A 520,774-nucleotide genomic window follows, 5' to 3' on the forward strand; every position below is an offset into this window, starting at 1 on the left:
CTTAGTGGCATGTGCCTGTGGTCCCAGCTTCTTGGGAGGCTGAGGCAGGAGGATTGCTTGAGCCCAGGAGTTTGAGGTTTCGGTGAGCTATGATGACGCCACAGCACTCTAGCAGCCTAGGCAACAGAGTGAGACTGCAAGACCCCATCAAAAGGAAGGAAGGGAGGAAGGGAAGGAGGGAGGGAGGAAATAAATAAATAAATGAATGACTGTAGCAATTCTGGGCCACAGATTGGCTGACAACATTGAGAGGAAGATGACAAAACTCTCCCAGAAAATGAAGAATGCACTTTTCTCATAATCTCTAGCAAACTACTCCTTAATGTTTATTGACACAGAATGGGTCATATGATAATTCCTGAACCAATCCCTGACAAGGGGGCTACGCCAGCCCCTGGAGTTTGGGTTGGATCAGCTTACTCTGAGACATGTGGACTGAGTCGGGCAGGGTTGGACACCTGAACAAAAGAGAGGAGGGAAATATAAATGATGAAAAGGCCCCTGAAGATACCCGCCATTATTTATTTTTTATTTACCTCTTCTGCCCTTATTTTTTCTGCAGGTGGAATCTCAGTTAAGATTGCCAACCAGTAGGTGCTCATGGTAGTTAAGCTGAGTAAGCACTGAAAATTACCCCTCTGGGTATGACGGAATGACTCCATTGGTCTGCACAAAAGCCCCGCAGCTCATTGATTAGAGCTTCAGTTAGTTCCAGTAAGTGTCAAAGTTCATAGTCCTTAATCAACTTCAACCAGATAGAGCCAGTTGTGAAGAAACGCAACATTCAGTTTTGATATCTCCTAGGTAAATGTAAAATTTTCTTTTGCTAGGCACAGTAGCATGTGTGTATAGTCCCAGCTACTCCAAAGGCTGAAGCAGGAGGATCACCTGAGCCCAGGAGTTGGAAGCTGCAGTGAGCTATGATTATGTTTGTGTATAGCTACTGCACTCAGGTCTGGGCAACACATGAGACCTCATCTCTAAAAATAAAAAAAAAATAAATAAAACTTTCTTTATATATCACTATGAACCTGCATCAATCAAAGTCCAACCAGAAACACAGGAACCATGCTAGCATTTAAATAGAAAGAATTTAAGTCAGAAAATTGTATATGCAGGAGATGAAAAGTTGAGAAATCAGAGGAAGATGAGATGAGAGATTAACAAGAGTGAAAAGGCTGGAGGGACAAAGGGAAAGTTGGTGACAGTGGAGCCCAAAGGCTGTCAGCTGTTGGAAATGAGGATGGTCTTGTCACAGGGAAGCTGAAGATGTCCCACAAACTGAAATACCCTGGCTTCTCCCTTCCTTTAGCCCTCCATCAAGACCTCCCACTGATCAAACCTCCATAAGAGCAGATGACAGGGTAATGGGGGAAAACAGGAAGCGCTGTCTGCAGTGGGCACTCCAGCCCCACCCTTTGCATATAGGACAGAGAAGGAACAGAGCTGATCCCAAATAGGGCAGGGTTGGGTACAGAAGGCCATGGAAGTGTGTGTGTGTAAATTCACATTTACCGAGGCACTCCTAGAAGCCCACAGATGAATGTTAGCCATTCTTTTTCTGGGTTATAATAGTTTTTTATTTTCTTCTATTGAATTGTTGGTATTTTCTGATTTTTCTTCAATGAGTATATATTACTCAAATTACTTTTTAAAGATTACAGGTTGTTTTTAAGACTTATGTTAATAAAAAAGGAAGTAATTATTGCAAACATTTGGTCATGCTGCTTTCATAAAATCTTCTGTATTGTTATTCATGCCCACGCTGTTGTTGCCGGGAGGCATGCAGGTGTAATCCCTCCTGAGAAATGCAGTCAGGTTCTTCAGGGTGGAGAATTTTCAAGGACAATCATGCCTTCCTTTTGTTATCGTTAGCTGCCTCTCAAAATAAAATATTAATACATTATTGTGTTAACAGAATTGATTTTTTACTCTCAGCAAAGATCCCATCTCTTCCAGGGATGGGGAATAGATGTAAAATAATGGTTGGAGGGAAGACAATTTCATTCTGCCACAGTTCTAATGGTTCAAATATTTGCTCTCTCTGTAAGAGTAAAGTATAATTGCAGGATTGTCACAAGGCTGGCAGTAAGCAATTCACAGAGAGGTGCTGATGGACAAAGCTTCCTTTAACATATGTAAAGGAGAAAGCTTACTACACATGAATACATGGATAGAGAAAATCATACGGCAGCATGGCCAAGCTTCCAAATCTCCATAAATACACCATGTTACTGGGGGTAGGGGAGACGGGGTGCAATCCAGTGGGCCCATTGAGGAGGCCCTCCTTGGCCATTCTCACAGTTTTTATAACCACGTGGCTCTGCCTACTGTCTGCAGATGCTGCCCCCTGCCTGCCTGTCCCATAGATATAAGCAACTGCTAACAACGCCAACACAGTCCCAAATGCCTCTTGAGAGGTTGAGCAACGAGATGAACTGAAAATCTATTTTCCTGGCATACTACTCTCTGGTACAGTGTATCTCAATCTTGGCTGCCCATTAAAATAACCCGGGAAGCTTTTTAAAATCCCAACACCAGGACCTCATACCTAGACGTTGTGAGCGAATAAGGCTTGTGAGGACCTGGAGCATGTACGGTTTTAAATACTTGGCAAGTGCAGCCAGGGCTGAAGACCACCACCTGGAGAGAGCCATGCCCAAGTCTACCAAGGGCTTACTTCTGAAAGTGCTTCTTAATATAAACGCATGAATCTCCCACTGGGGATGGTATCACAGCCACTCTACCACTTGTCCTCAAAGCAAAGACAAAATGGAATTTTCTAGTTGTTAATTTTAGACACTTTAAAAAAGCCATTTTGCTTAACTCTCACCCCTACTTCAAAGGAGAGCTGAAGGAAGCCAAGTCGGTTCAGCCTGCTGCGGAGCTACAGGAAGGGATCCTAACACCGGCCCCGGCGCCGCACAGCAGAGTGGAGTGGAACGTTCAAGAAGGAGAAACCACTCCCCACTTTTCCACAGGTGTTTTGACGTGTTGAAGTTTTGCTAATTTTTAGTTCCCAGATAAGACAAGCTCATATTGAAATTTAGGTGCACACCCACAGGCAAAAAACACAGACACATCTGCTGGTTTTAGCCCAAGTCCTGCTTTGAACCGTAGACCCTTAGGCACATCGCTTCCCTCATTGTCACTGACGGAGAAGCTGAAAGGGCGGGCATTCGGTGTCCAGCTTAAATGCCTCTTCTCTCAGCAAAGAGTCTCAGCGCCCCCAAGTTAAAGCCCACCAGCCCCTCTACCTCCCTATTTCACGCTACCTTATAAAAGCACACCCTCTTATAAACTCTTACCCACTAGACTGGAATCTCTGGGAAGCAGGGATTCTACCCTCTTATTCATCCTTGCATCCCTAGTGTCAGGTATCATACCATTTCAGAGGGGATAAACAGAAATTCTTCCATTTTCATCAAGTGACTACCATTGCTTGCATGCATGCATGGAAATATCCTAATTTTCCTTTTGTAAAAACACATTTCACTTTAAGGAACATGAACTCCTTGAAATCTATGTCACTGTCATCATACATATAACACCTTCAGAATTGACTTGGAAGTTTGGACCGGGGTTACTAATTAAAAAAAAAAAAATTCCTAATAGACAACTGAGTAAAATTTAAGAATATAGACCAAATTGGACAGAAATTCCAAGGTTTTTGTTTCCAGAAAAAAAAAAAAAACAAATGAAACGTGTAGGGAAGTCAGTCCAAAAGCGAGCACAAGCATCAGAGGCGACTTGAAGGGGAGCCCGCTGGCTGGGACGCAGGAGAATTCTTAGCTGATTACACGCCGTTTTGGCTGGGACTTACACACTTACTGCTTTGGGAGTGCTTGGAAAATAATCAGCAGTCTGTTATTACTAAAAAAATAAAACTATAAGATATACTGATCTCACATACCTAGAAATCTGCCTAAAATTTTCAGTTAAAAATATTGTAGAAGAAGATGTCTAATGGAGTGTATATTTTCAGAATATCATACTCTCACTAATGTTCTCAATTTTCCTCAAGCGAAGGAAAGATATAGATATAAGCCATCATTTTAAAGAAAAATATTCTGAAAATATGTTCTTTCTCAGTCCACATCAACTTTCTATAACCTTGAATATAGGAATGTTTGGCTGTTGTTTTCCTATTTTTTTTTTTTTAAATTCAACTGTATTGTGTTTTCAGGCACTAAGGGTCTCCACTAAGTGAATTGTGTCTTTAAAAACATTTCCTCCTTCACAAGAAAATATGGGGGTGGGGGAAAGCCTGCCAAATCTCTTTCAAACAATCCTATAGAATTTTCTTCTTTTCCTTGCCTTCTCCATTTCGTGAACACATGCATTATTACCACCAATACCTCCATCTGTCTTGCAAAAATGAAGCTCTGGTACATACACACCTCTCCTAGGCATCTGGCAAAATTCAGAGAGAAGGCTGTCCTTTTTCTTTCCACAATTCACCTTTCCTGTGCTCTGCATTCTCCCATGGGCAGGATGGGCGCTCACCGGTACTCCCCCCGGCCCCCACCCCATCTCACCAGCAGATCTTCCCATTCGCCCTTCCTGGTGGCAGAAGAGGGAAAGAAGGCTATTTTCTACAAGTACAACATTTGGTCAGAAAGAAAAGCAATGTCAGCAAAGCAGACTCCCCTTGGTGATAGGGGAAGTTGTAGGCAACTGAGAAATGCTGGTGGAAACAGTTGCAGCAGAATAAAAAATAGATTTAAGCACTCTGACAAACAGGAGATGAGTTGATGGGTTGTGGGCCAAGCTGAATTAGGAACTAGAGAATTAGGAGACAGCAGTCAACAACATGCTGTTGGGCCTAACCTCAACAGTCAGCACTGGCGTGGTCAATCAGGTCAGTACCAGTGTATCATCAGCTGAGGCCAGAAGTCCTTGTGTAAGGACTGAGAATTCTGCACACATGTACAGCAGATCGGGTCTCAGCTGCCTGACAGCTACCCAGTACAGTCAGATAATATGTTTAGGAATTACTGAGATTTCTCCCCCAACCCTCTGTTTAAAAAACAAACAAAAATCTTTAAATGAATTAGTCATGGGAATATATCAAAATTTTACTAAATCTTGCTTCAAGGAAAAAGGCCTATAGCAGACCAATTCAATGATTCAGAAGGGTATTTTATAGGAAAAGAGAATGGCTAGATCAATTTCTCTCAACCTCAGCACTTTGGACATTTTGGACCTGGTAATTTTTTAAAAATTTTATTACTTTTTAATTTAATTGAGACAGGGTCTCCTCTTGCTCAGGCTGGTCTCCAACTTCTGCCCTCAAACGATCCTCCCGCCTCGGCTTCCCAGAGTGCTAGGATTACAGGCAGGAGCCACCAGGCCCAGCTTGGACCTGGCAATTCTTTATTTTTGGGGGCTGTCCTGAGTATTTCAGAATGTTTAGCAGCATCTCCGGCCTCTGCCCACTAGAAAACAGTAGAATCACCACCCCAAGTTGTGACAACCAAAAATCACCCCCAGACGTTGGCAAATGTTCCCTGGGGAACAAACTTGCCTCTGGTTAGATTATCATTGTTAAGAGTCAAATAAAAAAGAAAAGAGTGGTTTGTTAAAGGATATGAAATTCTTGGGAGACATCAGCTGAGTAGTTAGGTGACTGGATTCCCAGAACAAGTCTTAAGCCCATTAAAGTTCTTCAGGAAATTGCTTAAATATTTTATCAGGAATGCTATTTCCCCCCTAGAAAGGGGTTATGAATTACATCATACAAAAGTGCTGTCCCAGATCAGGTTTGGGGCAATTTTCTTTTAAAACTTCCATGGACACACTTCTTTGTATTCATTACCCTCTCCCCAAGCACTTAGGCAATAACAATGACAGCTTTTCATACGTGCTGCTCTTGAGGGAAGGGAGATACAGCATGAAAAAAATAAGACGGATGAATTTCTAAATATTATTATGAAATGCCTAGCAGGAGCATTCACGGGAAAGTTAAAGTATAAAAACTAGACCTTCTATGGCAAGAACCAGGCCTTTTGAAATGCCAAATATATGTGGAGCTCAAAGTTTGAGAATCTGGAGCATTGAGAATAGGAAAAGATGCAAGATACAATATTCCCACCGAAAAAACCCAAACAGAACAAAAACCCAAAATGCCAAATGGTCAGAATACAGAGATAGAGTTAGAGACAGGGAGCTATTTCTGAAAGGGCTCTATCCTTAATCCCAGCTGAGTGAAAACACAGATATAGGGGGAGGAGGGTAACATCAAGAGAAACACCCAGATCCCAGGAGCAATAAAGACAGTTCAAAGCAGACAGAGAGCCCTGTAGGGCTACAAAGGGTTACAAAATGACCCTCTAGCAGGGAGCTAGAGGATTGACCACTCCACCCAGTATCTAATGAGAGTCACAGCTAGACCTTGAGGGAAACTACAGCTCCACCGAGAGCCTGAGTCAGCAGGATGAGACCTCTGTCCATAGGACACCCTAAAAGAATGAATGAGTTACTGTAGCGATGGATACCCCAACAGTGGAGGCAGTGAGAGCAGAGTGGGGAGAGGGGAAAAGTGGGGCACTGGAGAAGATAGATCTCAGAAAGCACCAAGTTATAGTTTTTTTAAGCATGTCATGATAACAAAAGAGAGCCCTGGAGTTAATGAAACTAGGCAAATTATATTGACTTCTTGTCCACCCTCCTGAGGAATTCAGGAAAACACATCTCACTTAAACACTAGCAACAAAAAAAGGACTGTAATTGAATTCCCTATAAAGTTATTATAAGCAAAGAGCAAATTAAAAGCAGAACAATATTACAATGAACAACAAAGGCATCCAGAAATTCATGTACCAATATAAACATATAATATTTTAAAGCAAGCTAAAATAATTTAAGAGACTTATAGAAGCTGTATAAGTATAGCATATCCATAAATCATGATTTTTCGAATCTCAGAAATAGGATGATTGGGAAAAAGAGCACTGACAAAACTGAAAAATCAGAACTAATAGTAAGGCATGTCGGAAATTAAGCCAAACTAGAAGGAACGTAAGAGCAAATCATTATGCCATAAGAGAAATAGATGAAAAGAGAGAAAGTTTTAAAAGCCAAATGGAAATAAATAAAGAAAAAAAGATTAAAAGGATCTGAGAGAAGATGATAGATACAGAAGACCAGCAAAGAAGCCTCAGCATACATACAATAGAAGTCACCAAAAGATCTATAACTCAATAAAATTCCCTAAAATAAAATAAAACTTGAAGCTGGAAAACATTAAACCAGACAATCAAACATCAAAGCATTGTCTAGTAAAACTATCACAAAGTTAAAAAAAGAAAAGGCTGCGAGGATCCAGGCAAACAAACCAAGTCATTTATAAGGGGAAAATAGTCAGATTGACGTCGCACTTTACAACAGTGACGTTTTATGCCAGAAGACAATTGAATAATGTATCCAAGTGGCTCAAGAAAAGAACATGTGAGGCAAGTATTTTACATCTAGTCAAACTGATCTTTAAAGGCCACAGAAAACCTGTTGTAAGCATATGGGAATTGAGTGAATGTTATTCCCATCAACACTTCCTGTGAACTCTTCTAGAAAATGAGCTTTTCTAGAATCTGGAGAGACACTGGCAAAATGAATGTTGGGGAGCACTGAATATATATTTACCTGTAGAACTTTTTAAAAATTTTTATATGGTAATATTACACAGTGTTACTTTACTAAATTCTCTTTTTGTTTACAGTGGCTTTCTCATTAATTTTTAAGGGCTGTCCAGATACATAAGTTATACCATTTACAAATAGACGTAGCTTTGCCTCTTCATTCCAATTCTTTTTCTGCATCTGTGGAGGTGATCACATGACTTTTTCTCCTCATTTCTATTAAAATGATAGATTGTGTTAATATTAGCTGATTTTCTAATGTTTCTAATGTTCCTTTACATTGCAGGAAAATAATTCATTTGGTCATAATGCATTATTTTATCAATGGGCTGTTGGACTCTTTTTGCTAATATTTTATATAGAATATTTTAATTGATGGCCATAATGAGTGCTATGGTCTGAATATAAGTGTATCCCCAAAATTCAAATGATGAAACCTAAACCCCAGGTGAAGTATTAAGAGGTATGGCCTTTGGGAGGTGATTGGGTCATGAAGGTGGAGCCCTCATGAATGGGATTAGTGCCCTTATATTAGTAACAGGGGTTTAAGGTCACCTGCTTGCTCTTTCTGCCATGTGAGGATAGTAAGAAGGTGTCATCTATGAAGAACAGGCTTTCACCAGAAACCAAATCTGTGCCTTGATCTTGTACTTCCCAGTCTCCAGAACTGTAAGCAATAAATTCTGCTGTCTATAAATTACTCAGATTAAGGTATTTTGTTATAGAAGCCCAAATGGAGTAAGACAATGAGATTGATCTGTAGTTTTATTTTTTTGGAGCACACTTTGTCAAGTCAATTGATTTTGAGGATCAATTTATTTTATACAAAGAATATGGAAGATTTCTTTTTAAAGCATGTTTTGGAATAGTTTAAAAGCTATTAGGATTAACTTATCTTTAAAGTTTTAGTAAACTCCTGTGTGAAACCATCTGGACCTCATAATAGAACATTGTTTGATTTTTCTATTTCTTCTCTTTTAATTGGTCCACATAGGCTCTCCATTATGTACTGGTAAATTTTATTAACCATAAAATTATCCATTTCCAATTTATTTGCAGAGAGTTGTATGAAGTAGTCTCTTATTATTTTTAAGGATTTCTGCCTTTTGAACTTATTTTTAATTTATGTATGTGAGCTTCCTCTTTTATTTCTTTATTAATTTTGCCAGTGGTTCCTCTGTTTTATTGATTTTTCCCAAAGAACCAGATTTTGAACCGATTTATTAGTATTCCATTTTTGTTTTATTTTCTAATTCGTTATTTTTCTGTTTTTATCTTTATTAATTCCTTCCTTATTTTGTTTCTTTTGTAATTCTCCAGATTTTTACATAAGGTGTATAATTCATTTACTTTCATTTTATTGGCATAGCTAGTTAATGCCCTCTAAACTACTGTTCTGACATAATAATGACAATAGAACCACATTCTGAAGAGCTAACCAGATACAGAAACTAAGACTACTACAAACACCCCTGGGGAACTGATTGAATTAATAGTGTTCCATCCATACCATTATGTAGCCATGAAAATAAATAAGTTAAATCTCTATAGGTTGCCGAGCAGAAATTTCTATAAAGACTTGTTTAGTGAAAAAGCAGGATGCACAGAAGACTATATTATTTTCTCTAGAACAAGCAATGACAAGCTTTTAAATACATACTTGAATATGATTATATATTCAGGGAAAAGGACTGGAAGGATAAATCCATTAGTTACTTGGGGGAGGAGGGAGACGTAGGTAAAGATAAGAGTACATGCAGAAAAATGTTTTTAAAATATGACCAATAACAATGATATAATTACATTTAAGGTAAATTATAAAGGTGGGAAAATAAATACAAAGAGAAACACAAAAGGATGATCACTAAAATGTTAAATCCTGATACCTCAAAATGATGTGATTTCAGGTATTTTTAACTTTCTTCTTTATATTTATTTTTTAAAAAGAAAAGAAGACGATAACAACAAAAAAAAAACCCTTACAATATGAGGAAAGCCTCTCACAATGATACATACTCATTCTAACTGACCCTTATTTCTACCAATATCTATTTATATATTTTTATCATCACTATCTTATTTTCCATGTAGATTAAAAAAAATCTCTCAAAGAGAGGCTGATTTTCTGAGAGCTTATAGCTCTGTGGAAAGTAGTGAAGGTAATGATTTTTGCTTTCTGTCAGCAAAACTATGAAGATTTAGGAGGTGATTTAATGATGACTTTGTAATGAATATTGTATAAGAATGAGTAATGTTTCTACTAATCTCAACTATGTTTAGAAACGTATTTGAGTTCCACGAAAACTGGAATCCCACAATTTCATAGCAGTGTGGCAAACTTACTAAGGATTCAGAGAAGTATCAAAAAGACAATTAAAGGATCTGAAAAATAAAATTTGTGGGGCAAACCTAGAGGAAAGTATTGTTCAGCAAAGTAGTTGGGAAACAGAATAATCATTTTCATATCTATAAAAGCCTCTTATACAGAAGAAGGAGGCAGCTGGTTCCAATCTCTATTAATGATGTAACCAGAGCGCGGCAGGGCAGGGAGGAAATTGCTGCAGAGGAGAGATGGACTAACTACAAAGACACTGGTGGCAAGACTTGTCAAACACGGCCTGAGTTACTAAGAGAGGCTGTGGGATTACCGCTCCCCTTTCCTAAGGGGCGCTTCCTTCGTCTGTCTGGAATGGTTTAAACGCAGTCCAGCCTCAAGAGAGGTGAATGCTTTCATGACTTACAGGCTGTCCTTGTGCCATACGTCAAAGGTAAATTTAGACAAGAGTAAATTTAAAACTAAAACAATTACATTCCCCTCCATCACTCTCCACCCCAGTGTCCAATAGTGGGATATTTACTGTAAAAGTTTACGAGGCAACATGGCAAAGATTGGCTCCAGCAGGCAATTTAACAGAGAGAATGGACCATGGAACAGCAGAAACCTGGCTCCACTACACACAGATTTCAACAAAGAAATTTCACTGTGTCCTGTAAACCTAATTAAAATATTTTTGCTGATTTGCTAAACAATTTATTTTACTTTGGACCATTCTATTGATATGGAATCATTAAAGTGGCCTTGAAGCAGAGCCTTTTTGCAAGATGGCTATGTCTTTGTTTACAACCATATTCTGTAAGTAGTTGCTTGCTTTTTTCATTTGGATGCGGAATATTAGGCATTAAGTCAACACTTGCCATAAAGTAACAATGAAGAAGAGATCGCGGCTTATTCCATAATATAACGTAAGGATGGGCTAGTCAAGGATAAGGTAGGATAAGGGTGAAAGATTCTCCACAAAGCAGTATGGAGAAATCTACGGAAATTAGGCAGAGAAGTTAGTGAAGAGACCTAAAATGTCTTAGAAATAGCCAGTGTCTGTGGATCCTAATTTTTAAAAATCTGTTGATGGGCATTTGGATATGGGTCCTAATTTTAAAAATGTAACACACACAGTATTTTAAAATTGTGTCAGTTATTGTTTCTCAGCTTCAAACCCACCCTTTTATATACACTGTTTCAGGCTATGGACTGAGACCAATTCCTGCTGTTAAGGTCTGCCAACAGGGGGCGCTACTGGGAGAGTGCTAGTCTGGAGGAAGAGGAAGGAACTTGCTCCTTCGTGATCATTATTGCATTCTGTGCACTTGCAGTTCCCGTGTCACCCCTGCAGCGTTCCTCACCTGGCAGGGCAGCTCCCTGCAGTGCTATAGCAGTAGCCGAACGCAGTTTGCAGTGTTTCTAACACCCGCAGAAACAGCCTTACCGCACCCTCCTCGGGAATACCGACACCAGCTGCGCAGCCCCTTCCAGGTGCCTGACTGTCACCCACACAGGCTCCTTTTCCAAGCTTCTGCCTTTTAGTAATTTCGACCTCTGCCTTTTGCCCTGAGCCTTAGGTAAGGGTGGTGGCCGCCTCGTGTGGTTGTTACCTCTGAGACAGAGCAGTGTTCTCTTCTTGCCTTTCCAGTGACCTAGTTAACCAATCTCTGTATTAAACTCACTCTGCTAAGTAGCCAGTCTGGGTTTCTACCTCTTGACTGCTTCCAGACTGATACAGAAATCATGTGAAAATGCCGTCTTAAATTCCCAACACCTTCCAGAAAGCAAGAACAAGCATGGGTACGGCCAAATAACTGAACAAAGCTGTTTAGTCATTCATAAGATAACAATGAAGCTTACCGTATAGTACGATAGGCTTTGTTAAAAGGAAGTGCAGGCTGTTATGGGAAACGGCAGCTAACCCAGAAAGGGAAGACTGAAGAAGGTCACAACATAGCCGCGTATGAACCAGGTGGGGAAGGGCTGCTGCACGTCCAGGCCTGCGAGCTCGCTCCGAGAGGTGAGGCCCGCACTGTAGCGACACTGCTGCTGCGACACTGTGCTCTCCCCATCTCTGTGATTCTCTACGGTCATCCTTAAAGTTTAAAAAAAAAAAAAAAAGAGTGTGTATGTTCTATCTCTTTTACATTCTAAGTTCCTCAAGAGAGCAATAAGGAAAATTGTGTCTTATCTTTAACTCTGTATCTCTTGTAGCCCTTAGTAGGGCCCAGCCAGAGGAAACTTGGTATTGTTAATAGACCGTAGGTCTCGGCCACAAAAATTCATTCATATGGGAGGAGCCTACCAGCTGTTGTAGGGATAAATCCACAATGCTCATCAGAATAATCACTAACATTTCCTGCAGAAGGGCTCTGTGTCGGGCATCGTCCTGATTGATTACTTCATACCCATTAACTTCAGTTTTGCAACAATATGACGTCATGATTATCACTTTTCCCATGTTACCGATACGCAAAGAAATATGGCTCAAAGGGAGAGAGTCTAAGGAGCTTGCCCAGCTTCACACATGCAAGAGGTGAACTTCTTTCTGACACAGGAGCCTTCAATGCTCTCTCTACTCACCCTGCTACTGCCCATTTTTGTAAAAGAAAATCATTTTAAGAAAGTATTTGGTTAATCTACTGATTTATCTTCTATTTAATTATATTGTTTCAGACATAATCTGCTGTTGGCTTTTAAATATAAATTAACTCTTCCTTAAAAGTAGAACAAAACTATTCCTATTTTATGATGATAGTATATACAAATATAAAATTATTTTTACATTAAACTTTTGGGAGTTAGACTAATGGAGCCATTCTGGAGAGCAACATTCTGGCAGTACTTGGTCAAAAAAAAAAGTGTTTGTATACCCTATGACCCTACTATCCCACCCCTGGGTATATAACCCAAAGGAAATATCACATGGTCCAGAAGAATCTTCATTGCAGCTTTGTGGTAGCAAAGAATGACCAATCTGAGTGTCCATGCTAGGGAAGTACGTAAGTATAATGTGATGGATGCATATTACTGAGTTCTATGCTGCAAACCTAAACAATCACATTTCCCAGACTCCTTTGTAGCTCGGGCTCTGGCTTTGGCTGAGGCTACTCTATCAGATGTATTGATGTTGCCCTAGGGCTTCCTGATCACACTGGCCTCCTGGTTATGGCAAGGCGACTTGATTCTCACCAGCAGCTTCCCAATTCAGTAGTTTTTTGGTGGCCTTTGGGCACTTAGAGTAATTCTTGAAAACTCAATCTTCAACTTTCCCAATGATTCTGTAAGCCACTTATGACCCTGTAATAAATCCATTTCTGCTCAAACTAAGTAGAAGAATTTCTATTTTATGCCCTGACCACGAGCACCACATCATTGTCTATCTGGAAAAGGAAGCTTTGAGCATAACTTCTCAGGACCTGAGAAGAGCAATCTGCATTTCTGCAGCAGAGTAAACACTTTTTTTTTCCTTTTGCTAAAAATAAGACTTTAGTGTCTAGCAGGTTTCATGGTCAGTGTATTTGGTGTGAAAAATAAAATTTCTTAAAAATAAATATTCAATGACATCTCCTACCAGCTATATACACAAAATGTTTAGAAATATAACCCATCTACATCACCAGGCACAAATATAACTTTATTTATACCAGTAGGCTTGGTACAAGACTTGCAGGCACCTCAAGGGAAACCTTCAATCATATTCTGTTTATTTTTGTTTTACTTTATAGTCCTAGCTAAAATTGAATTCACTTTCTTTGTTTGTCTAGTTTTACTTTAGCTTATGTGAAGCTAACTGGAATTTAAGGAATCTGAAGAAAGCTTCTCAGAGTCCCCTGCAGCAAAACCAACAGCCACACCGCTGTATGGGATACACATTGTTCCCCTATTCTTACAAGGCATTTTCTTTCCCTTTCCAGTTGGAAACAGCCATTTTCACCATCTAAGGAAGGAGGGAACAGCATTTATGGCTAGTTTTACGAAAGGCCACATAGTTTTATAGAAACAGCACATTTCCATTAGGCTACCTGGCTACCTTAGCATTGGCCCAGCTGGGATTAGTAGAGACCACTGGTGGGCCCATGAAAAGAAGCATCCATTGAATGGCAACAGTTCTCCAACCACCCGCAGCTTCAGGCCAGAATATGTGTAATGTACCTGAACTTTGGGCACCGCAGCTGGGCTTCTCTCGCCTCCATTCTTAAAGTGATAGCCCACTGTACCTTGGGGAAGGAATTGGGGAAAAAAAAAAAAAATGGAAAAATTTAACTCTTAATATTCTAGAAAGAGAAAGTGATAATACTGGACCCCAATAGCATTGCTTTTGTTATTTATTTGCTACATGCTGAACTTGAGAATTAAAAACATGCATATGAGTGCCCACCCTGCTACTTACCAGCTCTAGATGTTGGGCAAATCACTCAGGGCAGATTTCCATTGCTTCACTGTGGGGATAATTTCTTTCTGGTCTAATCCAAGGACTGGACCTGGGAACATAAAATACTATGCATGAAACCTCCTTAAGAACTTGAGGAAAATCATGCAATGGTCAGGTGTTAGAGTAAAAATACGTTATATCCTTGTCATCCGTGCAATGACTATTAAGTTCCAAAAACAGCATCTGCTCCAAAAACTGTTGCTAACAGACATTGACCTTACTTCTTGAGTAAATATTTATCAGGCATGAGTGTTTGTTGAATGAATGTGTGTGTGTGTGTGTGTGTGTGTGTGTGTGACTATAGCTGTGTTCTGAGGAAGTGTGATTGATTGCAGTCAAGCAGCAGATGCGTGGCACAATGTCACACAGAGCTGGAAGAACCAAAGGCAGATACTTCCTTGCTTCATCATCTGTATCTCTCACTGAAAATATAGCAACTAAACTATAGTCACTTTTGAAATCCCTTGCAGGTGTTTTACTTGGCTCCTGTGCTCTAGCTCCAACGACTTTCCACATTCTGGAATCTGCGGTAATGGCTGATCATGATACATGGTGACAGTAATTAAATAAGGAAAGGGAGGAAAGTGTGTGTCATGGCTGCTCTCAAGGACTCCAGAACATAAATCTTGCATCTACACTGATGTTAGAGCAATTCAGTAATGGGTTCTATGGTGATACCCAATGTCTTAACAGATTCACTGATGTTTTTTCCAACGAGTCATTTCAGCAGCATGTGCATCTGTGCTAGTAAATGCACATGGATAGCAATCACTGGGCCTGTGAGCAGCACAGAACTGGGAAATAATCTCATAAGATGCATATCGAGCATTTTCCATTTTACTTCATCTTTGTCTAGGGATACTGCCATGTTTGGCTTTAAAGGTAGAAGATTCTCAAATAACACTGAAATATGAACTCAATTGTTGACTTTATACTCATCAGAAATGACTTTTTCAGATTCTGTTGATTGCAGTAATGACTATTTCCATGTGTAAACTACACGGTCTTACTTGATTTTTCTTTTAAAATTTGAAACAAACTCTAAGCTCTTGAAGATATTTCTGGACTAATTTATAAAAGATTTCTTAAGGCATCACCATCCCAAAGTAAATAACATTAGAAATGAGAAATCTTGCCAAATTTAGAATCTTTATATTTTGATACAGACAATCCAACTGTCTGGACAGTGTCCTCCTAAGGATTATATGAAACATACACTCTTTCACTAGTCCAGAAAAACTTCTCCTAATACATTTACCAATCTTTGGGTGGAAACTATTTGTTAAGAAAACTTTTTCTCCAATAATGGCATAATGCCAAGCCCCACCGAACGCCTACTAAATCAGTAACTCTGCAGGGAGGAGCAATGATCTTTGTTTAAACAAGTACATCAAGTGATTCTGATGAAGAGGTTCTCTAACTTTCTTAAACTTTAGGCAGCCTGAGAATTTTCATGTCAAAGAAGTTTCCAGGTGATCTTGCTGGTCTGGGGACAACTTCCCCACAGTATTTTTTAAATCCTATTATTATTGTAAGAGTCTGAAAAGACAAAAGTTAGCCAAGGCCTTCCCAAGTAATTTGACTAAAATTATCAGTCCTTAAAAAAATCTCTTTGTGGGTTTTCTTTCTTCCATAGATACAGTGTGTAATGAGTAGGTAGGAGTAAAAAAGCATTTTATCTTATTCCAAGAAAGCTCCCAATTGATATTTTAATAGTATTATGCTTTTCCCAAATGTCTGGTGTTTGAAACCTCTATGTTCTGTTGTCATTTGGTGTCTCTTTATGGACACATCCTGTGAAGCTACAAAAACCTCTGCTTGGCTCCATCACCACCCATGAGTGGTAGACATGGGGAGAGGTAAAACTTGGTTCCAGAATACTTCCAGGCTCATGGTACAAAATTGTTAAATGCCACATAAATGATATCATGGTAGAATAAATCTTTAAGCAAAGTTGAGAACAAGGATGCCACTTTGCAAAATTTCAGGAGAGCACGATTCATGTATTGCAGAATAGTGCAGTCTGGAGTTGTGCTGTGCACAGCCTGCATGCCCTTACTCAGCACGCACACTTAGTACTTTCTTTTATGCCTGCTCCTTAGTCGACAGTGTCTAAAATTAATCATCTTACCCTCTGTCCTAAGGAAAGAGCTCTGATAAGATGCTAATAACTTCTTGTAACGTAGGATACCTACTCAACTTACATTTGAGTAGCCGACATCTTTTGGGGTGCCTGCCCAGACCAAAGCATTTGTACCCCCGTAATATTCTGGGGAAAAAAAAAAGAATATCAAACACTTCCAGAGAAAAAAAGGGCGTCTCTCCTTTTGTATTGTGGGATAGTGAAATTCCCCAGGAAACGTTCTCATGGAAATACAGAGCTCCAGTCTCTGTCTCTGTCACAGGAGGTAGAGATTAAACATCTTATCTGAAACATCCTTACCCTCTTGGCATTTTAACAGAGTGGCAAGTGTATCTTAGCAGCTTGAGGACTTTCTTTAGAAATGTGCTAGATTTTCAATAAATGCATAAATGCTTCTTGGGGAAAAAAGACATTTACTTACATTTTTAAAAGGTGATTTATTTGAGAAACATAAAAATACAACAGAACATTTCATAGGCCACTTTGCACAATAAAATAAGATATAACAACATACATATTTTTCCAAGCATAAACACTCAGGTATACTAATGACAGTCACATGGATATAACAGTTATGATCAGATGAACCATATTCATAAAGAAATAGGTCAAAAAGCAAAATGCATATCACAACATTTGGTGCTTGAGTGCATGCAGCTTTACAACTGCAGTTATCTGAAACACCATGACAGACAACCTAAGTCTTTTGACAAGATCAATCAAAAACCGCAATGGGTCACCAAAGCATATGCAGTCACCAAAGAGACAAGATCTCAAAGAAATTTTCTTTCAAAAATGCAGATGTACAAAAAAGGACATTTCTTCATTTACTGAAGAAGCCTCAACATTTTTACACACACACAAAATGCTGGCACATAAAGTCAACATGGTGATGATGCACTTTTGTGAGGTGACATTTGCAAATGGTACATAAAAAGAATTAGAACTTTGTAAAAGTCTTTAAACAATTTATATTTCTAGCATTGGAAATGATACAAAGATGAAATACACAGCATAGTAAATTATAAAAAGTAATGATTATAATTTAAAATAGTGGAGAAAAAGCTAACAAAAAAACCAAAAATCTAACAAGAAAATTTGACATATGAGGAAGCATATTACAGGGATAGATTATGGGCAGTTGCACAGATGTAATCCATAAGAGCTGGCCAACTTTCACGATCATTAACTATTTCAAAGTCTTGAATTACAATGAATAGCGCGTTTTTTGTTTTTTTTTAAGGGCATGACTCTACTCACAGAATACATTCACATTCATTTTCTACCTAGCACTGTTTTTTTTTTAATTCTTCTACAATTCGGTACACACTGACATGAGCATTCCATATAAAATTTTTCATCTTCTGTACCATGTTTCTATGTTGTCTTGGGTATGCAGAAATCCATTCCACATGCACTTACACACACCACAAATTTGGCAGAAATAATATTGGTGATCAAACAACAATATCATTGCATAAATGGGTTCTTATCCTACCATGCACATAATTATTTTCGAACCAGTAACTTTGCTGGCTTCTTCAGGCAAATGTGGCTTTAATTTATTAAAAGTTCTTGAAATGTCATCAGCTAGAAGGAATGCCAATGCAGACAAATGATGCATTTTTAAACCAAAGTTTTTGTTGTTGCCGTATCATGTGGTCAATCCACTCATCTGAATTTTTCCACCAAATGCATTGAGGTGAATGGAAAAAGCAAAGTTTATTGGTAACAACTTGAAATTTGCTTTTAGAAGCCTTGATCACATCTAATTCCAAATCTGTCATCATGGTTTAGGGACCCAACTGAAATTCATTTGCTTCTGCAAAGTTTAACAAATCTTCAAATAAGCATTTATAAAGTGCTTCTTTTTCTCCAGTCATTAATACTTGAATGAGCAGATAAGTTCTGGAACTTTTTGATCCAACAGGGACACAAATTGCATATAGTTAGTAAAAAAACAGTGGGGACGGTTTTGAAAGTGCCGTCCACTAGCCGAAGTGAAGCATGTGCTAGCTTTTCCATGTTAGATTTAGAGGTAAATATAAGAAGTCTGTCTTCAACAGTCAAATCCCTAACCAAAAATAGTTCACCATTTAATGTGTTTTGTAACACTTGAGGAACCTCTTTATCTGCAAGTGTCTTTGGTTCAGAAGGTCGCTGAGCTTGTCGAATTCTTTTTATTCTCTGATAAAGGGTGTCTTTTGGAGGCAAACATGGTGCTATGTAGGGAGGGACATAATTGAATAATTTGGCAGGGAAGATTTTTTTGTATTTTTTGCCTGTGTTTTCACTTTACTTTACTACGCTCTTCAAAACACTCCCTGCACTTGTATTTAGAGAGTGATTGTGGTCTACAAATCCTGCAAGTATATGCTGTCCATTTGCGAGTCTGATTGCCGTTCTGCTGTTGCAATTAAGTGATTTTTGTCCTTTTGTAACACCAATAATAATTAAGCCAGTGAGCCTAAAGTTCTGATGTCCAAGGCAGCAGATAAAAAGTTTGGTCCAGATCTCAGAGAGAGAACAATTCACCTTCTGTATGTGTTCTCTCTGGGCCCCTGGCCAATTGGATGATGCCGGCCAACACTGAGGGCCAATCTTCCCCACCTGGTCCACTCAGACTCGCACTAATCTCCTCTGGAAACACCCACACAGATACATCAAAAACTAATGCTTTACCAGGTTTCTAGGTATTTCTTAATCCAGTCAAGTTGACACCTAAACCTTTTTTGTTTTTGTTTTTGTTTTTGAGACAGTGTATTGCTCTGTCACCAAGGCTGAAGTACAGTGGTGTCATCATAGCTCACTGCAACCTCAAACTCCTGGGCTCAAGCGATCCTCCTGCCTCAGCCTCCCAAAGTGCTAGGATTACAGGTGTGAGCCACTGCACCCGGCAACATGTAAAATTATGTCCACAAGTTCACCCCTTGTCAACTTGGCACCCATATACATCTCCTTAAACCACACTTAATTTCCAAATAAAGGTAATAACAAAATAATAGTTCCATCTAATTTCAGGTGCAAAGTTTAGTCAGGTTTTCTTGAAGCCCACTATAAAAGATCTATGTTTCTCAAGCTCAGAGTTTCTTAGTTGTGACATTCAATCATGAGGGCAGAGGCCTCATGAATGGGATTAGAGCCCTTACAAAAGAGATCCAGAGAGCTAGATAGCTATGTCCACCATGTAAGGACACAGCCAGAAGATACCACTTTTGTCATTGATTCACTGTACTTTAGTTTCTAGGGTTGGTAGTTAAAAGTCTGAATAGACTTGCTTTTTCCTTGTGAACACATTTAGAATTTTCTCTGTATTTTTGTTTATTTTTGGTGGTTGTAAAACAATTCTCCATGGGTTGCTACCATTTCCACATATCTTATGAGCTCAGGAACTCAGATCTTTTTGTTCTGAATTATTTATTCAAAGTTATTTACATAGAGAATAGTCTTAGAAGATAGTGTCTCCCTCTTTAAGAGAGAACAGGTTTGTTTGTTGTCTAGCATAATAGACATAATAGTCTCCCTCAGGTGCAAAGTTCAGTCAGGTTTTCTTAAAGCCCACTATAAAAGCTTTGTGTTGCTCAAGCTCAGAGTTTCTCAGTTGTGACATAAACCCACAGTATGTGGAGCATACACTTGGTTGCTCTGTGTTTTCCCTGTCAGCCTGTCCTGAGGCTGGCTCTCCTCATGGTCACAAGATAGCTGCTAGAGTTCCAGTTGTCACATACAGATATGCTATGTCCAACAGAAGAGGAGCTGGCTCTTCCTTGTGTCACTTTTTAAAAAAACATTTTTATTTTTTTTTAAAGTGAAAGTCTCACCATGTTGCCCAGGATGGTCTTGAACTCCTGGCCTGAAGTGATCCTCCCATCTCAGGCTCCCAAGTAGCTGGGATACACGCCACTGTGCCTAGCCCTTGTGTCACTTTATAAGAGAAACAAAACCTTTTCTACATTTTATAGTTGACTTCCCTTTATGTCTCATTAGCATTATAAACTCATTCTTTTTTTTGTTGTTGTTGTTGAGACAGAGTCTCACTTTGTTGCCCAGGCTAGAGTGAGTGCCGTGGCGTCAGCTTAGCTCACAGCAACCTCAGACTCCTCGGCTTAAGCGATCCTCCTGCCTCAGCCTCCCGAGTAGCTGGGACTACAGGCATGCGCCACTATGCCCGGCTAATTTTTTCTATATAGATTTTTAGTTGTCCATATAATTTCTTTCTATTTGTAGTAGAGACGGGGTCTCGCTCTTGCTCAGGCTGGTCTCGAACTCCTGACCTCGAGCTATCCACCCGCCTCAGCCTCCTAGAGTGCTAGGATTACAGGTGTGAGCCACTGCACCCGGCCTCATTCTTAAATCAGTCACTGGAAAAAGAAATGAAATTGCCATAAATTTTAACAGCTTTATGAAGCATGTGGTCCTGTGGTAGAGAAAGGAGTAACTGAACCAAATCAGGATTCCATATTAAGAGTGAAGAGATGAAAGGGCCTTTGGCCATGCCATAAGCAGTGCCTGCTGCAGATGTCTGCAAAGCTGAGAGTAGAAGTGAGTTGCAAAAAAATTGTATAATGTAATTCCCATGGTGTTAAAAATATATATGTAATCTGTAATCTGTGTTATATATATTTATAAACATATGCAAATGTTTACAAATATATAAGTTGTATATATGTAACATCTATGTAGATTACATATATGTAAATTATATGTAGATTACATATAATCTATGTTATATATATTTATAAACATATACACATTCCATATTCCTTTAATATTCTGAGTTTTGGTGCAATGAATCTATATTGCCTATGTAGTAAAAAAAAAATTTTCTGTTAAAAAATCTAAAATACTTTGTTAGATTTATTACTATTTAATATAAATGGTATACTCCTGAAAAAATTATATTTTGTGTTTTCTGCTTGTATTTCTAGAAAGAGTTCAATAAATCTTACTGCCTATACCCTATAATCTTCCAAATTCCTTTATCTACTGAAAGATAGTTTCCACCCCTAATAGCTCTTACCAAGAACAGGAACATCCTCCTTATCCATACCTTACACTTTATAGAATCCTTTGACACTGATGACCATTTCCTCCTAGAAATACTTTCTTTCCTTAGATTCTGTGACTACACTCCTACATCTTTGGCTCTCCTTTTCAGTTTATTGTGCATTCTCTTTCTTTGTTCCTTAGGTTAGCATTTCTCAACATTGTTATCCTAGTCCCCTTCTCATTCTACACATTTTACACTGGAAATCTCTCCTGCATTTATTACTTTAAATTGACTAGGAAAATCCAAAATCTACAGGACAGTCCCCTCAGGAAACACAGGTTGAAAACTCAGGTAGAAGCTGAAATTCATAAACAGAATTTCTTCCTCCTCAAGGAAATCTCATTTCTGCTCTTAAGGATTTTCAACTGAATGCATGAGTCTCAGCCTAAGGATGATGTCTTGAGTTGATCTAAAGTCAACTCAGATATCAATCACATCCACAAAATACCTTCGCAGCAATACCTCCATTAGTGATTCCTTGACTAACTGGGGCTATAGCCTGGACAAGTTCACACATGGAACCTACCATCACAGAGGAGAAGGGAATGTGGAGGAACAAGTAGAGCAGAAGAGCACGTGGAGAAGAATCACCCACTATGTGGAGTCCCAGTGAGGGAGTCGCGTTCACTTCCACTCATGAGATCTTAGTCACGTGGATGCATCTAACTTCAAGGATGGCTGGGAAATGTAGTCCAGCCATGTGTTCAGCATGAAAAGAAAAGGTTTTAGTGGACAACTAAATAATCTCCACCATAGCTACGATCAATTTTGAGAAAGTGAATCTCAATTCTTTGGTTGCACATGTTTGCTTCTCATGCTGCAGAACTAAGATTTCACTTTTCTCTTTCTAAATCAAGTCTTACTAACACCTAAAAACCTGAAAGCATTGCTGATACAAATTGACTTATGTGTAGAACGGACCACACAAGGCTCCCTCTCCTTGGCATTGCTTGTGCAGCTTCTGTTTTTATAGCAATGGTAAGAGCTTTGATCAAACTTTGGTAATTACTTGTGCAAATTTCCATCATTTGTAACCCTGCTAAATATATTGAGTCAGTAGAATATCAATGACATTATACCACGGACTTTAGAATAAACACTTGAGAACTTCTGATTCTAGTAATTAACCAAGAGGGAATGATAAACACAGAAATATTTTGGCTGTTTAAACCAGAAAGATTTGCTCACTTAAGAGCAAGATTCCTGCCTTTGATACATGTCCAAGAGAATGAGATAACCCTGGGACTGGAGATGGGGACGTATTTCAGTTCTCTTAGCAGCTTTATTTCATTTCACTCATTCACTCTTTTATGAATCTATAGATATAACCCTAAAATAACCTTTCCACTGGCAACATTCCATTTATTTCCTCCTCACTCTCAGTCTTCCTAAAATCTAATTAGTAAGCAATGAAGGAAGAAACAGAAGGAGACAGCCTGGAACTGCACTATTTTTGCCTTCCTTCCATTTCTGATTTTTCCACATGCATTCCCAACATTGCTGGAGTTAAGAGGCTTAAGTGACTCCCACATTGGTGAGATACTGTTTTTTTTTTTTTTTTTTTTTTTTTTTTTTGTTTTTTTTTTTGAGACAGAGTCTCACTCTGTTGCCCGGGCTAGAGTGAGTGCCGTGGCGTCAGTCTAGCTCACAGCAACCTCAAACTCCTGGGCTTAAGCGATCCTACTGCCTCAGCCTCCCGAGTAGCTGGGACTACAGGCATGCGCCACCATGCCCGGCTAATTTTTTGTATATATATATTTTAGTTGTCCATATAATTTCTTTCTATTTTTAGTAGAGACGGGGTCTCGCTCTTGCTCAGGCTGGTCTCGAACTCCTGACCTCCAGCGATCCACCCGCCTCGGCCTCCCAGAGTGCTAGGATTACAGGCGTGAGCCACCGCGCCCGGCCAAGATACTGTTATCAGTACACTCCTCTCACTCCAGCATCCCCAAACATTATGTGTGGCCATGTATTGCAGTTACTATTTTAATATATGTCCCACTTCCAAATGAGTTGAAAGGTAACGAGGAATCCAATTAGGATGTGAGGCCTATTCTCCGCAAATTTACCAATAAGGGACATCACAGATGAGGGCAGAACAAAATTAGGGCCATCCCTTATTGAAAGAACCTTTGGGCTTTGTGAACATGCTTCCCTTCTTCCCTCCAGGTCTGTCTCCAGATTTTTCTGAAAATATTACTGAAGCCAGCTGGGAAGAGGAATAGTTGGGATGCTGTTGGGACAAGAAACAGTTAACTTGGTTATCTATTCTGGGAAAAATAAACAGCTGATACCACCTTTCTGAACTATTCTAGTAAGTTCTGTACAAACAATGAAGGTGCATGGTTTCATGAACTGCTTGCCTTTGTGTCAGGTACTGTGTTAAGCACTTCATATTTATGACTAGATTTCTTCTCCAAAAAGCTAATTTTTAAGGTAAGTATTAATATGATTAGCCCCAATTTTCAAACGAGGAACTCAGCGTTTTGAGCGATCAAACACTGAGTTTGATTAATCTGCCCAAGATCAAATTGCCAACATGTAGCAAAGACATTACCTTATCTGTGCTTTTTCTACCATACACACACACACACACACACACACACACACACACGATACTGAGTTGTAAGGAAGAGTCTCTGGTGGTGTCTTAGTTCAGGCTGCTGTAGCAAAAATACCATAGACTGGGTGGCTTAAACAACAGAAATTTATTTCTCACAGTTCTAAAGGCTGGTCCAAGATCAAGGTGTCAGCAGACCCAGTATCCTGGGAGGACCCACTCCTTGGTTTGCAGATGTCCATCTTCTCATTGTATCCTCACATGGCAGAGAAAGACAGAGGGGAGAGAGAGAGAGGAGAGAGAGAGATGCTCACTCCTGTCTTTTTGTATGGGTACTAATCTGATTTATGAGGGCTCCACCCTCATGATCTAATTACCTCCCAAAGGCCTCACCTCCTAATACTATCAAATTGGGGGTGAGGATTTCAACATATGAATTTGAGGTGGGGCACAAACAATCAGCCTATAGCAGGAAGATTTTTCAAAGCATTATTTCTACTTATTAAAAATGTAAAAAATAAAGATATAGATCATTAAATATTTTAGTAAATAATGAAAATGACTAACCGCAGAATGTATTTTCTAAAGATCCCAAAACTATTTGGATAAATTGAGTGGTAGGTGGGAGAATAAAAAATGGGTGCAAGGACAGAGAAAAGGGGAGGAAGAAGGAGAAACAGAAGCCCCATTTATCCTCTGGCCACTGAAAAGTTTGTCTGAAGTTAGCCTTAACTAGATTCAAAAATAAATTCCAACACAGACTCAAAGTCAGTGAGTCTAAAATTACAATCAGTTTCTTTAGAGACTAAAGATATAAGAAAGGAGTTTTATTTATATATGACATTTTTATTCCCTCGTGTTAAATACGTCCTTTAAATTATTATAAAAAAATACAATTATTGCTTCCTAAATGACTTCAATCTACATTCTGCTTGTCCTTCAAGATTTAGCTCACATGGTGTCCCATCCACAAAGACAATTCCCAAAGCACTGACTGTTTCTGCCTCTGTTAACATACTTTTTACATTATACTGGAATTCTTTTTATATGTCTATGAATAGCATCTAACATGATGCCTGAGAAAACAATGGTGGATGGATGGGAGGGACAGAGGGAAGGAGAGAGAAAAAGAAAAAAGAGAGGAGGAATATTGATTGATTTGGTTGAGGACAGAGACTTTGCTAGTTAGCAAGAAGGAAAGTCATTGCCCACATGTACTCACAGTCTCGAAGGAGAGCTACAGCCCTGTTACCCCGGCAACATTAAATAAGCACTTACTATATGCCAGGCCCCATTCTATACATAGCTACCATTACTCCTCTCATTGTTATATATGAGCACAGTAAGTAACAGCGATGATGCAACAAGCTCAAAGTCACAGTAAATGAGGAAGCCGTCATTTAAACCTTAGCAGCCTGAGTCTGGACCCCATATTCATAACCAGGACTCCCTACTGCCTTCCAAAGAAGCAGGTAATTACAATGTTCCATGCCAAAAGGGAACTCTGCTCCAAGTGCCAAAGGAACAGAGAAGGGCTGCTTTGCCCGGGTGAGAAAGAAGACAAGCCCAGGCAAAAGGAAAAATTTACCCGAAATTATAGAGATCTGAAAGCACACAGCATACTCCATGCCACGTGTGAAGAAGGTAGTGAGTGAGGGGTGTGGTAGGGAGGCAGGGCTAGAGACTCTCAGTGTGGGCTGTGAACTGACTGTGAAATATGTTTTATCTCATTCTCATTGAACACGTACTACATGACAGCAGGCAGTAGTGAATAAAATAGGGGGCTTACATTGTAGTGGGGGTCACAAACAATACGCAATGTGGCATGTGCTAAGTGCCCAGGTGGAGCGAGGAGTGGGTGCTATTTGAGACCAGGGTAAAGGAGGCCTTTCTGATGAGGCATTTGCACAGAGAACGTAGACCAAGGAAGCCTTTATCTTACAAGCAGGGAAAGCCATGAAGGATTTTAAGTAGGGATGTGATTTGGTAAGGTTTCCTTTTCTAGAAGCCAACTTGGGCTGATATCTTGGGGTGATGACACAGTTGAGGCTGAGGAGAGATAGAGGACCACTTAGAAAACTACTGTAAACTATTGTATGACAAAAACAATGAGAAAGTACGATAGACTAACCTACAGCGCAGTAGGTGTGTAATTTTAAAACAGGAATAAGCTCTGAGTGGGACCTAGAATGCTGAGGAAGCCTCTTTTCAGTAACTTGGACCAGAGACAACTCGTAAACATGTAAAAGCCAGAGGCTGTCGGGAAAGCTGGCAAGGAGAGAACCTGGGAGTTATTTATTGCTCAGCCTGCAGCAATAATGAATGACTGAAAAGAGAATCTGGATCTTTTCCTCACTTCCAAAAGCAAGTGCTAGAAGGAGGAAGGAAGAAACCCTTGTGTGTTAGTTTGCAACAGTGGTATCATCTGCTGTTGTTACTGTCATGGATGAAAATAGGAGAGAAAGAGTCTACTGGCTCCTAATTCCTTCCCACTCGCACAGACAGCAGCCTTCCTGAGCTTACCCCCCACCAGCGAGTGTGCCCTCCACCACGGTCACTGGCACTCTCCGCGGATGCAGCGAGGCTGGGTCCTGCAGGCCCAGAGGGGGACAGAGGTGAAGGTGGTATGCAGACAGTAGTAAGGGACAAGGAAGGCCTGGGTGTGCCCGAGCTGACCTCGTTGGCTCTACCTTTAGAGGACTAAAAGAACCGAAAGTAAACAACCCATCGTGAAGACAAACACCAAAGACCACCATAGAGAAGGGCAACAGGGGCTTCAGCACAGTGCCCAGCATGGAAGCTGCGGGTGGCATGAATCTTCTTTCTTTCTCCTTCCCTAAAATTTGCAGGGCTGTGGGTGGGATTTGGAGGAAAAGTGAAAGAATTACTTAAACCAAAGGTTCTGCAAATAGATAACAGGTGTTGGTTGTACTATTACAACCAAGATAGTGATGGTTGTACTTTTTTTAGGTGTTGACAAAAATTGAGTGATTTTAAGAGAATCATTTCCAAATTTACAATAGTTGAAATTATATTTGATAAGTATTTCTGTAATGGTTTCTCTGTATGTTCCTGAACTCATAAATGCTTATTTTGGACAAGTGGCGGTCTACAGAGAGCCCTCTGTGAGAGCTACTACGTAGCCCAATTCCAGACGTGTAATACAAATATGATATTCTATGTGCCATCATGTGCAAAAACTGGTGCCACTAGGTTAAACCCTTGTTTGTTTTTCAGAAGAAATGTGATTTATGACTAAGTTTTGTTTACCAGAGTGTCCTTGCCACCTAGCATAGAGCCTGGAACTGTAAAAAGTTCAGTAAAAGCTTGTTGAGTGGGAAGCTACTTTAGGGTCTCTAGTGGCCACTTTGGCAGCCAGAGGTCCATTTGGGGGCTGGAGCTACCCTCAGTCTGCAAGTCCTTTTTGGTTCTGGAGAGCCAAGAGGAACCAGAGTAGGGCAGAGAGGAAAGAAAGCTGGGGCTTGCCAGACTCAAGAGGCAGAGAGAAAAGGGGGCTTCCAAAGTTTTCCTCAAGCATATTTAGCCAGGCTTTCCAGGAAGGAAAGGTGCCCAAGTGATGGACAGTAGAGCTTCGTGGGCTACACGCTTAATTCCCACACCTATTTCACCTATTTCTGTTCCATGACAGGGAGAGGAATGGGGGCGGGGTTTAACAGGAGGGAATGAGGAGGGAAGAGGGAGGCGGGGAGAGAGAGAGAGAGAATGAACGAGAAACAGCCACTCGGTCTTCCATGCACTGAGCTTTTCCAGGTGAGAGGTGTTTATGCATTGTTGCCTAGCCACTTAGTGCCCACGTGCCTCTCACAATATGAACATCTTGCTGAACTAGCCTCTTCAAACAGTTAATTTTTTGTAGAGTAAGGCATCTAAACATGGATACTTTATCCGGTACTCCATTACAGAAACAGAAAACCATTCTAATAGTTTGTTGGTCTTGTAAGAGATGGTAAGTGACTCTTCACCGTGACATCTTAAGGGATTGTCAAAGGTTTCACACTTTATGATTTTCACCTCATGTGCTGGGCTTAGTATCTAACCCCAGGTGACATGTGGCATTGTTGTATTGCTCAGGGACCTGTTCCTGATGAACTGAGAAAAAGCAACTTTTTCTAGCTGGAAAGTAGGTCCCGCCATTTGAACAAGAAGTAAGTTAGCCAACTTAGTAATATGATAAAAGTCGCATATATGATATGACTACATGGCTTGTAGTCAGGTGTGTTGCACTAAACATGTCAGATTTAGTCAGAACTTCCAACTGGGAAGAAGTGAATATTGCCTCTACATTCAATTAATAAGTCTTGTAAAGTCTCACTTCTACTTTATAACCCATCTCTTTCATGCAATCTTCCAGGTACCCCTTACTCTTTAGACCCTTATCATACATTCTTATATTCCAGAATCTTTATCCATGTTTTCTCAGGGTACCTGAAAGCCCTTCCTCTCATCTTCTACAGGCACAGAAATCCTATTCTTCTTTCAAGGCTGTACTCTAATAGCTTCTCCTGTAAACGTCTTTCTTGATCTAGTCACCTTTTAAATTTGCCTAGTTGTCTATTTAGAACTCATAGTTAATGTATCGCTCCATGAGATAACAGATATGGAAAGAACATTGAACTACATATAAAATGTTCTACAACTATGAAATACATTCCATCACTTTTTTTCCACTTTGCATTATAATTATTTGGCTTCCTTCTTGTATCAGTTTCTTATTGCTGCTATAACAAATGACCATAAACTTAGTGATTTAAAACAACACCAATTTATTATCTTACAGTTTTGGTAGTCAGAAGTCTGAAATGGATTTCACTTGGATAAAATCAAGGGCAACAGGGCTATGAAGGCTCTAGGAGAGAATTGTTTCCTCTCCTTATAAACCTTGAGGGGACATTTGCATTAGTTGGCTCACGTCCCTTCCTCCATGGGCAAAGCCAGCAGCAGAGCATCTTCATACCCCTGACTATCACCTCTGCCTCCATCACCTCATCATCACCTCCGACTCCAACTCTCCTCTTTGTCTTTCACTTATAAAGGCCCTTATAATATGGGGGAACCACCCAGATAATCTCCCCTTTTCCAGATCCTGAAGCACATCTGCCAAGTTCTTTTTGCCATATGAGGTAACATATTCACGGGTTTCAGGATTAGGACATGGGTATCTTGTGGTGAAAGGAACATTATTCTGCCTACCACATTTCCCTATTTAGTTCTTTTTTCTAGCTTTATTGAGATATGATTGACAAATAAAAAATTGCGTATATTTAGGGTATACAATGCAGTGTTTTAATATATGTATACATTGTGAAATGAATACCACAATCAATGTAATTAATATATTAATCACCTCATATAGTTTTGAGGGGGTGAGAACACTTGAGATCTCTCTTTGCAAATTTTAAGAATACATTATTCATTAACTGTAGTTACTGTACTGTTTGTTAGGTGTCAGTACTTATTCATCTTACTGCTGAAGGTTTGTACCCTTTGAACAATAGCTTCCCTTTTCCTCCACCCCAGCCCCTGGTAACTACCATTCTACTCTCTGTTACTATGAATCCAACTTTAAGTTTCCACATATATAAGTGAGATCATGAAGTATTTTGTCTTTCTCTGTCTGGCTTATTTCACTTAACATAACGTCCTCAAGTTTCATCCATGTTGTTACAAATTTTCTGCTTTTCTAAGGCTAAATATTCATATATATACACACACATTTTCTTCACCCATTCATCTGCGGACAGACACTTAGGTTTCTTCCATATCTTGCTTATTGTGAATAATGCTGCAATGAACATGGGCATGTAGATATGTCTTTGAGATAGTGATTTTATTTCCTGTGAATATATACTCAGAAGTGAGATTGCTGGATTACATTGTAGTTCTATTTTTAAGATTTTGAGGAACTACCATGCTATTTTTCATAATGGCTGTACCAATTTACATTTCTACAAACAGTACACAATGATTCCCTTTTTTCCACATCCTGGTCAACACTTGTTATCTTTTGACTTTTTAATAACAGCCATGGCAACACAGGTGAGGTGAGACTGCAATGCTGTGAGAAGCCCAGGCTGCATGGAGAGGAGACACATAGCGTCTCTAGTTGATAGCTCTAGCTGAGTTCCTAACAAATTTCAAAGAAAAATTGCACTAGACAAGTTAAACAGGCACAAAAGACTTTGCTAAAGACTGTTGCAAAAGGAAAGAGAGATGGGACTGAACTCTGAACATAGCAGGAGCAACTGGGGATTTATAACCGATGGGCGGGGTAAGGAAGTCAGTGGATGGAAAATTAATAAAATGAACTTGGTTAGGTATCAAAGGTGGGAGATTCTTGCCAGACTTGCTTGGCAGGATTCTGGCTAAAACTAGGCTGGGAAGGTCAAGAACAACAGGACAAGGATGAGACCTAGTAGAGAAAAGGGCTCAGAGAAGCCTGACTAAAATTTGATCCAAGAGGAAGTTGTTGTCACCAACAGCTGTATCCACTACCAGTCAGGTGAGTGACTACCTTGGGTACCCAGCCCAGTCAAGCTGTCATCTCCAGCCCAAGCTGTCATCTCACTGCAACCACATGCGAGAGCATTAACAAGAACCACCCAGCTGAGCCCCATCAAGTAATAGAGCCATGAGAAATAATAATACATTGCTTTAAAACACTAAGTTTAAGTTTTGTTAAGTGGCAATAGACAACCAAAGCACAGCCAAAAGCATTCCAAATGACACAAAGATCTAGAAGCTATGAACAAAATATCTTTGCACATGAGGATCTGAGGAATTCAAGTGTTGAACTGATGTAATGGAACAAAGGCCAGGACCACCCAAAGGACCTGTACTGCTGGAGCAGGAAGGAGGGTACTGCTGAGGCTTGACACATAAGCAGGAACCACAGGCTGCAAGAAATTGGAACTACACACATTTTGGATCCTCTATGTTATCATATAAGAATCTGGGAGCTTTAAATAACAGCCGGAAAACTCACAGAATCATTCATTACATAGTCAACCAACACCGGGGGATTTCCCAGGGGAGAGAGACAGACAATGTATTAGTAGATGGATATGATGTGAACAGAGAAGGGAACAGGCAGTCCCTGATGGTTGTCATTTCTCCTGTCCCTCCCTTTCTACCACACACTGCTTTGCTGTGCCTGGCCTGGTGCTGAGCCGTGCTGTTGAGCGCACACATAGGCATCCCTTCCAATGGCTCTTGGCCATAGAGACCGTCACTGCTGCTCTCAGGGCCTCTCTGCTTGGTGTCCAGAGTCACAGCCATTGTCCAGCCTTCCCTGATGTGAGCACTGCATGCAAGTTGGGCCTGGCGCTGCCATTCGAGGAAACCCCCAGACCCTCTTTCCCCCCATTTTCTCTTGGGTCTGTCTACTCTGGCCTTATCTAATCCCCAAGCCCATCTGCCTTTGGGACAATCCAGGTTAATCTAAATCAATGGTCTAGAACCCCTTAAACTGTTTGCTCCACTCAGAGAGCTGGCAGTGAGAATGGCAGGAGGTGGCAGGAAAGGAGCTCTGCCCCCAGGGGCAAGGTCAGGTCTCTCCTTCCGGGGATGGGGGTGGGGTGTGAAAGGAGGTGGTGAGTCCACGAGAAGAGTAAATTTTTATTTTCTTTTTTTCTAATAGCTCACCCTATTGCACATGGCATTTGAGAAAGGAGAATTTGGCATTCTAGTTCCTGGGGGAAAAAAAATTATGCTAAATTCTTGCAGTATATTTAAATTGTTTCTTGAGCTAAAACGATGAAAGGATATTTTAGAGGAAAAATCTAAAGGTAAAAAGTTCATGGAAAAGATTTTCTTTATTTATAGCCCAGCCTTCCCTTGAAATGAGCAGTATTTCAGTTCATATCCGGGCAATGAATAGACCTGAGAAAGCAGTGTTCCCAACAAAGGTGATACTTAAAAGTGGCTACTTCATTAAAAAGCAAAATATACTACACAGCATAAAGTTGTCCTGTGTGTCCATTTCATAAATTCCATCTTCCCCAAAAGATAAAAACATCAGAAGGCTCAGCACTTAGGAAATTAAACACAATCAGCTAAATATGAAAGTAGGTCTTGATATTGATAGATGAACGTGCCAGTTGGCAGCAGGAACATTTGACAAAACTGGCAGCAATTTCAAAGGGGTCATTTCCAGAGGTATCATCATTTAAACACAGTTTCTTGCAATACAGACAGAGCCAAAATGACATGAGACTTGTGACTCCTCTTTCCATCACGCAGGACACATATCCGCGGGGAAGTTTATGCAGTTGGAATCAGAAGCCCTGGTATTGCGTGGCATTGTAAACATCCCCTGGGTGAGCTGAGGCAGGTCGCAGGCCCAGAAGCTCCTTTCTTCACCTCTGCCTTGGGGACAATGTCATCCACACTGCCTGTCTCCCAGGGGCTCCAGTGGGAAGTATGTGAAAAACATGTGTCATCTCTTCTCAAAACCCTATACAAATGCTAACTACCATCATTATGATTGTTGCCAAAGCCAGTCTTGGCAGCAGTTGAGATGTGGTCCTGGATAGGATAGAGGGGACTGTGCCCCAAGAACTCACAGTGCTTAAGATTATAGTGACATACATGGGAGGAGGTATATGCATGTATGTTGAACATGTCACAAGAAGATCATAAATCAGGGAAATGCAAATCAAAACCACTATGAGATATCACCTCATACCTGTTAGAATGACTATTTTCAAAAAGACAAGAGATAAATGTTGGCAAGGAGTGGAGAAAAGGAAACCCTAACACACTGCTGGTGGAAATGTAGATTGGTACAGCCATTATGGAAAAGAATACGGAGGTTCCTAAAGAAATTAAAAATTATAACTACCACATGGCCCCGCAGTCCTTCTGGGTATATACACAAAGGAAAGGAAATCACTGCCTCATAAAGATATCTTCACTCCCATGTTTACTACGGCATTATTCACAATGGCCAAGATGTGGAAATAACAATCACCCATCCACTGGCAGATACATGGATGAAGAAACTGTGGCATACATGTACAATGGAATGTTACCTAGCCTTAAAAAGATTATGCTGTTTGTCACAACATGGATGGACTTGGAGGATATTATGCTAAGCAGAATAAGACAGACACAGAAAGAAAAATATTGCATGACCTCACTTATATATGTAATATAAGAAAAGTCAAATGTAAATGGAGAATGAAACAATGGTTACCATAGGCAGAGAGTGGGAGGGAAGAGGAAACAGAAGATTTAGGTCAAAGGTACAAAGTACCAGATGTATAGGATAAACAAGTCTAGAGATCTAATATGCAGCATGAGGACCATAGTTAATAAAATTATATTATGAATTTAGAAAAAATATAGGAGAAAATTGTTGTGAACTCTTGGCTAGGCAAAGAGTTCACTGATATAACAACAAAAGCACAGTTGATGATAGAAAAAGAATTAACAAATAAACCATAAAAATTTAGAACTTTTGCCCTGTAAAATGTTGGGAAGGAATGAGAAGACAAGCTAGTAACTAGGAGAAAATACTTCCAAATTACATATCTGACATAAGACTTGTATCCAGGACAAAGAACTCTCAAAACCAAATAAATACGGAACAAACAGCGCAAGTTTTAAAGAATGGATGAAAAATTTGAACAGGCACTTCAGCAATGGTATACTAATGGAAAATAAGCACACGAAACATCAGCCATTAGAAAAACATGGAAATTAAAACCACAAAGAAAGACCAATGTATACCTATTCGAAAAGCTAACTGTAAAAATAAATAAATAACAACAATCCATCCATACCAAGTGTTGACAAGGATGAGGAGCAATTGGAACTCTCATATGTTGCTAGTGAGATTGCAAAATAGAGCTGCTCTTGAAAATAATTTAACAGTGTCTTATAAAATTAAATGCATACTTTCTACTTTTAAGTATTTACCCTAAAGCAAGAGTCATACATTTTTGTAAATAAAGTTTTATTGGAACACGGCCACACTTGTTCATGTATGTAATGACAGTGGCTCTTTTAATACTTCAGTGGTAGTGCTGAGGGGTTTCAACAGAAACTATACGACCAACAAAGCCTAAAATATTTATCCTATGTCCCTAGAGGGGCTCCCTCCCTAGAGAAATGAACACAAATGTTTGTAATTTTATTCATAATTCTCCAAAAATAAGACCCAGAAACAACCTAAATGTCCTTCAACGAGTGACTAGATAAACAAATTGTGTTAAATCCGTACCATGGAATTTTACTCAGCAATAAAAAGGAAAAAATAATTGATACATACAACACAAATGAATGTCAAAGTAATTATCTTGAGTGAAAGACAGCAGACAAAAATAAAGAGTACATATTGAATGATTATGTACTCAGGCAACAAAGCTCTAGAAAATGGAAAATCTGTAACAACAAAGGACAGATCAGTTGCTGCCTAGGGGAGGGGTTATCGAGGAGGCACAGAAGAGAGATTAAGAACTGTCAAGAGGACATTCCAGGGATGATGGGTATGCTTGTTATCTTGATTCTGGTCATGGTTTTTTGGGCGTATATGTATGTCAAACCCTTTAAATGTGTAGTTTACTATTTGTCAGTAAAAGCCCAGACCTGCGTGAGTCCAGTGCCTATGCATTTCGCTGCAATGCTCTACCTTTCCTCATGTGACAGGAAGGAGCTGTAAATAACAGCCTGCAGTCTTAATCCCAAAGGCTCTGACCCTGGGGTGAAGCCACTTAGGAGAACACAAGCTGCCTGTTCCTCTGCAGTCATCAGAGCTGGGGCCCAGGCCCGCAGGAAGGAGGCGATGTGCCTGCCCCTCCCCTCTGGCCCTGACTGCCTCACCTGGCCCAGGTGGAGCCTCTCAGAAGCCCTAAGAGAAGCCTGGGCACCTCTACTTTTGAGACTCTAGGAAACCAGAGAAATGTAGATTTATTTAAAATAATTAATGTCTGTCACCTGTCACTGTCAGGGGTTGTGTTCTCTGGAAGCTGACACTGAGTTGACCGAAACACATTTATTAGGAATCTGCCTGTGAAATGAAAGGGACAGAAAGAAGATTGGGCAGAGGGATAATCAGACTGTGACCGAGGCCGGCAAAGCCTTGGTCAACTTAGAGGGGAGCTCTGGAGAATCTCCATCAAGTATGTCCCGAGTCGGAGCCAGGTGGTCGGTGTTTTATGCCACGCTCACTCGCTAGCTGTGGCTGACCAGGGAAGGGTCAGCATTGGCCAAGGGCCTTTATGCCTGTGAGGTGGTCCCTGAAGGGGTCAATGGCCAGATGCTGTCACGTGGATCACCTGGCCCTTGTAGAATCAGGGTGACTTCAGATAATTATACTTGCTCATTTGTCTCTAAAAAAACACATGCAAAAAAAAAATCAGCATGCAAAATATAAATGTGGTCTCTTGACCGTTCTGCTAAGCAGGAAATCCAAGGCATTGGAAAAGAATTTGGGTCTCCTAATTATAAACAAATCAACTTCACTAGTTTATCTTTTGTGCCTTTCACGTGCTGCTCAAGGTTTCTAAGACTTGTCACAATGTGAGAGATGTTAGACGGGAGATCTCAGAGTTAGCTAAAAAGGAAAAATTAAAAAGCAAAATCATATACCTGGCCGGGCGCGGTGGCTCACGCCTGTAATCCTAGCACTCTGGGAGGCCGAGGTGGGCGGATCATTTGAGCTCAGGAGTTCGAGACCAGCCTGAGCAAGAGCGAGACCTCATCTCTACTACAAATAGAAAGAAATTATATAGACAGCTAAATATATATATAGAAAAAATTAGCCAGGCATGGTGGCACATGCCTGTAGTCCCAGCTACTCGGGAGGCTGAGGCAGGAGGATCGCTTGAGCCCAGGAGTTTGAGGTTGCTGTGAGCTAGGCTGACGCCACGGCACTCACTCTAGCCTGGGCAACAGAGTGAGACTCTGTCTCAAAAAAAAAAAAAAAAAAAAAAAAAAATCATATACCTGACCTATTAGGAAAAAACTACATATTTTATTCAGAAAGAGAGCAGAAAAGTGTATATTAATTATGGGTATGTATAACTGGTTGCAGGAAAGCAGGTTGGTATTAATACCATGAGGTCAGAAACTGGACGAAGATAATGAGGCGGCCAGCAGGGGCTGCAAATCCCACTACGGTGCACCTTGCTTAAAATGGTGACGGCAGAAATAGCAGGAGGAACGTGGGCTGTCGGGTCTGTGATTAACAACGTGAGAGTCTCAGGGAACAGTTGCCACAGTAGTAAGACTTTGCCAAATACTGAGAGCAAAAAGTTAGCGTGCTACAGGATCAAGAATAGAAACAAGTGACGAGGAGTTAGTATTTCTCAAAAATGAACTATCAGGAGTAAGCGTTTATTAATCAAGTGATAATGTTTTGCTGTTGAGTGAGACTGTTCGCAGAGTGTGGAAAACTAATGAAGCCGCATTCATAGATTTTTTGAAATGCCAGTCTATGAAAACAAAATGCCTTGCTTTTAATGATTTCCATGAAATGGTAACTAGAACTTCCATGAAAATGAAGTCAGGGGACCATTGTAAATAGTGGTGCTAATGGAATACATGGTAAAAATAGGCAAAAATGGGCCTCTAGAATCTTCTCTCCTTTTGGCACTTCCATAGCCTTACCTGGGCCTTGGTCCCTGGCAGCTTGTGACTCCTTTTCCTCCGCAAGGACCCTCTTCAGCCTACTCTGCCCTGACCAGCCCGGTTCACAAAGCCCCTACAGCACACCTGCTGTGTCTGTCCTCAGTCCTTAATAAGAATGCACAGCAGAGAGCCCCTGGGTTTTTTTTTATTAATCTCTAGTTAAATTATCCCTAATGTATATGATCCTCCCAGTAGATCTAAATTTTTAAAAAGGACCCCAAGACAGTTCCTACGTATTGGAGGGGAAACATTTTTAGGTTATAACATAAGTAGTGACATGGCTGCCTGGGAGTCAGGCTGGCCCAGAATCTAACCTTTGCTAAATATGGTTCATATAAGCAGGAGGAACCTCTTATTTCCTTTCAATTTGAGCACAATTTTTCCCCATGATTCTGTTCCTGCTTCCTTTTAGTGTTCATTTCTGTCTAAACACAAGGAGAAGGCAACAGATATAGCAGTAAAAACAAGAGAGCTTGGACTTAAATTTTTACTTTCTTATCACCCAAATGAGGCCTTGGGCAAGTTAAACCTCTTTGAATCTAAAATCAGTGATTATATCTGCTTTATAGGGTAGCTGTGAGGATAACTGTTTGATGCTTGGCACATGCGAGACTCACAAAAGTGAATTTCATTTCTCTAAGCCAGAGAGCCATGAGCCATGAGCTCTCTGCCATGTGTTCTCCTTTGCACACCAGCCTATCCATCCCCATAGAAAGAATTCCCAAATATTGAGTGCATAGGAATAGGAACAACTTGTGCTCACACCAGCAAATGTCACATAAGGGAAAGTCCCAGGGTTGGAGCAAGGGGACCACAGGCCACCTGCAAGCTACATGACCTTGGACACTTCAGTGCCTTCCCGACACTCCAGGTCTTCAAATGTAAGAGGAGAGTAGCACCCAGGGCTCTTTCTATTCCAGGGGAACATAGATCAATATAAATAAAATGGCTTTGTAACAATAAATTATACAATGTACCATCACAGTTCTAGAAATCCCTCGAGTAGCATAGAAAATACTGTTAACAACTTTAAAAGGAGAACTGAGAAATACTGGTGTAAGAATCAATGCCTTGGTTTTTCAGCTATCCTAATTTCCTCTGATACAAAATTCAACCTGGCTTCCGATACTACCAACATCCACACAGTTAAATGTGTTCTTTTATTTGCAGTTTTAAGAAAGCAAAGTTAATTTTTGTTTTAATAATGTTTTAAGTATGGAAATATTAGATACTGAATGATTTTCTAAGGTTAAGAAATGTATACATGGACCTACCACCTTATAACCCATAACACATTTCTTAAATTAATCAAAATACTTTCGGCTGAAGAAAGTTGTACATTATACTATATCCTATATAACTCAAACTAAGTTTTGGTTTTCAGAAGGAAGTCTGTACCAAATGATGCAACCAATGCTGTATATGCTGTTGTGACAGTGCTGTTGTTTGTTCCGATCACCATGTCATCTCAAGCTCCCAATTTATGGAGAGGTGTCAGAACAGAAGACAATATGAGAAAGGTATTTGTGAGCATGTGAGAAGTTCCCTGAGGACTTCAAGAAATAACTATGCAAGGTTTTCATCTAAGTGGGACTATAAGTCCCGTATCCACTATGAGGATAAGAGGTAGAAAAATATAGATTCTTTTGCTTAATGTAAGCCCCGTCTGTATTCACAAGCTGTGGGTGCCGTAGAAACACGCGGACACCTATACCACTTCCTCCCGTCAGGAATGCAAAGAGACAAAGTACTGATACAGCACAGCCCCTGCCCTCCCTGAATACGATGTGGAGGAAGTCTCCTGAGGTTCCAAAGTGAATTGGGTCAAATCCTTTCAATGTCACTTTCCCTGAATGTATTTTAATTAGGAAGAAAATGTATTCACCACCAGCTCTGAATCCTGATATGGTAATTAAATGCACCTGTGGAACAACCTGTACCATTCGAACACCATTGTCTCAAGCTGTTTCATTTGATTTAGTCTCAGCCTCTACAAGGATCTTAAAACAGGACGCCATTATAGGCAAATGGGCACACATGTACAAAGGAATCAGCACATGGATACCCATAGGCTGTAGTCCAGGTAAAGAGATATGAGGGCATGGGAGAGCAAAGAGAGATACCCTGGGAAAAATGGTAGACATGGCTTGGTTAGGGTATTTCTTTAACCGCAAGTGACTTAAAATTGATGAGAATCTGACAGATATACAGAAACAATCTATAATTGCTTTACTTGCAGATAGGGAAATAAAAGAACAAGATTTTTCTGGAAGAAATTGTATTCTTAAGTTATATATTTTTTTCTTTTTAAAACTCTTAAAAGCAAAATTTTAGCTTAACTTGAGTAAGCAAGAGGCTCTGAGGAGGAGAAATAATGGTTTACACACACATTTCTCTCCAAGTGCAGAGTGGAGCAATATCACTGCACACAGACACAACTGGTACACATCCGAGCTCTACAAGACCACCTCTGAGCTACTGGAACTCTCTAGGAAACGTTGCTTCAGTGGGCTGCCTGAACTTGGTTGATGATGGGGAAACTATGCCTTGCAGAGTTTACAGGTTCTGGTAGACACTCAGTTCCGTAAGAAAGTCAGACTTTCTAATTAGCCAAGGCTTTCCACCCTCTCCACCTCCACCAACTCTCAGCAAACACCTGTCTGTATGGAGCAGCTCTTCCTCCTGGGGATAGTGACATTTTTTCCACCCACCAACACCTATGAATCCCTCTTATGCTGCAGGGATCAAAGGACATCGCTTCCCCTCCACACGGCCCAGATCCATTCTTTGTGGGAAGAATGTCCTGCAAACGTAAAGCTTGATGTCTACAGGGGACCTTGACACTGGTTTTGGTTCTCTACCTGGTCTAAGTCTTTGCCCATTTCCTTTGTGGATTATTTCGTTTTACTAGGAACCCTTGTTAGTTAGCTGATAAGTAAGCTGGCATTACCAGCTCCTCTGGCAGGAGACAAGGTTACCTCACACTTGAAGTGGTCAATTCCTCCATATCAGAGCCCACAGCTTTTTCTTTATGCCCCCAAACCTTATAAAATGCCTGCAAAAAGAAATACTATAACCATTAATTCTTGCTGAACCAACAAGCACAAATAGCAAGATAAGCCTTCTTGTGCTACTACGCATGAGTGACTGACTGCCTTGAGAGCAAAGGGTTTCCATAGCTTTTGTTTCATAATCCTTCAGAAGGTCTCCTAGAAGTGTTCCTTAGGAGCTGCCTATGTTTTTCCAGGGCTCCGTGAAAGGCCACCTCTCAGCCACCCGTTCTCACCCATTCCTCCCATTCTGTGTAAATCTCACAAGACACAGGATCCCTCATTTTCTCACTGAGGAGTGACCAGTATCTCCAAATGGCAACTGCAGAGTATAGCAGGTTGAATAGTGTCCCTCCAACATTCATGTCCACCTGGAACCTCAGAATGTGACCTTATTTGGAAATAGGGTCTTTGCAGGTGTAATCAGTTTGGAACATTGAGGTGAAACCATCTCAGATTGTGGTGGTCCCCGAATCCAATAATCAGTGTCTCTATAAGAAAAACAACCTGGAGATTTGGAACAGACACGGAGGAGGCACAGAGAAGAGGGCTCCGTGGGGACAGAGGCAGAGATCAGAGTGACGCAGCCACAGGCCAAGCAATGCCAGGGATTACTGGGAGATTCCATTTGAAACTTCTGGCCCTCAGAACTTTGAAAGAAATATGAGTTATTTTAAGCCACTCCATTTGGGATACTTTGTTACAGCAGCCTGAGGAAACTAAGACACACAGAAACAGTCAACCTTAATATGCCCAAACCTGCCCCTCACATTCCACCATCCCCTTTTACCCAACCTCAGCTTCCTGGAATGTAAACTGCTTGATAGATGTTGGTGAAGGCTGTGTAGAATAGTGAAAAGGATCAGCTTTAGAATCAGACTGCGTGACACAAATGTGACTGTGTCATTGAGTTACACGGTGCCTCGCTTCCTTTAACATCAAGGAAGTACATTCCCTATTAATGAGATGATTCTGAGAATTAAGTGAGATAATATGTATAAGGGTACCTTGAAATATTTGAAAACTACCTAGTATATCTCAATTAAAACCAGAATGTAAGAAAAGAAAATCAAAGACAAAATATAAAAAAAACCCTGGACTGTAGGCCCATGTCAGGGTGATATGTTGCAAAAAGAAACATTTATCAAGTCAAACGCTAATAATCTCAAAGGTGATCAAGATAATCACTCTTGGTCAAACATTGAAACCGTCTGGAGATCTTTTTAAACCTATGAGTCCTCCCCGAGACTAGTCTCTGGGAGTGGCGGAGGCATTGGTAATTTTTTTTTAAAGTCCCTGCTATGTAGACTTTCATATTTGTTTCCATTTTACAAGATGTGCTTCGTTCAATAGATTAAATCTACTGGTGTCTCCAATAATTTCCTTCCCTCATGTTGCATCATAGACAATGTGATAAAAGAATGAGGGTTCAAACACAGAAAAACAGTCATGCCCTAGTGACCCTTGCTAATATCCCTGGTAGCACACACACTTGGTGGACAAAATGCCGCTGAATGTGGCTTTCATCTCCATGACGGATTTCACAGTTAAGACACCTGAGAATAAATCCTTCTACTTCAGTGCCTAGGTATGTAGGGTGGCCATTTATTTAATATTACACTATGGCATGTGCTGTTCTGTTGCTGTTGTGCATGCGAGTGCATGCCCACGTGTAGGTCTGTGTCAGTGCCTGTATTCCCGTAGAGCAGTGCCTGATGTTATTTTCTGTCTATCCCCATTCATTTAGGTGTTCCTGTGCCTAACCACACAAAACCTTCCAGTAATGCAGCATTGCAAAGCCCCTTAACATAATCCATATTTTGCTTCCCTCAGTGAAGAGGCATTGATTGTCTTCAAGCATATGCAACAAATAAGTCATTTTTCTAGTCACAGTGTATCACAATGCATCCAAAAATAAATATTAGTAAAGAAGATAGCTTTGAATCTCAAATATAGAGCAAACCGTGTTAAAGAGAAAAGCTGGCAGTGTCCTTGGTGATAGAGTTGGCTGTTGCCATGGGAATGAGCTAAGTGGAAAGGAGGCCTCTTAGACACCAACTCCGTGCTCATATATTTACCTGGTAAAACTCTGGGGAAGAGAAAACTGAAGATGAAAGGAGTATAAGTAGTCTTGTTATGTGGTCAGGTATTGCAAGATTTCTATCTGAAAATTGTTATTTTTTGCTGGTATACAAACAGCAAAATAACAAAATGAGAGAAAATGACAGTAGATCACCTAAATTTCAATCCCATGAAATCCTGAAGTATAATGTACATGGGATAACAAAACTCATTGAAGATACCAGTGGCCATCTCATATTCATGTCTCTAACTCCACCCCAAGTCAAGGAGTACTAATCTTTGCTGTTCACGCAATCATGGAGTGTGTAGGTACACGTGTAGCCACTCCATTGCCCACCTTCATGCTCATTTTGTCTTAATCTGGGTCCCCAGTAAGCATACTAAGGACTTAACTGGCTGATTCTGCTGCAACAGAAACTGAACCAGAAAGCCAAGCCATTCCAACTGGATGTCTCCATTCTTTTTCACGGAACTCATGTTCAGAAGTCGAGAGGAAGGTTGGCCTGCTCAGCAGCCCATAGATGCTATGAGAGATCATTCATTACCAAGGAGTAGAGAGTTTTGTTCTGAATCCATAGGAGTGGGTGGGTCCCTGGCCAACTGCTCTGGCCATCCTGCACCTTAAGAAGGGTCACCCTTTTCCAAAAGTTGCTGCTTTCAGGATATAAGGCAAAAAAATAATAATACATTTGCCAATCTTCAATCACTTTGATCTATAAAAATGTTAAGTTTACCTAATACATTGTTATTTTACTAGGCTCTACTTAGAATGCAGATATAATTTATATCTGATATTTAAAATCCTGTATTGTTTAAAATCTATATAAATATGTATAGATGTAACTACATCATTTATCTGTGCTTTAACCTGGCTAAAGGAATTTATTGTTTTGATGTTCCTATATTTCTATATCAAGTATTGAGCAATTATTATATATTATATGCTGGGCACTGTGCTAAGTACCATGCATTTTTTTTATAATTTAAGACAATAACTCTATGAGGTACACACAATTATTACCCAATTTTATAGATCAAATTGAGACTAAAGCAGGTGAAGTATTTTGTGCTAGGTCTTACAGCCCAAAAGAGACGAAGCCTGACTTTGACTTGGGCAGTCTGACTCCAGAACTTAACCAACCAGCATCCTATGCTGCACTGGGGCTGGAAAGGGCCTTAGGGAGCATCTAATCGTGGTCTTTTTTTCTTTTTTTTTTTTTCCTTACAGCAGCAGAATCCTCTTATCAAGTAAAACTTTATGTGGAGGTCCCAGTAACAAAGCAGTGGGGACAGAGCTGCTTCGGTCTGCTTGCAGAAAGCAGGGCATTCCCTGAGACTTCTGACCCCACTAGGCATTGCCACCTTTTTAAAATTGTAGGCCATTGTTGTGTCCATGCTTCAAGGCATCATCCAGCAGCACATTGTGACCAGCTCTAGGTCCTTGGTATTCCCAAGAAACCTGTTTTATGGAAGAATTTTCCCATGTCAATATATCCCTTCCTATCAAGTCTTATATCCTATTCCCCCGATCTGATACTTTCAAGATCCAATCCCACATGGGTTCTCCTGGTTTCACCAGTGTACATTAGCCAGTTCTTTCAGTGAGTACATGTTCTCCTGGTGCAGGGACTTACTTCCCCCTTATGCTGAGACCGTTCATTTACAGGTCTGAAGGGATAAGGCAAGGTGAGGGTGAACCTTGCGGAGGGCAAGCCTTACCTTTCAGGTCAGGTCTTGGAATGGTCTCCAGGCAAGGGGAAGCTGCTTTCTCCACCCTCAGACAAGGAGACAGAGGTTGCTTCTGCTGCTCCAGAGAGTTCAGAAGAATCTGAAGGCTCAAGCTTTTTTTGGATTCATCCTTCCAAATGTTCCCATCCCAAGTCTGCCTTATCAGGGCCCTCCTATTTTGCATAGGAAACCTGTCACACCTGTGCATTGAGTGGCCCCTTATCTCTACCCTATAGGCCTGAGAGGATCCCTTTAAATGCTGCCTTAAAGGGCTTTCAGCTTTTATGGTTCACTCAGAGTTGATAGTTGGCCAAACTGAGCCTGTGATTTTCTTTCCCGAAGACTTCCATAGCCAACGCCAAAATCCCTAAGTCACCATCATCCCCATACTATTCAGGTGCGAGGACTGTTGTAAGAGTAAACTCTTCACCTCCCACCTGCACCGCATTCAAATCTACTCCAGGTGAGTCTTTGTCATTGGGCTGCTTCAGCAGCCCACAGGTTACTAGCAGGAATCATCCACTTTCCACCAGCAATAGGTTCTTGTCACTGTTTGACTGGTGATTGTTCTAGAATCCCATTCTAAAGTGTGCTTTCTACAGTTATTCCTGATACCAACTGGTTTATCTTAGTTTCTGCCCCCACCCCCCAAATCAGTGCCTGAGACATGACTTGTGGGTAGGTAGTTTATTTAAGAGCTGATCCCAGAGTGGAGGAGTGGACCACCAAGAAGAGTGAGAAAGGGGGAAAACAACAAGAATATAGGTGAATTACTGATATTCCAACTGTGAAAACAAGGACTCAATTTCACCAGGACCTCCTGAGCAGCATAGAAAATGCCTCCCAGATTTGTCCCCTGGGAGGACTAGAGGCCGAGAGCCTCATTATTCACTATGTCACACTTTTTGTCAAAGTTATCTGGAAGCCTAGAGCTAACTCTTACAGCCAATTAAGGTAAATTTACTTGCTAATGTTAGCCATTATTCCAAGGCACCAAGTGTGGAAACAAGGGAAAGGAAATTATATTATTTTGATTAAATAAACGTGAAAAACATCAGCTACCCTTGCCATAAAAAGGGCAGCAGGCTGGGCACAGTGGCTCACACCTATAATCCCATCACTTTGGGAGGCCAAGGCAGTAGGATCACTTAAGCCCAGAGGCTGCAGTGAGCTATGATGACCCACTGCATTCCAGCCTGGGCAACAGAGAAGGACACTGTCCCTAAAAAAAAAAAAGGGGGGGGGGGCGGGGGCAGGCAGTCCACTAGCCCACTGTATTGAACTTGGATCATAATAGCACTTTCTTCCCAGAGATAGGATACACAGTAACAGCAGATATGTAGATATGTTTGGGAAGAAGTTCAGTTTTACAATGTAGAATTACTATACCTGGAAAAATATTACAGTGGAGATGAAAGAATTCCAGAAGAAATCCTTTAGTAAAAGTCAAAGATTTTCCTGAAGGAAAGTATATATGATCTTCACTATGCAACTTCCATTAGCTAATTTATCGTTATGTCAGTTGCTTTCTAATATTCAAGAAACGGATATTTATAGGGTGTTTCCTGTGTGCCAGGCGCTGTGCTAGAAGCCAGGGGTAGGGTGGTGAATAAGACAGATGAGGTCTCTGCTCTCATAATGTTCATATTTTACTTGGAAAAGGCTGATAATAAACAAGGAAGTTAACAAATAAACACAGTTCTCCAAAGAAATAAAACAGTGATGAGCTGGAGACTATTTGGGGACACTACTTCACATTGTGTAGTCAGAGAAGGTCTTTCTGCGAAGATGGAATCTGAGACCAGAATGACACAAACCAGTCACTGGCAGAGAAAAGACCTTGTGCAGCGGCAGGAATAAGTTTGGTGCGTTTGAGGTTAGACTAGACAGTAAGGGCAGCGAGTAGGCAGGGGCCAGAACTCCTAGATCACGAGGAGCATGCCTGGGAATTTGGGTTTTAAATGTGATCAGGGGCCATTTGAGGGTTTTAAGTAGAAGCATGACACAACTATATGCACATGCATATATAGGTGGACAGATATACGCATATATACAAACCTTTCTTCAATCATTCTGATGATGTGGAGAAAAATAGACTAAAGGGCTTTCAGTTGGAAGCTGAATACCAGTAATACCAGCAAGACAATGGTAGATGGTAGGTAATAGGGGAAGACAACAGAGTTAGAAAGAAGCAGGAGGAGTCCAGATTTATTTGGGAAGAGATGCTAACAGGAGTTGGTCATGGATTGGACATGCGAGTGTGAGGGAAAGAGTGCAGTGGAGATGCTTCCTGGGATTTTGGCTGGAGCTGCTGGGGAGATGGTGATGCTGTTTAACAGGAGGGGGAAGGTTGGGGAAAGAACAGGTGGTTAAGGGGAATGTGGAGGTTGAGAAATCAAGACTTTTTTACATGATCCTTTGACTTTAAACCTCTCTCCTAGTTATAATGGCAGAGAATACTGCAGGCGTGTTTATGACTTAAGAGACAAAGCATTATTTTGTAAATTGCAACAAAGAGGTATTGCCATATTATGATTCCTTGAACATACCTTGAGGAAAGAACACAATCTATTATATTTATCACTGACTGAAAAATGAGCTCATAATCCATAAAGCTTTATTCTATCTGTGGAATATACTTTTCATGATTATTTAGAAACTGTTCAAGAAGGACAGAATTAATGAATGAGTATTTTCTTAGGAACTTATTTTAAATCTCAGAGGTGTCAAAATGTTCTCTACAAAAAAAATGGGGTAAAATCTGACTATATTAACAAATGAACAAATATAGAAACCAACGTTAATAGTATTTTCTCTTGCAATTTGATTTTTTAAATAGCAGGATTATAATTCCTTAAATTGTCATGTTAAATTTCTTCACAACTGAATTTAATTGATGACACAGAGAAATTAATTGATAGTAAAGAAATCCATTGTGATAAATCAACCCCCCAAAAAAACCTCCTCATTTGGTGATTGCTTCAATACACAGCTTCATTGTGAAGGCCTTTGTTTTCACAAAGGAGTGTGGTCTATCCTGGAATGTCTAGCCCATAGATCAAACTCAGAAGCACATCTTCACTGAGCAAATAGAAGAATTAACCAGTTGGAAGTCAAAAGTGAAAATTGCCCATAGGAGTCAAATCCAATGAAGATGGTGCAAGGATAGTGCTGGATTTGATTTGGTGGAGGAGCAAACTTAAAGTATTAATTATCTTTGTGTAGAGGCCTATGAGGGATTTTTAAAAAAATATTTCCAGATAGTTTGGTATTTCTCTTGCTTGAGAGGCTAATGGAAAATTTGAGCAGAGGAGGGAATCAACGAACATGGAAACAAAGAAAAGTATCCCGAGTGTGGGGGAGCTGCAACAGGAAGACCACTGTGAAAAGAGAGAGAAGAAATTCAGAATAAGCAGCTATGATTGTAAACCGAAATCTTTTGCCATGTGTCTCCCTACTGCTCTGTCAAAAGGAATAAAGGCCTTCATGGGTACTGTCCACTGACACTTAACCCAAATGTGACAAGGAGGTTGGAATAATGTAAATCCAATATATTATTCAGGCCTTCTTACTTAAGTGCTGTGATTTATTTACTTTCCTGGCCCCACATGCCTCACTGGATTATATTTTGTGAAGGGAAAATCAGAATAAATGTTGTCCCAAGTATGGATATACTAATGAAAGACACTGTGCAGAAAATCTAAAATCTGGACTCTCCAGCTTGCAAGGTCAAATTACTTACACTGTATGTGCTGACTGTAGCAGCTATATCTTCTAAGTAATCAGATAAAGAGAACTCTAAGAATACAGGACATTAATATTAGCTACTGAGCTAAACGTCTAACATTGAGCAGTTACAATGCCCTTGAGATTTTATTTGAATAACATTCTATTCCATTCAGTTGTGTCTCATTACTTTCTTTAGAGATAAGAGGTGCTGTACAATATTCATATGAAAGCTATTATTATCCTTCCCCATGTCAATGGTTTGTTTTACCCATCAAGTAATTGTGAACTCTTGAAATGTGAAATGCTGAAATTTGTGGCTACATAAATAAAAAACAGATAAAAGATCTTTCAAGTAATGTGCTAGGAGCTATTAGTATGTTTGTTTTAGCAATTCTAAAATCTAAACATTTATATCCTATATTTTATGAAGAGATTATACAGAAGAGATAATATTTATGTGGCACATCTGGAAGTAGACAAATGCAGACAAAAAGTCAGTAGAGCACATCAAATCTACAAAACAACACACAAGAAATGAACAAACTACAGTCATTCTTCAGTATCTGTTGGGGAATTGGTTCCAGGACCTGCCTCAGATATCAAAATCCACAAATGCTCAAGCCTCTGATATAAAATAGCATGACATTTGCATATAACATATGCACATCCTCCATACACTTTAAATCATCCCTAGATTACTGATACAGTGTAAATGCCATGTCAATAGTTGTTACACTGCATGCGGCAGTCCCCGACCTTTTTGGCACCAGGGACCATTGTCATAGAAGACAATTTTTCCATGGACAGGGAGGAGGGGGATGGTTTCAGGATGATTCCAGCACATTAGATTTATTGTGCACTTTATTTCTATTATTACTACATTGTAATATATAATGAAATAATTAAACACCTCACCATAGTTTGGGGCCCCCTGGTTAGGGAATAATGACACACAAAAAAGTAAGTCTGTTTATGTTCAATACAGGCACAATTTTTTTCCCCAAATACTTTTTATCATGGTTAGTTGAATCCATGGATATGGAGGGTTGACTGTACATATACTCCAACATATTTTCCAGCATATATATTCCTATACATATATGTTCCTTTTTTTCCAGTCTGGGCCTGTGAAAATTTAAAGAATTTAGAGCCTAGAGGTCCATTGGGAAGTCTGTTTATTCCTAATGGCACCAGAATGCCAGTAACAGGCTCACCATGACAAAGAAAAAAGTCAAAATGCTCATCATTGCATCCTCAGAACTGCCTTCAGTTTAAACTTAAATCAGCTATGACCTAAACATATTTTGAATGACTTACTTTCTGCTTTCCTTTATTTTGTTGACAAGATACTGCTAAGATTCCTGTGGTGGAATGAAATGCCACTAAATTCAGAACCAGTAGGTGTAACTTTAAGATCTAATAGACATAGAGATATACTTTGGATTCCCCGATAGTCAAATGAGGATTACAAGAATGATGTAAAACAAAACAATACACCATTTAGGAATAAAATCAATAAGACCATGTGAAGTCATTCCCTTGTATTAGAATAAACTTGTCTTTTTATTAGGAAGTAGAACAGTTGAGACTTGGCTAAGTTTCAAGTCCTTACTCCTAAGATAACAAGATCACTAAAAAAATAACATCAGATCCTAAAGTTTAAGACTAAAGATTTAGTTTTTCACTTAAATTTTAAGAGTTTTAATAACATACAAGCTGAAAGTTAGAAAATCTGGCAAGAATAAACTCATACCATTTCATAAGAAAAATAAATCGTTTTCTTTTTTGTATAAAACATTACAAGAGTAATCAGAAAAGAAAATCAGAATAGATATAACAAAAATATTTTGTAATAGAAAGTAAGAGACTGTAATACAAGACCCCTTTAACATAAAGAAACACAAGAGTAATGGAAGGTCCTACTTGTAAATTTTTAAGAAAATTTGAGATAATATCTCTTTTATACTCAATAAAATTTAAGACTTGATTTCTATGAAATAAGAAATGCTAGCTCAATTATTGTCATGTGACCAGAGGAAAATTGATTAATTTTTCTGTGGAAGATTATGATTTTCAAACATGGCAACAGCAACATTTCCGGTTTTTCATGCTATTCCAGAACCTTATCATACCTCACCAAGAGCTGAAGTCTATTCGACCCCTCCTCCTTAACATTGGGTGTACCTTTGTAGCCACTTCAATGAATATAATGTGGTAGAAATAATCCTGTGTGATTATAAGGTGAGGTAGGTCATAAAATGTGGTACAGCTACTTCCTGGCTTGCTCTATCTAGGGACACTCACTCTTGGGACCCAACCACCATGTTGTGAGGAAGCCCAGGCCACATGTAGAGGCTGCTTCTAAGGTCTCCCAGCTAAGGTCTCAGCCAGCATCCAGCATCCACTGTCAGCCATGGGCAAAAACAAGTATCCAGATGATTCAGCCCTTAGCCTCCAAATCACCCCCACTGATGCCAAGTGGAGCAGAGATGGGTACCCTGTTTAGGTTTACCTAAGTTGCAGATTTGTGAACAAAATAATAGGCTTGAGGCTTGGGGGGTATTTGTTATGCAGCAATAGATAAGCAGAACACTCTCTTTTTTTCTCTTTTGACTGGCTCCATAAGCAAAGAGAACACTCTTTAAGCCTCAGTTTCCGCTTCTAAAATGAGGATAATAATATCAATCTCTTAAGATTGTTTTGAGAATTAAATAAGATTATACATGCAAGCATTTAGCACAGTACTTTGCACATAGAAGGCATAGTAAATGTTAACTGTTAAAAATGTAATCAGACAACAGATCATAAAAAAAAAGAGTCTGATGAAAAGTTGAAGAAATGCTTTGACATGAAAATGTGATCAAATATTAAAGAGCAAGTTGACAATGTATAAAATTCAATTTTTGCTCCATAGGAAAGATACAAGAAAACCTCCCAGGATACAAATAAAAGTGCAGAAAAAAACATGATTACAGAAAAGATGAAGGAAAGCTACAACAAAAGCAAATATTGACTCTGTACACACACACAGAGTGAAAAATATAAAAATACAAAAAGAAAATGTCTATAAGCTGAAAAAACACCTAACTCTACAAATCTACTATTTCCCATTTAAAAAAAATTGAACTATCCAAAGATATACAAAAGCAAAGTCTTGAACATCAAAAAAAAGGAAAAAAAAAAAGAGAGAGAGAGAGAAAGCAAAGGAAGGAAAGAAGGAAGGAAGGGAGGAGGGAAGGAAAGAAGGAAGGCAGGCAGGCAGGCAGACTGCAAACATACAGGCAGGGGAAATTTTACTTATAAATACAAAAATTAAGCTGCCTCAAAATTATTAACTTAGAGATGCTACTGTGTATTTCTAAGAGCTTTATGGAGGTATAATTCCATAAAATAAACTGCACATATTCAAAACATATAGTGTGAGTTTTGACTTATGCATAATATGTGAAACCATCGCTACAATCAAGATAATAAACACATACATCATCCCCCAAAATGTCCTTGTACCACCTTGTAATCTCACCCTCCAACTCCATACTGCCCCCAGGCAACCACTGATAGGCTTTCTGTCACTGTTCATTAGCTTGCATTTCAAAAAATTTGTATTGCTGGATATACAGGATGTACCTTTTGTCTGACTTCTTTTACTCATCGTAATTATTCTGAGATTTGGCATTTGGTATCTTTCAAAGAATTTGCCCATTTCATTGCAGTTGTAGAATTTATAGTCATAAACTCTTCATAATGTTTCCTAATTATCCTTAAATATCCTTAAATTCTGGATTGACGTCCCTTTCTAACTCTTGCTACTGGTAATTTGTGTCTTCTGTTTTTTTCCTCATGTTTGACTACAGATTTATTAATTTTGTTGATCCTCCCCCAAAACAACTTGGTTTCATTGATTTTCTCCATGATTTCCTATTTCATCAGTTTCTGCTCTAATATTTATCATCTCCTTTTTTCTACTTTCAATTTAATTTTCTGTTCTTTTTCTAGTTTCCCAAGATGGAAACTGGGGTCTTTGGTTTGAGAAAATTTTTTTTTTCTGATACAGGTGTGTTGACTGCTATCAATTTCCTTGTAAGTATGGCTTTAGTGTTATCCTATGAATTTTTTTTTCTCTTTTTTTCGAGACAAGAGTCTCACTCTATCACCCAGGCTGGACTGCGGTGGCCTTATCATAGCTCACTGTAACTTCAAACTTCTGGGCTCTAGCAATCCTCCTGCTTCAGCCTCCCAAGTGATTGGGACTACAGGTGCATGCCACCACAGCCAGATAATTTTTCCATTTTTTGTAGAGACTAGTGTCTCACTCTTGCTCAGACTGGTCTCAAACTAACTCCTGGCCTCAAGCGATCCTCCCACCTCAGCCTCACAAAGTGCTGTGAGCCACTACACCTGGCCATAGCCCATGAATTTTGACATACTGACATTTAAATTCAAAATACTTTATAATTTCCTTTTTTATTTTTTCTTTGACTGATGAATTATTTAGAAGTGAGATGTTTTCAAATATTTGAAGATTTTCCAAAGATGTGTTTAATTGATTTCTAATTTAATTCCCTTATGATCAGAGAACATGCTTTTATAACTATAATCCTTTTAAATTTATTAAGACTTGTTTTGTGACCCAGAACATGGTCTGTCTTGGTAACTGTTCCATGTGTACTTAAAAAAAATGTGTATTCTGCTGGTATTAGATGGAGTGTTCTATAAATGTTAATTACATTAAAGTGATTGATCATATAATTTAAATCTTCTATATCCTTAATGATTTTCTGTCTAACTGTTCTATCAGTTATTGAGGAAGAGGTATTGAAAAATCTGATTATAATTGCGTATTTCTTCTGGCAACTCATGTTTGCTTCATGTAGTTCTGATATTAGTTGCATAAATATTTAGGATTATTACATCTTCTTGATGAACTGACCACTTAATCACTATGAAATAACTTTCTTTATCCCTGGTAATATTCATTGCTCTAAAATCTACTTCATCTGATATTACTGTAGCCACTGCAGCTTTCTTTTGATTTATGTCATCATGGTATATCTTTTCCCATCCTTTTACTTTTAACCTGTTTGTGTCCTTATATTGGAAGTGTGTCTCCTGTAAGAAGCACATTACTGGTCTTTTTATCTTATCCAAAGTGACAATTTCTGCCTTTTAATTACAGAATTTATATAATTTACATTTAATGTGATTATTGATATGGTTATATTTTTAAGATAATCATTTTGCTATTTGTTTTTTGTTTCCCCATCTGTTCTTTTTTCCCTGTTTTTCTATTTCTGCCTTTTTAAGATTAATTAAATATATTTTTATAACTCAACATTATCACCTTTATTGACTTATTAGTTATTACTCTTTGCTTTGTTGTTTCAGTGGTTAACTTAGAGTTTAGAGAATACTCTTTAACTTATTACAATCTACCTTCAAATGATATACTAGAATACCTCACATGTAATATTGGAACCTTTCTTTCCTACCAACTTGATGTTATTCTTACCCCACATTTTCCTTTTATGTATGTTACAAATTCCGCAGTAACTTGTTATTTTTGTTTAAACAATTATTTTTTTAATACATTTAAGTAACACATTTTAATACATTTTTTATATACAGTTTTCCCCCAGTATCCACAGAGGATTGGTTCCAGACCCCCCTGCAGATACCAAAGTCTGTGCAGATGCTCAAGTTCTTTGTATTAATATATAATGGCATAGGATTTGCATATAACCTACATACATCCTCTCATATACTTTAAATCATCTCTGTGTTACTTATAATACCGAATGCAATGTAAATGCTATGTAAATAGTTTTGTACTGTATTTTTTATTGTTGTGTTATTATTTTTATTGGGTTTTTCCCCCTAATATTGTCAATCTGAGGTTGGTCTAATTCACAGTTACAGAACCTGAGACTATGGAGGGCCAACTGTATTTACCCTGCAGTTACTATTTCTTATGATCTTTATTCCTTTGTATAGATCCATATTTTTATCTGACACCATTTTCCTTCAGCTGGAGGGATTTCCTTTAACATTCTATTGATGATGAATTCAGCTTTTGAAATGTTTTGTATAACCTTCCTTTTGGAGTAGGTATAGAGATCAAGGATTCATTTTCACTGGGTATAGAATTCTAGGATTACAGTTATTGCTTCTCTTTCAGTACTTTAAAGAAGTTGCTCCACTGTCATCTCATTTACATGGTTTACAAAATCTGCTCTTTCTTATTTTCTTTGTACATGACTTTTTTCATCGTCTGCTTTTAAGATTGTCTCATTATCACTACTTTTGAACAACTTGTCTATGATGTGGCTTGCTTATTGCCACGGTTTGAATATGCTCCCCAAACTCATGTGTTGGAAACTTAATCCCAGTGCCACAGTGTTGGAAAATGGAGCCTAATAATTGGTGATCAGGTCATGATGCCTCCATCATCATGAAGGTATTAATGTCGTTATCACAGAAGTGGGTTAGTTATCTCTGGAGTGGCTCTGTTATAAAACCAATGTCTCTTTCTCATGGGCTATCTTGCCCTTCTGCCTTCTGCCCTTCTGCCATGGGATGACCCTCACCAGATGCTGGAGCCATGCTCTTAGACTTCCTAGCCTCCAGAAATGTGAGCCAAATAAACTTTTCTTTATAAATTACCCCAGTCTGTGGTATTCCATTATAGCAGCAGAAAATGGACTAATGGTTGTTTTCCTCATGTTTCTTGTCCTTGGAATTTTTTGAAAGTCTTAGATCTGTGTGTTTATAGTTTTTATTAGAAAATGAGAGTTTTCAGCCATTAGTTCCTCAAATACTATGTCTTTCCTGCCCTTCTTTTCAATTTTGTATATTAGACTTCTTGCAGTTATTTCACTGTTCACTCATGCTCTGTTCATTATGCAAATTCTCTTTTCTCTTTGTTTCTTTTTTTATAACCCTTTTACTGATATAATTTACATACTATAAAATTCACCCTTTAAAGTTTACAATTCAATATCTTTTAGTACATTCACAAAGTTGTGCAACCATCACCATTATTTCTAATTCTGGAACACTTTTGTCAAACCGATAAGAAAATTCACACCCATTATCAGTCACTCTCTATTCCCCCTCCTTCTGGCCCCTGGCAACCATTAGTCTACTTTCTGTCTCTATGGATTTGCCTACTCTGGACATTTCATATAAATGGAATTATATAATATGTGACCTTTGAGTCAGACTTCCTTCACTCACCATAATGTTTTCAGGGTTTATTCATGTTGTATAAATGTTGTATACATGTTGTATTCATGTTGTATTCATGTTGTATATCAGTACTTCCTTTATTTTTATTGTTGGGTAATCCATTGTACGAATATATGATTTTTGTTTATCCTTTCATTAGTTAATGAACATTTGGAATGTTTCCACTTTTTGGCTATTATGAATAATGCTGCTGTGAACATTTGTGTATAAGCTTTTTTGTGGATATATGTTTTCATTTCTCTTGGGTATAAACCTAGGTGTGGAATTCCTGGATTGTACGGTAACTCTATGTTTAAACTTTTGAGAAAGTGCCAAGCGATTTTCCAAAGCAGGTGCGCAATCTTACATTCCCACCACCAGTGTAGGATGGTTCTGATTTCTCTGCATTCTCACTAACACTTGTTATTATCTGTCTTTTTTATTATAACCAACTTATTTCGTGGAAGGTCATATCTCATTGGGGCTTTGATTTGTGTTTTTTAGTGGTTGATGATGTTGAACAATTTTGCATGTGCCTAATTTTCCATATGCTTATTTCCCATCTTCAGATCTTTTGCCCTTTGTTTTAAATTGAGTGTCTTTTTATTGAGTTGTAATAGTTTTTTATATATTCTGGAGGCCAGTCTCTTAATAGATACATGACTTGCAAACCTATTCAGTGGGTTGTCTTTTCACTTTATTGATGGTGTCCTTTGGAGCACAAAAGTTTTTAATTTAATAGTCAATGAACATATTTATATGCATTCAATCTCACTAGAGATTAAGGATAAACAGAAATAAGAATTTTTTAATATAGTAGATTGGCAGATTGGTAATTTGTAAATTGGTGACTTTTCATAAGAAAATGAAGTTTATTATTAGAAAAATTTGAGCATTCTCATACAGTTCTGGTGGGAATTTAAATTGAAAAGTTTTCTGCATACTATTTGGCAATGTATCTCAAAATCCCTAAAAAAAAAAAAAAAAAACCTATGTATCCTTTGACTCAACAATTCCACTTCTAGAAATTTATTCTAAAGAAAAAGTTGAATAAATTTGCAAAAATGCATTTTATCACTGCAGTGTTTACATAACAGGGAACTGGGAGAGAAAAGTCTAACAACAGTGGATTGGTTAAATGTGTTATGGTAAGCCACATAATAAGATACTATGTAATTATTAGAAATGATAATTTGCATCAAAGATCACCACCAAAGAAGTCCACAGGGTCCAGGTGTAACATAAATGTGTGAAGAGGTTCTCTAGCAAACTGGGCAGCTTATGCCCCTTTTAGAGAAGGCAGTTCCAGTTAATTGATGCCAATTAAGAAGTGTGTGTGGTGGTTGTGAGGTAGGGATACAGGGATGTCTTGTGTTGGCGGAATAGCCAATATTTTAAAAGAAGCAGGAAATTGAATTTTATGTGACATTTTCTGTTTTTCAAAAGCTGTCTATTGCTTGAACATTTTTTAAAAACATTCAGTGGCCATATAAAACACATCATTTGTGCACTAGATTCAGTTCAAAGGCCAGCAGGTCTAATGTACATATGAATTTATTGACATAGATATCCATGATATACTGTTAAAGTTTTAAAAATCCTGTTACAAACAGTTTATATACTATGATCTCACTTTTGTTAAAAATAAAAGCATATTTACATATATATAATCTCTAAACAGTGTCTGAAGAGATATAAATTAAAATGTTAATACTGGGTGATTTTTATTTTCTTTTGTATACATTTCTCTACTTTTGCATTTTTATATCGATCATTAATATTTTCTTTTAAGAAAAAAATGATATAGCACTTTGTATTTGCAGTTACAAAGGAAAGAGTTAACAGTATAGTTTAAATTTGAGAATAAATTTAAAATCAAAATCACTAAATAAATACTTTTTTTGCACATAAAATCAGACAGACCTGAGTTCAAGCCAATTCTTCCATTTAAGACCTCAGTGGCCTTGGGTTTTCTTACCTGTAAAGTGTCAGTGATATCACCTACCATCTCCGCCTCAAATCCTCTTGATGATGTGAAACTGGACAAATAAAAATAGGATTAATGTCTATAACACTACCTTACTAATATCAACACAAGCTAAGTGGCTAGAAGGGGGCTTTTTCTACTGCAGTTAAAGTCTAGAAAGGAGACAGACACTGGTAGAACGTAACAATGTAGTGGAACCATAAGAAACAAAAGGTTTTGCTTGTTTGTTTGCTATTCTATCTGGAGGCAAGAGCATCACCAGGCCTTTACCCTTCCTTGCAACTCCTCCACTCTCAGAATCCAAAGCTCCCCCTGCTTGCATTCCCTCCCTATCGAGCAAGGACACTCGGAGATGGAGCAGAGAATGGTTGACAACCCACTGCCAGACATAGCATCAGATGAAGTGGATCTGTATCGTGCTGTCAGGAATATTTAGGTAAGTCCTGAGTGTGAGCGCAGCTCTAGGACCCATGGAATAAACTAGGGACGCTATTTCCAAAGATTAAATTTGAGCCTGAAGTAAAGAAATGCATAAATACTCTTTGAGAGCTTGCCACCCCTTTATCTTTTCTTCCCACCTATCCACATTGCCAGTAAAGGCGTGAATTTACCCCAGTGGAATTCAAGGAGGTGAAGCGGTCCACAAGTAAAATCAACCAATTGGCTGATGTAAGGTGGGTTTTGCTTCTGTCTATTCCACTTCTTTTTCATCATAAAGGTCTTACATATCTGCATTCCATTATTCTTTCTACCAACAGATTACATATAATGGAGGGTAGAGAAATTTTGGGGGGCCATTGTAATTCCATTGGAAACTTGCTTTAAAATCACTTCTGGTACCTCCTGCCCAAGTGCCCAGTTTTAAAACCAGAGAGTAATCTCATCATTTCTGGTCCATAGCAATAGTGTACTCTCTAAGATATTTTTGGCATAATAACACATTTTTGTTATCTTTCCTTTTTCAATTAGCTCACAATAAAAGAAAACAATAAAAGTGCTTTTTCATCTCTTTACTCTTTCAGTAATGTGCAACATGAACATAATAGTGTTAAGAAGTCAGAAATAACTTAACACAGAAGCTATAGAAGATGTTTATATTTGCAAAATTTCAACAATTATCTTCTCTGGATTCCCCAAATTAGCATATTTGTTAATCAAATTAATTAAGAAGCTTTTCAAAATAAAAGCAGTTTTAAATAAATATATTCTTTCATAACCATAGAACATTCAGTTCTGCTGGAGGTAACAAACAATACACTCAAGTACTTTATGAAGACATCAGGGTAAAAATGATCTAGATGCAATTATAAATGTAACCTATTAGTCATTTGTTTCTTTTTGTGTGTATGTTTTCCCAAATGTGTTAAAATTATATCATAGATCTTTTGTAATCAGTTAGTTCTTAAATCATCACAAAGATGTTATCTGACCTGCAGAATTTATATCAGCTCAACGTGATGATATGATATTGTTTGAACAATATCTTTAAATTTAAATGTAGTACCCCAATCAAAGCCAAGACTTCTTAGCTACCCATGTCTGTCATAGAAAATGAATGCTAGACTCCTAGTTTGGAAAAATGAGACCTTCCTACAAATCTTGAAATTCCATAACAATATTACAGTCACATCAAAATTTGAATTACAACAGAGCTTTCAGTGTGTTTCAGAGTACCACATAGAGAGATATAAATTCTCTTATGATCAGCTCTCCACTAAAATCGTATGTTTAGTAAATGACTACAGAAAACATCCTAAAAAATGATTTTATTTAATAAATATTTTAAAGAGTTTGCTAACTGAAGAAATGACTTTTCTGCTCTTTCCAGAAATTCTGATCATCTCTTTAACGTTTTATTCACTTTTATTTCTACTTGGATTCTTAGGAATTTTTCTAATCTATATTCAGTCTATCAAAACATCTATGCTTTGATAAATTTGGCTTCCTTCAATAATAAGCTATTCTAAGATCCCTAAATTAAACGACAGAGGCAGAGAAGTAAAATTAAACACAGCAACAGGTTACAGTAAGTGCTTTTAGAATTTCAGATTAACACATTTGTCCCAAAATGGTAAAGATAAAGGAATAACTTACTAAATGAATAATGCAACACAGAATAGGTTTTAACAGAATTTCTCTCTCTTGCTCACACACACACACACACACACACGCACTCTTCTACACACATCCGCACATAGGTGTTGACACGTCTCAGAATTTGAAACATTGCTACTAAAGGTTTTAATTTAGATAAATTAACTACACTAAAATACTGACATTGTGAAAATATATGTTTAAATCCAACACCCCATACAGGACATCTTTTTGTGAACTTCTAAAAAACTTAAAGAAAACAAGAACAAGGAACCAGAGTCCTTGACAAGAAGGATGTGAGCACGTGGCAATGCTGGGCGGGCTCACAGCTTCCCGTTCTCCTCGCCACTCTCCTTCTCCTCTATGGCTTCCAGGCTGCGCTTGCTCTTGGCCTCGGCACCACTGCTGGGGGCTTTGCTCAGTCCACAAGACAAGCACGCCAGCTGGATCTGCTTCATGTTTTCTAGAGCTTCATGCTTGGCATTCTTCAACAGATCTCCTTGGCCCTACAAACAGGAAAAATAGACACAAAAGAAGAAAGTTATGGGCCAGGCACATTGAGTGACATCACTCTATAGTCTTAGTGCCATTGCTAAATGAGGAAGGAAAAAGACCCAGACCTGCAAGCTCACTTTTCCAGGGTTTAATCCAAGGTTCTTTTCTAAAATTTTTGAACGACTATGCTCTTTAAGCCAAGGACCTCAACTTGAACCTGACCTGACTCTGTGGCTGTTAGCCATCCTCTGAGATTCCTGTCTTGGGGAGCCCTCCTTTTTATGTACTGAGGACAGTCAACTCTTCCATCACCATGATTTGCGATTTTGCACACTGCTGCAGTTCCTACCCAACCTAGACTCAGCATTCCTAGGCTTGGGAGAAAACAAGGAAAAGAAGCTCTTCCTTAAAGAAGTAAAAACAAAAATAAAATCACTCCTCAGTGTACAAGAGCTTACACAGCAATGTAACTTCTGTAAAGTAAATCACATACCCCTATGCTTGGTGAGCTGGTTTTTAATATATTGGGTTATCCTGGCAATCTGCCTGTTGTTAAATTGTTAGTAACCCACATTCCTTCTGTCTTTTCCATCATCTTGAGGACAGTGTTCCCATCTGGCTGATGGAGAAAAAGTCTCCGAAGGCTCAACATGTCAATCAAAACAAAAGTAAACGAGGATTACAGAACACATGAGCTGTCATTTACATCAGTGCCCAACAGAGATCTTTTCTGCAATTTTTATTTCTTATTTTGGTTCATTGCTACAACCATCAAGTGCACATGCTGATACTGGCCCAGGGGCGGAAGGACTAAGTGTGAGGAAGCAGGAATGTTTCTACAGTGTATAGACAAAAGAGGAAGCAGCTGCTTCTCTCTCTCTCCTCTTCATTCTCACAGCCATGCCTGAGAGTATGACCTTGAAACTAAAGGACAATGTGGGAGGGTGTGTGGGTTACACCGATCGCTGGAGCGTTCTTCTATAAAGTGTAGGCTCAGGGAAAGGATAATTCACCTATTTTATGCAAGATCCTCCATGATGCACTATTATATCTTTTTAATTCAAGGAATGCTTCCTTAGGGTATATGAGGAAGCTTGTGTTTTAAAAAGCCTCGGGATATTTCATTCCACAAAATCTATACAGGCACTTTCCAATTCTACCTTATGTAATAATAGCTAAATCCTTCTAATAACAGTCTTTGACTATATAGGATGAATAAACAGTTGGGCTTTGCCTAATGTTTGTGCTAAAGTAAACTTTCCTTCAAGTACCTCAGTCATGGCCCGGGATTTTAGAAGACTGGGAGGCTGTATCGTTTAGGCTTCTCGTGAAGAGAAATGAAGCTGAGCCTGATGAGGTTACATGACTGGCTCAAGGTCACAGCCGGATACTGACTGAGCTGGGACCCAAGTTCAGGTCTTTGGCCTCCTGCATCGGTGCTCTGTGCCACACACTATGTTTATAATCTAGTCTAAGACTAAACGCTGAAGATTAGAGACTGAAGACTCTGTCAGAGCGAGACACATTTTCTAAGGAAAAAATATTCACTTCACGAGCAGAATTTGGGCAGTCTATTCTTAACCGTATAGGCACAATGAAAGAGTCCCCTCTGGACATTGAAAGTGAAGTCACATCCACTTTAAAAACTGCAACTCTTAAGCAATAGTAATAACACAAGAACGTATAGAGTGCTGACTCTGTGCAGGCTCTTCTTTGTGTTTTGTGTTCATTCTTTCAATCTCCACAACATCCCAGTGAGATAGGCACTTTCATTATTCTCAATTTACTGATGAAAAAACTGAGGCCCAGAGCAATCACCTTTCCCAAAGTCACACTGCTGCTAAGTGGTAGAGCTGGGACTTAAAGTCCAGAAGTTGGCTCCGGAGTCCGTGGTCTTTAACCACCCACGATGTGGCATCTTTTAAAGGCAAAGCATGAACTCTCCACAAAGCACATTAGAGCCTCCTGTTCACTGTTACCCATGGAAACAACACAGGTAAAAAGGAAAGCATTGCCCCTGGGTCACAGCCTGACAGAACTTAGAAACGGATCTAGAGTCAGGAAGGTAAGAAGCAAGAACACACTGGCAGGGACAAAAGTCAGAGTATCTTCCACCAATTTCTCCCTGGGCCACTTTCTCTTCTGTAAAATAGATGAAAATAACCTTTGGTCTTTCTCATAGTTCTAAGACTAAAGAAAATATGTCAAAGAGCTGTTTATCATTTAAATAATCAGAAGAATAGGAATTGCAATGCTATAAGGTGATCTGGAAAGCAGTTAACATTATCTACTGCTATAATAAATACCTTTGTACTGTGTAAATTTTAATATAAATTTGACTAACTTGTTTAAAATGCATCTACAAGAGTCTGTTTTACAGATATTTAGCATTACTGTTTTTACAAATGGAAAAATTTCTTTAAAAACAAACTATTAATAATGAGATTATACCCACTTTCATTTTCAGAATATTACTTCTGTTTCCTTTTCATTTAGTTTTGAAATTTTCCTCAAGCATTTTGAAAGCATCACAAAAGCAAAACTGGCATCTTCCATAATTGCAAGAGAACAGTGAAATATGCAAAAACAAAAAATTTGATGCTACTAATCCATATGGTTCTCACATCCCTTTTTTCCTATAGCATATTTATTTCCTATGAAACATACTTTAATCAGCCAGAATGTCATCTCATTGGTTCTGAGAGGTGGCATCCACGCCTAAATGCCAGACTGTGCCAGTTCTAGTATACAGAAGTCAGTCTCTCTAGAAAACAATGACCAATTGGAGAAAACAGTTTGTACCAGTGCACAAGAACACAACTATATCATTTCCTGATAACCCAGGAGACAACACGTACCGGCTGCACGATATAGGCAGAAAAACAAATAGAAAGACCAGAAGTTAAAACTATTAACTAATAAAGGATGAAAAAATGAAAGGCTAAGTTGTGAAAAGTGTATGTTGAAACATTTATGTAACATTTTATCTTCTATTTATTAAGAAAGAGGAATAGAGATCATCTTTCTGTTGATGGTTCAAGGAATCACATACTTTCTTTGGGTCATTCTAATTAAGTTATGAGAACCAGAAAAGACCCATTGTAGGCAAAATTGCAGAGAGGGTGAAGTTGATTCTTAACAACCCCAGTCCTAGCATTCCTTTTTTGTGCTGCAATTTCCCATTTTATGTGCAGCAATTTCCCCTAACCATCTAGCAACCTCTCTACTCTGTCACAAACACCCACAAGCTCCTCCTAACTGGCCAGGTTACACCAGATCTCCCCCCAAACATCTTTGTCCTGTGTACCATTTCCTCCAAGATGTATTAGCTACAGTATTCAGATCAGCTAAGCCATTTAAAGCTATTAGTCTGTAGTTTGTATTTAAGGATTATTCTAACAGTGCATTCTTAAGAATATGCTTTAATCCTATTCTCCTCAAACAGAGGTCTTAGGGGAGGAAGAGGAAAGGAGAGAAGTCAAGCAGAATTCATTTTACTTGGTGGGATATAAACTGAAACACCTTTTGTATACTAAAGTAGGTCTGGGATTGTCATGGCATGGAATGCAAAATTAAGGTATAATTTGACCACTGAACACTCAGCTTGAAAGAAATGTCAAGCTGCTATCAGCATTTCTACGCTAACAACCCGATGGGGATTTATAGTTTCCCTCTTCTGGTACTAGGAATGCTTCAGGAAAAACAAAAGAGAAGGACTGCCTTACCCCAAAGGAAAGTGTGGGTAACAGAGAGCGTCTCAGGCAGGCTGATGCTAAGGGGCTAACAGGACTAACGGAAGTCCCAACAGCAACGGCGATCATTCAGCCTTCACAGTTATTTAGCTTCTGAACGTGTGATTCCATGGCAGTTCCAACACGTTTAGAAAGTAACACTTAGAGTCATGGAAAACCACAGGGATCATTGCAGAAATTTTGAATCCAAAACTTGGTGATGATTAATGAATATTGAAAAAACAAACACTAAGCATTCCTTACCAAATCCTTCCCACTGCATTAAACTGCAATTCAAACGCATTATCTAGAAATCAGTAAATATCTGATGCAATTTAGATTGCAAACCGGCTGCTGTACCATATCACCACAATTATGATTACTACTAATAAATTTATCACTGACAATAAAATATTATCACAACACTAAACAGTAGCTAACATTTATTGAACACTTAGTATATACTAAGTGTAAACCAATTGGCACACATTATCTCATTATATAATAACTATAAAAGAGGTTAGAATTCTAAATGGGAATTATCTATTCATTATGTATTTTATAATCTATCAAAAGATATTTGGGATTTGTGTTATTCCTGTTCTTACTAAGAAACGCAGTCCCCCCACCTCATTTGAAAATAGCTTTGGCTAACATCTGGCACGGTAACTCACAAAAGACATCCCATGGCTCCTTCACACCCATTTTTCCCATGAACTGCACTATCCCTTGTGATATCAGTGCACAAAAGAGCAGGAGAACATAATAACTACTGTCCTCATCACGTGTGAAGGAAATGCGTGGGTTGTTTCAGACCTTACCACAAATATTTAAAGCAGTTAACTGGGACTCTGGGAATGGAAAGCCACTCACGTATACACAACTACACACATAAACAAATGCAGCTCTGTCTCCAGGCCAACTCACATGGGTGTCTTTGAGCACACACTCAACAGCAGACCGATTTCCCTGACATTCTTTCTCTGAGAGAGTCACATCCACATCTAGAGTCACCCATGGATTGCACTGCAGTAAAAGTCAGCCGCAGACACCACCAGGGGATGAGCAGCTGTTGATTTGCTCCCGCTCCCACTGGTGGACCACACTGCGGTAGGCTGTGCACCACTGCTGTCTTACTAGTTCAAAGACCATGCTTTGGGGGAATCTCTTCATCATTTAAAGAAGATAAATACTTTGCTCCAAAGAGGTAAAAAAAACAAAACAAAACAAAAAAACCTGTTACAATGTCCTCTACTTGAGCATTTGAGAAAACAGCAGATCAAAAATGTTTTGATGTCCTGACAGATGTACTTCTCTTGATGTTACACTTCTGGTATGTTGCTGTGTTGGGAATATTGGGTAAAGCTATTCAAAGACGGCCTGTGAAAGCCTAGCTGTGTAGGGAATGTATACAAGATGTTAACAAGAGTTACAAGGCACAAAGTCATAGCCATCATGTATAAAATACTTTAACTGCACAAAAATAGAAGTTTCTATTGCATTGAGTTACAGATGCTCAGATTTATTATTTTTCAACACCTTGGCAACCAAATATTTCAACTACATTCTACTTGCCATTTTTTTTTTTTTTTTTTTTTTTTGAGACAGAGTCTCACTCTGTTGCCCGGGCTAGAGTGCCGTGGCATCAGCCTAGCTCGCAGCTACCTCAAACTCCTGGGCTCGAGGGGTCCTCCTGCTTCAGCTTCCCAAGTAGCTGGAACTACAGGCATGAGCCACCATGCCCGGCTAATTTTTACTATATACATTTTTAGTTGTCCAGCTAATTTCTTTCTATTTTTTTAGTAGAGACAGGGTCTCGCTCCTGCTCAGGCTGGTCTCAAACTTGTGACCTCGAGCGATCCACCCACCTCAGCCTCCCAGAGTGCTAGGATTACAGGCGTGAGCCACCGTGCCCAGCCTTTACTTGCCATTTTAAAAGTTGAATTTTTTTATACTCTGGTTTCTCTTCAGATCATATAAATCTTTCGCCTTTTAAAAGTTGAATTTTTACTCCATGAACAGTCAAGAAATACAAATGAATAGCCATACAGTAGTTCTGGTCTAACAGTCTCTCTTGATGGAGCTTTGTCTGTTAGCCTTCTGAAACTCTAACCTCAAAAAAACGAAACTTTGCCTTTCAAATCTTTAGTATACAATAAAATTAAATATAATTTCTATAGGAATAGAAAAGTAATTACATTGAATATGCTCACCTAAGCCATTAGATTTTATAATTTTAAATAAAGCATATCTTTTAAATTAGTTTTGTGACTGATACATTTCAGAACTCATCATAAACTCCAATAAATTGAGTAGTTCTCAAAACTATGGAAACAGAACATAAATAAGTCTTTTTAATACCTGAGAATCTAGTTCCCAAGGAAAATAATTTATAAAGTATAGAAGATATTTTTTAAAAATTTTAAGAATAATTTAATGCCAGGGTCCTCACAAAATTATAAAATGTAGCAGATGACATATTTAATAAGCACAACTATACAAAAGGCTCTACGAAGTTTGAAGTCATAGTCTGTTAAAATTCAACATCATAAAAATTCCATGTGAAAGTTAGATTTAAAAGATATTCTTTTCCCACATTTCTTTCTCAAATAACATACTGCATTATACAATTATCTTTTCATTAGGAAATCCTGACTAATCTGAAAGCTGAAGGAATGAAGGACTTTAGTTACTTTAAAATGATAATTAACTGCATCTTAAGCAGAAAACCTTTGTATTGGCCATGTTTTTAAAAAATACTTTTTAATATATAGCAGACTATTTTCATGTCCTGGTATATGCAGAGTACTATACACAAATGAAGTAGTTTAAGATTATTTAAACAATGCTCACTAATAATATGATAATAAAATTAGTAATAATCCAGTAGCAACAGTGATGACAACAGTTACTGTTACTGGTGGGCGATATCTGCATTACTCAGTAAAACCCACTGCACTGAGATGCACTTGTTGACCAGAGCTTTAAAAAGATGTATGAAAATTTCATGTCTCAAATTCTCACTTAACTGTTCCTACTCTACTTTGTTCTAAGCTACGTATATACGAACTGAGACATACCCATCTCCTCCCTTTGCTTTAGAACAATGGTGGTCTCCCTTAGGTATCAATGAGGACTTGGGCTGAAATTTTTGCTTTATCCATCTATCCAGCAAACAAATTATTTATTAAACACTTACATATATCAGTCTTTGTCTTTGGTCTATGGTTCTGAACCCTATCAAAACCAAGGCCTTTTAAAACAAATATTTTATAATGTTTCCTTTATTATCCTAGAATTGAATTAATAAATAATATAACCTATTTATACATTATTAAAAATAAGTAAATATAGTACCCTAGCTATAATATAAAGGACAAATAAAAGAATGGCCATTTAAAATAAAAATAAAATAGCATGTATTACAATATGTGGATGCTCAGTCAGGCACACTAGAAACAATAACAGAGCAGGCAGATGCCTGTACTTGGTTAATATGAATGCATTTACTTAATAAGAAGGTCATGCCAGTCCACATAAAAATATATAGGAAATGATCATGCAAATATAGATAGATACAAGTATGAAAACAAATAATGGCAGCAGACCAGACTTATTTGCATATAAGAAAAGAATGAAGAAAATAACCTTAATTAAGGTAGGGATAACATGCCAAGACAAGTACAGACTCCACCACAGAGAAAAAAATCTGATAATCCCACAAGTGAGGAAGCAAATAATGTCCATACACCAGGCCAAAATTGCCAAACCTTCAAAAGTACTTCAAAGGACATTTTTCTTGTGATTGATAATATCAGCTTCTACTTCATGGGACCCAGTGGGATGCCTACCATGGATCGTCAATAATTTCAAATAAACCATCAAATTAAAACCATTATCGCACTTCCCAGTTTGTTCCAATATTACTGTATAACAATTGTACAGAATGCCCAGAGTGAATAAATTATTCAATAATTTGGAACAATGTCTTTATTTCATTTAGATTTCCCTCTCAGTAACTACCTTTTACTCATACATTGAGCCCTTAACACAATTCTTTGAAAAAAAAAATTAATATCATATACTAAGGTACTCCAATTTGTATTTTAGAGGGTTTAGGCAGTCAGGACTTAATGGAAGTCTTGCAGGACACAGGGCAATTTTTCATTGTGTTGTGCTGTTCTGCAGTATGCAGGACCTATAGCATTTCTGGCCCTTCCCCCTAAATGCCAGGAGAATCCTCCCGATCACCTCCACAGTTTCCCAGAACACCCCTAGGGGGCTGTACTGAACCCACTGGGAAACACTGGGCTGGACTGGAGGTGGGTGGGCACAATAGTGATCACAGACACCATCCCACCCCCACAGAACTTAAGTCTAGTGAAAGATAAAGGCATATATCAAATAGCCTCAGACATGAAGTTATGTCTAATCACAAGTTGTGCTAAGTACTTGAGGGAAAGGAATGTATTGCTGTGAGCACATGTAGTCTAGAGCGTCAGACAAGGCTTCTCTGAGAAAGTGACAACAGAGAACAATTTGAAAAATGAGCTGACATCTTCTCTTCTTTCTTGGCATCTTCCAATCAGTGAAACATGGTACAAGCATTTTTGATGCTTGCCTTTAGTCTTCAGTCCTCCTATATAGTCTATCAGATACAGATATAGATGGTATGGAAGAGTGTTCTGGAAGGATACCTCCTCTATGGCACAGCACTGAAGTTGCCTAATGCATCCCATTTTCCCTTATATTTTCTCTATTTAGAATTTATTTTGTTTCCTTGAAATGTATACCTGGAAGAAACACTGTAAGTGGAAAACACTCAATAAAGTATCATCTAGTGACAGGATCATTCGGTTCTGCTAAATAAGGGTTCTTAGTAATTATTTCAAAGTTTTGAGACATTTGAAGGACTGTTTTTATAACTTTACAGATGAAGAAATATACTCAAAAAAGCTAAAGAATTATATTGCCCAGGTTCACACAGGACAGAAATGTGAAAGAAATAACAATAATGCCTGCTTCCCAGGCCAATAGAGGCTTTTTAGTCACTGTTTTTTTGGTTTTGGTGGGGGGTTTTTGTGCATTATGTATATTACATAATATGTTGCACCTGTTATCTGAGACTGCCGTCTCCAACCCCTGGGCCATGGACCAGTACTGGGCCTGTTAGGAACCAGGCTGCACAGCAGGAGGTGAATGACAGGTAGGCGTGGTACAAGTGAAGCTTCATCCGTATTTACAGCCGCTCCCGGTCACTCACATTACCATATAAGTTCTGCCTCCCGTCAGATAGGCAGTGGCATTAGATTCTCATTGGAGCATGAACCCTACTATAAACTGCACCTGTGAGGGATCTAGGTTGCACACTCCTTATGAGAATCTAATGCCTGATCATCCGAGGTGGAGCTGAGGGGGCGATGCTACTGCTGGGGAGCGGCTGCAAATACAGATTATCTCATTAGCAGAGAGGTTTGATTGCACAATGAATATAATGCGCTTGAATCATCCTGAAACCATCCACCCCCACCCCCACCCCCAGTCTGTGGAAAAAATTGTCTTCCATGAAACTGGTCCCTGGTGCCAGTTGGAGACCACTGATCTAATAGATCTTAGAAATGCAGAGAAGAAAATATAGCTTAAGACCTTGGTTCATAAAAGAAAAAATCTCCGATAGAAACCTATGAATGTCCCAGACATAAATACTACCCTTATGTTGATACTTTGATTTCTGACTTTCGTCTTCAATGTGAGTACAGGGTTTGGAAGCATTTAATAATTTTAATCTGAGCCAAATTATCAGAAAAGTGAAATACAAAAGCAATGGTAGAAAATTCATGAGTGGGGTAAGTGCTAGAAAAAAATGACTGGTTTTCAATTTAAAGATATCATCATAAGCCCTGATAGATCAGATTCCAAGAGAAGATAATTGAAGAAGCAAATTCATGACAGGCACAGCTGAACATTTTAAAGGATGTTATTAATTTGAGGACTGCTCAATTAATTCTCAGACCCCTGGGATGGCAATTTCTCCTTGCAGTACCCATGAGCCCAAAAACCTCCCACAAAAGTTGGCTGCCTAGACGGCAGCACACACAGCTGAGGAGTAGAACCAGAACTCCAGGAGAGATGAAGGAATACATCTGAGTCTAAGGATCCCACATTTCTCTCATATAATAATGATTTGACCTACAGACTTTGAACTGTAACTATATTGCTATTCTTATAGGTTAACTTACAGTATCAGCTCCACTCATACTGTACCTGGGATCAAATCCTGGCTCCACGACTTAATAGCTTTTTGACCTTAGGCAAGACCATTCAGTGCCTCAGTTTCCTCATCCATAAAATAGCTATAATAATTGTACCCATCTCATAAATTTATTGTGTGACTAAGAGAGATAATGCAGTAAATCATTTAGAATAATGCCTGGCATACGTGGCAAACTCATGATTGTTAGCAACTATTATTCTATCAGCAGAAATGACAATGTTATAGACGAGTCCACTGTACTTTACATCACAAAATGGGAGAAAACAAAAACACCTTGAAACTTAAAAAGACAAGTTAACAGAGTGGGGAGAACAAACTGTTACTGAGAATAAAAGATAGGATTACGTCAGTCATTCATCCTATGAAAGACCTCATAATGTTTAAAATGAGAAGAATAACAACTGCATTAATGTGGGAATTTTCCTTGGGGGACCCCAGAAAGTGTCACCCTTCCCTCTCCTAAAGCTTCTTTTCTTTTTTTTTAATTTAGAGGCTACAACATTGTTCAGTTTAAAACACCGAAGCGTTGCTCACTATTGGAATAAAAAATTTAAAACAGCTGTTTCATTTAAGCCAGATGAGAAAGTAAAAATGAACTGAAATCATCTGTCACTGAAAGAAATTAATGACAAACATTATCTTTTGTGACAGACCTGTTTTATTTCTGAAGATACCATAAGATAATCTCCTACAAGGGTGTTCTGTTTAAGAAGCCATCTGTCTGCTTTGGGCAAATGACTGCGAGCCTAATCCACTTACAGAAAATGTCAACAAAATTGCTTCAACACCAGTGAGCTGAATAATAGAAAACCCCAAGCTAAACTTTAAAAATATGATTCAACTGCAGGGAGCTTTATGAATTTAGGTTTGTGTGATGATACTGGTATCCTGAACATTCTCTCGCAGTCATTTTGACAAAAGAACCATTCAATGAAACAACAGAAGTCACTGCTTGTTGATTCCCCTGTTCTCTGCTCTTTCCTTCCCATTATTGTGATCATCTGCCTCTATGTCAACAGAACTAATAAGAAAGGACAGAAAATTAATATCAATCTTTAGCAAGGTGACAAAGGTAATTGCATTGCAAATGAAACCCTAATAATAGATGGTCATCAGCACACTTCACAAACACTGTTTAAAAGTTCCAATATCTCAAATTAACTTTCCATGGATAATAAATGACCCTGAAATCTAAATTCATACTACCACCTTGAGCACCATTAGCCAAATACAGAAGGGACTTTTATAGAAACTTCCACTTAGCCAACTCATGCTATTTCCATTTCAAAAAGATCATTTACAACAGCATGAAAAACTAGGATTCTCCAAATCCTGGAGAAGACAAAGGATATAGAGATAGTTACTAATATTAGAAGAATAGTTTAAAAATATATTCTGGTATTTGCTTGGTATGATTTCACTTTCAGAAGTTACTGATTAATTATTGCTCACATTACTGGTTATTTGATCTATCCAAAAAATAATTTTGCAAAAATGCCAGAATAGAAGTGCAAATGCAATAACAGGTCCACAACCAGAATGAACTGATCACAGAATGGTTTCAGCTGCTTCACCACCTCCACAGTGCTGTGAATTTCAGCAAGTAAGTGGTTTTCGTGACAACTGATCGTGTGTCGCACAACTCTAGGGGCACAATTCACACTGCCATCTATGTGCATGGCATTTCCTACAGCCCAAAGCCAGTTGCATTGCATCTGGTCTAGACATGTCCTTTGACCAAGTGCATTGATTCTTTATTCTCTGCAAAATCATAATTCTTTTAAAGAGGCTGAAATTGTCTCCTTCGAGAGTGAATCATGGCATGTACAGGGCCAGCCTGTCTAGTGGCCTTTGTAGGCACCATTTATGCTAGCATGAGTTCCAGGTTCAGTGTCAGTTGGAGTGGCCAGTTATTAGCAAGACATTGTCAAAGGGGCAACTGCCCTTCCACCCAATGAGTCTTTTTTTTTTTTTTAATGAATGAGGCTAAGACAGCTATCAAATAAAATGTCCTACTTCTTAAATAGTTAAATTGAGGATGTGGCCAACTCAGCTTTCTCCACTATGACTGGCTTGGGGATTTGGTCATTAATGAGATATTCCCTCTTGGTGCCCCAAATCCGGTGGAGCATTTGCTTGAACAATAGACTAATGTCACTCCAAGGAAATGTTAAGACCTATTTTCCCTAATCTGAGATTGGCTCAAGTTTCAGATCTCAAACTCAAGCCATCCGCAACATTAAACTAATAGCAACACATTTTCCTCCAACTTTCCATGTTTATTTCAAAATTTTTCAATCTTACACAAAAGCTGAATAAATAGCATCCATATTTCCCAACTGTTCATTTTGGACCATGTTGGCTTGATAGACTTATCTATCCTCATCTATCTAATTATGTATAGTTCACCCTAAATACTTCAGTGCACATATCGTGAAAATAAGGACATTCTACATAACCACAATGCTGTTATTACTCCAAAGAAATTAACATTCCTTCAGTAATTTCATCTGATATATAGTCATATTAAATTTTCCCAGAAGTCCCCAAACATCTTTTATTGTTTTTTTTAAAATCCAGAATCCAATCACACATTACTGGCATCTTTGAAAATAATGACCCAGTTATGTGAATAAAGTACAAGCACGTGTGACAGCGAGTGCAGTGGAAACTCAACAGCAAGTTCACAGCAGTAAATACCACTCACTCAGAAGACAAACGTTTCCACAGCTTCTCTCCCGTCAACTTTATGGAATATGCACCATTAAATCATCACATACACTTGTCAAAACATTTCTTCTAAATGTCAAATACCATCACTCTTACATTCTTATTTTTAAATCAACTTTATAAGTATATATGCTTAGAAAAATTCACCATACATTGACTAAACCCATATAATTTTTTTGAGTGTCAAGCTGATGCCTCCCTAATCCTTCTTCCTATCCAGGCCTCAGATTTCTTCCCAGAGTAGATTACTGTGAAAATCAAACTATCAGCAATGAGTCGGAAAGAACATTTATATTCAATTCCTTAATGTGTCAGTAGTTCTATTTCATAGTTCTATTTCATAGAACTAACTTGGATATGTAGACTGAAAAAATAAACATTTTTAAAGGAATTTTAAATTATGACCATGTAGAAAATCCAGAACTCCATTTGACAAGCCCTGTGTGATGCTGTGTGTGACCACAGACCCCTGCTAAAGAAAACAACCCCAGGCTGACCTTGAGTTGGGATGGCCTTGCTCTGAACTGTAAGAGCCTACCAAGCATTCACACATGGCCCACGGGGGGCCAATCAGTAGCTGGCCAGTGACCTCTGAGATGGCCTGATGCCAGGCAGTAATGACAGTAATTAGACAAAACAATCAGATTAACTCTTTCAGAGACTGGAACTAAAAAACCCAAAAGCCTTAGTCAACTGCCCACAGAAAGGAGTGCTAGAAAATACAGAGAGGAAAGAAAGAGAGAGCAGCAGAGCTGAGCCCCTCTAAGGCCACAGGTACTAGGGTGAAAAGCCACAAATTCTTGCTTCCAAGGGAGAGGAAAGACAACAGCCCCCTAAAGCCTGCATGAATTGTGAGCCACCCTGTAGCCCAAGATGCCATGAGGCTGTCCCGTGCGTGGTTCCTCTTCCTCCCGGGAGATGTGTGTCCTGCATTGGCACGGACAGTCTCACCTCAGAAGTGAGTCCCTGTTCCCTGTAACTCGAACAAGGAAAGAAAAGTTTTATTTTAAAGGAGAAATGACAGGACTGTGACGATTCTAATCACACCATTTGATTGGTTGATGATCAAAGCAAAATAGAGCTTAAATCATGCTTTTGTCCCAGCTAAGGCTTTCTAAGCTTCTTGTAGAGAAAACCAGCATCAGTAGGAAGGATAGAAAGAATGAGGTGGGTGTCTGCAGTGGGAATGATTAATCAATTATGAATTGGCTGCATGACCTTGGAAATGTCCCTAACTCCAGTGGGCTACAGTCTCCTTTTCTACAAAACCTAAGAATGTAATGAGTTCTTTGAGTTCACCTTATATAGGGCCCAGTTAAAAATTGTTGTGTTAAAATTCATCATTTAATTGTTTTAAATAAGAGAGACCGTCTCATGGGAAAGAGATTTTAAAAAGCAATTAAAGTGCCATGATGGGGGAAGAACAGGGTCCCGTGGGAACACATGAGGGATACCTAACCCTGCTAAGGGTGGAGTGGCAGGAGAGGCGATGTCAGTGAAGCCATCTTGAAGACAGTCCCTGAGAAAATACATGAAGCACAGAGAACTGTGCCCTGGCATAGTGTTAGGAGACCCCCCAAGAGGGTTGGGGTCTCCAGGAAGCCAGGGTACAAGACAAGCCTCTGAAGGATAAAGGACGGCCCATGTGACTGCCCGGCAGGAGAGCATCCCTGGTGCCACTGAGGAGCTGGAGAAGTTCAGTGTGGCTCAAGTAGTGCATGGACGAGAAGGGTGGAGAGGCAGGGAAGGCAGGGCACAAAGACCTTCGTAGGGGAAGTTAGGAAGTTTGCAGGAAGAGCAGTGGGAATGGCCACGACCAGCCTTACATTTAGAAAGTTCACCCCAGCTGCTGTGCTGCAGAGGAGGGCAAAGTATAGAAGAAAGAAAAGATTTTTTTTACTAACTTGGGTGATAAATGAAGATAACCAAGGTGATGGCTATGGGAATGGAGATTTCCTGGGCAGATATTTAGGGGGTTGACCCAATAGTACTTGGTAATTGATTAGAGGTGGAGGGTTAGCAAAAGGATCATGGATAACTCCCAGAATTCTGGTTTGGCTAACTCTGGGTTGTCGTTCATTCCTTTAAGGAGGGATCCAGAGGTGTGGCTGAGGGCAGGCAGAGATATGGATAGACGTGAGCACAGTTAGAGACATGCTGACCTCGCTGTGGCCGAGGGACTCCCAGGTGTGATGCCTTGCGGGTAATTGGTTGCATGGTGCATGGGGTGGGGAGTGAGTGCGGGTCATATAGGGATAAGGAGAGGCACCTGGGCCAAAGGTATACACCTGGGATTTGACAGCACAGCGAGGGTAATGAAAACCACTGGCATGGACAGTAGCCCCCAGGGAGAGAAGGAGCGTCGAGAAGAGAGCCTACAAATACCAGCATATAACAGAAGAGCAGAGGATCCTGGGCAGGAAGAGCCAGAGACCTTAGAAGAGGGGAGAGTGTGGTGTCCCGGAAACGGAGGGAAGCAGTGTTGCAAGAAGCGGGCAGTGATTACCCATGTAGCAATGTTCCCAAGTAGTCAAGTAAGATAAAAGCTGCAAGTGTGTCCACAGGATTTTGTGACAAGGAGGTTACTGGTGACCTTGGTGAGAACTATTTAATGGAGTGTCAGGGGAAGAAGACAGATTGGCTAAGAAGTGAGTGGGTGGGAAGGAAGTGGATACAGCAAGTACAACCTTGTTAAGCAGCGTGGCTGTGCTGGCCAGGAGGGGGCAGAGAGAGGAGGGACACTAGCTGGGGGCTGGAAGTCCTTTATAAAAGCCTTTTATAGATTTACAAATGCAGTTAGGCTGAATAATGAATTGTGAAAGGAAAAAGACAAAATATGAAATGGAATAACTAAAAGCCTCTTCTTCCAGGATTGATCTTCAAACTTGATTTTCATAGTATCCTAATGTTCTTTTCCTTCTTAATTCAGAGTCCCTTTATTTGTGTGAAGTGAGAAATTCATTTGCAAATAATAATGTAAATAATATTAATTTAAACATACAAGTGAATCTACCTAAACTTAAAAGTAAAAGAAAAAAAGAAGCAGGGTTGTCTCACATTCCACGCATTAATGATTACCTCCAGAAAATGAAGAATTCTCACACTGCCCAGCAGGTGGCTCCCCTGTTTTGGGCTTAGGCAGGGAGCAGCTGTCTGTCCACAAAAAGCTTGTGCTCCAATGATTAGAAATGGCCTTCTAAAACCACTTGGTTTATTCCTCTGCATCCATGGAGATTTGCACCTCTGTCATTCTAACTATGAAAAAGGACCTCAAATAAATTCTGAAAACTTACAAAGTCATCAAAAAACATTGTTGTATCAAAAGCCTGTGTAAGGAAGCATTTAAATTGGAAGTGAACTCTGTGTACACACATTTTCAGATGGAAAATATCTTTCTTAGCAAAACCTGAAATTGTCATGCCTTTTCCACAGCAGAAAATGTATCTAGCTATTTGCTTGCACATTTTGGTGAAAGGACAAAAAAATGGTAACTTAAAAATATGTCCAATAAATTTTGCTTTATATAATTTTTAAAAAAGGTTAAAATAGCCATGCCTCTTATATGTATAAGACAGTAAATTTATATTTGCTGTTTTGACAATTTTAACATACACAACTTAATCTAATATGATGTAAAGGGCTCAGGTTAAGTAATTTGTTGGTATTAAGACAAAGTTCTTTATCTTCTTGATAAAGGTCATTAGCATGATTTGGCATGTTGAAAATGTTATCATATGCACTTATGAATATTCCCAGTAAGGGCTGAAGGGCAATTTGGAAAGTCTACCCCATAGATACCTTCCTTTGCCTCTCTCCCATCTAGTTGTGCCCTAAATGCCTACTAACACCAGAAATGACATAGGTAAGAAAAGGGCAAAGGTCAGTTACAACTGTCAGTGTACAAAGAGACTAAGAACACACACACACACACACACACACACACACACACACACTCATGCACCATACTAGCTAAAACCAGCTTTCCTCACCTGCCAACCTGCTCAGGAAACGGTTCTATCACTTTTGACTTGCTAATGGTATAAAATGAATGTGAGCACTGCAGATTTGGAATCCAGAGGGGAATGAGATAGCATTAAGGTGAGGCTGGCTCCCTCCACACAGTGCCTTGGGCAGTTCCCCATTGCCCAGGGCCTCAGATCATGTGACCTCTTAGTCTTTCCATGTTCCTCATTTTCTGAAAACCTTGAAGAAAAAAAATCTGAAAGCATAGCCACTGAGCAAAATCACCTCAGAAGGAGATAAGGTCTTTTTTTTATGGGACAGGCACATATTTATAATCATAAATGTAATTCTTTTTTTTTTTTTTTTTTTTTTTGAGACAGAGTCTCACTCTGTTGCCCAGGCTAGAGTGAGTGCCGTGGCGTCAGCCTAGCTCACAGCAACCTCAAACTCCTGAGCTCAAGCGATCCTCCTGTCTCAGCCTCCCGAGTAGCTGGGACTACAGGCATGCGCCACCATGCCCAGCTAATTTTTTCTATATATATTTTTAGCTGTCCATATAATTTCTTTCTATTTTTAGTAGAGGTGGGGTCTCGCTCTTGCTCAGGCTGGTCTCGAACTCCTGAGCTCAAACGATCCGCCCACCTCGGCCTCCCAGAGTGCTAGGATTACAGGCGTGAGCCACCGCGCCGGCCATGAATGTAATTCTTGTTCAAAGAGATGTCTGGGCTGAGTCATAGATTGTGGAGGATTTGGGGGAGGGGCAGGAGAACACTAGTATATGTAAAAACACAGAGGCAGGAATAGACGGGAAATTTGGAGAATTGCAGAGGGACAGTCACTGGCTACAGCAGAGGGGGTAAAAAGAAACTAATAGAAGAAAAACAAAGGCAGGTCATTAAGGAAAATGACCTACTTAACAAGAGGGAGCAACTTCACTAGAAATAATTAAAGGCATTATATACACCTAGACGGGATTTTAATACTTTGTTACTCTAGAGATTTGAGAAGCTATATTCTTCTAAAAATGTTTATTAATATTTGTATATTTCATATGGTCATATTTGTGCTGCCAAAGTAAAAACTGAAATATGTTTATTTAGAACACTGAAGCATTTTACCCAGTCGGCTAGCAGGATCTTATCCGCCACACTCTTCCTTACTCTTTAACTTTCCATATTTATTTGTCAGCCAAGCTGACACCTGCCAGAGCATGTTTCAGTACTAGAAAGAAATCAATGGATCCTGGTGGCCGTCTCAGCTCCCTTCAAAGAATGACCTTTAGGTGTGGCAACAAAAGCATATTCCCTACCATGAGGTATTTTTTTTTATAATCCTCAGCTTTAGGTTGCATATTTTAATAAAGTCATCCACTAATGTCAGCTTCAAGGTCATTAAACCAACACAGCTGATTTCCTTATTCTCTACCCACTTACTATTTTCTTCTTTTTTGTCTTGTACTTGAAAAAAACGGGGAGTGGTGGTACTGAAGTTGAGTTTAATTCTTTCACCTCTGGAAAGCACAAATGTTGCTATACTATCTTAAAGTAACAGTCTCCAACACTCCTTATATGTGTAAATGTTTATTTTATGTAGTCAGGTATTTTAAATAAAAGAAAAAAATGTAAAAATCCCCTATTTACTATGAAAATTACTCATACATACGAAAATGAACACTCACAAAATACAAAACCTCAACACTCATAATACTAAGAGAAAAGGAAATCTGTCTCTAGTTTAAAATCAAGCTCCATTCCTCATTTTGAAGGCCAGACTCAGCTGAAATTTGTACCATGGCCTGCAGCCAAGAGTGGACTATTTTGATAGATATGTATATATTCTGTTCTGTAAGGCTGCAGTCCCCAATCCCTGACCTCGGACCAGTACCCATCCATGGCCTTTTAGGAACCAGGCCGCACAGCACAAGGTGAGCAGCAGGCAAGCTATGGAAACTTCATCTCTGCTTACAGCCGCTCCCCATCACTCACATTACAGTGATAAGCGCAACCTCCTGCTGGATCAGCAGCAGCATTAGATTCTCATAGGAGCTTGAACCCTACTGTAAACTGCTCATGCAAGTGATCTAGGATGCAAGCTCCTTATGAGAATCTAATGCCTGATGATTTGAGGTGGAGCTGAGGTGGTGATACTAGTTCTGGGGAGCAGCTGAAAATACAGATTATCATTAGCAGAAAGGTTTGACTGTACAATAAATGTAATATGCTTGAATCATCCTGAAACCATCCCACCACCTCACCCCACCCCCACCCCCAGGTCCATGGAAAAATTGTCTTCCATGAAACCAGTCCCTGGTGGCAAAAAGGTTGGGGGCCACTGCTCTAAGGAATTGACAGTTAAGGGCTCTCCTATTTGACTTTATAATTCCAGCATAACTCTATAGCCCAGACAGTTTTCCAATGAAACTTTCTGCAATGACAGACATATTCTGCATCTCTGCTGTCCAGTATGGTAGTCACTAGCCACATGTGGCCACTGAGCACTTGGAATGTGAGTAGTGCCACTGAGGAACTGAATACCTAATTTTATTTAACTGTAATTATTTTCTATTTAAATAGACACCCATGGCTAGTGTTTTCTGCGTTGGACAGCACAGGTTAAAAGATGGTGCCAACCTTCAGCAATATAGTGACCCAAGTAAAATTACTTTTCACTATATCCAGTCTCTTTCCTGACATAGCACTTGCGCCAACTATAATTAAATAACTAATTATGGTTTGCACTTTCTAACATCTGTATCTCCCATAAGAACATAAACTCAATGAGTGCAGTGGCTGCTTTTATCATGCTCATGGTGGTATCCCAGCAGTTAGCACAGGGCCTTGCCAAAGCAAGGCTCTGAAGTGTTTGTTGAGTGAAAAAATAAATTGGGTGCCACCGAATACATGTTATCCTCAGCCTAGGATTTCCCAGGATCATTGCCACCCACCCCCAGCAGAATCTCATTTTCCAGCTTCTTGATTCTGGCAAGAAACAGTCAACTCCCCCAAAAGTTAGCCCATTCTTTTATAACAAATATTTTGACCCCTACCTTTTACTCAGGGGGCCCTTTTTAATAAGAGTCTTCTGGAGACAATGAACAAATGACTGACCTTCATGCTATTTAGTGATTTCAAGGTCAGGGGGAGTAATAATAAGTACATCTGGGGAAGGCAGGAGCCAGTGGAGTAACAATGAGTATATTTGTTGGGAGGAATTCTTCAAATCATGCCACTAAGGAGACGGTCCTGTCTGCCCACATGGAGAACAAGTCATGTGGCCAAGGGCACCCCAGCTTACATAAAAATGTATTCTAATTAAATTATATTTTTCTGGCCGGGCGCGGTGGCTCACGCCTGTAATCCTAGCACTCTGGGAGGCCGAGGCGGGTGGATCGCTCAAGGTCAGGAGTTCGAGACCAGCCTGAGCAAGAGCGAGACCCCGTCTCTACTAAAAATAGAAAAAAATTATATGGACAACTAAAAATATATATATAGAAAAATTAACCGGGCATAGTGGCGCATGCCTGTAGTCCCAGCTACTCGGGAGGCTGAGGCAGGAAGATCGCTTGAGCCCAGGAGTTTGAGGTTGCTGTGAGCTAGGCTGACGCCACGGCACTCACTCTAGCCTGGGCAACAAAGTGAGACTCTGTCTCAAAAAAAAAAAAAAAAAAAAAAAAAAATTTTAAATTATATTTTTCTGCCAATGATCAAGAGAAAATTGTGAGGTTTTAAATTTTTTTCCTGATCGGCTTTATATTAGGAAATTCAAACTTTAGCTTTTGGTCTTTCTCCTTCTGAGTCCCTGTATTAATCTGCTCAGGCTGCCACAACAAAGCACTACAGACTGGATGGCTTAAGTAACAGATTTATTTTCTCACAGTTCTGGAAGCTAAAAGTCCCCTATCAAAGTGTTGGCAAGGTCGGTTTCTTCCGAGACCTCTCTTCTTGGCATACAGATGGCTGTCTTCTGCCTGTATCTTCACGTGGTCTTCCCTCTGTACCTAAGTCTCAAGTTCCTCTTCTTATATGACACCAGCGATAATGGATTAGGGCCCACCCCAGTGACTTCGTTTTAATTTAATTACCTCTCTAAAGGTCCTATCTCCAAATACAGGTACATTCTGATGTCCTGGGGGTTAGGACTTCAACATACGAATTTGCGGGGTCACCATCCAGCCCATAATAGTCACTCCTCTTCCAATGTTCCAATTTCTGCCACAAGTTAACTTATTATTTATGTTCAACCACACTAGAAACCTCTGTGTTTAAAACTTGGGGATAGTTTGCCTGTTGTACTGTAAATAATAAACCCTTCCAAGCTCATCTGAAGAAGGGAATGCACTTATCCTTCTGCATTCATAAATTTGTAAGTTTAGGAGTTTATTACTATTACACATTTACCATTGTTAATGAGCTTTTTCATTCATCGTATATGAAATAGCCATGTAGCAAGGGTAGGGGGTTGGTGGGGGAAGTCTTGTCATACTATGGACAAGGACTCTAGGTCCAGACTACCTGTGTTTCAATTCTAGCTCTGCCTCTCTTTAGCTAGTTAACCTTGTTAAAAGTTAACGATTACCTAGCCTTTCTGCCCGAGTTTTCTCACGCATAAAAGAAATATTCAGAGCATCTACATACATCACATGGCTGCATTAGAATTAAATGATTTAATGAGTATAAGGAACTTGGAACATTGTCTAGAGAAAGTATATATTTTATAACTATTAGTTATTATTTGTTGTTAAATTGCATTCTGTATTTTAAAAATACGTTCAAAAAGAGAATGAAATTCATCAGTGCCAATCAGTCATATGCTTGATTCCAGTTTTTTGGTGAATATTCTGAAATGTCCTAAAATGTCCTGCTTCTTGCTGGTGTATCCAAGTTGTTTTTCAATAAGTTATTAGATAAAAATAACAATGATCTCAAGATGAGAGGATTACTGTAAAAGTGTAACTGAGACCAAAATGAGAAAGTTTGCCAGTTTGGGGCATAAGTGAATTCTAGGAAGGAGAGTCTTTTCTCAAGGTATTTTCATATATTTATAGCACTAGGTATATGATGAGCTCTTAATAAATATTTGAAGAGTGACAGTGATGAAGATGGTGATGATTCACAAAGAGAGGAAGGAACTCAAAGATAAAAGGTACTCAGATTTTTTAAAAGGATCATATAAAAAGTTCTAAAGTTCAGCCACTTGGATTGTTAATGATATCTGAACCATGCTGGAAAAAGACAATAAACCTAAAGAGAATTAAAATATCTTTTTTCAATCCTCTTATGATCAACTAAAAAGGCAATAATGACTAAAGTCTTCTTGCACTGGGACAATTTTTAATATTCTTTTATAGCTTTAAATTCATATAATACAATTGAACCAGCACATCTTGAGTATATATTGTGTACTCCTATCACACTAATAAAAAATTAAATGTGGGCACTAGAATTGTAAAATGTAGAATAGGGTCACTAAAAATTATATGTACTGAATACTCAGAATATCTATGTATGTGTGTGCATATGTGCTGTACACAGCCTGAATTGAGGGAAAGGGCCGGAAGGGGCTGAAGCACTGATCTAGAAACCTGTGCAACTCCACAAAATAACCCCAAGAACAGTCACCAGTTGCCTGACAGTCAAAAGATGGCCACCAGAAAGAAGAAAAAATGAAGGTGGGCATTGGGCCTACTGGAAAAAAAGGTGAAATCAAATTACCAGTCCAGTGCATATGGGAGCCTCCCTGTATTCTGCAAAGACAGAAGACGCTGGTGGGAAAAGTCAAAACTGAGAAAAAGAGTAGGCCAGGGAAAATGAAACTCTGGGGAGGCTGAAGGAGGAAGACGAGGAGAAAATATCAACCTCATGAGAAAACAGAGCCACCAAGAACTGCAGAAGCGCCCACCTTCCCAAGTGGCACACAGACATCGAATGGTGCCACTGGACACCAGGACTAAGGATGTGAGGGACAGGCTTTGGGGTCACACAGATCAAGGTTTGCACCCACCTCTCCTGCTTCCTAGTTAGTTACTTCGTCTTGAACAAATTGCATAGCTTCCGTGATCCTCTGTTTTCTCATCTAAACTCAGCACCGTGCTAAGGCACAGTCTTTACCCAGAGGAGCTGGATTTAGCATTAAAAAAAAAAAGACATGGGGACAAATGATCGCAATATAGTGAGTCAAGGTGGTGAGCACTAGAATAAAATTGCTTACAAGCTACAGATCTGGCACTAAAAAGGAGATTATTTGGATGTGATGAGAATTGGGGTGAAGGCACGGAGAGAAAAGAGTGGGGAGGCTTCCCTGGAAAGGCCACAGACCACACCAAGGATCCAATGAGGAAGAACTGGTAGGTGACTAAGGCAGGATCAGCACATGGCATCCTGAAACTGCCTGATGTTTCCACGAAACAGAACTGTGGGAATGTGAGAATATGAGATAGGAAGGCACAGAGCTAACAAAGGCCCCATCACAAAGGACCTTCTATCCAGGCCAAGAGCTTGGAATTTTTTCTTACAGCTGACAGATAAACATCAAGGTATTTCTCTCACCCAAGTCTACTTGGGCTATTAAAAAGGTTTGCTCATTTTTAATTCTCCTAAATGAATTTAGAGCATTTTTTCAGAAGATTAAAAAACTGTAATTACATTTTCTCTCACAAGAAGGTCATATTAAATTGAAAAGAAGATTGGATATTGTTTTCTCAATGTCTATAGTTTCTGCTGTCAAGTTACAAACTGAATCAACTATGGTTTGTTGTCACAACCCATCAAAGTTAAGATTTGGCAGAGTTACAATTGAAATTTTCCTAATCTGATGTGTATAATATTCTGGATTATTGGGCTTCTCTACTGTGCTTCCATATACAAATAAATGACGGCATCACAAGAAGACACATCACTGCCTGTGAATCCATTTGAAATTACTGAAGATTTCTTCTAAATGTAAACTTTGATATGGAAACTCACTATATTAGCTAATAATTAACCTTAAGTATTAATAATATTTAAAGGCACTCAAAACTTCATGGAAAACAGAAGGCTAGAGATAGAAAAATGCTTATGACAACTTCATGGCAGCTAAGTGACAGATCCAGAAGGCACCATTCACACAGAGTCAATGGGAATGGCACCCCCTACAGTTGTACGGTGCTCAACTTACACAGTAGTGTGCAACAGCTCTGGCCAATTCAGGGATTATTAGATTGTTAAAACTTGTGCTGCAAAAAAGAAATGGCACTGGTGTAGAAATGTCTAATCAAAAGCTCCAAGAAGATAATTTTGGTTGTACTGATGTTTAATTTCAGTAAAATTCCTCAAGTCTCAGGTAATTATCAAAGTAAGCTGAAGTTCAGAGATCCCTATGAAAACTCTTCCTGAGTATCCTTTACAAACGATCTGCCCTTCCCAGGAGCCATTATTTCAAGAGTAAGGACAATGGTAATACCTTTACTATTTGCTTCACTCCACCTTCCTCTCTAACCAAAGAAGAATCTCTAGAACAAAACTATACGTCCTGAGATTAACCCAATAATTTTTAAAGGGGCAGTTATTGAGTAGAGGAGACAGAAATGATTCAGTCTGGTTGATATAACTGTGATTTAGTAGCCAAAATGTATTTTCCAGAATTTAAAATTGTAATTTCCACCCTAATGGTGTTTGTAATTATTATATTGCTTATATATTTTTATGTTTTTCATGAAAACAACTGCGAATAGATTTAGATAACCAAAAACTCAAAGGAAAATTTCATTCCTCTATTATTATTATCATATCTACATGTATTATTACAGAGATTACAATGAGTAGGGTCAATAAATGGGTTTTTAATATAAGAAACAGGAGCCTGTGTTATAACACACACACACACACACACACACACACACACAGACACTCGAACACACATACTATATACACATACAATTGTTCCTTTCAATGGCATTCTTCCTCTCTCAGGCTAAAATGCACTATAGATTAAGGAGAGCAGGAAGGAAGTTGCTGGCTTTTTCCCCCTCTGGTTTCAGGGTACATATGAAGTCTCTGTGGGCTGACTCAGAGGATACACAATATGCATTGTTAAGGATCTTCAGTCCCACTTATTCAGATCTAATACAAGGATATAGTTACTACTAAAACATATTTTTTCATACACAAGAATTTACATGCAAGTTTCATTTTTAACAGTCTTAGATATCAGTTTCTTAGGTGATATCAAACCCACAATACATAAGAGCCTGTTTCCTGCAACATGTGTAGTGAGTGTGGAGAACCATCTGGAAGGTAAGGCAATGAGGAACTGGTGTGCGACCAGCCATGATTTCACCAGCAAATAAACTGTATGTAGCTCTCAAGTGTCTTTAGCACTGTTCCAGCGTATGTTCAAATTGTGCCCATCTAAGCAGTTGGAGGAATAAACTGATTCAATAATGTACCACCAGAGAACATGAATAATTCCAAAACATTTAACCTTCCCTTGTTATATATTTTTGCTTTAAAAAAAAAAGTGAAGCCCAATTAAACCTGGAAAAACAGAAAATTACAGTGAGATAGACCCATATTTCTGACCTAGGCAATTAGAATTTGTTGCTGAAGCCCAGGTTATATTTTTGGGGCATCCAGTATATTTTAAATGTATCTAAGAAATATATCTCTTAAGGAATGCTCAAGGGATTAGATTTGTTCATAATTGATTAAGAAATTTTGTTTGTTTTTTGGCCCAAGAAATTGATAATTCCCAGGCAACAGTATCCATGAACCAATTTTATGCTAGTTGTTTCATGATGTCAGCTGCTGAGTAGCAGACAACTGGGAGATCCAGAATATTCCAGTTGATTAAGGAATACCTCTGAGAGATTTGGGTTGCAATCTTTTTTTCCTGGAATACATTGTAAAGCAATTTAAGAACTTTCCATTCCTGAATACAATTGACTCAAAAGTCCATTGAGAATAGTATCTTTTAAATAAATGCTCAAAGACTTTAGCTATTTTTAGAACACATAGCTTTGTCCTGGAAGATTCAGGAACCCAATCATGAGGGCTTAGTGTATTTCATTGCATCCTGAAGGATTTTCCTCAGTTAGAAAAAAACCTCTATACTCTTCTTTGTCTCTGAAAGCCTGAAGCTTCTACCTAATGACTTGATAAACTTTCAATAAAATCATGTGATTATGAAAAAGTCTAAGACTCAATTTTAAGTCATGGTTCTGTGATAGGGAGTCGTTTCCTTACAGAACTTACCTTCTTTCAAAGCATTAATATGATTATTATAATGACAATGATGATAATGATCCATGTTTCTTGCCTTACTCAAATAGCTTTCTGAATAGTTGTATGTTAATTTTTTATGACTCTGAACTTATTTTTAAAACTCCAAAGGGATTTCTTTTTCAAAGGATCTATAATTAATCTTCTCATAAAGCCATAAATTTTTCCTTAAAGGGAAAATTCAGTTCCTCATTATTCTGCTTTGGTAGATAGGTATCTTCACTTACCACAAATGCTTAAAGTATCAATAATAAATGGAGAGTGATTAATAATACAAAATTATCTTATAACAAGTGAGAAATAAGTGGAAGAAAACATTTATCCACCTGACCTGTTACTGTGATTATGTAATCTCATATAAGATGTATATTTGAGCACACTGGGTCTACTTGAAATAAGAAAAGTCCAATTAAATTGGAAAATAATCATTTCTGAATTGAGGGGAATTTTCTTGCTGCCATAATAGGCAGCAATTGATCTTTTCAATATGACTTTAAAAGAGTAACATCTAATTTCATTATTCTTAACCTAAATTATCCTTCAGATATTGACATTTACATGTATATATATTCATGTACATATATACACATATAACATCTTATATATACATAATTTATATATGTGCATATGTTGACAATGTTAAACTTTACCTGAGCCCTGTGTTCCTGGAAAACAGAGACAGTTAAGAAATCCTCCCCATCCTTTTGTGTTGTGGGAGACACCTTACTGCAAAGAATCCCCCTTCCCCAGAGGACTTAGCTAAGATTCTTGGATGACCTCCTTGTTTACCTATGACAAGGCCAGACACGAACCCTCCAAATTCCCTTTTTTTCCTCATAAGTGATTCACTGGACTGTTTGTATCCACTAACCAATCTGGACAAAGTACCTGCTGCCTTGACTTGGCCAAACTTTAATTAAGCTTCTCTCTTCCCCTTAGGTCCTTGAACATTCACCCACCTTCCTTAATGGCCTTTACCAAGAAAAGGCTGACCCCAAAGGAAGACCTTCCCTACCTGCAGGATCAAATGTGGAATCACTGCCCCACAAGTGGTTCTTCCTAACCTTTTTTGCCCCTCACTACACAAGAAAAATCCTTTCTGCCTGATCTTTCATGTGTTTACAAAACTTATGGTAGGACCATTCTCCCTGTTATAATAGACCCCTTATTGCAATAATTCTTTCAAATAGATTCCCTCTTTATCTAAATCCAGATTTGGTTTTATTTGACTGTGTGTGTGTGTGTGTGTGTGTACGTACATGCACATTCAGAGAAGTAAGCTCACTTTGCTCTGATTTGGGTTAATAATAAGGAAATTAGATAGATGTATCCCATTTTTTTTTCATTGAGTAGAAGAGGAGCTTGTGTCTGTAAAACCTAAAAGGGTTATAAGAAACTAGAATGAAACAATTTTATGAGTGTTTTCTTTCCTCTTATATCATTTTAGAAAACAGTTAACACAGAGTTAAGACGTTAAACTCACCTTAGCTAAAACTCACCTTAGACTAAGAGTCTGTGTGTAAAAAAACAAATTTTCTCTAAAGAAAATTTTCCTTCAAGAAAAATAAGACCTTTAATAACTTCACATATTGGAGCCAAGTCCTCTCTGGTCTATGATGCATCTATTCATTAGAATCCTGACACTTTTGAATTATTCAGAATCATTATAAAATGCAGCTTTCATCTGAAAAAAAAAAATGTACCTCCAAGAGACACGAAATTTAGTTCTACTGGAGATAAAGTGGTGGGTGCTTCCATAATCATGTCAACATCCTGGCTTTTATCTCCACTAAACTCCTGGGTAGCACAGCTGGGATGTTGCCACCCAAGGCAGAAATCTGGACACCACGTCACCAGCTTGCTTATTGCTAAGAAGTATTAACATTCTATTTGAACTGTCCTATATTGCTGGATAAAAGTTGTTTGAAATAAAGTTTTAAACTTGTGGCTTTATTATTATAGATGCATTAAGTATACTTTTAAAACAAATTTACCATTTTTTCTAACCCTAATGCTAATATTCTATATTATATCTCTTTCTCTCTCTGCATCTTTTCAGCTTTAAATTGTAAAAATCTCTGACAAACCAATCTTATAACGTGCTCCTCTGCAACTATAAGCTGTCAAATGAATTTTATGGATACATGTGGACGTAAAACGTTGCCGTGGATTATTTTTTTAGAAGGTGGGTGATTAAATTCACTTGTAATTAACAATATGACTCATGGTCAAATTCGATATAATAACAAATTAGCTATGATGTTAATGAGTGGTAATTAAATGAACAAGGCAGAAATTTTAGAACTCCCTAGACCATGCATAGGAGGTTCAGAACATCTGCATTTTGATATGTTTTCTTTTCACCATTATTTTCAGATTGTTTTGGCAACCACACTCAAGTATCAAGATACAAGGCAGGGTTTTGGAATCCATGAAAGGCTAAAATATTTACTCTCTGCTGAACTGGTACTTCCTCCTGGAAGACTTCCCTGACCTCTCCATTAGGTCAAATCCTGTTGCACATTCTCATAGTGCCATGCAACTTCTCCTTTAGGACACTCATCACAATGACAAATTTTATACTCATTATGTGATTGTTAAATGACTGCCTCCCCCACTAGACTGATGCCTCCACAAGACCAGAGGGGTCATGTTTTATTCACCAATACACTCCCAAGCATGATGCCTAGCACCTAGTAAGGACTTAATAGATGTATTTGTTGAATAGACGAATTTGGTTTTAATGTTTTAATATTATTGTTTGCTAATTTATGAATTAAAAGCCTCATTTATGCTTTGCACCTCCTTATTTATCAATGTTGAGGTGGAACTAAATTAAATCAACTTCTTGAGGGAGGAAAGAAGGGTCCTCCTCCACCAATAAGCCAAACAGTAACAAGGTTCTAAAAATGTGTCTAGGAGTACCTTTCAAACACCAAGTCCAGGGATGACTATGTCAAACTTAATTTAGAAAGCCCCAAGAATAAATGTTATGCCTTCTAAATGTACACTTTTTATTTCATAAGGCCTAAAGATATAAAGATAATGATACTAACACATGAAATTCAAGCTGTTTTTCTAGAAGTGATCCATCCATCCTCTCTTTCCTGCCACCCACCTTCTTCCTGGTGATCAATGACATGCATTGTAAGGCACCTGGCTAAGATCAGAGGTGAGTCTAGGGCAAGTCTGAGTGAGACTAAACCTGCTGCAACTAGACTCAGACCCTCAGTTTTAGTTTCATTCCTATTTTGCCTCTCCCAGTTGCATTCACCAAACATTTCTGGCATGACTGATACCATAAATGTTTGCCAAAATTCCAACATTATTTTTTAGACATTTAACAGACAAGAAAAATTGAATAAATTTCAGAATAAAATAAATTTTTAAAAAATGTTTCCTAGAGAAGACATAGACTAGATTGTGGTCTAAGACCTCAGTCGATAAAGGACAGATTGGGGGTGCTGAGCAGCAGAACTGTGGCTGTGGAGAAGTGGGCATGAGGAAGCAATATGAAAAGGAGTACGGCCTTTGAAAAGTTTTTGCTAGAGGAACAGCTCTTAAACTTCCTCTGTCTCATCAAGAAGCGGTGGCTGGCAACATCTGGACTAAAAGCCAGAGAACTTCAAAGCTGTCTGAGAGAAACAAGAGGAGGCTGGCTGAGTTCTCAGGGGTCCAGGCTCTGGCTCTCTGCTTTGGTATTTTTGTTGCTGTTTTATTTTACTTTCATGATCTCAGTGGTATCTGTCCAATAGCTCAAATGTATATCCATTCACTCAGGGGTGATCAGGCCCTGGAGAGCTGACTAATGCTAACCAAGCTCCTAGGAGATGGACCAATAAAAAAGAAAGTTAACTGATTCACATACAAAGAGAAATGTGACTACCAGGCAGAGGGGACTAGTTATGTCACTTGGTCAACTCTTTCTATTTTCACTAGAAAAGAATACTTGGGAAACCAGGTTGAGAACAGAGAGTTGCTTGGTAAATATAGTGTCAAGCAATTGGTGCTCTCAAGCTATACTCTCTTATTATACTTTTCGGTACTCTAGGAATATACTTTTAAGGTGATTGGAATACTCATGCTAGCTGGGCAGGACATTCACTCCCTTGGATTAAGTAAGATAATAAATATAAAGCACTTGGTATAATGCTTTACACATAGAAAGCACTCAGTTAATACAAGATATTATGATTATGGTCAATAAATATTCTGACAATGTAGAACTTTATGTAATATATGTCAGATGCCACTTTATATATATGAACTCATTTAGTCCTCACTATAACCCTATGAGGTGAGGATACTTGAAGAACCTGTCACTGTTAGATTACATTCACCAATGTCTGCTCCCCTTCCTTAAGAAGGTTTCCATTTGCCCTACTCCATTGAAATCAGACTTGACCATTGGACTTGCTTTGGCCAGTCACATGTGAGTGGAAGGGACATGTGACACTACTGGGCCAATTTGAAAGCCAATTTGTGCTTTCCTACCGCTAGGATTGTAGAAATATTCATTAAGATGGAGTTCCCATTAGCCTGAGTTCCTGAGAGACCCTGACTGACTTGTGATGGACATGCAGTAGTAGCAAGAAATAAGCCATTGTTTTAAACCACTGAAATTTTCAGACTTTTGTTACCAGAGCACAAACTAGCATACCCCAATTGGTTCAGAAGTATAGAGATAAAAGGAAATTTTCCAGGGCCACTCAGTTAGGAAGTATCTGGCTGCATAGTCTATACTCTTAGTCACATTGTTTTCTGTTTCTCAATAACGGATAGTAGTATCACTGTTAAGAATCAGTCAGGTGTGGTGGCTCACACCCATAGTCCCAGCATTTTGGGAGGCCAAGGTGGGAAGATTGCTTGAGGCCAGGAGTTCAAGACCAGCCTGAGCAACCACTGAGAAACCTCATCTCTACAAAAAATTTTAACAATTAGCTAGGTGTGGTGGCACACAGCTATAGTCCCAGCTACTTGGGAGGCTGAGGCAGGAAGATTGCTTGAGCCCAGGAATTCAAGGCTACAGTGAACTCTGATCACACCACTGAATTCCAGCCTGGGTAACAAAAAAAAAAAAAAAGAAGAAGAAGAAGAAGAAGAAGAATTTATCATTAGTGAATTGTCGTCACTGTTTGGGGGTCTGGTTCTAGACTTCATAAATATCTGTTTTTTCTAAATAAGTTGACTGAAGAGGAAACCTAGCCTTTCTCCAGCTTCTACTGCATCAAAGGCCAGCAGCTGCCAGAGACACCATAGAAAAGTTCTCAGTGGATAGCGTGGATGGTCCCATACCCTCATGGCAGCCCCCAGGGCATAGTCACCATGGCTGCCAGAAGAGCCTGGTTTGATCCTCTCCACCAACTACCCCCCCTACACACACACAGTATCTCAGAATGATTTAAAATATCTATGGCCAGTCGAGGGTACCCCATTCTCACTCTCGTTTAGTCTTTCAGAGATGGATGCCTCACCTCCTACCTCTTTTCCCATTAGCTCTTCATCTTGTCTCCCTTCTTCTCTTGTCTCTCAACAATGAACAGGGACTTCAAACGTGTTTTCAGGCTCTATTAGGAAGCATATTACTACACTGACATCCTTGTAACTTCCCTTACATGGCAAGATTCCTCAGAGCTGTGAGGACCTGAAATTTGGGGATTCAATGAGGTAATCTGCCTGGGTTAGAAACACAAGAACCCATGAAGGTGAAGTGAGATGCTTTAGCCTCTGCTCTTCACAAGGAAAATGAAAACGTGGTTAGTATAAAAGCAGAAGGAACAACGGCTTAAGCAGTGACAAAAAGCAAAAAAGTTAGGTGAAAAAAGAATAGTCACATCTACTAAACATAAATCTATAAAAGCAGCCCAGTTTTATGGCACACACTGGAATACATTAAGTTATAAGCTGGAAATCTATCCAGGGGAAGCATAAATACATATGTAACAGGAGTGACCATTGAAGAAGTAATAGTTTTATTCATTCATCTTTCATTTACTGCATGTCATTCAACTAGAAATCAATGAAATTCATGAACAAGAAGACACCACTTCTTAACCCTTTCATTTCTTCTTTTAGCTCTAGTGATCATCTACTTCATGGCTTTTCCTTTGTAATAAAATGTTTACTAATTGTATTCCTTCAATATTATTTTTATATATCTCTACTAGATACTTCTCCAGCCTGCTAAAATTCATTTTTTTTATAAAACTTTTAAAAGTGTAACAATAATGAAATTTAGTTCCTTAAAATAGCCAACGGGCCAAGTTAGAAATATATATGTTGGGAAGACTCACTAAAATGCTACTCTTGGGTTCTTTCTAATTTCAGTTTTATAGATGTGACAACCTTACAATGAAGTTCTTTTTCTACTTAAAAAGTCAAATCACTCTGGATGGAGTCCAAGATTTCAAAGGAATTCCATTTCAAAGTAAACAGTATTTTTATCAGTAATATAGCATAAGTTCATAGCTTACTCCCAAGAAATCTTCAAAACTCTCATGAGTGAAACACTCCTCCAAATTAATAACAATTTACTATAATATGTTGGCTATGTACGTGAAGTTGTAGTATCTCTTTCCAGAATGCTTAAAGAACCAGAAAAATTCCCATCAAGTGATGTTAATGTTATGTTAACAACCAAACTGCTGTGGTTTGAATGTTTGTGGCCCCTCCAAAATTCATGTTGGAGCCGGCTCTGTGGTACAGTGGATAGCACACTGGACTTCTAGCAGAGCCTGGTGTGGTTATTCAAAATTCATATTCGAACTTAATCCCCAATGCAACAGTATCAAGAGGTGGGGCCTTTACAGGTGATTAGGCCACGTGGGCTGTCTCATGGATGGGATTAGTGCCTTATTAAAGAGGTGGAAGGAGCTATCTAGGTCCTTGTGCTCTCTTTTGCCCTTCCATCCCTTCCACCATGTGAGGACACTGCGTTCCTCCCCTCACAGCAACGAGGTGTCATTTTGGAAGCAGGGACTAGGCCCTCACCAGACACCAAACCTCCCCTCACCTTGATAGTGAACTTCCCAGCCTCCAGAAAGAAATTTCTGTGAGAAATAAATTTCTGTTGTTTATAAATTACCAAGTATTTTGTTGTGGCAGCAAAATGTACTAAAACACAAAACTCATATTCAAAGGACGTCTAGGAGAAAAGACAGAGGGAAAGGTTTATTAATGTGTGAGAGTTATCTTAGTCCAATGTTGGTCTTGAAAAGATACTGAGGATTGAGTCACGGAGACATTTATCATCATATCATCCCCAAAAACATGGTGGCTATTGAAAGAGATCAATTTTATGTAAAATAGTGAAAAAGGATGAAATAGAGAGGAAAATGACTGTTAGGGTTGTATGCAGACATACAGCAAAAGTGTGAGGAAATGTAAAAGATATGCTCAGCAACTCCCTACTGTGGACACATGTATGATGCTAGAATATGAATTAAAGAAAAACGCATGTATAGGAGCTTCCAGGACCATCTTAATTTCTCCTTGCTAGATTCTAAGGAAAAAGATCTAAGACCTCTGGAAAAATGTGGGCACTGTATTTATAATTCATATTCATTATATTGTAGAGTTATTCATCTTTCTCTCTGAACATTTTTCTCCCTCTTCTCTGTCATTTTTAATATCAGATCAATGTAATACTGAACTGCAGAAAACACAAACTAAAGGATTTATTTTACAGTCTCAGCTCAATTTTCTCTAAAGCCAATGCCCCTTTCTACCACTCCCTGCTGCCAAGCCACCATTTTGCTGAGGCCACATTTCTCATTTTTTCCAGCTCCTCCCTTACTTGTTGGAAATTATACTGGAATTAATATTTTTATAAATGTGAACCCACATATTTAACCAGTATTGTTTGATTCTCACTCCCTCTCTCAGATAGTGGGGGATACTTGTCTAAATCATGTATAAAGAAATTTTTTTCAGTAGGCATGCATAATTTAATAGGTGAACCTTTCCATATCCTACTAATTCAGTGATTATGTCTTACCAGGGTGGTTATTACTAATTCGATCACTTGTACCCAAGGTAAATTGGCTATAGTGAATTTATTGGGGGGGAGGCATTTATTGAAAGACTTTGAGGAGCTCTGAAAATCAGCAGCAAGACTGGAGAACCAAGTAGGAGCTCAGTGCTCCAGATCTAAGATACAAGAACTAAAGGAAGATTCTTATAGAGGAAGACATCTTCTCTGAGCAGCACCATTGGAATATAAAGTCTCCCACAGAGCCCAGTCTCTGTCTCTCAACTAATAATTCAAATGCCAAGGGGGTCATCTGTCCAGCTCTTGGGGAAAGTACACCTGATTAATAGGCCCACCAAACTCAGTGGGGGAGAGAAAGGTGCTACTGGAAGTCTGGAAAAGTCCACTACTCTCGTTTAAGTTCCTAGTGCTCAAGCTGAAATACCAGCAGCTAGTACGTGAGCTGTAAAAGTAGAAGATCGATTCTGTTCTAAAAGCTTTGTCTTGGAATAATTTGTACAGCATTTGCTCAGCCACATCTGACAATCCGCTCCTGTCACTAAACTGAACAAACATACAAACCTACCTCAGAAAACACTAAGTGGACTTAAATCAGAGGTTAACAAAGAAACAAACAAAAATAACAACAAATACCTTGTTGCTCCAGTGGTCATCCTTACCTGGCAAACAAACAAAAAGTGATAGCTCACATATATACTGTTTAGTTTCATGCACTGTGACTTAGATCTTTTGCATGTATTATCTGATTTAATTCTCACAAAAGCCAGGATGTAGGTATTATTACCATCCTCAGGGAGATTACATAACTTGGCTAACGTCTCACCACTATCAGGCAATCTTCACACAGAGCCTGTATACTTGCACTAGGCTGCCTGGAGTCAGTGGGACTCAGCCACATGGATTGAAGTTTACAGGAGACAGGACAGGGTAGTGGTTAGAACCACCAGCATGAGTTAAAAATCTCAGCTCTGTTATTTACTGGCTGTGTAATGCCTGGCAAGAATTGAAACCTCCCTCAATTTCCTCCTCTGTGATATTGAGAGAGTCATATCAGGGTGAGCATGTGTTGTTGCAGGAAGAAAGGGCAAAGGTTTCTAAAGTACCTAGCCTTGAGTGCTGGTCACATATTAAGTACTAAATCATCAATGGTCATTATTGGTTACACGTCTGTCTCCCTTCATAGACTTGTTCTGGAAGCCTGGGTAACATTCTTGGTATCTGCCCCTGGCACCTTTCTCAGTGATTGGCACACTGACAAAGGCACATAGATATCTGCTGAACAGAAAGTGTTTGCATCAGGGTTCACACTGCCACGTTATACTCTAGGTGCTAATCTCATCCCCACCCTTAAGCAAATGATGCCTCATCTTCCTCCATCCACTCCTCCCTCTCCCCCTCCCGCCCACCTTTAGACTATCAACTTTGTGAGGTCAGGGTCTGTATCTCTTTTGTTCTCCATGCATCCCCAATGTCTACTACAGAGCCCAGTACACAGTAGAGGCTTAACAAATACCTCTGGACTAAATTTTTAATAGACATTTGTAACATCTTAAAGTTTACCTAGCACTTTCACATAAACATATGCAACATCTCTGCAGAGCATGTTAAAAACACAGGCTCTAGAGCACTGCCTGTGTTCAAAACTCCAGCTCTACTATTTACTAGCTGAGTGACCCTGGGGAATCTACGTAAGCTTTCAACGCCTCTGTTCTCCCACCTGTAAATAACAGTACCTGGTTGTCACAACTGTTAATTCATGTAAACCTGGTAAAACAGCGCCTGGCACATAATAAGTGTTCTTTAAATTCCAGCAATTATTAATCTTGTTTGTGGCTGTTTTTCTTCTAACACACTGTCAAGAATAAATTATTCATTCTCTCCTTTCATGTAAGAAAATATAAAAAGTGGCATTTTTACTTCAAAATCCTAAAATTAATTTGCAGCAGAGACCAAATCGTAATCTCAAGAAACTGACTTCCAAAGCTATTTGCAAAAAGACATGTATTTATAGGGACTGTTCTTAAAATAAAAATCCGAAATGGCCCTTGATATTCTGTAGTGCAAGTCTCTTCCAGATCGCTTGTGTTGGAACCTTCCCCAGCAACATTTGGCATGATTCTCTCCACAAACAAGAACAGCCATATTGACTTGAGCAGAAGTGTTCGTGTGAGTGAAAACACACATGCACAAACACCAGGCAATGGAATTAGGTCTCATACATGGGCCATCCCCTGCCTCCCCCACAAACTTCATTGCCCTATTAAGGGAAAAAGCGTGTCGATCCCAGTATTCATTGCCCCGATACTTAGAGCAGGAACCTGGTGACCAAGCCACACGTGACTTAAAAATCCAAATCCCCATTTTTAACCAGCATTGCTTGTCTACACATTGGGGAGAAGAGGAAGAGAAGAATACAGGCAAAGAGCAGCTGGTGTTTCTTCTACCTTCAATACTGTAATGTTCCAAGCAAAGCTCTCAGTCGCCTTGTTGAGTTTTCTTCCTTTCAAGCCTTCTTTTGCCCCCAAATTATGAAGTTCTTCGTGGAACTCCATCCCTTTGAAAAAAGAATGCATAAGAAATCTTAGTAAAAATTTCAGAAAAAAACGTTTTATTATGAAAATATTATTAGTGAAATATAACTTCACATTCCTGTCCTCTCATAATTCCTAAATCCCTAAGTTGAATTCTCCTTGTCATTCTGCTCATCCCATCAAACAGCTGTCCTTAGGGGCAAACTAACAATAATCAATGCATTAGGCTAAATTACATTTTGAACAGCCAGGAGCTTTAGATAAAGACATCAGAATTAAAGAAGTAAATTCCTCCAAAAGGTTATATCCATTTGTTTGTCCTTTTCCTGGTTTGTGCATGAAATGGTGTGATGTGTGAATGACAACCGCCTGTAAGGGGTGCACATATCTTTGTGCACTTTGTTCACTCTTCTTTGTGAACCATCCCTGTGGCTTAACAGTAGGCCCTGGGACCCACATAGGTCACAATCAGTAATTAGTCATGTTGACTTAAAAAGAAAAAAAAGGCTTTCTAAAAAATAGCATTCCTGGAAATACCCAAGTACTTCAGATTTGGGAATGTCCTTAAAGCCCAACCATTCACTCAAACTTGAATACTATAAAAACCATCACCATTATGTTTCTTTAGCCTTTGTCTTAGCACCTCAGGGATGAAAATCACGTCCTCTTATGAACAGCTCATTCCATCTTTGGAAAGCTCTGACTGATATCGAGCCTAAATCTCCTTCCCTGGAACTTTTGGCCCTTGGTACTAGCTGGACACAGACCAACAATGTCTAATCTCTTTTCCACACGGTGGGCTTTTAGATATTTAAAGAAAGATATTGGGTAAAACATCCTCGAGTCTTCTCTTCTCCAGATTTAACATTCTAACGGGTTTCAGCATACTAATGACCCTTCCTTAAGGACAGCATCCAGGCAGGGCCACTGCATTGCCCAGCTTCCTGGAGCTGAGCAGTGTGAGAACCCACATGCAGATGTGAACACCGTACTCAAAGTGGGCTTGAAGCAGCCCACACAAGGTGGTAATTTACCACCCTTCTCCTGGTTCTGGTTATTGGACCGTTACTAAGGCAGCCTGAAACCACATTAACTTTCCTGGTGCTAACTTCACAGACATAGCACATGGTAACGAGCACGACTGGGGAGCCCAGGCTTGCATCCTGGCTCCACCACTCACTGCCATGTGGGCCTGAGCAAGTCCCTGAAACTCTCCAGGCTTCAGTTTCCTCACTGGTTAAATGGTGGTAACAGGAGGGTTTCCTCGTGGGAGTTAAGTGAAGATTAAATGAGTCAATACATATAAAGCTCTCAGAGCAGTGCCTGGCATCATTAAGTACTAGGTATTATTATTTCTGTGCTTCCTGTCGGCTGAAACATCTAAGCCTGCCGGTCAGTCAGTGAAGAGCATCAGCTTAAAAGTCTGGTCTGGGTTCAAAGGTCAGCTCTACCATGGGTTGATATGAGACCTTAGGGAATTCACTCAGTCTCTCAGAATCTCAGGTGCCTCATCCGAAAATGGGATATAATGATGATTACTTTGCAGAGTTGTCATGGGGACTAAGTAGGACAGTGGATGTGCTTGGTATATCATATGCATATGGATCAAGGAATTGTCATTGTTGTCACCTCCCTCGTCATTGCCATCATGGTGTGTGTGGATAGAGGAACATCTGCATCCAAGAGACAAAAGTACAGGAGTGGATGAAGGTGAACATACATAAACACAAGTGTACTCACAGATACGTGACTCATCTCACCCTTAAAGAAAGAACATATCTAAAACCTAAAATGAGGACTAGTACATGAGACAAAAGCCTAGAAGATTAGTAGGATTATGGTTCATGTTGTAAAAATGAAGTGGGTTTTAAGGGGCCATGTGGAACCATAGCTTCCCTACTAGCAGTAAAAGGTTTTGATAGTGTCCCAAACCACAAAAGTAGATTCAGAAACCCTCAGCCCTCTAGACATCTTCGGACACTACTCCCAACCCCATAGACACACATAAAATCCACCTATTATCACTTAGATTTCTCCTGTATAGTTAAACAATGCTATAAAGTATTTTAATTTTAAGAGAAAGAACAGAAAGCTTTTTAAAAAATCTGCCAAGAATGATCATGGTTTCTAAACAAAATAGAAAAAAAAAAAGCCCACCAAAAAACAGAAAACAATTACCTGCTTTCTGACACTGTGCAATTTTTTCCTGGACTGTGTCTGCCATTTCTATGAGAAACCGGCTCTCTTGAATCATCTGTCACAAAATAAACATCAAAAAAAGGTGGTTGTGAGAAATCCTTAAACTGGCTCATTGGGAAGATGACATACAGACAGACCCACACGACACGCTCAGTAACAGGGAGCCATGATCTCAACCACAAGACATGGGAGAGGGAAAGACAATCTCTGTTCCAACCCCCCTCCATTCCAGCACTGAGGCCAGAGTCACCTTCTTCATGATTGCTCCGGTTGTATAACATGCTTGGCACACAGTGGGTGCCAGATAAATAGCTGTTGAATAAATGCAATTGCAATTCTTTAAGTCTCAGGTCATATTCATAAATACCTCTGATTCTACCCCCTTACCCCAAAGATGAATGCACCATGAAGGTAAGTGGTATCGCAACACAATACAGCAGCAATGGGAACCAGAAGAAGGTTATTTATGCCTCCAGGGGCTGCCAAATGTCACCTTTAAAAATGTTTTCTGTTCCATTTCATGCCCCTTGCCTGTCTCTCACCCTGCCCCCACCAAAAAATGAAGTAGCTTCTATCTTCTCCAAATTCTCGCAAAACTCCCTCTGCAGCGCTCAGAGGAGGGTTGGAAGTTCCACTCAGCCACTGGCAGGTTCTGGTCCTTCCCATCTCACTCCTTCCTAAATATTACTTCCAGAATCATCTTCCAAAACCACGGCACTAGTTAATGCCCGCCTTTGCCATTTTCCCCCTTGCTTACTGAAGGGGATTATTGTTCTAAACTAGAGGGCACGTCTCCCCAGGCGCCAGCCCATCTGCCTCAACACCCACTGCTTCCATGGTTTCCAGTCCCCTTGGGTCCCCATTGACCTGGATGAATTACATGTCCCTAAATGTTCCTCCTTCCACACATTTCCTTCCATTAGGGAAGCCTTCTTAAGCTATCTCCCCCAGTCAAAATCCTGCCAGGCCTCGAAGCTCACTTCAATGCCCTCTCCTCTATTGGTTTCCTGATTTCCCCTTCTTTCTCCTCTCACTTCCCAAATTTCCAGAGCATTCTAACTTTTTATTCTGTTCATTGCATTTCTTACTTTCTATCTTAAATTATAGTTTATTATTTACCTATATTATCTTCCACCTTCTCACTTCCCCAGTAAATTGTAATTCCAGTAGAGCAGGGACTCAGTCTCATTCACCTTTGTGCCACAGATTCATCCATCCATTTACATATAATCATCTTTTTCCTATTTTACTTCTGTGAGCCTTATTTCTTCTCCCACATATGTATGCACAATAAAATATTTTGTTTGTTACTGATCACTTCTCAAACTTGCAATTGTCTCTTTGAATTCTAATCTCTCTTTTTGTCTCTAAGTTTTTCCACTCTATTTTTTTCTATGCATCTCCATTTTTCTACAATTTTACATGCTCTTAATTCCCTTTTAAATTAAGTACTGAAAAATAAAGCACAAAGCTTTTAACAGGATTACCCCTGTAAAAATATAATACTCAAACATCATAAAATAAAATAAATATTAACATTTTATTACATATTTATTTGAGGCAAAATAAATTCAGGGTCAAAACATACTACAAACCCTATAATTCAAGCTCTCTTCAAAAGCTCCCAAGTAAATATTTGCTCACCCCATAGTACAAGAAGTTTCTATTTTCCCAATTTACTAATAGATCACTTCATAAAGAGATAATCTAGTATGATTTAACTTTAAAACAAAGAAACTTCTCTGTGAGATTCCTCAATGGATAACCTGAAATCCTTTAGTAATAAAAGTTCCAAATTACATCCTAAAATATCTCATCATTAACATTCTCAGAACTTAAAATCATTGCTCACATGAAATTTTCTCGGAAGAGCATTTGATCTTTCTATGAAAACAGCTTCCATTGTATTTAAAAGAATACTTGTATTCTATTTTCTGCAGTCAACTTTCAATTGGTAGCAGTTATAGAGAAACAAATAGATGGCTAATATGTACAAATAATTCCAAACCACAATTAAAGTCAACAATTTCAAACTCTCAACTAAGTAATTCATCTAAGTTGCTAGGCAGAAAAAAATGGTGGATCTGAGTTTCATCTCCTTCCTAGGTCTCTCCTGATACTGAGGGAAATGAAATATGAAGTGCAAAGCCATGGAGAGGAGGTGAAAGATGTCCTCCGATAATCCCCAGCTGGGTTGTCAGAACACTCAGCCAGCACAGGCTGGGTTGACTCAATTGATAGAATCTGGCAGTGGCCTCATTTACATATCTGATGTCTCCGCCTGAGCGGCCCAGTTCCCTCTGCCTGTTGTAGTAACACAAAGAGCTTTTCTTTGGTTCTGTCACATGAATATCTCCTAATGGATCTCATTTCCTTGCCAGGGCTTTGTATCTAAAAGAATAGAGGACTTACCCAGATAAAGGCTGGCATTACTTTATGCATTAGATGTGTCCTAAGCAAGAATGTGTAAAGTTGTGAGTTAAGATTCAAATTATTTACTTAAAAAGAAAACTTTATTGAAGGGGACAGTAATGCTTTTACTCCGAGATGGATTAAATTGTCTAACCCGTGTGAAACAAAAACTGTTCTTCCAGCTATTCCCAATAAGGAGTTCAACTAATTGTGCAGAATCATTGCAGAGTCAATGTAACTATTTAATAGTACTGAAAAGATAGACTTCATCATATCAGGACTCAAAAACCTTCCATAGATTCCAATTTTCTCCTGAATTATATATAAATTCACAGAACCACAGAACTTCCTATTTAGAATCACAGTTTATCACAGACAACCCCATTTTATAGATTAAGAAAACTGAGCAAAAGTTGACTTGCCTAAAGTTAATAATTTAGAACACAGGCATTCTTGAGGAGCAGACCTAAGATTATAAGCTGTTCTGTGACACTGATATTATATTTAAGTATACAATTTCCGTTGCAAGGGGAAGTTGGTGATAAACATTTAATAAAGTAGCACTCATCAAGTAAATCATCATGAAAATAAATTTTTGCCATGACTGTTTTTCCCTCCGAGTTTAATTTGCAACACATACCCACTATTATAACTATCCTTCCTAGGAAACCTAAAAAGAAATGTGCTTACATGGGTCCACTGCTTTTTCAGGAAGGGGTTAGGAATTTTGGATAAAGCTATTGCTTGAGAATATGTGAGTCAATAAAAAGCCTATCTACTCTAGACCTATTTTTGTTCTCTCCCCTTAAGGACACTGCAATAATTCATCCACCTCTTACCTTCTTGATAATCAAAACACAAGGTTTGGTTCTGCAGTGGCTCATCTTCTCAGATTGTTTAAAATAAGACAGGAATTTTATGAAACCTGGTACTTTTGTAAATCAGATTGCCATTTCCCAAATGGCAAATAAATGTGCTCCCACTGAATTTTCCAGTTTCCATTGAGTTACAGTGCTGTGGTGCTTCACATCATGGCTGTCTGTGCTGACCCTGTCCCTGTTTATTCATCTCTGTATCACACAGAATCAAATATAGAAATGTCTCTTAGAATAAGGGATGGGGCTAAAGATGAGTTTCAAAAACCATACTAATTCTACATGGATAAAAACACTATTGTAGAATGAAAAAAGTCAAAGCTATTCAAACAAACCAATTTTGATAGTGTCCTACTGAAATGATAGAGTGTTTTCCAATGTAATCACCCACTACTACGACTCCCTGTTACATAGTGAGTAACATATTCACATCACTGATCTTAGACTCCTAGGGCTGAGCAGGACCTTACCAGGTCATATCTCCTGCCAGGGAGCTGCCGGATCACAGGTTTTGCCAGACCTTTTACGGCATTTAACACAGTGGCTTGCACATAAAGGGAGCTCAGTAGATGTTTATCAAATTAAACATTTCCATTTTCCGGCTCTAACACCAGGCTCTTTCAGTAACCAATTTGCATTTTTAACAGCCCCAAATTAATATTAATCTGAAATGGGGGGAAAAAAACACATCACATTGCTTTTATTTGCAAAATGTAATTAGACAGTGATTCTACCACTATATTACCTACTTCAGTGGGATCATTTCCTAGAGAGAGGGAAAGTCCAGAGTGGGGAAGTGATGCTTGCTGTTTCAGAGACCTGAGCCAAAAAAAAAAAAAGCCAATTCACAGTACAAAAAAGGGACAAATCACTTAGAAATTGTCTTCTGATTTCAAATTAAGTTCCAGACAGCTGAAAAGCTGTCTTGATGGCAGAGCCACCGATATGGCACCCTGGCGAGCAGTCTAATGCCGACAGCTCTTCTCTTTGTGGCTTTAGCCTGGGAGGGAGGCATCAATTCCACCTTCAACTTTTAGGGCCTTTTCTACTTGCCAGAGTTATTGATTGACAATGTTCCCAGTTCCCTCTAGTGCTTTTATAGAAGCTGTACACCTTCTACCTCCAGCCGTGACGTGTTCCGTATCAGGAAAGTCATCTCTGCTTCATTTGTCCAAAATATCGGATAGGCATTTACACAGCTAACCCTACTCAGAGTATAGGGATGGTGACGGCAGACGGGGCTGCTCACAAGCAAAACTGCTCTTCTTTGGGCAACCACACCCTCACCTGACCCAGACTTGGGGAACCCTCTGTGACTATGATCTCTGTCTTTTCTCAGGTAAAAACCGGCTCGGAGAACAGGATCTGTTAAATTCATTCAATGGCATGAATGAATTACTGATAACCCAATGTGTTATTGCTCACACAGACGTTTTTGCATTTTAAGAGATAAAAAGTCTTAACCCTAAGGAATTAGTTGTCATTTTGAAATTTCAAGTACCAGGAAGCTGACAGAAAACATATGTTTTAAATAAGATGTGTTAAGATGCAGGGGGAGTGTGTGCTCCCTGATCTTCTGAAATTATGCCACATAAACAGGCCCATTCTGCTAAAAATATATTGGGGTTTTGATTTCTTGATATCAACACAGTTGCCATAATAGAATTATAATTGCAAAACTAATATTAAAATGACTTTTAAGACTGAATTTTTAAAACCCTCAGGGGGAAATAGTTCTGAATATTAAATGAGTGAGTGTTGGTAATGAATAGTGGCCATCTCAGGTCATTAGAAAAAGCTAAGTTTAGAAAAAAATCTGTGCAGATGAACTCAGGGTCAGTGTTTTCTAGAATATTTTCATTTTATTTCCCCTAGATAAATAGCATAATTTAATGCCCCCAAGTTGGCTTTTAATAAATGTAGGTCTACTAGGTTGCCTGATTTGTTTCTTTTGATATTGTAATATGCCAAATATTTGTATCTGTTCAGGAAAAATTTCAGGTTATTTTTTATTCTAAACCTATTCTGTATTTTTTTAGTGGTTACAATTTTCCTCTTGGACAGCATTTGTACAGTTCATTACTATTTTTGAAAAATCCAAACATTTAAGCAACTTGAGTCTAAGTTGAACCCAAGCTGTGCATTTTTGAATACTCACCCCAACCAGGCAATAAACCCTGGATTTGTCTTTCTGCTTTATTCATCCAAATAAGTTCTTATCAATAGTCTGTAGGGGGGGTTATTTAGACTTTACTTTTACGAGAAGTTCTAAGCTTACATAAAAATTGAGTGGAAATTCCCACATCCTCCTCATCTCACCCCCACCCTCAGTTCCCACCACTGTTTACATTTTGTGTTAGTGTGGTATACCTACTACAATTGATAAGCCAATACGGATACATTATTATTAGCTAAAGTTCATAGTTTACATTAGGATTCACTCTTTATATGGTACATTCTATGGGTTTTGACAAGTGTCTAATGACATGTTTCCACCATTACAGTATCATACAGAATACTTTCACTGCCTTAGAAATCCTCTGAGCTCCACCTATTCATCTCTCCATCCTTCCTCACCAAGTCCCTGGCAACTACTGATCTTTTTACTGTCTCCATAGTTGTGCCTTACTCATGGGTTTTTGAGTTAATGCATAAGACAAGGAACAATTCAGCAAGAGTAGTGTCAGAGAGGTGAAACTAAGGAGATTTAATGATTTTTCATAAAAGACATTCAACTACAGGATGGAAACTACACTTTCACCAACAATAGATGCTACTATTTATTTTTTATTCCCCTGACATTAATGGATAACACACTATGCCCAGCACTGTTTTAGGTGCTAGAGATAACATTAGTAAATGGACAGATAGGGTCTCTGCCCTCATGGAACATACATGAGGCCTAAGAGGGGTAAAAGAGAAGAGCAGAAACTAAACACAAGGACAAGTAAAATATTTTTTCAATACTGCTAAGTAGAATGATGGAAATAAAACATGGCCGTGTGATAGAGGGACAGATGGAGACAGTGGTTAACAAAGGCTTCTCTGAAGAAATGACATTTGAGATAAGAATTAAGAGATAAGGAGGAATAAACCCTAGAGTTCTATTGCACAGTAGGCTGACTATAGTTAACAATAATATATTGTATATTTCAAAATAGCTAGAAGAGATTTCTAATGTTCTTGCCACAAAGAAGTGATAAATATTTGAGGTGATGAATAAGCTATTACCCTAATTTAATCATTATATAATGTATACATGTATGGAAAAATCACACTGTACCCCATAAACACATATAAATAACTATTTATCAATTAAAAATAAAACTTAAAAAAAATTAAGAGAAAAGAAGCAACTCTCCATGCAAAAGAACACTCCAGGGAGCGGGAAGAGGCGTGGAGATGGAATGCAATGGCGTAGAGATGGAAATAAACTTGGTCTGATTGAAAAAGGAGAGTAAGCCAATGTGGCTGGAGGAGGGCGAGCAAAAGAGAGGGTGCAGGGGTGAGGCTGGGAGAGGCAGGTGGGATTGGAGAGGCAGGGGAGGCTGTAGGGGTAGGTAGGGCTGCAGAGACAGGTGAGGTAGGCAGGCAGGGAGGCCCTGTAAAGTCACAGTAAGGAGATGCAGTTTTATCGTAATGAGAAGCCAATGGAGGATTTTAAGCAGGAAAGTGACATGATCTGATCTGTGCTTTTAAATGATCACCTGGATCTGCAGAGTATCTTAGAAGATCTCTTAAAAAAAAAAATACTAACACTAATACACCAAAGAGCATTAAAGATGCCAACTAATACAAAGTAAATCCTAGAAAGTAAAAATGGTGTTTTTAATTTCGAGGCCAACATCATCATACATGTATCTGTCCCTACCTACCTCACCCCTCAAAAGAAATACTCAACAGAGACTTCAACAGTGTTTTCAATCACTTCTGCGTTCTACCGAGCTTACCGTTTTGTGTAGGGATATCTACACTCGGTGTCCTACCAAAATGAAAAATCATTTCCATAGGAAACTGTAAATGAAGACTTTGTCATAAGTATCTCTGCTTTCCACTGTAGCCTTTTATTTTAACCTTTGGAAAACCATCCTCTGCCTACAATCACAATTTGTATTTTAAAAATACAGATGAGAAAACGCTAATATTTCAGATTTGGGTTCAGCAGATAAAACTGAAATAACAAAACACTATCTGACACTTGAGGATGTGAAATGGAAACTGTCCAACCACGGAGCAGGTGCCTTTCTGTTTATTACAAGCCCAGCTCCAGAGAGTGCCCTCTCCATGAATGATTTTTCTTTTTTAGCTCAAAAGGGAAGTGGAGGAATAAGTGATTTCTACTGTCTGTCTCTATGGAAACTAGTATCCTAATTTTACCTCTTAAATGACAATTATACTTATTCACTGAATAGCTTTTAATCCCACTTTTATGATGAAAAAATTGATTTCATGAAAAATGAGATACAGGTAACAGGTGAACTTTTCCCCTAGCAACCATGAAGTACACTTCATAACAGGTACAGTCATTCATAAGCAGAATGTGCTCTGTGGGGCTTTTTCTTTTTCAGTTGTAGGATGTTAACCCAAATGTCTTTCTTCTTATTGTTTTTTAATGAGAAAATATTCTTTTTTCCTTAACATTTATTTTTACTCAATTATAAAATTAGTTGAGTTCATTATAAAGTTTGACAAATACAGAATAAAATAGAAAAATATGAAGAAGAAAATAAAATTCACTCTCACATAAAAATAGTCACTATTAATCTGCTAGCATTTTAGGTACATATACATACAAATACAATTTAAATACTATTGTGCATATTTTTTGTAACCAAATATTTTATAAAACAGATTGTGAGGAGTTTTCCATATCATTAAATATTCTTCTAACACATGATTTTAATATCTTCAAAGGAATCTATAATATGGACTACATTTTACATAACTAATCCCTCTATGTTGACATTATTAAACATAATGTTTATACACACCTCTATTTAGCTTAGAATAAATCCAAAAAAAGGAAATATATAGATCAAATGAATAATATCTTAAGTTATATTGCCAAATTTTTCTCCAAGAAATATATCAATTTATTTTCCCCACTACAGGTTGATGTATAAGAGTGTCCATTTTCTTAAAATCTTGATCAGAGGTACTATTTTTAAAAATAAAAAACATGCCAATTTGATGAAGAAGGGAGTATCATATTACATTCTTTAATTTCTAATTAAAAACTTATTTTAAGGTTAAATATATTTTTATAATTTCCATTGTTTTTTAGGGGGCAACACATGAATTGCCTGTTCACTTCTGTAGCAAAGTTGTTCCCTAATATCCATTCTCCCTCTATTTCTTAGTAACAGAAGAGACAACTTTTAGCATATAGCCCCTTGAAATAACATCTTCCATTCTCCTGTGTAACTGTATCTAACTCTAAGATGATGAAATATAAGCAAAATTGATCTATGTTATTTCAGACAAATGTGCTTCAGAAAAGAAGATATACCCTCTTTCTTCTCTTCATCATTGAGGATGGTGAAATGCAGATGTTATGGTTGGAGCTTCAGCAGCCATTTTAGACCATGAAGATATGGGCTACACTCTAAGGATGGCAGAAGAGAAAACTAGAGGGAGCCCGGGTTCTTTAAGAACTTTGTACAAGTGTCACCCTCAATGGTTGATCTCCAGATTTTTAGGTGAAAGAATAAAACTTTGTTTTTAAGCCATGATTGGGTTACATTTTTTTGGTATATGCAGCTGAACTTAATCTTGATTGATATACAATTTTCCCCATGATTCTTTTAAGTGCTCTTTGTATTTTAAGGATGTTTATATTTTATCTGACTTATATGCTACAAATTTTCCCAGTTTGTCATCTGCTCCTTAATTTTGTTTATAGAATCAGGAGATGCAAAAATATAGTTATTCTTAAATCTTATTACTACATAAATTTCATTATATATTCAGAAAAATTAGATTACAGTATTAGCTTAGAAATCTAGATTCCACAGAAATCTTTTGTCTAAATCATCATAAGGCAGCACTGAGACATAAGTTTACTTCCTATAGGTATACAATTAAATTGTTATATTGCAGTCTAAAGTCATTTAGGTGATGAGTGTATATACGTTTGAGAGTTTGTTCAATAATTCATTTTTTGTTAAAACAGAGATTTTCCATTTGTGCAAGGCATTTTCTCAGAGGTCCCCACTGAGACTCAGTGGAAGCTGAGTGGGCTGGCTCTGCCTGCTACCTCCAATCCATGTTTCAAAAGCAGCCTTTCTGCATTATTCTTTGGAGTTCCACAAAAGAGTCCCTGCCATTAGTGATTTTCCACACAAACAGGTAAGAGATGTGGAGTCACAATTTCCTACCAGATCATAGGCAGCCAGCATCTTTTTCTGCACATCTGGAATTGCACCCAGAGGCTCCAGGTAAGGAAAGCTGTCTTTCATCACGAGAGAGACCGAGGGAGTATTGTCACTGGTGATGAGCCGAGAGGACAGGGTCAACAGGCACTGCTTCAGACTGGCAATTGGAGCGAGTCCACACAGTTCCTTAATAGACACTATCGCGTTCTGCAAGCAAGAAAACATGGAATCACACTTCTGACCACATGACACATCACCGCCAGCACTCCCAGGTTTACACAAAATATGTTCATTAAAAGCTTACCTTTAGAGACATCTATCATTAGAGTAAAATGAATTATAATCAACCACAAATGTTGCGATATACACGGAGATAACACAGAGAGCTGCTTCACTGTTACACTTCATCCTTCTCAATTTTTAGCAGCCACCAAAAGTATGCCACAAAAGCAAAGCAGCACGTGACACAAGGCTATACAGTGCTTTTCAAAGCAGCGCACTGGAAGATCCACATAAGTGAGTACTGCCTGGCCATGAATATCTTATTTGATTTGTGTCATGATGATGGGGAAAATATAATGCCAGTGGCTGTTTATTGAAATGCACCTCTCTTGGGCTTTTTCCCTCAGGGTAGCAGGCTGCAATATCTTACTACCTTCCGTGTGACTAATCATCAATGGTATGCTTTTGTCACCCCATCAGAAAGGCACCTGACAGACACACACACTGAAAATGCATTTCATGTAGAGCTTTTGTCCATGTTATGGTCTTCTTAACAAATTCATTTGAAATTGGAATTATGACTATTTTACATTTTATTAACAGTGAACAGTGCCTAACCTAGTATGTGTCTCATGAATTTAATGACAATGGTGGTCTTTATTTTTCTACTGATTAGACTCCAAATAATCCTTAACCCAAAACACTTTATGTTAAGATAATATAGTTTATCAGCACTACTTGGAAAAATTTTATCTATAATAACCTTCCTTAATATGTATTTTAAATACATTATATAAAATATGTCGGCCGGGCGCGGTGGCTCACGCCTATAATCCTAGCACTCTGGGAGGCTGAGGCGGGTGGATCACTCAAGGTCAGGAGTTCGAGACCAGCCTGAGCAAGAGCGAGACCTCGTCTCTACTAAAAATAGAAAGAAATTATCTGGCCAACTAAAATATATATAGAAAAAATTAGCTGGGCATGGTGGCACATGCCTGTAGTCCCAGCTACTCGGGAGGCTGAGGCAGTAGGATCGCTTAAGCCCAGGAGTTTGAGGTTGCTGTGAGCGAGGCTGACGCCACGGCACTCACTCTAGCCCGGGCAACAAAGCGAGACTCTGTCTCAAAAATAAAATAAAATATGTCAAAGATATATTTCAAGAGTTATATTAAATTATATAAAATCTTCTACTATATAAAGCTAGGTATAGAAATGATTTATAACAAATCTAATATGGAGATTTACAATAATATTGGAATTATGTCAGGGTAGAGGAGAAGAATGTAGGATTTTTTTTCCTACCTGCATATTTTCTCTCATGTCTATGGCTTCTCGTAAGGGATGAACTGCTATTTTAAAGATGTCATCTATGGTTTTAAGACCAATATTCCTGAGCATGTTATATTCCCGAACTTTCTTCCCCATCCTCACTGAAAGGCTGCGTTTCTGTGCCTTTCCTCCTCCACTTCGATTAGTTATTGCTATGTGGACAAAAAGGGTTACGTGCTCCATGATATCACCCACAAAAGATCGCAAGGGAACATGCCGATATCCAGGCTGCAAACATTCAAAGGGTATTGTGTACTGCCCTATAAACTCATCCCCGATGTAGTCATCATCCAGAACAACAAAACGGATCATGGCCAGCTCAGGTAGGTTTACTTGAAACTCAAAAGTTTCATCAAAAATGGGATTATCACTGTTTTGTTGTACAGTTTTAGTTCTTTGTTCCGAACAGTCTGCTGGAATTCCATGTATCTCTATACAAACATAGGGATCAATGACATCCCCTTTGGCACAAGCTCCCTTGGGCTTTGGAAAATTCTGACCACTGATGATCTTGATATGAAGAACTAGAGGAGACACCCCAGGTACGATGCCCTTTGTATTTGCACTGAAGTAAGAAACCTCATCTCGCATGATAGACGGCCTTAGAACATAACCACATCCTCCATTTTGAAGAAACCAGCCCGTGTGAAGGTCCATCATTGGGCCCGGAGTCTGAAAATTCATTGCCACGATCTGACAGCCACAATTCCAAAAGTCCTGTGGATTCAAGTTACTGGAATCAATCCTCACGGCACTTGGATAGATTCTTGATAAGAACTTCTTATTATAATTCACAAAATCCTCTGGGTATTCATTTGCAATTCGGCTGGCCTCTGTTTCACTAAATGAACAAATTTCCCAATAGTTTTGGCTTTTCATAGACAGTTCAAAATCCCTGTACTGAACAGACTTACAAATAGATACCAGATCAGAGAGCTCCCTACAGAGCCAGATTTGTTTCTGCTCACCATTGTAATCTACTGACATCCTTCGAGACATTTCAGCTTCTTCATCTTCATCTGTTACTTCTCCTTCTAACACATCTGGATCAGAAGGCAGTTTCTTTCCTTTCACAATGATCATTCTTTTTAGTTTTTCTGGTGATGGGAGGTAGGATTCTGATGGCAAAGGTGCATCAGTATAGAGTTTATCGCCAAAGACCTTTTTCATCTGCTGAACCATTACCTTCTGCTGCGGAAGGGAGCAGTGATTCCCCAAGCAAAGAATGAGTGGGTATTCAGAAGCCACAAAGGCAAATTTATTTATCACTTCTATGACACTTCGAAAGGAAACATGTGTTGTCACATTATTTCTATTACAAAGGATTGGTTCGTTATCCGATCCATCACTTACATCAAGTTCAATGCTTCGACAGCCCATTTTCAAGGCTCTGACGTACCCATTGATGTCAGCTGGCCCCCTGAACTGGTCTTCTATCAGATAGGTGTTATGAGAGGCATTGATGTAGTAGTGAGATAATGGCTGGGTCATATCTTGAGCAACCTTATTTTGCTCAGGATCAAAAATATCACATTCTGGTGACAATAAATACTGGGTAAAGCCATCAATTGCAAGAAACCCTTTTTGACGTCCCTCTTCAGAAAGTTCATATCTCCTAATGATGTTTAAGCACATATCTTCAGTGATATGGGTGACTCCTTGCTCAGCTTCTAAAAAGAGCATGAGATCATTAGCATCCAAATATTCTTTGTTTTTAGATATCTGTACAAGTAAGAAATACACTTCTGGCCTGGTGCAAAGTTCACAAAAAGCTTCACAAAATTCCTCTTCTGTCACTCGGGTGGTTAGTTTTTCTTTGCTCTTCTGGATTTCTTTAAACTTTAACCTGATCTTGGATTCCTTGAGGGTAGGGTTGAGTTGTTTTATTAACTCTACAGAGGTATCTTCCAACATAATCCCATTCCCATCAATATCTGCTGCTTCAAACACTGTTTTCAACCACATGAACCTTGGTGTGTTCTGGTTGCCCTCCATAAAATCAAGGGGTTGCTTACTTCGAGAAACCAGGTACCGTAACCCAGACACCCAGATATTTGCCACGTCTGCTGAATTGGCAACTAGGTCCAGAGACTCGTAGTTTTCCCCATGGAGTATAGAAAAGGCACAGTCCTCACAGATCTGGTCAGCAAGGCCATTGTTTCTAAACGTTTCTGTGTTTTTCCCCAGTCTGATCTCTTTTATGGCAGAAATATCAAGTTTAGCTTTCTCAAGGTCCTTCTTGGAAGGTTCCCAGCGAAGAGCTTGGAGGTCTGTGTCCAGAGTGAAAAAACGGTTGTAAATGCGAGAGTTTGGCCGGACTTTCTTCAGTTCACAGCCAGCTTGCATGAAGCTGATGCAGTCGTTTGCACTGCTAATTTTCTTTTCTGATGGCATGCTGCTGAAAGACACGGTTTTCTTTCTTCCACCACATTTTTGGTTTGAAGGGTCCTGTAAAATAATTTGAAAAGAATCAATCAATTTCCTTTAGAAAATAGACAGATTCAGTAACACTCTAGGATCTCCTCAGATTTTACTTAGATATTGTGATTATTTCAACAGAAGCCAGCCTAAAATTTACCTTCATGCTGTTTCAGAAAAGAATAATTGCTAAGGAAATTGATATTAGGTTCAGAAAAAAACTTATTTTTCAAATGCCTGTTTGTTCTTTGAAATAAAATCAAGCACTAAGTATAAATCACTCTTATTTGTTCATTAAAGTAAATTTCTTAAGAACTTCTACCTGCTGGCATATTGACTACCTAGCTTAACACCCAATAGAGATGTGAAAGACATAATGCTGGATTTCTTTAAGAAGTTTTTTTCATTTATACTTTGCAACAGTTTGAAAAGTTTTCTCTTAAACCTACTTTAAATAAAAGGCTTTTACTGTAACATACTTTATATCACAAAGGGCATAACTAAACAGCTTAACTAAAAATCACTCTTTTTCCTCAAAGTATTTTGAGGTGTCTTGAAAGTCAGATTGAGAGCTAATAGCCAATGGCTCTCATTTGAGCAAATTTTCAGACTGAGGTAAACAATTTAAACGAACATCATAGGAATTCACACCAGCATTTGAATCTAATGCTATTAGCAGGCAAAGTTTACAACTAAACAGAAATGTGAATGGCTCCACTAACTTTTAAGATTCTTCTGATGTAAGTTAAATTTCAAAACCTTTTGCCAGATTTCACAGGGAACACTTGCACTTTGCAAATCCCTCCATTTCTGGAAGTGTCCTTGGGTCTTAGTCTCACAGAATCTCAGTCTTTTCAGCCTATTTCCCCCTCTCTGATCAACAGTGCCAACAGGGCATCAAACTTCATTCGTTCAGATTAGTGTATCTTAAGCAGGTTCATTATTTCTTGTGGCTGTTTCCTTCTTGATTGTATTTAGGCCTTCTTACCCACTGTCCTTCCTAAAATATGGCTCCAGTCCTCTGAATACTCATGAGATGATGGATTTCATCTTAGTCTTGAACTGTCCACTGTGTCTATCACTCCCAATTCATATACATTGAACATCTGACCAATGCCACTGAAATTGGATATTTCTTTATCCTCTCCTCTGTTCCGACCATAGACTCAAGTTAATAATGTTCCCAACCACATCATCAACTCAAAAATTGTCCCAAGAACAAATTTCCCAGAAGCATCTTAATGCATGTTTTCCGTGACCAATTTTACAAGTGAACCAAAGAGTCAGTAAAACATAGGGTGCAAAGGGCATTGTCCTCAGAGCAAAAATAACTATTCTCAAGTTGTGATGATTCCACTCACTAGATATATGAGCTCAGGTAAGTCACTTAACCTTTCTGAATCTTAATTTCTGATAGGAATTAGTAATCTTTACCTGTAATATAGTGTTTTTCTGAGACTCAAAAGAGAAAATGCACATGACTGTTCTTTATAAAGTATGAGCACTTTTAAGGTTATTCCTTTCAAAAGAAGGAGCATTTCCTCACGTGCCCAGTCACCGTGGGACCATCGATAGGTTCTGACCAGAATGTTGGGGGTTATCCAGAAGCTAATTCATTCCTGACTTCTGAAGATTTCAGACAAGTCTTCAGTGATAAACTGAAAATATTTTTAAAACAACCACATGGTGTTACTATTTCAAACACTAAAAAGTATAACCAAAATTGTCTGGGCCATCTCCTTCACTGGAATTCTTTTAAAACAGAGTAGAATCTCTTTTCTGAGTCCTCATTTAATTGACCCTGCCTGCATGAGCCTGCCTATCCTATAGTATAGAAAAGACAGGTTAATTATTATTCAATTGACTAAAACCATGCCTGTGAAAAGAACAAAATTTGCTTTAGTCATGAGATGTTGGTGGGATGATTCATTGACTCAACTATATATCAGATCTTCAAGTGACAAAGATATAAATTACCCAGTTTAGATTACAGAATATTGTCTCATGGTGCCCTGGCATTTAACAACTTTGCGCCTGCTTTTCCAGAGAGTTGCTATTTTTAATTATCCCATAGTGGTCAATTTCCTCATCCTTAAGCTAAAAAACAACTATAAATCTTCAGCCATTTATACGCAAATGCTCTAATAGAACACATTTGAAATCGTCATGACCCACATGCTCAGAAATATCATGTTTGTTGGTATTTTTCCACAGCATCTAGGCAGGCACCTAATGGCACTGCTGAGACGGGATTAATCTACCAAGTAAAATAAAGACGGAAACTGTGAATTGTGATGGTGAGACTGTGACTCAGCTTTTAAAGCTAACTGTTTGACTTGACTTTTAAGCTAATGAGAGCTTTCACATTAAAAATTATTTTTACATAAGCAGATCATGTTGCAAATAGAATTGTTGTCAGCAGGGTTATAAAACCTCTCATAGTTCCTAGCAAACCCAGGAAATCAGTGTTCCTCTAAATGCATATATCTGGTTGATATGGCCCACGCATGGTGTTGCACTAGCCTTCTCCACAGTCGAACGTTCTGGTCAGCTCCAGTGAGCCACTGTTTATTTATGAGAACAAAACTACTGCTGTGAGAATCGCTTTCTCTTACAAGCCTCTCTTCTTTGTGATGGTATCTCCTTCATTCAAGACTTTCCTTCCTAGTAAGACAAACCCTTCAAGAGACAAATGTTTTCTATCTAGCCCCAAAAGAAATCCACCTGCCCCATAATGCTTATTTCTTGCTTTGACCTGCATTCCCTAAAACGTGGAACCAGTAAAAAAAATCTGATTCTTAGGTTGTCATCTCACAAAGGACAAAATCCAAAGTCATTACAAGTCCCCAAATGAGCTAAAAATTGACCAGAGCATGTGTGAACAAATAATTAGCTTGTCTGATAATAACTAGAGCCAAGATTATTTATATACAAAATATGCTGGAAAGGGTTCAAGACTGATATTTCTCTAATTCTACTACAGAAAAAGATAATATCTGGATTCAGAGTGCCAACATGCTAGTCTTTCAATGGCTGTGCTATGCATAGGCTCTGACAGGTTGGGAGGAGGGGAGATGGAAATGGTGTTTCAGTGGACAGGAAGGATGGAAGACTCCAGTCCCCTTCTCAGCTGCTTCACCATCACAGCCTCTTTCCCAGAGTCCTAAGCCACCACACATTTGTATTCCCCTCAAGAAGATTCTGGCAAACTGGAGGTGGGAAAGGAGGACTATTAAGATAAACAGACTAAGAAAGTTAAAATGCTAGTTATAGGCTTCCCTTGTTCATAAATAGAAAAAAAAATTATGATGGAATGATTGTGAATCCATTGCAGTCATCTATACATTGGGAAGACAGGGATTTTGGGCATTTTCCAAAAGAAACCAAGTTTATTATCAGTTCAGGTGTGCTCTCATCCACTTCCAGTTCATTAGATGATTGAATTGATCCAATGACCATAACATCCTTCCAGAAGATTTTTATAAAGTACAAGGACTTTCCATTTATTTCAAAGCCAACTTTCCTCACTTGGGAATGAAAGTAAGAGGTTGAAGTACCAATCTCCACCCCTACCACTACCACCAAAGTTTCTCTTAGAGCAACTTACAACAAAAGAACTTTAAATTTGTTAGGATAAATAGCACATTGAGATGCCTCTGTCCCCTAAAGCTTGGGCCCATATTCTAGTGGAGTACAAGAATTAGTCAAACATTGAGTTCAATCCTTTCAATTTCCTAACATTCTATGTATAAGTTTCCAAATTTTGATTTCCCAAGAAGGTATCACATTTAAATAAGCTAAATAATAAAGCAAATAAACCAAATTAGGTTTATATGGTCCTAGAACATCTCCAGATAGTACTTCACATTTTAGATCTATGGTCTTTTAAAATTAATCAATACTTTATAAAGGATTTTATCATCAAATAGTTTATGAAGTCTCATAAACTACAAAAGCAATAGATAAATATTTTACTCTTGTTAAACAACATAAGACACTGATTTATCTATGAGCAGTCTTTCTAATATATTCATATCATAGAGATAATTTCTATCTAATCTTAAGTGGTAAGGGCTGATTTCTAATCTTAGAAATCATTTCAAAATACTAAGAGGAAATGGGCAAATATTATTTTAATTTTTTTATTTGTTTCAATATTTTCTACATTATTGCTTATCCACTATTAGAAATAGGATACCAATCATGATTAAATGAGACTCCTATACAACACTAAAATATTTTCAGCTCCTTAAACATATTTTATTAAACTAACATTGAAAAGAAAGTTCACATAAGCCAAATTAATAAACATGTTTCTATAAATTCCCATTGACATTTGCTCTCTGAGCCCAAGATTAAATATACTGCAAATTCCTTAAAAATAAAACAAACAAAATCATTTTCCTTCACAACACATTGATACGCTCCAAAGAAACTCTGCTTATTCAATGCAAACACAGCTTTGGGTCTTAATCATGAAAATATAGAATTATTTCAATATAATAATTTCAGGGAAAAGTGCAATGAAAAAGCACAAAAATGTGAATGTGCTTAATGCTATAGAACTATACAATTATAATGGTTAAAATGATATAGAAGAACAAGAATCAGGAAAAAATAGTTAAAATGGTAACTTTTAAGTTATGTATATTTTGACACATAGGGGAAAAAGTATACTGAAGCATTGTATAAAATTTAAAAATGAGTAAAGAAAATATCATGTTCAATTTTCCCTCCCTATAACCTAGTGGGCATGTTTAAACATCTAATTTTATCATCACGTGTACTTTTTGGCTTTTGGCAAATTGTTTTTAAGCAAACAGTTCTAAGATGCTTCTTTGTTAAAACAGAACAGATTTACAAAATCCTAAAGAATAAAAACCAAAACACCAGTTGTCAGACTGTGATTAGAAGGAATCTTTGTTTCAGAACACAGAAACCCAGCTTAAATGAAGTACACTAAAGTGACATTCTCTTAGTGTAAAAGGTGGGAAAATACTCATGTTTGAAGAGTTTTCTTAAGAAAGTCTTAATAAAAAATTTAATAGATTATAACTAAAAAACAAAAATAAAGGCACATAAGTTTTATTTTCACCACAGGGACCCTATCTGTTCTTATATAAAACCTATAAACTATAAAACTATACTATTCATTTTGGTTTTATGAACTTCCAAGCTAATCTGAGAAACAAAAATTTGTTGATACATGAAATTCTCAAAGGATGTGGACAATAGAGTCTAGAATCCAGATGAGCTCCAATCCTGGATATTGAGAGGCCTCTGGTCTTATTCTTCATTCATTCATTTGACAAACAGTAAGAGGTACTTACTCTGTTCTAGGGACTAGTACATTATAGAGTTTTGAGAAAATTGATAAGGTCTGATTTTTATCTTAGCTATTATCACTCTGAATACATGCTAGAAGAATTTGATATGGACAAAACTGAAGATGGTGCAGTAGGTAACTACTATAGTGTTAAAATGAAGAGATGGTGATGGCGTGAGGTAGATTACTAATAAAATAGATGAAGAGGAGTGGGAAATATCAAGAAACCTGAGACAAAACAAGAAGTTCTTGACTGGGTATAGGATGACTCCTAGGTTTTTGGTTTGAGTAAAAGGTGAATGGCAATATCCCTAAATGATATATGAAATATCAGGGGAGATAAAGTTGAAGGGGAAACTAAGTTTACCTTGGGCCATGGTGGATTTCAGATGACTATTGGCCATCGAGGTGAAAATATCCAGTGGAAATTTGGATATATGAGTCAAACTTCCAGTGAGAAGTCTGGACTGGAGTTTCAGAGTTGGGAGTTGTAAACGTACAGGGATAAACTGAACTTTAAGCATGATAAAGTCACCCATGAAATAAGAGCAGTTGGAAATGGGCTAAACCCAGAGGGCCACAAATATTTAGAGGCTGGACAGGAAAGAAGATCTCAAAGACAAAAAGGCTGAGGGGTAAGAAAGCCAGGAGTATGAGCTTTCCTAGAAGCCAATACTTGCAGGAAAGAGTGCTGGGGAATAAGATCTGAAGATAGCTTATTGCATTTGGCCGTTAGGATGTTACTGCTAACTTTGACAAGAGAATGTCTTATGTTCCCTTCAAGATGCTGAAGAGCGAGGTAGGAGTGAAAGCCAAACTGCAGCCCTGAGAAGAGCTGAGGGGAAAGGGTTCCAGAAGAGGAGGAGAAGGTCCTGTGGTGGGAAAAAAGCCAGGATGGCTACAGTGTAACAAGTGAGGGATAGAGTGGCCCCAGACGAGACTAGAGCGACAGGCCGAGAGTGATGAATCCAGGAGAAGACTATTCTCAAAAATGCTGTGTACTAACTTGGACTGGTGACCAAAGACTGGAATTCAGTTCTGATGCATATACTTTCCATGTCCAGTGGGCCGATGCCCAAATACACATCCATGTTTGGCAGTTGGGTGGTCTAGAGAAAACCCATCCTCATACACAAGGCCTAACTCTTCACATAAAACTCAAGGAAATGGGAAGGCTGAAACCTGCCTTCAAGGTAAGGGAGGGTTGCAACTGTAAAATTGTATCATTAATTCCACATTAAAATTTCCAAAGTTATTTTCCCATGGTCAAGCCAAATTACTTAATGCAGGGTCACAAACCAGTGACACACTTATTTATGGTTAACACCATGTGACCCACCCAATGTCACCATGTGATACAGTGAGAGTGAGGTGCTTGTAGTCACCACTGAGAAGTAGCTGAAGCCCTGAGCTTTGTAGACCATGGCTCTCCCTCATTGGTAAGAACCTGAACAGCTACTTTAGGATGGATAAAGAAAACATTCCTTCTCTACGCCATCTTGTAAGTCAACAGAATTTATTAAAGTCAATGCTAAGTGTATGCACGTACATCTCTCTCACCAAATGAAGTTTAATGTCTGTATTTAAAATTACATTCATTTATAAAAGGTGATCCCTTTAATAAAATTCACTCAAGCCATCTCCTTTAGAAAACCCACTCTAAAATATACGCTGGAGCAGGAGTAGGATGCTATAATAATTAAAATACAGTCAGCCAGTGACCCTCAAAATTTTGCACAACTTCACTTAACTCTTCTCACTTGAAAGCAAAAATAATTGATGTCCTAAAAGCAAAGCTGGAGATAGAGTACAGAAAGAGTCCATTTCAGAGCGGTTACTTCTTAGTACCATTGATTTGTTTTGTTGAACAGAAGAAGCTTCCCTTGTGCGATACCTCACTGCAATCACTCACTCATTAGAACTCATTAAGAAATGACACTCTAAATAAAACTGATTATCTCAAGCTCTTATTCTGCATGGTTTCTACCTAGTTAAATTTTTTCTGCAAGAATAACTATTTTTATACATATCCCATGTATTATTTCAAATATAACATTTATACGAAGATTGAGCCCCTATTCTGTGCTACGTATGCATCATATAAGTAACTTCTTTAAAAAATCATAATCCCAACACTAATGCTGCCTGGAATAAATGCCCTCTCTCCATCATTCTTTTAATGTGTAAGTTTTTTGTGGCTGATGAAATTAGTAAATATTTAATAGGATAATGATAAAAATCATCAAATTCAATAATTAGAGCAAAGTATATAAAGAATGCTTTTAAATAAATAATGAAAACAGTTCTAAACAACGTTAAAGTTGTTTGTGAACAAGACCACAGAGGAGGACAAAGAGCTGAGGGGGCACATGAAAAAGAAGTAGTATAGTATTATGTAGATGCTCCTTTGTAGCATCAACTGCTTTCACGGGAAAGGCCCTGTTTCTCAGTATTACCTGACCAATCTCCTCTTGCATCCTTCACAGGCCATTGCTTCGTATACAGTTATAAGGTACATTAACTCTCCCACTTTTCCAGGCAACAACATAACCTTTTGCACTAATCCTGCTGCTGCATACAATGCATAGTTATGTTAGTACTGCACCTTAATTGTGCCAACATGAACAAAAATGAAGGTGACACCAATAAAGGTCATCTGACTATTATTCAGCGGTTTCTGAGGAATGACTTGCTGCTATCAGTCCTGTTGCTCCAAGACAGATGTCTGCCTCACACTCAAAAACACTACATTTAAAATTAATAGGTAGCCTGTGCAACACTTAGCAGAGATGCCAAGAATCAAGTGGGCTTGGAGACTGAGAGATGATTCCGTCCTACCTCGGGAGACCCCCTGCACAGCAGGGACCAGGAATCCTGGCCGAGCTTATGCCAGCGCCGACTTTGTTGTTCTGGTGTGAGGATTAATTGGAAGTGCTTTTTATGGAAAACAGAATGTCATGTCCCTTTAAAAAGAAAATCCATGATTGCATCTTAAATTTAGCTGGTAAAGAGGAAAAAAAAAAGAAGGTCCATGATGAAGATTATCTAAATGTATACTTTTAATACCTACATTGCTAATACATTTCTTTCAATGTTTTGTTATAGAGATTAAATGTAATTCTCCAATTATTTCATAGGCATAAACATAACTTGATGCTTAATTAGGACATTCATCAGAAATTGACATGTAATTAGGTAGGCATTCAAATCTATGCATGATTTTGTTTTTTTATTCTAACTAATGTTGCACATTTACTTAAAATACTTTATCTGAAAAATTAAAATATCAACAGGAAAGGAACATTATTAAACAGAGTTCATCTCACAAATGTTTCTGACAAAACTTCGTGTTTCCCTTGTGTACTATACAGTAAATTCACATAAGAGTTTTTCCTTCATTGTGACTTTTCCATTTTTCACGGTAATATTTACTCTCAAATATGACACACAAATATATTATTTACATTGATTTTTAGTCATTTTGGAGTTTAAACATATTCTCTAGTCAACTAAATTTGAATAAAACATACTTAAAACTTAAAAGGAAAGGCCCAATATGTTTCAATACTATGTGAGTTCCATCATTTGTTATCCTAGGGAGTTACTGGAGCTGAGTTTCAGAAACAGATGTGATTTATAAAAATAAGAAAATCATTTACAGTTATACTAGCTTAAGTGGAAATAGGAGATTTTTATAATTAGCTTTTCTTCAGAGCATAAAGTTTTCATTAATGAAATAGAGTTTGAAAAATAGTCAATGTCCAGAATTTATGGTTTTCTGTGCAACATTTGGTAAGGACAAGATTCTAGGTTATATTCATCACTTATAAATTCCAATCATAAGCACATAAAACGTATAACTATTAGTAATATATCATAGAGATGGAATCAGTTCTATTGTACTATACAGTAATAAACACATGTAGGTTTCTAAGAAAAAAATCTTACAGAAGATTTAAAAACAATGAATTTAATTTTTAAAAAATTTTGTAAATAGATGTGACTTGGGACAAGGAGATTAAATTTCAATTTTATAAAAACCTAATTCTATTAAATAAGAAATAATGCATTGATAGCCTAAATTCATTTTTCTCTAGATTTGGAGAAGTCTAGTCTACTATTTAATAAATAGGTGTATATCTTGGGAAATGGACCCTTTCTTGCATTTGTGTTAAGTCTGTATGGATTCTGAAACTCACATTTAAATTATTTTAAAACCTCTCAATTGGATATTTTCTTCTGTGATAAATTCCTAAAAGCTATTTCTGAGCTTTCTATAAGATAGATCCCACCTATGAAATAGAATGTCATTTCTCTTGACCCAATGCTATGTGCAAACACATCCTTAATGTTTTTTTCTCTTGTGATGACAACAGAATATGCCCATTGGGACTAGTTACCATAGAGATATAAAAGCTTTGGCTCAAATAGCCAACTTGACTTGAACATCAAGATGAATCTGATTAAAGATTTCAAGTTTTACCCATAACTTCCGGAATGGGTTAGAACTAACACTTTAATCCTTATTGCATTACCTCTGATTAACTGAATATCAGCATCTGTTCACATGCAAGGAACAGATGGCAGATCTCAGAGAAGGAGTATTCTCAGCACAGAGACTCCTTTAGGGTGAACTCTCCCTCTACCCCCAATTCATACCCCGTGAAGGCTCCACGATCAAAGTAGAAACAAATCCATTCTCTTAATTTAGAAAACTGTTAACAAAAACTACATAAGGATAGTTTTTATTTGCAATAATAAAACTCAGAGTCTATAAATACCATACTGATAGACATTGCTGAAATAATTAAATGCCTTTTCCCAAAAGTATTGGATTAGAAATTAATGAATTTTACTCACCATCACCACCTACTTGCATGACTTTGTGCCAAGCAAAGATCAATGTCTATCATTTTTTTCAAAAAAGTATAACAATTTCTGGCCTAATTCATAGGGATATGTCAAGAATAAAAGAAAATAAAGCATGCTGAAGCACTGTGTAAAGCACAGACCACAATCTGATAAAATCTCAAAACAGTGAATTACAGATCTCTCTTTCATGAATATAAGTAAAATATGGCAATGTATTAAAAGAGCAATAAATTCTTCAAAAAGTCAGTTTTATTCCAGGAACATAAGAATGAGTCAACATTAAGCAATCCATCAATGTAATTCAATATGTAAATAGGTTAAAAGAGAAAAACAATTGATCATAACTAAAACTTTCCCAAAGACATTTGACAAACTACAATATCAATTCCCAATAAAACTCTCTAGTAAACTGTAAAAAGAAGAAAACTTCCTTAACATGATCAAAACTATTTCAGAATCCTACAGGAAGTATCAATTGGTGAAGATTTACAAACATTCTCATTAAAATAAAAAATTTTTTAAAAACCCAAAGCCTACTATTTATTTACTTTATATTTGAACATAATTTTGCATAGTTAAGCCAAAGCAAAAAGGTGAGGATAAGGAATTAAGCATAAAATATTGTAAAGGAAGTGACAGATCATTACTGCTTGTAGAGAATATAATTATTTACCTAAAAAATTCAAAAAGGTCAACTGAAAAAATTATTAGAACTAGTAAAAGTGACAGTATCAAAATACAATATAAATATAGAAAACTTAATATGTCTTATATGCCAACCTGTTTCTACATTAATGGCAGGGGTGATCAGAGGTAAGGGGAATCCCATTCAAATTAACAACAGATATTATAAACAAGTCACGAATAAACTTAACAAGATGTGTATAAAACTTTTATATATAGAATTTTATTTCACTTAAAGTTGAAAAGAAAAAATTGAATCAATAGAAGTAATAAAAATTACTGGAAATAAAATATTGGCAAAATTCAAATTCTCCACTAATTACTAGGTAAATGCAATAAAATTGTACTGAAAAACCCAGTGAAATGGTTTCAATGGATGGAGTTGTAAGAGGCATTTCAAATAATAATTATGTTATTCAATTATTAGTGTTGAAAAATTCATTTGAACAAAGAAATAACTAGATTGCTGCTTCATTCTAGAGAAACAATAATTTTAGATAAATGTTAAATATAGACGTACTGGAAAAAATGTAAAAGTATATTTGTATAGTTTTGGGGTGGGGAAGATCTTTTCTTAACAAATATATCAAAGCCAGAAATCATAGAGGGAAAAACTGATAGATTTGACCACATAGAAACTTATTACTACATCCAAGTGAAAAAAAAAAACCTCAAACTGGAAAATATTTGCTATATGTTCTTTAATTTATAAAAATTGTTCAAAACTCATTTTGGAAAATGCAAATTCACAAAATTATACAACTGTTTAGGAAATATATAAAAGGATACTCAAATACATATAATCATATGTATGTATGTATATACACACACACAAATATATACAAATAAAATTACTATTTTTGCCTATCAGCTTATTAAAGTTTAAAAAATGTGAGGTTGTAGGAAAATACGAATTTTCATACAATGTTATTTTGAATATAAACTAGTACAACTTTTCTGGAAAGCAATTTAGTAATATGTTTCAAAATGTTAAAGATGCATCTACTTTGATCCAGCAATATCATTTTTCGGAATTCAAGGAAATCTGAAGAAAATACGTGAATAAATGACCAAAGATATAATAAGTAAGAGGTGGTTCATTGCCACTTTGCTGATATTTTTAAAACATAACAATAAACTAATAAACTAAACATGCATCCCCAGTAAGGACTGGAAAAATAAATTATGGCACATTTCATGCAACAAAATTCAATGGAGCCCTTATAACAGATGACATAGATCTATACGTTTTAAAATGGACACTGTGTGTGTGTATGTGTGTGTGTGTGTATGTGTGTGTGTGTGTGTATGTGTACTTAAAAAGCAGGTAACAGAAAAGTACCTATAGTATAATGTGAGAGCTCATTATTTACATATGACAAGTCTGGAAAGATACATTCCAATTGGTAGTAGTGGTTATGCCTAGGGAAAAGGGGGAAAAATTATGGAATTTGTTTTCTCTGTATTGCTCAAATTATTTAAAATTAGCACACATTAGCATATATTATGTGAAAACATATTAAAGATTTCCACATTAAAGACAATTAGAAAGCAATAGTCCTATAATTACCTCATTAGTTATCAGAAAGATGCACTTGATAGAGATAGTTAATGATTATCTTTTTAAAACTTTGGCATGACTGAAATGGGTAAAATTTCAAAGCCCATGGGCTAGTTTTTTAAAATAGTTTCACTGATGTTATTTTAGTTAAACACAATTTTTAAAATATTTATTGTTCTTGAGAATGGTCGATGCACCCCTAATATAATATAGAAAAATATCCCTTAAATAACATGACAGACCTTCTATTTGGAAATTATTTTAGAATCATACACTTTAGAACTACTGACTTTAGTTAGCTTTAGTGAAAAGAATGTTCAAGGCACAAATCAATTTTATAGTGTATCTATAAAATTAGTCTCATAAGTATTTAAACAATCAAATTGAATGAAAATGTATAGTATGTCTCCTCTTAAATCAATTTTTTTCTACCTCTAAGCTTTGAGAGTACATATAAGCCAATGAATGTTCCCAGAGGGGGAAAAGCAGATTAAACTGAGATTTCCTCACTAGTTTCTAAATCAATTTGATTTCAATTAAATGCATTCCATTGATAATGAGATTCAAATCTACTGTATTAAATTAGGACGTTATAGAATTGGACTCAGAATTTTATACAGATTACAAGAATTTTAATCTTTCAGAGCATACATCCTAACTATAAAATTTTTAACCATAATCACCAAATACAGAGTGTAGCCTTAAAAGTTCTCCATCCTATCTATAGACTTAGCCTATCCCTCTATTTTCACATCTAAAGATGTGACTCCAAATTTGCCTTTGCATTCTGTCCTCCCCAACACACTCCCAAGTCTTCGGAAAACATATTACAGCGCACACACAAAAAATGTCTTTCATTGTCTCCTAACCCGCATTTTTTTATTTATTTAATTAGAGGTATAAATTCCCTTCTTTAACAGAGGTTCATTATCTAATCTCAACTAATCTCAACCCACAAAATAATCTCTGCCCTTTCCTGCCACTTAAAACACTCTTCTACCAACTGTACTAAGAAGCTCTCTGCATTTAATTCATGAATCTCAGGACATTCAACTAATGAATCCAATATTCCACCCAGAATGTTACTTAAAATAGCAAGTATTTTCTAAATTATTTTTACACTCTCAGGAAAAATAACGGTTGTCAATATATGAAAACAAACTAAATCTGCTCTATTACCACCAGGATTGTTGCCTCATGAGAATATCTGCAGCAGAAGAATATAACCATAAGAAATAATAAGAAATGGTAACTAAAATAAAAATTCTCTCATATCCCATGTAAATCTGAGCCAAATTCAGCTGAAATATTAACATTCAATTCTGGTGCATATTTCTCAGTGTTGGCTCACTTTTTAAAAAAACTGTCAGGTGGCTTGCTTTCTTGGTACTGAGAGAAGTTTACAAAATCCTATGAAATTTGAAACCGTTATGCTTGCTCATTTTAGCAGTTTTTAAATAGGGGTGAACATCATAATTATCTGTAGGACTATAAATTAACACATACTGGTCTCTAGACTATTTGCAAAGATATTTAATACACAATTGGAATTGTGTGGGGTGGGGTTTTGGTTATAGAAGGTCATTAGTTTTACCAAAGGACTGTAAATTCCCATTCATTGATGAAACCGACTGGCACAATGCCTGAAAGGATAAATTCCTAACACATCTACTAACGTTCTCTAGAAAGGATAAGATACCTTATCCCATGGAGTGTGAATCCCATGGTGCAGAAAAAAAAGAAAAATATTCAGATTACATATTTTTCTTCAGTACTGAATCATAAAAGGATCATTATGGGCAGCAAGGATTCCAAGCCATGCTGGGTCAATTAAATTGAATTTGTTTCAAAATAATGTTTCATCTGTTAGATCTCATTTAAATTATCAGTAAAAAGAACATTAAAGTCATTTGTTACTATCAAACTAGTAGAATGACAGGGAAATAAAGTACTTAATGAAACCATTTATAATCTATAATCATTTTCCTAAAACAGCATTTCCACTGAATACTTTACAATGAAAAAGTACCATAATTTACAAATAGCTTAAGGACTAATCTCTAATTAATCTCTTAGAAAAAAAGACTTGACATCTCAACATATTTAAACTTTATTAGCATTGCTATCAAGAAAGCTTGTAAAAAATTAAAAAGGAAATCCACGATGAATTCATTGCACTTACTTACTTTCATATTATCATCCCTAGGTGGTTTCTTAATAATAACTTGTAAGAATTGAGAGAAAAGTGACAGCTAGTTCTAGAACCTCCAAGTAAAATCACTTTTTGCTCACAAATGAAAATCAAAATAAGAGTGTAAGAGCATCTCACACTTCTAAGAAGTTTTATACTTTTCAAAGGGCTTCCAAATTTATTTTCTCAAATAGAAGATTTGAGAGATGAGAAAATCCGAAACACTAGGAGACTGAACAACATTCCCAAAACATATAAATCAGAGCCAGAGTTTGGACACCAAAGCCAGATATTCCTATTCCTGGTTGAATGTCTTTCTCTAAGTTTATAACACCTCTGCATTTTATGCTATACTCTTCCAGTTCCCAGTGTGTCAGCTATGGCTATTTCCCTCACTGAATGTCAAATAAAAAGAACTATCACTTCATACTATTATCAATAGTTATCTCTTCCCAACAGTGTGATATTGCTTGGCAAAAATGCCCCTCAAAAAGAGAAGCCATAAAAAAGGACATGGTATGGAAAACTTTTCTTACTTTGGAATATTTGAAATTCTTTCATCAACACATTTATGGAGTCCGAATTTAGTGCCAGGCACTGACCCAGGTATATAGTATATGTACTGTAATGGCACCTCTAGGAGAAAGATGTATTGAAGAATAATCACATAAATATGTAATTAAAAATTATAAGGACTGCTCTGAAAGAAAATACAGGGTATTTTATGTAGAGGGGAATTAATTTAGATTTGCAAGAGGTCCTATGGGTGCCCTGAGGAACTAAGATGTAAGCTAGGCAAATTGCCAGCAAATAGTATCCCATGCAGAAGAAACAACATGGGAAGATCCCGAGGTAACTTCGCTAACAGGCTAACAGCAGGCCATTGTGGCGAATGCATAGGAAAAGGAGGGGGGAATTAAATGAAGCTGGGGCGGGGTACTACGAAAACAATTTTTTAAATGGAATTTTTTCTGTGGAGGTTTTAAGGCAGAGAGGTCAAAGTTCTTATACTTTTCAAAAAAAAAAATATGTCTAGCTGCTGGATGTGAGGATACAAATCTATTAAACGGGAGACCACTTAGATGGTGATTGCAAGAGAAATCAGAGTATACCGAACTAGGGTAAGAACAGAAGTGGGCTTATTTGAGCACCTGCTGGTGAATCAGAGTAGGGCAATGGGGAGAGGGAGAAGGACCCTCAGATCTCTGGTTTGAGAACTGAGAGGCTGCAGGAGTCATTGACAGAAATAAAGAAAACTAGAGAAGGAGTAGATTTGTGAGTGGCTCTGGAGTATTGCAAATAAGGAACTAGATCTCAGGATAGACATCTGGGCTCAAGACACAAATTTGGGAGTTAGAAACCGTCAGGTTATTAGTGGCATCTGGACCCATGGTACTGGATGAGATAACTTAAGGACAGAAGGCAGAATAAAAAGAGAAGAGTGCATAGCTCTGACCTTTGGGAAAGCAGATTTCAAATTTAGTTAGAAGAAGAAAAGCTAACAAAGGAGATGGGAAATAAAGGCCAAAGCTATAGGAGGAAACCAAGAGAGTATGTTGTCATGACAGCCAAGAGAAGAGAACATTGCAAGAGAGAAAGGGAGGTCAACTCTGTGAATGCTAGTGAGAGGTCCAGTAGAATGAAGAACAATGTCCACACGGCTGGATCATGTGAATGCTATTGAGGACCTGAGAAAGAACAGTATCAGTGGAGTGCTGGAGTGGTGGCTATACAGAGTAGAAAGCAGTAGATTGAAGAATGAATGTATACAGAATGTTCTACAAAAGCTTGGCTGAGGAGGGGAATTAAGAGACAGGGCAAGAGATAGAGAAAGATATACATCAATAGAGGTTTTTTGTTTGTTTTTGCTGATGCATTAAGGGGCGAAAAAGTGCAATTGAAGATAAGGAAAAAGAGAAGAAAGACAAAAGAGAAGAAAGACAGGAGGAGATCCAGGGTTCATGTGGAGGTAACAGCTTGATACCTTGATAAAAGCTGATAATAAAACTTCTTCCTCTATTGTAATAGGAAGGAAGAAGGGGATGAGTGCAGAAAGAAGTAAGTAGGTGACAGGAATGACTGGTGGTAAAACAGGGGAATACATATCTGGTGACTTCTATCTTATTTCTACAGAATAAGGCAAACTCATTTGTTGAGGGTGGAGAAGAAGGCAGAGAAAATCAGAGGGTTGACAAGAGTAGAGAGGAAATGGTCTTCTGTTGTTTTTGCTGGCTCAGCCTCCATTCTCATTCCTATTAAGTGTTTCCCTGAGGGGAATCATCTTTCCTAGTTCTCTATCTATGGTCTTGAGACCCTGGTCTCCCCTCCCCTTCCTGGTCTCCCCTCCCCCTTCCTAGTCCTATCACTCCCACCACTGACCTAGATCCTGTAGTAGGCATGTCCGGACCAGGTCAACCAAAGCATTTGCTACCCTTGCATTAGCCACTGCTTCAACCCAGTGAAACCCAATCCCAGAAACTTTGATGAAACCACTGGGAAAGACGAAGGCCCTGGAAAAGGAGCATTCTTTTTCCTCTGGGGCTGCTAAAATGGTAGGATGTAAGTCTGGACCTCCCAGTACCCATCTTTATCTCATCTGGAAGCAGACCCAAGAAAGACAGAGCTAGAGATGGAAAGAAAAGGGGGTCCTGATGATTTTTTGTTGCCTCGCATTCAGCTAGATACTCTCAGACGTACCAGTTAGTTATTGAGCCAATACTCCTTTCTGCTTGAAAGAGTACGAGTTGGATTGCTGACACTTGTAAGCAAAGGCATCCTGACCAATACAGACACCATGGGAGAGTGGACTGATTAATACACTACTGATCACGCTAAAAAATCCTCCAAGTGGGTAGACTGTGGAGAAGAAATGTTAAAATGTCTTCTTTGGACCTTTGGTTATTGTCCTTGGGTGGGAAAGAAATCTGCCCAGCCCATTAACGGTTCTTCCCCTATAAATCTTCCCTATACCAAATGGTCCACTGAAATTATTTGTTCTAACAATTAACCTGCTGAGGACAAATGAGTACTCCTCTTGTCTGCAAAACATCACATTTTTCATTCAGTTTTTCCTTTAAATTAGTTATGATTTTATAGAAGGAAGCACAATCACAAATGAGTCACACCTAATAATAAATACAATTTTGGCAAATTTGGGCAAATTTGGGCAAAACTAAAATAGTACTCTCCTTTTGGCCCAGGAAACACGTTTTATTTAAACTTTCAAACATAATAAGACTATAAAATGGTGAAGTCAGTAGGAATCAATAGCTTCTCAGATTGTGTAATTAAATCCGTCCTCAACAAAATGAAAACTACTAAATTATCAATAATAGAATTCCTAAGAAATTATAAAGCAAACATAACTATATTTGATATTGTGGCTAAGTCTTAAATTACAAGCACATTGAACAGATAATGAAAATATAGAAAGTTCACTGTTATTTTTATTTGTAATATGGACAAAATCTATTAATGCCTAAGAGAGGATTGAAATGAACAAATTTTTTTAAAAGTTTTAAAGACTAACTTCTGTTAAATCATTGAATTCAAGAGTTCAGTCTGATGAGTAAAGCAGAAAACTCTAGTCAGGAAATCTAAATCATATGCCACTTGTGATGAGCCTGAATAATGTACATAAATTTGAATACAAAGCACTGTAGTGGAACTTGGAGCAGGTGGAGACTTTGTTTTGCTAATTGCTCCATCCTTAGCATCTAGCGTTATTATATTAACTTTCTATTCACAGGTTTATTGCCTGTCTCCCAGGAACTCCCTGAGAGCAGATGTCCCCAGCACCTGCAATCATGTTAGGCACTCGGTAAATATTTGTTGAATAAAAGTTTGTAGAAATCCCATAGCTGTGTGCCATGATTATTATTAGCTTAATGAGCATTACTATGGCACAGGTGACTGTGCTAAGGACTCTGCCTAGGTGGTGGAAGCAAGATTTGAACCCAGGCATCTGAATCCTGGGCTCTTGCTCTTAATTACTACTCCAGGAGTTAAATTCCATAGGAACACCATGTCCATATAGGGCTTCTACATGAACACTGGATTTTTACACCCAAATTGGCTTTTATTTTTCAAATAATGAGAGATAAAAAATACTTCGTAAATGTTTGACTTCCATGAAAAGCTAAAAGAACAAAGTATACATACTTAAATAATGGGTTTGAACCCTAAATGTGATGGCTATATTTCTTTCTTTGAACTCAACTAAGTTTATAAATATGTCATTAGTCATGCGTATAAGAAGAGCAGGTAGTAATGATTTTATCCTCAACTGTCATGACAAACAGCTCTCAGATGATTGGTTTCTCCATTTCAACATTATTCTCTTCAGTATCTGAACTTTCAGAATTTCAACAGTAATGATTCAGACAAAGCATTCAAATTAATCAATGATATCATACTTATACAGCCAAGTGACCTTTCTCTTCTCCCTGCAAAGTTAACAATGAGCTTGACTTTTAATAAATTCACTTTGCATTCTTGAGTTGGCTTCAGATTCTGTTGTTTTGTTGAGATCTGGTTATTCCAGGACACAGTTATGACTGTACAGACCACTCGCTCTCCCTTGTACCCACTCGTCAGCCTCCTCCTTGCTCTCATTTCTGCCTCCTCCTCAGCTTCCATCTGTATTCCATATTTATCCAGTGTAGCTTTTATTCCCAAGCACAATATATGTGTATATGTATATGAATTTATTTAAGTATATGCAAAAAATTAAAACTAGAGAAAAAGGGAAAAAACCTCAGGGTTATTAAGTAACTGTTAATATATTAAAACTTTCCAGCTAATAAATGGGATTGGAACCCAGATGTGTCTGGTCTCAAGACTACATTCTTTCCACTAAGTGAATGGTTCACAAAGTGTGATCTTTGGACTGGCAGCAACAGTATCACCAGGGACCTTGTTAAAAATGCAGATTTTCAGGCCCTACCCCAGACCCATTGAATCTGGAGGTAGAGTTCAGAAATTTGGGTTTTAATTAAGACAAGGGTGATTGTGACACACCCAAAAGTTTTATTGCCTTATGTCACTGGTCCCAATCTTACCTGATCATAAGAATCACCTGTGATAGCTCATTAAAATAATGTATTCCCATGTCCAACAGATCTGATTCAATAGGTAGGAGGTGGGGCCCAGGAATATACATTTTTAACAAATGATACCCTATGTCGATCCCAAGTGATTCTTATGTTCAGGAAAATTTGGAAACACTGCACCAAATCAGAATATTCAACTTTGTACATTTATCAAAAAAGAGTAGACATTGCATTTAATGATGTGATAGTTCCGTGTTAAGAATATATGGATACTGAAACCATATTTTTTTCAACATTTTAATTTAATTCTCAGGAAGAAGAGGGAGGGTATCACAAAATCAAGAAAAATAATAGGGAGTCACTACTTTCAAAGTGTCAAGAAATATTGCTTTATATAAGTAGCTCTAGGGAAATATGCATAATTGAGTTATGTATAATTGTAGACAACTTGAGAAAAGACCAATATCCATTCAAATATTGAAAAATTAATAAAGGAGTTCTATTTGCATTATAAGGGATTTCTTGTTTTAAGAACAAATTCATCACAACAGTCTTATATAAATCTGGAGTTCTCCTAGAGTAGCTAAAACTTGTTTTTTAATGCAGAAAACTTATCAGAAAGGATAATCTGCCATTTCAAAAACAATAACATGTAAATGAGGCAAATAAATAATTTGAGAAGCAGGTTTAGAGCAGTATGGGGTTTTTTTTTAATCTTCACTTTTATTTCCCTAGTAGTAGGCTTCAGAGTCTTACCATGTTCTAGACCAAGAGTGGGGAATCTGCAGCTTTAAAGCCACATGTGGCCTTCTAAGTCCTTAAGTGCGGCCTTTTGAATGAATCTAAATTTTACAGAACAAATCCTCTTATTTTTATTAATACATTTTTGTTTGTCTTTTATATTTTATTTTTAAAATGAAAGTATTTAAAATACCAAAGGATAAAATAAATTTCAATGAAATAATCCTCTCAGATTGACTGGCACAATTAGAACATTAGTAAGCCATAGGGGCTAAATTGATAGCTGCTACAATCAAGATTTAGTTCTAACTTTCCTTGCCTGACTGGCGCCACTACCACACAAGGCTGGTTGGCAAGGGTTTATGGGGGTCAAGTACGCCAGTCTGTTACCAACTTTTGACAATGGTGCACTGTGTTTCTGTTTGAAGTGGAATTTGTGAACAGTTGCACAGCTCAACAGTATTTTTTTAATTCTGTTTGCTTAATATCCCATAATGTCAAAAAAGATCAAGATAATGCTGAAGGAAGAAAACAGATTTTTTAATGAGTATTGGGAATTACAATATTATCTTGTTTCTGCTAAAGATAAGATGATCTCTTTGTTTTGTGATACTGCAATATCACCATTGAAGAAATTCAATGCTCATCAGCATTATAACACCCACAAAGACCACAAATATTTTAAGTTAGAGGGAGAGCCGTGAAAAGTTGTATTGCAGAAATTAAAAAATGAAAAGCAAAAACAAAAACAATTCTTTCAAGCAGCAATAGGACCTGGAAATAATGCCACTGAAGCAACTTATAAAATAGTTTAATACTTGGGGGAAAAAAAGGGGAATACATTCAGTGACGTAAAAATTGTGCAAGAATGCATTGTCAAAGTTGTAGGATGCTTATAACTTTCAAGATAAATATCATGAAGTTGGACTGAATTTGGTAAATTTAGTGGGTGTATGTACAGATGGTGCACCTTCCATGACAGGAAAACATGAAGGGTTTATTGCACACACACAAAAAAATATTAACAGATCCAGATGCTCTGATTTGTTTTCATTGTATCTTGTATCAGCAAAATCTCTGTGCTAAAGTTACTATTCTAAGTGACACGTTTTAAATATTGCTAACTATATTCCTGCAAATGCAACATGGCATCATCAGTTTCAAAACATGCTAAAATTGAATGATGAGATACTCAGTGTGCATTTGCCATATCATTCTAAAGTGCATTGGCTATTGCAGGGACAGGTGTTAGCCACAATTTTATCTCTGCGAGAACAGATGGTTAAATTTTATGAAGAACAGAATAAGCAATGTGAATTATTGAAAGAAGATTTCTATAGGAATGCAGCATTTCTGTGTGATATCATGTCAAATCAAAATGACTTGACTATTTCTTTGCAAAGTAAAACTAAGTCTATATATGATATGTGGCAAAAAAAAAAAAAAAAATCCAAGCATTTCTAAAAAAGCTATCTTTCTTAAAGACACTTCTTCAAAAGGAAATTTCGGATGAACATTTTCCCCAGTTAACAAAGGTCATTGATGAGCAGGATGATACATGTGAATCATTTGAAGAATACACAGCTATTAAAGACCTATGAATTGGAGAATACAATGAAAGGTTCACAAACTTTGAGAATCATGACATCACACTCAAATTGGCATTTCAGCCTTACCTAGTTGATATTACCAAGGCACCAAAAGAACTACAGATGGAATTGATTGAGCTCTCAGTAGATGACATTTTAAAGTCATTGTTTGGTGCTAAGAAAGATCCTGTTGAAATATGGAAAAATGCAGTAGAATACCCACACTTTTGGCAACATGCCTGAAAAGTGCTTTCTTGCTTTTCAACCACTTATTGCTGCAAATCTATATTCTCCTACCTAACCCAAATCAAGATTCCCTTAAGGTCACAGATGACTGATACCCATCTAGAGGATCAGCTGAAACTTCAGATCTCCATGCTGCAACCAAATATTCAAATGTTTTCCAACAAAAAGCAGACATAATAAAGTCATTAAAAGGTTAGTTAACTTTAAAATTAGCAACTATTTTTCATTTTTTGAAATTATTAAGTACATAGCAGTTAGATTTTTATAAAATAATGTACATTTTTAAGTATATCTAATTGAAGTTTCTTGAATGCAGCCTTACTTGAGTATAGCTAAATTAATGAGGCCTTCCAACATGTAAAGGTTCCCACCCTTATTTTAGATGACTCAAATTTCTGGTTAATGAATTGTAGCTGTTCAATGTACTCAGATGAAGAGGAAGGGAGCTGTCATTTATTAAAGTCCAACCACTGCCATGCTAGACAGGGTACAATATATTCCTTTTCAGTATCATGCAATACAGATAGAGTGGAAAAAATAAGAATCAACATGTCTATTGACCTTAATAATGCATTCACAAGGGGAGAATGATTTGAAAATTCCTAAACCAGTGTTTCCTACCCTCCCAGACCCTACACAGTGAAACCAGTTTCACCATTTCCCCTAACTCCCTTCTCACCCTCCCCTTCCTCAGAACCAGCTACTCCTCCCCTGCCGACCCTCCTTCACTGCTAGGGGCCATTACTGAGGAGTCAAATGGTTAATATCCCTTTACAATGTGTAAGTGGTACAAATTATACTGGAAAATGTTATTCCCAATCCAAGTATTTTTTAGCATTCAAGAAACAATTAAAACACTACCTGCAGGATATAAATGTATCGGAAGTTACTAATTAACAAGTACAAGTTTTAGATAAAATTTTCAAAACCTTACAGCATCCCCCCACCATGATCAGTGGCTCTCAGCAATCATTCCTTTCACATCTAATCCTCTCCCACACACTGAATTCCTAGACATAATTACCTGTAATCTTTTTTTCATGAGCAGATGGAACTAGAGTTCCACAATGGGACATTTCCAATGCTAATCATTACAGTTGGCTGGGTCGAATTTGCAGTCCTTACTTCCAATTGGGACTTGTTTACCCTCAAAGTAGCTTAGTAAGAAAGTTACATAGAAAGTTCCAGAGAGTTGGTAACTTATTAGGGTTGATAAATACTCTCTGCTAATAACCACAGTATTTCATCTATCAGTATCAGTGCACCGATCCTGAGACAATCCTATTAACATTCTTCACGTTCATTTTACTTCATTGTATTTTAAGGAAGGTGACATTTTTCAAATCACCTCAGGAAACAAAATGTACCAATATCTTACAACAAAGAATTCAACATTATTTTTTTAAAAACAAATAGTAATGCAAAGGTAGAAAGCTCTGATCTATTGCACTCATTATTTTCAAAACATAAAGTTCAAATATATTAATGGAAAAGTTACGTACAAAAGTTTGAGGTTCGGGGGAAGGAAGGAAAGAAAGGAATCTATCAGTGTTTCAAGAGCATGTACATGTGTCCATGCATGCCCATAAACTTTCTCCACAGACAACGTGACGTGATGGTGAACAGTAGGACTGAAATGTCTGACTTATCCAGCTACAGTGGCAGCTCAGCAGGAAAATTCATCTGAGACCAATTCAACAAGCAGTTCATTTGGGTGGGAGTGTGTTTAACATTACAATATTCAGCAGTCTCCAGACTCCGGAGTTTATACGTCTATGCTAAATTTAACATCTGTAATGACTTAACACAGAAACAGCTTCAACTCATTGACTCACTCATGTAACTTTATCACAATTAGCCAACGAATTTTCCGCTGAATGTTAAATTGGGATCCACTGCCCTTACCGTAGTCACTTAAAATTCGTGCATTTTTCTGTTATGAAGATGGTGGGAAAGGAACAGACAGAACATCAAAGGTTTTATTTCTGTGCATTTAAAGTGAAATGGTAGTTTCTGATTTCTTCATTTTTTTGGAATTAGAGGTTAGAAAAGCAGACTACTGGTCCTTTTTAAAGAAGGTATCAAGAAAGTGTGAGCTGCCAGCAGCACACGTCACCCCTGCATGTGTACACAGGGAAGGGATATCCCCTGCCCATAACATTACATACAGCCAGACACCCGTGCCCAGCCCTGCCAACCCTGACACCTTCAGAGACTGGGTTCAGCATGGTCTGGCTCCAATTCCGCAGCCCATGACAGCCCAAAGCTCCCCTGACCACGCACTGCCCCCCACACTGCCCTCTCTCCTGCTCTGCTTGCCTGGGCTACCTCTATTTTAAAAGGTCCCTGCATGCAAAACAATATTCAAAACCTTTCCTAATTTCCTCAGAAATCCACACATAAATAAACTTCCTGATTTTACTTGAGATTTTGAGTGTGTGTGTCCCAGGTGGAGGAGGCAAGGGTCTTGGCTGACAGCCATTTCATGGCTCCAAACCCACTCTCCCCTCCTCACTCAACTTTCTCCTTTCTCAAGGTTAAAACTATTTCCTTCTAACTACATCAGACTCCTTGGGGTCTCTACTTTCTGTGGCAAGGAAAGTACTCCTTTCCTCCAAAATGAAATGCCTTGTCTAAGTAAAATAGATGATGTCTGTCAGACATGGTTAATCTAAAGACATTTTCCTAACTCATAATATGTAAAACATAGGATATAAAAATCAACTTTACTGGTACTACACAGACCAAACAGCTAGATTTACCAGACCAAAAATATTCCTATTCCTCATATAGTCTTTTAAATAAATGAGATTGGTTAAATATAAATCTTTGATTTTCTTTTTTATATATCCTAAGATATTTCATACATATCAATTCACAAATCAGAAAGAAAATTTTGTCAGTCATGTTGTCCATTTTCATAGGTATATATGTTCAAAGGAGAGAGTTTGCTGTGGCCTGAAAAGCCTAAGCTGGTTTCTGATGGATAAACTCAGGGAAGGGTGGAGAACAGTATTCCAGATTAGGGTACCTACTTATCCAAAAGGGAAAATGTTGCCAGGACTGCTAATTGTTCAGCGAGTAGTAATTACATGAACTCAGCCAGAGCTCATGATTTGTGTCAGGGGTTATAGATAATGAAACAGCATATATTAATGACACCAACAGCAAGATGTACTCAGGATTCTCTTATGTTAGTTCCTTGGAAATCTTTGAGAAAAAGACAGAAACAAAAGTCATATCCTGCTCCATTACCTGTTCTTGCATGAATATTTAATGTATGATTTCTATTCTGTCTTTATTCAGCCTGATTGGAGTCCCTAAAATAAAATAAAATAGAATAAAATAAAATAAAGCAATCATATGTCTTGATCATTATACTAAAATCTAAAAAGAATGGAGAATTTTTTAAACTGAACCATAAAGTACATATATTTGGATAAGTAAAACAGCTATTTTTCAGATTGCTATGATATCTGCTAAAGGTAGATAGGACATATGAAAATAGTTTATTATTTTTAATACTATAAACTATATCCCTCAAAATGATTTTTTAAAAATGCTTAAAGAAGCCAAGCAGTCTGGTAATTGCATGTGTTTGATCTAATAAAATGGCTCTTTTCATCCCTGAAAATATTTTCCTGTGATTTCACTATAAAGTAATATCATTTTGATGTGTCAAAACTCATACACTAAAATGAATCTTTCCTCCTTTACAGTAGATACCTTGAGAAAGGATATACTTAATTCAGGATGCAGCCTTTGCTTAAAGGTATTATTTTATTAAAAAATTAAAATTTCTGTGTATAGAATTGTAGGAAAATAATGTCAAACAATATAGAAAGACATATAAAAGGCAAGCAAAATTCAACCAATGTCACAAAATGCAGAGATTTCACTATTGATATTTTAGCAAATATCTTTCCAGCCATTTATTTATGCAACCATATTATATTAAAAAACAACTACAAAAATGTCATCATGCTATATATGCAGTTCCATACCATTTTTCACTCCACACTATATCACAGGCATCGTACAAAATAGGTAGATTTTTAAGCCACATAGCATTTACTTATTGAATTACTCTTTGATGGATATTTCCTTTTTTCCCAATTTTTCATTATTATGAACAACTCTGCAACAAGCTTAATGTATTTTCAGAACACCATTCTTGAATTATTTTCTAAGTCTAACACATATGCATCTGCAGTTTTAGGAAACTATACTTCTCTGAATGTATCTTTCCTGGAAAATATTCAAGTCTTTCAAATCAGGTCCAGTGAATAAGGGTGGCGCTATTTCTGGCCACACCCAGCTGTGACTGCTGGAGGAAATTCCCTGTAAAGCACTTAGAGGTCCATCCATCATGTGCTAGTGTGGAGGCAGTATGAGAGCGGAGAAAAGGGCATAGACTTTGAGTAAGGCAGAACTGTTTGTTTTTATAAGTATCTCTTTATTGAAGTGTAGCATATATACAAAAAAGTACACAAATTATAAATATACACATTGATGGATTTTCACAAAATACATTGTGTAACCAAAACCGGTATTTTACCTCTCCCTTTATTCCTGCTTTTCTATTCACTATGTTATCTTGGACAAATCATCTCTCTGAGCCTCTGAAATGGGCATGATAATACCTGCCTTAAAGGTGTACTGAGAAGATTAAGTGAAGCAATGTACACAAAGCACCCAGTATACAGTAAATAAATGCTAGTCTCCTCCTACCTCTCCCCACAGCAGGGAGCACTGTCCTGACCACATCACAACTAGCCCCTCCTCCCCTTCCACCCAGCAGCACCAAGAGCCTGGAACGCCTTGTTCCCCAGACTGCTTGCATTAGGAACCTCTCCATTATAAAATGAGTTTTTAATGATGTTTCAGAGGAATACAATCACATCAAGGAACCTAATTTAGAATCACAAAGTATTAAGTACTAACAGATAAAGAAAAGCAGTTTCCATTAAGAAAAGCAGTTAGAATGATTCACAAGTTTAACTCTGCTACTTGCTAATTATTATTAAAAATATAATGAAACACAAAGTTCCCTGGGTTTTTACCAGGGCACCCACACATGCCAGGTGTAGTCTAGCTCAGCAGCTCAACATGTGCTATATCCTTAAGCATAAAACCTTATTTTTATTTAAAAAAGCCAAAATCAAGGATTGTGGATAGCACGGATTGAAATGGAATTTATTTTTCTCCATTGCTGCTAAAACTCTGCAGGTGCTGAATGTGGCATCCAGGAGTCCAAATTAGAGACAATAACACCCAACATTTTAACAAGTCTGTCTAAGCTGTGAGGTCGCAACCAGCACTCAGGGACTACTCTATGAAGACAACATTTAGTATGCAGTAAGCAGTCTGCCAAATGCTGATAGTCACAAAAACAAATAGCACAAAAATATTATTTTTTAAAAAACAGCTACTGTGAATCCATGTGTCAGGCTCTCTGCTATGTAAGCTCTTTACACACTTTATCTTATTTTCCCCTCACAACCGGTCTTCGTGGTGGTTTCAATATCCCCAACTTGCAGGTGAAGAAACTGAGGCTGAGAGATTACGTAACCTGCCCAAGATCACATGGTGGAAAGATAAATTGAGATTTAAATCTAGGTCAAAGGAGAGATGTCTTAAATTTAAACCTGGGTCTGTTTGACTCAGAAGCAACTGTCTCTAAAAACCATATGGCCAGAAAAGTTGCCTTTGTCCCCACGGATGTTTGCATATAAAGCATTATGCTTTTTCCCTGATGTATATGACAATTTTTAAAACTAATCAATTCCTTTTGGGTAGGAAAACAGCTTAATATTGCAATGATAGAAAAAAATTCTTTAACCAAAAGACTTCCCTGATGAAAAATTTTGTTGCTAGAAATTTTCCAGTTGTTTTGTTTTTATTTAGCAAGTAATTAATAATGCGATAAATAACCCAAAGACAGGGAAATGTTATTGAAATAGTTGTTGTTGTCTATAATAATGTTCTCCACTTCCTTAAATGCTTTTAATTTCAAAATTGAAACAGAGGCATCTTAGTGTAACTACCACTCAATCTGAAGCCAAGAAATGGTGGAAATCTCATATGGAAATTTTAATAATCTCTTTCTCTCCAAAACTAATTATTTTTCTTTCCTACTTGGAACTAGCCCACCCCATTTGACTTCCAGCCATCAGCTTGGAGGTTGGTTGCAAAGCTGTACTGAGCAGAGGCTGCCAGCATGTCAGGTTCCATTGTGTTTCTGTGACTGCTGATCAGGGTGATGAAACAGGGATTAGCTTCAGCCCCATCACTGCAAATAAATGTGATTTTATGACAGTACTGGAGCTTTCATCATTTATTAAAGAGGAAAGAAAAAGATGTAAATGTGACTATACAACCCTTATCGAAAAATCTGCTTGCTCCCTGAGGTCAGCAGTTGACTTTAATTTTATATTATCTAGGTTGCTGCGAGATTAAAAAAAAAAAAAAAAAAAAACTTTATTAATGTAAACACCAGTCCAAGGAGAATTATGCTTCACCTCACCATATTTTACAGAACATAACATAGATGGTTTTCTACAACCAAACCTAATTAACTCAAAGTTGAAAAAAAAATCACAGAAAATTAAACGTTTGGGAAGCTATGGAATATCGGTGCATTTAAGATTCAAATGAATCAATTATTCAATTAACCAGAGACTACCTGGCAATTAGATATAATGTGACACTCCAAGGACATCTAGAATATCTCTCTCTTTCTCCCTCTCTCTCTTTGTCTCTCTCTCTCTCTCTTTTTCTCTCTCACACACACACCCACATATACACGCACGCAAAGGCTTTGACCAGTAGTCCTAGAGATTTCTGACCATTATGAGTTTAAGAGCTTTAAATCAATTGGTTTGTACATTTTTCAGCCTCAAGTTCCTACAAACAGGAAACATTATATTTGCAGAAGGCAGGTCAAAGCACTAGCTGTTTCTTCCCAGAACCTTCGACCTGTACAACGTGACTGAAAAGTATTTGGGAAGGGACTTCGGGAAGGGCTTCCTGTTTGTCTTCATTTATTAGACTCTTCTCCTCTTTCCCAACACACATATACTATATAAAACATCATGAATGCCATATAACATGCTCTCTCTGATTTGCCAAAATGTTTTTATGTTTTTAATCTGAGGTCATTTCTTAATATATCTAGATGTTATTCCCAAAGATGTGGAATCATTTCTCTGCCTCAGAGATCATTATTTTCCATAATGCCCCAGTCCTTTGAGGAAGTGGATTTCAGCTGCTGTAGAAATGTTGACCATCCCCACTATGAACTATCTTAACCCATGGGGAAAACAAAACCTTAAGTATCTGCTGTTTTGCTTATTAAGTCTGAACCTAAAAGTTGGTCCTAAAAATGTCTCTGGATTTCTGCAGGCCATTTGGAAGTCAATTTTTATCTCCTCCCACAGCACTCCTCTTGCAAATGTTCCACTGGCAAGAAGAACAGCCTGCTCATCTCAGTCCCGTTGGTAAAGAGATGCTGCCCAACTGGCAACAAACGGTTTCTGAGCAGCCAGCCTCCGTTTCTACGCGCTGAAAAGGTTACAGAGACGGGGCTGGAGTCAATGGCATTGGAGAGATATGTTTCAGGCTCAGCAAGCCACCAGAGGGCATTCCCTTCTGTCCACACGCTGTTCTTCTCTTAATTTTGTTAAGATTTGTTTTGTAGCCTAACATACGATTTCTCCTGGAGAATATTTTCTGTGTGCTTGAGAAGAATGTGTATTCATTCTGCTGCTATTGGATGGAATGTGCTCTATATATCTGTTAGGTCCATTTGGTCTAAAGTATAATTCAAGTCCAATGTTTCTTTATTTATTAATTTTCTGTTTAGATGATCTGTTCATTGTTGAAAGTGGAGTGTTGAGGTCTCCTACTATTATAGATAGTATTGCAACTTATCTCTCCCTTCACATCATTTAATAACTGATTTATGTATTTAGGCACTCCAATGCTGGGCGCATATATATTTACAATTATTATATCTTCTTGGTGAATTAACCCCTCTATCATTATGTAATGACCTTCTTTGTCTCTTTTTATAGTTTTTGGCTTAAAATCTATTTTTGTCTGATGTAAGTATAGCTACCCCTGCTCTCTTTCCTCTGAACTTCTTTTACCCTTTCCCAAGAGAGAAACACTACTCCATAAATACTCGTGCAGCTGCAATACACTTAAGTGGGAAAGGCAACGTGTTTAGAGGCAGTGAAATCATGAAGTTTATCTTGTCTGACATGCTCCACACCAAAGCCATAGCTTCTGCACTCACCAGCTCCCCTTCCAACAGCCTGTCTCCGCCAGTGGCGGTCACCATTACCTGAACTGCCCGATTTCTCCTGATCTTTGCCCCTTCTATGCAATAGGCTACTGCTCTGTCCCTTCCTCCTTGGGCAGGTCTCTCCTGCCCTTCTATTTCCATCACAGCCAGCCTAGCTGAAGCTCTTCCCAGCTCACAGCGAGATTACTGAAGTGGACTGCATCAATAAGGGTCCAATAAGGGAAATAGAACACTCCAAGTGTTCAAAAGAGAGGAAATTTAATATAAGTGCTAGAAGAGCTAAGAAGCCAAGAGAGAACAAGAAGGCAGCCTAGAGATTAGCAACAGCAGGTAGCTACGACCACTCCTGGGCTGGAGGGACAAAAGAAGGTGGTAGTGTCAGCACAAAAGGGCCAGAGTCACAGAAGAAGCTGGAACCACAGTGGGCCTGTCTTATACAGTTGGAGCCACAAAGCAAACACAGTTGCTGCACTGTCCCATCTCCTACCAGTGCCTCTCACAGGCTAAACCCAGCTGGAATGACGAGCTGGGAAATCAGCCTGCAGGGGCTGAACCTCAGCCATGCAGACAAGGGGAGTGGGAGACAAGGAATAGATCTGATAGCAAAAAGGCCAAGGACTAGCTCATAAGCTAAAATGTATTCTTATATGTGGTTCTCACAATAGATCACTGACATTCCCATCTACATACCAGGAAATAATAGGCTCAAGAGGGTAAGAACCAGACCTGGGGTTAAATGGTGCAGCCAAGGCCTGAACCTCAAGGTCTCTCAAGGCCCAGGATATGAGGGATTAGTTAGCAGAGTCTGACTTACCTGGAATAAGTGAGCACTCGCCACGGGGGATTTGGGGAGACACAAGAAAGGCCCAACATAATAATAATATTCCATATTTTCATTCATTTGTTCATTTTATAAATATTCATCAAATGCTGAAATGTATGTATTCAATGATATTCAATAAGGGAGGGTTAATCAGACTTTGTGTATGCAATTTTATATTCACCAAAAGGGAGGATGAGTTATAAAAGTACAGAGAATCTATATCAGTTGGTGCTAAAATTAAACTTCCAAAATTTATGTCAGCTAGTGTAAGGCAATGGTTTATCAATTTTTCTCAACCTAAGTAGCCAGGAAGGCATACCACTGGGATTTTCACACTGCCTGAGACCACCAAAGGGACCCATTTTAAGACAAATCTTGCCTTTAAAAAAATGTATACATTTTACATTATGCTCTAAAATAATTCCATTTTAATATAAAAATAGTGAGATTTGCCAAAGAAAGTTCCATTCAAAGCAGTTTTCTAGGATAAAGTACCATGGTAACACACCTGAATTTGGAAAGCTTGGGCATAAAGTTTTGCATCTCTGTTAAAATGTAAATAATCCTGGAAAAGAACAGTTTCTTTACAATGTGCTCAGGGGTGTTTTGTTTTTTTCTGGATGTGAACGAAGTTGGGAGTCTTGCCTAAGACTTGGTTTTAGCGGTAGAGAAAAGAGAGAAGCTGAGAACCTCAGTTTACTGTAGAGCTGAGGAGGAGGAGTTAGCATTACCAGACAGAAAAGGTACAAAACAGACGGTCAGGGCCCCAAAACAAACCTTACCCACTTTTTCTCAAGAAAGGCCGGAGGAGAGGATTTTTGGTAGAGTGAAAAGGGCAATTTTCCCTCCCCAAATAGCACAGGTCTCACTATATAGGCACTAGGACTCTCGGAAGATATGACATATTCTTAAAGTATAATCAAAAATATAGTTTCAAGTAGAAAATTTATTATTTCTAATTTTCTTCTAGTAATATAAGAAAGTAGTGATATCTATAAACCATAGACCTATGTTTATCATAACTGCTAAAAATAAGATGTTAACATTAGGAGAAGCTGGATAAAGCATACACAGGAACTATTTATGCTATCTTTACAAATTTTCTATCAATCTAAAATTGTTGCAAAACACAAAGTTTATTTTTTAAAATCCACTGTATGTTTAAAGTTCCCATCAAACCTATGGAATGTTTTTCCATGGATACGGAAGACCCCTGTGTTTGTTCCTCTTTGTGTTCATTTTTCAGTCCCCTTTCTAATGGCAATGTTCTCCTCACAACTTTCCTGTATCCCTGATCCTTTCATTTGATTTCATTTTGTGTTCTAGCCAGGAAAATCTAGCAATTTAACTTCAAAAAGACAGAACTCACTCAGCTTACTTTCCATTCTCCACACTGGAGTTGTACCATGTTAAAATGTTTCCCCTTCAAATAATTACACTGCATAGCACTTTCAAACATGACTATTTGCAGAAAACCAATTTTGGAAAATCAAACACAGCTCATAAAGGTGTTGACTGGATAACAAACTGCTTAATCCAGGATCATAGAAGCCTCTAAAGAGATAGTTGCCAGTTCTTTAGCATATGAGAGAAAACAGAGAACTAGGAAAGAAAAGGCAAAGGAGAAAAAAATCATATAAGAAGACAGGGTCTTTTTAGGGGAAAAGATGGAAGAATTTTTAATTCCAAAAAATTTCCTATAATTCAAGCTGGCCAACTGATATACGTGAGTCTTAACTTAAACACTACCATCTAAGCCAAAGAAATGTTATGAGACTTATATTTTAAAATCTTCTCCTGTCATACATCAGACAAAGCAACCTCTTAAAGCATTCAGCTTTGAACTGAAAGAGTTCTATTGTTTTCTTCTTTTTTTATTTCCAAGGTTCCCAAAATGATACCTTTACTCCATCTCCATTTTCTATACTTGGATAGAAAACATCTTTTTTCTTTTCCTTTTTTTTTCTTTCTCCGCCTCTGTTTCCCCCACTTCCTACCTCCCTGAGACCCCTGAGGAAGAAAGGATCTTCAAGCATCCATGTATTAGTGATATTACTGGATACTGAAAAGAGTTACTTTTACTTTTTTGGAAAAGTCTATTTTCCTCAAATCTCTTATTTCTTCCAAATCTCACCTACCACTGTCTACAAACAGTAACAACCATGAAAAAAAAAAAAATTACAATAGGACTTGGCAGGCAGATATCCTAAATATTAAGCTGGAACCCTTTCCATGCTCCAACCAGGCAGGTGTGAGCTAGAACCCTTTCTGTGTCAGACTGAACACTACAGGAGGCCAACGTTCAACTCGCAAAACCTCACCCCCTAGCCCTCCCCACCTGAGTGCTGGGGCATTCATCTTTGCCAAAGGCTTTCTCACAGCTTCATACAAGCTCTTCCAGGATGCAGTGACCCCATGGGTGATCGATGTGCTACCAACCCTTCATGTTTACCAGTCTTTTAAGTTACACAAAGACAGGCTTCCTTGGCATCCTCTTGCTCTCCTCTCTGCAGAATCTTTCAGCCTCCCAATCCATCATCACTGGCACAGGCCTGCCCAGCTTCACCATTCAATGGAAGGTGCCATCTATTAGTATTATTGAAGTCAGGGACGGTGTGACCACCACCCAGTAGTAAGTGGGAGGTGCCAAGTTTCACCCAAAAGGCGTGAAGGATGCTGTGATTTACAGCAGTCCTAATGAGCTGGGGATTTCAAAACCTATAGGCACCTGCTGCTTCTGCAGCCTCTGCCAGCTCCCCCACCATTCCCTGGGGTGTTGGACAGCACCACCTAACTCCCTTAGAAAAATTTATAGTTTAACTACATTGAAAATCTTGCGCTGCCATCCACTTTCACTAAAAAGCAATGCTTATTAGGAAAGTCCATTGGGATGCATGAGAGAAGGGGTCCTATCTTTACTTTTTTTTTCTTTCTCCCTATGAATGCTCTCAAAAGGAAAAAGATTCCCAACAAGCTATATGGTAAAATAAAATCATGAGGCAATTTTATTTATTTCCTATTTATGCCCTATATTCTTCTATAAAAGATTTGGAACAGAAGGTCAAAAGGCTACAGGTGCTGCCTATTAAGAGAGAGGATTTATGATGTTGTATTTTAGTTACTTAATGTTCCTTCCCTCCAGGAATGTGATTTGTCATCAGTTACAACTAGGAGCACAGCAAAACAAACCCAGTGATTCTCAAACCAAGCAGACCTGCACACACTGCTTGACCTCTGTATGATACATTCTGCTTCTGAGCATTAAACACTCAACCCCATAAGGTAATGGAATCAGGCAAACCAGGCTGACTAAAACGGTGCCTTAGTTCCTCATATTCCACCACCCTCCCAACCCATCTCTCCAGACCTTTCCTGCTTCTCAACTAATCTATTAAATCAGAAGCATAAACTGTTCATTTTACCTGAGCTCTTCTTCCACACAAACCATGCTCATTGCTATGGTCTGAATGCTTGTGTTCTCCCAAAAGTCATATGTTGAAGATAAATTCCCAGTGCAGTGGTGTCGGGATGTGGCATCTAGGAGGTGAATGGGTTTAGTGCCTTTATGAAAGAGGCCCAAGAGAGCTTGTTTGCCCCTTTGGCCATATATAAAAGGTATCATCAAGGGCCCTAATCATACACCAAATCTGCCAGTCCCTTGATTGTGGACTTCCCAGCCTCTAGAACTGTGAGCAATAAATTTCTGTTATCTATAAATTACCCAGGCTAAGGTATTTCCATTATAGCAGCCAGAAAGGACTAAGGCACTCATTCAAATTCCAGAGTCCCCGTCTTGTTTCTTTATAAAGCCAACTTCACACTTTACTCAGAAACTGAGATCAAATTCAATACTCTCCACAAAGCTTTTCCCAGCTAATCCAGGCCACCACATTAACCTCTCTTTTCTTTTGATTCCATGGAATTTTGTAGTTGGTAAAGTGTGACAAAATGGTTCTACTATAGAAGGTTCTTAATCTGCCACCATTCACATGGAAGAATTGTGTAAGCATAGGTACCCTCCTGTCTGATTTTAACCTCCCTGCCCTGTGACAGCCATTTCAATATAGAACAGAAGCACTCCACTATTTAAAGGTGGCATCCTCTTTATTATAATGCAAGCAACTCAAAATACAAAACCAAATGTAGACGAAACAAATTACAGATACATCATCTCGTATCACTTATGTTTGCATGTAAGTTCAGACCAATTTATAACTGCTTTTTGTGCCTATTCCAAGTTCACCATTTTCCCAACCCGTGTTCAGTTATGTGCCATGTTATTTATTTCTCCCAGCTCCATTTAGCCCTTAAAGATAGAATTCCACTGTGTTTTAATCCCAAACCTCCCTACTTAGGTCCTATTAAAATTGTGTCCTTCAGAAACAGTTGTGCTAGTGTACCTACACATTGATCATAGAATTATCCTGAAATAACTGCCTCTGTCCTAGCCCATACTCAAGAAAGCCTTGTACATCATTCTTTCTGACCCCACAATTTCTAGAAATGCTCCAGATTCCTTTATAACCCTGGTTAACCTAGACATAACCATATAACCATAGAGGACAAAGTTGATATTCCTATTTCTGGGTCATAACATCAAAAAATATCCTAATATATTAGTGTGCTCAGTAGTAATTTTGAGGACTCTGGTTCCAACCAGGCTAAAGTGACTTTCAATTCACATATGTTTATGATATAGAATGTAGGAGTATTTTTTGATACTATCATGTAACTTAGTCCTTGATTATAAAATGACATATTTTTCTCTAGTTGTTTCATTTATTTATGTATGTCTTATCTGAAAAGTTCTCTAAGGTTTTCCAAGATAGAACAGGTTTCTATCTCTCTTAGCATCTTGGTAATTTGATTCCACATTGACATGTTAAACAATAGTATGCTATCAGGTTGAAAGAGTATGACACAATAAAGGAAAAGTTTAACTAAACTAAGTTGATGAACTTTTTCAGTAAAGAGCCAGAGAGTCAATATTATAGGCTTTGCAGTCTATATAGCCTCTGTTGCAACTACTCAACTCTGCCATTGTAGCACACATAAACAAATGAATGTGTCTGTGTTCCAATAAAGTTTTATTTACAAAAACAGATGGCAGGCTGGACTGGGCCGGTAGGCCACAGTTTGCAGATCTTGAACTTAAACTATGAAAACATCAAAAGAGACAATTAATACATTATGCTACCACTCCACCAATCACTCCTTTAATTCACACTCAACAAGCAGTTTTTGATGGCCCATTAAATTGAAATTGAGTGGTAAGATATATACAATAAATGTCTCTGTCAAATTAACATGTGCATTTGTGTCCTGAGGGCTCACTCCCAAGATTTTTGTGCCTAGTTATGCCCTACCTCATCTGTGATGATTTCATTTCAAAAATAATCACAGATAAACTCAAATAGGCAATTATATGCCATTATTGACAGTTTTCAGTTGTTTTAATGTTTCATCTGAGTCCAAAGAAATCAATTCCTAAGTAAATGTCCATTCATTAAAAATTAACATTTGAATCTTTGGCTGATCCATTGATTTCTGGCAATTAAAATCCATTACCGTAGAATGTATATCCATGAATGTCTTCCTCCTTCCCTCCCCTCCTGGTTACTTCTCAAATGCTTATATTAAATATAAATTAATGCAAAAAAATTATTCCTTCTCATTATCTATTTGGAAATTTGATAAAGCAAGTTAAACTGCCTGTCAAATATTTCTACAATTATTAATAAAATAACAGTGAAAATACTCTACGTAATAAAACTTAGGACAACATATCCAAAGTATAAACAGTTTAACTTTCCACCTAAAATAATGCAAAATATTTCATATTGTTTACATTCCTATGATTCATAACCCTCAGAAAACTGCAATATTAAATAAAACTGAATAAACATTGGAAGATCAAAGCAAATTTGCCTTGCCTAGTTCGTTGACTCTAATGGACATGTAAGTTCCATTAGAAAACATAACACAAAAAAACCATATACAAACGTTAAAAGGAAAATAAGCTGACAACACAAAAGAACTTATCAACCAAAATAGGCCGGGCGCGGTGGCTCATGCCTGTAATCCTAGCTCTCTGGGAGGCCGAGGTGGGCGGATCGTTTGAGCTCAGGAGTTCGAGACCAGCCTGAGCAAGAGCGAGACCCCATCTCTACTAATAATAGAAAGAAATTATATGGACAGCTAAAAATATATATACAGAAAAAATTAGCCGGGCATGGTGGTGCATGCCTGTAGTCCCAGCTACTCGGGAGGCTGAGACAGGAGGATCGCTTGAGCCCAGGAGTTTGAGGTTGCTGTGAGCTAGGCTGACGCCACGGCACTCACTCTAGCCCGGGCAACAGAGTGAGACTCTGTCTCAAAAAAAAAAAAAAAAAAAAAAAAAAACCAAAATAAATTTCTACCTTTTGGCCTATAGAATAAAAGTATAAAACTAAGATTTTCTATGCTTGGAGTTAAGCCTGAGAAGAATATGATATAAATCATAATAAAGCTAAACCATTCTTTTTCTTCTACAGATTAGCAATGAGGGAGACTTGACTCATTGCAACCACATTTTTCTAAGTAAGAAGTTAGTAGAGTTTGCAAATTAGTCAGCCTTTCTATCTCCCACAGAAATTAAGCTTTCTGCTAACTCTTACATTACGTGCTACCTCCTTCTAACGCCTTTTCTTGCTGATCTTGCAAAGTTTTCAGAAATGAAACTAGAATTAGAAGTTAACTGACCTAGTGAAGTAGAAAACAAAGGTTTGTTTAATATGATTCTAGTTTCAAAAAAAAAAAAAAAAACCCATTCCCTCACCAAAAAATAAGCCCACACTGCTTATCTCCAGGAAGTTGGGATTAAAAGCAATTTTTATTTCATTTCTACTTTTTTCTATTTTTCAAATTTTCTACAATAATGCCTTGCTATTAAAAAACAGAAGAAATAAGAATTTAAAGTGCTACTAAATCATTATAATTTGCATCCATCATTTTTAACTCTTACGATTTGTGTGTTGTTCTTACACAATAAAACTGGTACTATAACATACATTAAATCGGTCCCAATGTACAGAAATCGGTCCCAATACACAGAAATTGCTCCTCTATAAGTTAATATAAACTTGAGTTTCACAGGATTCCTCCTGAGTTGAGAGCAAAATTCTTTATATAGTTCAATTACAGTGTGGAAGTAACACAAGTTAGGAAATCATGCAACATGCCATCTGCCTTCTCATTAAAGTAGTATGCTTTTTAAAGAACATTTTAAACATTGTGCTTCACAGAGATCACTAGAAGACACTGTGAATGGATGGTAGGTTTCAGCAACACTGTAGGAAACCCAAGGCTGAATTTAGCAAGAGGGTAGTTGAATATATGGAAGGGCAAAATATTGCCATAATTGGAACATTGATGGCTTTTTATTTCATATTTAGGAAGTCTCATGAAAGTGAGATAAAACTTATTAGATTTGTGCCTTATTTATGCTCAGACTAAATTTTATTTTTAAGTAAATAATACACCAGTAGATTTTGAACATATGCCATGTAATTCTTCCCAAAAAGTTTTTTTTCTCAAAAAAAAAAAGCAAAAAAGTTAGAACAAGAATTAAATCTCTACTTGCAAGAAGCCACTGTGTCCTGGTACTAACAGGTAATGCTGGGGCCTCATCATTTCAAGGTCCTGCTCCACATCTGAGATTTGGATTTAACTGCTCAGGCTACCACCCCTTTCTCTGCCACCTCCCCCTGACCATACCCTCCAAACCTGTTCTCTGGACAATCTGCCCCTGGACTTTCACGTCTTCCTGGGCACACTGGACTTCTCCTCCTCCACCTTCTCCAGGAACATTGTTCTAGATTCCCTGACCTTTGTAACTCCCCATGAAACCTCCACCTGATGCTGGATGTTCTCCTCAAGCTCCTGGTTCTCTGCTATTGTCTTGCCTGAGAAAGATACAAAATCTTACAGCCTTGCCTTGACAGATTCTTGCCATGTAACTTAAGTTAGGCCTGCTGATCTTTGCACAGATGCCTCTTTAACGCATCCTAACAATTAGCTCCAGAGTTAATCCCTCCCAAAGCTCCCCTTTCACTTCTCCCATCACCAGCACAGCTCCTAACACATGACTTCACTACCCTGTGGAGACAGATCATCTCATGTATATTTTCTTCCACTTATTAGTTTCCAGAGCTCCCTTGTAATCCTTGCCTCCAACTGCAGAGGAGTATCTGAACTGCCCTAAAACTAAAGTCTTTCTCCAACACCACCCATTTCCTTTACTTTCTCCGTGTCTGTATTTTTCTTCCCACCTAAAGGTTGGACCTTTTCAAGAACTTCTTTCCTCCTAGTTTTAAGTCTTTTTAAAACCATCTTTTGCTATGTCTACCACCCCTGCAAGAAACAGCCCTTCTTCTCAATTCCCAACTCTTTTGATGAATGATCTGTCACTATCACTTTCAGCTTCCACTCCCTTCCCTTCTTACAACTCCATCCTCTTCTGAGATCTGGGCAGCTGATATATGGCTCTCAAGTCTATAGAAATTTCTCTCTTAGAAATCATTGGAGCTCTGTTTTTACCAGCTTCACTTTTTATCAGATTTACCAAATTCTCTCCCTATTCCTCATCTTTCTAGATGAGCACTGGATACTGATGATAACCTTACTCATCCCTGCAATATGCATTTATTGATGCCCCATTCAGTGCTCTGTGCTGTGATGACATTGTACCCTGTTTAATTTTCAACCCTGTGTTATCTCCTTTCTGTCTCCATGTTTATGCAAATGACCTTTTTTCTTACTCTCAACTCATAACTGGAAACATCATTTAATGCTTTTCTGTCTTTCCATGCCCAAGGTCATAGGCACCAAATAGATGCACCTGAATTCAAACATTATATTTCCAACTATTTGCAGAACATTTCCACTTGAATGTCCCATCATCATCTCAAACTAAACATACTTTAAAATATAACTCATTTTTACCATCATCTATCTATCCCCAAAGCTGTTTGGCAATTCCACTTATTTGCTATTTAGAAACTTTGAAGTTTGGCTTCTTCTCCTTTACTGAATCTGCACTGAATTCTTTTGCTTTTTCTTTGAGATGTCTGCCCCCTTCCCTACTCACCTCACCACAAGTCTTGCCCAGAACCTCCACCTTAGGCCTGTATTTCTATGACAACCACCTCAATTCTCACCCACTTCCAGTCCATCTGGTGCACTATTGCAGATTAACCTTCCTAAAATAATGCTAAAACACTTCAAATGACTAAAACCATGACTTACAGTGTTTTACATAAACAGACGTTGTTTTCCTCATGTAACAGGAAGTCCAGAAGCAGACAGCTGTTAGTGTGGGTTTAGCAGTTCAGCAGTATAAGAAACAATACCTCTTAGCCTTTTCCTCATGATAGAAAGGTTGTTGTACAACTGTAGACTTTGCATCTTCATTAAAGGCAGGGAGCAGGGGGAAAAGGGACACAAACATTTTATGAAGAGAACAAAAACATTTTCAGAAATGCCATCAACAATCTTTAGCTTGGCCAGAATGAAGACACAGAGCTGTCCTAGGTGCAAAGAAGGCTGAGAAAGTAGGAGATAGAATTGTCATGAGTGGATTAGACCAATCATGATCCATCACTTGGTGATAGGCACAAAATTGAGGTCCACTTATCAAGAAAGGGGATTGCCCAATTTCATTTTTTTTTATTCCTCCTGTATACCAAGATTTTCATCTAATCTCTTCTCTCACTATCCCAAACACACGCCATGCTCAATGCCATCTTGTCACCTTTGCTTTCTTCACCTGCAACATTCTCTCCTCCACTCCCCTGTACTTACCAAATCCTATTTATCTTTCATGGCTCTACTCATATCCCATCTGCCCAATGACCCATTCCAGTCCACAATGATTTCTTCCTTAAATGAACCCTTTTTTCATTCATTCATTCATTCATTCATTCATCTGTATTCAATATTTACTTCTAAGAGGTTCCTATAATGAGTACTACACAGTTGAACATTTAATTGTTCTTTGTTTCCTCTGATTTGGTTTCATTTGTCTACAAACACTGTAACCTACATGAAGATATAAACTGCGCCTCAGATTTCATTTGTATGCCTCAGTTCCTTGCACAGTGCTGAAAAAATGGTAAGTGCTTAGTAAATTACTGACTGACTGAAAAATCCTATAATTGCCTAGAAAGAACAATATGTGAATTACTGAATGTTAGGAAAAAAACCACTGTGGTTGGAACTTTGAAAACAGCACATTATCTACTTATTTTGATCAAAATATATTCCATAAGACAAGAAAATAACAATGATTATATTTGCACTTTTGCAGCAAAGGTAGCAAAATATAATCCATTTCCTTTGAGAATGCTAAACAGACCAGCAGAACTAAGTAAAATTCAAAATTGTCACATAGAGAAGCAGTTTTCAGACATTTCAAATCTAAGTGTTAGTCTCCTAAGCCTTCTCCTGCAATGTCAGGCAGAAAAAAGTCAAGTGATTTATTTTAGAGAGATGCTGATCTATATAGGGATTAAGAGATCTCAGCCTAACGCTGCTGTCAGCCATGGGGCAGCTTTAGGAGTGTACTAAGAAGATTTCAAACTGGGAGCAACTTATGCAAGAGACACAATTTCTCCAACCACCCAGTGACCAGGGTTTTCAACAGTCCTGTGATTTGTTTGTTGCCCTTTCTTTGTCCTATTTACTGAGTAAACACATTCAATCTCCCTCTATTCACACGGTCCTATAATCCACATATTTTGCATAAATTTGTTTTTCCATTTACCAGTTTCTATGTGAAAAACTCTAGAAGATCAAATGAAGGTGCACTTCAGTTCATGTACCTTAGACATTTCTTCTCAGCTAACTTCAAATGTATGGGAACATAGTTTCTCCAATTAGAAAACCTGCAGCTTCATCACTCAGCTCACAGAGACCATAGAATAGAAAGCTTTGTAGCATTTGCCTCATTCCTCTTGAGGCTGAATAAGGAGAACCTTTTAGAAGTTGGAAAAAGAAAGTAATTCACACAAAAGCTCATAAGCCTCCTCAGGTCCTCCTGGAGAGCTGAAATTCCACCCCCTGGAGGCGGCAGACCCACCGCACCACTGCTGGTCTAAGGTTCCTCTCTCTGTCTCCTCCCCTGTGTCCACCAGGAAAAAGAAGGCTCAATGATAGGTCTTGGGGAAAGGCCAAAGAAAAGCCTTCTTTTCCCCACCTTCATTACTCTCAGCACCACATGACAGTCTGAGGATGGCTGCCTTCTCGAAAAGAGCAAAAGCTGCAAATAACATCCCCTTGTGAGAACTCTGTACTGATTGTCCAAAATACGAAGTCCCAGAGCCAATTTTTCAAATAAGCTAATGCCCATCTGATGAAAATCCTGTTCTGTTTTGCCTATATTTTCCTCTACCTTCCTCAATTCTCCCTCTATGCTGGGAATATCAACATGTTGTGACTTCAATTGCAAAATAAGAGTCAAAAAAGGAAGTACACCTGAAAGAAATATTATTGCAACCATTTTACTACTGGATTTGGATATTGAGTAGTATTTAAGACATAATTTATTGCCCTATTTGGGACACAATGTCCACATCTGGTCCATTCCCTCTCCCCAACTCCAATCTCAACGTCACCCCCATATTTTTCATGTAGGTCAAGAAATATGTTTGCCCCATTCTAGCAAATAGCTTATGTTCTCCATTTCAATTATATTTTCATATGGTATCATACAGTTTCTAGAAAGTAGCAGCTGAAAAAGAAATATTGAATAATATTTCAGAGAATTATCTCATCTATCTCAATATCTTTAGTTCTTAGCATTTATCTGATTCATCCGAATGAGTGAACGAGTGATGTGGCTGCACACTGAAAACATCTACTCTTCCTAACGTCATAATAGCTCCCCCAAGTTTCTGAAAGTGCTAATTATGACTCTCCAAATTGATCTAAAAAGGAAGAAAATCAGGTAACTATAGCAAGAATGATATGAAACATTAAAATCCCCAAGAAGAAGGTTCAAGAAAAGTTCAACTGTAATAGAACAAAAATAGAAGTCCTTCCTCTTTCATGGGGCTTATAAAATAAAGAAAACAGTACACATGGGTATACCAAGAGATGGGAAAAGATTTCATCACTACAATAATAAACAAATCCTGAGAAGTAACTACGCATCAGTTCCACTAGGTGATTTGGTAGAAAATTATGTGCATGACCACAGGAATAAGATTTCAACATGACATCAAGAAAGCTCCTTAAAACCCTACAGGTATCAAAGATAAATAGTCCATGCTGCTCAGCATAAAGTATGGGCAGATAGATCACTAGAGTTTAGAATAATTTTCTTCATGTTGAATCCAGAAAAACTATATGCAGATCCTGAAACACTCGTGCCAACTACTCTTCTCAAGAGCAAGGAGCTCTGTCTCTATGCCTCTGTCCCACACCACCTCCATCCTCAGTCCCACTACTTCCAGACATGTTTACCCTCCAAAAATGTACAAAGAACCTGTGAAAATGAAGCATACAAGGTTTTTTAAAGCATTCATTCAAGTATCACCCTAACATAAGGACTTTTAATGTTTCCAAAAAGCAATATTGCTCTGGGTGGAAATACTCTTTTCATATTCAAATACCAGCTTAATAATTAGTCTGACAAATTACTATCTTACGGCTCTGTTTCTGGTATTTGTAAAAAAACACAAGATAAAAAAAATCTAGTAAGATCCAGATTTGTCTAAGAGTTTCCTATTCTTCCCTTTAATGAAAAGATCAAGGCAGTATATTCTCTTTTTGTTCCGTTTTGTGTGTAACAAAAGCATTTCTTTGCTTCACTGCTTTCACAAACTACAGATCTATGTACAAACACAGTCTTAATTAAACCTGAGAAATGACCGTTGTATTATGCACTTCAAAAGGAAAAATTGGTCCACAATAGAATAATTGTTTTGTTTATACAGCACATACCAGGACGGATGCTAAAAATTCTTAAATAACAACATAACCTTAACCTTAAATTGTAGGTTGCCATGGGACAAGCCTAAAAGAACCCAGATAGAAATCAAACATTATTTATTGCACATTCTTTTAAGAACTTGCACTATCAATACCACTGAAAAAATACCCTAGTAATAAATAAAATTCCAGCCAGGCACAGTGGCTCATGCCTCTAATCGTAGCATGCTGGGAGGCCGAGGTGGGAGGATTGTTTGAGCTCAGGAGTTCGAGACCAGCCTGAGCAAGAGTGAGACCCCATTTCTACTAAAAAAAATAGAAAGAAATTAGCTGAACAACTAAAAATGTATAGAAAAAATTAGCTGGGCATGGTGGCGCATGCCTGTAGTACCAGCTACTTGGAAGGCTGAGGCAGGAGGATTGCTTGAGCCCAGGAGTTTGAGGTTGTTGTGAGCTAGGCTGACGCCACAGCACTCTAGCCCAGGCAACAGAATAAAACTCTGTCTCAAAATAAATAAATAAATAAATAAAATTCATTCCCAGCCATGAAATGAAATACAGAGGACCAGACTCCAAAGGATGCACATGTGCATATATATGGACCACTCCCAGAGAGAAATTAAGATTTTAACCCTCATTTTTTAACATGGCACTAAGAATCCCATGAACTTACAGTAAAGCTGAAAAAAAATGAAAGCAGCAAGTTAAGAGTGGCAAAGTTTCTAAAGACATCCGAGCCTGTCTTGATGAAACATGAACAAAATCTGTGCTGGATATTTTAAAACATATCACAAGTACATAGAGATATATATGTACACATACACACACACACTTACACTTTCTTTTGTGAAGTCTCTTTAATTCTCTCTCTCTAGAACAAAAGTCCTTTTTCTGACACTACAGTGTCTGTAATTATTCACTTAATTAAAAAAATCAGTAAAAACAGAAAATAATAAAAATTGTAATATATGTACCTTAAATATTCTATTTAAATATAAGGTTTTTGAGTATGGCTCCACTAATTCGAGCTCTCCACTTGAACCCTTTTTTGAATAATGATGCATTTCAGTTTTGTTAAAATGCATCAATAACTTAAAAGAATTTTGCAAAGAAATTTATGTAGCAAATTCTTTTTTATGATTTTTTCCCAAATCTTTGATAGTTGTTCCCTCACCTAATTTAATAATACTTTCAGCAATTCTCCTTTACTGAGTCTTTCCAAAGCATTGAACTTATTTTTCAAAGAAACAATAACTCTTTATATTTACACTCAAGTCACAGGATTATGTAATATTTAATTAAGTTATGTAATTGTAATTACAAGTACAAATGAAATAAACAGGTCCTGGAAAAATCTCAATTGACTCTTTGTAAGCACACAACTCAACTGATAGCATTTCAGAGAGGTTCCTATTAACCGCAAGTTTTACTAAAGGAATGCTGAGTATCAGTTAAGTGGATGTTGATTAAGGAAGCTTCTTCTATAACCTCTAAAGCAGTGTTTTCTAAAGTATGGCCCAAGGAGAACCAATTTTAAGAGTGCGATGAAATAAAAGGACTCTATGGGCAACTAAGTTTGGGAAATGCAGGGTTCAACAAAGCTAAACAGGTTTCCATTATTGCAGAACATTAATCTCTAAATAACTAATGTGCATTTTTAATTTCCAAGATGGTATTATAGTATGTGGTGTTCTCCCAGTATATTTGATCAAGGACTTTGCCTTCGTGAAGAACTTCAATTGCATTACAACTTGTTTAATTTACCTATAAAAAACTTCTGTTTAGCATGGACAGTGTGATATTATGTGCATGCTAGTCAGTTCAAGTTTTAACGCTGGGGGCAGTAGGTCTCCTTAATCAAGACTGCGTACTGAGCCAGTATTTTATCAGAAGGGCAATGCTCCAGAAACAACCGCAATATGTACTTCTATTATCCATATTTTTATTAACACCTAAGACTTTGATAATCAGTATAATATATGCTAGCACTAGATTTTAACTGGTAAAACTAATGGCTTATTGATACGAAGAATCTAGAAACAGATTCTCCTGAGTAAAATTAAAGATGACCAAGAACATATGGAGTAGCAAAAATATTTTGGAGATACTCTCCACTCTGATGTGACAGAGTATAAGCGTCCAGAGGACTCTCCCCCTGAAGACGAACCTGAGGTTTCCTAAGTGGCCCCGTGTCCATTCGTTGATGTAAGAAGATTTGGGGTTGCCTCATGGCTGTGACAAGGGTAACAGAATCCAGCCTTTGGAATGTTGCCCTGTCGGCCTTGAAAGAACCTTTATGCGAGGTAGTGGCACTGGGACTTCATAAGAAGTTGTATAACAAGCTGTATAAGCTGGTTTTTGCCTTGTTTGCTATTAAGCGTTTATTTAATCAATGTCTCTGGTGTAGCAGAATTTAGTCTGGCTTGCTTCCATTATAACCTAGTAGCAAAGTTTTGTGTAGTAGCTAACACTAACCACAAACCTCTTCTGAGTTATGAACCAAGGGGGGAAAAAGCAAAAAGCAAAACAAACAAAAACCACTAAGGGCTATGCATGACCAAATCAGCTTAGGTTAATTTTCAACTCCCGTCGGCAAGGCAGGAGGAGAAATTATCTGCTGATCTATTCTATGATATAGAAGGAGCCCCAAAAGTCTTATGTGCCCTTAAGAGACTCCCATTTATCTGCTCCCAGGCAGACAGCTCCCTCTGATTTATCCAGATTTTACCAATAGCATATTTGAAAATGCACTCATGTTAGCAACGAAAAATGCTTCCAGTGAACTTTAGCTTCTCATCTTGATACAGACTAATAGAAAATTAACCAAGCGTTTCCTTGGAAAGCCTGAAGAATCTGAACTAATGGGATAAGATATTATTCCAACAGTGGGAACGCAGGGTATTTCATGGTCTTAGATATTTGTGTACATGCAGGATGGGCAAGGGAAGGCCAGCTTAAAAACAGACTTGACTGACATAATGTGCTGAAAGCTGTGGACTGAATGGATGGGAAAGAATCAGGAAGAGCAAATCTAATATAATTAAAAATAAAGAGAATTCACTGATGATTCTTGCCGGAAACAACCATTAATATGTTCATTGAAAAATGATGATTTTCATTCAATCATTCCCTCTACATTTATTTGTTGGAATATAACTTTCCTTTTTATGTACCTATTCACGTATTCATTTATATCAGTATGGACTCAGATGTTTACTTTATTCTATCTGTTCCTGCCATCTATTTTTATGTTCACATTTTTTTGTATGTGGCTAGTAGGAGCCACTTCAAGCTGACTCACGTGTCCTGCATGTCTCCAGCATTCTTTGCTTACTTTCTTACTTTCTGGTAACACAAGCTGTTCCAGGCTTGTCTTGTTCTTCTCCTGCCCCAGCAAGGAAGATTATTTGTTTGATTTTTATTGGAGAACACTATTTAGAAACCAACATAATGGTCTAGTTCTGGTCATTGCTACTGAATTATCATTGCTTCTTTCCTCTCAGAGAATAGAGCTAGGAGATTAGATAGATAGACACATACCCGTATCTGTACAGATATAAAAACATGAGTTCATACTGATATTTCCAATCCCAATCCAACACCACATGGGTTCACTCTGGCCTTCTATCTTTTCGTATCTATAATTCCCTTCTCCAATAATGAGAAATCTGACCCTCATTATCCATAATAGACATTTATTTTCAGAGTCTCAATGTGTCTTCCCACAAGATAGTTATTAATTTACAAGAGAAAAGAGTAATTTTATAGTACAGAAATAAGGCAGACACCACATCAAGTGAGCACAAACAATGGCAGAAACAGATATCATGAGTCCCTTGACATGAGACATTAAAAAAGACACAACATCCTTTCTGTGGTGTTCTTGCCAAAAATATATAATCTGAATCTAATCATCAGAAAACATCAGACAAACCCAAAATAACTGGCCTGTACACTTCAAAAATGTCAAGGTCAGGACAAACAAAGAAATATCGAAGAACTGCTCCAAATTAAAAGACACTTTAAAAATGACAGCAAAATGCAACATGTGATCCTGGATTAATTTCCTAGACCACAAAAATTGTTTTTTGCCCTTTGTTATAAAGTATATTCATGAGACAATTGGCAGAATTTGAATGAAGTTTAGATAATAGTAGTATTGCTATTAATTTTCTGGTTTCGATTATTGTACTATGGATATACAAGAGAATGTCCTTGTTTTTTGAAATGCACTCTGTGGTATAAAGCGACAGTGAGTCTGTAACTTACAGACATTTCAGGAAAAAAGAAGTATGTATGCCCCCTACACGGACACACAGACATGAGGTGAGGTGGGGTGAGGAGAGGTTATTTCTCAAGAAAATCTACTGCACAGCCAGCCAGTTAAAGAAAATAAAGAAGAGGGCTAGAAACAGAATCTTAGGAAATAGCCAGCTTGAGGGGGTGGGGACAGGAACTAAGAGGGAAAAAAAAAAGAAGAAATAGCAGTAAATCATGCAAAAGGAGAATCAGGAAAGTTAAAGTTTCAGACCGGAAAAGGGGATGGATGATTTCCAATGTTGCACAAAGGTAAACAAGAAGAGGCTGGCTGAAGGGTTATAGTTAGCAGTTTGGGCAGAAGAGTATTCATCCCACCGCATGTATGTTTTGAATACTTGAATAGTGGGCATATGTGATGGAAATATAGAAACTCAGCTGTCCTCAAGGGGCTTACATTGTACTGGTCCCCAGAGAAAATAGTATCTGTAAAATCTGTCGCATTTGAGGACACCTGATATCTCCAAATCTCCATCTTCAAGGTATTATCACATGGAGCATTCTTGAAGCCAGTAAGTTCTGCGGCCCTCTGTCTGGGTTCCCTCCAATGACGGGACAATTCTTTGGAAAACGTGGCTCTCCCTGCAGTAAGGAATGGAAGTCTTTGTGAGAAGAACCTGCATTCACCAAAGAAACTTCATCTGACCAGTTTTAATTAAGATAAGGCTTCAGAAAAATGCTAATGCTGCTCCTGGTATTTTCTGTGCAAAATGTACTGAATGGTCCTCATTGCTTCTTTGATTGCATTATATCTTTGTGGTTCAGATTCCAGGTTTGTCTTCATCATTAAAATTATTCTTTTGTTCTCCATTTACAAGAATCAAATTTTACCTGTTCTATAATATGACAAAACACATTTTCAACTTGATACCGAAGCTGAAAGGAAAGATAACATTGCTCTTTACATGTTACCTGATGATCCTGTTTTTATTTGACTTTGCAAAGTTTAGGAAGCTGGGCTGGGGATCCTTGAGCAGCAAATCCCAAATCCCAGTTCTTAGCTTTTAAACAGATGCACCAAAGCAAATTCCGAATTTCCTAGTATAATAATTTGGGTCAGAGGGAGGGGTTGAATAAAACACATGCGTTTGTTGTCCAGATAATTAAGATGATAACAAGTTATACTTTACATTTTACAAAGCTCTTTCAAGTAAGTTCCTATTTGATCTCATAACCTTGTAGTAACATGAATAAATAAAATTTCAAATCAAAAACCACTGGAAAACATGATTTCCATTTCCAGATTCCTTTAACTCTATAAAACAGTCTGCGATATAAGATTCTAGCACACACTAGATTAAGCCCCCAAACCAGAAAGTCCATCCATAAACCGGATTTGGAAATGTAATAACCTAAAGAAAACAATGTTAATTAACTAATAATTTGGTTCACCTGATGTTTAGCAAATTGTTTAATTTAAAAAGTGACAGCAAAATTATCTGGCTATTTGGTCTCTTGTACACTCCTTTTGTCTTTGTGAAAGCCAAAGACAGACACAACCTTATTTTATCTTTCTGAGGCAATCTCCTGTCACTGATGACACAACAGAAGCTTTAATTAAAATGGCAATTAGGGATTGGAAGGGTTTTTTTTTTTTTAAAATTCTCATTTATTTTGAGCCTGCTTTAGAAATGCTAATGCCAGTGTGTTTGCCTTGTGCAGCCATATTGCACAGAAAAACATCCAAATATTTAAAGACTGACTTCTTTTGGCTTTTGGTTTTAAAAAAGAAAAGAAACCAATAGGTCTTCACAGTCTGTTAGCACACGATTTGGTCTTAGAAAATGATTAGTTTTTTGAGACATATGTGATAAAACTGTCATAGAGACCACAAAGAAATTTGTCATTAACTTTTCTTTCTTTCCAAAAGGGAGAATTAATATTTTGTGTTTCTCTAATCACAGATGCAGAAATAAGCTTTACTTTCACTGGATTTATTGTAGATTCATTCTACATGCCCAATAAATGAAAGATAACCTAAATTCATAAGTACCAATCTTACATACCAATGCTATAGGATTTGTGGTCTCAAATGATTTTGGATACAATGTCATTAGTTTTCTAATTGTCACCCAACATATTTAGAGGCACAAGTTTTGTAGTAACAAGTAATATTCAGTCATTTGCGACACAAATATTTATTGAGGGCCTATGAAATTAACAACATTCAAAGAGATTCTGCTTCAGTAGGAACAATAAGACATACATATGAATAACAATAAAATAAAACCAAAAGTGATGTGTAAGAAGAGAGATAAAGAAAAAGTACCACTGAATGGTTAATGCATATAATTGATAAATGAAAATCTCACCCCTGCTTTAATGTTGCTGATCTTTCTACATAAAGTAGACATTATAATTAAAAGCCAACCAATTATAATGCTGAAATGTTGTTTTAAACTAAAATGCCCACTTCCACAAAAGATTCTGATACCAGCACCCCAGGAGATGAGCCAATCTCAAAATCACTATATTGTTTTATCATGTTAAAACCAAATTATATTTTTAAAAATTCAATAATGACACAACCACAAAAAGTAGAAAATATTGATTTATTTAACATTACCTTATTAAAGCAACTAAGGCATGATGTCTGGGATTTTGTCTCAACATGTTTTAGGGCACCTTATTAAGGAACTGATATTTTAATTAAGCTTATCCATTTTGAACCTTTGAATAAAATATAAAATGAAGCAAAAAAGGATATCTCTGGCAGACCTCTGTGCCTTATCAATATGGAAAGTCAATCTTCTATGTTATAACACTCACTAGCTGAGGTGCCTACCATTCCTCCTGGGTCTACAGTGGAGTAGAAAATGTTTTGGTTAGAATTCTGCCTCTGTGGGGTATTAACTGTATAAACTTGGTTAGGTTGCTCCACCAAGCTCTCTAAGCTGCAGTTTTCTCATTAACAAAATAGGATAACAATATACTAACCTCATAGAGCTGTTAAGGAAAATAACTGCAATAATGCATGTATAGCAGTTATACTGCATCAGGCACATAGTAAGTGCTCAATAAATGATAACTATTACTACTATCATCATTATACTATTGTTAGTATGTGGTATATGTACATACACATTCAATTCCCGTACTGGTCCCATTCACAGAAGGGAAGGCTATTAAAAACTCCATCATCATCTTCTCTGCTTCCTAAAATACTTTCATCTTCCTTTCTCCAATTTGAGGAAAACCTTTTACTTATTAGTTATTCTGGAATCCAAAACTTTGGGGTGACAGAGTGAGGTGACAACACTATCTCCAGGCAATGTTCCCTCCCCCTAGCTCAACAATAGCAAGCAAGAAAGAGACGTGGCTGGAAGGATGACCAGCCACTCCAGTGGGGGCTGTAGAGGGCTTCCACTAGCCTGTACTCAAAGGGTTCCCAAGTCTCCATTTGGTAATGCCATCAGCCCAGATATGCCACTATCACTTGTCTAAAATATTGTTTTTCCTGTACTCTGGTTGTTCCTTAGAGGTACAGTGATAAAAATACACCAAAGCACCTGCCACAGAAGCAATTTAGATTCCAAACAGAATGCAATTCTCATCTTCACAAGAGGAAAAATATAATTTCTGAAAAGAGAACCTTAAAATGCTATCTAGTAGAAAATTTGTTATGTGTTCATGAAAATCTAAAATTATTTTCTAGAACAATTGTATTCTCTGATCTTAATAAAACAGACAAAAATAAATCTGAAGTTCAAGTATTGGACTTCATTGTAAAGAAGTAAAGCAAGCAATTGGGCATGCCACAAATAATTAAGTTGTGAGAATCATCAGAAAAGCCAGACAGGAACTATCACCTTCCTAAAGACAGAAAATCCTTAGGAGGATGAATTACTCTTAGTCTCAGCATCAGAGAGTTCTCAAGCACCTGCTGAAGATCATGATCACTCTATGAATAATGACATCAGTCTCCCTAACTCCTTTACTGACAGGCTGTGAATAAATGGAGTTAAGAATTGTCACTCATTGGCCGGGCGCGGTGGCTCACGCCTGTAATCCTAGCACTCTGGGAGGCCGAGGTGGGCGGATCCTTTGAGCTCAGGAGTTCGAGACCAGCCTGAGCAAGAGCGAGACCCCATCTCTACTAAAAATAGAAAGAAATTATATGGACAGCTAAAAATATATATAGAAAAAAATTAGCCGGGCATGGTGGCACATGCCTGTAGTCCCAGCTACTCGGGAGGCTGAGACAGGAGGATCGCTTGAGCTCAGGAGTTTGAGGTTGCTGTGAGCTAGGCTAACGCCACGGCACTCACTCTAGCCGGGGCAACAGAGTGAGACTCTGTCTCAAAAAAAAAAAAAAAATTGTCACTCATTTATTTGTCCTTTTATTTATTCATTGGAATTCAACTGTATTCAATTTCAGAATGTTTGAAAATCATTGTGTGTTTGAAATCTCTTCTCTTTAAATAGACTTAAACTACATGTTTTCCAAAAAGAAAAAGGGAATTCCAAGATGGAATAGCTTGTCTGAATGAGCCAGACAGAGCCATATTAGAAGCCTCAGTCAAAGAAAATAATTCCACAAAATTTCAAATTTGCTTTTATAACAACTCTGAACATCAAAAGCTAGAGAACTTGGTGAGAAAACAGACAATGAATTACCCTTCTGCCTGAATAGGGAAAGGTCAACAGTGATGTGAAGTACAGAAGTTTTCTGTGCAAAACAATGACTTGACTGCGACCTCTCGCTTCCCACGTCACATGAAGGATAACTACTTTTACTTTAGCCAGGGGGAGACATTTTTCAGGGAATAGGAATTACTGAAAAGAGGATCTGTTTGAAGGCTAAAAAAGAATTCCTTCTTTCTGTTAATGTGAAAATAGGGTAAACCTCCTCTCAGGGTTTTGATGGCAAGGACTCTGAAGCAAAGGAGTGTAGTATATACATTTATCTAAAGGTTCATCCTTTTAGGAAGGGGGAAGGCCAGCGGCAATCTCAATCCTGTACCTGCTGAAATTATACACAGCCTAGAAAATGATTTACTCTTAAAAAAAAATAAAAGTCCTAATGAGGCTGGGAAAATTTTGCATTAAATATATTAGTAATGGATATTTTTCCATGTAATATATGCATCTTTATTTAATTCATTTCATGTATGTATAGTTTTTATTTTTAACTTTTTATTTTGAGAATATTTTAGATTTACAGAAAAGTTGTAAAAATAATTCAAAGTTCCCAATTACCCTTCCCTCATCTTTCCCTAGTGTTTACATTTTATATAACCATATTAAAGTTGTCAAAATTAGGATATTAACATAAGTATAGTACTATTAACTAAACCACAGACATTATTTGGATTGTATCAGTTTTTCACCAATATTCATTTTCTTCCCTTTCTAGAATTTTTTAATTGACAAAATTGCATATATTTGTGATGTACAACATGATGTTTTAAAATATATATATACATTGTGGAATGGCTAAATTTGAGCTAATTAACCATGCATTACTTCACATACTTATTTTTTCATGGTAAGAATACTTAAAATCTACTCTCTTGGAGATTTTCAAGTATACAGTACTTTGTTAACTATAGTTACTATGTCATACAATAAATCTCTTGAACTTATTCCTCCAGTCTAACTAAAATTTTATATCTTTTGACCAACATTATCCCAATACCTCACCCCCTAATCCCTGGTAACCACCATTCTACTCTCTGCTTCTATGAGTTAGACTTTTATAGATTCCACATATAAGAGAGATCATGTGGTATTTGTCTTTCTGTGCCTGGTTTATCTCAGTAAGCATAATGTTCTCTGGATTCATCAATGTTGTTGCAAATGACAGGATTTCCTTCTTTTTAAGGGTAAATAGTATTCCATTGTGTATATATACCACATTTTCACCATTGATGAACAACTATGTTGATTCCATATCTTGGCTGTTGTAAATAATGCTGCAATGAATATGGGAATGTACGTATCTCTTTGACATAACTGATTTTACTTCCTTTGAATATATACCTAATAGTGGGATTGCTGGATCATATAGTAGTTCTATTTTCAATGTTTTGAGAAATGCCCATACTATTTTCTATAAAGTTTTCACTAATTTACATTCCCACTCACAGTGTGCAAGTATTCTCTTTTCTCCACACCCTAACCAACACTTGTTATCTTCAGTCTTCCAATAGGTAGCCATTCCAATAGATATAAGCTGCTATCTCATTGTGAATTTAATTTGCATTTCTCTCATGATTAGTGATATTTAGCATTTTTTCATATAGCCTGTTTTAAATAGCCTGTTGGCTTGTTGTATATCTTCTTCTGAGAAATATCTGTTCAGGTACTTTGCCCATTTTTTTAATCAGGTTATTTGTTTCCTTGCCACTGAATTGTTTGAGTTCCATATATAATTTGGATGTTTTTAAGAAAACTACTAAAGTCCATATATTTTTATTTCTTCAAATTTTTGAGTATGGTGCTGATAAAAACTTGCAATCTGAAAATTTACCTTCAATCCATGATAGGCAAGTCACTAATCTGAGTCTCAGTTTCCCCTCCCATAACATAGAAATGGTAACAACTACCCTGTTTGATTAATTCTCTCTCTCCTTCCCATTCACTCCCTAACTCATTCACAACTATAATAAACTTAACCACTATATCCAACTTTCCCAAAATGTGCTCCATGAAAAATAGACTCCATAAAGAAAAATGTCTGTGAAAACCTGTATTTTATATCCCTATCTTGAGAAGTCACATACGTATTAGTTATCAAAGGCCAGCAGAAATCTTGCAGTAAATAAAGTTGTAAGCATTTTTCAAATTTATTTTGATTATGGAAATCTTTGTTCCCAAGAATATACTTTGTTCTCAAGAGAACACTATGATAATTACTGCATAGGTCCATGAAACCAATATATACACTACCACCTAACTGATGGCCTCTTCCAAGATTGCAGACACAATGCCCAGGAAGTTAAAAAATAAGTCAAAAGTTGTTAAGACTCTCTAATGCCAGCCTTAAAACTAAATCTATAAAGAGACAATAAATGACCCACCACAAATGATTAACTACACCTTATATTCAATTTGAACAAAACCTTTGGTCCAATGGCTTGAGAACAAGTCATCTAAACAGCTCATTAGTCACTATTTTAAAAATTCACAATCTAACATTTTTGAGATTTTCAGAAAAGGAAAGTCCTAAGTGATAATTACCATCCCCCAAACACTCCTTTATCTGGGTTGTTAATGTTTATGTAATTAATGTTTTTCGTAATTTCATAATGTTTTACGTAATTACGTTCTTAATGTTTTTCCAGGCCACCAAGGATTCATCTTTCACAGGAGTTGGGGCCAGGATTGTACCTTGGCAGCATTAGTCACACTGGATGCAAAGGTCTGGGACTCCATTGCTTTCCTCAGGGATGTACCCAAACTGAAAAAAGTGATATTCGAACCCACACAAAAAACTGATATGTGTTAGACATTACTATGCAATGAGAAATATAACCACCAGTGGGACAGACATTCAGATTAGCTGATCAGCCCATTTCCTTTCCACATGGGAAATAGCATTTAAAGTCTGATATGACAACCCATATGTCTATCAATGGACAACCTCATGAATAAAATATTATGGAACCATGTAGTATAGTACTGTGCAGCTATAAAAAGAAATGGAGTGATCTTCAGGATCCACTGTTACATGAAAAAAATAAGGTCCAGAAAAGTATGTCTAGTATACTACATTTGTGTAAGAAAGGGAAGGGATTTATGAATAGTTATGTATATAAATATTAACATATTTATATTTTATTTACATATGCATGATTTATATATTTGCTTATACTTATTAAAAGAAACAAAAAACTAAATAAACATAAAATAAACTAAGAATAGTTTTTAAATTTCATTTTTTAAATAGGGATAGAGAGTAGACAGGAATGAATTCTTCAAATGTACCTTGTTTTATAGTTTTGATTTTGGCACTATGTACAAGTTTTAGATCATTAAAAACCATAGTTAAATAAAAAGTAAGAAATCTCTAAAACTAAAAAAAGGAACAGAAACAAATGAACCTAATTGTACATGAAGTTGAATTTAAAACACCAATTTTTGCCTACCTATCCTAGTGGAAAATATTATGAGGAGGAAAAGAACCGCCAAAGAAATCTTAAAAACTGTGTTTGATGTCCTGTTGTTCATGATACTGTCATTAGGAATTATGTCAATTTTACGTAGAAAATTCATTTATTCAGAAATTCTTGTGATGCCACATAAAGAAGATATTAGTTTAAAAATATTTTATCACTCATTGTAGTAATTCTTAACCATCAATTGCTTTAAGATATGAAATTATATTGTGTATATAATAAATAATTTGAAGTCTTAAGTGGCAAAGATACAATCTTACTTGTCTTTGAAACTCCCACACAATCTATAACAGTATATAGTGTACTCTTAAACATTTATTGTTGAATGAATATTTGGCCAATGTTGCTCAGGGAATACATATAAATTGCTTAACAATCTTTTTCAGAATATAATTTTGCAGAAAAAGTTTAGCATTTTGGACAAATGTTATTCCCAAAGCATTAAGAATACTATTATCTGTCCCTATTGCCAGAAAAGCAAAGATTCCCTTAGAGCTGAGAATTCAACAAGCCAAATATCATTACAACATGATAAACGGGTCTGTACTAAGCTTTATGCAATGTTAGAAAAATGCCAAAAATTGGCCTGGCAATTTTACATAAAGATTTCCAAAAAGAATCTCTCTTTTGTTTTTCCCTCCCCTCATTCATTAAATAAGTATTGAGTGCCTGCTATGTGGAAGATTTTTCCGAGATGCCTCTATGATGGTAGGTAACTGTGGGCTGACAGAGAGCCTGGCAACACTGCACCAGCAGATAGAACACAACCTCTGCACACTTAGTGGGACAAAGGCACTGTCACCCTACATGTTCACCCAAACTGGTTCTCCTCAGAGATTACAATTTAAACCAGGCCCTCTGTGCATAAGCCCGGTTCTAAGGCTGAATCCTGTAAGATAATTCTAGACTGTCTCAGGAGGAAGCAGATGTTTAAAATTGGCCAGAATCCAAGGTCTTGACCCCATGTCTATTGTTCTTTATGAAGGTGAATTCCCATTGTGTTTTGGAGCATGCTAAATGGGCATCACACATGTCACTGTGGTTTTAATCATACTAAAATACATTAGGCAATTTTGGCAATGCATATGTATTGTCAAACAACATGGCACATATTATTTTCCTAATCACTATCATGATTTTAAGAGTTAATTTCATATGGTGCCACCTTTGTCCCCCCCAATGCCACCTTCCCATAAAAATCTGTGGGCACACAGTGTGAAAATTGCCAGTCTCCGTGCCCTTCATGGTCCCTAACTTTGAGAAACTTTATGAAAGTCCAGAAGTGGCAATGTAAGTATTGATTACGTGCTGACCTGGTGCTGAGGACTCTGCAAAGTGCAATGAAAGGTGTTAATAAAAAAGAAGCATGAAACGTTTTCTGCTCTCAAGACTCTTACCACAATTGAGGGGGGAAATGGGACTTATATAATACAAGAAACAACATGAGAAAAACCTGACACTGAGCTTTGTAACTTCAAGTGCCTTCAGAGTTGAACCTTAAGTAATAAGCAGAACTGACTAAGTGTCAGGCACTGTACAAGACAACCTTACCTGTGGCCTTCTTGTTAATCCTCCACAATCCTATTAGGAAGTTTTATTCCCCCATTTGGGAGTCAAGGAAACTATAGATCAGGAAGTTAAATAACTTGTTCAAATCACACAGCTAAAAAGAGTCGCAGCTGGGATTAGAATTCACAACCACCCATCACCCCAAAACATTTCCACTAGGCTGCAGCCACCATGCTTACAGCTGCACAGAGCACTGTAGTTCATAAACAGCTTTCTTAGAAGGAAGATACCCACACGGGACTTGAAGGAAGGAGTAGCAAAGAAAGCTCCAGGATGAGCAAACTCTTAGTGCCTTCAAGTTGGGGAAAACAATTTTCTCACACAAAACCAGTTCGCTTTTTTGTGAACAGCACAAGGAACATGAGCATGTGGATCTTTCACTCTTCTTCCAGCCTGCTCTCTTATTAATTAATTGGCTTTTACTATGTTGGCCCTAGAAGTGAAAGACTCTATTGATCAGCCAGGACTTCAAATGTCTTGCTACGGACTACGCCCATTCTTCTGTCCCTCCCCAGCAGCATCTGCCTCCCCGCTAAGTGAGGCGTTAGTGTCACTATTTTACATGATATTACACAGGGCATAGTAGCACTTTTGAAAGGAAAAATAAAAAGGTTTTTTTTTATTATTCACATGTCAGACTTGTACATTTTACATAAATGATTTTCAACACATATAATCTGTTGTAATTTAGAAAGATCATGTCACGTAAATTGTAAAATTAGTTCACCTTCAGTAAGATAGCCATATATGTATAGTATATATATATTTAATGCATCATTCTAAGCACCACTGCTTTACCATAGAAAGTGTTTTCAGATGAGTAGTCAAAATTTTGGCTCCAATGCTTTAAACTGCAATGTCTTTATTTATCAAGCACAATGCTCTGAGTCCACTATTGAGGGTAGGTTTCCACCACCACCACTGTGATCACCCCCATTGCCTTGCACTACCCGTATCACATATGGCAGTACAGTTTTACCCATTTGTTAACTTGGAACTCTGTCTCTCACTTTAGATTGTATATGACTTTATTCACCATTTGTATGACCAGACAGTACCTACCTAGCCCACTTAATAAATATCTGTTGAATGCATAAATCATTTCCACACCAACAACACAGTCAATATCTCTTATCTAATAAGTTATTAGCTGAATAGGTATTAACTGATCACTAACCATAACCAATAAGATTTACTACAAACCAACTAAATGTAGGCCAAATAACCTGCTTCCTGAACTGTCAGGTGACTACTTTAAATTGTGGAATAATTTGTGAAAAGTTATGCCTATGAGATAATATTCTATATTTACTCTTAAAAATATATCTTCCAATGACACTTTTTACTATGCTTTTGGGGTCCTACTAAGCTCCTCTTTGTGCTAGCTAAAATGAACAAGATAAATAGATAGATAGATACATGATTGATTGATTGATTGACTGATAGGCAAGAGCAATAAAATGACCAACATGCAACTATAATCCCCCTAAGGTTTCAGATTAGATGAAATAAAAGGACAACAGGCTCTTTCTAGTGGGGTGGGAATCAGAGTTCCTTAATTTTATTTTCTTCTGAATCTCTGAAGATGTAAGCACCAAGGGTAAAACAGATGATATGTTTTTAAACATTAAAACAATTGGATTCAGAATCCATGCCAGAGAAAGCAATACAGATAACTTTACTGGCTACAGCTTTACAAACTTGAGTGAGGCTAAAAAATCTTTGAGGAGAGAATTCCTGTAATAAACCTATGTTTTCAGAATTAATGAAATAAAAAGGAAAGCAATTTTCACAGGTAGAACATCAATGTACACCTCCCAGAGATCAAAGACCTTAAAACAACTGCCACATATAGTAGATGGTATTAAGTGAATTATTTGCAAAGGCTAATCTATGTGTACATTTGAACTGAGCCATGAATAATTCATTTAAAATGAATTAAGCACTTAAGGCAAATGCAACAATTGTTTATGCACTTATTACAGATGCTATCACACATTCTCTATAAAAAATCCAATATTATTTATTTTTCGGCATAAAACTTCCCACATGGGTATAACAAAGATAACAATATCAATGATAAAATAATAATAAAAATAATAAAGAAGCTAATACTTATTGAGAGCTTATCATGTTCCAGGCACTATGCTAATCATTCTTTTATACAGAGTAGTACATTTAATTGTAATCAGAACCCATTACACTGTGGTCCTACCATTATGCCCATTTTACCGATGAGGAAACTGACAACTAGAGGAGTAACTTGAACAGGTTCACATAGGTGGTAAATAGAGAAATTTGTATTTGAACTCAAGCAGTCTGACACTTAAGCCAGAGCTAAGAGCTTAACTAATAAACTAGTTATACTCTAAGAATTTTCATTCCTCTAAAACAGATGTCACTTTTCCTTCAAGACATCCAAAGAATCATTAAGCCAGAACATGTCCTTATATGCAGCACACTAGTTCACTGCATTAGATCATTAGATTGTGCTGCTTTCTATGAAATCAAAGGACTACTTTGTTAGCCAATTTTTTTTTTTTTTTTTTTTTTTTTTTTGAGACAGAGTCTCACTTTGTTGCCCGGGCTAGAGTGAGTGCCGTGGCAACAGCCTAGCTCACAGCAACCTCAAACTTCTGGGCTCAAGCAATCCTCCTGCCTCAGCCTCCCAAGTAGCTGAGACTACAGGCATGCACCACCATGCCCAGCTAATTTTTTCTATATATATTTTAGTTGGCCTGATAATTTCTTTCTATTTTTAGTAGAGACGGGGTCTCACTCTTGCTCAGGCTGGTCTCCAACTCCTGACCTCGAGCGATCCACCCGCCTTGGCCTCCCAGAGTGCTAGGATTACAGGCGTGAGCCACCGCGCCCGGCTGTTAGCCAATTTTTAATATGAAGTATACCCTGAGATGCTTTTCTAGAATTGATGATTCATCCACATTCTTTTACCTAGCTCAGGTTGGGAGGGGTGATACACAGGTTGAAACAGGCCAAGAGGAATTAGAGGCAAAAGCTGTGGCCACAAAAAAAGCAAACTTCACTGCTTTATATCAGATGTTCAACTGGCCACAAAAAAATTAAGATCTTAAAAGAAGTGTGAATGACTTGGGTTGAAAAATAATAATCATGCTATTCCAAATCCCCTAGTACTCATACTGAAGAAAGAAAAGTTTAATGCTCACAAAGAATATTGTTTTACTTTGCTTCAGCTGTATAAAAAGATCTATTAAGCCACTTAAGTGTTTAAATCCCTCACTGTGCTGGTTCACTGGTGTTTAATAATGATTAATCTCACGGACGTCCTCACCTATTTGTTTATAATTGGTCTAATCACCAGCTGTATTTGCCTTAGGTTCAGACCACCTATGGAATGCTTTCTCAGATTTTCTTAGTAAAATTCAAAAGATTCTCAGTTAAGCTGTGGTTGAATAAAACAGCAAACCCCTTTCCAGTGTAATACTAATTAGCATGGTACGTAGACACGGTTAGAGTCTCTGGGTAAGATTTACCCAAAAGGCAAATCCCAAAGGTCAATTAATGGGATCCAGCTGGAAACAAAGAAAAAAACTGAGGGAAAACCAGCAGTCCCAATGAAGTGGTCACAATTAAAGCATGATGATGACAGTCTCATCTAGTCATAGCAATTACTGTCACAGATTGATCTTCAATATCACCATATAAATCTAAACCAGGAGTGGTGTCAGCAAGATGGCAGAATAGGAAGCCCTAGACACACCTTCCCCCACAGAGACACAGATTTTAAAATGACAAATGGACCGGATGCCTCTGTGAAAAAATCCAGAAACCAGTTAAAAGGATCTTGTACCCCGGGCAAGTGCAAAGCCAACCATACCAAAACCTGGTGCAAAAATTCACACTTATAAATCTGGTATAGATTTTTTAAAGCATAAAAACGAAGTATAAATCTATGTTAATGGATATGCAATATAAAAAGATAGTTTGTGTCATCAATAACAAAGTGAGAGGGGGCAGAGGTGTAAAGGAATAGTTTTTATGCACAATTGTAGTTACCAGTTTAAAATAGATTGTTATAACACTAAGATGTTTTATGTAATTGCCATGATAACCACAAAGAAAAAAATTTATAGAATAATCACAAAGGGAAGTTTTGGTTTGGTGTTTACCAATTCAGGAATTGCTTCTTACCCAAACTCTTTAAAATTAAAGGAAAATGATAAGGGAATCAACACGTCACTGCAAACAAACAAACAAACAAACAAAAAACAATGAAACACAGAGGACAGGAAAGGAGGAAAAGGGGGACCAAAACACAAGACAGAAAACAATAAAATGGGCTTTTATTAAAAAGTTCAAAAACAATAGATGCTGGCATGGATGCAGAGAAAAAGGAATGCTTATAAACTGTTAGCAAGACTGCAAATTAGTACAACCTCTATGGAAAAGCGTACGGAGATTCCTCAAAGAACTAAAAGTAGACCTACTATTTGATCCAGCAATCCCGCTACTGAGTTTCTACCCAAAGAAAAAGAAGTCATTTTATCCAAAAGACACCTGCACTTGAATGTTTATTGCAGCACAATTCATAATTGCAAAGATGTGGAATCAACCCAAGTGCCCATCAATTCATCAGTGGATTAACAAAATGTGGTATATGTATACCATGTATACCATCAGCCAAATGTACTATATGTATACAATGGAGTACTGCTCAGCTTTTGCAGCAATTTGGATAGAGCTGGAGACCTTCATTATCCTAAGTGAAGTATCTAAAGAATGGGAAAACAAATACCACATGTACTCACTATTAAATTGTAACTAACTGATGAGCACACATGTGCACAAAGGGAAGTAAAACTCAGTGGAAATCAAGCAGTGGGGAGGAGGGAATGGACAAAAACCTATTAATGGAATGGACAAAACCCTATTGGTACATAACAGGTACAATGAACAGTATCTGGGTGATGGGCACACTTATAGCCATGAATTAAGTATTACAAAAGTGACCTATGTAATGAAAAACATTTGTACCCCCTTAATCTTTTGAAATAAAAAAAAGAAAATAGTAAAATGGGCAATAGTAAGTCCTTCCCTATCAGTAATTACCCTAAATGTAAATGAATTAAATGTGCCAACTAAAAGACACAGATCTACTAAATGGATTTAAAAAAAAAGCTACTACTATGCGTTGTCTATAAGATTTACTTTTTTTTTAAGAGACAGGGTCTCACTATGTTGCCCAGGGTAGCCTCGAACTCCTAGGCTCAAGAAATCCTCCTGCCTCAGCCTTTCAAGTAGCTGGGGTTACAGGCACATGCCACCACATCCAACAAGATCTGAGGACACTGCAGAACAAATCCCAGATGGCCTGGGCTGACCCAGCTCTTCCCCTCATTATTGATTGTAGTTCTCAAAAAATAACTGTAGAATGTGCTAGGAATGCAGCATCCTAAGTTAAGGAGGAACTATCTGGAACATCTTGGACTATGTTTCTGTCCCTCCTAGAACAGGATGCCCTACAACACTTTAGCCCAGCAGATCAAATTGCTCCTGGGGATAAAATCCAGAGTGGAGGCTTTTGGAGTCCTTCACCTGCACTGTGAAGCAGGGCACACACAGACACCCTGGGAAACTTTCCTGAGCTTTGAAGGATTGGCCTACTATGAATCCTAGGTTTCTGTTGTCTCTTGCTGTCTATCTGTGAGTAATAAAGTTGCTTTGCTTAACTTGTTTGGGTGTTCTGTCTCATCAGATTCATGTAATTGATAGAAATTACAGATTGATAACCAGTGAACCTGCTTCACAGACACAAATAGGCTATAAGTGAAAGGGTGGATTTGTACCCCCTTGATGAGCTGAAAAACAAACAAAAAATAAAAAAAAAAAAAAAAAAAAAAAGAAAGGGTGGAAAAAGGTATTTCTATGCAAATGGGAACCTAAACAGAACAGGAGTGGCCATACTTATATCAGACAAAATTAGACTTTAAGACAAAATCTGTCGTGAAAGACAAAAACACTACATAATGATAAAAGGGTCAATTCACCAGGAAGATATAACAATTATAATATATATGCACTTAACATTAGAGCACCCAAATAAATGAAGCAAAACTGACAGAACTGAGAAGAGAAATAAAAAGTAATACGACAATAGTAGGAGACTTCAATACATCACTTATGGTTATTGATAGAAGCAGACAGGTCAATAAGAAAATAGAGGACCTGATCAGTACAATAGACCAACTGCACATAACATATATAGACAGAACACTGCACCCAACAACAGCAGAACATACATTCTTCTCAAGCACACATGGAACATTCTTCCAACCAGAACACATGTTAGGTCACAAAATGCATCTTAACAAATTTATGAAGATTGAAATCATACAAAATATCTTCTCTGACAACAATAAAATGAAACTAGAAATTAACATAAGGAAAATCAGAAAATCCATTAATATGTAGAAATAAAACAATATACATATAAACAACCAATGAGTTTAAGAAGGAATCAAAAGTGAATCTAGAATAATATTTAGAGACAAATGAAAATAAAAATATAACATAGCAAAACTTATGTAATACAGTGGAAACAGAAGTAAAAGGGAAGTTTATAGGAAGAAACATCTACATTAAAAAAGAAGAAAGACCTCAAATCAACAACCTAACTTTATACCTCAAGGAACTAGAAAAAGTAAAACAAACTAAATTTAAAGTTAGGAGAATAAGGGAAAAAATAAAAACTAGAATAAAGATAAATGAAAGAATACAAATAATCAATGAAACCAAGAGTTGGGTTTTTAAAAGATCAACAAAATTGACAAACAGCTACACTAACAAAGAAAAAAAGAGAGAAGATTCTATAACCAAAATTAGAAATGAAAGAGGAGATGTTATAACTGATGCCATAGAAGTAGAAAGGATTATAATAGACTACTATGAACAATTATATGCCAATAAATTGAATAATCTTTTTTTAAAAAGGATAAATTTCTAGAAACATACAGCCTACCAAGACAAAATCATGCAGAAACGAAAAATCTGAACAGACCTATAATTAGCGAAAAGATTGAAGCAGTACTCAAAAATCCCCCCAAGAAAGAAAAGCCCACGACGACATGGCTTCTCTGGAGAATTCTACCAAATATTTAAAGAAGAGTCATTTCCAATCCTTCTTAAACTCTTCCAAAAAAGTTGAGGAGGAGGGAACAACCCCCAACTTATTTGATGAGGCTAACGTTACCATGAAATCAAAACTAGACAAAGATACAACAAGAAAATAAAACTACAGACCAATATCTCTGATGAATATTGATATAAAAACCCTAAACAAAATACTAGCAAACCAAATTCAACAGCACACCAAAAGGATAACACAACACCAGCAAGTGGGATTTATACCTGGAAAGTAAGAATGGCTCAAAATACAAAAACAATCAATGGGATACACCCCATTAACAAAATGAAGGACAAAAACTACATGATCACTTCAATTAATGACGAAAAAGCATTTGACTCAATTCAACACCCTTTCATGATAAATACACTCAACAAACTAGGAATAGAAGGAAACTACCACAACATATTAATAATAAAAGTCATATGTGAAAAGACCACAGGTATCATTATACTCAAAGGAAAAGACTGAAAGTTTTTCCTCTAAGATCAAAAATAAGGCAAAGATGCCCACTCTTACCAATACTATTTAACATAATACTAGAAGTTCTAATCAGAGCAATTAGACAAGAAAAAGAAATAAAAGACCTACAAATTAGAAAAGCAGCAAAATTATCTCTATTCACAAATATCATGATCTTAAAAAGTAGAAAATCCTAAAGATTCTATGCAAAAAAAAAACCCTGTTATAATTAATAAATGAATTTAGCAAAGTTGTAGGATACAAAACCAATGATTAAATATCAGTTGCATTTTCTATACATTAATAAAGACCAATCTGGAAAGGAAATTAAGAAAACAATCCCATTTATTATAGCATTAAAAAGGACTAAATACTTAGGAAAAAACCTAACTAAGGAGGTAAAATATTTGTACACTGAAAACTACAAAATATTGCTAAAAGAAATCAAAGAAGATACAAATAAATGGAAAGACATCCCATGCTCATGGGTTGAAAGACTTAATATCGTTAAAATGTCCATAAAACCCAAAGTGATCTATAGATTCAATACAGTCTCTATCAAAATTCCAATGCCATATTTTGCAAAAACAGAAAAAATATGCTAAAATTCATAAAAAATCTTAAGGGACCCAGATGAGCCAAAATGATCTTGAAAAAGAAAAACAAATTTGGCGGTCTCACACTTCCTGATTTCAAAACCTACTGCAAAGCAACAGTGATTAAGACAGTGTAGTACTGGCATAAAGTAAGACATATAAACCAATGGAATATAATAGAGAGCCCAGAAATAAACTATTGCATATATGGCTCAGTGATTTTCAACAAGGGTGCCAAGACTACATAGATGAGAAAAGACAGTTTCTTCAACAAGTGGTGTTGGAGAAATAGGATATCGAAATGCAAAAGAATGAAGTTGGACCCTTACCTTGCACCATATACAAAAATTAACTCAAAATAAAGACTTGAACATAAGACCTAAAACCTAGAAGAAGACATAGGGGAAAAGCTTCAGGACATTGGATTTGTCAAATGATTTCTTGGATATGACACCAAAACCACAGAAAACAAAATCAAAAATAAACAAATGGAATGACATAAAACTTCGGCATGTCAAAGGAAATAATCAACAGAGTAAAAGGGCAACCTATAGAATGGGAGAAAATAATTGGAAATCATGTATCTGAAAAGGGGTTAATATTCAGAATATATATGTGAGAAACTTCTACAACTCAACAACAAAAAACAAATAACCAGATTTAAAAATAGGCAAAGAGTATATGTGGTGTACATATGGAAGTAATGTTCATTGACTGTGGGGCAGGTGAGAGGAGGATGGAGGGGATGGGTATTTTCACATCTAATGGGTGCAGTGCACACTGTCTGGGGGGTGGACACGCTTGTAGCTCTGGCTCGGGTGGTGCAAAGGCAATACATGTAACCAAAACATTTGTACCCCTGTAATATTTTCTGAAATCTTTAAAAATTTAATTCAATTTAAAAGAAAGTTCTTAGGCAAGGAACTTGAACAGACATTTCTCCAAAGAAGATATACAAATGGCCAATAATTGTATGAAAAGATGCTCAAAATCACTAATCATTAGGGTAATGCTAATAAAAACCACAATGAAATATCACCTCGTACCCATCAGGATGGCCACTATCAAAAGAACAGAAAATAACAAGTGTTGACAAGGATGCAGAGAAGTTGGAACCTCTGTGTCCTGTTGGTGGGAATGTAATACAGTACAGTCTTTATGGAAAAGAGCATGGAGGTTCCTCAAAAAATTAAAAATAGAATTACTCTATAATTCAGCAACCCCGCTTCTGGTATATATCAAAAAGAATTCAGAACAGGATCTTGAAAAGATATTTGCACACCCATGTTCATTGTGGCATTATTCACAATAGCCAACAGGTAGAAGCCATCTAAATGTCCATCAACAGATGAATGAATAAGGAAAACGTAGTTGATACATACAATAGAATACCGTGCAGCCTTAAAAAATTAGGAAGTCCTGTCTCATGCTACATTATGAAGGAACCTCGAGGACATTATGCTAAGTGAAATAAGCCAGTCACAAAAAGACAAATACTATATGATTCCACTTACATGAGGCATCTCATGTGGTCAAATTCATGGAAACAGAAAGTAGAATGGTAGTTGCCAGTGGCTGAGGAGGGGGAAATGGTGGGTTGTTGTTTGATAGGTATAAAGTTTCAGTGTTGCAAGATAAAAAAAGTTCTAAAGATCTGTTGTACAACAAATGTAAGTATATTTAACAATACTGAACTGTATGTTTAAAAATAGATAAGATGGTAAATTTAATGTTATGTGTTTTTTACCACAATTTTAAAAACTCTAAAACCAGGCCCAAAGAGTTACACAAGTAAATGTAATATAGTATAAAAAAAATTGGAAGAAGTAATTGTGATTGTAATTCAAAATTTAACTACATTTCTGGAGATAATAATTAAGACTGGAGGTGATCATTAACATATCTATAACAATCTCAACTTGGGATGTAAACAACGAAATCATGAGCATTATGTTATGCTACTGGAGTCCTCTTTTGCTTTGGCTACCAGGAAGCTTAGAAATAAGTTCATTCTCAATGAACATATTAGCCTAAGTTTGGGAGGCATGTTTATTTCCCTCTCCCTCTGCAAGAGTTCAAATTACTATTAATATTTCCAATTGCATATATATATTTCATTAAAAACCACATTATATAGCTTTTCTGGAGGCACTCAGAGTATACATTATAAATAAATTAGGTATTATCAATGGTTGTAGAGTACAAGGGATGGAATCTGAACTTTAAATAACTGATTTATGAAACACAGATCCGTATTTTAGAATCTGTATGTATTCTACAGATTCTAAATGCCTCTTTTTGGGTTTTTGATAAAGTTGGCATGACTGACTCATAAAAGAGAGCATTAACATTCCACTAATACAATGACAGCCTTTACTCTGAGAAACAGTGATATTTAATTAACATCTTTTCTTTGCACTGTTTCACTGAAATGTCACATCAGTAGGCTCCTTTGTGTCTCTAATATTGTAAATTTGCTATTTTTAATACATGTACTGAATTACACATATGCATGTTCATTGCGCCTGTTAAGACTGACAATTCCAGCTATTCTGCATGGGTTACTGACAGCCAAAACAACTTTATATTATAACTAAACAGCCACTAGGTTATCAAAAGGGAATGCGAACAAACACGAGGAAGGTAAGAGTGGTAAGAACACGTTTTCGTTCAATTTCTAGGTTTCCCATTTCTAGATTTCCAAGGAGTTTCATTTCTTTACTATGTGTAGTGGGCTGAATGGTGATCTCCAAAGATATCAGTTTCCTGGAACTTGTGAATATTACCTTATATGGTAGTTTTTGCAGATATAAACAAGTTAAAGATTTTGAAATGATCCTAAATGCCATCACGTATCCTTACAAGAGAAAGGCAGAGGGAGATAAGGCACATACACAGGAACAGACCATGTGACCACAGAGGCAGAGACGGGAATGATGCCGCGCAGACCAGGAAGGCCAGCAAGCACTTGAAGCTGGAAGAGGCGGGCAGAGGATTCTGCCCTAGGGTCCCCTAAGGGAGCACAGCCTTTTGACACCTTGATTTCACATTTCTGGCCTCCAGAGCTGTGAGAAAATAAATTTCTGTTGTTTTAAGTCACCAAGTTTGTACTGATTTGTTACAGCAACCTCAGGAAACTGACATACCATGGAATTCCTTTGGACTATAACCTACACTGTATATGAAATATGCTAAATAACTAGTTCCTTGTATGAAAGTTTCAAAAACACAAATTTGAGTCCCATAAACACTTCAAAAGTGAAGTTGCTGAGTAAAGTAGGAAAAGCATTACAGAGTTTATTTGGATATCTGGATTCTAGCCAAGTTTGAATCGGCCAGGTGACCTTGGACAAGTCACTTTCCTTCTCTAAGCCTCACTAGTGAAATAAGAGAGCCCAGCTGCTAGCTTTAACAGTCCACAATTTTCATTCAAAATGCCCTAAGACGTAAAGCAAACATTTTACCCACTTTGGGGCCTTTATTTCTAATAATATGTTGCCTTTAAATTGTAGGGGCATGAGTACTTCATGGTTTACAAGGCATTGTTATAGGTAGTGTTTGATCTGACACATCAATCCTCACATTAACATCCCAGTTTTTACATTTCTACATTCCTCCTTAGAAGAGTAGATCGTTGTGCATATTTTAGCTGCTTCTAGGTATCCTGATCTCATTCTATTTTTTAATTAAAATACTACACATCATCAATATTGAAGGACATTTTAAAATCCTGCCATCCAAAGCAATAATTGTTTTCACTGGCATAGATTATCTTCTAATCCTTATCTTCATGAATCTGTTTCTACTTCATGGTATCTACACATAGAAAGCTGTTTACTCAGTATTACAGAGCTATAAGGGTTCCTGTCATTCACCTAAAGAATATTCCTAAGAAGAGGAAGCAGGTGCTTTTTGAAAGTGGGAAGAGGCTTTGGGGCACAGCTCAGTTTCTAGAAGGCAGATCAACAATCATTCTGTGGGTCCTCTGCAGTGAAGACAGCTCTCTGTTTTCATTGCTCCAAAGGGCACGAAGGCAGCAAAATGCTCCAGTCTCATTCTTTGAATATTAACAATAGAGAGACTGGAGCCCAGAGCAAGAAGGCAGAGTCTCAGCTATAAATCAGCAGGCTCCCTGGGAAGGGAATCCTTCATCATATTACTGTACACTCAAACGTTCCAGACTGTCAGAAAAATCCAGGAGATTGGTCTGGAACCATCTGCCTCTGCCCCTTTGCCCAGTTAACCAGTCTCAGGGTTCACAGACCATCCCCCACCCGTTACACATTCTTGGTTCCACATACTTTTCTATCCCAGTTTGTCTGTCAATATTTAGGAGAGTCTTTAATTAATGTCTGCCTCCCCCTCAAGACTATACTCTCCTTGTGGGCAGGAGCATAGGACCTAGCACAGCGTCTAACATAGGCTGGGCAGTCAATAAATATTATGTAATAAAGAAATAAAAGTATGAAAGAAAGATCTTTCTAGAGTACTAGCCTGGAGGGACTCGCAGAGTGTCAAGAGCAGTCTCCATTTCAACCCCTCAAGGAGAACTTTCCTTGGCCATTAACAGAGTGAGCATGGTCTGCTGCATTTGGGTGGCTGGAGGTCACATTAAACCCTGGTACAAGAAGGACATTTTCACCTTTGAAATCCGATGATGAATTTACTATAATTTCCCATCTTTTTCACTCATTGCATATGCAAGGAGATAAACTATATACTCCACTGCCCCCCCCCCCCCGCCACTTAGCATTAGGAAGATCGTGGGGTAAAGTTTTAAGTTACATTCATGAAGAAGGAGAAATAAAGGAAGGGTGGAAGTGAGGGAGGGAGAGTAGAAGGAAGGAAAGTTTAAGAAGAAAGTCATTTAAAAACTCACCTCCCTACCCTGCCTTGTCTGAATATTTTATTTTCACCAAGCTATCTTAAGAACTGAAAGCTAGAAAATGACTATTTCTAGACGTGTTAATGGCCTCATGATTTCCTTTCACGTTCTGCAGCAGCAGCTAAATTAGCAGTAAGCACTTTTATGTTCGTTGGCTAAGTTGGACCTTTTTAAGAACCTGCAATTGAAAACAGAATTTAAATTTTGAATGATAGTCTGACATGGCAAATCTATTCTCATTCGGGAAACCTCTTGACAAAAGGATGCAGAAGGTATTTATGCTGACCAACAATGCTATATTTTTGATATGAGACTGAAATACATTTAGATACTTGGGTTTTAAATGTTAGGGTATTGTTTTAAAATCTACTCTTTCCAGTAGTTAAGGCTTATTACCAAAAAAAGAAGTTACAGTTGTAATCATCTCATTCTTAGATTTATCATTTAAACACGACCACCCTAGAGTTCATAAACAATACTGACTACTAAATCCTTGTATTTCTTTCAAGAGCCACAAGGATTTTTTAACCAAATACATCATGGAATTGACTTGGACACACACTCTATGGATAAGTTAGCCAGAGCTTCTTTTGAATCGCTATTGGAAGCAAGCCTAAATAATATCAGTAGGATACAGTCAATATAATAAAGACATTCATTCAAAGGTACCCTCAGATGACAAATTCATTCAGAACATTTTAATCAGTTAAATGTTCCCTGGCATTGGTACATCTGAACTATCCATCAAGGAATTGAATGACTAATCCACTAAACTTCCCTATAACTCTTCTCAATCTTTCTTGAAAGCAAAAAGAGGAATAATTTAAATGAACCAAGTGTTTAAAATCTATTGAGTTTCCACAAAAGGCTAGCTGCTGAGCAGAACATTTATAGAAGTAGGCCCAGCTTCCAGACTTGCTTTAAAAAAAAATTGCTAAATATATTACATTGAAGCCTAATTAAAGCTTAAAGTTTGATTTAATTTACAGGAATACAGCCATGAAATGACAGTTTAGCTTCAGTTTTTAATTACCCTATAAGTTGAATAACTTATTAAAACAAGAATTTCTGATCCTATGCATGCATTAACTAATATTAATCACATCACTTTCAGACATAAATTAAGCCACATACTGGGTCAACTTCCTTCTAAAGGATTCTCTAATCAGAATCTTCAGGTCTGTGCTTGTGGTGGAAAGAGGTCTCAAAGAATGACCTCAACTTATCAGAAGCCTAACCTTTTCCAACCACAGCACTTTGTAATGGCTCCACCCCTAGCTCAGAAGTTTTATGAAAATATTTCTGTATTTTCATAAAGGTCTATATAGAGAATGCACAGTGAGAAGGTATTTCCATAGGCCATATATCCTTCTCCAAACCACTTAGATAGTGACAGAGTACTGGCTAAAAACATTAAGCATAGGTTGAGGCAAATAAGTACCCAGGGGAAATTATCTGTAAAACTAGAAGGTGGATGAGGTGAAACATACAGTCCCTCTATCTTGAGAAGGTCTAAAAGCTAGAAGCAAGAGTACTAGAAGCCACAAGCTGTCACTGCCTACATTACAACTAAACCCACTGAACTGATAAAAGATTCCAGCAAGTAACTCCAAGATGCAGCAGTTCCAAGAGTGGTTTTCATGCCTGAGTTCTATAAGGAACAGCTCTATTACCCATTACTTTGCCCGTAAGTGCAGAACTGTGTAGACCTGTCTTCCCTGCTCTCCACAGTAAATCCCTTCCTTGCCCAACACTAGTTAAGCCAACATAGACTAAGTTAGTACAAAATGGCAAGCCATGCTCCTTGTGTTTTAAGATATAAAGAACCATAAAAACATTTGTAAGTAGTCTTAGTCTTAGTTGAGGTTTGCACTAATCATTAGATGTCTATTGTAAAAACATACACACACAAAAAAAAAACCCCTCATGTTTTAGTTTAAAAATGTGGTAGCTAGAATTTTCTTATGACTTTCTTATGATTCTGTGTAATTCATTTAGCAACTGGCATAAACAAAGGGTATCTAACAACCCCTAACTCTAGCAGGCTAGCCAGTACATGCATCTGCTCCCTCAGAACTGATGGAGCCTGTAGCTCCCAGAGATTGATTGGTTTGGGTATGGTAGGTACATAGGTCAGACAGATGGTTGGAAATCCTGACAAGTGACAGTAAAGAATGGCTCTCTAAGCAGGGTCATAATCAAATGTTTAACAAAGCACATGGTGGAGGAACAACCAACCAGAACAGATGCTCAGTCAGAATGGATGCTGGCCCACAGCACTACCTTGTATCTGCCTGCTGAACACAGGCCCGCAAGGGTGGATGGACCCTCAGTATATTGAAATCAAGTCTCAAGGGCAGAATACTCAAGATCCCACACCCTGGCACCTCTACACTTTTCTGACCTTTCTAAAACTACACAGTTCAGCTCTTTTCTAAGTTCATATGGATATGAATCCTTATAATAACAACCTTCTTCCCTGCAAGTATTAACAGAAATGAGGCTCTATTCCATGCAGACTAAGAACATAACTAAAAACAGAGTCAATAAAAGAGAAAACTATATACCCATTTTTCAATAATTCAAGCTGTATTTTTATATAACCCTACTACGGATAAACAGAATTTTACAGATGTTAAAAATACTCTTATTTGTGGACATGTAAATTGGTACATTTTGAAAAATTGTTTGTCAGTATCTATTAAAATCAAACATATGTATAGCCCACTCTATCACCTAGCAATTTTACTTCAAGATATACACACAACAAAATCCCATACATATGTTTTCAAAAGGCACCTATAAGAATGCTCATAGCAGCACTATTCATAAAAGCCAAAAATTCAAAACAACTCACATGCCAATTAACTAAAGAATGGATACATAAATTGTGGTGTATTCAAACAACAGAATACTCTAGAGCCAAGAGAATGAATGAACTACAACTACATGGAACAAAATGGATCAGTCTCTCAGACATAATGGCAGTCAAAGAAACTAGAAATGAAAGAGAACATTCTGTAGGATTCCATTTATAAAAAGTTACAAAATGGGATAAATTAATCCCTGGTGTTAGAAGTCAGGATAATTATCTCTGAGGTGAGGTAGTGACTGGGAAAGCATACCTCAGGGCCTTCTATGATGTTCTCTTTTATTATCTGGGTTGTGGTTACACAGGTGCATTCATTTTGTGAAAATTCATAGAGTTGTACACTAATGATGTGTGTAGTTTTCTCCAGGCATGTTATACTTCAGTAGAAAGCTTAGATTAAAATAATCAAATAAGGATGGGGGTATGCCTACACAATGAGTGCATTGTGCACCGTTTGGGGAATGGTAACACTTGAAGGTGCTGACTCAGGAAGGGGGGGGGGGACATATACCTACCTGATGGGTGCAATGCACACTACCTGGGGAACAGACACGCCTGGAGCTCTGACTTGGGGGGAAAGGCGGTACATGGGCAACGTATGTAACCTGCAATTCTGTATCCCCCATAACAATAAGATGAAATAAAAAAAATAATAATAATCAAATAAACTAAAAGACTCCTCGAGAAGTGCCATAACAGTAAAGCTTCACTGTTCACGGTGCCCTTTTCCACCTATTGTCTCCATGGTAATCACAATCCCATGTGGCAGACAGGTTGTACTGTATCATCTCCAACTCAAAGATGCTGTAGGAAGGGAATAAACACCACATATTTTATGTAGGTCACCTCATTTTACCCTCTAAACAACCACATGAGGAGGCTATTATTCCTCTATGAGTTACTTATACAGCTAGTAAACAGAAAAACCAGAAAAATATCACACCTTTCTGCCTTCAAACCCTTTGTAAAAAATAAAACTTACTGGGCCTATAAGAAACTTAAGGCACTGAAAACCTAACTTGCTTAACTAAGTGAATAACTTGCCTAACTAGCTAAATTATTGCCACCCCAGTCTTGTAACTTTCAATCCAATGGCTTTTGGAGAACAAAATTGACTGAATACCTCCTGTACCACACATCATGCCTGCAGAGTCTGATCTCGGTGACTCCTTGGGGTTGGTGTTAGAGACGTCTCTATCACAGGGTTCCCTTAGTGTTAATCAAAGAGAAGATTATGTATAGAATTCAGCTTCTCCTTTTACATTTGAATAATACATTGCTTAGTTTTCCATATACTAAGCTACCAATAAATAATTTATTACAGTGATTCCTATAACAGGATACATATTCATAAATCAGCTCTAGGCTCCATAAGAATAGTAACCACAAGTATTTTTTTCACAACTCTATACAGATTGTGTACCTAGCTCAGTGTCCAGCCTGTAATGGAAGCTTAATAAATATTTTCTAATGAATAACCAAATTGGAATACTCAGAACTCATAAATATTGGCCTTAAAAATCTGAATAGTTCCTTTTAATAAAAGTATCCAAAATAATAAAAGGAAATAAATAAGGTGATAGCTGATTATTCTCCAGCTCACCAATGCTATGACCTTGAATGAGTCACTCGCCCTCCCTGGATATCAATTTACTCATTCATAAAATGAGGATTTAAACCATATGACTTCCCTGATCCCCTCAAAGTATAATACTTTGGGCCCCCATGATCACACAGAAGACCCTAAAAATGGATATTAAACGTCAAAATACTTTTGAAAAGTGAATAATGCTATTACAGCATTACTTGTTCAACTTTGGATTCACTGAATTGGCCTAAAGGAAAAAGGAATATGCTATAATGTTCAATTGAATCTTGCTCATTTGTCTCTGCACTCACAAGTATCTGTGGGGTGTAAAGCATTGCAAATAAAATGTACCAAACTGGGACAAAATTGAAGCCTCCCTCATTAACTACTCTGGCATCATCTTTCCTTTAGGTATTCAAGATTCACCATGGATATACAAAAAAAAAAAAAAAAAGATTCTATTTTCAGCATAAAATTGTCATCAACTCTGAGAAGTCAAAGGTTATTGGTAATACTTTGGATAATTTAACAATGAAAACGGCAATTTGTACATTTAATAATTTGCAAAAATATAATTTAAAATTCATAAGATTTTCCAGCTATGTGCAGCTGTACTACCTTAAGAATCTATATCTCAGTTTCCTTTCTCAGACTCACACATTGTGTAGATATGCATCCATGCATACACGCACAAACGTATAAATAAAGGGGGCAGAAAGGGAGGAATGTTGGTTCTATATTATTTCCATAGCCACATCAACTTAAAGCTCAGTTCCATCCTCTCTTTTCCAGAATCTGCAATAAGGCAGATCCTAAGGCATGGAGAAAGGAACAGACTGGGAATTTCTTTGTTACAATAACCATTAGGGCTTCAACCTTTACAACTAATCTATAGAATTCTGTACAGTTTTGGGGGTCTTCCCCAAAGCAATCACAGCAGCTACAAAAATAAACAAATGGGACTTGATCAAATTAAAAAGCTTTTGTACAGCCAAAGAAACTATCATTAGAGAGAATAGACAACCTACAGAGTGGGAGAAACTATTTGCTCTCTACACATCCAACAAAGGGCTGATAACAAGAATCTATCTAGAACTCAAAAAGATCAACAAGAAAAAATCAAACAACCCCATCAACAAATGGGCAAAAGACATGAACAGAAACTTTTCAAAAGAAGACAGAATAATGGCCAGCAAGCATATAAAAAATGCTCAACATCTCTAATCATTAGGGAAATGCAAATCAAAACCACAATGAGATATCACCTAACTCCAGTGATATTGATATTTATCAAAAAATCCCAAAGCAACAAATGCTGGCGAGGATGTGGAGAGATAGGAACACTCTTACACTGCTGGTGGGACTGCAAATTAGCGCAACCTTTGTGGAAAAGAATTTGGAGATACCTCAAAGAGCTACAAGTGGAACTTCCATTTGATCCAGCAATACCACTATTAGGCATCTACCCAAAGGCACAAAAGTCATTCTATAATAAAGACATCTGCACTCAAATGTTTATGGCAGCACATTTCACTATAGCAAGGATGTGGGAACAACCCAAGTACCTATCAATCCATGAGTGGATTAATAAAATATGGTATATGCATACAATGGAATACTACTCAATTATAAGAAACTATGCTAATCTAGCACCTCTTATATTTTCCTGGATAGAGCTCGAACCTATCCTCCAAAGTGAGGTATCACAAGAATGGAAGAATAGGCACCACATGTACTCTCCATCAAACTGGCACTGACTGATCAACACCAAGGTGCTCACACAGTAGTAATATTCTTTAGGGTTTGGGGGGTTGGGGTGGGTAAACTCACAACTAATGGACACGGTGAGCATTGTAGGGGGGAGAGGGTATGTCTCAAATCATGGTTGGGATGTGGCAAAGTCATAACATGTAACCAAAATGTACCCCCATAATTTCATTAAATAAAAAAATTTTTTTTTTAATTCTGTACAGTTGAAGTAATTAAATTACAGCTCTGCACTTTTCCATCTGTCCATATTAAAGAGGCATGTGGCTATGAATTCACACCTACAGGTATGAATGCTACAAACAAACAAGTCTTACCTAAGCCTATTCACTAACAGTCTTGGAATATATGACAAGGGATGTTAATTATGAGGGTGGGGGGAGAGCCACTTAGGTATGGTATAGCTAAAATGTAGTAAAAAGGTCTTAATCTCACTATCAGTACTACTATTAGACTACATTTATAGGGTACTTATTATGGTCCAGGTGCTATTTTAAATGCTTATATAGATCATATTTAATCCTGGAAGTTTACATCATCTTTATACATAGAGAAACTAAGATAGTGCCAGTTATTTTTTATTTGCCCTTCCAAACTATGTACCTATGTGCCACCTTTCTTTGCCCTGCTCTGTGTCTCAGGAAGCTGATCTTTATGGACCCCGGTCCTTGTGTTTCTCTTGGGGTTCCACCCATAGGAGGGATCGGCTGCACAAAGATCAGATACTGATTCCTCCTGGTGGTCTTGAAGTGGTTGCATTCTTCTACCTACAGCCACAACTCCTGTTGGGAGCCCCCTTGCCCGAGCTGCAGCTCTCACTTTTAGTTCTAACAAGGAATGCCCCTCCCTCCTCTGGCCACTTCTGGCTTGGGGTGGCGATGGTTTCCTTCTGTTGCTGGCCCCTGGGTGACTCACCATCATTTGTTGGTTCCTTTCCCACCCACATCTTTGCTGAGTGTGTCATCTATTTAATGAAGGTTGTAAGAGGGCGAGTAGATACAAGTGAGGTAGTTGTACACTTTGGGTTGGGTGAATGAGTACATGCTAGTTGTAGAGAGTTGGGGCATAGGAGTGGATTCATTTTAAGTCATTGGATCAGCTGTCTATGGAAGTGCTATGCAGCTATTAATAACTTCTCTGTCAGGCTTCAACCAAGTGGAGATAAAAAAAACTTTTCTGATGCAACATCACCCACAGTTCTGATTTTCTATGTTGCCTCATAAACAGGAGGCCCCCATGACTGGAGGAAGTGGTTTGGGTGGGCAATAAATACATTGCTATGTAACAGGCTACAGATCATGAAAAGACAAATAGCGATTTTACAAAGATAGCAACTTATACATTTATGAAAGTATCACTGTGTATTGCCTGCCTCCCTATACATACACACACACATGCATGCACGCACATCCACACCTCGTAGACTCAGCACCCACTATCATAAAGTCTCCAGGGAATCTAGCTTCATTCTAAGATGATGCATGTTAGTTCAGAAAAGTGGATTAGATGTCTGGCTCTTCCCAGTTACCATTTCCTATCCTAACCTTCCCACCACAACCTTCAACACATACATGCACATGTGCACACAAGCAATCTCATATAACGCACACACACCCTGTTCAATTCCTCTCAAGGAAACTCCCAGGAAAAACTGAATAAATAAGCATAGCTTCCTTTCCATTGGCCTCAGTTTTCACCCTCTGTATCCCTCGTATAACTCTCCACTACTCCCACCCAAATCAGGGCACCAAACCCTCATGCTTTCTCTTCCATTTGCTTTATCAAAGTCTAAGCTCTTAGCAACTCATTTACAATAAAGGCTATGACTAAAAGAGTAATACCCAGAAGGTATTTATATTTTAACATAAAACCATAATCCTTAATCTAAAGTGTTACTAAATGAAATATTAAGTATAGAATTAAAGGAACCAGCCTTCAATGTACTTTTCGAAGGAGCAAAAGGACCCTTCTTACAGCTCCTGGAATGTCGCTGCATGGGCCACAAGTGGGTCAGACTAATGCAAGGCCTTCTCTCTTCTGTTTTCTCTTTCTAATGGCTCCACGCCAAGGGTTCATGAAATGGAAGATAAAAATCATGACTGGCATGCTTCCTCAAACCTATAACACACCTTTCGTGGTTCTAATCCAGTTAAAATCCAGAAACCAGGCATCCCCTTCACATACAGAATGGAAGAGATTCAAGTTCTTGCGCTGATGGACTTTTCTACTACACATGGTCTCAGACCTGGTGGAGGGTGGTGTATGAAAGGACGTCGTGTGGTTTCTGGTTACGGTGAGAAAGTCATGACCTGCCACTTGTAATTATTAAAGGCTGACCTCAGCAGACCACAAGAAACCACTCAGCTGCCACTTGAGCTTCAACCCAAGACCAGAAAAGAGAGGAAGCGGGAGTGGCCTTCCTGAACTGTGCAGCTCGCATCCTGCGCGGAAGAGAAGAGGAGAAATGCCAGGATGAGCCAGCTCTGCCTGCTGGTTCCTTCCCTCCCGACAGTAATACTACAGTGCCTGGCACAGAGTGGCAGGATTCAGTGGACATAAGAAAACTACACTAAAAATGCTTTACAGTTGAGTCTGGTTCAGGTACTAGAACAAAACAGTCTTGCTCTCTCCTTCCTTCTCCTCTCCACCCCACACCCCACCCATGGCCAGGCAAGACTCTTTCAAAATCTGGTGTAATGAGAACTCTCTGGTGCTTAATGGGACCCTAACAGCATTAATGCAGCCTTAAAAGCAAGCAACGTCCTCCCCACCTCCCCGCGATTTGGGTTGCTCGACTAGTAAATTAGAGGAGTTAGAAAGAAAAACAGGATGTATGTACTACAGCCTGCATTCTGATAACTACCGATTTGTTCAACTGATTACTTCTCTCTGAGGGGAGTTATTTTTCTTTTCTTTTTCTTTCTTTTGACTATAATTATGTAAGCCTGAAAAGAGCGTGCTTACCAAGAAGATTCTGAAGACGTACAGTTGCTATGCATATAACTGATATTCATGGGCAATTTTTTAAAATTAATAGACTATTTTTTAGAGCAGTTTTAGGTTTGCAGAAAAATTGTGCAGAATGAACAGAGTTCCTATATACTCCCTCTCCCCACCCTGCACAGTTTCTCCTATTATTAACATCTTGCATGAGGGTGGTACATTTGTTAGAATTAATGAACCAATATTGATACATTATTATTATTATTAACTAAAGTCCTTAGTTCATGTTAGGGGTCTCTTTGTGTTATATAGTTCCATCAGTTTTGCAAATACATAATGTTGTTTGTCTGCCCCATGTATAGTATCATATAGAACAGTGTCACTGCCCTAAAAATGCCCCCAAGCTACTGACAAACACTAATCTTTCTGTCTCTATAGTTGTGCCTTTTCCAGAATATCACATATTTGGAATAATACAGTAGGTAGGCTTTTTAGACTGGCTTCTTTCACTCAGCAGTAAGCATTTTCAGTTCCTCTATGTCTTTTCGTAGCTTGAGAGCTCAGTCCTTTTTATTGTAGCATAGTATCTCACTGTATGATATACTATCGTTTGTTTATCCATTCACCTAGTGAAGGACACTTTGGTTGTTTCCAATTTGGGGCTTCTACAAACATCTGGGTGCAGGTTTTTGTATGGACATAAATTTTCAATTCATTTGGATAAATACCTGGGAACATAACTGCTGAATCACATGGTAAGGCTATATTCACAGGTAAAATATTCAGCACTGGTATATCAACAGGCTGTGTGGCACAGTAAAAAGAGCATACCCTCTGCAACTTACTTGCTATACGACCTTCAGCAAATAACCTGAGCTCAGTTTCCTTACCTGCAAAATGGGGATAGTGGTGTGGTTTAAGCGTGAGAATGTACATGAAAGTGCACAGCAGCACAAAGTTTGACACATAGTAAATGGTGGCTGTTATGATATGGTATAAAATGGTAGCTGTTATTAAAACCAAAGTATTCATATAAAATCAATCATTACTACAAATTCACAGGCTCTTAATTGGTCAAAGTCAAGTTTCTCACACTTTAAAAAGGAAAAATACCTCTCAATCTTACCCTGTTTTTATCTACCATTTAACTCTCTTCCAATTTTCCTCTCTTTCCATCTTCCCTTCATATCACGTTTTTAAAAGCATAGTTCACAGCCTATATTTCCCATTCACTCATTTTACATTGAAATTAGATTCTGTCCCCCTATAATTTCAATGCAAATACTTTCACCAAGGACACCAAAGACCTTTTAGCTTCCAAATCTAACTGACACGTTTTGTTACTTATCGTATTTAATTCCTCAGCAACAACTAATGGTTTTGACTTGAACTTCTCTCCTTTCTTGGCTCCTGTGCCCCACTCTCTCCCCATTCTTTGCTTACCTCTCTGGACATTCCTTCCTGGCCTCTTCTCAGTTTTTTCCCTGCCCTTTAGTCTCTCAGCACCTTCTCCCAAATGACCTCGTCCATTCCTATGGCTGTCTCTACCACGCAGCACCAGGGCCTTCCTAGCCGACGGTCCTGGTCTGGATCTGTCCTCTGACGCCAAACTCATATATCCTACTGACACGCACCTCAAATCCAGCAGAACTCAGCATCTCCTTCCATCTTCCCTCTTCCTCCTTTCCTTCCCCTGCTTCACCTTCACCCTGCACAAACCTGCTCCTCCTCCCATGTCCCTGTCTCCTCACACATATGATACATGCCACACTCATAGGCAGAAACCTTACCATCTTCCCCATTCCCCAAATATAAAAATGTTTGCATAGGCACTTGTTTCTCCCACAGATCACATTTCCTATACATATACTCATGTGACAATTTAACCTTTTCAACTCTCATAAGATGACTATTTGTCACTAAGACACAAAGCTCCTGCATTCATTTCACAGGAGTTGTTGCATATAGGGTGGCAAACAAAAGACACAGCCAAGCAGGGAAGCAGGTATCAGGTAGCCAGCTGGGCTCACATGTCAGCGAAGTGATTTGCTCCTACACACTCGCCACACAGGATATGGCTTTCAAATTTGTGCCTCAGCAAAAGCAGCATTGCTCCATGCCATGGACACAGCTGGCACTGCTCCTCAAATGCCAGGGAATTCTCTGGTCCCAGCCTTCCCATGTACTCTCTGCCCAGGGCTGCACTTCTTTTGCTTGGTCGTGGAGCTACTGCCTAGTAAATCCTGAAGACCCAGTTTGAATCACCCCATTAGGTGCTCCCCGTGGTGTTCTCTGTATACCCTGTATCTCCTGTCACATGTGTACATGATGTGGCAGTTTTTATTTACTTGCTACTCTCTCCTCCATTTGACAGTAAGCTCCTTATGCAGGGGGACTTTGCCTTTCATTTGAGATTCTCCAATACCTGGAACAACACCTGGCACAGAGCACGCATCTCAGTCAATACTTCCAGATGATATGAAGAAGAGAAAAGGAGGGAAAGGAAAGAATGAACAGTCTGGTTCTCCAAATGGGTCCATTCTTAGGAGATTCACAAGAGACAACAGGAAAGGCTTTACCTGAAAAGGTAGCACATGAAACTACATCAATAACACAGAGAAGGCTAACGTTAAAAGAGAATACAGAGAAAAATGACAACACATCTGCACCAGAAAGGACAAAAGTTAATATCTATAATTTATTAAAGTCATGAATATGTGTCACAGGTTAAGGTTTCAGAATTACACTAAACCCACTGCAAAACTCAAAATCACAGGGCAAGCCTTGGGGAAAGGCTGACAAAGGACAGCTTCACCACATGTTTCTGAATGCAAATGATCCTCTCTCTTCAATAGTTCTCTGACCAGATAAGGAAACCAGTTCCCAGAACACATCTGTTTCAGGGATCACAAACATGAGAAGGAAAATGACTTGAAGATTATTCTAAATAGATTCAGAAATTAGGCCTTTAGAATTAGAACATATTAAGAAGTATAAACAAACTAGATGTGAAATTATTTATTCTAAGGAAGGTACTGTATTGAACTTACTTGGAGTTAAACAAGAATATTTCTAGTATAATTTAATTTAAACATACCCTACTGAACGTTGAAATATTTTATTTACCTAATTTCAGCTATTTAAAGCTAAGTAATACTTGGATAAATCTCACGGAAATCATGAGTTATCCTAAGTGGCCTGTGTTTCTACATTAAAAAAACTTCCAAAGAAAATATATCTTATATGTTTTCTCAAATATAGGGTGAACTCAAATATAAAGCAATCTTCCCCATTTCTCACTCAGATGACTTAAACAAAGTGTTTGAATTAACCCAAATATTCAAACTTTAAGGGATACAGATTGCATATGATGTTTGTAACAGGATGTTAAAATAGAACTAATTTGGCCTCAGTTTTTGCTGAAGTTCCCAGACCACAATAGAGCAAGGTGTGAGAGCACTGCGTAAGACTTGCACTTCTGAGGCTTTTACCCCTTCTCCTCACCCATACAAAGAGCATAAAAGGGCAGGTAGTTGGAGATTAAAGGACATTATTTGGAGAAAGCTATTGACGTGCTGTGAGTCTCATCCTTCCTGCAAGAGGGAGGGGACTGGGGAAGGATTTGTCCCTTACCTCAAGCCAAGGGCAAGGAGCTTCATTGGAATTACTTAGAGCTAACATGTGCCTGGATGTGGTAGAATAGCAACCCACACACCCCTCAGAACCCTGAAGGGCAAGCCACTGACTGCAGTAGCCTGGGGCAGCAGCCTGGGGCAGCAGGGGATGGGCTGTGGTTTGAGAAGTAACTGCCCTCCCAGCAATGGGTAGACAATTCAGTGGATCAAAGAGGAACTCCACTCACGTGCTGCATATCCTGTCTATCAATCTAGACCTGGCTTCCACTTGCTACCTTCCTGCTCTGTGCCCTGGAGGCTGACCTCGATGGACTGTATCATAGGCTCCCAACTAAGTTTGGCCAAAGAGAAGCACCTGAAGGAGATCAGAGCAAGAAAGGACAGAATGGGGTGTTTATTGCCCACTCCTCTCCCTGCTGGCTGAGTGTGAGCACAGTTTCTAGTGAAGTCCACAGCTCTCACTGGACACTCCTCTCCTGCAGCTATAGCTCTCTCTGGGCTCTCTGTCCTCACTCCTTCTCCTTGTCCCCTCAGGCTCAGGAGCAATAATAGGTCCACACTGTTAACACAGGGGGTTTCAATATCCCTTGATGGTGTCCCTTAACTGTGCCCACACTTCTGAGAATAGTCCCTCCACCAAACTCTCCTCTGTTCCTCTGTTGGAGCGTGCCATCTGAGTGCTTCCCAGACCCTGATGATAGAACACACTGGGCCAGCACAGGACCACCTGAGATCCTACCCAAGAATGCAGATGCTCAACAACAACAAAACAGACCATCCAATTAGAAGGTAGGCAAAGGGCTTGAACAGACATTTCTCCAAAGAAGGTATATAATTGGCCAATAAGCAAATGAAAAAATGCTCAACATCACTAGTCATTAGGGAAATGCAAATCAAAACCCAAAGATATACACTTAACACCCATTAGGACAGCTATTGTTCAAAAAACAAAAAACAGAAAAGAGAAAAAGCGTTGGCAAGGTCGTGGAGAAATTGTAACCAGTAGGAATGTAAAATGGTACAGCCATTATGGAAGACAGTGGGGCAGTCACTCAAAAAATTAAACATGGGAATAATTACTATATAACCCAACAAATCCACTTCTGGGTATAAACCCCAAAAAAAGTGAAAGCAGGGACTCAAACAGATAATTGCATGTTCATAGCAGCATTATTCACAATAGCCAAAAGGTGGAAGCAACCCAACTGTCCTTCAACAGATGAGTGGACAAACAAAATGTGGTAATACATACAATGGAACACGATTCAGTCTCTAAAAAGAAGGAATTTTTGACACATGCCACCACTTGGGTGAAATCAGCCAGGCACAAAAAGACAAATACTGTATGATTCCTCTTATGTGAGGTTCTAGAGTAATCAAATTCATGGAGACATAAAGTAGAACGGTGGTTGCCAGGAGCTAGGGAGGGGGAAATGAGGAGTGAGTGCTTAATGGCCACAGAGTTTCAGGCTGGGGAAATGAAAAAGTGCTGAAGACGTATGACAGTGGTGACTGCACCACACTACAGATGACCTTAGATCTAGACACTTTTAAATGGCTAAAATGGTAGATTTTATGTTATACATATTTTATCACAATTTTAAAAAATGAATGCTGATAAGCAGGTGAGGGGCCTCAACAAAAGGAAACTGGAGGTGTGTGCAGAGCTGAGCAACGCCTCGAGGGACAAACCAGGAGAAATGCTTTCACTCATGTAAGAAAATTACAGATGAGAGATCCCAGTGATGGGGAGATTTCCAGAACCCACAGAAGACAGGGAGTACTTTCTGCTCCAACCTTCCCTCTTTCTGATTACATACCCCATCGTGCCTCAAGGCTAGCAAGCTGGGAAGAAGCAGCACCGAGTAGGAAGAGAGAAGCTTCTGGGCCTTTCTCCCACTACTGAGGGCCAGCGTGCAGCAGCCCTGTACTCGGAGAAAGGGGAAGCTTTAACATAAACTTTGAAGCTTGGGATAAGCATCCTGTACTAGACATATTAATTACCAAGCAGGCTCTGTGTTTCACAACCTTCCCAAGGAAGTAGAAGTGACTAGAAGAGTCAAGAGGCTGTATGTAAATTTCAAACAACAGCAAGACTAAGTAAGAGCACAGAATAAATTTAAAAGAACAAAACTGGGTGACAAAAAGTTGCTTTGTTATGACCCTCTGTATTCATCAGGGTTGTCCAGAGAAACAGAACCAACAGGAAATTATATGTACACAGAGAGAGAGAAAAAATGAGAGAGAGAGAGAGAGAGAGAGAGAGATAGATTGGTTATAAGTAATTGGTTCATGCCATTATGGAGGTCAAGAAGTCCCATGATTTCCCCCCTGTAAACTGGAAAGACAGTGTTGTAGTTCAGTACAAGTCTGAAGGCTTGAGAACCAGGGGAGCCAATGGTGCATATCCCAGTCCAAGGACAGGGGAAGATAAGATGTCCCTGCTCAGGCAGGAAAGCAGGAAGCAAAGGGGGGAATATCTCTTTCCTCTGTCTTGTTCTATTCAGGCTCTCAAAAGACTGGATGATGCCCACCCACACTGGGGAGGGCAACCTGCTTTACTGCGGCCACCAACCCAAATGCTAATCTGATCCAGAAACACCCTCACAGACACACCAGAAACAATGTTTAATCTGGGTACCCCATGGCCCACTCAAATTGACATATAAAATTAACCATGCTCTCCATGATTAATACTTGTTCATACCTAATGGTTATATATTTAATTTAATTGTCCATATTTTACAGCACATATCCTATAAAATTATAGGCCAAGTGCAGTGGCTCATACCTGTAATCCCAGTGCTTGAGGAGGCAGGAGGATAGCTTGAGGCTGGGAGCTTGAGACCAGCCTGGGCAACATAGCAAGACCCTATCTCTACAAAACTAAAAAGCATTAGCCAGGCAGCATGATGGCACACGTGTGTAGTCCTAGCTACTCAGGAGAATTGAACGCAGGCGTTTGAGGCTGTAGGGAGCTATGACTGCACCACTGCACTCTAGCTTGGGTGACAGAGTGAGACTCCTGTCTTAAAAAAAATAATTATTATTATTATAGGTTAATTTTGGAATATTGTAAATTCCATGAAACTGTTTTATCCAGACTCTCTATTTATACCTAAACTTTAAGTCATCAAACAATTTTCCAAAAAGCACATCTTCACATCTATCTAAACTGTCAGAGAACCCAACATTTTCTGAATCTACTCTCACTGGAAATTTTATTATAAGGCAGGAGCTTCCAGTCATATTAGGTTAAGAGAGTTGTTTACCTCTTGTTCTGGGGTGTATATTCATGATATCCACAATATAAATACCTAATGTATTGCTTTAAAGGGCATGTTTAAAGTTATATCCAGCACCTACAACTGCAAATTCATACCTCCAGGAATAATAACAGAAACTGCCTTCAATTTCTTTGCCTCCTTTTTTTTTTTACTCATCATGTCAGCACACCTCTGTGAGCAAATAAAAATAGCACTGCTTGAGGTCATTTAAGTCTAATGTGTCTTCCCCAAATAATACTGTGCTGCTCAAAATAAAGTAACTAAGTGAGTGCCCTGTAACATGAGAGACTTTATAGGACTCCAATATGAGGTGACTCCCATGGGCATACACAGAAACTGAAAATAAAACAACATTCCAGTCTCAATATTATCTTTGGCAAAATGGAATTTTCTAGCTGTAATCTGTAACTGGTAGGCACTCATCTGTACACTTGTCCTTCATGTGGTATATTGGTCTCTACATACCCTATGTTATGCCTTGGAGAGTCTCCAAGTGGACCCTAGGTAAGAATCTGAGGAGTTATTTCTACTTAGGAAGCTTTTGATTCTCTCGTGAGAAAATTCTTTTCTAAACTGCAACTATTTACAAAGGCATTTTATAAACTCCACTGAGAGTTATTCATTCCCAAACACTTTTAAACGTATATCATAATCTTGGCACCAAGCTCCCTTGGTCAACTATGGAAACCATATCTTTAAATATAAATTCTCTAGCCTGGGAGTCAAGGCCCTTCACAATTAAGCACCCACTGACCTGTCCAGCTCTCTCTCCATCCCTGCCAGGGAGTTCATGCATTTCAGACACATTTGTCTCCTTACAGCTCACTGTCACTGTGCCTTTGTTCTGCCACTAGCCCTCCCTAAAGAAACGTCCATAATACCATCCCCTTGGTATTTCAAATCCCACCCATCCTCAAGGTCTAGTTCAAATCCCTGGTCCTCATCCCTCAGAAAGTCTTTCTCCATATCAAGGCAGAAGTGGTGTCTCTTTCCCTAAACCACCAAAACTCTGACTTACATGGGTTTGTCTTGTATATTATAGAATGTTTCATATTTTCCTTTTTCATCTCCCTAACTAGGTCAAAAGGAATTTTACCTTTGGATACTCCCCACTGCTCAGTATGGTGCCCTACACATAACAAACTGCCATAAATAATTATTGAATGAATTAATAATAAGAAAAATAGCAATCATAATTATCTGGAAATATTTTCAGCAAATATTGTTTCATGAATTTTGAAGTTTTATTCAAAATTAGAATTTCTACTATTCATTGTTCATTACAGTTATTTTTGCAAGACCCCCAATTAGTTTTTTTTACGTAATAGGATGTAATTTATCCCCTTGGGTTTGAACTATATAATGCATCCTAGAAATTACACTTCAGAAAAAATAACTGATAAACACTGTGTTCACTGAGCCCATTTGTATACCTGACACCCCTTTTTATCACTGGGTACGCACCACCATCCATTTTGTAAACTGCCTATGCTCACTCAGCCTCTGCACGCTCCTCCTTACGACAGATAGTGCCGTCCACGCTGCCGTCACTCTTCCTCCAGTCTCTCAGTACACACGCACAATTATCTACCGTCACCTTGCGTCCCCTCAGTTTCTCTTTGACATGCGCTCTTGCCTAACATGAGGCAACTTCTGCTTCTATAACTGAATCTCTGTCTCGGTGCTGAAATTCATTCAAAATTGCACCCTCCAACCAACTTCTCCAATATAAGAAAATAAACTTCATTCATTCTGTTTACAGTGCCCCGTGTTTTCCAGAGTGAAACCTGCAATACATGGCCTGATGCTTAGTCTGGTAATGAAATATTTGAAATCTGACTCATATGGCATAAATATGAAATATATAACAGACCGTCATTAAAACAGTATCCATTTATTAAAAAGTGTTCATCATGTTTTGCATTTCTAACTACTATTCCCTTGCTGTTCCATTATTCTTCAGTAATGACGGATAATCTGACCACGATGCCAGAGCCCAGAAAAAGGGCTTTGTCTCAGGAAAACAAGTTCTAATCTTGGTGCTGCCAAATTGCCTTACTACTTTGAATCACATGTCCTCATTCACAAAGTAAGTATCCTGGCCTGGATCAGGGTCACAAATTCAAATGCTTAGAGGAGCCAGACAGGTATAATAGGTGATTGAAGTGGGGTTTGGCTGGGAGGACAACAGGGAATGATAGAGACTTATAAAAAATGGAAAGCAAATGCCCCCTCCAAAGGAGACAGCTATTGTTTAAATTCAGCCTACTGCCATGCAGGAATGTGAGCCCAGTGTGGCCACATCTTCTGACCAGTGGGCAACAGTTTGCAACCTCTGGTATAGATGATATTTTTGCTTCTTTCCAGCGTAAAATTCTCTGTGTCCTCTCCCCTAGATGCTTGCTTTATAAGCTAATGAGATTTTATATCTTAGCCATTTTCAACAAACTTGGTTGAGAGGGAATATCAGGCAAAATGACATGGCAAAGAAAACATAGGATATGAAGTTAGAAGATAAATTCAATTCCCTCTTTCACCCTTTAGAGCTTCATGGCCTTAGGCAAGTGGCTTAACTTTTTAGAACCTGAAGTTTTCATTATCTATAAAACAGGGATAATTCCAACCTTTCTCACTTGTAAGGTGATTGCGTTATTTGAATAATATTGTGTAAATGGAAGCACTTTGTAAATTCTAAATCACCGAACAGCTCTCAGGAATGACGTCTGTATTGTCTGATTCCTGAAAGATCAATTAAGGAGAAAAACAGACTTTGAGATAGAGATTATAAAAAATGAAAGAGAGATTTCTCAGAACTTCCAGTAGAGGCCAACAATTGTTCTGATGTTAAAATCTATCAAAATTATTAAATTAAGTGTAATGTAGTTTCAAACCTTCAGTAATTTGTAGCATACACACAGCCTTATCTAGTTTTGCCCACTCTGGCACCTGAAGCATCCACTCTAATAACCAGGTAAAACGTACTCAATCCAGTGTCCCTATATAGTAGTATCTGGTTGCAAACTTTTAACTCAGGATTTAGGATGATTCACAAAGACCTTTTAAGAATAACTGAATCCTTAACTTTGTAATGGAAGCTTGGAACAACATCCATAGCTACAGGCTGATAAAGAATGCCACATGGGGGGATCTGATACCAATCTCTAGCTCCTCCCCACTCTGAAGTTGAACCACAGGCAGTTTTGATCCTGTCCAAATGTCCTTCTGCTGGTCCTAGAATGTTATTCCCAAATGTTCCAGGAGAATCTTGCCACTAATCACAGATGATGCTTAGATGTCTTTGGTTAACTCCAGGATCAGCTAAGTAATGCTGTAGTCTACTCCTATAGCGCTTCACATAAAATGGATTGTCCTATTTATGCAAAGTATGACACGTAAATAAGCAATCCCCTAACAACAGTTTAGACCAGGGGTTGGCAGACTTTTCCTGTAAATAAGCCAGACCAGTAAATATTGTAGGCTTTACGGGTCACAGGGTCTATGGCACTACTACTCTGCCATGATAGCACAAAAGCAGCCACAGACAATACCTAAATGAGTAAGCCTGGCTTGCTGTAATAAAACATTTTTTATGTATAATTGATGCATAATAATTGTACATATTTATGAGGTACAGTGTGTTATTTTAATGAATGTATATATTATATAATGATCAAATTGGGGTAATTAGCAATAAAACTTTACTTACAGAAACAGGCAGAAGGCCATAGTTTGCCAACCCCTGGCTTAGACGATTTATTCATTTTACTCTCTATAAAGTGAACTGTAATCAATATCAGATGATATTTAACTGTTGAAGAAGGATTATTTTTATGTAAAAGGATGCCAAGTAAAACTGCCAAAACACTGCAAGATGCTTGACACAATGCACTTCACTTTCTTCTCAAAGTTACCCTGTGAGGTGGTAATTGTTTTGTTCCCCATTTGACAAGTGAGGAAACTGAGATTTAGCAAGCTCAAGTGGCTCAAAGTTACATAGCTAGAATGTCATAGAGCCAAGATTTTACCTTAGTTTCTCTGATCCTTCCACCAAAGTATTCAGTGATATACTCAGGAATTTCTAAATGTTTCAAGAAATTCCTGTGCTAATCTGAGATATGGATACTCATTAAACTTCCACTAATGAATGTTGATAATGAAAATGAGCATTTAAAAAATTTGGCTGAAATGAATCATGCTTAAATACAAAAGGAGGAATAGAGCTAAATTCCATTCCCTATCCTTTATTTTCGATTAGACCTATAAAATTTTATTTACAAACTCTTTTGTAGAAGAAGCCAATGAAGTAATAACAGGCCCATTTTTAATGCGGTAGACTTTTTTAAGTAAAATAAATAATTTTTCTGGCAGTTTCACTGAGACTTCTCACTCTCTCACTACAAACAATGTCAGAAACATTAAGCTTTTTCCTTGCACTTAAATTTGAAATACAAATCTCTCTTGCAAATTTAACAAAGTTGGTATTATGGACCACCCGGGAGACAACTATTAAAAGGAAAAAAACCCATTATTTAAAAATCCAAATATTTAACAGGAAGAAATTATGAACATGACACTATTCCTATTTAGGATCTGATAGAGCACACTTAAATGGGTTCTTTTAAATGTATTTTCTTAACATTAAAAATGTTCTTTAATCTACCTTCAACTTCCTTGGAAATCAGAGTCAGTTACTACTGAATGCTTTGCTTCACATATGAACATTATCCTCTATGGTGCTTAGAAAAATTGGTTTCAAATGTTTTTAAGATAACCAAAGTTCTCTAGTAATTATAAATTACCATAAGGGATAGATGTAAAATTAGTAAAGTAACTCAAAAGAGTTTCTTTGTCTCTTAGTCAGTAATATGCCTTAGCTACTGAAACATAGAAAGTAAAACATGTTAAAACAAACCATTAAAACATGTTTGGATTTTCAAGAAATTGGAAAGTACCCATTTTCCACAGATCTGCCTAATCACTACACTGACTAATCAAAACAAATCTAAAAAGTTCTTCAGCAAAGCAAGGTTTGTGTTTTGATAACAAACTAGCTGAAGCTTAGTATAAATACAACTGGTTGTTGTGGTCCAGTTATGCTGCCCTTGAAGGGATATGGAAGATGCAACTAATAAATTTAAATCAAAAACCTAAGAAGCACAGTAAAACTTTTTAACTAGGGGTTGCCAGGGTTCAGTGCCATGTTGTGATGAAAATACTACCCTTTATTCACCTCTGTAATCCCTTGTGCATTTTCGTAGGTCTATGGGTTACATTAAAGAACAGACACATAGACCCAGAGTGTAAGCTGGCGGAAGACTCTGGATCCAATTTAAAAATAGACAAAATACTATCTTCAGAGAACCACGTAATTCTAACTCCAGCCCTAGGGGCCTCATGGTTAGGCTTTGATCCCTTAGAGATAGTACCCTTTTATCTTCTTTCTTTCTTCAGTGCCTAGCACAGGGTCTGGCAATAATAATAGAAATAACAACAACAACTAACATTAATTCTGTCCTTCCTATATGCCAGGTACTGTGCCAATAAACCTTTTACAGAAAATGCTTATTTAATACTCAAATCAATCTGATACTACTAAGTGCTTAGTGAATTTTAAATGAAGGAACAAATATATGAAATCATATACTTGTTAATCACACGTTAAATGAAATAAGGGGTTCACTCTTGCAAAAAGCTCTCAGCAAGCCCATTTATAAACCCAAGAGAAGCTCTGCAATGCAAATAATCACTCTCCTAACTCCTCACTTGAACAGAGGTGTAAAGAAAGGAGAAGGAAAATATATATCTTACAAATGATGAACTAACATCCTTTCTATCAAAAACGTTAATTTGTAAGCTAATCTTTTTATAATTTCCACTTTAAAATTATGCAAATAGCCATTTAGGTAAGAAAAAGATCTAAGCTTAAATGTTAGACAAGTAAAACTGTTAATATGTAAAAATACTGACACTTAAAAGGCTTGACTCAAATTGTTAAGGCTCTTCTTTCCTTAAAAGTAGAATGTTTATAGCAGCACAATTCACAATTGCAAAGATGTGGAAACAACCCAAGTGCCCATGATGAGTGGATTAATAAAATGTGGTATATGTATACCATGGAGTTCTACTCAGCCACAAAAAACAATGGTGATCTAGCACCTCTTGTATTATCCTGGATAGAGCTGGAGCCCATTCTACTAAGTGAAGTGTCACAAGAATGGAAAAGCAAGCACCACATGTACTCACCATCATACTGGTATTAACTTATCAATAATTAATGTGCACATTTAGTAGTGCATTGAGTGTCGGGCAGGTCAGGAGTGGGAGAGGATGGGTATATTCATACCTGATGGGTGCAATGTGTAGTGTCTGGGGATGGATGTGCTTGAAGCTCTAATTCGGGTGGGGCAAAGGCAATATATGTAACTTAAACATTTGTACTCCTGTAATATGCTGAAATAAAAATGAAAAAAAAAAGAAGAAATCAATTGACTTGTAGCTAAGGATGGATGCAAGATCCCTCAAGGCCACAACCCTGCCTTTGGTAGGGACACTGGGCAAGTACTCAACTCACACCATTGGATCACAGCTACTCTCTCAACACGTCAGGCTACCATGCACTTATATCACAAAAGGAACCAAAACAATAGCAAGGCCCATTTAAAATATAAAGTAGCATATTAAAGTTTATACATGTTAAGTATAATCTTAACAGATTATTTTCTAGAATGGTTAGTAACTTTCAAACTTTTAAGATTCATAAAATTCTAGAAACAGAATTTGGATTAAACTGTAGGAGAATGACAGGAGTTGACCTAGCGCCAGATGAAACAGACAGAAAGAAAGAAATCAGAAAATAGGAAAAAAAAAAAAAAGATGAATTTCTTAGAAAGCACAGGGGAGGTTTAAACGCAGTTAAAATTATGGCTTTCTCTACTGTTCTTCAGCAAATTCCTAACAGTTCTCTGAAATTATGCATTGAAATTTGGAAAGTAGTCATCAATAGAAGTAGAAATAATGCAAAAATAGGAGGCCCAAAAAGTAGTAGAGATATAGAGGGGTCCCTTAAAGTGCACTGCCTTTTTATTTTGTCTCAGTTTTAGACTTTCATATATATCTGTGCAAATTCTATTAAAGTTCATCCCTTTTAATAAAAATCAGATAAATAAATTTATTCACTAATTCAGTAAATCAAATTGAATCACAACAGTTTTTACTTCCTCATGGTTAAATGCAAACTGCCCATATAAATTAAACCATTGCTTCTTAAGACAATAGAATATAATTAAAAATAAAACTATATTATAAAGCCTCTCTTCTAAATTAAAATGATCAAAATCTATAGATAAGATTGTAAATGCATAGTTCTAAGCAAATATGCAAGTTTACCAAGAAATGCTACTCAGAATTACATCACTTTAAGGTTGTGACTTTGGATAAGACATTTGGCCTTTCCTTATTTGTAAACTGAGGCCATTGGATTAGAATACCCTTCCTAAGTTTCTTTCCTGAAGCATGGACCTCACTTTTGTCATGCCCCTGGTTTGAGTGGTCTTTCTACACAGATTGCTTTCATTGATTGCTAAGGATAAATTCATTCTGGAAGACAAAAGCTCCTTTCTAGAACAGACAGACATTTTGGGCCCTTGATGAACTTCCTCCCTCCCTTTAGCCATTACAGAGTCTCATCAAAAACTCCATCTAAGAATAAGAAGGAAAAATCAAAAGTAAAAGTCCAACTACCATACTAGTCTTCACTGTTGCCCTAAATGATTGGCAAACAGGTAAAGCTATGCCTCAATGTGATCTACGTGCAAATTACCTAGATAGAGGAGGGGGAAATGAATGAAAAAGGAATGGCTGATAATTGCTTGTTCTTGAAAACTTTCCTGTTAAGAATTTAGTCTGAGCAGGTAAGCAGGTGCACCTTTATGATTTTGCTGTTTTTGTTAGTGTTTCTAAACTTAATCTCCCCTTAGAATCTGAATCATTTCTTTCTATTTTCATATACTTTTCTTGATAATCTTTACCATACATTAGTGATTAAAAAATGAGGTAGAATTCCCCAATCCCTACTCACCAAGAGCTAAGTGGGTACCTTTTTTTTAAACTAGTCAAATTTAGTAGTGGGGGGTTTTATACCCTCTTTAGTGACACTAATAATTAATAAATTCTGATAACCCACTACCATTGGACCAGCCTAAGTGGGTGTCTTACTGTACATGGAAAGGTATTTTGCCCTAACCTGAGATTCTACAATGAGCTACTGCTGTTTTGACTGATTGCAGGTAGATTCAAGTGTGGAGTATTTGAATGCTAGTGAAGGCAACTTGCAATGCTTAAGAAAAGTCTTTATTCCTTTAGCATTTAAAAAAGAAGAAGAAGGTTTTAAATTTACTTGGACTGTGCATGGAACACTTCTCCTCCAGATCTTCTTGTAGCTGGCTCCTTCATAGTTCGGCTCCACTGTAACCACAAATAGCCTTCTCTGTTCCAGCCAAAGACTGACCCTGAGTCACTTGCCACCATATTACTCTGTTTAATTTCCCTCATGGAATTCATTACAACCCACCTTATAAGATTTGTGAGGATTAAATTTTAAAATCCATGTTAAATGCTGCAAACAGGGCATGACACATAAGAACTCCACAGTGTTAGCTATAATCATTTTTATTATCTGATATTATAACTTGTTTACTTATTTTATTATTGTTTCCCAACTACCATTTTCACTGCTGTATTTCCAGTGTCTGGGACACTGCCCAGTACATAGAAGGTGCTCAATAAATTATTTATTAAATGAGTTAATTTCATTCTTCTCTCACCCATAATAAAGATATGGCTGAGTGAACTCATATATTCATTCTCTTGTTTGAAATGAAATTTTTATGTGCAAAGCAGTGTGATAGGCACTGAGGATACAAGGTGAATTAATAAATGAGTGTCCTTATGGGGAAGCAAGGCATAGCAACAGATAATTACATTACAATATGGTATAAACAAAAGACAGGCATAGAATACCTAATAAACTCAGAAATCTCCCTTATGCCACCTGCTATTTGTCTGTTGAAATCTTCCAGAAATTTATCTTCATCTTGGCCTCCTCTCCTGAGCTCTTGATCCGTATGTCCCCTTGTACATTGGCTGTATCACTCAGATCTCGTAGAGGCCCCACACAGCTAAACTCATCACATTTTCCACCTGGCCTTCTCCTTCCTTTTATTTCCTATCTCCATGGATGTACACATGCCTACTGAGTCACTCAAAGAAGAAATATGGGCATTATTTTCTCTTCTACTTTCTGCATTCCCCCACATAGAATCAATTAGGACTGAACAAACATCAGTCCTAGTGCATGGGGTCTCTCAAATTTCTTCCATCCCATCTATATTATCATTTTCTTATACATGTCCCTTTTACAGCCCCTTGTAGTCCAGGGTCTACAGCTTATATGTCACTGTATCCCCAGCATTGTTTACTACCTGGATTTCAATACATGAATGAATGAATGAATGAATGAGTGAATGAATGGTATAGGAACACAGAAAGGGGGCCACTCTCTGAGGAGGTAAGGAAAAGCACCACAGACGAAGTGATGCTTGAGCTGGTCTCAGATGATCAATGGGAAAGGGCCAGGATAAGAAATGAGGAGACTATTTCAGGCCACAAAAGAGTGTGGGCTTTTCTGGGAGTAGTGAAAATCTCAGTATGGTTTGCACTGGGGACAGCTGAGCAAGTGACAAGAGATGAACCTGGGGAAGGCAACTGGAATCCAAATCTAAGGAACTTGGAGGTCCCACCAGTGGCCTTGGACTTAACTCTGGAAGCATCAGGGAATCAGAAAATGTGTATAAGCAGAGAAGTAGCATCACCAGACTTGTTTTGAGGAGAGACAATTCTCCTGCAGACAGACAGAAGGGGGACGAAACCAATGGCAGACAGGGTGTGAGGGTCAGAAATGAGTCCCTAGCAGGGGGAATGGAAAGAAGGGGATAGATTCTGAGGTATTTTAAAGGTAGGATCAATAGTGTTTGGTGATGTAGAGAGGGATTATGTTAACAAAAACTGGGTGCCTCAAAGTTATCTCGGTAAGACTAGTAAAATACTTTTTTGCTATGTTTCTTAATTAAAACGCCATATTAAAACTGAAAAGACACAAACAACTCTATATCCATTGAACAAATACCCAGGGGAACAATTTTAGTTCCAGTGTTTGGACTTTTTCCAGGCAAAATTATGTACAATCCCAGAGGGCCCCAGAAGCCGGATGTCCACTAAGCACATAACAGATACGATTAGCTTTGGTAGGATCATAGGTCAGGAAAAGGAAAAAAAGTCTAAACAACAACTAAAACGACCAAACACCAAGCAATTGGAGAATTGTTCGAATTATATTAGTGGAAAATATGAAAACTGGGGCAAAAGAGCAATCGATAGCGGATGCACAGCAGATCCTTGAATAACGTAGTTTTGTTATAACATTGATGAGAAAAAACAAATCGATTTCCAGCTGGGGCCACTGTGTGGAGTTTGCGTGTTCTCCCCATGTCTGCGTGGGTTTCCTCCAGGTACTCTGCTTTTCTCCCACAGCCCAAATATGTGCGCGTTTGGTGAACTGCCGTGTCTGCATGGTCCCAGTATGAGTGAGTGTGGGTTTGTGTGTGAGTGTGCCCTGCGATGGGATGGCTCACTGTCCAGGGTGGGGTCATGCCTGGTGCTCTGAGCTGCTGGGAGAGACTCCAGCCACCTGCAACCCTGAACTGGAATTAAAGGGCAAATAATTACCTTACTTGTCTTTATTAATCTTTCTTAAATGTATGTAGAGCTCACATTTATTTCAGTGTTTAATATTAGAAGTGTTTTGGTCTTTATTTAGAATTTTGGTAATGTTTTTGTGATCGGAAATATGCCATAGGAACTTAACTCTTGTTTATCAATTAGCTTCTGGTAAAATTGGTTTCCTTATACATCGTTTCTCTTAAAGTTGCAGTTCCAAGAACATGTCAATGACATTAGGTGAGGACTTCCTATACATAAAAAAGTAATCATACAAAGTAAAAAAAGACCTGAGATAATCTATTACAAAATTCAGAAGACTATAATTTCTTGCTGGGAATGAGAAAGATGAGGAAATTTAAAAGAAGTCCTCAGGAGTTGGACCTTAAAGTGTGCAGTAATTACATTTGCAGTGAGGGGAAGTTCTCTTTAGAAAAAGGTAACAAAGACAGAGGTGGGGAAATCTGGGGAGCATGAAAGGAATAGCCAGAGATTTCCAGTTTGATTGGCTCATTGGGTATATGAACAGAAAGAATGGAAATTAAAACTGAAAATGTAGTACAGACCCAGGTCACAATGGATCCCAAATGCCACACTAAGCAGTCTGAACTTCAGGGACCCACTAAAGGCGGCTTGAACAAGAAAGTGACATGTTCAGCCCTGTGCTTCCAGAAGAGTAGCCTGGCAGGGTTAGGTAAAGTGGAGTGAATAGATGGGAGCAAGGTAAACGATTGCTGGGTGAAGTTAGGGTAGAGGCCATAGGGATAGATGGGGAAGAAACATTTGAGGCAAAAAAAAGAAAGAAGTAGATGGAGCTTGATACTATTGGAATTGGGAAAGACTCAGGAACACAAGTAGGAGCTAATTTATAATGAGATTGCAATGGAGCCATGAAAGGTTTTAATTGCAGGTTGGTATTTGTGCTAAAGCCAACCAGACCAATTTTTCTGTTGAGTCTCATCTCTGTGAGGCCCCTGGAAATGCAGCAGCTGTCCTGCAATGGAGACGGTAGCTAGCCACAGAGTGGAGCTGGCCTCATAGGGGCAACAGGGCATGGAGGCTGGAGAAACGGAAAGATCCCAGGTCTTTGGTGATGTTATTGATCACTGAATCAACCAATCATGGGATTTGGGCTAAATGCTAAAATATTATAACAAATATTCATTATTGGTTTTTAAAAAATCAGGGTTTATGACTTTTTTGTGTACTCAGTAATATGGGAGCAGCAGTAAAGAAATCACATTGGTGATCCCCAGAATTGGAGATTTGCAGACCAAGTAAAATAGGACATGGGGACTAGAGCCTGAAACCTGTGAAGCTATCAAGAACTGGGCTTCAATGGCAAACAAAAGGTCCACGTGGGAGGAAGGCAGGTGAGGCCAATGTGGTATGTCAAGGCAATGCTAGGGCAAGGAGCTTTGCAGTGAGAATAAAGCCAAGATCCAGTAGGAGAGGAGACAGAGAAGAGGTGGAACCATAACTGCCCATCTGCTAAGATCAGTGCAGATAGGGGCAGTTCCAGTGGTGAGCAGGGCTGAGGTGTGGCTGTGCCCACATGGAGCAAGAGCATCCTAGAACTAAAGGTCCTTAAGGTCCAGAGGCCAGAGATCTCTGAGGACAGGGATTAGAACATCAGATAAAGTGTTCAGTTCCTGAAGATGACAGAAGAAAGAGAAGGAGTCAGCAAAGGTGGATTCTTAATGGAGTGAAAAGTGAGCAGAAGATGCGATTTGAATATAAGCTGGAAAAGGTGGAGAATACAAAGACAGAGTGCAGTTTCAAAACACAAGTTCTTGAGAGACGATGAGCAAGCAAGAGTCTGAGTGTGATGGTGGGAAGCAGGAAATGTGCTGGCCCCTGCTCCTCACGCTGAGAGCCAGAGAAAGTGGAAGAAGTGACCGCTAGTGACGAATTTGGCTCGGGAACTTGTAACTTAGAGCAAAGCCAAGATTGAGTTTTGGCAAGAGTGTAGGGAAATGCTAAGGGAGAAGTTAAAGAATGTGAGGTTTGTGTAACTAATAGAACATTTGAGTGTATTTGGAAGGCAGGGTTAGGGAGAAGGAAGGGCTGGGAGGGGAGGATGGGGCTCAGATCTACAGACAGAAAGCAGAGGCATCAGAGGGTGGGCATGTGGACCTGGGGGACCACTTTTAAAGAGAGCACTGTAGATGGTGGGCAATTGGGTATCTGGCTGGAAAGACAAAAAGTTTGATGGGGAAAACAGGGCTGGGAGAATAAACTAAGGGGAATTTTGGTAGTTTCATAGCCTGGAGGAATAAAAATTGTAGATGAATTTAGAAGCAGGCAGACCTAGACCTGAGTCCTGACTCTGCTATTTCCTAGCCATGTAATCCTAAGCTTCAATTTTATCATCATTAAAACACAATTTAAAATACCTACCTTGAAGGGATTTTAACAAAAGTTAGAGATTATCTATGCAAAACAACTGGCACCGTAATGAGCATTTAGCAGACACTCATGGTGTGAAGCGTCACTGTCAGCACAGCCAGCTCCCAAGCTGCTCAGCCTGCCGGGGCAAACACCTCTGACGGTGCAGCCCAGACCAGGGTGAGTGGGGGCCAAGAGTTTCCCCCAGCAGTGTTCCTCCCAGAGGACACACTACTATTAGAGAATAAAGGCACTGCCTTAGCAATGAAGAACACTGAACATTCTGATTTAAACTCTGCCCGAATTCAGCAGCCCTGAGCCTAAAAAGACCTGAAGAGGAACTTCACATATACAGTTGTAGAGACAAACTCTGTGCTCTGTATTTTGTTTACTCAGTGAGAGAGCCTGTCATCAGCACTCCCAAATTAGTTCTAATTATCAGATAAAAGTGATGTGGTTATTCCAATTGCCTGCAAATCAACTACTACAAAAAGTCTAAATAGTAAGTAATAATTATCTCCTTTAATTTCATAAAACAGATTTTTTTCCTGACTGAAAGTAGCACATGCCCAAAATAAATTATAGGACTGGTTTAAATTTTTATTTAGCTTTTCACAGTTCATAGCAGATCCATGCCAGTGGTTCCCAAATTTAAATCTCCAGCCCCAGCCTTCCCATTGAGGTCCAAGCTGCCTCTCTGACATCTCCCCGTCAATATCTATTAGGCAGCTCAAACTTAACATGGCAAGATCAGAAAGAATTCCTGATATGCCTCCAACCAGTTCTTCCCCAAGTCTCCTGTTCCTCATAACTAGCCTCACCATCCACCCAGTTATTTAAGCACAAAACAGGAATCATCCTTGATTAAGGCTGTTTCTTACTCTCCTACATAATCCATCAGCAAGCCCTTTGGGCTCTACTCTAAAATATGTCCCCAAACCATGACACTTCTCTCCTTCTCAATGGCTGCTAATCTTGTCGGGGTCACCATCATCTCTCATCTGAATCACTAGATCACCAACTTCCTATTCTCCCAAGTACTTCCCTATCCGTTCTCCACCTCGCAGCCAGAGGAACAATGAAAAGCACAAATCATACCCTATCATTCTCTTGTAAACGCTCGAATGGTTAATTGCTCTTACAATAAAAATACAAACTTTTCCCCATAGCCTACAAGGATCTTCTGACCTCATGCCTGCCCTCTTCTGATCTCCATTCTGGTCACGCTCCCCTGCGCTCATGCACTCTGGCCACATGGGCCTTGCTTCTGTTCCTGGAACACGTGAAGCTCATCTTCACCTTTCCCTTGCTAGTCCCTCTCCTGGCATATTCTGACAGCAGATCTTTTCATGGCTGGCTCCCTCCTTTCACTGAGGAGGAAATGTTACCTCCTCAAAGAGACCATCCCAATCTTAATTAGTACCTATCTTTCTCTATTGCATTATACCATTTTATTTTTTTCAAACCTGTCATCACCAAATGGTATATGTTAGGCATTCAATAAATGCAGAAGTAATGAATAAGCTACAATATATACAGTTTTTCTTCAATTGGAGTATGGTAAACACATTAGGCAGGCTTAAAATATCATCCTACTTGGGACAGTTGGTCTCAAGGTCACCTGAAATTCACCTTCAATTCAAAAATCTGCTGGATTGGCTCCCACCAGCTCTCAAGCTGACAAAGAGAGATGGTGGTAGCAGTCCCCAAGCAAAATGCACTTGTATCCTTCTATAGCTTCATAGTTTACATCAGCATGAACTGTTGTGGATGGGTACTTCCCAGAGCAGCTGGGATGCACCTGGCAAAGACCCAGATGGTGTTTTCTTGAAGACTTGAGGGTAAGGGAAGCTTATCCCAGCAAGGGGGAGAATATTGCTCCATCTCCTGCTCTGTACAGCCATCTCATTGATACAGATATGAACCCGTATCAGTTGGATTCTTCCTTTCAATCACCACAACCCTGTGACAACCATGCAAAGGCTTCAAGGTATGCAGAGAACTTGAAGGGACTTTGGGGAAGATCATAGTTCTAGGTCATGCTATAAAGTCACCACAATGCTGTTCACAGCATATGAGCTTCACGTGTTCCAGGAACAGAAGCAAGGCCTGTGTGGCCAGAGTGCATGAGCGCAGGGGAGCGTGACCAGAGTGGAGATCAGAAGAGGGCAGGCATGAGGTCAGGCGGTCCTTGTAGGCTATGGGGAAAAGTTTGGATTTTTATTGTAAGGGCAATAAAAGACCTTGATTAAAAAATATATTTTTTGCTGATATATACAAAGAGTATATGAACATGTCAAAAATAATATATAGTTTCTATTTTATTTAAAAAATAAATAAAACCTAGGAGAGATTATAGCAGTTTTACAATCCAAATCCTCCAGATTAGAAAAATGAGGTCCAGAAAATTTAAATGACTTGCTCAAGATACCCAAGCAATTCAGAATGTTTTTAGATACTTAATGCCTTATCTTTTGTACATTTTTAAAGACTGATAAAAGGGAATTGATGATGAAGGATAATTTATTTACTTTGCCCTTGCTCAGGAGTTTCAGGAAAATTAACCTTACGAGGATGTTTTCTCCGAGCCTGTCAGACATGTAATTGAATTGAACAAGGTCACAATCTTTTGGGGGGAGGGGGGAAACCCTCCTTTCTTCATCCCACAATTTGTTACACCTTATTTTTCCTTTCCTCTTGCTACATGCAATTTTTTGAGGTAGAATTCCTTCATACTGAGTTTATCTTGGAAAGATTTTCCAAGAAATTAGAGTTCCAAGTTTTCCAGACATTGCAAAACAAACCCAGTACTTGCCTTTCTTTGACAAAACTTGGCAGCCTGCCTCAAAAACATATTACTCAGCATGTGCCCTCATGGCATAATTCCCAAATCCTCTATAGTCTTACAAAAGCGTTTTTTTTCTTTCTAAAGAAATGTTCACTTTTAGATAAGATGCTTCTGTGATCTGAACCACTATTTCCCTTTGTCAGTTAGAAAATCAGCTGGAGTCTAACTCAGGAAGGAGGATACCAATTCTATAAATATTACATTTAAAATAGTCCCTAGTAACTGAAATGAATGTATTGGCAGTATATTTCTGATTACTTTTTATTTATAATAATTTGAAAGTTTTAAATAAAATAATTTGCATTAAGTAGAATGTAAACAATATAGACAACTTTGGGTTGGGTTTTTAAACTTTGTCCTGACGTTACTCATAAATGCAAAAATGCCAGGTCAGATTATTTGCTGAGTATTCAAATGGTAAATGCTCACTTGGATAAAAATTCAAAAAGTATAAGCAAGAAAATAAAAATCACCTGAGATTCAGCCACCATTCAGAGAGAGAATCACTACTGTTTGGTAACCACCCTGTTGTAATATCTTTCTGTACATATACACATAAAATGTGATTTTATGCACATGGAATAGTATATAAGAGTTGGTTTGTGGCCAAGTCCTTGCTAATTCTATAGCATTTTGATGGGGGTATCTATCTCCCCCTTCCCTGTGGCACCACCCCCTCCCCTCCTTAGCCAATAGAACATCATAGTATGTATCCTTCCATAACTGCCTCTGGGTTCATACACATTCATGCCAGTAGCTATAATTTATTAAGTGCTTACCATGTTTTTCCAGCCTGTTTGGTACTTTGTGTTTCCCCCACCCTTTATTTTATTTTTTTTTTAAGATGCATTGCTCCTTTCACCACCTATTTTACTTTCTGTCTCACTCATCTGAAAACTGCAAGCACTGCTTCTTCACATGTGGGGTCCCCACACCTGATGTTCCAGAAGGACCTCATGGCCATTCCATTTCTCCTTCTCCATTTCCTCTGATTTGTGGCACAAGGCCTCATGCAAAGGGCAAGACCATTTAATAAACTGTCTAAGTGGTAGATATTAGAAAATAAATAAAGTTCATGATTATGACTGAACAAACAGGAGCTTCTTCATTATTTTTAGTAAGATAAGAAAATGCTAGCCATAAGGAGTGAGCTTGTTAAAAAAAATTTGACGGGGATAAGTATTTAATGGGCATAACCCCAGCATTTTTGCAGTGTATAACGTTTTTAAAACAATATAATATAAATATAACATAAACTATAACATCCAATTATCTGATGGTTTAAAAAGATTTGAGGGGTTCTTTGGCTAAAGGAACTAAAAGAAGGTATTATTAAACAAAAATACAAATAGGCTTCATGTTGAAAACTGCATTATTTTTTAAATATTAAACTAATATAGTTTACTCATGAAACTTACATTAATTTAACATATCCCATATCCCATATGCTGTTAGATATTATGGGTAAACACGGCTGAAACAGATAGAGCTCCTGTCTTCAATAAGTTTGCAGTTCAGTGCAGCACTATCCAATAGAAAGATGATATAAGTCATGTGTAATTTTTTTAAAGTAAAAGAAACAGGTGAAATTAATTTTAATACTATATTTTATTTAACCCAGTATATCCAAAATATTATTATTTCAATGTAACCGATATTCAAAAATTACTCGTGAGCTACTTTACGTACTTTTTGTCATACTAAATCTTCAAAATCCTGTGTGTGTTTTACACTTACAGCACATCTCTATTTGGACTAGCCATACACTATGGCTTGAATGTTTGTCCCCTTTGAAACTCATGTTGAAATTTAATTGTCATTGCGACAGTATTAAGAGGTGGGACCTTTAAGAGGTGATTAGGTCATGGGGCTTCACCCTCATGAATGGATTAATGCTGTTATCACAGGAGTGTGTTAGTTATTGAGAGAGTGGATGGTTATAAAGTGAGCCTGGGCCCTCATACTTTCTTTTTTTACATAAACTCACTTGCACTCTCACTTCCTACCATGGGATAACATAGCAAGAAGGCCCTCATCAGATGCCAACACCATGCTCTTAGACTTTCCAGCCTCTAGAACTGTGAGAAATAAATTTCTTTTCTCTATAAATTAATTACCCAGTCTCGGGTATTCTGTTATAGCAACAGAAAATTAACTAAGATGCCATACTTCAAGGAAACAAGAGCCACGTGTGGCTGGTGGCTATCATACTGGAAAGCACAGATCTAGCATATCTGTCAGAGTAAGCTAGATTATGCTGTGTACACACAACCCCAGAATCCCCGTGGCTTAAAGCATCAAAAATATATTGATATGTCTCAGTTAAGTTGCATGTAGTTGGCAGGTTAACAGGAAACTCTGGTCATTACAGTCATTCAGGGGCTTGGGCTTCATTTCAACACACCATCACAAATAACAGGAAGGAAAAGTAGGAGTTGAGCGCTGGCTATTAAATGAATCCACCTGAAAATGACATGCATCACTTCTGCTCTCATTTCATTGGTCAAAGTGAGCTATTGAGCCAAAGGTGCTGGAAAATACAATCTTATTATCTGCCCCAGAAAGCTGAGAGCTGGAAATATTTGCTATACTACACCCATGATTACCACATGTATTAAGTAAACACTGTAAGTCAAGCAATGTGAAAAGCAAGAAGGAAGATGAAGAGGTAAATAAATAGCTAGAGCTACGACACAGGTTATAGGGTGGAGGTGATGAAAGGCTGAAGGAGTTGTGGGGAGAGCAAAGTCACTTCCGGCGCCAATGGAGAAGCATCTATAAATAGCACTCGCCTGGAGGACGGTCCCACCTGATTAACTCAGAGACTATCCTTGAGAAACCAGATATGTCATCTCTAGTACAGAGAACAAATTACCACTGCACACACCCTATTAAAAATGTACAGTACAATATATACTAGATTCACACACATACTTTGAGGGTAATTCTGTGTAAATTGTCCTTTTAAACCACTCACTCTGAACTTTTAAGACAGCCATTTCTGAACCACTTATCAGAGGATCCGGATTCTAAGATCTCAGAAAAGGGGTAGGAGAAGTAATCTACAGTGACTAACTCCTGCACTGTGTTCTGAAAACCTTCAGTGGAACAAGAAGTGCAGTGAAAAACCAAACATAGTATCCAGAAGAACAATTTTAATTTCCTAAGCAGCATCCTGTGTTGTTATTGAGAGACAGCTTTGTTGAGAAACAGACCATTCTGATTAGATAAAATAATTGTGATAGTAGAGGAATGGAAACTAAAACTGAAAAGCAAAGCACCATGGTGCTGAAAGCCTTCAATGCAAAGAAAAGGATTTTGAATTGTATTTCTATTCTATCTTCCCAGTTGATTGCCTTAGGATAATATATCTAACGAGTCTGAAACTTACAAAGTACCCACAAAATGACAGCTATTCTTGTTATAATCATTTTCTAGGAGAGTGATAATTCTGTGTGGGACATTCAGCTTTCTGAGATTTCTGAATTGGCCTTTTAGGGCCTCCATAGTTTCTGGGTTTTATGTGACCACTTGGGCTTAGTTCTCCCAAGGCCAGCAGTTTATCTGAATTAATCTAATTTACTTGCGAAGATTAAAGAAAATAACAGAAAACAGCTTGATTTTTGGACCCCTAAATAGCAGAAAATAATTTCAGAACCTTGAAATTTAAAGCATAACATAATGTACAAAAGCAATATCCACTTAAGTAAATTAGACTTGTAAGTTATCTTGAGGTAATAGAATGTCACTGGAACAATAAGTGAAAGACAATTAAGCTCAATAATGGCTATGTTCACAAGAAGCTACTCAGCCAAACACACATCACCGGGGGAAGCTGTTAGAGAATATGGGAGTGTGGAAGAGAATAGGCCTTACAAGAACAAGGGAGAAACCAAAAGTCACCCAAGATAACTGTAATTTTTCTAGCTTTGATGGATCAGACCTTTGAGTTGTATGAGGAAGCGTATGATTTCTTTCCATGTTTCTCTCTCTTGAACAAAATAATTCAAAGTATAATACATATGCATCATAGAATTCAGCATTTAAAAAGCACTGACATTTTATTAATACTAAGAATAAACCAAGGGAGAAGATGTAATCTTTCCTCTGGGTTTCTTACCTTTTCATTTAGGACCACGAGGCAGATGAAACTTTTCTGACCAACTTGTTGACCGTCAAGTAGATAATGAATACACATACAAGTCACTGGAGAGTCACTGAAGAAACCCTCAAAGTGAATAAGCAAATGGAAAGTGGAAAGCAGTGCTCCTACCTTTGAGCAGACTAATTATTTCAGTTCTAAATCGTCAGTTTAGAATGTTTTCCAGTTGCCTATATGTATCTAATGATACCAAGTCACTTCGTTATTTGGACAACATAATCAATAAGTGAGCAGAAAGTGAACAAAACCTCCAACATAACATGTCCTCTCTTCCTCCGCAGAGAGGAAAAGCAGGTTTTTATAAGGCTGAAGGGATGACTCCTACCTGGGATTCCACAATGTCAGCACCTGCTCAACAACCTGCCCCTGTAGTCTCTAAGCAGCAACCTCTGCTTCCACATTTGGCTCTGCCCCACACTCTGACCTTACTCCACCTCTAGGGCCTGGGCTGGTGTAAGAAATTAGTTGGCATTAGTCAGCACACATGGTGGGTGATAGAGAAGAAGTCTGAGTTGAAGGAAAAAACTAACCAGAGATTTTAAAATCACCACGGATAAGCCACCTTGGTTAATCAAGTGGTCATACACACAGAAGCCACTTGTATTTTACTCCACTTTAAATGTCCCAAACTGCACATGGTGATCCTGGGCATCAGCCGTCTGCTCATGGGTACGCTGGGTGATACTGCCACTGACACCCTCCGTGACCTGTTAATACATATACCACCTTTCCTTTGGTATTTACATATGTTTAAAGGGAGAAGGAGGACAAGAATGGAGATAAAGCGGTTATGAACAAAATCTGCAAGCTATTTTGAGGACATAGTCTTTTACAATTGATGTTTCTCTCATTTAAAAAAATTTTACTGTATACTATGCCAGATAAGTTCCAAAGATAGTTTGATCACTTCTATTATTCAAATACAAATTATTCATGTTTCTAATTATACTAGAATAACTACTTCAAATAGATACAGTCTTTTTCCAAGTCCATTTATTTATTTCCTAAAGCACAATATATTTCTTGTTACTTTCCACCCTTTACCTGAAATGAAGAGGCAGGAATTATCTCAGCCTTTATTCCAAAAGAAAGCACCATTATCAGCCTATCCTTGTAGATCAAAAATAACCCCTGAGGTCTATAGTTTCATTTCCAAAACCACCTCCAGTAGAGTCTAGTATCTGGTGCAGGAAAAAGATGTTAACTGCCATGGCCTTGGGACCTAAGCTTATTTTGTCTCTGAGTCAAATAAGACTATAGTTCCTTACAGAATGGCATAACAAGCAATCTTTCAAGAGCTATAGTCAATTATTTACTAAAATTACTCCAAAAGACAGCATAGGAAGCACACAACTTTTACTAAGTATAATTTTCTCTTCCTGTGATTTAAAGGAAAGGAGATATATAAATAAATTATTAGGTAGATTTAAAAATAAGAAAGCTACAAATCTATTCAAGATGAAAATAAGCCACTGGCTAGAGATAATGATGACCCTCATATGTTCAAAATTAATAGATTAAGGGAAAGTAATAGGAAATGTTCTAAGAATGAAAAATCTAGAGGCAAGCCTATGCCTCCCAAGCAAGAACTCTAACATTAGACATTAAAACCTTTTCTTTCTCTTGCCCCCAGCCTCCCTCTCTCTTTCCCTCTCTCTCTCTCTTCCCCCCACCCCCTACCGTCCGGATAATCTTCATACAATTTATCTACAGGAATCCAAGTATCAATGAAAAAACTTTGCACACAAAAATCAACATTCAAATATACACTCTGGGAAAAGGAACAGCAAAAACATTCTTGCTGAAATATAATACAGCAGATATTTAAAGCTAACACATTTACGGCTATTATAAACCATTATCGATTGGGATTATTAAAGAGTAACCAAATGCTGGATTCCAAAATAAAATTTGGAAACATTCCAGAATGTTTCTAAAATTATGTGTCCTATGGAGCATAAATTTATAATCAAATATTGTTTGCCAAGAAACTGACAGAGATTCTAAACATTCCTGAATTACTTCTAGAGAAACCATAATAATGCTACACATCTGAAATACATTTTTTTAAACACAGAAAAGTAGAGCATGTTTGCAAACAATATGCCCAATGGAATTAATTTTCAAGTCCCTAAAGGCAATTTATATATATTTTGTCAAAAAAAAATGTGGCCATAGACATGTTAACATGAAAAGGAAGGATAGGCTATACCAGCCACACTGCAGCAGTCCGTAAAGCAAGTCTTGGTCCTCTAAACCTCTCCATCGCTGGACCCTTTTCCACTCTACTATTTTCAGACATACAAGACCCCTGGGTTTCATCTTTTCCACCAGTCTCCCCATCAAAGTGTATTTTCAGTATGGCTCTAATATCACCACTTTTTCCTGTGTCAATTTAGACCTGGTGTTACTACTCTCAATCTTTGCTATATGAACTCTCTTTCCTATCATGAAATAAAAGTCTTTGTCCTGGTTGAAGTAATTTCAGCATTCAGGGAACAACTGAGGAAGTAATGAGGCTACATAAATTGAAATCTTACTATTAAACTGCCCATTCTGTTTTCTTATAAAGCCAGCCTTGCAATAGGAAAGGTAACTGTAACATTTGAAACAGCTTCATGAACTAATTCAACACTATACAAGATTATCAGGTTCTATTCTTACATCAATGTTCCTCTATCTTTTCACCTGGCAACCCCACTCAGTGACTCTAAAGAACCCAGTTCACAATTTCTATCACCTCCTACCAAAAAAAGGTATGCAAGAATACAAAAGCATCCTTTTTATTAGTTCAAAAGAAGGTAGTGATCTGAGGAGCCCCGAGAAGGCAGCTCTGGGAAAGGTGATAAACTGCACGTACACAAAGAGATAGCTCTGTTTTCCAGTGTAAGCCCAGACATTCATTGTGCTTCAGAAATCCTAGTTCTCCCTTTACCAGTTTTAATCAGGAAGGTGGATTCGCCACAGATGTTTAGTAGCTAGCAAGACAAGGGTCAAAAACTCCAACACCTACAGGGACTCTGAAGCTCAGAGAAATTAAATGCAGTGGACCCAGTGAGTGAGGCAGGAACAGTGGTGGGGATCTGGGAGGTTGGAAACCCCTCCTATGGGTGACATCTGAGACTCAGCTACACCATGGCCATACAGTGTTCCCAGATCACCAGTTGTTTTGATTTGTTTTCTTTTGTTTTTTTAAGAAACCAGAAATAAAGATTGTAATGTAGAACTTGCTAGAAAATGCCAGTAATTCAAACTTTTAAAAATACTGGGTGGGACACAACTCTACATGAGCCAAACTAAAGCCATCAGTTTTCAGGGTGTCCCATTTGATGTCTCTATTATAAAGTTATGATTACCTGGCCTAATCCCTGGTGACCTTACCAATGGGATTTGACCTCAGGGACCCACAGGAGTTGAGTGATATAATAGAAAATTTTATGTGTCAACTTGGAGGGTATTTTTGGATTAGCTTAACATTTAAATCAGTGAATTTTGAGTAAAGCAGATTGCCCTCTATAACATGGGTAGGTTTTATCCAATCAGTGGAAGACCTAAATAGAACAAAAAGACCAGCCTCCCCAAGCAAAAGGGAATTCTCAAGAACACTGATTTCAGACATCATCTGTACCATCAGCTCCCCTAGGTCTCCTGCCTGCCAGCCCACACTGCAGATTTTGAACCCACCAACATCCATAATCACATGAGTCAATTCTTTATAATGAATCTCTTTTTGTATACACACACATACACACACACACACACACACACACACACATCCTATTAGTTCTGTTTCTCTGGTGAACCCTGACTAATACAAATGATTTCGCCTAAGTCACATAGCTAGTTTGGGGCAAAAATAAGAAAGAATTGTTCTAATTCTTTGTCTACAGTACGTTCTACAGTACTTCAGTACTACGGAACAGAACACTGTAGTGGCACAGTAATACTGTTAGAATGAGAGATGACAGTATGAATATCTCTATGTGCATGTATATAATGATAAAAACCTGAGACAGCACATATAATTCTCAGAACGTAGTTATAGGACTGCAGAATTGTGTAGATGCTTGCTTGTATGCAGATTCCTAGGCCTAGTCCACATCTATTGAATCTAGCTCTCTAGGATTAGGGCTCAGGAATCTGCATCTTGTAAGCTCCCCTAAATTATTTTGATGCACACCAAAGTTTGAAAATTCTGTAGTAATTAAGAGACAATATAGATTATTGGTTAAGAGCATAGACTCTGGAGTCAAATTGCCTGGATTCAAAGCCCAACTCCACCACTTGCTAGCGATGTGAGTGACCTTGGGAAAGTTACATAGCTCCTGTGGTTGACAGCAGAGTACACTTCATACCTCACATTATCTCTGTGATATGACGATTGAATGAGGTAAGGGCATAAACACACATGATTAGCATTTAATAAATAGTAGCTATTATTACTACACTCTCCCGTCACAGGTGTTCTGGCATATTTTCAGGAACGTGCTGACATTTCTAGTGACAATCACAGTGGCACTTTAAGATCCTGAAATACATTTTACAGCAAAGAGCACTATGGTTAGATACTGCGTGATTTATTTTACACAAACTCTTTTTAACTTGGTAACTTGCTATAAAAAGGAGTCCAGAAATAATATGGATACATGGAATATTTAAATCTCCCCAGCCACCAAAAGAAATTCTAATTTGCTCGTCTTTCAACCTTTTATCCTACCAAACTCTTAACCAGAATTGTTAACAGCAAATAAATTGAAACTGCACAAATATAGAAGCTACGGACAATGGAAGCCACATGAGAGAAAATTGAGAGAGGTCAGAAATACGATGGTCTTTTTGATCATCTATAACTGGATATAAACTTGGGATCACTTTGCATTTGAATATGAAAAGATTAAAATTAGAAAATTTGTCTTTTAATAGAGTGGATCTGCTTTAGGGCAACTTAAACATGAGAAATATTTTGTGCAGCCTGTGTGATAAAATTAAATAATTGAAGGTGAAAAGTAAAAATAATGGAAACCAACAATTATCACAGAACTGGACTTGGGACAGAGGGAATATGCCCAAGAAAATAAGTATATGGGCAAAATAAGGTTTTTGGCATAAAAAGTAGCATTCTTAGATTTAGAGCTTGAAGCAGGATGAGGGGCTCTCCGGGAGGGACTACCCTAGTTGAACAGAGGCTGATGGGCGAAGCATGGGATGCTGTTTCTTGTAGAGGAGATGGTCTGAGAATACCTGAGAGAAATCAGCAACCTGAGAACTACACCCAGGACTAGAATACCAGCAGTTAAAACTTAATAGCCTAAGAGCAGACTAACACATCTACATGTGCCCAATACCACAAAAACCCACCAACTTTACCTTGGCTCAATGTTTCTAGATCAAAGAAGGAAGTAAGAATAAAGAAGCTGAAGAGAAGGTATTTCACCAAAACGCTTCATCCACTGGGCTACTCAGCTGGCAGTTATAGAGGTCAATCCTTTGAACCTACTGTTCAAAGGAAAATACAAAACAAAAAAGACATGGCCCCTGCCCCCGAAAGTTATAATCTAGTAAAAGGATATAACATAAAGATCATATACACAAGAAATAATAATAACACAAGGGAACAATCATAATGCTTTAAGTAAGTTTCAGTATTCTAGCAGAGTTAAAGGAAGGAAAGATAACTCTTAACAGAAGTGAATTGCAAAGAATGAATGGAGTTAAAAGCTTTTAAAAATCCCTGAACAGTTGGGCTTGCCTTGATTATAAGATGGAAGGAGAGCAATATAGAGAGAAGTGGCACAAGCAAATGCCTGTGAAGGGAAGAACAGAGGATAACCAAGTAAAGCGAGTAGTCAAATCGACCAGGACAGAGAGTTCCTAGGACAAGGCAAAAATCCCATCAGACTGTCAAGGACCTTGACGCAAAGCTACAGCATTTGGGTTTTATCTGCTAGGCAGTAGGAAGCCACTGAAGGCTTTGACCTGATCATATCTGAGTTTGATCTATTTGATGAGTGTCTGCAAAGCCATATTTAGAAAAGAGTGAGAGCCAGGAGAAAAGCTAGCAGACTCCTACAATCAGACTCCTACAATCTATTACCAGAACAGTGTTAATAAATGCCTAAACTAAGTAACAGGTATAGGAATGGGAAAGAAAAGATTAATGTAAGTGACACCTCTTCCTAAAATGTGGCATGTTCTAGTACTAATTAGTATATACACTACTCAGAAAATGAATACATATCATGCCTACTGGAATTAGAAAATGTTTCTAATTCTGGTATGGTAATTCTCCACATACCATCTTCAAATTGTTGAAACTCCTCAAATGTTTCCTCTCAAAGAGAATATTTCTTTTAATACTTATAGCTTCTAAATTAAAATAAATCACCATTGTCACTGATTGTTAGTTCCTGGGTTCTCTCAGAGGTTCTTCCCTAACATGTAGAGGAAGAACAAAGATGGTTAGAAATAGTGCATATCCCAGAATGCCAGAAACAATCCCTGCTTCTATAATATAAAATTTATAGAACTCTGTAGCTGCTATAGCTTACAAAGCTCCTCTTTTCTGAATATAGTCATACTTCAGCAAACAAGCACCTCCCAAACTATTCTCAAATGCACACACATTTCATGCCACTATCTTATTGTAAATTACCATATAGTTCTTGACACCCGTTATGATGCTTGCTGATGAAAGAAACCACAAAAGCTGAAACACGATAGAGATTAAAATCTCTCCTCATCATTTTGAAGGAAACAGGAGGCAAACCATCTGAGAAACTCAGCTGAGCCTCTCTGCAGGCCTTCCTGTCTTTAATTTCTATTCCAAGACAATGAGCAACATAATGTATGGTCAGTTTTCTTCTATTGCCAAAATGTTTTTGATCAAACACCAAAAAACAAATCTACAATTATTTGGCACTAGAAAATTCCAGCTTTTAAAGTTGAAAGGAAACCTGCAGATCATTTCATTCTAAGATCACGAAAAATGAGGGTCAAGGACCTACAGCTGATATGGAGAAATGTAAGTCTTTTCACTGCCAGTTTAAGGTTCTTGCCATTGCCCTCCATATTGTCTCTCATGAGCCTTCAGTACTAAATATCCATGCATCCAAATGATAGGATGTCAGCTCCAGTATTATATACTGGGTTACCGTCAAGGTAGAAAAATAAGAAAACATCCATGTACACACAGGGAAAAGTTACTTCAGCTTTGTCCCATCGTGGAGATATGTATTGTTTCCAGATTGTGGACCAGTAAAAATTCCTGCAGATTTATTCTACTATGGCATTGGTATCTACTTAGAAAGCTATCAAAAATAGAACAACATTTTTTCTAGCACTCTGGAATGCACAAAACATTCTTTAAAACACTTACAAAAGATAACAAAAACACACAAAAAAGATTTTGATCCTTATAAATATAATTTAATTTAGATGATGACCGTTACTGATATATTAGTACATAAGCAAGAGCATGATTCTGGTCCACTTAGAACTTTCAGGTCTGAACTATCTCCGATATGCCTCTAGGAATCAGAATCATTAGAAATTACTAAGAGACCCATAGGTTCTCAATCAGTAACTCAACCACCTTAAGGTAACACATAATAATTCCCAGTTACCCCAAGGAATTAACCTTTAATCAAAATGACAGACAAGCAACCTGCATTCAGTCTGTGTATCATTATTTAGTGATTCTTGGTTGATATCAGGACTCTTCCACAGCTGGGTTAAGTCACGGTGCACGGCAAGGTGCCAGAGGCTTTCTGTTCCCTTGGGATTACCATGACAACCACTGCCCGCTCCCTACCTAAAGGCAGGTAAGGAGGTAACTCAAACAGGCAAGTAGTTCAATTCGAAGGAAGCCATACAGTGAGTGTCTTCTGGGCTTATCAGAATGGTATGGAAAAACCAAACTTTGAAGATTATGTAGCAGATAAAAGAAGTTTCAGAGTCAGTGAACCTGATTTATGTCCCTCCATTAGCCATATGACCTTAACCAAGCTGCTTAACTTCTCTGTGCTTGGTCTTCCCCACTGTAAAAGGAGGATAACAGTACCTACTTCACAACATTGTTCTGAAGATTGAATTCAATGAGGTAAAGTGTGAAAGCACCAGCTGTATCTGGCACAGGGCGGCTCTCCACAAATGGTGCCTATTATGCTCCATGAAGGCATGATTCATCCACACAGAGCAATGACGTGGGATCCACACTGGAATATAGATGTGAGGTAAAATATTATTTTCACTGTTAAATAATTAAATATTATTTACCAAGAATGGTTATGCTCCGAGAGGCTCCCCACTAGGAAAAGAATTTCAACATCAACAAATATAATGGCTTCTGCTGGTACTTGGGCACTGCCTCCACAAAAAACATTTCCCTCCTCTTCTTACTGTGCACCTTAAATCTACAACTAATTCACTCCAGTGAATTAAAAGGTAAGTACTAACTGAAAAGGCCAACAAAATAAGCCATTACTCATGAATTTCACTTCAACACAGAGGAGTTTATCAAATTCTTCAGCTGAACACCAGCAGAGTACGGACTCAGGGCGGAGAAGGTTTAAGACAGGACATAAATAAAGTAAAAAGTCTAGAGTGTGTCCCTTGATTTTCTGAAAGAGCACTTTCTTGGACACCCAGGGAATCCCACAGAGAGGAAGAGAGGCTATTGGGAGATAGAAGGATTATAAAGAAAATGTTCACCACTGGATTACGTGGCCAGAAAATCATCTCAAGTGTCTACTCTGAGGCTGTCCTGACTCAGGTTTGAGAAAGGACCTGTTTGCTCAGGTGGGGACACAGTAAGAGGGTCCTGTCAGTCCTAGTAAATTAATCAAGAATACTCATTGCAATGAGTTTGGACAACTATCCTGACTAATCAAAAAAGACTGATTAGGTTTCTTGAGTGGCCTTGTACCATTAAATATTCATCAGAAGAGAATCACTCAATCAATGGGATTTCTACCAACACAGGTTCATGTCCCACAACCAACCAGTTCAGAGTGTTATTAATCTCAGACTTATTATACTTTGATGCCAACAGGCTTCTAGCTTTTAATAAAATGTCTTTTCTACAGACAGTGTCTATGTGTTCATCAGGATTTTGTTATTGTTGTTCAGTGACAGAAAACCGGCTCAGATTAGTTTAAGCAAAATGAAAACATATGGGAAGAACGCTAAAAGATCCTATGTTACTAAGGGATCAAACACTCAAACTACAGGAAGTGTACCTCTCTCCGTGTTCTGACCTTCTCACTGTAGCCTGGTTTCTTCCTCTGGGCAGAACCTGGCTATCAGAAGCTCCTGGGTTTCATATCTCATAAATTCCACAGCCAAAAAAGGAACTGACTCTCCCATATGCTTGACAATTTCAGGGGAAGCACCAGATCGAGTCAGGTACCCACTCCTGACCAGTCCACTGTGGCCCTGGTGAGACAGCAGATGGGAGTAGGAAAGGGGCAGTGTCCCATAAAGAACAAGGCAGTGCCCACCAGGAGCTCCAGCTGCTCCCAGAGGAAAGGGGTCACTGTCTCCAGAAGAAAGGAAGGGTTGGATAGGCAAAAACAGCAGACCACTATAGGTATTTATACACAATTTTTATTTCAAAGATCAGTGTGGTATAAAATCACATATGTTTGTTCATTTTGTAACTATATCTTCACCAAACTTAATCATGGACCATTAATTTTATAGCCATTCAAGTCATGTAACCCATTGTATCCCTGACCTTCTCGGTCCACCAAGCCCACCTCCAGACTCTTAGCTGGAACACAATAAACCTCAAGGTAGCAACTTTACAGGAGGAAATACATTACAGTGATTTCACAACCATGCTTCTCCTGTCTATAGCAGCCCTCAGGTGAGAATTATTTTGAGAATTATTTTCTTGCTATTCTACGTATCTAACTTTGGCCTCAGATAACCTAAGAAGTTTTTGCAATGCAGTTTTATTACTGGAAACAACTTCATTATAGGAGAATATTAAGCAACTGTTATAGTGAAGTCAATAGGTTAGTATCCACATATAAGCCACATTCCTATCTTACAATTCTGCCTATCATATTTAGCAAATTCTTCAGGAGCAAAATAGACTCAGCAAAAATATTTTTAAAAATTTTTAAATTCTATTATATTAGCATTTGTAAATATTTTCTCCAAAAACATGTGTGCTGACTTTGATGTTTTCAGTCTAGAGAATGCTTCCAAAGCATTGGTTCTGGGGGTTACAATATGGTTAACAGTAAATCTTGTTACCTTCTTCCTCTCTTTAGTGAAGTGATCTTTTACTATTACTTGATATGCCATTATCCTTTTCTGTTTAAATCTATCTGTTCATGCAGTATATGATCTTTTAAAAATAAATTCCCTACCCATGCTTATGCTCAGGACAACAACTTCCCAGAATATTAGTCATGTCTGGCTGGGTTCAGGTACTGGCTTGGGTACGACAGACCCCCAGCTATGGAAATGAAGAATTGGTGCCCCACAGGCCAAGTGAGTGAGGAGAACCAGATTCAAAACAAGGAAGGTCAGACGAAGGAGACTGCACCAGTTAGAAGCAGCCAGTGGAGAGATCCCAGAGTCAGGACACAGGTTTAAAGAAAGATCTGGGAACATGGAAGAAGAGCCAGTGGGGCCCCAAATCACTTTAAAAGAGAAAGAGGACTCTAAATTTTGTCAAGAGAAATCATCTTTTACAATGCAAGTGTCAGCTGAATTTGGAGTCTCCTACAAAAGTCTTGTGAAAAATTTCTGAGGATTCCTTAGGTGTGTATAGGGCAAAGCGGGGGCAGAATTTGCATTCTCAATCTCCATGCCTACATCCACATCCCTCTCTGTTCTCCACCATTAGACTGGATAAGAAGCTCAGACTTTCTTGAGTTCCTCACCCATAAATGCCACTCACACAATGCACCCGTGGATATAAGAAACTTTGTCAATTATTTAAAAGGAGTTTACATGGCAGCAAGGTAAACAATTTCAAACTGAACATTGAACATCTCCCTTCTTAAATTACCTTTTGGCCATCCTACAGTAGGTCATTCCCACAGGTCCCTTTGCAGCATCTGCAAGCTTCTTTCTCCTCCCTCCTTTCTCTCTTTACCTCCTTAGAAAGAGAACAACGGATCCCCCTCCTTATGTCAGGGTGTCGACTTGGCCATTCTCTGCTACCTTGGGTCTAGCTTCCAATTTGTTCTCCAATTTTGTTTTGTATCCCTAAGTGATTATCAAGGTATTTTCACAGAGGTTTTTTTTCCCTCAAGAACTTGAGTGACAGCTGCTAAGATCATGGGTTAACTTCTACCCCCATTACACAAGACCAAAGTAGAATCATTGGTCCCTGAATGGAGCTGACAAGGAGGAATGAGTATAGGTGTCTCTCTCTTTCATAATCGAGGGGTGCAGAAGCCTAGACTATGGAGAGACCCCATCTGCTCATCACAAGTCTGGGCATCTGAATACAGTCCGGAAGCCACTCTCAGCAGCTTCTCTGATCTCTCTAGTTGTGGAACTGATTTCCCTTTCTGGAAACAAATTCTGACATTTAGTTCATCAGAAAAGGCATTCATAGACAGACACTGATCATCTTTGAAATCTCAGGTTGTTCATCTATGATCACAGCTAGAATATTCCACACTGCCCCAAGCTGGCTTATGAAGCTCTTGCCCTGATCTCTGAACTCTTCCCCACTGTGACCTGCAGGCCCTGGCACACAGAGAACCAGCAGGACTTTCTGTGAAGTCAGGTCCCGGCTGGTCTAATTCTGCTGAACTCATCCAGATTACACTGACTCACAAAGAAGAGCAAACAGATAATCAGAGACAAGGTACCAGAAACCTAAAGGAGCCTTAGATTCTATTGACTGCCCCTTTGCCCTGGACAACACAAGGAATACAATACCGTCTATACCAAAAACCCTCTGTCCTTTTGGATTCAGTGGATTCATTTTACAGTTAAATACTCTATGATAATAATTAAGGCATAATCTTTAACCACTGGATATTTGATGTCCCCTATATAATGCGATATGAATGCATGTCTCTCATCAAAATAATAAATGGGATTGATATATAAAAGTGAGTTCACTCATTTATGCACTCAACAAATATACACTGAGTGCCCACCATATACCACCAGCTTAAGCTCACAAGTTAAAATCTCTAGAAAGCTCCTGCCCTGATTCTATTCACCCATTTAAAAAGCCACACAAAATAGGCAAGATTACATTTTCTGAAATGCATATAAACTCCACATGAAAAATAAACCTATCCTAGCTAGCTATCACAACAGGCCTATCAAAGGAGCAAGGTGTCTGTCCACCCTCAGTCCTATTTCCTTTCCCTAAAAACAACCTGATTCCGTACTGTTCTTTAAAGGCATCTTAGAGTTAATAACTCCAAAATGAAAAGTTTTCATTTGTCCATGTACCTGTTTCTACCCACAGTGTTCTCAGTTACTGGTATCACCTTTCACTCAGTTGAAAGGCGACCTTGGAATCATCTTTGCATCCATTCACTCTCTGTCACTTCTCATATCCAATCCATCAACAAGTCCTTTCTGTTCTAGCCCCAAAATCCCATCTGCCATCCTGTGTCCCATTCCTCATCGTCCCTAGCACTACCACATAAACTAAGCAACATCACTTTTAACCTGGACAATGTTGACATTTTCTAACTGTTCTCATTCATTCTTAACCCCTTACAAAATCCATTCTCCAACCAGCAAACTAACCCTAATTATGCCCTCTACTGCTTAAAACTCTCTAATGGCTTCTCATCACACTTGAAATAAGCCTTAACTTTCCATGGCTACAAAGGGCCTATATATACCAGTCTCAGCCTTGGCTGCTTATCAGAATCCCCTAAGGAGCTTTTAAAAATACCTAAGTGCCAACCAGATTAATGAAAGCTGAGTCTCTAGCAGCAGACTATGGCACCGTTTTGGGTATTTCAACTTTTTCAGGATAGATGACCAACCGTCTATGTGGCCTGCCCTCTGTCTAGCTTCCTCTCTGATTTTATCTGCTGCCACTGTCTCCCTTATTCATTACACTGCAGCCTCCCAGGCTTCTTTGCTTTCTCCAAATTTCTCTGCTTTGCCTGGAGAGCTCCTCGCCATTCCCACCCTCCACTCCCCACCACTGATCATCTTCTAACCACTGGTTCCTTCTCATCACTCAGGTCTCTACCCAAATATCGCCTGTTTGGAGAGGCTTTCCAGGACCATCCTATGCCTGACTCCCGTGCTTCTCAACCTGTAGTCTCTAGAGCAGCAGCAGCCGAAAACTTGTTTCCCAGGCCCCTCCTAAAGCAGAAACCTGGGGGGGTTGGGGGGGGCAGGCACCTGGCAATCTGTATTTTAGTAAGTCCTCCAGGTAATTCTGACACATGCTGAAGTCTGAGCACTATTTTACACACACACACGGGGTGTCTATATATGTATATATTTTATCTAAGCACCTCCACTCTTTACTTTTTGTTACCTGATTTATCTTCTTCATAGCAGACATCTGAAATTATTTTTTTTAATTTTTAATTGGCACATAATCAATGTACATATTACGGGGTACATGTTACAATACATATAATGTTTAGTGATCAGATCAGGGTAGAGATCATCATCTCAAACATTTATCATTTTTTTGTGTTAGGAACATTCAATATCCTGCTTCTAGCTATTTGAAACTATATATAATTGTTAACTATAGTCATCCTACAGTATTATAGAACTTATAGAACTTATTCTTCCTATCTAGCTAATATTAAATCCTTTAACAAATCTATTTGTTTTTAAAATTATCTGTCCTCCCTCCCCTAAAAGATAAGCTCCATGAAAACTTATGTTCACCCATATGCCCAATGATTAGAATGGTATCTGATACCCAGTAAATACTCAAGAAATATTTATTGAATAAATGAACCCATGAACAAATCAATCTAGTCCCCTTTTCTTCCAGAAGCCCTGAGAGTTCATTTTGTTTTATTTTGTTTTCCTCTAGAGTCAGGGCCCCTGAGGAAAATGTGCACAAGGATCTATGGTAGAAGGTCTCAGTAAAGCAATATCAAAACCCAACCAGGTGGCCACACACCAGCCAACTCTGGTTCTTTCAGAAGAGAGCCTTCTTAAAGGTTGAATATGCTTGGCTCACGGGAATGTGAAGTAATTGCTACCTGTGACTAATGCACAGCTGGAAGGCCTCATTAAATCACAGGTAACCTGCCAAGGCATTTTTCCAAGGAAACAAATATGCAGGAGAGTTGTACTCAACAGAGTATCTTGAAAACAGAAATAAGAAGGAAGCTAGGTACTCAGGTCAGAGGCCCAGAAAATTCTACACCCAAAGGATATTTTCCCTTGACTCAGAAACTCTGGAAATGGTAGTTATCTGTTCATATATCTTCCTACCTTCCACTAGCACTCTCATTTCCAATAAATGAAAAATATCACTGTTTTAAATCTCTTTAAATTGTAGTGAGGCTTTTTGCTTATCTTGCCATTTGTAACTTCTTTTTCTGTGAATGGTCTGTTTGTGTTGTTTTCTTTTAGGCTGTTCATCACTTTCCAATTGATTGGTAATTAAATTTACTCTTGTCTGTCATTTTCCCAGTTTGTTTTTCACTCTTGACTTTGTTGTGGTTAAAACAGTCAGAAGCTAAAATTTTATTTAGTCAAATACATCAATCTTTTACGTTCGGGTTTGATTTTTCACATCAATAAATAGAAAAGCCTCATCTACTCCAAATATATAAAAATATTCACCCATATCTCCTACCAATAATTCTATGGCTTTCTCTTTTTTTGTTAGGTTTAAATCTTTGATCTATCTGGAGTTCCTTTTGGTGTAAAGGTTGAAGAAATGTTCTAGTTTTATTTTTTTCCAAATAACACACCATTTGGAAAACTCTGCAACCTCAGCATATAGAATTAAAATTGTACAGGGTTGACACTCAATTAATGTTTGTTAAATTATCAGAAGAGTGACACAGCTACAAAATGGCTACGGATCACACTTAATAACATATTCCAATAAAATGTGAGTACATGTATGGCTTTAATGTGCTATTAATGTATAGTCATGAAAATTTTAATAAGTAACCTGTGTTGGACAGGTGTTAACCCATGCTAGTTTGGTTATCACTTGGCCAGCAACAGAAACAATAGCTACTGCTTAGTGAACACTTACTATGCCTTTTACACTATAAGAGCTTTAAACATATTAACTCATTTAATCCTCAAAATAGAGTTCCTATTCCTGTCTTAATTTTACAGCTGAGCATACTGAGGCACCAAGAGATAAGGAAACTTGCTCAAGGTCCCACGATTAGCAATTAGCAGATTAATACTCTGGGACCAAAGCACTAGGGATCCTGTGCCTTTACCACTGTTATCCTGTCTCAAAAGACATGTTGACCACAAAATAGAAAAAACAACAGGCTGCTTGTGCTATTAACATGTAAAAGGTGTATACATTTTATTGGAACATTCTGTATTTCTAATTTTTTATTTCTAATCTGATAATTGAATAAACATGCCCCCATCCCTACCCTTACCCACCTCCCAAAAAATATACCTACCTCGGAACTCAATAATGCCTTTGGCTACAATGTCTGATAAAGAACCTGTGAGGGTCCAACACAGGCAACTCAAAACTTGATATGTTCCTCGACTAACCCACATTCCTCCACATCAAAATCCCACCATAAACTGCTATAATTTCCAAGCATGACCTGATCAGAAATGTATATATTAGAAAGCTGCACTGAATAAATAGGTCTGTATAGCAAAGTCAAAAATTACTTCTCAGGATCTTATACTATAAACTCAATTTTAAAGATTTAGACAAGATTATTCAAAATACTGTTAAGAGCAAGAGGTATCATTGTCTAACTCTAGTTTTTATTTAGAAGGATGAGCAGAATGTTCAGTTTCATGATGGCAAAGGAAAGCCATTTTTGCTCCCTTCTTTCAAAATTCCAAAACCACAAAGATGACAGGAAACAAAAACACAAACTCCAACTTCAGTGAAATAAAGAAGTGACTGTAATCTAACATTTGAAGATGGAAAGCAGAAGGAGGAAACATATCAGAGTAGAGAAGGGTCAAACAAAGACTACAGCCAGTTTGTCCGGAGGAGTGTTTAGGAAATCGAAATACTTTGGAAGATACAGGTAAGGGAAGTTGCTAAAACGAAGGGGTATTTAAGCTCTCAATCAATTGGTGGGCTGTAGCTGGCTTGTACCAGCTTACAAAGAGCTAATTGTTAACATTTCTTTCCAACTTTGCAGTGACCTCACATTGGTAGCCTGAAATCAATGCTAGTGAAAGCATTTACACTACACGAATTGAACATGCTACAAATTGATTTTGTTTGGGTTTTGTTTTTTCCCAGAGTGCTAGTTGTTAAACATTTACCAGCACACTACTTCTCCTAAGTCCTAACCTTCACTACCCACTAAAAATCTCAGGTTTATTCTCCAGCGAAAGTGAACCATGGGTGTTTCAGACTCAGGAAAAGAAAGTCACAAAGGAGGACAACTATCCCTGTCAATGTGAAGACAGGGATAGTATGTGAAAATCTGTATATTGATCACTAAGTCCCTTCAACCCCAGAACATCAGCATTCAGGTCACATTCCCCTGGCAGGAGACTGAAGATTCTTCTCTGAAGAATCTAAAACTGCCCAAGAGAAAAGATTTACAGAGGGTAATATGCTGAGGGGTCCTTAATGAAAAATCCAGCGGACTTGTCTGATCACCCTACAGTGAATCGGTCCACAAGAGCTATCCATCCAGATATGCAAAGTCTAAAAAAATTCATTTTCTAAACACCCCTTTTCAAGAAGTCACTACAGGATATACCCCACCAAATCAAAGGAATAAACCAAGAAAGAAGAGGATATGGATTTAGGAAACACAAGAGAGAGGCAATGGCATTCCCAGAGTGACAGCTGTGACTCTTGCCCAGAGAACACAGTGCACACTGGGGCAGGAAGCACAGGGCTCTGAGAAGCAGGAACAAGAAAGGAACTGGTAAATTATCGGATTGGTTGATCACATGGGACGCTGTAGTAAGAGATGTTTTACAGAACTGTTAGGGGATGTTAGGAAACTTTGACATTCAAAGAAAATTAAACAGAGGGAAAAAAAAATGAGGCAATTACTAACTCTAGGTAAAAATGACAACAACAAAAATAAGACACAAAAGGCAGTCATATAGTAGATCATTCAACAGTGGAAACCACTTATATAGTCATAATAAAATAATAAAAAAAGACCTAACAAAAATTTAGACATAATTAATTATATAAGAAAGAAGTGAGGAAAGGAAGTATATGATATAAATGAGAAAAAAAATCCTAACATACCCTAATAGTAAGTAAATCTCTTTTTTTTTTTTTTTTTTTGAGACAGGGTCTCACTCTGTCGCCCAGGTTAGAGTGCAGTGGCATCATCATAGTTCACTGCAACCTCAGACTCCCGGGCTCAGGTGATCCTCCTGCCTCAGTCCCCCAAGTAGCTGGGATTATAGGTGTGCACTACCACACACAGTGAATTTTTCTATTTTTAGTAGAGAGGCAGGTCTCGAACTTCTGGCCCCAAGCAATACTCCCACCTCAGCTTCCCAAAGTGATAGGATTACAGGTATGAGCCACCTAGCCCAGCCAGAAGTAAATTGATTAATCAAGAGGAATATTTTTTCAAATAAGGAGGTAAATATCAGAACAAACAGCTGAAAACATTGAAGTGGTTCTTCTACTAAGTGGGACAAGTCAGTGAGAGAAGAAAAAAAAAGAATATTATTTTTTGTTATATGCTTTATAGACGTAGTTGACAATCATTTTCATGTAAAACTTTCACTATAATTTTTTAATTTAAATAATTATAAAATATTGAAAAATAAAAATAGTTTCTAAATTATGGGCAACCGCAGAGAATGTGTGAATTATTCTGATATTCTAATAATAAAGGAATTCCTACATTGTAGCAACAGAAAAAAATTCCAAATCAGGAGAGATCTGCTTGAAACATCATGGAATAAACCACTTAAATGTCCATCATCTGATCCCACAATCAAAGCCTTACTTAGTTATGGACCATTAACTAAGAAAACCTGTGATGAACATGCCAAAGATAAATTGAAACAATACTTCTTTTGCCCTTATATTTTGCAAGAGGCCAGAATCTTTTTGGGTTTTTTTTTTTTTTTTTTTTTGCAGACCACATGGTTTATTGAATCAATTGAAACATAATGCATAAAGTCAATAAGCTGAGGGAAAGCGATTGTATAAGTTAACCCTTAAAAAAAGTCACAAGCAGGGTAAAAGAACCCCCATACTGGTCCCAGGTACATAATATACACGTGTCTCTTCTCTCTCTCTGCCACATCAACCTTCCCCACCGAGGGTAGGTTAGTAGCACCAGAGCTGCATAGTGTTTAAGCCAGGGGGCCCATAGATTGAAGCTGCCCAGAGCCAGTGGCACAGACTCACCCTATTGGAGAGAAGCAGGCAAGTATGCCTGTTTCAGTCGTCTACATGTGCCCATCCAATTTTCCCAGCACCATTTACTAAATAGGGCTTCTTTTCCCCAGTGAATGTTTTTGTCTGCTTGGTCAAAGATCACATGGCAATATGAGGATGGTTTTATATCTGGGTTCTCTGTTATGATCCATTGGTCTAGGTCTCTGTTCTTGTGCCAGTACCATGCTGTTTTGGTAGAGGCCAGAATCTTTCCTGGGACAACTACACTATTGTTATCTATTATGAACATCAAATTCATATGTCCCTTGTATATATCTAATTTCACTTTCTAAGGAAAATCAAGAAAAATCTTTTCTTTTCATAATTCTCTTCATACTTTCTATTTCCTGTTTTGAAATACCAACCTAACTACTGTGGGGGAAAAAACTGATTTCATAATTACAGGAGGAAGTTATCAATGGGGGCAAGTTTAGTGATAAGAACAAGGGACACAAAATGTAGTGGTAAGGAAGAAATAAATCATTCTTTCTGGAAGTTTGGTGGGGAAAAAAAATGAGAAACTCAATGAGAAACCCCTCATAGCAGCAGTATGGGGGAAAGAATTTTCTAGATGGGGAAATTTATGTTTGTTCAAAGGCAAAGGGACAAGATGCGATTTAAAAAAAAAAAAAAAGCTAAATGGTAGTAAAAAGGGAAACTAAAGTTGGAGATAGATTAATTGAAAGCAAGTGAGGAGGGGTTTGCGTTGTGACCAAGGAGCCCTTTCCTGTGAAGTTTGAAGATGATGACCTTTTAGAGACATGTTTCTAAGGTAAACAAAAGGATATATGAGGAACATTTGCTGGATTGCCTTAGCTTTTTAGTGAAATAAAAGCCCCAGTAATCTTCTAAGGGGGAAGTTGGGCCTGGAACCTTATGAGACGGGAAGGAATCAAGAATAGCGGTTCTCCAAGAGTGGACTACCACTCCAAGAGTGGACTTCACGAAGCTCGTCCCCCTGGACCAGTGCAAGGTTGACTGCACCAAGATCACCCAAGCAGATTCCCCAGTTCCATCCTCAGGAACTCTGAGTCAGTAGGCTCAGAATAAAACTGAGGGGTCAATTTTTAACAGGCTCCCCAGGGGATCTCGCTGGAGGCCACTGAATAGGGATTTCCAAAATATGAATAAAATAATTCCAAACCATATTAAAGGCACCAAAGAGGCTAAAATGTAAATGTTTGTAATGAGCCATATCTAGTAAGTTTTGTTACAGAGAAAGTAGAATAGTGATGGCTGATCCACACAGTGAGTGGGAATTACAGCTGCCCTGAGCTGCCGACCACACGTCACCTTCTGGTTTCACGGTAAAGAGATTACAACCAAAACACAAAACCACATTTCTTATTCTTTTTATTCAATCCATTTCAACCAAAAGTAGCTCCCTTCGCGGATAACATCATTACCTCAGTCTATGTGGGCACTTGTGTCCCAGGTCAGTCCTTAGTTTGAAGAAAAGGAAAACATGTAATTTGGTTCCTTTCTTTAGGCACTTTGCTAGTGGATTTCTAGGGCTGTCGTTCATAAGTGTTTTTAAATAAGATATCTGCACTTCTTGATATAGTTAATTTTAGTTTAATCTCAGCCCTTGGGATTCTGGCAGTGCTTTCAGAAAGATGTGGGAACCCCGAAACTTTAGAAAGTGATTACTTATTTATTAGGGTTTTTTTTCAAGTTAAAAGTTCCTATTAGCAAATCTCTATGTCAGAAATCAACAGAAAGGACAAATAAAAGTCAACTACTCTCCTGAAAATGCATACTTACTTAGTTTAAATAATGCCTTTCTGATCTTAAATACTGCTTCTAAATCATTTGATTAAGGCTATAAAATTCAGTCAAAATAGAAATCATAGTATTTGAAACTAACTTTCTGAAAAAGATTGAAACTAAAAATACTATCAGGGCACAATGGAAAAGACAGTGTGTCTATGTGTAACATAGCACGGTAGACAAGGTCTTCTGTTATTGAAACAATACTGTTTCCTCACCCAAGTGCAGACTTCTTTTAAGCCCAGGGAGCGAAGAAATGTACACATAATCAATTTAAGCAAATTACAAAGGCAGCTGATCCAAGGCTTTATAAAATAATCTCTGTCACAGTACTGCATTTTGGGAGGCAGCCAGCTGTTGTCAAGCCGTAATGAAAAATGCCAGATAAGTGGCTTTACTTCAAAATACAGAAACTGGCCTTATTAAATCAAGGAATTTCTATCAGATTTTGATATCATCTGGAAAAAAAAAAAGCCTAGCCTCCTTCTGAAAGCTGAAAAACATCACTTCTTTAAACATGAAATTTTCTCACTAAAAGTTATAACATTTTAGTCAACTTAATCATTAAAGTATCACTTTCATTTGCCTTCTGAGTGATATGCCCAAGTTCCTTTAATTTATTTTCATTAAGCAGGAAAAAACTGTAAGTCACATACAAAATTATATCACCAAACCCATGTTTGACATTTGAAACTATACCACCTTAGAAGTATTTAGCTCATTTTATAAACTTGAATACTACATCACTAGATATAATCTTTCATTTAAAAAAAAAAAAGATGCTGTGTTTCTTAAATTTTCAAAGAAAAAAATTTGGGGCAAGATAAGAAAATATGTTTTCATTTATACAGTTAAGAAACCCATACATTAAGGCACTGGTGTTCAAAACTGACTACACATTAAAATTACCTGAAAGACTTTGTAAACTAATACTATCTTACTCCACAATGAAAAAATCAAATCTCTGATGGTGATACCTAAGTGTTGATGTGTGTTTGTTGATTTTTTTGTTATGTTTTGTTTAAGTCACCCAGGTGATTCTATTGCAGCCAGCTTTGAGAATCCTACATCGGGCACTGACTCTCAAATTTGGCTGCATGTTGCAGTCACTTGGGGGCAGAGAGTTGGGGGTTAAAAACACTAATACTTTGGCCCTGTTATGGGCTGAATTGTGTTCCCTTAAGATTTGTATGTTGAAGGCCTAATCCCCAGTACCTCTGAATCTGGAGATGGGTTATTTAAAGAGGTAAAATGAGATCATTGGGGGGGCCCTACCCCAATATGACTGGTGTCCTCATAAAGAGGACATTAGGACACAGATGAGTACAGAGAGGAGATGAAGTGAAGAAACAGGGAGGAGAAGGGAGAAGATTACCAAGAAGAGAAGCCCAGAAGAAACCAAACCTACCAAAACCTAGATCTCAGACTTCTACCCTCCAAAATCATGAGAAAATTAACTTCTGTTGTTTAAGACACCCAGACTGTGGTGTTTTGTTATGGCAGCCCTAGCAGACTAATACACCTTCCATCCCCAGAATTCTGATTTCATAAGTATGGATGGATGCAGCCTGGGGTCTGGCCTTTTTAAATGCTCCCCAGGTGATTCTAATGAGCATCTAGGGTTAAGAGCCACTGCTTTAGCTGCCCTAAAGTCTAATTTTACCTGTTTTCTACTTGATATTAACTTGAGAGCAGCTACTTACATGTGGTAACATCTCTCCATCAAAGCTATTAAATGGATGTAACCAGGAAATTGAATAAAAATTTCAGTGTTTTATTTTATTGAGGACTTTGCTCAACCCCAATTAAGAAATTCCACAAGGTATCTTAAACAGATTCAAGTAGACCTGCCATTTGACCCAGCAATCCCATTACTGGGAATATACCCAAAGGAAAAAAGGTCATTCTGTAACAAAGACACATGTACCCGAATGTTTATAGCAGCACAATTCACAATAGCAAAGATGTGGAAACAACCCAAGTGCCCATCAATACATGATTGGATTAGTAAGCTGTGGTATATGTATACTATGGAATATTACTCAGCTATAAGGAATGATGAAGATACGACATCTCTATGGTTCTCCTGGAGAGAGTTGGAACCCATTATATTAAGTGAAGTATCCCAAGAATGGAAAAACAAGCATCACATGTACTCACCAGAAAATTGGTTTCCCTGATCATCACCTAAATACAAATCTGGGAACGACACCAATTGGATATCAGACTGAGGTGGGGGGTGGGGGAGGGGATGGGGGTATCCCTACACAATGAGTGCATTGCGCACCGTTTGGGGAGTGGTAACACTTGAAGGTGCTGACTCAGGAAGGGGAGGTGGGGAAAGGAGGGATATATACCTACACGATGGGTGCAACGCGCACGACCTGGGGAACAGACACACCTGGAGCTCTGACTTGGGGGGAAAGGTGGTACAGGAGCAACGTATGTAACCTGCAATTCTGTATCCCCCATAACAAGATGAAATAAAAAAAAATAAAATAAAATAAAATAAAATAAAAAAGAAATTCCACAGAAGACAGTGCAATTCACCCTCTTTCCCACCTCTGTTCCCATCTCCACCAGTGGAAGATAAGGCTTTTTCTTACGGTAGTGAGATATTTGTTTCCTATCATTCATAATTCACAAATAGGATCATTCCTATCATTTGTGTTCACATAGAACTCAAATGTTCTTATTTCTATGTCTTTATCTTTTCACTCCTAATACTGCCATTTTCTTGTCTCTACTTGAGATCAATAAAAACTTTACATAATTATTTCAAACTTTGGAATGTAACAACTATGTATTTTCTTTCTTTCCCCTTAAGAGTGGTCTGAGGGCTTCTTAATCACACAAATGTCAGATCCAATCAGCCCTACCTCTAAGTAGTTGTGTGACTCTCAGGAAGTGTGTTTTCAGGATGGCAGAACAGCCCAAGCAGCTGAACATCCCTTGCCTAGCTTAGATAGTACTTGAGAGAGAATTAAATGTTTATCTTGCCTGAAACACTCTATTTAAGGGACACTACATTATAGCAGCAAAGCTTGTGTCATATTCTAACTTCTAGATGGAGAAAAGTTTGAAGAAAGGAAAACATGGACGATACAAGATCAGTTAGGAGATTACTGAAGAAGTTCGGGTACAAGATTTGGTGCTTTGGACTAGAAAGTAGCAATGGAGGTGGACTTGGGAAGCTGGTAGAGTACATGTAAACTTTGGAAGTACAATCAACATAAATTGATGATGTACTGAATGAAAAGGGAGGTGTCAAAGATGGTTCCCAAGGTCATAAGAAAATAGAGGCATTATTTATTCATGAACACTAGAAGAGAAGCATAATTCTAGGGGAGGATCAAGAAATTTAAATATGTAAAACTTCAGATATCTGTGAGACACAAATGCAATCACATCAGAGCTGAAAGTGTGAATCTGAAGTCCAAACAAGTGTGTGCCAGAGGCAGCCTGGAAACAACTTCACTGTTCGTCTAGTCTAGCCTTGGGATCTTCACCTAACCAATCCCAAGTACAAAGCACAAGGTGAGCCCAGACTCCCAAATGCTATCTTAAATATTTAGGAAACATTTTAAGGCCCCAACAGAGTCATTCCTCTACATGGAAAAAAAATCATAATTCTTTTGATCTTTATTATTTTTATTTTATAGCCTTTTCCCTGTGGGACCAATTGACTTTAAGTTCTTTAATCCTTTTATAAAGCATCTGATTGATTTCTATTTAATCTTATAACTGTGTATAATTTACGTTTGTTTTCAAAATTCTTTGTCTAAAGTTTATTTCTTTTTTTTTTTTTTTTTTTTTTGAGACAGAGTCTTGCTCTGTTGCCCGGGCTAGAGTGAGTGCCATGGCGTCAGCCTAGCTCACAGCAACCTCAAACTCCTGGGCTTAAGCAATCCTTCTGCCTCAGCCTCCCGAGTAGCTGGGACTACAGGCATGCGCCACCATGCCCGGCTCATTTTTTCTATATATATTTTTAGTTGTCCATATAATTTCTTTCTATTTTTAGTAGAGACGGGGTCTCGCTCTTGCTCAGGCTAGTCTCGAACTCCTGACCTCCAGCGATCCACCCGCCTCGGCCTCCCAGAGTGCTAGGATTACAGGCGTGAGCCACCACGCCCGGCCTAAAGTTTATTTCTAAAATGTCTTTGTCCAAACAATCTCTGCAATAGTTAGAGGAGGTTAGGGCAGAAAACAGCATAGGATGCTTGGGAACCGAAATCTATAGAAGTAGCTGGTGGGGGAGATAAGACAAAGAGGCTCTACAAAATTTTATCCATCCCACTTATAATACCTTCAAAAAAATAAAATATTTGGGGATAAATTTTAACCAAGGAGGTGAAAGATATATATAATAAAAACTACAAAACACTGATGAAAGAAATTGAACAAGACACAAATAAATGGAAAGGTATCCATGTTCATGGATTGAAAATATTGATACTGGTAATATGTCCATACTACCCAAAGCAATCTACAGATTTGATGCAATTCTTATCAAAATTCCAATGACATTTTTCACAGAAATAGAAAAAACAATCCTAAAATTCATATGAAATTACAAAAGACTCCATATAGCCAGAGCGATTCTATGCCAAAAGAACAAAGCTGGAGGCCTCACACCTCCTGATTTCAAAACATACTACTGAGCAACAGTAGTTAAGATGGTGTGGTCCTGGCATATAATAGCATATACAACCCAACAGAACAGAATAGAGAGCCCAGAAATAAATCCAGGCATTTACATTCAACTGATCTTCAGCAAAGGTGCCAAAACCACACAATGAGGAAAGGACAGTCTTTTCAATAAATGTTTCTGGAAAAACTGATTATCTGCATGCAGAATAATGATATTGGACCCTTATCTTACAACAAATACAAAAATCAACTCAAAGTAGATTTAAGACTTAAATGCAAGACCTGAAACTATAGAACTACTAGAAAAAAACATAAGGGAAAGCTCCATGACATTAGTCTTGGAAATGATATTTTGGATAGGACCTTAAAAGCACAAACAAAAGCAAAAATAGACAAATGGAATTACACCAAACTAGAAAACTTCCACACAGCAAAAGAAATATCAACAACAGAGTGAAGAGACAACCTATAGAATGAAAGAAAATATTTCCAAACCATACATCTGATAAGGGGTTAACATCCAAAATATATCAGGAACTTAGACAATGTAGCAAGAAAACAAATAACTCAATTTAAAAATGGGTAAAAGATCTGAATAGCCATTTATCAAAAGACATACAAATGGCCAACACGTATATGAAAAAGTATTCAACATCTAGCATTCCCAGAGGCCAAGGCAGGAGGATACTTGAGCTCTGGAGTTTGAGACCAGCCTGAGCAACAGCGAGACCTCATCTATACCAAAAATAGAAAAAATTAGCTGGGTATATTGGCATGCACCTGTAGTCCCAACTACTCAGGAGGGCAAGGCAGGATCACTTGAGCCCAGGAGTAGGAGGTTGCAGTGAGCTATGATGACACCACTGCAGTCTACCCAGGGGGACAGAGTGAGACCCCATCTCAAAAAAAAAAAAAAAAAAAGAAAAGAAAAGAAAACAAAATCAACATCATTAATCATTAAGGAAATACAAATTAAACCACAATATCACCTCACACCTGTTAGAATCGCTATCATAAAAAAAGATAAAAAATAAATGTTGGCAAGAATGTGGACAAAAGGAAAGATTTGTACACTATTGGTGTGAATACAAATTAGTACAGCCATTATGAAAAACATTGTAGAGGTTTATCAAAAAATTAAAAATAGAATTACCATATGACCCAGCAATCCCACTTCTTGGCATATATCCAAAGGAAATGAAGTCAGTATGTCAAAAAGATACCTGCACCCCCACATTCACTGCAGCATTATTCACGATAGCCAAGATACAGAATCAACCTAAGTGTCCAGCAGCAGAAGAATGGATAAAGAACATGAGTATGTGTGAATACTACCTAGCCTGAAAAAAGAAGGAAATCATGGCATTTGACAACTTGGATGAACCTGGAGGACATTATGCTAAGTGAGATAAGCCAGGCACAAAAAAACAAATGCTGCATGATCTCACTTATATGTGGAATCTAAAAAAGTGAAACTTATAAGAGCAGAGAGTAGAATGGTGATTGCCAGGGATTGGGAATAGCGGTGGGGGAGTAGGGAGAAGTTTATCAAAGGGTACAAAGTTTAAGTTAGGTAGAATGAATAAGTTTGGGAGATCTATTGTGCAACACGGTGACTATAGTATAAAGTATGGTACACTTGAAAATTGCTAAGAGTGATCTGAAATTTTTTTCACAACAAAAAATAAGTATGTGAAGTGATGGGTATGTTAATTAGCTTGATTTTATCATTTTGCAATGTATACATACATCAAAACATTACTTTGTACACCATAAATATATACAAATTTTATTTGTAAATTCTACCTTAATAAAATTTAACCCAGAGGGCAGAATTTAAGCATATACCTCTCTTATCTGAAAGCACCCCGTTTGAATTGAATCAATCATCTTAATAGTGCTTTTGAATATGAGAAAGAAAAAGAGAAACCTTCTGACTTGGTTGCTATGGTTACGGGAAAGGCGTTGTGGATGTGGATATGTTGCTTTCACAAAGTCAAAAGCATGAACAGTAATCTCCCTCTCAGCATTAATGAACACTCCACCACCACAGCTGCACATTTATAAACTTCCACAAACTCAGTCAAAGTGGATCCATTAGACATTTTATCATATATTACTCCCAGCTCACACTACTTTTAAAATAGCTGAAAAAAGAAATCCCATGGAAGACAGCTTCCTGTCCATTTACAGCCTAGAAGGGATTCTAACAAAAAAAAAAAACACTTGTCAGCAAACCAAACCATTTTTCCTGAGCTAAGACAAGGAGCCATAAACACATTATTTTAAAGTACTCATCCTTTAACTACAGCTGCTAATATTGAATGACAGTTGCCATAAACTCTAAGTGGCTGAGCTTCATTAGAGTTCAGTGTATGGAACCAAAATGCTCTTACACTTGCCTTACAGATTTCTGGAAGCATTTCACAACATGTATCTCTGCAGCTATAACCACTTTTAACTGATTACTCTTCCAGGAAGTTTATTTTAGGCTGAGAAATTTAAATACTGTACCCAAAAAAATGTATAGAAAAGTATAAAGCAAGACTTGACAAAATCATTATACAATAGAGGCCATAGCTCAGGATAATATAAAGTAATGAAAAACGCTGAACTGTATCACATCAAGAGCCTTCGTCCCGCCCATAAGACACATCCTGATCTTAAATCACCCAGCAGGCCCCGTTCCAGTGACTTCCATCAGCTGTCAATTATCCATGATGATAATGAACCAGAACAAATAGCCAATTCACCAATTACCCTCATTTTACCCAAACATCAAAGCCTTTTCCTCAACCAATCTGATTAAAGATTTGCAATTAATCTATTAATCTTGTTCTTTTCCTTTCTACCAGTTATGGAGGAATGAATTAGTATATAGAAATGACACAAAGATCACATGGGAGACAGGAAGAGAAGGAGGAGAAAAAGAGGGCAACTAGATAATTTTCCAACTGGATAATTAGCTCCTGAATAATTAAGAATCAACTAAGAAATGATGCCCACTCTATTCACTGAGATTTCAAAAAGTTCTTTTTCCACATCCTTAAGTCAAGCGCAAGTCTTTTAAAAAGCAGAGAGCCAACAACTGCTCCACTCACACTTGCTTTGCTTCTAGTAGCAGATAATTTCAAATATTTCCTTTATAAAGTTCTCACTTTTTATAGTTTGGCTCTAAACCTCACAAAGAAGTAGGAGAAAACAAAACAAAAGCAGTAGACCTGAGCAAGTCAGGATGCCTCCCAATTCAATGCGATCTCCCTTACCTTTTAACATGCACAGTGAAGTACTTAAAATGCTCTTTATATTTCTTTGCCATTCTTAATGTTCTCTCCCAACCCCACTTTAATATTAATTTACAGCCACAGCCCAGGTCTTATTCACCTTTAAACTCCTGCAATACCTGGAATAGTGTCTTGTTCACAGCAGGTGACAAAGTAATAGCGCTGGAATTGAAGTCAATTGAAAACACCTTTCTACACACATGCAAAATAGTGAGTTATCAAGAAGGCATACGTACCTAGAAACAGGAGATAACCGTGCCCAGTACAGTATGGAGAGCGGTCGAAGGATGGCAGTTCCCAAACCATCACAAGCTGAAGAAAATACTCACGTTTCTGGTATAATTTCATTCTGCAGAATCAGAGCGCTGAAACTACCCAGGTCTCATGAGATGGCAACTCTGTGGAATAAGTGAGTATGGGAAGGCCATGCAATCGACATGAATAGCAATGACCCACTAGAGAAAGGAGGATCACAGAAGTCTAACACTGAGAAACTGGCAGTTCTTTGGGTCCTTTAGTCACACCACGTCTTACTCATTCCCCATTCAAAAGAATTTCTTCTAAAATAGCCCACTTCTGATCTACGCAGGATATTTGATAATCTAGCCTTTAAAAATTTAGTATACATGTGTAAACTGTGTAAAATGGCCACAGCCCTGCCCCAACAATTTTAACCTCTCCATTTCCCTTCTCATGGTCAACTGACCTATGTAGTAAAAAAACACTCAAGAAAGAATTTCATCACACATCACCCTTATACTTCACGCTGAATTTAAACCTGGGAATAAAGGTCTCTGTCTTATGGTGAAAAGCTCAGGTGGTTGGTTGGTGGGTTGGCTGAGTGGTTGGTAGGTTGGTTGGAGGAAGGCAAGAGGTTCTTGCAAATGTTCCTCAAATCATACTCGACAAGGCCATCTTCAAGCAGGAAGACAGAAACTCTACCAAGACCATTTTTATAAAAGTACTGGTAGCTTCTGTCATGAGAAGGAAAAGAATGAGTGGAATTCAGATGGAGAAAAGACAAGCCAGTGTGGACTGCCTTATCTATTCTTGCTACCACAGCTGAAACTTCCTATAATTCTAATCAAGGTCAATGACTTTATCCTTTGAAAAAGAAACAAAACCCTGAAATACCCTGAGAGCACTATAAATTACAACTATTCCAGAATGCTGCTATGAGGTGGGTGAGGCAACAGGGAAGTTGAAGTGTGACTTCCACAAGCCAGATCTCAACATTTTTATAGGAACAAAGGGAGCCTGGGCGTAGCTGCTGGCAATAGACACTGCTGAGGCTCTGTCTTCCCTTCTGAGACACTTCCCACTTTCTTTTTCTTGTCAAGGTGGCTCTCATTTTCATTCCAGCAAAAATTTACCCATGTGAAATTTAAGAGAATGAGCACAGAATGTGATGTGGCCCAAACCCCTCACTTACCTTCCCTGCCAACCTCCAGCTGACCTTCCCTCACGACCCTGCCGTCCACAGCCCCTACTCATCAGAGCTTTGATACAAAATAGAGCAGGAATATCATAAAGAATAACCTTCTACATCTTTCAGTAGACTGTCTTTACAGAATACAAGGAGATAATAGAAAGTGCAAAAAACTGAATAAGCCATTCCCAGGGCTTATTCCCAGATAGAAAGAAGAACTTTGACAGCTCTGGTCTCCTTCTCCTTATATGGGAACTTTTGTGAGTTACAAATGCAATTAATAAAATCGCAAACATGCCCCACAAGATGTGTCCCAGTAGGAACAAGATAGCTCCCTGAAAATTTTAGAGGCAGATGATTAACTGGATTACAATTCCCCCTCCACATTTGCAGTTTGTCGCAGCTCAGCAGGCCTGACCACTGGCAGCTGTATGATAAAAATCAATAGAGATCCATGAACATACATCACTTTTTCTATATTTACAAGACAAAAAATATCAAAGAATAAGACACAGCAGGAAAGTGAGATCTCTTTACACTATAAACTATTAAGAAGGAAAATAAAAGACCTAGTTATTTCATTTTATTTTTAACTCCTTAATTTCACATATTTAGAGTCACCAAATGAAAAGAACCCAAACATCTTTCTCTCAAGACACGTCACCAAATAGCTTGATTGCCAAACATCTGAGGTTGAGTTCAGGCCTATCATTTGCATGCATTCTATTTTGTGAATAACAGATCTATTTAGCGTTTATTATGACTAAAATTGTATGGTCTCTTAAAGCAATGTAGAGACTGAATATTCTCCTTGACTGATATTTTCAAAAGCATCTATTTGAAGTGGGAGGTTGGATCATGTGGTAAATCTTACATGCTAAAATGCTACTATCTTCTCTTATAAAATCGTGATCTAGTAAAAGATCCCAAATGGCACATATTCTATTATGTGCCATACTTCAATTACTTTTAGGTTGTCCATATTTATACAGAGCAGTAGTAATGGATTTTTCTTTACGTCAGAAGCTCTGTGATTAGTAGTCATTTGCACAAATTAATGCACTTTTCCACGCAGCTTCACCTCATGGGAATGACTTCCCTTTCCCTCTCACTATTTGACACTCAATGAGATATTTGTGTGTCACAGGAGAAAAAATGGCAACAGAACAACCTCAGGCAACACATTGGATTCAATAAATGGGTTAGTATTAAGTATATTGTTTTGTTTTCTTTTTCTTTCCATTATTCTATAACCTCATACTGATAGAGTAGAGAAAGGATGAGATGATGCAAGTCAAAGAATGAGAAACAAAAATGGAAGAGGAACAAGAAGAAAGTCTTCTGTCTCATTCACTTTGCTAGTTACATAGTGCTATTTTTACTTCCCTCATTACAATTTACACCTGCCTGGAATCCAGATGTGAAGCTGTTCAGTCCTCTGTTCTAAAATCCAAATATTAATATCGAAAATGCCCTTTTTTTAAATAACACTGCATGGAAAGACAGTGTTATTTTTTTTTAAAAAAAAAAAAGCTAATACTATATTTCCTATAAAGGGGGGGTTGTGTTTTGTTCTGATTTATAAAATGTAAGTATGATGATGCTAAAATAGTCTCCACCCTTGAAGAGAGTTTGCAAAATGGCAGCAGAATTGTTGCATTACAGGTCAATCCCTTTGAAGCATGGCACATGGCAAAAATATTTTGCTAAGAATTTATACCAAATCAATTTTCAACTGTATTATTCAGAACACATCATTACTGTTTATTGTTCAGATGAAAATGGCCTCACAATTGCAATGAATAATCTGCTTTTGTAGTGACAAAATTTACAACTGCAAAAGAAAGACATTAAAAAAAGAAATGATTTAAGGTTGACATGTATCCTTTGTTTAGAGTATTCTTTTAATATTGATGTTGATCTTTCAGTGTTCAGAACTCAGACAATCTCAACAGTGGCAAGTGAAAATGATGCTTGTCTTTAAATGTTGCTTTCTTGTTTGTGTTTATATTATTGCAAGTACTAGAGTTCACCAGTATTTTGTATGTTTTTTAATTTTCTTTAACGATATTTTGGCTAAAGAAAAGGCCTGTGAATGCATGTGTCTATGTAGAATTATACATGGACCTATTGTACCTTGAAAAAAAAAAAAGAAAATGCCCAACTTTCAATTATTTCTTTAAAATATCCTTTAATCACTCATATCCCTTCCACCTAACCTCCCAAAGCACCTGAAAGCTGACAAGAGGAGAAGGAATTTTGCTGAGGATTCCAGTGAATCACTGTGAGTCACAGAAATGGGGCAGGCTGCTCATGCTGATCTGCCAACAACAGAGTGGCAGTCACTTCCAAGTAAAGAACAGCCTTCCTGCTCACTAAACAAAGGGGGCGGATCCTCATTCACCAGTTAAGGCACATGCTGCCTCATCGCCTGGATGGTGGAGCTTCCTTCTGGAGTATTTATAAGACTGTTAATATAAATGTATGAAACCAAAATAGAAAGAAGATATCTACAGTTGACCCTTGGTATCCATGGGGGATTGGTTCCAGGACCCTCCTTGGATATGAAATTCAAGGACCCTCAAGTCCTTTATATAAAATGGCATAGTACAGTATAATAAATGTCACTATGGCACAAATAAAGCTAAAAAATGGCTGGCCTAAAAACTGTAATTGTTTATTCATTAACATAATTTAAACAATTCACTGAAGCCTACACATTAGCAATCACAGGATTTCATTGAGTTATTTGGCACATGCCCATGCTAAAATGTACTCATTATAGAAAAGTTGTAAAATTTAAAGTAGAAAGAAAAAAAATCACCAAAGGGAAAAAATATCATTCAAACACATTAAGACAATGAATGACTACTGATGTGTTGGTATATTTTTTCCAGATATTTTTCTAGGTATATTATTCCTATATTGTGCCCATATGTGTACATAATTGTTTCATTTACTATTTATTGTACCATCTAAATTAGAAACTCTTTATAAATATCATGTTTATGACTGAGTTTAATCTTGAAATTAAGCAAAAGGAAAGACAAGGACTTATCAGGGATTTAACACTTAAAAAAAAGTTCAAAGATATACTTCCATCATAACATTTCATCATATTGTTCCCATAAATACTTTTCAAATTGCAGGATCTAGTGTAAGTTAAAAGAAAAGTCCCTAACAGTGCTTAACAATACTTCCTTAGCAAAAAACTATACCAGTGGCAATAATGTTAGCATGGATTCCACTCAAAACATCTTGAATATTTATCTAAAACATATTCTGAGTAGTGGCTCGTATCTGTCTTCTTTAAAAATATAATGGGGTCAAGACAGAATTTTTGTGTAAGTAACTACCTAAAAGCTCCTAACGGCTCTTCACAGGTAGTAAAAAATAAGCAATATTTGCTTGCTTAATACCACTGAGTACAAAGCCAAGGAGATTTAAACTTGACAGTTAAGTCATTTATGTTGAGTGATAATATAAATTATAATCGAAGAAATTTCTTGTCCAAAGTGAAGAGCTAATACATATCATCCTGCATGTTTACTCAACAACATAATGTATTGAGAAATGCTAAATGAAAAATTGACACTTGTGTGAAAGGAAGTTTCTGAAACTATATAACTTTGGTTGAAATATATGCATATAATGACTAGATGCATATATAAAGCAATATATCAATCAAAAAAGTTCATACGATCAAATTTCAATAAAAAATGACCCTTGGTTCCAAATATAAGCTTAAGAATTTGTGTGTTTCTTACAAAATAGGCCCTTCTCTGCATTTTTCCTGAAAGAGGAAAAAAAAAGTACACACTAGTTGTCAATTTTCATATGATCTGGCCATAATCTCACTAATGCTGATTATAAGTACCCGTTTGGGTTTTTCCTGAGAAACTACATAACCTTAAAATTTTCCATGATATGCACAGATTTTGATACTCAAATTATTTCATTTTTGGAAAAATATTAATATCTCACCCATGCAGACTTGAATCATAAGTCTGACCCACAAAGAAAAGTGTCTACTGAGAATCCTTCCTTCCAAATAGTCCTTCCAAGCAAGCCAGAGAAGTTTCTAAATCTGAACTCTAGCATAGTCATTTTTCCAGAATTTTTGTGAAGATGCCCTGTGAGTTGACTTATATAATACTTGGCTGTTTGCCTTGAGAAAGCTAATGTTGTTTATTACAATACTACTTTTGGCTTTCTACCTTTCTTCTTTGGATTTTCAGCATTAGCAAAAGACAGAAGGTAACCCTCAAAATGATATGAGAACATATCAGTCAAATTCATGCTTGAAATCCCCAAAGGCAAGAGACATGAAGTGTCACAGAAGAGGGTAAGTACACTGAGGAGGGGCTCACTGCCAAGATGAGTTAAAGTGATGAATGGAGACAGAATCAAATAATATTGAATTACATGGTAAGAAAGCCATTTCCCTTTCGGTTCTCTTTGAATCCTTCTGATTGCATCACACAGAATACCTAAGTTTGCTGGTCTTTAACACCCCTCTGACAGTAACTCTGGTAGACTAAAAATGGCCACAAATTCTTTGCTACTCTTCTCCTTGAATCTGGACGGGATTTAGTGACTTCTTAATCAATAGATAGCAGTTAAGATGTTCTGGGACTTCAGAGGCTAGGTCATAAGAGGGCTCACAGTGCCCATGGAGACCTCTTTGAATGCTCATTCATGGAACCCAGCTGCCACGTGTGAGGGCAAACCACATGAAGCAGTGATGTGTAGGCACTACAGTAGACAGCCTCAGGTAGTCCCAGCTAACAGCCAGCATCCATTGCCCAGCCAAATAAGAGAGCCATCATGGACATGCAGCCCAATCAAGCCTTCAGATAATCCCTGCCCCAGCTGTCAAGTGAAACCACATGCCAGACCTCAAGGGAGAACCACCAGATGAGACAAGTCAACCCACAAAACCGTGAGAGACAGTAATAAAATGTTACTTTGAGCCACTAAGTTTTGGGTGGCTTGTTTTGCAGCAGCTGATAACCAGAGGACTTCCTGCTCCCCCCTTTCAAGAAAAAAAGAATAGGCTTCAGACTCAGCAAGCACACAGGCCAACAGTAGATAAAAATAAAAAGACTTTACTTGTAATCTTATGTTTATGGTATGTGATAGTGGGTTTTTATTTATGGTAATGATTAGAAAGTAGTATTGGAGTACCGTAATGAACAAAATTAGTTTTTCAAGGCAAGCAGCCAAGTATTATATAAGTCAACTCACGGGGCATCTTTACAAAAATTCTGGAAAAATGGCTATGTTAGTGTCCAGATTTAGAAACTTCTCTGGCTTACTTGGAAGGACTATTAGGAAGGAGAGTCTCAGAAAGGGAACTTCAAATGGATATACTTAAAGATAAATTTTTAAAATATCAAGTAAATTATAATTTGAGTGTGAAAGCTTATAACAAAATCTGTGATGGTGAATGGCTGACACATGGCAAACATTGCACAGAGAGAGAGAAAAGCATGGAAAGGTTGTAAAACAATAAGCTAGGATCAAGAAACAGAAATCTCTTATTTCACTTAGGAGAGGTAGAATGGCAGTGCAAAATCCACACGTGGGTTCAGCCCATGCTTGGCATATTCTATTGCTCTCTGTCCATCTGCCACCACTTATTCCTGAGTCTCCACTGCAGGATTTGAGGGCAACTCTGACCTCTACCACAGCAATGGTTTCAGGCTTTTGCAGCATTACTGCCCTGTTATTGCAATCTACTCATATACTCTTTTAGAGGTTAAAAAAAATCACAATGAGCCTACTGAAGTTTGACAAGTTATTTGTTGACATACTGTGAACAGAAAGTTTACACATGTTGTAGAGCAGCCAAGCAAGGATTCATAAAGATGAGACAGAAAACAGAACCCCTAAAAGACAAACCAAAAGCCATAACTGACTGACGGCCTAGTTTGAGTAGAAGGAAAGATGACCTTCAAAACAAGAGCAAGGCCAGGCACAGTGGCTCACACCTGTGGTTCTAGCACTTTGGGAGGCCGAGGTGGTAGGACCACTTGAGCTCAGGAGCTCAAGACCAGCCTAGGTAATGTGGTGAGATCCCATCTCTGCAAAAAATAGAAAAATTAGCCAGATGTGGCGGGCACCTATAGTCCTAGCTACTCCGGAGGCAAAGGTGGGAGAACCACTCGAGCCCAGCAGTTTGAGAGTTCGAGGCAACAGTGACCTGTGATCGCACCGCTGCACTCCAGCCTGGGCAACAGGAGGGGGACCCTGTCTCAAAAAAAAAAAAAAAAAGACCAAACGAATTTCATTCATAATGTGAGATCCAGAAGAGAAGACAGATGTAGTATAAAAAGAGTGACTTTAAATATTATACTTAAGAGCATTTGAAACATTAGAAAAATCAGGCCATCAGGTAGAAGAGAGATCAAAATGAGAAGAGTTAATGATAAAGGTGTGGGAAGGTTTGGCAGGAGGCTTTGTCGAAAGAGGACTGAGAAAGGGAGTAAGTGTTGGTAAGTGAGTGAGTGAATAAGTGAGTGAATGGAGGAAGGTTGTAAGCACAACTAGCAGACCATTAACATTTGCGATGGATGTAAATACCACAGCAGCATGTGATTTCCTCTGTAAAATACATACTGGAGAAGGTTTGGGTTACAGGCTTTCTCCTTGGCTGAGAGTGGCTCCAACAGACCAGCTTTGCATTCTCAATGTCATATTTATGATTTGAAAGAATTAAAATCACCACATCAAAAGCTTAAAAGTTCATTTCCAAATACTAAATACTGAAAATGTTAACTCTGGGAAAGCCAAGAGTCTACCGTATTCACTTGGGAAGAAATTTCTTCCCAGAAGCTGAATGTTGATGACTAATTAAGCAATCCGCTCACTAAAACTGAACCACCCCACCCAAAATCCAAGCTGATTGTCTTTTTAGCTGACCAATTTTTAAAACTTCCCCAATATACCTCTATAGCATATAAACAAATCCTCTGCAACTCTGAAGAATTTATTTTAAATAATTTACCTTATCACCATATAAATGCAGATTTTTTTCTAAATACTTAAAAGTTTTCAGTGTGGGAAACTGCATGTGTTGATAATTTCATATCCAGTACATTCATAAATTAGAGATTATAAGAACTATATATAACACTATTTACAAAAGTCCATCAGGAAAAGTCAAGAGGGATTCTTAATCTGTTGATTTATAAGCTACTTTTTCCATCTTAAAAAAGCCATTATATTATCCTACATTTCAGGATGGTCCTTCCACCCTCATTTATTCAGCAACTTGGTAGGGAGACCAGGAACTAGAAATTTATTTCCGTTCACTATATTCTGTGTCCAGTTCTAGATCACTCCCAATTATTATGAAAACTCTTAAGTCTTATAACCTATAAGTGTTCAGAGTTCAAGTCCTCAGAATGTAATGAATACTTTTCTACTCATGACCCCAAAACTGAGAAGATGTTGAATTGAGCTGGTGCCTGCCCTGTGCTAACAGGCCAGCCTGCATAATGCCTGGCGGTGAGGCTCTGGAGCCAGCCCCAGCTCTGTGAGACCTTCATTAAACCAGTTTAGCCCTCAATGCTTCAGTTTCCTGGCCTGTAAAACACTGTATAGATTATAATAGTATCGCTCACAGGATTGTTATGAGGATTAAATAGAGTGATATGTGTAAAATATGTAGTGTAATGCATGGCAGAGTAAGCACTATATAAATTTTAGCTACTACTGTTATTGTTATTAGGAATTACCGCAATTCAAATTAACTCAAATCTAGAAGGGAATCTCTCAGAGTTTCCTCCAGTATCAATACCAATGGTAGGCTCACCTAAAAAGATGTTTGTGTATTGTGAGATGACTGCTTTCAATCACCCAGCAATTAAGAATTCATCGATCAACCTGCACTTGTCTCCATCTGTGCCCAGAATTCTGCCAGATAGGATGCTTTCTCCCAATAACACATACCATTATAACTAACATTCAGCAACTGATAGATGTCTAACATAACCTGAGTGGTTTAAGATCATTCAATATAAAACAAATTTTCAGAAGAAATACAGTTATACTCCACATAACAATGTTTTGGTCAACGATGGACTACATATAAAACAGTGGTCCATAAGATTATATCATATTTTTACTGTACCTTTTCGATGTTTATATATACAAATACCTATCATTGCCTACAGTACTCAATACAGTAACATTCTGTACAGGCTTGTAACCTAGGAGCAACAGGATATATCATATAGCCTAGGTGTGTAGTAGGCTCTACCACCTAGGTTTGTGTGAGTACATTTTCTATGATGGTCACAAAATGACAAAATTGCCTAACAACACATTGTCAAAATGTAGCCCTGTTGTTAAGCAACACATGAATGTACAATCAATAGATACCAAAGGCATAAATACACCTTCAATTTCATCTTCATAAGCCTTTGTCATCGAGCTGGGAAATTTAACTGCTCATAAATCAAAATATGAAAGGCTTTCATGCTTTGGTTTACAAAGAACATTAAATTGGCTGGCGAATAATGCTGGATATTTGCCCATTTTTGGAAAACAGCTGCAACAAATTATAGAAAATATGCCAACTCATTTCACCCTTAGTTCTATATGTATTCTTTTGGGGGCATAAGACCACAGCAGGTGTATCTTTTTGCTCTAGACACTGTCTGTAATAACTATAATAATTTGAGTAAGTATAAACCTAGGTGAGTAAACTTAGGTACTTTTTGCATACTTTATTGTACACTTGCTCTATTTTGCAGTCATTTCTTCAATTTCAATTGTTTCACTTAGCAGAAATGTTATGATAAAATGAAGTAGCTTTTTGGTTAATAATAAAGAAAAGATGACATTACCATTTCAAAAAAGCTAGAAAAATAGTGACAATTTCCATTTCCATGAAAGAAATCTCAGTCTTCTTCAGGCACTCTGCCTTCTGCCTGTCATGGATGTAGCATCTCATGCTACACTGTAGTGTTCAGTGTCTTCATGTTTCACAAACCACTTAAAGTCAAAAGCACTGGAGAGAAAGATGATATAACTGAGTCTTACCGGGAGCATTCTGAGATACTCTGTGGACATTCCCCTGTAGGACTAGCTGTACTATGCTGAACAGCATTGTGCTCAACATATTATATTCGAAAGTTTAATTTGAGGGACCACTGATAAATTTTGCATTACATAGCCAAAAGACCAATGGATAAACAAAAAACCAGTTGTTATTGACTTTGTCCCAAAGGATTGTCTCATTTAATCCTTACATAGACATTATTATCCTCATTTCCCAGATAAGGAAATCAAAGCACAGAGAGGTTAAGGGACTTGCCCAAGATCACAAAACTAGTAAATGGTATAGCCAGGATTCAAGCTCAATCTGATTTAAGAACTTGTCATTTTTCCTTCCAGCTAGACTTAACACAATGAAAGTTTATTTTTCATTCATGGTACAAGAGCAACACAGGTCAAGGGGGCTGTGCTCTCCATTGTCACTCAGAGAATCAGGGATACAGAAGCCCCATTTGGACACATATTTCCTCAGTCACGAAGGCAGGAAAGGGAAATGTAGCAAATCTTGTGCTAGCCCTTAAAATTTCCTCCTGAAAGGAATATAAGTCATTTCCTCTCTTATTTCATTGGTCATGACAAGTCACATGCCTAACTTCAAAGGAGGTAAGAAATGTAATCTTACCATTTGCCAGGAAGGCAGAGAGCCAAAACATTTTGGAACAGAACTAATGACAACCATAAAGGGAGTAAATCAATGGGAGTTTCAAAGGGAACATCATTAGAATTGGCAAGATGGAGCTTCCAAGAACTACCTCAATATTTTTTAGTTATGTTAAAATGTCATTGTAGCAAATGGTATATGCGTTAATGCCCTATATGGAAACTTTCGTACTTCAGTAGAAAACCATGCACTGTTAGAAAACACCCCTTTGGGTATCTGATTCTGATTCTATGGGTGTTACCTTACAACTCTATAAATTATAGATGACTGATTGCAAAGCAAAATATTAATCATTCTTATATAGAGAGCAAATACTGTCATGTCCTATATTGACTTGCTTTCCTCACAGTGAAAGAAGCTAGTTTTGCCTCCATTTGCATATTTATTTCAATATTCTTAATCTACGAATGTGTCTGATCTTTGGATTATTCTTTAAACTGGTGATAGCATCTGCCTGGTTCATTCATTATGAGTTAAGTAAAATTTTTAACACTATAATCATTTTTATATCTGTATGTGAGTCCTGATTTCACCCTTGTTTTTAAATTATCTTTTAACTGGATTATTATTTTTATAATAAACTTTAATTTTTAAACAGTTTTAGACTATAGAAAAATTATGAAGATAGTACAGAGGGTTCCTATATACTTCACACTTGGTTTCCCCTATTTAAATTTCACATATATAGTACATTTTTTTTACAGTTAATGAACCATTACTGATACATAATTATTAACTAAAATTCATTCTATTTAGATTTCCTTAATTTTTTTCCGCATGTCTTTTTTCTGTTCCAGGAGCCCATCCAGGATACAGTTAGTAGACATATCTTCTCCTTAGGCTCGTCTTTGCCATGATAGTTTCTCATGCTTTCATTGTTTTTGATGACCTTGATAGTTTTGAGAAGTACTGGTCAAATATTTTGCAGAATGTCCCTCAATTGAAATTTGTCTGATGTTTTTCTCATGATCAGACTGGAGTTTGGGGTTTTGAGTTTTGGGTTCTGAGGAGGAAGACAGCAGAGGTAAAGTGCCATTTTTATCACATCATATCAAGAATACGTACTGTCAAATGATTTCTCACTGTTGAGGTTAACTTTGATCATCCAGTCAGTTTCTGTCAGGTTTTTCCACTGTAAAGTTACATTAACCCCCATTTCTATACTATTCTCTTATATCAGTATGGACTCATGGACATATTTTATTGGGGGGAGGTTATAATACAGTTCTACTTTTTATTTTATTTTGTTGTTCAAACAATTCCAGCGCTGGCCATTGGGAGCCAACACTGGAACTTTCAGTTGGTTCTTGTGTCTCTTTGCCTAACCCATCATTGTGGGTTTGTTTTTTGTTATTGTTTTTTCGTTTTGTTTTGTTTTTAGTACTTCCTTACTTTCTAGCACTGCAAGATACTACAGTCCCATCCTGTATATTTCCTGCCCAGTCCTAGAATCATCTGCTTCTCCAAGGAGTCTTGCTTCCTTTCACTAAAGAATGATATTAGAAACTAAGACCTGGGCCCTAGGTGTGCTTATTGCTACTGGAGCATGGTTGTTTCTAGGCCAAGAAACATATGTGTGTATACTAACCTTCACGTATCTATAAATGTTTCTATATGTATCCATCTTTGTCTATACTAAGCTAAATATGAGTTCATACTGATGTCTCCAACTCTAATCCATGACCACATGAATCGTTCTGCCTCCTTCAGTGGCAGTGTAAACTCTCACTCCAACAGTAAGAAACCTGGCCCCCACCTTCCACCATTTATTTACTTAATTGTTCAATTCCAATACACATGCATGGCAGTATCAGAATAGTTAACGCATACCCTCATAAGAAACAACTTTTTCAACTAGACTATCATGCTTAGACACAGCTTCTTCTTTTGCCTTTAGTCTTATGGACTTCACTCATTTCCACAGTTATTCAGGTCAACATATTTCCCCCCTCCCTTCAGTAAGAATGTTTCATACATTTGTAATATACAGTAGTCCCCCCTTATCTGCAGATCTAGGTTTCAGTTACTGTGGTCAACTTCAGTCAGAAAACATTACATGGAAAATTCCAGAAATAAATAACTCAAAAGTTTTAAAATGCACACCATTCTGAGAAGAATGATGAAAGCTTGCACCACCCCAGCCCCCTGCCTGGAATGTGAATCATCCGTTTGTCCAGCATATTCCCACTGTACATACCACCCACCCATTAGTCACTTGGTAGCCACTGTGGTTATCAGATGAATAAACATGGTATACACAGGGTTCAGTCCTATCCATGGTTTGAGGCAACTACTGGGGGTCTTGGAATGTGTCCCCCAAGGATAAGGGGCAGTTGTTTTGTCACACCCTACATTCAATCCTAGGATCCCCACACTTCTAAATGATTTCTCTTTTTTTTTGAGACAGGGTCTCGCTCTGTCATCCAGGCTGGAGTGCAGTGGCCCAATCTTAACTCACTGTAACCTCTAATTCCTGGGCTCAAGTGATCCTTCTGCCTCAGCCTCTCAAGTAGCTGGGAATACAGGCACTCACCACCATGCCCAGTTAATTTTTATTTTTTGTAGAGACAGGGTCTCGCTATATTGCCCAGCTGGTCTCAAACTCCTGGCCTCAAGCAATCCTCCTCCCTCAACCTCCCAAAGTGCTGGGATCACAGGCATGAGCCACCACACCTGGCCTATATGATTTTTTAATTTGCATACATTAATATTCACTCTTTGTACTATAAAATTCTATGGGTTTTTAAAAATACATAGTGACATGTATCCACAATTATAATATCATATAAAACAGTTTCACTAACCTAAAAAACCCCTGTGCTTCACCTGTTCAACACTACCCCCACTCCAGCAACCACTGTAGTTTTACTGTCACTATAGTCACTTTTCAAGAATGTCGTATAATTGGAATCATATGGTATGTGGCCTTTCACTCAGCAATATGCATTTAAGATTCATCCAAGTCTTTTTGTAACTTGATCATTCACTTCTTTTCTTTCACTGAATAATATTTTATTATATGGATGTAATTTTAATGTATGAATATCATTCGTTTATACACCTATTAAAGGACATCTTGGTTGATTCCAGTTTTGGGTGATTATGCATAAAGCTGCCAAAATATTTACATGTAGCTTTTTATGTGGACATAAGTTTTCAAATCCATTTGGAAAATACCTAGGAGTACAATTGCTGGATTGAATGATAAGACTATATTTAGCTTTGTAAGAAACTGCCAAACTATCTTCCAAAATGGCTGTACCATTTTGTATTCCCACCAGCAATGAATGAGAGTTCCTATTGCTCTGCATCTTCACCAGTAATGGTATTTTCTTGTTTTTTTTGGATTGTCACCACTCTAATAGACATGTAGTTGTATCTCATTTTAATTTGCAATATTCCCTAATGACAAATGATGTTGAGCATCTTTCCATGTGCTCATTTGCAATCTGTGTATATTCTTTTTTTATAATCAAAACTCTTGATGAATTTATTCTTTCAGTCATGCCATTGTTCAATAAAGTCATTGTTTGCAAATGTATATAATACCTTAACATTAAATTTTCTTAATTTTATATGATTAACATTTTTAATTTCTAGTTTTTTACATTTTCTAATTAAAAGTGTGGTACAGACACAAGAATGAATAAATAGATTATTAGAATAGATTTGGGAGTAAAGAAACAGATTCACGTGTATACAAGAATTTAGTATATGAAAATTGATCAACTTTTGGAAAAAGTAGCATTTTATCCTATAGCAAGATAATTCTTAATGGAAGAAATAAAAACTATAATGTAAGTAGAAAAAAATATGACATTTTTTCTGACCTAGATACCACCCTGAACGCGCCCGATCTCGTTTGTGTATATTCTTTAGTGAGGTGTATTGGTAAAAACGGGCTGAGGGCAAGAATTGTGCCCTTTCATCTCTGTATCACCTGCACACAGCAGATACTCAATAAATGTTCATTGAATTAGCTGATTGAATAAATCACCCTGAGACACAAGATTCTTATTTGATAAAACTGTTTAATCTCTTTCCTGTGCTGAGTGTTTTAACATAAAAATATAATGTGAAAGCAAATAGGACCCATGTATTTTCACTGAAATATAAATCAGATATTCATTTTTATTTGCTTTTTGCTTTTTCTTTACATCCATGTCATGACAACGTCTATGATTTACTCTTAAACGCGTCAACATTACAAACATGTACATTAACTTTAGCTACACTTAAGTGTTGCAGTTACCCTAATTGGGAATCCACACTCCTGGAATGGTCAGCTAACATTTAACCAGAAAGGCCACACTATCAGGGGCTACTACAAATGCTTCAACTCTCTTTATCTCGGGTCATGACCAGAGACTTTACTAATTAGCATAATGAGTATTAGAAATGCATTTTCCTTGGTGAAAGTAATAACTTATTAACTAGCATAATGGATGTTAAAAATGGACTATTGCTGGCAAAATTGGTGATATATAAGATAGGAGAATTGGTAAAAAAAATATATATATATATTACTGAGATACTCGCCACCCATATAGGAAAAAGGAACAGGAAACTTTACCTCCACCACAAGGTCCAAGGCTGATCCCTAAACAATCCTGTGTCCAGCCACAGGTTTGGAGGATTCTGGTAAAGAGTTAACTGAATTCTGCCCCTACAATACTGTCTTATCTGCCTTGAGTAAACCTTTCATGCAATGTGTGGACAAAGCATTGCTTCCCTAATCACTTGAGACTTCCTCAAGTTTATAAAACAAGTCATCTAATAAATGTTTACCTAAAAACATCTAAACATTGTTTGTATTATGTAATTTGGCCAAATTTCATTTTTATTGTAACCTGGTAGGGGGATGTAGAGGAGTAGCTAACCTTTGCCCATCTCTGAGTATTGGTAAATGTTGTCTCTCCAATAGAACCTAACAATTCTGCAGAACATGTTTCTTAGGTCAGTTTGCAACACACTTGCCAACTGGTTGCTTTTCGTTGATGCTTTTATTTTATTTGTACTTTTTGCTAAGAAAGGTTTAACGATGAAGCAGCCTTTTCCACAGCTAAATATCATTGATGGAGAATAGAATTAGCAACCTCATTAGGATATGGGAGTCTAACTTGGCAAACTGGTCCTTGGAGTGCCAAATATGTTTATTTTGCCTGGTAACTAAAAGCCACCTCTGACTCCAGAAGGAACATCCATGCACTCACATGTCAGGGAAAGCTATTCACTTCCTATCCTTTAAGCTAAAATGCAGTTTCAGCTTTGCTCCCGTCATTTTATCTCCACGTGTTTCAGCCTACGTTGTCAAAGTCAAAGGACTTTTCCCAAACTGAAATCTATAGGTCCGGCAAAAGAGAAAGGTTTTAATATTCCTTGCCTAGTCAGAAAACCAAGTTGACAGATCCCAGACCATCACTTCGTGTGATAGCTAAGGCAGTTACTACAGCTCCAGTGTTCCCTGTAGTAGTGTCCAGTGCTGTGACTCAAATGTATTTTTAATGCAGTCTAAAGGGACTGGCATTAGGAAATAACCCTGGAGGTGTTAAGATGTACAAAGTGGTAGCACCTCTGTCCATTTTCGTCAAAAGTATAACTTCCCAGAGATTCCTGTGCATGCAAGGAATGCATCCCGGGGTTCTGGAATGCTTCTCTGTGTGTTCTGACAGGAACTTAGGGGCAGCATATACTGGAACCTGGGGCAAAAGCAACAGGCTACGTTACAGGTCATTGAATAAATGCCCAGTGTTTCACTGAAAACTGTTTATCTGTTATTCCAGCCAACATTACATTCTAAAAGTGTTCAGGCACCAGACTCAGGATATTAGGCATTCCACACAAATTAAGCAGCAAGCTAAAGAAAAAAGAGAAGGAAAAGAGGGGAATAATTAACAGTATAAGGAACTACCGAATCCTGCCTACCTAATACTCCTGATATCTGGAAGCGATGGATGATCTTCCAAAGGTAAATGAAATAGAATATGTTATGCAGTTCTGATTTATATTTAAACCATCAACATTTCTGACGCAAACCTGACTACTTTTTCTGTCCTTGAAGAAAACCTGAATTTTGGATGTTCTTTCAAATTCTCTTTTCACAATTGCTAAACCATTATTAAAAGATGATTGAATCAATACTACAACTATGTGCCTTTGGGGCTTCTGAATAAGGTGTATTGTGCCCAAGATTTCAACATTCTGGATTCATTTCAGGCTTAGTTTATTCTAAATGAACACCATGTCCATTAATTTTTAATCAAAATGTAAAGCTTCTATTTCTAGATAGTCTTTCTTCTAGCTTCCCTCTTACAACTTTGCAGAACAACAATAGAAACACAAGGGCTTTGAATTAAATACCAAATGTAATATGCATTACACTGAGCACAAAGCTATTTACTTCTCTAGTCATTTTTACTGCAAGATATTTGAGTTGGGCAGAAAAGTTTAAGAAATTAACTCTGAATTAAACTGGAATTTAAATTTAAGGGAATTGGGGGAAAGGGAGTTTTTCCAGGTTTCTGGGAATAAAGGGATGTGGTTCCACATCAGAGATCTATGAGAATAAAGAGGAAGACTCTGCTTCTAAGTAATTGACCATCAAGTGCAAAAGATACCAACCTACAGAGAGAAACGGTGAAAGAAGTTATAAGGTAAAGTTATAAACAACAACAAAAAAAAACTGTTAGAGAAAAGGACAAGAAAAGGAAAAGTGTCTCTGAGGAGGTGGTGAGGTGGAAGGTGGGCCTGGGAAAAGCCTTTTCAGGAGGGGAGCTAACATTTTTTGACTGTCTACGAATTACTGCCCAAGTAGGACAAGCTGGTGCACTTAAATCTTAAAATAATCCTCTGAGGATGGTACAGTTTTAGAGAAGATGAAGCCAAGGATTACAGAACATAAATGCGTGGGTGTCTTAAGTCAGCAATCATGCCAGCCAGAGAAGAACAGATCCAGAGTGAACCTAAATGTGAATGGGTCCAAAGTCCATGCTCTTCTAACTAAAAACACTTGCTTTCCTTAGAAGATCTACTAAAATGGGTTATATAGATTAACTCATCTAATCTTATTTAATCATCACCTAAAACCCTGTGCAATAAGCATTGTTAACCGCATTTTAAGGATGAGGAAAACAAGTCCAAAGAAGCAAATTAATTTGAACAAGGCTCCACACTTTGAGGTCCAAGATTCAAAACGTAAGTCTGTCTCCTTCTTCCTTGAAGATGAGCTTGAAAGCTGAGTAGAACTGCAACAGGGGCCGGGCGCGGTGGCTCACGCCTGTAATCCTAGCACTCTGGGAGGCCGAGGTGGGCGGATCGTTTGAGCTCAGGAGTTCGAGACCAGCCTGAGCAAGAGCGAGACCCCACCTCTACTAAAAATAGAAAGAAATTATATGGACAGCTAAAAATATATATAGAAAAAATTAGCCGGGCATGGTGGCGCATGCCTGTAGTCCCAGCTACTCGGGAGGCTGAGACAGGAGGATCGCTTGAGCTCAGGAGTTTGAGGTTGCTGTGAGCTAGGCTGACGCCATGGCACTCACTCTAGCCTGGGCAACAGGGTGAGACTCTGTCTCAAAAAAAAAAAAAAAAAAAAAAAAGAACTGCAACAGGTGGAGACGGAAGGAAAGGAACAAAGAGAGATCCTTTCCCATTCCCCTGGACTGATGCCTGGAGGGTCACAGTACGTGCAAAGCCAGAATTGAGGGTCTATTGGACTTTTCGTTTTCCCAAAGAACATTTACTACATCCATACAACCCTTATCAAAGGGCAGACAGTATAAACTTTATAAGCTGGCTGCCACCAGCACAGCTTTTCCCTAGAGAACTCCACTCCTCTAAATTCCAGGCCACCATCCAAAATTCCGAATACCCTCAGAGAGGGAACTCTGAGGTAAACAGATCCCATCCTCAGAGAGTAACTGAGGAGCCTCTGGCCATGACTCAGGAGATTAGACACTGCCTTGACTCATCTCTGCAAAGGCTGCCCATGGGGCTTCCCAGAGCCAGGAGTAGGAAGTGGGCCAGGAAAGAATCAACAACTGCCACCCACACATGTGCGCAAGGGCTATAAAGGGAGCGACCGAGGACACCTAGGGACGGGACGGTTCTCAGTACACACGGCCAGTCCTCTACGTGGGAGCAAGCCTTAGTGCCTCCAGGCACGAACTGTTAGTGCCCACTGCTGTTCCTTGGCAAAAAAAGAACTCAGGAATGAACTTTTAATAACATCCTCTCGAGCCAGAATGGGCGACAAAGGTTTCTCCAGCTATATATGGAAATATGTCCTAGCTCTGCCAAGTACCTAAAGGAGACTCTCCAATTCTTCTCTGATGTATGAATCATGATCTAAACAACGAATTCCGAGCTCAGAACGGTTTCCGAGGGAATAAAAGGGAGCTTGGTAATCCAAATGTGCGCATACCTTCTGGAATGGAAGTAATGAGAAACTGAATGCCACATTTGTCCTTAAAGATTAAATCTTTTGCACAAAGAAGAGCAAAAGTCTCATGTGTGGTCTTTGTTTTGAGTTATTATCCATGACTTTTAAATGACCATTATCTTCACTCTAGAAATAAAGAAGTCAAGTATTTGTCCGTAATGAGATAATTCTTAAAATGATTATAAGGATATTTTATTCAATGAGATGTAGTGTATTTTTATGTAATTTTTTCTATTTTCAAATCTAATTATTTTTTTAAAATATAGAAGGGTTTATAGAGAAAGAAAAACATTATTTCAGAGAAGACTATCACCTCTTCTAGAGTGCAAATACATAGAGAGGTTTCTTTTTTTAAGTCAGGATATTTAATGTCATTAAGTAAAGACATGATTAGGAAATGCGTAATAATCAGGTCTAAGGTATTTGTTAATAATTAACATTTATGTTTAGCTGATTTGGTAAGAAGATATGTTAGCAAGTATGGCTACTGCAAGCATATTAAATGAGGAACTGGTGACTTTGGTCCCAAGGAAGAGAACAATTGAGAATAAATTTCTTCTGAGGCTTGAAGACCATTGCGTGGAAATGAAAGTAGACTTGTAAATAGCTCCAATGGCAGAAAAAAGATCACTGGACAGAGGTTAGGAGCAAAGCAGAGGAAGAACCTCTGAACTATTAATATTTTAGCTGTCCAAAGACAGAATGGATGATTCATTCTCTTTTGCTGGAAATATTTAAGCAAAAGTTGATAAGCACCCAGCAGGGATTTTTTAAATACTTTTAGCAACAGAGAATAAATCCCTATTTGAGTTTTGGTCTCCTCTAATATTTCCTAATACTTCTTATCTCCAAATGGATGTCCCATGGGTTCTGCAAATTCTCATATCCAAAACTGAATCATTATTTTCACTCTTAAGCAAAGTGTCTGTTTTTGCTGCATAAGTAAATAGCACCTTCATCCATCCATTGCACAAGCCCAAAAACCTAGGCAACATCCTATACACATTCCTCCTTCTCATGCCAAATACGTGATCAGTCTCCAAGGCCTATCCATTCTCCTGCTCAAAGGTATTCCCTTACATGAGGGTGATAGGTTAAAGTAGATGACCCTCTGGTACTAGAGCAGTGGCTCTCAACCTTAGCTGTTCAGTAGAATCATCTGGAGAGCTTTTAAAACTGTAATATGATTTTAATATGCCCAAGCTGTACCCCAGACCAATTAAATAAAAATCTCTGTGGGATAGATGAGACATTAGTATTTTTTAAAGCTCTCAGGCGATTTCAATGAATTGAGAACCATTGAAAAAGAGGAAAGCAGGCTAGACAGGAAGGTACTGACCTGAAGTAATGAAAATATAAAATGATGGACTAGGGCAGTTACAGTTGTAATGGAAATTTGAAAAATATGTTGAGATAACTGAGAAAGATATTGGAATATGATGCCAAAACCCCAACTCTTTTCTTCTCAGGCTGTGGTCAGAGATAACCTACCAAACACTCACTTCACAGAGGAAACTCAGTGAAGGCATTTGGATGGGTCAAGTTCAAACTTTTCACTATCCATGAGGAACAACCTATAGTGAGTTTGATAAATTATGTACAGATGTAAGGGGAAGAAAATGAAGCATTTGTATAAGTAGATGACAAAATATTTTCTAAGAGCCACCAAAGGCATCCCTGAAAAATTAGATTCTAAAAAAGTTTTGGGTACCTAAAAAGCAAGGAAATGTGTCTATCTAAATCACTTTCTTTTTTTGGAAATCTTGGAGTTTACTGAAATGGTGGAGTCAAAGGGATGTGGACAGGATACTCAAGGCTTTTTTAAAAACAAAACAAAACATATCAATTTATCAGGAAATAATGTCATCCTCAAGGTAACAGAATCCAAGTTTAATGCACCAACTTTCTCCTTAAAAAGAATCTGAGGGCTTTTTTGTTCTGTTCTGTTTTTAGAGACGGTGTCTCACTACGTTGCCCAGGCTGGTCTCGAACTCCTGTGCTCAAGCCATCCTCCCACCCCTTAGCCTCCTGAGTCACTGGGGCCCAGGTGCTTGCCACTACTCCGGGCTAAATCACATTCTAATATCTAATACTCACATATATAATATTCACAAATATTAGAACAATGCTTTTGCTTATTGACCAAATATCATCCTTGAGATTGACCTTTTTTGTTTATTATATGCCACAAACAAAACTTTTCTTTAACATAAGTTTCTCTAATTAATGTAACTTGGAAAAGTTATGGTATTATTGTATGCATTTAGTTAAAAGATAAAATCACTGTCAGACCAATATACCTTGCCATTCCTAGAAACAGCCCTGATTTACCACAGCAATTTCCTCAGGAAGAAGGGTGGGAGTAGAAAGCCACTAAACTCCTACACTTGTCTGTCAGCCAAGACGACCTCTGCAATGGCACAAGAAACCCAAGAATAGGCCATGAAATGAATTAAAGTCAGACACTGTAGGCACTCTAACTCTGGCTTCTCGGACCTTCTCAGCATATTGCCAAGAATAAACCACAAAGGAAATCTTCAACTATTCACTAAGCCTAATTTGACCTTTTTTCCTAAATTTTCTAATACTAGGGAAATGAAATAAAACCATCTAAGAGAATAACTTTTTAAACCTATAAAAAGAATACAAGTACATGAGGTGAAACCATGATTCTTCACACAAGGGAATAAACAACCCAAAATTCAGGTAAGGGAATATCTCTGGGGTGGGAGAGAGAAAGGGAAGGGCCTGGGGTGGGGCACGCGCACAACATCAAAGGAAATGGTAACGTTCTGCTTCCTAGACTGACTGCATGATGGTTACACAGATGTTTGTTTTATTGTTATTCTTTATACCTTCCACATATCTAATGAATATTTTTATAATTATTTAGTAATTAAAACTATTTTAAAAGATTATTCTTAAATGGAGTAAAAAAAGGAAGATATCTACATTTTTATCCCAAGCCTGCCACTGTGTAACCTTTAGCTAGACACCTCTCTGAGATTTAGTAAAATATAGACATTGGACTAGAGCAGGGGTCTGAAAACTGTGGCTCACTGCCTGCCTTTTAAAAATAAAGTTTTATTGGAACATAAGCAAGACCATTCATTTGCATATTATTGGTGGCTGTTTTTGTGCTACAACAGTAGCTAGTGGTAAGTAGTTTCAATAAAGACCATATAGCCTGAAAATCCTAAAACATTTACACTCTGATTCTTCAAGAAAAGTCTCCCAACCCTGGGCTAGGGAATGATGGTTTCTCCTAGATAACAAAGACTGATATTAAGGGGGAAAATGATAGTACCAAAACATGGCAATACCTATTGGCCCACTGATGGACCAAAATTTCTTTTTTGCAGTTTTATTTTTTGATACATCCCATAAATGTTTTGTTTAGGTTAACTGCCTCACAGCCTATATGTAAAATCTCATGAAATGTGTCAACAGATTTTAGACAGCAGTGTATCAATAGTAACACGAGTGCAGAATCAGCAATTTCCTGCCCAGGATGCTCATAACTGGAAACCTGGCTGGGAAATCTCTGAAACCTAAAACATCCTCTCTTGTGAAGGGTCTCAGCTCACCTAGAATCAGAGAGGTTCATTTCCAGGACTCCCCATATGCTGCCCAAGGAGTTATCTCAAGGAGAGTTTCAGTCTCTTAGCACACACATGTGTGCACATGGAAAAGTTTGGCATTTGCCATTTTTAAATGCCAAGATAGTAAGCCCATCCTGCTCTTCATTCCAGTATGTTCACTTTGATAACTATGCAAACAATCCTTCAGCCTACAAACTACTAGGGTGCTGCCTCTTCCATAGATAAAGAACAGGAAAATATTGTCTCCTCAAATTTGTTCCTGGAGGGCATCCATCGAGGATGCCCTCATGTGATGCCAAAGATGCAGCATTGCATTCACACTTGAGACTGACAATTGCCAACCCCAAACTTACTATGCTGCCTAAAGTCCAACAATTACTGATGTTCCACTCCATCCTTGGATGGCCAAGCGGCATGAATGACCAGAGCCATTTTGAGTGTCTAACTTCGAGTTCTGCAAAACCCATGAAATTAAACCAAAACTAAGACATTGGTTGGAACTATCCATTCAGGGTCTATAGATTCACGAGAGCAGCAGACCCAGAGTTCCCTTCCTTGGCTCTACCAGGTTAGTTGGGTACCCAGCCCACAAGAACAGTGTGCTATAAAGAAAAGGGGGCCACTCAGTGCCCCAATAGTCTCTTGAGCCACGGTCAGGACACTGTCCTTGTTTGACGCATAGTACTTCTGTTGTGCTCTTTCCATTGAAAGCAATAAATCTCCTTTTTTCCCTCTAAAAAGAGATGTTTACAAGGGTTCATCTGATTTCTTTTACAGCCTGCATTATCATGTGCATAGATCAAAGTTACTTATTTGATGAGAAATGCTTAACTTGGAAAATTATTTTGGTATATAGGTCTTTGGGGGATTTTTACTTTTGGCAAGAAACACTTGGAGTCAAAATCAGAAGACCTGGGTTCTAGTTTCCTATACCAAACTGTCTCCTTGGAAAGGCTCTTAACCTCTCAAGACATATAGCTCTGAAGTAAAGTTCTTGGAATAAGTGATCTGAAGATAACTTTTATCCCCCTCCTTTCAACAGATGATGTTGCCCTCTAATCTAAGGAGCTTAAAGCTATGAAAGAATCTCCTCTACCTCTCCACCTCAAATTGCTCTGAATCTTTATCCTCTGGGTCTTTGTTTCTCTCTCTTAATTGGGAGTATTCTTTCTTCTTAAAGTAGTTTTCCACCCTGGCTCTTGACTTCATCCCCTTTTGCTTCTTCTGGAACTTTGCTGTTGCCTGAACATGACCCATAAGTTTCTACCTCCATGCCTCTGCTCATGCTGGATTGTCATCCTACTTCATCAGAAAATTCTTATTCAAGATCCAATAGAAATGTCACTTACTGCCTCCTACTTTTTCTGAATCTTTACTAGGAGTGATATCTTTGTCTTGTGCATCTCACCAGCTTTTATTTTATCCATTTATTACAGGACTAACCTGTATCATAGAGATTATATCCTTTCTGCTAGATTATAAACTCTTATTTCTTACTCAACTTTGTATGCCTTGTAATGTCTTACACATAATAAGCACTTAACCTGTACTGAGTAATAATGAGTAAAAAAGATTGAAAAATCTCCTCATATGCTGAGGCCTGATTCTGATTAGTAAAAGTTTAACTACTATTGTCTGTAGTTCCCATGATGAAAGGGGTACACTTTAGAAACACATGTCTTTATAATTGGGTAAATTACCAGCTAGTCACGGATTCAATCCCAAAAGACATCACTTCTCAATGTATATGTACCTAATTCATTTTTCTGTTCCTCCAGTTTAGAGATGTTTTTCAAAATCCCAGCTAAGAAAGTTGAGTAAGAAAGAGATTGGCAACAGGGGGTTAAAAAAATATTTATAATCTTTGGAGAAAAATCATTGCAGACATGGAAACCTTGGGGGTAGGGACAAGATCCCCACTTCAACTAACTTTCTCTTGTACCTTCCAACAAAAACCCTCCAGAAAAGCCCTTAGGTTTTACTGGTTGTCAGAAATTAAACTTTTTTCTTATTTTGTAAAAAAACATTATTTAACAACTCTTTCACTTTGTAAACAACCAATAAATACTAGTTCAGTAAAAAATAACTTAGCAGTAAGAGCACAAAAGACTAAGAAGTAGTAATAAAAGCTGAAATGAGAGGCCAATTGCTCAATTTATTTTCCCCAGCTTCTTCATGGATTTTGCACCGGGGCTAAGAAAGACAATAATCCCGAGTCCAACACACTATTTCTTCACATACTGTTGAGAGCCACAGCATCTTCTCCTCTCAAATTGAATATTTCTGAATACTTATACTCTTGGACAACATATTCAAATAAATAATATTAAATTGCTTGCCCCATTCCTTTTTCTTTTTTCTTAATTTTTGCAACAAAGATTTATTTTTTCCAAGAATCCATTCCATTTGATGTAATCATTATTTGCCTTACTCCTCTTATGAAAACAATTATGATCTTTAGCTCCATTTCACCTAAATTTAGAATTTAATCTATCCTACTTAATACATTCTAAAGTATTTCCTCTGTAAAGTTGATAAACTCTTTTGGATTAATTTATTCATTTAGTGAATATTTAGTGACCATATATGACAGTCACTATTCCAAGTGATGGTAATAATACAGTGATCAAAACATAAATTCCTGTTCTCAAGAATCTTACATTTTAGTGGAGCAGACAGATAATAAACACATGTATGTCAGGAAGTATTGAGTGCTATAATATAAAGAAAAGTGAAGCAGGGTATGGGACTAGAAAGTGCTAAGGGGAGAGTACTATTTTAGGTAGGGTGGTGAAGGGTGAAGTGGAGGAGAAAACCTTAAAAACACCTACAAGAAGAACATTCCAGGTAGAAAAAATTCATGTGCCAAGGCCTGAGGCAGAAGCTTGCTTGGTCTGGTCAAGGAATAGCAATAGATAATTAGGAAGCTTTATAGCCCAGCAGATTACACCAGCTGAAGATTTCATTTAATTAAGGCTCATAAACATTCTACTATTTTTAAAATTACTTTCCCAATAGAAATTGTTATATGAAACATAAAATAATCTAAACTATACTATTCCCTTGAAATATTAATAATTATTGCTGAGTACCTGTAGGTATGCAAACAGTTGCAGATAGACAAAACCATTTCCTGGCTCTAAAGCAACCTAGATATGAAAATGACTTTCTGTAAAGCAATTCAGTTCCTCCCAAGTCTGGTTCTTATTCTTAGCCTTAGTCTAAGTAAATGAAATGACAACCTAAATGTATATAAATTACTATATATGTGTCTAAAAATTCCTCATCATACTTACCACTACTATCGTTATACTTACATAAGTACTGTCTTTCTCCTCCACTGGAATGTAAGTTCCATGAGAGCAAAGGTTCTGTTTTGCTTAACACTCTATCCCCAGTGTATAGAAAACAGTACTTGAGCTGTCTACTAGACACTCAATAAATACTGAAGATCAAATATGAATATGACAAAAATGAGGCAGAAACATGCTGTTATTTTGGTCAAAGAGAGGATATGTTGGTATGATGATGACTATAACAAAACTAGTAATATTTTGTGACATGTAGGATAGCAGGTACTGTGCTGAATGCTCTACAGTACAATATGAAGTGCACACAGCAACTTGATGAAATAAGTTCCATTGTTATCCTTATGTTACAGTTGAGGAAATTCAGGCTGAGAAAAGTGAATATGACCAATTTGTAAGCATCAAAGCTCAGACTTGAACACAGGATGTTTGAGCCAAGGAACAAGGAAATACACACGCACACACACAAAATACATATACACAATCTTATTTTAATACATTATAAGTATTATAAGAAATATTCTATCAGGAACATGAAACTCAGAAACAAAGCACAAAGTTAGGGATGAACAGGTACTTCTCAGATAGAAGGGCAAAACAAGAGGATTCTCTTGGGAGTGATGCCAAGATCAGCCTCGCTGTACATTTTATAAAAGGACTAGAAGAGACTGAGTAATCTGATGTTTCAAATTTCGCAAATGACACATTAAGCATCTCCGGGGTGTGAAATGCCAACCTGATAAAAATAAAACAAAGTACACTTAGAGAATGACAAGCTGTAAGTTCACAGAACCCAAGAATGGGATCTGGCAACTCCACGAAGCAGGTAGGTGTCTCTCCAATTTCCATTTTCATACTTGCTTCCCTGGTTCAGTGTGTTCCACTGTTCTATGATCTGTCGAGGCCCTTGGGCCTGGTAACCTAACCCATGGCTTAGCTAAGACTAGAAGAACTCACAGAGCCAGGCGAGACCTGAAATTCGACCTAACCACAGCCTTGGTGTTCAGATCAGGATGTCAAGCCCAGTGGACCAGAAAGAGCCAGCAAGGCTCAGTCCTCAAGGAAACAAATGCCAGAACACTACAACTAAGCTGGACCTTCTCAAAGTGGACAGAAGCCTTTTAGCCAAAACGCCTGGCTGCTCTACATAGAGATGATGAACCTGTTGAACTTGTTACTGTGACACATGGCACAAACTGAAAATATGAACATATTTAAGACCTTAAATGAACTCACAATCATGAATATAAATGGGATTTAAGGTAGACTAGGGCCACTTCTGAGATGGTAAATATCAGCTTCAGCCCCCATCACATGCTTCTTGAGGCAACATCGGAGATGCAGTGCTAGAGCTGAAGAGATCGCAGCTCTGACATATACAGAACTTCTCACATAAAATGCTTCGTAGCTACCAGATCTCAGAATAACAAATTTGCCCCTTAATACTTTTAAATTTATAATGCATATTCATCTGACATCCAGAAACCAACAATCCTTATGTTTTGAGTTACTAAACAAATAATTACAGCATTTAAAAATGTTCAGCAACATTTAAGCCAAAATTAATGACAATTTTTGTTTTTAAATCTCATTTAATCCATGGCAAAAAAAATTAGGTATTCTTATTATCCTGATACCATATATATAGCAAGAAACTGAGGCTGTAAGAAGTTATATGACGTAGCCAAGACCACGTGAAGCAGATACTCAAAGCCCAAAAACCACACTCTGAACCACACACACTCTCAATTGCCTTCCTTCTCTTCCACAAAAATAAAAATTCATTATAATGTACATCCTCACACATTAATCTGCAAATCCATCCAGGTCAAATCAAATCCTCTAATCCAGCACAAGTAGATACTACACATAACAGGGTTAACCAAAAAAAAAAAAAAAAAAGAAAGAGGAGGGTTATAATCCTGTCCCCAAAAGTATTACAAAAATATTCAACTATATTTTGTACCTTAATCAGAAAATACTAAAATACATAGTTTTCCAATGAAAATGGCATGTCTGTCTTAAACCCCAAATCTTTAATTTATGAGTTTCTTCTTTCCATCTTCTCTAAAATACAGAGGATGGTTTTAAGACAGAAAAGCACAGTTGGCGAATCATCAGAGGTCATGTGGACTCATTCTTAGAGATAATGTTTCCATGTAAAACAGAGATCAAATACTCTGTGGACACACCAATTTCTGTCCAGAAAAAAAGTCACCAATGAAAGGAAAACAAACACAAAGCTGTTTCAGCATTTTAACTAAATTACATGTAAACAAAGACTGCCAAACTTTAAGCAGCAAAAGTGGCGGTTTGTAGAAAATGAGCTTGAACACAGACAGATGTGTGAAAGCCATGTGGATCTGCAACTTATTATGCCTGATGTTAAGCAACTTTCTCACATTTTACACATCCACCACAGAAGAAAAGCCATTTCGAACTCTTTAATATAGAGGAATTGTCTTTATCGTTTAGAGTCACATACTGAAATATTTATGGGTAAAATTATATGATATGCTTCAAAAGTTATCTGGATGGGGAAAGCAGGGAGTGCAAGGAGGAGCAGATGAAACAAGATAAACCATAAGCTGTGAATTGTTGAAACTGGGAGATGGGTACATGGGGTTTTCCCTGAGTCTTTTATATACATATACACACACACAGACACACATGCACACACATACATACTTCTCCACTTATTTATGCATATGTCTGACATGTCCCACAATGAGTTTTTTTAAAGCTGTTTAAGAGTTTTTAAACTAAGTATCCATTACACTTGAACTAACATACAATTTTGGTATATATTTGTACACCAGTGGCAACAATTTAAAATTCAGAGTTTGAGTAGACTACAAATGCCTCCACTAAATACTGTACAGTTTATAATCTGCCTCACTTAATTCAGTGAAAGCCTGGGACAACTAGGTGAAAGTTATATGTCCAATTTTGTTAAGACATAGTTTGTTTTCTTCTGTTACTCAGATTTATAATCTCAGCTAGGCATTCCAAACATGCATTTCAGCCTGTAAAACAAAGGATTATATATAATCTTGAATGAGGATCGCAATTACCAAAAGATACATCATTGTATGTGACAGTATCACCAAAAAATGATCAGTTCAATAGGAATTGCAGGGTATAGTTCTGATAAACCTCAAAACCACCAAGCCTTAGAGCTTCACTGATGTGTTTCATTCTCCCTCAAGTCTTCTCACTCAGGGCCCATATTTCACATGTTAATTTTGGTTCTCATGATCACTGTAGACACAAAACTGCAAAGTTCCACATGTTGCTTCTACTAAACACAAATGGGCCTTGTATAATGAGATCCAACTTATCACTGAAGTGCTTCTTGGTTGTTTACTAAATCTGTGCAAAAGAAGTGTTTCCAAAGTACACTGTTTAAAGTACACACATATAATGAAATTTTCTGAATTCCTCATTGGAACTAGCAAATCAAAGGGATGGTAGCATTTAGTTATAGTTTATAACCTGTATTATAAATATCACAAAAGCAACTGAATCAGAAAGTAGTCCTCATTAGCTTCTCTAAGAATTACATGAATTGCTATACACAAAAATGTGTGAAAAATATACAACAAAACGAAAAATTAAAATGACTGATCTTTGATTTACCTACAGTCTTGCAGTAGATGCACACATCCTAATTCCTATTTTCCTTTCAAACTAGCCCTAGAATGGCACCTTTCACTTTCTCTTACTCAAGACAACATACTGTGGGGGGAATGGAGATGAAGGAGGGTGGGGTAGATGGCAATGGATTTCATTTGGAGGTAGAACTTTCACCCTGGATAGACAATATCTTCTCTCCAAAGTGATAACTTATGAGAATTTTATCCACTACTTGCATTTCTCTCGTTAGACAGAATTGCTGTGTATTTAATCAGAAGGGAAGTCCACTCAGCCAAATTTTCTAAATTATTTCCCCTTTCTATAAGAAACAAAAACTAAACCTTTTTATCGAGGGAAATAAACAGCTTCCAAGTTCAACAAGCCAGGGTGTTATAAGGGAAGCAAGGAGCTATACAGAGAAAGGGGAGCTAAAATGCAGTGACACCTTTTTAAAACCAGCTTTGTGGTGCTGCCAGTCACAGGCCATGTCATGGATCCCTTAACCTCCTTTGAAAAAGGAGGGACCACGGTTCAGGAGAGGACCGAGGATTATAGCACAAGACCATCTGACTCCAACACTTCTCTTCCTCCTCTGCTTACCTGGGAAACATAATATGCAACATTGCTTTGCTACAGCTTAAAGTAACCTCATGAGTAGGCCTGTGTTTCTTCATAAAAACACTCAGCTCTGGGCAAACACTCACACGATCCAAGTCCTGCGAATCCTACACAATTCTTAAAAACAAGCAGCCACATTTTAATTCCTGTTCTTTACTAAGTTACAAGCCTACACAAAACATTTATAAAGAATGACAAAGTAGATGTGTAACTATTGCACAAATAATCTCATGGAATAGATATGCTGGCAAAGAACTATCAAGCAAAAAACAACCCAACACCCCTCCCCTCCCCCGTGTAATTACATCAAAATAAATGAAATGGGGCCGGGCGCGGTGGCTCACGCCTGTAATCCTAGCACTCTGGGAGGCCGAGGTGGGTGGATCGTTTGAGCTCAGGAGTTCGAGACCAGCCTGAGCAAGAGCGAGACCCCACCTCTACTAAAAATAGAAAGAAATTATATGGACAGCTAAAAATATATATAGAAAAAAATTAGCCGGGCATGGTGGCGCATGCCTGTAGTCCCAGCTACTCGGGAGGCTGAGGCAGTAGGATCGCTTGAGCCCAGGAGTTTGAGGTTGCTGTGAGCTAGGCTGACGCCACGGCACTCACTCTAGCCTGGGCAACAGAGTGAGACTCTGTCTCAAAAAAAATAAAAATAAATAAAATAACAAAATAAATGAAATGGGAATTATTTAAATTTGACTTTCTCAGGAAATAATCAGAAAAAAGCTGTCTAGCACTCATAAGCAATAATCACGAAATTCATACAGTGGCAGGAAACCATGGGGATGTTCACTCAATGTTTATCCAATGCTGTTTGCTCCAAAGAGAATTGCAGTAGACTGTCACAGGCACTGCAGGCTGGCTCACTCAACACCATTGCCAACCACCTTTCTTTCTCCCTTGACTACCTCTACTTTTAAGGCTGACACAGTCAAATATTCACTTTCCCTGCCTTTTCATTGGGGGGCCGGGGAGGACGGGACAAGGGATGGGCAAGGGGACATGTAACAACTCTCTGGCCAATATGACTTACATAGAAGTCAGCTGGTGGAATTTCTGGGCAGCTTTTCGTTTTCCTGATAAGAGGGACAAATGGGACTGGCACCCACCCTCCTCACTGCACACACAGTCCATCACCTTTCTGTCAGAGCTAGGGCAGACATCTTGCAACCATGAGGAGACAAACCTGAGAAAGAAAGTCAATGCCCGCAAGAACAGCAGAGCAAAAAGTCAGAAAGAGCCTGGGTCATTGAGCAGCAGAACCAGCACCAGCAACTGCCTAACTCCAGCTTCCAGTTATAAAAAAAAAAAAAAAAAAAACATTAAACCCCTTTGTTTAAATGACTTTAAGTCAAGCTTTCTGTTGTTTGATGATATTTGTCTAACAGCTACACAGAAAGGCTGAGGTAAGTAACCTTGTAAAGCCCAGCTAACTTAAGCGCATTGAAGCACCTAACTTACTTTGAGTTTCAATTTCACATGCTGAGATGAAAAGTACACTGGACTCTAGAACAGGCATTGACGATGACTGGCTTTTGACCTTAGCCAAATCATTTCACCTCTCTGAGTCTCAGTCTTCTCATGTTTGTAAAATAGGGGGGATAATAATGCCTGCTTTGCTTATCTCACATGATTGTTATGAGGGTCAGATGAAGGACCCGACTCGGAATAAACCCTGCAGTGTTATATGAATGTAAAAGGTGCATACTCCTTGCATACATTATGTTCCCTGTGTACACTTAGTTGCCACCTATCTCACTCCCAAATCCTACAGCAAATATACTATGGCACTGAGTTTACTGAAGAACACTGGACAAGATACTACTTCATGGGTTTTTTAATTGTTCTTCCCTAAAGGACATTTATGCTCTCTAGCCAACATACAGTATCTATTTTGGACCAAATGGATTTCAAATCCGATGACAGAAAGGATAAGGCAAACAAAAAAGGTACTATAAAGTTACAGATATTCTAAATTCTACTCTTTAATTCATCTGTTGGTTGTATCAATTGATTAAGGAACAACTATACCAAGAAATAAGCAGTAGTAGCTTTGTGACTCAGTACAGTTAACCAACTTCAAACCTCTTATTCTATGAAAGTTTCTCCTACTCAATAGCGTTTTTCAGTTCTTTGAAAAGGCTTAAGACTTAACTAGAAAGTTGGCTCTGAGTTACATGCATATTGGTTGGCTCTGTATTGAAGATTTCACAGAGTAAATCATGAGTAAACAGGATGTTATTTGTACAGAGAAAGGGGTCAACTAAAATATAATTTTGTTGGAGATATTATCATAACAAATTGCAAAGTGAGCTTACTAAAGTCTTAAGATCACAGGCATACTCATATGTAAAGAATAAAGTAGAAATTCCCACTTAATTGAAAACCCTCTCCTGGCACATCTTCTATGATGGTGTAGTGCACAGATCTAGACCATTGATATCACCCAGGAACTTGTTAGAAAAGCAGAACCTCAGGCCCTACCCTTGACCTACTAAATAGAAATAGGAATCTACATTTCACAAGATTCCAGGTGATCCATAAGCACATTCAAATTTGAGAAGCACTGTTCCCTGCCCAATAGGCACTTAGTTCTGATTTATTGTTGATAAAAATAACCAAACCAAGAAGAGTTGATTACCTCTGCACAAGAAGCTGGGAAAACATTTCCATAATATTCTGCCTGTCAGATTAGCTCACCTAAAACACGGTTCTAATAATGACATTCAAAACCTCCAATGAGTTCCCACCACCTACCAAAAATAAAGTCTAAAGCCCTAAGTTCAATAATCAAGGTCCTCCACCATCTGGCAGCAACCCCCTTTCCGATTCAATGTTCCACTCAGGTCCCTTCATGTGCCCTATGTCTATGTTTCAAAGTGTAAAGAGCAGGCCACATGCACCATGACCGCCTGGGGCCCCACCCTTGACCTTCTGAATCATGCTCTGTAGGGAATATAAGTGGGAAAGAGCAATCTTAACCAGCTCTCCCAGGTGATTTTGTAAAACAATTGTTCATGCTTTAGGACTAAGTCTGTCATCCTTGGTCAAGTTTCTCACAGCATACCCAAGCAGAAGGGGTCACCCCATCCTAGTGCCAACACTGGCCTCTATATGTAGCTCTGTTGTTGCCCACCTCACACAGTATTGCAGTTACACATTTCCATGCCTGTTTCCTCTTTGAGTCCCTAAATGCAGGAGACATGTACTTCTTATCCTTGTGTCCGGAACATCTAGCACATCCTTGACAGAGTAGGTGTTCAATATTTGCTGATTTACTGCAGCATTGTTTATATGAGGAAAAAGAAATTGAAGCAACCTAAAACTCCATCATTTGGAAACTACCTAAATTAATTACAGTACAACCATCCAGTGGAATGCTATGCATTCATGAAAAAATGATAACATTGACTATTTATTGATATGAAGGATACTCAGGATATATATACAGCAAAAAAAGCAAATTTGCAACTTAAGTATAAAATGGTGCTTTTAAAGCATGTACACCAAACTGTTAACAGTAGTTATCTCTGGGTGGTGGGATTATGAATAACATTTATTTTCTTCTTTACGTCTATTATCTGAATTTTTTATAATAAGCATGTATAACTTTTTTCATTTTAAAGCTTTTCTCATTTTAAATGCTTAGGGAATAAATGCTGGCTTCACTTATTCTGCTTCCAAGGACGGGGATTTCTGAAGGTTGGCAATGATCCAAAGGTTGGCAATGTTGTTGCTAAGAGGAAGGAGAAAGTAGGAAATGGGTAGTCCTTAGTAACTGGCTCTCACAACCGTTCCTCCTATTATCTGGGGTTCAGAAAAATATTTAAATAGCCTTTAATATCTTATTTCATAGCACTTTTCTAATAGAAACTGTGGCTTTGAGTGGAAATGATATAGCTCAATTTTGACAGTATCAATATGTCTCAGCATCAAGAAACTATCTGTTGTCAATCTTTTCATTTCTGACAATCAGCTTCCAATCTTATCTTGCCTCCCCTTTTGTCTCGTCTCTCACTTTTCAAAATGTTCACTGTCCAAGATGAATTTGTTTTACTATGTTTACTGTATATTACTCTATCTAGCATGATAGCAAAATTGCATTGCTAGCTGATGTCAACGGTTTTCAGTTACTATCAGCAAACTGGGGCAATCCTTCTGCTATGAGAAAGGTGGGTGGGGAGATGGAGGAATGACCTCCAGCTTTTTCTCTTTTAATATAAGGAAACTTGCAAGCAAATTTCATTTCAATTAATATTTTACATGAACTCAAGATGGTTTGAAGAAAAATAACTAAAATAAATTAAAATTAAAATCAATAGGAAAAACATTCCAATTAATCTAGTATTTATTTCTTTAATTTCAACATTCAACCTAAAACAAAAATAAAACTAACACTTGCAAGGAGAAAAAAAATAGAAACAATTTAGTCATGCTAAAATGTTATTACAGTTTGGATCAATTCTGAATGTGTTAAGTATATATTAAACTTGAAAATCAACAGAAAAACATGTATTGTTATAGCATAATAACTTGAACATATTTCCCATTAGATTCTCCTAAAATGTCCTTACTACGTAAAAAACCTGAAGTAAATGGGGGAAAAAAAGACTTAAAATGCTTACTAGAATATTAAAACTCAGTATAAAATGAAGTATAGGAAGAGTTTTTAAAGCCTGTTTTTTTTTAACCCAGCTCAGAATCATCTCTCCAAAAAAGCAAAATTTGAGTGCAACTTATTACCCCCTAGCTTCAAGAAACATGGCTGCTTATTTGACAAGTTTAGGAGTACAGCTATTGTCATAAACCCCAAATATGTAGACATGCAACCTATGTGTCCAAAATGTCATAGGATGGTGAGAGGGAAGCTGGGAGACAGGAGACGGAAGAGTTCTTCCCTTTTGTTCGGCAGTGCCCACATGACTCAAGCTAGTTGCTTTGCTTCTCAGAATTTCTCACTTCCTCATCTGTAAAAACAGGCCTTGGGCTAGATGATGTCTAGGTTCTTTCCAGATCAAAAATTTTAAAGCTCTAATTCTACACATTCTCTCTACAGATATATAAAACTGAAAACATCCTATCTTTATAGTCTACAAAAACTGCAAATAAAACTGCATTTTAACAAATTTTTTCCACTGAAATTTTGAAAAAGTAAATAAGATATAGTCTTAGCATTTTAACATAATTATTTTACTTTTCCATTTTAGTATCAGCCTTTATTACTCATTAGCAGTATTAAACCATATCTTTTTTTCCTAGTCCCACGATTAGAAACTAGTCTTCTCTAATTATGGAATCAGCAGAAATCATGAAATATGCTAAAAGCAGAAAAATATCTGAGATATGATAATTAATTTTGTCTTCTGAAAAACTAACTGAAGACAGAAATTCCAATTTCCCAAAGCATTATATTACGATGTGCAAGATAGCTCAGTTATCAAATCAATAATAAAAACTAATATTCACTTAGTACTATTTATAGAGCACTTTCAAGTACATGATGTCGCTAAATCTTCATGACTCTATGAGGAAGTATTGTAATAATCCCCACTCTGTAGTTGAGGAAACTGAGATTCCCTGACATTAAGTGATTGTCCAGGGTCACAAAGCTAGAAAGTACCAGATCCATGACTCAACATCTGAACTTTTTCTCTGAAATCTTGCTCTCTCTCATGCCATTCTGCCAGTTCTTAAATCCTTACTGTTTCTAATTAAGCACACTTTCTAATTAATCTAATTTCTACCTAATTTAATGTAGATGGTTGCTCATAAACACCATAAACAACTGAGAACAAATATTTGAAACACATACGGCAGAAAAGGCTTAATTTTCTATCTTTAGTACATGATGAGTTCTTACAAATTAAAAAAGAAAAAGACCAATAACTCTATGAAAAGTCAGGCAATAAATATAACCAGAGTTTTAAAAAATTCAATGCAAATACCCTAGAAACACTTGGGGGAAAATGTTCAATACCAGTCAATTCAAAAACTTCAGTAGGCTGGTACAGTGGCTCACACCTGTGATCCCAGCACTTTCAGAGGCCAAGGGAGAATTGCTTGAGGCCAGGAGTTTAAGACCACCCTGGGAAACATAGCAAGACCCCATCTCTACAAAAAAATTTTAAAAATTAGCCCGGCATGGTGGCACACACCTGTATTGTTATCTATTCATGAGGCAGAGTCAGGAAGACCACGTGAACCCAGGAGTTCAAGGCTGCAGTGAGCTATGATCACACCATTGCAATCCAGCCTGGCTAGATTGTGATAGAATGATAGAGTGAGACTCTGTCTCTCAAAAGAACAAAAAAAAAAAAAAAAAAACTTTAAGTAAAAGTAAGCTTTTTTTGTCCCTATCTTATTGACGAAACTTTAAAAATTATTCATGTGCTGAATTGATCATGGTGTAGGGAAAAGTTACTCTCATACACCATCAGTGGAGAATGCACTGGTTAACATATTTTTGGAAAGCAATTTGACAATATTTAGCAGAACTAAAAACATACAGCCTTTGACACAGCAATTCTACTCCTTGGAATTTATTTGTTATTTATGTGGGGAGAAAAAAAGTTCATCGTGTAAAGGATGTTCCTAAGAGCATCAGCTATTACTGCAAAATACTGAAGACAACCCAAATGTCCACCCATCAGAAGTTATTAAATTTGGGATACTTGATACAATAAAATATTAGACTCCAATGTAAAACACTATACTTTTTTATGCAATGACAGAGTGGTATAATGGACATTGGAGACTCAAAAAGGAGGAGGGTGGGAGGGGGCAAGGGATGAAAAATTAATTATGCAGTACAATGTACGCTACTCAGTGATGGCTACACTAAAAGCCCAGACTCCACCACTATACAATACATACATGTATCTAAATTCAACTTGAACCCCCTAAATCTATTAAAACTTTTTAAAAAGAAAAAAAACCCACACCTCCCCCCCAAAAAACAGCAGAATAATATTGTAGTATATTCCTCATTTGCATATGAAAAGAAAATACATGGATATCGCACCCTAAGAGCTGGTATATGCTTAATAAAATACTTCTGGAAACATACCCAAGAAATTTCCCTCTAGAGAGGAGACCTGAGGATTCAGGAATCTAAGCACTTACATTTCAGTTATTTTTAAATTTAACACTGCTTGAAATGTTTCATTCTTCGCATGCCTATACTCAACTTGGTTGATATGATGATTCAATTAAATAAAATAATGTATGCTAAAGCATTTTGCAAACCCCGAAGAAAATACCCAAACTTAAGGCTTCCTGGCCATTGCTTTATCACTAACATTTCAGGAAAACTGTTCATTGATCCAGCACCTACTGCCTTGAGCTAAACCCGGTAAGCACAATTCCTCAGTAAATACTTCATGATGGATTGAAAGTTCTCTATTAAAATGCAAATATCCACCCAAGAGCTAGCATGTTTAAGTAGTGCTTCTCAAACTTTTTCACCAAATTACCCCTAATGTCAAAGATACTGAGTTTTTTCCCTCAGAGACCTAGAAGGTATATCGAAAAGACCCTCACATTTTTAATATACCCATGCTTTTTCGGAGAGAATTTTTTTTTCTCATAGACCCTCAAATAAAATTGACAATCCAGGAAAATACACTAGGTTTATTCTGAGGCCTTGCCCCCAGGAACTGGAATGCACCAGTTTGACGAATTTTACTTTAAAGGCTATGTGTTAACATCTTAGCAGAGGAGACTTTAAATATGAGATGAAAGACATGGAGGAAAAAAAGAGGGAAAAAAGAACTGGAGTCCAGTACTTTGTGATTTAATCCTCAAAGTCACCATTTTTTCAACAAGTTACTGAACTCCTACTATAGCTATAGTCCCTTTGCCTCATGAAGCTGTAGTTTTTGGTTCTAATAGATACTGCACAATTGCCCTTCAAAGAGGTTTTAGCCAAAGCATTCTTCACTGACGGTGCAGGAGTGCTTCTTTATCCACACAATGGTCAATTCAGCACATGACCAAATGTTTTGCCTAGCTAAGGAAGCACTGTGGAAGAACATTTCAAGCGCTGAATCAAATATAGATAGTGAGACAAAGGATGTCTTGGACAGGAAGTTGGAAAGAACTACTTTACCCAAGGTGGTCAGAGAAGCCCCGCCTGAGGGAGGGATGTTTGAGCTGAGACCCAAACTGTGGAAGGTGTGATCATTAATTTTATGTGTCAATTTGACTGGACCTTGAGGTTCCCAGATTAAACATTGTGGGTGTGTCTCTGAGGGTGTTTTCAGGTGAGATTAGCATTTGAATTAGTGGACAAACTAAAATAGGTTCCCCTCCTCAGTGTGGGTGGGCATCATCCCATCCATTCAGGGCCTGAATAGAACAAATGGCAGAAGAAAGAAGAATTTGTCTTTTTTTTTTTCCTGCCTCACTGCTTGAGCTGGACATCTCATCTCATCTTCTCCTGCCTTCACACCAGGATTTACAACATCAGTTCCCCTGGTTCTCAGGCCTCAGACTGGCACTGAATGATACCACCAGCTTTCCTGGGTCTCCAGCTTGTAGACAGCAGATTGTGGGTCTCCATGATCACGTGAACTAATCTCCCATAATAATAATAATTTTACATATATATACATATATAAACAAGTTGATTCTATTTCTCTGGAAACCTTGACTAATATAGAAGGAGTTATCCAAACAAAAATGAGGAAGGATGTTCCAGGGCAAAAGTCTGAGGCAGCGCATACTTGGTACGTTCACGGGACAGAAAGACAGCCACTGTGGTTGGAGCATGAGGACCTGGGATGAGAGGTAGATGGGTTTAGAGAGGCAGGAGTCAAACCATATCAGGCCTTATAGGCCAAGGTGACATTTATTTTTGTTGCAGTGAGAAACTATTGGAGGGCTTTAGCAGGGAAATGGTACAATCAGACTTCTTTTTTGAGAAAGTCGTTCTGTTTGCTACGTAGGCAATGATCTGTATGGAGGCAACACGAGAAGCACGGAGATCAGCCAGGAGGCAACTGAAATAATCCAGAGGTGATGGTAACTTGAATTGTGGATTTAATAGTGAAAACAGAGAGAAGATTCAGATTTTAGAATATATTTTAGAACTGTGATATTGGTGATAATTTGGACATGGGGAATAAGGAAAAGAAAAGATTGGTGCATGAATCCCAGATCCTCAGACTGAGCCATCTGGTGGATAGGGGGTACCACTCACTAAGACAAGAGGGAGTTCTATTGAGAACACTGTGCCAAGACCCCTAGCTGCCACCCAAAATTTACTTTCCACTGTTTCCTGATTAACCAAACCCCAATTTTATTCCAGCTAAACAACTACATTTCCCAGCCTCTTTCTACTGCTACGTGAGGTTATGTAGCTAAGTTCCAGCCAATAAGAAAGAAGTGGAAGTATTGTACAGGACTTCTAGGACAACTGAAAGAGAGAACTCAGCTGGGAATTGAACCTTTTTTGCACTATGCCCCATCTTCCTTCCTGCTTCCTGGAATGAGGAAGATGGCTGGAGCTCCAGCATCCACTTTAAGGATGGAACTCACATGCTGTAAATGGCAGAATAAAGAGTTTAAATAGAGCCTAAATTGCCGGCGATTTCAGGGAGCAGACATACCAATGCTAGACTGTCTCTGGACTTCTTTTCAGTGGAATAAATTCTTGTGTGTTTACAGCTATTCTGAGTTTTCTTCAGCAGACAAACTAAGTCGTAACTGATACAGAGATTTAAAGATAGATGTGACATGTTTATTAAATATCCCAGTTAGGTAGAATCCCCATTTTAAGCATGAGAAAACTGAGTGTCAGAAAAGTTACTTGCCCAAAGTCAAACACCAGCTTAAGATGGAGGCAAGATTTAAACTGAAGTTAGTCTATCTCCAAAGTTCATGTTTTTACAGTATGCCATCCTGTACTGAAAAAGAAAAGAAGAAAGACAACTCAGTCAAGTGTTTCTAATAGCACAATCATGTCTAGGACCAGCCCTGCCCATGACACTCCAAAACAGCCCCACTCAACTTGATATAAGGAAGAATCATCTCCTATATAAAAGTGTTATTATATATATGATGTTAGTTTTGTATCACTTGCCTCACCCCTTTTTAAAACGCAGTGTATTTTTAACTATATTCACCTGATCCATTCAGCCCTAGGTTTATTTCTATTGTATTAAAATTCTATTTACATTTATATTTATATTAATAGTTGCTACTACAACTAAGAATATGATGAACTTCATTCTGAAGTCCTATTTCCATACTAAGATAATTTTGGTTCTAATACATACTCCAACTCTGAGCCAGGACCTTCCCTTATATGATCCATTAATTATGCACCCTATAGGATTATAATGAACAGTTTTCCATAGCTCCCAACACTGACAGATCTGACTAGCAGTTCATCTTGACAACGATTTCATAGTTTATTGATGATTATCGCATGAGTCAGAGAAACAAATGCCTTGTACAGTAAAAACAGCATTAGTAAAGCAAATAACTGTTTTTTATATGGTCAAGTTCCTAAGTAGTCAGAAAGGAAGGTTTTTTTCTTTCACTTTTTCATTAAAGTATAACATACATACATATTGTGAAATACACAGATCTTAAGTGGAAAGTTTGATTAAATTTTATAAAATGAGCACACCTATGTACCCAGATCAAAATATAGAACATCTGCAGCATCCAGAATCCACCCTCATGCCCCTTCCAGGCATCACCCATCCCCCCATAAAGTTAACCACTATCCTGACTTCTGATTCCACAGATTCCTTTTGAATGTTTTTGAACCTGATGTAAATGAAATAGTGCAATATATAATCTCTCACTTAACTTTATGTCTGTAAGATATATCTATATAGTTACAGGTAGCCATAGTTTATTCTTTTTCATTACTGCATAGTATTCTATTTATCGATTCTATTGTTAAGAGACATGTGCATTAATTGTACTTTTAGCTACTATATATAATGCTGCTAAAAAGATTCTTATTCAATGCTTTTAATGCATTGAATACTAAGGAAAATGTTTCATTTTGAGTTCTTTATTCTTGTTTTTATTTTATTTGTGGCTGTGTACAAACTACACTATCTATACATTTGGGAGTAATACTTCCAAAATAAGCATGCATATTTTGGCTAAAATGTATTATACCTAACTCAATGCTCTGAACAAAACTTGCTTGAGTACTTAAGTATCATTAGGAAAATAATAAAAAGAAAGGAGGAAAGGAGACTATCGTAAAGGATAGAGGAAGTTTAGCACTAAGCACAGTGGCTCACACCTGTAATCCCAGCACTTTGGGAGGCTGAAGCAGGAGGATCACTTGAGGCTAGGAGTTTGAGACCAGCCTGGACAACAGAGAAAGACTGCATCTCTACAAAATATTTCTTTTTAATTAGCCTGGTGTTGTGGTGCATGCCTGTAGTCCCAGCTATTCAGCAGGCTGAGGTAGGAAGATCGCTTCGCTTGAGCCCAAGAGTTCCAGGTTGCAGTAAGCCATGATTGCCCCACTGCACTCCAGCCTGGGTGACAGAGTGAGACCCTGTCTCTAAAATAAATAAATAAATAAATAAATAAAAAGAAATTTTAGGAAACAGGTAATAGAAAATACAAAATAGGTCAAGTCCTTCCTATGAATTTTCAAGTTCCCAATGAGTTAGATGACCACAGTTTGGCCTTTAGGTTGTGCCATCTACTGCTACTAAGGTATTTCCTCAAGATGCACCCACAAGGTTGAAGATTTTTTGTTGATCTTTGGCACGTACCTTAATTAGAACACATGCTGGGACTCCCTAATAAGGTGATTACATGTAATAGGTAAAGTAGCCCTTTAGGTGAGGGTGTGGGAGGGGGATGGATGATGAGAAATTACTCAATGGATTACAGTGAATGTTATCTGGGTGATGAATACCCTAAAGTCTAGACTTGACCACTATGCAATATATTCATCTCTTACCTTTCCCAATCCACTTTCATTCATTTATTCGAAGTCTATCTTCTTTTTTTTCAGAGTTGGAGTTTTTGTTTGTTTGTTTCTGTTTCTGTTTTTTAATTTCAAAATATTAAGGAAGTACAAAAGTTTTTGTTACATGGTTACATTCTATAATACTGAAGTCAGGGCTTCCAGTGTGCCTGCCACCAGGACAGTGTTTATTATAACTAACAGGTAAGTTTTTATCCCTCATCCCCCCATGCCTTCCCCCCTCAAAATCTATCTTCTTATTGCCTAATGTGTACAAGGTTCTGTGTTAGGTGCCTGAGAAGTGAAAATACGTATAAATATAAAATATTTACAAATTAAATGACATGTATCTAAGATTTGCTTCCAGACAATAAGGAAGGTAAAAGAATGAGGCACAATGTGGAAGGATTGGCCATGAGTTGATGGATTGGTTGTTGAAGCTGGCTAGGTGATGAATCCTGGGGGGTTCATATTGTTGAACTGTCTGCTTTTCTAATTTCTAATAAAATTTCTAATTTCTCTATAATAAAATTTAATTTCTCTATAACAAAAATATTTTTAAAATACACAAAAAATACATAAGACAGCCTCAGACATCCAGGAATAGACAGACTAATAGAAACACTAAAACATGAATTCAAATAGCCTATTGGTGTTTAAAGGGGCCATAGCATGAATCCCAACCTTGGCATTTTAAGGTCAGGACAATACCATGAAAGGAGTGACTCTGAGGACTAGAGGTTGAGGTGCCAAGGTCACACGGTTGGTGGCAGCGGTGATACTGAAAACTAGGCCACTTCACCCACATACATACACACACAGAGGCGCTGTTCTTTCTTCCAAACAGATTGTTCCCATACAGAGTGGTATATCCCAAAAGCCATGAAACTAGTTTAAACTGGATGCATAAGAATTCAAAGGAGACGCCAACAGAGCCTGAAAACCATTGGCTATTTTATGAATTGTGCTTCTGCCCACAAATCTAAGAATGTTGTCCTCCTATAATAGAGAGAAAAATCAGACAAATCTGATTAGTGAGGCAAGAATTTTACATCTACTTGCATGATTGTTTGGCTAACCTCTGTTACTCCCAAAGTCACAGTATCCTCAGAGGGTGCTGAGACCTACACATATTAGCAACAGAAACACCAGCGGCTGATCACCCAGTCACTCGTCAGTCTGATAAGATACAGTGAGCACTTACTGCATGCCAAGAACTGTTAGGAGTTGGAGATACTGCAGAGATAACCACAGTCCCTGCCCTCAGGGAGCTCACAGGCTGGCAGAGAATTATTAAACAAATAACTCTGAAGGGGGAACTACAGGATGCTCCAGCAACCTAAATTCCCTAGAGCTCTAGATTTAGATTGACTAGCCTTTAAAATGTACATTTCTACACATTTAGACATTTTCAGATGTGCATAATTTTAAAGTAATAAACCAGCATAAGGTGGTTCTATTCTATAGAGGTCCATAAGGTTCTATTCTACCTAGTAAATGATTAAGTACTAATAAAGGGAAAGCAACTGCCTAAAAGAAGACCAAACCTGTCAGGTGTTGATAAATGTTTGCTTTTGACCATGAGACCTATATTTTGAATATTTTCCCAGTTAATTCTTCCCATAATAGAACTACATAAATGACTTTCAATGAGATTTCAGCTCTTAAAAATTATAAATGTTCCATTTTTCTTTTATACATAAATGTTTTTCATCCTAAATCCAAGATGTTCTACATAAAATCTTAACCAAGCATAAGATTGGTTGGTCTCATTTCTAGTTCTTTTGAAGTGGATTGCCTTTTTCCTTATAGACTAGGAAAGGAATTCAATTTTTTCTTGTGTTTTCCATTGAATACCTGAAGACAAGTAAAATAAAATTAATTTAAAAAGTGGAAAAGCAGCAATAAAAATTAGCTCTTTTAAGGTATTTTATTTTTACTTCTTACATAAAAATAGATCTCTCCTCTGAAAAATCACAGAAATAATATAATCTGTACTCAGAACATTCAAATGTATTTCCAAAAATTTCACTTTGGGAAAACCTAGCAAGTTATAGTGGTTTGCTCAAAGCTCCTTGGCTGCCTCTACAAGAAAAGAAAGATAGAAAGCAAGGGAAAAAGAGAGAAAACCTGACACCTCATTTCACAATCATTAGATCACTTCTCTGCTCATAAATAAGCACTGCCAAAAATGATTTATAATATTAAAAATGCTATTGATTTGGACATTCATAATTTTGTGGAGCTTTTATTCCTAAGGTTGGGCAATAATTCTCTCCTTCATTATAAAACATTTATCCATTCCCATATTCAAATCCCCTGAGCTTTTATGCATTCTATTACACTGCTAGTCTAGCAGTGTGTGAAAACTAAATTGTTTTGAAAGAAATGTAATTGCTCCAAGTTAGCACACTGGAAAGTTTTCATTTTTTTCCTTTTAGAAGTTAAATACTAATTACCTTTACAGTCATGATATTACTAAACACCTCATGTTTCAGCCCCTCTATCTTAATTAAACTGCAGAATTTAGTGGTATTAAAAATGGTTTGCATAGACTTTAGGAAGCAAGATGAAGGCTAGTTCTCCAACAAGTTGAATATGAGTTTGGGCAAGATTTCTCCATCTTCACCAGAAAGGGTCGTTTGGAAGAACTGGAAAGGAAGGCTACCTGAATTTGCACAGCCCTTCATCCTGACCAAAATAATTAAATGTTTAAAAATTAGAAATTTGCAGCTTCATGAATTAAACAGACAACGTAAAATCTATCAAACTTTCCTCAGGATTTGGTCCATTATGCTTCAAACCATAAAGAATTCACAATGTCCTGGAAGTCTATATATATCAATGCCTTTTCAATCAATCAACTATTTTTCTTCATGAAAAAAAAAATCCATTTTTCATCATCAAATTCCAGAACCAGCAAGCATAATCTAGTTAAAGCACCACTATAATTACAGTTTCAGACCAGCTTTAATAGACAACAACAGAAACTGAATGTTTGCAACGAAAGATAGGCATTTTAGGCATTTATGTTCTCTTTATCTGTACTCCTTGCTAACCCTGAACTCCAATTAGGAATTCTAAATCTTTGAACCTGAAAGTTATGAGATTTGATGGCCAGATGTCTATGTAATAATAAATAATAAGGCTCTCAACAATCAAGAGATAGCTATTATGCAAAACCTGGCCATTAATCGGAAGATGAAGGCAAGCTCAAAGGCAGCCTTAAGCCTGTCTCAAGCTCAGAGGTCTCCAGTAGGGAAGCAGGTAAGTAACTGCTTGGGCTGGGTGTGAGATGAGGCACAGTTATCCAGAGCGGGGAGCACCCAAGAGAGCTGCAGAACCAAGCTGCAGCCAGGAGGGAGGGAGCAACTGCCCCTCCACTCCAGCCAATTGTTCCCATATCTTCTGATGTCTCAAGACAACCCAGAAATGCAGATTAGTATGTGAAATCTTCCTATTAAAATGTTGGCACAAACATTTTAAAAGCACAGCATGGGCCAAATAAAACATGTCTGTGGGCAGGCTTCAGCCAGCTGGCTGCCAGTTTGAGATCTCAGGGAAACTGGAGAAAGAAAGGAGTAAAATATTTCTTTGACTCTCCCTCCCCCAACCTGGTAATGCACCTAGAGATTGCTGTGAGAGTCCAGTCAAAGGAGGGTTAAAAAAATAATGTGGAGAGTTCAGTTTTATCCTACAGGAGACACTACTTCTCTACCCTACTTTTTTCAATGAACTTTATACACACACACACACACACACACACACGTGGCGCACACACACTTTTTTCACAAATAATTTCTGGAGCATTTCCATCTCTGGGTTGACACATATCTTGCCTATGTACCCCAGAAAATGGACATCCATTTAAAACACATTTATATCCCAAAAGATGGGCTGACCTTAGTCACAGAGTCTTTGTTCTTAACGAAAAGCAAAATGTACTTGACAGCTGCAAATTGTTCTTGGGGATATGAAGTAACAATTCAAAATCCAGTAAGCTCATTCTCAGTGACAAATCAAACACTTGCCGCTACCAGGCCACCCTTGCTTTATTCAGCACTCAGTCTGTGCTGTGATACAAGCAAAGTGTGGTAACTGAAGAAGAATAAACAGAAAGTCCAAACTTCTGATTTACACACAGTTCTGATCGTGGAGAATGTTATTTCTCACTGTCTGTTTGTGCAAGGCAACATAGTAGAGGAACGTAAAAGTTTTGCATCTCAACCAAAAGAATAAAGTACTCTATGCAAACATTTTAATAATATAACATCAGTCCCAGAAATATAAGCTCCTTTCATCTTTGTTAGTATATACATGGAAGTATTTTACAGGCTTGTTATATTTCCTATTTACCCACTATCTCTAATACACACATGCTAGTCACATTGGTTTAATCAATGGTTCTTAACTCTTTTAAGAGGCTGACAAAGTGGAGGACCGACTCTCCTTTGAAAAAATGCTTTGATTGACCACATTCTGCACACAATTTTAAGGGGTTCAAGAACCCCTCGAAAAAGGCCATCCAAAGACCCAAAGTGGAGTTTAAGAACTTCAGAGGATCGCTTGAGCTCAGAAGTTAGAGACTATCCTGAACAAGAGTAAGATCCCGTCTCTACTAAAAATAGAAAAAATTAGCCAGGCAACTAAAAATAGAAATAATTAGTCAGGCGTGATGGTGGGCGCCTGTAGTCCCAAATACTCGGGAAACTGAGGCAGGAGGCTGGCTTCAGCCCAGGAGTTGGAAGTTGCTGTGAGCTAGGCTGACGCCACAGCACTCTGGCCTAGGTAACAGAGCGAGACTCTGTCTCAAAAAAAAAAAAAAAAAAAAAAAAAACTCCACTACAAAAGCACTGTAATTTCATTTTTATTTCCCCCAAAAACATTTATTTCAAGATATGCCCTAAGAAATTAAGGCAGTGTGCCTGTATGCATTTCCTTTCTTGTTTACATATAGTTAAATAATTGTTCATGTTTTAGAATTACAGTTGTTTTTAAACCAGTCAGGTCTGGGCAGATCATTAGCCTACTGTATTGGCTAAGAATTGGTTACCATTCACTTGCTAAAATGTATGCCTTTTTTATTTCTAGACCATAAATGCTTTTTCCTTTCCATCGTTAGGTTGTTACGAATATTTAGATGATGTGGAAAAGCAGCAAAGTGTGAGAGTGTCACTTCCAAGAAATATTTCCCACAACTACCATATAGGATGGGCCAATATTTTCCATTTTACAAATTTTTAACGATATAGTCAACTTTCAAAGCCCACAAATAAACATGGATCCCTCAAGTTTCTTCCTTTGTTTTATCACTAACGTTCTGCTCTCTCCCATTTGAACCTTCATTTATTTTCCAAGGTATTCCTCCTATAAAGAAAAGAAGGGAATTAAGGAATGATCTGTATATTATCTAACTACTTTATCAGCAATTATAAAATATCTTAGAGAACCACTTTAGTGCCTATCATTAGAGATGCCAGGATATGTCTATTGGGAAATGCAAAATACTGTTTTTACATAAAGGTTTTGCTGCTATTATATTCTCCTTCTGTAACTGAATTTCATTGCTGAAATTTGTTCAGGCTTGACCTCTGTTTACAAACAAGAGATCATATACTGAACCTAATGCAAAAACTAAGATGATACAGACATCACATCTGAGAAACAAAAATGCCAACCTTGGGAGGTCGCCTGTGTTGGCATTAGTATTGTACATGGGATTTTGCTTCCTTGGAGATTTAAGCTCATTTAAATGCCTATAAATGAAATCTATAGCACAGCCTATTTTTAAAAATTAATACCATCAAGAGGTTCTATGCAGCTCAATTGAATTTATTTGTAATTGGATTTTGATATGCATGACTTGGTGTTAGAAGTCAGCTGAAATAAAATATCTGAACAACCTTGAACCTAACAGCTCAGTACTTTTAGATTCACTGACAAAGAAGGCAAATGTGGTATAAAAATGAAGAACTCACTCCTACCAAAAATAGCCCCTTCCCAAAAACCGTCCCACAATCGTTTTAACGAACAGGTTACAATGCTGCTGGATACTGTAGAAAAAAACAAAGTCATATAAGACACCCTGTCTTCAAGGAGTTCACCATCCAGTTGTCACCTCTGGAAATTCAATCAGTTGTTTAAATTTCAGAAAAATGTATCTTCTCTAAGAATCTAAAGCTTCCTAAAATTGGGAAGCCAAAATATCATAAGGGGAAAATGTAGAAAATCTAACTGACCTACCTAGTTTTAAACAGACTAAAATGCATCCTTGTATAGTTCAGATTAGATTCAGGCATCCCCTCCTTCAGAAGACTTTCCAAATGTTTCTTTCCTATGAAGATGTGGTCCCACAAAATCCTATGCAAATCTCCATCATTTCTCTTACTACATCGTATGATAGTCATATTCCTGGCTCCAGCTCCTCCAGAGCCTGGCACAATACCCAGTGCTCAGAAATGTTTGCTGAATCAGTGAGTAACTCCCCTCAATGTGCTTAACTATAGTTCTTAGATAAAAATGTAAATGTAATCTATAAAAATATTTTTATAGTTAGGTTCCTGTTCATGGAAATCTTTTTTCCTCTGGAAATCTTTTTTTCTCTAAGAGTGCAAAGTTTTTGGAAATTCTTATGACTGTAGCAGTGTTCTATAATCAGATAGCACAGAAGAATGTCAGAAGAACTGCATTCCAATTCCAGACTCAGCTAAACATTTACTCTCCCTGTGTCTACTTTTCTTATCTGAACAATGGAGACAGCAATACCAGCCTGTCTCACACATCTGCTGTGCACAAGAACTAATAAAATTTATCAACCATCTAGAAAATATATTTAAATGTCTTGGAAATTTTATCACAATAGAAACAAAACAAATGATAGCAGTTCTACCTTTTTTTTTTCAAGCCTAATACATTCTTGGAAACCACGAATGAATGAAAGTAAAGCAGATCATATTTTCCTGAGGAAACAATAGGAAGACTGGATGTTATGTCAAGAGCAATGAGTACATATCAAATAAATATGACTTCTGTAATAATTGTTTAATTTTTTTATACTGAAGTACTTCACACATACAGCAAAGTACACAAAACGTAAGTGATGCTCAATGAATTATTTTTAAAAGTGATTGGCCGGAGGCCGAGCACAGTGGCTCACACCTGTAACCCTAACACTCTCAGAGGCCAAGGAAGGAAGATCACTTCAGGTCAGGAGTTCGAGACCCGCATGAGCAAGAGTAAGACTCCCACCCCACCTCCCAACCTGCCCACCATCTCTCCTTAAAACAGAAAAAATTAGCTGGGTGTGGTGGTGTGTGCCTGTAGTCCCAGCTACTTTGGAGGCTGAGGCAGGAGGATCACTTGAGCCCAGGAGTTTGAGGTTGCAGTGAGCTAAGATGACACCACTGCATTCTAGCCCAGGTGACAGAGTTAGATGCTGTCTTAAAAAAATAAAAAAGTACCTGAACCTTTGTACTCCCATAATGAGCTGAAATGAAATAAAAAAAAAAGTGAATATACCTTTGTATCCATCCAAATAAATCAGTTTGAGCACCCCAGATGTTTCCTCCCGTCTTTCTCATCACTACCCCTTCTTCCTTCCAAAAGTAACATGTATCCTAACTTCGTAACAGTACTATAACTTCCTCACTGCCCTCATTATCCCATCTAGAGTTTAGTTATACCTACTTTTGAATTTTACATAAGAACAATCATACAGTACATGTGTTACTTTGTGCCTAGCTTCTTTCATTCGACATTATATTTATGAGATTTATCCATGTTGTTGTCATATAAAACGTAATTTATAACCTTACTATTAAGGAACGTTTTGGTTGTTCTCACTATTACAAATTTAAATTCACAGAATTACTCTCCAAATCCTAGAAAACTGGCACAAATACACTATATGCTATCAATGCCTAAGTGTACCATATGCAAATTGACTTCCAACACAAAATTATGCCACATAATACAAAAATATAACTATTAAATCATAAACAATGTAAACTTAAAACATCTGTGTAAAAAACATTGAATATTTAATCTGTGCTCTTTTTTACCTTTTATAATTTTAGGTGAAGTGTTTGTTTGCTTGCTTTTTTAATAGTTTGAAGGACTTAGACTTCTTTTTAAAAATCTACCAAGATTACTCTAAACAAATAATTTAATTTTCTGTTAATATATTTTCCTGTAATAAACAGTAAAGTTTTAAAAATCATCTCATTATAAAAACCAAATTTTAACAATGGTTATCTCTGGATAGTGAGATTTTTATTTTTATTATCTTCTTTTTCCTTATCTACATAGTCTAAAATTTCTAAACTATAACTATTATAATTTTTAAAGTTACTTTTTTCTTTAACAAAAATCATTTCATCAGCCTTCAAATTGCAATATTCAAAAATTTAAAAATAATCTAGTTTCCTTCCCCCAGTGAATAAAATAAATGGTTTATCCAGTTATTTTTACTTTCAAAAAAGGCAAAAAAAAAAAGTTTATATCAAGTAAGTTAATATTAACAAAGTGGGAAAATTTGAAATACCAAAAAGGACTTGTGCCTGCATATTGACTATGAAAATGTTACTATAACACAAAATACTGAAATTTGAATCAGTCATTATTTTGACAAATAACGATTTTCCAAAGCAAGTACTATAAAATGGGAAATTTATAAGTAAAATTTCATAAGCTTGCTTTAAAACTATGCTTACTTTTTGGTTAAAGAACCATTCTAGATACTATTGATACTATTGTGTTATACTCAAGTCAACATTAGCAAGTACAAAACTTGTGTCCTCTGCAAAGAAAAAGCTATCGGTTAACAGCTGAGTGTGGAGATGAAATGAGCTACATTGAGATATCAACAAGAAGTAAACAATCAACTAGCAAATGCTGAGCCATTGAACTTGAAAGGCTCATTTTGATTTTTTTCATCTACTAAAGTCCTGTCCAGAATGTTTTGCATTGCAATTTAAGCCCTGATTGTGCTGTGCCAAGAATCTGGTAAAGATTGAGACACCACTGTCAGGCCTTTTTTTGGGAAAAAAAAAAAAAAAAAAAAAGATTTTCCTATTCAAGGAAGGTAGTCTGATACAATGGCAAGACGCAGAGGTGATGAAGTCAGACTGCCTGAATCTGAATGTTCTGATCACCCCCCACCCCACCCCCGCCCCAGCTTTGGCTGTATGACATTGTAGACAGTATGGATGCATGTGTTGTGACTCATAAGTCCCAGAGATAGCCACAAATAAGGGTTCCATTATTTGCGTATGTCTCAAACTCACAGCCGGATGGGTTGGGGTAGCAAAGCCAATGTGCTTGCTACTTCACAGAGGCCAATTATAGCATGGTTGTGGGCAGCCACAGCCCAGAAGAACCTCTACCCCTTAAGGAAGTTCCCCACGACAAAGTGTAAGAACCTGACCCGCACAGCTTGATGACACTGTCTCTGTGCAGAGTCCATGCTACTCCTCTGCTGGCTGCAGACACTGGACTTCCTGCTGGCTCGGTGACCTAGGCAGCCACCAGAGAGAAAAAGGACACTCCATGCCTGTAGGCTCCCACCTAGAGGGTGAGATACTGGGTCTTTCTACCCCAATCCCAAAGGAACATGTGTTTGTGATGTGAGTATAAATAGGAAAATTTTGGCATCATTTTATAGTGAACAATTTTCATTAAAGAAATATAAACATCATGTTGAATAATTCTATAATAAGAATAAATAATTTAGAAACCGTCCCTCCATTAATCTTTGGAAACCAGTGGAGTGACTATAACATGGTATGTGGTAGATCTTAGAGCCTTGTTAACTCTGACAAACTTTGAACAATTTACTTAATCTCTCTCTGTTTCCATTTTCTCATCAGGAAAATGGGGTAACAATAATAGTTCTTAGCATACCATGATGATTAAATGAGATCATACATGTGAGACACTTTGGAATGGTGCCAACACCTATGAAGAGCCTAATCCATGTCGGTTATTACTCAAATAATTGTACACAGCCTAGCATCCTGTAGTCATTGGCTTCTTTTCTATTGTGAGGAAGCTTTTATTCATGTCTATTTTGTATGCATTTTAAACAAAACAGAATATAGAGAGTACAGTTTGGACAACAACAGCAACAATAATAAAAATATTATAGTAACAGTAATCACAAAAGCAGATAACTGAGAATTTATGTGCTACTTCATAAAGATTACCTAATCCAATCCTCTCCATCATCCTATAAAGTCGGTATCACCATCATCATAATCAACATTGTCATTGGTAGTGTCCCCATTTTTCAGATGGAAAAACTGAAGCTTAGAAAAGTTCAATAATTTGCCCAAGGTCACAAACTAGTAAAAGTTAGAGCTGGAATACAAACCCGTATCTGCGGCATAGCCCGTAACCATTAGTGTACAATGCCTCCCAGCAAGCAATGCCAATCACACTTTATGTGGAATAAAACTTATGGTTGGCCTTGATGTCTACCAACAGTTAAATAGGGAAAACAGAGAGATCAAGAAAATATAAATGAACAGGAGGGAAGGAAACAGGCAGGCAAAGAGATTCAAGACCCTAAATGCCTTCCAGACTTAGTATAAAGGAATTAATAAAATAGATGATTGGTATTATGATGATTTTGCTGTATTTAATTCAGAGCTTCCTATATTTGCATGGAGCAGGAAATCTACTACCTAAAACTAAACTAGCGTCACTAAAGGACCTGATTAACTAAGCAGAAAGCTCTTGAATTAGGCCAGGGGAAAAAAACTTAACAAATTATTTCAGGTCAACTGATTTTTTTTTTTTTATTATTTTACATCTTCCTGCATTGTAAATATTAGTCAAAGAGTTGCTCACAAAATGTTTTTAACCCATACTGGAATTTAATGTCCTCAGCAATAAGACTCAGCACAGCTGAGCAAACTAGCCATTAACAAGGATTCCCTGGTCCCAGCCCAGTGTCTCACCTTGGGCAAGTCACTTAGAAAAGTCAAGAGGATTGATTTGTTAAAGAACTTCCAAGGCCCTTTACAGAAGGGTATGGGATGTGGTGTAGAAGAGGAAGCACCGATTGCCTTATCAGGGAAGTTTTGCAGTCCTGGTTGTCTTATCTGGTAGGTGTTAACAACCAAACCAATCAATGCTAAATTACAGATCTATGCAGAGAGCCCTGGGGGAGGGAGAGCTACTAAGAAGTCCACCTAACTTAATTTAGGTTGTAGATTTTGTTATCTTTGTTTTGTATTGTTTGGGTTGGTGGTTGAAAATCAAACTGGCGGCTTCCTAAGGAGGTGATGCCTGAGATGAATCAAGTATTTCCAGAGTGTATAACAAAGTGGTTCAAGGTTCTGGCTTGGCTACCAGAGAGGCCTTAGGTTCATTGTGTAGAACTGGCAGTTCCTTAACTTTTCAAAATGAGACCATAATATCTCTCTCAGAGTATTGTGACTACTAAGCAAAATCATGTGCATTTAACACAGTATTCAATAACTGGTGGCTACCATTATAGGAAATTCTAATAATGATTTGCTTTTTCAAGTGCAAAAGAATACATTCTGGGCAGCCACAGAGACTAGCACAGCCCATCTCAGTGTTCCTCAAAGTACATTCCTAAGATCACTTTCATCACAATCATAGCAGAGGGAGGGGGATGTTTAAAAGCAGGTCCCTCGACACTACCTGTCATGGGTTGAATAATGACCTCCAAAAATATGTCCACCGAGAACCTGTGAATGTGACCTTAATTGGGAAAATGGTCTTTGCAGATGCAATTAAATTAAGGATTTCAAGATGAGATCATCCTGGATTTAGGTGGGCCCTAAGTCCAATGACTAGCATCCTTGTAAGAGAAGAGAAAGACAAGACACACAGGGGAGAAGAGGGCATGAAGATGTATGCAGAGACTAGAGTAATGTGCCTGCAAGCCAAGGAATGCCAAGGATTTCCAACAGCCACCAGAAACCAGGAGAGAAGCATGGAATGAATTCTCCCTCAGAGCCTCTAAGAGAAACCACCCTTGCTGATACCTTCATTTCAGACTTCTGACCTCCAAGACCATGACATAAGAAATCTCTGTTTTAAGCCAAGTGTGTGGTAATTTGTTATGATAGCCCTAGGAAACTAACACACTCCCCCTCAGAGGATTGGGGTTGGTGTCTAGGAATCTGCATGTTTCCACGGGCCCAAGCTGATTGGATGCTCCACACCTAAGAACCTCTGCCCTATCCTACTCCCACTGGCCTCAGAGGGGCCACGCTGCCCCTTCCCTTATAACCTTCATTCTGGAAACAGGTCCAAGAGAACTCTGAAGCTAGGGCTGTGGAGAAGACCACGGGCTTCTCTCCAGACTCAGCACACGATCTGTTTGGGGTCCAAGCAACAAGTCTGCAGCTCTACAGGCCCTCACCCCCCTCAACTAACTCATCAGGAGTCTAAGTTACGGTCTAGTATAATTTAAAAGTGTCTCTTCGTTTCTACTTGGAGGTAAGTGGCCAGCTTCTCTGTTTGGTATTAGGCCCAGGAAAGTATCCCCACCTCTAACACCAGCCCAAACATGGAATTTTACTCAAAGACAAAAGTTCACTCTTGGTCACATCCTCCAATCTCTAGAAAAGCTGCTCCTCCCCAGGTGTGAACACCTGAATCACAGATACCAGATATAGTGAATCAGAATGATCAGGATGAGGGAGTGTGAGGGGATTAGAGAAGCCTGGTCTCCCCCGACCACCACCCAACACTGTTTAAGAACCTCTGCTCTAGGAAGAGCGTCACTCCCACCTACCCGACCTCAATTCCACATCTGAGAAGGAGCTCTGCTAGAGCCCAAGGGAAAATATGGATCTTCAAGAAACACAATTAGGCCAGGCAGTTGGACTTGAAGGTTTTGGTAGTAGAATAAAGAGGTTCAAAGTTTTCCACTCTGAATAGATATTCAAAGTTCTCCACTGATACTTTTTTTTCTTCCCTCCCTCCTAACAAATATGATAACATTCTCTGAGGCTTAGCAGTACCACATATTTAGAAGGTGTTATCCTACTTAGGAGGCCCATGCAGAGAGGTTCCCAAACATGTATAAGACTCACTTGAGAAAAAATATTTAAAATGCCCATTTCTAGACCCTACACCAAGAGATTCTGATTGAATGGGTCTGGCATAGGGCTCTGACTCCAGGAAAAAGAAATACAGGATGGATGGCTTAGATAGGCCTCTAATCTACATTGTATGTTAAAATGTTTTTTAAAAAGGTCAGTCTGACTTACCAAGATATGACTAGGTAGGGGTTTGGAGCCTGCATGTGCCTAAGTGTCCCTTGTGCTGTATTCCTCTGGAATCAAATGGATTGATGGTAGTAAGTGACCAAATCAGAGTTCACATCAGATCAAACAGCCTAAAAACAGCAAGACATCTCCTTAGAGTTCCTTCCAATTTCTGCATGCTTTACTGATTCTAATTCTGGCATACACCAATTCTAATCAGTTTTGTTTTGTTTTGTTTTGTAACTCATTCTAGCTAAAGTTCAGTAGAACTACTAAAACCAGTTAACACCAGAGAGATACACAAAACAAAAACCCCATGATGGTTCCTTCATAGCCTCCCAGCTAAGCTGAAATTTTTGTTACCTTTCATGGTTGACAAAGTTTGGTTTCTACCATTTGTGATTTCTGATAAATAACACCTATGAAAAAATGTATGCTCAAAATCTTTTTACTAAATTTGATAAGAAGATAATGTTGTGGCTTTCTTTCACGTGATCCCTGAATTATGTAAGAAGACTCACCAGGAAACCTACTGGTCACAGCACACCTTCTACTAACAGGGTTGTTGCCTCTGTTTTTACCTGACAGATAAAAATCAATAGTATCAAGAGCTGAGGAAGCATTAAAACCAAAAACTAGGATAACATCAAAACTTCCACCAGTCACATCTGTCCCCAATATTTTGCTCTCTGCGTCAGTGATGGCTCAGCGAAGAAATTACTTTTATGTAACTATCTGTTCGAATAATCACTGTACCACTGGCGACAGTTGCCACAATTATCTTGAAAAGGGTTCTGATCTTGATGCTTTTCTAGCTGCTTCCTCCTTCACATGATCCTTCACCACAAACATTTAAAGAACAAGTATATGACTGCATGAGTCAAACACATCAACAGGCCTGAGACCAGAAACAGTATTATTATAGTAACAAACCGAATCTATACAAAGTGGAAATGTTATTGTACAAATATAAACTAAAATAATCAATATTTCTACATCCCCATTTAGGCAAAAAAGAAAAGATAGAAATTCAAGGGCATCAGAGGAGGTTATTACTACGTTCTTCCAAGGAGTGTATTGCTCTTAAAATAATAATTTCATTAAGTACTTTATGGAATGGCCCATACGGAAGCAACTTGATATGATACAGCAGGGCCTTGTAAATCACAGTCCTGGGTTTAATGCTGATTCAGTTACTTACTTAACTACTTGATCTTGAGAAAATCATTTCACTCATTTTAGCCTCAGTTTTCTTATTTTTAAAATGGCAATAATAATGTTTATCCCAAAGATGGGATATAAGGAGTAGAGAGGACATTGGTAAAAATTGCATTGCACTGCTTGGCACATAGGCATTCAATAAACAGCTGAGGCCTTCTAACACAATTGTTATCAGTTTTTTAATTAAAATGTGACTAAAACCCACTCTTCCAGTAAGTTCAATAATTTAATTATTAATAAAATATAGTTTCATAGTGTTTTTCTCTGGTAGTCTATTATGTTCCCCCTTCTTGCTTGCTACTAACCAAGAAATCCCATAACTATACCAAACCTATTAAAATCAAGTGTAAAATAAAAAAGAACAGATTTTGCATGGAAGGCTTAGAGGGGCCCTCCAATGAATAAAGTACACAACAATAGGTACCACACAGACACTGCAATATCTCTTAGGTTATCTCACGAGCCAACTCAGTTTCCTACCTGGTTCTTGGCTAGCTTCCACCTACTTGAGACTGCCAGATAAGCAACAGCTGATAAGAAAAATGCCACAGTAGTCTACTGTTAGTAAACAGCTCACTTGCCAGTAAATGCCTAATCATGTATTTAAACAGAAAAATTACATGAACATTTGTTTAGCTAGAAGCGATATTCATAAATGGGCATATGCAGAGTATGCAGTTTTGACTGGACACAAAAGGTTCACAGAACTTCCAGAAGGAGTTACAATAACTAAGACTATACCCATTTCTAATGAATGATGCAGTAGTAATGGGGTGGGCAGGCGTTTCAATTATATAAATCCTTGCCCCTTGTTTTCAGTCATTTGTTGTTTTACCTACAGGATCAATCATTGTCATGTTTAAAGTACACAGTACACTCATACAGTTGTCACAGAAATGAATAAGAGCAGATAAAGAGGTATGACTCCGAATTGAGACAGGCAATCCATACAGTAATTCCCGAATTTTTTATGAGTATTTTATGAGATCACCACAATAGTCAGAGTGGCATCGCTAAGGACGTGCTAATAAGATGTCTGGTCGGGGATGGTGAGCCGTGCTGGAAATTCCTGAGCAGAGCAGGGAAGACGATTGTAGTTTACTGCCCTGGGGAGTTCAGCAAACCACAGGCAGAGAAGTGAGGTACAGAGCGGGGTATGTTAGCAACAACTGTCTGAATTGCTACCGGTTAAGGCCAGATTTCCCTAACATATGAGAATTCTCATTCACAGATCATACACAGAATGAATGAGAGGTGAAGCAAGGGGCCAGAAGTTGTATTTATTTCACCACTATTTTATCACTAATTTTCAAAAATAAATCATTAGATGCTAATTTTGCCAAGGACTCCTTGAAGAGAAAATGGAACATTTGACAATGCTATGTAATGTAATAGCAACAAAGACCAGAGGCTTTATGGTCCAACAAGGAGCCACAGGTGCTAAAAGTAACTGATATAACAGAATTTGATATAGTACCTGACAGCACAGTGTTCCACACACAGTGGCCCGTTAATCAACACGTATTCACTATCTCTGTGTATAGTGCCGTGGAAGACAGGAATAAAGAATAAGATGAGATCACTGCCCATATCAGTCAGGCCAGGAAGGACATGCAAGAGTAAAAGGTGTCACCACAGAAATCCTCCTCCCTGAACCTCTAGCTCCACAGCAAATCCAAAGCAATGTTGACATAGCACAAGGAAGGCTCATAACTCTGACTTCAGTCTCACTCTCCAGGCTCAGATCACAGGCTTCCTCCAAAGGTCAGATTTCCTGTGTTCGCTAATGCATATCGGGTCATGCCAGATAACTCTTCCAATCCATTAGTGTGCACTATTGATCCTGCCAGGCATTCTTTAGCTTTATGAACGATGCCTTTTGTAAAGTAACACTTGAAAACTCCTAAACCATGATCTCCACAGGGTTAATCCAGTGGGGCACAGAGTGTAGTAACAATAATGCCTAACCTTAGGATTTAGTTTGGGTTCTCCAGAAGCAGACCCTAAGTAGGGAACAGGGGTAGGGAAGTGGAGAAGGGAGACAAGGAAGATAAGGTATCTCATAAGTTAGCTGCCAGACGGGCTGCCTGGAGCTGAATTTCCTAGGGAAACGTTGGGAAATTGTGCAAAACGTCAGTTTCAGAATTATCTTAAGGCAAAAGAGCTGCGGTATCTTATATGTCAACTCTAGAGAGTTATTGGATGAGAGCTGCTGGGGAAGAGGAAATATTAATAATTCCCCAGAACTGACCTGCTGTCCATGGGCAAAGCAGCCTTTGAGGAGCATCCCTGAGATGCAGAGATGCAGATGCTGACATCCAAAAGTCCGCAAGAGCAGTGTGAAAAGTCTTGGGGATAAGGGAGGGCACTAGAAGCATCTGCCTATCAATGTTCAGGTAATTAGCTCTATTCTTGTCTGTCCACTAGAAGAAGTGACAAATTAATTCAATGTTAAAGTACTGGGAAACAAAACTAATTCTTTGTAAAAATGAAATAAAATAAAAACTGTAGCTTTTTTCTTACTGTTTATGAAGAACATTTTCAGCCAATGCAAATGTTCAAGATATTTTTAGTGTTTAATCTAAGGAAGGCTATCATCAATTTTTCTGCCTAGCTATTCATTTGTGCTCATTTCTTAATCTATAATATTTAAAATATTAAAATACATCACTTGAAGCATGAAGTTTGACTCCATTGGTATGTTTCATATATTTTAATGTGCTAATTCACATTTTCAACCTATATTTGGGCAGTTTTTTTTTAAGTCAAAATTGTTTTTAAGGATTTTGTTAGAGGGTAAATTCAAGAAGTGATCCTAAGCCTCTATGTTCATGGCCATAGCTGTGATTTTGAGTGCTGGTTTCTCTTGCCCCTTCCATCCTACTGGATTGTGATCTCCTTGAGGGTAAGGGGACCAAAACTCAATATTTTTCCAATTTCTAACAAGAAGTAAGGTTTACTTTCCAATTGTTTAAAACCAGTTCTGTTTTGTTTTTAATAGTTTGGAAAGGGAAACTAGAATCTAGTGAAATTTCTCCAGTGCTGCAAGATGCCCCTTATAACACACAGTCTATAACTCACCTTAATAACTATCTGACCTGTCTAGCTTGTTGATTTTCCCTGTTTCACTAAAGGATGGCAGGATGAGGTGGGGGTGGGGAGGAGATCTCCCAACAGAGCACTGCATGGGGTGACTGCAACCTTTGATTTCATTCTGAACTCTGTCCTTCAATAAGTCACTTATCTTGCTCTACCTTAGATTCCTCAATTATAAAAAGAGGTTTTGTTGCTTATTACCTTGACTCAAACACTGGGCACTAAAGTACAAGTCATTATACAGAATTAGAGGGTCTCTATGCAGTGGGCTCAAGATAAAATTACTTTAAATAAAATGGCTTAATGTAAAGTGGCTTAGATCAAGGTGCAATTAGTGTTAAGAGCACTCAAATGACTTGTAAGATGAGTACTGGGTGTATAGTGCTTTCACAAAGAAGATTTCAACTGTTTTCTGTAATTACTGCTTTTTAACATGTTTTTGTGGCTTTTAAAAATGCTATTGACATAGAAATTCACATTATTAAATATTTGTTAAATTACTATTACAGAACAGAAATTACACTTAACAAAAAGAGTCTGTTCCTTAAAATATAAAAATAAACAACAGAAATAGAGCAACAAAAAAATTGGAAGAGTTAATATGAGATTTATTGTCTTCATTCTCTGGCATTCTATTACCATGATACTCAAATCTTAAATGCCACCCAGAGGGGCAAGAATAAGGGAAAGATAACTTCTGTGTGATATGTTGAAATTGGCGGGGCAAAGGTGGGAAACAATAGCAGACCTCTTCCAACCTCCAATGCCTTTAAGGTACTGTCAATTATATCATCAAAATATCTATTTTTTTTTTTAAGACAGGGTCTTGTTCTGTCACCCGGGCTATAGTAGGGTGGCGTCATCATAGCTCACTGCAACCTCAAACTCCAGGGCTCAAGTGATCCTTCCTCCTTAGCCTCCCAAGTAGCTAGAACTACAGGAATCCACCACCACACCTGGCTAATTTTTTATTTTTTGTATTGACAGGGTCTCGCTATGTTGCCCAGACTGGTCTTGAACTCCTGGCCTCAAGTGATCCTCCTGCCTTGGCCTCCCAAAGTGCTGGGATTGATTACAAGCATGAGCCACCACATCCAGCAGTATGTCTTTATCAGCATTGTTCTCACGTTTACCTTGTGTGTTCTAATTTAGTCTAAGAAGTGACCAGAGACATGGTTGGAGAGCTAAATCTGTCACTCAAATTAATTTTTCCTCCTACTAAATATTTTGTTAGAAAATGCAGAAAGAAGCAGTAGGACTTTCTAAATGCTATCACATATATAAGTGTTTAAAATGTGGTTAGCTCTTAAAGGAAAAATAGTCCATGCCAAAAATGTCATATGACTAAAAGCTCACTTATCAGAGTTTTTTTAGGAATAAAGAAATACTCTGACACTGTCCCTCATATAGAGAATTTAACATTAAGCCTACAGTTAATAAAAGTTGTATTGTTTATACATAGGATGACTTTAAGTCCTGGTTTGTCAGATTCCACCTGGTCTCCCAATGTCACTTTTTCCCTGTCACTCTCAATAATGTCCTGGTTCATATGATTATATGATAGAGTAATTGTGATATTAAAACAAAATTTCCTGATACCTTATGGTATAAAGCCTGTAAACTTCTTAAATAGCTAAGTTATCTCTGATTTAAATTTTATCAACAGGCAGAAAAAATTAGAATATCCACTCTAGTTTTTAAAGTAATACATCAATTTTGTCCAAAAATTTTACAAATAGTTATCATATGACAAGCTACCCCAAAACATACAATAATATATCACATTTATCTATCTGTTTTTAGGCCAATAGTCACAAGACTATTTTTAATAACTTATGGGGGCAAATATATCAATAATAATATATTGTCTGTTTTGAGTACTTTTTAAACACAATTTATAAATTTTCTAACAGAGAAAACATTTTCTTTTAATTTTGTCCAACACTGCATTATATAAATAGCAGCGAGCCTCTTCATCATATTCAATGTCTTCCTTCTGTAAAATGGGGACATTATTATTGCCAAATAACTGTATGAAAGAAACATAATCATTAACATGCTTTGAGAAATGACTAGAGTGCAAATTCTTAACTGTCTTTACTCAGCAGAGGTCTGAGAACAAAATAACTACACAAAAACTCAAATGACTCCACAGAAAAAGTACCTAAAATATCCTTTTCTCACAACCACCTCTAATTCAAGATGTATTATTGAGAATCTGCTATATGTCAGGAATATGTATGTTATATTTATAATAGATCTTAGCTGTGTTTGGCTTGCCATAATTTATTAAGCCCCCTATTGCTGGCCGGAATCCACTCTTCAACTATTCGTTTCCACTGTACTTAAATCTAAGAGGGTACAGGGATTTAAATTACTACAACCAAATTGTTCCCGTATCAAATCTGAAACTGGTACCAACATAGATGGAGACACAAAACGTGAAGAGAGCCAGGTGTGCTGGTTCACATGGTGGCTCATTCCTGTAATCCTGGCACTTTCGGAAGCCAAGGCAGGAGGCTCTCTTGAGGCCAGGAGTTCAGGACCAGCCTGGGCAACATCAAGACCCCTGTCTCTACCAAAAAATATGAGAATTAGCCGGTGTGGTGACACATGCCTGTAGTCCCAGCTACTCGGGTACCTGCCTTAGCTGAGTCAGGAGGATTGCTTACGCCCAGGAGTTTGAGGTCGCAGTGAGCTATGATGATGCCACCACACTCCAGCAGCCTGGATGACAGAGCAAGACGAGAGAAAAAAAAAAAAAAAAACGGAGAGAGAAAACTGGGTCTTCATTGCCTACTTGGGCCCCTATATCCAGCTTTACTGATATGTCTTCCTCTTGACTCTCCCTTTATATAAGCCAATAATTTCCCATTTTGCATTTTCTGCCCTTTGCCAAGTAGAAGTCTTGACTAATGGATCTGACTTTAGTAGAGAAAAACTAAAGACATCTAGCAGCTTGTATTTCCTTTTTCTTTTCTTTCTGTATCTCTTTTCACTCATTATTCTCATATCTTCAACAGGCAAAACGTCATTAGTATTCATAGGGAAAACATTTATTATTGTCAGCTATATAAAGAACAAGTGTTTCAAAGTAATTTTCCAAATGATTTTTAGTTATGATGCTGATTATTATAATCATAGTATCACCAAGAGGACCTGGTTGACTTTCACAACCACTTAACAGGTTTTTAAAAGTTATAAATGCTATCTAAATTATTAAATATGGCATGTAACTCATCTATCTTTAGTTTCTGATTAATCTAATTACTCAACAAGCAGACAATTAATTATCACTTAAAGGGAAAAATCCTAGAAGTCTGCTTTATTGGTTTCCTTAATTGCATGTATATGATTCCATAAAACTAAAAAGAAGAGTGTGTTTATTAATAAACTGTCAAACATATTCCTCTTTCTGTATTTTAAATTATTATTCACTTTCATTCTAAACCTAGCTTTCTTCAGCAAATTCTTTATTTGATATTGAGGATATAGGAAAAAAACACAATCTCAGTTTCTCCTATGCTCTTACCAAAAAATCAACACAGAAGACTTCTGTGACCAATGGGGTCGGTGCAGGGGGGGAGGAGTTCCCCACACACACCAAGCAAGCAATCCATTCTGCAGCAGACACTAGCTCAGTGTCCTCTAATTCAATTCAATTCTGATACTATCTACCGGGAGACAGCTCAGATCCCACAGGTTGAGGGCTCAGTCCCCAAGACTTCCCCCTCTATGAACACCAACTACATTTCTGATGCCAATCGCAAGCCCCACATTGTTTTACCTGTACTTCTGACCAACCAGCTATAAGTTGGGGGTCCCACAACCCCTTCCTTGGGTTTGATTAGGTTGCTAGAGCAGCTCACAGAACTCAGGGAAACACATTTACTACATTATTAAAAAGGATACTACAAAGGATACCACGAGCACCAGATGAAGAGATGAATAGGCAAGGTATGCGGGAAGGGGCACAGAGCTTTCATGTCCTCTCTGCCCATGCCACCCTCCAGAAACCACCTGTTCGCTTATCTGGAAGCTCATGCAAACTCTGTCTTTTTGGACTTTTATGGAGGCTTCATTATGTAGGCGTGACTGATCAAATCATTGGCCACTGGTGATCAACTTAACCTTCAGCACCTCTACCTTCCCGGGAGGATGGTGATTAGGGCTGAAAAGTCCCAATCCTATAATCATGTCTTGATCTTTCTTGTGACCAGCCCCCATCCTGAAGCCACACACAGGCTGTCAGACACCAGTAATCTCATTAGCATAAAAAAGATACATATAAGTTTGGATATTTTAAGGATTTTAGGAGTTGTGTGCCAGGAAACAACAGTGAACACTGAATACAGTTAATGTGGTCTAAGAGATGCATTGTTAGTCAATTTCATCTTTGTGTGGACATCGTAATGTACTTACACAAACCTAGATGGTATAGCTACCACACACCTAGGCTAGATGGGATAGCCTATTTATTGCTCCTAGGCTACAAACCTGTACAGCATGTTACTGTACTGAATACTGTCAGCAATTGTAACACCATGGTAAGTATTTTTGTATCTAAGTATACATAAACATAGAAAAAGTAATGCACAGCTGTATGGCCTTAAGACCACTATGAGGTCACTAGGTGACAGGAATTTTTCAGCTCCATTATAATCTTACAGGACCACCATCATATATGTAATCTGTCATTGACCAAATTGTCCTTATATGGCAAATGACTGTATATATTTCACAACAGCACAGTTATAAACTGAATATAGGCAAGATATTTTAATGTCTCATATAAAACTTTTTTATGAAAATACCATAGAAGTTTTAACCATTTAAATTTAAAAAGGTATAAGTGGGTTTAAAATTCAATCTAACTTAACTGAAAGATTAAGAATTTACAAAATTAAATATCAGACACATCTTTGGAAGCCTTATTTATGTCCAATTTTTCTCTTCTTCCATGGAAGCCTCTCTTTACTTCTTGTTTATTTAACCTCAGCAGAAATAAGAAGCAAGGTGGGAAAAGGAGAGAAAGAAGAGAAAGCTAACATATTTCAGGATCTTCTATTTCAGGCACAGAGCTTGTATTAGATTATAAACAGCCACAATTCTGTGCTGCTCATTCCATCAAGAAGTGGAATCTACTTCTCTGCCTCTTAAATCTGGGCTATCTTGTGACTTGCTTTGATAAATAGAATGCAGCACAAGTGGCATCATGAAAGTTCTAAGCATAGGCCTTAAGAGGCCTTGCAGTTTTCACTCTCTCCCACTTGAAATGCTGTGCCCTGTGAACTGCTCTGAGCTTGTCCACTGGAGAGACCCCATAGAGGAGAAATAAGGTGACCCAGCTGACAGTCTGACAACTACCAGACAGTTGAATGAGGCCATCCTAGATCATGCTGTCTCTGCCCACCCACCAACTGACTGCTACCACAGGAGTGAGCCCAGGCCTGACCAGCAGAAGAACCACAAAGCTGAGCCCAGGCTGAAGTACTGATCCACAGAATCAAGAACAAATAAAATAGTTATTGTTCTAAGCCACTACATTTTGGGATGGGTTATTATCTGGCAATAAATAACTGATATGGTGCTTTACATGATTATTTCTTTTAGCCTTAGTAAGAATGGTAGACCCTTTTATGGTTGTGAGGAATGAAATTTATACAATTTGGGGAGCTTTCTTTAGGGAAAATAGTATACATAACACAAAAACAATAAAATAATACAAAAATTACACATACAAAGGAAGTAAATACATAATACTAAACCCCAAAATATCCATGGCCACTCAATTATCACCCCATACAAGGGAAAGTGTGATAAAGAAGTCAGAATAGAAACAGACCACAGGCTTAATAAAAGCATATGGTCACGTGAACATGTGGCTAGGTCCCTCCAGAGGGCTTCATTAACCAAGCGTCATTAACTTCATAGGAAACTCACTTCAATAGTTAGCATTACCAGCCCCATTTTACAGAGAGGAGCTATAACACTGAGTGGTTATCACTTGTCATAGGTTATATGGATGATGAACTGAAGAGCCAGGATTTGAGCTCAGATCCCTTTGTTTCCAAAACATGTGCTCTTTGTACTACTCTTGCTACCTCCCAGCCAATGGGTTACATTTTCATTTTGACCTTGTGATCTACTCCATACCAAGTTTTACATCAATTGAAAACACTTCTCCTTCGACATCTCAAAATGTACCCCCAAGGAAATGCAAGTTCACTGAAGAGCCCACCTAAGCATTTCTGTCTCCTGAGGTATGCTCTACAGCCATATGAAGCAGGAGCAAGAGGGCCTAGCCTTCTGTCCATGTCTCTGATAAGGTAAAGAAACTGCAGGGCAATGCCCTCAACCAGGGAACCCTTTTAGCTCCCTTTTTTTCAGTATCCTTTTCCCCATATGCCAACTTCCTCAAGGGCAAGGTTATATAATACCAAAAACACTGAGTTCAGCTATCTTGCTCTCCTACCTATTACGTACCCTTGCCTTTGCATTTTTTCATTCATTCCCTAGCATGGTCTCCTCCTGCCTGTTCTATTTATATCAAGTTCCTTCAAGTGCATATATAAACTTGCCTATGCACAATAAGCCCAAAGTGAAGGCAGATTTAATAATTTCTAATTAATCCTTCTGTGTTCAACTATATCCATCACTACACACTCTCCTTTCAAATGACCTTCACAGGAAAACTGGAGAATCATTACAACATGAAAACCAGATTTCTTGTCTTTTAACATTTACACAGGCTGTTTGTTTGCAAGGAATTTCTAGCTTTTCACCTCACTAAGCTGATCCAATCACCTGATCATTTGTTTTGCAGCTTGTTTTCAAGGTCAGAGGCCCTGATCAGCAGTACTGCAGTAGTTTATTTAATGTACCTATTTCTATCAGAGAACAAACTTTCTATGTAAAATTTAACCTTAGTAGAAAAATTAAGCTGCTGGGGAAAATAGCTGAAGTTCTCTGCAGAGGTTGTACTGGTGGTAATTTAAAAGCATGCCATGCAGCCTGGTATAGCAGAAAAAATGTAGGAAGGGTTCAGAGACCTCAACAAGCCACATGAGATCTCTGGGCCTCCATGTAAGACAGTTGGCATGGGTGATGTTTCTGGTGGCTTCAGCTGTAAAATTATTTTCTCTTCTTCTTCTTTTTTTTTTTTTTTTAAAGAGTCAGGGTCTTGCTCTGTTGCCCAGGCTTGAGTGCAGTGGCATGATCATAGTTCACTGCAGCCTCAAACTCCTGGGCTCAAGCAATCCTCCCACTTTAGCTTCCTGAGTAGCTGGAATAGGTGCACACCACATCTGTCTAATTTTTTAATTTTTTTGTAGAGACAGGGTCTCGCTATTGCCCAGACTATAATTTTTTAAATTTTTATAGAGACAAGACTCTCTATGTTGCTCAGGCTGGTCTTGAACTGGCCTCAAGCAATACTCTCACCTCAGCCTCCCAAAGTGCTGGGATTACAGGCATAAGCCACCGCGTCCAGCCCAGCTGTAAAATTCTATGAATCTACTGACTTTCTCCTTTATCCTTATCAAAGTGATGTTTTGTTAAAAAAAGTATTCAATTCTCAATAAATATTTTTAAAGTATGGAAATTCTAAATATATAATCTTCTCAAAGTTGAACCACTTTAAAGAAAATTCCAAAAAGTATCATTAAAATGTATGTGGAAAAGTAAAACAACAGAATAATGATAATGGAGAATAATGTAGATAATAAATGCTAAGTCACAAATATTACAAATAATGGCAAAATAATGTTTCATTTAATTTTTATCTATACATTCATTATAGAAACTTAGCAACACATCAATAAAATGTCCTTTAGTGTGGTTTTCCTATGTTATACATTATATAAGCCACTGGGCTAGATATAATTCTTCAACTTCCAAGTAAAATAGTCCCAGTTTGAATTTTAATAAAATTCCAAATTATTCACCCATACTAGAATAAAATATGGTGTTTGGTTACCAGCCAAAACTCATTTTTATATAATTTGTAACTGCATACATACAATAAATGAAAAATGTTTTGACAATAACATTCTGTTAAGAATAAATGGTTTTCTTCCTATTTTTTCAAGTTCATTTCATGCATCTGTAGTATTTGATAGGTTGTTTTTAAAAAGTAACATTTATAAAAATATCCCTGTAGCAATAGCAAGCCATACAGCATAAGTCTAAGAACCTATGATGCTATTTTATTTCAATTTCTCTCTTATTTATCAATTGTCTTTACAATAGACATGGTTGTTCTGCTGGGAGAGCCTCAGAGATAAAGAGAAGAAAAAAAGAAAAAGAAAAAAAAAAAAAAGAAAAAAGACAATAGACATGGTTGTATATGACAACCATAACAGAAAGGTAAAAGTTCCATGACAGTGTCACTATGACCTATAGGGCTAGGCCTAGGGACCTATAAGTAGACCATAAGCTCCCTGAATTTGTAAACAAAGTGTTACGGATATGTGTGTTTTCTCCATGACCAATACAATAAAAAGCACAACTAAACAAGTAAATAAAAATTGCCTGTTGTGTTCCTAAAGTTTAGTTCAAAAATCACCTTAGAAAATAATGCTTATGGGATGGGAGAAAACTTGGTGGTGACTCTTGCCATAGATGTATCTGAATTCTGTTTTACGTCAAAAGAGCTGACCAAGCAAAAATAGATGCCCTTACTGAATAACATTCTGAAGTGACATATTTTATAGTGTTCAAATGGCACATTTGAACAACTGATTAAGAGGCACAGGTTAACCAGGATATTTATATTTTAGTGGATCAAAAGCACACGTAGGCTTGGTGTGGTGGCTTACACCTATAATCCTAGCACTCCAGGAGGCCAAGGAGGGAGGATTGCTTGTGGTCAGGAGTTGGAGAGCAGCCTGAGCAAGAGTGATACCCCATCTCTACCAAAAAAAATTAGCTGGGCATGGTGGCGCATGCCTATAATCCCAGCTACTCAGGAGGCTGAGGCAAGAGGATCACTCAAGCCCAGGAGTTTGAGGTTGCAATGAGTTATGATGATGCCACTGCACTCTAGCCCAGGCGACAGAGCAAGACTATCTCCAAAATTAAAAGCACAGATATTGGTAATTTAGTCACTGAATGGCTAAACTGCCCATTTTACTTGGTTGTCCAAATCAAAATTCAGCTGAAGCAGGATGGGCCCTATTAAGGAAGGCTAGGACACAAATACTAGCCTAACCGGGGAGATGATTTGGCACAAGTGAAGAACATCAAGTGGGCAAACCTATGTTAGGCAATGAGTCAAGTTAAATAGAAGTCTAAGTAACTAAGCTCTTGGCATTAGGAAGATGCAGTAGCAGGTAAGTTAAAACCCAGCTAACGAGGCTGCTCCAGAGAAACCCAGAGAAGCCAGATAGGAGCCCAGCACCAGAATAACTGGGCTACCAGACAAGGTGGAAAGAAAGCGATAGTGCAGAAAGAAGTCTGGTCACAAGGAACAAGAAAAAGATCTATTATCAGAATCAGACAAAACCATAGCAAAACCAACCAAAGGCTGATTTGTTGTGAATGACCAGACTAAGTTGCTAAGAACAGGATTGGTCCCAAAACCTAAAGCAGGGAAGAACTCACGTGTGGAGATTAAGTGGCTTCAGCTCTGAAAGAATAGCAGAATATCAGGAAAGAGGGCAAAGCTAAAATGAAGAGTCGGATTTAGTTCGATGGAGTAAAATGGATAAGCATTTCAGATGAGAGGAAACCACCACCAGGTGCCAGTCACAAGCAAAGATGAAAGAAAACATCTTATTCTCTTGACCCAATGCTTGGTTTATCAAAATTCTTTCATTTTCCTTAAACTAAATGAGGAAGTCAGTTTACTGACCTGAATATTTATGAGCTTTATTAAGTCACTTGCTCCCAGAATATTAGCCAAAAGAGGGCTTCAACTAACACAGGGATAGATATGTATCCTAGTGACCAACTCAGTTATCAGAAAGAATGTTCTCAATAATCACAGGACTAGTTGCAAAAATTCTGTCTCTAGATTATATATGACATCCTAAAGTTACAACAATCTAATTTGAATTGATTTCAACTTAACTTCAATCACATACCAAAATTCTACTGCTATACAGTTACACTCCTTTTATGTTATTGATGTAACAAATTATATCTTTATTCATTGTGTACCAACCAATAGATTTATAATTACATTTAATGCATTTGGTTTTTAAATCCCACAGAAAATAAAAAGTGAATTTACAAAATAAAATTATAATGATACTGTTTTTAAAAAAAAAATTCTGTCTCTATTTTAAACATTCATAATGTTCAGAATGATATGTAGCTTAAGGTCTAAACCAAAAAGCTAAAGGGAGCGTCTCTGCTTCCTAAAGGGAGCAACTAGTTTCACTTTCAGGCCTAAAATAGGAGAGGTTTAAAGAAAAGGTCTTGGTTAAAGCTACCAACAACTGACCACCTTTGGAATCATAATATTAATTATCAGTGACTGGCATCTATCAACATTGCTGAACATATTTGAACATTGAAGAAAAATCTATCAGTATAAAAATTTTAAATGAAAGAAGCAATATGATGCATTAATCCTGAAAGGAAAGTAATTTTTAAAAGGATAGTTACAGGCTTCCATCCCCTCCTTTAATGTACAATAAATGCAAATGAATGAGCTTATTAAGTGCTTCCTATCTCTTTTTTGTCACTACCATACCATTCCAGGCATATAGATTTTTTAAAAAGGCATAGCAAACAGACAACTGTTACGAAGGCAGGAAAATAATATGTAATAGGATGACAGTCTAGAGCTGGGATTGGTACCCTCCAGCTGATGTGCCAGAGTTTGGCAGGCCAGGGCAGGCGGCTGCACACAGTGGTGCCATCTCCCCACATCCTCCTGCTCCCTCCCCCACCCTGCCACATTGCAGCTGTGCAGCAGGGGGTGCCAGGGATTGAGAGGCACAGTTGCCTTGAATGACATTTTTGCCCTCATTCCACATGCTGTTATGTTCTTCCTACCTCCAACTATCACCACCCGGTACGGTACGTCAAAAACATGACCAAAGCCTGTCATTGAATTCACTCACTGTGTTTGCTGCAGCTTTCAGATACACAGCAAAATCAAATGCCTACCATCCTTATTTCTATATGAAATGAGAGTCATTTAGAAACTGTACTACATTCACTTTTTACTGCTAATGGCAAATCCAAATGCCAGGCCACGAGCCATATCATGTGGCCTCACGCTGGCACAGAGACTCAATCTTTTAATACATAATCATCAGGGCTTGGGCAAGGTGAAGTCAGGTGAATGGACCCAGGTGCCAGTTCTCCTTCTGTTTCACCTTGTGAGGGTTTAAATGTCCCTTGAACTTGATCCAATCCAAAGCTGTACCCTCCTACCTTCCTGGTCTCCTCTGCCACACCAATTTCCATAGCAAGACCTCCAGGTGAGGGGTGAGAAAAGTGAAATTGTTCCCCCTGGAGCCAGTCTTTTCTCCCCCACTGTCTCTGCTGCTTTTTGCCACTTCCAGTTCTTGTCTCCTCTCTCTCCTATCAGTTACACCCAGATTTTAGATGTCACTGGAAAAGTCTTTCTTGTTATTACTTGGATCATGGAAACATTTCTGAGAGCAGTAACGTTAAACATGGTGGTTCGGGCACCATGCCTTCCCATAAATACCAATTACTTCACACGCTTTTTCAAATAAATATTATTGCAGCCAATCAGAACACTGCTTTTCTTCCAGGCAGCTATTAATAGCTAATCAACACCTCCATCACTGTGCAATAGGAAAAATCTTCAGGTTCTAGGATGGTTATTACTTGATATTCATAAGCTATTTCATTACCAAAAACATCTGTACTGAGTTTTTTGTTTTATTTTTTTTTTCTATGTGTTCCTGTATGTAGAACTGCTCCCAAACTCTGAAGTTTCCAGAAATCCTATCTTCATGTAACAAAAATTGCATTCACATAACACAGATGTCAGGAAGGGAAAAAACTTTTCCTTTACTCTCTTAGGTTCATTTCCTGGGGGTATGTGAATTAAACTGACAAAAAAGCAGATTAGCAAGAGAAAAGAAGGAATTTATTTACAGGTGCAATGCACACACACAGGAAGGCTCAGTGACAACTAACTCAAAAGGGTGGTTAGAATTTGGCACTCATATACCTAACATTTGGGGGAAGAGGGAGAAAAGACTCCTATTAGAAGAATAAAGAGGTTTCTTTAGGAAAGACAACTTAGTTTTTAGGAGAGCAAACAGTAGATAAGAAAGCTTGTGACAATGTTTGTTTATGCAGGTGCAAGTGGTCTTTCTGTCTTCTTCTTGGCCATGAAACTCTCCCAGAGAACAATTTATGGTAGCCTCATTTCCCAGAAGTTGCTGCTTTTAGTCAGAGAAGAGAAGCTCTGAGATGTCTCCCTTCCATGTTTATTGAATCTCAAATGTCTTCAGCTCAAAATAATCTTTATAGCAACTCTGGGGTTCCCAGTGGGTCCCCACACAGAAGGTGAAGACCTTGAGTAAGTAGGTAGAGTTGTGTAGACAATATGACCTGTCTTCTACAATATTGGAAGAGAGAAAAAAGGATAAGCAATAAAGGAATTCTCTTGACGTATAAATGGCCTTTAGGGGTTTGGGTTTTCTTTTCCCCCCAGACCCAGCAGGAAGAAAATGGCCTTTTGGTTTATTCTCTTTATGAAACCTGCCTTCTCCTCAAGTACTGCATAATTTCTCTCATTCCAAATATTACTAAAAATTGTAAGCTTGCTCATTTGTCCCTGTATGTGTTCTCTATCTCACACAAACACACACTCATATTTATTGAGACAATTCTGGCAATCACATATTCTGGATTCCAGGCAGGATTCATAGTTTCTCAAATAATTCCTGCATTCCTTGAGTTCATATGTTCAGAAAAGCACTTAGCTCACTGTCTGAACTGGAAATGGTTTAATTACCTTGGGACAAGGGGAAATGGTGGGGGGAGAGAGAGAGAGAGAGAGAGAGAAAATGAGATCAACGCCTTAGAACAAAAGAGTTAGAGCTGGATAGAACCTTGGAGAAAATCTGACATGCTACTAACGAATAAATTGCTAAACCTCAGAAAGGTTAAATTACTTGCCCTGGTGACTGAGCCAGGCTTCCTGGCTGCCAGGTGTGTGTGTGTGTGCGCATGTGTGTGTGTAACTGCTAACAGAAGCACTGAAAATTTGTGTTAAAAGGCAATTTCAGATGCCTGCTTTAACCGTCAGTGGCACTTCAGGAGCACCTGAGTGAACTTGAACTAGTCACTCAAATGATAATCTACTCTCATTTTAATGATCTCCCCAGAGAGACTGCTTCTTGGTAGATGTTGCCACACTGATTTAAGGCCAGTTCCACACATCTTAAAGGAGATGTGCCCAATCTTCTTTATTACTCTTTAAACTCTCTCGTTTTCCTCAAAATCTGTGAAGAGTTTCTTCCCCTCACCCTCACTCTCTGCCCACCCCCACCATACAATATTTTAATAAAATAATATTTTAAGGTTATTTTTAAATGTCAGTCTTCTGCTTTTATATTTCTCCAGATTTCTTGCTTTGAGTCTTTATTACTTTTATAATCAGGGGGAAAAAAGACAATACTTAACATATTTTTAAATCTCCATTTTTCTGTCAACTGAACATCTCATAATTAGTTTGATCATATAGATTAGTAAATGTTCCTTTAAAACTCAAGGCAAAAATTACGAAAGCCCCCTCCCCCCAAAGAAAGCCTATTTTCTTTTCTATTGGTATTTTGTTGTGGGTTTTAATTACACATATGACAGAACGCCAAGGGTTCTACAGACCCTGCAGTTCCCTGCATTTGCTGCTCTCTTACCTGCTATCACCACCCATGAATTAAAGGAGGCAGGACGGAAGGTTATACTCTATGCGCTGTGGCCTTGGGAACAGAGCCCTGGCTGCTCTTTAATTCCCTCAATACTGAGTCTTCAGCATCAACTCACTTAGCACCTAGGGCATAAAACATAGTTTGTGAAATATGACAGAATACCAGAGACATATGGACCTACAAGAACACAGGTTAGCTGCAAGGACCATCCCCTCCAGTTAAGGAAAGGAATTTTCCTTCTCTTTATTTCCCCTTCTCTCATCCCTGTGCCCTATAATTCTCCTGGGAAAGGTCTGGCTCCAGACACCACGACTTGGACCAGGCCAAATTAATCTCCAGGCAGCAACGTAACACCTCTGGCTGGTTTGAATGTTCCTCTTGCCCAGAAAAATCTGGACCTTGCCTATTTCCAAAGCTATTTGTTCTAGTTTATCTTCTCAATCTGCTCTTCTCCAGGATCTACCTTGAATAACTGTCCACAGAAAAAGTTTTTAGTTTATTTTCCAACTCTGTCTCTTTTGTTCACAGTGCTCTCCCACAGCAGTCTGTGCTGGGTCCGTAACAAATGAGTGTCCACATTAACATCAAACATACCTCAGCCAAGTCCTGGTCTCCAGGAAGAACTACATTTATACTTTATAAATCAACAAGAAAAACTCTCAGAATAGGAAACCTATGAATAAGCTATCTTTATTTCTCCTTTTATAAGAATCTTCTTATAATCCTGAAGAGTTTCCATTTTACCAGGTAAACTGAATTTCTATGTTTTCTTCTCTTTCTTTTCAGAAATCCTATTTTCTCTCCCTCACTCTTCATCATGTCAGAATTCAGTGGTTAACAAGTGCCAGCCACTCACCTGCACCAGGAAATCTGGGTGCTCCCAAACTCAATGTTTTACTTTTCAATGGAACAGTTCAGAAATTTCAGTTCATCTGTTTACAATGAGCCTAAATAGTTTTATCTGACTTAAATTCTCTGGTATACTTCTGCATATATGTGCTTTAGTCAGAATTCATCCACTTCATTCTACTGTATGGGTTCTAAATAGTTTGGTCAACTTTAACACTTTAAAAGTCTGATTATAATTTTATTTTATTTAGCTCTCTTCAGAGGCTGAAATAGGAAGAAATATCTTAAATTGCACAGCTGTACTCTGTGACTCAAGGCACCTAGCAACTGTCAAAATACAACCCAAACCACAAAGGTGTTTGAAGCTGCAGAGAAAGCTTATTCTAAGAGAGATACTGCCAACTATTTCACTGTCATATGCAGCTCGACATTTCAGCACAAATACAACACGGAGACAGCTTGAGAGTGGGAAAAGCGTTCTGATGGTTTAAAATGTTTGAATATCCTCCCTTGCATTATTCAGAATATAACACAAATGCATAGTTAGAGCCAAAGCATTACACTCCCAGGACATGTCTGCACAAAAATCCGAATATCTGTGTCTCTGAGGTCAGAGTACTTAATCCTGTTCCTCACAACTCATGTTTCAGAGTCTGTTTCGGGAAAGAAGTTAACGATCATTTGCTGACTGCATTGTAGGGAAAATACAGTTAACTTTATGCCTTCCAGAGGTAAAACAAAAGCCATTCTCACTATGAATGAAAGTCAAAACATCCATTGTGTGAAAGACCCACTAGAAACTGTTAACAATATTTGCCTCTGGGGCGCTGAGGATCTGCGGCTTCCTATTCATTACCTACTGTTTTATAGTGTTTAACTTTTTTCCATGGTCACTTGTTACTTTTACAATACTGAAACAAGCATTAAGAAATACACTGACTTGAAGTGGTACAGGTTTAATAAGATTATCCCCCTGGGCTCAGGAATGGAAACATATTTATGCTGGTGCCTGCAGACAATCACAGGTTCCTACAGTAAACACTCCTTCTCCAAGTGCTTTCTGACCATATTTAAGAAATATAGCTTTTCTCACTGGGACTACTGAGAAAATAAACTGGAGTTCTATTTTGAGAATTCAAAGTACATACCATTCATGCAAACCAAAGAACACACACTTGCTCAATGGCCCACCCCACTACTTCATAGTTATAAAATGTGGAAAAGAAACTTTAAGTCTCATATCAGCAGTACAGCTGCGTAACTCCACAGATCCTTCCCTAAAGGGAAAGAGTCTATTTTTCATCATAAATATTAAACCCCCCAAACATCCTTGAGGATCTGTCATCTATATATGGCTCTGCCTTGACAGCATTTACTATCAAACCACTATACTTGTGCAAATTCTTTGCTTTCTTACCCTTACCCTAGATATTTGCACTACTTTTTCTTACCTACATCAAGTTAAAATTAGAAAATAATTATTTCATAAATTACTAGACACTCATCTATCACCTTTTATATACACATAAAATAAACTATTACTCTTTCATCCCAATCTTCTTAAATTTTTTGCTCTTTACTGTACTTACTTGTTTGCTTCTTGAGTTCTAGGGGACTCCATCTTTTTCATATTTGCAGCCCCAATACTTAGCATAGTAGATCCTCAATAAATATGTTTTGAAATATAAATAGATTCCTCCTCAAAATGGTTCCTAATTTTAGCTTTCAAAATACATTCTCCTGGTGATTTGCCTTCTGGTCATCTGAATATTCAGACAGAAACCCAATATTTGCTTGTCTCTCACTATCAACAATATTCCTCCTGGGTTTAGTCAGCTGTTCCCTACTCTACACAGAGTCCCTTAAACATAATTTGCCTTCATAATTGTAACAATCTCCTTAGGAATCATCTCTAAATCTAATTCTCCAGCCTTGATTGTTTTTTCTTATTTACCAATCTTTTATTTCCTGTACTTAACAAATGCCTACACCAAATGCCATGCAGATATACCATCCTTCACATGGCTGAAACAAAACACTTCATTTTCTATCCAAAGTCCAAAAACGTGGAAAAGGTGTACATATAATCCATTAACATGTTTAATAGCTTAGTTCAGAACCTACAATTTAATATAGATATACAGTATTTTCACAGATTTTTTTCCTTCATATTCTTTTACCCCCATCTTCCTCCCAGAGTAGATAAGTTGAACCAGACCTTTGCTTTTTTAATGCTTCTATTTCACTGAATTGCCCAGTCTGTGGATCCTAATTTCAGTTAGTCCCAAACATACTGGGGAGGAAATCTCATCTTCCTCATTTATTCTTTTGACTATGCCACTTAGCCTTGGTGATTTTCAAGGGAAGGAAGAAAAGTGAAAAAGTGCATGCACACAAAGGCACGTTAGCATGTCCAGAGGGATGTATATAGTTACTATCTTAATTCAATATTCTACTCTAATTTACATTTGGCAGAATCATTTTTCTGCAACACAAACTATAAAGAGTGAAGCTCAACACAATCATCTTGGCTGGAGATATGTATAATCACCTATATATTATGAAAAGTGGGATAATCAGAGTTTTAGGATGGAGTGGTAAAGATATATGTTTATCTAAAGAAGGAATGGGTTTAAAAAAGATTAAGAAGCACTGTGTTGGCATTCTGTTGCCGGGAATACTATTTCACATTTCTAAGGAAAGACTGACCATGCCCTCATTCCTTTTCCCCCATACACCAATACATCTGTCTCTTCTTGCCAGGCTCCCTTGCCGCTCTCTTTTTCCATGGCGATGGCTTTCACCACCTTATGTCCAAATAACATTTCTTTGTTCATTTCTCTCATTTCTCATACTTTCAAAATCCAGCTCAGTGTTCCTGTATTTCTTCCCAAGCTACCTAAAAGAAGCACTCTATATTCTTTCGTTCTTATTTCTCCCCAATCACACACACACTTAGCACGTGTATACAAAATGTTTATTTTAGTTTCTAATTGTTAAACTTGTAGAATCTTCAGTTTGTAATTCTCCTGAATAAACTATGTGCCACTCCTCAAGGATGCAAATTCAGAGCTCTTGTGTCCCTTTCTCCCCTACATCTTGATTTTTTTTACCTCATGGATGTTCTAAAAATATTAATTGATTCAAGTCTGACAATACAGCAATAAGATTGAATATCTTATTACTCTACTAGAGCCTATAGACACAGCACCAAAACACTCACCTAATACCTGCCTTAAGCTGAATTGGATAAGATATATATATATAAATAATATGCTGAAGACTGACTGCTAATATCCTTGTACTGACAGGAAATCTCCATCCTTCATTTTCGTTCTTCTTAATAATAATGTCTAAATGACTTCCTAGGGGAACTGGAGTGGACTGTTAAATCCAAGAGTTCCTTCAGTCATTTCAAGAAATACCACACATGAAGTTACAAGAAAAGAATATAGAGGGTCTAATCCTATAACAAACCAATATGTTCAGACAATATTTACATTAAAAACCTTTTCAAAGGACTTCTGCATTGGAATCACTCTATTCAGAAAGCTTACATATAATCCTAAATTTTTAGACCTTATATTAAGAACCTTAGGCATAATTCCCATGAAGTAGATTAAAATAATGGAAATGATGAATAGGTTAACACAAGGATTTTTGCCATCTTAAACATTTTTATACTTAGTTTTCCAAACTCCATTTTAAGAGTGACAGTAACATTGTTAATGAATAATTTAAAATGCAGAATATGGTATATTTATTCAATGGAATTCTAAACGGCCATAAAAATAAACAAACTATTGCTTCCCACAAAAACATGGGTAAATCTCACAAATATTACGTGGAGGAGAAGGCCAGACACAAAGAATGCATACTATATGATTCCATTTATACAAAGGTCAAAAACAGGTCAAACTAACCTGTGGAGTCAGAAGTCAAGAGTGGTCACCTTTAGAGTGAGGCAATGACAGCTGGGAGAAGGCATGAGGGTGGCACTGTTTTGCTTTTTGATCTGGGTATTGGTTACACATGTGTTCACTTTTTTGAAAATCCATCAAATTGTCCACTTGGGATTTGTACCACTTTTCTGTAAATACATTGTATTTCAAATAAAAGTTTACTCACCAAATAATAATAATGTCCATAAACTTCATCCTAATGAAATGTTATTTTACAGAAACTGGGTACTTCTTTAACCAAACTCATGGGTAAGTTTCTAATTGCATGAAACTTAATATGTATCAAAAATAATAGCACAACCAATACATGTTCCCCAAAATGAGTAATATAATTACTAAATAGGGTGCTGCATTGCCTAGCAAAAAGATAACAAACCCAACTCAGAAATCTAAGGTTAACATTAGCATTATCTGTGAAACTGGACAAGTCACAAATGTTCCTTGGTTCTGTTTCAACCATTTGTAGTAAGAGTAAATTTCTGCAGTCTTCAATAGACCTACTAACATTGTTCCTTCTCCCTCCAGAACTAGGAAATTTTTCAACTTTGGAATATGCAAAGTTTTGGGAAACACCAAATAGAAGTAGGGCAGTAGCAGAGCCTGGAATGGATACCTCTTTCCATTGTCCATCCTGACCTTTACTTTAAGTATACCCAACAAGCCCAGTGTCCACAAAAGTCAATGCAGGATCCTCCATTTTGGGTTCACACCAAGTGTTTGAGATTCTCCTTATGGATTCTCAACATGCTTCCATTGTGACCAACAAAGAATTGTCTCTACCTTGGAGGAGCTAACAATATCCTAGGAAAAAGAATACATGTACTCAATAATACATGTCTTCACACAGGATAAGTATCTAAAGTAGTCTACAGAAAGGAAATCCTTAGAATTAAAAAAAAGTTTTCCTTTATTTAGCAATTAACCTGAACCTGAGGAATGTATAGAATCATACACAAAGAATGTAAAGCAGAAATGGAAAATATGTGGCAAATGCTGGGCAATGCCCAGCTAATATGTGGTCCCTCCATCTTCCACACTCATGGCAGACATCACTAGTTGATCACTGCAATCTCTCTTGCTGAGCTCATTCTGAGCCTCAGAATCCTCCTCAACAAAAACCTCCTCATTACCACAACCAACCAATCAGAACAGTTATGTAAGATGAAATCTATTTGCCACCCCTGGTATAAGATAAAGCACACAGAATAAAGAAACGTAAGAAAAGTAAACATTGAAGTTTGGCAAGAGCATAGAAAGCCCATAAAGTAATGAGATACAAACAAGGAAATCTGTGTTAAAGCCAGATCATAAAGTGATAGAGTGACCTGAATGCCAAGATTAACAAATTTGGATTCTTTCTTATTCCTTACTATTTAGCAAATGAAGCTCAGTGTTAAATATCACTCCATGTGGTGTGGAGGGGAGGATGAAAAGGTTCTACTTTATAACTTTCTCTATGAAGGGAGAGAACTAGAGGTGAGTGAGAAAGCACACGGCGAAGTTTGACAAGGCAGGTATGGCACAAGGATGAGAGGGCAGAACAATTTTAGTTGTTGGTGGGCTGGATGTGGTGGCTCACACCTGTAATCCTAGCACTTTGGGAGGCAGAGGTGGGAGGATCACTTGAGGCCAGGAGTTTGAGACCAGCCTGAGCAGCATAGTGAGACTCCATCTCTACAATAAATAAGAAAAATTATCCAGGTATGGTGGCACGTGCCTATTGTCCCAGCTACTTGGGAGGCTGAGGCAGGACTGCTTGAGCCCAAGAGTTTGAGGCTGCAGTGAGCAATGATCACACCACTGCAATCCAACCTGGGTGATAGAGTGAGATCCTGTCTCTTAAAAAAAAAAAAAAAACTAGGTGCTGGCGATAGATGACAGCTTTGTTGACAGGGTTGATTTTGGGTCTAGGGAAGGAATCAAAGAGGGAAGGGAGCTAATGGCTGGCAGAAGACAGAGGCACTGAGAAATCAGAAACTACAAAAAAAGGTGAAGGACAGGTTCATTAAGAGTGAGAGAGGATAAAATAGAATGATGGACTGATAAAAGAGATTCAAAGTTTGTAATTTTTATGCTGGAACATTAGTTGCCAGAGATTATAAGACCCACACAAAGGCAGTGTTTAGAGGATGTCTGATGCCTGATGACAATTTTGAGGAATGAGATAGAGAGCAAGAATAGTAAAAATGAAGAGTGTGAGAGAGTCCTGGATGTCAGTGGAAAATAGTAATATGGATAAGAAAGGCCAGAGTGCCAGCTGTCCACTGGCCTCCATAGAGGTGCAGTGTTCTGAGAGATGGCGCTGGAACAAGAGTTCAAAGCTTTAGATGGAAGCATCAAGAAGTGTGCTCACCCCTCCTCCTCTAAACTAGATTGAAGGGTGGGGAATTAAAAAACAATTGTAGCATCGTGTAAGGAAACAGGTAGGCTCTGGTTATGACAAAAGATAGAAGGAATGATGAAGAAAAAAGTAAGAATGTAGGGGAGTTTATATATGTTATACCTACAAAAGTTAACAAGCATTCCAAATAGGCAGTCTCAATTCCTATGAGGTCTCCTTTTTCCTATTTTAATAAACATAGGCTAAAACATTCTGAGCAGTTTTTACCTAGGAGAAGAGTAAGAAGGGGAAGATATTTCCCACATGCCTTTAATAAGACTGAGCTAATACACTTAGCAACAAACCACATATTTCCAATCACTTGCAAGATTCTCAGCTTAGTGGCATCACATCATTTCTACTTCATTTTTTTTTCTTCAAATCAACAGGTATTTATAGAACATCAAAAGTTAGCTTGAAATGTCTTACAAAACTAAACATGCTCTTACTATTTGATCCAGCAATTATACTCCTTGGTATTGACCTAAATAAGTTTTAAAAAAAAAAAAAACTACATCCACACAGGAACCTATACAAAAATGTTTCTAGCTGTTTTATTCATAATTGTCAAAACGTGGAAGCAACCAAGATGTTCATCATAGGTGAATGGATAAACAAACTGTGGCACATCTATATAATGGAATATTATTCAGTGATAAAAATAAATGAGCTGTCAAGACACAAAAAGACAAGGAGGGACCTTAAATGCATATTGCTAAGTGAATGAATTCATTCTGAAAAAGTTACACTGTATAATTCCAATTATATGACATTCTAGAAAAGGCAAAACCATGGAGACAATAAAAAGATCAGTAGTTTCCAGGGGTTTGGAGGAGGGAAAGAGGATGACAAGTGAAGCACAGGAGATTTTCAGGGCAATGAAACTACTATGCTTGGTACTATAGTGATGGATACATGTCACTATACATTTGTCAAAACTCATAAAATGGGCAATATGAAAAGTGAGCCCCAATGTAAACTAAGGATCTCAATTAATAATGTATTGATATTGACTCATCAATTGCAACAAATTTACCACATTAATGCAAGATGTTGATTACAGGGGAAACCAGTGTGAGTGGGTGTGAAGGGTGTATGGGAATTCTCTGTACTTTCTGGTCAAATTTTCTGTAAACCTAAAACTACTCTAAAAAATAAAGTCTATTAATTTTAAAGAATATCCCTGACATGTTGAAGAAATTTAACTATTTTCCAAGACTTTATTTCTAACTTGTATCAAATTTTGAAATATACTTCTACAGTCATATGTGGCAGCTTTTCCCATGATCTTCCACTAGATTGGTAGCACCTGCTGTTTATTCACGTGGCAAAGAAGTAGGCCATCTCCTTCAACTTATAAAACCAAACAAATAGGTCTATAAAAGAAGGTAGAGTGTTATGATCCCTTTTAGGCACCACATATGATATTCATTGGGCCCAGACCCATGGCCTCTGCCCTGTCCTTCCTTACTTTGCATATATTTTAGGAGAGTTTGTTCATCCTATTTCTATAGAAGGTAGTGCTGAGAGTAGGACTCGCCCTTTTATCAGGACTTGTTTGGAATAAAATGGAGAAGCTTAAGCTGTGCCAGAATCTCTTATCCACTCTCAGTCTCCCCACAACACACAAAGCAAAGTAGCCTGAAAGGGTAAGCTTCAGATTGCAAAATGGAGAAATTAAATAACATAAAAATTCAGATTTGAAAACATATTTAATCTCACCTATGGTTTATGTAGACAGATCTCTAAAACTGACAAAACTGCAATTATTATCTCACCAAAAGGGATGCTATCTGCATGTTAATCAACAGCAAAGTTTTTACAAAAATCTCTGAAGATGAAGTCCCTTACCAACCTAAAATGGGAAAATAAATTGGGCGCAAAAGAGCTTCCGAAGAAGGTGAAACAAACCACCTTTAATTCGTCTCAAAGTTTCAAGCTGTGTTTCAGAAATGCTGCCAAGTTCAGGGTGAAATACGGAAATTTCCCTTTCCCTCTAGCCAACTATTTCATTTACCCTTCTTAAGATACATTCTTTCCTTAGAAACCCAGAGTCTTTTGTATTTAGTGATGACCTTGCATTTTCTACTATAATACTTTGCAGACAAGAAAACAGTCTTCCACTGCCCGGTTTTAAACAGTTCCTGTAGAAAAGAAAAATAAATTCAGCCTGAGTTTCTGTTTACATTTATTTTCCTGGAATTCATCTCTAATAGGTATTTCTAGTTGCACTCTCCAAATGTTAAAACCACAAAAAAAGAAAGAAAATGCAGCTTTAGAACATATTAATGCAGTTTTTAAAAAATAATATATGGGTAATTTTTCTGAATGGTCTAACTGGCTTTAAAGACTCCCTAGAAACATGAAATATAACAACTGTTTTTTAAACACTTTACTCCATCATGCACCACATTCTCACATTGCATATTAAGATGGCTTGTTAGAATTATTATTTAGAGTATAAGTTTGTTTGACATAAACTATGAGTCTGGACTATTTCTAAATGTTGTTTTCTAAGATTTTTTTATAAAGCTACCCTGTACACAGTTGACAGGAAGGTATCAAATAATAAATCTTGTGTTAGTGAAATGCTTTCCTTTTTAAGTATTTAGGGTAGCATCAAGAACAACTGCTTTTCAAAAACAGATGTAAGAAGAAATAATGTGACATTAAATTCTGCTTTTATGAAAGTTGACAACAGCACTAGGGATTCAAAAACTGAATAGAGTGGGTATGTAAGGCAATACTCTTCCACTGAATAGTCTTCAACTTAAATTCATATGCACTAAAATAGTGGATTGTTCATCTTTACAATTTTGCTAGTTGTCATATTTCCAAGATAAAGCAAGTTCCTAACAGAATTCTCAAAGTGGTCTCTTTAGATGAATCAGGGAGAAAATCATTTGTGGATCAAATTATAACTGAACCATTCATTGGTTCTACCCATGGGTCAGGATGGTGACCAACTCTGGCTTACAGTCTTGACATATCCATGTAGAACTAAGTCAGTTCCTCTGCTGCCAACTTCCACCCTCCCCTGTAAAACAGGAAAGGTACCAAGAATCTCCATTGCTGCTCACCACCTTAATGTTAAATTTCAACCATCTGTGATTCAAAGGAAATCATCAAATTGCCTTTGAATAGGGTCCCCAGACTTACATCCTAATGGTATAGAAGTACCTAACATAAATGGAAGGCTTTTAAGACTTTTTCAATTTATGATTTTTTTCCTAAAAGAAACTGAAAATATGCAGCATGTTCTTTGTGATCTTTTCAAGTTAGAAAGTCATTCATTTCCTGAAACTCCTAGCTTTACCCTTCCCTAATGCTAAAACTGAGGAAATAATAACTGTCTAGGTTTTTTTGCCACTATAGAGTAAAACTTTAACATTAACAATCAAAAGCATTTAGAACTCTTATGATTCATTAATTGGTTAAGTGCTTTTCTTTGGCGAAGCTAAAAGCTCTTTAAAAGTAGAATCACATGGGCATTCCCATCTCAGTGAGAAAAGCAGAAGGCAGTTTATCATATTTGACCTCTTGAGATAGCCAAAGGGAAACTAAAACCCTAAAAAATGATTGTCTAGCATGATCAGTAACAACAGAACTCAAACAAACTCTCAGCTCCTGGATGTGGGTTTCTCAGAAACATGCTACTTCCTTCTAGCCCAGTGTGGATGCTAGATATTTTCATTTTTAACTCAATTCAACCTGTCAATTTCAGCCAGCAAGGAAAGAAAGCTTATGCATCACATACAAATTTGAGAATACAAGAATTATTAAGTATAAAGCTGAATTCAATATAGGAATGACTATTTGTTCTTTGGGAAAAAAATCATGGATTATAGCGATCTTTGAAAAACATAACTGGAAAAAGAAGCCCCCAATTTCAAACAGAAATGCTGTTGTTTCCCTTCTCTGTGATGCTAAATTGCATAATATTCTAGTCAGATGCATGTCTTCTTCCACTTTGAATATAGACCAAATGATTCCTATGATAATTAAAGACAGGCATAGCTTTTGTAATAAGGTCCTAAAATTTTTCTATAAACTACGTTTAGCTAACAATGTCACACTGTAACTTTGTGTATTGAAACCATCCACTCACTTAGTTGATTCAGTGTTTCATACCCTAGACATTACTAGATGTCTTTCCACAGGCCCCATCCAATGCCAACTCTCCGCCTCCCATTCTTCAGTTCCCATCCTTACCTTTGCTAATTTGGAATTTTGGCATCTATCTTCTCTTAAGACAGTGGTGAAACTATGTGGCCTGAAGTCAACTAAGTTTGAGGTGCAACCCTAATACATTCCTGATGCCCTTGTACCTTTAAGAAGCCAGTGATTTTGAGAAAATGGCCAAGTGGGTGGAGATCCCAGAAGGAGGCAGCAACTGAAAACTATTGGTGCCCCTGACCTTACTGAACTGTAGCCTTAAACTTTCATGCACAGGTGAACTCCCTTTCTAAAGGGACTGTAAATTCTTTTCAGGGAAGAGACAATGATTTAGACTTTAAAATTCCGCACGTGTACATAGGCTGGGAGCGGTGGCTCACGCCTGTAATCCTAGCACTCTGGGAGGCTGTGGTGGAAGGACTGTTTGAGCTCAGGAGTTCGAGACCAGCTCTGAGCAAGAGCAAGACCTCGTCTCTACTAAAAAAATAGAAAGAAATTAGATGGACAATTAAAAATATATAGAAAAAATTAGCCAGGCATGGTGGCACATGCCTATAGTCCCAGCTACCTGGGAGGCTGAGGCAAGAGGATTGCTTGACCCCAGGAATTTGAGGTTGCTATGAGCTAGGCTGATGCTACGGCACTCTGGCCCTGGGAACAGAGACTCTGTCTCAAAAAAAAAAAAAAAAAATTCCTCACATAAATTAATCCCTAATACTTTATAATAAGAAAGTACTCAGTAAATATTTTTCAATGGATAAGTCAAAAATAATAAGGTATATAAATTAACAATAAAGGAATTTCACTAATTTACACAACTTGATTATTTGGGTGGCTTAACATATGCTTTGATTCCTGGATACAAAAAACCTGTTTTATCAGAGCTAACAAAAATTTGACACACTTAAGTCAAATCTCCTTTTATTACCTCTATTATGCTCTAATATGAAAGTGACAGTGAATTGGACAAGAACATGGATTGTTGACAACCAGGATAATTCTAATAGAAAAATTAGAGAATGATTAAAAAACACAGACCAAAAATAAAATTCATGACTTAAATCACTATTTCATTTTCTACACAATAGCAAAAAATTTAATTTCTGTAGATATATCAAAATATGGTTTAAAACTTCAGTAATAAAATGGAACAAATTGCAATTTCTATATTCCAAGGTAAAGAAATAAATTCATCTGTAACACATTGTGGACCATCCTGGGAAACAGGTAGATTTGAATTCACAGAGACCTACTATTATACTATAGTGAGTTTACCGGCTCCTGCAGAAGTCATTAAAAAATTATCTAATGGAAAAAAAATGAGTTAACATTTTGAGAACATTCTATATTTGTATTAATGTTATCATGTATTAAATGCTTATTATGAGCCAGATGATGTACATACATTATCTCATGTTATCCAACTGCACAATAAATTACTAGTTCCATTTTAGAGTTGAGGAAACTGAGACTCAGAAAAATGAAACAAATTTGGTCCAGATTGCAAACTGGAAAATGACAAAAAGTGTTTGACTCCAGTCCCAAATTTTTCCCACCTTATCGTGTTGCCCCTATTAACCGTGGATATCAAGTTTTTGCACTATTTAAAATGGCCTTCACAAAATTCATAGAGACAGAAGGTGTAACAAACTTGTCATCGCCAGGGATGTGGAAAGGAGGGATTTGAGGAGTTATTTTCTGATGGATACAGAGGCTCAGTTTGGGATGATGAAAAAGTTCTGAACATATTTAGTGGGACTGATTTGTACAACCATTGAATGTACTTAGTGCCACCAAACTATATACTTAGAAATGGTTAAAGTGGTAAATTTTATGTTATGTATATTTTACCACAATTTTTTTAAATGGCCTTCAATGTCACACTCGTTTAGCTGGTTTCCTACAAATTCTATCATTTTAATTTAGAATTTAGGAAGCTTTAAAATCATAGACATTTCGGTTGTACAACTGTCATAGTGGGAAATTTCAAGAAAATTTGAAGCCATAGATTGAAATAATGATAAACATTTTTAAATGTAAAAAAGTATCTCTATAACTCATACTTTTTTATACCACTATACTCTCCGACTTTTTCACAGGTTTTTTTAAATAAAAAATGTAAATTAAAGAGCAAAAACTCTGAAAAACATTAGTCCATTTATTGCCATAGTCTAATATCAGTATGTTTAAATAAACAATTAATTAGTAAATAAGTCCTTATCATCTTTATAAATAGTTCCTAGTCTATTTTTCTATTATTTAATCAAAGTGTTCCTTCTTTACTCTTGAATGTTCTAAATTGGTATTACTATTGGGTGTTCCTGTGAGGAAAGTTTCCATTAAATCAACTAAAATGGAGATATGTTTTAAAAAATCAACCTAAGTCACTCCAACCATTCTCAAGAGCATATTTTTAACTAATGGAACTTATGATATTTCATCTTTGTATTTAAGAGGATCCAGTTTCAAGGGTTTTTTTGTGTGTGTGTGATTGCTAGATTTTATACATTTATATTTTGAAATGAATGAATACAGATCATGAATTATTATAAGATTTCATATGTAATGCCTGCCTAATTATTAACGAGGGCTAAGTCATAAAAGGCAACCAATTTCACTCATGGGAAAAAATATGTCCCATAGCATGCAAAGAGCTCTGCATGATGGATGGCTGCAGCAGAAGAGACGGGGGCCAGCCAAGCTAAAGAAACAAGCAGAGCAGTGTGCAGCTCCAAACCATGGCTGCCTCCCAGGTGCATGGCACAAACACAGTAATTTAGTCTTAACAAGAAAATTAAGAGCAAATCACTATTAATCATGCAACAAACAAAAACATTTGGTTAAACTACTGAATACCACTTAAAATAGAACAGCAAAAATCTGCATTTTTTTTGCAAATTCTCAAGTCAAAAATACCTAACTTTAGAAAAGAAAAAAATTTAATTTATTAACTAAGTTAATTTCTTAATGTAAAATAAAAAATACATTTTAATGATGCAAAACTTCAATATAATACAGAATGAAGTAATGTGGAATATCAGAATTTCGTTAACACAAACACCAGTGTATGAGAGGTAGTAATAGAGCATGGCTCTTTTTTTTAATTTTAATTTTTTTAGAGATAAGGTCTTGCTCTGTCACCCTGAGTGAAGTGCAGTGGCATGATCATAGCTCAGTGCAGCCTAGAACTCCTGGGCATAGTGATCCTCCTGCCTCACCAAAATAGCTGGGATTACTGGCGTGAGCTAGTGCACCCGCCTCAAGCATGGTTCTTGAGACTAATAACCTAGGTTCAAATCCCAGCTCCAGATATGACACTTGCCAGCTGGATGACCAAGATATTCTTTATTTGATTCTGGAGGAACTTTAAGGAAAAATTCTGTTCCATCAGAAAAACCTGTTTCTTTACTGTTACCTATATTCTACCTAATCATCTATGGTTAGGGTTGCCAGATTTAACAAATAAAAACACAAGATGCCCAGTTAAATTTGAATTTTAGATAAACAATGAATAATTTTTGCATAGGATATACTTATTGCAAAATTTGTGTGCCGTTTATCTGGAACACAAATTTAACTGTGCACCCTGCATTTTATCTGGCAGCCCTACCTACAGCACCTCTGCTAATACTATACTTACTATTTTCATTCTTCTATTTAATAAGCACACTATAACAATAGTATCATAAATCATGCTTTGTGCTATATGGCATGTAATTACACAATCAGCTGGCAGCCCATGTGAAGAACTGTAACGGATTGAATAGGATTCCTAACTTTTGGAAGAAAGTGATAACCATTTATGGAATGGTTTGGGGACAGTTAGGGACACTGTTTCCATCTGTTCTTGTTATACTTATTAAGAGGATATAACAGCTTTTTAGTATTTGCTTTTACCCAAATGGCACTGATTAGAATATCCAATTATGGATTTATTTATAGAATTATAAAATTGATCACAGCAATCAATTTTCTGTCCATACAACCACACTTCACGTCACTATGTGGATGCTTTTACAGAAGTTTCCTTGACATTACAAAGCTATCAGTTTTAAAAAGATTTATTCTAAACTTTCAAACCAGCATTACTGAATGTTTTTTCAAAATCCATACTTGATTGTTAAATTATAATCATCCAACCATAAGAATTTTTAAATCCTATGTTAGATAACAACTCGACTTAATTGAACATATATATTGAATGAGCAAAAAATTAAAACTTTGAATCCCATTTAAAATCACAAAGGCATTAAATAAAATGTTTTGTGCTTTTGTCACTGTTAGTAAAACTTAAGTTTTGGACTAAAAGGTAATTTTGACCATCAAAATATCTCCATAATATAAGAATGTCCTCAATGTAGTATTTATACTATTTCAAAGCAATTTGACAAGAGTTACCAGATAAACCAACAAATCTCTTGCAAATGGTTTCATTAAATAAAGCACAGTTAATATAAACATTAGTGAAATAGTGATATTTTCAAAAGATCTACTTACCCCAAACTAATGAAAATGGATCTTCCAACCCAAATTGTAACAACACAACAGGAAAACTGTAAGGACAAACTTTTCTCCATTTTCTCTAAAGCATGACCTAAATGATTCGACCTCAAGTTATTAATAAATTTGACATGCTAGACACAAAAAAATAGCAAAATTAAATTTTATTTCTTGTTTTATAAGAAACATATTTGCTAATCTGTGAGAGTAATAGAAACATAGATGTTTGACAGGTAAAGATAAAGATCAGTAAGCTAAAACAGAAAACAGTGACATTCCCGTGAGTCATCATATTCCATTGACTAAAAATCACAATTTAAGGAAATTCTGTAGCCAACTAAACACTTAACAACAGAGCTATGACCATTTAGGGGACTTTGGAAAACAATGTACATCTTGAGGAGAGAATATCTGGTGACTTTTCTAAACTAGATCATAATCTCAGGAAACAATAACTTAAGATCCAACAGAGTCCTTTCTTAATGCTAAACTGAGTTATTTTTCAAAACCAACCCTAAAAATTGTTTTCCTAAAGTTTAATAGATTTAATAATTTTTTTACCTCTATCAAGATATCCACTTAGTTGCCAGCACCTAGGTTATATTACATTCTCTTGTGGACTCTGACTTTCTTTCCTTCCAATCACCCTTGTTTAATGCTTCTAAAAAAACTGGGTTTTTTTTTCCAGCTGTCCACTTTCCAAGAAGGTGCACTGAGGAAAATAAGAACAGTCAATACTGAGCAGCTATGGGCAGGGTATGCCATATATATACACGCACACACACATATATGTATATATATGTATATATATATACACACACACACACAGTGTCATCTTATAGAATGACTGTGAGAGGCACAAGGTGGTAGGAGCTGGAGCTGGAAAAATAAGCAGAGTCCATGTTGTACGGAGCCTCCTGAACCACGTAAAGGGATTTGTACTTTATTCCAAGGACAGTGAGAAGTCATCAAAAAGTTTTAAGCAGGAAAACAATGCAATTCCATTTGCCTTTTAGAAATAATACTCAAACTAATATTCTGGGACTTGGAAATATTCTGGAACTAGCAAACAGATACACCGTCCTGGGTATATTCATTCATTCAGCAAACCTGTTTAAACACCTGGCTTGGAGCTTAGATCAATACAGTACCTCTGTTTCAGCACCTATTTTCTATCTGGGATCATGGTTTTAACACACTGGGCACAGTGTATGCCTGCTTCATCTTTAAATCTCTATATTGCAAAACATAGTCTTGTCACAAATACTAGAAGCATCAATGAACAGATGAATAAATGAATCAGTCACTAAAAGTAACTTTGCCAAATGTAACATAGCATAAAAAAATTGATCAGCATTGCCAAAAAGGCTGTTAGTAGAGTCAAATTCCAACAGTCCTGGCTCTGCAATAGAGATATTAGCGTATATTTAAAGATTTAACATAAAACATTGAATTATGAGAGATAAGGCCCACATTCTTTCTCACTGTGACATATATATTAATTATATATCAACTCAATTTTCAATATTTGAATGAAAGAGTCAAAAACTATCACAACCAAAAAATTCCTTCATATATAATTACCTAAAGAATTAACATTGTTTTCATTTTATTTGTATCTCACAGGATGAAGTATAGGTAGATCACAGGGCACCCATGCCAGACATGGTGCATATTCATACTCATTAACTTAAGCTATTGTGAGCAAAGCATCTTAAGATAACTGAGAGGCAATTTGACTGAATATATGTCATACATGGTTTGATTAAGAGATAGTGGCAGCCAATAGGACTGCCTTTCTAGCACACTGCTGTTGTGAGGTTGGGCAAGAAGCAACTCACAAGGAAATACTGGCCATAACTGCTAGGAAAGTATATAAACTCTGTTGTAAAAATTTTTATAGAATTATAGACTTTCCATTACTAGCCAATGGGCAGTATTTTTATTAGAGTTCTGCTACATAAGTGGATTGTTGAGTCCTCTTTTTCAGGTACAGCCTAAAATATATCTCAACAGATATATTGCATTCTTCACCTGCAAGCCTTCTAGCAAATGTGTGGGACAGACATGAAAATTCCCATTTTACCAATGAAGAAACTGAGGCTTAGAAAAATTTTTATGCTTACTCATGATCACACAGTTAGTAGTAATGATAAAGATTCCAGGATCCCAGATCAAATTCTCAAGTCTGTGTCCTCTTACCTGCCCAAGTTGTCTCCCAAAGATTTAAGTTCCTTTTAAGTAAAGTGAACCTAGCAATGGTAGATCACATTAAATCAAGGCAAGATTCCCTTAACGAAGGTAGAAGAGAATACATTATCTTGGTTCAATATGGGGGGAAAAAATAAATTATATATGCGCTTAAAATTTAGTACGAGCTATAGAAGATGCAAAAAAATTCTAATATGTGGTCACTTTCTTCACAGAGTTGGTGAGATAAGACCAATAAAGAATAAACAAAGGACACTGTAATTTCCCAGTGTCTATAGGATAGTTTCTAATTTATTTTTTTATTGTCAAAATCAAGGTTATAGCTGATAAGCTTAGAGAATACTGTCTGTGTGCTCTACTGAAAGGGCTCATAGCCAGAAAACTTCCAGGAATGACCAGGCACGGTGGCTCATGCCTCTAATCCCAGCATTTCAGAAGGCCAGAGGATCATCTGAGGCCAGGAGTTTAAGACCAGCCTGGGCAATATAGCGAGACCCTGTCTCTACAAACAAACAAAAAATTAGCCAGGCATGGTGGCGCATGCCTAGTACCAGGAGGCTGAGACGGCAGCCAGGAGTTCAAGGTTGCAGTGAGCTATGATCACGCCACTTGCACTTGAGCTTGGGCAACGGAGCAAGACTCTGTCGCTAAAAAAAAAAAAGCCAAAAACCAAAAAAACTTCTAGGAACATTGGCTGCTCAACTAAAATTACCATGGGGTGCTAGGATTGGGTCTAGTGTCATTCGACAGCAATACATTTTCTCAAGTTCTTATTACAACCTTTCAGATTCAATCCATGATTGGTTTGCAAAAGGATTCCAGCCAAAATTCCAATTCTTCCAGGATGCTTTTGTGAAGGAAGCTGTGTTTAAATGTAATGGGCATAAAGAAAGAGGCAGAAAAATGTTACATTCTTTATATCCTCTTCCACCCACTGACTTGCACCTAATCCATAAGAACCTGGCAGATGGCAAGCACCTAAGACAAAAAAACAGGAGATACCTCAGATTCTTAGCAGCCTTGGTTGAAAAGGCTGCAGAAAAAATAAAGAGCATTGCCCCCTTAACCATATTGTTACTTATAATAAAATGAGTAATAGCTGCCAATTTTATGGTTCACTCCTTTCCTTAATTTTAAAGGTTTATTTTATGATCAGTCATTATTTATTTAAGGCATCTGTCTTTACAGAGCATCATACTCCATCCTTGGAAGGACCACAAAACCAAACCATTTGAAAGAGTTCTGGCTTTTAAGGATTTTACAATCTAACAAGGAAAACATAATCTTAAACAAACAAGCTGAATACCTGAATCTGACTCAGACATGATTTTTTTTAATACCTATGTTTTCATTCACTTTTTGTATATAGTCACAAACTTTACCAAAATGAGCATAATTCTAGGAGGGAAAAAAAAGTGTGAAGTCATTATCTGTGAGAAGAATGTTGCTCCGTAAAAAGCAAAATTCAAAGATGTAGTTAAATTGTAAGGTGAAATCAGTTCAGATGAATTAAGGAGGAGACTATTCTCATATATGCCTTTACTAAGTTTTACGTGTTCCTTAAGGCTGAGTTAGTGCCAGGGTGGGGATTACAGGGACTTTTCTAAAATTTCAATCGACTTGAAGCAAGGAAAAAAACCTCATTATATACTATTCATTAAGATGACATTTTAGACAAGAGAAAGATCAAAGCCAAGGACACAGCATAGTGCCAAATTCAACAAGTACTTAAAAATCACTTGCTAAACTAAATGTAACTACACTAAATTCAGATATAGCTCATTCTTTTACTCTGGAATTTGAGGACATTGGAAACCATCTTTGAATAACTTGACCCTCTAGTAAAAATTATGCAATTGTTTGTCAAGAAGGAGCAGAGAGGAAAACAATTACAAATACTACTAGGTTCGTTTACAAAACTTTTTTGGAAAAAATAGAAAGTTTTTTTTTAAAATAACTACTGACTGTATCAACTCACAACAAAGTTTCTGGGTGTTTTTCTTTGTAACACTGCAAAAAATTAGAGAAAAACCAATGATGACCCATTCCTACAATTCCAAAGACCATGAGAACAGACCTTGGAGCTCCCCCACCTACCAGAAAGGTGACCACCACAAGCCCAACCTGGTTATACACGGCAGCCAAAAGATAGGTTTTGTTCCACGACTCAAAGATACCATTTTTATTCAAAGCTCCCTATGATCAAAATTTTAAGAATTCTTTTCAGTTTTCGATTCCTTCATATCTCTGAAAGGTCCTGACAATTCTTTCTTCAAAACCAGTCTCAGATTTTTATCTTTTCTATTTCCAAATAATAATCATTAACATTTATTGACTACCTACCATGTGCCAACCATTTAGCTAACCACTCTATGTGAATTTTCTCATTTAAACCTCCCAACAACCCTATGTGTATGTGTGTGTATGTTTGTTTAGGTTCTATTACAACGATAAAGTTAAGGGTCAAAGAGATTAAGTAACCTGCCCAATATCACACAGCTAATAGAGAATCAGGATTCCAATTCTGGTAGTCCAATTCTACCACCTCTTAGATCGAGCACTTAATTCTGGAAACTTCTAGACATTCTCTTAATCTCTAAATCTTTTTTAGGCCTGGCACAGTGGCTCACACTGGTAATCCTAGCACTTTGGGAGGCAGAGGTGGAAGAACGCTTGAGGTGAGGAATTCAAGACCAGCCTGAGCAATATAGCAAGTGGTGGCACATTCCTGTGGTCCTAGCTACTTGGGAGGCTGAGGGGGTAGGATCACTTGAGCCCAGGAGTTTGAAGTTGCAAGGGAGCTATCATGGTCCCACTGCACTCTAACCTGGGCAACAAAGACTCTGTCTAAAAAAAAAATGTTTTACCAAATTTTTTACCAATTACTTCCTTATTTAAGAAAACGATAACAGCTTTACACATCATACTAAATTGAAACCAACTACCATATCAAGCCTGCCTTCAGTCAACCCATCATATCCTTCAGATTCAGGAGCATAGTCTCTTGAATACAAAGACAACTTTGCTGAACTGCTGTCAACAGAATATGTATTTTTTCTCAGCAGGAAAATTCTCCTGATGGTTACATCCATAGAAATAAAAGATCCAGAAAAAGGGAGGTAAACCAGCTCACTACAGTGGACTACAGTGCATCTAGCATAGCAACCTATGTTGTGGTCTAGGAACCACATTTCAAATGAAACACTGGCAACTTACTGTGTGAACCTGGGGTAAATTACTTACCCTGTCTGTGCCTCAATTTCCTCATCTATGAAATGGGGTTGAGACTCCCTACTTCATAAGACTAGTAAGAATTACATGAGTTTATACATGGATAGTGCTTAGAACAGTGTCTGGAACATGGTAAGCACTCAATAAATGTCAGGGGTTATTATTATGGTGGGAATGTGGGAGGAAGCACCCACGTAACTCCCTTCAAATATGTCAAGAGCTGCCATGTGAGAACTTAAACTTACTCTTTATAGCTCCTGAAGGTAGAAATAGGACTGACTAGGAAATGTGTCAGAGAAGAACTTGATTTGGGCTCAACATAAGAATTTTTTCAAACAACAAAAACAGACTGAAAATGAAATTGGCTCCCTTGTGAGAGAGGGAGCTCCCTGCTGACTGGAAGCCAATTCCACACGTCTATGGAGAGGGTTCCTGCTCTAATGTGGCTAACTGCAAAATGATCTCCAAAGGCTCTCCTAAGAAAGTTCACCACAGGTTCTTTTACATAGTGTGTAGCACACAGTAATTACTCAAGACACCCTATATTGATCTTGTTTGGGGCTTCTCATGTATGGTATACATTTGCAACTCAGGATTTTTGTGCAGTCCTTGTATGTGAGAAATAGTTTTGAAGCTAACTGGCTCATACAGGTATTGAAACAGTACCTAGTAGCACATAAGCCATGTTCTGGTCAAATGCCCTAACCAGATAAAAAAATGTGAACCCAAAAACATAACAGAGTAATGTTTGACTCCCACATATTACCCACCCCCCAAAAAACAACCACTTTGACTCATTCTCCAAGAATATAGCCCATGACTAATTCTTTTAACCTTAAGAAAAACTTACAGTCTCCTCTTCATTTCACTAACAAGAATCTCATAATCATTATGGAGCACATGGCCATCCAGGTAGGGACTACATTTCCCAGCCTTCTGTGCAGCTGGGCATGGCCATGAGTAATGAGCCAATGAGCAGAAGTGGTATGTGCAACTTACAGGTTACTTCCTTAAAAAGAAGCTAATCACCCTCCACCTTCCTCTTCCCCATTCCTACAAGGTAGGATGTAGCGGTGGTTGGCCAGTTTCATCAAAGGGACAAATCAACATCTTAGGGTGGCCCAAAAAGAAAACAAAAGAAACCGGCATCCCTGAATTACTTTGTGGAACAGAGCCACCTACCTGATTGGGAATAACCTGCTTACTGTTTTTATTCAAGACATGAACTATCTTGTTTGAGCCACTATATGTTGGGATCTCTTTGTTAAAGCAACATAGCCTCCTACCAAATGCAAGTATTTCTAAATATGGAGAGTGAATCCCTTCATTTCAAAAAACTTAGAGATTCATGTGTAAATATTATCAGCTAAATTCCACCTTTAATAAAGATTTTATAGTGAAATTTTAAATTCAAATGTAGAGTAAGCCAACCATCTAAAGTAAACAATATTTTGGAAAGCCAGGTACCTTCCTGAAAACCAAAAACAGAATAGTTTTGAAGGAAAAGACCTAAATGATAGGAAAGGAAAAAAAAAAAGAGTATTTGAAGAAAACTACAAAGACAGTCCCTCACAGGCCATAGCACTAAGGTCCATCCTTATAGGAATAAGACAAATAATCTACTTTAATCATCTACCTGACTTTTAAAATGCTTAAGCCATTTTCAACTGTAAAACCTAAATAGCAAAATTAAAACCATTAATAAGAATACAGAAATATCTAAAACATAATAAGATAAACATGGTTAAGCTTTTATGTCCATAAGAAGCCTCAGAGCAATGTTTTTGTACCTTGTAAAAAAGCTGATTTTTCATAAGATATCAGGCACAGTAGTTAAAGAACTTAAATCAGTTTGGCTTTCTCCAGATTTTTCCTGAAGAAGTTCAGAAGAGCAAAAATATCCTCTGCAGAGTTTTCATTTCATATAAATAAATATTTAATATCTACATCCAGGAATTTTTAAATTAGAACTTCAACTTTTTTTGTCATATTTAATGCTACTAAGCCCACTACATTCTCAGTTGATCCCAATGTCAGTGCAAAGTACTGTTTTTCTTTTCTGGCTTTTAACAGGCTTTATATAATGGAAAACATTCTGTAAACTTGTCTGATTATCCATGAAACCAGATTGTGACTGATTCTCTATGATGTGAGCTTACGTGGAAATTGTACTTTGATATAGGCAACACCCAGGAAACAGGGCTATTTTCTTTTTTCTTTTTCTTTTTTCTTTTTTTTTTTTTTTTTTTTGAGGCAGAGTCTCACTCTGTTGCCCCAGCTAGAGTGCCGTGGCGTCAGCCTAGCTCACAGCAACCTCAAACTTCTGGGCTCGAGCAATCTTCCTGCCTCAGTCTCCCGAGTAGCTGGGACTACAGGCATGCACCACCATGCCCGGCTAATTTTTTCTATATATTTTTAGTTGTCCAGATAATTTCTTTCTATTTTTAGTAGAGACGGGGTCTCACTCTTGCTCAGGATGGTCTCGAACTCCTGAGCTCAAACGATCCGCCCACCTCAGCCTCCCAAGTGCTAGGATTACAGGCGTGAGCCACTGGGCCCAGCCAATTTTCTTATTTTAATATCTTACATTGCAATACAGGTTGGAAACCCCATTACACTGACAATGCATACAGAAACAGAATAATGACACTAGAACTGTAAGATAATAAATTTGTGTCATTTTAAGCCACTAAGTCTGTGGCAATTTGTTACAGCAGCAATAGGAAACTAATACTTAGGGTTTCTGACATAGAAGTTTTGAAGAGTGAGAAACCCAAACCCCCAATCTAGAATTTGTGCCAAAACAATCACTTCAGATCCATCATTGTTTCTTAGATCCTTCTGACTTCCAATTTAAATGAAATAACATATATGCATGTAGCTCAAAAGATGGTGGTTGCTTTTATTGCAGAACAATGCCAGGTTGTTTTTTGGAAATTTGGAGTATCACGTTTGTAAGTTTGGGGGATAAAAATAAAATGGGGAGTAAAAACCTATCTTCCTCCTAGCCTCGACACACACACACACACATACTTAATAGCTATGAGACCTGGAGCAAGTTTCCTTACTTTTCAGAACTTTGGCTTCCTCATCTGTAAGGTAGAAATGATAATGATAGCTACGTCTTGCCAAGCTGTTATAAGAATTGAAGATATTGTAAGATCTTGACAATGTTAGTCCCCATTATTATTCTATAACATGAACACTTGAAAGAAACCTCAATTACCTATCCATGGTATCATAAACAATTCTAATTCAATTGTCTAATTATCACAAATAATTTAATTCTAAGGGGTCCCTGGGAGAGATGGTCAACTGCCATGCTTAGTGAAATGAAGGGGTAGAATGAAAGAATAATCTCTAAGTTCCCATCCAGCTCTCCAATTCTATAATAATGTAATTGAATAACTAGGCCGTCTCCAGTTAGGGGTATAAACATACATGTCATTTTTCCCCAACTGCCCATCTCAGATCCCCTTTGCCTCCGTGCACTCCAGTTATTACCAACAGCTCACCCAGATTCCATGCTTCACTCTCTTTCAACTATTAGAAGGATTCTTTCAAGTCCTTAAATACTCAGTCCTGTTCATTTTAAAACTTCATGTTTGATTCAAGGTCCTCTTCACTATTTCACAGCTCCCAAGGCAAACAAGAATGGTAGATTTAGTGGCTGCAGGTGGGGGTGGGTCTACTCAACCCACTTCTCCCTTTCTCTTCCCCCCTGCACTTCCCTTTTGAGCTTGGGGTGGTGGAAGGATAGGAGAGGCCAAGGTCTCCCCATAAGATGGACCCACAGGGATGTTGCAAGCCCCACTAGGTTGGTTTTCTCTGCTCCTCAGATTAACACTGAACTAACCATTGGTTCCCCTCTGTGGGGCAGGCATCCAAATGTTAACTCTCTGTGGGGCTGCTTGTTCCCCACAGTTCCTTTCTTCCCTACACGTTCATTATTCTGGTGTTAGAGATTTTCTGTAGACACTCTGTAGACACTTTCTTCCTCCCACTCCTTACCAGCCCCTGTCCCAGCCTTTTGTTACTGGAGTCCCTTTACCCAAATGGCCTCTTTGGGTAGGGCAGCAGCAAAAGGCCTGGCCAGGCCATCTTCTACAGTGTCCCCTTTTTCCACAAACAGGATAGCATCAGGGGCTGTGATGGTCCAATAACTCAGTATCTTCCAGAGAAGAAATGAGAAGAATCAGTCTCAACTAACTTATAGAGAGACTTGGTGCATGCCACACCATTAACTGTCCAAACTTATACTCAAAAAAATCATTTCTTGAGTCCTTTCTCTCTCAACCTCAGAAAGGGTCATGATCTCTTTCCCCTCACAATGAGGTAAATGGAAGAGACAGGCTCTCTTTAGGAACCATAATTCCCGCTCCAAGGCCACCTTTTCTCTCCCAGTCCTCCCTTATTTAGGCTGGGGGAAGGGCTGTGGGCAAGAGAAGCAGTGAAGGCAATGGAGGCTGCCTCTAAGTAAGGTGAAGGGGGTAGTTTCATGAAAACGTGGATACTTAGAGCCTTTTGTTTTAAGCTGTGGTGGCTAATTCCAGCACTCACAACCATTTCTATCCTATTACACTAACTTCTGTGATGATGTGTTTGTCAGAAGCCATTTCTCTGTATTGGTAAATCTATCACACTGAGGGTGCAACCATGAAGACTCTCCCTGGACTCTCCTAGGGCTGGGACTAGCAAAGTAGACAGCTTATCTTTAATGCCAAGCATCCACACCAACAACCCAGACCAATCGTACCTTGATGCTTCCCAGGAATCTGTAGACTCAAAAAGCTTTGTGTCCAGCAATTACTGGTAAGTGTGTTAAGACGTGAGGTGCCCATTAGTTAAAAGCCTCTCCGGAAGAACCAAAAGCAATCAAAATCCAAAAACAAAGAATTCCAAAATGTACCACTTCTGGCAGAATGATGGAGGTAAAGAACATCTGTGGAGCCACTTATTCAACCCATTTACAAATATGGTGCCATCTGACTCAATTCCCCTCTGGCACACCTTGATCCTTCCCTTTCTCTTTTCTCCTCCTTCCAGAAACCTCAACTTCTGGTCAAACTTAACTGATAACACTTCTGAGTGCAGCTTCTCACTGACCATGCAGTTATTTTTCTGCTGAACGTGTCTTTGGATAAAGACCATCATCCCAGCTGTAGCACAGAAAGCTGGGGATCAAAAGGTTACCTGCTATTGAGGCTTCTGACTTCCAATGTGCCTAGCACAAGTGTACACAAACACACACACACACACACACACACCACTATATTTATCATAAAACTAGCTTGATCCCACACTAGCTGAACATGAGAAAGTATTAGGGAAAAAAATTTTTTAAGTTTCAGATGTTTGGGAGAAGCCATTTTTTTTTTTTTTTTTGCCAAAAAAAATTCACTATAAGAGAATGTGACCAAATACTTTATTGTGCAAATGCTGCGATAGGAGAGAGAGAGGGAGAGAGAAGGTCAAAGACCTATATCCTTTTACTAATTTAACATAACTGCAGATAGATAATTAAAACTGATGAACAAGGGTCTCAATAAGAGAGCTGACTGTACCTTTAACACCTACCCAGCCTCCACATGATGAGGACAAACCTCTGGGTACCATTTGATACTGTATGATACTGTATCTTTGCACAGCAGAATGGACTCATTGCCTTTAATATGATAAAGCAGCCACAAGGACAATAATTTCATGACATAATCATATATTTGGACTTCCTACAGATTGACTTCAAAAGTCCTACCAAAAACAAGGAGTTCATTTCCTTGTGATCAGACAGACTTTCAGTTTAATGGAATTTGACAAACATTTACTGAACTCCTCCTATGTGTTAGGCACTATACTTACTACAGAGCTAATTGTAAAGAAATCTCCATCATAAAGCATCATATCCACTACTACTTGACAAAATTGCAACTTCCTTAGATTGGAAACTCAAATACTCCTTGTTGATTTATTGATGCTGGGAGACAAAACTATCAAACTATATCATAAATCATATCAGGTTGCAATAATTAAGTAACAGTCCATCCTTAGCTTATATAATTTATATCAAAGTTGGATCATAAACTCTTGCTTCATGGTAAAGATGCTAACTTCAGTCAAAGAATAAAAATATACAAGCATACCTATAAAAGTTATGTTTACATCATACTGTAGTCTAGTAAGTATACAATAGTATGATGTGTCAAAACACAATGTGTACACCTTAATTTAAAAATACTTTATTGCTAAAAAGTGCGAACAATCATCTGAGCCTTCAGCAAGTCATAATCTTTTTGCTGGTGGAGGGTCTTGCCTTGATGTTGGTGGCTGCTGACTGATCAGGATGGTGGTTGCTAAAAGTTGGGGTGGCTGTGGCAATTTCTTAAAATAAGACAATGAAGTTTGCCTCATTAATTGACTCTTCCTTTCCCAAAAGATGTCTCTATAGCATGTGATGCTGTTTGATAGCATTTTACCCACAGTAGAACTTCTCTCAAAATTAGAGTCAATCCTCTCAAACCTGCCACTGCTTTATCAGCTAGGTTTACATAATATTCTAAGTCCTTTGTTGTCATTTCAACAATGTTCACAGCATCTTCACCAGGAGTAGATCCCATCTCAAGAAACTACTTTCTTTGCTTATTCATAGGAAGAAACTCCTCATCCATTCAAGTTTTATTATGAGATGGAAGCAATTCAGGCACATCTTCAGGCTGCACTGATAATACTAGTTCTCCTGTTGTTTCCACCACATCTGCAGTGACTTCCTCGACTGAAGTCTTGAACCCCTCCAATTCATCTGTGAGGTTTAGAATCAACTTCTTTCAAGTTCCTGTTCATGTTGCTATTTTGACCTCCACTCATAAATCACAAATGTTCTTAATGGCATCTAGAATAGTGAATCCTTTCCAGAAAGTTCTCAATTTACTTTGCCCAGATGCACCAGAGGAATCACTATCTATAGCAACCATAGCCTTACAATACGTATTTTTTTAAATAATAGGACTTGAAAGTCAAAATCACTCCTTGATCCATAGGCTACAAAATCACTGTTGTGTTAGCAGGCATTAAAACAACATTAATCTTCTTGTACATCTGCATCAAAGTTTTTGAGTGACCAGGTGCATTGTCAATGAGCAGTAATATTTTGAAAGGAATCTTTTTCCTGAGCAGTAGGTCTCAACAATGGGCCTAAAATATTTAGTATACCATACTATAAACAGATGTGCTGTCATCAGGCTTTGTTGTTTCATTTCTAGAGCACAGGGAGAGTAGATTTAGCATAAATCTTAAGGGCCCTAGGATTTGGGGAATGGTAAATGAGCACTGACTTCAATGTAAAGTCACCAGCTGCACTAGCCCCTAACAAGAGAGTCAGCCTGTCCTTTGAAGCCAGTCATTGACTTCTCTCTAGCTATGAAAGTCCTAGATGGCATCTTCTTCCAATAAAAGGCTGTTTTGTCTACATTAAAAATCTGTTATTTAGTTTATCCACCATTACTGATCTTAGCTAGATCATCTGGATAAATTGCTGCTGCTTCTCCATCAGCACTTGCTATAATACTTTGCATTTTTATATTACGGAGATTGTTTCTTTCCTTAAACCTCATGAACTAACCTCTGTTAGTTTTAAACTTTTCTTCTGAAGCTTTCTCACCTCTCTCAGCCTTCATAGAATTGAAGAGAGTTAGGGCCCTACTTGGGATTAGGCTTTGGCTTAAAGGAATATTGTGGCTGGTTTGATCTTCTATTCATAGCACTAAAAACTTTCTATCATCAATAAGGCTGTTTTACTTTGTTATCATTTGTGTGTTCCCTGGAGTAGCACTGTTTTTTTTTCCCCCCACTTATTTATTTATTTTTCCTGCCTTTTCTTCAGCAAGAAAGGAGTAGCACTTTTAATTTCCTTCCAGGATTTTTCCTTTGCATTCACAACTTGGCTAACTTTGGCACAAGAGGCCTCGCTTTCAGCCTATCTCAACTTTTGACACACCTTCCTCACTAAGCTTAATCATTTCTAGCTTTGATTTAAAGTGAGAGATGTATGACTCTTCCTTTCACTCAAACACTCTGAGGGCACGATAGGCTTATTAACTGAACTAATTTCAATATTGTTCTGTCTCAGGGAATAGGGAAGCCTGAGAAAAGGAAGAGAGATGGTGGAACAACAGGTCAGTGGAGCAGTCAGAATACACATATGTATCAATTAAGTTTACCGGCCTCATATGGGCATGGTTTGTGGTGCCGCAAAACAATTACAATAGTAACATCAAAGATCACTGATAGGCTGGGTGTGGTGGCTCACACCTGTAATCTTAGCACCCTAGGAGGCCAAATTGTTTGAGCTCAGGAGCTCAAGATCAGTCTGAGCAAGAGTGAGACCCCATCTCTACAAAAAATAGAAAAATTAGACAAGCGTGGTGGTTCAAGCCTGTAGTCTCAGCTACTCAGGAGGGTGAGACAGCAGGATTTCTTAAGCCCAGGAGTTTGAGGTTACAGTGAGCTATGATAAGGCCACTACACTCTACTTGGGGCAACAGAGTGAGACTCTGTCTCAAAAAAAAGAAAAGAAAAAAGATCACTGATAATAGATCACCATAACAGATAACAATAATGAAAAAGTTTGAAATATTATGAGAATTATTGAAATGTGACACAGAGATACAAAGTGAGCACATGCTGTTGGACAAATGGTGCCAAGAGACTTGTTCCATGCAGGGTTGCCACAAACCTTCAATTTGTAAAAAATGCTATATCTGCAAAATACAATCAAGCAAAGCACAATAATACTAGGTATGTCATACTAACAGGAGTCCCACTCCTCTCAAAGGAAAATGGAATACAATATTAATGTAAAGTCATGAGTATTTTATGTGAAAGGCTACGAAACTGAGGGAGGGAAAGTATATTCAATAATCTTTGAGAGAATTTCCCAACACTGTTTTCAAAATCGTTTCTTTTTGATTTGTCAGCTGAACTTAAGTGTTTAAGGTAACAAAAAAAAATCTGCTATTTCATCTACACCAGCTTAGGTGTAAATCAATACTATTTGAGAGGATATATAGCATAAAGATTAAAAAGCAAGCTCTGGAGCTACACTATTTGGACTCACTTTCTGGCTCTGTATTTACTAGCTATGTGTGTGACCTTGGGCAAGTCACTTAACATCTCACCATCTGTAAAAATTGAGGTAATAATAATACTCATCTCATATGGTTACTGTGAGGATTAAATTATTTAATACACATGAAGTGCTCAGAACAATGCCAGACTCAATACATATTACATAAGCATTTGCTATTATCAGAAAGGAAATTTCTCAGTAGGAAAACCTCTTCAAGATGTTACTGTGTGTTTTATCTATCAAAGTAAACATAAAAAGAAAGTTATTTAATTATTAATAACATTTCTAAATATATAACATTTAATTATGGTATGAAATCAATAATTCCACAGTATTCAAAACTGGAGTTCACCAAATGCTGAAGATGATTTTGCATCTTGTATGTCAGTCTCTAGGGGGAGCACAAGGCTCCATTCCCTCCCCTCCACCCCACTACCACCTCCAAAAATTAGTGATTATCAATGATTAAGAAACTGCAAGTTCAAGGACATTGACTGGGCTATGTTTTATGGGGTGACTCTTTCAAATGAGAGAGTGGTCAGAGTGCACCTACTGTGTAGTCTCCTCTCTCTCTCCTCCTCAACCCAACAATCAGGGCTGACCTGTAAGAGGAGCAGGGCAGGTCACTATTCAGACAGTCCCTTTTCCTGAGCCAGACATTAACCCAGCCTGAGCCAAAGGAGGCTTCGAGGGGAAACACATTCTCCTCCTGCTGCAGTGTCCCTGACTCCTTATTCTCTGGCCCTAGTGGGTGTTCCCTGATTAGACCATCCTCATCGCCAGCTGTCAGATCTAAGAGGTAGGACACACACGCTATTTGGCCTGCTTTGGTTTGAAGTCTTCTGAGCCTTAGGGAAAAGTGCCTATATACTATGGTCAGGTCCAGCTTTCCAGAGTTCTATGCTGTAATTTTGGTCCCAGCTAACATTAAACAAAACATTGACAAGTATTTTAACAAAGTAAAAAGGTTTATTTTGTCTTTTGTCTCTTTTTGTCTTCTTCGCGTATTCATCTCTCCCTCAATGTCTCACAGGGAAGGTGTTCTGAATTAGAGTATCTCTGATTTTCTAAATACTCAGTAGCATCACAATCTCAACATTTCTGACTATGATTTTGTACCATATAAATAATGCAAGTTTGCCTACTTATACATATAGCCTGGGCTTAGTCTGTGCTTAGTATAGACTTAGCATCTTTTAAAAGGCCCTTGAAAAAGGTCAGCATGAAAGAATTAACAAAGCAGATATTATCTTTCAAAGGTATTTTAAACTTTTGAATACAAAGTTGTATGGTTAAGGACAAACACAAAACCCTTGCCTATAATAGCTATACACTATCTTAAATTTACAAATAAAAATTAACAAATATTTGGAAACTAAACACATTAAAGTAGTTTAGTTTTATGTTGTTTTGGGGTGGATCGTAGTGTTTTCAAAATTAACTTGACTTTCTTCTTTCTGGAGTGATAATGATAGTTTAAATGATGGTTCTTTTCTACTTACTATGTACAATCTTACTTTTCTCAAAATAATGCTAGATTGATTATTAATGAAGTAAGTTAAAATGGCACTGGTGAAAATAAACTAGATTATATCTCTCTTAAACACATCTACATAAGATGTTACAAATAAAACTACAAATCAAATCCAATTTTAAATGAAAGGAACTATTCCAATATTTTGTACTACTATGATTTTGTTGCCATCAATGTTAGGTGAAATACACAATACATTGGCCAATACTTAAAACAAGACCAACTGCTGTTCATAGAAGTTGGCCATTTGGTCCTGTTATTATCAGTTTAATATAATCATTATTTACAATAAATTCTTATCTATTGTACCCTATTATAGAAACTAGAATACAGAGATGAACTAGTATACAGAGGTGAATAATATTCGACAAAATAAACCTTTTTTAACATTAAAACACTTGTCAAAATATGAGATTTTGCAGAACTGACAGGTTTCACTATAATAAGGTTTACTGATCTATTACCTTAGATTTAAAGACAATCAAATTATTCTCTTTATCTTATAACCAGTGGTTCATTTACAGGTGCTGAGATCTCAATGGGAAACTCAAAAAGTGGCTTTACTCATGCTTCTTACTTCTGTTTAGTCATTTAAAGTTGGATAGTTTTTATAAATATACAATGCTCTGCATATCTCAGCTTGGACATTGCTGCTGAACATGGAGTTATTTTTAATATTCACGGTTATTAAAGCTGAACAGAAATGAATGAGGGAGCGGGGAAGACTGCCGCAATTCTTTCATTGAGCGACTCTTGGGCTGCTGCCTAATCAGTTGCTCTGACATTGCCTAGAACCAGCTAATGAATTGTTTGTTCAGCAGCACCAAGGTAAAGTCAGCCGTCTCCTGATGACTTTTCATAACACCCTCCTGTGCCTGAGGTGTTACTTGGCAATAAATGTTCAATTGACATTTAACTGTACAAAATTTAATTACCTATTTTCTCCATTGTAAAAAGGGAAAGACTGGAAAAACAAGTATTCAGTCTTAATCACAATGTGTGTTCAACCCCTCAATGGCTATGTAATTAACTTATACTTTTTTAACTTTAATATATTTTTCAAAAGAGAAAACAAATAGTGTGACTTCTAATAGTAGTAGCAAACAATAATCAACAGGCACTTCTAAAACCTTTCATCAAAGTATGACAAGGCTCTTTACCTGAAGTTTATTCCTAATTCTCTTGAGAGGTGCTATAAGAAATCACATCAGAAGGCACCGCAATTAGAAGCACCCACTCCTAAGGTGAAACGCCACCATGTTTCTATGGTAATTTCAGAGAAAGTAAACATTCTAACTGAAGTTGCTGGGATAATAAACCAAATCCACCTAAGAGGTTCAATGCTATTTACACAGCTGAATCACACTTCAGGAGAAGAACCCCAAATGAAACTGCCAGGGTACAGTCACGGTACCCCTTATAGTAAAGGCTGGCCAGCTCCTCTGCACAATCAGATGTTTTTCCAAAAGTCATCCATAAGTTGCTTATTTGGAACTTTTAACACGTATTTGTAGAGGGAAAAGAAGTCTATAAATGCTGGTTAATTCCCAGGTCAATCTACAAAGCCTATATAATTCATAGTGTGCCTAACATTTTTAAGTAATTTTTCAATCACATTTGATTTCCCTTCATAACTCTCTATTTAAAAAAAAATGCTTTCACTGCCCCACATGAAGATCTCCTGTTTTCTCACTCCCCTAAAATAATACCTATTCCTATGCCCCAGGTATTTGTTTCCTCTGAATATCAGCCTAAAAAGAGAATATAACCCTTCACAAACTTTATTGTCTGCTGGGGCATGGGGGAAGTGGGCCTGGTGTAAAACAACAGATGTGAGCTTCCTATATTGACACCAAGCAGAACACCTGCCAAATTGCTCTGCCTATTCAAATACAGCACAGGCCTAACAAAATGGCCAAAGACAGGAGAGGTTGCAATCCCTTTCTAAAGTTGCGTAGCTCTAGATGTTCTGGATTTGGGGGGAGAAGGGCAGAGAAAGGATAATTTACCTCACAAATCTTGGGACCCAAGATTCATACTCTTCCGCTGCTGTCTTATGTGTTCAGGTTGTTTCTAACCTTAAAAATTGTTCATAGATTGTGGACTTCCTTCATCTGAGAGCCAGCACAAGAACACAAACCCTGGAGTTAAGCAGACGTGGCTTTGAATCCTTACTCCACATTTTAACAGTAGCTCTCTGTGCTTCCCTTCCCTACTTTAGAGAGTTTCCTGTGAGGATTAAGTGATAAAATGTATGAAAGCTCCTAGTTTAGTATATGACTCATAGTAGGAGGCACTTAATGTGAATTCCATTCCCTTGCACCTCTGAAGAGAGCCATAATTTTGATATGGGTCAGCTGGTACCCAAGGTACATCTTTGAGGCTGCAGCTCAGAAACTCAGTACACTAGCACACAATGAACATGAGACTGGCCATGATATAAAATGAGACATGAACAATACCCAAGTTAATCATTACTTTAGCTGCTCATTCCCAACTCCTATCTTCATCCCACATACCCACGTCCGTGAAATCCAAGTGACAATTTCTATTCTTTTTTGTGTAGAGAATTCATACTTAAGTAGAATCAAAAGGAAATGGAAAAAAGTATAACTTGTCAATACATTACATATAATGGAAGAAAAATCAACATTTAATCATATGTTTAAAACATGTATGTATTTTAGTTCCCACCATCTAGTATAGGGAATAAGCTCTGCTACTTCCTATTTCCAGAACATTATAGAGTTATAGAGCTATAAACTATAATCTAAAATGTTAAATATTTTAAATATTATAAGTATGATATCAAATACTAGATAGAAAAATGGTCCAATTTCTTAATTAGAAATATATTCAAATGCACAATTGTAAACAACTGTCAGATATATCAATCCTGCATGTACCTAACTTGTGTTTTCAAACCACAAGTCATCAAAAAGAAATTAAGATGAACTCTATTGCATTATTGGGGTATCTAACAATGCACTTACCAAAAAATATGCATAATTTATCAATGTCAATGCTGTTGAAACGATCACATAGAAAAAGAGAAAAAAGACAGATTGAAGAGAACCAGTTTAATTCTCACATCAAATCTTTTAAAGCCCAGGACTGGTTATATAGGGGAAGAAACACAATGACAGTAGAAAGAATTTCTGAAGATGTGTACAGATAAATGTTGTCATTGTTTTCATCAGCTCTGAAGAAAATTGTTTTCTCAACTAAACACATGTTTTCACAAATTAGGGAGGGTAAATTTACTGAAAACATTCCTTTTATTAATATACAAGACAGTCTGTTTTTGGCAGGATAAAGGAATGCACTATTCTGAAACAATACCCTAAATTGAGCTGAAAATAATTTAATATTTGATGATTCACAACCTTTCAGTGGCTCAGAGTTATGATCATGAATATCAATTATTACTGCACTATGGATATTTGGAATAGCATTTAATATTTTGACTAATATAAAATATACTAAAGCCTTTCTTTTTTTAGTATGTTTAAATGCCAAATAAAAAAAACTCTTGCCAAAACTATGAAGAATGCATTTTCTCTCAATGTAGAACATGTTCTATGTACTTCTTATATGATCTAGACCTTTTTAGAAACTCTCATTCTTACTACATTAAAGTGAACAAAGGATGGAGCAGCAGATTCAAGATGTCAACAGAAAGGTTCTTGATCTCAGAGAGGGAGTGGAACAGAGCCCACCACCTGCATTTTTGCCCCCCTGAAGGGAACGAAGACCTCTGGGGACAGACCCCAATGACTGCTGCCCAATGCCAGGATATCCTTAAAGATTAATTTGTTCATCACAATGACCTCAGACAACCCTCTAGGTATCAAAAATGTCCGAAGCAAATTTGAAGCTATGAGGCCTGTATAACTATCCAGATTTTATGTATAAATCAGGAGCTTCAATAGTTGATCATAGATACATATAAATACATATGCTTACATATGCATAGAACATTTTAGAAGTACGTAAGTGTTAATAGAATTGGGGTAGCCTACGTAAGTGGGAGTATGAAATGGCTGGGGGTCTTCCCTTCATACTCCTTTATAACATTTGATTTTTTGCTTTTTTGATAAAATCTAATGTAAAATAATATTTCACTTTATTTTCTCATATCTTTAATTTTAAAGGACATTTACTAAGCATTTGTTTAATTTACTATTAAATAAGGGAAAGATGAAATTGACAGTCTGTAGTCTCCCTCCTTTTTTGTTACAAAAAGAAACTTCAAAATAAGAGGCACTATTACTCAGCAAGAATTCTTCTGAGAATATGTCAGCACTGTATAATTTAAAAGTAGCAAACTTAGTTACAAGAATTTGTATAATACTTTTATTTTTTTACAGCATGATAAAGCCCACAGCTCTTTATAATCATATACTTTAAACTATCTTGCAGAGCCTGTTTTATACGCACAGGCCCACAGGTAGTATCAATGTTTCCCACTTGTGATGCTTTTTAAGTTTCAATACAAAATGCTTTCTGATCTGTGTGTTAAAAAAAAAAGTGGTAATTTCCCTTTTATCCAAATTCATACCTGGAATAGAACACTCCCTTTCACATAATCAAAAAGCCGCAAAATAACTGAAACTACAAGTCATTTGCAATTAACATCCACTCTGCTTTTAATATAGAAATCTCTGCATGGATTTGAAACTTCCATGTGTCAGAGTTGGGAAAAAGACCATACCTGGACCTAGGGGGATGTACTAGGTGGTGCAGCGTACCTCCACTGGCCGCTGGAAGCTCGAGGAAAGACATGCATTATGTAGCAGGTACACAGCTTAACCCTGAGCACTGGTTTTGAATGTATTAGCACACCCAGTAAATTGAACAGTAAGTAGTTCCAAGTCTATCTTTCACTGTCACTATTGGGGGGGGGGTGTATACAGTTTCATACTGATTGCTTCACCAAGATCAATTTTAATCTCACATGCACATGATTACTCAAATATATTTATGCTGAGGCACTTTTCCAGAGCTTGTGCAAGGGTTCTTACCCCAAAGAACCTTACCCCAAAGTCATGCACCCAAAGGATGAAATCTCAGAGGAAACAAGCCCCAAGTGGAAGGCAGAAAGAGAAAGGGGATGAGAGGTTTGCAAATTGCTTCCTAAATGGATGGATAGAAATCCAGTGGAGTGGTTAGGGGGTCAGGAAGCATTTTCCCTGATGTGGTGGTAACCACAAGGACCAGGGATAATGCTTGGGAAATTGACTGCTTTCCAGTTATGCTTCCCGCAGCGCAAAAACCTGGGGCTCTTCCAGCCTCTTTACTGTGCTGCAAGGTCCACTGAAAACTCTGCCTGCCTACCCAGAAAGTTGACGCGTCTTGGTATTTCAGGAGTGTTTGAGTCTAGAGAGGATTTTTTTTTTTCACTTGAGAGTAAGCTGGGCATTTCCTTTACTGTATGGGAAAAGCTAATCCTTCGCTGTAAAGTAGTGCACAACCATCCATGGGTCTGCATTTATCCTGAGTCCTCCCTTCCTCCTTCCATCAATGGTTTAGTGAAGCTTGTAGAGAAAATGAGGGAAAGCATCCATCAAAACGCAAAGACGCAGAGCGGAACTTTTTCCTCTGCTGTCAGGGGAAAAAAAGTCACTTCTGCTTTTCATGGCTAAGAGCTGAGTCTGGGAACCGCCGGACGAGGAAGGAAGGTTTGGCAATGAAGGAGGTGGGAGAAAACAATGCCGAGCTAGCGATGCCTCCGGACACAGTACATCCTGCCCGGGTCCCCAACCCGCCCACCACCAACACCCACGCTCCTGGAGCGGCGCAGCTTCCCTTACCTTGATGATGCTGCTGCGCCGGGGGGTCGCCCGTGCAGCCTCCAGGAGGCCAGCCTCGCTGTCCGCTGGGGCCCCCACGGCGCTCGGCAGTGCGACCCCGCTGCGACGGTCTCTCATCCTGCCCCCAGCGGCCGCCGCCGCGCAGTCTCCGGCGGCGTCTGGGCCCACTCGGGGGTCTTCTTCGCCCCCAGCCACATCGGTCGGCCCTGGACCCTCCCTGCCGGCCGCGCCCTCGGCCATGGCCCGGCGCGTTTCGGGCTCCCCCGGGAGAGACGGGACGCCCGGCAGCAGAGCCCAGCCGCTGGGCACGGGTGCGCTCGTGCACCGGGAGGCGGCCCCGCCAGACTTTGTTTCACCGCTCGGCGGCGGCGGTGGCGGCAGCGGCGGCGGCGGCAACTTTCTGGAGAGGGGGCATCGCTCGGGCAGAGATGTCCTCAGGCTTTGGTCCAGGAGGCTAGCAGTCCGGCGGGGGCCGGTGGCGGGAGTAGGCAGGAGATGTGAGCGGGAGGGAGAAGGAGAGGCGAAAAAGAGAAGGAGGTATCCGAAATGTGATGCAAACGCCCGCTCTACGCCAGACAAAAGGCACCGGGCGCCCAGCCAGCCGGCCTCCGAAGCCCGGACGCGCGTGGCCCGAGGGGGGCCGGAGCTGGGCGACTGCAGCCAGGCGCACCCGCCACCTGCCCGCAGACTGCAGCGCCGCGGCCCCAGGAAGTGCGGCGGCGGCGGCGGCGGCGGCGGCCTCCACTCCGCTCTGTTGTGACAGGGAGGGAGACTTGTTTTGACAGCCCGTGGGGATTGGCAGGCGTCTGGGCCTCTTAGGAGCCTGCCTCGCCGACTGGGGGGTCTGCCCGACCAATCCTCCCTGCGGAGGGGTGTGCCCGAGCGCGAAGAATGGAATGTGTTCCGTAACTGGGAGCCGGCCCGGCGGGGCTCGTGTACTCGAGCTAGGGTGTACGCGCGCGTGTGCGCACCCGCACGCGCTCCGTGTATATTTTAGGAAGTTTAGATTTGCGAAAAGAGTCTGAAGATGCAACAAAATCCGAGGTGGTGGGAGGAGGGTGGGGGAAGGAAACCGTCGGCAAAACAAAGCAACTGGAAGAAAAGGGGGTGCTGAGTATTAATGTCAAAGCGTTTGGGGTCACAGAATGAAGCTTCACAAGGTGAGGTGTTCACTGCAGGTTCTCAGGCCAATCCTTAGAAGTCAAGTCCATGCAGACATAAACTAGGGCTTACTGGGATGCTGGAGTTCCATAATTTGCTTCAAGTTCCATGAAAGGATTCTACGTTCACTCTGCAGTAGGAATAAATATGACAAGGAAGAGGAGTCAGATAAGGGAGGTGAGGGTAAAAGGAAATTGAACCAACCAAATTTCTCTGGAGAATGACTCCTAACAAAGCCCAAAAATGATACAAGTCAGATAAGTGCAAGTGGGATGGGGAGTTTAGTCTCTATCCTAAATCATTCCTATTTGACAATGGTTCAACCTCCTATCTCTAGATAATTCTATATAAACAAACATATTTTGTTCATTTCCAGTAAGCTGGTGACCAAGAGGAGAGATACCTTTGGATGATGCATTAAGTCACTGAAATTAGGCACAGAGTGTTCAGATAATGGCTCTAAAGACTCCCTGGTAGGACAAAGACTTGACATTTTAATTTAAAGGCTTTTTCGATATTAGAATCTATTCATATATTAAACCTCATTTACAACATTAAATTTTGTATCTTAATTATTAATAATTTGAGATTTTACTTGTTTCTTAGTCTAGCCAAGAGTATGAGAAATTCTTCAGCTTTTTAGACCAAGAATTTTGTTAGAATCTCAGAATTTTAGAGATGCATGGGGATTCAGGAATCATCTAGGACAGTCCTTTTATTTGACAGATAAGATGAAGGCCCAGGGAGCCTCGTCTACTAGTTAGTGCAGGAACTGAAATTAGAATCTGCCACCCAACTCCTCCAGTAATCTCTTCGCTACTTTACCTGGCTCCTGCTACCTTACCTGGCTCCTCTGGGGCTGCAACCAGCCAGAACTGGATGGGGCCCTTGGGAGGTGTCAGATTTGACCTTTACCAACTACTAGGGAAGACAGAGAAGGCTTGACTTCACCTTCTCTTTAAACATAAATGCAGCCCAATGAATGTACTGTGGTTCAGTGGCCACCTCCGGTTTTAGAACCAACACCACCCTCTAGTGAGATTCTGAGAACTGCATCCATATAACAGCAAATGCTCCCCCCCCCCCCCATATATAAAAGACAGGAGGGGTAACTCAATGAAAGTTTCCGTTTCAACCGGTCTGCCTTTATAACCTGCAGACTAGAGGAAGGAAATAAAAGCATGCCCAGACTTAAAACAACCACACATGTCTTTCATCTCCATTAATTCAGGGAATTCCCATTTATGTTATATAGGGAAATATTTTTACTTGCCTTCCTCACAAATACAACCTATTTTAGGCTATCATTTTTTTCTTTGCTATTCAGTTATTACTATATTTGACTTTCTTTTAGTTGCTGTAAGTGCTTCATTTTTCTTTGTTACTCTAATAAAAATTCTATTCTTGGGTTGTCCTTTGAGAAATATAAAATTCCCTTTATCTCACTCATTATCTTGTTCTATGATATTAATATAATTTATAAAGATTTCCCATCCTACATGTTTGTATACCATTGTGATAATAATTTATTTTAAAAGTATTAAAATTAGCATGACTTTATTTACATTTAAGGTCAGTGGTCTTCAAAAAAAAAAAAAGAGGACAGAAGGTACAGCATATAATTTGCAAAATGTTTTATGTTTCAGCTAGACAATGTCCAGTTAGACTCTTATCTCTTTTTTCCCTTTTCATCCTTCCCTCTCATCCTCATGTGAAAGCAAACACACACACATTCTCTCTGTATCTTTCTCTCTCTCACACACACACACAGCCCCCTCCCCTCTCAACCCTCTGAATCCTTTGCTCTGAGTATGTATTCATAAAGGTTGTTGTCTAATTCATTCTGCTTTGAGAAAATAGTTGGATCCTGATCTAGCAAGTCTTTCATATTGTTGTCTTCTAGCATAAGCTCAGAAGGCTTTTCCTATTACTCCTGTGTACCTACTCCCACCCATGCACAGATTCTGCTCTGTGGCCCAGCTTCAAAGACTGAAAGAAGAGACTAGTCAGATATGGTTAAGTCAGCAACCGTGGGAACATTCCTACCACTCCATTAACAGTCCCTTTTTCCAAATAACTATTACGTATAATTCCTGCCTCCCAACCTTTCACCAAGTTACAGTGGCAATCACTGGATTGGCAGATTGGAATTCGGGGACGAGCGGGGGTGGGGAAGGTGGGATGTGAGTAAGAGTAATGAACAGCCTTCTCTAACCACAAATCTCAAGTTGCCCCTACAGGTCCCTACACATGCCACGTGGCACTCATATTGTTCTGTTTTGTTTTCTCACAGGATTTTATTACTGTGAATAAACTATCCTGTCCATGGAATTGTTTACTTAAATATTATGTCTTACTGGCCCCCTATCTCTGCCTCACTGAAATGTAGAATGTAATCTCCATGTGCATAAAGACTTTGTTGATTTTATTCATTGCTCTATCTCTAGCTCCCAGAACCACACCTGGCACAGAGTAGGTGCTCCATAAATATTTTCGGACAAAGGACCTTTGCAGTCCTGCAATTAAAAAAAATAATCTCTCTGATAAAGAAGAATGGCTCTGTCACTACCCACACAGTAGGACTTCTCATCCTCAAGGATCCTAGAATTCCATCTTAGAGTAGAAATCAGAGCAGATCCAGAGCAAGCAGATGCAAAACCAGAAAAGGGGCACTTACAAATTGGAGTAACTTGAAATCTAGAATTAGACTAAAAGACAACTGATAGGAAACAAGCAAGGTCTAGCAAACCTGAAAATACCTAACCCAGACTCAAAGACCAGATATGTCAATATAATCCTTCCAGCCACAGGAAGTCACTCCAGAACCCTGGGATTGAGAAAAACCCATTAAGAATATTAAGACTTTCCATATGCTACCAGAAAATCACAGTGGGGGAAGAGAACTATCTGTTTGATAACTCCTTTCTATGTACTAGATAATCCTCTATGAAGTATTCTGATCTCCACTTTATAGATAAGGAAACTAAGGATCAAAAGGGTCAAGTAGCTTGCTTAAAGTTAGAGCCAACTAGGAAGTGAGGAAACCACGATTTGAGTCCAAGTCAGTGACTTCAAAGCATGCTTTCTTCCTGCTACATGAAGCTCTCATAAGATGCAAATCTAGTGGCTGTCCTGGAGACTGAAGAACCACTCCTTCAGATCTGGGAACACTCACATTAGCCAGGATGACCTCTTCTCTTAGCATTACCTCTGTGTCATCAACACAGACTATGAGTATGACTGATTCAAGAGTGTGTGAGGAAACACATTATGATCTCATTGATAAACGTATAAGAAAAAATTATTTTGATATTAAGGGCCAGTTCTGATAAGTTCAAAGATGCACTGAACATGATCGGAGAACATTACATACAGCATTTTCAGTTGAGTCATGTGTATCTTCATTTTCAGTCGTAGCCCTCCCCAATACATATTATAATCATTTCAATTTGCTGTTCAAGAAACCAAAATTTGGCTAGGCCCAGTGGCTCACCCCTGTAATCCTAGCACTTTGGGAGGCCGAGGTGGGAGGATTGCTTGAGGCCAAGAGTTCAAGACCAACCTAAGCAACAGCAAGATTCCTGTCTCTACGAAAAATAGAAAAATTAGTCAGGTGTAGTGATACCAGCCTGTAGTCCCAGCTACTCAGGAGGCTGAGGCAGGAGGATCGCCTGTGCTCAAGAGTTTTAAGTTGCAGTGAGCTATGATGATGCCACTGCCCTCATGCCAAGGCAACAGAGCAAGACTCTGTCTCAAAAAAAAGAAAGAAAGAAAGAAAGAGAGAGAGAGAAAACAAAATTTGTAGGATAATTTGTAGTGTAAATATTATAGTAGAGTAAATACATACAAAGTCAATAAAAGATAAGCAAAACTTAAATATGTCCTCTTTAGAAAATTCAGGTTATTTTCTTGAAAGGTACTCATTTGTCATTTATATTAAGAATTAAGAAATTTAAATTACTAAAATATAAAAATCAACTCCACTCCATAATAACAGTCCTTCAAAAATGAGAAGTACAAATTGCTTATAATAGGTTCAGATTTCCCAGTTCAATAAATCTTCGAAGCACTAAAAGGTGATACTATACATTTAAGAAGTCTTTAATTACAGCCAATGTTCTTCAATGCCTGATAACTGCTGCTGCTTTAAGATGCTGAGAAACCTCTACTACCTGCAGGAGAACAAAATGCCATGCCCAGTACTCTGTCTTCCTAAGGAATTGCCCCATGTAGACCCCAAGGGCTAAGATACAGTATCAGGAGCCCCAGGTCAATCATCTGGGAACAGTCTGTAAGTGCAGGGCAAATGTCTTTTAAAAATAGACAGTGTTGATTTATTTTCTATGTATTAACTTACTTTGACATAGATCCTAAGAGTTGGAGCACATATCATGGTTACGTGCCCCACTGATGCAGAAGCCTGAGGCATTTATGAAAAGTACCACTGAAATGGCATCAAGGAGGCTCCCATGAAGATTTGTTTCTCTGTTATTTGACGACTGGGATCTTTTCCAGGTACAAGTTATAATAGAAACCTTTTAAACCAGACATATACCTGATGCCTGACACTTTCAATGCAGGAGTAAATATACAGTAGGCTCCTCCTTCCCTCCCCGCAATCCCAGGTATATTCCCCTAATCTAATCTTGGTGCATGTTGGTGGGGCTTTTTGCCTCCAATTTAGGCTAAGACATAAAATTTATTAATGCTTTTTAGAATCACAGGGCCCATTGGAAGAAAATATAGAGTCATATTTTTTTCTCTAATGCACTCCTTTCCTTTGGTCATAATGTATACTCTTACACCCATTTTGTAAATCTTATTGATATGCCTTTGTTATATTCTACCTCAAATCTTTCGGGAGGAAGAAGCAGGGTGCAATATTTGAATAAAGATAAAATTGTAATGCATGTTTTAAATTAAAATATAAGACAAGAGTAAAGTGTGGTTCTTTTGTAAACCCTTTTTTGTTCTGAGTAAGTTTTCAGGTGTGTAGCTCTTTTGTTAAGCACAATACAAGTTTGTCTGCTTTACAAAATGAGGAGCTGTAAAAATGAGCCCTTTCTAAAAAAAAAAAAAAAAAAAAAACCTATTTGAGGCCAAATGTCTGGTGAAAGCTGTATTGCCAGTGTTTGCTCTGTCGTTAACCCTTGTGAGAATCCCATAGTTCCCACCCTCACTGAGTCATATAGGTCACCATGGATACAACTGCCTCTACTCTTAGCCCCCAGTAGAGGAGGAACAGCTGTTGAACCACACTTGGGACTTTTGCCATTTTCGGTTCTACATAAATTGCACTGGTGAAATGGTTCAGATAATGTCAAAATTGTTTTTGAAAAAAATTTTTTTAAAAAGCATGTTGCAGGAAAATCTGAAATATTAAGCAGTAGTAAAGCACTAAAATTTAATTTAACTTGTGAAGTGGGATAACAAGTAACAAGCATTGCACAATACTATATTTAGTGTAATAAGAGGTAATAGAGCATCCTTCAAATTTTCTCCTAACCAAAATAAAATTTTAATAAATGAACTGATAACTGCAGATAGAATTTACTTAGGAGATTCTTTGATAAGCAAATACTTAAAACTTCAGGCAAAAAGCACAAAATGCTCTTATTTTAGATTATCATTTCTAAAGGAAGGAATATGTTTTCTGATTTGTGATATCATTACATTTCTTATCAACACACTTCTGTGAATTCTAAACTTCAGAAAAATAAAATATGTGGTTAAAATAGAATTTTACCCTTCCATCTACCTTAATTTTTCCTATCTTCAAAATGGGGATTAAAAGGGTTTTAGTTTATTTTCTGAAAATGTGAAGAGGTGATTTATGATCTGTGATTGAACCCAAAGTCAAAATGAGTGTCTCTTATACCTATAACCAGTGGATGAGAAAAATAGCATTTATTTAATTAAAAAGTAGCATACACACTATATTTTCTCTTTTTTTCTCATTTTAATTCTCGTCACTCACCAATCATTGATAACAGTCACTAGTGTGATCACAAACACTCATTAACACTCCTTGTCATAAAGCAGATCTTCTTACTCTGTGGGATGTTCACTGATCCTCCCTGGGGGAGGGTTATACATCCTCATGCCAGTGACAGTAGGCTCAGCCATGTGACTTGTTTTGACCAATGAAAGATGAGTGGAAGAGCCCCCTTCTGAGCAGAAGCTTTAAGAGCCAGCATAAAGTTAACTATGATCTCATTTTCTCTGCCATGAGATTAATTGTTCACCAGAGAAGAGCCGAATCCTGAGTGAAAGTAGCATGGAATAGAGCTAAAGCCAATCTACAATGGACATGTAACACAGGCCAGAAAGCAACCTTTGTTGTAAGCCCCTTGGATTTGAGGGTTATTTGTTGCTGTAATATAATATAACCTAGCCTCTCCTGAGAGACACAGATATGTAAGTTTACTGAAAGTACTATGCTTTCCGCAACCACGCCATCATGACCAGATACTGTTTGATTTATATATAGCCAATAAATACTCCTGGCATCTACTAACCTAATAAAAACTAAAACTTTTTATATATCCAATAAAACTGTATATATTAATAGTTATCTTCATTTCTGTGACCTATTTTTCTCACTTCTTTCATGTGAGCTGTATAAACCCCTGATTCTGCCTTTCTTTTTTTTTTCAAATGCCAAATATTCCTATTTAATAAAGATGATAGGTGCTCAGCTTTTTTTTAAGATGTAAGAAAATCAATCTCTTTTACAACTTTCCTGACTATTAATGTTATAGTATAGGTAAATAAAATTGTTTTAGAACTCAGTGCTTTAATCTCAAAGACAGAATGAGAAAGGAGGAAAAAATGCTGCCTTTTCCATTAATGTGTTATCTTCTCTAATTTCATGTTCCCATGACCATGATCATTCCTAGGTTAAGGATTTTTTTTTTTATTTCAGCTCATTATGAGGGTACAAAAGTTCAGGCTATATATATTGCCCATGCCTCCCCATCCCCCGAGTCTGAGCTTCAGTTGTGTCCATTCCCTAGACAGTGCACATCACACTCATCATGTAGGTATGCACCCATCCCCTCCCTCCACCTCATCCGCCCCCGCCATCAGAACTTCAAGCGTGTCCATTCCCCAGGCAGTGCGCATCGCACTCATCAAGTAGGTATACACCCATCCCTTCCCCCCAACCCCCACCTCTGTCCGATACCCAATTGGTGTTATTCCCAAATGTGCACTCAGGGAAACCAGTTTGCTGGTGAGAACATGTGGTGCTTATTTTTCCATTCTTGGGATACTTCACTTAATAGAATGGGTTCCAACTCTCTCCAGGAGAACCAAACAGATGTCATATCGCCATTATTTCTAATAGCTGAGTAATATTCCATGGTATACATATACCACATTTTGCAAATCCATTCATGAATTGATGGGCATTTGGGTTGTATCCACATCTTTGCAATTGTGAATTGTGCTTCTATAAACATTCGGGTGCAGGTGGTTCTTTTTTATAGAATGACTTTTGTTCTTCTGGGTAGATGCCCAATAACGGGATTGCTGGATCAAATGGTAGGTCTGCTTGAATCTGTTTAAGGTATCTCCACATTGCTTTCCACAGGGGTTGCACTAGTTTACAGTCCCACCAGCAGTGTATGAGTGTTCCTGTCTCTCTGCATCCATGCCAACATGTACTGTTTTGGGACTTTTTGATAAAGGCCATTCTCACTGGAGTTAAGTGCCTTTTTTATTAAGTTTAGAAACTATAGCATAAATTTGATCGTATGCATGCTTTTTTGGTATAATTTTTTCCTATTCTTCTTTTCCCTGTCTTGCACATATCTCTCCTTATATACTCAAGTATATAAACAAAGAATACTTTTGTCACTGTTTGATTTACCAAAATAAAAGAGGGAGAGATAATTTTATACATACTCTTTTGCATCTTTCTTTTCTCACTCAACATGGCTAGTAAAAATCCCATCACCTCATCTGCAATAGCTAGTTCATTCTTCTAAATATGTGCTTAATATTCCATGGTGTGAATATATCATAATTAACTCAGGCATTTCCCCATTTGAGGTATTCAACTTATTTCTAGTTTTTTACAACTACAAACAGTGTTGTAAAAATCATTTTTGTACACATCTTTATGAACCAGTGGTTTTATTTCTGTAAGATAGATTCCCAGAAGTAGAATTTTTGTGTCTAAGGGCATATCTCTTTTTAATAGATAATGCTAGATAGCTTTCCCAAAAAGCTATTAATACAACACTTCACATTCCACCTTAATGGGTATTGTGGCCGCTCATTAATTTCTGAAAACATTATAGGTATAAAGCTGTATTCCATTGTTATTTTAATTTTCACTTTCAAGATTACTAAGCATTGCTTCAAATGTTTCTTGATCATTTGGTGTTGGTTTTCAGTTAATTGTCTACACATCTGCTTTGCCCAATTTCCTATTAGATCAAACGCCTTTTTCTTGTCAGTTTATAAGAGTCCTATGGCAAACATGGAGTTGCCAGACTCAGATCCTGCCTTAGTAAAGGACTCAGTCCCTAGATGTGAGGAGTATGGTTCACTGACAACCTTTTGCTATTTGCTTATTCAAGGTCTACCTCAAGTTTTGAACCAAGATCACATTTTTCTTGGGACAGCCTATAGCCAATGAATAAGCAAGGCATTGATAGCTAAAGACAGGCTCTTCTCCATTACCATCATCACAGGACTCCTGCAATAGACAATCCTTGCTCCACAACTTCCGCATGGCTGGTTGAGTCAGGTCGTGTCTGGAATGATGGCTCTCCTCTTTCTCCTCCCTTTTTGCTCTCTATGTGTTACTTCCCAATAAACCTTTGGCACCCCTAACTCCACATGCTTGCCAGAGAACCAAACACATTGTAAATATCGTCCTTATTATGTCATCTACATTAATATTTTTTTCTAGAACTATGGTTTATTGACTTAGTTTATGGGAATGTTTGCCCACACATTATATTAATTTTCATATGATCAAATATGTTTATCTGTTCTTTTGTAGTTGATTGTATATGTAATTCTTATTTTGTCTCGCAAAATTTTTATTGCTTTTTAAAAATATTTAAGTATTTGGTCTATCTACAATTTATTTTTAAATTTCATTTATATATAAATGTATGTGTTATGAGTGTGTGTAAGTGTTAAGTAAATTTTAAAAAATAATATGGGGATCTACTGTTGTTTTCTTCCAGATGAATGGCCATTTGTGCCAATATTATTTATTACATAATCTATTGTTTCCTCATTGAATAGAATTATCCTTCTTGTTGTATATTAAATTCTCATGTGTACTTCAATCTACTTCTTCTAGTCTGTCTATTCTGATTCCCATTCAATACCAATTAATTTGATTATAGTGACCAATTTATTCTGATTATTATATTGTGTTCTGATATCCATCCTCCCTCCATATTGTAGCTGGAGAGATTTATGTAAAGTACAAATCTGACTCCTCACTATTAAGCTTTATTGGCTTCCCAGTGCCAGCTGAATAGAGTCCAGGCTCTTTGGCACATGTGGCCATGGCTCCTAACTACATCCTTGGCTTCCTCTCTGGCTATTCCTCTTCCTTCAGGACTAACAGGCTATTTGAAGTCCAGTGAATACTGAATGCCATTTCATGCTTTCATATCTTGGTTACATGAAATGTCTTTCCCACCTCTCTTCACTAGGCTAACTATTATTCTTTCTTCAAAATTCAGTTCAGACATTTTTCCAGAAAGTCTTTCCAAAACCCATAAGTTATCTTTTACCCTCCATTAATAACTTTTGCACCTACTATACTATATTTACATCTTTTTAAGTGTACCTGCCTCTGCTTTAGACTGCAAAATTCAGATCTTATTCATTTTAGTACATTGTGAACTTAACCTTATAATGACACATAACAGGCATTCAATAAATGTTCTTAACAGAACTATTAACCTCCAATGGTGCTGAAAAAAATAAAAATAAACTATTGAACTAGTGCAGTAGTACCCCATGGGTGTGGAAAGAAAATATTAGGACTCATATTTATATTCATCTAAATTGAATAAGAAGTAAATCAAGTTTTGCCCATGTTTAATATGCAGATTTCATAGTACCCTCACTTGGTTCATATGTGGATAAAAAAGGTATTTTGAGGGAATATTAGGAATTCCAGACATAGAGAAGTTGACAGCCCCAACTCATGGCAGCTATGAGCCCAGTTAAATGAATTTTAAAATTATATTGTGTAGTTTAAACTAACCAAAAATAGATGGATGGCTTAAATATTCTGGGAAAACATCATGAATTAAAGATAATTCCAGTGAGCATTTCAAAAATCCTCTTCCCACTATGAGCACATCATCAGCCACATCATGAACTAAAAACAATGACAATATTTCTGATAAGAAGTCAGCCCCCTAAACTTGACTTTTTGATATGTGAATGTATACCCACTTCTGAAAACAATAGAAGGCCCTAAGTGGTTATTGTGTCTTAAGGTATTAGCTAATGGTAGTATGAATCCATCACCATTAGCAAGACATTTTAAATTAATGTTTGCTTCATCTTATTAGAGCTCTTTTGTGTATGTTTTATAATGTGCATAAATACTAATATAGAGAAGTAGGTATATAATAAATAAATAAATATAAATGGTATGCATCCTCAAAAACCAATAAAAATTTGCAAACAAAATGTGTGGAGACTCCTGCAGAAGACCATGGTCCTCAAGATCTACCCATATTTTATTAGTTCAAGAAGGTGAAGCAAATATTCACTGAAGGTATTGAGGATAAAAGGAATTTCTTTACAATGAATTAAGCAACAGAGAAAAGATGAGAGGGAACTTAATAGTAAAAAGAAGAATCTTTTCTCATGTGGTAAAGAAAGCATTAAGAAAAGTCCAGGAAAGTAGACAGAAGAAGCAAAAACCTCATAAAGAGGAATTGGTCCATCTCACTGGCAATCAGCACAGGAGTAAGATATTCAGGCCATTAGAACAGCTCACATCTGTCTATGTATTTCCCAAGGTATTCTCCTATACTGGACAGTCATTGCTCATGTCCACTTTCTCCAAGGGAAAAAAAGAGCAAGCTAAATAAAAGCTTGCAGTTTGGATTCATGATCAAATAAGTCACTAAATAACCCAAATAAAATAAAAAATAACTTACATAAAATTTTAAATAAATAAAAATAACCCAAACCCAGTTAATAAATCCAGTGGGCCACATTAACCATTACCATAAGGAACCCTAGGTTAAGGTGAGATTTTTGTGTGATATATCTTTGTATCTATACTGTAAACAAAGTACTTAGGTAATACCTTGGCTAGTCAATCAACTTTTTACTATTCTTTTTGAAATTTTATTTAATTTATTAATTTTATTTTATTAATGGTAAGAGCACTTAACATGAGATCTACCCTCTTAACAAATTTTTAAGGGTACAATACAGTATTGTTGACTGTAGGCAATGTTTTAGAATCCTTATGGGGAAATAGATTTCAGCAAAGAAAGAATTGATGAGCACTGACTAAATGTGGGCTTTGTGTTAAGACTTTACATGCATTATCGCATTTAATCCTGACAATAGCCTCATGTCGTAGATGCTATCCCCCCCCTTCTTTGGGGGATAGAAAACATAGGTTACACAACTGCATTGAGAGCACACAGCAGAGTCAGAATCTAAAGCCCCACCACCACCACCAGATCACCATATTATAACGTCTCTTAAAACTTGGCATTATCTAAGCTTATTAATAGGTAATGGTCAATGAAGGTATTTCATGTGCTTAAGTGATTGCTTCAAATTTTGTTTGCTTCTAAAATTTTTCAGTGCTTCAAAGAGACCCAATTTTAAACAAGTTCAGATATATAAAATAAGGGCAAATAAAAATAAGAGGCTTGATTCTCTCCACCCCCTTTTCTTTTTTTCTTTTTCTTTTCTTTTTTTTTTTTTTTTTAAGAGATGGGGATTCACTCCACAATGCCCAGCTAATTTTGCAATTTTTTATAGAGAACAGGGTCCCTCTATCTTGCCCAGGCTGGTCTCAAACTACCGTCCTCAAGCAATCCTGCCACCTCAGCCTCCCAAAGTGCCCAGATCACAGGCACGAGCCACTGCACCTGGCCACCTCTTCTTTTTCTTTCAGAATTTCTTTGTCCTTTTCAAATGTATGCAGATCTTTATAAAGGCTAAATAAAACTCTTATCAGTCTCACAACTCAGACTATTTCCAGAAGGACCTGGGAGCCATCCTTTTGAAATGCAAACATCAAGGGAGACAGTTCTCCTATCTCCCAATTCCAGTAGGAGGGTAACAGCCTAACTTCAGTGGACACTCTGCTTTGGTTTGCAAAACTCTCTCTTTTCATAAAGATATGAGAAGTTTGTTTTTCCTCTGGATAAAGCCAATAAGCTAACACAGATAGTCACTCCAATTACCAGGTAAAGTTAGGACGAACTATGTATGATGTACTGGGTTATATCTGCTTGTCTATATAGGGGGTAAGATTCCTTTCTGTCTTTGTAATCTTTTAGTGGATTGTCTGTGATCCGCAACACATTCTGGTTTAATGTTAATTCAATAATAAAATTTTTCTGTCTCAACTACCTTTGTGGAGAAGTTTTCTGGGTCAGGAGAAGACTTTTTTAAATTATATTTCCCTAGCAATATCCAGTAAGGATATTTTTTGAGCATGGAACCAATAGAGGACAAACTCATGGAAAGATATTTTCAAGCCTGCAGTCATTAAATACAATGTGCTATCTGGACTTTCAGCATCACAGTCTTAGGCTACCAGATCTATGCACCTGGTATTCACCCCACCTGCAATTTCTGAGGTACCCTAAGGATTAAAAAAAGGAGTTATTCCATTTCTATCATGTTTTCCTTTGACCGAAAGCAAGCAGTGGGGTTAAAAGAAAAACTTTAGGCTGGGTGTAGTGGCTAATGCCTATAATCCTAGCTCTCTGGGTGGCTGAGGCAGGAGGATAGCTGGAGCTCAGGGATTCAACACCAGCCTGAGCACAGTGAGACCCTGTCTCTACAAAACAGAAAAAAGAAAAAACAAAAATAAAAAAAAGAAAAATTTTAGACAAATTAAATTTAACAGAGTTTAATGGAGCAAAGAATGATTCTCAAATTGGGCAGCTCCTCTCAACCCCAATCCCAACAGGTTCAGAGAGACTCAGGTGCTGCCATGTGGTCAGAGAGAATTTATGGACAGAAAAAGCAAGGGACCTACAGAAAAGGAAAATGAGGTAAAAAAAAATATCTGAGTTGGTTACAGCTTGGCATTTGCCTTATCTGAACACTGAATAAATAGTTGGCCACATGTGAGTGGTTGCAGTATGGCTTCTGTGATTGGCTGAGGCTGGGCTACTTGTTACACGAGTAGGTTACAGTCTGTGTACACATCCAGTTAGGTTATAGCTCACTATGCATGGAGAAACCTTTAGGATAAACTTAAAATAAGTAAGGAGGCAGCTGTATGCTAAACTTAATTTAAAAGGAGTAATCTGGTTAATCCCATTGTGAAGAAAAAGTCATTCGATGGTTATGAATTCACTTAGCATATGGCCGGGCTCAGTGGCTCACACCTACAATCCTAACATTTCGGGAGGCTGAGGCAGGAGGATCGTTTGAGCCCAGGAGTTTGAGACCAGCCTGAACAACACAGTGAGACACTGTCTCTACAAAAATAAAAATAGAAAAATTAGCCAGGTGTGGTGGCACACACTGAGGTCTCAGCTACTTGGGAGGCTGAGGAATCATTTGAGCCCACACATTTGAAGTTGCAGCGAGCTATGATGATGCCACTGCACTCTAGCCCAGACAACACAGTGAGACTCTGTCTCAAAATAAGTAAATTTTGAGAGAACAATGCGTTTTTGAAAAAAGTTATGTTTGTGTTTCTCACTTGCTGGTGAACCAGTTAGTATTCAACGAATGTTGGTGAAATTATTTTTATGTTCCTAAAAACCTATAATAAAACTATTGGAGAAAGAATATCTGAAAAAAAAAAAGAAAACAAATAACCCAATCAAAAAATGAGCAAAGAACGCAAATAGACATTTCTCAAAAGAAGACATACAAATGTCCAAAAGATGTATGAAAAAATGCTCAACATCTCTAATCATCAGGGAAAGGCAAACTAAAACCACAAAGAGATATCACCTCACACCAGTTAGAATAGCTATCAACGAAACAATGAAAGATAACAAGTGTTGGCTGAAAGATAACAAGTGTTGGTGAGGACGTGGAGGAAAGGGAACCCTGGTAGGTGAGTATGTAAATTAATATAGTCATTTTAGAAAACAGTATGGAGGTTTCTCAAAAAACTAAAAATAGAATTACCATATGATCCAGCAATCCCACTTCTGGGTATATATCCAAAGGAACTGAAATCAGTATGTTGAAGAGCTATCTGTACTGCCATGTTCATTGCAGCATTATGCACAATAGCCAAGATATGGAAGCACCCTAAGTGCCCATCACAGAAACAGAGAGTAGAATGGTGGTTACCAGAGGTGGTGGGCGGGGGGACAGGGAGGAATGAGGAAAGGGGAGATATTGGTCAATGGGTACAAATTTTAGCTAGACAAGAGGAATAAGTTTTACTGATCTATTACACAGCATGGCAACCATAGTTAGTAATAATGCATTATGTATTTCAAAATTGGTAAAAGCATAGATTGTAAATGTTCTCACCACAAGAAAAATGACAAGTACGTGAGGTGATGGGTATGTTAATTAACTTGACTTAATCATTCCACAATGTATGTGTGTATATGTATCAAAATATCACATTGTACCCCTATAAATATACACAATTATTATTTGTCAATTAAAAAAAAAAGAAAAGAACCTGAACATCAGAGCTGTTAAAGGACTAACCAGTGAGCTTTTTAAATTCACCCACCATCAGGTTGGCAGAAAGTTTCAAAGAATGAGAACTTATAGTGCAAGAATGAGCAGGAATTTGTACTCTCATAAACTGCTGATGGAAAAAACAATCTGGAGAAATCAATTAAAATTTAAAATCCACATATCCATTGGGGAAAAAAGAAGAAAGAAAAAACAATGAATGATCAATTGTTCTTCCGTCTCAATCCAGAAGGATATCATAGTGGCCTAGAAGGACAGCTGTGGTCTAGCCATACACTAACTTGTCTGAAGTCCCAAGAAATCTCCTAGTTTTTATCTTATGAAAAAATCCACCTTTTATTAAAACTCACAACTAAAACTTTCCTTTATAGTTAAATATGCCTTTAATTAACTTCTGCCAGTTAGGGACAAGACAGTAGGTATCTCACTTTACTGACAAGAGGCATTAGACAATAGTGCAGCTGGTGAGCCTTTTAATGGTCCAAATGTCTAAAGTGAGAGTCAAATGGTATGGGTCAGGATAAAGTGGAGGGTAGGGTAAAGGTCATCTCTTCATTTATTTCTTTATTCTACAAATAATTATTGAGTTCCTACCTTATGCTATGCAGTAAATTCTATATTGTATATTCTTGTATCTAAGCAGTTGCTCATAACAAACACCATAATCAAATAAACAAACTAATTTTTTACAAGAAATTTTCCAGTAAATCAGATATTGTTCTAGTCTAGACCACATCTGTATTAATAACACCCTCTCCAAGTGTAAGTATCATGTTCCCTATAGAGGAAAAGGAGATCTGAGCTGCCCTCTTTGCTTCCTTAAAACAGATGTTTTTTAAAACCCTGTACCTCACCTCTTGTATTTCAAACATCCAACCATTATAGAGAAAAAGCACCTAATAATCCTCCAAAATAAAACAACAGGTTAATAGACCTGGAAACAAGAAAGAAATAAAATGGAAACAAAGGCATCTTCTAAACATGTCTTTTTATGTTGTTTTATCTACCAAGTTAAATCACTTCCTGGTCTGGGCTATCTCTGCACCTGGCAAGTCTTCCACTGCTGTGATTAGCACAGCCAATGTATAAACTTTCTACTTACATAGCTGCTTCTCCCACTAGACCACAGGCTGCTACCAGGTCTTGCCACCAGGGCAAGAACCAGGCCCTAATCATTGCCATATCCCATACTGTAGCATAAAGGGGGGCCCATAGGAGGCACGCAATGATTATCTAGGTCTATAAGATGGAGAATCCGCCCAAAGGGTTATCAAGAAAAGGAAAACCTGAAGCAGATACTAGGAGTTAGAATCTGAAGCTAGAAAACTCAAGAGGCAGGAAGGGAAGAACTGCCAATGAGGGAAGGCAAGCAAGAAGGCAGGCAGGCTTAAATAAATCCCCGAAACAAGGACCATGCTCTGAACGGACTATGTGAAGGAAAAAGCTAAGAAACATTGGATGCTAGAAGAAAACTTGAGAAAACGGGATATTTAGGTTTGCAGTTTGTTGTAAGTCGTCTTTACAAAGTTATCTTAATTTATAGTTATGTTTATAAATGACATCTCCAGTATCCGAAACTGAGATTTCGATTCGGAATGACCCTCACCAATCCCTCTCCACTCATGCCCAACAGTCTCAATTCCTTTCTGATATCTCTTTAATCCTTTCCCAGTGTTTTATTCTCATTCCTGTCACAATCTTTCATTGCTCCTATTTGCAAAGTTCTCTAGAATAAAATTCTAACTCTTAATTGCCATGGTATAAATAACATGGCAGAGTGTACTGTGCTTGGGCAATGGAGTCAAATAAAACTAAGTTTTGAAAACTGCATCCACCACTTACTAGTAATGCAACCAGAGTCGTTTTTATCTAAGGTACAGCTTTCCAATGAAAGAGAGAGAGAGAGAGAGAGGGAGAGAATGTTAACTAAGAAGATTAAAAAAGAATGTGTCTAGCCTAGTACTGGGTACATGATCCGGGCTCAGTATCTTTCCTCTCATTTTTCCACCCAGACCAGCATTCCAGCCTTGATGGTCCTCTTATCCAGCCCTGGACAGTGTGCTCCCACAAATCTGTGACCATAGTTCATTTATCACTTATCCTATTCTGTTTGTATTTTATTTATTATAAGCATATTTAGATATAATTGCTATTTTGAGTAATTAGTTTTTTCTACACTTCTAGATTTAAAACGCCTTGAGGACAGAGGTTTGATCTGTATCTCCCATATCATATTCCATTATATACTGCACATCATAGGAATTACATAAATGTTTATTAAATTGGATTGAATTGTATAATTTCACATGGTTTATCCTATTTTAAAATCAAAAATTCCTTTTGTTGTAAGAATTAAGAGTTAGAAGCAGGACAGAGAATTACCATACTGAAAATACAGTATATCCCCTAGTACCCAACACAGACCTTGAAATACAGTTAGTGTTACCTAAATATTGTTAATTTGTGTCAGATTAAATACCTACTGTGGTGAATAAATTTTTTTAGAGAATACAGTCTTCAAAAACAAGTGTTTTTAGTTGAAAAACACTTGGGCAAGAGAGGATCTACCCAAATCCATCATTACTATTAGAAAAAAAATGTCCAAAGATGACCAGTCCTAATGCTATTGAACAGTAAAATTATGCTCTAGAATATGACTTTCAATCTAATTAGGTTTGTATTCTCTATTTCCAGAGACTAAAACCTGACAAAATGAACTTAAATTGCATGCAGGAATGTATAACTTTTAGGATGCTTCAGCTAAGATAAAAATTGTTTCCAACTTTATTTTTGGTAAATAATATGATGAGCTAATCTTTGAACAGATTGAAAATTAATATAGTCACTGTGCTTATTTTTTAACCCTTTACCTTGAAAGTAAAACAACCCAAAGTCAAACTTTTACAATAGAGTGTACAAAAGTTATTACTGATGTAACTTTCAACAGTTGCTGCTGCTGATTCTTTAAAAGTTTATGGCAAAATGGTTAAAATCAAGAACCGTGGCAGAGAGACCCAAAGTTAAATATTCCATAGGTTTAGACCTTGATCAGCTTACTTATCCTCCCACACCCTTGCTTTATCACCTGTAATATGACAATAATAGCAGCATCTATCAGTAGGGTTGTTGTGCGAATGAAATGATGAAATGATACTGATCCTAAGGCATTGTGAAAGTAGTGAGTCCTTGATAAATAGTATTTATAATGATAATCATTACTACAAAAGTTTATCTAGTCGTAATTATTTCAGCTACCTTTTAGAAACACGTATTCTTTACAAAGCAGTCTTCTTTCAAAAGAGACCCCAAGGCTATCAGAGGATAGAGCCGCTCCAGCCAAGTCGCAGGATCCTCGCCCCCTCCAGCGCGCAGTCTCCTGGGTTGCGGACCGGCTCCCGAGGCTGTTCGGCTGCCGGCGGTGCTCAGGGGGTCGAGTCCGCCACAGTGGCTCCGGGCGCGGGCCTGGGGCGGGCACCGGAGCTCGGGCTGTGTGGCGGGTCCTGACCAAGCCGTCCCGCGCTGCCCCGCCCGCCCGGCGGGATGAGTGACGGCGACAACAGGTGCAGACCGGCGTCCGCTGCTTCTCCATAGCCCCCGACTTTGGCGTGTCGAGGGTCAGAGTTTGACTCTGAAAACTACCTCCTTCTACCTCACACCAGCCTTCGAAGTCGCCCCTCAACCGGCTTCTTGCACGGTAGTAAAGTCTTGAGATCACCTCAACCTCTCGAAACCCAGCAGGCCCAGAGGCCAACTTTTCGTCTTCAAAGTCGAGGAGAGGGAAAGGCGTGCTGTACACGGAGCTTTGCATTACGGTTGGCTCTCCCCTCCCCAGCCGTCCGAAAGCAGGCTAGAGCGGTCCCACAACCGAGCCCTCGACCCGCACACCCCACGCCTACCCCGATTTGCTGTGCGCTCTGCCCTGCCACGTCCCGGCTCGGAAACCACCGGCCACCGACGAAACCCGCCCGCCCGCGCCCCTCTTTGGCTTGCGGCGCCCGCCCGCGCTGCCGCCAGCCGCCCGAGGCGACCCCGCCTGTCCCTCCCCGCCCCCCCCCCCCCCGGGTGGCAGGTTCAGGCCCCGGGTCCGAGCCTGCGCTTCTGCAGCTGCCACCGCCGCCGTCGCCGCTAGGGGGAGAGAGTCCCAGTCGGGGAAAAGTGGTGTTGCTTCCTTGGTGTGAGGGTGCTTTCAAACTTTAGGTTTCCTTTCCTTTCCCCCGTTTTTGAAGAGCGGAGAGGAAGATGGAAAACGAGTCCGGGGCGGTGAGTATGGCGATCAAGGCCCTGAGACCCAGGGTAACGGGGAGAATGTGGACCCTGTCCATGAGGGACTGGAAGGGCGACGTGTAGAACCCAAACGCTCGCTACTTTGTTGGGAAGAAACGTGGCCAGGGTGCCCCATGGAGCGCGGCAAAGGGCCGCCCGCCGGCACGTCCGTCTGGTCGAGTCGTGGGGTCGGGAAGGTGCGGCCACCGGGCCTGTACTGGGCGGAGGGAGACAGGCTAGGGGGGACCTCAGAAAGGTCCGGGTGGTTTTGGAGAGGGCGGGTGGCTGCGCCTGTGCACCTGGCTGGGTCCCGGCAAATAAAACGCTTTCCCGCCGAAACTGGGCTTGGCCGCGTCTTCGACGCTCGCTCTTGCCGAACTAGGCCCAGCCGCCCATGGCAAGGAGTTGCCGGGCGGTCGAAACCTCCACTCCCCGAGTAATCACTGGGGGCCGGAAGGTCTGCGAGACCCGGCCAGTGGGGGAGGGGGGGGCGTGTGGCCCAGATCGGAGCCACACACTCTATCGCCCTGAGCTAGCCCGAGCGAGTCGGGGCAGGGCCAGGCTGGCGGACGGGGCTCGGGAGGGCGCCGGACAGGCCTGAGGGGCAGCGGCATGGTGCCGCCGCGCCCCGCCCCACGCCCACCTGCAGCCAATCAACGCGCGCCACGCGTCGGCTGAGGGGCCACCTGCGCATGAGGCTGACCGCGGGGTCGGTGCCGTTGAGGGTTCCCGCCACAGCCGCTGGCGGATTTGTGGGGCAAAATTTCTCGCTGGCTAGCTTTTTTTTCCCTCCCGCACTTTGGTGGGGAGGGGGTGGATCCCCGTGTCAGTGCCCAAGTTCATGATGACCCGAGAGAACCCGAGGAAGTTGTCGCCGCGGCCATTTCCCCAGGCACCTCAACTTGCTGGCCTCGGAGGGGAAGGAGCGCCGAGGCCTTAACTGCGACGGTTAGCTCGCCCTCTTGCTGTTGTCTTCGTTTGCAAAGTAGATGATAGATTTCGAGGTTAATTCTCCAGGGGAGGTGGCAGCGAGGGCCCATTACTTTGGAGGAGAATTTTAATAAACTCTTAAGTGCTGCATGTTTTATCAAGCGGAGGACCCTTATTTCTAATGAAGTAGCAGCCCCTGTTTAGGTGCATACACTTGCAAAATTATTACCCGCCGAATTTGAGTCTGTCTTTGTTGTTTAACTCAATGCATCGCTTACCATCTGTAGGGAACTTAGATGTTGCTTCTACCAGAGCCTTGTTATTGCTAACATTAAAATACTTTCTAGGCTGTTATTCGTACTGTATTTTTCAGCTCTCAGCTTGTTTGGCATATCGTGAACAGGTCCATCCTGAAAAAATGACACATTCGTTTATTTATTCAACAAATATTCATTGAGGACCTTCTATGTACTGTCACTCCTTTAGATGCTGCTGTGAAAAAAGGCAAAAGCCCCGCCCCCATGCATTACATTATAGTGGAAAGAGATAATATACTAAGTAAATTATATAGTATGTTAGAAAATAATAAGTGGTAAGAGAAAATTAAGCAGTTTGAACCCACAATAGAGCAGGAGCCTAAAATAGTAGAGAAAGAAGTGAATTGAGTGTAAAAAGTTGGTATTTCTTTTTTCCCAGTGAATATTCTTTAGTTTTTCAAGATGAAAAAAAAAAAAAAGAAGAAGAAGAAAAGTCTTGGAAATAAAGCACTGTATTCACTTCCATTCATTTCATACCTCTCTCAATGAAAAAGAAGAGTTTGCCTTTTACTTGAGAATAAATGAGTTCAACCATTGAACTCGTTTTTAAGAAGAGAATTTCGTGAAGACTGATTTTTTTTTTAATTTGGCAAATAGGTAATTTTTATACCCTGTAAACAAGTGGGTAGAGAGACAAATATCTACCAGAGGTGAAACATTACAAATCCACAGCTGAAAAATACTAAGCATCCCGGAATCATCCATTCTGAGCATTGTACCCTACTGAGTAGAGTGACTGAAGTTAACAAATAACCTCCAAGTGCCCAGAGAAGAAGCTGTGAGATTGGATTCCCAACTTTTTTTTTTTTTTTTTTTAAGAGACAGGGTCTAGCTCTGTTGCCCAGGCTGGAGGGCAGTGGCAGATGATAGCTCACTTCAGCCTGGAACTCCTGGACTCAAGCAATCCACACACCTCAGCCTCTCAAATTACAGGCATGAGCTACTTCACTCAGCTCACCCAATTTCTTTAACTGGAAACTACAACATAGTAATTATTAAATGTGATGACTTTTCTGTGGTTTAAAAAGAAGTATTTATGAACTCCCTTATTAGGGAATATATTTTTCCCACCTTAATATTGGATGGGGAAGAGAGCCCATAAGGTCTAGCTTATAGCTCACTTGTCACCACTGGCCTAGTCATTTCTTTGTACTTCTTGCAGAGCTTAATTTAGGCATCATGGTTTTATTGGCCAATGAAGCGGGACAGCAGAACAAATATGAAAAAGAACAATTTTATTATCTAAGTTGGAAATTCATTTTGATGTGTTTATTTCTCAGATAATTGAATTATGAACTTTAAGCTTTTTGATGCAATAACTTAGTATGTTAGAAATCTGTTCGGTGTTTACAGAAGGAAAATAATTAGCAAGTTCTGGGATCAGTTTCTCTTTAAAACTCTATTCTCAAGTCTTGTTTTTTCCAATAATACCTTAAGAGTTTTAATTTTGCCATTGTGCAATGTATACATTAATATATGTTTATTAAGATTAAAATTTAGGCCCTCTGATATAGACTTGTGAACATATGGATATGTATGTATAAACATTTATACCTATAGGTCCAGCATGGTGGCTCATGCCTATAATCCTAGCACTTTGGGAAGCCTAGGTGGGAGGATTGCTTGAGGCCAGGAGTTCAAGACCAGCCTGAGCAAGAGTGAGACCCTAGCTCTACAAAAAATAGAAAAATTAGCCAGGCATGATGGCACACACCTGTAATCCCAGCTACCTGGGAGGCTGAGGCAGGAGAATCATTTGAGCCCAGGAGTTTGAGGTTGCAGTGAACTATGATGACGCCACTGCACTCTAGCCGGGAAAACAAAACAAAACAAATCCAATCTTCAAATCGACAAGTACACTTTCAGGCTGAAAATGGTGAACATGAATGTCAGAGTTTATTAACTTGTCAATGCCCCTTAGCCAAAGACCACCATGGACACATATTATTTAGTAAAGTTGGGTCTGTTAACTTATTGGAGCAAGGAAGAATATACACCACGGGGACTCTCAGAGCATGTGAGAAAGAACTTATTATAGAATTTAGGCTTGTATTAGGGATTTTAGAGAGGATTTAAAGAAGAAGGGCTTTACTTAGGAATATATGTTGTCAGGGAGTAATTCTGTGATCGAATGTGTTAATTCTTACCTAAAAGGCAGGAAAAATGGATCAAGGTTAAAGCTGTGATTGATAAAGGAAGACTAGTCACTCATATCAGCCAGGATAGAGAGATGTTTGGTCATTCTTGTGTTTGGGCAATGCCTTTGCTTTTGTCAGTGTTCATACGTGATTATGGAGTGCCTTGTTTTTATCTTGATCCATCAGTCACAAAGTGATCTGATGTTGGTGTTCTGTTAGGAAGAGAACGCCACAGCCTAGCTGTGAGTGCCAGGCCAACTCCTAACACCACCAGGGACTAGTTAGATTGTGCCAGACCAGCTCCCAGCTGTGCAGGGCTGCTTTTTTCTTTCACAAACATCTTTATGAGTTTAATGTTCCTCCTCAATAATTAAGTAATTTATTTAATAATAATTAATACAAGTATATTTAAATAATATATTTAAGATCTTCTTTATTGTGGAGTAGATTCTGTTTCCTATATTTTTTGTTGCCCCACAAAGCTATTAGCTCTAATTATAATTTTCCTAACATTAAAGTCTAAAATACTACATTTTGCCTAAATGACTCACCTTTTGGAAAGATATGTATTTTCAGCCTGTATCAATACTTACACCCAGTACTAAAAGTTTAAAAGAATTTTATTTTACAGCAAACATCAAATCAGACGAAAACAGATTCATTATCTCCATCCCCTAATCCTGTGTCACCTGTGCCTTTGAATAACCCAACAAGTGCCCCAAGATACGGAACAGTGATCCCTAATCGCATCTTTGTAGGAGGAATTGACTTCAAGGTACCTGTTTTTATGCATGCAAACATAGTGTATTTTTTGTAGAATTTTTTATTTTTCAGAAATTGTTTCTTTGTACAACTATAAAATAATGATTAATAGGTTTGGCCGGGCGCGGTGGCTCACGCCTGTAATCCTAGCACTCTGGGAGGCCGAGGTGGGCGGATCGTTTGAGCTCAGGAGTTCGAGACCAGCCTGAGCAAGAGCGAGACCCCATCTCTACTAAAAATAGAAAGAAATTATATGGACAGCTAAAAATATATAGAGAAAAAATTAGCCGGGCATGGTGGCGCATGCCTGTAGTCCCAGCTACTCGGGAGGCTGAGACAGGAGGATCGCTTGAGCTCAGGAGTTTGAGGTTGCTGTGAGCTAGGCTGACGCCACGGCACTCACACTAGCCTGGGCAACAGAGAGAGACTCTGTCTCAAAAAAAAAAAAAATGATTAATAGGTTTCAAATAGTCTTAATATAAAGAATCTTTTCAACAATTATGTAAGCTAAATAGAGTATATGCAATTGTCCAATTTCAAATGCAAGGAAATTGAGGCTTATTGATTTGCTGTAGGCTGTTAGCTACTTTGTGGCAGAGTCAGACCAGAATCCTAGTTTTCTGATTCATAGCTCCGTATTCTTTATGTCACCATACCAAATTAATTATACTTTCTAGCCTAATACTCCAAAGCCCAAATAATGGGTGATTATAATTTTCAAAAGAAGACTCAATTTAAAAAAAATCTTAGACGTATGAAATCCTATATCTTTATGCCAACCTTTATCTCGGGTAACTGAACAACCTCCTAGACTTCCATCTTTTGTAAATTACTTTTCGTGATAGAATTTAGAATTTGATCCCAAGAAAAGGCCTGTATCCTTATCAGAATAAAGCATCTTAGCAGTAATATATTTAAATCATTTAATCAACCATTTCACTCTTTCAAAGAAGCTTAGTTTGTGAGATGATTTGCAGCACCCTCATGTAGGAGATAGTAGTAAACACCTACAAGAAAGGCGTGCATAGACATTTTAAGCGGAATACCCTTATTTCCAAATGGATATGTAGAAGAATTTCTAAGCTTCCATATTACATATTAGAAATTATAGGTAAAGTTATCTTTTTTAACAACAAAAAAAAACCCTCCTGTGCCATTAGGTGTGATATTTGACATTTATAACTCACTATGTCTGTATAATCAATCTGTCACAATTTGGGTGTAGTTAATTTTTCTTGCACAAGAGAAATTTTACACTTAGTATATTTGCAAAAATAATGAATCTTAAGCAAGCATATGATTGTTTAACTAAAAATAAGGTAAGAAAAATTATTTCTTATAAAATGTTTATTTTTAAAAAGATTTTTTTGTATCTATGTAAAATATTAATGGCTGACCAGAAATATTCAATTTGGGTATTCTTGTTCAGAATTCATTTATATTAGTATAGCTTAACATATTTTTAAAAATAAATTATCAGTAAATGTATTTATATGGCCAGATTATTCTAACTTACTGAAGCCCATCGGCTGCAGTATGAACTTTGGAGGCCATTGTTAGAATACAGCCGTAGCTTTAAGGTAACTGCTAGGGTTCTCTCCCTTATATTTACACATTTTTTAAAACCATAGATAAATGCTAGCAAGGAAATAGTTTACTGTAGTAGCAAGTAGTCTCTTTTTAACCTCTTATTTTTAGAAGCCTACAGACTTTCCTCTTAATGTTTAATTATCTTGACTTTCTGTCTCCTTTTCAACAAAGAAGTAGAGCTGCAAAATTGAGCTGATGATTCTTCTACCAGAGGATAGTTTGAATTAATTTGTTTTCAAATCTCTAATAGCAGTCTTTATTCTGGCATTGATTCTATATTCTATTAACTGAAATAAAAGGCATTCAGTTATTCTTAAATTAAATTAGTATTTGTCATTATCTAGTTTAGCAGGCTTTATGTTACCACCTAAAAGCCAATAATGTATATAAGTAGGTGTTGAACTGAAAAAGCATACCTCTGCTTTAAGGCATATCTTTTTTCCACTTATATAAAGAAATTTTTTGGCCGGGCGTGGTGGCTCATGCCTGTAATCCTAGCACTCTGGGAGGCCGAGGCGGGAGGATAGCTCAAGGCCAGGAATTTGAGACCAACCTCAGCAAAAGCGAGACCCCGTCTCTACTAAAAATAGAAAGAAATTAGCTGGACAACTAAAAATATATAGAAAAAATTAGCTGGGCATGGTGGTGCATGCCTGTAGTCCCAACTACTCGGGAGGCTGAGGCAGAAGGATCGCTTAAGCCCAGGAGTTTGAGGTTGCTGTGAGCTAGGCTGACCCCACGGCACTCTACCCCGGGCAACAGAGCGAGACTCTGTCTCCAAAAAAAAAAGAAAGAAAGAAATTTTTTTTCCTAGGGACATTTAAAGTTACTCACAGAAGCAAATAGTTGCAGCTAAACCAGAAAATAAAATTGCAGTGAATTTAATGTCAATATTCCAGGAAAAGGTGATACGAGCTTATTATCAGACTATTTCAATTGAAACCAGATATGCCAAAACTGTCTTTGTAGCCATCTTGTACATTTTAAGTCTAATTATGATTTCAATCTTTATTTTGAATATCATCGTAATGTCTGCATCTAGCTGAAATGTATATTGAGTACAAAGTGTCTAATAACTTTAAATCTTATAATCACTCCATTGTTATCACAAGTTGAATTCAGTGGTTTTTCTAAAAGTGAAATATGTCACTTCCTTAAGACCTGATTCTTCCTAGAGATGAGGCTGATTAAAATAGAGTGACTGGTGTAGGCCAACATAACATAATGCCACTGCCATGACTGTCAGCTTCTCTGAGCTATGAGAGCCAATAGTAAAATGCCTTTACTATAGAGATAGCATGCCTAATCCAAATTGGGTTTTTAAAACTGGCCAACTAGAAAACAAGAATCATTTAAAGGTTCCTTTAAATATTGAGCTTTCTTTGTAGTTTTAAAATAATTCAGCTTAAAATTTTTTGATTGGTATATAATAGTTTAACAACATAGCTACAGCAAATATAGCAAGGTATTTATACTGATTTTAATAACCTAGTGGTTTCATGCACTGTTTTGATGATGAGAGGCATTCTTCATCCATATTACTATCTATAACTTTTTCTCTCTCCAAAACAAGTGTAAGAGTTATTCATCTTTTATCAATTAAAAAATATTTTTAATGTTTTCTTTTTTATGCCATTAGACAAATGAAAATGATTTAAGAAAATTCTTTTCCCAGTATGGGTCTGTAAAAGAAGTGAAGATTGTAAATGACAGAGCTGGAGTGTCCAAAGGGTTAGTATTACTATAGATGGTATAGAGAATTAACAACTGTATTTTTATTGGATCACTAGGTTTTGTATATTAATTTACTTTGGTTCCATTTTTTCAACGGAGAATATCATGCCCTCTTCTTTCTGCCCCAACTTTTGGTTTCCTATGTATTTTGTGCGTGCATACATGCATATTTTGGAGAGAGGGGACACTATAATATTCCGTAATTGTGAAGTTATTCTTGCAAAGGCTGAGGGACCATTCATTGTTAGGCAGAAAGCACTTGATGTTGAGTAGCAAATGTACTTTGGCTAAGGAACCAGAAGCTAAAGGAATCGGATACTTTTGAAATAGTATCCCTGCTTTAGACTATAGAGAGCTTTATTTGGAAATAGTTGACCCCAAGAAATGTCTGTAAATTGTACTTCAGAGACCTATTTAGGAAACTGTTAATAATATGGGAAATACAACTCTAATGAGAATGATTTTTTTGTGTGTTTTGTTTTTTTGTTTTTTGTTTGGTTTCTGAGACAGAGTCTTACTCTTTGCCCCAGCTAGAGTGCAGTGACTCATCATAGCTCGTTGCCACCTCAAACTTCTGGGCTCAAGAGATCTCCAGCCTCAGCCTCCCAAGTAGCTGGGACTACAGGCATGCATCACCACATCCGGCTAATTTTTCTATTTTTTGTAGAGCCAGAGTCTTGCTCTTGCTCAGGCTGGTCTCAAACTCCTGACCTCAAGCAATCCTTCCACCTCGGCCTCCCGGAGTGCTAAGATTACAGGCGTGAGCCACTGTGCCGGGTGAAGAATAATTTTTAATTGCCATATCAATGAGAATGAAATTTGAAAAGAAAGCAGTAGATTGTGTCTTGAAATGTGTAGAGCTGTTTCAGTAGATTGCCATGTGTACAAAAGCCAAATTTCAGCACTATGTAAAAGGTAGTTTACATAGTGTGCTCACTTAAAGAGTTTGACCGCAAAGTTAAAAGAATATAGACAAGGCAGTGAAGGACCGTATTTGTTTTCTTGAGAGTCAAGACTTAACATATTTATAGGCATAAGACAAGGGACCAACGAGTTGAATAGAAAACAGTATTACTGAGAAATAATATTTAAGTATGACACGTGGATACTCTGGAAGATATGGGATCAACAGAGAGGTTATTTTTTAAACAAATGAAATACTTCCTCAGACTGCCAAACAATATTAAAATGAAGATGATTGTACCTCTTTTGTTTGGCTAATAGAATTTGCAACATTTTGGTAATATCCACTTCTTATCATTGAAAAACACACATGGAAATGAAAACTGTATTTTATGCCTTTTCCACTGGGTGGTATATGTGTTCTACCAGAAAAAATTAATGCATTTGATTTCATTTAATGTTTGGGCAAACAGAAAAAGAGAAATTCCTTTTGTTAAAAGAAGAAACTTTATGTATAATGCAATAATTATAAATTGAAGAAAATAGTAGTCAAGATATTTAACATTACTGAGAGAGTTTCCTCAAATTATATAAATAGAAATTAGGCTTTGGGAGATATACTTTTTATTTCATTTGTTTCCTTTTACTCTACCTGTTTTGGCTTTTTGGACATAGCACACATCATGTATATGTATTTGTACCTTGAACATTATATGAATTGTGCTTGAAGGTAATTATATATGAAAATTAGATATAAAAATCTTGGTTGTACATATTTTTAACTGATATTATTTGGGAAATATGCTAATAATTGTATTACAGTTTATATATGCTAATAATAATTAAATAACACATTTGAATAGTCATTTACTCATACAAGGAATTATATTGTGTTGAAAGTTTTAATTTTTTAAAGTTTTTTTTTCTACTTTGATTCTTCTAAATAAGCCAAACTTCTTTTATTTTAAAAGGAGATTATCGCTCTGGACTGAAATTCATTGCATCCCAATTTTTAAGCGAGAACATTAATCTCTCATGCTTTTCTTCCTTACATACAGCCGAGGGCTGAAACTGTTTCAAGATTCCAGGTTTTCCATTTTTTCTTTTAGTCCCCTGATTGTAAGAAGAGGTGACAGTGTTAAGCTATGAATGATTCTTCTAAGATTCTCATGCTGTTGCAGCATAGAATGATGCTTATTCCTACAGTGGCTCAGTCTTATAGAATAAATTTTTATATTTTATTATAATTAATGTAATGTTCAAAGAAAATAATTAGTAATAATTAATGCATTTACTTAGGTATGGTTTCATCACTTTTGAAACACAAGAAGATGCACAAAAAATTTTACAAGAGGTATGATCTTTTTATGTATTTAATTTCATTTTTAGAATGTCTTTCTTTGAAACTAAACCTTTAATTTTAATAGTAGGGTTCAAGTACAAATGATCAATTGTTAAAAATACTTATTTGTAACTTAAGATTGGCATTGGTCCCCAAAAAACTATCTGAATAAGAACAAATTCTAAAATCATTACATGAGTATGGTTGTGAAGTTATAAAATAATTTTTCACTTTATTTGCTTAAACTAAGAACATGGGTATTAATGCAAAGTATTAGTAGCATTTTGAATTCCTATAAAACACTGCAAACACGGGTTCCTAGAGTGAGGTTATTTCTCTCCTGTGAAGTTTATGTAAACTAAGGAAGTCTATAGCCTGCAGCTCAGTTAATAAGTTTAAGCTATGGCAAATGTAACATTTAACTTTTTTAGAAAAAAGTGCACTTTGAATTGTATATTATTAAAATTGTATACAGTTGTTTCTCGTTATTTGTGGGAGTTATGCTCTATAAAGTTGCCCCTAACACTGAACTACTGTTCCTAGGGGAAAAACAGAGTGAGGAATCTCTGGTCACAATATTGCCATCAATCAATCAATACATAACCTTATTTTATGTGTGTTTCTATTTAAAGACACCGTATATAATAGATTACTAATTCATTAACATTGAACGCACAGCCCACAGCAATACAATTCATGCCTAAATTAAGCACATCTAATATATATTTTCTCCATAAGGAATATGACAGTCTTTTTATGCTTAGGAACACTAGCCAGAACTTCAGCCCTACATTTGGGGGCCATTTTAAATAACAAAATCACCAAAAAAAAAAAGATCAAAAATGCAGAAAGCATGACACTAAATAGAAAGCTCTCTCTTACAGTGTAAGTGAAACAAGAGAAAGCATTGCCTTGACTGACCTCAGCTGGGAAAGTGTGCATCAGGCTGCTCAATTTTTTGGCTACTTTGTGCGTGTCCGCTTTTAACCTCAAACTTGCCATGAGTATTGATTTTGGTGTTTCAAATGAATTTTAGCAAATGGGAAAACTCACAAATAGGCAATCCATGAAAATAAAGAGTAACTGTATTACAAATAAGGAATTAAGGTCAGAGCATTGGAACCAAGACTCAGACTCAGATCTATTTGAATCCAAAGACTACCCTTTCCACTATGCCTTGCTGCTTTCGAAGAATGTTATAGTCTGAATTTTTTAAATTCTTTCTCACTAGTTTTTCCTTATTGGTTTTATAAATAATAGTTCCAAATAATTTATTTTTTCTTTATTTTAGGCTGAAAAACTTAATTATAAGGATAAGAAACTGAACATTGGTCCAGCAATAAGAAAACAACAAGTAGGGATCCCTCGTATGTATTGAGAACTAATATATTTTTCAATATTTTTATATGGCTCTTTTTTTTGGTTAGTTGGTCTTTGTTGTTTTGGTTTTTGGGAAGGGGAAAAGCAATGGTTCTTTTTTGAAATATTAGGCTTTTTATAGAACTTTGTTTCTTAATGTTTTTATTTAATAAAGTTATTTTAGCAAAGTTGGTGGTCCAATAAATATTTCTTATCACAAATAAATATATCTTAGTTTTTTTCCCCAGGGAAAAATTTAGATAAATAATGATGCTTAAGTATATTCTATACAGTTCTTGAAAGGAAAAATATGATGACAATATTTAAAATAATAAAAGTAATGAGAATTTAGAATTACTAATGAGAAATTTTTCTAATTAGAAAAGTAATTTAAAATTAACCAGTAAAAATACTGAAAGTGAAAATGTAGAATCAATATCAGATATATGATACGTACTGTAACCCAACCACATGTCATAATTGTATCAGAGGAAACAATCCCTAAAGAATTAGGAATGAGCTAAGTTATGTGTGTACCTTCCTCAAATTTCTGTAATACTTTCAACTCTACTCTTGTTTTAACTCTTCCCATTTATTAAATCAGGCAACTTTATAGTTAACTTTTTACCTATAATGTTGGTTAAAATCTCTAACAGAGTGTTTGGCTAGATGGAGAAATTTGACATAAGATTAGAAACTAACTTTTTTTTCTTAACCACATCCTAGTGTTGAGTGGGATGTTTCAAACATTGAGTAGTTTAATTTCAACTTAATATTTGCTAATTTAAGAGATAACCAAAGCGTCCCCAGTAGATTGATACAAAATGGAATGCATTAAATACAAATATGGCAGAACGCGCAATATTTTTAGACTACCGTTGTTACTAGCTATAACTTGTAGTAATGGTTCTTTAGCCCATTATCACTAGCAGTAGGTACTAAGTAGTAATGTTCATATTATGACCCACCAGTTGCTAAAATAGAAAATAAATCAGCACTATGCTGAATGCTTTCAGATACACAAATAGTTTTTTTTTAAGAACTACTCAGTGTAAGGATCAGTGTTATGGGTTTTCATTTATTTCATTTAGTCTTCACAGAAACCCATGAAGTATTATTAACCCTATTTTTATAAATAGAAAAGTCATCAGGGACTTTGGGAACCTAACAATAAATAAATATTACACATAATCTATGAATAGCTTAATCCTTTATATATTCCTTAAAATAGTTGGGAATTCCTTGATATCACTCCTGGCCACACTTTTCTTGCCTGTGTTATTGCTACGTGTCCTTCAAAGTAATATCTGCATTCCTTTTAAGATGTTCTATAAGTCATATTTGTCAGTTACACAAAGTAGTCTTCCTTTTTCCCATGTTCAGTGAAATCTCATTGAACACTAATAATAGCAATAGCTAACAACATCTGCACAGCACCTTACGGTTTGCAAAGAACGTTCACACATTCTCGTTTGAGTTTTGCATAGTGAACCTGTTACGAGATGTCTCTTGATGTCGATGCTAAAAGTGTTAGAATCTTTAAATCACTAGAGTCATTGAATATGATGTAGTATTGAATAGTGCACTGACTAGGGGGAGGATTTAGATGTGCTGCATTTCAAGCCGTGTGTAATTATCAAAATGGGGGGCGTGCGTTCTTTAGCCACTTGAATCAGATTTACTTTTGTAAATGATGCTTTTCTAACCATTGTCTGGATGGATTTTGTATTCATTATATTCTAGCCTGTAATTTGTATAAATTTATCATCTGTTGTCATTAAAAAAGTGTCTGTAATGCCAAAAAAAAAAAAAGAAAAGAAAAAAAAGAAAAGTCAGTCTTAGGAAAGTAAAGTTGTTGTTTTAAAAATGTTTCTGGTGAAATACTCCTAAAGGTAGAGGAGAATTCATCTTGGCATGTGTGAGTCTAACGCAATGCAGCATACCAGAATTGCAAATTTTCTTTAAAGTCTCATGGTTTATGTAAAAACTTAATGCATAATTTGCATCTGTTCCATGATATCACATTATTTATTTGAATATAAAAATGTTTCCCCAAAACAATTGTTTGAATAAAACTGATTCTGTAAGAAGATCACTATATTTAGCCTCTGCCTTTTCTATTTCCTGGCATACCATTCCATACCCAAATCTGAGATGTGTGGGGTTAAATAACTTAACCAAATGGTGAGTAGTAGCCTTAGCCTTCAAATCCAGGACTGTTTGATTTCAAAGCTCTTTTTTTTCTTTTCTGCAAAGAAAAATAGATATTAAAAGTACATTTACAAAATACAAGGAATTCTTATCTTAATTTTATCTCAAATTTGTTACTTCTTTCCATCTCCATTATCAACACCCTAATCCCAGCTAACCACTTTGCTTACCTTGTGGAAGTGCCCTAACTGGTCTCTGAATCCAGTCTTGCTACCTTCCAATCCATTCACAAGGCAGCCAAAGTGATCTTTCAAAAGTGTACATTTTATCATATTATTCTCAGCTTATTTTGAGCTATTCTTCCCTCTTCTTTTTGTGCTGTAGCCATCTAGCCTTCTCTCAGAACATACCATACTCTTCTTCTAGAAGAGTATACTGTTTCCTTTACCTAGAATGTGCTTTGCCATCTTATTCATTCTTTAAAGCTCAGCCAAAGCATCATTTTCTCACAAATGTTCCATACATATGGGTTTATGGATATTTTATATATATAAAATAATTGAAATGTTCAGTATAGTACCCTATACTGTACAGTACAGTACCCTATACTACCTCCTCATTTATTTATCAAAATTGTATTTGATTAATTAATCATGTAATTAACTAATGACTGTCTCCCCTACCAGAATCTAACTTCTGCGAGGATACAGACCATGCCATGTCCAATTTTTTAATTTTTTGCTGTATTACTAGAGCCCAGTTAAATGCCTTAAAATAGTATGCACTCAGGATTTATTTATTTAACAGATAAACCATGGTTGATTGATGCTTTGGGGGGAATCCATGAACCTCCTGAATTGTGTGCAAAATTTTGTTTGACTTATATATTTCTGAGAAAAAGGTCCATGGCTTTCATCAGATTCTTAAAAGGATCTGATTAAGAACGACTAACATAAAAACAGTAACAATACTATATCAAATACAATTAAAATGTAAAAGCTGAGGAGCAGTAGTGTGCTATTTAAAATGGTAGGCCAGTGCGACTTAGTATGATTTGCAGACAGCATCAGTTCACTTGGGAGCTGTCAAAATGCAAATTCTTAGGCCCTATCCCAGACTTACTGATTCAAAATCTCTGAAGATGGGTCCCTAGAATTTGTATTTGAATCGACTACTTAGGTGATTCTAATGTATGTTAAATTTTGAGAAGCACTAGTATAGTGGAAGGAGAATTGTCAGTTTCAGTAATTTATATGACCTCCCTGGCCAAGTAGTTAATCTAACTTGGCTTATGTAACTTTTACAGTCTCCTACAAGATAAAAATAATAATAAATATATACATATATAATTTGTTGGTTTGGGGTGGGGTTTTTTGGACATAACTTGGCCTGGGAAAAGAGATTGGGACCCCAGATCAGCCACATGAAGACTTGCAGTCATGTTTGCAACAGCAGCAGTTGTTAGCAAAAGGAGACTGAATAGGGAATAGATAATAGAAAAGAGAGGTAAAAAAGAGAATTTTAGTATAAATGAATGCTTGCTGGTAGTAGACCCAAAGAATTAGTAGAATTGGTAGAACCAAAACGTCTTCAGGAAAGAAGAATCTTCTCCAGTTTCACTGCCTCTATCATCTTTGAACTTTTACAAGTGAAAGGTCTAGCCAAGATCTTAGGAACTTTTCTACAGTGTCTATAGTTTTCAAGTAACTCTAAATTATATAAAATTTATATTTGTAAAAATAATGATTTAGCTGATAATAATTTAAATTGTTAAGCTCTGTGCTTCATGTTTCATTATACTGGTATTAGACTCTGAATTGGTGAATTTTTAGGATTTCTTATTAACATTGTTTCTTTTTCTTTTAATCACCTTAAAGCTAATAAAAACTCTAATATAGTGAGTTTGAAAACACATGCTTCAAAAATACTTTACTATAAGGAATTTTTAAAAAATACTAGTGATATTCAATTTTTACTGTAGCTATGTAGGTGTGTGTTGAGATAAATATTTTTCTTAAGTGTTCAGAAAAGACATTTTTTAAAGTTAAATTTAACATTTCAATTATTATTATTTAATCTTTGCTTTAGGTTCTAGTGTAATGCCAGCAGCTGGAACAATGTATTTAACAACTTCAACTGGATATCCTTACACTTATCATAATGGTGTTGCTTATTTTCATACTCCAGAGGTAACTTCTGTCCCACCACCTTGGCCTGTAAGTAATTTCATTTAAGAAGGGTGTCCATCTATTACTGTCACATTTTTTTAAATATTTGGTTTATTTCTAAAATATTTCAACCACAATTACAAATAATAATATAACGCACATGTACCCACCACCCAAATTTAACAGAGGTGAACATTTTGATGTATTTACTTAAGTTCTTCTTAAAGAAAGGAATAAAAGATGACATTCGGGTCTCCTTACCCCCATTCCCTTACCCTCTTTTCCTCTTCAGAAGCAACCAGAATATCTTTCCTGTCCACTTTGTGTTTTTACTACAAATGTATATATTCTTAACCGATACATAGTACTGCTTTGCTGGTTTTTAAACACTATATAAATAATCTGGTTTTTCTATTCCACATTATGTTTTTGAGATCAAACCATGTTGATCCTTTTTTAAATTATACCCTGATCCTTCTATATTTAGTTCACTTATTTTACTATTTTATAATATTCTGTTATATGAGTGTACTACAATTTTTTAGATTCCTTTAGTGATGGAAATTTTAAGTTTTTTCTACAAACAAGGCTGCATTGAACATCTAGATCTTGTATGTATTATATGAGAGTTCTAGGGCAGTGGTTTTGTAAGGTTTTGCTTATATGTCCTCTGAAATTTTTTTTGAAAAATTATGAATACACTCACTCATTTTTAAGTTGATATCTGAAATTTATCATGTTTAAATAGTTTAGGCATGTTGTATATTGCAGATTAGCTTTAAATATATTTTACCAAAACTTTGTTCCTATAGATTTAACTGATTTTAATAATGAAAGTGTCTGCTCTATAATTCAGTTAACAAAACTAGTCAACCAGATAAAACTAGTCAACTGAGTAAAACTTACTTTATATTAGAAAATTCTGACTTTATTTTTAGAGTCAAGTAAATGAGTTAATATGTATCCATGTGACCATCAGCTAAATTAAGTTTGTTCCTGGGATGAAATAAGGTACCATCTCTCCTTTAACATTTCTTATACAAACTTTTTTCTTTGCCTTCTCCTATTTCTCAGGACATTGCCTTCTTAAATTGTGTATTCGTTTGATGCACTGTTGGTGTTTATATTCCAGAAGAAAGCATTATAACAAGATCCAGAAGGAGTGAGAAATACACCTTTATTTAGGGAAGGAAAAGGGTTATAGTGAAAGGGGAGTTTTTTAAAAGAAGAATGCATACTACACAGACATGTTCACAGGCAGATCAAATCAGGAAGGAATACATACAAAGTTTACAATCCAAAAATTGGTACTCTTAAAGTTATGCATGCCCTGGATCACTGGAAAATTTTTGTGCTCCCCTAGTGTACGTTGGTCTAGGCTAGGATATGTGGACAGAATTAGAAGTTCACATTCATGAAATATGCACATTTTTCACTAGATGTTGCCAAATAGCTTTTGAAAGTTTACACTCTAGTCAACAGTTTATGAGAGTTTTAATTTTTCCATAACCTGCCTATCTTTAAAATTACTAGATTTTTACATTTATGCTAATATTATATAATGGTATTTTTCTTTCCATTTGCCTAAATACTGGTAAGATTGAACGTATTTTCATATATTAATATTTATTGGCCATTCTAGTTTCTTCTGTGAACTGCCTGTTCATAGCCATCATCTATTTTCCATTTTGTAGGTTGTGAATATCTTTTTCCAATTTGTGTCTTTTCCATTAACTTGATTTTTTCTCATAAAAAAATTATGATTTTTTTTCTTTGTTTTAATGTTGACAAATGTATTAATGTTTTTCTTTATAGTTTCAGCTTCTCGTGTCTTGGTTTAAAAGAATTCTTTATTATAATAAGAATATAGATATTCTATGTTTTATTTTTAAAAGCTCTAGTGTTGCTACTTTTCATACCTAGATTTTAAATCTTGAATTTATGTATTGTCTAACCCATTCTTTTTCTAGAATTTTGAAATGAATCCCAGGTCAAATATTATACCAAGTTTCTATGTGTGTGGATCTCTTCCTGGGCTCTCTATTTCTATTCCATTTGTGTATTTGTTTGCTCTGCCGAATTCTGTTTTAATTACTGTCACTTTATAATGAGTCTTGAAATCAAATAGGACAGATCCTCTCACTTTGTTCTTCAGGAGTCTCTCATCTATCCTTGAGTCTTTGCTTTTATAAAAGTATAAATTTTGTAATTCAGCTTGTTCAGTTCTGTGAAAAGCCCTTGTTAGGTTTTTATTAGAATTGTGTTATATATGCAGATTAACTGGGAACATTTTGGTATTTTATAATATCGAATCTTACCATGCATGAACATGATACATCTCTCCATTTACTTAGATCTTCTTTTATTTCCATCCATCAAAAAAACTTTTTGTTCTCCATAAAAAAAAAACTTGACATCTTTTGTTAAATTTATTCTTGGTACCCTATAGTCTTTGTTGCTTTTATTAATATTATTTTTAAGTCACATTTCCTAATAGGTTGTAGCTGATGTATTTACCCATTTCCTTTGGGTAAATACCCAGTAGTGGGATTGCTGAATCAAATGGTAGATCTGAGTTTAGTTCTTTGAAAAATCTCCACATTGTTTTTCATAGAGGTTGTACCAATTTGCAGTCCCACCAACAGTGTATGAGCGTTCCTTTCTCTCGGCATCCATGCCAGCATCTATTGTTTTTGGGCTTTTTAATAAAAGCCATTCAAACAGGGATAAGATGCTATCTCTTTGTGGTTTTAATTTGCATTTCCCTGATAATTAGTGTCTTGAGCATTTTTTCATGTGTTTGTTGGCTGTTTGTCTGTCGTCTTTTGAAAAACTTCTGTTCTTGTCTTTTGCCCACTTTTTAATGGGGTGGTTGTTTTTTCGTTGCTGATTTGTTTGAGTTCTTTGTAGATTCTGGATATTAGCCCTTTATCAGATGTATAGTTTGTGAATATTTTCTCCCATTTTTTAGGTTGTCTTTTTGCTCTGCTGATTATTTCCTTAGCTGTACAGAAGCTTTTCAATTTAATCAAGTCCCATTTATTTAATTTTGTTGTTGCTGTAGTTGCCTTTGGGGTCTTAGTCATAAATTCCTTGCCTAGGCCAATATCTAGAAGAGTTTTTTCTACATTTTATTCTAGAATTCTCATGGTTTCATGCCTGAAATTTAAATCCTTTATCCATCTTGAATTAATTTTTGTAAGTGGTGAAAGATAGGGGTCCTGTTTCACTCTTCTGCATGTGGCTATCCAATTTTTCCAGCACCATTTATTAAATAAGGCTTCTTTTCCCTAGTGTATGTTGTTGTCTACTTTGTCAAAGATCAGTTGGCTGCATGTAGATGGTTTTATATCTGGGTTCTCTGTTCTGTTCCATTGGTCTGTGTCTCTATTTTTGTGCAAATACCATGCTGTTTTGGTTACTACAGCCTTGTAGTATAGTTTGAAGTCTGGTAATGTGATGTCTCTAGATTTGTTATTTTTACTTAAGATTTAAAGAAATCTATTCGGGCTATCCAGGCTCTTTTCTGGTTCCAAGCAAAGCATAGAATTATTTTTTCTAGCTCTGTGAAATATTACGTTGGTATTTTGATGAGGATTGCATTGAATCTGTAAATCACTTTAGATAGTATGGACATTTTAACAATGTTGATTCTACCAATCCATGAGCATGATATGTTTTTCCATTTATTTGTATCATCTATGATTTCTTTCCTCAGTCTTTTGTAGTTCTCCTTGTAGAGATCTTTCACCTCCTTGGTTAAGTGTATTCCTGGGTATTTTGTTTTCTTCATAGCTATTGTGAATGGTATTGAGTCTCAGCTTTACTGCTACTGATGGATAGAAATGCTACTGATTTGTGTACATTGATTTTGTAACCTGAGACTTTGTTGAATTTATTTATCAATTCCAGGAGTCTCTTGGTGGAGTCTTTGGGGTTTTCTAGATAAAAGATTTTATCATAAGCAAAAAGAGATAATTTGACCTCCTCTTTCCCTATTTGGATATCCTTTATTTCTTTCTCTTGCCTGATTGCTCTGGCTAGGACTTCCAGCACTAGTTGAATAGAAGTGGTGACAGTGGACACTCTTGTCTTCTTCCAGTTCTTAGGGGGAATCCTTTCAATTTTTCCCCATTCAGTATAGTGTTGGCTGTCGGTTTGTCATATATGGCTTTTAAAATTTTGAGACACTTTATAAGCTTTAGAAGATACCCTTAACCAGAGTTTCCCAACCTTCTCATTTTGGACCAGATAGTTTCTGTGTTGTGGAAGGTAGTTCTGTGCATTGTAGGATGTTTGGAAGTGTCCCTAGCCTTCCTGTAGTTATGGCAACCAAAAATGTTTCCTAACAGTGCCACATGTTCCCTAGGGGGCAAAATCACCCATGGTTGAGAAGTACTGCCTTAAATCAATTAAAGAAGTTATTTTCTATTCTGTTTGCTAAGAGTTTTTATCATAAAAAATTTAATTTTGACAAATGCTATTTCTATATCTGCTGAAATTATAATTTTTCTCCTTTAATCTATTAATACAGTAAATTACATTATTAGTTTCTAATGTTAATCTTTGGTACAGTTTTTCTCAGAATATCATAGTCTTTGAATAGTACAAAACTATGATACTTTTCTTCAGTTTGGAGAAGGTGAACATTAAAACAAAACAACATAAGTTAGATCCCATGTTAGAAATTGAATTTTAATTGCTATATTAGTGCTGATTTTACCTATCTTACTATACAACTTGCCTGTTTTATTAGTGATCTGGTTTTCAGTTTGGGGCTTAGTCTTTAACTTTGACTAATCAAGTGTTACTTATACTTTCTTCAGACATAGATAAATCACTTATAAGGTTATTAGATGATTAACACATTTAAATTTCAAATTACTGATATAACAGAATTTGACAGATGCTTCAATAAAAATGTATTTTATTTAGTTAAATGTATAACAAGGGAATTCAATGTTGATTATTTGTAAGTAGTGGGAAAATCAAATATGATTATTCATTCAATTCTAAATGCTTTTGTAAACATTAACTGTCTACTGCTGGTCCCCACAATGGGAATAGGCAGTGTCACACTAAATCTAGCTGTCATTTTCCTCTAAATATTCTCTTAGAACTGTATTCTCATAATCTTTGGAGCTGATACATTTCGGACTAAAAGCAACTTTTCTAGTGGTTGCTTTAGCATTACTGTGGAAATGAAACCACACAGAAGTATAATGGAAATACTGTGATTATTTTAATTAGTAAAATTAGTAGAGTTGGTAATAATATTAATAAGAGGTAGAAAATACATTTCTAATCTAAACCATAAGTTGACTGGGTTTAGGTAATCATTTGAGATAAATTTTATTATGAGCTATTTTTATTATGAGCTATGTTTTTAAATTCAGCCTGAAATAATTTTTCTATTTTTCTTTCCTCTTATATAGTCACGTTCTATATCTAGCTCACCTGTGATGGTAGCTCAGCCTGTTTATCAGCAACCTGCATATCACTACCAGGTAAATATGAAATTACAATTTAAATTCTCTCTGATACTTTTAAGTCCCTTTTCAGATAACTTTCATTTATTTCTTTCTCATGTAACATTTCTACTAATTAAAAAGAGATAATTAAACCGTGATAACAGGGTTTTTTTTCTTTTTTAATGAGAAAATTAAACAGTGTCATACAAGAAGATAAAGTGTTTGCTGCCTTTTACCAAATGTAATGAGGTCAGTTTTGCTCCCCCTTGCTAACATTTAATCTAAAAAGTCTTTAGCAATAATTCTCAAAGTAAGATACAGGTATTAGACCATAATCTGATTTTTTAATGTACTGTTAACATTATGTCAGTTTCTTACTATGTTATACTTAACATAACATATATTAAAATTAGTAAGATATTGTGGTTTATTATATATTATGACAGCCTTTTTTAGTTAACCAGCACTCTTCATCAATTCTAGTAGGAGACTGGGGATAACTAAACTATAATGCCAGACCATTTTGGTCTATAGCAGGGTCATCAAACTATGGTTTGCAGACCAAATGCAACCAGCAGCCTGTTTTTGTAAATTAAGCATTATTGGAGCACAGTTTACGTATTGTCTATGGCTGCTTTTGTGCTATAGTGGAAGAGTTGAGTAGTTGCAAGAGAGAGCTTATGCCTTGCAAAGCTTAAGATATTTACTCTCTAATCCTTTATTTTTTTTTTTTTTTTTTTTTTTTTGAGACAGAATCTCACTCTGTTGCCCGGGCTAGAGTGAGTGCCGTGGCGTCAGCCTAGCTCACAGCAACCTCAAACTCCTGGGCTCGAGCAGTCCTCCTGCCTCAGCCTCCCAAGTAGCTGGGACTACAGGCATGCACCACTATGCCCGGCTAATTTTTTCTATATATATTTTTAGCTGTCCATATAATTTCTTTCTATTTTTAGTAGAGATGGGGTCTCGCTCTTGCTCAGGCTGGTCTCGAACTCCTGAGCTCAAACGATCCGCCCACCTCGGCCTCCCAGAGTGCTAGGATTACAGGCGTGAGCCACCGCGCCCGGCCTACTCTCTAATCCTTTATAGAAGAAAATTGCCAACCTGTAGTCTATAGCATTCACATGTAAAATCATTCTTTCATACCTCTGGAATAGATGAGCTTTTTATTTCTGTTATTTTTTTTCTTTTTGAACTTTTAAAATAGACCCATATGAAATGTTAAGTTCAGGTTACTAGACTCCTTTTTACTATTAGATCTGGTTTGGGGGAGATTAGTTATTTTTTAATTCTATTACCATGCTAAATATAAAAGTAAAATGTTTCCTTCACTTACTAAAAATGAAACTAACTATGGCATTTATTTAAAATATATATGTAGTATGACTTTTCCTAAACTATCTCAGAATTTCAGCAGAGGCCCCAAAGACAGATCATTAGGTACCAAATCATTTGATATGACAGGGCAAAAAATTGTGAAACCAGTTTTGAGACTTTTAGCTGATTGTCCACTTTGAACACATATGAGAGATGATGGAGATTGATATGGGAGATTGGTAACAAGGCTTTCTTTAACAAGAGAGTTGTTAGAATGCTTTGGCATTTTCTCTCCTCCCCAACCAGTGAACTGATTACATAGGGCAGTAGCTCACTTGACACATCTGTATTCTGGAAAGTTTCTAATACACTTTAATTTTATATTTTGACTCTGGTTTTCTGCTTGACACAAATTATAAAATTGAAGGTGTGTTGCCTAGACATACTCAGGAAAGATTTTGATACCAATTTGTAACATGATAACATTTTGTAATATAAAAGTCATTTCACTTTATGTATTTCTTTTCAGTTACATATTCATTATCATTCTACCCTTAAAATTGCCACTTTGATAAGAATCTTTCTTTGTTCTTTCTTTTTACAAATTCTGAGATTGATGCTTTCATCAGTGTTTGTTAGTCAAAGCAGGTAATCCATCGTTTAGTTGACATTTACCTCCTTCATGTTATTTCACACTTCATAGGTAGACAGTGATTTCATTTATCTAACAAGTTCATGTATCAATCATTCTATTTCAAGTTCTTTATTAAAGTATTTTCTTAAGAGATTATACATTATCCTGACCTTTTGAACATAGTATATAGAACATAGACTTTGTACTATATTGGTCATTATTTCAATATATTGATATCATTCTTTAGCAGCTGAAGGGGTCAGCACTAAATTTACAGTGATCTGGTTTAGATGGTAGACCCATGGAATGATCTTATTCCTTTTTTCTCTTTTTTGACTTTAATAATGAAAAAAGACTTTATTAAAACAATAACAAGAATAAAACATTCATTATTAGGAAATAATAGTTATCTTAAGAAATAAAAAGTCTATCTTTTATATTGTCATCTTACCATAAGTACCTTAAATAAGTTGACCTTTTTTAATAATAGCTTTATTTAGATATAATTCAAATACTGTACAATTCACCTGCTAAAATTATATAATTGAGTGGTTTTGCCAAATTCAGAGTTGTACAACCATACCACAATCGATTTTAGAACATTTAAATCACATCTCCCCCACAAAAATATCTTACCTGTTAGCAGTTACTTCTCTTTTTCCCCCATCCCAGTCCTAGGCAATCCAGTCCTAATCCATTTCTTTGTGTTATAGATTTGCCTATTCTGGATATTTCATATAAAAAATCATACAATATATGGTCTTTTGTCACTGGCTTCTTTCGGTTAATGCAATGTTTTCAAGATTTATTTATGTGATGGCATGTATCAGTAATTCATATCTTAATAATATCCTATTGTATGGATATACTGTATCATATTTTGTTTATCCATTCATCAGATAATGGACATTTGGGTTGTTTCTACTTTTTGACTGTTATGAATAATGCTATGATGAACATTTGTGCATAAGTTTTTATATGAGCATGTTTTCATTCTCTTATACCTAAAGTAGAATTGCTGGGTCATATAGTAATTCTATGTTTAACTTTTTAAGAAAGTGTCAGACTATTTTCCAAAAGGGCTGCACCATTTTATATTCCACCATCAGAGTATGAGGGTTCTAATTTCTCCACATGCTTGTCGACACTTACAAAATCTACCTTTTTGATTATAGCCCTCCTAGCAGGTATGAAGTGGTATCACATGGTGGTTTTGATTTGTATTTCTCTGAAGACTAATGATGTCAAGCATCTTTTCATGAGCTTATTGCCCAGATGTGTATCTTCTTTGGAGAAAAGTCTATTCATATCGTTTACACATTTTTAAGTTAGGTTGCATGTCTTTTTATTATTGAGTTGTTTGAATTATTTATATATTCTTGATATAAGTTCCTTATTTTTCTCCCATCCTGTCAGTTATATTTTAACTTGCACAAAAGTTTTGATGAAGTACAATGTATTTTTTCTCTTGTTGCTTTGTTGTTTGTGCTTTTGTTGTCATAATTTTAAAACCATTTTGTAATTCAAGATCACAAAGATTTACACCTATGTTTTATTCTAAGAGTTTTATACTTTTAGCTCTTACATTTAAGTCTCTGATCCATTTTCAGTTAATTTCTGTATATGGTTTGAGTTAATTTTTATCTATGGTTTGAGGGTCCAACTTCATTTTTTTGCATGTAGATATCCAGTTTTAACCTTTGTTTATAATCTGGGTGGTTTTTGTTTCTTGGTTTTCTTTTTTTTTTTTTTTTTTCATTTTAGGCCCCTGCACAGTGTCTACCAGGACAGTGGCAGTGGGGTGTTCCTCAGGTAAATATTAACTTTCAGTATCTAATTTAAAATCCTTCTTTCATTGTATTCTTGTGAAGACTGCATGAATGTGAAAGGAAAAATTGATTTGAGACCTTCCTCTTCTATTTATTAATTGTCATTCCTTTGGCAGTTCATGTAATCACAATATCCTCAGTTTCTTCATTTGCAAAATGGATATAGTGATACTGTACCTTTGTAAGTTTCTTTACATGATTTTTGTGAAGATCAAATGAGATTATGTTACTGAAAACATTTTATAAATAAGGGAATACTGTATAAATATGAAAAATTACTTTTTGCTATTAGTATTATTTGAAAATTTAGCATTTGTCTAGCTTTACTTCAGATTTTGCTTAAGTTTGACTTATGCTCCTAAGTAAGTATTCTATTTTCCAACTTCTGGTAACAAATAGTATACCACCAAAAAGGCATTTTCCCACTTCTATGGGAAGTCACAAAAGTGAGAGTAAACATTTATGCCAATTTAAATACCATAGGTCATATTGTTACAACCTTTAATGGTGATATTAATATATCCATAATTATCATCTGAATTTATATGTGAGATCCTGAGGCACTGAGAACTTTTAGTACTTACCAGTGATAAAGTTCTTTAATGACATCTACACAATTGGAATTTATATCAACCCGGAGTTCCTACTCTGTTGCTAAGATACTTCTAGGCTATCCCTGAAAAAGAATTTTAGGAAAATATGAAACAAATATTTCTCTCATCTGTTCGGTAAGTCATTTGGTTTAACAGAAATAACCAATCATATTTGAAGTAGACATATGGTTTTGTGTTTTAGTCTCCTGCCTCTTCTGCTCCATTCTTATACCTGCAACCTTCTGAGGTTATTTATCAACCAGTGGAAATTGCACAAGATGGTGGATGTGTTCCTCCTCCACTGTCTCTTATGGAAGCTTCAGTTCCAGAGGTATGTATTGGTCTTAAAGTAACTGATCTATAACTACCTCATCTTAACATTTATTTCTTTTTCTCTTTTTAAAATTTGTTTAAGACTATCATTGAAACTGCTTCATCTTATGTTTTCGTTGATTTCTTCACATCTCTTCCCCTTTTTTATATCTAAGAATGCTTCATCTTAAGTCTTCTTCACAAACTAGTTCTAGTTTGTGAACCATTCTTCAAATCAGCTGTTCACTCCGCTAGGCTAATCTTTGACTCAGGCTCTTTGAAATAGGAAAATACCAAATGCTTTGCCCTCTCTTTTTGTCTGTCAATCTGTATTGTTACTTACATTCTGTCAGTTAGAAGCATATAATTAAGCCAAAAAAGAAAAACATCTTTAAAAAATTCTTCCTTTACAAATGTAAATTAAATTTATAACTACAAATTTTAAATATCATCTTCAGTGTCTTTAAATTATATTCCTGATCCATTACAAATAGCTTCACTATCTGTGTGCCAGGAACTGTGCATACTGTGTTTAAAATCAGTGTTAAGAAAAGATTAGGAAATTAGCACTCACCTCCCAATTTGAATGCATTGTTTGTTTTTATATTGCTAAGGTTTATAATATTGTAATTTTCTTCTGAAACAATAATTTCAACAGTTGGATCTTAATGTTTACTGTCAATACTTTTACTAGGATTTCTCCATTCTTTGTCTCACCCCCCCCCCATTTATTTTTTTGTGGTTGCTTTTTTATCCCCAGTTTTACTAAAGTGTAATTGACAAAAATGGCATATACAGTATACAGCACGTTTTGATATATGTATACATTGTGAAATGATTACCCCAATCAAGCTAATCCATCACCTTACATGGTTATCTTTTTTTATTTGTGGAGAGAACATTTAAGATATACTCTCTTAGCAATTTTCAAGTATGTATCACTATTAACTGTAGTCATTATGCTGTACAGTAAATCTCCAGAACAGACTCATTCTGTCTAACTGAAAATCAGTACCAACATCTCCCATCCCCCACCCCAGCCCCTGGAAATCATCATTCTGCTCTCTGCTTCTATGAATACAACTTTTTCAGATTCCACATATAAGTGAGATCATGCTGTATTTGTCTTTCTGTGCCTGGCTTATTTCATAAGCATAATGTCCTCCAGGTTCATCCATGTTGTCGCAAATAACAGGATTTTCTTCTTTTTAAGGCTATATAGTATTCCATTGTGTATATAGATACCACGTTTTCTTTATCCATTTATCTATCAATGGACACTAAGCTTGATTCCTTAGTGGCTATTGTGAATGATGCTGCAATGAACATGGGGGTACAGATAGCTCTTTGATATACTGATTTCATCTTTTATTATATATATAAATACCCAATAGTGGGATTGCTGGATTATATGGTAGTATTTTTAATTTTTTGAGAAACCTCCATACTATTTTCCGAAATGGCTGTTCTAATTCACATTCCTGTCAACCATGTACAAAAGTTCCCTTTTCTCCACATCCTTGCCGGAGATCGTTTTGGTTCCTAGTAAGGTCCTTTTTAATCATAGGTTTTCTGTATTGGGATGTAGTAATTGCTATTTCCTTTCTCACCTTTCCCCTGCTTCCCCTCCAGTAGTGTTTCTCACCTAAAAGCTAGATGATAGATGACAAAAATGGTGTAAACATAATTGCTCCTTCAATTCTACCTCCCCTATTATGAAGCAGTGTAAAATTGGATCTCTGTGGAGCTATTCCCCGCTTCCACCTTGTTCTGAACATATATACCCCTTCACTAAAGTCTCTAAAGAAGTTTTGAATAGGTCTTCCAGAACATCAACCTCTAGGGAAATCTTTATCCCTCCTGATGCCTGAGAAGACTTCAGAATCCTCCCTCATATTGGTCCAAATTGTACAGCACTGGGTAGACATTCTACATTTTTTGTGGTTTGGGACTCATGGGTATTTTTTTACTCAATTGATAATGGCATTTTAAAAATCTATCTTTTATCATTTTTATTGTTTTCTGATTTTAAAGAAGCAGATAATGAGGTAAGAATGCTTTTACATTAGATTTTTAGCCAGAATCTACTCTTGGCATTTAACCATATTCTTAATTCCTGATATCAGATAGTTATTATCAGAGTATAGTCACTAGTGAAATCTCCTAAGATTTTTCTGAAAATATTGCTCATTATTATCTTAAACTTGTACTTTGTATGGTATTCCCATACAAAATTATATTTCTATGCTTTTATTTTAATATTATTTCTAGTAGAAGATATAGTCTAATATATAACTTAATGAATAGAGTGGAATGGTTTATAGTTTAAGTGGTTTTTCGGTTAGCATCTTCACTCACTTATTTTAGTGGTTATTTTAAACATTTGCCACGCCTTCAGTACTACCAGTTCCCCTCTTTCACTCTTAAATATAGTTTTGCCTTCTTTTCACAGAGCAAGTAGAAACCAATTTGTGGAAACCAGCTCAGGCTTTCAGCCCTCAGTGTACAAACTTGCCTGAATCCTAATTAACCCTTAGCTTCTTATATTTATATTTAGTGACTTTCATTCTTATCTAAGATTATTTCTGCCTATTGTGGTCTGGATACTATCAGTTTCACCCTGCTCAGGGTCCTCATTCCATCTATTATTCTTTTTTTCTCCTATGTTGTAAGTCTTTTTCTCTTCATTGGTTCACAGCTTCACCACTTACTAATTGTGTTACTTTGAGAAATTGCTTAACATTCAGCCTGGCTTTAATAATTTCTATATTTGTAAAATGAGGACATCAGGAAAATCTATTTTGCAGGATTGATGTAAAAAGTAGAGATGTATACAGAGTTCTTTGCATAGTGCCTAAAGCTGTAGTGGAAGCGAATCTATGTCAACTTAACGCGTGAATTAGCAGCAAGATTTGATGTTACTATTCCAACAATATTGGACCATTTAAAACAAATGGACAAAGTAAAATAAAGAAGCTGGACAGATGGGTTCGACATGAATTAAACGAGCATCAGAAGAGAAAGCGTCTTGAAGCTTGTCTTTCTTTGCTGTCAAAACATAAAGACAAACCATCTCTATGCCATATTGTTACATGCGATGAAAAATAGATTCTTTTTGACAATTGCAAGCATTCATCACAGTGGTTGGATAAAGATGAAGTGCTAAAACAGTCCCAAACCAAATATTCGTCAAAAAAAGCTAATGGTGTCTGGTGGTCCAGCGCTGGTGTTATCCACCACAGTTTCATGAAACCTGGTCAGTCCATTACAGCAGATGTCTACTGCAACCAACTGGACAAAATGATGAGGATGCTTGCAATTAAGCAGCCAATAGACTGCTTGGTCAATAGAGACAGGCCACTCCTCTTGCAAAACAGTGCTCTACCATATGTTGCACAGACAATGCTGCTCAAACTACAGCAGCTGGACTTGGAAACTCTCTGTCATCCACTGTATTCACCAGACCTTGCACCAACTGACTACTTCTTCCAGGCTTTGGAACACTTCTTGCAAGGAAGAATATTCAGTTTTCAACAAGCTCTATGGAAAATGCCTTTTGCAATTTCATCACTACTGGTTCTCCAGGCTTCTTCACTGCTGGCATAAACAAGCTACACTTAAGATGGCAAAACTGTATTGATAGTTTAGTTGCATACTTTGATTAATTGTACTGCTTCTTGTTTGAGATATAATAAACTTAAACTTTTGATTCGAAATTGGACATTTCATATTTAATGACCTAATAATTAAATAGGGAATATGTTTTTTAATCTGTGTTTCTCCATTGTGTAGCAAATGTTTAGTACATTGTAAATGCTGAATAAATATTTTGAATTAATAAATGAAAGGTAATCCTTTTTTCCTCTCATTTTTTTCCCAATAGCCTTATTCTGATCATGGAGTTCAAGCAACGTATCACCAGTTTTATGCTCCAAGTGCCATTGCTATGCCTGCACCTGTGATGCAGCCTGAACCAATTAAAGTAAGAAATTTCTCTTAATTTTTTTCTGTTTTCTTCAGTTATATTTCAAATTTTCCAAAATCTCTTCCAGAAAGGAAAACTTTGGATATTTATATCACATTTGCGATCAGAGGTACAGAACTAGTGAACTCTGTCATGTGAAGGAAATAAAACTGTAAATTAACTATAATTGCTAGTAATTAATTTTGTAGAATTTATAAATCAGACATGGTCAAATTTTTATTTATTGTGGTAAAATATATGTAACTTAAAATTTACCATTTTAACCATTTTTAAGTGTACATTCAGTGGCATTAATTACATTTACAATGCTGTATAACCATCACCACTATTTCTAAACTTTTTCATCACCCCAAATAGAAACTCTGTACTCATTAAGCAATAACTCCTTCTTTCTCTTTCCCCTTTCTCCCTGGTCCCTGGTAACCTCTAATCTATTCTGTTTCTATCAATTTGCTTATTCTAGATATTTCATATACAATGCTGAGATTTTGATTATCTCCCTCGATGGCATATGGCATTTATGGGGAAATGAAAACAGTTAATGATCTCCTCTTCCAGTTTGGGAATCATGTTCATGCTTCCTAAATCAGATTCAGGCCAAAGAATGATAATCTATTTAGACCTATGTATATATGCAATACATTTTGACTATCTACTATGTAGCAGGGAATTCTTCCTATTCTCTTAAGACCAAGTTTCTTAGTGAAACACTTGCATCATCACTTAAGGGAAATGAACTTTATCTCCAGTGAAGAACTACAGATTGATTAAGTGTTGAGATGGTAATACGAATCTTGTGTGGAGTGTACTTTGGTGAGGAAAGTAGGCATATTCTTTACAATAAAATGATGGAGATTAGCTATTTCACATTCATATTTACGCTTCTGACCCATCCCATGAGTTAAACTCAATACCAAGACAGTCTACTTTAAGGAGCCTCCCCACTTGTTGCCATTACCACTCACTGCATCCCTTCACTGTGTTTACCACTGTACTGCAAACATGAAATAAAACAATTAGTTTTGACATAGTGTCAAAAAACCAGAGTGATACTAAACTATATTGAGACTTCATTTTTAGTATTATCACAAAATGTGAAACAGACTCCCTCTGATGTTAACATTTTCTCCAAATACACTTCTATAGAGATAGCTGATGTGGCTATGCCTTATTAGATAATGGCTAGTTATTTTCAGTTAGTGAGATAGATAGATATCACAAATCACAGAAATTGTATTGCTTTAATAATTCTTATAGAGGATGGAGTGGTGAGTGGTACTAGAACAGGAGAAATTTCCAAAGAATGTTAATGTAAATGTTCTTTGTTTTTAATTTAAAGCTTAATTCTTCTAGTTTAAATGCATACAATTCTCTAAATTTTCTTAGATTTGTAAGTAGGTAACAGTAGAAATTTTACAGAGAAACTGGTATCTTACTCTTTAATCATATAAAAACTAAAAATTCTCCTTTTGTTATAGATGAAAAAAATCCAATAAACTTCCAGAGTCAAAACTGGAACACAAAGCAATTGTATAGAATGTTTTATTTCTTTTTGTTTTTCAAGGTTAAGAGTTCTATGCACTTTGTACTCAGTATTTTTCTTTAGGATATTTAGTAGCCCTCAGTAGAAAATGATGCCCCACCCAGAGACAGAAACTCTAAAACCACCTCTATAGTTTTCTAAAACTGCACAATCCTGTAGAAATGCTTTGCTGTGCAAGTTTTACTGTGTGGCAAGTTATCTACTTTTGTTTGTAGTGCATTTGTATTATAACATGGAAATCTTAACATACGTATGTTGGTTGGACTTGTCTCTCTGTCTTCTCCTTTCTAGCACTTTATCTTTCATCATCACGTTATCTTATTTTGCATTCTGGAAGAATTAAAAAAATTCTTTAGCAAGGATTTGATTTTTCTATGGTGACTACTGGCTCTTCATTGGCAAAAACAGATTTAACTCTTCCCAGCATATCAGTAGTTTTTGTGCAGTGTTTTCTTATACTAGCAAGAAGCCATTTTATTTTTCCTGTTTTTCAGTTTGCACTTGTTTTTTAAAGATATATTAGGAAACCATCTTTTTCTTTTTTTTTATTTCAGCATATTATGGGGGTACAAAAGTTTAGGTTATGTATATTGTCCTTGCCCCCCGCCCCAGATCAGGGCTTCAAGCGTGTCCATCCCCTAGACGATGCGCATCGTACTCATTATGTATGTATACACCTATCCCCTCCCTCCCCGCATCTGCCCGACACCCGATTAATGTTATTCCTAAATGTGCTCAGTGAAACCAATTTGATGGTGAGTACGTGTGGTGCTTATTTTTCCATTCTTGGGATTCTTCACTTAGTAGAATGGGTTCCAACTCTATCCAGGAGAACATAAGAGATTCTATATCACCATTATTTATTATAGCTGAGTAATACTCCATGGTATACATATACCACATTTTAGGCCGGGCGCGGTGGCTCACGCCTGTAATCCTAGCACTCTGGGAGGCCGAGGTGGGCGGATCGTTTGAGCTCAGGAGTTCGAGACCAGCCTGAGCAAGAGCGAGACCCCACCTCTACTAAAAATAGAAAGAAATTATATGGACAGCTAAAAATATATATAGAAAAAATTAGCCGGGCATGGTGGCACATGCCTGTAGTCCCAGCTACTCGGGAGGCTGAGACAGGAGGATCGCTTGAGCTCAGGAGTTTGAGGTTGCTGTGAGCTAGGCTGACGCCACGGCACTCACTCTAGCCTGGGCAACAGAGTGAGACTCTGTCTCAAAAAAAAAAAAAAAAAAAAAAAAAAACAAAAAAACAAAAAAAAAAAAACATATACCACATTTTATTAATCCACTCATATATTGATGGGCACTTGGGTTGTTTCCACATCTTTGCAATTGTGAATTGTGCTGCTATAAACATTCAGGTGCAGATGTCTTTTTTATAGAATGTTTTTTGTTCTTTTGGGTCAATGCCCAATAATGGGATTGCTGGATCAAATGGTAGGTCTACTTGTATCTGTTTAAGGTATCTCTATATTGCTTTCCACAGAGGTTGCACTAGTTTGCAGTCCCACCTGCAGTGTATGAGTGTTCCTGTCTCTCCACATCCACACCAACATTTATTGTTATAAGGCTTTTTGATAAAGGCCATTCTCATTGAAGTTAAGTGATATCTCATTGTGGTTTTGATTTGCATTTCCCTGATGATTAGAGATGTTGAGCATTTTCTCATATGTTTGTTGGCCATTCTTCTGTCTTCTTTTGAAAAATTTCTGTTCATGTCCTTTGCCCACTTTTTGATAGGGTTGTTTGATTTTTTTCTTGCTGATTTTCCTGAGTTCTAAACAGATTCTAGTTATCAGTCCTTTATGGGATGTGTAGCATGCAAAAATTTTTTCCCATTCTGTAGGTTGTCTGTCTGCTCTTGTGACAGTTTCTCTTTAATTTAATCAGGTCCCATTTATTTATTTTTGTTGATGCTATGATTGCCTTTGGGGTCATCTTCATCTTTGCCTAGGCCAATGTCTATAAGAGAAACACTGAGGAAGGAAATTGCAGAGCACGTAAACAGGTGGAAAACCATACCATGCCTCGTGGGTCAGAAGAATCAACATTGTTAAAATGTCTATACTACCCAAAGTGATCTACAGATTCATTGCAATCCCCATTAAATTACCAAAATCATTTTTCACAGATATAGAAAAAATAATTTTACGCTTTGTATAGAACCAGAGAAGACCCCGTTTAGCAAAAGTAATCTTAGGCAACAAGAACAAAATGGGAGGTATTAATTTACCAGACTTCAAACTATACTACAAGACTGTGGTTATTAAATCAGCTTGGTACTGGCATAAGAACAGGGACACAGAACAGTGGAACAGAACTGAGAATCCAGTTATAAAACCATCCTCATATAGCCATCTAATCTTTGACAAAGCAGACAAAAACATACACTGGGGAAAAGAATCCTTATTCAATAAATGGTGCTGGGAAAACTGGATAGCCACATGTAGAAGACTGAAACAGGACCCACACCTTTCACCTCTCACAAAAATCAAATCATGGTGGATAACAGACTTACGGTGTGAATCTATTAGAATTCTAGAAGAAAATGTGGGAAAAACTCCAATCTTTTTCTAAAATGTATTACTATATTAAAATATTATGAAGAACATTTGAAACATTAGCCTTTTTTATTTCCAATGCAAATTTTCTCTGGTACCAAAAACTTTGGTAACTTTTAAATAGAAAGGTAGAAATATTCTTTGGAAGAATGTGAGCATATTGTTTTTATAAATGTAAGTCATTTTTAAAACTCTAATTCATGAATGTTAATTGGGTATATCCCAACATAGGAAATTCAGATGTCAAAACTATCTTGAAACAACAAATCCAATCAATAAAATAGAGACCTTAGGCAGAGCTCACAGCACAAGTCTAACCATTATAAAGTACTGTTTGCAGAAACTATTCATTGACTATAAGCCACCAGCCTCATAATCTGTCAAATCAAATATAAAAACAATACAAAGCAGACCAATATAAATGCTACTAGATTAATATTGTATTAATTAGGGCTATCATTCCCTAATTCAGCAGTTACATCTTATACATAATTAAGTTTTAAAGTCAATAAAGCAAAACCACATATCAAAATTATCCCACTGAACTAAACTATAGGAAGGAACAAAAGGAAAATCTTTGTGTATATGGGCATATGAACTATTAGGTTTTTAGGATAAATATCAAATTCCAAGGTATAAAGTGTATGAGTGATGAATTCTAAAGTGCTTTTATGTTTTCTTACAGTGTTGGTTCCATTTTTGCATTAATATAAGTATCTAATAAAATTGTTCTTGCAAGGATTAATTGAATTGGAAACTGAGGAAATTATAATTTGAGTTCACTTTACATTAAATGTGTATTTTAATTCATTCCCATGTGTACTTAGCTATCCATGAAAATATATGGATATTAAGGATAATATTTAACCACTTGCCAGGCTATGAGGAATTTCTTCTAATTAAAGTAGTGATTGGACTTGAATGGAAAACACAACTAGTGTCCTATGTACACCTTACCCTTTGGAAAGAAAGTACAATTCAGAAGTAAATTGGAAAGAGATCTGAACTATCACCACTGTCTACTTCTAGTTCAGAGGCCAAAGACTCAGAATGTGTACACACCTAAAAATTAGCTACTTTACAAAAAGATTCCACCACCACTGTCTTCTTCCTAACCATTTCCTCATTTCAGTATCATTAATACTTTTTTTTTTTTGAGACAGGGTCCCTCTGTTGCCCAGGCTGGAATGCAGTGGCGTGATCATCGCTCAGTGTAACCTTGAACTCTCGAGTTCAGGTGACCTTCCTGCCTCAGCCTCCCAAGTAGCTAGGACTACAAGCACACACAACCATGCCTAGCTACTTTTTACATTTTTTGTAGACACGGGGTCTCTCTGTGTTGCCCAGGCTGGTCTCAAACTCCTGGTCTCAAGTGATCCTCCCACCTCGGCCTCCTAAATTGTTGGGATTACAGGCGTGAGCCACTGCACCTGGCCCATGAATACTTCTTCTAAATCAGTTTAGAAACTAAAATTTCCTTGTATTCATTAAGACTTAAGGAGGACAAGGATAAAGCATTGTATTCTAGAATGCAGAGACAGGAAAAGCCCATGCTTTGCTGCTCTGAGAATACCAGGAGGGTATAGATTTTCATGTGCTGTATATAGTCAAACAGTAGACAACCTAAGATTCTCTAGAATAAATTTCTTACTGACAGCCAGAGAACTAGGCAGCAGGAGCAAAAAAAACCTCACCTGGTTAAACACTGGAAATTATATAGGTTCTGTGTGTATCAAGCTTCCTTCTTGTTGTAAATTTAAGAGAGAAGACAGAACAGTGAGAATAAAGGGCTTATGAAACTAATCTACTCTATTAGAATTGTCATGAATAGATCTCCATTCAAGGATAAGTAAACAGAAACGTATACACACTATATGGGTTCTGTGAAAAAAGTTTTGCACATTGGCACAACATTGAAGGCAAGGATAAATAGCATATCTATGTATATATGTGTAAGAACATATGTATAAGAGGAAATTAAAATTTTTAAATATATTCCATGTTCTCAGTAGCATATCTTTGAAAAAACAATTGCAAACTGAAAAACAAGAAAAATAAAATGGTCTCTGGCTCCTATAAGAAAACACTGCACAAAAACTATTGATATTATGGAAAGAGTAAATCTATCTTTGCTGTAAAGGGCCAGTTTTCAGCGTAGAAAATCAAATCCTTAATAAATTTTTTTTAATTCTCCCAGAATACAAAAGAGAATAACATGAAAGATGAAATGATGAAAAGCAAAGTGCTAAAATAGAGAGGACAGAGAGACAAGTCCAACCAAAAAATGGTAATTCTCAAGAAAAGAATACAGAACAGATGGAACAGAAAGAATATGCAAAAATTTTAATAGTAAAACAAAGAATACCCTGACCTGAATTTACAAGCCAAAAATAGATTCACCATGCTTCAAGAAAAATTAATGAGAGGCAATCCATGCATAGATATACTGTCAATTATACTCTCCCCACCCTCTGACCCCCACCAAACATCCTGGTCCTTTTAACCTTTTCTAACATTTTATTTTTAAATTTTACACTTACAGAAAGTTGCAGAAAATAATACAGAGAGTCCCTGTATCCCTTCATCCAATTTCTCCTAACTATAACAACTTACATATAGAACAATTAGCAAAACCAAGAAATTAACATTGGTACAATACTATTAAGTAAACTATAGACCCCATCCAGACTTCACCAGTTTTTCCACTAATGTTCTTTTTCTATCCTAGGATCTATATAAGATTCTACATTACATTTATTTGTCATCTCTTTATTCTACACCAATCTGTGACATTGACAAAGTCTTTGCCTATCCTTCATAACCTTATCAAGACTCTTATAAAGAGTCCTGGTTAGTTATTTTGTAGAATGTTACTCAATTTCAGTTTGGCTAATGTTTTCTCTTGATTAGATAGAGGTTATGCATTTAGGACATGAATATCACAGAAGTGATAATGCCCCTATCAGTGTGTTATATCAGGGGATATGGGATGCCAGTGATGTCTAATTACTGGCAACGTTAACCTTGATCACTTTAAACATGGAAAATAACTTGCCCACAATAGCATAGCTGATTAAGTGGCAGATCCAGGAGTCTAACCCAAGCATGCTCTCTACCAGAGAAAAAGTTAGTTGGCCCTCTGAATTCTCTACAGTGAAGGTCATTGACAAACCCACCCATGCATACAAGAACTTCCATTAGGATTTTAGCGCCTCCCTCTTAACTATGGACATGCAATCACATGAGAAGAAAGCCTCTAGAGTGAGAGAACAAAACAGAGAATTCAGAAGAAACATGTAATTCAGGGAGCAGAAGAAAATATCAAAGAAACTTACAATTAATGTCTTCTCAGACATAAGTGAAAATTAACAAGAAATGGTTCATGCATAGACAGCCTGACACTTTTTTTTCTCAAACATATTAGTCCTTTTAATGTTTTACCTTTGTATTTTGAAATAATTTCAGATTTACAGAAAAGTTAGAAATAATAGAGTTTCTGTATATTCTTCACCCCACTGTTCTTTGGCTGGAGAACACTGGCACAGGAAATGAACATTAGTGTAATATAATTCTCTCAACTAAACTATATGCCTTATTCTAAAATTTCACTAGTTTTTCCACTTATATGATAACCGAAATAAATTTCATGCGAAAGGGTTAAACATTAAAGGCAAAAGCTTTCAGAAAGTAGAACCAAAGAAGACTGGGGTGAATAATAGAGAAAAAGATAAAATTGAAGATTAATCCAAGAAATCAGATATTCTATTATTAATAATTGCAGAGGCTGGGCGCGGTGGCTCACGCCTGTAATCCTAGCACTCTGAGAGGCCGAGGTGTGTGGATCGTTTGAGCTCAGGAGTTTGAAACCAACCTGAGCAAGAGCAAAACCCCATCTCTACTAAAAAATAGAAAGAAATTAGCTGGACAACTAAAAATATATAGAAAAAATTAGCCGGGCATGGTGGCGCATGCCTGTAGTCCCAGCTACTTGGGAGGCTGAAGCAGGAGGACTGCTCGAGCCCAGGAGTTTGAGGTTGCTGTGAGCTAGGCTGACACCACGGCACTCTGGCCAGGGTGACAGAGCAGGACTCTGCCTCAAAAATAATAATAATAATAATTGCGGAAAGAGAAATAGACAAAATGGTTAGGAGAAAATTATCAATAAAATAATACAAGAAAATTTCCTAGAAACTTAAGGATAAGTGTCTCTAAATGGAAAAGGCCTACCAACTACTTAGCATACTTACTGCAAAAGATTCACAGTAAGGCAAATTGTTGTGAAATTCAGAATGACAGGAATAAAAAAAAAATCCTAAAATCTAAAGAGAGCAAATAAATTACATACAAAGCATTAGCAACACTGGAAGCCAGGAAACAATGTAGCAAAGCTTTGAAATTTCTGAAGAATAATTTCAATCTAGACTCCTACAATAGACAAGTATAAATCAAAAAGACATTTTCATACAGTAGATTCTCAAAAAATTTACCTCACATGCTTTTCTCAGGATGCTACTGAGCACTTATTTTACAAAAACAAGAGAATAAACCAAGAAAAGATATAAAATCAAAAAAAAGAGGATCCAACACAGGGCAGAGGCAAAGGAAATTCGCCGGGTGGAAAAGAAGGGAAGTCTCAGGATGATGTCTATTTAGCTAACTTAGACAGCAACCAGTCCAGATTAGAGCAGAATTCCAGGAATGTTCTCTTCAGGAGAGAAGTGGGCAAGAGTTTTCATTAGTATAGAAAATTGCATCAGGTATTTTACAGAGTTGTTGAAGGGGTATGGAGGGATTTAGCCATAAGTTTAAAAAAAATTAAATGAATGGGAAAAAATGAGACAATGAAAAACAAAAAGTTGTTCAAGAAACAAAATGTAATTATAATAGACCACTTGGCCAATTAGTGAACAGTATTTACATAGGCATAATAAAGAAAATGATGACATAGATTTAAGCAAAAATTATGATGCAGGCTGAATACGGTGGCTCACACCTATAATCCTAGCACCTTGGGAAGCCAAGGCAGGAGAATCGGATCGTTTGAGGTCAGGAGTTCAAGATCCAGCCTGGGCAACAGCAACACGTTGTCTCTACAAAAAAAAATTTTTTTTTAATTAGCTGGATGTGGTGGGGCACACCTATAGTCCCAGCTATTAAGGAGGCTGAGGTGGGAGGATCCCTTGAGCCTAGGAGTTCGAAGTTACAGTGAACTATGATCACACCACTGCATTCCAGCCTAGGTAACAGAGCAAGACCCCTGTCTCTTGGGGGGAAAAAATTATGATGCAAGTTAATTTGGAGGATGGGTGAGGAGTTAAAAGAGGTATATAAGAGAGTTAAAATCTTCATCTAATTTATAAGAATTCCATTAGATAATGAATAAAATTGTTTAGTTAATAGAGATAGAACTAAGGGAGTAAATATCAGAAGAAACAACTCAAAAAGATGAATGTGGCCAGCTCTTAGAAGGTGAAGTGTGAGGGCTGGGCGTGGTGGCTCACACCTGTAATCCTAGCACTCTGGGAGGCCGAGGCGGGCGGATCATTTCAGCTCAGGAGTTCCAGACCACCCTGAGCAAGAGCAAGACCCCATCTCTACTAAAAAATAGAGGGAAATTATCTGGACAACTAAAAATCTATAGAGGAAAATAGCTGGGTATGGTGGCACATGCCTGTAGTCCCAGCTACTCAGGAGGCTGAGGCAGGAGGATTGCTTGAGCTCAGGAGTTCAAGGCCACAGTGCACCATGATCACACCTGCGAATAGCCATTGCACTCTAGCTTGGGCAACATAGCAAAACCCTGTCTCTTAAAAAAAAAAAAAAAAAGAAAAATCTATTCAGGCAACTATCCTTTCTCCTTAATGATTTTCTTAACAATGTCTAGGAACTCATGTGCTGCCTCTTGGCCAGCAGAAGCTTCTGCTTCTGTTATCTTGACATTTTTTAAGCCAGACCTCTTTCTAAAATTATCAAACCATCCTTTGCTGGCATTAAATTCTCCAGCTTTAGATCCTTTACCTTCCTTTTGCTTTGTCATTTAATGACTTAACTTTTTTCAAGTCATATTAGAGTCTATGGTATGCCTTTCATATAGCATTCCTGCCCCACATGAAAACTGCATTGTCAATACAAAATAAAAAGGTATTTTGCAAAAAGTACAAGGTCTTCATTGTGCCTGCTGGCATAGCTGCAATGATGACTTTATGAATTTCCTTTTCTTTTTTTTTACAATCATCCTTAATGCTGGATTCATTTATCTTGAAATAGTAGGCAACCACAGCTGCAGACCTCAATCTACAGTACATATCAAGCAATTCAACTTTTTCTTGTAATGTCCTGACTATTCTCTGCTTCTTGGGAGCACTGCCAGCTTCACTAGTGGCACTTTATATGGGACCCATGGTATTATCCAAGGTATACAGTATTGCATGCACTGAACACAAAAAATATGTGAGAACCAAGGGAGATCACTTTTTACTGTGATACACAATTTACTGGAGAGATGAACTGCTCACCCAGAGATGATTATCACCCTAGGGCATTTTAAGATGATACTTGCAACACTTTAGCTTGCCACTATAGCAATAAGAGGTGGCTATAAATTATGACAGTAGTACAGTATGTACTGCAATTAATTTTCTGCATTTATGATTTAATACTGCATCTTTACATTTGTTTACATTTCTCTCAACTGTGAATGGTGCTATGTACAGTCTGTGTTTGTAAGTTTTGATAAATTTTAACTTTTTTATAATAGATTTGTATATAGATAGTAGTAAATGATAAAATAGACTAGTATCTACATATATTATATGCATTCATGACATACCTAAATTCTTAAATTTTTTTGGTATTTCTGGGCTACATGATTCATCTGCAAGTTTTTTCAAATTGTTTCAAATCTCTAAAAATTTTCCAATATATTTATTGAGAAAAATCTGTGTATGAGTAGACCCATACAGTTCAAACCTGTGTTGTTTCAGGGTCAACTGTATTAATTTCTCTCTCCACTGCCAAATTCTTTTACAAAGCTCTATTATGGCCTAATGGGATTACTGTATATTTCTTCAAGACTTCTCCATCTTCAGTTTCCATCTTTTAATCATGCATAGAATCTGAATTTAGTTTGTTTAAATCTGAAATTAGTTTTTTTCCCTCTTATCACTCTCATCAACTTTTATCCACATCCTTAACATTAAATATTATATTTTCTCTAGTTTTCCCATATTTATCAACCTAAATTATTCACGTATGAATATAACAAAGCTAGCACTCCTCCCTGTTCTCTCTAGCACATTGAGGCTTTAACCAAGTAATTTCACATACATAAAACAGTTTGACTTCACTTCTTTATTTCTCCTGAGAGGACCAGAGTATTCTCAGTTACAGCCAATGAGCTATGAGTAGTTGACTAGACATGAATGGCTGTATATTATTACAATAGATTTTAGTCATTCCACAAATACTTATTGAGTACCTACCTTGTGTTTGCCAGTATTCTAGATACTGAGAATACAGCAGTGAACAATATTAAGTGGTACTGGACAGTATTAAATGGAACAGGGAAATCCAGGCTAGACTATAGAGTTTGGTTTTAGTAAACCAGTTAAGTTTGAACCCCTAGAGCCATGCTGTCTCCAGTATGGTACCCACTAGCCATAGGATGCTATTTAATTTCAATTTTAAACTAATTGAAATTAAATGAAATTAAAAATTCAGTTCCTCAATTGCAACTAGCCACATTTCAAGTGTTAAATAGCCACATGTGACTAATGGCCACTGTATTTGACAGTATAGATATAGGACATTTCCATCACCATACAAAGTTCTTTTGGACAGCATTGCTCTAGAGATAGTGAAACAGATAAGGAAAATTTTGCGGCTTGCCAAAATTAAAACGATGTGTAAGAACAGCTTGGTCTCCTAAATTAGGAGCTGGCCTAGGCCCAAAGTGCCAAAAAAAGTAGTAGCAACTAGGTTGTTTCTTTGACCCAAACCATTCTTAACCAAAAAAAATTAAAAAACCTCAGGATGACATAGGTATGTAGACTTATTCTGGATTATACAGCATAGATGTACCTATATGCTTGTCCTGCCTATGCCAATTTGAAGGGTACTTTTTGGGTTTTGGACAACTTTCTAAATAACCTCCTGACAAACACTACTCTTTTAAAAATAAGTTTTTAAGATCCATCTAATAGAAAGAAATGTTGTAACTCATAATCTGTGCTGACCTGTTCCTCATTTTATATACTAAACATTCACACTGTGACACTAGAAATTGTTGAATACCGACTATAAGCTCTCAGAGAGCAGGGAACCCAAGTATTTCCTGAGTTCTGGGCCCCTCCTAATTGCTAGCCTCTGACCTCTTAACACTCTAATGTAATAATTAGTACCACATATTCTGCAAGTATTTAGTAAATGTTGATTGATGGTCTACACTCTACTCTATCTATTTTCTCTTTACTTCACAGACAGTGTGGAGCATTCATTATTAAGACACTTGGGCAGCTCTAGTCCAACTCAACTGATTTCTTGTCCAGTGATCCTCGTGTGGGTGAGATCCAGCTTCAACGAACCGGCTAGAAGCTGCCCGTTGTGAAACTTAGGGTTAGTTAATACCTCACCATACTTATTTATTCCACTATAAGCTGTCTAAATTTGATGAAATTTGCCTTTTCAGCTGTTCTACAAAATTATTTAGATAGATGTGGCATGTTGGGATTTTTATGTGTTAATCTAACTGTAGTGACCTTTTCTACAACATGTTTTATCCATTCCATAAATAATAATCACATTGGGAATAGTGAGGTGTCTTTCATTTTCTCTGTTTGTGTTATATTTTTTCTTCTCAGAGTATTAGATGTTATGTCTCATTCTTTGATATTTATTTTAATATTTAGGATAAGAATCATTTCTAATTCTAATAGAATTTTTAGTATTTTCATACTTTTAGAACATAGTATATTATTTAAGTTTAATGATTTAGTTCTATTACTTGCTATTTTGTCATATAATATGCTTTTGTATAATTTTTTATTTATTTGTTACTGCTATTCCTTATTTAATTTTGTTTCTGCTATGGTTTTCAGAATTTGAATGGTATTTATACTCCCTTTTTATAGCATTTTCCAAATATTAGAAATGCCATCAGTATGATTGGTATGTGATTAATTTTACTATATTAAAATTTTTCTCTAATCTATGATAATACTGCAACCCTCCTATAGCATAATTCGTTACCAAATTTTATAAAATACGAATCCACCTAGGGAATTTTGATAAAAGAAGGGTTTACCTCTGACATGATCCCATAACACTGACCGACATTCCACTGTATTAGTGTTCTTTAAATGTTTTAATCTTTAAACCTTTTCTTCTTATATGCTACCAATATATTCAATTATACGTGTGATTAATTTTTTAAAAGACAATTAACTGCTCTCATAAAATGCAAAACTATTTCTTATACCAAAGGAAAATTTTAGATTCTGATCCTAAAGCCAATTCTTATTATAAAATTTGGATATGGCGGGAAAGTCATTGCTCAAAAGTTACAGAACAAATCATAAGGGTTTTTAGTCTCTAAAATTTCTTTAGTAGTACAAGAAATATTCCTCTTTACATTCAGTTGCAGTTCTTTCACTGACTTCCTAATTTTAGAAGAGGGAAAGAAGCCGTAAAAACTGGCATTACCCTAATAAATCTATCCCTTCCCTTTCCTATTCCAACCCCAAATGTATTCCATGCTCAGCAACAGCAGAAATAATAGGAAATAGATACCAAAGTTTTTCCTGGTGATTCATATAGGATATTTTCTCTTGAAATCATAATGAATATGTTTGCCAGTCAGATGATTTCATGAGAACATTAGGACCCTATGAATGTTTACTAGCATACAAGGATCTCATGTATGTTAATTATTCTCAGTTTTAGAAATGTAAATAGACTTAAGTCCCACAATGAAATTTCAAAAGTTTTTGTTCTGTAAGTAAAAAATTATTAACCACTGATGTTAGAGATCTTCTTTTAATAGCAGTATCCTTGAGAACTGAAAAGTTAATGGTTTCATTTTCAAAATGTTAAACAAGATGCTAAACAAATCCTGGACTGTTAATAAAAATTAATGATGTATTACTGGATAAGGAATTTTGATAATAATTGATACCCAAGTGTGTTTCTTCCAGAGCTATATAGATTATATGCATATACACATATATATTATATATATTATATGCATACATACATATACACATTATTTATATACACACATATATTTCATATATATTTTCTTAAAATTTAGCTTTATTTTGAGAAGCTAATAAAAACTTTCGAATTTATTGACATTCTGAATATATGGAGGAAGGATATCATCCAACCTTCTTCATGGGCTAGCCTGAGAGCCCAAACATGTTACTTTTAAAAACAGATAGACTGAGAAGATGAAAATTCTCCTTATTCATACTAAGTGAAGCCTGGTTTATTTTTTTCGATTTTGTAGTATACCCTCAATAGATAATTTTGGAAAGTAAGGTTTTACTCATTTAGGACCCATTTTGAAAGGCCAGTCTGAAGAAATTATCTGAAATCTACTCTGTAAGTAAAATGGCTAATACAGATACTAGTACATGTACCAAAATCACAAGGCAATAACTTTGCAACCTGTTTTCCAAAATCTCTAATACAATCATAGATAGAAAGATGATAACATGTCAAAAGGTAAAGGATCTTGGAAAATAAAGACTTCTTCTGTCAGAAGATTTCAGAAGGATGGCTTGGAAAGAGGTATGATTTAGTTTAAAACAGATTGCTTTATAACTTTCCACCAACAAGAGCAGTACAATGTTTTGAAACAAATTATACATGATAATTCCCATTTGTAGGACTGGATTTATGCTATACTTAACTACAAAATAAAATAAAATTGGGGTCACACACAAAAATTCTTTGTATCTTCCCTAGAAATTGTGCTTGAATAGTATTAAAATACAGAATTAAAGGACTTTAGGAGGGCATCCAATCCAACTCCAGCTCCATCTTGCTCTACTGTTATTATATAATAAATCACTGGCCCCTAGACCTATATTGTTTTTTTTTAGGGTCGTCCAGGAAGGACCAAAAATCTGCTAGACAAATTCTAAAAGATCTGTAACACTAGACCTACACTTTGACTAAAATTTATTCTGAAATCTCTATAGGCTTAAAAGGGGCAAAGGGCAAAATTTTACCCAAAAGATGAATTTAAGTAATATTCATAATTGGTGCTGTTTCTTTCAACTCTATTCAGTGTTTTAATCCCTATGCATAAATTCCTAAAAATATGGCATCTGCTTTTGTCCTTTTGTGTTGAATACCACTCTCTGATTAGCAGCTACAACAGCTGCCACTTGTTGGACCTGCTGTGTGTTTCTGTCTCTTTGCTTTTATGTATTGCATAAATTTGCTAATGCTTTTTGCATTCTGCTGCTTCCTCTCAGAAATCAAGTGCTATTCAAGAGACCTGTTTTATTTCATATTGTCATTTTTTAATTTGTCCTTTCCACGTGACATAATCCTTCAGTTTTCCGTATACTAGTTTCATGGTTATCTTGATGTTACCTATTTTCTGACCTGTTAGGATCCACATATATAAAATAGCAGTCATAAATTTCAAACTAGTGAACTAACCAAGTAAGGATTTCTAGTGTTATCATTATTTTTAGACATGCTACTCTAAAAGAGCATCAGTTAATGTAATACCAAGCCTGATTGAGTTAAGTGAAAATACACAGTAACAGGCCAAATAGTTAAGACATTTTAAGGTAGTAAGTGATACCATATTGACATCTGACTTATTTTTAAAACATGTAATCTATAAATTTTCCATTTATTGACTTGTGAGTTTTCATTTGATAATGTATTTTTTTAGTTAATAGAAGCCAATACTTGATTATTTAGTAATATTTTGGTGATAATTTTCTCAGTGAAACTGGAATGTTAACCTCACTTTTGCATTTCTATCAGGAAGTGTATCCACAGTGTAACTGTCATTTAGTATTTCTCTAAATGAAATATGGGTCATAAACATCTCCTTGGTACACTTCTTCCCTTTGGAAAACAGGGATGTGAGAAGCAGCCTTTCTATACTTGGAGTCTAAAGCTCTTCCTTTCCTCCCTTGCTGAGAGTTGTCTCCTCACTTCAGGAGATGAACAATAATTGGTTGTTACTTATCAGAGAAAATTTGGGGGACCATAGATCCTCTCACTTCTTTAGGATATATCTATAAGATTCTGGTTTGTCCTTAGGCCTGAACAGAGAATGTCTAATCAGAAAGTCCTTTGATTAGACTCTTTCTTGTTTCTTCTCCATTTCTTCCTTCATGAGATAGTGAAGATAAAACCCATCTGCAAGAGTTTTTATTTCCTGGGAAAAATAACAGTTTTAGGAGTTGGTAGTTTTTGTGTTGTTATTTTATTTTCTAACGAGAATCAAGTTTCTTTCCTGAAGTATAAAGTCTTCAAAGTAACTGCCCCTAACTTCTTGACAGTTATTTTCTCACATTACTTACCACTGACACGTTTTGTGGCATTCTTTCTAGATCCTTGTCTTTGATTGATTTTACTGCTTAAAAAAGCAGTTTTCCTCTTGGAAAATTCCAAACTAGAAAGCAAACTATATTCTTCCTATCCCATGAACTCCCTAAGCTTACGAGTTGTCCTCTTTCAATCTGGGAAGAATGTCCTGTCTACCTACTTGAATATCCCCTTTCTAACTTGTTCTCCAAATACCATATCCTTGTTTAGATCAATTAAAAAAACTGTGTACTAACAATGAGAAGACCTCCCTTCATACTGACTTTTCCCTCTTCTGCCTACTAGCATTCTGAAGGACCTCTGTTTTCTATTTTGAACAGAATTTTTCCAAATTTCTGTAGACCCTGAGTCTTTTCTTATCTACCCAATTCAATTAACCTTCTTGATTGAAAATGATAGGGCTTAAGGATATTATTACATAGCTATTATTTGTGCACTGTCATCTCTGCTTTCATTTTCAAATAAAACTCTAAAAGAAATGCAATTAAGCATACCTAGTTTTGTAAGAGTTTTGCCCAATTCCCACCATATTACAAATGATTATTCCTAAATAATTGCAAAATATTACTAAATAATAGTTTTTAAACACAAAGGATATTTCCACACACACACAAAAAATCTATATTGTGCTAAATATGTAATGTGATAATACTAGCTGGAATTCTAGATTTGGAAAATAAAAGCAGGAGAGATAAAAGTATCTGTCCCAGCCACTACTTCTCTAAGAATAGGATTAAAGAGAATGCCTGTTAACCCAAAAGACTTAATTCAGTTTGGTAGAATTTCCAATAGTATAATATAACACAAAAAAATTCAAGCAATATGGGGAAAGAGGTTTTGTGTTAAGGAATCCAGCTTTATGTAGCTACCTCACACTTAAGAATGTCATCTTGGTTTTCTTCTTTCCTTCTTCCATTTCTGAACCCCTTGGAATCCCTAAAGCTCCAACTTTTTCACAATGGTTCCTAATAATTAACAGAGTGAGCATTTTCGAGTGTGAAAAAAGAGAGAACCAGGATAGCTTTTGCTTGAACATGGAGTGTTAATAGCCTTTTAATCCTTGATTAATTTTGCTTTATATACTATAAATATAATAAGTGAAAATTTTCAAAGATAATCAGAGAATTACCTTTGTGACTCAATCATAAAGATCAGATGAAACTAGGAAGGATATGTTCGTTAATATATTTTATATAACATCTTTGTGTGCATCTATTTCTTATGTTTTTGTTTGTTTGTTTTTTTGTTTTTTGTCATCCAAACCCACTGGGCTTTTTATTTTCAAGTCAGTCTGAGCTTTTTCCTCTTGCCTACCCCTTTGTGGCCACAAAACTGAGTAGCTTGAGGCCAGGGCATTGAATGTCTGCAAGTCATGGAGGCAACCTGACGCAGTTCTGTTTAGTCTCAGTGCAGAGCGAAATGCCATCATTAATTCATTACCCAGCTGCCTGTCAAATAAATTGGCAATTACATACACTGCAGAAACTTGGAATTCAGTAAATAGCATGTTAGCATCTCTGAGTTGAGAGTTGTAAAGGAGAAAATTAAGCAACACGTATATCTATTCTTTATTTGAGAAAAGCTATCCTTTTTCCTCAAAGGATTTCATAGGTACAATCCTAGGTAATAATGAAATACTCACATTTTGTACTACATGTTAACAGATTTGTGAAGGCTGAGTCTATCCTGATCTATAAGTTATTTCAGTAAAGTATCTTGTCCATCAGATGGGACTTGTGGTATTTACAGTAATAGTAATTTTATTTTCACTCATGAAGCATTTGAAATAAAAATGTTTCTAATTTCAGATGCTCTTTGGGATACAGTTACTTGTATCATCATTCATTCTGTTTGTTTAATCTAATTGAATATAATGTGGATAATCTGAAACTTGAGGCTTTGTGATAATCTATAAGTAAAATCCTTTTATAGAAATGTCTTGGTAATTAGAGCTTTCTTTTATATAATTATATATGTATACACACATCTAAATGCATGTATGTACATATAAAAAACAGGATAACACAGAAAATATATATTAATTAGAACATACATCATAGCAATATTACTAACAAGCATTGTGACACATTCTAGGTATCTGGCCTGGGAATCTGAGACTGGAGACAGGTTCTAATTTTTTAACAAGTGAGTTTTTGTATCTTTATCTAACAGATATCATTCCATTCCTGTGTGGAAGGTATCAAGCAAGCAATTGATAAATCCCCACATGTAATTAACGAATCAAAATTCTGTGGACCTATTTCTAGTTGGGGGAAACTGACCAACATCTGATTTGTGAGAAATATAAAATTCTGAATTCCTTGTTAAGATTTAGCTCTTCCTGCATCAAATGTTCACTGATGCTTTTCTACAGAACTAGAGTAGATATATTTATGTCTGTATTGTTGGTCTTTAAAGCATTATTTACTTAAGTTCTTCCCCCCATTCCCCAGGAAATAAATGACTTTGTTGCCTTAGTAACTATATTAAAAATAGCAATGGAGAATTCAGGAAATCTTATGTCACCTCCAGTAAATACAGGCCCCTTTGTTAGCCCCAGTGTGCCATGTGAATATTATCATTGTCTTGGTATGCCATGATATGAAAAAAGACTGGAAAACTGAAGAAAGGATTTGTTTGGTTTTTTGACAGGATTTTTTTGAAGTTAAAAACCTATTTTAAAGATTCAAACTTTGATTTGGGATGTAAATCTAACACTATACATTCATTTGATTTATTCACTTGCTGCTTGAAAATTACTTTCTAAATCACTGCCATCTTTGTTTAAAGTTTGCATACCCGTTACAGAGAATTCAGCTTCCCTAATTTTCTTCTAAATGGTGAATTATTTGGAGAAGTATCCAAAATTCATTCTAATGGTCATTTCTTCATATAGAAATCATCCACGGCCAGGTGCGGTGGCTCACGCCTGTAATCCTAGCACTCTGGGAGGCCAAGGCGGGCAGATCGTTTGAGCTCAGGAGTTCGAAACCAGCCTGAGCAAAAGCGAGACCCCCGTCTCTAGTAAAAAATTAAAAAATAAAAAGAAATTAGCTGGACAACTAAAAATATATAGAAAAAATTAGCCGGGCATAGTGGCGCATGCCTGTAGTCCCAGCTACTTGGGAGGCTGAGGCAGGAGGATCGCTTAAGCCCAGGAGTTTGAGGTTGCAGTGAGCTAGGCTGACGCCACGGCACTCTAGGCAGGGTGACAGAGTGGGGCTCTGACTAAAAAAAGAAAAAGAAATTATCCAGTTAGCCTTTCTTTATCAAACATCCTTCAAGTCAAACAGCTTCATACACTCCTAATATAAAGGTAACCAACAATAACAGTCTTTACTAACATGATTTAATCTCAGGTCATGCAGTTTCTAAAGAATCTTTTCTCTATTGTTAATACAGTTTGTTCTATTATAGTAAGACAGACTTGTAATTACAATCTGTCTGAATAGGGTTATGTACAATAACATAACTCCATCTTTTCTCAGAAATAATCACATTCTTAGAGACTTGCCAAGTCTCAATGTGATTATTAGCTTAACCTTCTCTGAAAGATCATTATATGGACTCAGAATTAGGAGTCCTTGTTCTCCAGCACATATTTTCTCTTGAATCTTACTCCCACCTTCATTCATGAGTAGCTGATTTGATTTTTATTATCTTTATAGAAATCAAGCCTATTTACCTATAGAAAAGGTCCTCTGATGTTTTATCAGTCATATCAAATTCTGCTTTCACTTCTGCTCCTTGTGGTAGGTAGTCAAACAGTTCTTGATTTTGCTGATCTCTGCTCCAACTTCTTGTTATATGGGTAATCATCTGTTTATCATTCAAATACAGATACTGAGAGTGAAAGGGGGCACCAAAAATAATTAAAATTATATAATTTTTGAAATGTGTTTATTGACCAAGCAAATTTTCCATATTAATAAGCCTATAAAATTATCTATTCAAAAACCATTTTCAAAACTAAAACTTGAATACTACAATAAGCATAAACCTACACTGTCCCAGGGAAATTGGAATGTAACTAACCCTATTAATATATTATAAAATAAATGTAACATTAAACTAGAATCGAAAAATGTAGTCTAAAAAGGGATTAAGCCATAAGTGCTAGGTCTAGACTTCTCTATTACTTTAACCCTTGAAGCTTTATGGTTTCCAGTTTAGCCATTGATACATATAACTTAAGGACTCATATGAATCCCGGAGACCCTATTATCCCTTATTTTATACATGAAAAAACAGAGTTATAACTGTGGAATAGTCTTAAGATATTAATTAGTCTTAAAATCTTGGTAACTTAACCAGTGTTAACTGTTCTACAGAAGAGCTTTGGTTAAATCATTGACAGTTGTTTAAAGTCCATGATGATATTCCTTGTAAAAATTGTATTAACTTTGTGTTGATGATGTGCTATAAAATCATGCTTAAAATACCAACTTTGACTACTATATTATTTTTAATACAAGAGTAATACCTTATGTTTATATAGCAACTTAAAATTTATAAGCATTTCACATGTATCATCTCATTTTATCCACTCAATGTTTTTGTGAAATAATCAGGCAGTTTTTAATAAAAGAAATGAGGCTTAGAATAAGGTTAAGACAGTTGCCCAAAATGACATTACTGTTAAGTGATAGAACTCAGAACTTTTAATTACTATTATAATAAATGGTCACCTATAAGGAGGCAAGTGATTTCTATGGAGGAGAAGGGGAGAAGTGAGGCAAGAGGGCAGATCCTTAAAGAACACAATACTTTTCAGAAATAATTTTTGTCCCATCCAAGAGTCATTGACCATCTTTCATTGAGTCACTAAAATTAAATCTAACTCAAATTAAATCTCTAATTTCCTAAGCAGCTGGGAATCTGAATCAGAAAGTATTTCAGTTCTGAAAAAAACAAACTGTGATAAACGTGAAACTGTTTAATCATGCTTTTATCAAGTAACCTAAGTATGAACCAGTGTCCTAGCCAAAACAGTACAAAGAGAATAACCCTAGAATTTAATTTTTTAGATTAAAAAATTGTTTAAAAGATTGTTCATTGAAAATGTTCTTTAAAAGTATTGTGCAGGTCAGTATTTTGGGAAAATAAGAAGGAACAAAAGTGAGAAGAAAGGGCTTCCAAGGTATCCCAGAAAATCTTCGGTACCTTTGATACCAAAGATATCTATAGGCTGTGCCATCTACTCTTTATATTTCGGGAACATGGCACATTTCTAGTGCTTTTGAAAGCAGAAAGCCCACCAACAAACAAATGTTTTTCTTCTTTCTTCCTTTTCATTATTCTTCCTAATAGCTATAATGTAAGCATTTATCAGTCTTTGTATAGACCCTATGTAGTATTTGCTATTTGTGGGAAGAGTTATTCTAGTTTAAGTTTTCTTTTTTATATCCTAGTGACAGGCACCAGACTAGTGCCACTTTTTATACTGATAAAATTTGATATGGTACTAAGATAAATGGGTCATTATCATAATTGTCCACTGAAGTCTCCTTAGCACAAAAATTGTAACAGTGCCTAAGGCTGAATGTAGCCTGATATCATTAGAATGAATTTTCTCACACTACTGATTTTGATAAGCTATCTTTAATTTATTATTACAATGCTTCACAAATATGTTTCATTTCTGGTTTGAATGCTATTTTGTAACTTCACGAAGTGTCTTGAAGTGATATGAATAAACTGTCTGTTTAATTGCACAATTTAAAACATTTTGAACCCTAGAAGAACCTAGGTCTGATATGCCATAAAAAATTACCCATTCTTTTTGTGACATTCTCCTGATAGTCACCTTTTCTAGCAGTGGCAAATGGTTTCATTGTTGATAGACAATGCTCAGAGTCATGGTAGGTCAACTCATGGAAATTACAACTGTTTGTAATCAAACATACCTCTCTAGAGAAATTTTGCCTTTTATTTTAGAAACTTTAGTTCATTTCCCTTAACCATATATAAGTTACTAGTTAAGTTTTTGGAAGAACTACTAAAACACTTAGTATTAAATTTCTATTGTTCAATGCAGGCTGAGCCAGTCGATTTGGCCTAAGTACTACTTCAAAAGTTTTATTCAGCTTTATGAGATAAACCCCACCTCCTGATGCTTACATTATTCAAACTCAAATCATTTAAAGTAGGCAGCACAAATGATGAGATTTTTAGGTAAAAGGATTTGGTTACACCTTGATGCTCTGATGTAGGCATTTAGTCATTATATATAGATGCCTTAGCTGAAATTTCCTATTCTGAGTGTCTTGAGCAAAGCAGTATCTCCAGTATCCTTATATTCAACAGTGGATCAAATAAAAATCATTTGTTGGAACACAGAGTCTATTCATTTGCATGTTTTACTTAACAGTAGGATAAAATATTAACATTGATTAGTGTATTAATAATTTTCTCTGGATAGTTGCTTTGTCACCTGCAGGATATGACTCTAATTTTGTATATCATAAGTACATAAATCTTTTTTTAAACAAAGCTTTGCCAAAGTTCATGGATGACACAAAGGAAGCATAACCTAATAATTTAGAAATACCATTGGATATGGGTTTTCTTAGCTCCCTCGAAATGAGTCTCTTTTTATAGGATGCCTCCCTGTCCAGCAGTAAGTTTATAAGGTAACCTACTCTTTCTAGTGGGAAGGAATTTCATAAAGCACACCTTTTCTCCACAGAATCCAGGCCCAGTTAATCTTACTTTCTAAAATCTTTCCCTTAAGTAATTATAAAATAGAGCCATTTAAAATGCATTAAAACCCTAATTTTCTTTAAATCTCTTAATAGGAACCAAGGTTACATTCTGTGAGAAGAAGCTTTTCTCAACCTTCATCTGTAGGTTTGAAACCTCGATATTCTCGAAGTCCACACTTTCATCCTAGAAAAGATTTCAGAGCAGAGGATTCAATTCTTACTCCACCTTCCTCTACTGATTCTGTTAAGTAGAATCTTGGATAACTATTTTGTCCAATAATAGAAAACAACTAGCCTCATACGTGGTCTAGTAACAAGAGGGTTTGGATGTGCTTAAGTTTAAATGTTTTTGCTTTTTTAAAGGAATTAAAGAAATCTTAATAGCCGAACATTGGAGGTAGAGGATAAAATCATGGTTTCCTTTACTAATTCACACACTACAGTAATGTAGACTTACAATCCGTAACAAATAGAACAAACGTCATATCTATAAGACAGCAAATGCCTTTTATCAAGATATTCAACTTTATCAGTTTGAAAAATTTGGTCATCATTTGGCTATCTTATAAACATGATAATCTCATATATAACCACTTAACATCTTTGGTGGTTGGATTTTTCAGTTTTATTCCAGATGTTTCATATTTATAGATATAGCCATGGTATATACAGAATATATGAAGCAATAGGCCATTTGTTGTAATATGATATAGTTGAAAAAAAACACTACCTTGTTAGGGAAATATGTAAAGTAGATTCTAGTTTCCACATTATTTTGGTTTTACTGTATTTAGATTTGTGTATATTTTATCTCCTTTAAATGTTTTTGGTAAAACATTTCAAACTCTAGGTTTGTCTTAGAAATTTTGGCAGATACTAATATCTATAAAATGTAATCTCTATATATTAATATCAAGAAATCTGTCATATTATGACCATTTATACCAATTATTATGGCGAAAGTTGACACTATTCTTAAATATACTTGATGACTAGATCCATATCTATTTCCTGGCCCTCTTTAGTCATTCATACACAAAGTATAAGGGTTCTCATAGCATGTTGGCAAGTATAAGCATTCCCTGCATTTAGCATGTCAGATTTGATACATATTTCTTTCTTTAACACAGTGACTCTGTCAATATTCCTTATCTTTCACTCAAGTCTTAGTCTGTGAGGTTTCTAGGCTTCTAAAACATTAACCTTACTGAATAAAATTTACTCATATTTCATCTTTTTAATACAAAGAAGCTGTGATTATCTGCTCTTACAGAATTGGAGAAGTTTTTTACAATTAAAAATTGCCACACCAACTAGAACTTTTTAAAATTAAAAAATGGCTACACTAACTTCTTTAAATGCATCCTGTTTAATATATAACCTTTCTTCAGTAAAGACATAATATTCCTTTTATAGAAGATTAGAGTAATAATAAAATAAGTTAAATAAGTAATATTTACACTGACTACATGGAAGTTTACTCTTAGCATTTAATGAAATTTTATTGCACAATACTAGAAAATACTAGAATTTCCCTATTTTAATTTCATGCCCACTCCAAGAACTAAAGCAGGTTTGCCCTTCTGTCAGGCAAGAATAAAAATTATACATAAAAACATTCTTATAATATAGGATGATAACCTAATAATAACTTTAAATAATTTTTAATCCTGTCTCATAAAAGATAATGAGCTATCCATTGATGTACATATTTTGGGGGTATATCATCCTAATGTTTCTGAGCTAAAATATTTAATAGGTTGAGGAATAAAATATAATGGCATAGCTATATTAAAGAATATTCTGGCATATCCTAAGGCTACTCCATCAATTTAATAATTTTTTTTTGCTACAATTATTTTTAAAGTAACATGCTGTATGGTAAGGCCCAATAAAGTGTTGCTAGAGCCCTAGTCAAATTATCATGAAACAATTACCTAATATTCAGCTTGTCTGGTGTTTTTAGCATACATTTAATCCTATATTTATTATTCAGGCTTATTCAGTATATATCAAAGCATTTTTGTTCTAAAACTTTTGTAAATTTTAAGAGTCTGAGAGAAACTGTATTTTGCTTCAAAAAAGATTGACATTGAAGTGTTTTTTTTAGCTAATTTATTTTAGACAATTATACTCTTTACCAAAATGTCTTGATGTACTTCTACATTACTTTCATTCAATTCTGTAAAGATTATATATTACCTTCTTTCTCTCTCCAGACTGTACTGTGCAGAAGAACAGAGGCAGTATGAAAATTTATTAATGTACCCCCCAAAAAATACCTAATTTGCTTAAATTGTGATGTTTTGCTCTTATTTTACAATGTAACATATCCATGATAGCAAAAACAGTTTTAATAACTATGAAAGATCAGTGTTTTAGCTTTTAGTTATCAAGGTCCTTTTTATAAGTCATGATATAAAAATGAACAAAGATAAACTAAACCCTCATATTTAGCCTGATATAATTCTGAAACAACCAATGATAGTTTATAAAAGAAATGTTTAATTAATATAAAAAGTATTGCCTAAAAAAGCGTATCCAATGATAGTTTGTAAAAGAAATGTTTAATTAATATAAAAAGTATTGCCTAAAAAAGCATATCTTTTTTCCCTTTGGTGTTTTGGAGAAAAAAAAAATCTAAAGGATAATAATTTTAAGGTATTAACAATTTCTGACGACTTCAATACAATGTGTTCTCTTGCTAATCATCAAGACCGTTGCTTTTAACATGTCTAACTTTGGTACCAAAGCAAGCTACACAATAAACACTTATATAACATATTTTTAGCAACATGTAAAAGAAATTTCCTAAAATCCTTATTAGTATTACCTATTATGCAAAATATTTTTAAAAGATACTAATACATGTAAATTTTTCCTGTCCTAAATAGGTACCCAAATATAGACTAGTAAAGTTAACTTTAGCATTATTTTAAGGTTATTTCCAACTGAGAGAATAGCTTTCAATTAAAATAACACATCTAATATCCTAATGTTGTTGGTGCCAAAGGAAAAATGAAAATAAGCTCAGCAACAATCCTATGTTTACCAAGTAGATTTTTATGCCTATGCTCTAGCCATGTGTCTATCTTTAGAGAATTTGTTTAAAATCCTGAGTTCAGACTTACCTATTTTCACATATTGAATATTTAAACATCTACCTTAACAGAGTTACCAATGATGGATTTTTATAACTTGGTTTAACTTGGCTAGTCCCCTTCTCACTACTTTAAATGTTAAGCAGTAAGATTTCACTATTTTTCATCTGCTTTTCTGAGATCACGTTCATGTCCCAATTTTTACAGTTAGCTACACAAGACATACATTTATATTGGTTTTTATGCCCCAAAGCTGACAGCTCCACTTTTAGATAGTCTCCATAAATTATGAAAAAAGAATGAAGTGCTATATTGTCTCCTTAGGCAAGAAAACTAATTTTATGACATCAGTTACATCCAAAAATGTTTAATGTAAAATTTGTTATGAATTAACTACCTTCAAGAGGCTGATTTTCATGTAAACAACATTTAAATAAGAAAAAACTTCCTACTTTGAGGATTAACTAATCATTATTTTTTGATACTAAGTCAAACAATGTCATAATGAATGTTTAAAATATTTCCTTTACATCCAAGCAAAAAATAATCCTTTCAGCTCTTAAAATGGCATGAAAATCCAACCATCAGCTTTCATGAAATTAACCATACATATTTCAATAACTTATGTTAGTTCTTATTCTATAATGCTAAAATAGGCCTCTTACACATTATAACTTGATTTGTTTAATTATATTCCAGTGAGGAGCTGTAAAATCAAACAGAACTCAAACTAAGTTTCGCTTTTTATATAAAATGTCGGGAATTTCTATAAAATAAGTTTTATAGAAATTTAAATATAAAAAGTTAATGTATTAATCTCAATTTACTAAGATTGAGGACTCTTTATGAAAGCCCTTATGAATTCCTTTAGTAAGTGACTTCTAAAGGTAAACTAAACTATGCTTACTATATTGGACATTTTTAATGATCAGTCTGATTTTGTCAACAAGTCATAACCTGCTGTAAAAAAAAAACTGGGAAAAAAAAATGAAAAAGCACCTATCATGCCTTGCTAACCATGGGACTGTATTGCCTACATTTAACAGAATCCTGAAAAATTGAAAACATAGAATAAAAATATAGGTCTTCTTGGCTTTCCAAGTTAGCAAGGATTTTAATATCTTTTGATATATTTTTTAAAATACACTTTAGATGACAGCTAAGAGACTTGGCTTTCATCATACTTCTTCAGGGTATAGCCCATGTCCAACAAAATAGCTACATTTCAGAAAAAATGCAAAATATAGCACTGAGTATTCTTTATGCAATTCATAATAAAGTCTCTTAGTTTGGGGAGGTAAGAGCATGTCTCAACTATGATATGAGGTATAATTTACCACGAATTATCCAACATTTTAAAATGCTAACAGGGTAGTATTTGCTTTGGTAATAACTGCAGTCAAGAATATTTAATCTGGTTTCTGCAGGCTTCTTAGGAAAGATGTCATACATATACAGTAATAAATGTTAAGTAAATTTATAGAACTTAAATTGTTAGTAAATAGATGAGTCTTAATAAGTTCATTTGTATTAAAACTGTATGTATTAAAAAGTTTCAGTGTTTGTGGCCTCTAATAAAATTCTCTGGCTTTGTTACTATAGTAGTTAATTCAAATAAAACTTCTGAATATTGATATGTTTTCATGTTTAGAGATAAATATATATTTAAACTATTAATTAGTAAAATGTCATTTTAAAATACATAGATTCATGAATTTATGGCGACATACTTTTATTTAGAGGACTGTTAGATTCTAGAATTTGGAACACCATTGTGAAAATAAGAAACAAAATAACCTTAAGGAAAAAGAAAAATAGGGTCTATGAAGTTATTAAAAATTTTACCAATTTGCACTAGCACACATAAGCAGGTTTAGGATATAAAAGAAATTACTGAAAGCAATAGTGAAGTATACCATATGTCATAGTAAAGTAAGTATGTTTTTCTAAATTTCTATTTTGGTACTCATCTGTTTCATAATCTAGCTATCAAGAAACCAATTCCTCATCTTTTTTTTTTTTTTTTTTTTTGAGACAGAGTCTCACTCTGTTGCCCGGGCTAGAGTGAGTGCCGTGGCGTCAGCCTAGCTCACAGCAACCTCAAACTCCTGGGCTTAAGCGATCCTACTGCCTCAGCCTCCCGAGTAGCTGGGACTACAGGCATGCGCCACCATGCCCGGCTAATTTTTTGTATATATATCTTTTAGTTGTCCATATAATTTCTTTCTATTTTTAGTAGAGACGGGGTCTCGCTCTTGCTCAGGCTGGTCTCGAACTCCTGACCTTGAGCGATCCACCCGCCACGGCCTCCCAGAGTGCTAGGATTACAGGCGTGAGCCACCACGCCCGGCCTTCAATTCCTCATCTTGAAACACTAATTGATGTATTTCAATTAAAGGTTCTTATTTGGACTTTACATCTTCAAGTGTTTGGATATAATTATACTACTTCCTCTTTCCCACAATACTTAAAACAATGCCCTCAGTGTACATTGATTGATTGATTGTAGTGTTGCTACTAAAGGTGGTGCTGAGGCTCTCGCATCGAGACAAGTTTGAGCCTAGGCTCTCTTGTTGTATAAGCTGTATAAACCCTAGCCAAGTTGCTTAATCTCTCTGTGACTCAGTTTCTCATCAGTGAAACAGAATAATACCTCATAGGTTTGATGGGAAAAATGAGAGAGCACAAATAAGGAACAGAGAACTGTTGATTTTTTCCCTTTAATTTCACTTATTACTGAACTAAAAATTAGAAAATTTGACAAAATTATAGCCATGGGATTCTTCCCTTTTTAACCCATTAAAAGGACTTACTGAGCAGTTGATAATTGTATTCAAAAAGCAAGTTACTATTTTCACACAGGCATACATGGAAAAAGACAAAGTTTTAGAATCACAAAACCTTGCCTACTATAAATTTTTTTCTACACTTAGCAGTGATGATTCACTTGGCAGTAAGCATTAAAGACTGAAATCCTAATGTCTAGGATGAGTGGTTATTTTTTACTTTCTCAATGCATGGTTTCTCTCAACTCATGAGTGATGGTTTCATTTTCTTTTTACAGACTTGAACATTTCTTATTTTCAATTTTAGCTTTTTACATTTTGAGGCTATTAGATCATACAAATTCATAACTGTTAGAACTCGTCAGTGCATTATTCCTTTTATATTAAGTCCCACTTTATCTTTAGTAATGGTTTTCCCCTCAGTAAAGATTGTCTAATATTGGTATTACTGTATCAGCTTTCTTTTGGTTAATATATGCCTAGTATTTCTTTCTTCTTATGTCTTCTTTCTGCTATGTTTAAATACATCTCTTTTAACTACATACATATCTAGCTTTTTAAATTTAATCTTGAACATTATTGTCTTTTGACAGAAGGTTCATCACACAAAATTTTACTGATGTATTTGTATTTACATCTGTCATCTTACTGTGGGTCTTCTATTCACCATATTTTTCCTTTTTCTTTGCCCTTTTTTTTTCCTTTCTGTCTTTGGTTAGATTGTCTTCTTTAACCTTTCTTTTCATCTGGCTTGAAAGAAATGTATTCTATTTGTATTATTTTAGTGATAAACCTAATATGTATAACATGCTTATTAACTTTATTTTTTAATATCTATAGCTTTTTAACCAATAAAAAGCTTCTAGACTGATTTCAAAGGAAGCCATAATACTGAAGCTGTTTTATTTAATTTGTTCCAAAGTAAAAGTTATTATCATTTTTTAAATATTTTAATCAGGAAGAAGATTGTGTAATCAGTCATATTTTTATGGAATATATTGAATCAAGAGAATACAATTATTCCAATCTGTAACAATCATAATGTAGTTTTTAAAGGTTCATCTCCGTGTTAAATCTCATAAACCAGTGATTCTCAATTAATGAGGGGTACATGCACATGGCATGGCCTTAAGAGCGGTAGCATAGGGAGATTAGTACATTTTTCCCACACCATACATGGAGAAAGGTGGCATCTCCATTTCCAGTTATTCCTAGAGCTCTCCCTCCAGCTTACCCAGTGAGTCTTTCAGGTCCTCTGCAGATGTTTCATCCAGAAATGCTTATGATTCAAGGGCAGGGCTCACCCTTCCTCGGAGCTATAATTTTCTTCTTGCACATGGCACACTTGGTTTCCTGAAACATCCTGACATCTCACACCATCCTGTTCTTAAGTGAGGAGCTGTGGACTTTAAAATCCATGGTGAGTAAATTGTGCCATAAGCTAAAAGAGGGTGAAATTCAATTCATGGCCAAGGATGAAACTTCTATACTATAGTCCTTGCTTTGGTGAAGACCCAGATATGACTGAACCTCCCAGTAGAAAGAGGCACAGTAGGGGGATATTATTTCTAGTTGTCAGGGCCATAGGAAGATCCTCTTGGTGCATGTAGTCCCTCTCAGTTCCTTTCCTCCTCATGAAAATACAGAAACTGACTAACATCACACAATCATAAGCAAAGTATTTTAAATGGTCAACTATTACTGTTAAGTGGATACCTTAATTCAGAGGATCTACTCTAGGTAACCCAAGACTACCTACTAAGGAGAAGCCAATTTCACTTCTAAATTGGTTAGTCCCTTCCCCTCTGCTCAAAGTAGTTATTGGTGATACAGGAAGGCAGATTGGACTGGGCTTCTCCTATCCTCTCTCTCCAAAAAGAATAAGACACTCTTCCTGAAAGGCTAAACTCCCCACTAATTAACCTTAATTAACTTGGTTGTCACTGTTCTGGCCCTTCTAGTAATATTAACCTCCAAATTTTGGTGTGTTCCTCTTCATAAGGAAGTCTGGATAAAAAGAATCCTATCCAGATGTCCTGCAAGAGGAAGGGACAGGGCCAGTTGTGTTGTGCTAAAATGACTTATTTTATACTGTCTTACTTTTGTAAGGGATTCAAGGGCTTTCTAGAACTTGTGCTCTTGGTTACCCCTGTACCCTAGCTCCCCACAAGCTCTATGAATTAGTAAAGCTTTGCTGCAAAAATAGATACATGGCTGTCAATATGTCCACACCCTTTTAGGTCTGCTGATAACTGACTTTGGCAAAAGACAAGCCAAAGACCCACCAAGGTTTACAGCAACCCATACCTCCCACTAAGAAGAGTTGTTCTGTTATCTGATAGAACTATGGATAGGGGGGTATTGCCTCTAAGAGGCAGTTACAGACTTGATCATATAACAACCTTAAGGACCAAGTCTTAGCCAGGAGACCTAGTCTTCCCCATAACTCAAGGTTACACTAATCATGGCCAACAATGCCACTACATACTCTACGTACCTGGTAGGGGTAGGGCAGTCAGGGATCCAGGAAACCATCCCTACCACACACCCAAGGCAGAACTTGCTGAATGCTTGGTACTGTCATCTGCTGCTACTTCATGATTATGTCATCCTTGTTGAAGGCGTTCACAACCTGACCAACTACTGGCTTCACTGAGTTTTGGAACTTCCCAGATCTAAAGAGCTATGTCCCAGTCACAAGTACAACCTGGAAAAAAAAAAAAAAAAAAAAAGAACCTGTGCCCCATGGCCCATATTCCAACCTACACCTTTCCTAAGTACTTTGGCATCAACTTCATATTCAATTTATTAGGCTCTTCACACCCCCTACAGAGTCCACAGGTCCTGAAGAAAAATGAGGTCTACATGCAGAATAACTGTGAGGTGTCAGTGAAATCAAAGATTGTATTTTTTTCATGCTCATGCCTATAGCCACAGGTCTTCTGACTTCTGAGGTATCTAATTTATGAGTTCCTTTGTGGAACAGCCCTCTAATATATAATGGTGCCACTTAAAATATACATTTCCCACTACTTACATGACTTCACACATAGGATTGTAGTCTACTGAGCTGACATCTTGTTATTACCTTCCTGATGTGACATCCCGTGAACACCTGATGTAGGCAGTACTCTTACCACCTCCTGCAATACTGCTTCCAGAAATACACCAAAATGAATATTTGAGAACTTCAAGGGTAGTATTAGAAGAAACTTACTTTCTAGTCAAGGGATCCACAAGATGCCAGATACGGTATTAGTAGATCTGGAGTAGGAGTATTCTACAAGTTCATCATCTCCCAAAAGTGGTTAGAATGTCCCCTCTTGGAAGTGCATGCCCTCCAGTTTTAAATTTCATCTACCCTCCACTTGCCATTCTTAAACTGCTGGATCAACTCAAACACATCAACTGAGTACCCAAGGGATATTTGCTTTACCTGGTCTGCCTCCTACAGAGAATCCAAGTGGTTCACCTTCCATATCACAGAAGTCAAATCAAACTTACCTCCACTCAAATATCCTGTCTTCTGTAACAATTATGCCCTATCTGGTTCACCTATTTTCTTGTACCCTGCACTACCACAAATATCCAGGTAGCCACTTAAGTGCCTGCACAAATGACAAGCTGCACAAATGACAAGCTGCACAAAAAGAACTCCAAAACAACTTCCAGTAAGCCAAGGTCCATTGTATTGACCAGCACTAAGCCACAGAAAAGTTCATTCAAGGGCGGAAAGATACTGTAGAACTGTAACGCTGCTATTAAGGGCACTTCATAGGCAGAGGTTTTAATCCCACTGGTTTTCCAAATCTGTTTTCCTTCATCCATGTAAACACATGCCGTCTTTCACCACCCTCTGCTCTATCCAGCCCACAACATACTACACTCCATCCTATGCCAGTAGTCTGCCCTAGTAATCCCAGCAGATAACCTGAATATGTCATATGGAAAGCCCAGAATTATGAACAAAGAGAGTCTGAAGGAACATATGTACAAACAGTCCTTCTGCCTTTAGAATGCCTTCAAACATTGTTTTCCAGGCAGTGTTTCCAACCAGAAATTCCTCACTTCACTGATTAATAAACAGAAACTGGAGCTGAATAGTGGCACCTAGAATAAATCTGGGAGAACTACCAGCACAATCCTTCACTTTGTAGTGAGCCCTTTCTACTTGCTACCATACTTAGAATGAATATTCCAAGACAAGTTCTCATGTTAAACTTTGGCCTAGCTAGCCAATCACCTATGAGATATAATGCTGGCTTACTATGTTGTGGTCATTGTATAAATTGATAACATCTTGTCTATGATGTTTTGTTATGGAGCCTTGGAAACATTCCTAAATCCAGTTTGAGATTCCCGGAGCATTGATCATTTCCTCCCTTCACCATCACCTTCAACAAATGCAACAGAACAGATCTGAATAAGGTACCTGCAAACTTTTAAACTTTAATAACTTAAAAAAGCAAAAAATCAGTTAAAACTTGAAAATAAATACGTTAACATTTATTATAACTATTTCACAATTTCTGTATTGTATTAGACATACTAACTAATCAAAAGAAATCATGAGGTAAATTATGTATGTGGATAACAAAATTTAAGACTGTAAAGAAAATATTGTCCCTTTGAATTAGTTTTAATCATACCTGTAACCTAATGTTATTGAAGTTTAAAATTTTTAACATACGAAGCACCTTAAGAGAGCTTTATAGTTTATCATATAAACAACCTGATACATCTGATTATTTGCTCACTAAACATTAATAGAGTGTCATTTTTCAGTAGTCTGGAAAGAAACTGAGGATTCTGAGTTTTTTAAATTGCTGTTAAAACAGCAGTGGTTGTAGTAGGTTTTCCCTTAAGAAATGCAGTAAAAACTTAAAGATCTGAAAAATTAGAAAGCAGAAAGCTAATTTATTCTCAATATTCTGAAACCTCACTCTTAAATAATTAAATGTGTGAGACTAGAGCCATCTGCTGGTTGAAGCGTAATGTTACAAAACACAACTGTTAAAAGACTATTAACTAAGTAGGGAGTCCAGTTGTAGGAATTTAAAGAATAGGGATGAACATGGGCAAAAATCATCTGGTCTATGACACTGGTTTTTAAAGGTTTAATAAAAGAATCTCTTTTTAACAGGAGACCCAACATATATAACAAAGTAGGGCTACCCCATAAAAGCTGAGGTAGGGGGCCTCCAACACTCACTCTCAATAAAAGGAATCACTGCACAACTTAGCCCGAGAAGCAGAGGCCAGGCCAATGAAAAACAACCCATGAGAGGTAGTTTGGACAAAAATACATAACTGTGGTTTGGAAGGAGGTACAATGAGAAGAGAGACTATTGGCAACATTGTCTCTTATCCATCTTTCCCTGGAGACATCTTAGACATACAGTGCACAAAGGACAGTGGTTAATGGGCACAGATAAATGAAGAAAAGGGGGACAGGCACCTGAAAGGCTACAAATCTCTTTTCACAAGAGCACAGCTTATGTGCTCATTTGATGCAACACTTAAGAAAACACTAGTATAAGTTTCCTGAAAATGAAAAATAAGAAAATAACATTTGCTTTTTAACCATAAGCCAATTAAGAGCTGCGTTTCTAGGTCCTATGGGCTTTCATGAGCCAAGCCCTGGACTGGTCCAGTCTTGGAAACAAAAGCCCAGTTTCAGGTCCCAGCCTCCTCCCTTCAAAAGGGCATGGATGTCCATAGAATCGAGGCAAGAAATAGAGCTCTCCAAGGCCCCTCTCTGTGGCAGAGACCCCCAGCCTGGACAGCAGCTTATCAGCCAGGCTTGGGGTGACAGGCTGCAGCAAAGTTCCAAAGACTCGCAAGCATTCGAAGGCCACATGAAGCACAGTACCCAGCCAGGGAGCATCCACTGGGCTCTCCCAGTTCAACTTCCATGGTGCATGCCTTTGGACAAAACCATTAGTTTGCCGGACACAGCTGGACACTGCCTCTAGAGCTTTATATATCTGAAAGTTATCATAGTGGTCTGCCACTTGCTTGGGCAAAGTGGCCACTGCGCTCACCAGAGCATAGTCCTCTGCCTGAGCACGAACTGGTGCCTCCAGCAACCCTGGCTCACTGGGGAAGCAGGTAGTGCAGAAGGACGGGTAGGTCCCAGAAGGGTTTATCCTGTTGGCAGTGCATCGGTTCAAAAGACCTCCCAAGGCATCTGCCAGCTCAGAGTCCAACAATTTAACCACCTTTTCATCGTAGTAGTCACAGTCCCAGTTGGGGACGCCCTGCCGAAGAAGAAAGTAGCGAAAACCATCCACAGTATAGCGATCAAGACAAGTCTTAGGATCCACCACGTTGCCCAGGCTCTTAGACATCTTTTGGCCACACACCGTCCAGTGCGAGTGGACACAGATGCGGTGTGGCGGGCTCATGCCTGCCCCTAACAGGAATGCAGGCCAATAGATGGCATGGAATTTGAGAATGTCCTTACCTATGACATGAGCGGTGGCCGGCCACCAAGATTTGAACTCAGCATTTGGGTAGCCAATTACAGTGAGGTAGTTGACCAAGGCATCCAGCCATACATAGATGGTCTGCGAATCGTCCCCGGGCACCGGAATGCCCCAGTGTAAGTGGCTACTCCTGCGAGACACGGACAGGTCAGGCAGCTCATCCTCTAGCCACTGAAGGACTGAGTGATGGAACGGCTCAGGGGTAATCGCCTGAGGGTTGCTCCGCAGCCACCGCTGGAGTGGCTCCCGAAACTGGGAAAGCCTGAAAATGTAGTTTTCTTCCTTGGTCCAGGAGACTGGATGTCCACTCTCGAGAGATACAGGACACGAATCCCCTGATGGGCCCGGCTGCCAGGTGACCTTGGTCTCAGGCAGGAAGCACTCGTCGGAGGCGCAATACCAACCTTCATAGAGTCCCTTGTACAGCAGACCCCGGGCCTTCAGCACTCCCCAGAAGTGCTGCACAGCCGCCCGGTGCCGGGCCTCCGTGGTGCGGATGAAGTCAGTGGAGGAGATACCAGCCTCCTGGAAAAGCTGCTGGAACTGGGCAGAGACTCGGTCGCAGAGCTCGGTTGGAGCCAGGCCCGCAGTAGCTGCCGCCTGCTGAATCTTCAGGCCATGCTCATCGGTACCGGTGGAGAATCGCGTAGCGGCGACGCTGGGAACTCGTAGGCGACGGTGGCGGTACAGGGCGTCCGCCAGTAGCGCTGAGTACAGGTGCCCGATGTGCGGCGCCGCGTTCACGTAGAAAATGGGTGTAGTGAAGTAGGCACGCGCGTCGCAAACATCGTCGCGAGCACCGAGAGAGCCCGAACTGTAGTGGCGTGAGCCAGATCCCTCCAGGAGAGAAACCCTACTGACCCCCGTGCGTCCTAGCAGCCGGAAGACAGGAATTCGCGGCATGGTGCTGGCGGGGCCCAAGCGGCGGGGGCGGTATTTTGGCAGCACGTGTGAGGGGCGCATGCGCAGCATGGCCGTGCCGCAGCTTCCGGCCGGAAAGCCAATGAAATCCGGCCCGAGCGCCGGCCCTCTGTCGTTCCGCGCGCGCCTCCTCCCTCCGCGGGTTCCGCCCCGCGGCTCCAGTGGGTCACCTCCGACCTCTTTTCGCCCGAAAAACAGCGAGAGGAGCTGGGCTTAGGAAGGGTCATGAAAAGGGAGGCTTAGGGGAGGGTATGAAAAGCGATCAGTATTTACGTTTGTGTAAATAACATCCTGTGTTTCCTGCTTTGGGTTCTAATCTTCTATTTATGGATCCGTTTCCGTCTCTGGGCTGAGCTGCTTGTGGGCAAGAACTTTATATTCAGGCGTTTTTCAAAACCCCGTCAGTGGCTGGCGCTTCGCAGGACAGAGTATGGCTTATACAGATGCCTAGTCAACATCTGAAATGTCATATAAATTTTATCTTAGAGCCTAAATGGAAGGGAAGGAGGGAGAAAAGAAGAAAAATAATTACTAAGAGTATTTAAGAGAAGGATCAGAACTATAAAAGTAGGGGAAATCTTTAAACAATTTTTGTTAAATCAACAAAAAGAGGTAAATTTGTGATCTACCAAGTTCTTGCCAAAGATTATTGAGATCCAGGGAGATGGAATGAAATATGTTACTGCAAATAAAAATTTTCAAATTTATTTCTCAAAAGTAATTTTCTTTTAAAATGGTCTTGAAGTTCTTCTAGAACGGTGTTTTTCAAGTTTGTTTTTGTAATGGAACCTTAGATTTTGCGGGGGAGACCTCAGGAGCCCAGAATTGGATTAATACTAATCCCTGGTTCATAACACACTGTCATCTTTAGTCTAAGACTGGCTTTTTCTTTTCATTTAATTTAAATAGTATATAAATTTAATAATAAAATGGAATGGCACACCTGTGAGCCCACAACCCAACCTAAGAATTAACAGTGTTCTCTGGTTTCCAGAACAGCAACATTAGCAGCACCTGGAACTTTGTTAGAAATGTATATTCTTAGGCCCCATTCTCCACCTACTAAATCAGAAACTCTGGATGTGGGCCCTAACAATCTAGGTTTTAAGGAGCTCTCCACGTAATTCTGATGCACACTAAAGTTTGAGGACCTCTGAACTAGAAGATTAGCAGTGATATAGATCTGTATGCTGATTTTCTTCTTGTCCTCCTGTCTTCCTCCCAGAGATAATCATTGTCTTGAATTTTGTACTTCTACATTTATCACATATATAGTATGTCTAAGTAACATTGTTTAATTTTGATTCTATTTAAACATTTTAAAAAAGGATATTTTACCACATGTAGTCTTCTTCAACTTGCCTTTTTCATTCAACATTTTTTTACTAAGCTTCATCCATGTTGTTGCACATAACTTTAGTTCATTCATTTTCACTGCTGTATAATAATCTATGAATAAAGGCATGTGGTAAGTTGGATCTGATTTCAGTGGTGATATGATGAAAGGTGGACCGATCACATTTTCTAGAGGAGGTACAAAAAGTAAAACAAACGTCCTTTGGATACTCAGCTGATGTGCTCTATTTGATCCAGCACTTTAAGAAGGGCAAGTGAAGGATATGTAAAACTTAAAACTGCGGAGTATGTACAACACCCTCCAGAACTAGGAACCAAATTGAGGCTAAGTGTCTGAGAAATCAGGTTCTCCAGCAATTCTTATTATTTTTTTTCCTTTTCCATTGAATCAATGCTTCAGCATTCAAGCGTGTTATTTTTCTCCTAAAAAAAAAAAAGATCCCAACCCCCACTACTGCTCCATTTCTTTCCTCCCCTTTAAAGCAGAACTCCTTGAAAGAAACGGCTGCTGATACACATTCAAGTGATTCAAGTTTTTGCTCTTAGGAACAATACTTACATATTTTTTATATGTGTCTCCTGATTCATATATGCTAAAATGTCTCTTGGGTATATACCTAGGAGTGAAATTGCTGGATCATAGAGGATGTGAACATTCAATTTCACAAGATAATGCCAAGTTATTTTCCCAAATAATTTATACTCCCATCAGCAACATAACCTTAAAAAATTCTCTCCAATACTTGGTATTGTCTGTTTTCTTAATTTTTGCCAGTCAACTCAGTATAAAGTGTTATCTCATAAATGTATACAGTAGCACTATTCACGGTAGCCGAAAGGTGGAGACAACCCAAATTTCCATCATCTGATGATTGGATAAATAAATGTGGTCTGTCTAGACAGTGGAATATTATTTAGCCAGAAAAGGAAACAAAGTACTGACATGTTAACACATAGATGAACCTTTAAAACGTTATGCTAAGTGAAATAAGCCAGACACAAAAGGTCACATATTGTATGATTCCATTATATGAAATATCCAGAATAGGAAAATGCATAGAGGCAGAAAGCAGATAAATGGTTGCCGGGGGCTGAGGGAAAGTTGGAATGAAAATCGAATGCTTAATGAGTATGGAGTTTCCTCTGGGGGTGATGAAAAAGTTCTGGAGCTATTATAGATAGTGGTGATCAATGTACAACATTGTGAATGTACTTAATGCCACTGGATTGTACACTTTAAAATATCCCAAATGGGCCAAGCTCGGTGGTTTATGCCTGTAATCCTAGCACTTTGGGAGGCCACGGTGGGAGGATCGCTTGAGGCCAAGAGTTCAAAACCAGCTTGAGCAACATAGCGAGACCCCATCTCTACAAAAAAATTTTTAAAATTAGCTGGTTTTCTTGGTGAGTATCTGTAGTTTCAGATACTCAGGGAGGCTGAGGGCTGAGGATCACTTGAGCCTAAGAGTTTGAGGTTGCAGTGAGCTGTGATGGTGCCACTGCACTCCTGCCTCAGCAACAGAGTGAGACCCTTTCTTAAAAATAAAAAAATAAAATAAAATGCCCCAAATGATAAATTTTATACAGTATTATGTATATTTTACCACAATTTTTTAAATGTTATCTCACCACAGTCTTGATTTGCATTTCTTCAAATACAAGTGAAGTTGAGCATCTCTTCATATGTGTATGAACTGTATGTGTTTCTTTGCCTGTGAGAGGCCTGTTTGTATTTTGTGTCTTTTTCTATTGGCTTCTCTTTTTCTTTATTTATTTGTAAGAGCACTTTATATATTCATGCTACTGTTCCTGTATTAGTTGATGTTTTGCAAATATCATCTACCAATTTATACCTTGTCTTTTCACATTAAGGAGTCTTAATGAAGTTCTTAATTATAATATAGTATAACTTATCAAAATTTAATTTATGATTATCATTTTTGCCTCTTGTACTCTAAGAATAAATATCCATATTTTCATATGAAAGTATAAAATTTTTGCTTTTGATGTATAAGTTCTTTATGTAGAATTTTTTTTTTTTTTTTTGAGACAGAGTCTCACTCTGTTGCCCAGACTAGAGTGAGTGCCGTGGCGTCAGCCTAGCTCACAGCAACCTCAAACTCCTGAGCTCAGGAGATCCTCCTGTCTCAGCCTCCCGAGTAGCTGGGACTACAGGCATGCACCACCATGCCCGGCTAATTTTTTCTATATATATTTTTTAGCTGTCCATATAATGTCTTTCTATTTTTAGTAGAGATGGGGTCTCGCTCTTGCTCAGGCTGGTCTCGAACTCCTGAGCTCAAACGATCCGCCCACCTCGGCCTCCCCGAGTGCTAGGATTACAGGCGTGAGCCACCGCGCCCGGCCTTTTATGTAGAATTTTTTATGTAGACTTGATATTTTTGTGTATGATATGAGGTTTGGATCCAATTTTTTCCCCATATGGATGACCATTTCTCCACTGATCTGCAAACCACCTTCATCATATATTAAATTCTAGGCTTTTTATCTGTTACATTGGTTAATTTGTCTATGCCTTGCTAAAAACACTATTTTAATTACTGTAGCTTTATACTAAATCTTAATATATAGAGAACTAATCTGTTTTCCTTACTCTTCTTCACAAGAATCTTAGCCATCCTTGGCCCTTTTGTCTTCACATAAATATTAAAATCAACTTGACAAGTTCCATGCAAAAGACATGTTGGGTTTAGCTCATCATTGTGTTAAATCGATAGCTCAATGATAGCTATCAAAGGCTAGGGGAGATTGACATTTTTATAATATTAAGTATTCCTAAAAATGACTTTCCATTTACTTAAATCTCCTTTAATGCTGTCCAGGAAAGTTTTATGATTTTCTACATATAAGTCTGGCTTAATATTTTGATAGATTTATTCCTAGAAACTTTGCATAGTTGCTTTATAATGTAAATGGTGTCATTTTCTGAAAGTTAGGGGTTTTTAATTGTTTGTTACTGATAAAAGCTAAGCTATTCTGTTTGAAGAAAGGGTGGAGGGGAACCCAGAGCCTGACTGCTTGGCCTCCCTTCGTGATCAAAGCCCCTCCTCTTCAAAGCTGGCACTTCTTTAAAAACAGATGGCTCTGCCATACACAGTTTGAGAACTACTGGTCTAGAAAAATAAATAGTTAAGAATAGTTAATTTATTTTAGAAAAGAAGAATATTGTAACTGCTGGACATCGAAAAATTATAAAGCCAAAAAATTTTTAAGTGTGTGATGCTGTGAAGCAAGACTGTAGTACAAAATAAAAAGTCGAAACACAAATCTTAATCTATTAAGTGTGTGATGAGTGTAGCATTTCTAATCATTAGAGAAGAATGGCTTTTTCAATAAGTAGTGCTTTTAAGTCATTAACTTCTTGGGAAATCTAACTGCATTATGAAACTAACAGTACATCACGTAGTTAAAACTCAATGTTGGTCTGCTAGCTTGTGAATTCTGAAAATTATAAAATACGGCTTTTTCATCTTTGCGTCCATAGTGCCTTACATATATAGTAGACACTCTATAAATACTTGTATTATTGTTGAATTTGCTTCTTTGAGAAGGGCCACATAAAATAGATTGGATTTAAGTTATTATTCAAAACTTTTCTCTATAGGGAAGGGGTTGGATGATACATGATCAACTCCTTTTTTTTTTTTTTTTTTTTTTAGACAGAGTCTTACTCTGTTGCCTGGGCTAGAGCACCGTGGCATCAGCCTAGCTCACAGCAACCTCAAACTTCTGGGCTCAAGCAATCCTACTGCCTCAGCCTCCCAAATAGCTGGGACTACAGCCATTCACCACCATGCCCGGCTAATTTTTTCTATATATTTTTAGTTGTCCAGCAATTTCTTTCTAGTTTTAGTAGAGACGGGAGTCTCACTTTTGCTCAGGCTGGTCTCCAATTCCTGAGCTCAAACGATCCGCCCGCCTCGGCCTCCCAGAATGCTAGGATTATAGGTATGAGCCACTGCGCCCGGCCATGATAAATTCTTAAAAGTTTTAAGTCTTCGATAAACTCAGGTGATCCAAACTTGCCTAGTAACTATCAGAATACTTTGCTACCAATTATGGAGAACATTTTTGTGAGGTTCATGCATTCATTCAAGGACTAAGTGAGCCTGTACTACACCATAGACAAGAATTGATAATACATCTCCATTGTATCTAGCCACATACAAACCTCTGCTTGGGAAACTCCATTTATAACACAGAACTGAAAGCTGTCCCTGAAATCTGCCACTGGCAACAAACATATAACTCAATGTAGAAAAAGTGACCAATATTAGAAGACATTCCAAAAGCTCATTTAATGGATGACAAGCCTAGGGAAACATCATTGATAAAAGATTCTCTATGAAAACAAATGTGGTTGTGACAGTTGGATATCAGGCTGGAAGAGAACTGACTTAGATCCGTAGCTTACCCTTTGTATTACAATTGCCAGATGGATCAGAGTTAAAGAAGTAAGGGAGGGATGAATAGATGGACCACAGAGGATTTGGGGGCAGTGAAACAGTTCCGTATGACACTATAACAATAGATACATGTCATTATACATTTGTCAAAACCCATAGAATGTGTAACACTAAGAGTGAATCCTAATGTAAACTATGGACTTTGGATAATAATGCGTCAATGTAGATTCATCAGTTTTAACAAATGTACCACTCTAGTGAGGGAGGCTGTGCATGGATGGAAACAGGGTATGTGGGAATTCTCTACTTTCTGCTCAATTTAAAATATAAAGTTTATTAATTTTTTTAAAACTAAGAAAAAAACAAAACAATATTTGTTCCAAAAGAGGAAATATTCAATAAATGTGATTTGTTAAGGACAAAATGGAGAGGTGGAAAATTTTTTTAATGAAAGTGTATAAAAATGTACAGGCATTGAAGAGGTATGGGGCAAAATATATGATAGCTGACAAAAGCTTAAAATATATAAGGTTAATACCTTAAACAGTTTTATGGCCAACCACATATTTATGTAAATAATATAAATGAATTATTTAGCCCTTAAAATGCATTTTCTCTGCTTATTAATTTCCAATTTGTTTGTATGTAAACTATTCGGCCATTTATGAAATAGAATCAAAGTATTTAGGAAATAATCCAAAGTCGGGAAAAAAGTAATCTTTATAAAAATCTTCACAGTAAAAATTTGAAAATAACCAAAATGTTACTTCTTAAGCATTGTATTAAGCATTGTGAAATCCCATATAATTGTTAAAATATCAGGAATGTGTACCATACTGATACATGAAAATGTTTTTGAAATATCATTATCGGTCAAGTAAAAGTTTATTTTGTTAGAATTTTGGAGAAAAAAATTGCCTAAATGATTGCTCAGTTGTGAACTTAAGGAACTGTAGTTTCTTTTTTTTTTTTTTTTTGAGACAGAGTCTCACTCTGTTGCCCAGGCTAGAGTGAGTGCTGTGGCGTCAGCCTAGCTCACAGCAACCTCAAACTCCTGAGCTCAAGCGATCCTCCTGTCTCAGCCTCCCGAGTAGCTGGGACTACAGGCATGTGCCACCATGCCCGGCTAATTTTTTCTATATATATTTTTAGCTGTCCATATAATTTCTTTCTATTTTTAGTAGAGATGGGGTCTCGCTTTTGCTCAGGCTGGTCTCGAACTCCTGAGCTCAAACGATCCGCCCATCTCGGCCTCCCAGAGTGCTAGGATTACAGGCGTGAGCCACCGCGCCCGGCCAGGAACTGTAGTTTCTTTTACTAAAGGTAAAAGAAATTCTTTAAGGACTTACTGATGCACCACATTCATTCATTCAGTCAGTCATCAGCCTCAACTGACTATTGCATTACCCTCCTGACTGGTCTTCTTCCATTCTTGCTCCGGTTAAAACCATCTTCCTCAAAGCAGTCACAGTGACCAATCTAAAATGCCAACTGATCTTGCTTGCCTGCTTCAGACTCCTCACTTGATTATTCCATTTGATTATTTGACTCCCCTTTGTTGCCTACAAAATAAAGTCCAAATTCCCTTTCTATGGCATTCAAAGCCCATTACAGCTTAGCCCTTGCCTCCCTCACAGCTTAGTCTTTTTTCACATTTTATGTTCTAGTAATTGTCAACTGCTTCATGTTCCTTCAACATGCCATACTGCTTCATGATTCCATGACTTTGTTCATGCTTTTCCCTCCTGCTGGCACGTGCTCCCCACCTTTCTTTATCTGTCTTACACATATTCATCCTTGAACACAGCTCAGATATCCTCCACATCAAGTTAGAGGCCCTCTCTTGGGTTTCTATAGCATCCTTTGCATACTTCTATCTCAGCAGCTACAAAATTATATTGAAATTGTCTGTTTATAAGTCTGTCTTCCCCCTTAAACCATAAATTTCTTTAGAGCAGAGGCCATGTTTAATCATCTTGTATATCAGCATCTAGTTCAGTGCCTGGAATATAGTAGGCATTTGATAAATGTAATGGGTACTCAATAAATAATCTTCCAGGCACTGCAGTAGATACCGACGACTTTCAAAGATTCCATTTCTGCCATACAGGACCTCACAGCCCATCATACAAAAGAGGACATGAAAAATGACAGACACGAGAGCATTGTCAGCAGTCAAATGAGGTGAGGCACGTTGGCATACACATGTAATCCTAGCACTTTGGAAGTCCTGGGAGGAGGATTGCTTGAAGCTGGGAGCTCAAGACCAGCCTGAGCAAGAGGGAGACCCATCTCTACAAAAAATAAGAAAAATTAGCTAGCGATGGTGGCGTGCACCTGTAGTCCCAGCTACTCGGGAGGCTGGGACAGGAGGATCACTTGAGCTCAGGAGTTTCAGGTTGCAGTGAGCTATAATGGTGCCACTGCACTCTAGCCCAGGCGACAGAATGAGACCTTGTCTCAAAAAAAAAAAAAAGAAAGAAAGAAAGTCAAATGAGTCATACTAGGTCAGAGTCTGCTGTCTCTTTTAGCCAGATTTACTCAGAAATTGCTTACCACCAACCATGTTCATCCTTGAGCATGAAGCACTATGGTATCTTCCTCTGTTAAAAACACTTCTTGAGAAGTAAAACACTTAAAGACAAGTAGGCAGTAGGAAAAGACAAACAGTAATAGTCATCTAGAAACTGAATAATCCATCCCCATTTTCAGTTTTCATGAGAATTCTTCAATATGATTGAAAACTTTTTTCAGGCTTGTTTTCTCTCGAATCTCAAATGTGATCAGGATTTATTTTGTATATAATGGGAGGGATGGCAGAATCACTTCCTTCCGATTCCTACTCCCAACCCTTTTTTATAACATAAACACATCAAGAAATGTATTTTGTGCTATTTGCCAGCCGTAGTGTTAAGATAGGAGATAAGATTATCCCATTCAGACTTCATAACAAGCCTATGAAGTAAGTACTATTATTAACTCCATTTTACAGGGGAGGAAATTGAGACTTGAAGAGGTCAAGTAACTTGCCCAAGTTCATCTCTGGTAGGCCTTAGAAGCAGGATTTGAACCCAGGCAGTCTGCTTCCAGGGCTCACAGTTTTGATGAGTGCACCATACTACCTGACCTATAAATGATAAAATACAGTAAACACTCATTAGAATTGGTCCACTATAAATTATTCTTGACCTTAGGTAAATGGCAATTTATAAGACTGAATGAATCAAGTTGTTAGTGTTTTGTTGTTTGTTTTTTTTTTTAATTAAGGATACCTTGAAGCCTATTGAAGTATTGTATTAGTTACTGTCATAAGCGTTTTAGTAGCAGAGTGTTTCAAACTATTTAAGGATGTTGGGGAAACTATCCACATAACTGTCTCTCCTTTGCAATTAAGTACAGTCTTTTTATGAAAATATTTTAATATAAATTTTTTATTCTTGGCAGTTTTAGTTAGCATATAATTTTTCCAGCAAAATGAAATTTCATGTGGAAAGAAATCCTCAAAAGCACTTTTTTTTTCAACTTTACTTTTTCCCTTTTAGACTCCAGAAACAATTTCCTTATAAAGCTGACTTCCTTTCTGGAAATGAATTTTGTTTCCAACCATGTTGAGAATCCATTTTTTCCCATTCCTCTTCTCTCTCTCCCTCTCTCTCTCTCTCCACCCCCCCCCCCCCCCCCCCCCCCCGCTCTCTCTCCCCACCCCTCTGTCCTTTTGCTTTCTTGGTAGTAGCTGGGAGGAAGGAGGGTGGGCATAGGAGAGAAGAGAGAAAACAGAAAAAGAATTGTATGCTGCTGTGTCTGAATCTGTCTTCTACTTGCAGATAATTACATCCAAGTTGCACTTTTGCCTTTTTATTTCCGTTTTTGGACACCTCTTTTATCATCCAGCCAACTGGGTAGACAAAGCACTGTTGGTGCCCTGAGCTACAGAACTCTGGTAGGGGGCTGGCTGTAAATTGACGTGGCATGGAAATTCTCCGCTAAGTTGTAGCAGCTTGCGTGTTTCTCTAAGATCAAGCCCAGCCTCCTGGAGCTGGAGCTTAATCATGGGTTCAATGACTTTACAGAAAAATGGATAGAAAAAGTCTTCTCCTCCTTTCTTTGGACCCAAATGTTTTCTTTTTGGCTATCTATGATTTAGCTGAAAACAAAATCAAAGCAGTTAAGTCTATAACTTTCTTTTTGCAGCTTAAACAACAGAATTTGCTGCTCTCCCTCCCCTTTCCTGCAATTTAATTCCTTACAGATTTTGCCATGGGGTGCGGACTTAGAAAGCTAGAAGACCCTGATGATAGCAGCCCTGGAAAAATATTTTCTACCCTGAAGAGACCGCAAGTGGAAACAAAGACAGAATTTGCTTACGAATATGTATTGCTGGATTTTACACTACAAGGTACTTTTTGCTTCTATTTTATTTGTTAAATGTTTCAAAGATAAGAGACTATTAATTTTTCAAACTGTTGGCTTGTGAAGTTTGAAACTGTTCTTCATAATTAGATTATGTAATCAATCGAACAGTAATGTTTTATCTCTTAATTATATTTTAAAAGATTTTTGTTTTGTTTGCTCCGTTTTGTTGGTAACATGGCTCATATGTACTTTCTAAAATTAGGGAAACTGCTGGGAAATACTCCTTTCATTTTTAAATCAAATATCTATTTATAGAAGGATTTATGAAAAATGTTTGACTTCCAGGACAAATAGCTATAGCCTTAATGACAATTTGTGTTTTGAAAAAGATTTGAAAAGCACAAGAAGGTAGTAGGTAGGAAATATTACTTCCATCATATTGTGGAAGATTGTTTGCTAAGACAATTCTGAGGTTTCCAACTGTGTTAAATTTTTTAATTGTGCTAGTCATTTGATATTTTTGACCAAAATAAACTAGAAGTTTGAAAATTAAAAAAAAAAAAAAGAGTAGCCTCCTGTAAGACACTTCCTTTGCTCGGTGCTCTGTCCCTAACAGCGAAACTCTCTGTTCCAGAAAGTTGGAAACACAAATAAACAAGCCCAGATGGCAGCTCTGTGGAAGGAATGGAGGCGGCTCGACTTCACAAACACTTTGCCTCATTTCTTTTAGAAACTTTAGAGTACTGTACAACTGCATAGACAAAACAGCCTTTGAAAAGAATGACATCTTTAATTGTGGGGTGCTAAAAATGAAATTTAGAGTGTCTTGCTTGCTGTTAAAGCTATCCAGATATTAATATTTTAAGTTCTTATTACTGCAAAGTTATATTTTTTCAATTCTAGTAAGCCACACATTTTATCAGTTCATAGAAAGTTTATACTAACTAAATTATCATGTTTGATATTATCTTAATTTTTCTTCAACTTTTTTGTTAACACAAATTCTCCTTTTTTTTTTTTTTTTTTTTTTTGGTTTTGCTCTGAAAACAGTGCATCTTTGTGCAAGAAGCAAGAACAGCCCATTTTTCTTTGTCAAAAATTAAGTTGGCCAGCAAACAAACTCTATTCCAGGGACATACATAAAATCTGTACATGTACTTTTAACATGTTCACATTCCTATTTTTATCTAAGGCTAAGGCAAAAAAATATTAGTATTCTTGATCTTCTTAATTATGAAAGTTAAAAATGGGTTAAGATAATGCTGATAATCAGAGAAGTAACCAATCGTGAATTTTTTCTATACTATTTAAAAAATCATTTAAGAAAATACTTGTGGTGTGGTACTGTATTCACTCCATTGATTTTCCTTGTCAATTATTTTTTAGGACTAGTTTCTTTAAATCCATAGAACACACACACATGTTCTCCTTAATCCTGAAACCATGTCTATGCATAAAATTTAGATCACAGCCATGTTGATCTATACTTTAATATTTGCCGCACAATCCACCGTAGGATCATAGGGCTTAAAGTAACTTGAAAAGTTGTTCTGATTTGTTTCCTTCCAACAATGTTAATGTCTCAGACAAATTTGTATAAATGCAGTCATCCTTGAATCAGAAAGATCTACGGCTTTATTCAAAAGTCCTTTTGGTTTTGTTATTATCAGAACTCCTTCTTTCTGTAAAAGCAGTATAATTTCTACCTTCCACTCTAGGTGCTTGGAGCAGGTAACAGAGTGTAAGTATGGGCATAGTGTGCAAATGTTAGCACATAAAACAGGCACATCTTTTAAAATTGCACCTGGTTCCTATTTGGTACAGGCGCCCAGTCTCCTGTTGCCCCATTGCACTCCAATTCTTCCACATGCTTTTGTTTTAGTTTTTTTCTGTCTTTGCCTTTGCCTTTGCCTTTGCCATTGCTTCAGAAGCCAGGGCTTTCAACATTAGCCCAGCTCCACAAACCACTTTCCAGATATAGATTCCCTGCTCTTCTTCTGTCGTCTCTGACCTCCAGCTGCCACTCCAGTGTACATAGGGGTGAATGGAGGGTAGTGTAAAACATGCCAGCCTTCTGTTTGGCACTGGAAATTCTGTCCTGGAATTGCTGGAAGGAGTATGGAAGAGTCACACCTCCTGCCTCTCAGAGGTCACCATGGAATGAGCAACCTTTGCAGAAATAAAATGGCCTAGTGACAGCTGTGTGTGCTCATGGCTCATCATGAGCCTGTCTCTTACATTATTTTCCTCAGTTTTTTCCAAATAGAAGCCATGGGACAGAGAGTAAAGTTCCAGTGGGGGCAGGAGCAGGAGACCCTTTGGAAATTCCTACTGCCCTGCCCTGGGTTGTGGTGGTTATAATTATCTTGAACAACTTATTTATTTTCCATTCAATTCCATCTCTCTCTCTCTCCCCACTCCCCAGTTGTACAATTTTACAAGTACACTTCAAATAATGTCACACAAAGTTTCCATGGTGGTGTACTTACTTGAGGACAATGAAACGTTATTTTTGTCTCAATGTAGAATGTCTCAAAGTTATCCCCTTTATTATGAATGAACTCACTTGTCACCTTCTACTCTCTGCCTGTGCTTCCAAAGCTCTACCCGGAACACAAAACAACTTACACCTCCCTTCTGCAATTTCTCCTTCTCCCCCCACCATGTTCCCCACACTTTTTTTCTTTTTGGCCTTTGAGTCATTATTCACATCTACATAGGAGAAATGATAACATAGGCTTTGAGCATGCAAGTCTCTGGAGTCAGTTCCTGGGTCCTGAATCTAGGCTCTGTCACTAAATGTGGCAAATTTGTAAACATTGCTATATTTCAGTTTCCTCACCTGTAAAATGGGGATTCTAGTGGTGCTTACCTCAGAGTTGTTTTAAGGATCAAAGGAGATAATACAAGATGATCTACCTGGGGCTAGGCACAGTGGCTCATGCCTGTAATCCCAACACTTTGGGAGGCCAAGGCAGGAGGATCACTTGAGGCCAGGAGTCTGAGACCAGCCTGGGAAACACAGCAGGACATCGTCTACTACAAAAAGTAAAAAAAAAAAAAAAAATAGCTGGGAGTGGTGGCACATGCCTGTAGTTCCAGCTACTTGAGAAGCTGAGGCAGAAACAGTACTTGAGCCAAAGAGTTCAAGGTTACAGTGAGCTATGGTCGTGCCACTGCACTCCAGCCTGAGTGACAGAGTGAGACCTTATCTCTTTTAAAAAAGGCACTCATTAAGCACTTGATATACTTGGTAAAAGTTAACTGTTACTATCCCTCTTGTGAGAATACCCCCTGTCTCCACAGCTGGGGTAAGACTGGGTATCTTTCCTCCTTTAAACCCAGCTTTTGCAGGAAACTTTTGACCAACCTATTGAGGTCATTAAAATAATTCCTTCGTTCCCTCTCTAGTATATAGTAATTGCCTATTGGTTACTTATATGTTCACTTCAAGGGTTCAACTACAACTTGACAAATGTTTTTGTAGTAGTTCCTACGTACACTGCTGTACCGGGTATCTTAGGGACTATGAAAGAAATAAAAAACATAACTCTTGCTTTCAAGAAACTTAAAGTCTCATCCATGTTAGTTGAATTTTTCTGGAGCCTTTTTACAAGTCTATCAACTGCATAGTGAGCTTTCAGTACAATTTTTGTGATATGTTTTTCTGGGTTATTATAAAGTAATGATTTCTTTCACCATATTATGATAAAGTGACAACTCATTAACAGCGTTCTTTTAACACAAGAGTCCAAATTGCAGCTTTTGACTCTTGCTTATCAGTGAAAATTTGAAATTGTCTAGAGATTTCTTGTAGACTGTCTATGTATATTCACGTATGAGAGTGTATGACATATGTATGAGTGGTTATTATAGAATTTCTTAATGAAAAGTTAAATTAAGTCTGCAAATGATCCAAAAGGGTTAGTTTACCTCCTTGTTCAATCCCAGAAAACAATCTGAATAATAATAGCCTTAGGGATTTTTAGAGCATTTATAGCTTTATGAGTAAAAAGACTTTCTACAATACTAAAAACCCAGCAGAAGGATAGATGGTAGCTTCCTTATTTGAATTTATAGTAGAATTACATATTGAGTAAAATTTTGCTAGCCTCTAGATTGCTTCACTACTGTTAGAAGAATCTTTTTGTCTTTCATCATCACCATTAACAGCAATAGATATATAGTATGTATGTATTCAGTAGAAGATGCTGATTAGTACTAGAAATATAAAGAGGAATGAGACAGTTTCTGCCCTCAAATATCTTATATTCTACTCGGTCAAACTGAACAAGATCATTAAACTCTTCAAAGTCAGGAACTATATCTAATCCATCTTTGTATGCCCTGTGCCTAGCACAGTATTTGGCATATGAGCCATGGTCAGTAAGTTTTGTTGAATGAGTGAATGAAAAATTACAGTACAAGGTACATGCAGAGGAAATAGTGTGCTACAAGATGTGTCAGAAAAAGGAGAAATCAATTTTGAGTAAGATCAGTTGAAACTTGAGTTAGGATTTTAATTGATCCTTGAAGAAAAAGTAGGACTTAGATAAACAGAAAAAGATTAAGAAGTTGAGGCATTTGCAGGGGCTAATGCACAGAGCAGTGAACTAAAGAAGGTTTTGTAGGGGAGAAGCAGAAAATAAGGCTGGAAATAAATGGAATATGAGAAGGTTCTGGCTTACTTAGAGAGTTACTGCTCAATTCTATGTAGGATAAATAGTTGTAAAGGCCTTTTGGCCTTACAGATTCCAGGATTCCTTCCCAGTCAGGGTCTCCTCTACACCCATAGAGATTTAACATGAGATTCCTCTTAAAATTTTCTGCAATTTAATACTTTAAAGTGAGGCCATGTCATCTCTTCTCAGGCTCCTCTATCTGCCCTGAAGCTTCCAGTTTATTTCCAAAGGTGTTTTAATTTGGTAATTCTGTTTTAGACCATGATATAGACATGCGCACCTGCGTCCTCCGTAATATGCCCACAAGTACAAACATTGCTCTGTACCTTTTTTATACATACTTTGAAAAATCCTTTTATATCAATTCTTACAGATGTGCCTTATTCTTCTAACTGCTCCTTACTTTCATGATATGAATATACCATAATTCACTTTTTCTCTTTAAAAAAGTGGTTTTTGAATGAGTAGTTGATAGATGCAAAGAAGTGTTTTAAGAAGATTAATGTAGGGTTGCAGTGAGGAGAGATGGAGGCAAGGGCAAAGTTAGAAGACTGCTTGTAGTGATCAAGGCTAATGGTGACAAGGACCTGCAGGTGACAGGCAGCAACAAGGATGGGATGCCAGGGGTAGATATAACAGATGTTACAAAGGAGGAACTTACTTAGCTTGTGACTGGCTGAATATGAAGGGACAGAAAGAATGAGGAATCCAGGATGACTTCCCAGTTCTGAGCCTGAGTGACTATGGAAATAATGATGCCTTTTACAGGAGGAGGGGCATCCCAAAGGGAGTCGGTGTGTGGTTAAAGAGCAATCCCATTACAGGCATGCATTTAAAGTGGCAATGGCACATCTGGTAGAGGCAGTTACAGATGCACAGCTGAAGGTAGTGATTTCCAGGGGGAACTGAAAGAGATAAAGTCTTTAAGAAAGAGAATGGGGCAGAGCATAAGTATCTTGCACTGAGTTCTTCTGTATAGCCACAATAAGAACAACTCAATAAAAATGACAGAGACTGAAAGTAATCAGGACTGTCTAGTGGAGAGAACACAAGGAAGGGGAGGGTTTCAAAAAGCAAAAAGTGAACTATTTTATTTTATTTTATTTTATTATTTGAGACAGGGTCTTTCTCTGTCTCCCAGCTAGAGTGCAATGGTGTCATCATAACTCACTGCAACCTCAAACTCCTAGGCTCAAGTGATTCTCCTGCCTCAGCTTCCCAAGTAGCTGAGACTACAGCCCCACACCACACCCAGCTAATTTTTTCTATTTTTGGTAGAGACAAAGTGAGACCCTGTCTCTAAAAAAAAAAAAAAATTAGCCAGGCTTGGTGGCGCATGCCTGTAGTCCCAGCTACTCGGGAGGCTGAGACAGGAGGATCGCTTGAGCCCAGGAGTTTGAAGTTGCAGTGAGCTGTAATGACGCCACTACACCCTAGCCAGGGCGACAGAGAAGACGCTGTCTCAAAAGAATAAAAAAATGAATGGGACCTAGGCAAAGGCTTGAATCCAGAATATATAAAATACAACTACAGATCAATAAGGAAAAGACAATGCAACAGAAAAATGGACAAGGAACTGGGACAGGCTGTTCACAAAATCTGAAATCCAAGTGGCCAGTAGACTTATGAAACTGCATGCAGCCTCATTAGTAATCGGAAATATGCATGTTAAAATGTATGTGGGCCAGGCGCGGTGGCTCACGCCTGTAATCCTAGCACTCTGGGAGGCCAAGGAGGGTGGATCGCTCGAGGTCAGGAGTTCGAGACCAGCCTGAGCAAGAGCGAGACCCTGTCTCTACTAAAAATAGAAAGAAATTATATGGCCAACTAAAAATATACAGAGAAAAAATTAGCCGGGCATGGTGGCGCATGCCTGTAGTCTCAGCTACTAGGGAGGCTGAGGCAGTAGGATCGCTTAAGCCCAGGAGTTTGAGATTGCTGTGAGCTAGGCTGACGCCACGGCACTCACTCTAGCCCGGGCAACAAAGTGAGACTCTGTCTCAAAAAAAAAAAAAAAAAAAAAAAAAAAATGTATGTGACAAAACAGGCCCCAGGCCATAGTTTGCCACCCCTACTACAATGCAGTGAGGTGGAGGAGCTACCCAAGATCAATCTTATAGCTTAATGCTCAGTGAAGACAGACACAAAAGTACATGCCATATGATACCCTTTATATAGCTCGAAAAAGCAGCAAACCGAACTATAGTGTTTAGGGCTGCATTCTTGGGTAGTAAACTGCAAATAAGAGCAAGGAAGTGATTATCACAAAAGTTAAGGTAGTACAGAAAGGAAGGAGGGGTTATGATTGGAAGGGGTAGAGACTTCTACCAGAGACTGGGCATTTTCTAAGTTTTGAGTGATAGTGGTCACCCTAGTGTTGGTAGTTTTAAGTATGTTTTGTGCTTTTTTTCTTTTGTATTTTACATTTCTACTCCCATCCTCCCCCCTCAAAAAAGGTAAAAAAAAAAAAAAAAAAAAAGGCAGACCATGTAGAAAGTGAGTAAGGATAAGGCAAACCAGGCTGAAAGACAAAATATACAAATACTCAGAAGTGAGAAAAAATTCTATGGTCTGTCTGGAAACTATGAATGAATAATTTGATCTTTCATGTATCTGCCAGTAATAATGAACTATATAGCTCAGTAGAGTTTTATCGTATTTAAAAACTGCAGTTAAATTACTTCAATTAAATATACTGAGTGAACACAAAGATGGAAGCTTTTATTGAACACATAAAAGATAACACAATTCAGATGTCATTCATATAGTAGTTTATATTTCAGAGTTATTGAAAACATTTTGATAAGTAAATCGTATACTCCTTTTAATATCCATACATTAAATTGCTTAACAATTTATCATAGTCTAAAACCTTTAACCAAGCTCATGTCTGAATTTTTCACAAATTCTGAATTAGTGTGACCCAGATCAATGAAGTTTTACTTTTCTATGGGCAGTAGAGTGTATTGGCTCTGGAGTTATTCTGTCGAGGTTCAATCACAGCCTCACCACTTACTGGCAATTTGGGCAAGTTACCTAGTTCTCTCTTCCTGAGTTTCTTCACCTGAGAATAATGATAATACCTACCTGATAGGATTTTTGTAAGGATTAATTACAAATTGGCATGCACAGCACTTCACATAGTGCCTGGCACAAAAGACACAGTTGGTATAGGTTACTTATTACTTTTTACTATAATTGCTAGATATAATATGGAGATTGACAGTCTATTCCCTTTTGAAAATGTGTTAAAATTACTTACTAGTGTTTGCACATTGTATTTGTATCGGAGGAAACAATGTTTCATAAATATTTCAAAAATATATACCAATCTTCAGACGTAAATTGGTGGAAGGAGCATATGTATGTCTTGAACTATTTTCATAGAGTTGCATCATTAGAGGAAAACTTTTAGCATTGAACAAGTTCTTAGCTTTATACTGGTGTGTGACTTTTTCTATTTTTAAAATTTGATTTTTGTCTATGAAGCTTTTAAGCAAAAGAGCATTAAAAAGTCTGTGATATTTTATTTTAGAAACTATAAGAATAAATAAAAGAATGTTGCTTAACCTTCAGCATGTTTTAATTTTAATAATAAGATCCACTTTGCACAGTTTTCAAAGTAATTGCAAAATGCTTTCTTTCATGAGTTCCTCACAATAGCCTTCTAAGGTATAATAAAGCTTTTTACAAATTATGCAGCATCAATTTAACAGTAACCAACCACACCCATTAAAGCTGTAAACAACACCATTTGTTCCTTCCCCCAAAGAACTGAGAAAGAACTGCTGGTGGTCGGGGAGCTAAGGCGGCTTGCAGCTGCCGCTAACCGCCTGTGCTGGCAAATTCTAGCCAAAGCAACCACCACCTCCCCATTAATTTCCTGTGTTTAAAAAGTAATAGAGCCTCTGATATTACTGCCCCAGTATAAGAATATCAAATCAAATACTTGGCCTGAAACACTGAGCCTACCGAGGAGACATAAGTATTGACTCTCTGAGCACGGATGAAAATTCTTCACTCTATATGCACAGCTCTCCGCTTCTTCACATCTCTGAGTTATGTGTATCAGGTTTGAATACATAACAAGTTCCCAACAGCCCTCCAGTCGCATTTCAGCACAGTTTAAATTTAACATTATTAAGAATTGGGGGAATTACTTGAAAGGAAGTTCTCAACAAAATTCCCACATTTGTTGTTCCTCTTTTTGCTCCTGGCTTTACCTTTCTTGAACGAGGGCGTGCTTATGGCAAATCCCAGTGTCTATTATTTACAGAAGTGTCTCAATAAGGAGGACAACTCGTACCATCCTCATTTTCCCATCCCTACTAATGAGGAAGAATTGGATCCTTTTTCTGCATCCTCAGGGGCCGAGCACAGTCTAAGATGATAGAGGTGGCCCGACCCAGACGTGGGCAGGCTCTGGTCTACAGACTCCCTGGGTTGACCCAGAACAGAAGTTACAAACCAGTGAGACATGGACCGTATTCAGCCTTAAGACAGGTTTTACTCGAGTGTTGCTTTTTAAACCTGGAAGATATTACATAAGAATCTGGTTCTGGGGGAATTTCTTAAAAATTAGAAGATCCAGTGACCTGGGCCACATTCCCACATGGCAGCACTGGGCCCGGGGGTGCTGCAGTCTTTGGATGAGGCTGTGCGTGTTCTCCAGGTCCCGCAGAGAGAGTAGTGTGCCACCTCTCTTTCCACAGAGAAGGACCTTACTTAACAAAGCAACCAACAGTTGTTACAGCACTTACTAGATGCCAGATAATTTCTAGGAACAAATATTAATTTATTTAATCATCCTAACCATATAAAGTGGATTCTATTATGATTCTCATTTTGCAGATGAGGAAACTAAGGCATATGGAATGAATTACCTTCCCAGGCTAGTAGGCAGCAGAGCTGGAATTTGGATCTAGGCAGTCTGGTCCTAGAGTCTCTTTCCTACAGTGATGCTCCATGAGCACCCTGGAGCTCTGTTAATTGACTATGTTAATGTTACATCGAAATTTTCATGCAGATAGTCTTTTAACAAGTACTTGTATTTACCATAATACTTGTCCCCTCTATGCTGGGCACTAAGTATTTATCAAAAGACACAGACCTCCAGATAGCAGAACATGCACACTTGAAACAGTTGAATAATTAAAGCAGTGGGCTCAAAACAAATATGATCTTTATATAAGCTTGTATTAAAATATATGTATTAGTATTGATGTACAGTATATTTTTCTCCCTTTATAACTTTTCTGGATTTCTCAGTTTGTAATTTTTTCTGAAACTGCTGTGTGTGTGTGTGTGTGTGTGTGTGTTTCTTGCATTAACATTTCTTTTGTGTCAAGACTTAAGATAATTCCCTTACTTTACTGAGAGTGCAAAAGATTGTGGATTAGACCAGAAAAGCAAAATTTAGTCCATTGACACAAAATTTCTCTGACATCACCAGAGACGAGGTGTTCCTCAGAAATACATTCTCTACCTGAACAGAAACCTCCTTACGCATCAATTTCATTCTATTATAGGTACCTTCTTGATGATTATTTTAACATGTTACATAACTCTTCCTTAGAAAACCATGTTCTGAAATAATAGAATGAAGGGAGGATGAATTCATTATCATTAACAATTTGGACTAATGGCATATATAAAGCCCTTTAAGTGGCCTCAGACTGTAATATTTTTATAGTTCTTTTATCTAGTTTTGTAATTCATTTTATTCCCTCTAATGTCATCTGTCTCTTTTGCTGTTGTCATTGAGTGCTTGCTACTTCTAATCCAATGGGTCTCCAAGCTTCCACCAAATGACTTGGCATTGGACATGTGATGCTCTTAGGTTGTATACACAGACACAGAATTAAATAATATTGGACCTTACAGACAGAAAGTAGTGTACTCTTTTCAATTCCTTTTAAGCCTTCCAATCAGTTTAGAGTTAATATGTCTTCAGCACCTCTCTAATGGCTAATTTTCCTTTTCAACAAAAAAAGAGACCTGTGCCTCCGAGTTTTTGGCAAATAACAGTATCTAGCTAAAATTCAATAAGTTTTATTTTCATTGTATGTATGTGTATGACAGCTTTCTATTTATGGTAAAGAATTCTAGTTTTATTAAATTCTTTTTGAAATACATTTATTTTGCTTCAAAGGAAAATCAAAAGAAAAATGTAGGGATATGGAAGTACAGGTGGTATTTAGGTATGACCAAAAGTGTGAAAATGTACTCAAATGACAGAAGTTTGGAAAACACGACTCCAGTTCAACAAGCAGTTGATCTTGAAAGGGTTAAGGGTAGGTGGCTCCATGCCTTTCTTAAGGAAAAAGTGGATGGGCTTTTTCATAACTTCTTTTTTGTAAGGTGAGGGGTTATTTGTACTAGATTTTTGAGGTTGCTGGCAGGCTGCTTTCTAGTTAAGTGGAACAAAAATTTCTTTTCCCTCTTTTTTTTTTTTTTTTTTTGCAATTTTTGTTTACCATACAGATAGATATTTTAAAAATGAGCATGTCAGAGCCCAGCTGTGTCCTGCCAACCTTCAGTTTGGATGAATATCCCTCTGTATAACCAACTCTTCCACTGCTTAGTCAGCGTCCCACCTGCCGGCCTCTTCTGTGTGACAGCCCTTCAGATATATCCAGATAGTGTCCTGTGCCTCATGTATTATTTTGCATAGAGTTGAAGGACATCTGGCAAGATTTCCAGGCCCCTCACTATCCTGAGCACTTTCTTTTCAATGTACTCCAGTTTGTTATTATCTGTCTCTAATTTGGCAACTAAATTGAGCACAATTCACTCACTCTTTGAACAGCTAGTAATTGAACGTCTATGTGCTAGGCAATATTCTAAGGTATAGAGATATGGCAGTGAGTATCCCCCTTCCTGCATAGAGTTTTTGTTCTGGTGGGGGAGGCATATATTAAGCAATGTAATTAGGTAAATATACTAGTATAGTCTAATTATTACTATTTATCTAGTGATGGATACTAAAGCAAGGAATATACCAACGATGGTCTACTCAGCACAGAATTCAGTGAGCCTCCTTCTTGTGGAGGCAGCTTTCTTTCAGGTGGCCAGTGATTACATTAGATTAACTGTTAGCTTATGTTAGTTTGTGGTCAGCTGAAGTCCCCAGGGTTTCCCTCTCCTCCATAAATGAACATATATTAAATCACATTTCTCTCATGCTTTGTGTTTTTGGATTTGTTGTTGTTGTTGTCTTTTGTTTTTTGAGACAGGGTCTCGCTCCATTGCTCAGGCTAGAGAGCAGTGGTGTCATCATGACTCCATGATAAGACTCTAAGTCATGGTGTCACCATTACTCTATGACACCATTGATTATAAAATTCACTATTACTTTATGTATCACTAAGAAAGAAAAAATGTACCAATTAAACTGTAACTATTTTCTTATCACTTCGAATTTTAATTTTTAATCTATAGCAAAAACCTCTTTTAGACATTTTTTTAACATGATTCTTTTCCTCTCTTTCTTACATTCATAATAAAAGGAAATTAAGTGAAATAAAGATATTTTTACAAGTTCTTCAAACTCAGGACCTGAGGCTTCTGAATCATTTTTAGACTCAGAGCCCTCATTGCCCCATTTTTCCACATAATATTCTCCTGTGGACTGTCAAGAGAATTGATAACGCTGCATTCCTTAAGAGAATGCTGGCATTTTCTTCCAAGTGGCTGACACCCATTCTGCCAAGTTTGAAACTGGGGTTTTCTTGATATTGCCAAAGGTTATCAATGGAAAGTTTTCAGACAACAGCCAGGACTCATATTCTTTTTTCAAGTGATCCTTGAATTGTTTTGTTTTGTTTTGTTTTGAGACAGGGTCTCACTCTGTTGCCCAGGCTGGAGTGCAGTGGTGTCATCATAGCTCACTGCAACCTCACATTCCTGGCCTCAAGTGATCCTCTTGCCTCGGCCTCCTGAGTAGCTGATCCTTGAATAGTTTATTGACTAAAACCTTAAGCACTGTGAGTTATCCAGTCATGCCACATGAAAAACAACCAACTTCACACATGCAGTGATAACCACATCATAATTACCACCTGGACTGCAGTGTTGTTAAAATGCCAGGAGGACTTCCAAACCAAGGCACATCACTTATTCTTATACTGAATTTTACAATTTACAAAGACACACTGTCACAAAAATGAAATGCTTACCTCCACTCATATATTTTGTTATCAATCTCAGTCTGTGTACTTTTGTGTGTTTCACTTTTGTCAGGTAAATATTTTTGAAATAAGCTTTAAAATTTCCTACACTTTCACTAATTTTTAAGTTTTCATTTTGTAACCTACCTTCCTAGATAATCAAATAAAACTGCCAGGAAATCTGGGTGCAGTGGCTGTAATCCTAGCACTTTGGGAGTGAGGCCAGGAGTTGAAAACCAGCCTGGGCAACAGAGAAATCCTCTCTCTGCAAAAAGTAAAAATAAAAATAAATTAGCCGGGTATGGTGACATTTGTAGTCCTAGTTAATTGGGAGGCTAAGGTAGGAGGATTGCTTGAGCCCAGGAGTTGGAGGGTGCAGGGAGCTATGATAGTGCCACTGCACTCTAGCCTGGGCAACAGAGTGAGACCCTGTTTCAAAAAAAAAAAAAAAAAACTGCTGGGAAAGTATCAAAGTTCTTTATTTTTCTTGCATCATTTTTTGAGGAAGAAGGCAAATACCTTTTTTAACCAACAAAACAGATGCCATTATACTTTTAAAAAATCTTTGACCTGAACATGAGACCTAAAACTATAAAACTTCTAGAAGAAAACATAGAGGAAAACCTTCATGACATTTGATTTGGCAGTGATTTCTTGGTTATGACACCAAAAGCACAGGCATCAAAATCAAAAATAGATGAATGGTACTATATCAAACTTAAAAACTTTGATGCATCAAAGGACACAGTCAAATGAGTGAAAAGTCAACCTATGGAAAAAGAGACAATAATTGCAAATCATATACCTGATAAGGGGTTAATATACAGAATATATAAAGAACTCCTGCAACTCAACAACAAAGAAACAACCCAACTAAAAAATGGGCAAAGGGCTTGAATAGACTTTTCTGCAAAGATGATATACAGTGGGTAGTAAAATATGAAAAGATGCTCAATATCACTAATCACTAGGGAAATGATAATCAAAACCACAATGAGATATCACCTCATACCCCTTAGGACAGCTACTATCAAAAAAAAAAAATAGAAGATAATAAGTGTCAGGGAGAATGTGGAGAAATTGGAACTCTTTGTGCACTGTTGGTGGAGATGTAAAATGGTGAAGCCACTACAGAAAACAATATGAAGTTTACTCAAAAAATTATAATAGAATTGTCATGTGATCCAGCAATCCCATCTCTGGTTATATATTTAAAAAAATCAAAAGCAGGATCTCAAAGAGATATTTGCACACCCATGTTCTTGGTAGCATTATTCACAATGGCAAAGAGATGGAAACACCCCACTTATGGATGGACAGATGAATAGACAAAATGTGGTGTATGCATACAATGGAATATTATTCAGTCTTGAAAAGGAAGGAAATCCTGTTATATGCTACAACATGGATGAACCCTGAAGACATTGTTCTAAGTGAAATGGACCAGTCACAAAAAGACAAATACCCTGTGGTTTCTTTTATATGAGGTATCTAAAGTAGTCAGACTCATAGAAAAAGAAAGTAGAGTGGTGTTCACTAGGATCTAGGGGCAGAGAAAAGTGGATAGTTGTTTAATGGGTATAGAGTTTTAGTTTTGCAAACTAGGAAAGTTCTGGAGATCTGTTTTATAACAATGTGCATATACCTAATACTACTGAACTATACACTAAAAAATAAGATGGTAAATTTCATGTGTTTTATAATAATTTTGATATATATTTAAATACATGTTATATATTAAAATATACAATAAAAAATCTTTGACACATACTCTTGTTATTGGGGTAAAATATGCATGACATAAAATTTACCATTTTAGCCTTTTTTTTTTTGTTTGAGCCAGAGTCTTGCTCTGTCATCTGTGCGAGAGTACAGTAGTGTCATGTAGCTCACAGCAACCTCAAACTCCTGGGCTCAAGCGATCCTCCTGCCTCTGCCTCCCAGTAGCTGGGACTACAGGTGCACACCACCGCACCAGTTAATTTTTCTATTTTTTGTAGAGACGGGGTCTCACCCTTGTTAAGGCTGGCCTCAAACTCCTGAGCTCAAGTGATCCTCCTGCCTCATCCTCCCAGAGTGCTAGGATTACAGGTGTGAGCCACCGTGCCCAGACCATTTTGGCCATTTTTAAGTATACAGTTTAGTGGCATTAAGTACATTCACATTGTTGTGCAGCAATCACCACTATTCATCTCCAGATGACATGTATTCCTTAATGTAATTGCCAAGGTGGCATTATAGGACTGAAATAGTGAAATAATAATAATTACTAACTACTGAGCATCTGGCGAAAATATGGAGTAATAGAAATATTTTCAAATATTCTATGTGTAGTAACAATTTAAATGCCTCTTTGAATTAATTAAGTGCATTTTATATTGGCTTCTATAGTACTACACTATCTGGGATGATGGCAAGGTCACAGAAGACAAACATCATTGAGCTGCCTAAATTGCTCTGAACTCTAACCCAAGGCTCCAGGAGTATAGACTTTTCCCAACCCTGAGTTCTTGATCTCTGGAGTTTCCTTCCAAGCAGTGATGCCGAAGTAGACTAGATGAGGCAACACGAGACCTAACAGTGACTCCAACCACGTTGGCAAGAAAGGCAAGGCCAGCAGTAGCCAGAAATTCTCCCAAGCTCCAGTGACCCTTTTGAATAAAAACCACACTCTTCCCCTTCATTAAATAATTCTGTGTGGTGTAATCTTCTCCCAAATTTCTTCCCATATCTCACTCCACAGTGGAGCTAATTAAACCCTGTGTAGCTCCACCTCTCACCACTTTTTACTTCAACTGCAATGTGGTTTTTCTCGTTGGAATATCATTAAGACATAAGGAACACAAGGTGGAGCCTTATGGTAGGGGCTTCTGAAATGAATATGGCCTTTAACTCTATTTGTTTAGATTCTCACTACGTTCTTGACCACCCTCACTGTTATGATCAAAAGAATTAAAAAACAGTTCCACATCGCTGCCTGTGTTTTTGCCTTGTTTTGTCTCTCTCATACTAGTCCTGGATAACCCGCACAGTTGTTCCTGAACTTACTAACCTACTAGCTAACTTTGATTGCTTTCCCTCTTTTATGCAACAATTTCACCCCTTAATTCCCCTCTGAGCAGTATTTCCAATTTAACGTAAGTGACCCAAGGAACATGCTAGGCATAGACGTGAATAAGGGAGGTCCCTCGCCCTTAAGGAATTCTCAGTCTAACAGCCAAGACAGACATATAAACAGATGACTATAATATCTGATAAGGGCACTAGTAGAAGTATGTGCAGCACAGAGGAAGGAATGATTAACTCAGGCAGGGGAACAGGGAAGGAAATAAAAGCCTGGTGACATGAAACAGTGTGACAGGTTCAGAAACTCCAAGTTTGCTAAAGCGTGACATACAAGTTAGAAGCGGACAAGACTGAAGACTGAATCAATAGGCAGGGCCCAAACTATGAAGATTCTTTTGTATCATGGTAAAGCATTTCCACTTTCTGCAGTGAGCAAAGCAAGATCTATTAAAAGACTGCAATTTTCTCTAAAATTTTGTAGGTTTACATTATAGTTCTAACAATAAGTTTAGGTTATGTTTAATTCCTTAGTCTTAAGAGTTTGTTCCATTTTATTCTGTAGCTTTTCAGTTTGTTTGCTTAGAAATCAGAGTTGGTAGTCAAAATACTAAAGAATAAAACCAAATGAATCACACAACCAAGCAGGGCTGTTTACAAGGAAGCCCAGCTGTTTCTTCAAAGTCCAGGATCATTCTCTTTGTTTTTATTCCTATTCATAATGATGAAGAAAATATATTGTAAGTAAAATATTAGTTTAAATCCAAAAGAGGGTGAAAATTGGAGGAAGTGAATTCATCCTGGCTTATATAGCTTTTCTGTTGAGTGCTTTATTTTAGTTTGAGAAGTTGGCATGAATAGCCACCGATGGTGGGTTTCTGTTCCATCACGTGGGTGTTAATGTAAGGGGAGGAGGTGATTTCCTCTGATCCTTCTTCCTCGTCTGCTTCTGAACCTCCTTCCTGTCCAGACAATCAGCAGCAGTCCTTTACTGGGCATCACTCACCACGGTCGTAAACGGCCAACAGTCAACTATGCCCCTACCTGGAATTAATTTCATGTTTTGTTTCTTAAGAGGTAATCAAATTGCAGGTCTAGTATTTAGATGTCAATTCTTGATTGTTTTCCATAAAATGAGAATAGTGTTACCCCTGGAACATTAAGAGTATTTTCCCAAATAACATACTCTTTTACTATTTTAAGTCTGTACAAGTAGTGCTATTCTATAGTTTCTACAGATTTGTCCTCCTTCAAGGGATGGTTCAGTTGAATGTCAATTTTGGATTTAAAATTCCTCTACATTTAGAATTTTTACTTATTAAAAAGAACTTCTGTATACTTTCATTTTTTCAATTACCTTTACTCAAGCATTTATATCAATGCCGTAAGAAATCATATTTTTAGCTTCCCAGATAAACTTAAAACACAGTGCTCCTAAAAAGTAATTAGAAATAAGAAAGCGCTTGATAATTCCTGCTTAACAAATGCCAATTCTCCCATATTTAATTTTTAGATTGGTATGAATTTTATTTTTAAGAAATTATTCACCTCATCTTGTTCAGAGTCATAAAAATGATTGGCTCTTCAAATTATTGCTTCTCTTATATATGGCTTCAATATCTATTAATAGAAATAATAGTCACTCAAATCAAATCCTAAAAAATAAACCTGATAATTAAAAAAACATGTAAGACGTTGTATTTCTGCTTTAAGACATATTGGTAATATTATATATCTACCAGTTTGTAAAGTCATTTTTCCTTTTTTTCTGAAATGAGTTTAAATATATATATATAATGCATGTTTATATAACTTTATGAGAGATTAAGTCATATGGAGATTTTTTCTATTAGTATCATCAGACACAGATAGAAATACTGTGTAATTCAATCTTATGAATGTGCAAATCTCTCTTTGCTTTTGATACTTCAGCTTCATCAAACCCAGAAGTCATCAAGATAAATTCAATTCTGGATATAGTAACAAAAGTGGAGGACTATTATCTGAAAGGATACATCGTTGGAGCTATTCATCCTGTTATACAACCTGTGGTGCAGCGAAAACACCTCCCTGCAAGTTACCTGTATAGGGTGGTGCTGTCACGCTTGAAATTAAGGTAAGCATGGTGCTCAAGAGAACAGTCATACTAACAGGCAGATGTGAGTGACAGTTTTCTTTGTCTAAAAGAAAAGAAACTTTCAACAAAGTAATGGAGAATAAAGAATAATTGAGGGTTTTAGTTTAAGGCACATTTTCCAGCCGTTTAACCTGGATTGAAGTACAAAAATTTACACCTCCTTCCTTAAAACTCCTGATTGATTTTAGCTTCTTACAAATAGGTACTAGGTGAGGATGTCAGTGAACAAAGGGAAAGCAAAATAGACTCGAGAGGCACCTGGAAGCTCCTGTAGCAACTTCAGCAGATGAGAGAGTAGCAGTTGCCTGCAGGTACTATCACTGGGTTGAAAGTGCTGACCAGACCCACGAGGTCCACTTTCACTGTCCTATATTGTTTTATTAATAGTGGCAACAGAAATTATCTCTACATTCTAAAACTTTTAACAGCAGAAAGACCTACTACACCAAGTTCTCCATATTGAATAGATCTCTTGTCAGCTTTTTCCCCAAAATAGGATTTAAAAGCCACCCATTGTGGTTTTTTGAATTTTAATTGCTACTTTTCCAAACAGTACTGAAATCATTTTTGCCAACCTAGATTATAAATTTATAGCTTTCATGGTAAAATACGGTTGCTCTTTCCAAGGGAAGAATGAAAATAACTAGGCTAATGTCTTATATTAACACATTAAATTTGTGTGTGGGTTTTGGGGGGGGAGGGAACGTTGGTTTTTTTATTTGTTTGGTTTTTTTTTTTGTTTTTTTTGTTTTTTTTGAGACAAGGTCTTGCTCTGTCACCTGGGCTAGAGTGCAGTGGTATCATCATAGCTCACTGCAACCTCGAACTCCCGGACTTGAGTGATCCTCCTGCCTTAGCCTCCCACATAGCTAGGACTACAGGCACATGCCACTATGCCCAGCTAATTTTTCTATTTTTTATAGAGACGAAGTCTCACTCTTGCTCAGGTTGGTCTCGAACGCCCAGCCTCAAGTGATCCCCCCACCTTGGCTTCCCAAAGTGCTAGGATTACAGGAGTGAGCCACCAAGCCCAGCCTTAACATACTAAATTTTTTTATACAACTCTTCAACTATAATCATACATTACTTAATGATGGGGATACAGTCAGAGAAATGCATCCTTAGGTGATTTTATCATTGTCTCAACATCATAGAGCCTATTTACACAAATCTAGATAGTGTAGCCTACTACACACCTAGGCTGTATCATATAGCCTATTGCTCCTAGGCTACAAACCTGTACAGTGTGTTACTGTACTGAATACTGTAGGCAATAGTAACACAATGGTAAGTATTTGTTCATTTAAACATACCTAAACATAGAAATGGTGCAGTAAAAATACAGTATTATAATCTTACGGGACCATCATATATGTGCTCCATCTTTGATGAAAACATTGTTATACAGCACATGATTGTATATCAAAACCATCTCAAAGACCAAGGTAAAAATTGTGTTTTCTCTTTATAGTGATGGATCAAAAATAATCACTTTAACTATGAAAGAGCTAAGCAGAGAAGGAAAAATGAAATAAAAGGAAAACTGAGAAAATAGGAAAATTGAAAAAAAAAAGGGGGGGCCTTAAACAATTCCAGGTGTGTTTTTAAGGGACACTGTCCGCTACATATTGGCAGGGTGTATACAGGCTTCAGCTGGCACTAGAATAGGGAGCTTCATCAGATACTTACCAGTTCAAGCATTACTAAACAAATATGACATTTTTGCACAGTAGCAGTGCTTATGTCCTAATTATTAATTCAAATCTTATCAACCATGTGTAAATTATCTTTTCTGCTTTCAGAATTACTTCAAATAGACTTAGCAGTGCCCTGACAAGGCTAAGAATAAGTAAGGAAAAAAGATCAGAAAAAAAGAAAAAGGAAAAAGAGGACTATTTATCTGCATTTAAATAGAATTTTCACTTGTGTTCATGACAATGATCTAAAACTATTTCTCATAATTTTCATTAAAACAACAGACATGAAGCTTTTCTTTCTTTTTAAATTAGAAATTAAGTTAATAGAAGTTTAAATTTAGGAAATTTAAGTTAATACAAGTTATTGTGTGTTTCGTATATTTTTATATAAAAAGATAGCCATCAGGCTTGAAATAACAAAGCACGATTGCCTTGACCTTATTTGTGAGTTGCTTACTCATTTTCACATGAGCATATTAGCTGAAAATCAGCAGTTGGCCTCCAACCATGAATATATTCTCTCTGTTACAGCCCGAAACATTCAGCAGCGCCCAGTGGACAAAGACGCCCAAGGCTTCTGATTGAGGAATGTCCTCTAATTTATGAAACACAAACAAATGACATAGCAAAAGAACTGATAGAAAAGGTAATTAATGTATGCGTTTTTCATGGGATATTGAGAAACATTTGGTATTTCTTCTTCATCAATTTCCTTTTTTACTTAAAAAGAATAGGGAAATGACAGGTGACTTTTTCTGCCAGAATTTAAAACATATGGAAGCACTGGTACCAAATTATTCAAGGTTAAAAATAGAAATACAGGCCAACGAAACGGAATGAAGATGCCCAGAAATAAATTTAAACATATCTAATAAGTTTAATAACAAACCCGATGGAATAAAATGGAGGAACAACCATTACTTAATGAATGCTGTTGGGAAAGTGGGCAATTGTCCTGCAGAAAATTGATTCCACACATTTCAGATGAGATAAAGAGGTAATTTTTTTAAAATATAAAAATTCCAAGTGAAAATGGAAAAGTAAACATATTCAATTATGAATAGATCAAGGCGTTTGAGTATATAAATATAACATGTACTAGGAAAATGAGCTTAAAAAAACATCAAGGGGAAATCTGCAACAGATGTGTCCTATGGGAGATTCATTTGCAGAATATACAGGATAGGAAATGACTGCAAATACATAAAAGTGATGTCCAGTCTTAAATGGACAGAGTCCATAGACAGCAAATACAAAAGGAAATATAAATAATTATTAATAGGAGACAATTGGCAATAGCTTTAACCCAATAATTGGTTTTGGGGGGTTTTTTGCTGCAGATGCTACATAATGTAAATAAAAACTGAGAATTAATACTTCACCATAATTAAACTGAGAAATAAAATTGAAATCATTAAATCCAGTATTGACAAAACTTTAAGAGAAGTTAACATTGATATTGCAACTGGCACTGAAACAAATTAGTACAGTGTTCCTGAATATCCATTTGGTAAGAATTGTAAATCTGGTTTTATTTTATGACCTACTAATCTCCTCTTTAGGAATCTGTTCCAAGAAAATAATAGAAAGGGGAGGGCAGAAGGGGAGAGAAAGGACAAAAAAAAAAAAAAAAAAGAAAGAAAGAATATAGACTATAGCCGAGGCGGGTGGATCGCTCAAGGTCAGGAGTTCGAGACCAGCCTGAGCAATGAGCGAGACCTCGTCTCTACTAAAAATAGAAAGAAATTATCTGGCCAACTAAAAATATATATAGAAAAAAAAAAAAATTAGCCGGGCATGGTGGCGCATGCCTGTAGTCCCAGCTACTCGGGAGGCTGAGGCAGTAGGATTGCTTAAGCCCAGGCGTTTGAGGTTGCTGTGAGCTAGGCTGACGCCACGGCACTCACTCTAGCCTGGGCAACAAAGCGACACTCTGTCTCAAAAAAAAAAAAAAAAAAGAAAGAATATAGACTATAAATGTATTTATTACCACTGACCTGTATGCTTAAAAATGATAAATATGTAAATTATACATGTATATTTTACCTTAGTTTTTAAAAAAAATTTTAAAGGAAATAATTTAAAAGGGGAAAATCATTTTTATACAAAGATATTTAATCAACAATGAATAAGGGGCCAAATTCTCAATAACTGGAAGGCTTCAAAGTAGACAATGATGTATCAATGCAATAGAATATTTTATGGGCATTAAACACGACAACTATATTGACTGTCAAGATAGAATACTCAGGCTGGGTGCAGTGGGTCACGCCTGTAATCCTAGCATTCTGGAAGGCCGAGGCAGGAGGATTGCTTGAGCCAAGGAGTTTGAAGCTGCAGTGAGCTATAATCGTGCCACTGCACTCTAGCCAGGGCAATAAGCGAGACTCTGTCTCAAAAAAAAAAAGAAAAGAAAAGAAAAGTCTACATAGTATAACTTGATTGAACCTTAAATGTTGAACACTGTATGTATACTGATTAAAACCAAGAAAAAATTATACATTCATAAATATTCTAAATTGATGAGATTCTATGGTAAAAAGATTTTGTTATTGTTGCACTGACATATTTATAATGTTTTAGCTCTTATTTAAATGAATACAGCCAAAATCTAAGGTGTTTCCTTTTAGGTAAGAAACTGAAACTTGTTCACTTGTTTTTATGGTTGTTTCTCAGCTTTAAATAACCATGTGTGTAAGATTATCTGTGGTTTGTGTAGCTAGTTATAGCTGCTAATATTTGCCATTTAGCTATAAAGTCCCCATTCAGTAAAGGTTTTTAGGAGCAGTCTTTGAGACTAGACTTTTATAAACAAAGTACGCATACTGTTTACTACTGCCATTCTGGGAAATTTAATTTTTTTTTTTTTCTGAGAATAAATCCACTCCAGAAAGTGTCTTTTGAAAACAAAAATGTAGCTACTAATTTAGTCTTAGTAGATCACCATCAGAGCCCTTGTTTTGCATTTGACTTCCTGGACACAGTTAAAGATCTATTTAAACAGGAAAGTACTGTTATTTCAGTAATTAGAATAATGGGGTCATTTCATGAAGAGAAAAGCTTCAGGAAACATAACATGAAATATTTGAACACTGCTCTGGGTATGAACAAGAGCAATAGATGAATGCCAAATATTATTTTTGAACAGCTGCCTCGTATAAAGAGTTGGTTGTTGAACAGCTAAATTTCAAATTGAAACTTTATTTTTTTACTTTTTTTAGAAACAGAGGCTTGCTCTGTCACCCAGGCTGGACCACAGTGGCGCGATCATAGCTCACTCTAGCCTTGAATTCCTGGGCTCAAGCAGTCCCCCCACCTGAGCCTCCCAAATAACTGGGACTACAGGTGTGTACCACCACGACTGCTAATTTTTTTTAAACATTTTTTTTGTCGAGACAGGGTCTCATATGTTGCCCAGGCTGGTCTCAAACTTCTGGCCTCGAGTAATCCTCCTGCCTCGGCCTCCCAGAGCCCAAAATGCTGGAATTACAATCATGAGCCACAGCACTCGGCCCTTAAAGCAAGTTTTAACATTATGCCAACGTTCACTCTAATTTTAAAATTAGGTTTACAGATGTTTCTCAGGATTTCAAAATGAAAATAACATTTAAAAAGTACCAATCCTCCAACTTAAAAAATGGAAAGACATTAATACTATATTTGTCACTAGACCTTTCCAGATAAAATTTTCTAGTAATAGGAAAACCTTTCTGCATTTTTTCTCAGATCAACGAATAAGACCTAGAGAAAGCATTGACAATAAATTCACCCATTTCTGCCTGCAGAATGCCATGCCTCCTTCTCCCTCCCTCTTACCTCCTAGGACACCTGATATAAAGGAAAATTTGTAGCTATTTTTAAGGCTTCATACATTGTTATAATTTCAATATGTTAATTTGCAGGCAGAAATGATATTGCATCAGCCATAGTCCTTTGTCCTAGCTCCACACACCCACACCCTCTCTCTCTCTTAGAATTCTCCCTGCCATAGGCTGCAGCTGAGTTACAGTTGCCTGCTTTGGGCATTGCTCTCTGATTTTTCCCCAGCTCTTTGTGGCCTTTTTCCATTCCATTTCAATCTAACTGTGGAGGTTTGCACTTGCAACCTCCATCATAATTCTTTCTTTTCCTCCCAGATAACATTTAAAACATTCAATTTAAATGTTTAAAACAGTGACCATATAAAAGACATCGCTATTTCTTCATTTTAACTTATTTAATGACTATGTATGGATCATCTGTATGTGTAAAACACTGCAATACAAAGATGAACAAGACACAGTCCCTGCCCTCAAAGGAATTGCCAGTTCAACACAGGAGAAAGAGAACAAAGAAATGAAGCAAAAGCAGAGAGGAAAATGCCTTAGGTTTTGTTTTTTTCTTTCTTTCTTTCTTCTTTCTTTCTTTCTTTCTTTTGCTGTATGCATTTAAGTAAAAGCTAAATCTTAAAAGATATGTCAAGGGGAAAAGTGCTGAACATGAAAATAACTACTCTTAAAGTCTCAAATTATTTCACTGGTATTATGTCCTATGCTTCAGAATCCTGTTCTTTAACTGATAGGATTGAATCTACTCATGTATTTGCTCCAGATAGGAGACAATAGCATGAAGATATAAGCCAATCAGAAAGTTTCGTAAGAGTTGTGGTATGCTTTATACATACACATTTGTCAAGAACTGGTCTTTCAACGTTTTTCTTTATTAACATCAAACAAACAAAGCCGCGTGTTTTTTGCTTAAATTAATAAATCTCTTCTTTATTAATGAAGATGTATTTAGTAATTATATTTTTAGGGATTTCTTGGAATAGTTTTTAATTTTGCTCCAACTAGAGAGACCACTGTTATATGATCTGCAAAAATCATGCTTTAGAACTATTAGATCTTCCCAAATCATAGCCTTCCAGAAAAAGGCTATCATAAAAAATATATACTGTCATAAAAAATATGATTCTTATTTTCATAATTTCCAAAATTTACTAGTTCTGTTTGAAGGTCACGATGATAGTGTAATATAGTCTCAGGAGCAGTGCTATTTTAGAAGTAATTAGTTTATGAATGAGTCTTTAGTTACTAGTCAGTTTACTCCATCTTCTAATGGATCTCCTCAATGAGCCTAAAGGTTAATTGATAAGATAATGAGTGTAAATGGAGTTTACATTTTGTTCTGCCATCTCTTTTTACATCTCAGATTAATGTTGCTGCTAAAAGAGGAATGAAATTTGTTGGATTCATATCACAACTTTATTCACCATCTAAATTCTGCAATGGAACCAGCCATGATGGAGATATAGAATCAATGCTACATGTGAGACACAGTTCAGATGAAAACTATAAGAGCTGGAATGAAGGAACATTAAGTGGGCAATCATCTGAAAGTGGAATTGAGGAAGAACTTCATCATGAAAGCGGACAGTATCAAATGGAACAAAATGGCAGCCCCAGTTCCCCTAAATCAAGAAAGGGAGAAGGTATTGAAAAGATGAGTAAAAAGAGAATATATTACTAGTTTAAATGTAGCAAAACAAGTTTTAAAGTTTTTTGTAGGAATATTTGGCAAAGTAAATTTCTAAAGATTATAAAGACTAAATGATCTAATATAAACTTCATGATTTTTTAAAATTATTACAACCATAAGTAAGGCAGGGCCGATTTTCCAGACAGGTGTCTCTGGCAGGCCATACAATGCCATCCACATAACGAAACTTTGTACTGAAGATTGGTTTCCCATTTAGTCATCCAAAACTCCCTTGTAAAATGGAGGCTGTACGTGTGTACTAAAAAATCGAGTCTCTAAAGAAAGCTGTTCTGACTTAAAATTTGTCTTTATAAACTATGTGTGAGAATTTTAGTTTTGGCCTTTCCCATTTCATGAATGGCTTTCACCTTTGAAATTAATTGACTTTCTTTGATCATCAGACAGAATATGAAAATGGCACATTGTGATATAACAATAGTGTCTGCAACCTAAAATAACTTTGAACAATAGTTTTATTCTTCTGTGCCAACTAGCAGATCTTCCCAAGAAATTGTGAGTATTTGATGCATATATTTTGGACTGTTCCAAATTTTTTGATACCTTTATGGGCATGCATTTAAAAATGCAGGATTTTTTTCTATCAGAGAAAATCAAAGACTACATATATTATACCTTAGAGTTAACAGCATGTCCCTGGAGTCACATGCCTCAATTTCTTTATAAAAAGGGATTGATAGGAGGGACTCACTCTTTGGGTTATTTGGAGAAGTAAACAGGAATTGTCTACAAAGTGCTTAGCCCAGTGCCTGGCACAGAATAGACTCCATTTTAAGTTACCCGACGTTAACTGATCTTTTGATCAGTATTGGCACTGGAGGAGTGCACATTGATGTCATAGGCTTCCTACATTACAATGAGATATGCTCAACATCCTGTGCATGGCAGAGATCCATTTGACCACGTGAGCACCATCTCCTGAAGAAAGAACTGGGAGCATTTCCCCAACTTATCATCTCATCCATCCACCGACACTATCTTCCCTCCCTCTCTCCCCTTTCTCACCAGTTCCATCAGCTAACAACCACCCTGATTTTCCTGCAGTGTAAAAATTATAGAAATGTAAGCATGAACAAGAGTTGTTGGAGCTACAGTCAGAGGCTATTCACTATCTTCCACCCACTGCTACCTTTAAACTCTATGCTGGTTCCCACCCTAACTTTGATCAAATTAGGTAGCTATTTCTAGTCCTTTATGTTCGAAATCCAACGTACTACTCAGTTGAATTATCAATCTTTAGATTCTGCTCTCTAAATATTTTTAAATTATATACTTCCCAATAACTTTTCTGTGGCAGTGGTTCTTAACTGGGGGATATGGAAGGGGGCTAGTGGTAGTGCACAAAAGAGCTCTTGGAGTATCTGGTGAAATCCACAGAATCAAATACTTCTGTCTGTAACACAGGTGATGTTAAACTTCCTAAAACACAACCATGGGTGTGGGACCATAGACTCCAAGTTAAGAATCTTCCAGTTTCTGGTAAAGCAGAAGCTATGGCCCAGAATTTCCATGTCTAAGTATGTATTTTAGAGTCACTCACATGTGTCCAAGGAGACATGAAAAACATTTCTAATAACAAAAAATCAGAAATAACATATATGTCCATCAAAAGGAGAATAGTAAACTCAAATACTATGTAGCAGTTAAAATAAGTGAATAAGATCTGTATGGCTATTTACATTTTAAAGGCACAATGTTGAACAAAAAATCAATTTATGTATTGATATATACAGTATGATACCATTTAAATGAAGTTTTTAAACTGTTACATAAATGATATGTAAAATGGTTGCATATCATTTATGGGTATATAAATGTATGTTAAAACAATAAAAGCTTGCATGAGAATGACAAACACCAAATTCATTATAGTAATTATTTCTGGAGAATAGAATTAGGGAATACTACAGAGTAGCCTCAACTGTATTCATTTCTCATTTCTTTGAAAAAATAGTCTAAAGCAAATATGGCATAATGTTGACATTTGGTTAAGCTGAGTGGCGGGTACTTTTATTAATTCTCTATACTCATTTGTAAGTCTGAAATATCTTGATTAATAAAAAAAGATTTTAAGAATCTTTGATCAATAGAATTATAATTTTCCCCTTTTTTCTCCTTCTGAATACCTATCCTCAGATAACAAATTGTATATAGTCTTCAATGCTTTTGACGATGATTCAAGCTGCTGGACCTATCAGGAAGGCATCCTATCAATGAAAGTAACAAGAAAAGGATCCATCATTAGCACCCTTGATGCTGACTGGCTTGAGTTAACTACATTTTATTATAAGCAAGGCTTGTCTTTAATTGATTCTTTTGTATGCTGGGAAACATCTAAAGGTAAGTTTTATATTAATGATGTATTTATATCCAAGGAATTTGAACTTATGTCGAAGTTGGTGAAAATGTTTTTGCCTCTCAAGTTCTATGGCTGAAAGGATACATATTATTTTTGAAAAAATAGATTCCAATCATTACACAGCTACGTAGCTTTAATTTAAAAGTTTAACCATCCTTGAGAGCAAATGGACATCCAGTATGTGTGGTGGAATTATAACGTGATTATAGTCAATCTATACCTGACTCTTTCTATAATTTGTATACAAGGGTAATCTTTGGTTCAGAAAATGATGTTGACCCTATTCCTATTTCTGTCTTCTCTTTGTCTTTCATCTCTCTCTAGCCTTGCTCATTTAGTTACAATGGAATATGTAATCATTTGTCTCTATCACAAAAACAAAAAACAAACAACAAAAAAATTTCTCAAAAATGACCTTCTAGGGAGGTTTTTTGTTTTTCTAGAGATGAGTGTTAAAAGAAAAGGAAAAAGGGTAGTAAGGAGGTTATGAAAGCCAGTATAATTAGGGACCTTAACTCATTGAGGTTAGAGGAAAGAATGAAGGAGCAAATGAGATAAGATTTCGACACACCTTGCTATTGTTAAATCAGCCTAGTAATACCTTAACTAATGCAACTGAAGACTTAGGATGAATACTTTAAGTTATCAGGAGTCATGTTCTAGTAGGTCCTTTTTTCTAGCAACAATATTAGGGATCAGGCCCATTGGAGCACCCAGAAATACAGCACCTTGCATAGTGATTGGCACATAGCAGGTGCTCAGTAACTATTTCTCAGTATTTTTGGTTTTGGAAACTTCTTCCAACTTGGTCTTTTATGGTTAACAGCAAGGTTTAATAGGAAGAGCACAGTCTTTAGAATCAGATAGTCCAGGGTTTCAATCCTATCTTCTACTTATCAGCTGTGTGATTGTGAGAAGTTAGTTGAGCTCACTGAGCCTCAATCTCCTAAAAGGGAAATAAAAATCCTCCTATTTTATTGTTGTGAGGATTTAATAAGATATAACATACTGTAAAGTGACTCCCGCACTACTGCCTAGCCCACAGTCAGGGTTCATGTGCTGCGGTGACTTTTCTTTCCTGCCACTTGTTATGTGCAGTGACAGTACTTTTAGTGTGGATCGTCTGTTGGGAAGTTAGTTTATGCTTCATGTTCCCCTCCCCCCCCTTTCTTTCTCTTCCTTCCAAAGCGTGTGAGTTGGAGCTATTTCAAATTTTGGTTTGTGACTAACTGCCAGAGGAAAAAATGAAAAATACTCTTTCACGTTCTCTCTCAGGCATCCTTGCCTTGGGCTTTGCTGATAGAAATAAAATTAGCCATGGCAGTTGCCAGCTGGAGACTGTGGGGCTTTTGTTCTTAATGCCTCAGAAGCTATTTAGAAAGCCCTAGGGAGACTCTTCCCCTCCCAGCAGCTCTTGGGTGGCAGTGGGGAATCTCTCCCTTCCAGCCGCTCTGGAATGTCTCATTATACGTTTTACATTTCAGGCTATGCCAAGCCCGTAACAAGCAGCGTCCGTGTGTGGGGTCTGGCAATTGGGTGTGTCGTTTGGGGCTTTCTTGAGAGTACGCGGGGAAGCTGCAGAGGGGAAATTGTGACGACTGTCTGTGTCACTGTGAGAAGCAAGTCAGGAAACAAGGCTGAATCGGTCACTTTGTTATGGGATGTTTGATGCCTGACATCTAAAGCGTGTGTGGGGAGGGGAGAGACAATGCATATTTTTATTTTTGTCTTGCTTCTGTCCCCTTCCAAAATATTGTCAGAAGTCAGCCCACCACAAAGAATGGATGTTCAAAACCAGACAGTACTCAGAAATTTAAATGTAGTACCTCAAAAATCACATTGAATAAAATACCTTCTTCCTGAAATGAGGGTGGGAGGGATCTATGAAATTCCTCTTCCCCATCCTTCCATACACACTCTCAACACCCTTGTCTGCTTTGAAAAGCCCCCTGGGACACAGACACACACATATACACACACCCTGGAGGTTCCTACACTTTGCTAGACTACAAATGCCCCACTGTCCTCAGAGCATACTCATTCCCCACCTTAGTATGCACATCTTAAGGCTACATACTGATTTTTTATTCATTCTTTTCAGATTTCACTTGATATTCCTTTCAATCTCTTCATCCCTATAAAAATGCTTGTGTGGACTTGACAAAGGAGAAGTATCACAATGAGGAGGAAGATGGAGTAGTTACATTGAAACACATATTTATTTATTTTGCATCTACGCACGTGCTAGGCTGTGTGCCAGGCACTGCGTTTACAGTAATGAGCAAAATGGACACCCCCCTGCTCACAGGGAGCCAGCCACTGGGCATCAGGCAGTGAAAGTGTCAAAAGTTACATATCTAATCTCAAAATTAAGAAAATGTTGTGACATGACCCAACAGAACATTGTGGTGAGAGCACAAGGGGAAAACCAAGTTAAAGGGGCCAGTCAGGCGGTCCTGTCTGGGAAGGTAACAATCACACCGAGACTAGAAGGCTGGAAAAGAGCAGGCTTGGGAGAGAGCCGGAGGCAAACCATGCTGGGCAGGAGAGAGATCTCCAGCTGTGCGAGACCGGAGGGCAGGAGAGCGGGACTGGGGAGAGGTCTGTGTTGCTGGAGCAGGGTAGACGGGAGACAATGGCTCCAGACGAGGTGGGAGAGGTAAGCAACCGCCAGTCCACGCAGGGTCTTACACTATCAGTAATGCAACCACAAGGGCCAACGTGTGTTTGGTACTTAGTATATGCCAGCGCTGGTCTGAGCACTTAACATTTACAAACTCATTTAATCCCCACAGCAACCCATGAGGCAGGTATGATCATTCCCCTTTTATATATGAGGAAACTGAGGCATGGAGATATTAAATAATGTGCCCACATTCACACAACTAGAAAGTTGGCAGAGCTACCTGGGTGGAATGTGTGCTTTTAACCATCTTGCCAGGATATATATTCCAGTTCATTCATTGAACAGATAAAGAGGGAGTCATGATCTGATTTTCACATTCTTAAAAGAGGCTCTTTGGCATCATTTCAGGAAATGGATCATAGAGGCAAGTGCGGAAGTGGGGAGGCTGCTGAGAGGCTGCGGCAATGGTGCCTACAGAGGTGATGCTGCAGATGGAGAGAAGTAGACAGGCTGAGATTCTCTTTGGAGATAGAATGTGTGTGATGGAGACACAGAATTAGTTACCTGGCCGGGCACAGTGGCTCACGCCCGTAATCCTAGCACTCTGGGAGTCCGAGGCGGGAGGATCACTCGAAGTCAGGAGTTCCAGACCACCCTGAGCAAGAGCAAGACCCCATCTCTACTAAAAATAGAAAGAAATTAGGTGGACAACTAAAATTATATAGAGAAAAAATTAGCCGGGCATGGTGGCACATGCTTGTAGTCCCAGCTATTCGGGAGGCTGAGGCAGAAGGATTGCTTGAGCCCAGGAGTTTGAGGTTGCTGTGAGCTAGGCTGATGCCATGGCACTCTAGCCCAGGCAACAGAGAGAGACTCTGTCTCAAAAAAAAAAAAAAAAAATTAGTTACCATACATGCCTGCCTTCTACTTCAGAGATGGTCCTGGACCCACCTCTGGGCAGTTTAATGCCACAAATGACATGTGAACCAAAAATACTAAAATGGGGTATTACCTCTCCTTAAATTTACAGGAATATCAATGTCATATCCAATTAAAATGAATGTACAAGATCACATGTCTGGACAAGTAAACCATTCCCTGGGAATGCTTCAAACATGTGCTTTCAAACCAGGGTTCAAGTATCCTTGGGGTAGGCAGCCTTGTGCCAGGGAGTACACAAGTTCACAGAGGTGCAAAACAAACCTCTTCCTAGAATGTCAGTATTACTTTAAGATTGAGTGGCTGGGAGGTGGAAGAGAACATTACTTTTTTCCATAAGATTAATATTTTTGAAAAGAATGCAAAGTTTGCATGGATTTTTAACATAGAACATTAGAGTTTAAAGAAATTTATGCTTGCCATAAATCATTTCAAACTGTACCTGGAGACAGTTTGTATCCTTCAGGGCTACAAGTGCACTTTCCTTTGCTGTTGGTGGTATTTGGCTAAGAAAATTTTTTGAGAAGGAGTGGGTCAGGCCAGTGCTTTGTAACTTTTTCATATAACCCACCTGGAGAAAATGATACTATTGTTGGGCACATGGGTATAAGTGGATAAAGCTGCTCTGGGCAGAAGGGGGCACCCTGTACCCTGGCACACCTGTGACCTGTTAGCACACCAGGGGGCCAAGGCACATTGGTTGGGAAACTCTGGGTTATGTAGTGTTAAGAGGTAACTCAGATGGGGGACAGTTTTTAAGTAATTGTTCATAATTATTACCTCATCTCATTACCTGGAATATTTAACAAACTGAACAATCAAATGGTCAATTCCCAAAGAGGCCTTCCCTGCCCCCCTCCCTAGGTGCCACTTCTGTTAGGGAGAAATGTCTCAAGAGATATAAGAACTCCTTCCTGTGGAAGTGTCAGACTTCAGTGGCTCTGTGGTCCGGTATGGGCCCCAAGGAAGCCAGCCAGGGACCCTAGGGAGCTCTAAAGTGAGAAAGAAAGACTTTCGTTTTTAACTAAAATATAACATACATATAGTAAAGTGCATTAATCTTATGTGTACAGCTGAAGGGAACACAAATGTTCAAGTATAGAACTTTTCCAGCATCCCAAAAGGCCTCCCCACGACCTATCCCAATCAATATCCTCCAGCCCAGAGATAAGCATTATTCTGACTTCCATCACCACAGATTAGTTTTGCCTATTCTTGAACTTCACATAGGTTAAATCTCCAGTCCCCAGCCCCAGTCGATGGCCTTTTAGGAACCAGACCACACAGCAGGAGGTAAGAAGCAAGACAGCAAGTGAGGCTTCATCTGTATTTACAGCCGCTCCCCATCACTCGCATCATCGCGTAAGCTCCTCCTCCTGCTGGATCAGCAGCGGCATTAGGTTCTCACAGGAGCGAGAACCCTACTGTAAATTGCTCAAGTGAGGGATCCAGGTTGCGTGCTCCTTATGAGAATCTAATGCCTGGTGATCTGAGGTGGAGCTGAGGTGGCGATGCTAGTGCTGGGGAGCAGCTACAAATACAGATTATCATTAGCAGAGAGGTCTGACTGTACAATAAATGTAATGCGCGTGAGTCATCCCGAAACCATCGCCCCCCACTCCAGCCTCCCCCCCCACCCCACCCCACCATCCATGGAAAAATTGTCTTCCATGAAACTGGTCCCTGGTGCCAAAATGGTTAGGGACCACTGGTCTAGTGGTGTGTAATAGCATTATGTCTAAAAAACGTACATACTTTAATTTTAAAATACTTTATTGCTGAAAAATGCTAACAATCATCTGAGCCTTCAGTGAGTTGTAATCTTTTTGCTGGTGGAGGGTCTTGCCTCGATGTTAGTGGCTGCTGACTGATCAGAGTGGCGGTTGCGGAAGGTTAGGGTGGCTGTGGCAATTTCTTCAAATAAGGAACAAGGAAGCTTGCCACATCAATTGTTCCCTTCACAAAAGACTTCTCTGTAGTGAGTGATGCTGTTTGATAGGTTTTTATCCACAGTAGAAGTACTTTCAAAATTGGAGTCAATCCTCTCAAACCCTGTCTCTGCTTTATCAGCTAAGTTAATGTAATAGTCTAAATCTTTTGTTATCATTTCAACATTGTTCAAAGCATCTTCACCAGGAATAATTTCCATCTCAGGAAACCACTTTCTTTGCTCCTCCATAAGAAGCTACTCCTCATCCTTTTAAGTTTTATCGTGAGATGGCAGCAATTCCGCCACATCGTCAGGCTCCACTTCTGATTCTAGTTCTCTTGTTTCTACCACATGTGCAGTGACTGCCTCCACCAAAGTCCTGAACCTCTCAAAGCCATCCATGAGTGTTGGAATCAACTTCTTTCAAGCTCTTGTTCATGTTGATATTTTGACCTCCTCCCATGAATCACAGATGTTCTTAATGGCATCTAGAATGGTGAATCCTTTCCAGAAAATTTTCAATTTACTTTGCCCAGATCCACCAGAGGAATCACTATCTATAGCAGCTATTGCCCTAAAATATGTATTTTTATTTTATTTTATTTTGAGACAGAGTCTCACTCTGTTGCCCTGGCTAGAGTGCCGTGGCATCAGCCTAGCTCACAGCAACCTCAAACTCCTGGGCTTAAGCAATCCTTCTGCCTCAGCCTCCTGAGTACCTGGGACTACAGGCATGTGCCATCATGCCCAGCTAACTTTTTTCTATGCATATTTTTAGCTTTCCAGATCATTTCCTTCTATTTTTAGTAGAGACAGGGTCTTGCTCTTGCTCAGACTGGTCTCGAACAGGGTCTTGCTCTTGCTCAGACTGGTCTCGAACTCCTGACCTCAAGTGATCTTCCCACTTCGGCCTCCCAGAGTGCTAGGATTACAGGCGTGAGCCACTGCGCCCGGCCTGTATTTTTTTTAAATAATAGGACTTGAAAGTCAAAATTACTCCTTGATTCATGTGGATGTTGTGCTATCAGGCATGAAAACAACCTTAAACTCCTTCTATATCTTCCTCAGAGCTCTTGGGTGACCAGGTGCATTGTCAATGAGCAGTAATATTTTGAAAGGAATCTTTTTTCTGAGCAGTAGGTCTCAACAGTGGGCTTAAAACATTCAGTATACCATGCTGTCATCAGGCTTTGTTGTTTCATTTCTAGAGCACAGCATTTAGATTTAGCATAAGTCTTAAGGGCTCTAGGATTTGGGGAATGGTAAATGAGCATTGGCTTCAACATAAAGTCACCAGCTGCACTAGCCCCTACCAAGAGAGCCAGCCTGTCCTTTGAAGCCAGACATTGACTTCTCCCCTTTAGCTATGAAAGTCCTACATGGCGTCTTCTTCCAATAAAAGGCTGTTTTGTCTACGTTAAAAATATGTTATTTAGTTTAGCCACCATTACTGATCTTAGCTAGATCATCTGGATAACTTGCTGCTGCTTCTCCATCAGCACTTGCTACATCACTTCTCATGTTTATATTATGGAGATGCTTTCTTTCCTTAAACTTCATGAATCAACCTCTGCTAGCTTCAAACTTTTCTTCTGCAGCTTCCTTACCTCTCTCAGCCTTCATAGAATTGAACAAAGTTAGGGCCTTGCTCTGGATTAGCCTTTGGTTTAAAGAAATGTTATAGCTGGTTTGATCTTCTCTCCAGATCACTCTAACTTTCTCCATATCGGCAATAAGGCAGTTTCACTTTTTTACCATTCTTACATTCACTGGAGTAGCACTTTTAATTTCCTTCCAGAACTTTTCCTTTGCATTCACAACTTGGCTAACTCTTTGGCACAAGAGGCCTCGCTTTTAGCCTATATCAGCTTTCAACATGCCTTCCTTACTAAGCTTAAAAATCTTTTCTAGTTTTTGATTTAAAGTGAGAGAAGTGTGACTCTTCCTTTCACTTGAACACTTAGAGGCCATTGTAAGGTTATTAATTGGCCTAATTTCAATATTGTTGTGTCTCAGGGAAGAGGGAGGCCTGAGGAGAGGAGAGAGACAGGGGAAGGGCTGGCCAGCAGAGCAGTCAGAACACACACGACATTTATCAATTAAATTCACCATCTTATATTGGCATGGTTCGTAGCACCCCAAAACGATTACAATAGTATCATGAAAGATCACGGATCTCAGATCACCATAACAGATACAATAATAATGAAAAAGTTTAAACTATTGTGAGAACTACCAAAATGTGACACAGAGCCACCAAGTGAGCACATGCTGTTAGCAAAATGGCACTGATAGACTTGCTCAACTCAGGGTTGCCACAAACCTTCAATCTGTAAAAAAAAAAAAATGCAGTATCTCTGAAGCACTATAAAGCAAAGCACAGTAAAATGAGTATGATTGTACTAGTATATCCCAACACTGAGAGCAAGAAAACAAAGCCACAAAGCCCACGGTTTTCACATTATATAATCCCAAAGTAAATAAGAGGCAGATTATAATTAACTGTGTAATTATCACAATATAAAATTATTTTTAAAACTCATACCCCCAGTCTAAAAAAGGACTTGGGACATATAATTTGAAAGATGGTCTAATGATTCCCTAAACTTTCCATCAGAAACAGATTTGATTCCACTGGTCACTTTGGTGTGACAGTGGATAAGATATTTAAAGGAAGTGAAATATGTACTGTAATAGAAAACGAAGTCCAATTAATAAATTAAACTTTACTGGGTACTTGGGAACCACTCTGAACAATGTAAATTCTTCATGGTGTTCTGCCTTAACTATGAGTGATGTCAAAAAAATAATGATAATAATGATTTTATAGCCTGTTGATAAAAATTAAAACTGAAAATTACTTTGAAATGACTGTTGTCTTTAAGCTTAAAAGAGCATTTAAAAACTTTGTAGGCCTATATTATTTAGAGAACTGTCAAGCAGGGAAACTTTGATGTGACATTGTGCTGCATAAAAACCAAAATGTTTAATCAGCACATAACCATGGGAAAAATGTCTCCTATTGCAAAATAGGAGACAAAAGAACTTCCATAAAATCAGTTTAGTTTAGGCCAGCTGGTTATTGTCAACTACTCAAGAAAAAGTCTGAGAGGCCCTCCCTTAAAACTTCCTTCCCAGCAGGAATTCTTTTGACAATGACTTCTGTTTAGGGTCTTCCTGTCACTCTGTGTGTGTGTGTGTGTGTGTGTGTGTGTGTGTGTGTCTGTGTGTGTGGTTTTTTTGATGCATCATTGAGGTAAAGAATTGTTCTGTGTTTAGATTTTTTAAGTATCTTACCTCACATTAATTTTAATATCACAACTTTAATTTCAAGGATTAACATTTTTTGTTTTATTTCTCTTAATGGTATAATTGATGTGCATACAACATATAAATCAGAAACCAAAATTTGATTTCAAGGTGAAGATTATTTCCAGATGCTTTCTAGGTTGATTTTCCACTCACTTCTCACTATATCACATTATGTAACTTGTTTTTGCTATTGTAGTTTTCACGTGTATGGTTTGATTTTAATTCAGTGAAGTATAAAACTGTCTTGAAAAAAAAAATAAAAAAATAAAACTGTCTTGATCTTTGGAGAGAAAAGAAAACTTTCAAAGAGGAGGAAGATGTTATTGATGGAGCCAAAACCAATTTTTTTTATTGATATGTTTTTCTTTCAGCTTCCTATAAGGGTTATTTAAGGATTTAGATAATCTTAAGAGACACTTAGTATTTACAACTCTTCTTAATTGTATCCTTTTCCTCACAGGCGACCATTTGCCTAAATCTTTGGAAGGATTTTTTATCTATGAAGAAGAAGGTTCTGGAGTTCCAGGTTCTAGTAGAAAAGGAAATGATGCTATTGTAGTAGAACAATGGACCGTTATTGAGGTCAGTTGCAGTTCTCTGACAAGTTAACTTTATTTTTGCATTTCGTTTTATGTGTTAAAGATCTTCATTGCCTGGCACCTGCAGTATCCTTAAATACATATTTGTTCATTGTTTGCAATTTCATCACAAATGCAGGAACAAACTTCTTCCAAATTTGTGAAAAGTAAATTTGCTTTACCCAATATTTTTTTTTTTTTTTTTTTGAGACAGAGTCTCACTCTGTTGCCCAGGCTAGAGTGAGTGCCGTGGCGTCAGCCTAGCTCACAGCAACCTCAAACTCCTGAGCTCAAGCGATCCTCCTGTCTCAGCCTCCCGAGTAGCTGGGACTACAGGCATGCACCACCATGCCCGGCTAATTTTTTCTATATATATTTTTAGCTGTCCATATAATTTTCTTCTATTTTTAGTAGAGGTGGGGTCTCGCTCTTGCTCAGGCTGGTCTCGAACTCCTGAGCTCAAACGATCCGCCCACCTCGGCCTCCCAGAGTGCTAGGATTACAGGCGTGAGCCACCGCGCCCGGCCTGCTTTACCCAATATTAAACTTTTTTGTAAGGTAGCAAAATAATTATCTATACATAAGTAGCAGTAGGTTCTCAAATATTTGGCATTCTAACCCTAAACAAAGTCCCCTGGCACTGAGATCCTCGTCACACAATTCCATGACAATTGGTTGAAAGTGAAAAAATATTCAGTCACTCAACTATTATCTCCAAGCAACCAATGTGACTGACTTTAACCTTATGAACTGACTTTAGAAAGCAAAAATATCCAAAAAGTGTTCTCTCTTTCGCCAGGCCAAGTATGTGCACACAGCATTGTCCTTCATAATCAGAGATGGCATTGCTGCTGATGTCGTGCACTCTGAATTCAGATGGCACCGAATGGACTGCCCTTGAGGTGTCAGACTGAATTCAGGTATATTCTGTTGGGTGTATGAGGCCCTCACTGACAGCCTCTTTTAGAAACACTTTTGCCTTTCTGGCCTTACAAAGATTAGAGAGACATAGCCTATTTTCAAAGAAACTAGAAATCCCACTGAGGGGGGAAAAGGATTTGGGGGAAGAGGTAAAGCTCCAAGTAAGAATCAATTCCAAATGCATAAAAAGCAGTGAAAAGACTCCCGCATCCAAGCTCCTGTCCCCTTCACTACCCTCTCCCGGCTTCCCACTCTTGTCCGCACTTCCCAATCCCTAGACCAGTGTTTCTGAAAGTGTGCTCTGTAAACTACTTGGATCCAAATCCCCTAGGGAGCTCTTTTTAAAATGCAGATTCCCAGCCACTCATACATTAAAGTTTGAGAACCACTGCCCTAACAAGACCAAAGGAGGCCAAACTTTGGAGATCCAGATGGAAACCTCTCTCTACTCTCAGTGCTTCTAAGTTGGCTCGATGGTTAAAAAGTTGCAATACCAAAAACAAAGCCCAAGAAGGCTGCAGCCCAGTGGAAATTGTACTTAATGGAGAGTGAAATCTCCTTGTCATAACACCCATCTCTCTTTACTGTAATTGTGTAGCTGGTTGTCTTTACGAATAGACCGTGAGCCGTAATTGTGTAGCTGGTTGTCTTTACGAATAGACCGTGAGCTCTTACGCTTATTCATGCAGGGCTGTGAAATCAAAACGGACTATGGCCCTCTGCTGCACACTCTAGCTGAATTTGGATGGCTCCTGACAAGCGTGTTGCCTACACCTATATTAAGACATGACAGGTAATGCAAAAGTATCCTTACATACTCTCATTTAATTCTAAAATATAACTTCATTTGTCAGATAGTTCAATTTAACAAATGCTTATTTAGTGCCTACAGAAAATATTTACAGAACTTCTGATTTGATTTCATGGACCTTAGAGATCAGCAAATCCAATCTCCTCATGTTGTAGATGTACAAGCCGTTAGGCCTCTGCACCACACGCACAACACTGTCCTCGCCCGGCACACAGCCAGGTTTAGGACTGTAGCGGGGGCTCGGGTGAGCCAGGATACGGGATCGCTTCTGCCTCCTCCCCTCCAGTGTCGTGGGCTAGTTTTCCCCTGGAGCATGGACTTGCTAGCTGTTTCCATTAAAATAAATACCTACATTAGAACCAAATGCCAACGCTTCTCAAGTACTAACCTTTCCTTTTCCTTTTCTCCTTTTACTGACTTTCCTGGGAAGGAAAAATTGAGTCCTACTTTTATTGAGAGATAAGGAAACCGATTAAGTCTTCTGTGTAAAATGGACCAGACGTGTTTCCTCTGCCCTCTTTGGCATCCAGAAAATGATTGACTTCCATGGCTGTCCTGCCCGGGCCGGTGACTACCTACAGAGGACAGCACAGTACCACCTGGGCCTTCCCTTTTAGCAGAATCAACCATAGGTTCGACATTCTGCGTGACTGTCAGGTGTGGCTAAGGAAGGCAGCTCCTCCTTCCTTAGTCCTACCCCTTCCTCCCCTTCTCTGGTCTTCCCAGTTTAGCAACTCAGCCCTCTTCAGTATCCCAGTGTCCCCACAAAATTGAGAAACCTTTGATTGACATGGCTTTATAATAAAGCCGCACCTTCTCCAGGTAGGGAAAGGAGTTTAGGTGGATATAAGGTGAAGACACTCAAGCTTAAAGGACGAAAAAGGGGTGTTAGAAGTAAGCAAAGCAATTCATCTACTTGAGATCTGGGGTAACTGTTCTCACATTGAGTAACAATCCCCTGAAGCATTATTTCCCAACTTTTTCTAATCTGTGACATAGCTGTCAAATAAGAGTACAGTACAGTCGTCATTCTCCAGATTCAGTCTTAGACCAGGCAATATGAGTCACTTGGACAGCCTGTGAAAACACAGATGCTGGAGGCCCACCCCAGCTGGACAGAGGCACAAGCTTTGAGTGTGGGACCCATGAATCTGCATTTGCACAAGCACCAAAAACATACTAACCTTTGAGAAACTTTGCAGGAAGTAGTGAGAGAGAAAGGAACTCCTCTTCCCTGCCTTCCTACCCCTCACCATGGCTCCACCAAGCCATTCATACATGCTACACCCCACCCTCCTCGGAACAACTTGTGTATTTGGACCCCTCTTCTCTTTTTTGTTTTTCTCTTGGGTGCCTGTTATAAGGTGTCACTTAGCCCATTACAAGGAGACCTTCCCAAAAAGTATGAGTTCTGAACATTTCCTGTTCCTTTTTCCCCAAATGAAAAATTCATTTATCATTCCCTCCCGTTCACCCAGGGCTTCTGCTGTCAGGAGTCTAAATATCTCCTAAAGTGATATGAATGACTGGGCACTAGATGAGACAGCAAGCCCCCTGGGCTGGATGCTGAGCCATAGAACACGGGGCTGGAGCTCCTTCGGCTTCAGTCAGGGTTGGTTTGGGAATAAAGATATGACTGAGCCCCAAAGTGGGACTAAAGAGGCCCCATGTATACTATGAAGGGGGATGTGGTAGAGCCTGGAGCCACACTTGACTTGACCACCTTGTCCTGCATGCCAAACTCCATAAGGTCACGACCTGTACCCAGTGACTGGGAGACCCACTGGGCCGAGGAGTGGGTGGGCCAGTATATTATTTCTGGAGCAGAAGTAGGGAGGGAGGCACTAGTACCTCATCATCATTCAAACTTCCCCTGCACCCCTGGTATCCACCAAGACACTGTGAGGTCACAGAAGTGGTCCTTTCATGCCCTCCTTGTGAAGGCTTTTCTTTTTTTATTTTTTGAGATGGGATCTAGCTATGTTGTCCATGCTGGTCCCGAATTCCTGGGCTCAAGTAATCCTCCCACCTCAGCCTCCCAGGTAGCTGGGACTACAGTCATGAGCAACCAGGCTTGGCTGAAGGCTTATCTTTATGTGTAATTAAAATAGCAAAGGGCCTAGTTGCTTGGCTGATCATTAAACTATGGTTTGTAATGGTAAAAAATTGGAAACAATGTCTATCATTATGAACTGGTTAAATAAGTTATGGACTATTCATACAATAGAATAGTATGAAGCTGATAAAAAAAGAATGAATAGATTTATATATGTATTATCATAGGATTTTTTCTGTGATAATTATTGAGGTTTTTCTTTGTTTTTTTACAAAGCAAGACATGATTAGGGTACAATCCCAATTTTTAAAGTTAATACATTTTGAATATATCTAACAAAACTCTGCAAGGCTACATAGCAAATTCTAGTGAGTGGTTGGCTCTTGGGATTATGGGTAGGAGAAGAAGAGAGTGGGAACTTCTATTTTGTCCTTATGTATTTTGTGTTATTTGATTTTTATAAGAAAGATTCATTTCATTCCATATATTTATTGAATATAAACATAGAATAATTATTTCATAATTTTTTAAAAATCAAATTTAAGAGGCAAAAAGTTAATCAGTACAAGCATGTGGAGGCTGTGCATGGTGTCTGGCCCTGGAGAAGCCTGTGGGTGGGGTACAGTTCATACAGCACATAACCAGGGACTTGCATTCTTGTCGGGGCAGATCAAGCTGATGTATGGTGTAATATACAGTAACTAATCAAGGGCTGGGTGAAGTACTTTAGTCTGTAGGCTCTGTAGAAGTATTAAAAAGGAGAGAGATTTTAGACTGTCAAAGTTAGATGGGATCTTCGAATACTAATAAGATTAAAAGGCATCATTGCCATTTAGCAAATCCCCATTTAGGAATCTGCTACTGACCCTGGATAGAAAATAGTAGAAAAATATATTTTAACAGTAGTTGGCTTTATGCAACAAGGCACATTACAACACACACAATGTCTACCCTTCTTTTGTATGCCAAGGAGCATTGTGCAATATTGATCTTTATTTTGTTACATTTTGTAACTTGGGTCCTTCCAAGTGCCTGCAACAGAGAAAATATAGGATGAATATAAAGGTTCATTGTTTTCTGGTAACAGAGATTGTGGGTAAAATCCATTTATCCTCTGCTTTTTATTCTTGTCCAAATATACTGTCCTATGACAGTCACGTGTTGGTAGTAGCTGCTTTAGTACAGAGATAGTAATCACTATCAACCATGTTATCTTTAAATATAAAGAAAATTGTCATAGACAGTTGATCTTGGTCAAGGTGAAGGGTAGAGCCTGAGCTTTTTTGTCTCTGAAGTAGAGGAATGGTTAAGAGCCCAGGCTTTGGAGCTAAACAGATCTCTCTCTCTCTTTTTTTTTTTAAAGAGACAGGGTCTCACTCTGTCACCTAAGCTGAAGTGCAGTGTTGCAATCATAGCTCACTATAACCTCCAACTCTTGGGCTCAAGCAATCCTCTTGCCTCAACCTCTGGAGTAGCTAGGACTATAGGCCCATACCACCACAGCTGGCTAATTTTTGTGTGTGCGCGTGGAGACTGTGTCTCACTATGTTGCCCAAGCTGGTCTCAAACTCCTGACCTCGGCTGATCCTCCTGCCTCAGCTTTCCAAAGCGCTGGGATTATAGACATGAACCACTACACTGGCCCAGATCTCCATTGACTAGCTATATGACTTTGGGCAAGTCACCTAACCTCTTTAAGTATCAGTTTCCTTATCTGGAAAATGGTACAATAACATCAACTTTAGTAGATTGTCATAATAACTAAGAAAGATAATATATGCAAAGCACCTATTCAGGGCTAATAAATTAGACCTATTACCTTGGGACCTAATCCTTGGCAGAACCAAAATCCCTAATAAATTGAAACCAGTTGTTCAAGCATAATAGCTTGGCCTTTCCTAAATCAGGATGATTCAGAAAATGTAAATACTATAGTTCGCTATATACAAAATTAGGCCCTGAGGATTACAAGAAAATAAAAGCAACAGAAATAACAATATTATAAAGATGTATTCTTACACATATGCTCACACCCAGAAAAATAAATGCCTATCATGATCTTTATTTCGGGGCCCACATGTCTGAAAACAGAACTACTGCCCGTGAAAACTTTCTTGCTTAAATGTGTTTGTATTAAATACAACAATAGTGTCTTAAGCAATTTCAATTTTTTCCTACTCTTCTGTCACCTAAGCCATACTTGAATGTCCTATATACATAAGGTGTTTTCCCCTCATTTCCTTTATCGCTCAAATATATCCTGTTATTGGATTACATAAAGATATTTTTCCAGTGTGATCCTAGGTTGAAGTTGTTGCTTCATTATCCTAGGCAATATCACACACTCATATTTAAAGCCGCATTACCACGGAAACGTCATAATGTTACAATCTGATATTACTGCATTATTCCAGGGTTATTGTTGTCAGCCCTGAAAACATGCCAGAATCCCTTCTTAATCATTATCACTATATAATAATACCAATGGGCCCAATCCTTTTTCTCTGAAAGAATTCAAGGTGATGCTGTTTTATGATAGTCTCAAAGAAAAAAAAAAAAAAAGATTTCACCTTATTCCAAGAGGTAGGAAAAAAAAAATTCAAGGTGAAAATTGACATTAAACTCTTCTGGGCAAATTTGGTGGAGGACAAAATTAGCTGAGCTAGCAGGTAATATTGTTGAACTCAAAAAATCACCAGGCCAGGCATGGTGGCTCATGCCTGTAATCCTAGCAGTCTGGGAGGCAATGGTGGGAGGATTGTTTGAGCTCAGTCAGGAGTTCGAGACCAGCCTGAGCAAGAGCGAGACCTCATCTCTACAAAAATAGAAAGACAAGCCGGGTGTGGCGGCGCACGCCTATAGTCCCAGCTGCTTGGGAGGCTGAGACAGGAGAATCACTACAGCCCAGGAGTTTGAGGTTGCAGTGAGCTATGATGATCCCACTGCACTCTAGCCCAGGTGACAGAGTGAGACCCTGTCTCACACACACAAAAATTGCCAGAAAATAAGAGAATGAAAAGCCCAAGTTCCTTCTGTTTGGCTACTCAAGACAGCAGGTTGATCTCCTCTCCCCCACTTCTGATCCGTAGTCATCTTGGGGCTGGGGGCAGCAACGTGCATTGTAACAAGAATCCCAAGGTGATTCGGATGCACTTCCAGAAACACTGAATTTTAACCTTACACTGGGAGAGAGAAAGAAAGAGAAAGGGGGAGAGAGAGAGAGAGAGAGAGAGATAAAGAGAAAGATAGATACAGAGAAAGAAACAGAAATAGCAAGAAAGTAGGGGGAGAGATGGAGGGGAGAGGAAAGGGGACAAGGAGGGAAAGGGAGAGAATTTTAGCACACAGGATAGAAGGAAAGTGTACATCCTCATTAATATCTCAGGAGACAGAACTTAAAGACAGGGGCTTTTTAATACAATGGAATCAAGTTATACTATACAGAGAATATTAAAAAGCCTGGGACAAGATGTGAATAACAAGAGAAAATTGTCTTCTCCCTGTGATGTCCAAGCCCTGCCCACCTCTTCCATTTTCTGCAGCCGCGGCAGAAAAGCCCAGCAACCTTGTGGGCCACGTGGCTCAGAAGCATTAGAAGTCTCCAGAGTTATTTAAGACACTTAAGTGTCCCAATAATTTCCTCTAAATCCTCATGTGGCAGCCAAAGCAGGAGCTGCATATTTATATACAGTCAAGGTTGAAGTTAAGACTTGATCCATTTTAATGCAGTTCTCTCCTATTTCTGATTTAAATTCTGTAGAAACAGTGTCATGTAATTCCATCGTGAGTTAAGCTCACGGTAATCTTGCTGTGAGCAGGATTTTGATAAGGCCACATACTTAAAATAGTCCATTTGTCTATTATATATACTTCCAATTATCATCAGTCTTCTTCATCTGAACTCAAATTTTTAACATTTTGTGTGGTGGGGAGGATTGAGAGAGCTAAATTGTGGTAATGCTCTTTGTTTTTTGTTTTTAACGAACACACTAATACCTGAGAAACAAATCAGGGTCATAAGGCAAAGGAACTTTGTGGCTAAGCATATAGCTACAAAATCGCGAGCTAAAATTTAATTTTATGATTTTGCCTTTAAAAAACAAAATTTTAATTTCAGTTTTTAAAAGCAACAATTCAATCACTCACTTTTTTTTTTTTTTACTAATTTACTTTTGAGTTGCCAATGTTAAACCATGGCAATTAATTAATGTATAAGATGAAGCAAAATTAATCAGAAAATACAAATTAACCTAATAATTCTATTTAGTGTAATGAATTTTGGAATCATAAACAGAAGCTTTTTATAAGAGTATTTTTAGGCCGGGCACAGTAGCTCACACCTGTAATCCTAGCACTCTAAGGTCAAGCCAGGAGGATTGCTTAGGGTCAGGAGTTTGAGACCTGTCTCTACAAAAAATAGAAAAATTAGCCAGATATGGTGGCACATGCATCTAGTCCCAGCTACTTGGGAGGCTGAGGCAGAAGGATGGCTTGAGCCCAGGAGTTTGAGGCTGCAGTGAGCCATGATTGGCCACTGCACTCTAGCCTGGGTGACAGAGCAAGACCCTGTCTCTAAAAATAAATGAATAAGGCAGGCAGGCAGGCAGGCAGGCTAGTTTGCTTCTGTTCTTACAGAGGTGAATCCCTTTCATCCCACCGGAGTGATGGGTTTGTCTGTGCCACTGTTCCACTCAAGTGGCTGTGGTTGGTTTGCCCTCCCCTTTGCCAGGCAGGTGTATGGCGCCTCTGTCTGTCGTGTTAAATACCAAACAGAATGTTAGGAGAAAGAATCCTATTTCAAACATGCAGGCAATGGTTCTCAACCCAGAACTGGGCACTATACTTCAGAATGAATTAAAAAACTAAAGCTGACAAAATATGTGTGTCCTCAGCATGGCTGTAGGTAGCCTGTCTGGCTAAAATTGTCCAAAACATTTAAGGACACATGTCACATTAGAAGAATATGGGGGAAAAAAAAAATGGACATCAAAGATGCTCCAGAGAATGAGTCCTTTTTATTTTCGCATTCCATACGAAGAGGAAGCATTGATGGGTTTTATTATTCAAGGAACATCAACACTGAATGCCTTCTGATAGGAGGAAGCACCACCAGGTAATCCCCAGGGCCCAAAAATTCTACACTTCAGAGTCTGTCTCTTCCAGCAGTGGTTCCCAAATTTACTGTTCATCAGGGCCTCCTAGGGAGCGTGGTGAAATGGGGAATCCACAGACCTGGAGTGAACCCTGGAACCAACAAGCACCTCAGTGTTTGGGATGCACAGTCAAGTTCCAGAGGCCTGCTCCAGGCCAGACCTTGCATCCTAGAGCATTCAGACTTGCCCCATCCCAATAATCAGTTGGAAAGAACTCCCGACAGAGTCACCCACAATCCCTACCCTGACAGGCTCCTGCGTTCTATTCAGGAGAATAACTGTACCCTGATCCCTACTTCTCATCTTCGGATAGTTCTAGGCCTGGTTCTGTCATGTGATTCTCTACCTGGATCACACACCTTGAACATTACCCAGAAATCTCCATTCTCATGTACCCTTTTTCTTGAATTTGCTCTTTGGAAGATATTTTTGACTCTGAGACATTTCCCTTCCCCTTAACTCTACCCCACATCTCACTAAACTCGTGGAGAAAGTGCAGTTGCATTTGTTGTGCCCCTTCTAGAGGCAGACGCAGTGGGAGGCTCTTCCTGCACATTGACTTATTTATCCTCCCCAAGGTCTCTGATAGGAAACTGAGTCTGAGAATTTAAGGACTTTGACTAAAGTCTTCAGCTGTTAGGTATTATGATAGAGTTCAGATTTGAACTTTTTGGTTCCAAAGCCACTGCTTTTTCCAGTATACTCCATGCCTCCCAAACGTATGAACAGCCTTTTCTGTATGCGTGCTGACCCCTTCCCTGTACCGGCTGATGTCTCATGATGAATTCAGTTGCTCCCCAAAGTCACCGTATATTTCACACCAAGTCTTTTGGTCTAATCAAAGATAAGGCCAAACTAAAGTGAGATTAGACTAGAAATAGCCTTTTAAAAATAAAAATAAAAAAGAAGCAATATCCTATTACCACTTTGGGAGAGATTTGATATTTCTCAAAATTCAGTGAGATCAGTAAGTTTCGGATTTTCAGTGGCGTGTAGTTGACATATACCTCTACAGCCAGAGTTTCAGTGTTGCATTCATTTTCCAGAAAAAGAGCTAAGCATAAAATGCAGCTAATAGTAAGGTTTTGTTGGGGTTTTTTGCATAATAAAAGTCGTAACTCAGCAACATTAGCTACAGACACTCCTCCCCATAAATCCATGGAGACTCTGTGAAAAGCATTTCAGAGAAATACAAACCCCAAGTAGTCTTTGGCAAGGGGTAATTTGCCATGATGATGGTTAAATAAGGAGAATACTGAGTAGCTGACTACAAAGAAGCATCTGAAAATAAAACTAGCTGTGGTTGAAGTCCCTCAATTGAAAATGTATGTAACATTTCTCACATGTGACAGTCCAAATTGGTCTCTTCTTTTTAAAAGGGAAATTTGACAGTGCATACTAAGAAGCTTAAATCATATTCCCTTGACCTAATAATCCCCCTCCTGAGCATTTATGTCAAAGAAATAATTCATAAAAGGAAGACTACACATATTTTTATTAACAGCATTATTTATAATTAGCAAGAAACTGGAAACAACCTAGTTTTCCAATAATAAAGGAAAGGCTTAGTACATCTGGTATCTTAATTATCCGAGCCATTATGCAGTCATTAAAAATATGATTACAATGTGAAAACAAAGAAAAAGGTGTTCAGTAAAAAGCACAGAAACAGAAATATAAATATGCAAAAATACACAAGTTGGCAAAGACCAAGGGAAGCAAAGAGACGAAAATAGGTAGCATGGTGAAATTACAAGCATTTTAAACATTAAAATTGTTTTCTTTTGTAATGACCATATTCAATTTTTAGAGGCTTTTTCTTATTTTTCCAGCTGTTACTTAAATAAAATTATATTGTATAATTAATTTTTGTTCAGATTATTTTACAAAGGATCTATGTGGAGCTTTCTAGCCAAGTGTGAAATATAGAGAATTGCAAATTCACAAGTACTAAACGGTATTGTTTTAATTTGCAGTGAAGGGAATTTGGCTACCAAGCAGGTCGTGTTCCTTCAGAGGCCGCTTATGTGGAATTCAGCTGCTCAAACACCAGATGTGAGTAAAATTGGTGCTTTCTGAACTGAATGTTATGTTGAAGCATTTAATCTTTAAACTCTCATCGTAATTCCAAACAGTGAATACAGATGAGGAAGTGTGGACTTAATGTGGAAACAGTCTCCTGAACCAACATGTAAGGAGGGAAATGTACCAGCAATCAGGCAACATGAGAGGAGGGGATTAGATTATGCCACCCCAAAATTTGCCATTTTGGCATGAGGATTATTTTGAGCCGAAGGCAATTAAGAAACAGCAAGGCTGGGTGTGGTGGCTCACTCCTGTAATCCTAGCACTCTGGAGGCTGAGGTGGGAGGGTCACTTGAGGTCGGGAGTTTGAGACCAGCCTGAGCAAGAGTAAGACCCCGTCTCTATAAAAAATAGAAAAAGTTTGTTCCGCAATAGCCCACGAAATCCAGTTTAATAAAGCTGTTTGTTTGCTTTATATATCTGCCATGAAAACCAGTAGAAGATACTTTCGTATTTTATACACTACAGTTCCACAAACGTTTGGATTAACAAACTTTAGTTAAGACCAGCCTCGGTATCTGACCTCTGTGTTTTTTCTAAGAGTTTTATAATTTTTGCTATAATTTTACTCTCACTGAAATTATATTATAGATTCTATTTTTATATTTAGATTATATTTTTAGGAAAATATAATCTTAGTTCCCAACTAACATATAAATGAATTTTCAGTGAATAAGCTTTTTGTAAACTAGGAAATTACTGTGATTTTCAAATTTATCTTTAAATCTATGTTCATTCATAGACTTTTGAAATTGTTGAAGAAAAACAAACAAAAAAAATCCATGTTCAGTTTTACATGCCTAGAGTATATGAATATAATCTGTCCTGTTATCAGTATTAAATAAGCCCTTACGATGAAATCTCGTCAGGAGTCTCAACATCCACATGTTGAGCTGCTAATTCTCCCTGTTGAACTTTCCCTTCATTAACTTAGCTTATTTTTTCTTAGATTTTTTTTTTTTAAGAGACAAGATCTTGCTGTGTTGCACAGGCTGGCCTCAAACTCCTGCGCTCAGGCAATCCTCCCCCCTCAGCCTCCCAACTAAGTAGCTGGGATCACAGGCATGAGCCACTGTGCCAGGCTGGATGTCTTAATTCGACTTAAATTTTCTTGACAGAGACCATGTCCTCTTTATCCGAATTGCACCAAGGACATTCTCTTCTCTCAGTAAATATTTATTAGCAAAAACATCCACAGTTTATCAGGTAGTCTGAATGAGCTGCACCAGATTGCTGAGCATTAACGGTGTCAGGCAGAAGCAGTCTGCAGCAGAACAAAGGAAATATCCGCTCGACCCAGGGAGGCATTCCGGGCACTCGTTCAAAATAAACTCGATCTAAATTACCCGTGACCTATGTGCAGCCTGTGCCCAAGTGAAATGGGTATAAGGTGGCCACTAATGCACTTTTTCTGCCTTTAGATCCCAACTAACACCAAGAAGAAAAATGCATTTGTAATTCTCCCTTGTTTTGTTCCCCCAAAGTATAATTTCAACACATATCTCTGCTCAGAGATGTCATTGAGGGTCCAGATGTGTACACAACCTACCTGCCAATAAGAACGATGTGCCAGGAGGGAGAGGGGAGCTCATCTGAACTTAGAGGGAGAGAGGGATGTGGAGGGGGGCTCCAAGCTGGTCCTTGAAGATAAGCAGGATTTTGAAGAGTGTGGAAAGGACGGTCCAGGAGGTAGAGAAGCAGCATGTGCTAGAGCGGAGGGACAGGAAACACCTATCTTTTAAAATCCTGGTTGCCAATCTCTTGTGTTTCAGAGGAAAGCCAGCCAGCATGTAAAAGGTGAAGACAGGAACAAAGTCACCAGCAGGAGCATCGGATTGGACACAGCAACGTCACAACCTGTAGAAAGCAGACCCCCGCCTGAGGAGTGCCTCCTCTCTCCTTCCAGAGAATGCTGGACAAAGGAGGGGAGGCCAGCACAGTACAGCAGCTTCTCGGGGTTCCGCAGCAGCGACAGTGTCCTCCGGGAATTAGACGATGGACAGTTTGATCAGGAAGATGGAGTGACTCAGGTCACTTGCATGTGAGTCACAAGGTGACACAATGGAAGCCCCTGTACATAATTATTAAAATAATTGCCAACTGACTTTATTGTATTACTTTATCTGCATTTATGTAATATTTTTGAATTTTCCCAGACTCAGCTTTTCCTCTAATCTGTGTAAAAACTTTGGTGCAACCTCCCAGACAAGGAAGAATAACCATTATATTTATACATTTAGAATCATGTTTACACTTCTCTCAACTAAAACATCCGTTTAAGCAGATGTTCCATTGGGTTCTTAAGCAATAATCTACTTCATTTTCTCATGAATGTACAAAGTATGCTTTTCTTACAATTCCTGGTAAGAAGACTGAATACCAGTATTTTACCCAATTAGAGAGTTCTCAGGAAGTTAGTCTTACTTAAACTGAAAATTAATCTCTCTCTCTCTCTCTCTTTCATACACACACAGCCTATTAGTGAAAGTAAATATCTGTTTCCTGAATATAAGAATTAATCCATATTTTGTCTTTAACTATAGCATACATATGCAAAGCAAGCCACCATATATGTTAAAATGTTCTTCAAAAAAAATCTTTATTGTATGTCTTTGCTTTTCATTGAGCTTGAACATTCTTGCTCCTAATAGCCTAGAAAAACAGAAAGCAAAGCAGCATCTCTTAAAATTCAATATGAAAAGAACCCAAGACCTCAACATGTAAAAATTTTAATAGAAAGATTTAATATTCTTTCCCTTAAATTGCAAATACTATGAGGAGGGAAAACATCAACTTCAAATGGAAACTGAAGTTTTTAATCTGTGTTTAGATTTGAATTATGCTTTTATTTTGACTTGCTAAATCCTGAAGAATGTTAAAACCCAGAATTTTCAGTCCTGAAGGAGTAGAAAAGTGCTCAGAGCACCCGAGATGTGTTTGCTGATGTATTTGTCCCACTCTGCTCGTCTTGCTCCTGCTGAGAGGGATGCCTTTGCCTTGCCCCAGTCTTTAACAGATTAAACTTCTACAAAATAGAGGATTTTCACTTACCTATGAAAGTCTTACTTTGAAAAATGAGAACCTTCAAGTGAATTACAACTGACTTTGCTGTTGATGAATTCAGTCTATTATGTATTTTTATTAACATTGATGTTGATATTGTAAGATCATTTGAATAATAAAATGTCATTTGTCATTGGGCTATTGTTTTATTGAACACAAATACCCTTATCATATGTTTTATACATATAACATGTGTATTACATATTGTCAAATATACAGTGTAACTAAAGTAAGCCAATCTCCACAAATTATTGATCAGATTAACAGGAATTATTCCAATTCTATCATCCAGAAGCATTACTTACGGAATTTAAGATTATTGTGCTCAGCCTTATGTATGGAAATAGCTATCAACAATATTTGCAGAGATGTTTTTTGTTTTGACTTTTAGATGAACCTGAGTTGTATATTCAAGAGTTGGTGGATTTTTGGTAGAAATAATCTTTACTTCTGGAGTCCACAAAATGTTATGAAGTTATGAAACACAGGGATTGTACTCAGGTCAGACAGTTTTTCCCAATGCCAGGATCTACAAGAGGTAAAGACTCTTTTATCATTCAGTCAGTATATATAGGGGATTTAAAGTATTAGAGATAGAAATTGGCATTTGACTAAGGAAAAACTCAGGAATATATGAATCACTTTTTTTTGTCTATTTTTGGTAGAGACAGAGTCTCACTCTTGCTCAGGCTGGTCTTGAACTCCTGACCTCAAGGGATCTTCCTGCCTCGGCCTCCCAGAGTGCTAGGATGACAGGTGTGAGCCACTGCAACCAGTCCTTTCTCTATTTTTAACCTATGGATTTCTTCTTATTAAAAATCCTTTTACTAAAATAAACTTAGCAGTTTGTCATATCCTCAAAACTTATTTTATAAGCATTTACTCCAACAATTAACTTTGTTATGTGACAAATTTTTATAATAGTGAAAAAATTATGACAAAGTAGTTCTAGAACATTTTAAATATACATAAGTAGCTCTTCTTTAAAAAAAAAAAAAGGTAGAAAATTTGCACTCTATATCCTTAAGGAGTTAAATGTGACTAATCTGATCATTATCTGCCAGTTGTATATTCGGTTCTTTTCATAACACCAGGTAATTCCTTAGGGGCCCTAACATGTGAATTTTTATACCTGTAAGTTATGATGAAAAAGTATCAAGGTCACAGACATGGGTGTGAAGTTCAGCCATTGCCCTTAGTATAGTATCTATGGCACTTTCATCCTAGTTTTCAATAACCACTTGTTAATCCCACCCGTTTGGATGAAATACCACCCTAGTCCATGAAATGTCTCATGGACAACACTTAACAGCTTATCACCAGGGCAATTGCTGTAGGGCTGAGGAGAGCTCTGTCAGTGTCACTACAATGCCCTTCATGGAAGATGAATGGAGGGTCACCCTTTAGGAGAGATTCTAGGGCTTCTGGCATCTTCAGACATCCATAGAAGCAGGATACAGAGCTACAGTCAATCCAAATCACTGCTATCTCCAAATCATTTCTTTGATCAGGAGCAGGTGTTTAGATATGTGAATATAAATGTACCAGATGCATTTTCATTTCTTTCATTCTGGAATAGCTGAGCAACTGTCTCATTTTCCTAGCCTTTCCTATTATTGATTCCTCACTACCATTCCCTCGGGGCTGGGGGACTGGGGCTTGCCCTCGCCATAAGGCTGAAGAGGATTTCCTTCTTTTCACTCCTCAGGGCCCCAGAGTACCCTGCATGGAAAGACTAAATGCCCAGCGAGAACTCAGATGAAGTAGTTGCTAACAATGGGGAGAGTCTATAACTAAGCATGTTAAATAAAAATTTACTGGTGGATACATAGAAAAACTGGCTAAATGCTAACCATCAGAACTTGTAGTACATCCATTTAAGTAACATTTGTTGGCAATTTATCATCCCTTGAGAATGAATTTTATTTGTGCAATAGCACAAGGTTTGTAGAACCAGGTCTGACAGAAGATTAAGTTCTAAGATGGTGTTTGAGGTGGAAAATTAGGCAAAATTCCAAAACAATAAGCCTCATTTCTAGTGAGACTTGTAAAGTTTTTGTAGAGAAAATTTCAAAAATGAGTTTCAAAAATGTTTCGAGCATTAAAATCATTGTATCAAGTATCAAGGAAGTAAAATCAGTGGATGTATAAGATAAAGGCGTGAGTGTGGAGGTGATTCTTGGAAGGCTTATATACGCCAGCATTCTTACTTGTAGGCAACAGAGGTGACTCATTTAGCAGTAAAGGAGTTTATTTCAAAAGATATTCTGGAATTGGACTTCATCAGAATTTAAAATTTCTGTTAGTCAATACTCACACTTTAAGAAATGAAAAGGCAGGCCACAGACTGGGAGAATATATTTGCAAAACATATCTGACAAAGTATTCATATTATGAATATATAAATGACGCCTATAAATCAATAATAAAAAGACATAGCACCTTATTATAAATGGGCAAAAGGCTTGGACAGATACTGCACAAAGGAAAATATACAGACTTCTGCTTCCAGAGACATGGAGTACATTCCTCCTATAAAATATAACTAAAAACCCTGAATACTGTGTAAAACAAACATAAGACCACAAGTGGTGAGTTCCTTGGTTTTATTTTGGTGTCATGTGTCTCAGACTTGGAGCTGAAGAAGCCAGCAACCCAGAAATGCCAATGTTGTGGACAAAAAAAAAGCTCTAACAAAAGCCTGGTAAGACAGCAAATGTTTAGACAATATTCCCTCTATTCCAGTCAAACACCACAGAAAAACCTGTGGCCCCATCCCCACCTACGCCAGCAAAAGCTAAGTGGGCAGCCTGGATTTCCACCCTCAAGAGGCTGTAACAAGGGGCCCCAAACCCTAGCCAGGGTGGTGACAGAGAAATAAGTAAGGAGCTGAGACTTTCATTCCCACTGGACAGTACCAGGTCCCCCAACTCTCACTCTGCTGTGTTGGTGGAGACCACATGGGGAGCTTGCACTTCCCCCTCCACCGGGAGTAATGCGGCATCCCTCTCTCTCCCAACTGGGGTGATGCCAGAGGAGCTTGGTGGAGAGTCAGGACTTCACTACTGCCACTACCACAGAGGTGTCAGTGGAGACCACACAGAGAGCTAGCATTCCCACCTTCGCCCCCCTGTAGTAAGGAACCACCCCCGTTAGCTGTCAACAGAGGTTGTCGAATGGGAAGCCTGGTCTTCTACCTCCACCTGGCAGTAACTAGACAGTAGGTCCCATATCCCAGCTGGAGTGGTGTAAGAAAAAAACCAATGAACACAGAAGGTATAAATAAGATACAGAGTCTCATGATGTGAAAATGCCCAGGTTTCAATAGAAAATTATTCATCACACCAAGAACCAGAAAGATGCCAAACTAAATGAATAAAGACAATGAAGTACACCAACAGTGAGATGACAGGGACGTTAGAATTATCTTTAAAAGATTTTAAAGCACTCATGATAAAAAACACTTCAACAAGCAATTATGAAACAAATGAAAAAATAGAAAACCTTAGCAAAGAAATAGAAGATTTAAAGAAGAACCAAACAGAACTTTTAGAACTCAAAAATACAATAACCAAAATAAAAAGCTCCATGGATAAACTCAACAGCAGAATGAAGGGGACAAAAGAAACCTATGAGCTGAAAGATAGAACAATATAGAAATTACCCTATCTGAACAACAAAGAGAAAATAGACACACACACACACACACACACACACACACCGCCCCCCCAGACCCTCAGGACCTTGGACAAGATAAAAAAAGATCTAATATTCATGTCATTAGAGTTATGGTGGAAGGATTGGAGAAGGAAAATGGGGCTGAAAAAGTACTCAAAGAAACAATGGCTAAAACATCCCAAATTTGGTAAGAGACATAAGTTTACAAATTTGAGAGGTAAAACTAATCTATAGTGATGGAAATCAGAATAATGACTGCCTGTAGGGGGTTGGTTGACTGTAAAGGCAGACAAGGGAACTTTCTGGGGTGATAGAAATGTTTTATATCTTTATCTGGTTGAAAGTAACACAGGTATATACAATTGTTTTTTTGTTTTTTTTTTTTTGAGACAGAGTCTCACTCTGTTGCCCAGGCTAGAGTGAGTGCCGTGGCGTCAGCCTAGCTCACAGCAACCTCAAACTCCTGAGCTCAAGGGATCCTCCTGTCTCAGCCTCCCAGTAGCTGGGACTACAGGCATGCACCACCATGCCCGGCTAATTTTTTCTACATATATTTTTAGCTGTCCATATAATTTCTTTCTATTCTTAGTAGAGATGGGGTCTCGCTCTTGCTCAGGCTGGTCTCGAACTCCTGAGCTCAAACGATCCGCCCACCTCGGCCTCCCAGAGTGCTAGGATTACAGGCGTGAGCCACCACGCCCGGCCGGTATATACAATTGTTAAACCTCATTGAACTGTACATCGAGATAGGTACATGTTACTACCTTGTAAAGGGTATTTTAATTTTAAAATATTTATTAGGGAATTCAGACTTGTTGGAAAAACTAAATAACCAAAACTCAATGCCAAGCTTCCAGGAATAACGTGCAAACCTACGCAAGAGAACAGGCCTATTGTCTGCACCAAGTGCTGCTGTCAGGAATCCAACTTTCTAGTCTACAACTGCAGTTTTTTGCAGGACCTTGCACCCCACCACCACCCAAAACCAGACACCCTTGCCAGCAAAATGGTTGTCCTCTGTGCAGCTTTCTTCTGCTTATGACTTACTTGTGAATCCAAACCTCACACAGGTGAGCCTGTGCTAGTTTGGGAGTATCTTGGTTCTGCAGAATACGCAGAATATGAGTACTCTGGGTTCTGGGCTCATGATTCCCCAATCATAGCACACACACTTAAAAGATGCCAGTCAGCCAGAAGACATGACACATGTTTACTGCAAATAGTGGCCTTCTATGAGGTTTACTTCAAAGAAGCAAAACCCCCTTGCGGTTTGGACAACATTTTGCTGAGTATATTAGGTAGTTTGCAGGGTCTGCAGAGACACGAGACCAGATGCCAAGCAGCCGAGAACAAATCAAGCTGGGAAAGTGTCTGCAGAAGGCCGTGCCACAGTCACCATGGGCACAGATCCAATAAGGGCAGCGATCCTTAACAACAGATAGAGGAGGGAAGATATTATCTTAAGAATGCTTTTTAGTTTTCAATGCTCAGGCTCTTGTCAGGGATAAAGGCCTCATCCAGAAACAGAATCCCTGTGACAGGATGCAGTTCGCCCTCTCGTCCATTCGCTTATTAACCAAATAGTTACTGGCTCTGCCAGACACAGTCTTGCCCTTATGGAATCAACAGGCCAGCAGAGGAGAAAAATAGGAAGTGAGTAATTACACAAATAAGTTTGCCATTGCAGTTGATGGAAATACTCTTACAGGGAAGCAAAGTTTGCTAGGAGAGCGTATAACAGAAGAACCTAAGCTACTCAAGGTCAGAGAAGGCTTCCCTGAGCAAATGATATTTGATAAAATACAGCTTCTGAAAATAGCGTTGTGTTTGTGGTGTTGGGGAAAAAAGACAGTAACTTTTCTTCACCCAGTACAAGTGTCAAGGCTGACACCTCTGCAACAAAAGGCAGATTAGCAAGAGAAAAGCTTAACGAATTTATTTAACAAAGTTTTACATGATGTTACCAAACCAAACTGGGGTCCCACTTGCCCAGTACGGCCAAGCCAAATATTGGAGCCCAGAGTTGCGGAAGCAGAAAGGGGCTTTACTCCCAGGGCCTCAAAACTCTCACTCCTGGGTGTCTTAGAAGTCGGGGGATTTTAAAGGCAGGGATAATTTCAGGCAAGCCGGGCCCAAAAAGGTGGGGATATCCTGAAGTAGGGAGGGGCATAGGTGGATTCAGAGCAGAAAGGAAGGTTAAGATGGGTGTGACAGGCCCCTCGGGAGAAACTGGAACAAAGAATAGCAGGTCAGAGTTCAATCCCTCAGTTCCGCCTTACCTGCATTTTCCATCCCGTGGGGGTTTCTGTGAAACAACTCAAGAGCACATATTAGGACGTTACCTTTTAGTTGCCAGAGGGAACCCAAACACCTCCTGACTCTGGCTGGCTTGGAGGGCCACTGTTCCCATCAGGTTGCCCATTCACTTGTCAAGGCTAGCCAGGTGTCACAACGTCCCCTGAAGGGACTCAAGATTTTCCTTTATTTTCATGCTTTGGGGGGCCAGTAGGCCCCTCAGAGGGGCCCCTGCTTGGTTTCAATGACACAGGAGCTTCAGAAATAAAGACCCAAAGACCCAGGGAAAATTGTGTCATAGTTTTATGCTAAGTCTGATGAAAGAAGTGCATAGCTGTGGAGAAATATGACTGGACAAAAAGGGTATGATCTGATTGTAAAGGACCCCCGGAGAAAAACTTTAACATTCAGCCTGCCCTTCACCTGTGAGAACAGAGTTGTTCTTTGAGACAACAGAAAATTCTTGGGTAACCTTTAACTGATTGTTTTAATTGCTTCAATCTGTATAACCACATTGTGTAGATGTAGTTAAATTTTACCAGGACCATTTAGGTTGCACAATCTACAAATAATGTACTTTGACTAAGACTAATGCTTTCTGCTTCTGTAAACTTGCTTGCTTAAAGATTGTTATTGAAACAGGTGGTCCGAGGCTGGTCCTGGGCCCCCACAACAATGGAAAATATGATGTAATGCTACCCCAACCCTTGTGTTAGAAGTCACATAGTCCTAACTCAAATTAGTATAAAACCTCCTTGCTTTTTCGGCTCGGGGCTGCTCTCTGTGCTGCCACCTTTGGCAGTGCAGAGATTAGTCGCTGGCCAGCTAATAAAGACTCCCAATTTGGCTCAATTCGGTCTTTAGGTGGTCATTTCTCATGTCTCAGACCATAGCACTGATGGTAACAAACAGAGAAATTTAGCAAGACTCGTCTATTCAGATTCTTCTTGGCCTCCCTGTGTATCATTCATTCCCCTAAGTATGGGGCAGAAGCCCTCTGGAATGAGGGTCTTATGATCTTACTTCAGAGTGTTAGAACCGGGGTCCACAATACCACGGGACAGAATGACAGAGTCACTGAGGCTGAAAACATCAAAAGGAGTTTTATTTACTAGCTCGAGCTAGGGTCCAAGTCTCAGAGCACCAGCGCAGTGGCCTCTATCTCGACAAGGACCCCATGTCCACTGGAAGGGAGCCTTCTATACCTTTTTACAGCGTTTACCCCAGCATTTTATTTCACCAGACCTTATATTGGTTCTGCCTTGTTCCGGGTCCCTGCTGATTGGTTCTGGATTAAGCGTATTCCCTCTGCATCTTATTTCGCCCCATAATGCCCTGCACACGCCTTGCACAAGCTGTTCACGCGCTGATCATGCCTTGCCCTTTTTATCTGATCGGTGGGCTGGGGCCCCGGAACTCTCCAGCCCTTTATCAGAAAGTAAATTGCGGTGCCTCTCTGGGGCCTGGTTTTGCTCAATTCCCAATTATGGCTTCACCCAAGCTAAGCGTCGAGCAAGCAAGCCATTGTTACAGAAGCAGAAGCTGCATTATGCTTTTAGCCCTCACAAGAGGAGGTAGGTTAGAGAGTGACTTTTCTACATTTTTTCATGGGTTGCTTTGGGGGAAAGGAGTTCTGGTTTCTAGGACATGCCTCACCTCAGAGGAGAAAGGAGGGCAGCAGAAGTTCAAAGAGATCTCACTTCTGAGGCTCTCCCTTTCACCATCACTACTACATTTCTAAGCCACCCATCTTGGCCCTTTTTCACGCTCCATTCTGATGCTACCTGAGGAACGATTTTTATTTCGACATGTGTGTTGTATATAATGAGCTCTAGGGTACTGGAGAGCCCTTGAATCTTTACTTGCAAACCAGTGGAATTTGAGAATTGGCAGAGGAAATGATGCCTTGGATTTGGTGGGCCAGAAAGGCACACTCTAAAAACCTTATACTCAGAATTCCTAAGGGTCTGATAGAGGTGGGTTGTGCAAAACCGGGGTTAACAGTAGATTTGTTACTCAAGAGATCGAGGTTCATTCGCCTAGTGAGTAACAAACAACTCCCCACGAGAATGAGAACGAGAATGCCAGGCTTGATCAGTAGGAGTTTTAATCACTTGCAGCAAGTGAGGAGCGCACTGGGAATATTCTCCAAAGCATGTCTCCCTGAGGGAAAGTGGCCTGGGGTTTCTATGGGATAGCAGAGAAAGAACACGCTGTGTCATCACCCATAGGGGTGTGGTTTCCCTTATGCACGGGTGGTTAGTTCCACATGCTAGCACACAGGCAGCATGTTATGGTAACGAAGCTATAGCTCTTCCCAGGGTAGAGGCTGCCAGGGGTGTGTCAGGGGCTAGTTTTAGCCACAGGGCCTCCTCATAAAACAAAGGCTGCAGAATAGGTTGATTGCTCAGGTTGGTTGAATTCCTATAGTCTCTCTAGACCCTCCTTTCCTAGTACAAATGTAGCTAGCTACATTATCTGGTGATAAAAATAGACTAGCCTGGGCAACGTAGCCAGAACTTGAGACCTCATCTCTACAAAAAATTTAAAAATTAGCCAGGCGTGGTGTCATGCACCTGTAGTCCCAACAACTCAGGAGGCTGAGGAAGGAGGATCGCGTGAGCCCAGGAGTTCAGGGCTGCAGTGAGCTGTGATCATGCCACTTTACTCCAGCCTCAGTGACAGAGTGAGATCCTGTCTCAAAAAAATAACAATAATAATAAGATAAAATATCCAGCTAATCTCTGCTACAAAATTGTTTGCTTAGTGTGTGAGGAGAAATCCCCACACATTTGGTCACCAAAGTCGTCTATATTAATTATTATTATATGACATGAGAAAGGAGGAAAAACAATTTGAGTTTTTCCACCTTAGGTCTCTCCTATTTTTTTTAAGAGATGGGTTGACTTCATATTCAGGAATAGCAAATCCCTTTCACTCCATCCGTAATTCCTACACAACTAACAAGCTCATTTTGCCATGCACCATCCTACATGCCCCCTGCCTGAAGCAATGCTTGAAAAATCTCTCTCCTCCCAATTCCCCCAAATTATCATTAGTTATTTTAAATCCTGTTGCACTAACACATTTAACTATGTTCAGATGTTCAAAATAACAGTACAATTGGCCCTCTGTATCCATGGGTGCTGCATCCATGAATTCAACCAAGAGTGGATGGAAAATATTTGGAAAAAAAAATAGATGATCCCATCTGTACAGACCATGTACAGACTTTTTTCCTTGTCATTATTCCCTAAACAATCCAGTATAACAACTATTTATGTAACAGAGTGAACGGCCTGAAATAGGGTAAAAATGTTTTACGAGTTATCTATTTGACGCCCCCCAACTCTTTCTGGGAATTAAAACTTGCATCCCTGCCCGAGGCCATTCATTCAGAGGGGTGGGGGAGTGCCCTTTGTTCTTTGTACCACAGGAGATGGCTCAATGGAATTGTCTGGGCAGAGGTCACGCAATTGTTTTCACTGGAGATGGCGTCAATGGGGCCATCAACTATGGTTAAACAGCAATAACTCCCAAGCTGAAAATTCCCTTTAAAACTCTATTTTTGCTTATAGGGAGAATGTTGGTACCTTAAGATGAGAGTCTGCCATCCTCCTCATTTGCTGTCAAATTAATAAACTTCCCTTTCCTTCTCCTCGAGTAACTTGTCCTCATGCTATTGATGTGGCCTCGGGGACAAGTGCTGAACTTTTGGTAACATTTATATAGCATTTACATTGTATTAGGTATTATAAGCAATCTAGAGATGACTTAAAGTATAGGAGGATGTGCACAGGTGATATGCAAATACTACACCATTTTATATTAATATAACGACTTAAGCATCCGTGGACGCTGGTATCCTCAGAGGGTCCTGGAACCAGTCTCCCACAGTTACCAAGGGACAACTGTACACAAATACAGCACTACAGGAAAATCTTCATTGATTGCTAAATGGAAAGGTTGTGAATACAGCTTAGAAAAAAAACTTCTTATTAATGTAAATAAGCAAAAGGGACGTTTTAATAGAGGTTGCTGCCAAGACTTACACTCTCGTTATCTCTAGTCATAAGATATTAATATAAGCCATTATTATATTATAAAATATACCTTGTATGTTATTCAGTGAAATTTTGTAAGTTTATAAGAATAGAATTTTCATAAAGCAACTTTAAAATGAAGAATTAAAAACTATAAATTTTAAGATATTCCAAATTTACTGAGAAAAATTTAAAACATATAAAGATGCACATTTTCATAACTTATTTTCTTTTTGAAGTCACATATATCACATTTTATTTCTTCTCCAGTAGTCTCAGTTCTAGCTTCCAAAAAGCTGTGCTGTTAACATAGCTATTATCTAAAATTTATTTTCTGTTATAATTTGCTCCCAAGATCACAAATACAGTCTTTAAAATGGTTCATTTACTTACCTATATAGACAGATGTAAATATATATTTCTACCAAGGGAAAAGCTGCTTCTTTTTTTCTTTTCTTTTCTTTTTCTTTCTTTCTTTTTTGAGACAGGGTCTCCCTCTGTTGCCCGGGCGAGAGAGCAGTGGCATCATAGCCCACTGCAACCTCAAACTCCCGGGCTCAAGCAATCCTGCTTTAGCCTCCCGAGTAGCTGGGACTACAGGTACACACCACCATGCCTCGCTCGTTTTTCTATTTTTGTAGAGATGGGAGTCTTGCTATGTTGCTCAGGCTAGTCTTGAACTCCTGACCTCAAGAGATCCTCCCACCTCAGCCTTCCAAAGTGTTGGGATTGCAGGCGTGAGACACCGCACCTGACCAAAACTCCTTTTAAGAGAAACCATTCACAAAATATGTCATCTGCATTGTTTACAATTTCTTGATTTATTCACTCAACTGGATCTAGATTCTCATAGACTAAATTTTTGTAGGGTAATGATTTAAAATTTCATATTTTATATCAAATCACTTGATGCAAAAAAAAGAGAAGGCAAGGGCCAAGTAGTAACAGCTGCAATGTGGAATTCTGAATCAAACAAGCACACCTGGGTCCAACTTAAGACATCATCAGGTTAGTGCTAGCCTGTACAGGAAGTCTTGGAGAATAATGGGTACATTGTGAAGTTTCTGGCATACTTGTAAATTAGCTAGTGAAAGCTTAAGGCAGATGGGATTTTAGCCAGTTGATGGCTGGCCTATTTTTAATTTAGAATTGTAAGCAGGAAAAGAGGCTGTTTTATAATCAGCCAAAATCACAGTAGTCATTAAGATATGCCCTGGAAATAAATCAGGGGTTTTGGAAGTCCCCAGGCATCCCCAGTAGTTAGTGTACTGCATGCTGCGGTACCAAATACTCTAATAGAGGAAAAGATTCCACACAACTCTCAAATTCTGACTTACTCTCAGAGACTCGGACAATGACTAAATGTTAAGCTCTGGCCCCAAGAAACACTTTTCGGTCAAACTAAAGAATCTCATCTTTTACTGTTGGGATCATAGGATCTAGCTAAAATGCAACTTAACTTGGGTGTTTTAAAAATTGAGATTTCCTGATGGTGCATCTTTATAATACTGGTATACTAAGAAGTCAGTGGGAGGGGATGCTGGTTTCTCAGGACCAGATGATCTTTTCTCCTGGCTGTACCTCCTCTACGTTAACTTCCATGTTTTTCAGGGATTTGAGGCCCCAACTCTGCAGCTATCTAACTGTGGGAATTCTGGACATTTAATTCTGTGGCCTTGGTTTGCTGGTGTTTCTGTTTTATTTTTAAATCTGCCAAAGAAAAAGACAAGAAAAGGGAGACTCAATTTTCTTTAAGGTTTCTTTTCTAGCTCTTAAACATGTTTTCTTATTCTCTCCTTGGGATTTGCTAAATAATAGCAGCACGACTAAGCCCTTTTATAATAGTTGTGCTAAGAAGAAGTTGCCAACACTTATTTTAGATTCAATCCCAAAATAAAGCAAACCCTAGACTTCCCCAAACAGATAAATATCCTCTTCAGTCTGGAATATGCTAAACAACACTGTACAAACCTGATGGCAAAAAAATTGGTCGGGCGTGGTGGCTCACGCCTGTAATCCTAGCACTCTGGGAGGCTGAGACGGGAGGATCGCTCAAGGTCAAGAGTTCAAGACCAGCCTGAGCAAGATCGAGACCCTGCCTCTACTAAAAATAGAAAGAAATGATCTGGACAGCTAAAAATATATATAGAAAAAAATTAGCCGGGCATGGTGGCGCATGCCTGTAGTCCCAGCTACTCTGGAGGCTGAGGCAGGAGGATCGCTTGAGCCCAGGAGTTTGAGGTTGCTGTGAGCTAGGCTGACGCCATGGCACTCTAGTCCGGGCAACAGAGTGAGACTCTGTCTCAAAATAAATAAATAAATAAATAAATAAAAATAAAATTACTATCCTTCAGTGCCCTAAAGCTGCAGTTCCCAACCCCCGGGCCACAGCCCAGTACCAGTCCGTGGCCTGTTAGGAAATGGCCGCGTATCAACACCTGAGTGCCGCATCACCGCCCCTCCACCCACAACACCCCACGCCCCACTCTCGCTCTGTGGAAAAATTGTCTTCTATGAAACCGATCCCTGGTGCCAGAAAGATTGGGGACCGCTGCCCTAAAGCCCCCAGATCAGCTGGTATGGGACTTACTTCTTGAGAAAAGAAAAACCAATCTCTATATCCACCCATATCCATTGGAGATATGTTTGGAAATTCTGACATGGCAACCTCCTCACTTTGTAAAATATTAAAACATTACAGACCTGTTAGAACTTACCTGATTTCTCTCAATCAAATCAAACCAAAATACAGAAGGGTTACCCTCAATGTTAATGCTTTGGTTAAAGGTCCTCACAAGCAGTAGTAGTCTCATTATAAAACATGGCTTTTGATTCCATCAAGTGGTGTTCAACATGTTTCAAAAAGCTCCCACATTTAAAAAACAAAACAAGATAATTTCTGCCAACTCTGGCAACAAAGCTGGGTAGGGGCAGCAGGTCAGCTGCAAAGCTACTCTCTTACCCCATTTTATTCTCTGTTTCCTCCAGCGACCCCTGCAGCAATGGGAGAGGGAGATGATGACAAACACTCCTTCCATTAGGAACCTTCCTTCGTGGTGAATGTTCTTACTACTGCTAGATTTATCTTCCCCAGGGAAAACACTGGCTACAATTATTGTTTACTGGTTTGAAGAAAGTGTACCTTTTACCTTATATTCTAAATTTCCCAGTGATTTCTAGAACTGATAGCATATCAGAGTCACCTGGGAAGTTTTTATAATAAAACCCAGATTCAGACCCTCCCATTCTCAAATCAGTTTCCAAAGGTGGAGCCCAGAAATCTATAGTTTTAAACTCTTCCTTTGTTTTCTGATATACAAAGAGGCTTAGAAAACATTCTTCCACCCCCTTTTCTTCCATCTCTCTTACTGTCTTTCACAAACTGGTAAGCAATGTCACTTGAATAAGTTTTATGCATCAACTAAAGGATCATATCGTCCAGAAAGAAATCCATGCGTACACAGTTAACTGATCTTGGACAAGGGTGCCAAGAATACACAATGGGGAAAGGATAGTCTCTTGAATACCAGGTGCTGGGAAAACTGCATATCCATATGCAAAAGCATGAAATCGGACCCCTGTCTTACACCATACACAAAAATCAA

The 520,774-nt window shown here is 37.6% G+C and overlaps 4 protein-coding genes and 1 pseudogene across 4 annotated transcripts; 2 read left to right on the forward strand and 3 right to left on the reverse strand.

Annotated features, from left to right (window-relative positions):
* Positions 1-59,002: 59,002 nt before the first annotated feature.
* PLCL1 (phospholipase C like 1 (inactive)) lies at positions 59,003-359,620 on the reverse strand. Its single transcript, XM_069468909.1, has 6 exons — positions 359,381-359,620; positions 109,046-111,520; positions 107,525-107,728; positions 97,840-97,915; positions 95,575-95,684; positions 59,003-59,196 (listed from the first exon to the last, which is right to left on the reverse strand). Exons 1-6 carry the CDS (start codon positions 359,618-359,620, stop codon positions 59,014-59,016), a joined length of 3,288 nt encoding a protein of 1,095 aa, XP_069325010.1. The 3' UTR covers positions 59,003-59,013.
* Positions 359,621-379,654: 20,034 nt separating this feature from the next.
* On the forward strand, positions 379,655-409,225 carry BOLL (boule homolog, RNA binding protein). Its single transcript, XM_069474241.1, has 10 exons — positions 379,655-379,675; positions 383,695-383,838; positions 387,055-387,146; positions 389,352-389,406; positions 390,686-390,761; positions 394,993-395,120; positions 400,508-400,579; positions 404,256-404,303; positions 405,116-405,244; positions 409,109-409,225. Exons 1-10 carry the CDS (start codon positions 379,655-379,657, stop codon positions 409,223-409,225), a joined length of 882 nt encoding a protein of 293 aa, XP_069330342.1.
* A 15,214-nt stretch (positions 409,226-424,439) lies between these two features.
* LOC138388008 (U7 small nuclear RNA) lies at positions 424,440-424,486 on the reverse strand (annotated as a pseudogene).
* An 18,431-nt stretch (positions 424,487-442,917) lies between these two features.
* Positions 442,918-445,915, reverse strand: MARS2 (methionyl-tRNA synthetase 2, mitochondrial). Its single transcript, XM_069468924.1, has one exon. It carries the CDS (start codon positions 445,882-445,884, stop codon positions 444,103-444,105), a length of 1,782 nt encoding a protein of 593 aa, XP_069325025.1. The 5' UTR covers positions 445,885-445,915; the 3' UTR covers positions 442,918-444,102.
* Positions 445,916-455,803: 9,888 nt separating this feature from the next.
* On the forward strand, positions 455,804-506,323 carry RFTN2 (raftlin family member 2). The gene is made up of 9 exons (XM_069468937.1): positions 455,804-456,081; positions 473,884-474,067; positions 476,317-476,431; positions 480,976-481,255; positions 483,451-483,660; positions 492,947-493,068; positions 494,675-494,778; positions 503,982-504,060; positions 505,863-506,323. The coding sequence occupies exons 1-9, from the start codon at positions 455,943-455,945 to the stop codon at positions 506,133-506,135; spliced, it is 1,506 nt and encodes a 501-aa protein (XP_069325038.1). The 5' UTR covers positions 455,804-455,942; the 3' UTR covers positions 506,136-506,323.
* Positions 506,324-520,774: the final 14,451 nt, after the last annotated feature.

This window comes from Eulemur rufifrons, chromosome 1 (genome assembly GCF_041146395.1).
Source record: "Eulemur rufifrons isolate Redbay chromosome 1, OSU_ERuf_1, whole genome shotgun sequence".
In the NCBI taxonomy this organism is placed as follows: Eukaryota; Metazoa; Chordata; class Mammalia; order Primates; family Lemuridae; genus Eulemur; species Eulemur rufifrons.

Excerpts from the sequence above, each read along its gene's own strand:
- MARS2 (XM_069468924.1), bottom strand. The coding sequence starts at position 445,884 with ATGCCGCGAATTCCTGTCTTCCGGCTGCTAGGACGCACGGGGGTCAGT.
- BOLL (XM_069474241.1), top strand. The coding sequence starts at position 379,655 with ATGGAAAACGAGTCCGGGGCG. Across the intron at positions 387,147-389,351 it reads AGAGCTGGAGTGTCCAAAGG|GTATGGTTTCATCACTTTTG; the intron begins GTTAGTATTACT and ends GCATTTACTTAG. Across the intron at positions 400,580-404,255 it reads AACCTGCATATCACTACCAG|GCCCCTGCACAGTGTCTACC; the intron begins GTAAATATGAAA and ends TTTTCATTTTAG.
- PLCL1 (XM_069468909.1), bottom strand. The coding sequence starts at position 359,620 with ATGGCCGAGGGCGCGGCCGGCAGGGAGGGTCCAGGGCCGACCGATGTG. Across the intron at positions 97,916-107,524 it reads TGCTGGCTGCCTATGATCTG|ATGATTCAAGAGAGCCGGTT; the intron begins GTAGGAAATTGT and ends ATTTTGTGACAG. Across the intron at positions 95,685-97,839 it reads TGCACAGTGTCAGAAAGCAG|GGATGGAGTTCCACGAAGAA; the intron begins GTAATTGTTTTC and ends CTTTTTTCAAAG.
- RFTN2 (XM_069468937.1), top strand. The coding sequence starts at position 455,943 with ATGGGGTGCGGACTTAGAAAGCTAGAAGACCCTGATGATAGCAGCCCT. Across the intron at positions 483,661-492,946 it reads ATGCTGGGAAACATCTAAAG|GCGACCATTTGCCTAAATCT; the intron begins GTAAGTTTTATA and ends TTTTCCTCACAG. Across the intron at positions 493,069-494,674 it reads AACAATGGACCGTTATTGAG|GGCTGTGAAATCAAAACGGA; the intron begins GTCAGTTGCAGT and ends TTATTCATGCAG.